General features: G+C 54.6%; 21 protein-coding genes, 11 long non-coding RNA genes and 1 other non-coding gene across 108 annotated transcripts; 15 read left to right on the top strand and 18 right to left on the bottom strand.

Moving 5' to 3' along the window:
• Nucleotides 1-1,769: 1,769 nt before the first annotated feature.
• PPP1R14A (protein phosphatase 1 regulatory inhibitor subunit 14A) lies at nt 1,770-27,139 on the bottom strand. 3 transcript variants are annotated; one of them, XR_011422350.1, is made up of 5 exons: nt 26,728-27,012; nt 24,484-24,564; nt 23,878-23,910; nt 22,703-22,889; nt 1,770-2,159 (listed from the first exon to the last, which is right to left on the bottom strand). XR_011422350.1 is itself a non-coding variant. In XM_023649631.2 (4 exons), the coding sequence occupies exons 1-4, from the start codon at nt 26,926-26,928 to the stop codon at nt 22,761-22,763; spliced, it is 444 nt and encodes a 147-aa protein (XP_023505399.1). In that variant the 5' UTR covers nt 26,929-27,139; the 3' UTR covers nt 20,818-22,760. The 3 variants fall into 3 exon arrangements, 1 of the variants encoding a protein (XP_023505399.1); XR_011422351.1 differs by lacking the exon at nt 1,770-2,159 and adding an exon at nt 11,522-14,593; XM_023649631.2 differs by lacking the exon at nt 1,770-2,159 and having other exon boundaries at nt 20,818-22,889; nt 26,728-27,139.
• A 139-nt stretch (nt 27,140-27,278) lies between these two features.
• LOC138915906 (uncharacterized) lies at nt 27,279-29,047 on the top strand. The gene is made up of 2 exons (XR_011422352.1): nt 27,279-27,822; nt 28,141-29,047. It is a non-coding gene; the product is annotated as an uncharacterized lncRNA (long non-coding RNA).
• A 4,696-nt stretch (nt 29,048-33,743) lies between these two features.
• On the top strand, nt 33,744-56,883 carry SPINT2 (serine peptidase inhibitor, Kunitz type 2). Of its 3 annotated transcripts, XM_001496775.7 has the most exons (7): nt 33,744-34,439; nt 49,931-50,101; nt 52,783-52,842; nt 54,105-54,158; nt 54,686-54,847; nt 55,161-55,199; nt 56,289-56,883. In XM_001496775.7, the coding sequence occupies exons 1-7, from the start codon at nt 33,902-33,904 to the stop codon at nt 56,450-56,452; spliced, it is 1,188 nt and encodes a 395-aa protein (XP_001496825.3). In that variant the 5' UTR covers nt 33,744-33,901; the 3' UTR covers nt 56,453-56,883. The 3 variants fall into 3 exon arrangements, with proteins under 3 accessions (XP_001496825.3, XP_023505402.1, XP_023505401.1); XM_023649633.2 differs by lacking the exon at nt 52,783-52,842 and having other exon boundaries at nt 33,887-34,439; XM_023649634.2 differs by lacking the exons at nt 52,783-52,842; nt 54,105-54,158 and having other exon boundaries at nt 33,846-34,439.
• LOC138915908 (uncharacterized) lies at nt 48,284-50,033 on the bottom strand. Its single transcript, XR_011422361.1, has 2 exons — nt 49,862-50,033; nt 48,284-49,746 (listed from the first exon to the last, which is right to left on the bottom strand). It is a non-coding gene; the product is annotated as an uncharacterized lncRNA (long non-coding RNA).
• Nucleotides 56,884-60,985: 4,102 nt separating the features above from the next.
• Nucleotides 60,986-64,886, bottom strand: LOC138915907 (uncharacterized). The gene is made up of 3 exons (XR_011422360.1): nt 64,520-64,886; nt 62,815-63,377; nt 60,986-61,258 (listed from the first exon to the last, which is right to left on the bottom strand). It is a non-coding gene; the product is annotated as an uncharacterized lncRNA (long non-coding RNA).
• Nucleotides 64,887-65,075: 189 nt separating this feature from the next.
• Nucleotides 65,076-65,885, top strand: C10H19orf33 (chromosome 10 C19orf33 homolog). Its single transcript, XM_005596225.3, has 4 exons — nt 65,076-65,211; nt 65,330-65,442; nt 65,589-65,660; nt 65,751-65,885. The coding sequence occupies exons 1-4, from the start codon at nt 65,190-65,192 to the stop codon at nt 65,835-65,837; spliced, it is 294 nt and encodes a 97-aa protein (XP_005596282.2). The 5' UTR covers nt 65,076-65,189; the 3' UTR covers nt 65,838-65,885.
• A 107-nt stretch (nt 65,886-65,992) lies between these two features.
• YIF1B (Yip1 interacting factor homolog B, membrane trafficking protein) lies at nt 65,993-73,279 on the bottom strand. 5 transcript variants are annotated; one of them, XM_001496841.5, is made up of 8 exons: nt 73,030-73,279; nt 69,076-69,314; nt 68,897-69,001; nt 68,698-68,776; nt 68,507-68,564; nt 67,442-67,597; nt 67,276-67,369; nt 65,993-66,345 (listed from the first exon to the last, which is right to left on the bottom strand). In XM_001496841.5, exons 1-8 carry the CDS (start codon nt 73,070-73,072, stop codon nt 66,190-66,192), a joined length of 930 nt encoding a protein of 309 aa, XP_001496891.2. In that variant the 5' UTR covers nt 73,073-73,279; the 3' UTR covers nt 65,993-66,189. The 5 variants fall into 5 exon arrangements, with proteins under 5 accessions (XP_001496891.2, XP_005596283.2, XP_005596284.2 ...); XM_005596226.4 differs by having other exon boundaries at nt 73,021-73,159; XM_005596227.4 differs by lacking the exon at nt 73,030-73,279 and adding an exon at nt 72,887-72,993.
• Nucleotides 73,280-73,667: 388 nt separating this feature from the next.
• Nucleotides 73,668-86,733, top strand: KCNK6 (potassium two pore domain channel subfamily K member 6). Its single transcript, XM_023649632.2, has 3 exons — nt 73,668-75,893; nt 82,220-82,615; nt 82,800-86,733. The coding sequence occupies exons 1-3, from the start codon at nt 75,281-75,283 to the stop codon at nt 83,021-83,023; spliced, it is 1,233 nt and encodes a 410-aa protein (XP_023505400.2). The 5' UTR covers nt 73,668-75,280; the 3' UTR covers nt 83,024-86,733.
• A 108-nt stretch (nt 86,734-86,841) lies between these two features.
• On the top strand, nt 86,842-115,829 carry CATSPERG (cation channel sperm associated auxiliary subunit gamma). Of its 39 annotated transcripts, none has more exons than XM_070224356.1 (30): nt 86,844-87,123; nt 88,024-88,215; nt 90,397-90,680; nt 90,768-90,821; nt 94,591-94,735; nt 95,082-95,208; nt 95,393-95,465; nt 96,321-96,476; nt 102,718-102,889; nt 104,359-104,496; nt 105,487-105,546; nt 105,751-105,870; nt 106,441-106,491; nt 106,593-106,722; nt 107,216-107,327; nt 108,251-108,409; nt 108,499-108,611; nt 109,352-109,565; nt 109,911-109,973; nt 110,072-110,270; nt 110,413-110,531; nt 110,653-110,733; nt 110,823-110,879; nt 113,569-113,725; nt 113,905-113,968; nt 114,106-114,201; nt 114,480-114,569; nt 115,027-115,119; nt 115,241-115,306; nt 115,392-115,829. In XM_070224356.1, the coding sequence occupies exons 1-30, from the start codon at nt 86,952-86,954 to the stop codon at nt 115,432-115,434; spliced, it is 3,600 nt and encodes a 1,199-aa protein (XP_070080457.1). In that variant the 5' UTR covers nt 86,844-86,951; the 3' UTR covers nt 115,435-115,829. The 39 variants fall into 39 exon arrangements, 32 of the variants coding, with proteins under 32 accessions (XP_070080457.1, XP_070080456.1, XP_070080455.1 ...); XM_070224355.1 differs by having other exon boundaries at nt 115,467-115,829; XM_070224354.1 differs by having other exon boundaries at nt 86,845-87,123; nt 102,826-102,889; nt 115,207-115,306; nt 115,467-115,829.
• Nucleotides 115,830-128,057: 12,228 nt separating this feature from the next.
• Nucleotides 128,058-134,805, top strand: PSMD8 (proteasome 26S subunit, non-ATPase 8). Its single transcript, XM_023649655.2, has 7 exons — nt 128,058-128,788; nt 129,748-129,820; nt 129,939-130,041; nt 131,459-131,624; nt 132,583-132,683; nt 133,737-133,848; nt 134,571-134,805. The coding sequence occupies exons 1-7, from the start codon at nt 128,426-128,428 to the stop codon at nt 134,706-134,708; spliced, it is 1,056 nt and encodes a 351-aa protein (XP_023505423.1). The 5' UTR covers nt 128,058-128,425; the 3' UTR covers nt 134,709-134,805.
• Nucleotides 134,806-135,613: 808 nt separating this feature from the next.
• GGN (gametogenetin) lies at nt 135,614-139,558 on the bottom strand. 4 transcript variants are annotated; one of them, XR_002810685.2, is made up of 4 exons: nt 139,410-139,558; nt 136,677-138,647; nt 135,997-136,405; nt 135,633-135,812 (listed from the first exon to the last, which is right to left on the bottom strand). XR_002810685.2 is itself a non-coding variant. In XM_023649651.2 (3 exons), the coding sequence occupies exons 2-3, from the start codon at nt 138,626-138,628 to the stop codon at nt 135,695-135,697; spliced, it is 2,070 nt and encodes a 689-aa protein (XP_023505419.1). In that variant the 5' UTR covers nt 138,629-138,647; nt 139,410-139,558; the 3' UTR covers nt 135,614-135,694. The 4 variants fall into 4 exon arrangements, 3 of the variants coding, with proteins under 3 accessions (XP_023505419.1, XP_023505420.1, XP_023505422.1); XM_023649651.2 differs by lacking the exon at nt 135,997-136,405 and having other exon boundaries at nt 135,614-135,812; XM_023649652.2 differs by lacking the exon at nt 135,997-136,405 and having other exon boundaries at nt 135,614-135,812; nt 139,180-139,414.
• A 518-nt stretch (nt 139,559-140,076) lies between these two features.
• On the top strand, nt 140,077-151,053 carry SPRED3 (sprouty related EVH1 domain containing 3). 6 transcript variants are annotated; one of them, XM_023649656.2, is made up of 6 exons: nt 140,077-140,471; nt 142,966-143,146; nt 144,272-144,440; nt 144,538-144,614; nt 146,621-146,764; nt 147,571-151,053. In XM_023649656.2, the coding sequence occupies exons 2-6, from the start codon at nt 142,970-142,972 to the stop codon at nt 148,234-148,236; spliced, it is 1,233 nt and encodes a 410-aa protein (XP_023505424.1). In that variant the 5' UTR covers nt 140,077-140,471; nt 142,966-142,969; the 3' UTR covers nt 148,237-151,053. The 6 variants fall into 6 exon arrangements, with proteins under 6 accessions (XP_023505424.1, XP_070079028.1, XP_023505425.1 ...); XM_070222927.1 differs by having other exon boundaries at nt 140,294-140,475; XM_023649657.2 differs by having other exon boundaries at nt 140,337-140,471; nt 142,966-143,053.
• Nucleotides 151,054-152,696: 1,643 nt separating this feature from the next.
• FAM98C (family with sequence similarity 98 member C) lies at nt 152,697-156,634 on the top strand. 2 transcript variants are annotated; one of them, XM_070222930.1, is made up of 9 exons: nt 152,697-152,799; nt 152,888-152,978; nt 153,308-153,456; nt 153,527-153,661; nt 154,037-154,242; nt 154,455-154,532; nt 154,624-154,740; nt 155,074-155,241; nt 156,289-156,634. In XM_070222930.1, exons 2-9 carry the CDS (start codon nt 152,908-152,910, stop codon nt 156,430-156,432), a joined length of 1,068 nt encoding a protein of 355 aa, XP_070079031.1. In that variant the 5' UTR covers nt 152,697-152,799; nt 152,888-152,907; the 3' UTR covers nt 156,433-156,634. The 2 variants fall into 2 exon arrangements, with proteins under 2 accessions (XP_070079031.1, XP_023505429.2); XM_023649661.2 differs by lacking the exons at nt 152,697-152,799; nt 152,888-152,978 and adding an exon at nt 153,096-153,221.
• Nucleotides 156,602-170,182, bottom strand: RASGRP4 (RAS guanyl releasing protein 4). Of its 4 annotated transcripts, none has more exons than XM_023649659.2 (17): nt 169,933-170,182; nt 167,353-167,537; nt 166,838-166,943; nt 166,649-166,711; nt 165,916-166,047; nt 165,654-165,807; nt 164,374-164,547; nt 163,159-163,275; nt 162,159-162,434; nt 160,357-160,437; nt 160,175-160,279; nt 159,931-160,049; nt 159,686-159,830; nt 158,857-158,893; nt 158,617-158,751; nt 158,399-158,514; nt 156,602-157,909 (listed from the first exon to the last, which is right to left on the bottom strand). In XM_023649659.2, the coding sequence occupies exons 1-17, from the start codon at nt 169,953-169,955 to the stop codon at nt 157,853-157,855; spliced, it is 2,025 nt and encodes a 674-aa protein (XP_023505427.2). In that variant the 5' UTR covers nt 169,956-170,182; the 3' UTR covers nt 156,602-157,852. The 4 variants fall into 4 exon arrangements, with proteins under 4 accessions (XP_023505427.2, XP_001497091.2, XP_070079030.1 ...); XM_001497041.5 differs by having other exon boundaries at nt 158,399-158,511; nt 169,933-170,143; XM_070222929.1 differs by lacking the exons at nt 166,649-166,711; nt 166,838-166,943 and having other exon boundaries at nt 158,399-158,511; nt 169,933-170,083.
• A 4,103-nt stretch (nt 170,183-174,285) lies between these two features.
• Nucleotides 174,286-280,671, top strand: RYR1 (ryanodine receptor 1). 4 transcript variants are annotated; one of them, XM_023649662.2, is made up of 106 exons: nt 174,286-174,534; nt 179,000-179,119; nt 180,099-180,203; nt 181,256-181,330; nt 181,431-181,509; nt 181,673-181,785; nt 182,099-182,192; nt 183,116-183,209; nt 183,356-183,430; nt 183,886-184,042; nt 184,177-184,341; nt 185,969-186,090; nt 186,576-186,771; nt 189,669-189,804; nt 189,887-189,982; nt 190,075-190,193; nt 190,813-190,946; nt 191,459-191,700; nt 192,238-192,430; nt 193,379-193,595; nt 194,849-194,953; nt 195,182-195,285; nt 195,694-195,777; nt 196,582-196,889; nt 198,012-198,214; nt 199,083-199,257; nt 199,447-199,655; nt 202,645-203,039; nt 203,195-203,327; nt 204,134-204,294; nt 204,719-204,884; nt 207,495-207,581; nt 207,744-207,970; nt 209,217-209,829; nt 211,410-211,682; nt 212,028-212,228; nt 212,576-212,687; nt 213,764-213,910; nt 215,405-215,678; nt 216,440-216,554; nt 216,636-216,768; nt 217,155-217,249; nt 218,489-218,624; nt 218,851-219,037; nt 219,124-219,232; nt 219,585-219,705; nt 219,805-219,974; nt 221,329-221,549; nt 221,635-221,725; nt 222,599-222,739; nt 222,933-223,096; nt 223,210-223,288; nt 223,556-223,645; nt 224,114-224,254; nt 224,616-224,690; nt 224,788-224,863; nt 225,187-225,310; nt 226,320-226,435; nt 227,422-227,489; nt 227,585-227,706; nt 228,160-228,209; nt 228,734-228,794; nt 228,905-229,143; nt 231,014-231,095; nt 231,655-231,785; nt 232,025-232,357; nt 233,522-233,762; nt 235,027-235,114; nt 235,220-235,312; nt 235,886-235,900; nt 237,112-237,282; nt 238,854-238,913; nt 239,168-239,305; nt 239,894-240,006; nt 240,190-240,286; nt 240,543-240,649; nt 242,069-242,120; nt 242,243-242,311; nt 243,796-243,895; nt 244,220-244,299; nt 244,389-244,465; nt 244,828-244,901; nt 245,529-245,546; nt 246,580-246,660; nt 250,150-250,238; nt 250,332-250,460; nt 250,546-250,650; nt 252,859-252,940; nt 254,528-254,715; nt 264,864-265,205; nt 267,735-268,541; nt 269,283-269,347; nt 269,933-270,089; nt 271,097-271,183; nt 272,222-272,473; nt 273,259-273,389; nt 275,100-275,142; nt 276,319-276,449; nt 276,550-276,610; nt 277,108-277,254; nt 277,476-277,610; nt 279,239-279,395; nt 279,803-279,867; nt 279,957-280,057; nt 280,237-280,288; nt 280,434-280,671. In XM_023649662.2, exons 1-106 carry the CDS (start codon nt 174,487-174,489, stop codon nt 280,527-280,529), a joined length of 15,123 nt encoding a protein of 5,040 aa, XP_023505430.2. In that variant the 5' UTR covers nt 174,286-174,486; the 3' UTR covers nt 280,530-280,671. The 4 variants fall into 4 exon arrangements, with proteins under 4 accessions (XP_023505430.2, XP_070080478.1, XP_023505431.2 ...); XM_070224377.1 differs by lacking the exon at nt 245,529-245,546; XM_023649663.2 differs by lacking the exon at nt 235,886-235,900.
• On the bottom strand, nt 243,249-245,982 carry LOC106782291 (uncharacterized). Of its 4 annotated transcripts, none has more exons than XR_011422365.1 (4): nt 245,774-245,982; nt 244,038-244,269; nt 243,541-243,693; nt 243,249-243,362 (listed from the first exon to the last, which is right to left on the bottom strand). It is a non-coding gene; the product is annotated as an uncharacterized lncRNA (long non-coding RNA). The 4 variants fall into 4 exon arrangements; XR_011422364.1 differs by having other exon boundaries at nt 243,541-243,726; XR_011422363.1 differs by having other exon boundaries at nt 244,058-244,269; nt 245,774-245,980.
• Nucleotides 244,751-244,877, bottom strand: MIR9087 (microRNA mir-9087). Its single transcript, NR_128110.1, is given in 1 exon segment — nt 244,751-244,877. It is a non-coding gene; the product is annotated as a microRNA mir-9087 (primary transcript).
• Nucleotides 247,089-250,107, bottom strand: LOC138915909 (uncharacterized). The gene is made up of 2 exons (XR_011422366.1): nt 249,709-250,107; nt 247,089-247,440 (listed from the first exon to the last, which is right to left on the bottom strand). It is a non-coding gene; the product is annotated as an uncharacterized lncRNA (long non-coding RNA).
• LOC138915910 (uncharacterized) lies at nt 259,760-260,854 on the bottom strand. Its single transcript, XR_011422367.1, has 2 exons — nt 260,643-260,854; nt 259,760-260,449 (listed from the first exon to the last, which is right to left on the bottom strand). It is a non-coding gene; the product is annotated as an uncharacterized lncRNA (long non-coding RNA).
• Nucleotides 280,672-280,755: 84 nt separating the features above from the next.
• MAP4K1 (mitogen-activated protein kinase kinase kinase kinase 1) lies at nt 280,756-299,126 on the bottom strand. 3 transcript variants are annotated; one of them, XM_023649664.2, is made up of 32 exons: nt 298,798-299,126; nt 297,943-298,062; nt 297,716-297,773; nt 297,503-297,593; nt 296,686-296,750; nt 295,103-295,158; nt 294,965-295,012; nt 294,770-294,812; nt 294,586-294,658; nt 293,966-294,097; nt 293,483-293,545; nt 293,304-293,385; nt 292,433-292,549; nt 292,113-292,191; nt 291,581-291,639; nt 291,461-291,504; nt 291,339-291,383; nt 290,241-290,283; nt 289,685-289,847; nt 289,526-289,608; nt 289,080-289,164; nt 288,143-288,219; nt 287,991-288,051; nt 286,980-287,088; nt 286,835-286,893; nt 286,555-286,658; nt 285,779-285,953; nt 285,454-285,516; nt 285,189-285,278; nt 285,034-285,104; nt 284,318-284,373; nt 280,756-280,936 (listed from the first exon to the last, which is right to left on the bottom strand). In XM_023649664.2, exons 2-32 carry the CDS (start codon nt 298,039-298,041, stop codon nt 280,867-280,869), a joined length of 2,463 nt encoding a protein of 820 aa, XP_023505432.2. In that variant the 5' UTR covers nt 298,042-298,062; nt 298,798-299,126; the 3' UTR covers nt 280,756-280,866. The 3 variants fall into 3 exon arrangements, with proteins under 3 accessions (XP_023505432.2, XP_070080481.1, XP_070080480.1); XM_070224380.1 differs by having other exon boundaries at nt 298,605-299,037; XM_070224379.1 differs by lacking the exon at nt 298,798-299,126 and adding an exon at nt 298,288-298,506.
• Nucleotides 299,080-309,613, top strand: EIF3K (eukaryotic translation initiation factor 3 subunit K). The gene is made up of 8 exons (XM_001497212.5): nt 299,080-299,412; nt 300,274-300,372; nt 301,827-301,947; nt 303,533-303,607; nt 305,938-306,004; nt 306,108-306,185; nt 308,047-308,172; nt 309,544-309,613. The coding sequence occupies exons 1-8, from the start codon at nt 299,354-299,356 to the stop codon at nt 309,573-309,575; spliced, it is 657 nt and encodes a 218-aa protein (XP_001497262.1). The 5' UTR covers nt 299,080-299,353; the 3' UTR covers nt 309,576-309,613.
• Nucleotides 309,614-314,557: 4,944 nt separating this feature from the next.
• ACTN4 (actinin alpha 4) lies at nt 314,558-385,103 on the top strand. 5 transcript variants are annotated; one of them, XM_023649671.2, is made up of 22 exons: nt 314,584-314,882; nt 356,848-356,962; nt 357,196-357,315; nt 360,459-360,545; nt 361,609-361,696; nt 363,399-363,477; nt 364,602-364,683; nt 365,396-365,481; nt 369,874-369,966; nt 371,615-371,845; nt 372,384-372,531; nt 375,913-376,063; nt 378,534-378,642; nt 378,861-379,001; nt 379,075-379,257; nt 379,357-379,491; nt 380,421-380,600; nt 381,335-381,481; nt 382,319-382,399; nt 382,693-382,758; nt 383,593-383,751; nt 383,881-385,103. In XM_023649671.2, the coding sequence occupies exons 1-22, from the start codon at nt 314,721-314,723 to the stop codon at nt 384,037-384,039; spliced, it is 2,802 nt and encodes a 933-aa protein (XP_023505439.1). In that variant the 5' UTR covers nt 314,584-314,720; the 3' UTR covers nt 384,040-385,103. The 5 variants fall into 5 exon arrangements, with proteins under 5 accessions (XP_023505434.1, XP_023505435.1, XP_023505437.1 ...); XM_023649666.2 differs by lacking the exon at nt 382,693-382,758 and having other exon boundaries at nt 314,558-314,882; XM_023649667.2 differs by lacking the exons at nt 365,396-365,481; nt 382,693-382,758 and adding an exon at nt 366,458-366,543 and having other exon boundaries at nt 314,576-314,882.
• LOC138915701 (uncharacterized) lies at nt 371,689-377,409 on the bottom strand. The gene is made up of 3 exons (XR_011421820.1): nt 376,937-377,409; nt 374,884-375,057; nt 371,689-374,800 (listed from the first exon to the last, which is right to left on the bottom strand). It is a non-coding gene; the product is annotated as an uncharacterized lncRNA (long non-coding RNA).
• Nucleotides 384,817-397,401, bottom strand: CAPN12 (calpain 12). The gene is made up of 21 exons (XM_023649672.2): nt 397,107-397,401; nt 395,502-395,571; nt 395,254-395,372; nt 394,960-395,093; nt 394,091-394,259; nt 393,194-393,268; nt 393,038-393,123; nt 392,886-392,960; nt 392,101-392,264; nt 391,772-392,001; nt 391,272-391,283; nt 390,859-391,067; nt 390,640-390,682; nt 390,507-390,566; nt 389,944-390,001; nt 389,524-389,594; nt 389,362-389,424; nt 388,922-389,000; nt 385,883-385,999; nt 385,755-385,813; nt 384,817-385,677 (listed from the first exon to the last, which is right to left on the bottom strand). The coding sequence occupies exons 1-21, from the start codon at nt 397,341-397,343 to the stop codon at nt 385,651-385,653; spliced, it is 2,157 nt and encodes a 718-aa protein (XP_023505440.1). The 5' UTR covers nt 397,344-397,401; the 3' UTR covers nt 384,817-385,650.
• On the top strand, nt 388,326-393,955 carry LOC138915700 (uncharacterized). The gene is made up of 3 exons (XR_011421819.1): nt 388,326-388,582; nt 391,686-391,798; nt 392,083-393,955. It is a non-coding gene; the product is annotated as an uncharacterized lncRNA (long non-coding RNA).
• A 17,672-nt stretch (nt 397,402-415,073) lies between the features above and the next one.
• On the bottom strand, nt 415,074-417,572 carry LOC100066370 (galectin-7). The gene is made up of 4 exons (XM_001496664.5): nt 417,317-417,572; nt 416,826-416,914; nt 415,839-416,040; nt 415,074-415,261 (listed from the first exon to the last, which is right to left on the bottom strand). Exons 1-4 carry the CDS (start codon nt 417,329-417,331, stop codon nt 415,148-415,150), a joined length of 420 nt encoding a protein of 139 aa, XP_001496714.2. The 5' UTR covers nt 417,332-417,572; the 3' UTR covers nt 415,074-415,147.
• A 447-nt stretch (nt 417,573-418,019) lies between these two features.
• Nucleotides 418,020-419,676, top strand: LOC138915702 (uncharacterized). The gene is made up of 2 exons (XR_011421821.1): nt 418,020-418,216; nt 419,357-419,676. It is a non-coding gene; the product is annotated as an uncharacterized lncRNA (long non-coding RNA).
• Nucleotides 419,677-445,369: 25,693 nt separating this feature from the next.
• Nucleotides 445,370-447,444, bottom strand: LOC138915703 (uncharacterized). The gene is made up of 2 exons (XR_011421822.1): nt 447,077-447,444; nt 445,370-445,900 (listed from the first exon to the last, which is right to left on the bottom strand). It is a non-coding gene; the product is annotated as an uncharacterized lncRNA (long non-coding RNA).
• A 123-nt stretch (nt 447,445-447,567) lies between these two features.
• LOC100066399 (galectin-7) lies at nt 447,568-450,128 on the top strand. The gene is made up of 4 exons (XM_014732817.3): nt 447,568-447,698; nt 448,326-448,414; nt 449,163-449,364; nt 449,941-450,128. The coding sequence occupies exons 1-4, from the start codon at nt 447,684-447,686 to the stop codon at nt 450,052-450,054; spliced, it is 420 nt and encodes a 139-aa protein (XP_014588303.1). The 5' UTR covers nt 447,568-447,683; the 3' UTR covers nt 450,055-450,128.
• Nucleotides 450,129-458,173: 8,045 nt separating this feature from the next.
• On the bottom strand, nt 458,174-465,238 carry LGALS4 (galectin 4). 2 transcript variants are annotated; one of them, XM_023649673.2, is made up of 10 exons: nt 465,079-465,238; nt 464,681-464,769; nt 463,150-463,354; nt 461,058-461,192; nt 459,610-459,636; nt 459,446-459,484; nt 459,230-459,259; nt 458,847-458,935; nt 458,500-458,665; nt 458,174-458,419 (listed from the first exon to the last, which is right to left on the bottom strand). In XM_023649673.2, the coding sequence occupies exons 1-10, from the start codon at nt 465,121-465,123 to the stop codon at nt 458,273-458,275; spliced, it is 972 nt and encodes a 323-aa protein (XP_023505441.1). In that variant the 5' UTR covers nt 465,124-465,238; the 3' UTR covers nt 458,174-458,272. The 2 variants fall into 2 exon arrangements, with proteins under 2 accessions (XP_023505441.1, XP_023505442.1); XM_023649674.2 differs by lacking the exon at nt 459,610-459,636.
• A 1,659-nt stretch (nt 465,239-466,897) lies between these two features.
• ECH1 (enoyl-CoA hydratase 1) lies at nt 466,898-475,839 on the bottom strand. The gene is made up of 10 exons (XM_001497430.7): nt 475,596-475,839; nt 474,992-475,199; nt 474,779-474,867; nt 469,159-469,283; nt 469,027-469,075; nt 468,634-468,698; nt 467,950-468,020; nt 467,786-467,857; nt 467,364-467,514; nt 466,898-467,199 (listed from the first exon to the last, which is right to left on the bottom strand). Exons 1-10 carry the CDS (start codon nt 475,645-475,647, stop codon nt 467,095-467,097), a joined length of 987 nt encoding a protein of 328 aa, XP_001497480.1. The 5' UTR covers nt 475,648-475,839; the 3' UTR covers nt 466,898-467,094.
• On the top strand, nt 472,818-474,241 carry LOC138915704 (uncharacterized). The gene is made up of 2 exons (XR_011421823.1): nt 472,818-473,038; nt 473,654-474,241. It is a non-coding gene; the product is annotated as an uncharacterized lncRNA (long non-coding RNA).
• A 2,082-nt stretch (nt 475,840-477,921) lies between the features above and the next one.
• On the bottom strand, nt 477,922-491,825 carry HNRNPL (heterogeneous nuclear ribonucleoprotein L). Of its 5 annotated transcripts, none has more exons than XM_023649676.2 (13): nt 491,699-491,825; nt 487,275-487,393; nt 486,430-486,667; nt 486,244-486,329; nt 485,309-485,405; nt 485,158-485,230; nt 481,770-481,841; nt 481,378-481,658; nt 480,258-480,379; nt 479,757-479,958; nt 479,069-479,126; nt 478,861-478,956; nt 477,922-478,274 (listed from the first exon to the last, which is right to left on the bottom strand). In XM_023649676.2, exons 3-13 carry the CDS (start codon nt 486,652-486,654, stop codon nt 478,216-478,218), a joined length of 1,371 nt encoding a protein of 456 aa, XP_023505444.1. In that variant the 5' UTR covers nt 486,655-486,667; nt 487,275-487,393; nt 491,699-491,825; the 3' UTR covers nt 477,922-478,215. The 5 variants fall into 5 exon arrangements, with proteins under 5 accessions (XP_023505444.1, XP_023505443.1, XP_070079036.1 ...); XM_023649675.2 differs by lacking the exon at nt 491,699-491,825 and adding an exon at nt 489,227-489,912; XM_070222935.1 differs by lacking the exon at nt 491,699-491,825 and adding an exon at nt 488,016-489,079.
• Nucleotides 491,826-500,468: the final 8,643 nt, after the last annotated feature.

Here is a 500,468-nt window from a genome sequence, read left to right on the forward strand (position 1 = left end):
CTGACAAGAATGTTTCTGTGGAGCGGGGCATGCCGGGAGAGTGACCCGTGAGTATGTGATTGCAAGGATTCGAGAGAGAACTGGAGACATCTCTGTGAGGAATGTCACTGCAAAGGGGACAAAGAAATGGGGCTGTCGCTGGGGGAGGTCAGGAGAGTTTCGCTTTGTGTTTTGTTTTAAGATGGAAGAAATTACAACATACTGGTGTGCCAGCAGGAATGATTTAGGAGAGCAGAAAATTTGACCATGCTGGGGAGAGGCGGCATTGCTGGAGCAGCGGCCAAGACGAGAGAAATGGGGAGAGTCCCTAAGTGGGCCCCCAGGGACAGTCGATCCATTGTAACAGGGGGAGAAGGCGCGTGCGGAGAAGATGCCAGGAGGTGGGGGATCCAGAACGTTCTCTTCTAGTGGCTTCCATGAAATAAGAAGCTGGGACCTGGGGCCGGCCCAGTGGCGCAGTGGTTAAGTTCACACATTCCGCTTCAGTGGCCCGGGGTTCGCCATTTCAGATGCCAGGTGCGGACATGGCACGCTTGGCATGCCATGCTGTGGGAGGCGTCCCACATAGAAAGTAGAGGAAGATGGGCATGGATGTTAGCTCAGGGCCAATCTTCCTCAGCAAAAACAGGAGGATTGGCAGCGGATGTTAGCTCAGGGCTAATCTTCAGCAAAAAAATAAAAAATAAAAAAGTAGTAATAATAAAAAATAAAAAACCCTGGAAAAAAAAGAAGCTGGGACCGAAGATGGGGGAAAGGAGAGAGGCCACTCACCAGAATAGTCACTGGGAGCACAGGAGTGTGACCAGACTGGAGGACGAGGCCGGAGCCGGTCAGGAGCTTAAAGTGAGAACTCGAGTTTCCTCCAGCCACTAGCAGACAGATGAGGGCGCAGGCATGGAGTAGAGGCCAAGTTCAACTTAACCAGTGATGAATAAATGACAAGCAATAGGATATATTGGAGAATACAGGGAAGCCATTGGGTTTAGAACTAATTCAGCCTGACCTTGTTTTTCCAGAAAGGCCTGCTGTGGCCTGTTGAGCATGCGTTGTCCATCTGCTTTAACATTTGCAATGTCCCAAAGCCAAGAATGATGCCCCTAAAGACAGAGATGTATCTTCCCCCCATATCGCCATTTCTTTAAGGATAAGCATCTCTTCCCAAAGACTCAGGATTAATTGCCCACTTGCTGTGTTTACCTTGTGACCACTGGCCAGCTGTGCCAGCAAAGCAATTTATGACTGTTGTAAAAGGGACATTCCTGCCACATGCGATGTACACTCTTTGTTTCAAGACGGGATATAACCACTCTATACGCCTGCTTCTTCGGGGTGCTTCCTTCCTCGTGAAGGTCCTCTCCCGGACTATATGGTCCTTAGATTTAGCTCATAATAAACTCACCCCAATTTTGAGTTACAGATTGATTATGGATTATTCGCATCAACATTTCTAGTCATAGCTGCAGCAGGATTTCAGAGAAATCAACTGAGACCACCTGGAATCTGCATTGAACCAGCACTTGGTACCACAACTGGAATATTGCCAGCATACCCTGTCCACTCCACCTCCGTCTCCCTGTCTCCTCCACCCCTAAGGAAACAATGAGTAGCTCTCCGGGAGCAGATACTGAAAGTCCTAAAGTTATCGTGGCCCCTTTAAGGAGAAACCGGTTACTGGGAGAGACGAGCCCATTCTTGCATCCACTCCCTGGACTAGGACTGAACTTCAGAATTTAAGGAAGGACATCCCAGACCCTTTGCAAGATCTTTTAGGGTTTGCACGAGAATTTGATGTAATTGTTAGAACATACGCACGAGGATATTCAGATTTATATCGGCTTGTGCATTTGCCGGTGTCTGAGAGCAAAGCAAAGAAATGGATAAAAGCAGCCAGTTGGAGAAATCCCCCAGAGGGTTTTCGTCAACATGAGCCTGAGGAAACTCCAGAACTGTAGAGATGTTGCTCGGGAACGATAGAGAGCCGTTCCTGTAGTTCCTCCCAGGAGAGTGGATTGGCCGAAGTCCAGCAATTCAATTGTAGACCTGAAGAATCTATCTTTGATTATGTTGAAAGGCTGGAGAAAATCTTCAAACCATGCTCCAGGATGGCTCCCCAAAGTTTTCAGGATCATCAAAATGATCCAATTTTAAATTCAATTTTCCTAGAAGAGTTAGATGAGGGATTAGCCAAGTTAATGAAAAGACGTGAATTGGACTGGATTTTACTGCACACTAGTGCTCTTGTCACTACTGGGAGTAAACTCTCTAAAACCTTACAAAAGAAAGAAAAAGCCACGAAGTTTATGACGATAGCTTAGGGGCCCAACGGAAACCATCCTTTGAATGGAAATAGAAACAGAATGGCCATGCTTGTTATTATTGCAAAAAACCTGGTCATTTCAAACAAGACTGTCGTAAACTCAAGTGGGATTTGGAGCTCGCAACAGTGAGCAGGAACAGGGAGGCTCCGAGGGCATTTCCCCTCCTCCTCACCAATACCTTGGGGGAAATGGAGATAACTATGGCAGGGGAAACTTTACAGGCCCTTGTAGATCCCGGGACCACATTATCTGACCTTAACTGGACCCTTGTTCACTGTCCTCGTCCTTGGAGTAAACAGCCCATTCAAACGGTAGGGGTTTCAAATTTTCCAGTGCAGGTTTTTCAATCAGAACCAATAATTTTTCAATTAGGAACCATCACGGGAAAACACGTGTTTCCCCTGGTAAAGCATGCTCCAATTCATTTGATTGGACGAGATCTTCTGGAAGCATACGATGCCCAGATTGCCTTTTCACAAAAGTGTGAAATGCTTCCAAATCTAGAAAATCGAGATGCTGACCGAAATGTAGTTACTGAAAAGCCAGAGATGGTAAAATCAGTGAGTGAGATGGAGGAAGAGGAGACTGATGACCTATTATTACAAGCGCCTAGAGAATTATACTCAACATCCTCTTCAGATATTGGGAAAATTAAATTGGCCACTCCTATTAAGGTGACTGTCAACAGCTCTGAACATTTACCTAATATTCGACAATATCCACTTAAACCAGAGGCATTAAATGGGATAAGGCCTATTGTTCAGGAATTTCTTGAAAGGGGACTTGTAATTCCTTGTACTAGTCTCTGTAACACACCTATCTTGCCAGTAAAAAAGCCGAATGGGAAAGGCTGGAGATTTGTTCAAGTTCTTTTGTGTGTGTGTGTGAGGAAGATTAGCCCTGAGCTAACATCTGTGCCCGTCTTCCTCTACTTTGTATGTGGGATGCCTCCACAGCATGGCTGATGAGTGCAGTAGGTCCACACTGGGACCCGAACCCAAGAACCCTGGGCCACCAAAGCGGACCATGCAGAACTTTAACCACTCGGCTGTGGGGCTGGCCCCCTGTTCAAGTTCTGAGAGTTATAAACGACATCGTGATTCCCCGATGTCCTGTGGTCCCAGATCCACACAGTCGGCTCTCGGCCATTGCAACTAACAGCTGCTGTTTCTCAGTAGTTGCTCCACGCAGAGCTTTCTTCAGCATCCCCAGAGAAAAGCACAGTTAATAGCTCTCTGCCTTCATGTGGGAAGCTGGCCAGCACCTGGACAGGGAGGCCACAGGGCTATCCTGAGAGCACGTACTGACTTTCCCCAGATACTCAAGGCTGATTTAGCTCATGTGGAGTTCCCTAAAGACCCCACCTTAATTCAGTATGTGGATGTTTTGCTTTTGTGTTCAAAGACTAAGCTGGACTCTGAGAAACGCACGATTTATCTGTTACAACAGTTAGCATCCAAGGCGCATAAAGTGTGGAAGGGTAAACTCCAATTTTCCCTGCCTGTTGGAAAATATCTACAGCACTTATCTAAGGATGATGCTGAGAGGATTAAAGGGATCTTGGCTTTTTCTCTCCCTAAGACAAAGAGGCAGTTAAGGGGATTCCTGGGACTAGCTGGATGTTGCAGGAACTGGGTACCTAACTTTCCACTTATTGCCCAGCCTTTACAGACATTAGTAAAGTCTCACCAGCTTGATTTAATTGAATGGACACCAGAAGGAGAGGAAGCAGTTACTACTTTAAAATCTATTTTGCCTTGAGCCCCAGCCCTAGGGCACCCTAATTACAGCTTGCCATTTTTCCTCTTTGTCCATGAAGATAAAAGAAATGCCTTGGGTATCTTAACTCAAAAGCATGGGGCTCCACATCGAGCTAGAGGGCGTTCCAGCCAGCAGTTAGTCGCAGTGGCAGAGGGTTTTCCGCCTTGTGTGAGAGACATTTCAGCAGCAGCCCTCTTACGCAAGACCACCAAAGAAATAGTGATTGGGTCTCCTTTAACTTATGTCCCTCACTCCATCGAGTGTCTCCTAGATTTCCATCATGAACAGCATTACTCTGTAAGCCAACTACCCTCCTATGAAGTTCCGTTGCTCTCTGCTCCTAATATTCCCTTAGCCCAATGGAATAATCTTAACCCTGCAACTTTACCCCCAGCGCCACAGGAGGAAGATGCCCACGCTGCATTTTATTAACTGATTACCTTCTGACTCCTAGGAATGACTTGCAAGAGACTCCCATGGATACTGCTGATCTAATTTGGTTTACAGATGGGTCTTACTTAAAGGATGAGCAAGGACATTATCGGGCCAGATATGCAGTAATGTCCTCAGTGGGCATAACTGAAAGTTCTTATGTACCAGAAATAAAGTCAACACAGCAAGCTGAATTAATTGCTTTAACTTGAGCTTGTCCATTGGTCAGAGAGCAGGTAGCAAATATCTACACTGACAGCTGTCATGTTTTTGGGGCGGCATACAACCTTGGATTACTGTGGGAACAATGAGGGTTTTTAAGCTCTGCAGGACAACCTATAAGGGACTGGAGACAGGTTGCAGAATTATTAAATGCTATACAGTTACTGAGACACTTAGTAATTATTAAAATACCAGGGCCTTCCAACTCTGATACTTTAGAAGCTAAAGGAAAATGACTTCCTGATGCATTTGCTAAGTGAGCAGGCTTGAAGGCTTGAAGGCTTGTCCTGTCCAACCTTGAGAATGCCCGCTGCTTCCTGTTAACTCTGCTAACCAAGGAAAAGACTGCCTTCTACCGGCTCAAGAAATCGCCACGGAAGAAGAGAAACAGATGTGGCAACGAAAAGGGGTAATTTTCGACACCACCTCGCAGATGTTGTTTGGGTCCGATAAAAAACCCACAGTGCCTTTTGGATCACAATTGCCACTGCTCCATCATATACATCAGTTGACCTACTGGGCTCCTGAAAAAATGATTTTATGGGGAAAACAATGCTTTTGGAAACTTTCTCTCGCGGTGGCTCATAAAGCCTCTACGTGTTGTGTTATATGCCCCAAGTATCCACAGAAACCACTTCGTGTGTCACAAGGCCACGTTCCTCCTCCTAAGGGACCCTTTGAGGTATGGCAGTTGGACTTTGTCCAAATGCCACCATCTCAAGGATCTAAGTATATCTTGGTAACGGTCTGTACGTTCTCACGTTGGGTCGAGGCCCTTCCTTGCAGAAGAGCAATGGCCTTCGCAGTAGGTAAACAACTATCGGAAAGGATAATTCTTATTTGGGGAATTCTTACCGAGTCACACAGTGACCGGGAACTCATTTCACTGGACAAATAATTCAATCTATTTGTGATATTTGGCCAATAATGCAACATTTTAACTAACAGCACCATCAAAACTCAATTGGCAAAGCTTTCGGAAGCATTTAACCTCTCGTGGCCGGAGCTTTCCCACTGGTGCTCCTCCGTCTTAGATCTACACCCTTTGGTCAATATCGGCTGTCCCCTTCAAGATGGTAACTGGACAGCCCATGCAATTAGATGAAGGAATGTACAAATGAACTTTGCTTAAAGGAGATCTTACATTATTGTTAAGGTCTCATTGAGATGCTTAAAAGCAATGAGAGGTTGGCAGCTGCTTCTTTTCACAGTGAGCTCCTGGGAGACAAAGACCTTAGGGATCATGGACTACAACCTGGAGATTGTGTTTATTGAAAAAGACACTGGATATAAGACTTTTTGCAGCCCTGTTGGAAAGGATCCTATCAGGTGCTTTTACCCAGTCATGCGCTGCAAAACTAAAAGGCACAGGCTCACAGATTCACATTTTTCATTTAAAAAAGGCTTCTGCACCTGAGTGGATTTCAACTCCTGTTTCTGACCCCCAGCTTTGATGACCGACCAAGACAAATATCTCCAAACTAGGATGAGAAGAAGACGGCATCTGTCGTACACAGCTGTCCAAGACTCTGGACCAGGCCTGTATTCCCAACCTTGTATCTCCCCATTTAAACCCTGGTCCTGCCTAACCCTACACAATTGCCACAATCATCAGTTTCTAAATTGCCTTACTTTTTAACCCACCCCAATAATTTACTCCCCTTCAACTCGAAAAGGCAGATTAGAACCTAATTGCAAAAACTTTTAATTAATCACAAATATGCCATTGAAGATTTTCCTGGTACTGTGTTTGTTTTTCCAGTCCACGTCTGCATGGGCCTCTGATGACAGTGTTTTTTTCGCAATGGGTACGTTCCCTTGCTACACATAAAACTCAGCCCAAATGTTGGATGTGTGGCCGACTTCTCCTTTCTAGTACATCTGGGCTGCTTTGGTGGGTTTCTCCTTTTCAAGGCATGGGTTGGAAAGCCTTAAAGCAATTTATTATGATGGAAGGATCTAGGGCCAGTGTTCGCGGTTTGTCTGACATTGCTAATTATGATCCTGAAACCTGGCAGCAGCCCATACTGTTAACAGTGTAGAGCACAGGTCCTCTTTTTCTTTACTCAGACCATCCAATGATCCCAATAATTTGCCAATAAACAAAAGAAGCCAGATGTTGCAGTAAGAACTGTGGAAGGTTTCACACATATTCGGGATGGCTATGTTTGGCTAACTCCTAGCCACGGATCTTTAAACATACCAGCACCTTTATGTTGGGAGCAAAGAAATCATTCCAAACAAAAACTACCAAATTGCACTCGAAATATAGGATGGACATCTCCCGAGTCGTGTCAGAATACCATCGTGCTTAAAGAAAGAGATTGGTTTGGAAGAAACTGGTCTCAAAGGCCAAGTGTTTATTGGGTGGCTCCTAATGGGCCTCAGTGGTTATGTGGAACAAACCCCTGGCCTTGCTACCTCCCGGATGGCTAGAACACGGCTCCCTGGGCTTCCCTGGGGTGCAAGGAAGGATTCGCCCTGAGTTAACATCTGTTGCCAATCTTCCTCTCCTTAAGGCCAGACGGGATTGTTCAGTGTTCCACTGGTCTAACCACCTAGTGACTGTCTTTGTTCCTTCCTCAGGGTTAGAAGAGGTCATATCACATAGAAGCCTTGACGAAACTTACTCAACAATAGTCAAGCAGGAATGGCCTTATTAAATACTGAAATGTTTTTAAAGAGAAAGGCTGTCCTTCAAAATAGAATGGCCTTAGATATTCTAACAGCACCCCAAGGTGGTAAGTGTGCAGTCATTCAGACTGAATGCTGTGTTTTCATACGTGATGAATCTTCCAATGTGTCATCTCTGCTAAAGCACATTAAAAAAAAAAAATAGGTAAATGCCTTAAATGGTTCTACACCCAGTCTTGATTTGTTTGGTTGGCTCCCTTCAGGTACTGGTTCACTTTTTCGATCTGGATTGCAATTCCTATTTCTAGTCCTCCTTGGAATTCTTGCATTAGTCATAATATTCTAACTAACTACTGTTTCCTTTACTCAGTGTTGTAAGACTGGCATGCAGGCTAGAGTAATGACTGCTCAGCAACTTGAGAAGGTCAATTGATCTCACAACCCTGGACAAATTTCCTCTTCTGACAAAGACTATGCCTAACAATTCATTTTAAAACTAATCTTTTCAAATATTGAATTATCATCATCGTTACTGTACCCATTCTATAATTGTAAACAGTGTAAACATAAGGATTCATGTAAAAGCTCATATACGAAGTTTGTGCAACAAGCTAAAATTAATTGAAAAACCTATGAAACGCTTCCTCAGTTAATATATTCCTCTATACTTGTCCAACTATTTCCCCCCAACATGGATAACTGGGCAAATCAATGAAATAAAGGCCTAGAGCCGAGGGACATGATGGACCCAGGCAGCCAGCAATCACCCTGGCACCGTGGGACAATATTCTGATCATCAGTGCTTTCCAGAGAAAGATTATTTATCAAAAGGGGGAAAATGATGCATAAATGACAAGCAATAGGATATATTGGAGAATGTGAGGAAGCCATTGGGTTTAGAACTAATTTGGCCTGACTTTGTTTTTCCAGAAAGGTGGCCTCTTGAGCATGCATTGTACATCTACTTTAACATTTAAAATGTCCCCAAACCAACAATGATGCCCCTAAAGACAGAGATGTAGCTTCCCCTATATCATTTCTTGAAGGATAAGCATCTCTTCCCAGAGACTCAGGATTAATTGCCCGCTTGCTGAGTTCACCTTGTGACCACTGGCCAGCTGTGCCAGCAAAGCACTCCTGTGACTGTTGTAAAAGGGATATTCCTGCCATATGTGATGTATGGTCTTTGTTCCACGATGGGATATAACCACTCTGTACACCCCACTTCTCTGGGGCGCCTCCTTCCCTTGTGAAGGTCCTCTCCTGGGCCAAATGCTCCTTAGGCTTGGCTCATAATAAACTCCCCCCAGTTTTGAATTATAGACTGATTATGGATTATTTGTGTTGACACCAGGTTGGAGGTTTCCCAAGTGAGAATAACAAATAAGAAGGTTTGACGGTGGATGCAAGGGAGCCATTTTGATGAGTGACACAGACTTGAAGGGCTGAAGGACAGCAAAAGGGAGTGAGGTCAATGAGACTGTAGGTCCTGATGGGGTCAGGGTGCTGGAAGGAGGGAGCTGGAGAGAGAGGCGGAGATGGATGGAGAGTGAGAAGCACGGAACTGAGGTTGGAGGGGCTGCATTATCGGGGATGACAAGTCCAGGAAGAGGCTGGGGTTTGGGAGAGGACAAGAGACATCAGGCACGGAAGCTGCAGTGGTCGAAGGAGCATCTACCCATATATTAGGATTATGTGACAATGAGCCACATGGAAAATGTAAGAGGCCGTGATCCCTGGATCAATAGCCTCTGAGGCCAGCCCCCACGCTTTCCCCTCTCCGGGCTGTGTCCCTCACTAGAAAAGGGGGGGCAAGTTCTGCTGGATGGACAGTTGGTTTGGGAACTGGGTCCCCGTGAGAATCGGCTGCACCAGCTGCATTGTAGACCTACATGTGAAAGGCAAATCTATAAAGTTCACAGAAGAAACTGTAGACCACTCTCGCCACTGAGCAGCAAGAGGAAACAACACTTTTTTTTTAGAATTTTTAATCTTTCAAAAGAAAAACAACAAAGTAAAAATAATTGGTTAATTTGATCACTTTGAAATTAAGAATTTCTTTGGCCAAATCTGGAATGTGGCAAAAGAAAGCGTTTTGTTTTGTTTTTTTTTTTGAGGAAGATTAGTCCTGAGCTAACATCTGCCGCCAATCCTCCTCTTTTTGCTGAGGAAGACTGGCCCTGAGCTAACATCCATGCTCATCTTCCTCTACTTTATATGTGGGACGCCTACCACAACATAGCTTGCAAGCGGTGCCATGTCCGCACCCAGGATCTGAAATGGTGAACCCTGGGCTGCCCAAGCAGAATGTGCAAACTTAACCACTGCACCACTGGGCCGGCCCAAGAAACTCTTTTTAACAAACGGGGCTGGATTGACTGGATATGGATACAGAAACAGAAAAAAAAAAAAAAAAAAAAAAAAAAAAAAAAAGGAACATAAAAGTTTATCTCAAATCAAACATAAAAATTAACTCCAAATGGATCATGGACCCAAATGTAAAACCTAAAACTATAAAACTTTTAGAAGAAAATATAGGAGAAAATCTTTGTTACCTTGGTTCAGGCAAACACAAGGCCACATGACCTGGATTTTCAACAAATAATTGGCTTTAAAGACAGGGAGGGAGCGGATGCTGTTAGCAAGTGTTGTCAGCCATTTGTGAGCTGGGGACACTTTGGCATCTAGCAAAGCCCGTGGGCCCCTTTTCAGAATCATCTTTGTAAAGACATAAAATCCATAGGAGTACAGAGGAGGCTTGATGTCTTGATATGTAGCTAGTAAAAAAATTGCGATATGGCAATGTATGTGCTTCCTTACTAATACATTCAATAATAAGATCTGGCTGCAGATCCAATAACGACTATAATTTCTAAGTAGTGATGAGTAAAACCAAGATTTCAGGATCTCTGCAACAACTGTAATGTGCCATGAAACACCTGTCATCTATCTTAAGCAGCAGTCACAGGTTCTGCCAACTGTACTGTGATTTGTTGCCAAAATTCATAATTGACAGAAATGTTAACTTTTAGCCAGAGGGTAGCGAAAATAAAGATGTAAGTTTTTTCCCACCAAAGGTCATAGACCCCAAGAACTCTGGACCCTTGGAGGTCCTCGGACCTGTAGATTAAAAACACAATGTGTGGATCTTGTGTAGATCCCGATTTGAACAAACCAACGTTTTGTTTTCCGTTCCTCCCCAAAGCCCCAGTACATAGTTGTACATCCTAGCTGAAAGTCATTCTAGTTCGTCTGTGTGGGACGCCGTCTCAGCATGGCTTGATGGGCGGTGCATAGGTCTGCACTCAGGATCCAAACCAGTGAACCCCCGGGGCCACCAAAACGGAGCACATGAACTTAACCACTCAACCACAGGGCTGGCCCCCGAACAAACCAACTTAAAAAGACATTTCTGAGAGTCGGCCCTGATGGCCTAGTGGTTAAAGTTCGGTGCTGTCTGCCTCGGCAGCCCAGGTTCCTTTCCCAGTTACGGAACCACACCACCCGTCTGTCAGTTTTCATGCTGTGGTGATGGGTCACATAGGAGAACCAGAAGGACACACAACAAGGAAATACAACCATGCACTGGGGCTTTGGGGAGAAGAGAAAAAAAAGGGGGGAAGATTGGCAATGGATGTTAGCTCAGGGTGAATCGTTCTCTGCAACAAACAAACAAACAAAAGATATCATTTAAAAACAAAAGACATTTCTGAGACAATCGGGACATTCGAACATAGAGTACTATAAGATATTAAGAATTTATCATTAATTTTGTTGGTGTGATAATGGCATTGTGGTTACGATTTTTGCAAAGCCATTACTTATTTGAGATAGATAATGAAATATTTGTGGTTCAAATTACTTGATAGCCAGGGCTGAGTTTTTTGTGTGGTTTAAAACTGGGGTTTGCTTTCAAGTACCACAGCCGATGGGGCGTGAGGGCTATTTCTGGGATGATGATGATGTTGTGTTTCTTGATAGGGGTTGGGATGACGCAGGTATAATCATTTGTCAAAACCCGTCGAATAGCATACTTAAGATTTTGCATCCTTTGTGTACAAATTTGACCTTAAAAAAGCAAACAAACCTTGAACTCCAGGATATGTGTACTTGTTCCCAGGGCTGCCTTAACAAAGTACCGCAAACAGGCTGCCTTAAAACAACAGAAATTTATTGTCTCTCAGTTCTGGAGGCTGGAAGTCGAAAATCAAGATGTCTGTCAGGTCATGGCCTCTCAAAGCTTCTAAAGGAAGATCTTTCCTCGCCTCTTCAAGCTTCTGGTAGCCCCCGGGTTCCTTGGCTTATGGCCACGTCCCTCCCTTCTCTGTCTCTGTCTTCACATGATGTCCTCCCTGTGTGTCTGTGTGTCTGTGTCTTCACACGGCCGTCTTCTTACAAGGACACCAGTCATCCTGGATAGGAGCCCAGCCTGCTCCAGGGTGACCTCATCTTAACGAATTACACCTGCAACGACCCTGTTTCTGAATAAGGTCACATTCTGAAGTCCTGGGAGTTAGAACCTCAAAATATCTTTTTTTTTTTTTTTTGAGGAAGATTAGCCCTGAGCTAACTGCTGCCAATCCTCCTCTTTTTGCTGAGGAAGCCTGGCCCTGAGCTAACATCGTGCCCATCTTCCTCTGCTTTATATGTGGGATGCCTACCACAGCATGGCTTGCCAAGCGGTGCCATGTCCGCACCTGGGATCTGAACCGGCGAACCCCGGGCCATCGAAGCGGAACGTGTGAACTTAACCGCTGCACCACGGGGCCGGCCCCAACATATCTTTTTTTGTGGGGGACACAATTCAACTCATAATAATCTGCTTGCTAAAGCGTTTAGAGGTAGGGAGTGGAACTTACTTAAAACGCATTCAAAAAATACGATGCATGGATGGGGGGACGGACAGAGGAATAGGCGTGTGATAAAGCGAGTCGAGTAAAAAGCTAATGGTAGAGACCAGCTGGTGGGTATATGGGTGTCCACTGAACAATTATTTCCACTTTTCTATATGTTTGACAGTTTTCATGGGAAAATGTTGGAAAAGAAAGTGTTAGCTAAAAAGTAAAAGAGCGAAGGAGGAAAATTGAAATCAGATGGCCATGCATTGATAACTGTTGAAGCTGGAGGATGGCTAAGTGGGGGATCATTGTACTATTCTCTCTACTTTATGTATGTTTGAAATTTTCCAAAATATGTAAAATTAAGGATTCTGCTCAAGGGAGGAGCCATGAACAAAGTTAATAGGTGAATGAAAGAGGATTGTTACTATGTCTGAAACTGACAAGGAATTAGTAACAAGATTAGGGCCAGCTTGATGGCGTAGGGGTTAACTTTGCATGCTCCACTTTGGCAGCCCAGGGTTCATGGGTTTGGATCCCGGGCGAGGACCTACACACTGCTCATCAACCCACGCTGTGGCAGTGACCCGCATACAAAACAGACAAAAACAGGATAGACCTTAGCTCAGGGACAATCTTCTTCACCAAAAACAAACAAACAAACAAATATATAAATAAATAAAATAAACCTTATTTAAAAAAATAACAAGAACTCTTACAAGGCCACAAGACGGCCACCTCCCCTACAACAAAGGGCGAGCAAAGGATATGAATACTTAAATGTCAGGAGACCACAAAAATAACAAGCATAAGAAAATGTGTTCAAAATCATTGGTACTCAGAAAAATGGAAGTTAAAAGCACAGTGATATGGGTATTCATCGTAAAATTCCTTTCAACTTTTCTGCATGTTTGAAATTTTTCACACTAAAATATGGGGAAAAAAACAATGAGAGATCACTTTGTACCTAGTAGACTGATAAAAATGAGAAAACTGGGTAATTCCAGGGGGTGGGGGGGATATGGGGACCCAGGACCCCCATGCACTGTGGGTAGGAGTGTGGCCTGGGGTGGCAGTTCCGGAGGGCAATATGCCCCTCCCTCCCTACAGTCAAATTAAGTATCCTCAAAGCCTGCAACACAGAAATTCCGCTCCTAGGGAGCATCCTCTGGAAATTCTCTCACGGGTCTGTAAGGGGAATGGCCGAGGACGGCCACTGAGCATCGCTTGTGGTGGTGGAGCCAGCTGCCCCCCAGGTGCCACCCTGGGGGAGTGGGCAGGTAACCGGTGGGGACACACAATGGGGAGCCCTGTGTGGCAATGAGAAGATGGGTTGAGCTATGCACAGAGCAACATGGATGGATCCTTAAAACACAGTGCTGAGACACAAGTGTAAGAAACAGAGCAGGATGCTTAATCCGATTCCACTTGCATGGATGGAAATATCCGCACACAGTACATCAGGACACATTTTGCAAGAACACATATACGCAAAAGACGCCATGGTGTGAGGCTGACGTGCAGGATTGTCCTGTGAACGCCCCCCGTGCCAGGAGCAAGAGCTCCCCTACCCTCAGTCCAGCCTCCCAAGAGAGTGGCGCATTTGCCAGTGAAATGCTGCCACGTGGGCCAGCCTTTAGGGTTTTGGACTCAGAGACTTGTCCCCACTGCTGGCTGGTATGCCCCTTTTGAGAGGCAATTTTTAGCCTGCTACTGGGCCCCGGCAGGGGGGCGGGAAGATGGCTTCATGGGAGGGACGTTGGAATCTGACATTCCCATCCTTCAATAGCGTTCTTGTGGGGCAAGACAAGTAAATTTCCATTATTAAAAACAGGGCATTTCATCTGGGCTCGCTGTTGGGTCAGGTCAGAGACCTACCAAGACCGAATGTTAGAGATACACCCTTGGAGGGGACGCTTCATGAAAAAAATATAACAGTTAGTTGTAGCGCAATTTGCACGCCAAATATGTACACATCCCAAGAACGGAGCACATTTTAAAGAAAGCATCTGGAAAGAGAAAGCAGATTGAGCTGAGCGGCCGTGATATCCACAGCAGCCAGCTGGAACCTTTCCCCAACCCTCCACAGGAACAAAACCGCCATAAAGCTCTGTTGCGTCCAATGAGGAATGCAGTGGTGACACGAAGGAGCCACTGATGCTTAAGAGCTGTAGTCCTGGCCCAGTAGGTGGACCTCGAGGTGCACTGCTGGCTTGAGGTGGAATTGGCTGTATCAATTATGGCCCCAGGAGGAAACACAGGGCCAGCCAGGTGAGGATAACCTGAGCCAGACAGCTTTAATAAAGAGGCTACGTACAGAGCCAAGAGCAGGATGCGGGGACTCTCTCAGGAGCTGGTGGCATGTTTCATATCTTCCGCGACCAAGGGCTGGGTTGTGGAAAGAGACAAAGAGGATTGTGGGCGAATGACCTGGAAGCTCCGGTTGCCTGGCCATCAACTGACCAGGGCAAGGACTTCCTTCCCCTTCCCCAATGGGCAAGGTTTCCCACGGGACCCTCAATCCTCATGGGACCCTCAGCAGCTCAAACAGAACCCTCCCCGCACCTTCAGTGAACTGCTGCTCCCCCTCCACTGCCCTCACCGTGTGGTCCAATTAGAAGCTGCCATTTTGGATGTGATCCCACCCCCTTGTCTGAGAGACAGGACAGGACCCAGACTGAGCCAATCAGAGTCCTTCCCTGGGATTGTTCAGTGGACCCACGTAGAGAGGTCCTTAGTTGCACCATGAGGTCTGTTGCTTGCAACCAAAGAATCCTAATGGACCCAATCTGAGTCCGTCTGAGTCTCCGCACCTCTCATTCATTCATGGTTCAGAGAATGTGTACCGACTGTGCGCGCATGCTGGGCCCCGAGCCCACGGCACTGACTGAATCTCCACCCTCATGTTGGGGGTACGAGAATTTCCAGCCATGGGAGACTCAGCCCTTGCTGTAAGGTACACAGCGCCAAGTTGCAGTTGAAGGAAGCTGAAAGTCAGAGAAGTGGCTCAGCCCACGTTTAGCAGAGGGGCAGCTGCCTTGTGGTTAAAAGTCTGGGCTCAGGAGTCCAATTGCCTGAGTCTGACTCTCTTCACGGATGACTGGCCCTCTCTGTGCCTCAGTTTCCTCATCTGTAAAATGGAATAATAACAGGACTCACCTCGTCCACCTGTTTATCGATCCTACAAATATTTACCAAGTGCTCACCCCGTGTCAGACAGTGTTTGAAGGACTGTGAATCTTGCATGGAAAAAAAAAAGGGCAGAAATTCCTGCCCTCCTGAAGGTGATTTTCGAGAGGGAGGAGATAAGCAATAAACGTATGTTTAAAATAGGTTGTACGGAGACTTTTCCTTCTGCTCAGCATGGAATAAGAGGGACTGGATTTGCCTTACTGCCTGTGACAAGAGAAACAATCAAAACAGACAAAATATATAAAATAACGGTTTTCAAGATCTGGGATATCAGGCCGTGAAGGACAGTGACCCCCGAGAGATGGAAAACAAATGAAGTGACACTTATAATTGTCCGAGCACGGCCTGGAAGGTGCGACCAGTGTGCAACGCATGGAGGGGACCCAGGCGGAGTCTGAGGGGCAGCAGAAAGATGCCACTTGGCCACAGCATCGTTTTGAGCCAAAGACAATGGAGAAGAAAAGCTCTCTGCCCTCCCCCATTTGCCTATAAGCAGGACACGAATTTGTAAAGGTGTCCCCTCCCCCTCTGCCAGGAAGGACAGCAGTTAATCACCAGACAACTCCAGCTCCTTATCACCCCCGAGAACCCCCAGAGGAACCTACACTACAAACCTTACTAACTAGCCCTCGCCTTCCACTAGCTCCCCCATAGCTCTACCTTCCCACAATTTGCCACCCTAGGAACTCAAAGTCCTTTTCCTTTGTCTCGTCATTTCTCTAAAAAGTTGGGTTTTTTGGTTAAGATGCTCTATAAGCCAAAGTTCTAACCACCTTTTTGAGTTACTCATCGCCGAGCGCTCCCATGTGTATGCACGATGTTAGTAAGTGTCTGTTTTTCTCTTGTTGAGCTGTCCTTTGTCGGGCTAATTTACAAGGCCCCAGCCAGGGAAACTTGCAGGGTAGAGGGAAGATTTTCTGCCTCTGCTACAAGTCCAATGGACTCCCCGAGCTCAGAAGAGATGGAGCTGAGGGTCTGGGGAGAGTGAGGTGGTGAGAGTTTGCAGGACGGAGAACCAGAGAGGAGACAGCTGCAGAGGGAGACCCCAGAGATCTGCAGAGGCCCCTCGAGTGTTCATGGGTGCTGATCAGCGCATGTCTGTGAGGAACTACTCGCGTTTGGGGAACGAGGCCATCTGAAAGGAACAGCGCCTGTCCCCACCAGCCGGACGGGATAGGCTCATCCTTCGTGGGGCGCTGGGTAAAATATTCCAGAAGCTGTTGCCTCAGCAGAGGAGAACAGTGGGCTGTGGATGGAGCACTGCTCAGGACCCACCTAAAACAACATAGATGCAAAACCCAAAAGCAGGGGCTGGCCCAGCGGCGCATGTTCCACTTCAGCAGCCCGGGGTCCACCGGTTCGGATCCCGGGTACAGATATGGCACCGCTCATGAAGCCATGCTGTAGCAGGCATCCCACATATAAAATAGAGGAAGATGGGCACGGATGTTAGCTCAGGGCTAATCTTCCTCAAAGAAAAAGTAAAAGAAAAATAGAAAGAAAAGAAAAGAGCATCACTGAGCTGTGGGTCAACTTTAAGCAGCCTCTTTTATGGTAACCATGCGTATTCAAAGAACAAGGGCCATTTTTCTGTCCACCACACCACCCTATTCAAAATTGCAATCTTCCCCCTCCAGCACTTCTAATCTCTTTACTCTGTTTAATTTTTTTTCCTTCCGTTTAACTTTTTCTGTAATTCTCACCACCTTCTAGCACACCATATGATTCATTCATTTATACTGTTTATTGTCTGTTTGCCCTGCTAGAATCTGAGCTCCTCTTATCACCTGGCACCTGGAACAGCGCAAGACACCTAAGAGGTGCTCATGAACATCTGTGGATGGGTGAATGGGCCACTCTCCAGAAGCCTGGACCGTGATCCACGCCCACCCGCAGGGCATGGGGGCCCTATTTCCCTGTGCTCGGGCCAGGGCCTCATCCACTTCACTCACGGAGCATGACCACACACCATGTGCGTGCCCACTGGTCTGTTCTGTGGGTCAACGCCACTGCTGCTCCTGTCAACACTTGGCATTCTCCAGCTTTCTCATTTTTCTCCCATCAACACATGTTAAATCGTATCTCATTTCTGTTTTAATTTGCATCCTTAGGATTACTATTGATTTTGAGCATTTCCTCACGTGCTGGTGAGCATTCCAGCTTCCTCTTCTCTTAATTGTTTGTTCATGTCCCTTTGGCATCTTTCAGTCAGGGTTGCTGTCTTTTGATGCTGATTTGCAGCAGTTCCTGAATTATTATTATTATTATTTTTGCTGAGGAAGATTGGCCCTGAGCTAACATCTGTGCCAATCTTCCTCTATTTTGTATGTGAGATGCCACCACAGCATGGCTTGATGAGTGGTGTGTAGGTCCGTGCCTGGGGTTCCAAACCTGCCCTGGGCCGCCAAAGCGGAGCATGCAAACTTAACCACTATGCCACCAGGCCGGCTCTAGTTTCTGAATTTTAATCATTTATCAGTCTCAGATGTTGCAAATGTCTTCTCTCACTCTGTCGATTAAATATTAACTTCATCCATGATGTCTTTCCTCGACCAGAAACTTTCGACGTATCAAATTCATCAAACTTTCTCCCCTTACGGCTGACACTTTTGAAGTTCTGTTTTAGAAGTCCTTCCCCACCCCAAGTTCCTGTTCCTGTCATCACTGGCTGCGTGACAAACTACGCTAAACTTGGGGGTGTCAAACAGTAGTCATTTGTGACATGTCTCTCTCCTGGTTCTGGGAGCGTCGGGGCTCGCTGAGCTCCTCTCCCTGGGGGTCTCTCCTGCTGTCACAGCCAGATGGTATCTAGGGCTGGAGTCCTCTCCCTCCGGGCTCTCTCACCCCTGCGTCTGGCAGTCGATGCTGGCTGTCGGCTGGGACACCAAGCCTCCCCATGCGCCTTGGGCTTCCTCACATCACGGTAGCTGGATTCCAAGAACAAGCATGCCGAGAGGACTGAGCTGGAGCCTTCTATGACCCAGCCTCAGAAGTCACTGTTACGGACTGAATGTTTGTGTCATTCCCCTGCCCCCCGAAATTCCTGTGTTGAAGCTCTAACCCCCAAAGTGATGGTATTTGGAGATGGGGCTATGGGAGGAGACTAAGTTTAGATGGGGTCCTGAGGGCAGGTCCCTGGTCTGATGGGACTAGTGTCCCCATAAGAGGAGACACCAGAGAGCTTGTTCTTTCTCTTTGTGACATATGAGGACACCCAAGAAGGCAGCTGTCCCCACGCTAGGAAGAGAGTCCTCACCGGAACCCCTCCATGCTGGCATCCTGATCTCAGACTTCCCAACCTCTAGAACTGTGAGAAAATTGCTTTCTGTTGTTTAAACCACCATCTATGGTATTTTTTTGGCAGACTAAGACAGCCACTCGGCACCACTTCCATCACATTTCATTTCATAGAAACAAGTCGCCGAGGCTGGTCTGCACTCAAGACAAGAGGAATGAGACGCCACTTTTTGATGGGAGGCATGTCAAAGAATGGGTGGACAGGTCACAGTGATATTCTCCTCCGTTTTCTTTCACGCCACAGTTTTATTCTCTATGTTTAGGTCTTTATTCCATTCAGACTCTACCTTTGTATACGGTGTGAGGTAAGGATCTATTTTTCTTCTCCATATAGTTAGCCAGTTTTCCCAAAGCCACAATGAGCAACCCATCTTTTCCCCACGGGAGGGCAGTCCCACCTCTAGCATTTTGTCATGTCCCTATCTGTGCCTGGGAGTCAGTTCTGTTCCTTCTGTGTGTTCACGTGTTCTTGCACCAAGCCCACACTGTCTTTGCTGCCTGTCTTCATATTTCATAGGGCCAGCCCTCCCCCGGTCCTTTTTCATGTTGATTTAGCTATTCGTACTCCTTTGCTCAATGGATTTATCAAGTATCTCAAAAAAATCCACCTGGAATTTCCACTGAGATTGCTTTGACTATGCTGGCTAACTTGGAGAGAACCTACATGTGGATCATATTAAGACATCTAGCCGAGGGCACGGTTGGTCTCATTTTTTTCAGATTATCTTCGATATCCTTTATTGGCATCTTAATGTTTTTTCCATCAAGGCCTATGCATCTTTGATTAAGTTGTTAGATAAACTATAGTTTTTGTTGCTATTGAGAACTGCGCAATTTTTTTAAAAATTATGTCTTCTTTGGCTACTACAGTGTTAGTGAAATGATATTGATTTTTGCAGGTCGATCTTATATCAACCAGGATAATCCCTTCTCTAGGAGCTTTACTGCCCTCTTTATCACGGGGGTGAGAAGTGTTATCAAAACATTTCAGCCGATTGTGAATACCGGTCACATGACCGACGCCAGCCCATTCCTAATATTTATCACCCTAATTGGCAAAGCGGCTGGTGTTGATCCGAGATAAAGACGGGTGAGCGCCCTGTAGACCTCCCGCGGGAGCCTGCTCCTCTAATTAAAGGCCAGCGGATCCGTCCTGGAGAAACCGATCGGGGTGTAATTTAAGACCAACGCGCACAGCCACGAGAGGGCGGTGAGTCCCCGCTCTCCACGGGGAGGGTCCCTGCGGAGGAGCACGTGGCCAGCAGGGGGCACTGTGACCGCGCCAGCACCTACTGTGTGCCGGGTGGAGCCACGCTGGAGGCAGGCGAGGAGCTCATGTTCCAGAGGTGGGGCAGTGGGGACAATCTAATCATTTCAGAGTAATAAGTCCCACAGAGAAAATAAATCCGGGTGACTGACGGTGGCGTCTAGGTAAGGGGCCCAGGGACGCCTGTCTGAGACTACACTGCGTCTGCATGCGGACCAGGGGCTCTGGGCAGAGGGATGGCGTCTGCGGGCCCTGAAAGGAGGGAGCCTGGGGGCGGGGGAGAGGGAGGGACAAGTGGTGATGAAGGACAGAGAGGGGAGGGATGAAGGCAGGGTGGCAACAGGTGGCGGGTCATGATATGAAGGCGCCCCGGATAGGGTGGGAAGGGAGACAGGCAAGGCCGGAGCGGCGCGCAGGGCGCACGCTGGGGGTAAGCCGGGGACCAGAATACAGGCTCGGCCTTGCTTGCATCTGCGTAAAGACACACTGGGATACCACCAAGAAACAGGTGCAAAACGGTGAGCTTGCGGGGAAAGAGGGAGAGGGAACGAGTGCATGGAGACGTAGGTGAGATGGGGAAAAGCGTCACCTGGTCACCGAGCGGGAAACAGACCCCAGACCCTGGGAGGCAGGGAGCCCCCCAAGAGGTGAGGGCGGCAGGTCAGGTCCACTGTGTCCTTGGGGGCTTTACCATGTCAGAGGGCTTGCAGGACGTCCTGCTGGCCAGGGATGGTGGCTGTAGGAGCTGGTGGTCCAGCCCCTCCTTATAATGATAAGGTTGATGACTGCTTATTATGTGCCTGGCGCTAGTCTGTGATCTGTGCATTTAAACATCACAATAACCCCGTGAGGCGGGTACCATTATAATCATCTTCATTTTACAGAGGTGGAAATGGAGGCACAGACAGGTTAAGCGACTTGCTCAGGATCACACAGCTGGGAAGTAGGAAAGACAGCATTTGAATCCACGCAGTAAGTGAGTCCAGGCTCATACCCACCACAGTATGCTGCTTCTCAATCCTTTCGTTGTAGCCTTGTTCTCCATCAAGTTGTATTGCCCTTTAGAGAGGATATCTCAGAGGGTTGTGAGCAGTCACTAACACTTTAGTCTGAATTAGCCAACCTCTTCCTGCCACTGAAGAATAGCAATCATCGCTATGGTGATATGGGCACTGGAGTGTAGGAGTTAAGTAGTTGCGCTCTGGGGTCAAAATGTCTGGGATTGAAGCCCAGCACCACTTCCAAGTTGTGTGACTCTCGGCAAGCGACATCACTAATCTGGGCCTCGGTTGCCTCATCTGTGAAGTCTCCATTTTCCAGACGAGGAAACTGAGAGGCCCAGCCTGTGTGTGGCACACCCAGGACTTTACAACTTGGGTTTCGAGCACAAACCACCTCCACAAAGATGAGGAACCAAAACCAGGTTCTGTGAGAGGGAAGTTCAGAGTCCCCGAGGCCCAAGCGGGGTGTCTGGAGACGGGCCGAGGGGCTCGGATGGCAGGAGGAGGGGTTCCTCCATCTCCACACAGCCACCCTTGATGTGTTTGTGTGGAGGGAGGGGCACTGAGGTCTGTCTGTCAAGGACAGCAAGGCCACCTGAAGGGCTGGCCAGGCCAGGGCCCCCCCAGGCTCTTCTCCAGGGGCATCTTTCTTCCCGCTGGACTGGAGCTCAGACCCCCGGGAGAGGTGCCTGATCCTGGCAGGGGTGCCGGACGGCAGGGGGCGGGGAGACATGCCCGGTCCCGGGGTCAGGGGGCGGGGAGGAGCTCTGGCCCCGCCCCAGTCGGTAGGGCAGCCACAGCCCCACCCATCTCCTGACCATCCACAGCTGGGACCACGGGGACCACCAGAGCCGCTGTTCGAATACTCCAACATTCCCATAGTTCTCGGTAAATAACCACATCACAGCCCCTCCCCTGGACGCTTCAGGCCCCCCACGCCCCAGCCCAGAGCTGTCCCTAATCCAGCTCTGAGGGACTTGCCCATCTTGCTTGGTGGTCGGCCCTGCCAATATCTGGTATCTTCTCTGGCTCAGCCTCATGTCAATCCCTCCACCCCCAAGTTCAGAGTCCTCAGACACCCGGTACCCATTCCACACAAACTCCTATGCGTCCTTCAAAGCCCTGCCTCATTGTCACTTTCTTCAGGAAGCCCTCCTAAATTTCTCCCCCACCCCAAGAGTGAACGGCTCCTCCTACTCCCTGGGCTCCCAAGTGCCTCAGACCACTCAGCACACTTTGCTCTAACCCTCTGCACACAGGCCCTTGTCCCCCACCAGTGTGAACACCTTGATGCCAGGGACCATCTTCTGCTCATATTTGTGGCCTCGATACCAATGGCCACGCCAGCACATAATAAGTGCCCAATAAAATTCACGGAGCGGACGGATGGTTGGTTCATGGGGTGTTGTGGTGATCTGTGCATCTCCCCTGGCCTAGCGACCATGAGCCAGCGTTCCCACAGGGGCCCTGAGTGCCACCCACATGCCCGGGTCCCGGGAGGTGGGGACAGGATATGAGTCCCGGGGGTGGGAGGCCAACAGGGCCTGTTCTCATGCTCTCTGGCCTGGGAGGAGTGATTCTCCATCTGTCAGGGCCAGCTGCAGGCGCTGGGACACGAGGAGACACGGAGGGGGCGGGGGGGGGGGTAGGGGGGGCCGGTGGGGGGATGCCCACAACGACCAGGGAGAGGACACACAGGCAAGCAGTGTTATTGTTACAGAACCATTAAATACAACTTACAAACAAGCCAGGATGGCCTGGGGGCGGGGGACACGAGGGCCATGGAGGCAAGAGAGGGTCAGGGTGGCGCGGTCCAGGCACGGTCCTGTGGGGGACTCAGGCTGCCGTCCCCCGAGAGGCTGGGCTGGGGGAGGCCTGACTGCTTGTGGAGGCCCCGCAGCTTCCCCAGCAGCTCCTGGATGAAGTCCTGAGGACAGGGTGGGGGTGTTGAGGACACAGAGAGGGGTGGGGCCCTACCTGGCCCAGCCCAGCCCCTCTGCCCTGGGCCCTCCTTCTCCAGCATCCTGGTCCGTGGGAGGACGCGGAGGTGGTTAGGGAGGGGAAGAGGCTACAGAGATGGAGGAGAATGTGATGGGGGTAGAAAGCGAGATGGAGACAGGGAAAGAGAGCAAAACGGAGAAAGAGACACAGAGAAGGAGAGATGGGGACAGATACAGAGAGAAAGATAGGGAGAGACAGAGACTGATGGGGACAGATATGGAGAGAAAGATAGGGAGAGACAGAGACTGCGAGAGACAGCGAGAGAGAGATGGAGAGAGACAGAGACCCAGACATGGAGACCAAAACAGAGACACAGAGACAAAGCGAGATGCAGAGCTAGAGAGAGAGACAAAGGGACTGAGAAAGATACTGCACCACAGAGACCTCAGCATGCTTCTCAGGCCAAGAGCTGACCAGGAGGGCCCCCAGGGACAGAGGCCTGGGCCAGCTCCAGGGCAGACAGACACACAGTGACGTTTGTCCCCCAGGCAGCCCAGAGCTGCTTAGAGAAACATGAATATTTTTCCCTTTTAAAGCAGGGAAGGAAGTGGGAGGGGCTGGACCAGGAGCCTCCGGGGCCTGGAAGGATGGGGGCCCCTGAGAGGTGGGGAGGGAGCCCCGGGGTGGCAGAGGCAGGAACAGGGGAGAGGGGCGGGGCAGAGGCAGAAAGGGGAGACAGACAGGGGAGGGTCCCGGGGGAGGAGATCCTGGAGCCCCCGTGGCAGATGGGAGAGAGAGGAGACAGGAGTGGGGAGGACAAAGAACACGCTGGACATGAGAAGAGGGCCCTGAGAGAGACGGGGGCTCCCCCAGCCCCTCTGCGTCCTGGGCACGGCCAGCTCCTCCCTCCTCCAGAGACCCCTCCCAGCAGGGTGCAGGGGCCCAGATCAGGGCCCGGAACAGGGACATCTCACCTCTGTGGGGTTCCTGCAGGACTTCAGGAGTCCCTAAACACCCCCGCCCCACAAAAAGAGAGAAAACAGTAAATGACTAACATCCACAGCCCTCCGGCCCCTTCCCTTTTCCAACAAAGCCCCAAGGCAACAAGACAAATGGAAGTCAGACTCCACGGTGGACTTCCCACATGGCTTCAGGGGAGGAACACAGCCTGAGGTTCTTATAGGGCAATTGGGGGCAGGGTTGATCCAGAGAGGGCAAGAAGGTCACACAGCATTTCCTGCCTCTAGGAGAGCACGGGCCGGAAGAGCAAGAACGCTGCAGCCAGACTGCATGGCTTTGACTCCCAGTTCTGCTCCTTCTGAGCTGTGTGACCCTGGGCCAGTAATTAAACCTCTCTGGGCCTCATTTTCCTCATCTGGAAAATGGAGATAATAATAGCGATAATAATGAAATGGAGATAGACCCTTCAGAGAGTTTCGTGAGGATTCAATGAGTTAAGAAGTGTAGAGCAATTGAAACAGGGCACAGCACATAGTTACTGCTCAGTAAACACCTTAACTCGTGCTGTGGTTTTTAGGGAGGTGCGAAGTCGAGGACGGCTTGGCTTCCCTTCCACCTACCTGGAGTTTCCGGCTTCGCTCCTCGTCGCTCTCTAATTCCAACAACTCATCAATGTTGACCTCGTCGGGCATGTCGGCCTCCTAGAGCAGGAGGGTGGGGTGGTCAGGTTCCCCCCCTACACCGCCTTTGTCCAAGGCTCTCGAGAAGCCCCGCTGGCTCCAGGGACCAGCTGGCGGCTTCCGGAGCAATAATGTGGCAGTCAGGGACAGCACCGCCTAGGCGGGACATCTGGGCCTTGGGGGGAGGAGTGACAGATGGGGTGACAGAGGCCCGGGGGCCTGTACCAGCTCGGATGCTGGGCCCCTGGGCCCTGGAGCCTCGAGGCTGGCACAGGTCTCCCTCCTTGGCCCCAGTTCCCACAGCAGGACACAGGCCCGGTCCAGTCTTGGAATGCGGGATTCTGAGCTTCAGGAGAGGGGCTGGCTCTGCCCTTTCAAGGAGAAGTCTAAGCACTATGTGCAGGGGAGGGCAGCGGGCAAGCCCGAGCCTGCTGGGGGCCGCCCTGGCCCAGGGGACAGGAATAGTGAGGAGGGCTCGGGGCCAACCCCGTGGACCAAAGCAAATCCCCGTGAGTCCAGGAAGATGACCACTGAGGCCCCCAAGGTGGGTGGATGGGTGGGTGGGATGAGCCAGGAGCCCAACTTTGAGCAGCCAAGAGGGGGACTCCTAGAATGGCCTCTTGGGGCAGAGGGCCAGCTGCAAGCTGGCTCAGCACCCCTGTGGGGGACAGGACCCAGCTGTCGGGGCAAAAAATCCGAGGCCACATATTTTTCCTTCCCCCATCCAAAGTCCTGCTGACTTCTCACAGGCACCAGGGCTGGGTGGTGGGGGCTGAGCGTATGGAGCACAGGGCTCAGCAAAGGATGGAAGGTGTATAAGGGTGTTACACGCCTGTGGCAGTCTCTGCGTACGAGCCAGAGCTGATGCCAAGGGCCAGGGCAGGCGTGAGGGTGCAGAGGGATGTGGCATCGTGTGGGGGGCTGGCACAAGGGCCTACAATTCTGCGGGTGTGAGGCGTGTGGCTCTCACTCAGCTGTGCTTGTCTCATCGTCATGCGTCTCGGGCAGCCGTAGTGCCCCCAGTCTGAGGACGACCTCATAGGAGGCACCTACCATCCGTACGAGCCCACCTGTGTGTCTGAGAACAGAGGGGCCTCGGGTCACTGGGAGGGGCCGTGACTTCTCCCACCTTCGTGCTGAGCGGAGGATTCATGCGTCCTGTGTCCGGGGACTTGTACGACCATCCGTGTCTGTGGTTGTGTTCCGCAGCATGTGTGTGTTGTACAAAGTGTGACTTCAAGCAGAGACTCAGGTGGAAGGTGCATGTCTGTCTGTTGCTTGTGTGTCAGCAGATGAGGCTGTAGCTTATGTCCCGTGTGCCCAGGGGCAGCTGTAGTTTCTGCCGTTGTGTGTCTGGACCCACAGCTTCCGCGGAGCTCTGTCTGGGGGTGGCTATCATGTCTGTTAGTTTATGTCTGAGTGGCCGCAGGATCTGTCATTGTGTTTGCATGTGGTTGTGTTTCGCCTGTAGGAGATAATGGATGGTTGTTCCTTGAGATATTTGGAGTCCGGGGTTAGCTGCTGTAGCTTGCACTGTCTGTGAGTCCTACAGCTTGTGCCAGTGTGTATCTATCAGAGCCGTAGGTGGAGTCCTTTTGTGTGGGTGTAGTTGTGTGTCTGCACGTGGCTGTGGTCTGTGCTATTGTGTCTGTGGGTGCCTGCAGCTGTAGCATATGTTGATCTGTAAGTGACCACAGCTTTCATCCTTGAGAGTCTGTGTATGGCTGTCGCTCCTGTCACTGTGTCTGTGAGAGGCCATGGCCTGTCATCCGGCACGTCTGTGAATGCTGCTGCTTCCTTTGCTGTGTGTTCCTGTGTGGCTGTATCTCTGCTGTCACCATGTCTATGTTTGGCTTTAAGACATCCTCCTCCCCCCACCCTTTCTCCAGATAGAGCCACTTTGCCTCCTCGCCCCTCCCATGCTAACCCTTGGCCCTGCCCAGGTGTCTGGACACATCTCTGGAGACTGAAGCGTGTGTGTCCACAAGCAGAGCGCCATCGAGGCTGGATGGCGGGGCCAGTGGGGCCAGCGAGCGCCTGGCCCCGGCTGTGCATCCTCTGGCGTGAGCGGGGCTGCGTGTGCCCCAAGAGCACAAGCACCCGGAAACCCCCGAGGGCCGGGGCGTCCGGCCGGGGTCTGCGGGTCCGGGCCGGCGCCACGCCCCACGCCCCTCGTCACCTCACCCTGCCGCGGTACAGCTCCTCCAAGCGCCCGTCGATCCACTTCTCCACGTCCAGGCGCCGCTGCAGCTCCCGCCGGTCGTACTTGACGGTGACACGCGCGTGCCGCTTCTGCAGCCCCCGGGGGCTGCCCCCCGGGCCGCGGGCCCGCGCCGGAGCCTGCAGCTTGCTCAGCACCCGCTTACCCAGCCGCTGCGCTGCCATCGCGGTGCTCCCGGGCCGGCCCCGCGCCGCGCTGTGCGCCCGCGCCTCGCGCCCGGGCCTCCACCGGCTGGACGGGGCGGGGCCGGCCGGGGGCGGGGGCTCGGGCTCGCGGGGGGAGGGGAGGACGGCCCCGCCCCGCCCCGGCCTCAGTTTCCCCGCCTGCAGCGCGAGCACTGGCCGCTGCGCCGGCGTGGAGCACGCCTCCGGGCACGGCTCAGGTGTGGGCGGGTCCCCGAGCCCCGGGCCCGGCAGGGCGGCGGGGTCTCCCGGGGCCGGGCTCCCGGGGGCGGGGTCCCGGGACGGGCTCTCGGGACCGGCTTGTCTGCGCCCTCTGGCGGCTGCAAGGGATGGTGCAGGAGCCCCGGTGCCACCTTCTTTCTCAGCAAGGAAAAGTCAAGCCGTGTCCCCACCGCGCATCATTTATTCGTTCTTTCATTTATTCGCTCATCCCTGCGTCCATTCGTTCACTTATTCACTCTATTCAACGAATGTTCATTCGACATCGTGACATCTGGGCTGTTAGCCCATCTCTCTTTCTCTCTCTCTCATATCACACTCTTTACACCAGATCGCATCCAGGGGGTCCTCTCTCCCCCAGGTCATTCCAGGTTCCCCCTCCCCAGTCTCTCTCCCCACGTGTTCCTTAGTGACCTGTGCAGAGGGAGACGGCCGCTGCGCCCTTCAGTCCTCTCAGCTTTCTGTAGCTATTTATATAGCAAAATCTCGATAAGATGTCTTCTCCCCAAATACACACACACACACACACACACACACACACACACACATGTTACCAGGCACTGTTCAAGGCCCTGGGGATAGAGCAGTGGACAAGACAGACAAGCCTGGTCCTCATGGAGCTGACGTTCTTGTGGTGGAGACAGGCAGTAAACATAAGTAAGTACAGTATATTATACAGTTTATTAGAATATGATAAATTCTGTGGAGAAATAGGAAGCTGAAGAGAAGTGGAGTGAGGGTGGGGCCGCACTTTTATTGAGGGGGACCAGAGCGGTCCTTTACTTTACAAGTCTGCTCACTTCTAATTATAAGCTGCAAGAATGATACTTTAAAACTTAAATTTGGCCGTGTCCCTCCCCCGCTTAAAACTATCCATAATTAGCCAATGGTTTCTTAGATATGGCACCAAAAGTACAAGCAACAAGAGAAAAAATAAAGTGGCCACCATCAAAATTACAAACTTCTGTGTTTCAGAAGACATCAGCAAAGTGAAGAGGAGAGACGACCCACAGAATGGGAGGAAAAAATTGCAAATAATCTATCAGCTAAAGTACTCATACCTACAATAAATAAAGTTGTGCAACTCAAAAATAGTAAGACAAATAACCCAATTAAAAAATGGACAAAGGATCTGAATAGACATTTCTCTTAAAAATTTACAAAAGCCGATGAGCACATGAAAAGATGCTCAACATCATTAGCCAGCAGGAAAATGCAAAGGAAAACCACAGGGAGCTACCACTTCACACCCAGCAGGATGGCTATACATTTTTTAAATGGAGAACACCAAGTGTTGGCAAGGAGGTGGAGAAGTCGGAACCCTCACACATTGGCGGTGGGAATGTGAAATGGTGCAGCCACTTTGGAAAACAGTCTGGCAGTTCCTGAAAAGGTCAGGGTTACCATAGGGCCCGGCAAGTCCACTCTTAGAGACGTACCAGAGAATGGAAGACAAACGTTCACACGGAAATGTGTCTGTGAATGTTCACAGCAGCATTGTTCATAACAACCCAGCCCACCAAGCAATGAGCCGATAAATAAGATGTGGTGTATCCATACAACGCAGTGTTATTTGGCAAGGAAAAGAAAGTAGGTTTTTATACACACTACAACATGGATGAAGCTTGAAAACATGCTAAGCGGGAGAAGTCAGACACAAAAGGCCACGTGTGGTCTGACTCTATTTGTATGAAATGTTCAGAACAGGCAAGTCCACAGACGGAAAACAGGTTAGTGGCTGCCTGGAACTGAGAGAATGGGGGAGAATGGGAAGTGACTGCCGAAGAGGCTGGGGTTTCTTTGGAGGATGATGAAATGTTCTGTAATTGATTGTGGTGTAGTTGCACAACCCTATGACCACATTAAAAACCATTGAACTGTACAGTTTAAAGGGTGAATTGTGTGGTAGGCGAGATATACCTCATTAAAGCTGTTATTTTAAAAACAAAAAAGAAAACAACTGTCCAGAGCTCCTCATCGCCCTGAGGCTGAAGGCCAAGCTCCTAAATTTACAATCACCGCTCTGCCAGGCACGTCCTCATCTCAGCCTCTTCATACTGGCAGTTCCCTCTGTCAGGAAAGGTCGTCCTAGGATGATATCGACAGGGCTCGCTCCTTCATCTCCCCCAAAGGCACCTGTGCAGGGAGGTCTGCCCTGACCGCCCTGCTTCATATTGCAATTCCTCTGCCCTTTACCTGGCTCTCTGTTTCATCCGTAACACTCATTATCTTTTTTTTTTTTTTTTTTTTTTGCTGTGGAAGAGTTGCCCTGGGCTAACACCTGTTGCTAATCTTCCTCTTTTTTCTTTGCTTGAGGAAGATTAGCCCTGAGCTAACATCCATGCCAGTCTTCCTCCACTTTATATGTGCGTTGCCCCCTCAGCATGGCTGAAAAGTGGTATACGTCTGTGCTGAGGATCCGAACCCGTGAACCAGGGCCGCCAAAGCAGAGCACGCCAAACTTAACCACTATGCAACCCCCTCACTATCTTTTAACATTGTGTGTAATTTACTCATTTTCTTTATTGTCCATTTTCCAACTAGTGGTGTACCAAAGGGAGGGCAATGGGAGTGGTCCACCTTGGGGACAGGCAAAAAGGGGTGCGCTGTCTGGATAAGAATTTAAACATAATAATAAAACTGACCAAAAGTTGGTCAAGTTTTTCCTATAGCACGAACTGACAATTCTACATGGTATCACTGATAACATGATCCTCCCACCCCCAGGAGAAAACCTCTTGTTAGTCTTATAATTGTCACTTACTAAACAATTCATGCAATTACTGTTCAGTTTTAATAATATACATGTAAGCTTCTAATTAGATATTTTTATTACTCTACCCTTTCATAAACATTGGATCTCTATTAGTTTTCTAGTGCCGTATAATAAGTTACCACAAACTTAGTGCCTTAAAACAGCACACACTTATTATCTCACAGTGTTGCTGGATCCAGGCCAGTCATGGCTTAGCTGGGCCCTCGGCTCCAGGGTCTCACCAGGCTGCCATCCAGATGTCAGCCGGGGCTGCTGTCTCATCAGGGGTTCAAACGGGGCAAAATCTGCTTCCACCTGCTTGAGGTTGTAGGGAGGAGGTCTTCATTTTCTTTTTTTTTTTTTTCTTAGAGGAAGATTAGCCCTGAGCTAACCACTGCCAATCCTCCTCTTTTTGCTGAGGAAGACTGGCCCTGAGCTAACATCCGTGCCCATCTTCATCCACTTTCTATGTTAGACGTCTCCCACAGCATGGCTTGCCAAGCTGTGGCATGTCCACACCCGGATCTGAACCGGTGAACCCCGGGCCGCTGAAGCAGCACGTGCGCACTTAACCGCTGCGCCACTGGGCCGGCCCCGGTCTTCATTTTCTTGCTGGCTATCAGTGGGGGCTGCTCGCTGCTCCTGGAGGCCACTGACAGTTCCTTCAATGTGGCCTTCTCCGTAGGTCCTCTCACAGTGTGGCAGCTTATTTCCTTCAAAGCCAGCAATGGAGAGTCTCTCTTGCCCGTCCTCTGAGACGGAGTCTTACACCATGTAAAGTCATCACAAACCTCCTTTGCCGTATTCTCTTAGTGAGAAGCACGTCCCAGGACCTGCCCACACTTGAGAGGGGGGGATTATACCGTCTATGAACATGGGGGCTGCTCAACCTCTGTTTGCCAGAGTATTCTATAGAGAAGTTACTGGAGAGAACTCCTAGGTATACTGTTGACCTCTGACATATGAAGACTCAGCTATATGTGTTCATTTTGAAAATAAGTTCATAACAATTTGGAATCATTTGGGCTTGTATCACGCACAGTTTCAATCTTCAATCTCTGTGATTCTACATGGTCTTGTGTTTAAGTAATAGATTAGAAATTAAAATGAGGGGCCCGCCTGGTGGCACAGCAGTGAAGTTCACACATTCTGCTTTGGCGGCCTGGGGTTCACCTGTTCGGATCCCAGGTGCGGACATGGCACCACTTGGCAAGCCATGCTGTGGCAGGCATCCCACATATAAAGTAGAGGAAGATGGGTACAGATGTTAGCTCAGGGCCAGTCTTCCTCAGCAAAAAAAGAGGAGGATTGGTGGCAGATGTTAGCTCAGGGCTAATCTTTCTCACACACACACAAAAAAGGAAGTTAAAATGATAGTGTTACCGAACCAGGTTCGTTTTGCCCGCTGCACAATTATGCCAATCACCAAGACGATGAGTTTGCAAAGAGAAAGGATTTAATCACAAGGCAGCCAAGCAAGGAGGCAGGAGAATCAGTCTCAGATCCACCTCCTTGAAAATGAGGACTCAGGGATATTTATGGGGTCGGGGGAGAGGTGGTCTGAATGTGGGGATAGACGTCGGGAGGTGAGGAGAGTTGAGGTAGCTGATGATCCACACAAGCGTAGTCCAGCTACATGGCTCTTCGCAGGACACGTGTTCACAAAATGGCCCTGTTCCCATGATCTGAGGGTGGCGTTTTTTGCTCCCTGACGTCAAAGAGTCGTTTATCAGTCATCCGTGCAGGCCCACAGGCCCCGTTGATGAGTTGGTGGTCTCAGCTGGCCTGAACTGCACAAGGAGTCAACTCTCAATTCCTGAAAAACCTGAGCACCCCACCCGTTACCAGGGTGACCCATGCGTCAGAGATGCTATCTGTAGGGTGAGTTTCAGTAACGCATTATCTAACGACTTTTGCAAACAGACAGCTAAGCCTAGTTAAAGCAAGTTGGCCCCCAGTTTCAGCAGCACAAGGATCGGAAGGATGAAGAAACTATTCTGTCATTCTATGTATTCTTTTGGAGTTTTCTGTTTAAAACTGAAAACAGTGAATCAGGGTACGAACTGCAAGGTGTAATATTTTTATTTGGTAAGTGTAAATTTTCATTCATACGTGTGATATTTTACTGAATTTGAGTAATATCTTTAAAATGGAAATCTATTCATTTTCAATAGTTAATTTTGAAATGAAAGAACAAATAATGATTCTTCCGTGCTTATTATTGAAAATAATTTTCTGGTAGAGAGGAGATATAAAAAATTATCTGCTCCAGGTGTCAAACAGGCTGGTTTCACCACTGTCCCCAAGACGATCAAGGGAGTTCCAAAAGGGCAGGAACTCTGCCGCGTCCACAGCTGTCTGTTCTCCAGGGTTTCAGACAGGACCTGGCTGGCAGTGGGTGCTCAGTGAACGGGTGGACGCGTGAATGGATGAACGAATAGGCCCTGCCTCCTCTCCAGCCTGCCCCCTCACCCCAGTCCTCTCCGTCTTCCAGCTCAAGCCCTGGGAGGGGGTGGGGCTGGGGTCAGGTGCTGGAGAGACCTTTGGCTTCACATTCAGACTCCTGACCTTGAGTCCCAGGACCTCACTCCAAGATAAAAGAGGAAGGCTGGCATGAAACAATTGTTATGGTAAACACCATTTGGATAAGAGTCGAGGCTCTTCACATATTATTATGTCAGGAGAGAGGCTGAATAGCCGGCTGAAGTGCTCCCGGAACACCCTGATGTCTTTCTTGCCTCCGGACTTTTGCATCTGCTGTTCATGATGCTTGGAATGTTGTCCATAAGCCCTTATCCTTCAGGGTTCATGATCAAAGCCACCTCCCCCTGGAGCCCCTCCTCCAACACCCAGTTCAAATGGTCTCCTGTTATTTTCCATCCCAGCCCCCAATGCATGTCTCTCCTAGCACTGTTAGTTGTTTTCAATAATAATGCATCTATTTTAATTATCCCGTTGGTTATTCTCTACTCCTATACCTGCTGCACTCCCTCCCCCTTTCGAAACTCAGCTCATATACACCTCTTCTAAGAAGCCCACCTATGGGGCAGTCCTGTGGCCTAGCAGTTAAGTTTGGCTGGCTCTGCTTTGGCAGCCCAGGTTCCTGGGTTTGGATCCGTGGCATGGACCTATACCACTTGTCAGCCATGTTGTGGCAGCGACCCACAGATAAAACAGATGAAGACTGGCAACAGATGTTAGCTCAGGGCCAATCTTCCTTAGCAAAAAAAATTAAAAAAAAAGGAGCCCACCTACTCTGGGTTAGGTGTCTCCTCTGGACTTCCCTCCTTTCAGGCTGATTATTCTGCCTGTGCTTCCCCATCACAGCCAACACCTATCCCTGCCTAGTGAAGTATTTTCTTCGTCTCAGGACTGGCAACCTCGGAGGCAGGGCCTGGGCTTGCTGTTCATTCAGGGGCCGATCACCTCCTCTGGAACACCTCCCTGACCCTCTCTCACGCTGAATGGGGCTCCCATCATGCCGTGCCCTTCCACCACCCCAGCCTGTGGTCACTCAGGCTGTGCTTCCCGCATCACATCCCTAACCACTCTGCCCTATGCTTCCGTCATCACCACCCTGGGCTGTTCCTGCCTCGTGACGCAGGGACCAGTCTGGCGTGGTCGCCGCTGGGTTTCCAGCAATGCCCCGAGTAGGAGCTCAGCAAACGCTGCATTTAGGAAGGAACCAACACCCTCCCCTCAAAGGAAGGCTGAAGCGGTGGGCAACACCCCACAGGTTTCCAGGGAGAGCGTGTCTGCGCCCTATCCTCCCAGCCCGAGGCCCAGCCCAGAGCGCAGGGACCCGGACGCCGACCACAGGGGCGAGGGCTGCAGGAGCCCCACGCGCATGGGGCGCGCGCCTCCCAGGGCAAGGTTCCCACAGGGGCGGGGCCACTGCAGGCCCCGTCCCTCCCCGCGCCGGGGGCGGGCCCAGGTGCGCCGAGGGAGGGGCGCGGCCGCCCAGGTGCCTGCTCTCTGCGCATGCGCCCTGCCGCCCCGCCCCGCCAGGTGCGTCCCGCCCCTCCGCGGCTGCCACCTGAGGGAGCTGCTTCGAGGCGGCCGCCATTGGCGCCAGCACCCACCGCGCGTGTGGAGGTGTGGCGGGGCCTGCACGGTGGGACAGTCGCCGAGTGTCGCAGGGGGCAAGCGAGGGGCGGACTGACGCATCGCGGGCGGAGAGGCCGCGTGTCCGCACCCCGCCGGTCCGCGACAGGGTCTTCCCGGCGACTTCGACCTGAGCGCCTGCGCGGCACCTCGCAGACCCTCCGGGAGCGCCCGCACAGGAGCACCCGCACGGGAGCACGAGGCGCTCCAGTGCGCGTGCGCGGCAGGGGTCTTCCCGCACCTGCTCGCGAGACCCCAACGGCCCGCGGCTCGAGGCCTCGCCTGCCTGGGCGGCGGGTGGAGCCGGTCATGGCGCCGCTGTGCGGACCCGGGTGGTGCCGGGCGCTGCTCGCGCTGCTGGCCTCGCTGCTAGTCCTCGGGGCTGACGCGGCCGACGGAGAACAGGGCGTCCACGGTGAGGGACGCCAGCTGTGTGGCCCGGGCGGGTCTCCCGGGAGGGTGTGGGGCCGGGGGCCCGGAGGCGGGGCGTTAGGGGCAGGGGCCGAGCGGGGAGGGTCGGCGGGGGTGCCTGAGCCTTGAGACGAGGTTTGGGAGTCCTTGGGAGTGAGAACGGGCGGAGGAGCCCGGGCTGGGAAAGTTTCCTGTGGGTGAGGGCGGGGACTAGGGCTGGTGACCGAGGCGGAACGACAGTGGCCCTTCCTGTGGCAGGAAGGGGTGAGAGGCGGCAGACCATCCTCTTCCTGGCAGCTGAACGTTCCAGGGTCCGGGAAAGCCCAGGGAGGCCAGGCCCGAGGGGGTGGGAGTTGGATTGGGGATCAGGTGACCTGGTGGCAGTTTTAGCCGCGGAGAAACAGCCCCCACCGCCCCCTCTTTGGGTACGGGACCAGAGCTCCCCGAGAAACCTTTTGGGTCAGTTGCAGTAGAGGGCCTCCAAGAAGGAAGGCGTTTCTCAGACCAAAGGAAGGAGAAGGAAAGCAGGTGCTGCAGGGGAGAAACTGCCCCGCTGCAGGGGTGTGGCGCCTTGTGTAAGGAGAGCGTTGGCACTGGGGGGGCTGCGCTGGGGTTGCGTGAACTGGTCCCCAGAGGTTGGTGGGGCGTTTGGCCTGCAAAGTCTTCTTGAACGAGTGGTACAACCTTAAGGGCTTCAGACAAGCACAAGCGGGCTTGGGAAAGAAGTCTCTTGAAAGAAGAATTTATTGATTCAGCAGAAGCGATTGAGGCCCTGCTCTGTGTCAGGGACGGTGCTGGCCCCGGTGATAACAGCTGTGACTCAGACAGGCCGGGTCCCTGCACTTAGAGAGCTTATGTTCTAGTGGGAGAGACAGACATGAGTAAACGTTTACATCAGGAGCGCTCACCGCAGTATTAAATTACTCAGAAGGAAAAGGACAGGGCGAAGTACACAACAGGTAGACGGATGTAAGGCGAGGGGGGGTGCTTCAGCTCAGGTGGTCAGGGGACTTCTCTCTGAGGAGGGTGACCTCGGAGCTCTAACCTGGAGAATGAGGAGGTGGCAGCCACGCACAGACCTCGGGGACGAGTGTCCAGTTAGAGGTAATGGAGTACAAAGGCCTTGAGGCTGGAACAAGCGTGGTGATATTCCAAGGAAAAGACGGAGAGCTGGCATGGCTGGAGCAGGGGTGGGGGTGGGGGTTGGAGGAGGGCGTGAGTTGGATGCCAGGTCGTTTTATAGGCCAGCATTTTGGGTGGAAAGAAAGCAGGATGTGTATGCACCAAGTCATTGTCTGTGGTGACTTTTGAAAACTTCATTTGCCTATGCCCAAGGCAGAGAGGGAAAAATGAGTTAATGGGGATGTCGAGGGCCAGTGGGCAGAGGCCCAGCTCTAGAGGACCAGGAATTAGGCTTGCAGCTGTTGGTCATCCTTGCAGTCGGAACTGGAATTTGTCAGCCCTTCTGGACTCTGTTAGATGAAGTAATTATGTTAGGATGTACCTTCCAGGTACCTAGCCTGGGTCTTCATCAGAACTGACTTTGGGGCTAACATCTGTTGCTTACTCTGAGCTCGGATGTGTTATTTAATCCTTGAGACAACCAGGGGTGGTAGTGAAGTCACAGATCTGGCCTAAGGTCACACAATAGTTGTGACGAAGCCAGGTTGGCCGCAGAGCCCTCTCCCTTCCCAGTGGCCTCCCCAGCTGCTGCAGCCAGCTCGACCTGCTGACCTTTCAGAAGTACTCCTGCCTGGCTGGGTGAACTAATGCCCTCACTTATCTGAAGTTGTTTGTTCAAAAGCTTTCCACAGCTCAATTGGAGGCAGGAGGTAGTTTTGATTTTTTCCCCTTCTCTCTTCTGGTCACTTTGATGCCTAGCCTTCTCAGGAAGGAAGGTCATCTGCAGAGTGAGATGTTTCTCTCGCCACTTGCAGTTGCACAGGTCCTGCCAGAGGAGTCGGGGCAGGGGGGAGTGTGTAGTGAATGTGTGTAAGAGGGTGGTTATAATGGCTGAGCAAGGAATTTAATCTGTGTGAAGACATGAGGGGGCTGAGGGGTCGTGGAAAGGTGGTAGGGCTAACGGATTGTTGGATTTTGGAGGAATGATCTAGAAGGAAAGGATATGATGGGCCGTGAGTGATGTGCATGAAACTGAGGTCCTGAAGAGGCTGCAGTTCTTGAGACGAAGTCTAGGCATGACCATGGGAGGGAGGACCTGGGGGAGGACAGGATCACTGGAGGAGAGAAGGTCTAGGAACCAAGAGGCCAGGATGGTCCGAGGATATGGAAAGGTTGATGGTAGGAGCAGTGGCAGTGCTCATGAGCCAGGAGCTACAGTCGTGGAGAAGTGAGGAATAGGCATCTGAGTCAGCAGGGGATGCACCAGGGCTTGGATCCACTCTGATGGAGAGATTTGGAGCTGGGGGCTTTTGAGGGGGTGGAGGGAGGATGGTCTGGAAGCACCGCTGAGGAGCAAGGAGACCTTCCCTCTTGGAAGGGCACAAAAGAAGGCATATCTCGGGGGAGAGCAGGTTCCATTAGAGTAAGAAAGTGACAGGAATGTTCAGAGGAGAGATTGAGGAAATGAGATTCCACTTAAGATGGGTCATCAGGACGAGAAGCCCCAGGAGTTGGGGGACGGGAGCTGGTGACGAAGCAGGATGTACGGGGATGAGGGGTAACTCAGGACTCTGGGGCTTCTTGTGGTGATAGGAGCATCAGGTGGTCTCAGGACTGACGGTGTTGGTGAGGCGCTGGCTGGGAGAGGGCAGGTGGGGGTGGGGGGGCGGCATGGGACACAGTGGACACCTGGAAACTCGGCGAAGAGTGTCCTGATCCAGCTCCTTTGGGGAGCGGGACCACTGGTTTTGCTCCGCGTGTGTCTGGCGTTCAGGGAGAGTTCCAGTCTTCGATGGAAGGCACGCCGATTATAAACCGGCCATTCCCAGGAGGCTTCAAACAGGCTTTAAGTGACTTGTGCAGTTGCCAGAACTGGGAATTTTTTATGGAAAAATCTAGCTTTTGGCTTCATCTGAAAACTGAAGATCTGGTGGCACCAGGCCAGTGTTCCCACCCAGCGGCCCTAAGCTGGTGCTGAGTGCTCCTTGGGAACAGGACATAGACTTCTGTCCCTCAGTCTGTGTTTCTTCACTGGGCCTGCCCACTGTATCTGTAAGCGTTTGGGTTGTGACCCCCCACCTTAAGAATCTGCTCCACTTAGGAGAAGGAGGTGCATCACACACAGCAGTGCTGTGTCCGTAGTCCAGGGCAGAGAGGGTGTGTTTGTGTGGCGCTGCTGTTAGGGAGGGAAAACCCCTTATCAGGTGGCCACAGATGGGCATGATTGTCTCTCTTCCCCAGGTGATAAGTCCTGGTATTTGGAGGGCCCTCAAATCCAGAGTTTTGATCAATACAAGGGCAGATAATGTATGCCTCCACAGAACAGAGCCTCGAAAGTGCCTTTGGGCAGTGGTCGGTTAAGTGTAGTTCCTGCTGCCTTTCTGCCGCCGTGGGCAGCAGAGCTTGTGTTAATGGTTACTTGGCTCACAGTCCTTTGTGGATTGTTCTTGGGAATTTCCACTGGAGACGAGTGTGGCAGCGTTCATTTGAGAGTCTCCACCGCACTTTCAAGTGACCTTCAGTTTCCATTGACCTCTCGGGTTAGTTACAGTTTCCCCAGAGCTTTGACCAGAAGGCTGAACTTTCCAGCCAGTCTCCAGTAAGCATGTTTTTAGTCACGTTCCCTTGTCTTCTCCTCACTCCCTGGATCGTGGGTGGTCAGAGGTCCCTGATAGATAAGCACCCAAGTGCACTGGTGTTGGTGGTCAGCGGGGCTGCTCCAGAGGAGCGGCTGCAGGAGTCCTGTCCCCCTAGAGGAGGCGCTTGTTGTGCTTGCAGCAAGGCCATGGGTCCCAGGACAGTCTGAAACGGCTGCTCATTGACTCAGTGCGTGTTTACTGAGCACCTGCCAAGTGCCAGGCACAGTGTGAGGCCCTGGAAATAGGGCACTGAACAGAACCGGAGAGCCCCACTCCGTGCTGTTGCATTGCACTGGGAGGAGGATGGAACGGCACATAAATGAACAGTGAGTCTGTCTGGTGGTGGGTGCGCTAAAAAGTAAGGTAAGGTGTGGTGTACTGACAGTGGGGCCTTTTGAGGCTCCAGTGGTGACAGCCCCTAAAGAACGGGGGGCGCTTTTTTAGGTGCACTGAGAGAGTGGCCGCTTTCCTCTGGAAACTGCCTTTGCCCTGGCCAGCACTCGAGAGCTCCTCGTGTGGTAGAGAGGGCAGGCTCTCCTCTTTCACGAGTCCCACCAGGCTCGCAGGTTCCCCATCGCAGTCATCTGCACGTGGGCTTGTCTGCAGGTGGTTGGCCAGGCAGCCAAGCCTGTGTGTGCATGGCCTGCGGCCAACAGGGGAGACCAGCTAAGGGTGAGGTAGCCTGTGACGTCACTAACCCCAGGAGGCCTTGGGGGCCCGCTGGTCACATGACTAATGCATCGCTCACCGGTGCCTGGAGGCATTGGAGTAGGGGTTGTGGATGCCTTTGTACGGGCCTGGCCACAGAGGCCTCTGCGCCTGTTGTTTGTGACAAGACCTTTTTGGAAGCTCCCTGTGAAGGAATGCGGGAGCATGGATGCTGAGGCCCAGAGCTTCGGACTTGAGTGACTTTGAGGTGTATCTCCCATCACTTTCACTATTGGAGAGGGTTCTGGAAGTGAGGGTGAGAGTTTCACTGTTTTATACACAAGCATCTGAGGTGGATCTCACTGAGGGGTCCTGGGTCCACGGCTTCAGAAGGCCCTTAACTGGAAGTCCCTGAGTTTATATGTGCTGTTGTGTCCGTGTGTGTCCCAGGGTCTGTCATGTAGAGTCTAGGGCATGTTTGGGGGGGGGGGTGACAAAATATTAGATATTACAATAGTTAGTGACCTTTCAAAGTGCTACTCTACCTAGATAGATATTCAGTATGTCTGTGGTATTGAAATGTGATGGGTGACTAGGAAAAACATGTCTAAAAAGGCTCCTTAGGGCAGTGATAATGAAACAAACGTTAAGAGATGGGCTCTAGGGAGAGGACCCTTGGCTTTCCTCAGAAGAATCTCTGAGAACAGTCCTTGCTTCAGGAAAGGTTAGCCCGGGAGTGCGCACTGGCAGCAGCGTGGGGAGAGGCTCCGCAACGGCTTGCTCCTTCCACGTTACTCGGATGGGCCGCTGTAATTCCAGCTATGGTTGAGGTGAGGGTGGAATTTACAATCCTGCTGGAGTGAGGAATATGAAGTGACAGTGTGTAGGAGCGCTGGTTTGCCTTGTGCTGATCGTTTATGAAATGTAAACTTTTATTTCTAAATATTTTATATCTAAAATGCCAAGATTTTACATCTAAAACACCAAGATTTTATGAGCTTTATAATTTAAGTTGGATTTGTCATTGTAAATGTTCTTTTCCCATAAATACCTCGGGGTGATTTTAAATTTTCTGAATTGCTTGTCCTAATAATGACAACTTCCAGGCAGCTGAACCTAGAGGAGATGGGTAGCTGGTAGCTGTCTGTGCTGGAAACAGAAGCGCTCAGGTATGTAGAACCGAGCCAGCGAGCCGAAGTAGGTAGATTTTTCCATCACCGTGAAATAAGGCTGATTATAAAATAAACGTCTCCTTTGGAATTTGGTGCGATAGAGTTAAAACAGCCTTGAGTACCTCCTGGTCTTCGTACCTCTTCACTCACACAGAATTTTGAAGATCCTCTGATTCCTTGGGGAAAAGGCACTTAAAGGTCCAGAAGTGCAAGTGGGTGACCAAGGCCTGGCTCTTCTCCCTCTCTCCAGCCCCGCCCTCGGGCTCTGTGTCTGAGCTCAGGCTCGTGATGGTGCAGCGTTGCCGGACTTTGATCTATTGTCCCATGCTGGGTGAAGATTAAAGGAATCCTGTCACTCAGGGCATGGCAAGTGGGGGCACAGCAGACAGACAGAGGTTGAGTTGGTTTGATCGGCTCTGACTCAGAGGTTGTACTTCCGGTTGTCCGTATCCCTGTATCCTGTCAGTCACCACTTTCAGTTGGACTTTCTGCTGAAATGTGTCATCCATCTCTTTCTCTTCATTCCCATTCTCTCTGTGTTTGTCTGGTCTTCGTAAAATGTAATGTCTACTATTTCTTCAAAGCTTTGTGCCAAACATTTGAAGTGCTCGTAGTTGAATTAAAAACTCCTTTAATCTTCACAACACTCTTCTGTGTCCAAGAAACCCTTCTCTCGGAGCCGACGTTAGGACCCGCCTCTGCACAAAGATGGGCCTTTGGGTCAGCTTGGACTCAGTGAGACTTAGAGTGGCCTCAGGATACCTCTCGCCAACGATCTTGGCCTTGCACCTCCCCTGACCTAAAGGGATTTGAGAGGGGAGGCTCTCGTTACTCCAGAGTACTTCGGACCCCACGGGGGTGGGTTTTCCTGCATCCCTCCTCAGTGATATGAACTGGGTGTCCTCCAGTGTAACTCAGTTCTGACACGAACTGCGGAAGTGAGCGCAGGCCCCACAGGTTAACGGCCCAGGCCCGCAAGACTGCCCCTCGCCCTTCAGGTGCCAGTTGAACATCCCAGGTTGTCACCTGTTCTTACCAACCTACCATCAATTGAGGGTTCCCATGACCTCCTCCTGGGGTTCAGTAATTTGCTAGAGTGACTTGCAAAACTCAGGGAAAACATGTTTACTGCTTTATTATAAAGAATACAGGTGAACAGCCAGGTAAAGATTTAGGGCGAGGTCTGGAAGGGTCCCCCAGCACAGGAGCTTCTGTCTTCGTGGAGTTTGGGGTGAGCCACCCTTCTGGCATATGGATGTGTTCACCAACCTAGAAGCTCTCCTAAGCCCTTAGTTAGGGATTTTTATGGAGGCATGATTGATTATTAACTCACCCTCCACCCTTCACCCCTCCCTGGGGGTTGGGGTGGGGCTGGAAGTTTCAGTTCTCTAAACTTGCCTTGGTCTTTCTGACAACCAGCCCCCATCCTGAAGCTGTCTAGGGGCCCCCCAGCCACCAGTCATCTCATTCGCACACAAAAGACAATCTTATCACTCCAGGGATTCCTAGGGTCTTAGAAACTTGTGTCAGGAACCTGGGTCAAAGACGAAATAGAACAAAAGATGCTCCTAGCACTCAGGAAATCACAAGGGTTTTAGGAGCTCTGTGTTAGGGTAGGAACAGCAGTGAGCGGGGGCGGCCAAGACGAGATATCTATTTCTGACTGTGTCACAGATATGGTGGGTCCATAATCAGAGCTTTGCCTTGTCTTCCTAAGTCTCCGAGGAGTCTTTGATTTAGATACTCTAAGACTCTAAAATCTGCATTTTTTAAAATTAACCAGGCCTAAATCCGTGAATATGGGGCTTGCTGAATTAAAAAATTTGGGGGTTTATACATTTTCCAGCTTTATTGAGAGTGTCGTACATGTTTGTTACATGTATTGTGGTTCCTGTGTTACGAATGAGGAAGTAGCTCAGGGAGGTCAGGGAACCGGGCAGTCTGGGATTCCTGCGCGTGGGTGCTTTACCAGACGGCTTCCTACAGGCTCTTCTCCAGTCTGTCCTACACACTTTTGCCGAACGACTTCCTTATGGTGTCACTCCCCTCCCTATACCAGAGCCTTTGGTCGTTCCCTTTGTACGTTGTGAGGCTTACAAACCCTTTGAGTTTAGGGTGTGATTGTAATATTTTACTTTGTGTTCTTCTATCTAAGCAAGACTTGCGGCTCTGACTTAATTGTGAACCCGTGGGGCAGGACCACATCCCCAGTCACTGTCTTCTCTGTAGGATGGCTACTCAGCCAGTTTACCTTGGAGGGTTCCAGTTTACACCCCTGTATGTTCCAGGGTAACTATTAAGAACACCTCCCTTCATTCTGAAAAGTGTCGTGATCCGGAGGATAAATTATATAGCCACCCTGTTTACATATAATAGCTATTCACCAACCCCTGGTTGCTTAGTGCTGCCCAAGATGCTAGGGAATTTAGTACATTCAGTTTTATTTACCATGTAGTTTTAAATTTTTAAGTGTAAAATTTAAGCCAAAAAAGGGATCATAATCCATTATCCAGATAAAACCACTCCTGAGCCTTAAAAAAAAACAAAGCAACACATTCACAAGACTAGAATACTCCAACTGAACTAAAAGATGCGGATGGAAAAGAAAACCTGTGGAAAAGCCTCTCCCTCCTTTAGTCCCTTTCCCTGAAGGTAGATTCATACATGCGTCTAAATTAAAAGTTTAAAAAAGCAATCGTAGAAGCCATTCTTTAGCTTTTTTCCCCTCTTAGTCTTAGACGTTTTTCTGGACCAGCACGCGCTTGCCTGTGTTTACCAGCTCTGAGTGTTCCGCTGTGTGGCCGTCTCACGGGTTACTGACCCAGCACAAACGAGCTGCCTGGTGCTAGACGGCCAGCTCCTGTAGGGCTGGGCACCAGGCCCGTTGTGGATGGACTGATAGTTGCCCCTGTTCTTTGAAACTCTTGAAGTAAATGACTCTTCATTACTTTCTTTGCTTTCGGATACTGAGGGATGAACTATATCTATTTTTTTGTGTAAAATATGGTTTTCAAATGTGAGGGTTATTATAGTAAATAATTTCCCTTTTTAGGCATTATCCTTAGAATTCCAAGTGGCTATAATGAAAAGCATAGAGCTGTTTTTAGTGATGGAAGGATGTGCCACAGCGTTTTTGGCAAAGGATAGACCTGAGGAATGCATGATCAGTGTTGTTGTAAGAAATGTGACCTCTCAGAGTGTATATGATAGCTTCTGACCACGCTTATCAGACTCGCCAAGTCCTGACAAGAGGGTGGAAAATCTGAGCAGGGTGTTTTTATAAACACTGAAGAAGCTTCTGGCAAACTGCAGCTCGGGGCACTGCTGCTTATGGCCTGAGAGCTAAGTATGGTTTCTACATTATTTATTTTTTTTGCTGAGGAGGATTGGCCCTGAGCTAACATCTGTGCCAGTCCTCCTCTATTTTATATGTGGGTCTCCACCACAGCATGGCCACCAGTCTACACTCAGGAACCGAACCCGCCAAAGCCCAGCATGCCGAACTTAACCATTAGGCCACCAGGGCAGCTGTCTGCATTTTTTAATGGTTGAAAAAAATCAAAAGAATATTTCAAGACATGTAAAAATTATGTGAAGTAAAATTTTAGTGTTTATAAATACAGTTTATTGGAATGACAGCCGTGGTCATTCACTTACATATTGTCTAAGGCTGCTGTCATGCTGCAATGACAGATGAACTGTGTGACCCACGAAGCTTGAAATAAAGGCAGTCCTAGCTTGTGTGGCTTTTGATATGCACGAGTTTCAGTTACCACAGTTTCATTAAGTAATTTCAGTGGCCCAACTGCAGGGCTCAAATTTCGATTACCACAGTATATTAACTGAGTACGCGGGAGGACAGGTTTCAGCTCCTGGTGCTCCAGTCACAGGTCCCCGTGTCAACTACGCGGGCTGATGGCTCCCTGCACGCCTGTGGTTCAGTTCATACACAGCAAAGCCTCTCCTTTCCCAGTGATAAACATGGGCGACAGTGTACAAAACTCGTTAATCGGTAGAAGTAACAAGAGGAACAGTGGTAACGCTGAAGGTCAGGCTCCATTCGTGCCTAAGTGGAGTGATAGAAGCAGCAGCTGCCCGCGGGGACAGTGACACACTTCTGTCTGAGAGCCTGGACGTGCAGCCGGGGAGCTCAGTGAGGGCGCCCTTACCCACAGGAATGAGGACAGTGGTTGTGACAAAAAGGATGATGTCCCGGAGGAAGCATCACTGGCAGACACCTCTGCGCGAGGTAAAGCAGCTCCCAGAGCAGTTTGACGACGTGGAGAGGGCAAAGGATAAATGTCGGAAGCGGCTGCAGCCCTGCAGAGAGGGAGCACGGTCCCCCGGGGGAGCTGACGGGGGCCGGCTCCGTGGGTAGGGGTGTGACCGAAGGCCGCAGCACTGTCCAAACGGCTCTTGGCGATTTATTTTACGAAGAAATTTAAACACTTTAATTCTCAAGTTTCTAATGTTTTAACTTAGAGTGTACTACACAAATATTTGTTTCACTGTTTTTTTCATTATTCTATACATTTACAACCCACAGTTTTTAATGTTTTGACAAAAAATTTTAGAGGTCATAGACCAGTGGTAATTTTTCCTGTTGTTTTGCATGATTCTACACTCACGTGCAAAGCAAGTCAGTTCTCCTCATGTTTACCATTTGGCCCATCATAAAAAACGTTTCCTGACGTTCGCTCTAGAGAAAACGATGGTGGGAGGAGGAGGAGCAGTTCACAGGAGGCTCCAGGCTGGTGGGGCCATCTGGGGCTTTCTTACTGTGCATGCGGTGGGCATGAAGTCAGCGTTCGTCAGTTCGTAGCACCGTGGGGTGACGTGTGTGCCAAGGAGTAGAACCCTAGGAGAGTTACTTTTGCTTGTTTTAAAAGTAACCTACTCTGAATGGGTATAAAACGTGAAGAAAAGCAAACACCAAGTTCATGGTGGTGGTTAATTCGGGGGGGAGAGAAGGTGGGCTTGAAGTGAGGGATGTACAAAGGGTTTCAGTTCTATCGGTAATGTTTAGTCCTTCAAAACGTTAGAATTTGATAAAGCTGAGAAGTGGATACACCAGTGTTATGGTATTTTCTGTTCTTTTCAGGATATTTGAAATCTTTTATTAAAGTAAACTTCTTTCTCAGTGTAGGCACCGATGGCAGTTGCACATTTTTTTATTTTGTTTTGTTTTTGCTGAGGAAGATTTGCCCCAAACTGACATCCATGCCAGTCTTTCTCTATTTTTTAGTGTGCGGGCCACCAGCACAGCATGGCCGCTAACAGAGCGGTGTAGGTCTGCACCGGCAAACCAAACCTGGCCGCCAAAGTGGAGCGTGCTGAACTTAACCACCAGGCTGCGGGGGCCACTGTGCCTTTGTGAAGAATGATTACACACCATCTTCTTCAGCCTGTGAAGTTAAGTTAAATTATAGTGCCTGGGGGGCTGAAGTTCCCCTGACGTCCTTGTTAGAAGGTGACAGCAGATGAGTCCAGTGAAGTTGTCTGAGCCATTGCTGCTTGTCTTGGTCGAAGCTCTGGTGACTTCAAGACCAGAGAAACCTGTTTTCCATGACAAAGACCAGTCTGTTTGGCAATTTTGTAATAGCTGATATTCAAAATGCCTGCCGGGGTTTGTAATTAGGCTGATATTTCAGAGAGTGTGGGATTTTAACCGTTTGTGGGTGCTTTTCCAAAGGAGCATTACTGTTTCTACAAGGCGGAAATGCCATTTTGGCATATTCTGAAGTGAGTGTATCCAGATTTGGTTCCTTTCAGCTTTTCCCTGTTTTTCTTACTCTGCGCTTTGAAAACATATAGAATAGTATTTAATTTTGCACTAGCGTTTATGAGCACACAAATAGGACTTGAGACGTGTTTTTCAGGATTGTTTCCCAGCACTGTTATAAGACTAATGTCATTTCATCATCTCTTAATAATAATAGAATTGTTCATTAAGGAGTAATTTCCTGAAGATGTGTCCAACCACATTCCCCCCAGCCTTGACTGGTTCCTTTGGTATGGGCTGTCCGTGACCCTGTCTTGGTATGGGCTGTTTGTGACCCTGTCAGTTGAGTGTGACTGAAAACAGCGGCCTGGCCTTGCTGATAGAGGCCCTCAGGAATGTTTTGGCTTTTAGGCAACTTGAGTTTCTTGTTTTTCCCACTGCCTGTTACTACAGCGACTTTCTCTTTCTGTCGGGCTGAGGGGTCGTTACATTAGTGCTCTCTGCTGAGGCCTGTGTGAGCGCAGATCCCAGCTCTTCTCTTGGTCAGCTTCCCAGCCCCAGGCTCAGGGTCCTCGGGCATGGGCGGGTGGGCCGTGTTCTCCATGGTTCACAGTTTTATTGGGACATTAGGCACAGGGCCCAGAATGTGCCTGCCGTAATGCCTGGGGCAGGCCGTAAATGGGGAGTCAGTTGAGGAATGAATAATGCATGAATAGTGCGCTGCATTTGGGTTCATTTGACTGTAATCTGGATCTACCAAAGTATAGTACTTTAAGTGTTTTTTAGATTTTTTTAAGGAAGATGGTAAGTCATGGAAGCCCCTGTACATGCTGAAGTATTTCTATTTCTGTCTGTCTTTCTGTACAAGCTTTTTGGAAAACAAGGAAAGGAAATGGCCTGCTGCTGTTTGAGGCAGAGGTGAAGAGCCTGTGGCCCGGATTCCCTGAGGGAACACTGTGCCTTTGAAATGACAAGCAGACAGACGCAAGATTCTTTTCCATGAGTTCGTGTCTCTCCCATCCAGAGAGTAAAACTTTGTATCATTGAGGCTTAAAGGCAATTGAGTTAGTAAACTTATGTGACACGTGACAGAATGAGACCCCTCCAGTCGCCGGGCTTCCGCGTTTATGAAGGACCTTGGCGCTGTGAGGGGTGCTTAGACTTCGCTTTGTTGAACCTAGCTTCGGCCGGTTACTCTGTGACTGAGGGCTGTCTGCATTTTACTCTAATCAAATTTGAGGGAAAAGGAAGTTGCCTTTTTTTCTCTTTTTATTATAGGAATTTTCAAATGGACACAAAGTCATGAAAACAGTTTTATGAACCATCACTCAGCTTCACCAATTGTCAACATTCTGTCTTTCCAGACATACTGTGGTTTTTGTCCAAGTTTTCTCTTAATAAAGAAACATTTCTAAATTCCCCTGGGACAAAAGTAAAGTTGTTCCCCGCTCCCCCCCCCCCCCCCTCAAGGAAGCTGGAAATGAGGCTGCTTTCTCAAGCTTCCACTGTGAAATCAGTTGTGACAATTGAGAGCAGATGTGAGCATCTGGCTGAGAGAACAGATTAGTAATGAAGGGACTAGCACATCCACCGGAAGGACGTTCCTGTCAGGAAAGGGAGCGTCCCGGAGGCAGACCTGGGCCGCGCTCTACTGACTGGTGAGCTGTCCCCACTTGTCTGCTGTGTGCCTCTGGTCTGCCTGCAAGGTCCCCCCGGAGGGGACGTCCCTGGGAATCCTGCAGTAGACGTCCCTTGTCTGACTCCACACGACCTGCTACACTTGAGCTTGCTCTCTGAAGTGCTGTGCTGGTTACTGTACACATCCAGCCTGCTTGACAGGTACTTTCTTAGTGTCCCCTTGTGCGCCTCATTAGTGAGGATCAGCAGGCCTGTGTCTCGTCGGTGTGAGGGCACCTGGAGTGCGGGTCCCAGCCTGCAGAGATGAGGGCCAGATCCCCGGCAGCACTGACTTCCCCAAGGCACTGCCTTCCATCCCTGGATAAACACACCCTCAGCTTCCACACCTGCTACAGAGTGTGTGTCTGGCACCCTTGCTCATGAAAAGCCCCCGAATTCCCACCCTTTATACTAGGTCACCCTGTCGAATTCTCTGCCGTGGTGTTTAGTCCTTCCTGCCTGGCTGCCGTGACCTTCGCTGGGTCCTCTCTCAGGTTTTTGTTTTAACTGAGATCCAGTTCACCCACTTAGAGTGTGAGTGCCCCCCTCGAGGTGTTGACTCTGGATTTTTTTTTTTTTTTTTTTGAGGAAGACTGGCCCTGAGCTAACATCCATGCCCATCTTCCTCTACTTTATACGTGGGACGCCTACCACAGCATGGCGTGCCAAATGGTGCCATGTCCGCACCCGGGATCCGAACTGGCAAACCCTGGGCCGCTGAAACGGAATGTGCGAACTTAACTGCTGTGCCACCAGGCTGGCCCCGACTGTGGACATTTTTGACCTTTGGCACATCGTCCAAAGTCCCTGCTCCAGGTGCACACCCAGCTGGTTCTGGTTGATGTGTTAGGGACAAAGGATGCCCCGGTTATTTTTTAACTGTTTTATTGAAAAGAATCATTTATATACCATAAAATCACTTGTTTTAAGCATGCAGTCCAGTGATTTTTGGTACATTTACAGAGTTGTACAACCATCCCCACAATCCAATTTTAGAACATTTCCATCATGTCCAAAAGATCCTTGTGCCCATTTTCAGTTGCACCCCACCCCGCGCCCAGCTCCCGGCAACCCCTGATCTACTTCCTGTCTCTGTCGACTTGCCTTTTCTGGACATACTGTATGATTCCATTCATATGAGGTGTCCAGATAAGGTGCTTTGTAACTGGCGGTTTAATCGACGGTTGCTCTCAAATTAACAGAGAATTTCTGATTTAGAATACGCTTTTTCTGCTGTACTGGTCACTTGTATTTATTGCTGTGCGGAAGTTCCCTGGGGTGCGTGTGTTTGTTTCGCACAGTACCGATCTTTTTTGTCCAGAGATTGATGTTTTGTGAAGCGTTTGGTTTCATGCCCATCCCTGTGACGTATTTTGGGAGACCCTAGAGAAGCACAAATCTTGACCCCTGTGCTTTCACAAGTCATCCCCTGGTTGGTGAAGTCAACCTGACAGATGTGAAAACAACTAGAGAGCAGTAAATGGCAGCGTGTGACCAAGTGTAGGGCCCTGGGGTGCTTTTATTTGAGGTGTGCGTGGAGCCCCCTGTGCTGGGCCCACGCAGGCTGGATGCCCTGATGCCAGAGGGCAGAGGTGGGTGATGGCTGGGTGTCAGGAGATGTGGACTCGTGCTGAGGGCCAGGAGGGGCGCTGGGGTGGTACAGGGCAGACGTCGAGGCGTGTGGCCTGGTTACGCCCTCGTTGAGCTGCTGTCAGTCCTTCTGTCCTCCCGGGGAGTCTCGCTTAGTGCGGGTGAGTCTTCCAGCGCTGGCTTCTTGCTCCCTTTTTTAGAAAGCGCGCAGATTTCTAGGCCTTTTGCAGGCAGACGTATCTGGCTAGAATTTTATCCCGTTGCTTTGCGCCCCGTGTTCTGGAGTGGGGCCAGATTTTAGGGCTCCTGGAAGTCCAGGCCGGTCTCGGTGTGCTCAGGTGGGAGCCGCTACGGCGCCGGGCAGAGGGGGACCAGGCTTAGGGAGCTTCTCTCTGCGGCTCCTGTGCTCAGTGAGTGGAAAGTGGCCTGCCCCAGCAGAGGGTGGACGGGGGGTGAAGGAGGGTCCTGGCGAGGGGTGCCGAGAGCTCCAGTCGAAGCACTGCTCCTGCCACACGCCACCAGCTCTGGCCTTTCCAGCTACGCTCCCCTTGGCCCGGGCTGACGGGGTGCACAGCCAGAAAGACCCTGACTGAAGTCTGCGTTTTTGGCTTTGAAGGTCTTACTTTCTATACTGGATGTGTGGATCTTTGATAATGGGGGCCGGACAAGATCAGCATGCAGCTGGAACACAGTTCAGTCGCGTGGGTTGGCATCGGTGGTGTTAGATGACGTGTTTCCCCCCTATACAAGGAAGGAGTCACTCAGTGGGCCTGATGGGGACACTGCAGAGCAGCCCACAGGAGGGCTGTGCTGGAACCTCAGGCTTTGGGGCTCTGAACGCCCGGCCTTCCCTTACCTGTCCACGCGTGTCCCTCGTTGCCGGGATTGCGCTGCCAGACTGACTGGTCTCTGCTTTGTGTTTTAGAGTTTTGCCACGTTTTGAAGGCTGTGGGAAGATGCCGGGCCGCCTTCCCTAGGTGGTGGTACAATGTCACTGACAGATCCTGCCAGCAGTTTGTGTATGGAGGCTGCAACGGGAATAAGAATAATTACCTGACCAAGGAGGAATGTCTGGAGAAGTGTGCCGGCGTCACGGGTGAGACGGTGCTGGGGGGAATTTTATTTCGAGACAGTGTGTTGACTGGGATGTGAATGCCTTTTTGCTCTTCCCTCGTTCTTCATGGCTGAACCTGGGGGATGTTTTAAAAAGCAGAAGAAACAGGCACACGTGCAGGTCGCCCACGGTGGTTTCACAGTGTTACCCTCCCTCGTCTTCCTAGAAAGGGGCGAGTCGGCCGCAGACGGGGGCCCTTCTCTCCGACTTCCTTTCTCCTGCTTCTGAGTGCGTGTCCCACAGCAGACCCGGCATAGGAGGAAGTGGCCTTCCCCTTCTGGAGCAGAGCCCTCCAGGTCCACGCGGACAGGCTGCCCCCCTTTGCTCCCTAGGCATTCGGGTTATTTTTACCTCCAGGACAAATGGCTTGAAGAGCTCACCCAGCCAAGTTATGAGTCAAGTGAAACTAGCACATACTTCCTGGGATCCGTCCTCCCAGCCCTCGCCTGCAAGGGCTTCTGTGGGATCAAGCGGATGTTGACCGAGAGCCTCACCATCTAAACAAAAACCTGAAGGCTCACAGCAGCATGCACTGGCTCTGAACTGAGCTGGGACGACTTCTTGAGGTCTGGTGGCACTGAGACTTGGGCCCTCTGGGGCCTGATCTCTCCCTCCCGAGTGTTCAGAGACCCAGGGATTTGGCCAGCCAGACCGTCTGTTAAAGATTTTTACTGGCGATCTCCCTAACATTGTCGTGTGGCTCGTTGCAGCCTTCCTTGCCAGCGTGGCATCTGCGTTAGGACTCTGGATTGTGGTGCTGTGTCGGGAGGTACTGGTGCCCCAGTGCTCGCTGCGCACCGCCAGCCTGTGAGCCCCGGCCTGGAGACAGCCCCGTGCCCGTGTTGGGTTTTCACATCTCCTCACTCACCGGCTGTGATCTCAGCAGTCAGAAATCAGATAGGCTTATTAAAGTGGCCTGTAAAGAGGGGGAAACAACAGTGGCTTTGGCTGCGATGTGAGGTTGAAAACATACGGCCCGAGCACACAAGCCCAACAGTGTGAGCACCTCGAGGAACGTTCTGTGGGTCTTAGTGTGGCCGGTGCCCAGGGGCGCTCAACAAGTGTTTGGATCATACAGGCGAGTCCTGCACCTTTGGGGGGACAACTGACAACCTTACCAGGTGGCAACTAAGGAAAATACCATTTATTATGCTTTTCCATTGACAGCTATGATCCAGTGTCGGGGGAGGAAGTAAGGAGAAATTTTTTTGCATTTTCTGTCCTTTCCCAATCAAGAGTTGCCTGTAGCAAATGTACCTGGTCGTCCTGTTACTCCTTATTTTCTCAGGAAGAAAGTCGAAGTTGTAAGAACACAAGCAGCGGACAGTGTGCATTAAGACAGGGTGTCGCTACAAGGGGCCGTGGGTGATGGTTTTGCTGGGAGAAGGCAGACCGCTGTCTCCCTAGAGGTGGTCCAGCGTCTGGCTGTGCTGTTAAGGGCTCAGAGACCCATTTGTTGGAACGCGAGTCTGGCTCCACTATGTCTCTCTCGAGGCGCCCTCGCCGGAGTCTGTGAGGAGATCTGGCACTGCCAGAGCAGCTAGTCACCGGGGTCTTGCCGGCATATTCTCTCCCAGGCAGGCCAGCTCTGTGGGAAGCCAAATGATAAGAGTGCCAGTTTATGAATTTATAATGAGAGCCAGATCCGCCCCGGGGATCAGACGCTTGGGCCCCGATGCTGCATCCTCGGGCCACGTAGGCAAGCCTCTCGGCCAGACTCCTGCGATGCTTTCTGAGGAGGAGGCAGGCAGGGAGCTGCTTTGGGATGTGGCTGGGCAGTGGCCTCAGGTCAGGCCAGCCCGCGCCCTCCACAGGGGCTGCTGAGACTGGCAGGGAGGCAGGCAGCCAGGCGGGTTCCCTCCCTGGACCCTGCCAACGCTCCCTTTGTTCTTGTTCTTCCTTAACTGGCCGGCCTCTCCACCCCATGCCTTAAGGCTGTGTGTGTGTGGGTGTGTGTGTGAGAGAGAGGGAGACAGGGAGAGAGAGAATATACATAACAAAGTTTACCATTTTAACCATTTTTAAAGGTACCTGTGGCTGAGTGGTCAAGTACGCACACTCTGCTTTGGCGGCTCAGGGTTCGCCAGTTTGGATCCTGGGCGTGGACCTAGCACTGCTCATCAAGCCATGCTGAGGTGGTGTCCCACACAGCAAAACTAGAAGGACCTACAACTAGAATACACAACTATGTACTGGGGCTTTGGGGAGAAAAAAAAAAGAGAGAGGAAGATTGGCAACAGATGTTAGCTCAGGGCCAATCTTCCTCAGCAAAAGAAAAAATGGTGCAGTTTAGTGGCATCAGGTGCATTCACACCACTGTGCACCCCCTTAGCTTTTTAACTCATCCAGTCGGTTAATGCAGTTAAACAGGTTATTTGGCCATGGAACCCATTCTGTCTTTTTAAAGTCACTTCACACGTCTTTGCTCTGATTCACAGCGAGTTGATCTTAAAGTTTAACCCCCAAGGGCAATCTTGGTTCCTTATTTCCCAGCTCCGGTAGGCTTGTGGTCCCACATGCGCATGGAAGGGCCCACATAAAGCAGAAATCGGAGTCACTGGGAGAGGCGAAGGCCCCTGACTGCACAGGCCCAAAGCTTGTGTTGTCCCCGGCAGTCTCGCAGGTGCCCTTCCTCACGGCGTTGTTTGTGTGTCCTCTTGTAGAGAACACCACTGATGACTCGGCTGCCAGCGGGACTAGAGTGGAGTCCTCTGTCCCAAGTGGTAGGTTCTTAAGCCCCAGATGGACTGAGGGCCGTCCGAGTGGGTAGCTGGGAGAGGACCTTTGTAATCTGGGATTGTACAGGGGCTCCCACCTCCTGCTTCGCTATGCCCGGGATTGGCACACGGGCTCTGCCTCTTTACGCTGGGAGCTCACCTTGTCCGGCGACACAGGGCCGGGGGACTCTGCAGGGCTTCCTGGCTGGCCTCAGCTGGGGACAGGAGGTTATGGTGGTCACTGCCACTTGTGGCTCAGGCCTCTGCTCCTCTCCTCCTCCTCTGGGCTGCCCCTTGTCTGCTGTGCTGTCTTCACAGCCCCGCCCCGCCCCTCCCTGCCTGTTCTGTCTCCTGTGCTCTCAGGTGTCCTTGCCACTTCCCTCCCTGTGCTGAGCCCTCTGTCCTCTGCCGCCCCCACCTCCATTCCCGCTTCAGTCCCTGATCTCGAGCTTTCTGTTAGCTTGCTTTGTAGTGCTGACAGCAGCTGCCCCATGCCTCCTTTATGCTTAAGGACTCTGCACTGGGAGCCTGGGGTGAGTGGTCCAGACACACTAGCCAGTCCAGCCCACCTTTCCTGAAGTAGGCAGTGGGCTCAGCTGGATGAGATCTGCCCTGGAGGGAGGGATCCCCCCTGCCGCCCCATTTGAGGACGGCCCCCCAGTTGGCCAGTGGACACGCGCTGGCTGCAGTCTTGGCTCTGGTCCTCTGGCCCCGACGTTGGTGCTCACATGAGAGAGAGCATTTGTTAGTTCAGTGGTTGGCTGACTCGCAGAGTGCCGAGAGTTAGGCTAGAGTGACTTTCCGGTTATGCTAGGCCGGGAGTCCTGTGACTGTCCTGGCCATTGCTTTGCCTGGGTTCACTGTTTATTCCTGAGCTGTCCTCTCCCAGGTCATCCCGACCCCTGGGGCACTGGCATGATAACTCTGGTTTCCACCTGTTTTGGGAGAAAATTTCTCACTGTGTCAGAGTAAACAGGACTGTCTTCCCCATCACCCCAGGAATTGTGGCTGGAATCCGTTTCCATAGTAACCCCAGTGGTGGCGGCAGGTGGGCCTCCCCATCCAGCATCCGCTCTGCGTGTGCTGTAGAGCCCATTTGGGCTGGGAGGTGACAGAGCGAAGCTGCCCATGGAGGTGGGCTCCACTCCCTCCCTTGCAGGTGCCACAGTGTCCACGCTCCCTCAGTGGTCCCCTTCACACTCAGCCCCAGCCAGGCCTCATGTCCTGTGTCCATCCCAGCCTTCCTGACACGGATGTTTGTGTTTTAGTTCCCAGAAGGCAGGATTCTGATGACCCCTTCAGTGATATTTTCGACTACGAAGGTATAACATTTAAAAAATATTTATATATGGGCAAAGCGTGTTTTCTTTCTTAGTTGGGAACTGAGACACAGTTGATGATTTCCACTAAGGGCGTCCTGACCTTTCCTGGGTGGGAGAACTCCGAGGATGCCCCAGGGCGGCAGGAAGCAGCATGTGCCACAGCATGCCGGGAAGCCCTGCTTTAGAGAGGTGGTGTGGTGGCAGGTGACCACAGCTCTGCCCCAGATTCCCCGAGGACAAAGTAAGGGGCCTGGGACAGATCTTAGAGACCGAGTTAGTGCGCATGAACAGTGGCTGGCATAGAGGAATCAGCATAGCAACCCAGTCTGGCTGTGAAGGTGAAGGTACCTAGGAACGTGGAGGTGGGCGTCAGATGGGCCCCCCGGCTGCGTCTGTGACGCACGGGTCTCTGTAGCAGAGAGGGCTTCTTCGTTGGCTGGCCTCCGCGTGACTGCTCAGGAGTGTTCCGGCTCCATTCCCTTCCCTGGGCCCTGCTGACTGTCCTCCTTGGGCCTTCTCGCTCCCAGAATACTGTACTGCCAAGGCGGTCACGGGGCCTTGCCGTGCGTCCTTCCCGCGCTGGTACTTCAATGCCGAGAAGAACGCCTGTGACAGCTTCGTCTACGGAGGCTGCCGGGGCAATAAGAACAGCTACCTCTCCAAGGAGGAGTGCATGAACCGCTGTTTCCGTGAGTGGGCCAGCCTCCTGTCCGAGCGGCGGTGGGGGCGGTCAGCCCTTCCCCTGTCCACCCCTCCCTAAAACCGAGGCCTGCCACATGCCAGCGTTTGCACTGCAGCCTGCTCTGACTCCTAGTGGGGCACGCTTGGGCTTTGGCCCGGTGTTGGCAGACGTGTCTTAGGACCCCCCCCCCAGGGTGGCAAGGCCTCAAAGCCCTCAGAAAGAGCCCCTCACGAAGGCCCAGGGCTGTGGGCATCCTCGGGTGGCAGCTCCCAGGGCAGGAGGACTGTGAGCTGACCTCTCAGGGTTGTCTTCTCTTCCAGGCAAGCAGCTGTACCCTGCTCTGCCCCACAGCACTAAAGGTAGGTGGCCTCTGCCCTCCCCCCGCCTCCTTGGCTGGGCTCAGCGGTATTGGCAGGCCTATGTTGTTGTGGATCCCTCACCCTTCACTAGAAACAACTCCCTGGTAGAAAGTCGTGTTTCTGCACGAGAACGGAACACGTGGGGGCCGTTTGTCCCACCGCACAGTGCAGTAGTGGGGGCTGGGCCCAGGCAGGCTCGAGTCTGACTCCAGCTTCGGAGGGAACTCTGCTGCCCTGGGGTGTACAGGGTTGGTCACGGGTGACAGGAAGGAGAGCCCTTGCCATGTGTGAGCGGAGCGTGGCCAGGTCAGTGCTCTTGTCCCCACCAGTCTGGTCTGACAAGGAGGCGGGGCCTGCTCTCCCCTTTGTTTCTGGTTCTGAGCCTGAGTCACTGAGGGCAGTGTTTGCACAAAGGACCTGCCGTGCTGGTTGGGCCTCTTTCCGCCTGCTGCCTTGTTAAGGAACGCAGAGCTGGTCTGCGTGCCTGCTCTGTGTCAGAGGAGCGAAGCTGGAACCTGTTGGCCAGGCCTGGGCAGGAGCAGGCCCGGTCTGCAGGGTTGGGGGTGGGGAGGGAATCGGCCCTGTCTGATTCTGCAGCCAAGCCGGGAAGGGAGCTGGGTGGCGGCCACAGGAGGCCACGTTCCTTAGGAGCCCCACCTAGAAAAAAGCGTCTTAACCGACCTGTGGGACTGCAGTTAACGCCCCCCTGTTATATTACCTGGGCACTGCTCCGGGTACACCCTCGCCTCCCCCAGCCACCTGTGGGGCTATGTCCTTCTCTGTGGCTCCCGAGGGTGGGGCACACGCAGGAGCTGGGGCAGGGAATGCAGAGTTGCAGTGGGACCTTTCCTTTGAGAAGGAGCCCAGATAGTCACTGCGCTTGTTGTGCACGTGCCATGGCGCCTTCTTTTTCAGGAACCTGCTGCTCAGGGCTGCAGGGACTCTCCTTGGTGACTTCCCTGGGGCATGGTGTCAGGTGTCCAGACCCACCCAGGTTGGGGGCACACCCCCCTGAGCCCACGTGTCCTTGGTGTGCCCCGGGCGGCCCTCCCTCCCAGTCCGCAGGTTCTGAGCCTCTCTCCTCCGCAGTGGTGCTGGCAGGGCTCTTCTTGATGGTCCTGATCCTCCTGCTGGGAGCCTCGGTGGTCTGCCTGATCAGGGTGGCAGGGAGGAGCCAGGAGCGCACCCTCCGCTCCGTGTGGAGCTCCGGGGACGACAAGGAGCACCTGGTGAAGAACGTCTACGTCCTGTGAGCGCCCCGCCCTCAGGACCCCGAGAGGGCGACAGCAGGATGCGCGTGCGCTTTTAGAATACGGGATTGGTGTCTGTGTGAGTGCCGGGCTTCTGTCCGCTCCTTCTCCGGAGGGTGAGAGGCCTGCTGCCCGCGCCCGGGCGGTCTGCGCTGGAGACCCTCTTCCGGAGGCGCCCTCCACCGCAGGGCGGCCCCCAGGGGCGTTGCCTCCTCAGTTTCTTTCTTCGCTCCAGGTGTAGTTCCTTCGCTTCTGTTGAATCCTGTTGCCTCCTTTCCCATCACAGAAGTGGTATTTTAATAGTTTCCTTTGTTTGTTTGATTTGGGGTTTTTTTTAAGTAAGCAGAAATAAAAGGTTTTTTTATTAGGATTACTGAAAGCGAGAGAGTGAAATATACAAATTCAATAAAAGGGGCCTTCCCTTTCAAAATAAATTTCAGCATGTGCCTCCTTTCTTTATGGAACTGCTCATTTAAACTGTACCGAAATTGTCACAGGGCCCTACATGAGATGTCCCATTCTAGAAACGGACTCCTTAAAAAAATGGCGGCTCTCAGATATTTTTGGCCAACATACCTCTTCCATTACAGCTGAGCGCCCATAAAGTTTCACCAGACAACACTTAGCCTCACCACCTGTGGTGAGCTCGGATATTTTCTGATTCGATGTCCCTTTTTAAAATTCTGGCCACATCCCACTGAATTGACTTTTCTTCTTTTTTTAATGCCCCACTGTGGAGTGTACTCACAGCTTGAAGCGCTGCCTTTGAGGGCACAGGAGGGTTGGGATCAGGATGAAGAAGGGCAACACCGAGACCTTGCTGAGATCGGCGTGGCTGTGCCTAAAAGTCACTTTGGCGTCCACGGTTTTCATCTTTCCCTGCACTTGCGCAGTCTTCCTCAGGTCTCCCACATGCCCTGCATTGAAATGGGGACCAGGCTCAGGCCCCCTTCTGCTGCCTTCCCGGCTCTGGACTCTGTCTTCCAGACACGTAGTGCTAAACACAGAGCAGCTTCTGGGCAAACCCCGGGGTCAGGCAGGTGGCCTGCGGCCTCCGCCTGCCTCAGTCACTCAGGAGGCTGGGCCCTGGCCTGGGAGTGGGCGGGGGTGCCGGGCCAGCCTGTGGGTCCCATGCAGCTGACAGTTCCAGACCTTGGAACAAAAAGACTAAGCTCTCCTAGAAATCCCTTGAGGCCAAAAAGGCCACATTCTACACGTGAGGGGAAGGACTTGAATCCATTAGGGCTTAAAAATCTCTTCCAGAAGCAAGTTGGGCAAATGCCGCGTCCCTTCCCCGGCCCCCCTCGTCCATGGTGGACATTGCTCATGGATTCTGGCATTCTTCCTCCCCAGACTTCCAGGCTGCCCGGCGCTGGTGAGCAGGTGAAACACTTGTCCTGCCCAGACGGCTCGGCTCCCCAGAGCAGGAGGGCCCGTGGCCGGGGAAGGAGGCCTGGGCGCTGCGAAGATTCCCCGCCACTGCTGTCCAGGTGTGCGTGGCGTACCCTCGCCTCCTTCACACCTCCGCTTTCCTCACCGTGAGTCGGGCGAGTGTGAGGGTTCCATGACACCATAGCTGTCAGGTGGCCCGTTGCTAAGTGCTCCGCGAGGGAGCCTCCTTCGAGGGGCTGGTGCCCGCCTCTGCCCACCCGCCTGTCTCCTGTGCTCCTCAGTAGTTGGTGGAGCTCATGGGGTGGAGCAGGGTTTACCCAGGAGACGGCCACGTGCGGAGACCGGACCGCCTTACTGAATGTGGGCCAGCAGGAGGGCGAGTGAGAGCTCTGTTGATTTTTCAAAAGTGCATTCCATCTCTTCATGATGCCAGCAGCCGGGGGATGGCAGGCGCCCTGAAACGCCCACTGTTGGGCAGCCTTTGCCACAAAGAGCCCCTGAAGGCACCCTGCCACCCCATGAGCAGCCCTCAGACCCGCCGAGGCCTCTGGCCCAGCAGAAGGCCTTGCTCCACGAGCTTTCTCCCTCACGCCTCGGTTACGTGAAGGGGAAAGCTGTGTGTTGGGATTTCAAAAGCACCTGCTGGGAATCACTTTAAAACAGCTGCAGTGGGAGGGTGGTCAAGTGACTTGGCACCATCCAGACCAGGGCTTTTGGAGGCTTTCATCCAGGCTGCCTTTGTGTGTTCCTGACGCAGCAGTTAGCGTTCTGCAACTCTTCTGCCGCAATCTGGCCCATTTGTCTCATGGTGAGGGAGGCCCCAGGGCCCCGCCTGTCCTGGCAGATGGACCGCCTTGGACCTGGGGACCCCTCTGGGTCTGCAGTGGTATGTCACCGCTGTGCTTGCTCAGGGGACGGTGCTGCTGGTCCAGTCTGATCAGCCCACCCCGGCCTCGCCGCGTGGCCCCTGGGACGAAACGGTGCCATGTGTTTGACTTTCGGGACCATTTACAGGCTGACACTGGGGCTTTTTGTTGGAAAGGCTGCCCAACAGTGGGCCAATGGCCAGGGTACTCTGGACGTTTCAGGGTGCCTGCCATCCCCCGGCTGCTGGCATCATGAAGAGATGGAATGGACTTGTAAAAAACCAACAGAGCTCTCCCTCTCCCCTCTGCTGGCCCACATTCAGTAAGGCGGTCCGGTCTCTGCACGTGGCTGTCTCCTGGGTAAAGTCAGGTCAAAGGCGTGCTGAGTTCTGTGGACTATTTTGAAGCTTGGAGCTCTGCCTTCATTGTCCCCGGGTGTGGTTTATCTTTCTTCCCCCTCACATAGAGCCTGGCCCCTGATTGGTGCATCCCCCCAGTGGCCAGCGACCAGAAGGGGGCCTCAGGGACCCAAGTTGACTCTGGTTCGGCCCCCAGGGTTCCTTCTTAGACTGAGTGGTTCTAGGTTGTGAAGACAATGACCACTTGGTCATTGAGGGCCCTGCTTGCCAACTCCTGTGGTGGCCCACCTAGTCCCTTGGTGTGCAAATGCCGTTCCACTCGCAGCTGACCCTTCTGAAAATCAGGTCTGCGTGTGAGTAGGTGATGGCAGAGGAGTGAAGCTCGGCCTGCTTGGATTCACACTGATTGGGTGTCCCCGGAGGGAGAGCAAGAACCTGGCACCTGGGAAGGGAACGCCTTAGACCCCAAGGGCGAGAGGAAGGGGGAGTGTGGTCAACGCGCCCTGTCCTCTAGACCCAACACTGCCACCTGCCAAACAGCCACCTAGTCCGCCCGAGCCTGTCACTCCTGCAGCTGGCACTGCACCCCGGAGACAGGGCCAGGCCTGAGCGGTTCTGCTGGGCCTGGTGTCGTCAGTGGCAGTTCCGGAATGTGGCCCTGCCCCCAGACGTTTCCAAATGCGTGCCCCTGCTCGACCTTGTTCTCCTCTGGCTGACAACAGAATCACACACTCGGATGCCAGGCCGCCCTGGGCTAGGCCAGGTACGGCCTTGGACGCTATGACTGCTCAGCACACTGCCCGTGCGGCTTCACCAAGCCCTGCGGTGGTGTTCCCAGTCAAGTTTAACTGAGCGGGGGTGCCCTGCGGCCTGTACCCCATGTCGTTGCCTGTGGGGAAGAATGAGCCCCAGTGGCTCTCCATTGGGCTTGAGGGTTGCTTTGCAGCCTATAATTATTGGCAGGGACACCAAAGACCAGCAACTCAGTCTGAACTCCCGTGTGTGAGTCCTGGTAGATGATGGACTGGTTAGTCTTCGCTTGCATCCTGGCCGTCTGAAATACACCCTGCTCCTTTGCAGCTGTGTGAGCCCGGGCCCTGGACAGCAGGTTGGCCTCACGTCAACAGGACTCTGCTGCTTGGAGCCCTGTTGACAGTGGCTTTGCTAAGAGACAAACTGACCGGATTTGGTTAATCAGAGTGGCTGACAGATGGCCTACTCACGAAGATTCACCAGAAGCCAAGAGGGCTGGGAGGCAGTCCTCCGTGGGGGTCTCGTGCTGCTGCAGGCCTTGCTGGATGCGCCGAGAACGCCCACCCAGACCGCTGGCCCGTTTCCCAGGGCCGGCTTGGCAGCGAGCACCTTGAGGGATGAGGGAATGGCTGCCTCTGGGACGACGGGCAGGCTTGCCTTCTGCTGGCTCTGGAGTGCCAGCTGCCCAAGCTCGGTGTCCCTCTCTTGTAACGCAAGCCACCACATGTGCAGGGTTCATCTGGAGCCTCCGCTTTACCCCCCGGGGGTGGCGGGGAGGGGAAACCAACACATGTGCTGATGCTTATGCCGCTTGCTGGGAGAAGAAAGCCTTGTGTCTCTGACCCAGGAGTCAGTCTCAAGGCTTCTGCCAGCATTTTGGGAACAGTTACAGGCTAATATATTAACTCGCAGATAGAATAAAATCAAGTCCCGAACCCAACAGTCAGCTGGGTGGGGGCCAAGCTCAGGATTCCCCGGCTGGGCTGTCGGCCCTTGGGCACCTCCCAACGGATGGCCCACCAAGCCTTTCTGATTATAATTCCAGAACGTCCAGGGCCAGCACAGTGGTTTTGTCTTGTGGGAAAGGAAACTGAGTCCCTGCATACTGTGTGCTTAAGGTCATGCATCTCGGGGTTGTGGTTAAGTTTAAAGAAAACATTCCAGAGCAGGGATTACGATGTTTATCGACCGGGACTCTGTTCACGTGAACTTCAGGAAAGACACTAGACCAGGCCTGGTCGCGGTTGCTCTTCCAGTCAGCCAAGGCAGTCCTCAGAGGTGTGGGAGCGCGGGACCCCACGGAAGCCTGGCTCCCTCACAGTCCGCTCCTCGGTCCATCTTGGCTTCCCTGGCCACTCAAGTTGACATCCAGAAATCTCTTCCTAAATTGGAGTGATTAGGTAAACACTGCAGAGGCGGAGTGGCCCTCTGAAGGTCTCCTGGGGCAATGGGAGAAAGGGTGAGCTGACACGGCAGGGAATTACGCCAGCCCTGCAGGCCAGTTGGGAGCACGGTCCCTTTCTCCTACAAAGGAGAAGGCGTTGCTTAAACCCTCAGGACCAAGTCATTGTGGGCAGAAATAAGGAAACAAGCAGGGGACGGCAGAGCCATTAGATGCCAGGGGCAGGCAGGGCCTGGGGAGCATGGACATAGGCTACTGTGCCTGCTGCCATGAGCCATGGCAGATGAGCACCGAACGGCAGGGAACTAACACTTCCCCAAGAGCCGAAGGATGGACGTGCGCTCGTCTTAGGACCCCACGCCTAGGTTTTCATGCAAGCATTTGTGTCCACCTTCCCAGCTGTCATCTGGCCTCCATTTGTAAACCTTCTAGGCCGGGCAGAGCAGGGGAGCAAGGGACACTCACTGCCACCAACAGGGAGTAGTGACGGACAGGCCCCCATGGCCATTTTCCTGCTTCTGTTCAGTAAGAGGTCCCCGGGTTTTCCCTGGGTGTGTGGCTGCCCAGCTGGGAACTACAGTTCCCAGCCTCCCCTGCAGCCGGATGAGGTCATGGGGCTGAATCCTGGCCGAAGGGATGTGCGCTGCCTCCAGGTGGGGTCCTGAAAAGGAAGTGGTGTGCCCTCCTCTTCCCCTTCCCCTCCCCAGCGCCTAATGTAGGGCCAGCCTCCCCGTACATCCAAGGGCAACATCCTGGATGCGGAGCAACTAGACAGAAGGAGCCCCTGTCCCTGGTTGGCCTCGCAGCACACCCACCCAGCCCCGGACTCGCGCCAGCTCAGGGCTTCGAGGGAGCAAAAAGGGAGCTGTCTTGTTAAGCTTCTGTCGTTCGTTCAGGTCTCTGTAAAAGCTGCCACCTCCTGACTGTAATCCAGGAGGGAACAGAGAGGAGTCTGGAGGACCAGGCGTGGTCTCCCTGGCCCCACCCCCACTCCCCCAATTTGAGCACAGTAGTAAGAGCGCTTTATCTGGGTTCTGGAAGGTGTCGCACTGCTGCTCCACGACCAGCATCCTTGGGTGTGAAAGTGCACCTTTTTGAGGCTTCACCGCCTCGTATATAACACAGGGATCCCACTGGCACTTCCAGGAGGAATTAGGAGATTGTGTTTCTGAATGATAATAAAAACTAACATTTCATGAGCATCTATGTACCTGGTGCCAGGCAGGCTCTGCACGAAACCGTTTACCTTATGTTCTCCATTGTACAGAGGACGCACCTGAGGCCCACAGTGGCTACCTTCTTTGTCCCCAGAACAGTAAGGGGAGGAGCGAGGAGTCACCTATGAGCAGGCTAACCACAGAACCCAGACCCGTAGCCACTCTCTGCCCGCTCCAGCCTGCCGTCAGCTGTGCCTGGCATCGGGACCTCATCCACCAAATGATGGCAAGCACCAACTCTGAGTCACACTGTTCTGGGTGCTGAGCAAAGCAGACGAGGGCCCACCCTCATGGAATTTGTGTTCTGCCAGGAGAGACCGACACTTTCTCTTATATCCTGCATCCAGCTGTGGGCAAAGCCACAATCATCACTTACCTCTCCTCACTCAGAGGGAAGACCACCAAAGATCTCTGATTTACACGACCCCTTCTCCCCACCCCTCCTCATCTCCTGCTTCTTTCCTTAGATTCTCTCTGCCACTCTGATCTCCTTCAGTTCCTCAGACACACAGGTAGGCCCTGCCCCAGGGCCTTTGCACTTGCCATTCCCTCCGCCCAGAGTACTGTTCCTCCACATGCCTGCGTGGCTTGTCTTCTCATCTTCAGATCTTCACTCAAAAGGCTCCAGTGAGGCTTTCCCTGGTTACTCATTTCAAACTCCAGCCCCTCCCCAACATACCACAGAGTTATTACCTAGTCCCCTTTCTTGCTGTGTTTTTCTTCGTAGCATATATCTCTTTTTTAAAAAATAGCTTTTGGGGCCGGCACTGTGGCCGAATGGTTAAGCTCACGCGCTCCGCTTCAGCAGCCCAGGGCTTCACTGGTTCGGATCCTGGGCATGGATGTGGCACTGCTCATCAGGCCATGCTGAGGCGGCGTCCCACATAGCACAGCCAGAGGCACTCACAGCTAGACGATATAGAACTATGTACTGGCGGGCTTTGGGGAGAAGAAGGAGGAAGAAAAAAAAGAAGATTGGCAACAGATGTTAGCTCAGGTGCCAGTCTTTGAAAGAATAAAAATTTAAAAAAAAAAGGTTTTTTTGAATATGTTACATGCAACTCACCCACAAGTGGACAATTCAGTGTTTTTTAATCACTTTACCAAGTGGCGTGGTTGTCACCATAAAGCAGTTTTAGAACGTTTCCATCCCCCAGTGAGCCCCCTCATGCCCATTTATAGTTAACCCGCACCCCCCACTCAGCGTCCAGCAAGCGCTCATCTCCTGTCTGTCTCCGTAGCTGCCTTCTCCCAGCGCTCCATGCGAATGAGGTCATACAGCAGTGTGTAAGCCGCCGTGTCTGGCTTCCTTCACCCAGCACAAGGGTTCTGAGGTTCATCCGTGATGTGGCCTATGTCAGGAGTCCCTTCCTGTCTATTGTTCAATAGTTTTCCACTGCATAGATGACCACGTTTGTTCACCAACTGCTGGGACATTTTAGTTTCCCGCTTTTTTCTAACATACTGTGCATTTCACCTCGATTCCCGCACTAGAAAGTCAGTTCCACGAGGCTGGAATGTTTGCTGGTTTTGTTCCCTCCGTAGGCCCTGCACTTGAACTGTGCTGGACGCAGAGGGTACTCGACAGACAGACGGGGGCGGGAACGGGTGAGGGTAAAGATGCCTGCAGACAGTGGTAAGGGAGGGCTGCGCCCGCCATCCCACAGGGGCAGGTGGTGGAGTGAGCGGCTCTGGGGAGCGGGTTGTCGGGACAGGCTCCTCTAAGGAGCGGAGCCCTGGGGGCACGAGGCTGACCACTGCACTGAGTCACCACGCCCAGGCCTCAGCCCCCTCCCACTCCTGCAGGATGGGCAGCCCAGGGCTGAGGGCGGGGCTGGGCTACGCTGGGGAGGACGCCCAGCCTCACGACGACGGGAGCCGCCCCCAGGCTGAGCAAGGCTGGGCTCGCTGGCAGCCCCTTCCGCAGAGCGCCCTCCGCCGGCCAGAGCCTTGGACTCCGGGCACTGACTGGGTTCGAATCCCAGTTCCAGCCTGTGTACTGCTCTACACGCCCCTCCTCATCTTAATTAACTTGCCCCTCGGTTTTCTCACCCGTAAAGTAGGACAGTAGCGATACTTACCTTTAAAAACACCCAGAGTATTATTTCATAAGCCCTTACTCTGTGCCAGGCAGTTCCAGGAAAAGAATCCATTTGATAGTCACGTCAACTCCATAGGGCAGCTGTCATTTACAGGCGAGGAAACTGAGGCACAGAGAGGCGAGCAACTTTCCCCAGAGGTTCTGGCTGCTAGGGGAGACAGCTGGGCTGCAGATTCGGCAGCTGGTTGCGAGTTCGCGCTGCTCACCCCTTCCGACACTGCTGCTCACCGCCACCGGGGGATCGTTAAAGTGAGTTAATAGGGGTGAAGCCCTTGGAAGCGCGCCGGGCACACAGTAAGTACACGGGCGCGTTAGAATTATTACCGTGGCACAGAGGGCGCGACGAGGCGCCCTCGCTCACTCCTTCAAACGCTGGCGTCTGCCCCCGTTGGGGAAGCTCATGAAGCTGCAGCCCCCGCCCCAGAAATCTGCAGCTGCCCCCAGGTCCCGCCTCCCCTCCAGCCAAGGCTCCGGGGACGGGGTTGGACGGATGCAGCTGCCCGCCCTCCCCATCTCCGGCAGAGGGAAAGCGGGGCGGGGCCGTGAGTCAGGCCCGAGGACAAAGAAAGGGCGGGCGCGGCTCTCGGAATTCCCGGGGCGGGCAGGCCCGCGCCGGTCCCGGGCCCCCGGCCACACCCACGCCCGCCACCATGGAGTTCGACCTGGCGGCAGGTGCGCTCCGGGGAGTGAGGGGCTTGAGGGGCACGGGGCCAGCCCCAAGGCCAGGGCCCCTCCGAGGGAGCGTCCCCTGCGCCTGCGCCGACCCACCCTGCTTGGCTTCTCTCCGCAGCCGTGGAGCCCTCCTCTGAGAAGCATCCGGAAGCAGGCCAGGTGGGCGACCCCAAGCAGAGCCCCCCGAAAATTCAGGGCCCGTCCGCGGCAGGGGCCGCTGGTAGCCCGAGGGTAAGTCACCGCACCACCAGGCACACCCCGCGGGGGTTGGGGGGTCCGAGTTGCTTCTGATCCCAGGGCCCTGCCTGGCCTCGGGCTTCCAACTTGGGGGGCGGGGGCTGGGTGGGGCCCAGCCTCACAGCCACGTCCCCAACCAGCACGGCCACCATGGCTCCTCGGACTCGACCAGCAGCAGCAGCAGCTCCAGCGACTCGGACCCGGAGGCCAAGGTAAGGGCCGCCCCTCCCCAGCGGGTGCGCGGCGCCAGGCAGGGCAGAGGCTCACCGGCCGGACCCTCTCTCCTCTCCCCTCGGCCGCAGCACGAAGGCACGGCGGGCAAGGTCAAGAAGCCCAAGGTGAAGAAGAAGAAGAAGGAGAAAGGGAAGAAGAAGGAGGCTCCCCACTGACGGGCGGGGCGGGGCGGGGCTCGGCTCAATAAACTTCTCTGGCCCTCCGCTCGTCTTCTGGCTGCGAGGCGCAGTGACCCGCCCGCCCGCGTCCCCTTCCCGGCCGGGCCCGCCCCCTGCCGGGCGGCCGCGCCACCAAAGAGAGGCTGCCCACGCAGAGCCCATCACGGTTTATTGTTTCTGGAACGGTGGCCGCACCGCTGGGCGGCCTGTGCAGCTGGCGATCTCAGCACCTTGGGGGGGGACAGGGGGCCTCGGGATGGGGGCGCCGGTGCCACGCGGGCGGGCGGGCTGGGGAGATGAGCGGCGCGCGGGGCCGCCTGGAGCAGCAGCTGCAGCCCCGGGCCGGGCCTCACCGCACCAGGTGGAAGGTGAGCCAGTACATGAGCAGGGGCTGCGCCGCCGCCACGGCCATGGTCAGGTACATGCGCAGCTGGTTCCGCGCCCCGCGCACCGGGACGCCCTGGGCCGCCGCCTCCGCCAGGATCTTCAGACGCAGCGTCCGGATCTGGGGCGGGGTGGGGGGCACCCGTGAGCCCTCCCGGCCCCGCACGCTCCTCCAGTCCCTGCATCTGTGCAGCCACCAGTTTCTCCCTCCCTCCAATCTCGCTCCTGGGGAGCCCTGGTTCCCCCAGGTCTCCTAAGAGAGGGTGAGGCCCCGCTCCTCCCCAGGCCTGGGAGAAATGGGAGGGTTCCAAATTCAGACGCCAGTGGAGGCCCCTGAGTGAGGCGGGAACTTCTCTGTGGCTCTCCCGCCTGAAGGGGGTGGCCAGGCTCAGCCCTGGCTGCCGCCACCCGCTTCTACGGGCCAGACAACAATTTTTCAACATAAGCCAGAAATGCCTTTTTTTTAAAAACTTTGAAATAATGCTATCTAAGTCGAAGTTTATCTGGGGGTCAGATTTGGCCCACCAGCCATGAGTCTTTGCCCACTGCTCCTCACACAGGCTCACCCTGAATCCTCCCAGGACCCTGAGGTGCAATTACCATCATCCCCACTTTACAAAAGGGGAGACTGAGGCTTAAAGAGAGGCAGTGAGGTGCCCAGGGCCTGGAGGGGCCCGGTGCTCTTAACCAGCGTCTCCAGGCCAGCTGGAAGGGCCCTCCCAGGAGCTCCTTCTCGGGTGCTGACGCTTTCTCACCCTAACAGACTCTGGCAGGAAAGCCGCCATAGGAGTGTGGACAGAGGGTGAGCGTCCACCCTGGCTGCCTGGCTGGCTCCCCTCTTCCTTCAGGCCCCAGCTTGGGCACCTCTTCCTCCAGGAAGGCCTCCTGCCCCCCAGGCCGGGGATCCACTCCAGGGCCCCTTGGTTCAGCAGTGCGGCTCTGGCCTAGACTCCCCACCCGACCCCCTCTGCTTGGAGGCCTCCAGGGCCCCCGACTCTGCCCGGAGGCCTGTGCCTCAGCCCCATCCGGCCCGCCCCAAGCCCCCGCTCACCATGAACACAAAGATGGATACGCAGCACCAGCCCAGCACCAGGTAGTAGCCAATCTTCCCGAAGAGCAGGCCCATGAGGACGCCGCCAATCATCCTGGGGGAGGGAGGGCCGGTCTGAGGAAAAGGCGCCAGGGCCCGGCTGGCAGGGGTGGGAGCGGGTACTCACCCGACGTATTTGTAGCCCAGGAAGGCCACCAGGTCGATAGTGGTGAGGTCGGTGTTGACAGTCAGGAGGTAGAGGCTGAGCAGGATGGCCAGCACCTCCAGGGTCAGCCAAGCCAACGCTGAGCTGGCCTGCAGCCCCAGGAGGTCCGGGGAGAACCTGCCGGCAGCCAAGCTGTGTCACTCGTTGGCTGGGTCGGACCCTCCCTGTGCATCCGCTGGGGACGGGGTGGGGCTGGAGACCCAGCAGTGACCAAGATGGATCTGGGCCCTGTCCTCGTGGAAATCCCATTACAGGGAAGGTGGACCTGCCCTCAGGGACAGCTCAGAGAGGTCAGGGCTGGGATGGAGGAAACAGCAGGCTCTGGGAGCCCAGTGGAGGTGCCTGACCCAGTCGGGAGGGGATGTTAGAGAGGGCTTCCTGGAGGAGGAGACACTGAGCTGAGGCCTGAAGGAATAAGGAGCTGGGACAGAAGGACCTCGGTTTCTGCCATATGCCCCATGCCTCAAGAATGAATTGATTCTAATGACACCTGTTTTCAGTGCCACAAAGGAAATGAACAGGAGCCTATGAGCGAGAGGTGGGAGCCTGACCCAGACTGGGGGGGCAGCAGGCATCCCTGAGGAAGTGACATCTGAGTGGAGACACTGTGAATGAGCAGATGCTCAGCAGATGATGTAGGGGAGGAACATACTCCTGAGCAAAGGGAACTGGATGTGCAAAGGCCCTGGGGTGGCAGCACCAGGTCCTCCGGAGGAGGCAAAGAGGACCAGAGTGGTGCAGCAGAGTGAGGAGGAAGGGCAGGCAGGGTGAGGAAGAGGATGGATCTGGTGGTGAAGCCCAAGGGGAAGGACAGATTTAAAGAGGCACACCAGCACAAGGTGTGGTGATAGGCAGAAGGGGAAAGAGAGGGAAGAGGCGAGGGTGACCATGAGCGCGACAGAGGGCTCTGTCTTGGGCCGAGGGGAAGCACAGTGGGCTCTTCTGAGAGAAGGGATCCAAGAGACCTTCGGGCTGGCCCTCAGCCCCCCAGCCCACCCCACTCTGCCTTCCCCCTGCCTCTCTTACCTATCTTGGGTCCCCAGGGCCAGGCCAGCCACCAAGATGTAGGTGATGAAAGCCATAGCTGTGGGAGGCAGACACACAGACACTGGTCAGAGGAAGAAGGACCGTCTGGGCCTCCGGGCACCTAGACCTCCGCCCGAGACCTGCCCACCCAGAGGAAGGAGGGTGCCGGGGTGGAGGCGGGTGGGGGAGACCTGGAATGTAGAGGTCAGGCGCGTTGATGTCAAAACGGGGGGCCACTGGGGTGTCCTGCTGGTACTGCACCTCCCAGTCCTGTGGGGAGAGGGGGGGACAGGCAGGACCCCCAGAGCTGGGCTCCTCCCACCCTGCCCCCCACACCTGCCCCAGAGGCTGTCCCCACCCAGCCCCGGTCCCTCGGTGGGCGGCGCTGACCTGGTGCAGGTAGGGGAAGAAGAGCAGGCCCAGCTTTTTGCCCACATACATGGTGTCCACAGCGAAGTAATACTTGAGCTTGGTGACGGGGATGAAGCGGTCAATCTGGGGAGGCAGAGCGCAAAGCTGACGCCCGGCCCCCAGGGTCCCCACCCTGTCCCCCAGCCCGGCCCACTCACATTCTTATCCACCAGCTCCTTGCCCTGCGCCGCCAGGCTGCTCCCGTAGGCCATGGCCATGTTGGACACGGGATCAGCCAGGAAGGCCTCCTGGGGCGAGGCAGCGGCTGCAGGGTAGCCCAGGCCGCCAGGTCCCCGCTGGGCCCCGAAGCCCCGGCTCTGGGCTGAGCTTGTGTCATCAAAAAGCTGGTGGGGGTCAGCCATGCCGGGTGGGGACACAGGGATCCTCCGCTTCGAGGCTGCAGGGGGAGAGGGGTGAGGCTCATTCATTCCGCCTGCGTTCTCCCGCCCACCTGGCTCTGATGTCAGGTGGGCTGGCGTCAAGTGCAGGCGGCTCTCCCTGCCGTCCACCCATCCGATGATGACGATGATGACGACAATGACATGCTCCCATCTCAGGGCCTCCGCGCTGGCTGTCCCTCTTCCTGAACGCTCTTCCTCCTGACATCCTCATGGCTCCCTCCCCATCTCGAAGTCTTGGCTCAGGGAGGCATCCCCCTCCCATCCCTGCTTCACTGATGGCCACAGAACTCACACCTCCTGATGTACTCCCTAGCTGTTTTATGTGTCTGGTTCACCGTCTCCCCACTCAAACGTGAGCCCCCCAAGCTGGGGATCTTCGTTTTGTTCACGGCGGAATCCCCAGCCCCCAGAACAGGGCTCGAAAAGGTACTTGATAAAAACCTGAAGAGTGAATGAACGGCTATCCCCATTTTACAGATGGAGCAACCGAGGCCCAGACAGGCTAAACGACATGTGTGAGGGCCAAAGCCAGCGAGTGACAGCACGAGCCCAGCCCAGGTCGGCCTGATAAGCATTAGAATAATTAACCCCTAAATGAGCACTGACCACACAGCACTTCGGATTAACTCTTCAATCCTCACCACAGCCCCGTTTGTGTCAAGTCTATTATCAGTATTATCAGAGGGAAAAGCGAGCCGCAAAGAGGTTCAGGCCCTTGCCCAAAGTCACACATGGTATGAGGCAGAGCCAGGTTTCAAGGTTTTAAAAAAGCCCCTCTGGCTTCACGTGGGGACAGGTTGGGGGGCGGGGGCAGGGAGAGGACGGGAGGGAGGAGGCGGCTGAGGCGGTCCAGGTGGGAGACCAGGATGGAGGGTGGGGCTGCTTCTGCAGAGATGTTGGAAGGAGGAGGGGGGACTTGCTGGAGGCGCTCAGCTGGGCGGGGAAGGAAGGGGGAGACGGGACGCGCAGAGGGCGGGTCTGACCCCAGCACTGGGGCTCCAGGGCCCCTGCTCCCAGCCAGTAAGGGAGGCTGCTGCAGCAAACATCTGCTGGGCTCCTCCTGGGTGCCAGGCGCCACTGTGGGCACAGGGCAGCAGGGCGGACAGGAACCGAATAATCCGCATCGTGACTTCCTCTGCTTCTCAGTTCTCTCTGTGGAGCGAACCCCAGGCAAAGTGACCTTAGAAACCACTCAGCCCCTGGCCGGGCTCAAATACAGCGGTCAGTCCCTGTCACCTGTTATCAACGACTGGCCCCTCCACTCTTCCTCTCAATTACCAGCAGCCTGAAAACAGACCCAGGTGTCCTCAGTCCCAAAGCAGGCAGCCCTGGCCCCGGCCCCCGGCCCCCGGCCCCAAGCCCGCTTCCCTCTCCCCTGTCCGACCCGGGGCCAGAAGGGCCGGTTTCCTGAAAGCTTTGATGCAAGGGCGTCCTCCCTCCCTGTCTCCCCCTCAACCCTTGGCCTTTGGGGGTCTGCAACCCCGCCCTCCTAACTGTCCCCCTGTGCTTCCAGGCCAAGGGCGTGACGCCACTCTCTCGACTGCAGCCCTCAGCAGCATTTGACGCCACTGCCCCAAATGCCCGCCTCCCACTCTCTTCTCTCCTGCCTTCCGAGACACGCCCTTTCTCTTTCCTGTCTGAGCCACCAGACACCGCTGGAGGACCTCTGTGAGTCAGGCCCTGCTGCAGGCCTGGCCGATTCAGCGAGGATCAAACAGACACACGCTCCTGCCTTCCCGGAGCTGATGGTCTCCCGACAGGCCCCTCTCCATCAATGACTTATTTCCAGCTCCCTGAAAAGTGTCACCCCAGTCTCCACTCTGGCCCTCACCTTCTGCCTCTCGCCTGGGGCAACCTCCCAACCCACAGCTTTCACACCCACGGTGTGCCCTGGGCCCTGGCCTCTGTCTCTAGCCACCACTTTCCTCCTGGCTCCAGACCCGGGTCTGGCCACTTCCCAGCAACGCCCTCGGGCTGCCCTGGGGCCCTTACCTCAGTGTCCAAACCCCGATTCCCCTTCTGGCTGACATCCAACCAGCCAATCGCTAGTTCTCGCCCACCATGTCTCAATGTTACCCTCCCCTCTCAGACTGTCATCTTGCACCTGACTTAAATGTCCTCCTACCGGGTCCCCTTGTCCATTCTTTGCCCCACCAACCTTCTCTGTCAGCAGCCTGAGTGATCTTTTTAAATGCTAAAGAGAACACTTTATGTCCTCTGCCTGAGATCGGTGCCCAGTGTGATGAAAATAAAATCCAACAGCCTATGAGGCCCTGCGTGAGCCAGCCCTGCCAATCACCCTCGGTCGATGACAGGCTCTCTGCACCAGTCTCAGTGGCCTCCTCCTGGCCCTGACCACGCCAAGCCCCTGGGCCCCACAGCCTTCTGAGCATGCAGTGCTAGCCCCTTGGAACGCCTGCCCCCGCTCAGCACTTGCTAATAGAGCACTGGGGCCTCAGCCCAAACGCTTCCTTCTCAGAGGGACCTTCCTCACTGCTCAGCAGAAGGCACTAGCCCCAGCTGTGCTTTCTCACAGTATCCAGTGGTGCCTTTTCCCCTTCTGAGCACTTATCACAATTGCTAAATATATATTCATTTGTCTACTTGTTTACTTGGCACGAACCTCCAATGCTTTTCCCTCTCACCACAAATCTCCTTCTCGGGCCTAATTCCTCATCATTAGACGTCCCTTGTCCAGGAAGCGTCACTGACACCCCCAGGCTGGGTCACGTGACTAATCGGGGCTACAACACCTCCGGCCCGGCCACCAGCACTCCGATTGGGCTTCCCCCATCCCGGCCCTGACTCCTCTGCCTGTGCTGCTCTTGTCACAGCTGCACCGCTCTAGACTGTCGCTGCCGTCTGCCCTGTACTGGTAGCTCCACGAGGACAGGAACCAGAGCTGCCTGGCACAGCTGTATCCCCAGCATCACCCAGGGCCAGCCAGGCACCTCACTAACGGGTGAGGAAAGGAATGAGCACCCCATGCCCTCTGCCTCGACAGAGAGGGCTCTGCAACCCCGGCTACGTCCCGGATTAGTTATGCCCTAATTACTCCCCCAATTATCTTGCTGACGTCTCTGCTTCCCAGTTCAGGGTCTGTCTTCCCACTCAACTCTGAGCCTCAGGGTAACAAGGACCAGGGCTACGCCGGTTACTACCGGGCACCCAAACTCCAGCACAGGCCCTGGCACCATGGGATCTGGGGCAGGGCGTACCGAATGAATAAACGAGATGCACACACACTCACGGAGACGCAGAGGAACCTACGTGGGGATACAAACTCAGAGACAGGGAAAGGCCGTGAACAGTACGATACAGACAGGTTGCAATTTAAACGCGGGATGAACCCGGCCCTCCGCGCTCACGCAGAGCTGTGAACACCGTCGTCAGGAGCGTGGGCGACCGCTCCAGGCCACAGGAGGGGGAGCGGGCCGATCGCTAACTGACAATGAATGAAAATCGCGTTTTTCTGCACATCACACAGCGTCCTGCCCAAAGTGGTTTTCTTCCAAAGGAATTTCCTAAGGAAAAGAAGAATCGACCCCAACGCGCCCCCTACCCAGACCTGGCATCCCTGCGCTGCGCACACGAAACTCCAGATCCCTGACCTCGTGACCTCCGACCCGCAGCGACCTCGCCAACTGCCACAGCGGCCCTGCCACGCCCCTGCCCCCCCCATCGCCTCGCCCAGCCACGTACGCCACTTACGCTGCCGGGGCGTCCCCGCCGCCGCCGCGCCTGCCGGGTGCATCGTACACCTCCTCCGCCGCCGCCGCCGCCGCCGCCGCCGCCCGGGCCGCGGTTCCAAATGTGCCCGCCCGGCTCCCGTAGCCACCCCCCGCCGGTGACGCGACAGCCAATGGGCGACACGATCGCGCAGAGGCCACGCCCCCTGGCGGAGTCGTGGACTAGCTGGCGGTGGGTAAGAGGCGGGGACTGGAGGCCGTGACGTAAGGCGAGGGCTAGGGGCAGGAGGGCGGAGCCGGGAGCAATCCTAGCAGTGGGCGGGGTCGCGCATGATCGGAAATGTGGGAGTCGAGCGAAGAGGCCGATGGGAAATGGAGTTCTTTATAGACGGAAGCTCACCTTGGGCGGCTGAGAGCGCTGGGGAGCCAGGGAAGGGTGTGGAGCAGAGGAGGAGAGATCCATTTGTGTTCCCGAAGGGCTAAGCGGAGTTAGGCGGGCTCTAACGCTTGTACAATTTTGGCAGACCTTAGGTATTTAAGATTTAAGTGAATATTTGGAGTGAGAAAAGGACACCTAACAAGTTAGGTGGGAAGAACCAGGTGTCTTTCTTGGAAGACATCTTAGACGTTTTCCCAGAAATTCATCAATGCTCTTGCGTTGCTACCTGGCTCCCTGGTCCGCCCAAAACACTACAACCCCCAGCAACTCCTAGCGCACACAGGCACACCTGCAAGTGAGGGACCCTGAAAATTGAGCTTCCTTCGTCTCTCCTCTCTCTGTCCCCGTCTCCCCCTTTATCTGGCCCGGTCTCCCCACTTCTCTTCCCCTCAGCCTCCCTGCTTCTGTCCCTGGGCCTCCTCCACTTATCTCAGGCAAAGATAATGGTAGAAGTGACTTCTGGGCAGTGATAGCACTCCGGAAGGATGTCAGCAAGTGACCCTGTCCCTGTGGCTTTCCCCTTCCTCCTCTGGGGACCTCGAGGACTGTTCTGGTCTCTCCGTTGTGAGTCCTGGCTCAGCCACGGTCCTTTTTGCTAGTGAGGTGCCCCCATTCTTCTTCTGCACCTTCAGTTTAGCATCTGTCCCTTGGCTCCGCTACCATTTTCTCATCCGTAGGTCCCCCCCTTCTAAATTCTGTGAATATTTTTTATTAATAAAGCAAGTATTTTGGCTTTCTGTTGGCCTCATCCTCACCCCTGACTAGTTGCGTCACTACTCCATTTTTAAGCCTAAATTTTCTCATCCGTTTAATGGGAATGATATGGGGGGGGTTTCAGGATTCAGTACAAGCCCATGTGTCCCCAGGGCCTGGCATAGTGTGAGCCTTTGATCCCTGGCAGCTACTGTTACTGTTTTTATTATCAGGTGTCTCTTCCTATGAGTTGTCAGCCCCGAGCTGGGCTCTGTTTTATAAATAGAGGCGGCTGGGGTGTGTCTGAGCTGGGCCCCAAGCCCACTCCTCTGCTAGTCAGCTGTGGCCGGGACTCCGGGCTGCTCTCCAGACCGTCGTCAGGGAGGGTGCTGAGTTACAGTGGGAGGGGGACGTGCAGAAACACACGGGGGGAGCAGGGAAGGGAGACTCCCCTTTAGTAGAGGTGTGGATCTGTGGCTCTGCCAGGAAGAGATTTCCTGTGCGTCTTCATGCATCAGCTCAGAAGACCCCTTCCTGGGGAAGCTCTCTTGACCCCCCTCAGCTGGGGTGGTCACCTCCTCTGGGCTCCACAGGCATCTAGTCTTCCCCTCACCTCAGCCCTGGTCACTCTGCCTGTGCTTCCCTCATCACCCGTGACCCGCTGTGCTGTCACTGCTGGAGTGCTGGGAGCCCCCGGAGGGTAGTGTCTTGGTCAGTGCTGTGTCCCCAGCATCACCCAGCAAAGGGCTGGGCACAAAGTGGGCGCAGAGCAAAGATTTGGTGAGTAGCAAAGGACCCTTACTCCGTCCATTGGCACAAGGGACCCCTGCCCCTGTGCTGTCCCTCGTTGTGAATTAGGTGTCCCCTCCAGGTGGCCGCAACCCCACTCCAGAGCGCACGATTTAGTGAATGGAGCGAGGACTGGATTCGGGTTGTCCCCTTGTCTCCTCAGCCACGTGCCCTGATGCAGTCCGTGCACAGTCTTCGCAGCGGGGCGCCTTGGCCCTGAGGAGGTAGGGGGCGACACCGCGGTCCGCGAGCGGAGAAGACGGTTCGGATTCTCTCGAATACAGGGAGCCGCCAACTCCTGGGAGGAAGAGAGGGAAGAAGAGAGGGAAGAAGGGACGGAAGGAAAGGAAGGATGGTCCCCAGCCCCCACCCTTTCCAGCCTGTTGGTCTGCTGGATCCCGGAGCTCTGGGCTCCACCCTCTTGGTACACACGAACACCTGGCGGCGGGGCGTGCCTCAGTTTCCCGGAGGCGGAGCGTCCTTTCCCCGCCGCCCCTCCCCGTTCCCTCTCCTTCCTCTTTGGGGCGCTTGTGGCCGCGGCCCGAGCGCTCCCGGAACTGAGGCTGGGCGCCCGGCCGTCGGGAGGCGGGGGCCACGTCAGCCGGGCGGCCGGGGGCTCCGCGGGGCGCGGGCGGCGCGGGCCATGCGGCAGGGCGCGCTGCTGGCGGGCGCGCTGGCGGTCTACACCGCGTACCTGGTGCTGGGCGCCCTGCTGGTGGCGCGGCTGGAGGGGCCGCACGAAGCGCGGCTCCGAGCCGAGCTGGGGGCGCAGCGCGAGCAGCTGCTGCGGCGCAGCCCGTGCGTGGCCGCCCCGGCCCTGGACGCCTTCGTGGAGCGGGTGCTGGCGGCCGGACGGCTGGGGCGCGCCGCGCTCGCCAACGCCTCCGGGCCCGCCAACGCCTCGGACCCCGCCTGGGACTTCGCCTCGGCTCTCTTCTTCGCCAGCACGTTGGTCACCACCGTGGGTAAGTGAGCCGCGCCCGGATCCCCGCAGCCGGCGAGGACCCGGCACCCCCACCACGTCCCCGCAGCCATCACGAAATACCCCTATCCCAGCGGATCACTCCCAGTCCGCTCTGGGCCCAGGATCCCCTCCAAACCCCTCATCGAGGACCCGGGACCCACACTCGTGGGATCTGGCCCGCTTCAGGGAACTCCCATCCAAGCCTTTCCCCCAGCAGGAAGTCCCCGGGTTCCTTCTGGGACTCGGGCCTCCCTCCCAGTACCTTCCAGTGAGCATCTGGGACCCCGTTCCCAGGCCTTAACCCCCTGGGAGACCCAGGTCCGTCCAGTCCCCTCTGGGCCTAGGGCTACCTTCAGAGACCTCCCGCGAGGACCTGGGACCCTCGGCCTGAGATCCTCACCCCCCTGGACGGGGACCTCAGCCATGCAAGGACCCCTGTCCCCTCTGGGCTCAGACCACCATCCCCTCCGACAGTGGCCCCTGACTCTCCAGATGTGTCCTTCTGGGACGCCAATTGGGAAGCCCTACCCCAACCTCCTGCTGACCCTGGTGCCCCAGTGAGGACCCTGAATCTCCAGACCCTCTCAGGGCGCCGTCACTAAAGACCCTACTGCCAGTAGAGATCCCTCAGCAAGGACCTGGTGCCCCCACCTGAGACTTCCACCCCTCTGGCCCTAGACCGCGCCCCAGCAAGGGCCCCTGCCCTCCTCCAGACCAAGGACCACCCCATCCTCGTACTCCCCAGCAGGTAGTCCTGACTCACACATGGGACCCCTCTCCCCATACCCCATTCCATCTTGACAGCACCCCTGTCTTGGGAAGCCCAGTGGGGCACCCCCTCTCCATTCTGGACCTGGGACTTCCAATTCAACAGCCCCTAACTGTGGACATGTGAGAGGGACCCACCGTGGAGGGGGCCAGAGCGCCCTCCAGGAAGGACCACTGACTGTTTCCCACCAGAAGCCCCCAGCCAGGACTCCGCCCCTTCAGTCCCTGACCTGCCTGCAGCAAGACGGCTGACTCCCCACCGGGGCCTTTTGAACCCGAGAAGCCCTGGGTGAGGCTCTCATCCCTCTCCGGGCCCTGACTCCCCTCGGCGAGGGCCCCAGAATGACCTGGACCCCCTTGCAGGGGCCCCAGAGCTCTGTACACTGAAAGCAGAATCCCAGCCCCCTCCACATGCACACACAGGATGCCAGCATCTGCCACGCTGGATTTCCCAAGGGAATCTCCTGGGGATCAGGGACCCTTCAGTCTCCTCCAGACTGACAGCTGGGACTTCCCTCTCCACCTTAACACTGCCCCAGCCTGCTGTGGACCGGAAATTCTCCCCCCCATCAAGGACGCCCTGGGCCCTCTGCACCCCAGTATCCACTCAAGACCCTTACTGCCGACCCTGGACTAGCGAGGACCTGAGACATGGTCCCCCATCGTCCCCTCAGCAGTGCCTGTCCCCTTCACGCCCCCTCAGGCATCCTTGCCTGAGGACTCCCCTCCCCATCCCATTTGTGATCCAGAAAATGCCCTGCTGGTGCCTGTCCCCTCCTTTCTGTGGACCCAGGGCACCCCCCCCCCCACCCCCGACGCTGCCGCCCCTGCAGGTGGGACCAACCCCCTCCCCAACCCTCCCAGGGAAATCCCTGCCCGGTGGGCCCTGCAGACCTGGGAAACCCCAGCATGCTGGGCCTCCCCCTGCACCTCCCCAGCCCCCACACTTCCTCTTTGTCTCTTTGCCTGGGATTTGGACAGGGGAGGGGGTGAGGCTGGGGCCGGGCTAGCCCGCACTCCTCCCCGAGGCTGTGGCCGTGGCCGTGGGCTTGGGTGCCCTGTTGTGTGGACCGGCAGACCAAGGCCACAGGCAGCGGGCCTAGCAGGGCCAGATGCTTCTCACAGCCTCTGGAATTCGCGACCTTCCCCGGGGCTTCTCTTCCCCTGCTGGCTGGGCCTGCCTGACTTGCTCCTGGGCTTGGCTGGGTCACATCAGTGTCTCCCTCTGCCTCCGCCCAGATCCAGAAGTCCTCCCAGGCGGGACAGGCCAAGAAGCCACTCGAGGCAGGCACAGCCTCGCTTCAGATCCCTGCTCAGCCACTGCTCGTCTCTGGGCCGGTGCCCCCCCTCGTCTGTAAAATGGGGCTACTAATGCTCCCCCTTCATATAATATTCGTATACCTGGCAGAGTCTTACAAATGGGCTTTTACTCACTTAATTGGCACAGCAGCCTGTGAGGCAGGTACCATTGGTGGCCCTGTTTTTTTAGCCATGGAAACGGAGGCCCAGAGAGGTTGGATAACTTGCCCAAGGTCACACAGCTCGGAAGGTATACAATCCCTAGTTCTTAACCAACACTCTGCACCACCTCTTGGGCTTGCACAAAAGAGGGGGATGTATGTGCATGGTAAAAGAAAAATTATTCGGAGAGAGATGGAACTCAACTCCAAATATGGCGAAGACAGCTGGGGGTTTAGAGCCGAGAGCAAAGGGAGGGATCGGTGGATGGAGAGTGACTCAGGAGACAGCGAGGGTGGGGGATTCTGGCTCAACTGGCTTGAGAGGATTCTTGCTAAAGACAGGCCAAGGACTGAGATCAAAGGACTCGGGTCTGAGGGCAGAGGAGGAGGAACTTGATGAGATGTCTAGAGTGGGGGCATCCTTCCGTAACCGACTTAGGGCTCCTGCTGCCCCCGGGCCTGGTTGAGCAGAGGGCCCAGCGGGGCCACATGAGTTTGGTCAGAGAGGGAGTCCTGTCAGCGTGAAGCACTGCTCCCGGTCACGGAGCTTTCCTGATGCTCGGTGGCCGCCATCATTGCTGGCGAGGCCGGGAAGCCAAAGGTCCTTCGGAGGCTCCTCTCCCACAGCATCCCTGGTCCTGTCGGCCCACCCGGAACGGGGAGTCGGGAGCGAGGAAGCCAGCAGCGCCCTCCTGGTGACTCTTCCCACGCCCTGTCCCCACCTGGGAGGATTATCATTGTCACATTTGAGGAAGCCCGTTTGGCAGTACACTGGGGAACCTGAGGCTCAGAGAGGAGAAGTCCTGTGGCCAAGGTCATGCAGAGAATAAAGGGCAAAGCACTGACCAGGATTTGACTCTTCGAGGCTCCCGGCCCCCGTCCTGACTCTATATAACTTTTCTGTTTATAAGGATTTTGGGTCCTTTGCAAGCTTGTCGTTTCACCCAGGCTGCTGGCGTTTCTCCATCAAAATCCTTGTCTTCATGAGGGCTGGAGCCATAAGGGATCCATCTCAAAGCACAGTTATTTACGTAAGATAGAAGGTTCTTTTTTCTTTGTTTTTTTGAGATTGGCGCCTGAGCTGACATTTGTTGCCAATCTTCATTTTTTTCCTTCTCCCCAGAGCCCCCCAGTACATAGTTGTATATTCTAGTTGTAGGTCCTTCTGGCTCTGCTATGTGGGATGCCACCTCAGCATGGCTTGATGAGCAGTGCCATGTCTGCGCCCAGGATCCGAACCAGTGAAACCCTAGGCCGCCAAAGTGGAGTGCACAAACCCAACCACTCGGCCCCAGGGCTGGCCCCCAAGATGGAAGTTTCTTTTTTTGGTGAGGAAGATTGTCCCTGAGCTAACATCTGTGCCAATCTTCCCCTATTTTGTATGTGGGATGCTGCCACAGCTTGGCTTGGTGAGCGGTGCATATGTCCATGCCCAGGATTTAAACCTGCGAATCCTGGGCCACCGAAGCAGAGCACACGAACCCAACCGCTATGCCACCGGGCCAGCCCTGGAAGTTTATTTCTTGCTCACATTTGTGGTAGTTGGTCCAAGACTGGAATGGTCATAGTTGGAGACCCTCATGCTCCTCCATAACTCCTCTTTGCACAGCTGCCATTCCCAAGGGTCACCTCATTGTCCAAAATGGCTGCTCAACTCCAGCCTTCACATCTGTGTCCAGGCAGCAGGATGAGGGAGGAAAGAAGGGGACAGGCATTCCCCTCTCTTTAAGGACCCTTCCTGGAAGTTGCATGCTTCTTTCACGTGTACCACATTGGCCAGAAGTTATTCCAGAGTCATACTGGGCTGCGAGGGAGGAGGGGATGTCTTTATTCCAGGCAGCTGTGTGTCTAGCAAAAACTGGAGGATCCTTTATTTTCCCAGTTCTTTTTTTTTTTTCTTTTTTTTTGCAGGGAAAGATTCGCCCTGAGCTATCATCTGTTGCCAATCTTCCTCTTTTTTTTTTTCCTCCCCAAAGCCCCAGTGCATGGTTGTATATCCTAGTTGCAAGTCCTTCTACTTCTATGTGAGTCATTGCCACAACATGGCAACTGACAGACGGGTGGTGTGGCTCTGTGACCAGGAACTTTAACTGGGCCCTCAGGGCTGGCTCCCCAGTTCTTTTTTAATTGTGGTAAAATACACATCACATAAAATTTACTATCCTTTTTTTCCTCCCAAAGCCCCAGCACATAGTTGTCTATCCTCATTGTAAGTCCTTCCAGCTCTTCTATGTGGGACGCCGCCACAGCACGGCCTGATGAGCGGTGTGCGGGTCCACACCCAGCACCTGAACCGGTGAACTCCCGGCGGCTGAAGGGGAGTGCGCGAACTTAACCACCACGCCACCGGGCCGGCCCCTAAAATTTACTATCTTAACCATTTTTATGTGTACACTTCAGTGGTATTAAGCACATTCACATTGTCGTGCAACCATCACCACTGTCCATCTCCAGAACTCTTGCAAAACTGAAATTCTACGCCCATTAAACCCTGACTCCCCAGGCCCCGGCCCCCACCGTTCCATGTGAACTTGCCCACTCTAGGAACCTCATATAAGAGGAATCTCACAGCAGTTGTCTTTTTGGGACTGGCTTATTTCATTTAGCCTGATGTCCTCAAGGCTCATCCACAGTGGAGCACGTGTCAGGGTTTCCTTCCTTTTTACGGCTGAATAATATTCCATCGTATGTATGTACTGCATTTTGTTCATCCATCCATCTATAGATGGACACTTGCGTCGCTTCCACCTTTTGGCCGTTGGGAATGATGCCGCTGTGAACGTGGTGGTACAGGTGTCTCTTCAAGCCCCCGCTTTCCGTTCTTTTCAGTCTATAACACCTGAGGACCCTCCGGCCTGGAAGACGGGCACAGGGGAATGGCCACCGTGTGTGCAGGGTTTCGGTGTGTATAGGGGGTCCTATAGCCCCATGGCCCACCCCGGGTACTACTGACCACAGGCTGGATCTGCAGCCTCTTGGGCGAGACGTCTTACTGTCAACACAAAGCAGGCCCCTCAGCACCCCGGTCCTGTCTCCGAGCCTTTGGTGTGCCTAGTTTGGGAAATAAAGAGACCTTAGACTCCACATCGCCAAAGCGAGTCCTCCCAACAGCTGGGTTTCCCCGTATCATATGTCTGTTTGCAGAACTCACACCCACACCGAACTTCCTCGTTCCCACCGTCCTCGGGAGCCCAAGGGGGCTGGTCACGCCCATGGTAGCGTGGAGGAAACTGAGGCTCCGAGCCAGGCCAGAGCCTGCGCCCATCATTCTTTCTTTGACTATTGATCGAGCGCCCACTCTGGGCCTAAGACCAGGGCTCCAGGGGTGACAAAACAGACAGAAGTGCTGCCCCCCGGGAGCTGGTGCCCAGAGACAGACAGGAACTAATAAGGAAACTGTATATTATGCTAGAAGGTGTTGAGGCCATGAAGACAAACACAAGTGGGTTTGGTAAGAGGGTGGAACGGTTTAAAGTAAGGTGGTCAGGGAAGGCCTGAAAAAGGGACATTTGATCAAAGACCTGAAAGGAGGAAAGAAAGGGAGCCACGTGGGCGCCGGGGGAACCTCGGAGAGAGGACAGTCCGTGCAAAGGCCCTGGGATGGGAGGGTATTGCCCTGTCGCACTGTGTGGGGCCTCGTGGGTCACAGTGAGCGCTTTGTCCTTTTACCCGAGTGGGAGGCAGCCACGGGAGGGCTCTGAGCAGCTGAACTCGGGTGTCCACAGCTTCCCTCTGGCTGCTTGTGGGGAACAGACAGGGGTCAAGGGCGGGGGGAGAAGGGAGGCGAGGGAGGAGGCTGCCGGGGTCGGCAGGACCAGGTGGGGGCCGTGGGGTGGGGTGAGGGGAGGCGGGTGGGCTCGATGTGTATTTGAAGGTTGAGACGACAGGATGCGCTGACAGATGGAAAGTGGGTGTGAGTGACGAGGGACTCAGGGTGACCCCAAGGCTCCTGGCCTGAACAGCCGCAAGGATGGCGGTGCTATCACCTGAGATGAGAGACTGGGAGGGCAGCTTCAAGGGTGAAATGAGTCTCCGTTTGGGGTGAGCCCCAGCCTGAAGGGAGGTGCTGAGCGGGCAGGACGTCCCCTTGCTCCCACAGGCTATGGGTACACGACGCCGCTGACCGACGCAGGCAAGGCCTTTTCCATCGCCTTTGCGCTCCTGGGCGTGCCCATCACCATGCTGCTGCTGACCGCCTCGGCCCAGCGCCTGTCGCTGCTGCTGACCCACGCGCCCCTGTCCTGGCTGAGCACGCGATGGGGCTGGGACCGCCGGCGCGCAGCCCGCTGGCACCTGGTGGGCCTGCTGGGGGTCGTAGTGGCCCTCTGCTTCCTGGTGCCAGCTGCGGTCTTTGCCCACCTCGAGGAGACCTGGAGCTTCCTGGATGCCTTCTACTTCTGCTTCATCTCTTTGTCCACCATCGGCCTGGGGGACTACGTGCCCGGAGAGGCCCCTGGCCAGCCCCACCGGGCCCTCTACAAGGTGCTGGTCACAGGTGAGGGCAGTGGCTGCCTGGGGATGGGAGGGCGGGGGCACAGCCTGGCTCTGGAGGCTCTGAGGGGGACTGGCCCTGTCCCAGGGGGGAGTTGAAGGGCACGGCCCCACCCTGGGGGTCCTATAGCCCCATGGCCCACCCCGGGGGTCTGAGTCCTCCCATCGGCCCTCCGCCATCTCCACAGCCTACCTCTTCCTGGGCCTGGTGGCCATGGTGCTCCTGCTGCAAACCTTCCGCCACGTGTCCGACCTTCACGGCCTCACAGAGCTCATCCTGCTGCCCAGCGTGGACCCTGCCAGCATCAGGGAGGAGGATGACGATCGAGCGGACATTCTGGGCCCCCCACCTGAGCCGCGCCAGCAACTCATGGCCGGCTCCCACACCAACTATGCCTCCATCCCCAGGTAGCAGGGCCAGCTCCCAGGCTGGAGGGAGCTGGTCTGGAACATTCTAGAACATCCGCGAGCACATGCCGGTGTTCCTGAGGCATCGCCACCAACCGTCCGTCCTTTGTCTTATGTGTCCCGGCTCCCCCCGGCGCCAACACTGCCTTGTCCTCCCTGCCCCTTCTCTCATTGCCCCCTCTGTGCCTCCCTGGCTTCCTCACCATCTTCACGTCTGGTTCTTTTACTCACTCCATCAGCCTCTCTCTCCCAGCCACTTGTCACCTGCGTGTTGCACCCGGCTCTGGGCTTGGACCTCATTTCTGGCACTGGCTCGCTCACTACACCTCGGGCAAGTGACCGCCCCTCTCTGCACCTTGATCTCCTCATCTGTCAAGTGGGGAGAATATCGTCACTCATCCACAGCTCCCTCCTCCATGCCGGGCAGTGCTCGGGACACAGTACTGGTCGAGATGGCCTGACCCTGCTCCCGGGGGGGCTCACAGTCCAGGGAGGTAGACAGACCCGTCCCCACACAGTGACAGCCCAGAATGGGCAGGACCTCAGTAGGGGAGGCAGTGTGGTCAGGGCTGTGATGGAGGCAGCACAGGGAATCACCTAATCCCCCCTGGAAGGTCAGGGAAGGCTTCCTGGAGGAAGTGACAACTTGACTCAGCCTTGAAATATGAGGAGTAGTCGGGGGAGGAAAGTGTACTTGACATTTTCCTTAAGTGACTCCAGGAAGCCACACCCATGCGGAGAGCCCTGGTAGCCCCCAGTGCTGGAATCTTCCTCAGCCACCCAGCAGGAGGATGCCACAGGATCCCAGCCTGGACACCACGGTGACTGCTGTCCCCGCTCCCCTAGCGCCCTGTCCCAGCCCAGCTGCATCCCGCCTCCGCCCTCGGGCGGTCCCTTCCCCTCTGTTTCTCAGTTCCCTCCCCTGTGAAATGGCCGCAATAACAGTGCTGACTTCCAAAGAGGATGTAGGGACCCTGCTCTGTTGTCTGTGCCGCTGTCTTTGGCCAGGCCCTTCACATAGAAGGAAGATTATATCATTGCCCTGTTTGCACAGATGAGGAAACTGAGGCACGGGGAGGGGAGGGCCCTTGTCGTGGACTCAGAGCTAGGAGGGGACAGATTTTCCATTTACTCCCTGAGATATGCTCCCTCCCGAGACGGTAGGTCAGTGACAGCACTTCTGCCCAAGGCCGGTCCTGAGCTGTCACCTCGACCACGCCCTTGGGGGTGGCAGAAGGGCTGGGGCCTTTGGGCTGAGCCTGCCGAGTAAGTAGACAAGTAGAAAGGGCAGGGAGGGCGTCCCGGCAGAAGGGCCTGTGTGCACGGCCTGGGGGAGGAAAGCATGTGGACATCGGCTTCCTGCACAGTTTATGTGACTGGCGTGCAAGGGAGTGGGGGAAGGAGGGTGTGGCGGTAAACACGGGCACAGCTTAGGTGTCCTCAAGTGACAAGCTTGGGAACTTGCCCTCTTTCTTGAGGGCACTAGAGAGCCATGGAAAGGCTTTGAGCAGGAGAGGGTCATGGCTGGGCTTGTGCCTTGGAAAAAGCCCCCTAGCTTCTCTGTGGACTTAGACCAGAGCGAGAGACCAAGGCTGGGTGTCCAGCGGAGGGTGGGGCGGGAACCAAGCAGGAGGCCATGGGGCTGGGCAGGGCCAAGGGGAGGCGGGGGGTGGGGGGTGGAGGGGTGCTCCACAGGCCTTACAGACTTGGGAGGGACAAGGCCAGGGAAGGGCCCAAGGGATGGTCAGCTGCCCCTGAGATGGGGACCTGGGAGAAAGAACAGGTTTGAAGGGGAGACGCTGAGGCTAGTTTGGAACATGGTGGGTGTGAGGGACTAAAGAGACCCCCAGGGATGGGGCTCAGGGGATGGGGTTGGGGGGCGGTCGGGGCTGGAGACAGATGAGGGAACCGAGGCCATGATGGGGGTGTGGCAGCCCGGGGTGGGAGTGAAGAGAGAAGACCAGGCTTGAGAAATCAGCCGTAAGGAAAGGATCAGTAAGGAAAGATTTGGCTGCAGGGAACAAAGTCCTGACTGGCCCTGGCTGAAACAATGAGATAACTGTAGATTGCACATCCCCAGAGTTGGGCAGACCTCTGGTCATGACACAGTCCACAGCTCCAGGAAGGTCTTGTGGCCCCAGGGTTCCTCTCTCTCTACTCTGCCACTCTCAGCTGAAGGCTTGGCTCCCACACGGGTTCTCCTCACAGCCCCAAAGTGGCTGCCACAGGTCCGGGCATCACAACCAGCCATAATTTCTAGTGCAAGAAGACAGGGGCATCTCTTCCTGTGTCTCTTTGGAAACAAGGAAACCTTTTCCCAAAGCCTCCCAGCAGACTTCTCTTCCATCTCGTTGGCCAAAATTGGCTCACATGCCCGAACCAATCATTGGCTAGAGTGATGGAGCCACCATGATTAGCTTGGATTCCTCAAAATTCTCCCTGCCCCCGGGACTGAGGTTTCGGTTTGGAGGCTGGTGAATACTTGAGCAAAACTGGGCTTCTATTAGAAAGGCAGAAGGTCAGGAGAATGCTAAAAAGTCACACAAGATTGTTTTAATGCCAATGGTGGGAAACACATGGGATTTACCAGGTGCCAGGCACTGTTCCAAGCCCTTGATACATAATAATTTATTTTTTTAAAATCTTTCTATTTTATTTTACTTTTTTTCCTTTTTCTCCCCAAAGCCCCCGGGTACATAGTTGTATATTTTAGTTGTGAGTCCTTCTAGTTGTGGCATGTGGGATGCTGCCTCAGCATGGTTTGATGAGCAGTGCCATGTCCGCGCCCAGGACTCGAACCAATGAAACACTGGGCCGCCTGCAGCGGAGCGCGTGAACTCAACCACTCGGCCACGGGGCCGGCCCCCATAATAATTAATTTAACCCTCTCAGCAACTCCGAGTTAGGTACATTCTCTACATTACAGGTGAGGAAAGGAGGTCCAGAGAGGTTAAGTAACTTATCCAAGGTCACACAGGAAGTGCAAAACTGGGATTTGAACAAGGTTTTGGTGGATCACCTTGTCCCACGGAGGCTCAGAAACATCCGCTGTCCAGCTCTTTCTCGGCCTCCCAGCCTTCCTGCCTCCTCCGTGCGCTCACTGTTGACCTTGCTGCTGAAGTCAGCGGCTGGGTGGGGAGGCAGTTGCTTCTCCCCTTCTCGAGGGTGGTCCTTGTGGGATCTGGCTTTTGCTCTTCACCACTTCTCCTTCCAAATTCCTCTAGAAAAAGAACCCAGGCCCTGTTCAGTTCAAGACCTTAAGAAAAAAATGTGCGTGCTACAAAATTGACAAAGTACGAAAGAGCGGAGAGTGGAGAGTCAGCATTTCTCTCGCACGCAGGCTGTGGTCACTGAGGTCTCCTTCCAGCCGTGGAGCAGCACTGTATGTGTGTGTGTGTGTGTGTGTGTGTGTGTGTGTGTGTGTGTGTTTCACTTTTTCCTTTCCCTCTACACAAGTGGTACCTAGTATGGTGAGGTGCTCAGTTACAGACTCTGGAGGCAAAGTTCCTGCTGTAAATCTCAACTCTGTGCCTCCCCAGCTCTGTGGCTCTGGGCAAGTGGGTTCACCTCCCTGGGCCTCAGTTTGCTCATCCGTGAAATGGGATGATAACAGCAGCTACCTCGTGGGCTTGTTAGAGAATTAAGCAACTTAATATCTGGAAAGCTCTTCGAACACTGTCTGGGCCCCAATAAACTGGTAGCTAATGACTATTATTCTCTTGTCTGCACCTTGCTTTATTGTATGTTATATGTAAATATATAATGTTTCTATCCTTTTCCCAATACTATTCTCAGTTTTGCACCTTGCGTTTCTCACCAAGCCCGTGTAGTCCAGAGATTGTTCCAGAGACACACAGGTCTCAGATCCTTTTTGACGTCTGCAGAGCTTCCTCTAGGACCCGCGTGCCATAAACTATTTCCATGTCTGGTTAATGGACATACGTGGTTGCCAGTCTTCCGCTGCCATAAATGATGCTGCAAAGCGTACCTTGGGCCGTCAAGATGGAACGAAGCCTCCTGTCCCTGGAGGGGCTGTATTGCTGAGCGCGGGGTGCCAGGAGGAGACCCCAGGCTCTCTGACTCTGTGCAACGGCAAGGGCTCAGGTACGCAGCCGCTGATTCCCTCAGATGAAGTCACCCCTCCCTGACCTGTGGGCGCGGGCTGGGCAGCAGAGACTTCCATCCTCCGTTCATTTACATAGAACACCTATTCTGCGCTGTGTCCGACTGAGTTGGGGTCAACAGTGCCCAGGAAGCCCGTGATGCTGTGGAAACAGACCCGTTCCTAGACAGTCACGGCCTAGGGTGGTCGGGGGAGAGGTGGGGGCTGGTCCTGTGGCCCAGACACGACCGAAGGAAGGAAAGCGGGCAGCCGGGGCGGCGTCACGCCAGAAGCTGGTAGAGCGCGTGCAGTCCGGGGCGGGGAGCGGGAGCTCGCCCCATCAGGGATGTCCACGCCGCCCCGTGTGGCTGGGCTGGGGCCTACAGAGAGAGCACGTGAGTCAGACAGGAAGGACGGCGGGGAGGAGGTTCGGCAGGGCTCTGCAAACCAGCTGAGCATGGTGTTTCCTCGAGGTCCTGGCGAGTCACGCAGGGGACGGGAGCGCTGGCTCCCAAGGGGTGGTCCCCAGACCGCCAACATCAGCATCAGCTGGAATCGCCAGCCAGCAATGCAAATCCTCGAGCCCCGCCTCAGACCCGCCGGAGCAAAAACTCGCGCGGAGCCGCAGCACCTGCTCCAACCAGTCCTCCTGGGAAAGCTCGGACGCCACGGGGTGGAGCCAGCCGCGCGGCTCATCCAGAGGTCACGCTGGGAGTCACACTGTTGGGCATCAGGACCCAAAAGAAACTTGTTAACTTATTGAATATTTGCTTGTGCCGCACACTCTGCACGTGTCATCTTACAGACTTCCCACGATAACTGTTTTTGTCCCTGTTCTGTCGAGGAGGGTGTTAAGCCGCAGTCAGAACAGCTCCTACAAGGAGACCCACCTTATTTTTTAGGAGTAAAACTTTCGATGGAAAAGCCTGATTGCGAAGAAGGACGGCCGCGCATAACCAATGGAAACTCCTCGAAGGCCCTCCGCGCGTACACGCCGCCTCCAGCGCCCCCTGCCGGCCGGGCCACGCGCCCGCCGCGGGCGCCCGGAGGGATACGCGTTGCCATGGAGACGCGCGCGGAGCGACCTCGTGGAGGTGGGTGGCGGCGGTGGAAGTGCGGGCGGCCATCTTGAAACCGGGCAAGAGGGGCGGGACTGGAGCGGCCGAGTGACGGTTGACCGGTTTTAACCAAGTGACTGGTACCGCGGGGCGGGGGAAAGAGGGAGGTGCCTGGGGCCATCCCAGGGAGGGAGGCGGGGGGCGGGGGAGGGATTAAGAAGGGGCGGGGAGGGGAGGGGGCGAAGAGGAGGGAAGAGGCTGGGGAGAGGGAGGAGAGGCGAGGACCGAGCCGAGGAGGGGAGGGGCGGAGAAAGGGCGGGGCGAGGAGGAGGGGGCTATGAGGAGGGGCGGGGTAGAAGGGGCGGAGCGCTGAGCCGGCAGCGGTCCAGGGCATGGAAACAGATGGTGAGAAGGGGCGGGGCGAAAAGGTGTTGCGGTTCCCGGGGAAGGTGAGGATCGGGAAGTTGCCGAGCGACAAAGGAGCGCCGGCGGGGCAAGAGGAGAAGGTGCAGGGAGAGGCGAGGGCGAAAGGCGAGCAGAGGGAGAAAGGCGAGCAGAGGGAGAAAGGAGAGGACAGGGCGAAAGGCGAGGACAGGGCGAAAAGAGAGAACAGGGCGAAAGGAGAGGACAGGGCGAAAGGCGAGCAGAGGGAGAAAGGAGAGGACAGGGCGAAAGGCGAGCAGAGGGCAAAAGGAGAGGACAGGGCGAAAGGAGAGGACAGGGCGAAAGGTGAGCAGAGGGCAAAAGGAGAGGACAGGGCGAAAGGAGAGGACAGGGCGAAAGGCGAGGCGAGGGCGAAAGGAGAGGACAGGGCGAAAGGAGAGGACAGGGCGAAAGGTGAGCAGAGGGCAAAAGGAGAGGACAGGGCGAAAGGAGAGGACAGGGCGAAAGGCGAGGCGAGGGCGAAAGGAGAGGACAGGGCGAAAGGAGAGGACAGGGCGAAAGGTGAGCAGAGGGCAAAAGGAGAGGACAGGGCGAAAGGAGAGGACAGGGCGAAAGGCGAGGCGAGGGCGAAAGGAGAGGACAGGGCGAAAGGAGAGGACAGGGCGAAAGGTGAGCAGAGGGCGAAAGGCGAGGAGGGATCCCGCAGCGTGGGGAAGGCCGGGGGCGAGGAGCGATCTGAAGGCAAACAGAAGGTCTCGAAAGAGAAGGGGCGGGGCCATAGGCGGGGGCGGGGCGAGGAGCATCCTCGGGCAGAACAGCGCGCCCAGGACGAGGGGAAAGGGCGGGTGGATAAGGGGCGGGTCGAAGAACAGGATCGGGTGGAGGAAAAACGGCGGAAGGAGTGGAAGCGGAGCGAGGAGCAAGCTCCGGGCGAGAAACAGAGGCAGGGACAGGGGAAGGGGCGGGGCGTGGGGAAGGGGCGGGGCGTTGGGAAGGGGCGGGACCAGGACCGAGAGAGGGGCGAGGCTAGGTGCAGGAGCCTGTACCTGGGCAGGACCACAGCGAGGAGAAGGGGGCGGTGCGAAGAGAAGTGGGGGGGCAGGTCAAGACGAGGGGGCGGAGCCAGGTGCAGGTGCGCGACCAGAGGCACTAGCCGGATTGGGGAAAATAGGAGGGGCACAGCCAAAGCGAGAAACAAAGACCGAGACCACGAGAAGAGTAGGGGCGGGATGCAGAGCAGGGGCGGAGCAAAGAACAAGTGTGGGCCAGGGTTAAGGGCGAGGAGGCGGGGCGAAACCAGGAGCAGGGCCGTGGCCAGGAGCCAAAGTAGAGGCGGGACCTGGAGTCACAGAGGTGGGATCCAGAATAGGAGCAGATGCAGGGCGTGGGGCAGGGGCGAAGTCTGGGGCAGAGGCGGAGCCAGGAGCAGAAGTTTGGATGGAGCCGGGAGGAAGAGCAGGGATGGAGCCAGGAGCAAGAGCAGAGGCGGAGCCAGGAGCAGAAGCTGGGATGGAGCCGGGAGGAAGAGCAGGGATGGAGCCAGGAGCAAGTGCAGAGGCGGAGCCAGGAGCAGAAGCTGGGATGGAGCCGGGAGGAAGAGCAAGGATGGAGCCTGGAGCAAGAGCAGAGGTGGAGCCAGGAGCAAGAGCCGGGATGGAGCTGGGAGCAAGAGCAGGGGCGGGGCCCGGAGCAAGAGCAGGAGCCGGGCCCCAAGTCCGAGCAGAGGCGGGGCCAGGAGCAGGGGCGGGGCGAGGCGCAGGAGCGAGGCGGGGTCTCAGAAGACGGCCCCCCAGCGCAGTCTGGCCGGTGGTTGTTGACCCCGGCGTTCCCCAGGGTCGAGCCGCGTTGCGCGCTGCCCCGCGATGTTCCTTGCTGGGCCTGCGTGGCCGCGACTCCGAGTCCTGCGGGCGCTGTGGGCACTGCTGGCGGTGCTGTGGGCGCCGTGGAGGCTGTTGGCGATGCACGAGATCCACACGTGCAACTGGCAGGTTGTCCTAAACCAGTTCACGACGGTCGGCAAGGAGGGCGAGAGCGACCGCTTCTCCGATCAAGAGCCCCTGGACACAGTGGACAGCATGTTCAGCCAGCTGGTGGACGCGCCCATCAACCGGGACGAGGTGAGGGGCCCGGGGTCAGGGGAACGGGAGAGGTCCTGGACCCGCACCCCTCTGGGCTCTGGACGTTTGCCCAACCTCTGCTTGCAGAAATACCTGGGCTTCCCTTACTACCTGAAGATAAACTACACCTGCAAGGGCAAGGTAAGTGGGTGCAGCAGGGGTCATCCTGTGTGGGCCTCAGTTTCCCCATCTGTAACCTTTTAATAGTGGTGGTGCCTCCAGACCCTGGGGACCTTAAGGATTCAAGAAGATCCCTGTATCCCACCAGATAGATGCTCAAGTAAGCTTTTTTTTTTTTTTTTTTTTTGCCATTAAAAAAAATTGAGACATAATTCACATACCACAAAATTCACCATTTCAAGTGTACGGTGCAATCGTTTTTAGTATATTCACAAAGTTGTGCAATCAGCATCATTATCTAATTCCAGAACATTTCATCACCTCAAAAAGAAACTGTACCCCCATCCCTCCAGGTCCTGGAGACCACTAATCTACTTTCTGTCCCTCTGAACTTGCTTATTCTGGACATTTCATAGAAATGGAATCCTATACAATATGGCTTCTTTCACTTAGCTGGTTTTCAAGATTCATGTATGTTGTAGGCTGTGTCCGTATTTCCTTTTTATGGCTGATAATGTTAAACTGTTTGGATGTGCATTTTGTTTATCCATTCATTCCTTGGTGGACATTTGGGTTATTGCCACTTTTTTTTTTTTGGCTGGTATGAACAATGCTGCTATGAACATGCGTGTGCAAGTTTTTGTGTAAACATTTTTCAGCTCTCTTCTGTACCCCTGTGGGAATGGAATTACTAGGTCATGTGCTAAGTCTGTTTCACTTCTGAGGAACTGCCACGTGGGTTTCCAGAGCAGCTGCGCTAGTCGACATTCCTATCAGCAATGTGTGAGGGTTCCAGCTTCTCTACAGCCTCACCCAGCCCTGTTACTGTCCGTCTTTCTGGTTATAGCCATCTTAGTGTGTGTGAAATGGTACCTCCTGTGGTTTTGATTTGCATTTCCCTCATAACTATGATGTTGAACATCTTTTCATATACTCATTAGCCGTTTATCTTTCTTCTTTGGAGAAATGTCTATTTGGATCCTTTGCCCATTTATAAAGTGGTTGTCTTTTTATTGTTGTGTTGTAAAATGTCTTTACATATTCTGGATACTAGTTCCTCATCAGATATAGGATTTGTAAATATTTTGTCACATTCTGTGGGTTGTCTTTTCACTTTTTTGATGGTGTCCTTTGAAGCACGAAATTTTTATGTTTATTGAGGTATAATTCACATACCACAAAATAGCACCAACGTCTTTAATTTTGATGAAATCCAATTTATCAATTTTTTTCTTTTGTTGCTCATGTTTTTGGTGTTGTCTCAGAAGGCCTTGACCCACCGAGGATCAGGAAGATTTACTCCCATGTTTTCTTCTAAGAGTTTTTTAGTTTTAGCTCTTATATTTAGGTCTTTGATCCACATGGAGTTAATTTTTGTATATGGTGTGAGGTAGGGGTCCAGCTTTTGTGTGTGATTATCCAGTACCATTTGTTGAAAACATTATTCTTTCTTTGTTGAATTCTCTTGGCACCCTTGTCAAAAATCAATAGGCCATACATGCAAGGATTTCTTTCTGGGAATAACTGTATTCCATTGCTCTATGTGTCCATCCACATGCCAGCACCACACAGTCTTGATTACTATAGCTTCGTAGTATGTTCAAATTGGGGAGTTTGAGTCCTCCAACTTTGTTTCTCTTTTTAAAGATTGTTTTGGCTCCAGTAAGCTTTTAGAGGACAGTAGAACATTGTAGTCTAGACCAGGCTGCAGACCTGGGTTTGAATATGCCACTGACTAACACTGATTTGGAGGGAGCATAGCGTGATAGTTAATACTTTGGGCTCTGGAGCCAGGCTGCCTGGGTTCACACAGCTGCTACAAAACAGCTGTGTGATCTCAGGCAAGTTACTTAACTTCTCTGTATCAAAGTTTCCTCATCCTTAGCAAGGGTTCCATCATGATCATACCCACTTCATGAAATGATTGAATACGTGCGAAGCACCTAGCACAGGGCTTCAGAGGGCTCAGTGCACGACAGCAACAAGTTTCCAGAATGTGACCCCAGGTAGAGAGTTTTACTCCATGAACCTTCTCTCCTTATCTGTAAAAGTTTGATAATAGTACCTTTACTGTTCATTCAACACCTACCATGGGTCAGATCCTCTTTGTTTACAATGGGAGGGATACAACGATCAACAACAGGCCATGTTTTTCTTATGGATTCAGCCCACCAGGGAAGCAGACAATCAGCAAGTAAATATATAAAATAATTTATGTGGGGCCGTGGTGTCGTGATTAAGTTTGTGTGCTCCACTTCAGCAGCCTGGGGTTCACTGGTTCAGATCCCGGGTGTGGACCTATGCAGCACTCATCAAGCCACGCTGCGGTGGCATCCCACATAAATTAGAGGAGCATGGGCAGGGATGTTAGCTCAGGGCTAATCTTCCTCAGCAAAAAGAGGAAGACTGGCAATGGATGTTAGCTTGGCCCATCTTCCTCACCAAAATAATAATAATAATAATAATTTATGACAGTAACCTCAGTGCGACGAAGAAGAAAATAAAATGAGGTGATATGTTAGAAAGGAGGGTGTTAGCCGGGTGGTTGAGCAGAGACCTGAATGGTGGAAAGGGATGACCATGCGGAGAACTGGGGGAAGCAGTCCAGGCGGAGGGAACAGCAGCGCCACGGCCGAAGTAGGGAAGAGGCCCATGTGGCTGTGGCAGAGTGAGCCAGGGGGCAGTGGGAGGAGACAGGCCAGGGAGGTGATGGGGGCAGAGTCTTAAGGCCTCGTGGACCACAGTGAGGACTTGGCTTCAGTCTGAGTGAGATGGATTCAGGAGAAGGTTCTGGGCGGAGGAGGGAGGAGGGACGCACTCTGACGCAGGTGTTCCCGCACTCCCACCTGCTGTGGGGGAGCAGAGCAAGCAAGAAGAGGCTGTGCATGGTCCAAGCAGGAGTCGAGGGTGGACAGGGGCACCGTTGCCCTGACAGGGAGGAGGTCACCCCCCGCCAGTACCTGCTGCCCTGCGATTGGAAGCCCAGAGGCAGGGCTGGGACAGGTGTGGCCAGCAGGACTGGAAGGGCCCTGGCCAGGGCACTCCTCAGGATGGAGGCCTGTGTGAAGGTGGTTGTGCAGCCCACCCCCAGCCCTGCCCACAGTGGCCTGAGCGCAGCCGTCTCTTGGGGATGCTTCTGAGCCTTTGCTTATGCTGTTCCATCCACTGGCACACCCCTCTCCTTCCCGCCTTCCGTCTCCACTCTAAGCCCTGCCTGCCCTTCTCAGTGCAGCCAGGACCCTGGCATCTCTGGGGGGCGTCCCTGCTGCTTCCTCCCCCTCGTCCCCAGTTCCTTTCTGTCTAACTGTGCTATCCCACTCTCACCCCGGGCCCCAGCCCCAAACCTGGCCATCCTCTGACCGCTGCGGGTGGCAGAGGGTCTAACTTCTGCAGGGAGGGTGGAGGCCTCAAGCGCGGCCCAGGAATCGCTGCCGTGAGGGGAGAGGCTCCTGGCAGTTCCGGGTCCTGGGTTTATCCCCACCTCACATTTTGCGCATCTCGTGCCCCACTTCCCTGTGCATTCCCTACATCCAAATTCTGTCTGAAGACCTTGGCTCTGGACTCACTTCCTCCAGGAAGGCCTCCTGACTCCCTCCACAGCCCCTCTGCCCCTCCCGTGGCCTAGCCCCCACCCCAGCCCCAAACCTGCACCAGGTTCTCTGACCTTCCGTTGGTGGAGAATCTGTTCTCCCCACCCAGCCCAGGAAGACAGGCCACTAAAGGTGGGGTTAAGGCAGGGGGACCCAGAGGCTATCTTAAGGATACGTCTGTGGGGCCATCTTGCCCTCAGTCCTCCGAGGCCCTGGTGCGCAAGGGCCACCTGACGGGGCTGAAGCCCGTGGTGCTGGTCACCTTCCAGTCCCCAGTCAACTTCCATCACTGGAAGATAGAGCAGCTGCAGATCCAGATGGAGGCGGCTCCTTTCCCCAACAAAGGTGGGCCTGGGGGCACCCTGAGGGGTCGCAGCCTGGCAGAGGTGTTGGGGGATTGCTGGGGGCCCCAGCAGGGTCCATGACCTCGAGGGGAGGCTGGGGTCATCAGAGGGGCCCACGGCCTGGCGGGGAGGTGGGTGGTGTTGGGGGCCGCAGAGGGGTCTACGAACTGGAGGGAGGGCACGGGGAGCCCCCAGCAGGTTCCACGGCCTAGGCGGGGCCACACAAAGGCTGCAGTGTGGTCCGGGGCGCAGAGGGGGCCTGGGGAGTTGCAGGGAGATCCCGGGGTCCTGTGGCCTGGGGGAGCCGCGGGGAGCCCGCAGCCTCAGGGCCCGGTGCCTGCGCGCAGGGGGCTGCGCCACGGAGGAGGTGTGCGCCATGAGCTGGTACACGCCCATGCCCGTCAAGAACGGCAGCGTGCTCATGCGCGTGGACGTCAGCAGCAACGGCCTGGGGCCCTTCGTTCCCAAGCAAAGGTGCCCTTTCCCAAGCCCGGGGCGGGGGTGGGGGGTGGTGGTAGACTCCGGGAGGGACGTCCCAACCTCAGGTCCCCAAGAAGCTGGGAGACCAGAGGGAGGGAACAGAGCGGGGATGGCTGTGGGCCGCGGCGGGAGCGCTGACCCCGGGACCGTCGCCGTGCCTGCCCCACGCCTGCGCCAGGTTCCAGGTGAACATCAACGGCTTCCTGCAGAGGCAGCAAGGCGACACCCCCCAGTTCACTGTGGGAAATGAGGTGAGCGCGGCCGCGGGCTGGGGCGGACCCCGCGCGGAGCACGTACTGCGCCAGGCCCCGGGGAGGGCGACTGCTCTCCTGACGGTCTTGCATGATGGTGACCGTGTGAGGGAAGGCGCGCCCAGGGGCCCATTGTAAAGAGGGGAAACCGAGGCCCCAAAGGGCTGGCGCCGTTTGCCCAGTCTCTGCACGTACATACGGCCCCAGACTTGAAGCTGGGTCAGCCCGACCCCTGCACCCATGTTCTTCATCACTGTGCATTCATTCACTCCCTCATTCGTTCAAGCAGCAGCCTCTTCCCGGGCAAACGGTGTGCCACCAAGGGAACACAACAGTGACACACAGACACACAGCCCTGCCCCCCTAGAGCTGACATTCTAGTGGGAGAGGCAAACACCAAAGCAGTAAATGGGAAATCGAGTAAATTCCACAGTAGGCTAAGAGGTGGTAAGTGCTCGGGAGAAAGTCGGGAGGGAGGGGAGCTGGGTCTGTGCAGGAGGGGGTTGCCCTGTTCAGTGGAGGGGTCAAGAAAGGCATAACGGAGAAGGCTGATACTTGAGTGAAGCCTTGAAGGAGGAGAGGAGGGAATCGTGCAAAAGCCAGGGAAGAGCATTCCATACAGAGGGAACAGCCAGTGCAAAGGCCCTGAGGTGGGAACACACTTGGTGAGTCTGCACAGCAGAGAGGAGGCCCATGTGGCTGGAGTGAGGGAGCCAGGGGGGAGTGGGGGGCTAAGGTCAGAGAGGTGACGGGGCAGATTGTGTCAGGTGAGGACTTTGGCTTTTACCCCAAATGAGATGCCGGAGCCCATGGAGGCCGGAGAGGGCTGAGCAGCCCCGCGCCCCTCCCCCGCAGCTCTTCCATCTGATCCCGCGGTACTTTGTGAACGTGCCGTCGAGGCCCTTGTGGTACACGGTGGACCAGTCGCCCGTGCTCATCCTGGGCGGCATTCCCGAGGAGAAGTCCATCCTCCTGACCGACACCAGCTTCAAGGACTTCTTTCTGGTGGAGGTGAGTGCGGCGGGACAGACCAGGGGCTGGGGCCTCTGGAAGGGCCTGGGCCTCAGCCCCTAAAACGGGGTGGGGCCTGGGGCTACAGAGGGGGTCCCCAAAGACCTTCCAGCCCCGTGAGGGGCAAAGGGCATGGAGGAAAGACAGACAGCAGCCGGACAGCCTGGGTTCAAATCCTGGTTCTGCCCCCTCCTGGCCCGTGACCTGGGGCAAGTCACTTCGCCCACCCAGGCCTCAGAGTCCCCATCCGTAAACGGGAGTGACGTTTCTGTTCGCCTCATCGGACCGCTGTGAGCACAGTGTCAGTCAATATCGGCAGACCCAGAATGCGACTGTACCGTGGGAGTCACAGCTGTGATTGTGTGTCGGTCTGCCGTTTGTAATTCTGGAATCCAAAAAGCTGTGAAAACTGTGTTTTCACAAGTTTGGGACTGAAACCTATTTGTCGAGAAAGCCTGACCCGAACTAACAAAGGCTCTTTGTAGTCTTTCTGCATCCCACTTAGATATTCTGCATTTCACATTCGGATGCCGCCCTGCAGAAAGATTAAGGGGTCTGATTATGGGGTGCTGCTTAGGGCTTACACATGGATGGTATATATGTGCCACATTACCTTGTAAACGCTGGAATATTTTGAACTGCAATATACCTCGGGCTCCAAATTCGGCCTTGTGAATCTATTCTATTAGAATTGGGGAAGGAGTGTCTGAAGAAGGTTCTTTTGGTGTGAATGACTGAAACACGTTTGAGCTGGTGCAGCTGTTGGCAGAATTCCGGCCCAGTTTGGTTTAAGAAGAGAAATGGATTTAGTAGGCGCACCTGTCAGCAAAGCCTGGGCACAGATCAGGCTTCAGGTCTGGCTTGATTGGGGCTCAAATGAAGACTCCAGCTTTCAGTTCCTCTTCTTCTGGTTAAGCCCCATCCTCAAAGTGGCTCATATCATCCCAACTTGCAGGCCAGAGGGTGGGAGCATCTATTTCCTAAATAGCTTAAAAAAAAAGCTGATATTTATTTCCTTGGTCCTGATTGGTGCAGCTTGGGTCATGTGTCACCAGATCATGGGATGCGCCAGCTGGCTTAGCACAGGTCGTAAACTCCCTCCTAATGAGGAGGGCGGGGACGACAAGAAGCAGAGAAAGAATCGCTCCCCAGAAGTCAGGGTAGCTTTGCCACAAGTTGGGGGGAAGGAGATGCTGGTCGTTAATTGTGTCCGAGATAACAATTTTGCATCACAGCAACCCCATAAGATTGCCTGGACCTCCTCCCTCCCAGGTGGAAAGCGCCCCTATGACTTCTGAGAACCAAGTGGATTAATGCTCTCCCGGTTCCCTCTAGCTCTGAATTCCTGGTTCCACTGAATTTGTTCAGTTCACGGACCCTCTCCCTGTCCTGTGCCAGCTCCCTCCGTCCTGGGCGAGTCTTTCAGACATCGCTCAGTTTTCACAAGCCCTGGACCCAAACCCTCCCACAGGGGGCGCGCGGCTGCTATGGAGATGCGGAGGGCAGAGAGGGGGTTCTTGTCACAGCAACAAGAAGTTCCGTTTGAACTTCAGGCATCCTGATCCTTGTGCCTTTTTTAAACAAAGATTCATCAAGGTGAAAATCATAAAATTAGCCATTTTAAAGTGACTAATTTAGTGCTATTTACTACTGTGCATTCGTATGTGCAACCACCACCTGGTTCCAGAGAATTTCCATCCCTCCCAAGTAAAAGCCCGTTTCCTCTCATTCTCGAATCACGGGGATTTCTCCCACATTGCTGTCTCCGCTCTTTTCCTCCTCCCGTTTCAGCTCCCTGCTCCCTCCCCGACTGCCCCTAGGAGTGCTCCCCCTGCACGGCCCTGCGTGGGTCAGGTTTAGATGCTGTAACAGAGACCCCTGAAAGGGAGCAGCTGAAATAGATGCTATTGCTCATTCTCGTCACAGTCCAGAAGTCAGGACCCCAGGTCCTGTCCGTTTTCCTGGTTCGCCATCCTCTAGGCCCCAGGTGTTGATCTCATCTGTGTGGTCGGAGCTGGGTCAGGCCCACATCCATCTTCCAGCCAATGGGAAGGGCAAAGAGCAGAAGTGGAGGGCAAGCTATTTTCTTTTCAGCAAATTTCACTTACATTCCATTAGTGAGGAGTCAGTCACTTGGCTACATCCAACTGCAAAGGAGTCTGGGAAATACAATTTCTACCTGGGTGGTGCATGCCTTGCTAAAGCTAACTTACCAAAGAATATGGGGGAAATGGATTTGGGAGCTCAACTAGCCATCTGCCAAAAGTGGGAGAGGAAATTTGTTGGTTCATATAACCAAAAAAAAATTCAGGACTTCAGGTCCAGCTTGACCCAGGAGTTCAAACAATGTCACCAAGACTGAATTTCTTTCTCTTCATCTCTTGGACCTGATTCTGCTGTATGGACTTTATGCTCAAAACAGCCCTGTACTCTGGAACGGCCGAGGCTGTGTCCTCTCTGTGGGCAGAGGCCCACCTTCAGTGGGAAAGATCTTTGCCATTACGCCCTAACTCCCAAATCACACGTTTCCTTCCACTTGGTGTGGCTTAGACCTTTTGCCCACTTGGACTAAGTCATGGCCAGGAAAACCCAACCTGCTGCTTATGGAGTTAAACGAGTCAGAAGTCTCAAACTTTGCTCAAATAAGGAGTCCAGCTGACTCACAGCTTTTTTCCCTCTCCTCTCATATGTGGGCAAAGAGGGGAAGGTGGTGATCTTCTTCTAGCTTCACAAAGAAAATTTCCAAGTATTTGTTCCAGAAAACAGAGGCATCACTTCCAACATTAACAGGGTAACACATTAAGTATGACAGCTAACCAAAGTGACAGACTTAGAGGGTACAGGGTAGTTTCACCAGGCACAGCAACAGCCTCTGTAGTCTGGATTGCAAGACTTTTTTAGAAATAACATTTGCACGGGCCCTCTTTTGGTGCTGAATAGTGTAGGAGAAGTGAGAATGTTCAGTTCTCCTTAACTTGATGAAATTTCCCTCAGCAGCAGATCCTAGTGTTTTGCTTTGATTTTTCTTTCTTTCTTTCTTTCTTTCTTTCTTTTTTTTTTTTTTGCTGAGGAAGATTGGCCCTGAGCAAACACCCCTGCCAGTCTTCCTCTATTTTGTTTGGGGGTCGCTGCCACAGCATGGCTGCTGATGAGTGGTATAGGTCTGTGCCCAGGAACTGAACCTGGGCTGCCGAAGTGGAGTGCACTGAACTTAACCACTAGGCTATGGAACCAGCCCCTGATTTATACTTTTTATTGGAAAAGTTAATGGAAAATTCCACTTTTTGGTGGAAAATTTCAATCTGACACAAAAGTAGAGAGAATAGTATGATGAACCCAGCTTCAATAATTATCAGCATTTTCCTTTTTTTTTTTTTTTTGGCCATCATTTTTTTTATTTCCTGGAGTATTTTAAGGAAAATTTCAGCCATCATACCATTTCATCTGTAAGTTCTTGAAATACTCGAAGAAGTATCTCTAACACATGAGGACTTTTAAAAAATAAAATCACAATGCCATTATGGTACCCAGCAAAATTAGCAATAACCCCTTAATATCATCTAACCCAGCCATGGTCAATTTTCCCCAATTATCTAAAAATGTCTTTTAAAGTTGGTTTGTTTGAATCAGGATCAATATGTTGCATTGGTTGTTAAGTCTTTTAATGGTCTTCTCACCTGTAAGTCTGTTCCTCCCAACCAACCACCCTTTTTTCAGGCAATTTAAGAAGCCAGGCCTTTTGTCCTATGGAATTTAGCTGCTTGCTTCTTCGTGGAATCATTAACTTGTGCCTCTGACCCCGTGTATTAGTCTGAGCAGCCTGCCCTAACAAAATACCACAGACTACGTGGCTTAAACAACAGAAATTTGTATTCTCATAGTTCTGGAGGCTGGATGTCCAAGGCCTAGGGGTCAGCAGGGTTGGTTTCTGATGAGGCCTCTCTCCTCACCTGTGATGTCTCTTCCTCTTCTGTTTTTTTTGCTGAGGAAGATTTTCCCTGAGCTAACATCTGTTGCCAATCTTCCTCTATTTTGTATGTGAGCCCCTGCCACAGCATGGCCGCTGACAAATGGTGTTGGTCCGCCCCCGGGAGCCAAACCAGGCCAGCGAAGCCAAGCATGCTGAACCGCCGGGGCTGGCCTGCCTGCTCCTCCTCTCCATATAAGAATCACAGTCCCTGGCCCGGTGGCCCAGTGGTTAAGTTTGTACACTCTGCTTTGGTGGCCCAGGGTTTCGCCAGTTCGAATCCTGGGCATGGACATGACACCACTCATCAGGCCATGCTGAGGCGGCATCCCACATACTGCAACTAGAAGGACCACAACTGAAAAAAAATACACAGCTATGTACCAGGGGCTTTGGGAGAAAAAGGAAAAAATAAAATCTTTTTTTAAAAAAAAGAACCCCAGTCCAATAGGATTAGGGCCCCACCCTTATGACATCATGGGACCTTAATTATCACCTTAAAGGCCCTATCTGCAAATACAGTCACATTGGGTGTGTCAACTTGAAAAGCAAATTTACCTGTTATTTTATCTCAAAATAAGTTTATTTGGGACTAACCAAAAGAATTGCAATTGAGGAGGTGCATGCTACGGTGAACCACAGGTGAATCCAGAAAACAAAGGAGGGGAGCTGCTTTTTGGGGTGTGGGGTTGGGGAAGATTAGCCCTGAGCTAACATCTGCTGCCAATCCTTCTCTTTTTGCTGAGGAAGACTGGCCCTGAGCTAACATCCATGCCCATGTTCCTCTACTTTATATGTGGGACGCCTGCCACAGCATGGTGTGCCAAGCTGTGCTATGTCTGCACCCGGGATCCAAACCAGCAAACCCCAGCCGCTGAAGCAGAACATGGGCACTTAACCGTTGAGCCCTTGGGCCTGCCCAGAGGTGCTTTTACACAGAAAAAGGGCAATATGGAGGGACTGTTCTAAGGGGAAGTCCATTGGGGGAAAGTAACAGTTCAGGGCGGCAATGGCTTCTCATTGGCTGAGCTGTGGCATTTCTCATTGGCTGAGCTGTAGTGTTTCTCATTGGCTGAGTTGTGGCATTTCTCATTGGCTGAGCTGTGGTGTTTCTCATTGGCTGGCCTGCAGCGTTTCTCATTGGCTGAGCTGTGGTGTTTCTCATTGACTGAGCTGTGGTGTTTCTCATTGGCTGGCCTGCAGTGTTTCTCATTGGCTGAGCTGTGGTGTTTCTCATTGACTGAGCTGTGGTGTTTCTCATTGGCTGAGCTGTGGTGTTTCTCATTGGCTGGCCTGCAGCATTTCTCATTGGCTGGGCTATGGCATTTCTCATTGGCTAAGCTGTGGTGTTTCTCATTGGCTGGGCTGTGGTGTTGCTCATTGGCTGAGCTGCTGTGTTTCTCATTGGCTGAGCTCCTGCATTTCTCATTGGCTGGGCTGTTGCTGGGTGGGAGAGAAATCTTCCTTCGGCAGTAAAGTAGTTTTATCTCCTGTCCAAGATGTGAGAACACTTCCCTTCCTGGTTGGAGTAATTGATGACGTGTGATAGGGCACAAGAGCTGCCCCTACAGGCCTCCCCACTCCAATTTCGTTAAGATTCCTTTTATTAATTTCGACAGGGGTTAGGGCTTCAACATGTAAATTACGGGGTCGGGGGAGAGCACAGTTCAGTCCCTAACACCCTATATTGCCTATAAACTGATAGCTTGTCAGTATAAACTGATAGTTTATAGGCAATAGGGAGGCTGGAATATGGAGCTCTAGAAACTTGATAAAACTTAGATTCAATCTTTTAGGCAAGAACCCTTCACTGATGGTGCTTTCCCACTGTTCGTGATATTGCCAGGGTTAGCGGTTGGTCCGTGAGTTCAGACGGTGTTGGCCTGACAGCCAACTGTGTTCTAAGTAGAATGGGATTATTAAGAGTGCGCCTTGGGCCAAGCGTGGACTCTTTTGGATCCACGTGGGTATTATCCTGAGTGCGGCCTGGGGAATTGGGACTGCCAAGCACTGTTGAGTACTGCTGTGCACTGCCCAACTCTAGGGAGCACCCAGAGCCCCAGCTGGCTCCAGCCTGGGTCGCCTGCTGCCCTGGCCCATGGTGGGGAAGTTTGACCATCAAGCTGCTGCTTCAGGGTGAACAGGGAGGGCACCCTGGGGACAGCTGCGTGTGTCCCTCCTGAGCAGTTGTCAGAGCAGGTGCCTCCCCCCAAGGCAGGACGTGGGGGCTGAGGCCAAGGCCACCTGCTCACCGCTGGCTCCGCCCGCCTGCAGTTGAGCATCGACAGTTGCTGGGTAGGCTCCTTCTACTGCCCCCACCCCAACTTCACCGCCACCATCTACGACGCCATCGCCACTGAGAGCATCCTCTTCATCCGGCAGAACCAGCTCGTCTATTATTTCACGGGCACCTATATCACACTCCACGAGAGCAACCGTGGCAGCGGTGAGGGGCCGTGGCATCTCAGGTGGGGAGGGCGCCTCAGCGAGTCCGTCCACTGGAGGCACCTGGGACTGGAATTGCCGTGGGGGCGGGGGCGGGGGCAGGGGGGAGGGTGTCGAGGGAACTTTCCAAGGTCCTGAATCATCCCTGCCCTCCCTGCAGGGCCTTCTCCCCTCTGCACGCTGGGGTGAGGCTTTCTCCCAGACCTTCCGAGGTACTGAGAACCAGCTGGGGGAGGAGGGAGGCTCGAGAGGGAAGGGAAGGAGCAGAGAGAGAGAGACTCAGCATGCACGCGTGCACCCACACACACATGTGAGTGTCAGAAGGACAGAGACAGGCATACCAAGAGAGAAATCTGGGGGGTGGAGGAGAGGCATAGAGAGTCAGAGAGAGAGAGACAGAGAGAGAGAGGGACGGGACACTGGAGAAGCAAAGCTGTGAAGGAGATTGATCAGAGAGGAAAAAGAGAGACTTCTTTTTCTTTTTTTTTTAAGATTTTATTTTTTTCCTTTTTCTCCCCGAAGCCCCCTGGTACATAGTTGTATATTCTTAGTTGTGGGTCCTTCTAGTTGTGGCATGTGGGACGCCTCCTCAGCATGGCTTGATCAGGGGTACCATGTCCACGCCCAGGATTCGAACCGAGAAAACACTGGGCCGCCTGCAGTGGAGCGTGCCAACTTAACCACTCAGCCACGGGGCCGGCCCCTAAAGAGAGACTTCTGATTCATCCCCATCTTTTAACAATAGCAAAGCCCTCCAAGTCCTAGTTTTCCCCCCACCTAAATGAGCGATGTCGTTTAGACAGCTTATGGGGTCACTCAGACTTACAGGGTCACAGAAATGGGTACTGTAATGTATGTTCCATTAGTTAGTGCCTGTTCTCGACAGCCCCATTTTTCTCCCTTTCTTTCTGAGGGCACTTCGACAGTGGGAGAAACCAAGTTAAAATGGGCTTAAGCCAAAGAAAGGGGGTGTTTATTGGCTTAGATAGCTGAAAACCCCAGGAGCAAGTTGGTTTCAGGCATAGTTGGATCTAGGGGCTCACTGTAGCTATTAGACAGCCCCCTCCTTGTGGTGGCCATGGTGACTCCCCCCTTCCCCAGCAACTGCAGACTTTTATGCCCTCAGGGGCCCCAGGAAAGATCATCTCTTTGTTAGTGGTTGCAAGCTGGGACTGTCTTGGACTTGCCCAGTTTGGACACATGCCCAGCTCAGAACCAATCACTCTGGCCAGGGGAATGCAAGGGTGGGGTCAGCCCAGTCTGAACCTTGGGGATGGAGTGTGAGCAAGCAGGCTTTTCTCAAAGGCAGCTGGGGCCCTATACCAAGGGCCCCTCAGACACCACCCTGAACAGCTGCTCCAGCAGGAGAGGACAGGTAATAGGCTCATTAAGGCCGGGGAAATGTGGTTGGGGGGCCAAGGTCCCAGGTCCAAATGCTTGGGCCTGAGGCTCTATGCTGGCCCCCCACAGGGAGCTGGGTTCGTGTCCTGGCCAAGGAGTGCATCAAGAAACTATGCCCTGTGCATTTCCATAGCAACGGCTCCGAGTACATAATGGCCCTCACCACTGGCAAGAACGAAGGTTATGTCCACTTTGGGACCATCACAGGTAAGGGTGAGGGCCCCTCCATACCCTCTCACCTCCAAGAATTCTGACCTCAGGCCCTCATCCCTCACCAGGTGCCTTCAGGAGGGATCCCAGGCTGGAGGTTGTCCCTGTGAGTGGGGATGGGTTTATGCATGTGTAGGGGTAGGGCTTGGGGTCTATTATGTATCTTTCATGATGTGTTTGGTTTCAAAGAGCAGAAGCCCAATTCAAAAATCATTTAGGCATAAAGAATTTGTGGACTTATATAAATGAAAAGACCAGATTTCAACTTCAGGCATGGCTGGATCCAGGGGCTCACAGGGTATATCATCAGAACTCTGTCTATCTCTTGGCAAGGTAGTATAGCATAGCGATTATAGCACAGGTCTGGAGAGAAACCTCTCCGACACACCCAACTTAAGTCACCTGTGGCTTTCGACGGACACTTAACCTCTCTTTTTGGCCTCACTTCCTCATCTGCAAAATAGGGCTCATAGCAGTAGTACCTGCTTCATTGGGTGGACAGGAAGATTAAATAAGTTGGCATATGGGAAGTTCTTAGGACGGTGCTGGGGACATGGCGGGTGCTATAAAGGGTTTATTATCATGAGCCCTATGATTTGGCTTCGTTTTCAGGTAGATACTCCTCTCACGGGGGTTAAAGATGGCTCCCAGGAACTCAGGGTCACATCTCCCACCAGTTTGAGCCCCCAGTCTCCAGAGAATGGGAGCAGCCTCTTCCCCATTAACTCTAGCAGGAATCCCAGGGTGCACTCTGATTGGCCCATTGTGGGTCACGTGCCCAGACCTGAGCGGAGACAGACAGACTCTGATAGGCTAGATGTGAGTGACTGACAAGCCAGGGGGTGGGACCTGCTCCCTGGCATCCCAGGGACTAAGCCGGCAGGGAGGCCCCAGTGTTCCACCCTGGACAGTGGGATAGCTGGCGGGGCGCAGGGGGTGCCAGACGGGCTGGGAAGGGCCTGAGTGTGGACCTGCCCTGCTCCCCAGATGGCCGCGTGTCCTTCGAGTTGCTGCCCAGGAAGCAGTCCGTGTGCCAAGGGATACAAGGTACCCGTCTCCCAGAGGGGTCTGTGGCCGGCGGGTGGGCGTTCGAGCAGGTGGGAGAGCAGGGCAAGCGGGGAGAGGTGACGGGAAAGGATGGCAGTGTCTTGGGAGGGGTGGAGCGTTACAGGGGCAGACTTGGCAGTCACAGAGACGGTGGAGAGGGGCGGGGTCCGAGGACATCTCCGGACCGCCCTCTTCCCCGTCCAGTTGTCAACTGCTCCATAACCTGGGCCATATACATGGAGGACCACCACCGCCTGCTGCTGCTGGTGGAGATCGAAGACCCTGCCGCCGGGAAGCGTTTCCAGGTGGTCAGCTACGACCTGGGTAATTGGGGCACCACGAGGGGCTGAGCGCCAAGGGGTGGGAGTCCAGGATGTGAACTGCGTGTCCATCCTGTGGGGTCTGCGCCCAGCAGACAGTGGGAGGAACTGTTGCTCATGTCACTCCTGGGTAAGGAGTAGTGGTGGAAAACAGGCTTGGTGGGCTGGAGAAACTGAGAGGAAGTCCATGTGACCAGAACAGAGGGGGAGGGAGGAAGGAGCGAGATTGGAGAGGTGAGCAGAAGCCAGATCTGGAAGGGCTTTGTGGCTCACAATAAGGAGATTTGATTTGATTTTACCTGAAGTGAGAACAGGGCTGCCACGTACAGTTGTAGAGGCTGTGCACTGCACTCCCCAGCCAAGGAATCAGAGGAAGCAAGTCCTGTGCCCTACCACCAAGCCTCTATCCTCTCAGAGGATATAATTCACACACAGAAACTCTAAGGGCTAACAGACCCCAGTGGGAAGCCATTGGAGGGTTTTTTAGAGAGTTGGGAACCTCGTGGCTTGCCCAGTTTCAGGTTTTGGAAGCTCAGGGCCTCAGGAGATTTTGCTATCTTCTCCCCACCCATAGTCAGTGATTACCTGGCCATCCTCTACACCATCCCGGAATTCATCCCTGACGGTAGGAGGGGAAGGCAAGGGGGTCTCAGAGGTGGGTGGGGTGAGAAAGGGCCCAGGTGGCCCCTCCTCACTGCTGTGTCCCCTCTGCCTCTGCCCGGCCAGCCCGAGGCCTGGAGTTCCTGATGATCCTAGGAACAGAGTCTTACACCAACTTCCCTATGGTGCCCAAGGGCATGTCCTACAACCCATACAACCACATGCTGTTCATCTGGGGCAACTTCCTCCTGCAGAGGTACGGGTCGGGGCGTGGTCTGCCTCCCCAGCCCCATTGCAGAGTGGGGGGGGGCGGGGGCTGAAGTCCCCGAGTTTTTAGAGGCTGCCTGAGTCCAGAAGTTGTCAGGACTGTGATGGGGGAAGTGCTGCTGGGGTGGCCAGGACTAGGATAGGGGAAGCTGATTTTGAAAACTGTGGCAGCCCCCTTGTGAGGACGCAGCCTAAGTGAGCAATGGCGGGGCACTGTCTGCAGAGAGGCTGGGATCCCTGTCACCCCTCAGGAACCTAGGGGCCCAGAGCCAGCTCCATAGGTGGTTGGCCGAATGCTCCTGCTTGCAGATGGGCAGGCCGCCCGGAGGGTTTGGAGTGGGGGGCGTCCCGTACATGTTCTCACAAGGCTAGTGAAGAACTGAGTGCACGGTTCCTGCCTCCGGCGAGGCCTGGAGTGGGGGGAGCAGATGCCCTCTGGGGGCCTGGCCTGGGCGCCCCCAGCTCCCCTCTCTGCCCTGCAGCTATGACAACGAAAACTTCATCTACCTGCTGGACTTCCCCAAGGAGCTGTCTATCAAGTACCTGGTCAACTCCTTCCGAGGGGAGATGGCGATTGTCACCGAGACCGAGGAGGTGGGCTGCCCTGTCCCTCTCCCCACTTCTTCTCTGCGTACCCCCAAACCCCGGGAGTCTCCCTTCTCCCCTGTCAGGGTAGAGGGGCCCAGGGGAGGGAAGACCCTCAGGGACCCCGGGTTAGGGCAGCCGAAGCTCCATTTATACCCTGGAACTCACAGGATCAGTGTCTTTTCCAAAGCCACTCAGCGGCGTGACAGACCTGTGCTCAGAGTTATCACCCGATTTCCCGAGGGGGCCCTCTTTCATTCATCCTGTGCTTGTTCATTTCATAAATATTGAGCACTTACTGTATGCCTGCCGCAGTGCTGGGGACACAGTGGTGACTGAGTCAGCCCTGGGCCCTGCCCTCACAGGGCCACAGTCCATCGGGAAGACAGACTCCTTCCCAGACAGTGACAGCTCAGAGTGGTCAGGGCCACAGTGGGGAGAACAGCGCCCATGGAAGTTCAGAGGAGGGCCTGATCCAGGCTGGGCGTGTGGGCATCAGGGAGGGCGTCATAGAGGAGGCCACATGGAGCGGGGACATCCTAAAGGCTGAGCCTGAGGAGGAGGCCAGGTCTAGAGTCAAATGCATTGGGGGCCTAAAGGGGTGGGCATCAGTGCAGTGGTGGGAAACTGAGGCCGAGGGGATGGCGAGACCCTGCAGTGGGCAGAGAGTGAGAAGGAAGAAGAGGGCTGAGCCCTAGGAACCCCGGGCGTTAGGGGCCAGGATTAGGAATGCTTAAGTGGCAAGTCCTCGGAACTCAAGCAGACCAAAACCCGGAAGACACGTATCCTGGCGAGTGAGGGCTGGGCTCGGGGGAGCTCGGGTTCTGGCAAGGAGGGAGAAGGTACGTGAGCTCACCTGGTTCCAGCTGAGAGGCAGAGGTGGGGTCCGCGGTCCCCGTGCCCTCACACACACAGCTGGCTGTCACCCCCAGATCTGGTACCTCCTGGAAGGCAGCCACCGGGTGTACAAGCTGTTCCCGTCCGAGGGCTGGGAGGTGTACGTCAGCCTGCAGCGGATGCATCAGTCCTCTCTCCACGCCCCCAATGAGACCATGGTCACTCTCTTCTACGAAGACAGCAAACTGTACCAGGTGCTCGGCGGGGGCCGTGGGGAGACACCGGGGGGGGGGGGCTGCAGGAAGCTGACTGCAGCTCACCTGGCCCTGCGTTCCCGCTGCAGCTGGTGTACCTTATAAACGACCAGCAGGGCCGGCTCGTCAAGAGGCTGGTGCCCGTGGAGCAGCTTCTGATGTACCAGCAGCTGGGCAACCGCTACATCTTGGAGCGGCAGGGGTGAGAAGATGCTGGACCACGGCAGTAGTCAGAGAGCCCTGGGCACTGCTCTGCTCCAGGGGTGGGGGTGGTGGGGAGCTGAGCCATCCCTAGTGACAACCTCCGGGCTGTGATGGGGGAGCTCAGGGCTTATGGAAGCTCAAAGCAGGGGCCTGGCCCAACCTGGGTGAAGGGCGCATCAGGGAGGGCTTCCAGGAGGAAGAGGTGCATGAGCACTTCTGTGACCGGAAGGGTAAGGAGGAAGTGGCCAGGGGGTAAGATGGAGAAGGGTGTTCCAGACGGGGGAACCACATGTGCAAAGGCCCAGAGGAGCAAAGGAGATTGGGTGTTCAAGAACTGAGAGAAAAGACAGTGCCGGTAGAGTGCAGTTGTGATGGCAGGGTGGACCAGGTGAGCCTGGGGTCAGAGGGAGGAACTTGAACTTCATCCTGAGGGGCCTGGGGAGCCATGATGGGACTAAGGAGAGGGACTCCATGGTCAGATTTTACTGTGTTCGGTGATGATCCTTCTGGTCACCTGCAGAGAGTCCGGGGAGGCATTTAGGGGGCGGGGGGAGTGAAAGGCCGCTTAGGAGCTTGAGTGCCCTGGGGCCAGGGGCATCTGGGATGAGGTCCAGGGCACCAGGACTGAGGCCGAGGAGGAAGGCAGGGCTGAATCAGATGTGGGGCCCCCGCAGCGCAGAGGGGAGAAAGGGGCCTGCGAGCGCGGAACAATCAGCTGCGTCCCCCTGCCGCCGCCAGGGGCCACCTGACGCTCTCCTTCAGCAACCTCTGCCCCTTCACGGTGATGCGCCTGCGGGACCTGCCCAACCCGCAGATCTACACGCGCCAGGAGCGCTACCGCGCGCGGCCGCCGCGCGTGCTGGAGGCCTCGGGCTTCCACACCAGGAACTCGCTCGCCGTCTATCAGGGCCTCGTCTACTACCTGCTCTGGCTGCACTCCAAGTACTACAAGGTGGGCGTCCGGCGGCCCGTGGGGCCGGGGCCGGTCGAGACGGGATGGAGGAGGATTGGAAAGCCCGCGTGGCTGGAAGAACGGGCGCGGAGGGTGGAACAGAGCGGCGCTGCCTTGGAGAGTCTGAGGCTGAGTGGGGGCCGGCTGAGGACTATGAGCCGGGCTTTGAAGCATGGCTTTCAGGATGTGGTGTTGGGCTGAAAGCGGGACTTGGGGACAGGCCGGGGTATGCACCTTTTGCTTTGGGTTAGGGGCTGGGACTGAGGCCAGGAAGGGGGCTGGGAATGCCACCTGCTTGGGGACTCACCCGCCCCGCCCCCCTCACGGTGCCGGCGGTCCCTGCAGCCATATGCGGACCCGGTGCACGACCCGACCTGGCGCTGGTGGAAGAACAAGAAACAGGACCACGTGCGTGGAGAGGGCGGGGAGGCGGGGAGGGGCGGCCCGGACACCCCTCTCCGTGCCCCTCTGCGGACGCTGACTTTGCTCCTCGTCCCATCCCCCAGCATTACTACTTCTACCTGGCGAGCAACTGGCAGAGCGCCGGTAACGTGCACATTGACATGGCCAGCTACGAAAAGATCTACGACCTCAAGGCCGAGCACGAGCTGCCCGAGCGCATCTTCCTGGACAAGGGCGCCAGCTACCGCTTCTCCATCTTCCTGAGCGTCCGCGGGCACTCGTTCAAGTCGGAGGCCCAGAGCGGTCTGTGGGCGGGGCCTGCGCGGAGCCCGACGGGCGGACGGGGCGACGGCGGGGGCGGGGGCGGGCGCCTGGGCCCCATCCGAGGGGCGGGGCTTCTGTGGGCCGGGCGCTAGGCCCTGACCCCTCCCTCTGGCCCCGGCAGGCTTCTCCTTCTACCTGAGGAGCCGGTTGGATCTGGGCCTGGTGCTGGCCCACCCGCACTGCATTGAGGCCGTGGTCTGGCAGGAGCTCCTCATCAATCGCAACTCGGTGCTTTTCTGGGTAAGACCAGGCGGGGCGGGGGTGCCAAGGGGGGGCAGCGGACCCTGAGAAGCCCGCGGTCAGCCGTCCCTGGGTGCTCCCGCAAGCCTGCTGACCCCTTCCTTTCGGCCCCCACCCCCAGGTTACCCTCAGTGATAAGAAGGCTTGCTTTGACCAGGGCATTAGTGGACACCATCTCATGAAGACCTCCATGCTCATTAAGGTGCGCCCCCGAGCCTGGAGGGAGGTAGGCGGGATGAGGGGAGAGAGCGGGCCCAGGGGGCCGCGGTCATCACCTGCTCCTACCCACAGGTGGTGGGCTCGGCCGGACACTGCTTCCAGAACACGTACCAGGGGCCGCGCATGCAAGTATTGGACCTTGGGGTACTGGGCCCTGTGCAGGAGGGTGGGGGTTGGGGCGAGTCTCAACAGGGCTGGTTCCGAGTGCTCCCCGGGGGCATCCTACCGCGTTCATAATTTCTTCCCTCTCCTTCGTTTTCCTCCTTCATTCACCCACCCATCCACTCCCGCCTTTCATCCATTCCTGTTTCCAGAAAGGGCCGCCTTACTGGTTGTGTAGATTGCACACAAGCTTGTATGTTCCTCCTGGTCCTTCCCTGCCGGGGCAATGACTATCTGGGACTAACCGTGTGACCATATTGCCCATCTAAAATTAAGTTTAAAAAAGGCAATGATGTTTGCTTCTAGACAGACAAAGAAACGGAGGGGCTGAAGGTAGGATGTAGTCTGAGCTGCGCTTCCTTTGTATGCTCAGGCTGGGGCCTTTCAGATTCTCCTCTCTCCCCTCACCCCCGCATTACAGATCAAGAGGCATGTGTATTTGGAAGGCTTGGCGCCTCTCTGGCTCCCCATCCTGGAAAAACTGGAAGCTGGAACTCACTGATAAGCAGTGGGTTCTCAATCTGTAAATAGGGTGCATGAAGGAGGGAAGAAATGAATTTACATCCAGTAGGTCCTCAATCAAACTTGCTTAGGTGAATAAAGGCTTGGAGTGTCTCTCAGCAGGCCAGCCCCAGAGGCGGGCCTACAGGGGGAAGGGGGCTGGGGCTGGGGTCTCACGCATCAAGCAGGAACAGATATCACGCCCTGCCCCCTGCCCCAAAGCTTAGTCATTCGTCCCACCAATGCTTACTGAGTGCCTCCCACACGCCAGCAATTGTTTTAGGTGCTGGAGTTAGGAGGGTGACCGAAACAGACAAAATCTCTGTCCCCATGAAGCTGATGTTCTGGCGGGGGGGGGGGGGGGGGGCATTGATTTCTTAAGGCTGCCATAAGGAAATACTGCAGACTGGAATTTCTTCTCATCCAGTTCTGGCGGCCAGAAGGCCGAGGTTCTGAGGGAGAATCTGTTCCATGCCTCTCCTCGCTTCTGCTGGTTGCCAGTCCTCTTCTTGGAGAAGTGTCACTCCAATCTCTGCCCTCATCTTCCCAAGGCGTTCTCTCTGTGTGTCTGTGTCCAAATGTCCCTCTTCCCATAATGACACGAGTCCTTGGATTAGGGCCCACTCTGATGCAGCATGACCTTCTCTTAACTTGATGACGTCTGTAAAGACCCTGTTCCAAATTAGGTCAACCCACAACAGAGAGTCAGGCAATGAGCAGGAGAAATACAAGGTGCTGTATGTTAAGAGATGATGAGAGCTAGGAGAAAAGTAAGCAGCAAGGGGCAGGGGGGAGGCGAGCATTCTCCATGGGATGGTTCAGGGAAGGCCTGGCCCAGGGAAAGTGAGCAAAGACTTGAAAGAGAGGAGGAAGCGAGCCCCGGCGTTCTGTGTGGAAAGGCACAGCCGAGAGGGACGGGTGGTGGGAAGGCCTGGAGGCAGGAGGATGTTTCCTGTGTCAGACTAAAGGAACAGCCAGGAGCAAGTGTGGCTGGATCAAGGCGAGAAAGGAGGAAAGGGGAGAGAGACGAGGTCACAGTTGCGACGGTGGGCAGATCACTGAGGCCCAGGGGGGCTGCGGTGAGTGAGATGGTACCCCGAGAGGGCTCTGAGCAGAGGAGCGGCTCGGGTGCTCACAGGGACCCTCTGGCTGCACCTGGGGGACAGACTGGGAGGGGCGGGGGCAGCAGGAAGACCAGGCAGGGAGCAAGGGTGGGGCGGAGGCGTTGAGGAGCTGAGTGAGAGAATGGCTCTGTGCTGAAGTTCAGAGATGACAGGATATCTGGAGGGATTGGATGTGAGGGGAGAGGGCGAGGTTTCCGGGATCAGGCCAAGGCTTGTATCCTGAACATGGAACGATGAGGTGCCAAGAATGAGATGGGTTGTGGTCAGATTGAATCCGAGACGTCCCTTAGACCTCTCAGTGAGCAAGTGGCCTCCGGGTAAAGTCTTTGGCCCAGGCCTAGCCTGGGAAGTGTTTAATCTATGGCCACCAACCCCTTTCCACAGTTGCTGTCAGGCCCAGGCCCGTCTCTGGATGCCCATGTCCCTCTGGCGATTGGGTGAAACCCTTGGGCCCTCCCGCCGAAATGAGCCAGGGGCCCTTCCCTCTGAAGGCAGTGTCATGGGGCTCCCTGACCCTGACCCCCATCCTGGCCTCTCCCTCCCTCATAGAGCCCACACTCCCTGGGTCTATTGTTTGAGAATTCGGGCCCAATTTCGGCCCCATGAAGCCCGCCTAGGAGTTGCCTTTTCCACAGGTGCAGGTGTCAGTGGTTTTGTTTCTGTCTTACTCTGGACGCAGCTCGAGCCAACCTGTCTCAGCTCCAATCCCAGCTCTGCCACCTACCAGCTGTGTGGCTTTCGATCATTAATTAGTGGCTTGACCTCTCTGTGCCTCACTTTTGCCATCTCTAAGACGGAGATATTAGTAGTCTTTACCACACAAGGCTGTTATGAGGATTAAATGAATTTGAATATGTAAAGCATCTGGACATCACCCAGTGCCTTGTGCACAGTGAGAGCAGCTATTGCTCTAATGATAATAGTGACCACACCCCTCCTGGTGAGGGTGAGCCTGGCAGTAGTGGTGGGGGATGTGGGAGGAGGGGTGTGGGAGGGGGTGTCCAGCGCGAGGCTCTTCTCCCCCAACTCAGGGTAACCTGATGGTGCCAATGTTCATCGGCTGCCCCCCGGGCAAGCGCCTGGCCTTCGACATCACCTACACGCTGCAGTACAACCGCCAGCAGAACAAACACTACTTCGACTGCGTGCACGTGGACCGCGAGATGCCCTGCTTCCTCTTCCGCGATAGTGCGTGTCCGGCTGTTCGCGCTCCTCTGCCCCCACCACTTGGCCCTCCCTGCCCGCTCACCTCGCCTCTGCTCTTCCTCTTGGTCCTCGCATCTCTCCTTCCTCCCCTCTCCGTCCTCCGCCTCTCGGGCCCAGCTAATTTCTTCTCCTCCTGGCTTCAACCCTCTCCGACTCCACAGTCTTCTACCCCTTCTTCTTGATCCAAGATTTGGTGACGGGAGATTCTGGCAGTTTTCAGGGCAGGTAAAGGCGTGGCCAAGCCAGCGGCTGACGGGAGTGGGGTGGCTGGAGTGGGCGGGGCAATAAGGGGGGTAGGTGGTAGAGGTAATGCGGGACTCAGGACACCGAGGCCAGTCCCTGCGCACCTCTGCTCCCCGCAGCTACGTGCTGAAGGTGGTGGGCGGCGGGCCCACCCTGGACACCATCAAGGAATACAGCGAGGAGGACATCTACCGTTACAACAGCCCCCTAGACAAGTAATCCCTGTGGGCCCTGGCCCCCACCCCCCATCGGCCTTCCTCTCCCGCAGACCCCTCCCGCTTCCCGCCACAGACCTCGCCCTTGCTGCAAGCCCCGCCCACAGCGCCAGCTCCTAGGGTCCCGCAGACTCTGGCCCCGCCCACGCCGCGAGGCCCCGCCCGCCAAGGGCTCCGCCCCTCCTTCCCCTGCTCACCGGCTGGCCTCGCTCTGGGCCCGCGGCCGAGGCCCGCCCCGCCCCGCCCCGCCCCCACTGAGGTCCCGCGGTCCCGCACAGGACCGACAGCCTCATCTGGACCACGAGGAACGCAACGACCACCGAGGACCCGGCCTTCAACATCTTGTCCCACCAGAGCTTGGGCATCGAGTGAGTGCATGGCCTGGCTGCAGGCCACCTTACCCCCACCTGCCCACAATCCCTTCTGCCTCCGTCCTCAAGCCACGCTGACCGCCTTGTGTTCCTCAAATGGGACTGACCTTTACCAAGCTGGACCCTGTGTGCACAGTGCTGGGCCCTCTGACTCTCTTCAGACCTTGGTTCGGATGCCCCTTCATCCAGGAGGACTTTTCTGACTGTTCTGGATGGGCCAGGGGACTCCCACGTCCTCCTGTGCTTTCCCTATTTTCACCCTGACCCCTCTGCCTGTATCTGCCATCCTGGTCCCGACCCCTCTGCCGGTGCCCCCTCATCCCGGCCCTGACCCCTACGGTGTGAGATTATGCCTCATGGGGGCTCGCCAGAGTTCTGGGTTGGAGGGAGAAATCGGCAGTTGGCACGTGCCAGGCAAGGTTTGTCCCACAAGTGCCTGAACTTGTGCCGCCAGGTGGCTGTGTCTGGAGAACTCCCCATGCCATGACACCATTCCCCATAGCATCTTCGCCCCCGAATTCTTCTTCAAGGTGTTGGTGAGCAATAGGTGAGCCAGGCATAGGGCCCAGGTGGGGTCGGGGGCCTCCTGTGGGGTGGCCGATCTTCCCCCAATCCTGCACCCCATCCCCGCCAGAGGTGTGGACAAGAGCACATACTGTGACTACCAGCTCACCTTCCTGTTGCACATCCACGGCCTCCCACTCAGTGCCACGCGGGCGCTCTTCATCCTCGTGGTGAGTGGCTGTCGCGAGCTGCCCTGTGGGGTGGATGGGGCCCCGGGCTGCCCACCCACCCACACCTGCTGTGCGGTGCCTCCAGGTGTCGGCCAGCATCTTTTTGGGCCTGGTGGTCCTCTACTTAATCTTCTGCCTCCTGCTGCCTGTTATGATGAAGGCCTGCAACATCCTCCGCTGGAAGATCAACAACCTCATCGCCTCAGAGTCCTACTACTCCTCCACCTCCTCTTCCATGATCTTCAGCAGCGCCTCTCGGACCAGATCCAGGATCGGCTCGAGGATCAGCTCCAGGATCATCTCCAAGATGGCCGAGGAGAAAACGGCCAAACCCGAGTAGACCTTGTAGAAGAAGTCGCCGGCCTGAGCCCCTTGGCTGCCCCGACCCTGCCCCCCCCCCTCAGCCCTCACATCCTGGGCCAGCTTGGAAATGCAGCCTGTCACCCGTCCCAGGCCTTTCTTTCTGTTTTGCTTGAATTTTCATTTCTCATTCAGACCCTAATAAAGCCTCATTTCAGGACCATCTGGGGGGCCTTGTAAGTGTTCCTGTTCGGTTTGTTTGACTGTCCACACAGCCACAGGGGCCACTAAAATCTCAAATCCTCTGTGCCGGCTGGTGAGTAGTGGCTTCTCTGTGTGCCTGCCAATCAGCCCCTCCCCAGTGCCCCCACCCTCCCTACAGTCCAGCAGGTCCTCCATGACCCAGGCCCATTGCCATGGCCAGCAGTCTGTTCTGGTTGTTTGGACGCAGGTTTAGAACGAGTCATTAAATATTTTGAATGTCAACACCTATCTAGTGTCTAGCTTAAGGAAGGGACTCTGGAGAGGTTAGGATTTTTGTTTTAGTTGCCAGTAGCAAAAGTTTCGTAGTCCACCTGGAAATGGTAATTTATGGGCTTGGTTAATATAGGCTTCAGCTACAGTTTGATCCAGAAGTCCTTGATGTCCAGAGGATTCTGGGACCATTTCCCTGTAGCTTTCCCTGCTCTGCCCTCCTCTGAGTGTGGTCTCTGACCTCAGGCCAGCCCCCGTCGCGGTTTGAAGCTGCACATCTACAAGTCTTATTGTCCAGAGGAAGAAGGGGCTGGAGGCCAACATTCCCAGGCCGAAGCCCTGACAGTGTCTCTGACTGGATGGGGCTGGGTCACCACTTCACCACTCGCTGTGCTTGAGGGATCGGCCTTTGATTGGTTTAAGCCACTCAGAGCCCACCCCTGGAGCTGCGGGTAGCCCGTCCCACCCTCGTCTCTTGCTTGTGTGTGTGGAAGGGCAGTTCTTATAAGGAAAATGTGCTCTCAGGAATGGGAAAAGGAGACTGAAAGGCAAAAAGCAAATGCGCCTTTGGACTCCACTCCCCATTCACTGAATAGGCTCAACTCCAGCCCCTCCCCAAAGGGCCTGGGCGGACTGACTATGGAGGTTGTCTCACCATCCCCCTCCACTCCTCTGCTCCAGGAGTACAGGCCCAGGGGACACATGCTGTGAGGGGACACCAGGGCAGACAGCTGGGTCAGCTTGTCCATGATGAGACAGCACAGCTCCAGAGCAGGCAAGGCCACTGAGGTCACATTATGGAGCTTAGCAGAGGCGAGAACCCGAAGGACCACGGTCTGATGTAGAAAGATGCTCCTGGCAGCCCTGTGGAGGACAGCTCAGGGCTGGAGGCAGAGATCCCAGGAAGGCAGTAGGCCAGGGATCTGCGCACAAGAGGGTGAGCTGGACCAAAGCCTGGTGGAGGGAGGAGAGGAGGGGGCAGGTGGGAGAGATGCTTGGGAGGCCTAGGGGACAGGCTGTGGGGCTGGTGGGCCACGGAGGGAGTGGGAGTGAGGGAGGCATTTAGGAAAAGGCCCAGGGATCTGTCCTGGAGACCAGGGGACAAAGAGGCTGTCCCTGAGATAAGGTGCAGGGAGAAGGAGCAGGTTTGGGGGAGATACTGAGGCCGATTGGTGTCCTGGTGCGTGTGGGAGACCTGAGAGATTTCTAGAGGAGGCCATGCAGGAGGCCGCGGGCACCTGGGACCTGGGGTTCAGGAGGGAGGCCGGGGATGGTCAAGCAGTATGGCACAGTGGTCGGAAGTAGAGACTTGTCTGCCAACAAAACCAATTGCATTGATGCAATTAAGGAGAACGCGATGAGGGAATATCCCGGTTTGACCTAGCTTCATCTGTTTAGGCTGCTGTAACAGAGTACCGTAGACTGGGGGCTTACAAATAACAGAAATTTATTTCTCACGGTATGGAGACGGGAAATCTGAGATCGAGGTGCTGGCAGATTCGGCATCTGGTGAGGACCTGCTTCCTGGTTCATAGACAGTCGTCTTTTGGCTGCCTCCTCACGTGGTGGAAGGGGTGAGGTAGGGCTCTGCGGTCTCTCTTATAAGAGCATCAATCTCAATTATGATGGCTCCACCCTCATGACCTAATCACCTCCCAAAGGCCCCGCCTCCTAAAGCCATCACATCGAGGGTTAGGTTTCAACACATACATTTGGTGGGGACGCGACATTCAGTCCACAGCAGAGCCCTTTCCTTGGATTGTCCGGTAATCCCTATGATGTTTTATCAGGAAAGGGCTCTCATTATCCCCACTTCACAGATGAAGAAACAGAGGCTCAGGTGACAGACACGTGTGATTACATAAACAGGTGCTTGGACGGGCTTTTTCTAAAATTCAACACCCGTTCCTTACCTAAATTCCAAGTCAAATAGAAATAGAAGGAAACTGAACATGATTATCAAATGGCCTGATTACCAAAGACAGATGGCGTGTGACCTGTGGTAGTTAAATGCCGGAGCCATTTTCATTAAGATCAGGAACAAAACAGGAATGACTCCTCTTGCCACTGTTTCAACACTGTGTGTGGAGGTTTTTAGCTAATGTAACAAGACAAGAAAAAGAATAACTCTACACGTTAGAAAAGAAAAGGCAAAAATTATCTCTACAGTAGCCCCCCATCAGGGATATGTTCCAAGACCCCCAGTGGATGCCTGAAAGCACAGATATTACCAAACCCTATATGTACTATGTTTTTTCCTAAAGATACATATTTGAGGTGCAACAACAAAACTAGCACAACGTTTTTTCCTTCACAATTTCATAAACAGAAAATTTGTTCTCACTGTAGGTCTTAGCAACCTCACCATTTGAATTTTTTTCTTTCCTTATTAAGTCAAGAACTTCCACCTTTTTATTTAAAGGAAGCCCTTTACAGCTTCTCTTTGGCATATCCGAATTGCCAGCAACACTACTCTTGAGCCTTGGGGCCGTTACTAAGTAAAATAAGGGTTACTTGAACACCAGCACTGTGATACTGCGACAGTCAATCAATCTGATAACTGACTTGGCCACTGACTGACTAACAGATGGGCAGCAGATACAGTGTGGACACGCTGGACAAAGGGGTGATTCACGTCTGCATGGGACAGAGTGGGCTGGGGCGGGATTTCATCATGCTACTCAGAACAGCACTCAATTGAAAACTGATGAATTGTTTATTTCTGGAATTTTCCACTTAATATTTTCAGACTGCAGTTGACCACAGGCAACTAAACCACAGAAAGCCAAACCATGGATAAGGGGGGCTACTGTATATTCAGAAGAAATGTTGTGTACCGAAGACATCTGAATGACTCCTGTAAGAAAAGAAACCTAAGTGAATTAAGACCATTTGAAAAGGTTTCTGTATATAGGACTGTACAAAATCAATAGCTTTTCTTGGTACTAGAACTAAAAGTTCAAGATGAAAAAATACAATTTGTCCAATTCCTGATAGCCACACAAACTACAAAACACCTAGGAATAAATCTGTCTGGAGAAGAACAGGACTTAAGAAAAGTGTACAATCTTGCTGAAAGGTGGTAAAGTTTGACATAAACGAGTGATTGAGAAGATGCGTGTCCCCGCGTTGGGAGGTACACTTCCATTCAATGAATGTTCCTGGGAATAACACAAGTCTGTATGAATCTTTTCCCACTACAGAGGGAACTTTTGGACCTGATTTTGGCTAGCAGCCTTTTCTGATATCGACCCTGATATCAGCTTCCCCACATTAAACCCAGCATATATGGGGTTAAAACCAAAACACTCATTCCCTGCTTACTCCCTGGCTTCCTGGCTCCAGAATCCGCTATCCTCCATGGAGACAGACACCGTCAAGGACAAGCACCTGGACTATCTCCTCCCGCAAAGAGATACAGGCTGGTGGGAAAGCTGCTGACCAGCAAGGTCATGAGCTCCCTCCTCTCTGCAAGTGTCTCAAGGCCAAACACAGGCTGGTGGGAAAGCTCTGACCAGCAAGGCCATATGCTCCCCCTCCCCTACCTAAAACCCCAAATAAAAACCCTTCCTTTTAGCTTTTCCGGGAGCTTGGGATTTCAGCGTTAGCTGCCCTCTCTCCTTGCTCAGCGCTGTGCAAAAATAAAATTCCTACTTTCTTCCACCACACCCGGTGTCAGAGATTGGCTTGCTGCGCAACGGGTGAGCGAACTCACTTCAGGTTCGGTAACATTTCCAGAAAATATCAAAGAGTAGTCAGCTCTTAATGATAGGAAAACCTGACAGTAGCAACCAGAGCTGGCAGCATCCATGTGTGCAAAGTCTGCTGGCCAAGGATGTTCCCACAAGAGTTGAGAAATTCTGCACACCAGCACCAGGATTCCTTCAAATCACCTCATGGTCCCCATCATAATCCTGCATCAGCCAAGTCAATGTCTGTTTTAAATATCGCCATCTCCATTTCTGGCCAAGATGGAGGAACAGGGACTGGATTTACCCTCATAGCTGAAACAAACAGACACAATACATGAAACAATGGTTTTCAAGACACTGAACACCATGTAATAAAGACCAGTGATCCCTGAGAGATTGGAAACAACCTGAGTCCTGCCTGCAGTTGCCCCATGTTACCGCCTTGAGTGAGGGTCCAGGACAAGGCGCAGGGAGGAGGAACTGAGGTATAAGTCTTTTCCCTACATTATTTCACAGGCAGTTGCATAAAACAATAATTATAAATTAATGTTAATGAGCACACAATATGTAACGATGAAATTGTGATGATAACAATATAAAAGAGGAGGGGTGGAGCAGAGTGTCTGTATACTATTGAAATTAATCTGACATTTTTCAAACTTAAGTTGTTGTAAGTTTCAGGGTTTTTTTTTTTTTTTTTTTGAGGAAGACTGGCCCTGAGCTAACATCCGTGCCCATCTTCCTCTGCTTTATCTGTGGGACGCCTACCACAGCATGGCTTGACAAGCGGTGCCATGTCCGCACCCAGGATCTGAATTGGTGAACCCCAGGCCACCGAAGTGGAACGTGCGAACTTAACCGCTGTGCCACCGGGCTGGCGCCAACTTTCAGATTTTAATCATAATCCCCAAGGTAACCACTAAGAAAATAACTAAAAAATATACAGAAAGGAAATAAAGGAAGGAAAGTGGTACACTATGAATAATCAACTAGATTTTTTTAAAAAGCAATCATGGAGAAATTGTGGAACAAAAAAACATATAAAACAGAGAAAACAAATAGCTAAATGGTAGAAGTAAATCCTTCTTATTAGTAATTACTTTAAATGTAAATAGGTTAGTGTCCTATTAAAAGGCAGAAATTGGCAGAGTGGATTAAAAAAACATGATCCTCCTCTTCTATGTGCTGTCCACAAGAGAATCAATTTATAGACCCAAAAGATTAAAAGTAAAAGGACGGGGAAAGATATTCTGTGCAAAAAGTAACCAAAAAAGAGCTGGGGTGGCTATATTATTCCAAGAAAAAATAGACTTGAAGTCAAAAAGCTTGTAAGAGACAAAGGACATACATTGATAAAAGGCTCAATCCAACAAGAAGATATACCATATGTATAATATATATAATATAATATAATATAATAATGCACCTAAAATAGAATGCCAAAATATATGAAGCAAAAATTGACATAATTGAAAGGAGGAATAGATAGTTCTGAATAATAGTTGGAGACTTCAGTACCTCCCTTTCTATAATGGATAGAACAACCAGAGAGAAGATCAATAAGGAAACAGAGGACTTGATTACACTATAAACCCGTTAGACCTACAGACATGTAAAAAACGCTTTACCCAACAACAGCAGAATACACACTCTCCAGGACAGATGATATATTAGGCCATGAAACATGTCTTCATAAAATAAAAAATATTGAAATCTTCCAAAGTATCCTTTCTGATTACAATGGAATGAAACTAGAAATTAGCAGAAGGAAAAGTGGAAAATTCATAAATCTGTGGAAATTAAATGATACACTCAAACAACCAATGGGTCAAAGAACAAATCACAAGGGAAAATTAGAAAATACTTTGAAAAAAATGAAAATGCAATCATAGCATACCAAAATTTATGGGATGCAGCCAAAGCAGTGCTTAGTGGGAAGTTCATAATTATAAATACCTACATTAAAAGAGAAGGAAGACCTCGAGTCAATAACCTAACTGCCTACCTCAAGGAGCTAGAAGAAAAAGAGCAAACAACACCAAAAACTAGCAAAAGGAAGGAAATACTAAATATTAGAGTGGAGATAAATGAAATAGAGAATAGGAAAACAAAAGAGAAAATCAATGAAAATGAAAGTTAGTTCTTTGAAAAGATCAACAAAATTGAGAAAACTTTAACTAGACTATGAACAAAGGAGAGAAGACTCAACTTAAATCAGAGACGAACGTGAGGAGTACTTACTACTTATTTTACAGAAATAAAAAGGACTATAAGAGAACACTATGAACAATTGTACACCGACAAATGGGATAACATCGATGAAAGGGAAAAATTCCTAGAAACATACAAACTACCAAAACTGACTCAAAAAAACTAAAAATTTAAATATATCTATAACAAGAAAGGAAATTGAATCTATAATTTAAAAATGTCCCAATAAAGAAAAGCCTGGGACTAGATGGCTTCACTGGGGAATTCGACCAAACTTTTAAAGACAAATTATCACCAATTCTTATCGAACTCTTCCAAGAAACTGAAGAGAAGAGAACATCTCCTAACTTATTCTTACCCTTGTATCGTCATACCAAAGCCAGACAAGACACCACAAGGAATGAAAACTAAAGGCCAATATTCTTCATGAATATAAATGCAAGAATCCTCAACAGAGCACTGCCAAACCAGATTCAGCACACAGTAAAAGGATTATTCACCATGGCCAAGTGGGATTTATGCCTGGAGTGTAAAAGTAGTTCAACATACAAACATCAATCAAAGTGATACACCACATTAATAGAATGAAGGAAAAAACTCATAACAATCTCAACTGATGCAGAAAAAGCATTTGACAAAACCCAACATCCTTTTATAATACAAACGCTCAGTAAACTAGGATTAGATAGGAACTTCCTTAACACGATAAGGGTAATAGGTAAAAATTTCATAGCTAACATCATACTCAGTAGTGAAAGACTGAACTCCTTCCCCCAGGATCGGGAGCAATCAAGGATGCCCTATTCTGCTTAACATAGTACTTGAAGTTCTAGACAGTGCAATTAGGCAAGAAAAGATAAATGAAGGCATCCAAATTGGAAAGAAAGAAGTAAACTTATGTCTGTTTGCAGATGACACATGTTGTATGTAGAACCCACATGCAAAAGAAACTGTGAGAGCTAATCAACGAATTCAGCAAAGCTGCAGTATACAAAATCGGCATGCAAAAATCAGCTGTATTTCTATACACTAGCAATGAGTAATCTCAAAAGGAAATTTAAAAAAACAATTCTGTTTACAACAACATCGAAAAGAATAAAATATTTAAGAATAAATTTACACAAGGAGGTGAAAGTCTTGTATACTGAAAATCTAGACTTGTATACAACAAAACTTTGCTGAAAGAAATTAGAGATTTAAATACCGTTTATGAATTGGAATACCTAACATTGTTAAGATGACAGTACTACCTGTATTGGTCTGCTAGGGCTTTCATAACAAAATACTAGAGACAGGTGGCGTAAACAGCAGGAATTTATTTTCTCACAATTCTGGAGGCTAGAAGTCCTGGATCGAGGTGTCGGCGGGTTTGGTTTCTGAGTCCTCCGTCCTTGGCTTGCCAATGGCTGCCCTCTCGCTGTGTCCTCACATGGTCTTTTCTCTGTGTGGTTGCATTCCCAGTGTCCCTTTGTGTGTCCAAATTTCCTCCCCTTATGGAGACTCCTGCCAGATTGCATTGGGGCCGTCCTAATGAGGGGAGGGCTCATTTTAACTTAATCACCTCTTTAAAGGCCTCATCTCCACCTACTGTCACGTTCTCAGGTACTGGGGGTTAGAGCTTCAACATACACATTTTGGGAGGACACCACTTAGCCCATAACACGACCCAAAGTGATGTACAGATTCAGGGCAATCTCTAACAAAATCCCAGTGGCAATTTTGCAGAAATAGGAAAATCCGTCCTTAAACTCATGGAATTGCAAGGGACCCCAAATAGCCAAAACTATCTTGAAATGTAAGAACAAAATTGGAGAACTCAGACTTCCTAACTTCAAACTGCAAAGCTACAATCAAAACAGTGTGGTGCTGGCATAAAGACAGACATACAGACCAATGTAGCAGAATAGAGAGCTCAGAAATAAACCCCCACATACGTAGTCAGTTGATTTTTTTTAAAGATTGGCACCTGAGCTAACATCTGTTGCCTATCTCCTGTTTTTCTTCTTCTTCTTTTCCCCAAATGCCCCCAGTACACAGTTGTATATTCTAGTTGTGGGTCCTTCTGGTTGTGCTGTGTGGGACGCCGCCTCAGCGTGGCCAGATGAGCGGTGCTAGGTCTGCGCCCAGGATCTGAACTGGAGAAACCCTGGGCCGCCAAATCGGAGTGCACAAACTTAACCACTCGGCCAGGGGACCGGCCCCTCAATTGATTTTTGACCAGGGTGCCAAATCCAATGGGGAAAAGACACTCTTTCCGACAAATGCACTGGGAAAACTGGATATCCGCATGCAAAAAAATAAAGTTGGGCCCTTACCTGACACCATATACAAAAGTTAACTCAAAATGGATCAGATTCCTAAATCTAAGAGCTAAAGCTATAACACAAAATCTTGACCTTTGACTTGGCAATGATTTCTTAAATATAATATCAAAAGTGCAGGCAAAAAAAAAAATAGATAAATTAGACTTCATCAAAATTAAGAACATTTGTGAGTCAAAGGATACTATCAAAAGAGTGAAAAGGCAACTCACAGAATCGGAGAAAATCTTTGTAAATCAATTATCTGATAAAGATTAATATCTAAGATACAAAGAACTCCTACAACCCAACAACAAAAATCACATACAACCCAATTAAAAAATGAGCAAGGGACTTGAATAGACATTTCTCCAAAGAAGATATATAAATGGCCAATAAGCACATGAAAAGATGCCACCATCATTAATTATCAGGGAAACGCAAATAAAACCCACAGTGAGATACCACTTTATACTCATTAGAATGGCTATAATTTTAATAAAAACAGCAGACACAGCAAGTGTGGGTGAGGATGTGGAGAAATTGGAACTCTTGTACATAGATGAGGGGAATATAAAATGGTTAAGGGGAAAACAGTTTATTGGTTCCTCAAAAAGTTAAACAGGGGCTGACCTGGTGGTGTAGTGGTTAAGTTCATGTGCTCCACTTTGGGCGGCCCGGGGTTCACTGGTTTGGATTCTGGGCGCAGACCTACACACCGCTCATCAAGCCATGCTGTGGCAGAGTCCCATGTACAAAAAATAGAGGAAGACTGGCAAAGCTGTTAGCTCAGGGATAATCTTCCTCAAACAAAACGAGGAAGATTGGTAACAGATGTTAGCTCAGGGCCAATTTTCCTCACCAAAAAAAAAACCATGTTAAACATAGAATTACCATATCATCTAGCAGTTCCACTCCTAGGTATATCATCTAAAACAACTGAAATCATGTTCTCAAACAAGTACATGTTCATATCAACACTACTCACAAAGCCAAAAGGTGAAAATAGCCCAAATGTTCATCAATGAATGAATCAATGAGTGAATGGCAAGCAAATCATGGTATAGCCATACAATGGAATATTATTCAGCCATAAAAAGGAATGAAGTACTGACAGATGCTGCAACATCTATGAAACTCAAAAACGTTGCCACAGAGGCAGAATGCAGACTGATGATTACCAGTGGCAAGGAAAAAAAGGGAATGGGATGCAGCTGCTTAAGGGGCATGGGGTTTCCTTTTGTGGTGACAAAAATGTTTTGGAGGTAGACAGAGGTGGTATTTGCACAACACTGTGAATATATTAAATGCGACTGAATTGTTCACTTTAAAAAGGTCAGTTTTATGTTATGTGAATTTCACCTCAACAACAAAATAATGATCTATACATATCATTACAAACAGTATGATATTTACCAAGAATAAATATAGACTAGAAGAATATAATAGATGCCTTAAAGTATATCTGATTGTTGAAGAGATTTAAAATAAGACACAAATGTCTTTCATTTTGGAGGGAAAGCGATGGTTTATTTAATAAATGGTTCTGGAAAAATTGACCATGAGGAATGAAATCAAATTTGGATCCCATATGAAAAAGTTAATCCAAGGTTAATAAAAATTACATGTGGAAAAACACAAATATTTTACCAAAAAATCTGGAGAGTATTTGTTTTACTTTGACATGGGAAGAACTTCCTAAAAAAGACAGAAAGCACAGCTGTCTGTGGAAATTAATGAAAGAAACCTCAACTAAATTGGAATCGGGAAGGCCTGTAGGGAGCGCTCGCCCGTTCTAGCACATATCGTCATTTACTCCAAAGAGAAGAGATGGACACTTGCGTCTTCTGGCATCTTCCGCAGGAAGTAAAACTACTTTACTACTAAAGGAAGATTCCTCTCCCCACCTGGCAGCAGCTCAGCCAGTGAGAAGCCGCTGCCTCAGTGAACTGTTACTTTCCCCTAATGGACTTTCCTGTGGAAGGACCCCTCCCCATTTCCCCTTTTTCTCTATAAAAGCAAGCTCTCCGCCTTTGATTTCCGGGTGTGCCTACGGTTTGGCCATAGCATGCATGCCCCAATTTGCAAATCTTTTGGCTATTCCTGAATAAACTCATTTTGAGGGTAAAATAACAGGCAAGTTTGCTTTCTAAATTGACACGTCACGAAGGGAAAGTTACATAAATTTGACTATATGAAAATTAAATTTTGCACTGGGACAGATAAATAAATAAATTCAGAAGATAAATAGACCAAAGAAGATAGTTGTAACAGATTTGACAAGAGTTTTATCTCTAATACGCAGAAGTGCCTAAACATTTATAGGAAAATGCAACAACCTCGCAGAAAATTTAAGAGAAGAGGAAATCCAAATGTTCAACAAATGCAGGAAAGGATGCTCAACCTCATTAGTGGAAATGCAAACTAAAGCAATAAAAAACTAGTGCTTGCTCCCTATCAGACTGGCAAAAGGAAGGAGAAACTATAAAGACCAGGGGCTGTGATGCCAGCACTCTTTCATTGCTGGTGGAACTGTAGGCTGCTACAACTTTGGAAAGCGATCTTATGATTTCCACCAAAATTAAAAATATGCATATCTTGGGGCCGGCCCTGTGGCAGAGTGGTTAAGTGCATGCACTCCACAGTTGTGGCCCAGGGCCTCACTGGTTCGGATCCTGGGTGCGGACATGGCACCGCTCGTCAGGTGATGCTGAGGTGGTGTCCCAAGTACCACAACTAGAGGGACCCACAACTAAAAATATACAACGATGTACTGGGGGGATTTGGGGAGAAAAAGCAGAAAGAAAAAAAGAAGAAGAAGATTGGCAACAGTTGTTAGCTCAGGTGAGAATCTTAAAAAAAAAAAAAAAATGCGTATCTTAACTCAGTAATCTTAGGACCTGTCCCTTAGAAACAAAACAACTGTATTCTAGGAAATGCATTTAAGGATCTTTATTGTAGCATTGTTAGCAGTGGCAAACAAATAAACAAAAACAACCCAAATATTAACATGAGAACTGTTAAATGAATTGTGGTATATTCACACTGTGGAATATTATGCAGCCAGTTTTTTTGTGTCAGAAATACATCCATTGATCTGCAGAGATATCTTTAGCATATTGCTAAAAAGCATGTTGTTTTTTCTTTTTAAAAAAATATGTATAGTACGATCCAGTTTTTGTTTAAAAACTTTTTAAAAAGATACAACTTATTTTACATATCTATTCATTCACTCATTCAACAAATATTTATTGACTGTCTATTACACGCTGGAAATACAGCAGTAAAGAAAACCGATATAGGCCAGCCCTGGTGGCCTAGTGGTTACGTTCCACACGGTCCACTTCAGAGGCCTGGGTTCGGCTCCTAGGCTCGGAGCTACACCACTCCTGCTAGCGGCCATGCTGGGGTGGGGGTCCACATAAGAAAGAAAAAAAGTGGAAGATTGGCAATGCATGTTAGCTCAGGGAGAATCTTCCTCAGCAAAAAAAAGAAGGGAAGAAAGAAAGGGAAGGAAGGGAGGAAGGAAGGAAGAAGGAAAGACAGAAAGAAAGAAAATCAATAAATATCCCTTCTGTCATGGAGCTGACAATCTAAATGATGGAGACAGAGTTGGGTGTGAGAAAAAGTGGAGTCTTTGAGAAAAAGTGGAGCTGTTGAATAGGCAGCTGTGGTATCTGTGGAGGAACCAGCAGTAGGGATAAAGAATTGGGAATGCTCCGCATACATGTGGCATTTGAAGCCATAAGCGCGGATGACTTCTGTAAAGTTCGTGCGCATTTGCACCAGCTTGGAGAAAGCTCGGGAGGATGTGCTGAGAGACGAGAGGGAAACACCTAGTCTCCCATCCTGGCTGCTAGTCCTGGGAAGACCACCTAGCTTCTCAAAGCCTGTCTATGAGGGGGAACAAGAACAGCTGTCCCCACGGCTCCACCGTCGCCAGCTGCCGGCTTAGAGAAGCGGCCGCGAAGGTGGAACCTCCAAGGCGAAACGCAGCATCCCGAACGCCCAAACTGAAGCCACGGCAGCCATATTGATCACGGGCGGCAGAGGGGCGTTGCGACCGCTCCCATTTTCAGTTAGGGCAGGAGGCGACTTCGGTCACCATCTTGAGCGACAGTAGAGGCGGAGCTCGGACGGTCATGTTGGTGAAGGGCCGGGCTCCGAGGGCACCTCGCCGAGAGCAACAGAAAGCCAACCGCGGCGGGCGGGGCCCGGCGGCTCTAGCCCCGCCCCCGGTCGCAGGCCCCGCCTCCCGGCCCCACTTCCGCCGGGCGAGCGTCTGCCGGCGGCGCTGCCGTAAGTCGGGCCGGCGGTTTGCCGCATCACGGAAGATGGCTGCCGCGGCGGTGAACGGGGCGGCGGGCGCCTCGAGCTCGGGGCCTGCGGCGGCCTCGGGCGCGGTCCTGCAGGCGGCGGCCGGCATGTACGAGCAACTCAAGGGCGAGTGGAACCGTAAAAGCCCCAATCTGAGCAAGTGCGGGGAAGAGCTGGGCCGGCTCAAGGTAGGGCTGCGCGGGGGCGCTCCCGGGGTCCGGCCGCGGGGAGGCCGCGCTGCCCACGGGGCCCGGGTGGGCTGGGGATCTGACGGCACGGAGGGTGCGGGACAGCCCACGTGCGGGCGTGGAGGGGGGACGAGGCGAGCGAGGCCTGGAGCGCAGCAGCGCGGGTCTGCCACAGCCGAGGGAGAGGTTAAAATTGGGGGGCCTGGCTGGCTGGGGTGGCAGGACGGGGTTGTCGGGGTTTTTCTGATGGCGGGTTCTGGACGAGACCAAGTGGGGACTGAGGGCTGGACCGGGTGATGAAACGAGAAGGCTGAGATGATGGGGTATGTGATCAAGACCAGGCCAAGTTAGAGTCTGAGAGATCTGGAGCTTAGGACGCGTCTGTGCGGGCTGGGGGCCGGCCACATGGTGAGCGCACGACTAAATCTAGACAGATAATCTTATTCTAGAGGACGGAATGGGGCTCAAGGTGCTTCAGACCAAGTGTTTGGGAAAGAGTAAGACGCAGTGGGCTGGAGCAAGTGGCTGAGAGGGTGTGTGGGATAAAAAATGCTGTGTGGGCTGGGCTGTGGGGGACGTGAGCGCCCCTCCCTCCCTGCTGTGGATTTTGGGGGGCAGGTTGGGCGCAAGTCAATACAGAGTCTGCTGAGCAATTGGAGATGCTCTGTCCCCCACACTCCCTTGCGTCCATTGGGTCAGGTGCAGTGTGTGTCCTGTTTGCCCAGTGAGGCTGTGAATTATTGTAATCTGAGGTCATCCTAAATGGGCGCCCACAGTGTGCCCAGGCCCTGTTCTGGTGCTTTCGGAGAACTGACGCCTTCAATACTGAGAATTACCTTATGAGTCAGGGATGATGATGAGCTCCATCTTCGAGGTGGAAAGCCTAGGCCTAGAAGAGGTTAAGTGACCTGTACTTGAAATCCTGTCCTCTTTCCTTCCTTCCCTGTTCTCATTGTCAGCTGGTTCTGCTGGAGCTCAACTTCCTGCCAACCACAGGGACCAAACTGACCAAACAGCAGCTCATTCTGGCCCGTGAGTGTCCCTCGAGTTGGTGGCGGGTGAGGCGCTGGGGGTGGTGGCAGGACTCGCAGCAGTGGCCGTCAGGCAAGGGACTCAATCACTTCCTGAGAACGCACCCTGTCACCCACAGGTGACATCCTGGAGATCGGGGCCCAGTGGAGCATCCTACGGAAGGACATCCCGTCCTTCGAGCGCTACATGGCACAGCTCAAATGCTACTACTTTGATTACAAGTGAGGATGGGCCCTGCCCCTGGTGGGGGTGGGGGTGTTACGTGGCGTCTCTTTCAGCCCTGGTGCTCCAGCTGCTTGGGTCATTTTCCTTCACTTGGGAACTCCCCCTTTGCCCTGCTCCGTCCCTAGAGACTGCAGGGTCAGCGGGTTGGCCTGGAGCCCCTGAGTCTAGGATTGCACCATCCGGCCTCTGTTGGCCTCCAATCTTTCTCCCCCTCTACCTTCTCACACTCCGTTTCCACTCCAGAGTATAGCCACCATTGCCTTTCGCCTGCCCTGGCCCCAGCCTTGCCCCTTGCCCTCTTGGATTCATCCCCCATGACAGTTAGTAGGATCTTTGTGACACTACAATTTGACCATGTTCATGCCCTGCTTAGAACCTGTCGTGGCTCTCCATGGCCCTCAGGCTCCGGACCAAGCTCTCTTGTGGCCTCCAGTGCTGTTTCAGCCCTGATCCCTGTGCCTGTACCCCCCACCCCCCAATCCAGGCCCTGGCCCCTCTGCCCACCAGGCTCTGTCTCCCCCACTGGACTGTGAGCCTCCTAAAGGCAGAGGGGTCTTGGTCCCTGCTGTGTCCCAGCACTGCCTGGCATGGGGCCAGACCCAGAGCAGGGAGTCACTGGATATGTATGGAATGTAAAACGGGATGTTTTATAACTCAGTGGTGCCTGCATGGACTAATGGTCCAGAATTTGACATCAGAAGTCAGACAAACCTGAGTTTGAAACTAATCTTGCCACTTCCTGACTATGTGGTCTTGGGCAAATGCCTTCACCTCCCTGGGCCCCAGCTTTCCCTTAGAGTAAGGGTGATGGTTTATAACATCGTAATCACAGCTGACATTTACACAGCCACACATCGCTTAACGATGGGGATACGTTCTGAGAAATGTGACATTAGGTGATTCTCTTGTTGTGTGAACATCACCGAATGCACTTACACAAACCCAGATGGTACAGCCTGCTACACACCTAGGCTCTATGGCACTGATCTTGTGGGACCACCATTGTACATGCAATTGTCGTTGACCGAAACGTCGTTATGCAGCATGTGACTGTACAGTACTCTTTTGGGCCTGTACTGTTCTGATCACTTTACCTGGGTTAAATCATTTCATTAACTTAACTCTTATTCATTTAACCTGCCTCTATGAGATGGATCCTGTGGTGATACCCATTTTACAGCTGAGTAAATCAAGGCTGAGTCACTTTACTGAAGTGAGGTCGCTTGCTTGGGCCCACGGGACTTGTGACTTCTTTGTGCTTCTCTGGGCCTCAGTTTCATCTGAAAACCCAGGACCCGATACCTCTCCAAGGAGACAGCACAGGGCAGTCATCAGGGGCCCTGGAGCCCGGAGTGGGGGGCTTGGTAGGCACCTGAGCCCTCCTTACCTTGGATTCCCCACCCTGGTCCACAGGGAGCAGCTCCCCGAGTCGGCCTACATGCACCAGCTCTTGGGTCTCAACCTTCTCTTCCTGCTGTCCCAGAACCGGGTGGCTGAGTTCCACACAGAGTTGGAGCGGCTGCCTGCCAAGGACATCCAGACCAATGTCTACATCAAGCATCCCGTGTCCCTTGAGCAAGTGAGGCAGGCGGGAGGGCGGGCCGGGCTAAAGGAGGTGGGATGGGGACACGTTAGGGGGGGTTTCCTGGAGGAGTGGGCAGGCTCCGCCCATCTTTGAGCCCGTGGACTCATTCATCCAGCAGATACTGAGGCTCAGCCGGGTGCCAGGCCCAGGGGTTGGTTTTCAGACTGTGTGGTGAACAGATAAAAGCCCTGCTCTTGTGGGGATGACGTCCGGGTGAGGAAGCAGACAGTGCACGAAAAGCTTCAGTAACCTGTATGGTCCATCAGATGGAAGTGCTCTGAGAAAAATAAAGCGGGCAGGGCGTGGAGCGTCGGGGCCAGGGGTGAAATTGTTTATGAGGGTGGCCAGGGAAGGCCTTGCTGGAAGGGGAGATTTGAGAAAGACATGAAAGGGGCGAAGAACCCAACCCCCTGGAGCTCTGGGGGGAGAGTGATCCAGGTGGGGGGAGCAGCCAGTCCAGGGGTCCCAAGGCAGAAGCATGCATGGTGTTGGAGGCTCAGCGAAGAGGACAGTGCTTGTGAAACTGGGCGCACAGGCTCAGGGCGGAGCCTCAGTTCTAAGGTTAGAAGCAGTTCCTGGAGCGGAGGTCTTGTGAGAGGATTTGGCTTTGGGGAGAGGATGTGGGGGCAGGTACAGCAGGAAGCAGAGCTTGGACAAAGGTGTGGAGGATTGGGCTCGGCGTGGACCCAGCTCTGTCTTCCTCCTGGGACTGAAGACTAGATGAGATAGTTAGATACCAGCCCAGGGCAGCTTTGGAGTGCATGCATGTGTACAAACCGAGGAGGGCTTCCTGGCGGAGGAGGTGCGCAGTGTGCATGGGGAATGGGTGACTGTATGGCAGAGGGTGTTCTAGCAGGATTGGGGTTCTGGAGGCACCGGGAGCAGGGTGAGGCCTCGGCGCCTGTGCTGCCTCTCCCTCATCCTCTCTTCTTCCCCACCCCGGCCTCTGCAGTACCTGATGGAAGGCAGCTACAACAAAGTGTTCCTGGCCAAAGGCAACATCCCTGCCGAGAGCTATACCTTCTTCATCGACATCCTGCTTGACACCATCAGGTGCGGGGGCCAGGGCCCTGTGGGGCTCGGGGAGAACTTGTGGAGTCTCGACTCAAACAGCCCTGAGTTTGACTCCCGTTCTGGCCCCTGTGCTCTGCGGAGGCTGACACATCAGTTCTCCTTTTCTGCAGACTGACCCGGTGGTGAGACTGTGGATGGCGGCCCTCCCTCCCTCCCTGGGCTGTATGCAGTGGGTGGTGGGCGGTGTCCCGAGCACTACCCGGGTGTGGTGCCCAGATAGCACTCGGCAGAGCAGGGCCACGCTGCCATCTTGGAAGTGCTCCAGCCCCCTAGTCATGGGACCTCCCCTCCAGTCACCTCAACTGTGCATCCCTCAGTTTCCCCTTTAGAATGGGGCCATCCAGTTCCCGCTTGGGTTGCTGTGTGCACAAGTGACATCACACGGGCAGGTGGGCTTGAGAAGTAAAAGGGTGTCCAGGTGGTGGCAGAGCTGGTTCACTCAGGCAGAGTGCTGGATGGAGATGAGTTTCCATTCCTCGGGTGGCAGAGCCCGGCCCAGAGACGAGGTGGGAAGCAGGAGGGGTAGTTGAGTGGGTTTAGGTTATTTTTAATTATGAAATATTTCTGCTCTCCAAAACGAACAGGGAGTGGTGTAATGAGTGCCCGCATACCTACCGCTTGGCCTAAGAGATAGCATCCCTCAGAAATGGGTGCATGCTCCCCAGCACTAACCCCTGCTCCTGTTTCAGTCCCTCAGTGCCTCTTGTCAGGGGTGCGAGGAACCCCCTCTGAATCAGATCTAGAAATGGTGTTAGGTGGGGAGGTCCACTCACGGGGATCCCGGGTTGTGTTTCAGACAGCATGAAGGCCTCGTGGCTGCGAGCAGGATTTGGAGTGTGGCCCCTCCTGTGGCCCTGGCCTTGCAACTCTGGTCAGGCTGTCCTCTCTCTGAGCAGGAGAGTTGTTAAAAAGGGCAGGTGACAGATTCCAGCCATCAGCGCTGAACCAAAGGGTCAGGGCGCACACGTGTCGGGGGGGACGCGGCCTGGAGAGTCATCCGTGCTCAGTAACGAGAACCCCGTCTTCCCCCAGGGATGAGATTGCTGGGTGCATCGAGAAGGCCTATGAGAAAATCCTCTTCACTGAGGCCACTCGGATCCTCTTCTTCAACACACCCAAAAAGATGACAGACTACGCCAAGAAGGTGGCTGGGGTCAGGGTGCCGGGTGTGGGGCTAAGGGGTGCGTTCCCTGACAGCAGGGTGGGGTGGTCTGGGGGACACTGGAGCAAGACTACCCATGTTTAAATCCAGCTATGTGACCTCAGGCAAGTTGCTGGACTTCTCTGAGCTTCAGTTTCCCCATCTGTAGAATGAGGCTAGAGTGTAAGATGTGGGATGAGCCTAGCTGAGCCCCTGGCACCAGTGAGGTGGGCACTCAGCACGCCTTGACTCTTGTCCTTGCCCTTATTCCTTGGAGGCTGCAGCTTTTCCCCATAAGACTTTGGTCCATTTGCTCCGGGGTATTTTTGCAAGAGCAGGGTCCCGGAGATGTGGGTGCGCAGGGTGCAGTGACCCTGGGGACTGGGGAGGCTCGAGACCAGACTGGAAGAGGTGAAATTGAACCGGAGTGGTCGTGACGGCTGGTATTTAGTGATCGTTTACTCGGCCAAACACGATTCTCCACGCTTCAGGGCCTTGATTCACTGACTCCCCACAGTGGACCCCGAGAGCTGTGTGATGAGGGTCCCTGTCTCAAACATGGAGAAACTGAGGCACAGAGAGGGGGAGTTACTTGCCTAGGGTTGTGTGGGTGAGTAGGGCTGGTGAGGGAAGTGAGCCAGGGCCCACTTGAGGTCAGTGCTGGCCCTGCGGGGTGGGGAGGGAGCCCGTGTGGTCACTCCCTGCCTCCTCCCTCTTTCCTGCAGCGAGGGTGGGTCCTGGGCCTCAATAACTACTACAGCTTTGCCAGCCAGCAGCAGAAGCCGGAAGATACCACCATCCCCTCCACGGAACTGGCGAAACAGGTCATCGAGTATGCCCGGCAGCTGGAGATGATCGTCTGAGCACCCGGGCCCTGGGGGGCAGCTGGTTATTTAAGACCCCTGAGGCCTCGCAGTCCCGGGTCACCCGGGTCTCCAATAAAGGTGGATCGACACTCTCTCCCAGGCCCTTGTCTCCCCGGGGAATGGTGGGCACACCGTTCTTATCTCTAAAGAGCTGGGAAGTTTGGGGGCCTTGGGGGGTCTGAGATAACCCTCTGTCTGGGTCAGCTCTGTCCAGTGGCCATTGCCCCAGGTCTCAAACACACATCCACTGCAGGGGCCCAGTGGCACTGTGGCTGTGGGAGAGTGCAGGCCCTGGGTGGAGGGACTGTTGCAGCCAGCTGTGGACACAGGAAGGCCAGGCCAAGGCACCAGAGTTTGTCAGTGAAGGGGGTGAAGTGTCCTATTTTAAAAAATATTTGCAATGAATTAAACCAGTTTTGTACATGATGTACGAAAAGGAACCCGTCTGTGGGCTACCAGTTCAAGACCTCGGGTGGATGAAAGGTGTGGGCCCTGGGTGGCCTCGTCCTGGTCCCCAGCCTTCTTGAGCCAGGGCTGGGACTTAGAAGCTCCCGCACCCCCAGCCTGTTTTCCTGAAGGTGTTTAAGGCAGAGTCCACATCTGGCCGAGCCATCTGTGGGATGTGGGATTTCCAAGAAAGTCTTCCGGAGTCAGTTTCCCGGCTGTAAGCTGAGAGTGACCACTCCTGCTTCTGCAGTGATTGTGCTGGATCCCTGAGTTTGGCCCCAGATCAGCTGAGCAACGGGGCTGGGGTGTTAAGGGGACTGAGACTGTCTCACCCCTGGGCCCGGCAGTCTGGGTGCTGGATGAACGGAACCTTCTTTACTGCTGCACTGCCTGCAGCCGCCTTGTGTCCCCAGGATGTGGTGTGTTCATGCTCTGCCACACCCCTCCACCCTTCACAGGTGACCGACAGGCAGCTAGGCATCTGGATGTTATTTTATTGTCGAGGAGGGGAAGGCAGAGGGCACTGAGCACGCTGCTCAGTTGGAGTGGGTGGCCTGCAAGTCGTAGTGCTCCAGCCCGGCTACCAGCGAGCCAGCCAGCTTGATGGTGGCGACCCAGGGCGGCTCACTTAGGTGGTTGGTGGGCGTGCTCAGCCTAGGGGAGGGTGGAATCAGCAGGGCCTGCTATGTGGCCAGGCCCTCAGCCCTTTAGGCTTCACTTTCCCTGTCTGTGTAGGGGCCACGTCTGAATATCCCAGAGGCAGTCTAGGGCAGGCCCATCCACTTAAACTTAGCAGGAAAGGGGGCTGATGGTTGGGGTTAGTGTCCCCCACACCTACCCCAGGTCTTAGCTGAGCACCAGGGGTTCAAGGCAGAGGGTCTGTCAGTGACTCAGACAGGTCCTGGTGACCAGATGCTGAGATCCAGTGTGGGGGAGGGGGACCTGGAGCATGCACTGTCTCCTGGGATCTGAGGACTCAGCACAGCAACTGGGGCGTCAGTGCCCTCTGGCGGTCAGCGCCTGGGTCCCAGAGTCAGGAGAAGTTGCCAAGGCTGGAGGGAGGGCTCAGCAGTGTGGGGCCAGGCCGGGGCTTCCTTCAGAGGCCTGCGTTTACATCCATTTGGTTCCAGAAGACATCTCCTCCCCTCCCGTTCCTGAGCAGCCTGGGACGTGGCCCCTCTTGGTGCCCTCAGGCACAGGGTCAAGGCCCTGAATAGGGTCCGGCCAGCTGGGACCAGCTTCCTTCCCTGGTGGTTCCAGAGAGTAACGAGAGGGCCAAGGGTCAGCTTGGAGGTCTGGGTACGGGCCCTGTCAGGGGTCAGTATAGTGTCAGGACTCCTTGGTCCTGAAGGATTGGAGCTCAGCTGCCTTTGAAATGCAGCCAAAGGGAGGGTCACGAGTCAGCTGGGGTCAGGACACCAAAGGGCTCAGCGGGTCTCTATCCGGGAAGGTCGAGTTCAGGTTTCCTGGGGGTATTCTAGGAAGTCCGCCCTTCCCTACTCCCTGACTTCTCCTCACCAGGCAGACACGTTGCGTGGCAGGCGACGATGGCGCGGTTGGTGGCGACAGTAACACTTGCAGGGACACGAGTTAAGCACCTGAAAGGGCGGCCAGTGGCGCGCGGCGCCCGTGGTGGCCGTCCCCGCCGGAGGAGCCCCGCCGCCACCACTCCCTCCGCCGCTGTCAGTCACAGCAGCTGCAGTCTGTTCGTGAGGGCCGTCTCCAGGCGCGCCGTTCTCACGGGTCGCGCCCCGGGCTGCGCGGGAGCCCTTGTTCCTGCGCGTGCGGGCCTTAGGCGCGGGCGGGGGCGGCGATGGCTCGGCCGTAGTTGGAGTTGGAGCTGGAGCCGGGGACGGGGCCTGGGCCGGAGATGGGGCCTGGGCCGGAGATGGGGCCGGGGCCGAGGCCCGGGCTGGGGCCTGGTCGGCAGCCAGGGCAAGGGGCAGAGCGGGAGCCGGGGCGGGAGCCGGGGCGGGAGCCAGGGCCAACTCCAAGTCGCCTGGGCCTGGGGTGGGCGGGGGCGCCACGGGCAGCGGCGTGGGCTGGAGCACCGGCGGCTGCGGGGTGGGCGGCGGCTGCGGGGTGGGCGGCGGAGCGGGAGGCGGCGTGGGTGGTGCCCTGGGCGGCGGCGGCGGCGGCAACTCCTGCGGGCCGGGAGGCCCGGGGCGCACAGGCTTGCCATTGGTGGGCGCCGGGAAGATAAACATAGGCGGCGCCAGCAGGGCGGGCGAGGGCCTGCGGGGCCCAGGAGCCGGGTGCATCTGCCCCGGCAGAGGCGGCGGGGAGCCCCAGGGACCTGAGAGCGCGGCCCCGCGCCGTCGGGGCGACCCGACGCCCCCGCCTGCTCCATTAAAGCGGAAATGGCGTTCAGGGCCATCGGGAGGGCTCACCCAGTCAAATTTGGGCTTCGAGCCTGGGAAGGTGGTGTAAGGTGGTGGCGGAAGGGTCCCGGCGTGGGTCGCTGGCGCCGAGGGGCGTCCAGAACACCCCTCGCCGTCTCCATCACCGCCCTTTGCTTCCTGAGTCCCCCGAGGGACGTCTCCCGAGGGCCGAGCGGCCCCCGGAGCCAGGCGCCCCTGCTTTAGGACCTCAGCGTAAGAGATGGCGCCCGAGGTGGAGGAGAAGAATCTTCCACCTCCGCCGCCCCCGAGCGAGGCTTTGGTCGCTAAGGAACTCGACGCCGCTGCAGGGGGCAACGGGGGCCCCAACTTGAAGGTGACTTTACACAGCAGGCTGAGGCCAGGCTCCGAGGCCGCAGGCCGGGCCATCTCGCCCTCGCCGGCCTGGGGAAGCGCCCCACCGCAGGCCCCGCCGCCCGCCTGGCCTTCGCCGCCGTGCCCGGCCTGGCTTTCTGCAGGGGCGGCGGCGGGTGTGGCCAGCGCGGGGGCGATTCTGCGCTCCGGGGGCTGGCAGTCGGAAGGTGGCGGCGGCAGCGGCTTCCGCGGCTCCATGGGCTGCGGAATCGGGGTTGGGGTCCTCGGGACAGGGTCGGGGTCCTCTTCCATCAGTTGCCGGGGCGGCGGCGGCGGCGGCAGCGGGCGGAGATTCGGAGGGTCGCCCTGGCCGCGGTGGCTCGCCTCCAGCAGACCGCGGATTCGGGGCACCGGTGGGCCCGTGGGTTTTCGCCACTTAGACGGCGCGGGCATCAGGGTCCCCACGGGGGGCGGGGGTGGTGTGGAGACCGCGGCCGCAGCCGCCTCCTGAGAAAGGGGCGTCACTGGCGAGGGCAGTTCTAAGGTCGGGGGCAGGGGTGAGGGTGAGGCCTGGGGCTCCGGGGGAACCAGGAGTCCCGGGGGTGCGGAGCTGCCGGGGAACCAGACGCCCAGCCCGCGAGCCAGGCGCATGGCCGGGGAGGAGGGGGTGACCTCGGGCTCCGCCAGGGACGTCCGGCGGGAGTCGGAGGAGCGGTCCGAGGCCTGCTCTTTTCGGGAGCCCCCGCCTGCGGACGGCTCCGACTGCACGTTCCCCATTTCTGACGGAGGTCGGGGACTGTGGTCAGAAAAACTTCCTCCAGTCAGTCTGCCAGGATTGTGGGGACCCCCACGAGGCTGGCTGTACGTGGTCCTACCCGTCCCCATCGGCCCCGCCCCTGTCCTCCAAGATCCACTCAGGCACTCGTCTCCAGCCTCATTCCTGTTCCCTGACTCTTGACACTCACGCCTTCTTCCCCATGGCCCCATACAGCTGCTGTTCAGCCACTTAGGCCCCATCCTCTTAGTGTACTAAGGTTCGGTCCCTGTCCCCCTGGCTGGTCCCTCAGATCACATCCCTACACTTGGGCCACGTCTCCAAATTCCAAGACACACGTCTTGCCTCCTTTCCTGGCAGTCACCCAGGCCACATCATGATGATGGTACTCAGTAGCCTCTACGGCCTACAAGGAGTTCAAGCTTCTCTCCCTCACTTTAACCGGGCTCTTGAGGCCCAGGCGCCGTCCCCGTCCCCTGGTCCCGCCCGGGTCGTCAGGAGTCCAGCCTCGTCAACCACCCCCCAGTTCTGGCCCCGTCTCCGTCTAACATACCGGGTATTCTTGTCCTGCTAACCCCTCAGTCCTCACCAATAGCCCTCCAATCCCACTCTCTGTCCATCACTTGGGTGAGGTCCAGCCCTCTGGAAAGAGGCAGATCCTCAGGCCTGGCTCCTAAACTTCTGTTCCCGCTTCGGATCTGCCCGCAGGCCTCACCGCTCAGGCCCCACCCCTCTCCCCAAGCTCCGCCCTGGCTCCGCCTTCGCCCAGACGTTGCCACTCACCGACTGCTGCAGCCCACCTAAGTTCAGACCGCGGCCCCCTGGGCCCAGGGCAGGGCGGGGAACGGCCGTAGCAGAAAATAACCGAAAAGAACGGGGGTGCGGGTGAAGGCAGGTAGGCGAGCCAGCGAGGGCAGACCCCGAGGCCTAGGCCCCGCCCCCTCGAGGCCACGCCCCCGTGAGCCAGCTTGAGCCCGGCCCCCTACGAACCTGGATCTCCCTTTGAAATACTACTCCGTTGTCTTCTTCCCCGCCCCCAGGCCTGTAGCCCTGGGTCCCACCCCTTTCGATCGTTCTCCTTGGCTCCGCCCCTCTGCAATGCTCCGCCCCTCTCCGTTAGTCCCTATCCCGAAGCTCCGCCCATTATGAACACGGCTACGTAGCTCCTCCCTTTTGGCTATTTCTTGCGCCCCGCCCCTACGACAATTTACTTCTAAACTTCGCCCTTTTAGGACCCCGCAACATCTTTTCCCAGGACCCTCTCCTGCCTCGGGCCCGCCCAGAAGGCCCATCCACCGCGGGCCCGGCCCCCCGTGACGCACGCGCCGGTCCGCGCCTTCGGCGTCCTCACCCTCTCCTCCCCAGGTCCTCCGACCCCGCCCCCTGGCGATGCTTCCTCCTCGCCCCACCCCTTTTCGAACCCTGCCAGGCACCCAGCCCCTCCCATTGAGAAACCTAAGCGTAGACCCTCGCCTCTTTCGAACCTTGAGACCAGGCCCTGTCCCGGACCCCTTCCCCACATCCTCAAGAGCCAATGGCGCGGATGGATGGGAAAGTAGGGGGTCCTCTCTGGATGCTGAGAAAATGGGGGCTGGGGGGCTGTTCGCTGGAGCCAGTGCCGGGCTCTAGGACCCAGCGGGCAAGTGCGCCCGCCTCGCGCTTACCCCTCCCCCAAGCCGCCCCCTCCCCCCCACCCGTCTTCCAGGTTCCCCCTCCCTCCCCCCTCGCCCCGGCTCCCGGTGCCCGTCTCTAGCGCCGCTGGAGCCAGCGAGGGAGCCGGAGCGAACAGGAGGAGGAGGAGGAGGCCACGTCGCCGCCGCTCGGAGCCCGGCCGGAGCCTCCCAGGCAGGTGCCGAGGGGGGCGAGGGGGCGGGGGCTGACCGACCGCCTGTCACGGTGAGGGGGCGGCCAGGACCGCGCTGCGCCTCCTGCCCACCAGGGCGCCCCCCACACCCTGGCTGGAAGGACAAGGGGGTGGGGGCCCCTAAACTGCGCGGCAGCCATTTGGGGTACCAGTCTCCATTTGGGGGGCCTGGACTTCTTCCGAGGACGCCCCATTCATAAAATTCCGTACTGGACCCCCATCATTGAGGAACTCTGGGGACCACTCCCCCTGGGAAACATGTGTAGGGAGCGTAGGGCACCCAGAAATCCCGGCGTCCCATCCCAGCTAGGCCCTGCGGGGGACCCCTGCCCTCTTTCTCGGCTTCACCTGTTGTCGGCGGAGGCGGGCGGACAAAGGAAGCAGCGTCACGTGACTGCTCATTCACAAAATCCCATCCCATTGAGAAAAGGGGGCTGGGGGCTCTGCGGCCGCCCCTTCCCCTCCCCACCGGCCGGGGAAACCCGGCAGCCTGCGGGTGGGGGAAGGGGCTAGAGCTTGTCCCCTGGGTCCCTAAGGCTGGGACGCCAGGGTCCTTGCGCTAGGTGGTCGCGAGGGCCTGGACGCTGATCCCGATTACTGGGCGGAGGGCTACGTCCCCTGAGCTGGGGGGCGGGGTAAGATGGTTCTGAAGGATGCTGGGGCGGGGAGGGAGAGGAGGAGGGATCAATCCCCCCCCACCCCCCGCCAATCTCTCCCCCTTGCCTTCCCTCTGCTGAGGCCTGAGGGAGCAGGTTTGATTTTTGTGAATGAAATGCTCTCTGGATGTGTCTTGGTCGCCCGTTTCTGGCTTCCTCTGCCTCCATCTCCCTTTCGGCCTCTCTCTGGCCATTTCTGATTCTCTCCCTGCTCCTTGCCCATCTCCCGTTGCTGGGTGACTCAGTGAGCTTTGCATCCGGTCTCATTCATAAATCCGGGAAGGGGTGGGGGTAAGGGAGCCTGGGTTTCTCACCCAGCCAGTGGCCTGGGCAGCCGGGTGCGGAGGCAGTGTAGGGAGGACTGGAGCTGAGTTGATGGGCTCTAAGAAAATACATATGCGCAGGCACCCAGCTGTGAGGGGGAACGATGGGTGGGGCTGTGGGTCTGTGCTGAGGGAGAAGAAGGAGACAGGGTTGATAGGGGATGAACAGGAGGGGGAAGGGAAGTGGAAAACCGAGGCTATGGCAGAGGGGACGGGAAGGATGGGGAAATGAAGGAAAGGAGGGTATGGGGAGAAAAGGTAGTTATGGAGAAGGTAGGCATGGGAGAAAGAGATGGCAGGAGGAAGAAAGAAGCCCTGCTAGAAGAAGGTGGGCATGGGGGAGAAGGTGTAGATGGGGAGGAGTGGATGGGGGAGAAGGTGTAGATGGGGGAGAAGGAGTGGATGGGGGACAAGGTGTGGATGGGGGAGAAGGAGTAGATGGGGAGAAGGAGTGGATGGGGGACAAGGTGTGGATGGGGGAGAAGGAGTAGATGGGGAGAAGGAGTGGATGGGGGACAAGGTGTGGATGGGGGAGAAGGAGTAGATGGGGAGAAGGTGTAGATGGAGGAGAAGGTGTGGATGGGGGAGAAGGAGTGGAGGAGGGAGAAGGTGTGGATGGGGGAGAAGGTGTGGATGGGGGAGAAGGAGTGGAGGGGGGAGAAGGTGTGGATGGGGGAGAAGGAGTGGATGGGGGAGAAGGTGTGGATGGGGGAGAAGGAGTGGAGGGGGGAGAAGGTGTGGATGGGGGAGAAGGTGTAGATGGGGAGAAGGTGTAGATGGGGAAGAAAGAGTGGATGGGGGAAAAGGTGTAGATGAGGGAGAACGAGTGGACGGGGGAGAAGGTGTGGATGTGGGAGAAGGTGTGGACGGGGGAGAAGGTGTGGAGGGGGGAGAAGGTGTGGAGGGGGAGAAAGTGTGGAGTGGGGAGAAGGTGTGGATGTGGGAGAAGGTGTGGAGGGGGAGAAGGTGTGGAGTGGGGAGAAGGTGTGGAGGGGGGAGAAGGTGTGGAGGGGGAGAAGGTGTGGACGGGGGAGAAGGTGTGGAGGGGGGAGAAGGTGTGGAGGGGGGAGAAGGTGTGGAGGGGGGAGAAGGTGTGGAGGGGGGAGAAGGTGTGGAGGGGGGCGAAGGTGTGGACGGGGGAGAAGGTGTGGAGGGGGGAGAAGGTGTGGAGTGGGGAGAAGGTGTGGAGGGGGGAGAAGGTGTGGAGGGGGGAGAAGGTGTGGACGGGGGAGAAGGTGTGGACGGGGGAGAAGGTGTGGAGGGGGGAGAAGGTGTGGAGGGGGGAGAAGGTGTGGAGGGGGGAGAAGGTGTGGAGGGAGGAGAAAGTGTGGATGGGGGAGCAGGTTGGGGTGGAAGGTAGAGGATCGGTGGCCAAGGGTGCCGTGGATCCAGATGTGAGGGATGAAGAGGGGAGGTGACGGTTGGGGGAACAAGGAATAGGCAAGCAGGATTGGAGCTCACTGACCATGTTGTCCCTGTCCCCCCATCTCCTCCAGGTACATGGTTCGGGTCCGAGCCGTGGTGATGGCCCGAGATGACTCCAGTGGGGGCTGGCTGCCTGTGGGGGGCGGGGGCCTCAGCCAGGTGAGCGTATGTCGGGTCCGAGGGGCCAGGCCCGAGGGGGGGACCCGCCAGGGGCACTACGTCATCCACGGGGAGCGCCTCCGGGACCAGAAAGTGAGCCACCCTGGGCGTGGGGATGTGGGGGGCATGGGGACATAGGGAATGGGGCCGGGAGAGCAGAGCTGAGGCCAGGGCATCTCCCAGCCTGGAATCACCCCGGCGTGTGGGAAGGAATTTGGCAGTGAATATCTGTCCTATGGATAAGGGTTGGGAGTTTGGGGTACCAAGCAGGTCCTGTCCACTGCCATCACCTGCTGGACTGTCACAGCAGCCTCCTCACTGGATTCTTGCCCTGCTTCTGCTCCCTCCCCCAACCTCAGTCTGTTCCAGGGTCCCTGCTAACACCTGACTCAGATCATATCCCTCCTCTGCTCAGAACCCTCCCGTGGCTCCATCTTGCTCAGAAATCCTCACCATGAGGCCCCTGTCTGCCCTGAGTATACAGAGGCATTTGGTGGGGGGCCATCTGGAAGTGTCAGATAGGGTTTACAATGCCACATATGGGTTCGGCAGGAATATTCGGGGCTCTCTGGCACGATTTGGAAGGACAAGGTTGAAGCTTTGGCGGGAATGTAGTAGAAAGATGTGAATTATCTGAAAAGCTTTGGGAGAAGGGTTGCATCTCAAAGTAGGGGTCAGCAGGAACAGTGTGGGGGAGTGGAAACGGTGTGAGGGAATTTTGTGGTGTCGGGCAAGGATATGAGGGAATGGCTAGGTGTGGACCAGCGTCTGAGGGGAAGTCTGTGGGAGTTTGGTAAGAATTTTGGGGGTAGTGTTTTGGGAGATTATTGAGGCATCAGAAGGGGATTAATGGTAATCTTTTGAGATGTTCCATAACGTTTGGGGGTGCACTTGACTTGGAAGGGGGGATGTTGGGTTATCAGAAGGGGGTAAGTAATTTTTTGAGAGATCCAATAAGAGTTGGGATTCCCATTGGGAATATCAGAGGGAGGTATTGGAAAATGTAGGGCTCAAGGGGCTTGGGAGAAATGTTGGAGTATCAGAGGTGTGTTCAATAAAATTGAGGAGTGGTATTGGGGTGTTGATCAGGGTTCAGGGGTACCCCTAGGAGAAATGAGGTTCGCGGGATGCTGGGCATATGCAGAGAGGCTGGGGGTTAAGGGGAGGTCACAGGCATGGCTGGATGGGTGTCTGACCTGGCCCCCTCCCGCCCCCCAGACCACCTTGGAGTGTACCCTGAGGCCAGGCCTGGTTTACAACAAGGTGAACCCCATCTTCCATCACTGGAGCCTGGGCGACTGCAAGTTCGGGCTGACGTTTCAGAGTCCTGCAGAGGCTGATGAGTTCCAGAACAGCCTGCTGGCCGCGCTGGCCGCCCTGGGTCGAGGTGAGTGGCACAGGTGGTGGCCAGTGGGGTGCTGGGTGGAGAGGTGAGAGAATCTGGGGCCCCGGGAACTCACTCTCTGCCTCTCTCCCTGCCACAGGCTCGCTCACCCCCTCCTCTTCCTCCTCCTCCTCCTCCCCTTCCCAGGACACCGCAGAGACCCCCTGCCCTCTGACGGTGAGTCTCCAGGACGCAGGTCTGCTGGGAGGGAGGGGTTCATTTCTGTTCTGCAAACATTCTTGAGCACCTGCTGTGGATCAGGCACCAGGCCACGTGCTGGGGACACAAATTTGGGCCCAAACTATTAGCATCGATCCAATCCCAGTTACTCTAGTTTTTCTGTTCTATCGTGATGGAGCACATTCATCCATTCAGTCAGGGCTGTTTACTGAGCACTGTCCATAGGTAGTGTTTTAGGCACTGGGGATGCATCGGTACAAAACCAAGTCACTTCCTCCTGGAGCCCCTATGCTAGTGTGGAGAGGCAGGGAAAAAAGATAAACGATAAAAATGAACAAATATGAAAAGTAAATGGAGGAGCAAACAGTGACAAGTCCATCCTTCTAGTGACTCAGGGTACAAACCCTGGAGTCAGCCTTGACTCGTCTCCTTTTTTATGCCCCTCATTTAGTCTGTCAGTAAATATTGGCTCCGTTTTCAAGACTACCAGGATCTGGCTCCACCCTGGTACTGACTACCCTCATCTCCCACTGGACCATCTCACCAGCTTCTCATTGTCCCCTGCCCCCTCCTATGCCCTATTGGCTGCTCCACACACACAGCCAGAGGGACCCTAGTGACATCGAAGTCAGATCGTGGTCATCTCCCACTCAGAACCCTCCCAGGGCTCCGTCTTACACGGGGTAGCGGACAAAATCCTTACAGTAAGATCCCACACCATCTGGCCCTCTGTTGCTCTCCGTCTTGCTCACTCTGCTCCAGCCACAGTGGCCTCCTCACTGTTACTCCAAAAGGGCAGACACATTCCTGTCACAGGGCCTTTGCACTGGCTGGTCCTTCTGTCTTGGCACACTGTTCCCCAAATTTCTACCTGGCTCATGCCCTTATTTCCTCAGGGTTTTCCACACATATCCCCTTCTCCCTGAGCCCCTCCTTGAGTAGCTGTTTAAAATTGCCATCCCAGTGCTCCTTATCCTCTTCTAATTTGTTCCCATCTTCTAGGCTATTTCCCTGATTTGCTTTCCCAGCAGACACTCTTCTTATGTATCAGTTTACTGTCCCTCTCCCTTGCTAGAATGTCAGCTCCAGGAGGGCAAGGCTCTTCTATGGCTTTCCCGCTGCATCTCCAGTGCCTAAGACAGTGTCCAGGATACACCAAGTGTTCAGTAAAGATGTGTTGAATAAATTTATTGACTGAATAAATGTACATAATGTCGGATGCGAGTTGGTACTTGCTGGGAACACTGGGAGTTGCTGAAAACACTTGGAGGAACTAAACTGGGTCCCTGGGCAGAAAGGTGGAATGCCAGGGTAATGGGAGATACAGGTGGGGCCACAAAAGGTGCGCTGACCATTCCCACTGCCTGAGCTCTTGCTCAGGAAAGATGCTGTGCTGGCCACACTCCATCTCCCATCCTGACAATGTCCCTTGTGCGCCTGGCACGTGGTGGGTGCTTAACGAATGTTTACTGAAAACAGTGAAACGATCCCCGAGTTATGGAAAGGCAACTGAGGGTTCTCGGAAGCTATGTTTCAGCTTATGAAGGGCAGAGCTCGGTTTGGATGGGAAGGAACCCATCTCAGGTGGGTGGAACTGCCCCCGTACAGGTGTGGCCGTGGGAATGAGGCAGCAAGGCGGCTGACTGGCCGCGGGAGAGGGGTTCTGAGAAGGGAGAAGGATGGTTTGATGTTCTGTAGGTTGGTGAGCTAAGCCTGGGGTCGAATACTAATAACAATAACGATAACCACTTCCTGCTCTTCCTGCCCTTTAGAACACTGTTATGCCCAATACAGTGGGTCCTAACCATACCCTATGAATAGACACTACTAGCATCCCCATTTTACAGAAGAGGAAACTGAGGCTCAAAGAGGAGGTCACGCAACCAGTCAGTGGCAGAGCTGCTGCGGAGCCCTTGCTGGACGTGGGAGGGGGTCTGTGTGAGGGGATCGGCAGCCGGGTCGGGGCGGGGAGGTCCGGCTCTGAGTTCGCCCGTCTCCCCCAGTCCCACGTGGACAGCGACTCCTCCTCCAGTCACAGCCGCCAGGAGACGCCTCCCCCCACCGCGGCAGCCTCCATCGTCACCGTGGAGTCAGCCTCCGGCTTCGGGCCGGCCACGCCGCCCCAGCGCCGCCGCTCCTCGGCTCAGGTGCGACCTCCGACCCCCAGCGGAAGTCTGGGGGTCCAGGTGAAATGGGGCCAGGCGCTGGGGTCCCGAAGTGGGTGGGAGCTGAGGCCACAGAGGGGCGAGAGACCACACCTGGATTCTGGGGCATGCCTGATCTGACTTCTGGCGGGGCGGGGCGGGGGGTGGGGGAGGAGGGGAGGGGGCGGGGCTTGGGGGCCTCCGAGGGTTGGGACTGTTGGGCGAGGTCTTCCCGCGTCTCCTGCGCTCTTGGAGATTTTAGAAAGTTCTGCAATTCCAGAGGAGTTCGGGGGACGACTTGGCCATTGAATTCGTCAAGTATGTTAGGGGGTTGCTAGGACTCATGGAAGGAGTTCTTTAGACTGCGTAATTCACGGAGTTGGGGGGGAGGGCGGCGTGGTATCCAAGGGGCTAAAAGAGTACCCGGGGACCGGACTCCTGCGTCCTGAAGGAGGAGGTGGCTGGGGTCCAGGACTCCTGGATCTGAGAGTAGAGGGGGCTGGGTGCCGGGACTTCTGGATCTCGAGAGAGGACAGGACTGGGAGCCTGGACCACTGGGTCCTTACGGTGTGGGCTTGGTGTGGCTTCTTCTGTCCGTCTATAGATTTCCTCTGTCCCGGGGAGAGGAGCGGGCTGAGGGCTTGGAGTCTGAGAGGCGGAGGTCGGCACTCAGGATCGGAGGATGAGTGAGGCCTGTGGCTGCGTCTTTGGATTCTCTGGTCTTCTGAGACTGATGGATTGTGGATTGTGGTAGGGTGTGGGGGATCCAACACCCCACTAACTCGTTCTCCTGTCCCTTCGTCCCGCAGAGCTACCCTCCGCTTCTACCGTTCACGGGGATTCCGGAGCCCTCAGAGCCCCTGGCCGGGGCAGGGGGCCCGGGCTGGGGCGGCCGCGGCTATGAAGATTACCGGCGCGCCGGGCCGCCCGCGCCCCTCGCCCTGTCCACCTGCGTCGTGCGCTTCGCCAAGACCGGCCCGTTGCGGGGCGCAGCCCTGGGGCCCCCCGCTGCACTACCCGCCCCTCTCACCGAGGCTGCGCCCCCAGCGCCCCCGGCTCGCCCGCCCCCTGGCCCCGGCCCGGCTCCTGCGCCGGCCAAGGCCTCCCCGGAGGCGGAGGAGGCGGCGCGCTGCGTGCACTGCCGCGCGCTCTTCCGCCGCCGCGCTGATGGCCGTGGCGGCCGCTGCGCCGAGGCCCCGGACCCCGGTCGCCTGCTGGTGCGCCGGCTCAGCTGCCTGTGGTGCGCCGAGAGCTTGCTCTATCACTGCCTGTCGGACGCCGAGGGCGACTTCTCGGACCCGTGCGCCTGCGAGCCAGGCCACCCGCGCCCCGCCGCGCGCTGGGCCGCGCTGGCCGCGCTCTCCCTCGCCGTGCCCTGCCTCTGCTGCTACGCGCCCCTGCGCGCGTGCCACTGGGTCGCGGCGCGATGCGGCTGCGCTGGCTGCGGGGGTCGCCACGAGGAGGCGGCGCGGTGAGGACGGCCTGGGGGGTCCCGCAGCCGGACCGAGGGCCTAAAATTGAGGGTCCAGGACCCCGGACTCCATTCGGACCCAAAAACCGGAACTTGGAGCTTGAGTTTGGTCTGAGAGACCCCACACCTGGAACTTGGACCGCAAATCTAGGACTGAGATACCCCAGACTCAGCTTCATTGGGATGTCTGCGCAAGAGGTCCCAGGCATCCTGATTTCTAGCGACCCTGTACGCCCCCCCTCCCGCTCCCATCCCGACCTGACTGAGGAGACTCCAGGCACCCTCAGACTCGGCAGCTCAGGCTGCCGGGCAGCACACGGATCCCTGAGAGACACAGGGCCCTGAACCCTGACTCCCTCTTCAAATAACCAACCCAGACCTGGTCATGCTTGGCGCCATGACCCCTCAGATTACAGCCCCCGAATTAGTCAGGAGTTGTCAATATCTGACCCTGCCTGTATACAGTTACTCCCAGGCCTTGAGACCACAGGATCCAGAATCACCCCAAATGGTCCCTGAGTGCTCACCTAAAACTTGGGGCACTCATATCTGAGATGTTCTTGTAGCCCCAGGAGCCCTGAGACATCAAACCCTCTTAAGATGCCCTCAGTCCTTGGATATGCTCAATCAGATGTTTTCTGACCACCATTACTTGGGAGACCCATTCCAGAATGCTCCCTCCCTGCCCTGCCAAGACCCAGATGTCAGACTCCCAAGATGCTCTGGGAGTCAGGGGTCAAAGACCTCTGTAGACCCACCCATCCCCAGCCAGTGTTCCCAAGAACTTCGGATCTCATATATAGGACTCTGAGCTGCCTAGTACCCCCAGATGTAGGACTGAAGCCCACCAACACCTCAGGGCCCAAGACACTGGTCCCAAGTCCACAGATAACCCTCTTCCAATCCCCCTTGGACCAGGAATTCAAGCCCCAGCATGTCCTGGAATCTTCGGCTTCTTTGTACCCACAGATTCCCAATCCCCGAAAGGCTGGGAACCCAGCTTGGGACATTCATGGCATCCCAGACCTCTGACCCCTTGGAGCCCAGCCCCTGAGTGACCCCAAGGTGCTTTAGGAGCACTGGATCCATGACCCCAAGGTGCCATTGACCCCCCAAATTCAGGGCTCAAGCCTACACAACATTGGAATTGTCTCTGACGCAAGACCTTGGTCCCTCCATGTCAGAGATGGTCAGATCTAAGGTGCCCCAGCACCCCAGCACCTTCAGGTCCCACATTTCTTTGCACTCAGACCTCTCTAGCCTGATGCTCCCTGAGACCTGCTGTCCCTTGAATGGCAGGCCATCCATGGGCCCCTGAGACCCCCAAGGTCCCAGACTCTGGAATTCTTGTCTCAGGGGCTCCAGCCTGAGCCCCCAGCATCCCACAGAATTAGCCCTTTACTCTAGGGGAGGAAAACTCCACCATTTTGAGCTCATATTCCTGGATTCCAGGACTACCAAGAGCTCCCCGACTCCCATCTCTAGGACCCAACCATGGATGATTGATTGTGCAGGCTGTGCACCAAGCAAAGGCATGTGGCCAAGGCGGGGAGTGGGGCTGGAGCTCCCACCGCCCTCTGCTGGCCATGCTGTGCCCTCAGAGGAAAGTGTGCCTTTTCTAAGTTGCACAAAGGCAACTTTTGGGCTAGCTGTGGCTCTGCTGGTGTACACACACATTCACACTCACTCACTCTCTCACCACAGCCTTGTAGACCCTGCCCCAAGCCCCAGCTTGAGTCCTAGTCCAAGCTTTTTATGTCCGCTGCCGCCCCCACCCCCATGAACCCCTTCTCTTCCGTCTCAGAGTTGAAGTTGCTTCAGAAAGTTTGAAAGCCTGTTTCAAGGCCCTCTCAGACCCCTCTTCTGGGGAAGGGAGATGCCACAGTGTCTTTACCCTGAATGGCATGGGACTTCCAGGGTACCTCAGATCTGATGGCCTGAATGGGGGGACCAAGGTCCTGAAGCAAGACAGTCTCACTGTTGTGTGGGCCTGGGACCTGCCCCTGGTCCCGAGCATCTGGAATGTGCACATATCTTTCTTAATTACCCAGACTTGGATGGCCTTGTGGGGGTTCAAGGGATAGGTCAAGGGGGCCAGAGGGATAGATCCTTCTGACGCTTCCTTTAAATTATTAACTATTTATTATATCCGGAACCTGTGACATTCAGCTCTCCCAACCAGACCCTGGGATGGGTGAGAGAAAAGGGGGGTGTCCCTCCCACCCCCACTCTGCCCAGCTCTCATCACTGTCAGACCCACCAGAGCTGAGGGCGGAGGGACTGGGGGCTGGGGCAGCCTGGGTCCCCATCCCTCTCTCTGTGCCTCGGTCTCCTCCCTTCCGTGGTGGGCGGGGGGAAGCTCCATTCTTAACCTACCTCGTTTTGGGGAGGGGTGGGCCGGGGACCAGAGTGCTGTAAGGTGCTGTGGGATCTGCGGATGAAGCTCCGCCTCTCCCAGGTCTCCCAGTCCTGCTCCCTGCTGATACCCACCTCTGATCCATGATTACCCTTCATCACCCCCAAAGCAGGGGTGCATGGAGGGCTGATCCTGGGAGCCAGGAAGACCTCAGACCCTGGAGCCCCCAGGCCCAATTTCCCAGCTGCTTGCCCCTCGGATTGGATGCTTGGCCCCCAGACTTGGGGGAGGCACCCCGATATTTATCTTCCTGATCTTGATTCCAAGCCAGTCTGTGACCTCAATATCTTATCGTCAGTGCAGGCTGAAGTGGCGGGGGAGGATGGGGGCCAAAGACCCAGCCTTGTCATCGGGGGAGGGGGGCATGAGATATCCGCTCCAAGAAATGTCTGTGACAAAGTCTCAGCCTGTCTTCTTTATTCGCATCGATGTGCCCCCATCCGCGCATCTTCCTGAACCGCCGAACCAGCCTCCTCCCCAATTCTCCTTTCTCCTCTGCAACCTTTAATCCCGAGCAGACCCTCCAGCTGAGTTGTATGCATTGAGTCACTCAAAAGCACATTTATTGAACACCATTATGTGCCAAGCCCTGTTCTAGGCACTAGGGATAAAGCAGTGAAGAACAGACAGAAATCCTTTCCCACAAGGAGCTTATGAACCTAACAGTGAAGGGGACAATAAACAAATGACATGTTAGAAATGACCTATACTATAAAGAAAAAATAAAGTGGAGATGGGGGTGCAGGCAATTGTAGCCAGAGTGGTCGGGGAGGCCCCCCTGAGGAGCTGAGGGAGCCCTGTGGACGTCTGCAGGAAGAGCATTCAGAGAAAGGGGACAGCCAGTGCAAGACTGTGAGGGAGGGGCATGCCTGGTAAGTCTGGGGGACGGCAAGGGAGCTGCAGGGGAGGAAGCAAGGAGGAGGGTACTTAGGAGATGAGGGCGGGGAGGTGACAGGGCAGATCTGAGGGGCCTTGCTAGCCGTTGCATGGACTTTGGTGTTTGTCCCGGGTGAGAGGGAGCTACAGGAAGTCTCCAAGCATGGGAGGGGTGTGACCTGACTCAGGGGTTCACAGGTTCCCTCTGGCTGCCAGTGGGGAACAGACACGGGGCTGGGGGGCAGGGAGACAGAGAGGAGGCTGCTGGGATGGTCGGGGGCGGAGGCGGGGGGGGGGGGTGGGCAATGGTGCGCAGGACCACGGTGAGAGCGGTGGAGGCAGACACTGGATCTATTTTGAAGGTAGAGTCCACAAATTTAGATATGGGGTTTGATATAAAGAGAGGAGCCAAGGTTATCACCCCCAGGTTTTGGCCTGAGAAATTTTTAATGTTTTATTAAGGTCAACAAATGGCCCCTGAGTCCCCCGCCTTGGGGGAGGCAGGACCATGGAGGAAGGTCAGGGCAGGCTCTGCCCAGGAGGAAGTTCTGGCCCCTGTTCTTCCCCGCGGCTCAACGCCCAGCCCACTTCCGCTCCCAGCAGAGTTATCTAGGAATGACTGGAGACCAGGGTAGCGTCGGGAAGAGATAAGATCTGGAACAATAATTTTAACAACAGCAACAAAAACCGTAGCAGTAAAAACAGTCATAATAGGTTAAGTGGATAAAAGCATGGACTTTGGAATCAGATCTGAATTTGAGTCCTGGCACTCCTACCCGTTCATTCTGGGACTTAACCTCTCTGAGCCTGTTTTCTCTTCCGTCAAACGGGGATAAGATACTTAGCCCAGTAGCACACAGAACGCTCAATATACGTTAGTTATTCTTGAGAACTCCCTACATGTCTGCTAAGCACTTACACACAGCACTCTAACCCTCATTATTATTCCCACTATGCAGATGAGACGCAATTTGGCAGCGACACGGAGGTGGGGTGGGGAGTGGCGGAGCCAAGCCCTAACCTTGTCCGCCTGACTCCTGGGGGGGGGGGGGGGTGGCAATCTCTTAGTCACGACAGCCTATTGCACCTGCTCCCTCTCTCCAAGGCCTGGGGAGGGAGAGGGATGAGGGACTAATGCGTGCCAGGTGATGGATGAGGAGGGCCGAGCTCTGGTGGGAGGGGGGTGTGAGGGACGAGGAGGGATGCTTGGGTCCCTGACAGAGTTCCAACGCTAAGTAGGAAAGGAGGAAACATGCTTCTGGGTTTGGAGCGGAGGTGAGAAAACAGCCCTTGGTCTGGGGTGCTTTAAGGGCAGGGGGCGGCTGAGGAAAAGGAAACCGAAGTGGCTTCTCTGTCGCAGCAGTAGCGACACGCGGGATCCAGATGCACGCTCCGGGATGCACAGAGCGGCGGTTTCCAGAGCCGGGACCCGCACCCGCCGGGCGGCGCTCTAGGTCCCTGTGCCGGCGGGCCTGGAGGCGGGCTCTGCCTCCCCCTGCACCAATGGGAACGCCGAAGGCCTTCGCGAGAAGAGGCTGATTGGCCGGTGGCGCCGCAGGGGGCCGGGCGCGCCTGGAGCAGGGCCTCCCGCTGGCCGGCAGGGGGCGCGCGCGGCGGAGAGGCGCAGCTTCCATGGAGGGGGCGGCGGCGGAGGCGCGGGAGGGGGCCGCCGTGGCCCGGGACCTGCGGGCCTTGGGGTAGGGGGGCGGCGTGGGGCCGGGGTGCAGGCAGGGGCGGGCTGCCCTCGGACGCCCTTCCTGATGCCCGCGCCCTCCCGCCGCAGGTACGAGGGCTTCCCGGGGGCGGAGGCGCTGAGCCCCGCGTGCCCAGACTTCCGGGCGCTGTGCGCGCGGCTGGCGGCGGAGCTGGCGGCTCTGGGCGCCCTGGAGCGGGAGCCGGAGTGGGGCGCCGGGGCGCTGAGCGACGGCGACGGTACGTGCGGAGCGGGAGGCCTGGGGGTGGGGCCGCGGGGCCGCCGCGCCCTGACGTCTCCGTCCCGCAGGCCCCGGCGCGGAGGCGGCGTTTGTGCGACAGCTGGCCGGCCTGCTGCGGGAGCTGCACTGCCCGGTCCGCGCGCTCGGCAGCGGGGACTGCGGCGCGGCGCTGCGGGAGCCCGGCGCGGGCCTGCGCCTGCTGCGTGAGCCCGGGCGGCCGGGGGCGGGGCCTCCAGAGGGCGGGCTCGCGCATCGAGGGGGAGCCTGGGGCCCCGGGAGGCGTGGTCAGGGCTTGGAGGCGGGCAAGAGGGCCTGGGGTGGGCGGGGCCGGAACAGTGCGGCGGGCTCAGGGCTTTGCGGTGGGTGGGCCTTGAGGCTCGGGCGGGTTGGGCTAGATGCAGCCAGGTGGACGGGGTTCAAAGTCCGGGGAGGAGCCTGGGTCTCGAAGTGGGCGGAGCTCACTCTGGAGGAGAACCCAGGGTCCCAGGTGGGCGGGAGTGGCAGGCGGGAGGTTTTGAAGCCTCCGGTAGGGAGTGGCAGCCCCCCTCCGTTGCATCGCTCCCTTTCCCGACGTTTAGGCTTTCTCTGCTCCGAGCTCCAGGCCGCCCGCCTCCTCCGCCTGCGGCCCAGGCTGGATCCCGGCCCTGCGCCGCCCGGTGGGGAAGGGGCAGAGGAGGGAGCCGGCATGGTCCAGGAACTGGTCCTTACTCTTCAAGCCCTGGGGCTGCCCAGACCCACGCCGGGGACCCCTGCCAGCCGGCTGCTGCGGGAGTTGCACGCCAAGGTAGACAGCCGGAGTCCCCTCGTTCCCGGGCCACCCCACCTTCTTGTCGGGGGACAGCCCTTTCTGCAAAAGCGGCGCTGGGAGGGGTCCCCCAGTCATCGCAGTTTTCTAGAGCTGTGACCTCCCTTCTTGATTTGGGACCTGAGGTCGGTGGAGGAGTCCATCCTCCCTCTGCGCGGTCAGCCTCAGACTCCTCCTCCTCCCCCCGGCAGATCTCGGGGCTGCTGCCCTCCCTGCCGCCAGAGTCCCTGCAGCCCCTCCTCGGCTCCCCGCTGGATGCGCCCAGATGGGTAAGAGAGCGTATGGCTGTGTGTGAACACTGTCCTCATCCAGAGATGGGAGCGAGGGGGACCCTGGTACGACCGAGGTCTTTCTCCCCAGGAGGCGTTGGCGTCCCTGTCCCAAAGCCTGCGAGCTCAGTACTGCTGCCGCCGCCGGCTCCTGCTCCGGCGTCTGGACCTCACTACCTCGGCTTTCCACTGGAGTGAGCGGGCAGAGGTGGGCGAACAACCTTGGGGGGGGGGGGGGCAGGGATGCTGGGCTGGGGGGCCGCAGTGCAGGGAGGAGGGACGAGGGCCAGGAAGAGCGCCCTCCGGCAGGTTCTGCGGCCCAGGACACTTTAGAATCTTGTGAGGTTTGAGGTCCTAGAATCTCAGGGTCCCCAGGGCATCCTAGAATCGCCAGCTCTGAGCTGGGACTGTCTTCAGAGCTATACTGCTTCTTTGCAGAGGTGGGAAGTGAGGCCCTGAGTGGGCAAGAGATGCTTCCAAGATGACACATCCCAGCTGGGGAGGGCTCTGGGGCACGCTCTCCATGCCCCGCCTCCCCCAGGTCCAAGGAGAGGCCATGAAGGCAGCTCTGATCCCAATTCGAGAGGCCCTGACCCCGGAAGTGGATGTCTCCATTGCACACGTCCTGGCTGCCCGAGCCGACCTGTCTCGTCTTGTCCCGGCCACCAGCAAGGCTGCCCGTCGGGGGACCTGCTGTGCCATCAACAAGGTGCACACCTGGGTGTGGGGAAGGGCCCCAGCATCCTTGGCCTTCAAACTGGCCTGTCAGCCTCTGCCCTGGTCCAGGCTTGTCCTCTCTGGCCTGGGTTCCTGGCCTCTGGACTCGCCACCTCTGATCTGCCCTCTCCACATCGCAACTAGAACATTTCTAACTCAGAAATCTGATCATGTTCCTCCCTACCTCAAAACCCTTTTATGGCTCCCCAGTGCCTTCAAGACTATTTACTAAGCCCCTGCTCACCTCTCCAGCTTTGGCTTAAAATCCTGCCCCCCAACTTCACCCTGTCTGTTGTATTGGTTTTTAACCATTTTTAAAACAGAAATACCCTCTAGGGGCTGTCCTGGTGGCATAGTGGTTAAGTTCGTATGCTCTGCTTTGGAGGTCCAGGGTTTGTGGGTTTGGATCCCGACCACAGACCTACACACCACTCATCAAGCCATGCTGTGGTGGCGTCCCACATACAAAATAGAGGAAGATTGGCACAGATGTTAGCTCAGAGCCAATCTTCCTAACCAAAAAAAAAAAGGAAATACTCTCTGTTCAGTGATTACATATTTAGCCTCATACCTCTCGGTTTACACAGTCTTATAGTTGTGTGAATGAGTCTTAGGATAAAGTCTAGCACAGCAAAGAGTGAGGCAAAATTTAAGAAAAAAGGTTATTTGCTTTAAGGAAATGCAGGGAGTAAATAATATTCCGGGTGATGCATGAGTGATGGATATTTAGGAAAAAACACTAATTTGCTGGAAATGGTATAGAAAGCCCCAGATATGAAACAGACGAAAGCTGAGGTGTCCTCGTTAATATTGGTGGGGACTTGGACCTCTGCCATCACCCTCCCCTTTCTTTTTATTTCCCTTTTGCTGAGGCCCCTGGAACCCAGTTTGAAAGCACCAGGCCTGTATGTTCCACCACTGCACCCAGACAGTCAACATCTGCCCTTCCATTTTCAACCTCATGCTGTTCCCTTTGCTCTCTGGCCCCCTTGTCCGAGATGCTTTTCCTCTCTGAAACTCAAGTCTAATCAACTGTCAGGTGCTTATGGGCGATGTGCCAGACCGAGGGGGCCGCCCTGACGAGCTGGAGGCCCCCATGCCCAGCTGGCAGAGCAGGAGAGAGGACGGGGGCGGGCGGCAGGCCGGCCGCCAGCGCTGGGGCTGCAAGAAGAAGAAGAAGTAAACCGCGACTGGCGGTGGGAGTGGTCCCCGAGGAGATGCTGACGCCCCTGCGCATGCTCTCTGGGGAGCTGGCCTGAGGGCTTCTCTTGGTACCCGGCACCCAGGCCCCACCTCCCCTGTTCCTGGCGCCCAGATGTCCTCCGCACACCCACCACTCAACACCAAAGACGTGTTCTCTGGAAAATAAATTTAATTTCTGACAACCGTGGGACCTGTCTCTGTGGGGCCAGGTCAGGGCGCTGGGGTCTGAGGAGGGATGGGGATCTCTGTCATAGCAGGCCCCTGATGCTCTGACCCAGAAAGTCCTTGGCTCTTTGGCCACGCATCTTTCCCTTCCTGCGGGCATGGGGAAGCGGACACGCAGCATCAGACACGCAGCATTGGACAAACATTTATCAGGGGCCCACCAGGTGCCAGCCCTGTTCTAGGCACTGGGGACGCAGTGGGGAAAGATACAGATGATAAACCCCTGCTCTCCCGGAGCTGCCATTTCTGGGGAGGAGGGGCAGACATGCAACAGGAGAAACAGGTAAAAAAGATAGTTTGTCACGTGGGGAAAAGACTTTGGAGAGAAATAAAACTGGAAGGCAGGATCAGCACTGTGGGAGGATGGCAACTTTGAGCATCATTGAGGAGGCCTCACTGAGAAGGTGACACTTGAGCTAAGTCCCAAAGAGGGAGCCCTTGTGGTCCTCTGGTGAAGAGCATTCCAGGCTGAGGGAACGGCCAGTGCAAAGGCCCTGAGGTAGGATTTTTGGCATGTTCAGGGACCACCAAGCCCAGTATAGCGGAAGAAGGATGAGTGAGGATGTGAGTGGTGGGAGGTGAGGTTGGAGAGGTAGGGGGTGGTCAGGTGGTGTTGGGTGGGCCAGTGGGAGGACTCTGGCTTTCCCCTTGAGAGAGATGGAGCCACTGGACGGCTCAGGTGTCCGCAGGGTCCCTGTTCACCCCTTCTCTAGCCGTCTCTCCTGTCTCTGAAGCCCCAGAGTTTGGAACTCTGCCCAGCATGTCCCCTCCCGCTCCTGACCCATGCTGTCAGTGTAGCACACCAGGCAGGAACTGATGTTTTAGAGGCAGACGAAGACCTGGGTTTGAGTCCTGCCTCTGTGGGCAGCTTAACCTCACTGGGCCTCAGCTTCCTCATCTGTAAAACGGAGATTTAAGGAGTCGGTGAGATGGTGCCTAAGTCTAAACGCACCCAACATGGAGCCGCACAGATCCTCGGTGCGGGAGAAAGGGGTACAATTAATAGCCGCTCTGATGCAAAAGAAGAAAGTGACTTTCAGAGGGAGAGATGGTGGATGCCTCCACGAAGGCAGTGTGGTGGGACGCCTGCGATGCCCGTGGGATTCTGCTGGAGGCCCAGTGACAGGAGTCAGCCCTGATCCAGGGGAGGGGAGAGAGAAGTGACCGAGGCAGGTCTAGGAGTCCGGCTTGGAGGACTGCGTGGGTGGCGAGGCCATCGCCGGGAGGGGGACCTGGAGGGAGAAAGACATGGGTGATGTGGGGAGTGTCTGGTGTCTCCAGGACGCTTCACAGCCGGGGGCAGAGCCTCCCCGAGACTTTTGTTAAGTGGATGAATGAGTGACCCCTGGGGACATTTTTTTTTCCACTCAATCTGAGAGTCTCTACCTTTGAATAGTGGAATTTATGCCACCGACATTTATTATAGCTCCTGATATATTTGGCTTTATTCTTGCCATCTTATTATTTTCTTTGTTTTTTTATCCCTAAAATCCTTTTTCTGTTCTACTAGAGGCTACTCCCTCCCCGCCCCCAACATATTGAAAGTTCCGATTTTCTGTCAACATTACAAATTAACCCGTATCTGTACCCTCCTACCCAAGCAGGTGAGGACTTCCGCACATCACGCTTTCCTGCGCTTCCCCAAAGCTGCCTGGGTTCCCCCAGGCCAATGGCCTGGTCTCTCCTGTACCAGCCGGGGGCAGGGGGCAGTTCCTCCTCACCAGCTTGGGTTCCCAGGAAGGGTGTGGGGGCTCCGTCTGGGTCCACGCGTGGCGGAGGCGGCGCCCCGTCTCGGCTTCCAGGGACAGTGTGTAGGAGAGGTGGTCCTCGGAGCCTGCTGGTGAGGTGTGGATGGGAGGGATGTGGGTATGATGGGAAGGGTCTCAGGACCTTGGGATGGGTCCCCCCCCCCCCAGGACCACTCCGCCTGGGGTCTTACCACAGCTGGCATGGGGAGCTGGTGTGGGTGGGATGGGGGCTTCTGGGGAGCTCATGTCACCCTTGGCCCCTGGCCTCTTCTTACATTCCACCTTCACTTGGTCTCGGCAGTGTTTGTGGCAACACAGCCCACAGTCTGGAGGGGAAGGTCAGTGGTTAGTGGCCAGAGGCCCAGTCCATGCCCCTCATTCTCCCAGCCTGCAGGTCCTGGATCCCGCCCCACCCCCAATGCCCCACTCACCCTGACAGCGGTAGCCTTGCTTGGTGACACCCCAGAGCTGGGAAGAGAAAGCAGAAGAAGTCACCTAGGTTAGGGGAGTGGGGCTGTGGATGGGAGCGGCTGTCTGGAAGGGTGGAAACTGGCCAGCTTTAGGAAACCCTCAAGGCTAGAGGGGTTCAAGGAATTCGGGGGTTATCTCAAGTTTGGGGAGTCAGCTAGGATATTAGGTAAAACTTGGAATCAATAAAATATAAATGCTATGGGCAAGGATCGTGTCTGTGTTTCCTGCTGTCCCCCACCCGGCCCGGAGCCTAGACCCGAGCCTGGCACACAGGAGGGGCTCAGGAAATACTGAGCGACTGACAATGCGAACTTGGGAAGTAAGGCAAGGCCCATGAATTAGTCTTGGTCTGCAGATGGCGAGATCCGTCCACTGTCCCGCGTTTGAGGACACCTTGAATTTGCAAATTATCCAGGGCTTGAATTCTCTGGAGTCTAGAGACTTGGAGAGGTATCCGTCTGGAGGTAATCTGCTCAGGGGTGTAGATTACCCAGGGTTGCAGACACCGTCCACGGTTTGACAGTTACCCAGGATGGAGATGCTCTGGGATCTGCGCACTATCTAGACTTCAGAATGATCCGGCATGTAGGGAATATCCGGCGTTTGGAGTTGCTGTGAAATGTGGGGATCGGGGTGGAGAATCTTCTAGAATTTGGGGATTATCTGGGGCTTGGGCACTGTGACAGCTCCGGGGCCGCGCTGGCTTTCTGAGCTGGGGCTATGAGGAGCTGGGGGCACTCGGGGGGAGACGGGCCTGAGGATAGTGGCGGGGGTGGGCAGAGCACTCACGAAGCCGCTGCAGCTGTCACAGAAGGTGGGCTTGCGGAAGGTGACCTCGTGGAAGGTGTGCAGGAAGGCCAGGCCCAGCTTGGAGCAGATGGCGCTGGCCCGCAGCAGGTACCCCGTCAGCTCCTCTCGGCTGAAGGTACCACTCCTGCGACAGAGATGACACCTCAGCATGACTGGCCCCTTCCCCCTGGCCCTGCCAACCCCAGTCTCCCCATGTGGGGGACCCAAGAGTCGGAAGCACTCACCCCTGGCACGGGGGCGGGTGAAGCCCGTGGCAGGCAAAGGGGAAGTTGCCTGAGAGACGCTCGAAGTCCTCCCGGGAGATGGTTCCGCGGCCTTCGGAGTCATAATGCTTGAACACAGACTTCAGAGGAGCACGGGATGGGGACAGTAAGGACCAGGACCAAGTCCTGCCCCCGTGGCCTGAGCTCCCCTGTGCAGATAGCTTCCTCCCGGCCCCCAGCCGCCAGGCCACGGTCCCCTCCTTACCTCCACCAGCTGCTCCACATGCCGACCCAGGGTGACTCTGTCAGGCTTGGCAGTCACGCCAGGGGCCCACTCCACCACCAGGGGCGCTTTGAAGGGGGAGGGTGGCTGGGCAGGGGCAGAGGGGCACGTCAGTCAGTGCCCGGGCTTGGGCTGGAGGACAGAGGCAGGGCGTCAGCGCTTACCAGGCTTCTGGGACAGCGGGGCTCCCGGGCATAGGAAAGCTCATAGATCTCATCCTCCGTGTAGAAGAGATCCAGGGAAAGCTGGGGGGTGGGGGGCAGGGCGTTACACACGCACCCCGGCCCCTGCCTCCTGCCTCCAGCCCGCGCCTGCCTGGACCCCCGCCCTCTTCCCGAAGCCCCTCTTCTCGGGGACCCCTAGGGTCCTCCCTCCCACTGAGCCCCATTCGCCCTCTATGCCGCTGTCCCCTCGCCCAGAAATGCCATCTTCTCACTGAGGCTTTTTTGGATCCTGTTTAAAATCGCAAACCTCTGTCACTTTCCACACCCATTAATGTCCTCCGTGGCTCTTATCCAGACGACCGTATGACTGATGTGCTGTCTCCCCCACTAGGATGTCAGCTCCACAAGCACAGCAATGTTTTTTTCTGACGTGCTTGCTACTGTGGACCCCAGGGCCTGAAGCAGCGCCCGGCACCCAGCAGCAGCTCAGCGAAGATCTGGGCTGATGGCCTTTCAGAATTAGCGGAGTGCAGGGCCTCGGGCACCTGCCATCTTAAGGCGGGGCCTGCTTCACGACAAGCCCCGCACTCAGAAGGGCCCCCACTTCGTTGAATCCTCTGCTGTCACCGTCCTGACATTCTTTCTTTCTTTCTTTTTTGCTGAGGAAGATTGGCCCTGAGCTACGTCTGCTGCCAATCCTCCTCTTTTTGCTGAGGAAGACTGGCCCTGAGCTAACATCTGTGCCAGTCTTCCTCTATTTTGTATGCGGGATGCCACCAGAGCATGGCTTGATGAGTGGTGTGTAGGTCCATGCCCAGGATCCAAACCCTGGGTTGCTGAAGTGGAACATGCAAACTTAACCACTCCGCCAATAGCCAGCCCCATCTTGACATTCTTAAGAATGTTGAAGAAAGAGCCCCACATTTTCACGTTGCACTTGGCCTTGCACATTTTGTAGCTGGTCCTGTCTTAGAAGCTGAAAATCAGTCTTAGACGACAGGGCCTTCCGAACGCCAGTCTCTCTCAATTTATGGCTCCTTAGAATACAAGTATATGTATCAATAATATCTATAAAATAAAATATACCCAGAACCCACACTCCCAGCCTAGGACAGCGTGATGGGTAACATATGTTAACACACACGTTGTGAAGCTGGCCTGGGTTCAAATCCCGGTTTTACTGCCGTGGGACAGTGGGCAAGCGACTTTGCTTCATGGGCCTCAGTTTCCCAATCTGTAGAATGGGCACGGTAAAGGTAGCGAGGGGGGAATGAAGTGCTCTGCAGAGCATGTGACACGGTGCCCAGCACATAGTAAGTGATCAATAACGGTTATTAGCTTTCCGCTTAGGTTCCTGGATATATCAAAGCTGGGCAGCTCAGACTAGTGACATCAGAAGCTCAGAGGCTCGGAGCCCAGTAGTGTGAAAGCCCAAAGCAGTCGTGGAGTCCGCATCAAGGGCTCCTTGAGTCACTGGGGAAAAAACGCATCACTTACAGCGAGCTCACTGTGTCCCAGACACTATTTTAAATACTTTATATGAATTATATTACTGATTCATCTTCTCAGCCACTCTCTGAAGTGGATTCTATTATTATTCCCACTTTGCAGGTAAGGAAACTGAGGCTGAGAGGTTAAGTGACTTGCCCAAGGCCACACAGCTGAAAAAAGAACAGACCCAGAAGCTCTGGCTTCAAAGCCCAAGCGCGTTGTCATGTGCTGGCCCTGCAGACCCTCCGCAGGCAGGCCCCTGGATCTCGGTGCCCTTGGCCCAGCCTCCAGGTGCCTGGCGGGCGGCTCACCGTGAGCAGGTGCAGCAGGTCCTCGTTGGCGCTGCAGGGCGGGCGCTGCCTCTGCAGGGCAGCCAGCTCCTGCAGCCGCAGGTAGAGGCTGTTGAGCTTGGGCAGGTGCAGGCGGCCGTCAGGCAGCCTGTCGGGCTGGGCCTCGTGCAGGGACACGAGGTCCTTGAGGTGCACCCCCAGGAGGGGCAGCCGGAAGCCGGTGCAGCCGGCCCAGGCGCGCCGGTACCGGGCGTAGTTGTTGTGGGCGGCAAGGAGCTCTGTCAGCTCCAGCAGGGCCTGTGTGCAAGGGATGTGTCACTGGGGGCAGTTCTGTTCCCTCAGACCCCCCGAGGGGAGTATCTGAGCGGCCTCCTGTGTGGGCTCTAGACCCCAGGGGCCCAGTGGCATTTTGGATACTTCCCAAGCCCCTCCATGCCCCATGCTGGCCTCAGCATCTCTCCAAATTGCCTTGCCTCTTGGTCCTCACCAAATCTAATCATGGTGCTGCCCTCACGCCCAGACCTTCTGTAGCTCCCCACTGCCCTCTGGGTAAAGCCCAGGTACCTTAGTTCAGCCTGCAAGGCTCAACAGGGTCTCCTCCTGGGCATCTCCAGCCTAACTTCCTGCCACTTCCCGACCTCGGCCACACACAAGACTCATGAATGACTCACTCTCCCCAGGACATCCTCAACCTTGATCCTCCCAAGGGTGGCCCAAATGTTGGTGTCCTTGGGGGCATCATTTCTCGCCCCACCTGGCCTGCAAGTGCCAGCATCTCTCTCATCCGCCTCGTCCAGTCCTGCTCAGGACCAAACACGCAGAGAGTAGCGAGTGTCAGCACCGTGGGCGGACGGATGAGGAGGGAGGGAGGACAGAGGAGGACAAAGCCTGGGGGTCTGTGGGATCTGAAGGAGCAAGGTCTGAGGACGATCCCTGGCAGGGATGGAGGGGCTGGGGAAAAGCGTGTTCAGGGTCCAGGGTGACTGACAGTGGGGACTTTGGGGAGGGGAGTGGGGCTCACCTTGGTGCTGTCAGGGCTCAGGTGGGCGTGGGAGTCCTTGAGTCTGGAGATGGCGCTGTGACACAGGCCCCCCGTGACCGCCATCAGCGTGTTGAAATTGTGCAGCTGGTGCAGCCTCTACGGAGGGCGAGGCAGAGACGGTGGGACTCACAGGGAGGACAGGCACCTCGGGGGTTCGGACGGCAGCGTCCCAGCTGAGTGGGGGTGTGAGGAGGCGACGAACAGGAATGTGGGCATTGCTCCGGGGGCAGGCAGGTGATAAACCGATGTGAGGTCAGAAAAAGTGGGCGGAGTCAGGCAACTATGGGGAGTTGGCGAGGCGTGGGGACTCAGACAGGGGTCGGGGTGTCGGGCACCTGAGGGTCAGACTGAGCTGAGGGGAGACAAGGCCCGGGCTCTGGGCGGGAGTTAGGAGGTGAATGGGCCAGAGTGACAAGAGGGGTCCCACAGACGGGAGACTGGGGTGGGGTCAGCCGGGCCTCAGGGGCCATTGCCTCCCCTTCCCCCTTTCCACGTTTGAAGGTCGGAGGTCGCTGTGGGGGGAGGGTGGGGCCAGGGAGGAGCGGAAGATGCTCAGACCGAGGCGACCCCAGACGGACGCGGGAACCCCCGGGTCTGAGGGGCCGCACAGGGCACAGGGGAAGCGAGAGGAGAGCAGCCGCCAGAGGAAGGGCGTGGTCTGCGAGGAAATACGCAAGGCCAAGCCCGGGGTGGGGAAGGAGGGCTTCCCTTTTCTCCAGAAGGGAGGGAAGGTATCTGGAAGGGAGGGGGAAGGGAGGGGCGGGGCGCAGGGGGGCGGGGCAGGGAGAGACCCGACGGGATGGAGAGAGAGGCAGTCACTGTCCCGAAGGGACGGCTGGGGGCTGGGGACTGGGGTGGAGGGGGACGCAAAGGCGGGGGCATGAAAGGGACGCTTTCACTGCCCTGGGGATAGAATATTGGGGCGTACGGCTTGGGAGACGGGGCCAGGAGGGACGTCAACAGCCACGTCTAGGACTGGGGGTGGGACGAAGGGGTTTGACGCGGTGACGTCAAAGCCAGGGACGGAGTGGCGTCACAGTCCCGAGTTAGGACGAGGGGACTGAGGCTCGGGGGCGGGGCCAGAGTGGGGCGTGGGGCGATGGGGCGGGGCCAGGAGGGTGACGTCACTGCCCGGGATGGACAGAGGGTCCGACGCCTGGGGCGGTGGCGCTCTCAGCCCGGGGCGGGCCTCACCTGTGCCACGTGGATGAACTTGTCCAGCACCTCCGCGCGCTGTGCCGGCCCGGGGCGGCTCAGCACCATGACCTGCACCCAGCGGGACACGCTGTTGCTGAGCCCTACGGAGCCCTCCAGGGTCGGGCAGCCCCGCACGGAGCCCTGCAAAACGTAGCCCCGCAGGTCCTGGGGCTGGGGGTGAGGTGGGCGTCAGCGTGGGCCGTGGCGCTCAGACCCTGCCCTTCACGCGCCCAGCCCCCTCGCCGTCACGACCTCCGATGTCCTAGCCTGGCTGTCACATGTCCCTGTCGTCACCACGGCCCTCTCCCATCTGAGGAGCAATGTTTCAGTAAAGCCGGCACTATTCTGAGCCCTTGGTCATATGAACTAATTCAATCGTCACATCAACTCTGCGAAGTGAAGACTCTATTATCCCCATTTTAGAGATGAGGCCACTGAGGCACAGAGAGGATAAGTAATTGGTCCAGGGCGTGAGTCAGGGGGGGACTCCAGTCTGTTGCTCTCAACTGGTGCCTGACTGGTGTCTGCTCAGCAAAGGGAAGGATGGCGAAGAGGGCAGGGAAACAACTTCTATTTCTTCCGCTCCAGGGGTCAGCATTGCATACCACATCCACTGCACCGTGTGTGTGTGTGTGTGTGTGTGTATACAATCAGGAAATTTTCACATTAAGGAACCAGATCGCCATCTTCCCTTGAAATGGTGATGGCAGTAGCTAACACCTCTGTATAGGCTGAAGCATCTGAAATTGCCACTTGGGTAGGTAAAATATGGTAAAATATGGCAATTTCAAATGGTTCCGCCAGACAGCATTGACACTGGACGAGGCACTGAGCCTGTGAGGCAGGCACTGTTAAATCCCCCTTTATACAGATAACGGAACTGAGGCGCAGTGGATTTCAATGCTCCTCAAGTAAATGAATAATTAATAAAATATTTAGAGTAAGCATTGCAACAAGCACTTTTAATTGGATGTATTAATTTAATTCTCCCAACCACCCAATGAAGGGTTATGAGCTCCATTTTACAAATGAGAAAAGAGAACCAGAGAGGTTGACAAACTAGTTCAAAGTTGCACAGGTAAGAAGGGGCTGATGGATTCGAATCCACGGGCCCTGCGCTCAGCCAGCTTAATTCATTTTCTGGACTTTCGAGCACCAAAGCTGGAGAGCTTGAGATCATGCCTGGTGCCCATGCGGGGGTCCTCCCAGTCCTGCGGGGCCCCAGCCAGGCTCCTTCCCACCCCAGCCCTCCCCAGCTGGGGGTGGGGCGTCCTCACCGTGATAGCCTGGAAGGACCGGAACTCCAGGTAAGTGAGGTGCTGGGCCAGCTCCCCGGTCTCCAGATGGTCAAACAGCAAGGACACTTTGCGCTTTTTGCCCAGGCCTGGGCTGCTCATGGGGGTTGGGGGGCCAGGGCCGCCGGGGCTCAGGCTGGGGGCAAAGAGAGGACAGGGTATTGACGAGGCTCAGGGTGGGGGTGGGGGAGTGTGGAGGGAGGTGGCCCCGCGAGGTGGGGAGGGACCGACGGGGCTGACTCACAGGTTGGAGGGGTCTCCCAGGCTCCTCTGGGCCGCGTTGCCCTCCTGCTCCACCGCAGCCCAGAAGCGGCCTATCACTTCTTCTAACTGGGGCTCCTGGTGCACCGTCTCAGGGTGCTGGGTGAGCCAGTACCTGCGTGTGGTTCAGAGAGAGCGGGATGAGGCTGGGGGTGGGGGTGGGGAGGCTCTCTGAAAGGCACCTCTCGAGCTGAGGAATGTCCAGGTGCTGGGCTCAGGGGTCTGGAAGACCACAGGTCGGCGAGAGAGGCCCCAGGCTGGGGCCATCTCTGGGGTAGGGTTGGGGCCTCTTAACACAGGCTGCGGGATCAATGGGAGATAGACTGGGGGGGTCTCTTGGAAGTGGGACTGCTGGGAAGCAGGAGAGTGGGGGGGGGTCTCAGGAACCAAGCTGGGGGCCTCTGGGGGTGAGATCTTGGGGGAACAGGCTGAGGGGGTCTTAGAAGCTAGGCTGGGCTATACGGAAGGTGGGAGTTTGGGGGGTCAGAGCTGGAGGTGTCTGGGCACCAGACAGGAGGGGGCCTACGGGATTTGGTGAGGGGTCTGTAAGAGGAGAGGCTCTAAGGGGCAGAACTGGGAGGGTCTTAGGAACCAAGCCAGGGTGCCTCAGAAGGGGACCTGGGGGAGCAGGCCTCAATGGGTCTGTGGGGACTGGGCTGGGGAGCTCCTGGGAGGTGATGGGGGGCAGCAGGGTGGGGGTCTTGGCCCATCCCTACCTGACCAGGTGACAGATCTGCAGCCGCCTCAGTTCCTGCTTGTTCCCTGTGGCCTCCTGGTACGTGAGCTCTGGTCAAGGCTCTGTTGTCCACATGCCAGACCCGCCTGCTCACCCTGTCCCCACGGCCCAGGTTCTCATGTCTCCGCCCTCTACCTTCCACCCACTGCTCCCGGCCCTGGGAGGATATAAGGTCAGCAGACGGGCAGCAAGGTGGGCAGAAGGCAGCACCCAGCTGTGCATGGCCAGCGCCATGTTGAGAATGTGGTCCCCGCGGCACAGGCTGCCAGCTGAGTCTGGGGGCGGGAGGAGAGGATGTCAGAATGGCCCCTGGGCAATGGACTGCCCAGCCTCCAGAGCCAGCTGACGGCCTGGCTCCAACCCCAGCTCTACCGGGGACTTCCTGCCTGAACTTGGGCAAGCAGCTTAACTTCCTTGTGCCTCAGTTTCCTCGTCTGTACTGTGCATGGACCAGCACAGCTCCTGGCAAGCTATGCTGAAGGTTGAAATAGCATCAGACTTCTCTCCCCTCCGCATCGCAGGAAAAAGAAATGCAGGCATCTCTCTTATCCCTAATACAGTGATTGAGACCCATTCCGCACACCCCTGGTCCCACTTTATACCCTGCAAAATCGAGGCCTAGAGAAGTGGGTGCTGGGCCCAACCTTAGGCCTGGGGAGGCTGGCAAGGGAGGGGGCCGCTCACCGAAGGACTGGATGCATTTCTCCAGCAGCTCGTCCTCGCTGCAGCCGCCCTCGTTGAGCATGCCCAGGGCCATGGAGGCCATGACCTTGCTGATTTCTCGCGGGCTGGGGCACGTCTTGTGGCGCCGGGCCTGTCGGGGCCGGCCCCGGCCTCCTGTCGTCCCGGAGCATTCCTGGTGGGACTTCCTGCAGCACAACCCCCCGCCCCCCCACAGGGAATCATGAGAGCCCCTTCCTTCGGGCAGACCCCCAGAATTCTCCTTGACCCCACAGCCCCAAGGCATCATGGGAGAAACTTTCTAAAGGCAAAGCCCCAGGGCTACTCCTGACCTACCATGGACTCATGGAAGAAAACCCTGGAATGCTCCAGATGATGAGAGCCTTCTCCTACAGGTAAACTCCAAGGGTTACTCCTGCCCCCTTCAGGGAATCAGAGGAAAAGACCCTCCAGACTACCCTGCACTGCCCCTCACGCAGGGAATCACAGGAGAAGACCCCCAGGACTACTAAGGACCCTCCAGGGAATCATAGGAACTCTCTCCTCCAGGCATTGTCCCCAAATCCTCCTTGACTATACCCTCCCAAAGCATCATGGGAAAGACTTCCTGTTGGCAGACCCCTGGGATTACTCCTGGCCTCCCAGGGAATCATGGGAGAAGACCCCCAGAATTTTTCTGTCCTCCCCCGGGGAATCATGGGAGGTTCTGCCTTCGGGGAGACTCACAATTCCCCTTTGCTGTCCACCGCCCATCTCTCCTCCCCTCAGCTGTTATGAGGGCAGCAGACCCCTGAAAGTCCATCTCTCCGTCCTTCCCCACCTTGACCCCCACTAAGGTGACAGACCCCCTCCCCCCAGCCAGCCCTCCCGCAGGACCTGGGTCCCTAGATTTCGAGCCTGGAAGGAAGATAGCGATGCAAAGAGGCCTCGCAGGGCTCTTCAGAGCTGGGCGGGGTCCCCGGGGCTGAGGCAGCTTCAAGGAAAGTTTAAAAATAACCCTCGCTCTGCCCCGTGCCTCCCCGAGGCTCATGTTCCACTTGGGGACAGAGGGTAATGGGAGAGACAGAGACGGTGGAGGAAGGAGGGAGCAAAACCCTGGCAGAACAGCCTTGGTTTCTGCAAGAGTCAGACAAAACTGGGCTGGAAAAATTTATGCTGGCCCTGTGACTTTGGGTTAGTCACTTAATTTCTCTGGGCCTCAGTTTCCTGATATGAAAAATAACAGTCATCCTTGGACCTTGCCCGGGAATTTATTATGAACATTCAATGCCTTGCTTTTGGAAAGTGCTAAATAAGGGACCGAGTTTGCTTGGGCTGTGAAGTGGCCAGAGGTGGGAGAGTTGAACTTGAGATGCAGAGGGAGAATGATGGAGCAAACTAGCATCCAGGCCTGGGGCATGGGGGGGAGCCAGACCCTCCTAACAGGGGCACTACCACATCCCTGGCACATCCCAGGGGCTTGGCAAAGCAGTAGTGAATGTTGTCGAGTCACAGCTGGCATCTACGGAGTCCAGAATATGTGCTGGGCAGCGGGCTGAGCACCTATCCAGATCAGTGGTTCTCAAAGCACGGTCCCCACCCACGATCAACAGCATCGCCCGGGAGCTTGGTACAAATACAAATTCTCGGGCTGCACCCTGGACCTATAGAATCAGAAACTTTGGAGGTGAGCCCAGCAACCGGGGTTTTGGAAGCCCTCCGGGTGGTTCTGATTCGTGCTTAAGCTTGAGGAGCAGTGGTCTAGACTGTCTCACCGAGGACTTACGTGCCCCTCCAAGGAGAGACTGTGATTGTTCTATTGACAGAAGAGGAAACTGAGGCACAGAGCAGTTAAGTGACTCATCTAAGATCACGCAGGTAGAAAATGAGGCAGCCAGGTGTCCACGACCAAGCTGATGGATGTTAGGGGAGGGGACCCCTTTGCCCATCAGAGATAGGCTGGAGGAGCCGCCCAGGCTTGGGGCTCAGCCACAATGGGCCCTGCGAGGACAGGAGGGCAAGCTTGCCCAGGTGATGGGAAGCCCATTCCAGAACCTGCTGGCAAAGCCAGGCGCTAGGCCCTCACCTGTGGACTGTCTGCCCCGAGCAGTGTCTGGAGCAGCCAGGAGAGCTTTCAGACCCAGGGAGCCGCCTTGCCCTGCGTCACACTCCCCTCCCCCGGGGCAGGGCCCTGCAGGAACCTGGAGCTTCCAGTCCAGCGGGCAGCAAGCGACTGTGTTGGGGAACCAGGAAGACCCCAGGAGGACAGAGACACCCAGCCTAGGGAGCTGGATCGGGGCGGGGTAGAGGGGGAGTCGGGGGGGGGGGGGGGTGCCGGGGGAGAAGGGATCCAGAGCAGCTCAAACTCCAGAGAGAGCGACGACAAGACACAGACACTCATACAAGCAGCCCCAGCCGGCTCTGGCCTGCCTGAGCATCTTTCCACCTTGCACCTCTGCTCCAGCTCCTGCTCCCAGAGAGGCCCAACACCCTCCCCTCCTGGTTGGTACCTCCCCAACCTTCCCATGCAGGCGGGTTGGGGGTGGGGGGGGGCGGGCCAGGGCCTTAGGGCGCTCCGCGTCTCTTTGGAGAGGGTCCTCTCACCTCTTGCTGTCCTTCCTGTTCATGCTTCCTGGGGGGTGGGGGTCTTGCAAGAATCTGGTTCGGCTCCTCCCCCCCTCACCAATGCTCCAGCTTCTCAGCCCCTTGGGAGCTGGGGCCTCTTCGGTGCTTGGGAAGGAAAGAGGAACTGCCCTCCCCACCCAGCCCCAGGCCAGGGGGAAGGAAGAGGCTGGGGAGAGACCAAGGGCCCCCTCCCCCCACTTGGGGATCCCATCAGGCTGAGGTTTCCGGTGCAGCCGGCCGCCACCCCCAGCGCTCCGCGGGCTCTCTCTATCTCCCCATCTATCTTTAGCCCCGTGATTCTCTGTCCTGTCACTGTCACACTTCAATAAAAGCAGCTTTTTTAAAAAAAAGTATGCCTAATATGACACATTTATGTAGAAATGCACACTCAGAAGGAGAATATGTTTCTACAAGGTTCATGCATGTCACGCACAAAGGTTTGAAAGGAAAGTCACAAGGCACGATACTTTGTATATTTCTTCCTACATTTCTTTTGTGCCTAGTTTAGTTTTAATAGTACCATTTGTACCCCAGAAAACATTTTCACTTTATTACTTTTATTGGAACAAATTCTTATGTCGTACCTACTGTATGCCACATACTGTTCTAAGGGCTTTTAAAATATTAACTTTTTTAATCCTGACACCATCTTAAAGACTATCTTATTATGGAAACATTACAGATGGAGGCCGAACCCTCTGGGGGCCCCTCCCCATCCCACTGGCCCTCTTGGGCTGGGGTGACCCATATCACACATTGTCGGCTTTCATGTGATCTGTTGGCTATGTGTTTGTTCAGGTACATAAATACCTGCTCATAGAAACCCAGACTTGTCTTTTGAGTATGTGTGCTTTTTTCTTTTACCTAAATGTGTCATGCTTGACATACTTTTTAATTCATGTACAAAAAAGAGCAGAAATCAGAAGTGCTCAGGTGGATGAAGGGTGACACACTTACCACATCCATGCAACATTCACGGAACATTCCCGTCTCCCACAGCCCCCTTGTGCCCCTTCCCCATGCTACCTCCCCAAACTTCCCAGTGGCCGGACTGCTAGCAAACGGTTTTGCCCCATTTTGAGCTGTATCTAAGCGGAATAGTTTATTGTGTCTGGTTTCTTTCACTCAACATCATGCCTTTTGTGACTCCTCCATGTTCTTATATTTGGTTGTCATTTATTCCTTTTTGCTACCACGTGGGCTTCCGTTGTGTGACTATTCCACGATTTATCCATCCATTCTCCTGTGATGGGCATTTGAGTTGTTTCCAGTTTGGGGGCTGTTGTGAACATTCTAGCACCTGTCTTTTGAGGAACATTCATGTGTGCAATTCCGTAGCAGATACCCAGGAATGGATCCTAGGAATTAGTATGATTCTGCCAAACCTAGTCTGTTAGTCAATTCAACCAAAGCTTTCTTAGACGTATATTTTTGATTCTTTCTTTTTTTCACTAAAAGAAGTCACCATGGATGTTTTTTTCACACCGGAACATTGAGACGAGCGCAGAGCCCATTCTCTTTAGCTTTTCCAGACCCTCTGTCTCCATTTCTTCCTCTTCTGTCTCTTTTTCCCTTCTCTCTCCCCTGGTCTCAAGTAGTGCTCTCCATGATGCGCTGTCTGTCTGTCTCTCAGCCCATCTCCTCAGCACCCGCCTCCCACAAGGTGATGACACACTTCTTGCTGAGCTGGGTTTGCAGTGTAGGTGTCCCCAGGCCCCCGGGACTCAGGTCAGCAAAGCCCGTGGCACTGGTATACACACATGCCACCCTCTAGGCCCCCGGGGATAGTTAATACCAACAATAACACTGACAACTACAAAGGAAAAGGCTGCTGAATCAAACCACAGAAACTCGTAAGGCAGAAAAAGGGTGCATTTGATAACATCCAAATAAGGATTTCTTTTGATGAGAATGCTACGGGACAAATATCAGATGACAAGGCGGGAAAAGGCATTTACAATGTCTAAAATCAATGTGAAATTAATATCTTGAATGTAAAAGGAACAGCTGCAAATCAGCAAGAAGAAAAGACAGGTACTCTGATAGAAAAATGGACTAAGAGTATGAGCAGGTGATGACGAAATCCCAAACTGGGACAGGCACCCGAGAAGACTCGAGAAATTACTGGTAACTGATCAGGGAAGGGCAAATTGAAACAACAGTGAGTCATCCTACTGGTCTAGCAAAAATTAGACACTGGAAAATGCCAAGTGGAGGTTGGGGATGTGGGGACCTGGGAACCCCCACACATTAAGAGTGGGCAGCCATTTCCGTGGACCACTCGGCACCATCTAGTCAAATCAAGTGTGTGCACGGACCTCTCACCCAGCAATAGAATAGCTCCCGGGTCTGCATCCTGGGCCACGCTCCCTCAGTTCCACACAAGGACGTTCACCTCGATGTTAGTTTCGGGGAGCTGGGGGCAGCCTGGGTGCCCACCCGCAGGGGAGTAGGTGAACCAACAGAAGGGGACAGTCACCAGGGAGTCCTGCAAAGCCCCCACAGCCACAGACCAGGTGTCCACCAAGCAACATGGCTAGTAGGTCTTCAAACACATAATGATGACGGACACAAAAAAGAAACACTATTAATATCTTATGATATAATGCACAATGACACAGAACAATTGTAGGTTACATATAAAATTCTAAGGAAAAACCTAATATTTCATATACAAGTGTGCATTATATAATGTATAATAAACATAAAATTGTATTGTACTGTATATTAGCCTAAATATATAATTATGAATTACATAGTTCAGTAATATAGTACAAACTTGTGTGCCATATATTACAATTGTATCAATACTTAATGGTGTAAGGCATAGCAAATTATTATACATTTAATAACATTTTCTTATAATTTTATTGAGCTGTGAGATATTGTTTTGTGGAATGTAGTAGATATCATTACATGTTAATAATAATAATTTTAATAGATCCCTGAATCGATCAGTCACCATGGGGTCATCTCTAGTCAGTTTCCTCATGGAATCTTCCCCTGTACCGCCCAGACCCAGGAGATGGCGACCATACCAGATTAACCCAGTTGACAGATGAGGAAACTGAGGCCCAGAGGCATGAAGGTGGCTGCCTGGCAGGAGGCCCAGGTGTGTGTGGGGTGTCGCGATTTGGGCCTCCAGGCCCCGCCGCCGTCTGTGTTAAGGAAGGAACTGCAGAGGCCCCTGGCCTGAGCCCCCGGGAGCCAGCACCTCCTCCAGCCCGGGGCAGCCAGGAGCCAAAAGGAGCTGACTACCTCCCAGGACTCTCCTATTTACAAAGCCCAGGGCACTCATCTGCATAAAAGGTGGCCCAGCCAGTGGCCCTTAGTGGCTCAAGCGGCCCTTGGAGAAAGGGAGGGTTAGAACTCTGGGAGGCGGGCTCTGGCCCCGTGGGGAAGTGAGCTTTGTTATAATTTGGAGATTTTATGCAAATAGCAAGACAGTAAAGCGGAATGGTTAAGAACCTTGGCTCTAGGTTCAAATCCTTGGCTCAGTTTCTGTGTGACTTTGGGCAAGTTACTCCACCTCTCTGTGCTCGGCTTTCCTCATCTGTAAAACGGGCACCCTAAGAGGACAGACTTGACAAGATTGTTGTGAGAAATATATTGTTTATTCCAGTCATGTCCTTAAAACTATACATGGCAAGGACCACACATTTTTATTGCCTCTCTAAACAACGTGAATCATTAGCAAGATTATCGTTATGTTAGCAAGAACTAAATGAGATGCAGTAAAAAGATCTTAACTCAGGGCCTGAAATACAGCAGGCGCGCAAAAGGCATCTGCTACCGCGAGGATTCCTGCCTCATCAGTTTTCATAATAATGAGGAGGAGGATGACGATAGCAGCACTAACATAACATTTACTAGGCGTTGGTGCTGTTTTAAGAGCTAAATTAAGATAAATAAATTATTTCATTTCATCCTTGCAACAACCTTGGGGGATAGGTGCTATTAAAATCCTCCTTACCAGTTGGGGAAACTGAGGCACGGAGAGGTGAAGTGACTTGCCCCCCAAGTGAGGGGCAAGGCTGGGATTCGGGTCCAGGCTGGCTCAGAGACTTTGCTTTTAATAACTTTTAAAGTCGGGAGACCTGGTGCGCATCTGGCTCTGCTGCATGACGTCAAGCAGGGGCTTTCCCAGGTCAGAGCCTCAGTTTGCCCTCTGAGAAATGGGAGAACGACGGCGCCTTGCACACCGCGGAGGTGGAGGGAGGGCAGCTACCCTCTAGACACGCCCCCTACGCCGCCCCACCCTCCACGCGTACCCCGGGCCTGTGGGCGGGGCTCCGGCGAGGGGCGTGGCCGGTGTCGTCCGGGCCCAATGGGGACCGGGGGGCGGGGCCCTCCGTCCAGCTCTGTCCAGCACGCGCATCCTCCTCGCAGTTCCATCTACTCCGCGGGGGGCCTCAGGCGTCCCCAGAGGTCTCCGACCCCAGCCCGCCCCCAGCCCGCCCGCCCGCCCGCCCAGCCCGCGGCCCCCTCCTCCTATTCCCCGACCTCAGCCCCGGCCTCTCGGGCCTCGACATCATGGGTGACGGAGCAGAGGGCGAGGATGAGGTCCAGTTTCTGCGAACGGTGCGTATCTCTGCGTTATGGGTCTCTGGGGCTGTCTCTGGGGACCCTCTGAGTGTCTCTCTGTCTCTGGATGTCTCTGTCCTGATTGCTGGTGGTCTGAGCTTCGGAGTCTCTTCCTCTGTCCCTTTGGGTGGCTGTCACTCTCTCTTTCTCCATGTCTATCTCTCTTAGTCTCCCCCACCTTTCTCACCACAGAGAATTAGCAGAATTGGGGGCCAAAGATGGAGAGGGGGCTCTTTGGCTACCCTTTCTTCTGACATTAGCGATCGGTCCCGGAGAAGGGGGACCGCTGAGGGAGCACCCCCTCCCACCATCCTGGACGCAGACACTTGGGGAAGGTGGTTCTAGTTCCTGAGCTTAATTTAGCCGTCCCCCCCTGCCCCCACCCAGCCCTAATTCTCTTCTTGCTCCAGACTCTGACCTATTTAAGTTCTTGGGAAGGGGGCTGGGGTGGGCTGGAGGACGCAACTCCTTTGAACTCCCAGCCCTGAGGGTCTCCTGGGGTCCCTCTGGTTCTGGATCTTCTTCTTTCCGTCCTGGGGTTCACGGAAGAGGGTCAAATATGGCTCCTAATGGTCTCTGGGTGGTGTCTCTGCTTATCGGTCTCTTTGGATTGTCTCTGTGTCTCTATCTCTCTCTGTCTCCCTGTCTCTGTCTCTGTCTTTGTTCTTTGGCTTCAGGCCCTCTGCGTTTCGCTCTGCCCATCTAGCTCCGCGTCTCTGATCCTCGGCTGGGGGGCAGGGATGGGAATTGGAACAACAGGTGGCCCTCCCAGAATAGCCCACATTTCTGGGGCCTGGGCAGGGGACAGGGAGATGATGAGGGGGAGGAGTCCTTCCCACTTTTCCTAGTGGCTTCCCCTTCCCAGGGGCTGAGCCGGGTGTGGGGCTGTGAGGGTGGCAGGGGATGTTCTCTCTTCTGGGCCAGGTCTGCTGACCCTGCATTAGCCCCTCCCCTCCCCCTCCCAGCCCTGGGAAATGCTGACACAGCATTCCGGCCCCAGAATAGGACCCTGGTGAGCCGGGTCTGGTTTCCGGGGAGGGAGGAACAAACAGCTGGGGCTGGTAGTGAAGGATAGCGACAGCTGGACATTCGGCCACGGGAGGAGGCCTAGCTTCAGCGTGGACTCCTGCCCCAGCTCCAGCCCCTTAGCAGACACCATGGGTTGGGCTCTCCCCCCTCCCTGGCCCTAATAAGACCATGACCATGGCCATCAGCCCCTGAGCAGCCACTCTACGTCAGGCCCCGTGCTCAGGACCTCAGCCTCCTGAGGCATCTAATTATATCCTCGCTGCCCTATCTTCTGAGGTAGGGCCCTATCTTTATCTCCCTGCGAGATCTGAGGGAAACCGAGGCCTGAGTGTCAGTCACTTGCCCAAGGTCAAGGCCAGGAAGTGTCATCTCTGGATGCCCCTGGGCCTAGCCCTCCGTGCTTTCACAAGAGGAAGAGTGGGCTCAGACTTGCCAATGTGGCCAGTGCCAGGTTCTAGAGGCCTCACCCTGGCAGCTCTTGGCTCCAGTCTGGGTCTGTTTTCCTGCATTTTATTGAGGTTTTGTGGTGGTTTCCTCAAACTTTTTGGACGTCCTGCCACCAGCAATAAATATATTTTATATTGCAACCCAGTATATGCACATACATACATATATTATAAGAAATAAGCTTTCTTGAGGTATAATTGACATGCAATGAGCTGGACCCATTTTAGCCGTTACAGCCCAGTGAGTTTTGACAAACTGTGCACGTCTGTGTAAACACCATCATAGTCAAGACGAAGAACGTTTCCTTGACTCCAGAAAGTTCCCTCTTGCTCTTAGCAGTAGTCACCTGCCCCCATGTGCTTTATGTTACCACAGATTCCATCAGCCACTTCTAGTGTTTCATATATACTGTGTGCTCATCTCTCTTGCTTCTTTTCTCACCGTGATATTTTTGATATTCAGCCATGTAGCGTGTATCAAGAGTTCACTCCTTTTTGTTGCCAAGTAGTATTCCATCGAGGGAATATGCCACAATTTGTTTATCGGTTCACCTGCTGATGGACATGGAGTTGCCTCCCATTCATGGTATAATGGGCAAATTAGGTGCATTCACACACACTTTTTTTTTTTTTTGGTGAGGAAGATTCGCTCTGAGCTAGCACCTGTTGCCAATCTTGCTCTTTTTTTGCTGAGGAAGAGGGTCCCTGAGCTAACATCTGTGCCCATCTTCCTCATGGCAGAACCCCTGGGGGCTGGTTAATGGCACAGACTCCCTGCTCAGCCAGATCCGCGGCATCCGGCTCTGGTGTCACGGCGGGGGGACTGGCCAGCAAGGAAGCTGCATTTTTAACCAGACCCCCGCCCCCTTCAATCTGATGCAGGAGAAAGTTTGAGAATCACTGGGTAGTGACCCGCCCCCTGTGTCTGGTTTACATCTGGCTTGGCCATTGCCTGCTTCCTCACTCTGGGAAAGTGATTTTTACTTTGCTCTCTGAGCCTCAGTTTCCTAATCTGGAAAGTGGGGACAGAAATAGGTACCGTCAGATTCAAGTGGTCCATGCAAATATTCCTCTGAGCTCCTCTCCTCCCACCTCCCCCCTTGCTCCTGCCGCCCTCCTGTCTCCCTCGCCACCCCAACACCCTCGGCCCTAGGCCTTTGCACAGGCCGCCCCCTCTTCCTGGAGCATGCTTCCCCCAGAGATGGCCAGACCTGATTCCTTCTCGTTATTTGGACAAGGTTCTTCTCAAATGTCACCTCCTTGGAGAGGCTGTCCCTTCACCCCCTCACTGATGTCATCCCTACCCCAAAAGTCACTCTCTTACGGCACCCTGGGTTATTTTTTCCATGACGCTTATCCCTGATATCAAAGTGATGAATCTATTCACTGTTGATTGCGTGTCGCGCACGAGGATGTCAGCTCCAGGAGGACGGGGATTCTGTCCCCTTGATCCACTGCTCTACGTCCAGTGCCTGGCCCATAGCAGATGCTCAATAAGTGCCTGTCTGATGAATGTAGAGTCCTGAGCAGAAGGCCTAGCAGACAGTACGTGCTGGATAAATGCAAGCTATACGATTCCTATAAATACACAAGCGCACGGCACGTGCCTGGACGTCGGCGTTGGGGGTTCAGGCCAGAACCACTGTGGGGCCTCCTGCCAGCGGGTCAGTCCTGCCTCCCTTCTCCCCGGCTGGATGGACAGACTGAGGGCTGCCTGTGTGGGTCAAAGCCCAGGAGTGGGACATGTTTGTGTGATATGCTGGGAGGGCTAGAGGCTGTGTGACCTCAGGCTGGACGCCTAACCCCTTCATTTTTGATGGAGACTGCTATAAGTAAAAATGTTGAGTACTCTCCCATGTACATTTATATTAGTTATAAATGTAGACATGGGCTACTATACTAATGTGTTAAGAGGCAGGCTAGTGTTCTAAGAGGGTGGCATATAGAGCCACAGTGTTGGGATCAAATTCCAGCTATGCTGTATGCCAGCTGTGTGACCTCAGGCAACTTACTTCACCTCTCTGGGCTTCAGTTTCCACAGGCTCACATAATAGGACTAACCTCAGAGGCTTGTTGTGAGGATTAAATGAGTTAATACATGTTAAGTGCTTGGAATGGGACCCAGCACATAGAAAATGCTTTTATTTTACTTAAAATTTTAATTTATAATCTCGAAATCATTTCAAACTTAGAGAAAAGTTGCAAGGTTAATTCAAAGAACTCCCATATGGCCTGCGGTCATTTCCCCCAAATGTTGGCACGTCTGCTTTACCTTCCTTTCCTCTCTCCTTCTCTCTGTCTATTTTTTTCCTGGACTGTCTGAGAGTAAGTCATGGACATGATACCCTCACCCCTAAAGACATCAGTGTCTGTTTCCTAAAAACCAGGGCCGTCTCTTAGTCAACCAAGGGACACTTATCAACATGGACATTCAGTAAGCTCTGACCCCACTATCTCGTCCAGGGTCCTGACTCAGCCTTCACCAGTGGTCGCGACGCTGCCCTTTATGGCATTTCCCCCGTCCAGGGTCCAGCCCAGGCCCCAGCACTGCATCCAGGTGTCATTGGAAAGCGCCCTCCAATGACAACTGTTGTGACAACAGTGCACAAAAGAGAAATCAGAGTAGGCTGGGCTTAAAAGCTGCTTAACTCGAGGTGCTTGTAGCCCTCTGATGGTTCACCTCGCTGCACACCCACTCCCCGGGAGGCTTCTAGAGCCAGCCAGACTCGGGTTCAAATCCCAGGTCCTCCTCTTACCAGCTGGGTGGCCTTGGACAAGCCATGTACACTCTGAGCCTCAGTTTCCCCGTTTTAAGATAGGGGTGACACTGGCTCCTATCTCAGGGGGATGTTAGAAGTGTGTAGAGTGCCCAGCATGGGCCCTGGCTGGATAAATCTCGAGGGTGGGGTTTATCAGCTGCTATCCTCTTCACGAGGAGGAGGGCGGGCCGTCAGCGGGATGCTCTGACCCCTGGGTCCCGCCCCCAGGATGACGAGGTGGTCCTGCAGTGCAATGCCACCGTGCTCAAGGAGCAGCTCAAGCTCTGCCTGGCCGCCGAGGGCTTCGGCAATCGCCTCTGCTTCCTGGAGCCCACCAGCAACGCCCAGGTGTGTGCTGGACGGAGGGCGGGGAGGGGGTCGGCCAAGGGGCGGAGAGTCTGGGGTCCAAAGAAGAGGGGTCCAGGAGTCTGGAGAGCGGATGCTGACAGGGGAGAAAGCAGGGAGGGGGCTAAGAGGGAAAGGGGGCCGGGGGTCCAAGGTGGGTAAGCGTGGGAGACTGAGGATGGAGGGCAGGGGTCCCAGGGGTCTCAGGAGGCAGGTGTCTCAGGGGCAGCGGGCCCTGAATGGAAGGCAAAAGGGCCTGGGGTGGGGGGCGCAGGGGGATGCTAGCAGGGGGCTGACTCAGGAGGAGGTTGGAGGCTCAAGTTGGAGGGAGCCTGGGGTCTCGGGCGAGGTGGACGCAGGGTCTGAGAGAGGAGGTGACCTGGGGGTGGGGAGCAGGAGAGGGAGGGGACGTGGAGTCCAAGGCGGGCAGAGGGTCTTGGATTCAAGAGGAGGGCGTCTGGGAGTCTGAGGTGAGGGGGTGTGAGACTGAGGGGGGAGGCGTCAGGTTGGACCCTGCCAAGATTTTGCAGCAGTGTCCCCAGGTGTCTGAGGGAGGAGGAGGCGCTGGGACTGTCCCCTGGTGACGTCTGGGGCTTCCTTTGGGACTGGAGAGATTGGGGTTTCTCAGGGAGGGCACAGAGGAGTCCCCTGGAGTTGGAGGCGGTGCCGTGTGTCTGAGGGGGGAGGCATGGCCCGGGGCTTCCTATGCCATTAGGTGGGGCGTGGGGTACCCGAGTGGGAAGGGGAGGGTGGAAGCTTCCGTGAGGCTCGGGTGGGCTTTAGGTGTTCGAGGGAGGAGCCGAGGCAGAGGTGTTTCCTGCAATGGGGTGGATGCAGGGTGTCTGAAGGGGGTGGCAGAGGGCAGGGCTTCTTGGGGGGTTGGGGTCAGATCTAGGTCTCTAAGGGGTGTGGGTGTTTAGACCAGGGGCAGGGGGTGCGCCAGCTCAGCCCCGCCTCACATCTCCCCACCCCCCACCCCCAGAATGTGCCCCCCGATCTGGCCATCTGTTGCTTCGTCCTGGAGCAGTCTCTGTCGGTCCGAGCCCTGCAGGAGATGCTGGCCAACACGGTGGAGGCCGGAGTGGAGGTGAGGCTCCCGCTCCTGCGGGCGGGGCCCTGGGGCCAGGATGGCCCGGGGGACCTGGGGCTCGTTTACCATCTGATCTTCTTCCTCTTTCTGCCCCGCCCCCAACAGGCCCTCAATTTGGATAAGTGGGTAGGTCTGGCCTCGGGTGTCACCTGTCCTTCCCACCTCTCCTGACCCCAGGTCCGCCTCTTGGGCCCACATCCTGCACACAGGGGCTGGAGTCCCCCCACCCCGGGTGTCAGGAGCTGTGGAGCCCAGAACAGGCCCGGCAGGAAGGCAGGAAGGAAGGAGGTGGGGGCTTCAGAGCCCCCGTCCCCCCCACCTGCTCCTTTCTCCTCTTTCCCATCCTTTCCCTCAGCCCCGATCCCAGCTCTTCTCCGCATGGGACCTCTCCCCTCCCCTCCCCCACCCCCACTGTGGGTCCCCTCCGGTCCAGGAGTGGGTCCGCCATGTGATCAAGTGGCCTCATCACATGGCCCCCTCAGAGCATGGGCATGTGAGAGCTGGGATGGGAGGCATGATGCCATCAGGCGACCGGGCATCGCCCCCACAAAGAGGGGCTGGGTGTCCTCGTGCTCGGTGTGTGTGGCAGCCCAGGACGGGTCCCCACGGGTGATGCTCAAATATTTAACAATGAGTTAGTCTGTACCAGGGCACACTGCCTGCAGCTCAGCCGTGTTATGACAGGTTAGAGGTGGGGGGGGGGGTTGAAATCCATGGGACACGAGATACTAGGGCGCCCCCAAGTGTCCCCAGATACCCAAAGGAGCGGTCCAAACTCCCTGAGTGACTCTGGGGCCTGGTGAACGAGGTGAAGGAGGCAGGGAGGACAGAGTGGGCTTTGGGAAATATAAAATACCCCATCCACAGGCTTCTCAGCCCCTGCTTCCACGAGTGGGGAAACTGAGGCAGAGAATCTGTTGCAGTCTGAGCTGAGGCTTCCTTGCGGCCAGGCCTGAGCATGGTATTTTGTGGGGAGCATATTCCCACCTGGGAGAGGCCAGATGTCTTGGGGGGTCTGTGCTGACTCTGTGCCCTCCCTCCCCCTACAGTCGTCCCAGGGCGGGGGACACAGGACACTGCTGTACGGCCATGCCATCCTGCTGCGGCATGCGCACAGCGGCATGGTGAGTGCACCAGCGGGGGGCGGCGCAGGGAGGGGGCAGGGAGCGCAGAGCCTGCTGGGAGGAGACTGACACCCCCCCTCCCCCCACTCCACAACCCTAGTATCTGAGCTGCCTCACCACCTCCCGCTCCATGACTGACAAGCTGGCCTTCGACGTGGGACTGCAGGAGGATGCAATAGGTGCAGGGGCACGGGGATGCCCTAGGGGCAGGGATGGGGGGCGGTGAGGCAGAGTTGGTGGCAGCAATAGGAGAACGGTGGGCAGAGGGCTCAGTGGCAGGGAAAGCCCTGGGGACGAGCTTTCTGGGCAGCCAGCATCCTGACACTCCTTTCGCCCCCATAGGAGAGGCCTGTTGGTGGACGACGCACCCAGCCTCCAAGCAGAGGTCAGAAGGAGAAAAGGTCCGCGTCGGGGATGACCTCATCCTCGTTAGTGTCTCCTCCGAGCGCTACCTGGTGAGCAATCCCCCGCCTCCCCCATCAGGGCTCCTGCTGCCCCCAGGGCTTGGGGCTCCCCGTCAGCCCATCTCCTCATCAGGTTTGCCTGTTCTCCGGCCCCAACTTCCTGACTCCCAATTTCCAGGTTCCTGACTCCGACATCAACTTCTGGTTTCTGACCCCCATTTCCCATTTCCTGATCTGTGACCTCTAATTTTTGGTCTCCCGTCTGCCTGTTTCCTGGCTTCCACCCCTGCTTTCTGGCCTCTGACTCTGGAACTATTGCCCCCCACCCCACTGTCTCTGATCGCCACATTCCGGGGGCCCCCAGCACCTGTCGACGGCCAGTGGGGAGCTCCAGGTTGACGCCTCCTTCATGCAGACACTGTGGAACATGAACCCCATCTGCTCTGGCTGCGAAGAAGGTGAGGCCCCAGGCCTCCGGCCCCTAAACTGGGACCCCCCAAAAGACCTCCTACATTGTCCCTCAGATGTGTCCAAGCTGAGCCTTGTACCTCAGACCCCAAATTGTGACCTTCGCACTTGGATCTCAGCTGACCCCCAATCCAGAACCCTGGAGCCCAGATCCCAAACCTGAGACTCAGCGTTAGACTCCCAAACTCAGACCCCAAACCAAGACCCCTCATTCAGGCCCCAAACCTCAGCCAACCAGCTTCAGACCCCCAACTTTAACCTCCAGTCTCCAAAATCATCTCCCAGATTCAGACCCTAGGCTGAGCCCCCAAAGCATGAGCCCCGAACTTCGGCTCCCCCCAAACCTCAGAGCCCTGAGCCAGATGCACTCTGAGACTCAAACCATGGACCCCAAAACTCAGAACCACCAGCTTCCAACTCCACAGCTCAGATCTCTCCAGACTCAGGCCCCAAAGCTCAGACTTCCAAACTGTAGACCACCTCAGACCCCCAAATCACCCTCAAACTTCAGACCCCAACTTCAGACCCAGCCAACACACCTCTAAACCCAGACCCCACATCCCTGGAACTCAGACCCCCACATCAGGGAACATTAGACACAACCGTCTGACTCAACCTTCCAAATTCGAACTCAGACCCCCCTACCCGCCAGCCCCAGCCCTGCATGCTCACACCCCCAAACTTAGATCCCCAGCCTCAGCCCCCAAATCTCAGTGCCCCACTTCAGGCCCAGACTCAGCCCAAACCTCAGACTACCCCTTCTTACCCTGACACTCACATTCTCAACTGCAGACCCGCCTATCCAACCCCCAGCCTCCCGCAGGGGAGAAGCAGGGCCCCCTGACTCCACTTTGGTCCTGGGCTTTCAGGGGCTCCAGCCCCAGGGTGACCACCTCCTCTTGCTTCTCTCCAGGCTATGTGACCGGGGGCCACGTCCTCCGCCTCTTTCACGGACACATGGATGAGTGTCTGACCATTTCGCCTGCTGACAGTGACGACCAGCGCAGGTCAGGCTGGGGACAGGAGGGCCTGGGGGCTGGGGATGGGGGCTGGGAGGGGGCAAAGGTCAGCTGGGGCGTTATGAGGGAGGTTGGGGATCTGGGGGGCTGCAGCCTGAACCCCTGACCTCACTCCCTCCCTCCTGTGTCCCCAGACTTGTCCACTATGAGGGGGGCGCTGTGTGCACCCATGCCCGCTCCCTCTGGAGACTGGAGCCACTGAGAATCAGGTATGGGGGGGGGGGCGTGGAGCTGGGCTGGGAGAGCGGGTTGGGGCCCCTAGGGGGCCTGGAAGGAGAGAGAGGGTTTGAAGGAAGATCTGAGGAAGATACTGGAGGGTTTTGTTGGAAAATCTAGGGAGCCTAAGAGAATGACAAAGGTCCTCAGGGTTCTAGAAGCCTGGAGGAAAAGGAGGTCTTAGGGGATGGTGGGGGCCCCTGAGGGGGTCCCTAGTGAAAATGTGGGGAGTGGAGGAGGAGAAAATGAAGGGTCTGGGAAAACTGGGGGCACTGAGCCATCTGGGGAGCCCCAAGGAAGCTGTGAGGGCCTGAGAGGATTGGGGTTCCTAAAAGAGGACTGGGGGTCCTAAGAAAGATCGGAGGGTCCCAAGGGAGATTTGGACCAAGACTGTGGTGTCCGTGGGAGGACTGGGGGTCCTCTGACCCCTCACCCTCACCCTCCGCAGCTGGAGCGGGAGCCATCTGCGCTGGGGCCAGCCACTGCGCATCCGGCACGTCACCACCGGGCGGTACCTGGCGCTCACCGAGGACCAGGGCCTGATGGTGGTTGATGCCAGCAAGGCTCACACCAAGGCCACCTCCTTCTGCTTCCGCGTCTCCAAGGTCAGCGGCGTCAGGGTGCCTTCCCCCATCCCGAGCCCCAAATCCCACTGCAGCCCCCCCTGCAGTCTCCCGGTGGTGCTCCCCCGTTAAACGCACAGGCAGGGGAGGCTGACCAGTGTCCCCTGTCCCTGCAGGAGAAGCTGGATATGGGCCCCAAACGAGACGTGGAGGGCATGGGCCCCCCGGAGATCAAGTACGGGGAGTCGCTGTGCTTTGTGCAGCATGTGGCCTCGGGCCTGTGGCTCACCTATGCTGCCCCGGACCATAAGGCCCTGCGGCTCGGCGTGCTCAAGAAGAAGGTGGGTGCCTAGCAGGGGCAGGGGTGGGGGAAGGCAGGGGAGGAAGCGGGCCGGGGGGAGGTCGTGCTTGAGCTTTCACGAATTTGAGGATGGGGCCGAGAGGAAGATGGAGACTGGGGAAGAAATTGAGATTGAGAGAGAGAGGCAAAAAGAGGGATATATATGGGGGGGGGGGTGCGGGGAGGAGGGAAAGAGAGGAAGGGGAGGGAGGAAGGCAGAGAGAGATAGAGACAGGGAAAGGCAGAGGCAAAATGATATGAACAGAAAATAGAGAAAGATAGACACAGAGAGGCAGAGATGGAAAAGACAGAGAAAGACAGACAGAGAGAGAAAAAGACAGATAGTGACAGACTGAGGGTCACATTCAACAAATTACTGAGTACCTAAGTGGTTCTGGATGTGTGTGTGGAAAAATAGGCGAGCTATACAGACCTGTTCCCTGCCCTCCCAGTGCTCAGACATGGCGAATAAACTGCCTTTAATGCAGTACATAGTCATACAGCTACTTTTGACAAAGGGAAGAGCATGTGCAAAGGCCCTGAGGTTGGAATGAGGTTGGATCCAGTTTGGCAGGAAAGAGTGAGTGAGGGGTGAGTTGTGGGAGATGAGGACAGAGAGGGGATGGCAGCAGATTGTGTGGGGCCTTGTGAACCATGAGGAGGGTCCTGGCTTTTACCCTGCTGAGATGGAGCCACAAGGGCATTTTGAGCAAGCCAGGGAGGTGACCTGAGTCAGGTTCTCAGGGTCCTTAACTGCTTATGGGAATAGCCCGTGGGGGGCAGAGCTGAAGTAGGGAGACCAGGAAGGAAATTGCTGCAATGGTACAGCGGGGAGGTGACAGTGGACTGGGTGGGACTGTGGAGTGGAAGGTGGCGGATTCTGGTTGTATTTTGACGCTGGAGTCAACAGGATTTTCTGACAGATTAGATACAGGGTAAGAGAGACAAGGGTTGAGGATGACTTTTTCCCTGAGCAACTGGAAGGATGGAAGTGCCATTAACCGAGTCGGGGAGAGTGAAGCATCAGCTCAAGGGGACAGAGCCCTGAAGTTTTACCCCCAATGCCTAGAACAGAGCCGCTCCATAGACGCGCTGAGTGAATGAGTGGGAAGACCAGGGAGGCACCCGTTTGTGAAAATAAGGCCTGCAGTTGGATACATGAGCAGAACATGTGGGTCTGGGCCAGACGGGGAGACGCGGGAGGCATCAGCAGGTGGATGGCATTCCAGCCCGGGGACTGGGTGGGGCTCTGGGAGGTCAGCTCAGGGGGAAGCCGGCAGCCAGGATGGTCTCACCTCCCAGAAAGGTGATCAGGCGGTCTATCTGGGACCTGTTTGGGGTGCCGTTAGAACTTTCGGTGGGGGGGGATGTTACAGGAGTAGATACAAGTGGAGAGGATGCAGCCTGAGACAGACAACAGGCAAAACAGGGAGAGACAGAGAGAGACAGAGAGAGAGGGAAAGAGAGAGAGAGAATGAAAACCACAGAGACAGATAAAGAGGGAGAGGAGGAAGGGGCACTGGAAGAGAGATTCGGTGGGGGAGGGGGCAGCTTTGGGGATAGAGTCTGGGGGGCATGGCCCTGGGTGGCAGGGCCCCCTCCTGACTTCTCTGACCCCCCACTGCCAGGCCATGCTGCACCAGGAAGGCCACATGGACGATGCCCTTTCGCTGACCCGCTGCCAGCACGAGGAGTCCCAGGCTGCCCGCATGATTTACAGCACCGCTGGCCTCTACAACCAGTTCATCAAGTGAGCCACCGCCCACTCTGTGCGGGTGCCAGGCCACCCCTGGACCCCAGGCTCCTGGCGTTCATGCACCTGATCCCTTTAATCTCTCCTCTGACAGCCACACCCCCGTCTAACATACACAAGACCCCTAACCTCTAACCTCTAACCTCTATACTCTTGACTCCTAATCTAACCTCGACAGCTATGGTCCTGACCCATCGCCACCCAACTTCCACACCCCTGGCACCCAGACCCTTGACCCTGGACCTCCCCAGCCCTGTCTCTTTCTTCCAAGAACCCCTGTGCCTACACAGGCGTGAGTCCCAGTCCCAGTCCTGCCCTTGGCCACTGGGTGACCTCGGGCCAGTGCCTTCTCTCTCCGTGTCTCAGTCTCCCGCTCTGTTGTGTCTGTGGGAGTCCTGCGGGGACCAGGGTGGGTACTCGCCAGCGCATCCCCGACATCCAGCGCTCCCGGCCCCCTGCTGACCAGGGTGCGGTCCCCGCAGGGGCCTGGACAGCTTCAGCGGAAAGCCGCGGGGCTCTGGGCCGCCGGCCGGCACGGCGCTGCCCATCGAGGGCGTCATCCTGAGCCTGCAGGACCTCATCGGCTACATGGAGCCGCCCTCCGAGGAGCTGCAGCACGAGGAGAAGCAGAGCAAGCTGCGCAGCCTGCGCAACCGCCAGAGCCTCTTCCAGGAGGAGGTGGGGCCGTGGCCAGGGAGGGGCGGGGCCTGTGGGCGCAGGGGCGGGGCCTGCGGGAGGGGCGGGGCCGCGATGTCGGGGGCGGAGCCTCCAGGAGTGGCGGGGCGGGGCCTGAGGGACCTGGGAAGTAGTGATCTGAGAGGAGTGGGGCTGGTGGAGGGCCTCGAGGAGGAACCCCGGCCTGTGCTACCAGGCGGTGGCGCCGCAGGAACGGGGACAAGTGGGGGGGGCGGGGCCCTTAGGGGGCGGGACTGTGGTTGTGGGCGGAGCCTTGATGAGGGGCGGGGCGCGTGGTGGAGCAGGGGCGGGGCCTGTGAGAGAGATGGAGCTGGAGCGATGAGACGGGGCCAGCCTTGTTCCCTCACATGGAAGAGGGGCGGGGCCTAGTGAAGTTCAAGGCCAAAGAGAAGGCAAGGACTGGGGAGAAGTCAGAACAGGAGCGAAGTGAGGCTGCGAGACTCAGGGGGCGGTGTCTCTGGGGGCGGGCCTGGGGGTGGGCAGACAGAAGGAGAACAGGGCATGGAGGAGAGAGGCAGGCCCAGAGGTGGGTCTTCAGGCGTCAGGGAGGGCAGCGCAGGGAGGGACCTCAGCGGGGGTCAGGGGCTGGGAGTCTGTGTGTTACCAGAGCAGGAAGGGAAGAGATGTTGGGGGCTCCGCTCAGCTCCAGGTCTGAGTGGGAGGGGCCGAGGGGCTGGGAGGAGGGGCTGCACAAAGGTCGGAGGGTCTGACGTCTCCACAGGGTGATAAGGGTACATGTTCATTTAAAGGCCTCCAACTTGGCCCTCCCTTCTCTCCAGGGACTCCCAGCCTGATGGGGGGAGGCCGACCCAGAAAGGATAATAGTAACAGTAACAAAACTTCCTTATGGAATGGAATTAGTGTATGCAAAGTGCTTAGAACAGGCCCAGCGCGTAGTGGATGCTATACGAGTGCTAGTAGTAGTTATTATCACCTTGAACTCAGCCCTTACTAGGTGTTAAGGGCGCTGTCTACGTGGCATCCTCCCCATCACCCCATGGGGGCTTGTAGTTCCCATTTTACAGATGGGTCACTGAAGCACAGAGAGATGAAATAACAGTCATCTACACAACAAATATGCTGGGGATACAGCTGTCAACAAAACAGACGGACATCCCTGCCCTTCTGGAGCTGACATGGGGGGAAGGGTCGATGATCAATAAAATAAATAAGTAAATTATATGGTATATTAGATGATGAAAAGTGCTAAGGAGAAAAATAAAGCAGGGCCCTGGCAGGGAGTGGTGGGGTTACTGCAATCGAAAACAGCGTGGTCAGGGAGGGTGACCTGAGGGAAGAGGGGGAGCCAGGTGGACACCTGGGGCAGGGAGATGGGGGGGCTAGAGGGACAACCGAGTGCAGAGGCCATGAGGTGGGGGTGTGCTGAGCAGGTTCCAGAATAGGAGGAGGCCAGGGCGACTGGTGCCGTGTGAGCCTAGAGGAGGAGAGGGGGGATATGAAGGCAGACAGGCGACAAGGGCCAGGCTCTGGTGAGGACTTACCCTTTGGGAGCCACGGGAGGGTTAGGTCTTCTAAAGTCACAACTAGTTGGTGGCAGAGGCAGTCTGTGTGACTCCAACCTTGCTGTGCCCGCTGCCGTGATGCTCTGCCTCTGGTGCTAGTCAAAACTCAGTTACACCGTTGCCATCAAAGTCAGGATGTCGGTTATCCCCAACAGAGAGGGCTGTGTGATGCGGAGGGGCACCCAGGGAGTCTGCATGGCTGGCCACGTTCTCCTTCTTGACCTGGGTCATGGTTACACAGATGTTCCTTATATTTGTTACGTCATATACATTTGCTCCTTATTATTCGCAGATTCTGTCCTTGCAAATCTGCCTACCTGCTAAACCTTGTTTGTAGCGCCCCAAATCAATACTTGCAACACGTCTGTGGTCATTTGCGGACGTGTGCAGAGTGGCCAAGGATTTGAGTCCTCTGATGTGTATGTTTCCAGCTGAGGCTGAACAAGGCAACACTCTGCCTTCTCGGTTCAGCTCTCCAGATGTAAACAAGTGTCCTATTCATGGTCTGTTCAGCGCCACACTTTTTGCATTTTTGTGCTTTTTGCTGATTCCACTGTTTAAAATGGCCCCTGAGCATAGCGGTGAAGTGCTGCTAGTGTCCCTAAGTGTAAGGAGGCTGTGATGTGCCTCCCAGAGAAAATGTGTGTGTCAGATCAGCATCGTTCAGGCTCAGTTACAGTGCTGTTGGCTGTGAATTTAACGTTAATGAATCAGCACTATATGTAGTAAGTAAGTGTCTTTAAACAGAAACGCACGTAAAACGAGGGTGTGTATTGATTGACTGGTGAAAATGTGAGCAGAGACCCACAGGAACTGTCAGTATGTCCCCTGGGAGCCGTGGTTCCTAGTCACTGATTCAGTGTTCCCAGGGACTTTATAAATCTAAGTACCACGAATAATGACAACTGGCAGAATGTGTTTTATGTGCTTTTCTGTATGTCTGTGATAGTTCACAACAAAGGGAGACAAAAGACTAAAATGTAAAAAAGCAAGGGGCAAGTGAGAAAATCTCTCTGATGGGTGGTGCGGAGAGTGAACTGGGCCAGTTGGAATGAGGAGGGGGCTGCTTGGAAGTGGAAAGGATGGAGAGAGAACTGCTGGAAAGAGAAGCGTGAATTCGGTCCTGATGTTAATAAGGATGTGTTGTGTGGGGGGCAGAGGCAGACAGGACAATGTGGGGAGCTGAGGAGGACAGGAGGGTGATGGGAGCGCAGGGGACACGGAGCTAATGGCGCTGGCTTAGGTCTAGGGACACACAGTTGCTCGTTGTTAAAGGCATGTGAACTAGCAAATCCAAGAAGACAAGGAAGGGAGGGCCTGGGACTCTGTGGTGAGCCCCCGGTTTTCCTCACCCAGGGGATGCTGGCCCTGGTCCTGAATTGCATCGACCGCCTAAATGTCTACACTACTGCTGCCCACTTTGCCGAATTTGCAGGGGAGGAGGCAGCCGAGTCCTGGAAAGAGATTGTGAACCTGCTGTATGAACTTCTGGGTAAGGGGCCCCAAGTCCTGACGCTGCCTAGAGCACCCTAGGTCCCCGGTCCCACTGGTCTGACCCCTCTTTCCACCCTCAGCCTCTCTGATCCGTGGCAATCGCACCAACTGTGCCCTCTTCTCCAACAACTTGGACTGGCTGGTCAGCAAGCTGGATCGGCTGGAGGCCTCATCCGGTAGGAGGACCCAGAGGGAGGGGACAGGGACTTGGGACTTGGGGGAGGGGAGGGCCGCAGCCACCTCCTCTCTCACTCTGCTCCCTGGCCAGGGATCCTGGAGGTGCTGTACTGTGTCCTGATCGAGAGCCCCGAGGTCCTGAACATCATCCAAGAGAACCACATCAAGTCCATCATCTCCCTCCTGGACAAGCATGGGCGGAACCACAAGGTCGGCTCTTCACCCGCCTCTCATCCCCCAAACTCTGAACCCTGACCCCTCCCCATTCCCTCACTCCCCTCCGCCATCTCATCTCTCACCTGGATTCTCTCCCACATGCTTCCGTCTCAACCCAAGGGTCTCAAACTCATGGTTCTTAAGCGGATTCGGGGCCACAGATGTGTTTCGTTAGATCTCTGAAATCTTTTTTGAATTTTCCAATCTCATAGCCTTTGGGTGGGCTGCGTATGTATACGCTCCCCAGTTTGCCACAGGTCCTACTGGTCCCCATTGCATTGTCTCACCACTTCACGTGTTTACATTATCCACCTGGCCCCTGGAGACCCCAGTTTGCAACCCCTGCTGATGTCCAGTCTCATCCTTGCCCCGTGCTCTCTCACTGACCCCACCCTTTCATGCTTCTGCCTCATATGGCCCCCAGCCTTTCACTTGACCTTTCTCTTTGACCCTTGACCTTTCTCTGTGATCCCTCACCTCCCACTCACTACCTTCTCTCAGTCAAAATCTCCATCTCCTACCCTGATGCATCGTCCTTTACCTCCCACCCTGAGCCTCCCTGTGCCCTCATACCCTGTGCCCTCATACCCTGACCTCTGACCTTGACCTCCAGGTCCTGGACGTGCTGTGTTCCCTGTGTGTGTGCAATGGCGTGGCCGTGCGCTCCAACCAAGATCTCATTACCGAGAACTTGCTCCCTGGCCGCGAGCTTCTGCTGCAGACAAACCTCATCAACTATGTCACCAGGTCTGGCTCCTACCTCCGGACCCCAGCCTGACCTCACCCTGACCCCAGAACTCAGACCTCTCAACCCTGTCCCTGACTCAGGGACTCCATGCCCAGGTGGATGTCCCTTCCTCCATCTCCCACCCCAGGACTTAGTGCCCAGTCCTCACAGATGTCCGCTGTCCCCCAGCTCCGGCCGGCTCCCCACTCTTGTTCCCTCCCTGCTCCATTTCTGCCGCTGTCTGCTCCTCTCCCTCTTTCTCTCTTCCTCCCCCTCTCTCCTCTTTGTCTCTCTCTCCATTTCTCTCTCTCTCACTTTCTCCTCCATCTCTTTTTCCCTGTCTCTCTCCTATCTCTCTTTGCCTTTTGATGTCTCTCTGTCCCTGTTTTCTCTCCGTCTCTTACTCTCTGTCTCCATGTCTCTGCCTTTCTTTTTTTCCGGTGTGTGTACCTCTTTCTCCCCTCCCCGCCACCAGCTTGGCCCTCCTCTCCATCTCTCCCTCATCCGCTCTCCTGTCCCATCTCTTCTGCAGCATCCGCCCCAACATCTTCGTGGGCCGAGCAGAGGGCACCACGCAGTATGGCAAATGGTACTTTGAAGTGATGGTGGACGAGGTGGCTCCATTCCTGACAGCTCAGGCCACCCACCTGCGGGTGGGCTGGGCCCTCACCGAGGGCTACAGCCCCTACCCCGGGGGCGGCGAGGGCTGGGGCGGCAATGGGGTCGGCGATGACCTCTATTCCTACGGCTTCGATGGGCTGCATCTCTGGACAGGTACCTGGACCCTTCTGGCGGACCCTCAACTTTAACTCTTGATCCCAGAATTTCCAGGATTCTTATCACACACTTTGGGGATCTTGGGATCCTGACCCCCAAACCAGGCCGACTTTTGACCTCTAATTCCTCATTTCCCAAGACCCTAGCCCTAGAGCTTCCAGAAATGTGCCCCCAACACATTTCTTCATAGCCTCCAGAACTCTGACCCCACAAGATGTAGGATCTCTGACCCTAGAAATGCCAGAAAACAGCCCAGATTATTATGACCTCTAATCTTTGACTTCTGACCCCAAAGGTTCCAGGATTCTAACTGTAGGGCGACTTTAATCTCTGATCCCATAGCTCTCAGGATCCTAACCTCAGGGGAACCTTGACCTCTGCCCCTAATCTCAGAGCTACAGGACCCTCCACGGGAACACTTGACCTTAGGGACTCACACCCCATAGATCCTCTAATATCTGCCCCTTGTCTATTGAGACCACTGATTCCATGGGACCTCTGACTTCTGACCCCTCCCTGGTGACCCTGGTGCAGGACACGTGGCACGCCTGGTGACTTACCCGGGGCAGCACCTCCTGGCCCCTGAGGACGTGGTCAGCTGCTGCCTGGACCTCAGCGTGCCGTCCATCTCCTTCCGCATCAATGGCTGTCCCGTGCAGGGCGTCTTTGAGGCCTTCAACCTTGACGGGCTCTTCTTCCCTGTGGTCAGCTTCTCGGCTGGTGTCAAGTAAGGATTTGTCCCTGTCCCCAGACCTGGGACTGTCCTGAGACAGCTTCCCCAGTCACTCCGGGGCCTCCTCTGAGGCTAAGACCCAGAAGCCCACCCTCACACCCTTATGTGAAGGTCCCAGTGACCTCTACATGATCCCAGACATTTTCAGTGTCCTTCCAATGACCCAGACCCTCCCAATGACCTCACTTTCTCCCCAACCCCATGTCCTTCCAATGACTTCCAAGTGTCCCCCAAATTTCACAATGACCTTCTAATAACCCCAGACTCTCCCAGTGACTCTGTGCCATTCCAATGACTTCCAAATGACTCCAGAATCTGACAATGACCTTCTAATGACTGCAGACCCCCCTAAGGACCCCCCGATGATCTGGGACCGTCCCAATGACTCCATGCTCTTAATAGCTTCTCAGTGATGCCCGCACCTCCCGATCATCTTCCTGTGGCTCCATAATCTCCCAGGGACCCCTCAATGACTGCAGTTATTTCAAAGACCTCTTAGTAACTCAGTCTGTCCCAGTGACCCCAAGCTCTGTGAATGACTTCCCGATCATTCAGGGACGATTACGGTTGTCTCACAATTACACGAGACTCTTGGTGCCTTCCAAAGGAACTTCTTGGTCTCCCCCAAACCTGCCAATGTCCCCAAATGCTCTGTTGACCCAGGGTCTCCTCCCGAGGGCCTTCCCAGGACCTCGCATTAATTCTGCAGTGGCCCCACACTTTCCTCTTTTCATCCTCCCATGATTCCCATTGGCCTCAGACATCCTCTTTGAACTTAGACTTTTCTTCCTGACTCCTAAATGACCTCCGTGACCCCATGACTGCCCAGTGACCTCAGGTCTCCCCAGAACCTTCCACTGATCCCAGGATTGCTCCCTTACCCCCCTGAGCACAGACTCTGCCCTGTGAACTGCCTCACCGTTGGCCCCCCCTCCCGTCCAGGGTGCGGTTCCTCCTTGGTGGGCGCCATGGCGAATTCAAGTTCCTCCCTCCCCCTGGCTATGCCCCGTGCCATGAGGCTGTGCTCCCGAGAGAGCGACTCCATCTGGAACCCATCAAGGAGTATCGGCGAGAGGGCCCCCGGGGGCCCCATCTGGTGGGCCCCAGCCGCTGCCTCTCACACACTGACTTTGTGCCCTGCCCCGTGGACACTGTGCAGGTACTGCCTGCCCTGCAAGGGTTTCCTGGGGAGGCAGACTCTCCTAGGAGTCAGGGAGGTGGGGAGCTGAGCTGGAAGTTGGGGACCTTGTGCTTTAACAGATGGGGAAACTGAGGCAGAGAGGAGGTAAGGGACTCGATCAAGGGAGAATCCCAGTTTAGCCTCCTCAAGAAAGTACTATTATTGCCTCCAATTTACAGTTGAGGAAAGCAAGGCCCAGAGAGGTTAAGCAACCTGTGCAGGTCACACAGCTGATCTGAACTCAGGCCATCTGATCCCAAAGCCTGTGATGTTACCCAGTGCTATGTGTCAGACATTTCTTCTATTCCAGCCGCTCCCACTTTCATTATCCCAGCCTGAACTCCCCACCTTCCCCCCAGGCATGTCCCCATAGGAGAGGCTATAGTGTTTAGGGGCCTGACTACAAGGTCCACTATGGGCACTCTGTGCCTCAGTTTCCTCATCTGTGAGGAAGGTTAGATGAATTAAATCATGCGAAGCACTGTCCTGAGTAAATAGTGAGTACTCGATACAGTTACTGTATTGTAACATTATCTCGGGGGTGAACTTGCCAGCCCCCTGTAGCCAGGCCAGAGCCCCAGGCCTCCTTCTGGATGCCTCCCCCCGCCCCCCCAGCCCGTCAGCCTCATGGGCTGTCACTCGGCTTCCTGCACATCCCTCCCACCTCTCCTCTCCTCCCCATGGCCGGCCTTGGCCCAACCATTATCTCTTGCCTGCAGACCACGAACAGTGTAAACATTTATTAGGCACCTACTGTGTGCCAGCCATTTCTATAAACTGTACGACATTTAGTGGTTTATGGAAATGATTGCACTGAATCCTCAGAGGTCAGTATTACGAGTTAATATTGCTCTGATCCTCATCGCACAGAGAGGAAAAGAGACTCATCCATTCATTCAGCAAACATTTCTGGAGCTTCTCCTCTGGGCCTGGCTCCGGGCTGGGCAGGGCTGAGCAAGTGGTGGAGACAGAGGTAGCCCCAGGCCCTGCCCCGTGGAGCTCCCGGTCCACAGGGGGAGACAGGCCCATTCCCAAAGAATTCCTTAGTTCTGGTAATGGGAGGTCCCTATTTAGCTGGGTGTCAACCCTGAGAGCAGGGCTGCGGGATGGCAGGAAAGGTCCAGAGAGCACGTGAGGGGCCCTGTCCTGGCCCATAGATGTTCTCAGGACGAGGGGTCATGGCACAGGCTAGAGGGGCCTCAGGGACCTCACGACTGTCCCCCCTCCCCCAGATTGTCCTGCCTCCCCATCTGGAGCGTATTCGGGAGAAGCTGGCAGAAAACATCCACGAACTCTGGGCGCTGACCCGCATCGAGCAGGGCTGGACCTATGGCCCGGTGAGGGGCTGCCCGCAGCACGAGCGGGTCAGGCTAGACCTGCTGTGGGAGGAGTGAGATGGGCTCACTGGCGGGGAGGGGCCGGTGGCGGGGGAAGGGACTTTAGGGCACCAGGGGGGACCTTGGTTTTCCAGAGGCAGAACTACGGGTTGGAGGTCAGAGGCCATAGCGTGGGAGTGTTGGGGGGAGGGAAGGGGACCCGAGGAGTTGACTCTGGGGTTTCCCCAGGTTCGGGATGACAACAAGAGGCTGCACCCGTGTCTGGTCAACTTCCACAGCCTCCCGGAGCCCGAGCGGAATTACAACCTGCAGATGTCGGGGGAGACGCTCAAGTGAGGGGGCACCGGGGAATGCGGGCTGGGGGCAGGCCAGGAGAGACAGGGACTGAGAGAGACAGTGAGAGAGACAAGAAGGGAAACAGAGAGAGGGAGACAGAGACTGTGAGGCAGAAGCTGACAGACAGTGAGAAAGAGAGACGGAGGCAGAAAGAGATGGGAGAGAAGCAGACAGGAAAAGATGGACGGAGTCAAAGAGATACAGAGACAAAGAGACAGGGAAAGACGGGAGTCCGAGAGACAGAGACCCAGAGAGAGATGGGGACAAAGACACGCAGAAAGTCAAAGAGACCCAGAGTCAGAGATGACAGGAGCAGAGGGGGAAGGGGAGCCCAGGCTGGGGGAGACAGGGCCAGGGGCAGGGAGGCTGTGGCGGGCATGACCCTGTCCCCTGTCCCCGTCCAGAACCCTGCTGGCACTGGGCTGCCACGTGGGCATGGCAGATGAGAAGGCGGAGGACAACCTGAAGAAGACGAAGCTCCCCAAGACGTGAGTGTGGGTGGCCCGGGGCCCATCTGGGAACAGAATCCAGGCTGGGGGTGCTGTGGTGAAGGCTGGGGCAGTCAAGGGGTCTTGTGGGGAGATTGAGGTCGGAGATGAAGGGGCCGCGGGTTAGGGTGAAGGTCATAGGGGCAGGGGGCAGGCTCTGGAGTCAGTAGGGAGGGCCCTGGGGCGGTGTCAGGATGGCTGAATTGGGAGTTCCAGAGAGAGTGGGAGCGAGTCAGGACCCGGGGCCAGGGCCTGCCGTGGAGCCAGGGAGAATGAAAGCAGTGGTAATATCTCTGACTTAGTGGCACGGGGCCCACGGAAAAGGGTGAGAGTTATTGGAGGTGTAAGTGAGAGACCCTAAAATTACAGGTGAGAGGTCAGAGGTGAGAGGTCCTGGGCACAGAAGCTGGGGTTCAGAGTGAAGGACTCCAAAGCCAGGAGTCTGCAGTGATAGGATTCTGGGGTCAGAGGTAAGAAACCTCAAGGTTAGCAGTGAGAGGCCAGAGAATTCCAGGGTCCGAGAGGAGGCTCCCAAAATCAGGATGAAGGGGTCACAGAGGCCAGAGGTCAGTGAAGTCAAAGCCCTTGCTAAGGTCACAGGATCCTGGGGTCAGAGGTCAGGTATCTCCAAGCTTCTTTGAGGGAGTTGTAGAACCCTGATGTCAGACATCAAAGGCCAGAAATTCCAAAGCTCAGAGTGAAGGATCCTGGGATCCTGGGGCAAGGGTCGGGAGTCGGGGATCCCACAGCACAGAGTCCAGAGCGGAGGGGGGTCTCATCCCACGGAGCCCCACCACCCCGCAGGTACATGATGAGCAACGGGTACAAGCCGGCACCGCTGGACCTGAGCCACGTGCGGCTCACACCAGCGCAGACGACACTGGTGGACCGGCTGGCAGAGAACGGGCACAATGTGTGGGCGCGAGACCGCGTGGCCCAGGGCTGGAGCTACAGCTCGGTGCAGGACATCCCCGCACGCCGAAACCCACGCCTTGTGCCCTATCGTCTGCTGGATGAGGCCACCAAGCGCAGCAACCGGGACAGCCTCTGCCAGGCCGTGCGCACCCTGCTGGGCTATGGCTACAACATCGAGCCGCCCGACCAGGAGCCCAGTGAGTGCCGACTTCTGGGCCTGACCCCGACTCCTAGCCCGACCTGGACTCAAACCCTGACCCCTGATCTCTGACCCAACTCAGCACCTCAATGGGCTACATCTGCACCACTGACCCCCTCCCCCCAACCCTGACCCTTACTCTGACCCCAACCTCGAACCCGATCTTGACCACTGACCTTGACCCAACTCAAGCCCTGCCAGGGCTATGGCTATAACACTGAGCAGCCAGGCCAGGGGCCCAGTGAGCATTCACCCTGACCCCTGACTCCAAATCCTGACCCCTAGTGATGACCCCTAACCCCTGACCTCTGGACTATGGAGCCACCCAACTAAGGACTCAGAGAGCCTCTAATCTTTACCCCTAACCTGACCCCTGACCTATCACTGACTTGATCCCAGCCTTGACCCCTAACCCTGGCTCTGGTCCTCAATCTTCAATTTCTCAACTCCTGGCCCCAACCCCGATTTCTATCCCCTCCCTGCCCCTGACTCTGACCCCTCTCCCTGATCCTGCTCTCAATCTGTGCTTCTAAACGTCGACCTTAATCTTGACTCTTTTTTTTTTTTTTTTTTAAAGATTGGCACCTGGGTTAACAACTGTTGCCAATCTTTTTTTTATTTTTTTTCTGCTTTATCTCCCCAAACCCCCCCTGTACGCAGTTGTATATCTTAGTTGCACGTCCTTCTAGTTGTGGGATGTGGGATGCCGCCTCAGCATGGCCTGACGAGCGGTGCCATGTCCGCGCCCAGGATCCAAACGCTGGGCCACCGCAGCGGAGCGTGCGAACTTAACCACTTAGCCACAGAGCCGGCCCCTTAATCTTGACTCTTAACCCCAGACCATGACCTTGACTGACCTAACTTTCTCCCTCTGTGTCTGTGTCAGCATCTCTTCTCAGAGAGCTCTGACTGCCAGAGACACGGGGGGAGGACTCTCCCCCAGTAGAAACCTCCTACCTCTCTGACTAGTCTGAGATTCCCCAATTCTTCTTCTCTAACGCCAAGAAATTGTCCCTCTTCCCCCAAGGCCCTTACCTTCTCTGGCCTCTCCCACCACCCCTTCAATGTCTTGGGATCCACATTCCCCGCAGCCTCTGACTCTGCCTGGCCCCATTTGTAGGTCTGGTGGAGAGCCAGTCTCGTTGGGACCGGGTGCGCATCTTCCGGGCAGAGAAATCCTATGCGGTGCAGAGTGGCCGCTGGTACTTCGAATTCGAGGCGGTCACCACAGGCGAGATGCGAGTGGGCTGGGCGAGGCCTGAGCTGAGGCCTGACGTGGAGCTGGGAGCTGATGAGCTGGCCTATGTCTTCAACGGGCACCGCGTGGGTACCCCACTGCGCTCTGCTCTGCCAGGCCTCGTGGTCCCTCCCCCAGCTCATACACTCCATCCCTGCCTCTATCTGTGCCTCACGGTGTCCACCCATCCCTGCATCTACCTTACCATCCATCCATCCATCCATCCATCCTTCCCTCTCTCTCTGTCCATGGATATCCATCCGTCATCCATCTCTCTACTCAACCATCCATCTGTCCATTCATCTATTCACAAATCCAACCATCCACCCACCTACCCATCCATCTATTCACCTGTCCAGATAATCACTTAGCCATCTACTCTTCCATCTAGTTACTAACTTATTTGTTAGTTCAGCCATTCGTTTATTTAACCAATTTGTGACTTCATTTATCTATCCAATAATTTAATGCATGCATCCATCAATTCATCTATTTATCCATCCATCCATCCATTTGTCTGTATATACTTTCTTCCTGCCCTGCATCAACCCATATAGACTCTCAGCTTTCATTTCATTCTTCCATCCAGCCATACACTCAGCTTCCCATCCATCCATCTCATCACCCGCTCATTTACTCCAGGGGCACCTGGGTCTATAGAGATCTGTACAGGGGACGTGATAGGCTCGTTTTTCCTTTCCATCTCTCTACTTGCTGGAGATACAGAGATTAGTAGAAGTGAAAGCATGAAAGCCTATCCTTTACATTCCAAGGATCATGGATGCAAATGCGGGGAAAGATGAAGGACACTGTGGGGGTGACCCCTCTCCTGTCCCACATGCCCCGGACCTGATGCCTTGCGTGTATGTCTTTTCGCGTCTCTCCTTGCTGCCGTCTCTCTCCATTTCTCCATGTGTCTCTCCCACACCGAGCCCTCCCTGTGCCTCCTCACAGGGCCAGCGCTGGCACTTGGGCAGTGAACCATTTGGGCGTCCCTGGCAGCCGGGTGATGTCGTGGGCTGCATGATCGACCTCACAGAGAACACCATCATCTTCACCCTCAACGGCGAGATCCTCATGTCCGATTCAGGCTCCGAAACAGCCTTCCGGGATATTGAGATTGGCGATGGTGAGGGCTGGCCTCGCGGCCCCCGAGACCCCTTCATATGCCCTTTCTGGTTGTCCTCCATCTCCTCTGACCCTACACCGCCCCCTGCAGCCTCCTCTCCCCTCCCTTCCTTCCACAGTGCGCCCTCCCCACGCTGCCCCTGCCCCGCCCACCTATCCTCACCCCCGCCCATCCCTCCCCTCCCCCCAGGATTCCTGCCTGTCTGCAGCCTGGGGCCTGGCCAGGTGGGCCACCTGAACCTGGGCCAGGACGTGAGCTCCCTGCGGTTCTTTACCATCTGCGGCCTCCAGGAAGGCTTTGAGCCATTCGCCATCAACATGCAGCGCCCGGTCACCACCTGGTTCAGCAAGAGCCTTCCGCAATTTGAGGCCGTGCCCCTTGAGCACCCCCACTATGAGGTGAGGACCGACCCCACTCGATACCCTCTGATGTGCCTCCAAACCTCGATCTCCCCACAGTTCTCTCCCCTGAGTTTCTCCTTTCCTCCTGGGTTAGCCCGCAAACCGCGCAGAAGGGATGTCAGGATAATGGGCTCCCGGGGCTGTCTTTTAGCATTTAACTTTGGCAAACCACAACCTTTCTGGGCTCCAGCTACCTCACCTATAAAATGGGGAAAGGGAGAAAAGAGAAGCTGGGTTAAGTGACTCCAATGGAAATTTCCAGTCCTTATAACTATCTGATCCTAAAACAAGGTTTGAAGAAATATAAATCCCTGGGGACATTTTGGCACCTTCCTTACTCATTGTTTTCTGTGTGTATATGTTTTTTGTTTATTTGTTTTTAGTAGCTCTTTATTAATCTGAGCATCCTAATTTTTAGACTCTAGTGTCTTTTCTTCCCCAACGTTGAAAAGTCTGGGTCAGACTCAGACATAAACGCCCCCACATACACAACGTGACTTCCCTCAACTTGGGAAGAATTTGAACTCTATGTGACTGAGCCTCAGTGGGCATTTTAGAATCAGACCTGTGGACTTTGGGCAAGTGACTCTGTCTTCCTGAGCCTCAGTTTCCCCATCCAGGGCATCGTTCGCATCCAGCACTCACATAATCTCTTTTTCTCTTTTCTGAATCATTTGAGTAAGCTGGAGCCAGCGTGCCTCTTTACCCCTCAGTATTTCAATGCGCATCCTTCAAAACCGGCTGTGCTCTCATGGAACTGCACGCAGTGCAGTCATGGACATCAGGAAATTTCACATTGACACACACTATTTCCTAATTCGCAATCCATAGTCAAGCTTTGTTAATTGTGGCAATAAGGTCCCTTTTTATTTTTCCAGCCCAGGATCCAATCCAGGATTACAAGTTGCATTTAGTGGTTGTGTCCCCTTAGTTTTCAAAGTAGAATGTTTCTGAGTCTTTGTCTTTCGTGATATCAATATTTTTTTAAGAGTACAGGTCATTTTTTTGGAGTACGGTCCTCAGTTTGGGTTTGTCCGATGTTCCCTCCTGATCGGGCTCGGGTCACACATATTCGGCAGGGATGCCCCAGAAGTGAGGCCGTGCCCTGCTTGACGCAAGGGCTCAGTTGGCACATGGTGTCGCCATGTCTGATGCTGATTACGTCAACTTTGACGATTTGGTTAAGGTGGAGTCTGCCAGGTTTCTCACTGTAACGTTTCTTTTTCTTTCTTTCATAAGTAATTTGTGGGGAGGGGTAAGAACAGGTAAAAATGGAAGGGTTTTAAGCAGGGAGATGTCCAGTTCAGCTTTGAGTTTTGGACGGTCCCTCTGGACACTGGATTGTAGGAGGTGAGAGTGGAGGCAGACAGACCAGGGAGGTGGCTGGGGAGGGAGAGGACGGCAGAGCAGACACGAACCTCCGAGTCCATCCCACAGTCAGATGGCGTCCTCAACCCAAAGAACGGAATGCCAGACAGCAGTGGGAAGGCAGAAACGGACCTACACACAACCACGCGGATGAATCTCACAGACCCAGTGTTGAGTAAAAGAAGCCAGACCCAAAAGAGCATGTCCTGTGGGAAGCCATTCATAGAAAGTTCAAGAACAGGCAAAGCAAATCGATGGTGTGATAAATCAGGAGGTGTTACCGTGAAAGAATAACTCAGGGACATTTGGTCACTTTGCACACAGTCACAGGAGGGAGTCGGTCAGTAGACCGTGGTCAAGGAGCAGGGGCACGCAGTGCCTCCTCGATAAGAGAGGAGGGAGAAGGGAGAGGACAAGGCCCTGAGGACAGTCTGGGAACAGCCAATCTTGGTGGCACAGTTTTGGGGTGAATTCATTGGCTCGAGAGGAGCGCAGAGGTCTGTCTTGACAATGGGTCACTGAGGAGGGGAGTCAAAGCAAGCGAACCACTCCAGTTGTTTCTGGAGTCTCCAGAAAACTTTTGAGAGTCCGTCTTTGCAGTGCACAGGCCAGGCATCTGTCCCTCTGTCAGCCCGTGTCCCGTATTTAGGCCAGGTCGGTGCATTTCTGTGTCAGAATCTTCACTGGCTTTGAGAGGGTATTGACTAAGTGGGCACCGAGGGGCCCCTGGGGGGCTTGGTTGTGCTCTGTATCTCCATCTGGGTGCTGAGCACACGGGCGTGTTCACTCTGAAAACTCAGCAAGCTGTGCCCTTAGGATGTGTGCGTTTTTCTGAGCATTGTATTTCCACAAGTTTAACAAAAATTCATCTGGGAGCCTTTACAAAACTCTGACCCTTATGGGCTGCTCTTTCCGAGAAATCTTCCCGAGAGGCCAGGAGGGCAGGGCCTTTGTGCTGTTCACTGATGCACCTGGAACAGGGCCTGGCACACAGTAGTGCTCAGTGCCTATCTGTGGAATGGGTGGACAGGTGGATGGACGGGTGGATGGAGGGGTGGATGGACAGGTGGATAGACAGTAGATGGACTGATGGATGGAGAGGTGGATGGACGGGTGGATGGAGTGGTGGATGAACGAGTGGATGGACGGGTGGGTGGACTGGTGAATGGGTGGGTGGATGGAGGGGTGGATGGACGGGTGCATGGACGGGTGCATGGAGGGGTGGATGGAGAGGTGGATGGAGGGGTGGATGGACGGGTGCATGGAGGGGTGGATGGACGGGTGCATGGACGGGTGGACGGAGAGGTGGATGGAGGGGTGGATTACTTAGTGTGGAGTGAGGACTGTGCACAGGTAGGTTTTGAAAGCTTCCCAAGCGATGCCAGTGCCTGACCAGGGCTGTCACTGCACAAGGTGCCCAGACAAAGGTTGACAGAGGGCTGAACGCACCCCACAGCCAAGCTGTGTGCCCCACGTGAGCTCCTCTGCTCAGAGGAGTGAGTCTCTGGCTAATTCTCACGCAGGTGCTCTAGGGACTAATGGTGGCTCTGTGTGTAACAAGTTTTAGGACCAATGGTCTAGGCTGCTTGCCTGGCTCAGTGCACCCTGTACCCCCCAGGTGGCTCGTGTGGACGGCACCGTGGACACGCCCCCCTGCCTGCGCCTGACCCACCGCACCTGGGGCTCCCAGAACAGTCTAGTGGAGATGCTCTTTCTCCGGCTGAGCCTTCCAGTCCAGTTCCACCAGCACTTCCGCTGCACCGCAGGGGCCACCCCCCTGGCACCCCCTGGCCTGCAGCCCCCCGCGGAGGACGAGGCCCGGGCAGCGGAACCTGACCCTGACTATGAAAACCTGCGCCGCTCAGCTGGGCGCTGGGGCGAGGCTGAGGTGGGCAAAGAGGGAAATGCCAAGGAGGGGGCACCGGGGGCCACGCCCCAGGCTGTCGTGGAGGCCCAGCCCGCCAGGGTGGAGAATGAGAAGGATGCCACCACAGAGAAGAACAAGAAGAGAGGGTGAGTCAAGGGTGGGGCGGGGGGGTTGGGATTTGGAAGTGATGGAAATTTTTTGGTTATGACAGTTTTGGGGGGAGGTGCTCGTGTGGGGGGCAGGGTTGGGGGGCTGGGCTTGAGAGCTGGTTCTCACGGCAGCCGCTCCTTCTCACCACCAGGTTCCTGTTCAAGGCCAAGAAGGCCGCCATGATGACCCAGCCACCAGCCACCCCTACTCTGCCCCGGCTCCCTCACGAGGTGGTGCCCACCAACGACCGTGACGACCCTGAGATCATCCTCAACACGACCACGGTGTGAACCGGGGGCCTTCAACTCTGGGGACTCCACAGATTTCCAAATTTCATGCTGCAATTCCCAGGAACCACCTAAACCTGGAGACACCCCACTATACACTGGAGACCACAAAATACAGACTCCTAATTCCATAGAGCCAGGGACCTAAAAATTGCAGGGAACACAGTGAAGCTATGAGGAACACTGTTATAACTCCCAAAATCCAAGGGTTAAACCGATATGGACTCAGCACCCCAATATTTGGGTTCACCCATACAAACTCGGTACCCCCAAATTCAATGGTTATTCTCGTATATTCCTAGGAACCAGAATTTACAATTATTCCAATATAGTCTTGGGATTCCCCAAAGCTGGAATATTTTCTGAGACAAACAGCCCAGTGGTTAGGACCCTGGGCTGCCTGGGTGCCCCTTGGGTAAGTCGCCTGGCCGCTCTGGGCCTTCTTTCTGTGGAAGCTCTATGGTTTCCCCATCAGTAAAATGGGGATGAAAATTGTACCCGCCTGCTGGTGATCGTAAGGTCTGAGTTAATTTGTGAGCTATTATTTATTTATAACTTTGCTGTAACCTGGGGAGGACCTAAATTTGGGGGTATCACAAAATAGTCCTGAAGGATTCCTGAATCTAGAAATACATCAGTAGACACAAAAACAGCAGAACATAGAGCCAGGGGGTCCCCAATCCGGCAACTTCTTGTTAAACTGCCAGAGGACACAGAATCCAGAGAGACCAACTTAGGGTGCCAGGGAAGCCCTGCGTCACCAGCCTTCCAGACTGACCACAGGTCCCCCTTTGCCTCTCCAGTACTATTACTCCGTGAGGGTCTTCGCTGGCCAGGAGCCCAGCTGCGTGTGGGTGGGCTGGGTCACCCCCGACTACCACCAGCACGACATGAACTTCGACCTCAGCAAAGTCCGGGCAGTGACGGTGACCATGGGGGACGAACAAGGCAACGTCCACAGCAGGTACCGGCGAGGGGTGGGGACTGCGGAGGTGGGAGGTCAGCGCTGGGCCCCTGCTCACAAGCTCCCCTCCTCCTCTCCTCTTCCTGTTTCTCTTCTGCTAACGGCTCCTGGTCTAATGGCTCCTCCTCTTTTCCCATTTCTTCTTTTCCCTTTTCTCCTCCTTTTCCATCTTGCCCTCCTCTTTCTACGCTACCTCCTTTGTCTGTTGTGTCTTCCTGCTCCCCCTCCTTCTCCTCCTTCCAGAAACCCCCACCAGCTTCTAAGAATTCTGGCTCCGAGGGGCTCAGGGTCTGGGGTGAGGGGTGTCAGTGCTCAGGTCTGCAGGTGGTGGGTGCTTGCGGATGGGGTCTGAGGTCATGGTATTCTGGGAGCTCGGGAGGGTCCAGGTCCCGAGCTCCTCAGCTGAGGATCGGTGCTCCTCCAGCCTCAAGTGCAGCAACTGCTACATGGTGTGGGGCGGAGACTTCGTGAGCCCCGGGCAGCAGGGCCGGATCAGCCACACGGACCTTATCATCGGCTGCCTGGTAGACTTGGCCACTGGCCTAATGACCTTTACGGCCAATGGCAAAGAGAGCAACACCTTTTTCCAGGTGAGCCCAGCCCTCAGCAACTTAGCAATAGCATCTTCACGTCCCAGCATCCCGGACAACCCTTCCAGACACCCCGCAGGCCAGACCCCAGAGAATCAGCTCCTAGTCTGTCCTCAGGACTGGCCAGAGCTGGGAGGCCCCCGGGGGACCACCTAGTTGAACCATCCATTGAACAGAAGCCCAGAAAGGAGGAGACAGAACACAGCCTTGACCTTCGAGAGAGGTCCGTGTTCCCTCTTAGGCCGGGGGACACCAGTTGCCACCTTTTCACCAATCAGGGGACACCCCAGGATGCACGAGAATCCTAAGGTGGTCTTCTCCTTTTCAACATTTTATTGTGGAAGATTTCAAGCACACAGCAAAAGTAAAGGACCTGTACAGTGAACGCCTACATACCCAGTACCGAAAATCCACCGTCTGTGTTTTACTGTCCTGGCTTTATCACATATTTATCCGCCTATCCATCATTAACCCGTCTAACGTGGATTCTGTAAGACTTTATTTTAAATGGAGAATTTCAAAAGTAGGCAACTGTAGAATAGCAAAATGAACCTCCACATCCCCAGTACACAGCGTCCACTCTCAGCCAGTCTGCTTTCATCTTCACCCCACACACCTTCACCCCACACGCCTTCACCCCACACACACCCTCACCCCACACCCACCCTCACCCCACACCCACCTCCACCCCCACACACACCCTCACCCCACACCCACCCTCACCCCACACCCACCTCCACCCCCCCCCACCCTCACCCCACACCCACCTCCACCCCCACACACACCCTCACCCCACAGCCACCTCCACCCCCACACACACCCTCACCCCACACCCACCCTCACCCCACACCCACCTCCACCCCCACACACACCCTCACCCCACACCCACCCTCACCCCACACCCACCTCCACCCCCATCCCCCACCCTCACCCCACAGCCACCTCCACCCCCACACACACCCTCACCCCCACCCTCACCCCACAGCCACCTCCACCCCCACAGCCACCCTCACCCCCACACACACCCTCACCCCCACACCCACCCTCACCCCACACCCACCTCCACCCCCACCCTCACCGCACACCCACCTCCACCCCCATCCCCCACCCTCACCCCCACACCCACCCTCACCCCCACCCTCACCCCACACCCACCTCCACCCCCATCCCCCACCCTCACCCCTCCACGCACCCTCACCCCCACAACCACCCTCACCTCACACCCACCCTCACCCCCACACCCACCCTCACCCCACACCCACCCTCACCCCCACAGCCACCCTCACCCCCCCACACACCCTCACCTCCACACCCACCTCCACCCCACAGTCACCCTCACCCCCACACCCACCCTCACCCCCACAGCCACCCTCACCCCCCCACACACCCTCACCTCCACCCCCACCCTCACCTCCACACCCACCTCCACCCCACAGTCACCCTCACCCCACAGCCACCTCCACCCCCACACCCACCCTCACCCCCACACCCACCCTCACCCCCCCACACACCCTCACCTCCACCCCCACCCTCACTGCACACCCACCCTCACCCCACAGTCACCTTCACCCCCACAGCCACTGGGAGATCTTGATGGAAATCCCAGACTTCATATGGTTTCATCTCTTTTGGTATGTAGCTCTAAAAGATAAGGATTCTTTTACAAACTATAACCACAATACCACTATCACCTAAAAAAGTTCCAGCGATTCCCCAGTATCATCCATATTCCCCAAAATATCCAGTCCATGCTCAGATTTCTCTGGTCGTCTCAAAAACCTCTTTTTGCTCTCTATTTGTTTGAATTGGAATCTAATAAGGTCATATAGTTTAGTTGGTTGCTGGGACCCTCGAGTCTCTTTTCAGGTGTAGATTTCCCTTCCAGCTCTTTCTTTTTCTTTGAAATATATTTGTTGAAGAAGCTGGGCTGTCTGTTCTGTAGAGCTTTGCTCTTCACAGGGTGGTCTCTGGACCAGCAGGATCTGAGTCCCCTGGGAGCTCCTTAGACAAGCAGACTCTCAGGTCCCTCCTCTGACCCGCCCGATTAGAATCTGAATTTTAACAAATCCCCGGGAATTTGTGGGCACACTACGTCGGAACAGTGCTGGCCTGGTTTCCCACCGTCAGGATCTGGCCAATGCAGCCCTGCAGTGTCCCTTTACCATTTTCCTCTGTTCCCTGTATTTCCTATAAACTGAGAGACGGGTCCAGAGGTGCGATTAGACTCAGGTTCGGCAAGACTGCCTCACAGATGCTGGTATTTGTGGTGGTGGAGCCTGGGTGGGTCCCCCTGTGAAGGTCGGAGGGGCTGGAGGGAAGGGGCAGGCAGAGGACGCTGTCTGGATTTTGAAGAAGGAGTACGTTTGGAGAGAAACGGGAATGGCATTTGTGGTGGGGGTATGAGGTGCGCAAAGATACGGATGTCAGGGTGCCCTGGGGGAGCTGGACGAGGTTGGCCTGGCTGGATCGGAGGGGCTCACTGTGGGCCCCCCAGTGCCTGAGTCTGGATCTGCAGACACTAGGAGGATCAGGAGGGGCAATGGGCCCCAGAGTTTGGGTTCTAGAGTCAACACCTCCTCCAGCTCACCCTCCCCACTTCTCCTTTGCCAGGTGGAACCCAACACAAAGCTGTTTCCTGCCGTCTTTGTCCTGCCCACCCACCAGAATGTCATCCAGTTTGAGCTGGGGAAGCAGAAAGTAAGAGTGCAGTGGTCGGGCAGGCCAGGGAGGGAGGGGTGGGCGGTCAGGCTGGCAGAGCGGCTGAAGGGGAGGGGGCGACCAGGGAGGCCTTCCTGGAAGCAGGGTGGCAGGATGCAGCGGGCTGGGAATCCTGACCCGTGCGCCCCTCCATGCCCCCAGAACATCATGCCACTGTCAGCCGCCATGTTTCTGAGCGAGCGCAAGAACCCGGCCCCGCAGTGCCCGCCACGGCTCGAGGTACAGATGCTGATGCCCGTCTCGTGGAGCCGCATGCCCAACCACTTCCTGCAGGTGGAGACGCGGCGGGCCGGCGAGCGGCTCGGCTGGGCCGTGCAGTGCCGGGAGCCGCTGACCATGATGGCCCTGCACATCCCCGAGGAGAACCGGTGAGGGCCAGCCCAGTGCGCAGGGGTGGGGCAGGTACTGCAAGCCCTCTGGGGTCTGGATCCAACTCAATGACCCCTCCCACTACCCTGGGATTCCAGACAACATCCCAAGAGGCCCTGGACCTACCTTACTATCCCCCAATAATACCCCTGGGGGCTCTAAATCCATCTTAGCGGCCCAGATCCACCTCAGTGGATCACAGACCCATCTCAGGGAAACCACACTCAGCCCAGGGGCCCCAGATAACACCCCAGGGAACTCCGGACAGCACCCCAGGGCTCCAGACCCACCCCACGGGGCTCCACTCATCTCAGGGAGCCCAGATCCACATCAAGGAGCCCACACAATACCCCATGGACCTCAAGTGCACCTCAGAGGGTCTTGGCCATTGTTGGAGAGGGCTCGATACATCCCAGGTCTCTCGGGCATATGCAGGGAGATTTTAGATGCATCCATGGAGATCTCGAACCCCCTCCAGGGGACCCAGACACACCCAGGGCTAGAGATGTGCTCACATGGATGGCAAGAATGCTCTCAAGCACTCTGATCATGGCCAGGGGTCCCAGATGCACCCACACGGCTTCCAACATGCCTCATCTTTCCTTCATTCATTCATTCCATAAATAGGTCTGAGCTCCTCCTGTGGGACCGGCGGCATTCTAGGCTGGGGACACCAAGCCCTTGTGAATGCACATTCTAGTAATGCTCACGTGTAACTTAGGGGCTCAGACCTGCCCGAGGGGGCTCAGACCCATCCCCAGACACACCCATTTGTTTATTTATTCATTCAACAAATACTTATTGAGCGCTCACTATCTGCTAGGTTCTGTTTAGGTGTTGGGAATATAACAAAACAAAACTCCAAACAGGCAAAAACGTCCTGCCCTGTGCAGTTTACATTCCAGCACTGCTCAGACATAAGCAGGGGACTCAGACCTGCCAGAGGGGGTTCAGACCCAACCTGGGGATCCCAGATACACCTCAGGGTCACCAGATCTTCTCTGTGGACTCTCAGGTACTCCAGAGTCCCAGACCATCCCACGATCCCAGATGTATCCGAGGGGGCCCCCAGACCCCTTAGGGACTTCCAGAACCACTCTAAGACTCCTAGACCCAGGGGAACACTGGGATTCCCTGCTGGAGCCACCACACTCACTAAGCACCTCTTTACCTCTCCGTGGTCTGTGTCTGTCTCCCATCTCCTCTGCCCGCTGTGTTCCTGTCTGTGGCCCGTCTCCGCCGCAGGTGCATGGACATCCTGGAGCTGTCGGAGCGCCTGGACCTGCAGCGGTTCCACTCCCACACCCTCTGCCTCTACCGCGCTGTGTGCGCCCTGGGCAACAACCGCGTGGCGCATGCTCTGTGCAGCCACGTGGACCAGGCGCAGCTGCTGCACGCCCTGGAGGACGCGCACCTGCCCGGCCCCCTGCGTGCGGGCTACTACGACCTCCTCATCAGCATCCACCTCGAAAGTGCCTGCCGCAGCCGCCGCTCCATGCTCTCTGAGTACATCGTGCCGCTCACGGAGGAGACACGCGCCATCACGCTCTTCCCGCCCGGAAGAAAGGCGGATAACGGCCCCCGCCACTATGGCCTGCCTGGCGTCGGCGTCACCACCTCGCTGCGGCCTCCGCACCATTTCTCAGCCCCCTGTTTCGTGGCTGCCCTGCCAGCTTCCGGGTTGGCAGACGCCCCGGCCCGCCTCAGCCCCAGCATCCCTCTGGAGGCCCTGCGGGACAAAGCACTGAGAATGCTGGGGGAGGCCGTGCGAGACGGTGGGCAGCACGCACGCGACCCTGTCGGGGGCTCTGTGGAGTTCCAGTTTGTGCCCGTGCTCAAGCTTGTGTCCACCCTGCTGGTAATGGCTTCCTCCTGCTTCCCTCTGTCCCATTCTTCTTCCACATGCCAAATAATCCATCCATACATACATCGACCCCCCTCCCATTTCTACATCCAACCACCCATTCATCTCTCCATCCACACATCCTTCACCTTTCAGTTTATCCTCCTATCATTTACTCATCCTTCATCCACTTTTCCTTCCATCCATTCATCTGTCATCTATTCATGTGTTTATTAAGCTCTTATTCCTTCTTTCCATTCATCCATCCAAGCAACCATCATTGATCCACCTATCCGTCCATCCATCCTCCACCTTTCCATCCATCCCTTTATTCAAACATAACCCTGTCTTTCCATCTGCAAGTCCATCCATCTATTTATGCTTCCATTCTCCACCCACATATCCATCCATTCATCCATATGTGTATCCGTCTATCCAACTTTCAATCTAATTGTCCATCCAGCCTTCCATTCACTCATACATCAGTCCATCCACCATTCCATCTATTCATCTACCCACCTATCCATTTACTTATTAATCTACCTTTTCTTTCATACATTCAATCATCCTCCTCCTCCCACCTGTGCACCCATCCATCCATCCATCCATACATCTACCCTCCACAGATCCACCGTTCTTTCATCTTCCACCTACCTGTCGATCTATCCAGGCACCTCTTTATCCATACGTGTGCACACGCATCCCCCTACCCACGGTCCATCCAGTCATCTACATGCATTCATCCACCCACCCATCCGCCCATTCTCCGTCCTTCTATCCATCCTTTACTTCATGTGCCCTTTCATTCATATGTCCATCTAATAATAACTCATCCGTATATCCATCCATCCGACTTTTCATTCACAAACCTAGCACCCATCCATCCATCCCATCCCACCCCATGGCTATTTATTTACCCATTTGTCTATTTACCCATCCACTCATTTACTTGCTCATGCATCTATCAAACCATCCATCCACCTACCCACCTATCCATACATCATTTATCCTCTGTCACCGTCCACTCACCATCCCTTCCTCCACCTTGACCTTCACTTCTCCGTTATCCACCCTTCCATCCATCTCCCCTTCAAACCTCTACTATTCTATCTATAAATTCATCAAGCCAGCCACCCAGTCCTCCTCCCATTCATCCATCTCTCTCTTTCCCCACTCCTCTTCCCTTTCATCAACCTGTTTCCCTCCCACCTGTTAGCATCTTCATTATGTTACTGAGAGCTGGCATGTGCTGGGGGCTACGAGGGCCTCCAGCGGGCATAGGGTGTGTCCTGTTCCAGAGTCACATGCGCTCAACCTTAGGAGAAAAGATACTTACTTATGTAGGGAGAGGCACTCATGTTTGGTTATGTGGTCGGGCCATGTGGGTGGGACACAGGGTGCGGATCTGGGGGGATCTCAAGGAGGATGGATGGCAGGGCGGGAGGATGCCCTTCCTGCACGTGGGAGGAATCATATACAGCCAATGCAGGAGTGAATCTGGCGTGTGCAGGAGAAGCAGGTCCGGGAAGTGAGGTTAGGACTTCATTAGGGAGGCTCTGCAGGCCACAGTGAAGGACACAGGCTTTGTCCTGTAGGTCATGGGCATCTTTGGCGATGAGGATGTGAAACAAATATTGAAGATGATTGAGCCTGAAGTATTCACTGAGGAGGAAGAGGAAGAGGAGGAGGAGGAGGAAGAAGATGAGGAGGAAGAAGATGAGGAGGAGAAGGAGGAGGATGAGGAGGAAGAGGCACAGGAGAAAGAAGATGAAGAAAAAGAGGAAGAGGAACCAGCAGAAGGGGAAAAAGGAGAAAGCTTGGAGGAGGGACTGCTCCAGATGAAGCTGCCGGAGTCTGTGAAGTTACAGGTGGGCTGGTTCTTCCCGCTTGTCAGCCTCCATCCATCTGGGCTGGGAGGCACAGGGTCTGGTGAGGCATGAGTCTGGACTCTGTCCTGAGGCCATGGAGAGCTGTGCGGAAGTGCGTAAAGCAGTGGGGTGCTGCTGGCTTGGAATGATCTCTCTGGTTTCCAAGTGGAAAGTGAATTGGAGGTATGAGGCCATGGGGAAGTCTGGCTTAAGGGTCCAGGCAGGAGACAATGGTGGCTGGACTGGGGCAGAGCCATGGAGAGGGGAGAGAAAGCAAGAAAAGTTTCATGGAGGTCCTGATGGTCTCACCACCATCCCTCCTACTACATGGCTGTCCTCCCACAGATGTGCCACCTGCTGGAGTATTTCTGTGACCAAGAGCTTCAGCACCGTGTGGAGTCCCTGGCAGCCTTTGCAGAGCGCTATGTGGACAGGCTCCAGGCCAACCAGCGGGACCGCTACGGCCTCCTCATGAAAGCCTTCACCATGTCTGCAGCTGAGACCGCCCGGCGTACTCGCGAGTTCCGCTCGCCACCCCAGGAGCAGGTCCTCTGACCCCTGATCCCGGCTGGCCTTAGTGTCTAAACCCCAACCTCAGCCCCTCCCCTACTCTCATCACTAATGGTACTCGACCTCTGAACCTGTGCTTGGTCTCTGACCCTATTGATAGACTTACCTCTCACTCTCCTAACACTCTGGACCAAACCGACCTCTGAGTCACCTCAGACTGTCCCTGGCCCCTTCAAACCTCTAGTCTCCCAGATATTCTTCACTAACTCACACTTTGACTCATAACCTTAGACAGGGAGTCACAACTGGATCTTTGATCCTTGACCTCAGAGTTCCTGCTCTGAGGTCTCTGACCCTCATCCTAACCTTGATCCTTCTCCTAGATCAACATGCTATTGCACTTCAAAGATGAGGAGGATGAGGAAGATTGTCCTCTCCCTGAAGACATTCGACAGGATTTGCTCGAATTTCATCAAGACCTGCTGGCACACTGTGGTAAGGAGAGGGGATCAGGGAACCATCCTCCCAAACCTTCTCTTTAGACGTCTCCTGAAGTTTCCCTCAGATTTCCTAATCTTAAACATCTACAGTAGTGGTGCTGTGTAACTGTTGGTTGGTTGAATGAATGGATGTATTAGTGAACAAATAGATGAGGAATAGAAGGATATGTTCATATGGGTATTTGGGTGGATGTATACATGGATGGATGGCTATAGGCAGATGGATGAGGGTGGAGGGATGCATGGCTGGAGGGATGGATGGATGACCTCCATTGTTTCTGATGTCAGCTAATAATCTTACTGAGATTCCCTTATGATGTGTTATTTTCCTCTGGCTGGCTTTCAAGATTTTCTCTTTGCCTTTGCCATTAAGTATGATGTGTCTAGAAGTGTAGCTCTTTGAATTTAACCTGCCGGGATTTTGCTGACTTTCTTGGATGTGCAGATCAATATTTTTCATAAAATTTGGGACTTTTTGGCCATATTTCTCCAAATATTTTTTTCTGCCCCTTTCTTGTGTCTCCTTCTGGGACTCCCATTATGCATATATTGGTATATTTGATTGTGTCCCACTGGTCTCTGAGGCTCTGTTAGTCTTTCTTTATTCTTTTATTTTTCTGTTCTTCAGATTGGATAGTCTTTATTCTCCTACCTTCAAGTTCACTGATTCTTTCTCCTACCAGCTCAAATAGGCTGTTGTACCCCTCTAGTGATTTTTAAATTTCTGTTGTTTTACTTTTCACCTCCAGATTTCCATATGGTTATTTTTATATTATCTACTTCTCTATTAATATTCTCCATTTGATAAGTCATTGTCATCATACTGCTCTTTAATATTTTAGACATGGTTTCATTTAGTTCTTTGAACCTGTTTATAGTAGCCGATTTAAAAGACAAATGCTTCAAAGAATGATTAAATGAACGAACATATGAACATGTAAAGAAATAAATGAAAACCCCCATGAATGAGAAATGAATACACAAACAGATGAATGAATAAGACGTGAATGCTTGAGCAGACGAATGAGCAAATGGATGAATGACACTCCCTCCCGTCTTGATCACCTCCAGGAATTCAGCTGGAGGGCGAGGAGGAGGAACCGGAGGAAGAGGCCACCCTGAGTAGCCGCCTGATGAGCCTGTTGGAGAAAGTGCGGCTGGTGAAGAAGAAGAAAGAGAAGCCTGAGGATGAGCCGCCCGCAGAGGAGAGCAAACCCCGTGAGGACTGGGACCACCAGGAGGGGGCTGGGGCGGGGTGGGCAGCCCTGTGCTTGGGGAGCCGCGTGCATGAGGAGTAGGGCAAGGAGGGGTATATGGGTATTAATGAGAGAGGAGGAGTGGAGGGCGGGGTGAGAGATGAGGCAGGTGGGAGGTGTGGCCCAAATGTGGGGGCTGCACTGTACGTGTGTTGCACCAGGATAGCATGGGTAGCCCTCCAGCCCAGAGACATACACCCAACCTTGGGATGGTGGCAACTCCTTTACCTTCGTGGTTTCCATGTCCTTGTGGCTCTTGTTTGTTTTTCTTTTCTTTCTTGGTGAGACAATTACTGTGCTGAGGCATTAGAAACCCAGTTATGATAAATGTTGGTCCAGTGGATCACTGTGCAAACTATATATCAGCTCCATCTAACAAGGACAGAGTCCCTGACGTTGGTACAGGGTTTATTCTGCAAGATTCAGGAAACTTTTATTGGGCCAACTCCAGGCCAGGCACTGTTGGCAGGGCTGGGGAGTACAGTAGGGGAAGAGTCAAAGTCCGTGCCCTCGAGGAGTTTAGACTATTACAACAGACATAAATATACACATATCATAATGTCAGGTGGCCACGGGTGCTGAGAAGAAAAATAAAACTGAGTGAGAGGGACAAAGACAGCGGGGTGGGAGCTGGGGAGTGAGGTGTGCAAAGATCTGGGGAAGGATGATTGGTTCAGAGGGAACAGCCAGTGCAAAGGCCCTGAGTCAGGGACATGCTTGACATGCTTAGAGGCCCATGTGGCTGGAGCAGAGAGGATAAGGGGGAGAGGAGCAGGAGATGAGGTCAGAGGGGACAGGGCCGGATTGTGTAGGGCTGCTGGAAGGAAGGTAGGATTAACATATTGCCAGTCATGAAGTGACACCATCATTCAATGCCAGTGCATGGAGTTTTCTTCTAACACTGAGATACAGGGGACATCTGTCTTCTCTCCCAGAAATCCCGAGAAGGAAAAGGGTTGGGAGAAAAAGAAACAGAGAGCAAAATGGATGTGGGACATGGGAGAGGTGAGTCCCACCGAGATCAGCAGGGAAAATAAATGAGTTGTTTTGACATCATTTTCAGACGACGCCAAAGTCCTCCCAGCTTATCTTTGTGTCTGTCGCCTCTCTTGATGAAATGTTGGTGGCATTTGTACAGAACCAATGGAGCTGGGACTTGTGCTTTCAAAGATGCACAGTGAACTGCTTACAATAGTGCGTTGCTGTTCTGAGTGACACAGTTCCTTCTTCCTCTTGAGACTGGTCGGGGGCCCTGAGGAGTGAGGATGAGGGTGAAGAGAGCAGAGAGTCTTAGGGCAACAGGAGAACATCTGCCCGGATTCGCGCACCCCTGGCAGGTGGAGGATGTGGGCCCTTAGTGACTGAGGAGCCTTCTGGAAAGAGGGGCCCCTTCCGCATGGCTCTGGCTCAAAGCCCTGGCCAGATGGAGGGTTCTGACTCTTGCGTCCCCGTCCAGAGTCCCTGCAGGAGCTCGTGTCCCACACGGTGGTGCGTTGGGCGCAAGAGGACTTCGTGCAGAGCCCAGAGCTGGTGCGTGCCATGTTCAGCCTCCTGCACCGGCAGTACGACGGCCTCGGGGAGCTGCTGCGCGCCCTGCCCCGGGCCTACACCATCTCACCGTCCTCCATGGCGGACACCATGAGCCTGCTTGAGTGCCTGGGCCAGATCCGCTCGCTGCTCATCGTGCAGATGGGCCCCCAGGAGGAGAACCTGATGATCCAGAGCATCGGGTGAGCCCCGCCCGCTCCCCTGACTTTGCATGTCCCGGGGAAGAGAGGGGCGCCTTCCCAGCTCCAGCTTGTCCCCCTGGGTCATGTCCCCTGGATACAATGATGTCTCCCTCTCCCACTTCTGCCCCATGCTCAGCGTCATCCCCTCCTCCCCCCTCAGCCAGCCCATCTCCCTGGGTCATGTCCCCTCCTCTTACCACTCCATCCACCCCACGTAACAGCTCCTACTCACCTGCAACTCTTGGCACAAAGTTTACCATCTTTGAGCTTCAGTTTCCTCGTCTCCAAAATGGAGAGAGCACGTCTCCCTCATAGAGTCGTGGTGCGGCCTTAGTGAGCTTGCGCACAGTCGCAGGAGTAATAATAATGGGAATAGTATTGAGCACTCACTCAGTGTCTAGTGTGCCTCATTCATTCACTCAGCAAACTCCAAGCACCTACTGTGTGCCAGGCCCTTTTGAAGCACTTGGGGATTCCATGGGCCACAGGACGAAGGTCTCCTCCCCAGGGGAGCCCACCGTGGGTCCAGGCCTTGGCTTGCTTGTCTGTGAAATAGGGGCAATTATAATCCCCCTCCCAGAGCGGACAGAGAGTGGACGAGTTCAGAGCTGTAAAGGGGCTGGGCCGGGCACAGAGTAAGCTCGATGAGTGTTAACTGTCATCACGTGGAGGCGACAGCTCCCCCAAGGGCTGGGGGCCCTCCCTGGAGTTGGCCCCCCCCTCCCCCCGCCCCTGGTGACGCATGCGCTCTCTGGCTCCAGGAACATCATGAACAACAAGGTCTTCTATCAACACCCGAACCTGATGCGGGCGCTGGGCATGCACGAGACGGTCATGGAGGTGATGGTCAACGTCCTCGGGGGTGGCGAATCCAAGGTAAGGGGCCCAGGGGGCCGGGGGTTCAGGGGCGGGGGCCGCGGAGGGCAGCACTGACCCCCGGCCCCCCTGCCTGCCCAGGAGATCCGCTTCCCCAAGATGGTGACGAGCTGCTGCCGCTTCCTCTGCTACTTCTGTCGCATCAGCCGGCAGAACCAGCGCTCCATGTTCGACCACCTGAGCTACCTGCTGGAGAACAGCGGCATCGGCCTGGGTGAGGACCCTCGTCTCCCTCCTGGCCGTCCATCCAGGCCCACCTCATTCTCTGGGCTCACTCACTCATTCAGTCATTCAACAAACACTCCCTCTCAACCCACTCTGGATCTGGGCCTGTAATGGGCAGTGCTGTGGACACCCAGAGAGCCCTGGATCTGGCCCTTAGGGGCCTCCCAGTGCCGTGGGGAAGACCGACTCATCCCAGACAGCGACAGCCCAGAACAGTCAGGCCAGGGATGGGGAAGCACAGGCCAGAGGAGGCCCCTGACCCAGGCTGGAAAAGGGGTGGTCAGGGAGGGCTTCCTAGAGGAGGTGAGGCAAGCAGGAATGAGACAGGCGGCCGCACACCTCCAAAGAGCATTCTCGTGGCCTCTCACCCCACAGGCATGCAGGGCTCCACGCCCCTGGATGTGGCGGCTGCCTCCGTCATTGACAACAATGAGCTGGCCCTGGCGCTGCAGGAGCAGGACCTGGAGAAGGTGCAGATGGAGGAGACCAGGCCCCCTGAGGCCCCCCGGGGCCCCTGCTGACTTGGGACCCATTCGGAGGGGCGATTCTGGGTGGTCCAGGACCCGATCAGAAGGGGAACAATTTGCTGGGCAAGAACAGGACTCAGTCACTCATTCATGGGGCTGAGTGCGAATCCACACTCCCCCTCCCCAGCCGCGCGGCCTTGAGGTGCCTCTTGGCCCCTGTGCCCCCGCTTCTGCATGTAGCAGTGAAGGGCCTGGGCTCTGGAGTCCAGTGACTTAGGTCAACAACCCCGGCTCCCTTGCTGTGTGGCCTTGGACAAGTGACTTAACTTCTCCAGGCCTCTGTCTCCTCATCTGTAGAATGAATATCATAATAGAAACCACTTCATAGACTTCTGGGGATTAAATGAGTTAATCCAGGCTGCGTTTATAAAACAATAAGCACTCAATAGCAGTTACCCGCGGTTATGTATTACTTATTTAACCAATATTGATTGAGCACCTGTGGGCATGGGGTGTGACAGTGACTGGGACAGTCAAAAAGCCTTGTCCTTGTGAAGGTGACTAGCTGGGAGGATGGATGATAAGATGATTAAGTAAAATACAGGTGTGTAGCTGGTGACGAGTGTTGAGGAAAAAAGTAAGCAGGAGAGAGAAATATCGTGTCACAGGGTGTCCGAGTTTAGACAAGAGCGGTCAGAGAAAGCCTCATCGGGTGACATCCAGGGAAAGCTCTGAAGGAGGTGAGGGGCCTTATGGACATCGAGGGAAGAGCATTCCAGGCCGGCAACAGCCAGTGCAAAGGCCCTGAGGCAGGAATGAACCTCATGAGTTTGAGAAACAGCAAAGTGTGGTTGGAGCCAAGGAAGGGAGGGGTGAGCAGAGGGAGGTGAGGGCAGGGAGGTGACAGGGCAGATTGTGTGGAGGGTCCTGTGGGCCACAGTGAGGGCCCTGGCTTTTACGCTAAGTAAGATGGAGCCACAGGAGGGTTCTGAGTAGGGGAGGGGCATGACCTGACTCAGGTGTTTGCAGGGGCCTTCTGACTGTGTGTGGGGGACAGACTGGGGTGAGCAGGGAGGCAGGGAGGAGGCCGCTGGGATGGTCCAGGTGGGAGATGAGGGTTATTGTTTGCGGAGGGATAGAGAGATGAATTGGCCTGTGGAGCCCCAAGGATGGCCAGGGACCTGCGCCTTGGTGAGGAAAGTGGTGAAGGTCTGGCCCTGGCTGAGCCTCCTCCGCCCGCAGGTGGTGTCCTACCTGGCAGGCTGTGGGCTCCAAAGCTGCCCCATGCTCCTGGCCAAAGGGTACCCGGACATCGGCTGGAACCCCTGCGGCGGAGAGCGCTACCTGGATTTCCTGCGCTTCGCGGTCTTCGTGAATGGTGAGGCAGGACGGGAGGCGGGGCCCCGGTGGAAGCTCCCCCGGGGTGTGGTCCACATCCTGAGCCCCCGGCCCGGCCTGCGCAGGGATCCCTCCCGGTGGGCACGGGCCAGGGTGTGAGCCAGCAGCGGCCTGGCGTCACCCCTTGAGGTGCTGGGTGCGGGGCTGCCCCGGGGGGCGGTCCCTGCTTGGTGGCTCACGAGGCCCCGCCCCCGCCCCGCGGCCAGGAGAGAGCGTGGAGGAGAACGCCAACGTGGTGGTGCGGCTGCTCATCCGCAAGCCCGAGTGCTTCGGGCCGGCCCTGCGAGGGGAGGGCGGCTCGGGGCTGCTGGCCACCATCGAAGAGGCCATCCGCATCTCCGAGGACCCCGCGCGGGACGGCCCCGGTGTCCGCAGGGACCGGAGGCGCGAGCAGTGAGTCCCCGCCCCGTCCATCGCCGAACGGCCCGCCCTCCCCCGGCCCCTCGCTGCCTCCCCCACACCACCGCCTTCCCCCGCAGCTTCGGCGAGGAGCCCCCTGAGGAAAACCGGGTGCACCTGGGACATGCCATCATGTCCTTCTACGCTGCCTTGATCGACCTGCTGGGACGCTGTGCGCCAGAGATGCATGTGAGCCCCAAAAGGCCAGGAACGGGGAGGGGCATCCATGGCCACCCTAGAACCTCCTCATTCAGACATGACAACACTGACTGAGCTCTTGCTATGGGGGTGGTCCCGAGCTAGGCAATCCTGGGGACACACCAGCGACCAGGACACCCCAGGCCCGCTGTCATGGAGCTCCCGGTCCAGTGGAGGAGACCAGGCAAGGGGAGCGGGGGTGGTCAGCGCTGCAGTGGGGAAGCACCGGCAGAGGGGGCAGCTGGGCGTCCTAGAGTTAGCCCCCCAGAAGGAGGCCTGCGCCACCTGCCAGCGTGTCAGGAAGCCATGGATGGAGTAACGACGTGCGCACCTCCCCCTCCAGCTAATCCAAGCCGGCAAAGGCGAAGCTCTGAGGATCCGCGCCATCCTGCGCTCCCTCGTGCCCCTGGACGACCTCGTGGGCATCATCAGCCTCCCTCTGCAGATCCCCACCCTGGGCAAAGGTGCGGAGGACGGGGCGGGACTCCGCAAGGGAGTGATGCTGGGGAGGGAGCCGCCGGGGCCCAGGGGCGGCCCTCACCCCCTGCCCTCCTTGCCCACAGATGGGGCTCTGGTGCAGCCCAAGATGTCGGCATCCTTCGTGCCCGACCACAAGGCTTCCATGGTGCTCTTCTTGGACCGCGTGTATGGCATCGAGAACCAGGACTTCTTGTTGCACGTCCTAGACGTGGGGTTCCTGCCTGACATGCGGGCGGCCGCCTCGCTGGACACGGTGAGCTGCCTGGCCAGCCTCCCTGTCCAGAGCGGGATGTGAGATGGGTCGTGGGAACAGCAGCAGCACGGTGGCTTGTTCTGAAATTGTGCACGTGTCATAATCCTCCCTCCCCCACCATCAAGACAGAAAACAAGAACCAGGAAAAACTCTGAGTTCTGGATAGGCCAGGTGGAAATCTCCAAGACCTCAGGTGTTAAGAATAATCATTCTCACTGATGGCTCAGCACATGGAGACACAAAGACCTGTGCACAACCACAATAATAGTAACAGAAAATGACAAGGCCACGTAAGATGAGGACTGAGAACTGAACTCCCCTTGGGTGTGGTCCACATCCTGAGCCACCGGCCTGGCCTGAGCAGGGGGATCCCTCCCAGTGGGCACAGGCCAGGGTCTGAGGCCAGCAGCGGCCTGAGGTGCTGGTTTGGCCAAATGAAGGTCCCTGGTGAGCTGGACAAGCAGTGTGAAGGTTGGAGGAAAGTCTGGCTGAGAGCCTGGGAAGGGAGAGACTGGAGACAGCGAGTGTCGACAGTTCTTTACACGAGTTGGTGACAGAGGAGGCAGAGGGACGGTGGTGTGCTGGAGGGTGAGCTTGGTCAAGGGGAGGCTCTTCTGAAGGTGGGAGAAATAACTGTTGGCGGTTAACAGGGAAAGGAACTTCAATCTGTAACCACCAGTTTATCAGAAGTCCAGGGGACAGAGGGACAAGTTAACAGACACCACCGGGAAGCGACCAGCCAAAGCCAAAATGTGGGAAATTCCACTGGGCAAATGACCCTATTTCTCCAGCAAATAAATAGCATGGAAAAGGGACAGTTACAGAGGAAAAGAGCCATCAGCCAAATACAGTATGTGGCCCTTCTTGGGACCCTGATCCAAACAATCCTGGCTAAATGCAAAGCAATTTTTGAGACCCTTGGAGAAGACTGGTCATGAAGAGTAAGGGATTGTTAATTCTGTGTGGTGTGATAATGGCAGCGTGGAATGTTAACTGGAAGCACTTGTCTGAAGGGAGACACACATTTTAAGTACCCGTGGGTAAAATGGGATGTGTGTGGAGGTCGCATGAAAATATTAGAGGAAAAAAAGGTGAGAGAGAGAGAGGAAACAAGCCTGCAGAAGGTGCGTATCTGCTCAACAGTCCAATCTGGGTCATGAGGGTTCATTGATTGGCACTTCGATTTTTGTGTGTGTGTGTAAAATTTTGCATAGTCCAGAGTCATAAGACTGGGAAGAGCTGGTTTGGGGGGAAGATCAGAAGCCTGGGTCGTTTGCTCAGAGTTGTCCAGGACGGGTGCCAGGGCAACCCCAGGAGCGTGCAGCGGGCCTGATGTCCCTGCCCTGCGCCCCAGGCCACTTTCAGCACCACGGAGATGGCGCTGGCGCTGAACCGCTACCTGTGCGTGGCCGTGCTGCCGCTCATCACCAAGTGCGCGCCGCTCTTCGCGGGAACCGAGCACCGCGCCATCATGGTGGACTCCATGCTTCACACGGTGTACCGCCTGTCCCGCGGCCGCTCGCTCACCAAGGCGCAGCGCGACATCATCGAGGACTGCCTCATGGCGCTCTGCAGGTGGGGCGGGACCCCGAGGCGGGACGGTATGGCGGGGAGCGGTGGGCCTCAGGGTGACATCCGCCATCACTACGTGTCCCCGCAGGTACATCCGCCCGTCTATGCTACAGCACCTGCTGCGGCGCCTGGTGTTCGACGTGCCCATCCTTAACGAGTTCGCCAAGATGCCGCTCAAGGTGAGGGCGAGCCCTCTTTAGCGTGCTCATTTGCATGCCCCACCCACCCGCTGGCTCTGCCCTGGGAAGCCCCCTAGAAACCTCTTTGGCGTTCTTAATTTGCCTAGCGGGATTCCCAGGACATTCGCTTTGCGTCATTGGTGCCTCTAACACTCCCTAATTAGCATTTAATTTGCCTAACAGTGAGCCAGCCCCCGCCTCAATTAGCATAGATTTGCATGGGGTGCACCGCTTTTCCTAATTAGCTTGCTTATTTGCATGGTCAGACCACCAGCCTTCCACTATTCAAATGAGTGCATTTATTTGAATAAACAGTACCACAGCTATTCTGAATATTTGCACACTGTCTCTCCTATATTTTTTCACTTGCGTGCTAGTTTGCATAAGGAGATACCCCCAACTCGGATAGCTTGACTATTTTGCATAACACAGCTAAATCAGTCCTACTTCAATTTGCATATTGGATGGTGGAGGCCCTCTTCCCAATTACCATATATTTGCAGGGGTTCTGTCTATGTTTCTATTTGCCATAGTAATTCGCATAAGTGTGGATCACTCTCTCCATATGCCCATTTGCACATGACTCTACCCACGGATTAATATTAGCATGCTTATTTGTGTAAAGGAACACTGACAAATCCAGCTCTGATTTAATGCCCACCCTGACTCTAAATTAGAATGCCAAATTTGCATAAGAAACTGTCCAGGACCGCTCGTGATACTATTTCCTCCTCGTTAGCATATCATTTGCATAATCCACACCTCCTTCATAATTTAAAAGCACTGGCACCCCTGGGCCTCCCAGGACCCTCACTTGCCTGCCAGCTGCTTATGCTCCCTTTATTTGTGTGTCCCCCTCTTGCTTCCACCCAGCTCCTCACCAACCACTATGAGCGTTGTTGGAAGTACTACTGCCTCCCGACGGGCTGGGCCAACTTCGGGATCACGTCAGAGGAAGAGCTGCACCTCACTCGGAAACTCTTCTGGGGCATCTTTGACTCACTGGCCCATAAGGTCTGGGCCCCCGGGGGCCCTGAAAGGAGCCTGTTTGGAGGGTTTGGGGCCCAAAGTCTTGGATCCAGAATGAAATCCTTCGGGTTCAGGGAAGGGGGTTGATGATTGGAGGGGTGAGTTTGAGGTCCTGGGGCTCCAGGATTGGAAGGCTCAGCCAGGCCTGTGGTGACCGCCCCACCCCCGGCATCTGCAGAAGTACGACCAAGAGCTGTACCGCATGGCCATGCCTTGTCTGTGCGCCATCGCAGGGGCCCTGCCCCCCGACTATGTGGACGCCTCGTACTCATCCAAGGCCGAGAAGAAGGCCACGGTGGACGCTGAAGGCAACTTTGATCCTCGGCCTGTGGAGACCCTCAAGTGAGGCCTGGGGCCAGGAGGGCGGTGGGGCTGGGGGCTGGGAGAAGGAGGTGATGTCAGAGGTGGAAGGAGGGGCCAGCCCCAGCATGTGCTGATCCTGTCCCCCTTGATAGTGTGATCATCCCAGAGAAGCTGGACTCCTTCATTAACAAGTTCGCTGAGTACACACATGAGAAGTGGGCCTTCGACAAGGTTGGCGTCAGGGTCCTCCCCTCACCAGGACCCCCCACCCCTGCCGGCCTCCCTCAAGACCCCAGCTTTCCCCAGACCCAGGTCTTCCCTGAGGCCTCCAAACTTCCCCGAGACCCCTAACTCTTCCTAGGACCCACAGGCTCCTCTGGAGCCCTCAGCCCTCCAGGGTTCCCGCCCTGTGTCCCCCAGGCTGCTGTCTACCCTTCATCCCGCCCCACCCCCAGCTCCATAGCGGCACAGCCTCCACCATCCCCTCTCTGCCTCCAGATCCAGAACAACTGGTCCTATGGGGAGAACATAGATGAGGAACTGAAGACACACCCCATGCTGAGGCCCTACAAGACCTTCTCAGAGAAGGTGACCAAGCCTTGGGGCCCCATGTTGGGGGTCCAGAGTGAAACCTCCCATTTTGGGGGTTCAGGGAGGAGTGTGTCTGCTTCACGGGCTTGGATCAGGCTCCGTCTGCAGGTTGGGGCTCCCCACCCAAGGACTTTGCTTTTCCTCAAACTTGGCTGCCTCCCCTAGAACCCAGACTCCTAGTGTTCCTTCTAGAGTCAGAGAGACTGGGTTTGCTGCCTTGACGGTGCCATTTAACTTCTCCGAGTCTCACGTGTAAAATGGGATAATGAGGGTTGGTTTGGGAGGCTCTGTTACAGAGCAGTAAGAGGCCTGGGTTCGTATCCCGGCTGGACCACTTCCTACCCTCGTGGTCGGGGCTGTCGGCTTCCTGGGACACTGGAGGCCAGGGAGGCTGAGCCAGGGGCTCCGACCTCCACCTCCCTCTCACCCCATTCCATCAACTTCGTTCCCTCCTGTCCACCGCAGGACAAAGAGATTTACCGCTGGCCCATCAAGGAGTCCTTGAAGGCCATGATTGCCTGGGAATGGACGATAGAGAAGGCCAGGGAGGGTGACGAGGAGAAGACGGAGAAGAAAAAAACGCGGAAGATATCCCAAAGTGCCCAGGTGGAGGCGGGGCCGGGGCAGAGGGCGGGGTCACCAGGGGGTGGGCAGGGGCTAGGGCGAGGGGCGGGGCCGGGAGAGGGTGGGGCCAGGCAGGGGGTGGGTCGAGAAGGGAGAAGAGCCAAGGGAAGGGGGCGGGGTCGGGGAAGGCGGGAGGGCAGGAAGGCTGAGAAATCTGGGAAAGGAGAGGGCATGGTCGGAAGAACCGCAAACAGCAGAGGAGAGAAGGCGAAAGTGACTTAGAGACGGGGCCTTAAGGAAAAGGCGCCGAGCAGGGGTCTAGGGCCAGGCGCAGGGTGGATTGGGTTGGGGCCCGGGCTCCCTGCTAGGCCGTCAAGCCCCCCTCTCCCCCTTGTCCTCTCAGACCTATGATCCGCGCGAAGGCTACAACCCGCAGCCCCCCGACCTCAGCGGAGTTACCTTGTCCCGGGAGCTGCAGGTGAGACCCCTGACTCTGTATTTGGGGACATGGAGATGTCTGTTGGGGTTGGAGGATCCTCTGAATCTGGGCCTTGAGTCTTTGCATCCACTCCCAGGCCATGGCAGAGCAACTGGCGGAGAATTACCACAACACGTGGGGGCGGAAGAAGAAGCAGGAGCTGGAGGCCAAGGGTGAGGCGGCCATCCGGCCCTGCACAGACCCCCTTCACCGCGGTCCCCTAGTCACGGGCTCCGCAGGGTGCAGTCGTGTGACTTTGCACAATTGCTTTCACCCGCTGAAGCTCGGTTTCTGCGTCTGTGCAATGGGGATAATGACAGCGTTTGCTACCTAGGGCTGTAGCGAGGGTGTGAGGAGCATCGGAAAGCCATGTTCTGGTTATTCTTACCTCAGTCCTTATTACACTAATCGTGCACGCCCTAAACTACAGAACCACTTCCATGAGAGTGGCCCGGGTCCTCCCCAGCCCCCTGATACCTGGTCTTTGCCGCTGCAGGTGGTGGCTCCCACCCCCTGCTGGTCCCCTACGACACGCTCACGGCCAAGGAGAAGGCACGAGATCGAGAGAAGGCCCAGGAGCTGCTCAAGTTCCTGCAGATGAACGGCTATGCCGTCACCAGGCACGAGGGCTGGGAGCTGGACCTGGGAGTAGCGCGGGACGTGGGCGGAACCGCAGGGCAAAAGCTGGGAGAATCCCACCGGGCAGAGGGCGGGGGGACGGAGGGGCTAAGGAGGGTGGGGCCTGGAGAGGAGGGGCGGGGCCAGAGAGGAGGGGGCTAAGAGGGTGGGGCCTGGAGAGGAGGGGCGGGGCCAGCGAGGAGGGGGCTAAGAGGGGTGGGGCCTGGAGAGGAGGGGCGGGGCCAGAGAGGAGGGGGCTAAGAGGGTGGGGCCTGGAGAGGAGGGGCGGGGCCAGAGAGGAGGGGGCTAAGAGGGGTGGGGCCTGGAGAGGAGGGGCGGGGCCAGAGAGGAGGGGGCTAAGAGGGGTGGGGCCTGGAGAGGAGGGGCGGGGCCAGAGAGGAGGGGGCTAAGAGGGTGGGGCCTGGAGAGGAGGGGCGGGGCCAGAGAGGGGAGGAGGCTAAGAGGGGTGGGGCCTGGAGAGGAGGGGCGGGGCCAGAGAGGAGGGGGCTAAGAGGGGTGGGGCCTGGAGAGGAGGGGCGGGGCCAGAGAGGAGGGGGCTAAGAGGGGTGGAGCCTGGAGAGGAGGGGCGGGGCCAGAGAGGGGAGGAGGCTAAGAGGGTGGGGCCTGGAGAGGAGGGGTGGGGCCAGGAGGGGAGGAGGCTAAGAAGGTGGGGCCTGGAGAACAGGGGTGGGGCCAGGAGGGGAGGAGGCTAAGAGGGTGGGGCCTGGAGAACAGGGGTGGGGCCAGAGAGGGAGGGAGGCTAAGGCGGGGGTGGTATGTGGAGAGTGGGGGCGGGGTGAATAGGGGTGGGGCCTGGAGGCGTGGGCAAGGCCAGAGGGGAGGAGGCTAAGAGGGATGGGGCCAGGGTGGAGCAGGGAACTCCCTAGGGTCCCCGAGGTGAGGCAGCAGCCTGCGGAGGCAGGGCTGGGGGGCAGAGGCAGCACTGGCGAGGCGTGGTAAATAGGGCAGGCGTGCTGCCGGGTCGACCCCTCTCTCTGCGTGTCCGCGCAGAGGCCTTAAGGACATGGAGCTGGACACGTCTTCCATTGAGAAGCGCTTCGCCTTCGGCTTCCTGCAGCAGTTGCTGCGCTGGATGGACATTTCCCAAGAGTTTATCGCCCACCTGGGTACGCAGAATTCCCTCCCGATGCCCACGCTCCCTGCAGGTGCACCCAGGGGCCCGGTTTCCTGCCTTTCTCCTTCCTCCCCTCATCTGCTTAGTGTGCCAGACACTGTCCTGGGTGTTGACAATACAGCAGTGAACGAGACAGAGATCTCTGCAACTTACAGTCCTGGGGTGGCTTCAGACAGTGAACGTCAGAAATCGCGGGATCCCTTCGCGTGTTAGAAGGTGGTTAGGTTATGGGAAGAATTCACCAGGGCCAGCTAAGGAGGCCTGGAAATGTGGGGCGATGGAGGCCGTGAAAACTCAAATAGAATATTCTAGGAAGACCTTGAAGGAGCTGGGGAGGGAGCCGTGTGGACATCTGGGGAGCGTTCCAGGCAGAGGAGCCCCCGTGCAAAGGCTCTGAGAGGTCGCTGTATGAGCATTAGGAGGCCACCGAGTGACTGAGGGGAGCGGGAGAGGACATGGGGTCAGAGAGGTGACAGGGGCAGATCCTGTGGGGCTTTGCAGGCCATGGTGAGGCCTGTTGGCTTTTGCTGAGCGACTCCATGTTCACAGGCTCCCTGTGGGAACGGACTAGGGGGCAGGAGCAGGAGAGGGTGAGAACTGGGCAGATTCTGGATCTAGTCTGAAGGCTGAGCCTCCTGGGATGCCCTGCGCATGTCCCGTCTGTTCATTAATTTATTCCAAATTTATTCAGTACAAGTTCAGGAAGAAAAGGGCCTGTAATAGGTGAGGAGGGGGATGTTCCAAGGCCTTAGCCCATCCTGGTTTGTCCTCCTCCCCATTTTCAGCCTCAGGAAGGGCTTGATCAAGGAGTCAGGGGATCAGATGGAAGGTAGGGGAGAGAGGTTTATCTCAAAGCCAACAGAGGGAGCCTCATATCAAGAATCTATCTCCCATCATTTTCTAACTCTGCCCCGTCAGAACACCCTGAGTTCCCCAGCCTTGAACCCACCATCACCCCTCTTTGCCCTCCCCCACCAGAGGCTGTGGTGAGCAGTGGACGAGTAGAAAAGTCCCCGCACGAACAGGAGATTAAATTCTTTGCCAAGGTGAGGGGTGGGCTCAGAAGCTGGAGGGGCTGGGGACAGGGTGGGCTCTCCCCACCTTTCACCTAGTCCCCCCCATCTCTTCCCCATCCCCCCAGATCTTGCTCCCTTTGATCAACCAGTACTTCACCAACCACTGCCTCTATTTCCTGTCCACACCGGCCAAAGTGCTGGGCAGTGGCGGCCACGCCTCCAACAAGGAGAAGGAAATGATCACCAGGTGGGCCGCCCTGTGACCTCTGACCCAGCCCCCTGACCTCACAGGATTGCAATCCTGGACCCCTTCCTCCAACCTTGCACCTCAGGGGCTCTGTCCAGGTGCTGGGCACTGGCCGCTGTACCTGCAGGAGTGATCGAAGGGCTGGGGTGCCCAGGACTAGGGGTTTCCTAGGCAACCGGGGATGAATTGGTCGACCTGTCAGAAAGGCAGGCCGGCCTCCGCCCGTCAGCATTCCGCTTCCTGCCCGTGACTTTCAACCTTGCTCATCTCTCTGCCCCTCCCCACCCCTCCTGTCTCCTTCGCTTTCTTCTCCATCATCCTCGCTCCTCCTGGCCCTGTCTTCTGGCCTTGTCTCCCTGTCTTCCTTGTCCCTGCCTCCTCTAATTGTGTCCTTGTCCCCTTGGTGTCCTCGCTCCGTCTCCCCTGGCCTTCTGTCCCGCTCTCTTTCTTCAGCCTCTTCTGCAAGCTTGCCGCCCTTGTCCGCCACCGGGTCTCTCTCTTCGGTAAGTGGCTCTGCTCCCCGAGCCTTTCTCCCTCATCTTCTCTCTCTCCCCTCGTCACCAGCCCCGCCCTGGAGAAACAAAGCCCAGGCTCACGGCTCAGTCTGAGCAGCCTTCGCTGTGTTCCTCCTCTGGTCTCGGACGTGGACTGGGTCGTCCTGGGGACAGGGCAGTGACGGGGACAGCCCTGGGCCCTGCCCTCATGGAGCTCCCAGGCCAGTGAGGGGACAGACTCATCACCAGACAGCGACAGCCTGAGGGGTCAGGGGTGGGATGGGGGGCCAGGTAGAGGGGTCGGGGATGGGATGGGGGCCCAGGCAGAGGGGTCAGGGATGGGATCGGGGGCCAGGTAGAGGGGTCAGGGCCGGGATGGGGGGCCAGGCAGAGGGGTCAGGGCTGGGATAGGGGAGCGATGGGGTCTAGGGGAGTCGAGGTAGGGGTGGGGTGGGATGGGGAGAGGTCGGGTGGGGTCGGTGTGGCGGAGTTCTCTAGCCCGTTCTTCACCCTAGCCCGTCTTCCTCTCCCAGGGACAGATGCTCCAGCTGTGGTCAACTGTCTTCACATCCTGGCACGCTCCCTGGATGCCAGGTAGGGCCGTGGGTCGTGGCGCCCCCTCCCCCCCAGCCCCCGTTCTCCTAGACTCTCCGACATCTAGAATCTGCGATTCTAGAGCTGGGGTGCCCCCGCTTCCCGCCTAGGACGGTGATGAAGTCCGGCCCCGAGATCGTGAAGGCCGGCCTCCGCTCCTTCTTCGAGAGTGCCTCGGAGGACATCGAGAAGATGGTGGAGAACCTGCGCCTGGGGAAGGTGTCGCAGGCGCGCACGCAGGTGAAGGGCGTGGGCCAGAACCTCACCTACACCACCGTGGCCCTGCTGCCTGTCCTCACCACGCTCTTCCAGCACATTGCCCAGCACCAGTTCGGAGACGACGTCATCCGTAAGGGCTCCTGACCCAGGGGGCAGGGGTCGGGGGTCAGGGCAGCCAACACCACCCACCCTGTGCGCCTGATAGCATCCCCAGGTGTTTGAATGTGTATTTCCTGAGTGGGTTATTGCTGTAAGGACGGTGTGCAGCCAGTATATCGGCAGGTAACAGAATGAGTTAATGAGGTACGAGTTCAGAGCTCTGACAAAAGACTCTGAATTACTGGAGCTTAAACCAGAGAGAAATGTATTTCTTTCTCATGTGATGATCCACTTGTAAGTGGATCATACCGTCAGGATCCCTGGTCCCATCACCTTGCTGCTCTGCCATCCCTGAACTGTTGCTTTATCCTTCTGGCCCAAGATGGCACACGCTATATCCTCATTCGAGCCTGTAGGAGACGGGAAAAGCAAAGAGGAGGGCACCTCGGTTCTTTTAAAGGAACAGTCTAGAAGTGGTCCGCATCCCTTCTGCCTACATCCATCCCATTGGCCAGAACTTAGCACATGGCCACGTGTTGCCGCAAAGGAGGCTGGGAAAATAGTCTTTATTCTGGGAGGTCATGTGTGGGGCTAAATATTGGAGGTCTGTCATAGGAAGGAGAGAAGGGCAGGAAGAAGGTAAGAGCAGATATGGGGAATCATTAGCAGCGTCTGCAGTGTTTATCTCACCAAACGGCATCTACAGCGTGTGACCCAGCCTGGGATGTGTGTAGCATACTGTCGTTAAGGGGACACGGACAAGATGGACCTTATTGGTAAAAGAAAAGTAGCACTTGGATGGGTTCTTCCCCGGTCTAACATTTTATTTCGAAAATTTAAAAACATACGGAAAAGTCAAAAGAAGAGGATTGTTAACGATTTGCCCCGTTGCTTTTCCTTCACTGTCTGGGGGATGGTATCTACAAACGTTTTGCTCAACTTTTGCATGTGAGTTGCACGCACAGTGACATTTCATCCGTGAACATTCAGCCTGCATCCCCTGGGACAGGAACCTCCTCTCGGGGACCCGCAACCTCAGCATGCCGCCTCACCTGACTATATTTAAATTTCCGTTACCCTCCAAATGTCTTTGAGTTTTTCAAAACAATTTTGAATTGAATCCAGTGGTGTTTCTCCACTACATTTGGTTGTTAGGTCTCTGTCGTCTCTTTTCAATCTAGAACAGCCCCCCTGCCCACTTTCTGCCCTCCTGACATTTGTGAAGTGGATGGGGTTCTTTTTTTTTTTTTTTGAGGAAGATTAGCCCGGAGCTAACTGCAGCCAATCCTCCTCTTTTTGCTGAGGAAGACTGGCCCTGAGCTAACATCCATGCTCATCTTCCTCCACGTTATATGTGGGATGCCTACCACAGCATGGCGTGCCAAGTGGTGCCATGTCCGTACCCGGGATCCAAACCAGTGAACCCTGGGCCGCCAAGGCAGAACGTGCACACTTAGCCACTGTGCCTCCGGGCCAGCCCTGATGGGGTTCTTAGCCTAGCTTCCGGCGCCGGGGGGGGGGGGGGGATAATCTAAAACTGTAGTCAGGATTGGAGTTTTGCTTGTGTTCTTCTGGAGCCAGCGTCCATTGCTATCATCAAAGAGCTCCATGACTCCTCTCATGGGGTGCTTGCTGTGTGCCCTGTTCCAGCTGCTTTCCAGGTAGTAACTCGTTAATCCCCACAACCACCCCATGAGGAAGATGCTATAATTATCTGCATTTTACAAATAGGGAAACTGAGGCCAAGAGAGAGCTGGTCCTTGCTCAAGTCACAAAACTAGTAAATGGCAGGCTGGCCTTACAGCCCCTGCTCTTACCCTCTGTTGGAGACGAGGGAGGGTGGGGAAGGACGAGTCGGGTGGGCACATCCCCGACCTCCCCTCCCCCCCTCCCTCCCTCAGTGGATGACGTCCAGGTCTCTTGCTACCGAACGCTGTGCAGTATCTACTCTCTGGGAACCACCAGGAACCCTTACGTGGAAAAGTAAGGAGGAAGAGCCATGGTTTGTGGCTGGGGTGGGTACTGTGGTGGCTCGGGGAGGAGAGGGCGCAGGAGAAGATGGGGGGAGAGAAAAGCAGGGGAGACGGTCAGTCCTCGGCCACAGACGTGCGCACTGTGGCAGCTGCAGTTCCCCAAGGCGGCCACGTGAGGGCGCACAGGGGGAGGGAAGGCCCGCGGAGGCCACCAGTGGGGGCCACGTGGTCAGGCACTTGCCGGTCAGGGTGCCCGGTTGCTCTCCACGGGGGAACAAGCTTGCCTGGCCAGGGGCACGCAGAAATGAGGGTAGCACACAGGAGCCACAGCAGCCTGGGAGCACCGGGGAGGGCCGCGGGCCGTGCCCGCATGGGCTCTCCTGAGCCCGGATCACCAGTGGAGTCGGGTGGCAGTCAGGAAGCCTGGGGAAAAGGCCACATCGATGCCCACCGGTGCCGGGCGTCTCTGCTCTGAAGGGCTCTAGGGACAGGCACTTCTGTGAATGAAGGGGCTGGGACCCAGGACCAGGCAGAGGGGGCCATGGGAACTAAGTAGCCCCCTCTTGCAGGCTGCGGCCAGCCCTGGGGGAGTGCCTGGCACGCCTAGCAGCGGCCATGCCAGTGGCGTTTCTGGAGCCTCAGCTGAACGAGTATAATGCCTGCTCCGTGTACACCACCAAGTCTCCCCGCGAGCGGGCCAGTAAGTCATGTAGGGTGGGGCAGCGGTCAGGGTCACATCCCGCCCAGCATGGGGCCCAGGGGAGAGCCCACTTTGGGAGCAGTATGGCCCCATCTGGGCTCTGAGGGGCTGAGGATTCCCCAGGTTGGGGGTGCTCCAGATAGGAGAATCCTGGAGTTTGGGGGGGCCTGGTTTGTGGCGTGGACACTGAGGTCTATGGGAGATGGGTTGGCATGCCCTGACCCCTCCCTGCACCCCAGTCCTGGGGCTCCCCAACAGCGTGGAGGAGATGTGTCCCGACATCCCGGTGCTGGAGCGGCTCATGGCAGACATCGGGGGGCTGGCCGAGTCGGGGGCCCGCTACACAGAGATGCCGCACGTCATTGAGATCACACTGCCCATGCTGTGCAGCTACTTGCCCCGCTGGTGGGAGCGCGGGCCCGAGGCGCCCCCGCCTGCCCTGCCCGCCGGGGCGCCCCCGCCCTGCACAGCCGTCACCTCCGACCACCTCAACTCCCTGTTGGGAAATATCCTGCGAATCATCGTCAACAACCTGGGCATCGATGAGGCCACGTGGATGAAGCGGCTCGCTGGTGGGTCTGGGGGCACCAGGCTCCTGAGGGCTGGGGCCAGTGTCCCGGGGCTCCGGTCCCGTGACTGAGGTCTGATAGGGACATCCTGGGGTCCGTGGTCTCCTGGGAGTTGGGAGGAGTCAGAATCTAGGTTTGTTCAGGGTCAAAAGGCCAGGGGTCAGAATCTCAGGTGCCTAGGGTCTGAGGTAGATGGATGGGTCCTGGGAGCCCGCCAGGCTGCATTCTGAATGTCTAGAGCCTGGAGAGAGTTAGGCCAGGGGTCAGGAGCTGGGCCAGAAGCCTGAGTTCCTTATGCAAAGGGTCAGAGGAAGAGGTCAAGTGTCAAGGTCCCTGATATGGACAGTTAAGCTTCTAGGTCAGGGGGTCAATAAATGAGTCTTTAAAGAGTTGGGGCCGGCCCGGTGGCCAAGTAGTTAAGTTTGCTTGCTCCGCTTTGGCGGCCCAGGGTTCACAGGCTCGGATCCTGGGTGCAGACATGGCACCACTTGTCAAGCCACACTGTGGTGGTGTCCCATATACAAAACAGAGGAAGACTGGCACAGATGTCAGCTCAGTGACAATCTTCCTCAAGCAAAAAGAGGAGGATTGGCAACAGATGTTAGCTCAGGGCCAATCTTCCTCACAAAAGAAAAAAAAAGAGTTGGGATTCCCAGTTCAGAAGTTCCATGTCAGGAATTGAGTTTTGAATCGTGGTCAAGCTAGACTGGGGCTGGGATCAGAGACCAGGGTCAGAGGTCAGAAACTGGGATAAGAAGCCTGGGGTCATAGTCAGAAGTCATGCAGTGAGGTAAGAGTCTGGGCATGGGCCAGGCAGGGGTGAGAGGTCATGGGCTAGGGTAAGAGATCAAGTTAGGATTCAGTCATTGGGGTCAGAGATCAGAGACTTGTGCAGGCTGGGGTCACAGGTTCAGGTCAAAGGTTATGGCTGGGATCAGGGTTCAGGTGCTATGTCAGAGGTCAGGGCCCAAGGTGAGGAGCAGGATCAGAGGTAGATGCTGGGGTTAGAAGCCAGGGTAAGGCTGGGGTCAACAATAGCTGCTGGGTCACAGGTACAGGCTGGGGGTCATGGATGGGAACAGAGGTCCGGGGTGGGGTCAGAGGTCAGAGGTCAGCTGCCGGAGTTGGAGGCCGGCCAGCAGCGAGTGCGCCCTGTCCGCCCTGCAGTGTTCGCCCAGCCCATCGTGAGCCGGGCCCGGCCGGAGCTTCTGCACTCGCACTTCATCCCCACGATCGGGCGGCTGCGCAAGCGCGCGGGCAAGGTGGTGGCCGAGGAGGAGCAGCTGCGCCTGGAGGCCAAGGCCGAGGCCCAGGAGGGCGAGCTCCTGGTGCGGGACGAGTTCTCTGTGCTCTGCCGCGACCTCTACGCCCTCTACCCGCTGCTCATCCGCTACGTGGACAACAACAGGTCAGCACGTCCCCGCCGTGCACACTCACCCGACCCCTGACCTCTGACCGGCTGTAAACTTCCCACAATTCTCACCTGACCCTGTCCAACCTTCTGACCCCCCCCCCCCAACACACACACACAACTGCTTCTGGCCCAACAAAACCCAGCCTGCTGGCCTCTGCTCCCCGACCCCTCCTGAATTGGAGCCCCTGTGAGGAGACCCCCCCTTTCCCCTCCAGGCGTGGGGACACGTGGCTGTCTAATTTATGCAGGGCTTCCTCCGTCATTGAGGGAAGAAAGGCAAACAGTGCAGTCTGGCCAGCCTAGCTTCCCCCAGCAACATGGGTCTTAAACAAAAGGGCAAGCGCAGGCATTGACTAAAATCTCCCTAAAGTCAGAAGCAGTGTTAACCAGTTATTAACTCCAAGGTGCGGCCTCACTCAGGAACAGCAAGTAAATTTCAACTCCAAGTTCCATTCCGGTTGAAACATTTTAAGGTTGCAGCAGACTTTGTGAGAAAGGGTGCTCGGATTGATTAGTTATGTCTGTGAGGAGAGCAGAAAGGGAAAGTGGTGGTATGCATGCTGACATCTTTGCACATCCATCTTGTGCTCATGAGTGGGCACTGCTATAGGGCAGACTCCTAGGGGAGGGGGTGCTGGGTCAGAGTGTGAACAGGTAAACTGTGGTATATTCAGACAGTGGAATACTACACGGCAATGAAAGCGAACAGCCTGTTGCAACACACAACAACGTGGATGAATCGCACAAACATCAGGTTGAATGAAAGCAGTCCGAAGAATGAAAAATAGAGTACATATCGCATCCTCTATTTATGTAACACTCAAGAACAGACAAAAATAACTTCTGGGCCAGAAGTCAGGGAGAAGGGTCATCTTTCAAGAGGAGGGAAGGCGGAGTGGCTGGAGGACACGAGGGTTCTCCTGGGGACTGGAAATGGTCTATTTCTTGACTTGGGTGGTGGTTATGCAAGTGTGTTCACTTTGTGGTAATTCATTGAGTTGACACTTTATAAGTATGTTACACTTCAAGAAAAAGGTTAGAGAAAGAAAAAACTTTTTTAACAAAAGAAATGGCCATTTAAAAATTTCAAATCATCTGAATGGCCAGAATCCCCTAGAAAACTCCATCCCTCCCCCCCATTGCCATCTCCTGGTCCCCCTGGTCGCCGCCCCTGAGCTCTCTCTGCGTGGCCCCCTCTCCTGGTGTCTCCGCCTCCCCCTCGCAGCCATCGCTCACGAGCCCCTTCCCTACCGCTCAGGGCGCACTGGCTGACGGAGCCCAATCCCAGCGCGGAGGAGCTGTTCCGGATGGTGGGCGAGATCTTCATCTACTGGTCCAAGTCGCACGTGAGTCCCCGCCCACTCCGCCCCTGCTCTCCCTAACCCCGCCCCCGCCGCCCCAAGATGCCCTCCGCCACCCCGTCTGACCCCCAGCACTGCCTCCCCCGCCAGAACTTCAAGCGCGAGGAGCAGAACTTTGTGGTCCAGAATGAGATCAACAACATGTCGTTTCTGACCGCCGACAACAAGAGCAAAATGGCCAAGGTGGGTGCTCTGCTCTGGGAGGAGGACTCAGCAGGGGTGGAGGGAACACCCTGCAGGGCTTCCAGCTGACGCTCCTCACCCAGCCAACCTGTCCGGTCCGGTCCTGTCCTGCTCACATTCCCTGCAGCCCCAGCCCCCTCCCCCATCTCCCTCCCCTCTCATCCCCATCTCCTCCCTCCTCCCCACATGCCTTCCCGCCCCAGTTCATCTTCCGCCTCTCTCTTCCCAATCTCCCTCCTCCCTATCTCCCTTTTCATCTCCCTCCTCCCCATCTTCCTTCTCCCCTTCTCTCTCCTCCCCATCTCCCGCCTCCATCCCAATTTCCTCCTCTCCCATCTCCCATTTCTTTCCTCCTACCCCCCCTTTTTCTTCCCTCATCCTTCTCAGAACTGCCCCCCTCAGAGTCCTAAAGAACAAACCCACCCTCCTGGAGTCAAGGTCTAGAAAGGCCCAGCTCGGGGATGCGAGTCGGGTGGGGCAGAGGAGCTGGGGTAGGGCCGTGTGGAGGGGGCCTGGGGTTGTCTGAGGGCCTGGGGTAACCCTCTTGTCTCTGTCCGCAACCCGATGAAGCAGGCAGGAGATGTACAGGTCAGCCCCACGTCTGGGACCTTCCGCATGGCTCTCGGCTAATACCCTCTTCACCCCCAAACTCCAGCCTCAGCGCCGCCTCCAGGAAACCCCTGTCCCCACTCCACACCCCTCATCCTTGGCTCCCAGCCTCCATCCTCATTCCCTTCCTCTCCCCACCTCCCTGAACCATCCATTCCCTCCCCAACCCTCAGCTTCTGGCAATCTAACTTTTTTTTTGTTAACTTTTGTTTAAAAAAAAAAACCCAGCACCTCTCAGCTTTCCCTGAAGCACCTCTCGAAGCATTGTGGGCTGAGGTCATGGGGGATGGGAAGGGGGTGGGAAAGGCACGCGCATGGCTGGGTTTAAGGCTTGGGCTCTGGAATCAGACAGACTTGGGTTAGAATCCTGACTCTTGGCAGTTAGCTGTGTGACCTTGGTCAAGTGTCATCCTTTTGAGCCTTGGATGGCATCGGGCCACTGGCCCATGGCCCCCCACCCCAGGGCTCTGCAAGGACTCAGTGAGAAGCTGCATGTGTGGCCCACGTGGGTCATGCTCGATATGACGAGCCAGCGTGGATGTGGCTCTGGCCGAAGCTTGTCATCAGTGCTTCCCATTGGCATGACTGGGCTGGCCCTGGCCATGGGTCTGCACCCAGGCTTCAGAACACGGCTGTGGGACTCTGTGCCCCGTGTTTCTGCTTCCAGATCTTTCTGGATGTCTCTTGCATCTTCTCTCTTCCTGTCTCCTTGTCTGTCTCGGTTTCTCAGTGTCTCTCTTTTTCTTCCAACTTCTCTCTTGAGACTCTTTATGGTTCTGCGTCTTTGTCTCATTCTTGGGAACTCAGTCTTGGGAGATGAAATGTGGGGTTGTGCATGTTGCATGCGGGGGGCGGAGGGGGTCGTGCTGGGAGTTCTCAGGGGATTCTGGGAGAAGAACGCCAGAGGTTGAGAAAGGCCTGAGAGTTGGGGGAAATCTGGAAGGGTTTGGGGTAGAAGTTGGGGATTTCGGATAGGGGTTAGGGTCTGGGAGGGTTGAGGGTCAGGGCTGAGGGTCTGAAATGAAAGATCAGCAAGGTCTGGGGTGGAAACTGAGGCAGGCTCTGAGATGGGAGAGGGGGTACCTGGTATCCAGGCTGGGGGCGGGAGTGTGGACAACGTCTGCAGGTTGGGGCTGGGGCAGGGGGCTGGGCTGGGACTCTGGCTGGCACTGAGCCCCGTGTCCCCACAGTCAGCTGGCTCGGACCAGGAACGCACCAAGAAGAAGCGCCGGGGGGACCGGTACTCCGTGCAGACGTCGCTGATTGTGGCCACGCTCAAGAAGATGCTGCCCATCGGCCTGAACATGTGTGCACCCACTGACCAGGACCTCATCATGCTGGCCAAGACCCGCTACGCCCTGGTGCCTGCCCAGCCCCATTCTGGGACCCTGCCAGATCCCTCTCAGCACCCCACCAAGCCCCCGGGACCCTAATGAACTCCAGGATCCCACAGGAAGCCCTCCCTTAGGGCCCTGCTGAGTCCTTCTCCAGGACCCTGAGGACTCACTGGCCCCTAGGATGCCCTGAGCCTGCCCCCAGGATGCTGAGGACCCTACTCAGGATACTGCCAGGGCCCTGGAACCGAAGGAGCCTAACTGGGACCCTTAACTAGAAAGGCCACTAAGACCCCTGGGACCCCAGGACCACACTGAGCCTTCAGGGACCCTACTGAATACCCACCCCCCCCCCCCCAGCACCACACCAAACCTGCTGGGATGCTGAGGGCCCCACCTGAGACACCATGAGCCCCCCTGAGACTCCTCCAAGCCCTCTACCAGGACCTTCCCAAACCCCTTGGGACCCACTAAAGCCCTCATGATCCCATTGGCCCTCCCCTTACTTCTGAGTCCCCACTGAGGTCCCCAGCTCACCACCTCTTTCCCTCAGGACTCTGGTGACCCCTCCCCTGGACTCTGCTGACACCCAGCTGAGCCCCCGAAGACTCAGGGGCCCAGTGAGCACCCTGTGACCCTAAGTAGCCCCCCAGAATCCTAATGGCCCCTTCTCCAGGGCCACACCCAAACCTCTGAGGTCTCAAGAATCCTCAACTGACCCCACCCTGAACCCTCTTAGGCCCTCTGGGACCCCAAAGAGGCCTCCCAGGACCCCACTTACCCCTGGCATGGGACAGCAGCCAATCCTTTTCAGCCTCAGGGACCCTAAGAAGCCCTCCCAGGATCCTGCTCTTAGACCCCTAGAACCTCCCCCAGGACGCTCCTAAGCACCCTCACAACCTACTCGCCCCCCTGGGGCCTGGAGACCACAGGCTTCTCCCCGGGATCACAAGCACCCCCTCTCCTGGAACCCTAATGGCTCCTTCCCTCTGGACCTCAAGCTCTTCCTGGGACCTCTTGAGTCCTGCCAAGACCCCAAAGAGCCCTCCACGGCCCCTCTGACCCTTCAGTTTGGTGCCCCTCTCCTTGAGGGCCCTCCTCTTCTGGGAGCCTAAGGAACCTCCACCTGCTGACCCCCCCCCCCTTTGGCCTCCATGTAGACCCCACCAGTCACATGGCTGAGCTGCCTGATCCCCATGACCTCTGTTGACCTTGCGTCTCCCTTATAACCCCCCTCACCCCCTCTGATCTTCGAAAACTCCCTGCCCCTCTCCCATGCACTCCTAGCCTCACGCTGACCCTCCCCGGACTCCGATCATCCCTCTGGCCTTATTTGACCTTTGAGACTATCCTATCTCCTCTCACGCCCTCCCCCCCACCACGAGGCCCCTCTAATGCTTACTGTCTCTTCGCGGTGCCTCTGTGGCCTCCGATGCCCTCTAGGACCCCCGCTCTGATCCTCCTGACCTTTGACCCAGTAGCTCTCAGACCCTCCCCACAGAAGCCTCTCACCAGCTGCTGGGGTGACGGGTCTAGAAGGGGTCAAGGGGGACGCTGGGAGCCCTCTGGAGTGACCCAGCCTGGCCATGTCTCCCCAGAAAGACACGGATGAGGAGGTCCGGGAATTTCTGCAGAACAACCTTCACCTTCAGGGAAAGGTACGCCCCCTTAATCTGAGACGCCGGGCGCCTGTCACGATATAGCAACAATCATAGCCGACGTTCCAGCGCTTACTGTGTACCAGGCAGCGAAGGACCTCCGGGTACCCGCTCACCCGCTGCATCGTCACGGCACGGGAGGGGCCGGGCGGCCGGGGAAGCCACGCTGCGCGGAGGGGCCCTGGGAGCACCCGGCCGAGGGGGCAGCGGGCAGGGGAGGGGCCCTCACGCCGGCGGCCGTCCTTCCTCCTCAGGTCGAAGGCTCCCCTTCCCTGCGCTGGCAGATGGCCCTGTACCGGGGCCTCCCCGGCCGCGAGGAGGACGCCGACGACCCCGAGAAGATCGTGCGCAGAGTCCAGGAAGTGTCTGCCGTGCTCTACCACCTGGAGCAGGTGCGCGGGCCCGAGGGGACCTGGAGCTCGCCTCTCTGGGCGGGGCAAGGGGCGGGCCTCGGCCCTGTGGGCGTGGCCTGTTGGTGAACTGTGGCTTCTGGGCGGGGCAAGGGGCGAGCCTCGGCCATGTGGGCGTGGCCTGTTGGTGAACTGCAGGTTCTGGGCGGGGCAAGGGGCGAGCCTCGGCCCGGTGGGCGGGCCCTGTTTATGAACCCTGGGTCTCGGGGCGGGGCAAGGGGCGGGCCTTGAATTTAAAGCAAGGCTTAGAATGGAAACTTGGCCTTGGGGGCAGGACCTGGTGCTTAATCTTGGGCCTGGGGCGGGGCCAGGGGCAGAACTTTGGGTCTGGGAGCGGCCGGGGAAGATGCCTGAGTCAGTGTGCAGGGCCTTGGGCGGGCAGTGCTCCTGGGTCTGCGAGCGGGGCCAGGTCTGGAAGCAGAGCCCAGGTCAGAACCTTGACTGTTGGTGGAGCCAAGGTGTTCCTTCGGCCCCGTGAGTCGGGCCTGAGTTTGGACCCAGGCACAGAGGGGCAGTTTTCCCCGGGGAGGGCCAGGGTCTTGGGGACATGACAGATTGTCCTCCCTCCAGATCGAGCACCCTTACAAGTCCAAGAAGGCCGTGTGGCACAAGCTCTTGTCCAAGCAGCGCCGGAGGGCAGTTGTCGCCTGTTTCCGCATGACCCCCCTGTACAACCTGCCCACGTAAGACCCCCAGGGAGGAGGGGAGCTTGAGGGGCAGTGGAGAAAGGGTGGCTGAGGAGGCGGGAGGACGGAGTGCCAACACGAGGGGGTCTCGAGGAATGGTTGGGGGAGGCAGATGCTAGGAGGTCAGAGGGGGCGTGGAGGGGAGAAGGTCCCAGTGTCATCCCACACCTTCCCTTGCAGGCACCGGGCATGTAACATGTTCTTGGAGAGCTACAAGGCGGTATGGATCCTGACTGAAGACCACAGTTTTGAGGACCGCATGATAGATGACCTTTCAGTGAGCTGGGGCCTGCCTGGGGGTGTGCGGGCAGAAGAGGATGGGGCTGGGGCCAGACTGTTCGTTGCACACCTCCAGAGGTCGCCCCTCGCGTTGAGGGGCAGGAACGGCAGCGTCTGGCTTGGGCGGAATTGGCGGGGGGAGGGCGCCCGCGCAGGATGTGTGGGAAGAGAAAAAAGTCCAGCCCAGCAGGGCTACAGGGAAGACAGGAGGGGGCTCTAGAAGCCCCTCCTCCAAGCCTCACCCCTCCCTCCAGAAAGCTGGGGAGCAGGAGGAGGAAGAGGAAGAAGTGGAGGAGAAGAAGCCAGACCCCCTGCACCAGCTGGTCCTGCACTTCAGCCGCACTGCCCTGACCGAAAAGAGGTGAGGACCCTTCCTGGGTCCTGGGGAAGGACCCCACTCCCCCCACCCCCACCCCGGCAGCCTCCCTGTTCCTCAAGAGAGACCCTCTGTGTCCTGGGGGAGCCCCACAGCTGCTCTTGTAATGTCATTTCACTAGGACAGACAGGGTCACATGTACTGTTGTGCAGGCTGAGCACTTCACAAGGGTTCACATCACAGTTGATAGCAATTTAGGCTTTTCTAGAAGACAGTGTCTTGCTCAAACAAAATCAGTATATTATAGGGGAGAAATCAGTATATTGTGACAAATTTCCAACAGGCAGAAGTAAGGAAGGGGAGCCTTCTTGTAATTCACACAAAGGCTTCGTACGGGCTAATGGCAGTCTGGGAATAAATAACAGTCATAAGGATGCTGCTGCTGTCTCTGATGCTAATAACAGGCAACATTTATCAAAGGCTTATTATGCGTGAGCCCCATGCTCAGTACTTGCTATATATATTCTCTCACTTAATCAAGTCAGGAGGGAGGAAGTCCAGGGCGGGGCAGTGACGCGATGACACTCACAGGGACCCAGGCTCTTCAGGCTTTCCACCCTGGCCACTCTGAGCTGTTGTCTTGCGGTCACAAGATGGATGCTGACCTTCCAGACATACCCACATGCCAGGCAGAAGAAGGGGCCACCGTTTCCTCTAAGCAAGACCAAAATCTTCCCCTCAGAGGAGAGGCCTCCCTGGCGGGCTTGTGCGCCATCTCATCGGCCAGAACTCGGACCTCGGGCCGCCACCGGCTGCAAGGGAGGCTGGGAGGCTGAGGGTCCTGTTTTCCATCCTCTGGGGAGGCAGGGACTGTGGAGTTGGGCTATCCAGGTTTGAATCCCAGCACACGCTGTGTGGCCTTGGCCAAGAAGGATCTCTGTGCCTCAGTTGTCTCATCTGTAAAATGGGGCTAGTAATCTATGTACCTCACAGGAACGCTGTGGGGAGTAATTTGTTAATATATACAAAGCACTTAGAACAGGGGCTAACAGAGTAAACACGCAGTAGGTGCTGGCCATACTTCTATTATCATTATTATTAATAATAATATTATAGAGGTGACCCGTGGAGAAGGAGGTTGGTCATGTTGTCAAGTGAGGCAGCAGGTGGCAAGGTGGCCCCTGAAGCTCCAGGCTTCCATTGCACCATTCTAGCGACCCCAGTGGAAGGGAACACTGCTACCAATAGCCCCAGCAAGACCCCCAGTGTGAATTGCGTGGGACCAGCCGGGATCACGTGACCATCTCTGACCTACTGTGTGGCCAAGCAGATCAGCTCCGCCTTTCTCACATGCCCGCGCCGGCAGTGGGCAGTCTACCCGACCTGAACCCCTCGGCCTGAGCGTGGGGAGGGGTGGCTGTTAGAAGATGGGGTTCCTGACTCTCTCCCCACTTACTTCCTCAGCAAACTGGAAGAGGATTACCTGTATATGGCGTACGCCGATATCATGGCCAAGGTGCGGCCCCGCCCCGGTCCAGGGCAGGGAGCCTCCGCTGCGAGGCCCGTCCCCTGAAAGGGCTGGGGGTGGGCGGGGCTGTCTCCTCTGTTCGCCATCCCTAACTGATGCCCCATCCCCAGAGCTGCCACCTGGAGGAAGGAGGGGAGAACACCGAAGCTGAAGAAGACGAGGTTGAGGTTTCCTTTGAGGTAGGTGGGATCGGGTCTTGGAGGAAGGGGACAGGGGACCTTGACTTCAGTCATCCCCATCCATTCAGCAGGTGTTCGCAGAGCAAGGCTCTGGCCTGGCCCTGTGCTGGGCGATGCTGGGGACACAGCAGTGACCAAGTCAGTCTACTGGGGAGACAGATACACAAGCCAGACAGTAACAGCGGGAGTATTCATGGTGATGAGGGATGCTCGGGCAGAGGGGTCCGGGCAGGATAGGGGGGCACAGGCAGAGGGGTCCAGGTAGGATCGGGGGCCAGGCAGAGGGGTCAGGGCCAGGATTGGGGGCCCAGGCAGAGGGGTCGGGGCCGGGATTGGGGGCCCAGGCAGAGGGGTCGGGGCTGGATGGATGGGGGGCCCAGGCAGAGGGGTCGGGGCTGGATGGATGGGGGGCCCAGGCAGAGGGGTCGGGGCCGGGATTGGGGGCCCAGGCAGAGGGGTTGGGGCTGGATGGATGGGGGGCCCAGGCAGAGGGGTCGGGGCTGGATGGATGGGGGGCCCAGGCAGAGGCGTCAGGGCTGGGGAAGTCAGAGAAGCTCAGGGGGCCTTGGGGGAAGTCCAGGGGGCTATGGGAGTCCAGTAAGGCGCCTGACCAGCCTAGGGGGAAGGGTATCGGAGGGCTTCTCAGAGGAGGCGATGTTTGAGCAGAAAGATAAAAGGAGTGAAGTTCCAGTTGAAGAAAAGGAGAACGGTGTTCCAGGTAGGGGACACAGGACATACAAAGGCCAGGCAGTGAGAAAGAGCTAGTAAACACACAGTGGGCCCATCCATCCATCATTAAATTAAGACAGTCAGCAAGCACGTCCCTGGGTTTCTTAACTTTCGTTTTGCCAGGGTCTCTTTTGGCACCTGATGAAATCTTTCTCAGAATCTTGTTTGTTTTTAAATGTATGGGATGCATTCAGAATAGAGGAAATGATACAGTTACCATCTGCATTCTTTATTAATCTCTCAAATAACAAGATCTAACAGGGAGTCCAGTAGCTACTGTAATTGATGGGTAGTGATGAACGTCAGCGGTATTTCGAGATGTCTGCAAAAATAGTGTGACATGGAGACATCTGTCATTCTTATTGGTGACACGACTGCAGCTTCTGCCAATACTGCTATGACTTATGGCCTCACCCGTAATGGGGGCAAAGGTGACATTTCAGTTAGAGGGTGGTAAACATAAAAATCTGAATTTTTTTTCCCCATCCAAGTTCACAGACCTCCTGGGTTCTATCCACTGACGCCTTGGAGGTCCGTGGGCCCAGGTTAAGATGGCTCCATGCCCAGCCTTGTGCTGGGTGCAAGAAACAAATCTGGGACTTCAATCCGAGGGCACAGAGGGAGCTGACAGTTGAAGGCGCCAGTGGCTGTGGCTGGAGCAGGGAGGGCAGGGGTGAGGGACTGGGCTGTGAGGGGAAAAGGCTGGCCTGGTGAGCCTGGACTCACTCGGCGCTGCGGGCCTGGCTCTGCCCCAGGAGAAAGAGATGGAGAAGCAGAGGCTGCTGTACCAGCAGGCGCGGCTGCACACCCGGGGCGCCGCGGAGATGGTGCTTCAGATGATCAGTGCCTGCAAAGGTGCCCTCGCCGTGCACTCGCTCCTCCTGAGCACGCCCTCCTGTCCCCGCTCTCCCTGCCCACCCACTCCCCGTGTGCCCAGTGGCCACACCCTCTCACCCCTGCGTGCCTGTGGTTTGCACACACACCCCAGCCCACTTGCCTTGCAGTTGTTCCACTTGCCTTGCAATTTCTCTCTCCTCTTCCAGTCACGATCACCCCTGCATGCACGCCCTTGCACCCTCCTCCACCCCCTTCCCTCGCATCCCCTGGGATGGCCGTTTTCTTGTGAGTGGAGAACGCTGCTCTGCAACCGATCGGGCCATCTTTCGCTGCCCCCTCCAGGAGAGACGGGCGCCATGGTGTCCTCCACCCTCAAGCTGGGCATCTCCATCCTAAATGGAGGCAATGCAGATGTGCAGCAGGTAACGGGTGAAGGGATTTGGGAGGACGGCTAAGGGGCGGGGCGTTCCTGCGTCACTCCCAGCTCCCCCCTCTGCCGCCCCCTCTGCAGAAAATGCTGGATTATCTGAAGGACAAGAAGGAAGTCGGCTTCTTCCAGAGCATCCAGGCGCTGATGCAGACATGCAGGTAGGCTCTGGCTACACCTTTTAGTTAAGCTGTCTGGTGTGGCTGAGCCCCCACTCCTGGTACCACTTCCGGTTCCAGGAACAGAGCCCCCACTCCGAGCAGCTCGAATAACAGGGAGTTTACTCTAAGAATTCACATGGAACAATAAGGGAGGCAAAATGCCGCAGGCTTTAAGAATGAGTTGTGTTATGATCTGGACAGCTGGACTAGAAGGTTGTTCAGGATCCAAGGGGCAGCCAGCAGCGGGGAATCGGGGCTCCGATGGCCCCCAGTAATGTGGCTCGAGTCCTGTCTGCCTTTATTCTCCTCTTGCTGGCGGCTGACTTTCCCGACCCCCTGAAGCTTTCCTGTCTTTCCCTCAGCGTCCTGGATCTCAATGCCTTTGAGAGACAGAACAAAGCAGAGGGGCTGGGCATGGTGAACGAGGACGGAACCGGTGAGGCCCTCTCTTGGGTGTCCCTCTCCCCAGGACATCCTCCTCCTTCGGGATCCGCCTCCACCCCCAACGCTGCCCAGAGCTTCCTTCCTCCAAGGCTCCCCCCTCCCCAAGAGCATCCCCGATCCCCATCACCCCCGCCCCCCCACCCCCCGCAGTGGTCGCCCTTGCTGCCCCACCATGGTCCCCACCCCTGGGTGTCCTTCTGTCTGGGTTCTCTTGTCCATCAGCAAGTGAAGCCCGCCTGGAACATGCCCCAAACCTCCCATCCTGGTTGGTGTTCTCTCATTAATGTCCCTAATCCGGGTTAATCGACTCTCCTCTTTGCCGTGTTGTGACGTATCTAACCTTTCTGCCCTGATCCTCGCCTCCTGCCTCTCACCTCTACCTGTCCATCTCTCTCTGTCTCTTCCCTCTTCTTTCTTTTCTCGGCTTTTACCCTCATTTCCCACTCTCCTCCTTGCTCCTTACCGCCCTTTCTCTCTCTGGGTTGTTTCTCTGTGTCTATGTCTTCATCCCTGACCGTCTCACCGTGTGTGTTTTTCTGTGTCTGTCTCTCTGTCTCCTTCGGTCTCTCTCGTTCCCTCTTTTCTCCTGCTTCCTCCTCCCATCCTGTGGCTGCCCCAGTCATCAACCGCCAGAACGGTAATTCCCCGCCCGTAACCCCTTGCTGTGCGACTGCCACCCCTTCCCTTCTAACCCCCAACCGCCCCTCCACCTGGGGGCTGAGGATCTGGGACATCCGGGGATGGAGGAACCCTTCCGTGGGTGCACCATGCCCGCGGAAAATCTGAGGTCCGGGGTCCAGAGACCAGGATTCGGGCCCCAGATTAGCCACCAACATCACCTGGGACTACGAATAAGTCTCTTACCTTCCCTAAGCCTCAGTTTCCCCATGTGTAAAATAGAAGCTAGCGAAGATGGCACAGATCCCTTTCCAGCTGGATGTTCTCGCACTTCCAGACCCAGATTCGCAGTCCCGAGGTGGGGTGATCCCCACTCCCACCTACCCAGCTCTCTGTGCCGCGACCCCAGACTGGTCGGGTCTGCGGTTCCCATCACCAACCGGATTGGTTGCCCCAGCTCCACTCTGATTGGTGTGCATGACCCCTCTGCGCCTGCTCTGATTGGCCCATTCACCTCTTCCCTCCCCTACAGCTCACCGTGATTGGCTTCTTTCAGATGCTCGTTCTGATTGGTTTACACGCCTTCCCCTCTGCTTCTCCTGGATTGGCTGCTTTCAAGGCATCTGAGCCACTTGGCTGGCTTTCAGTCCCATCCTCAGACGAATCCCTTCCTGCTCAGAGCCTTTGCGTGAAAGTGAGCCCAACCCCCCATAATCCATTAACCTCCACGCCCCGAACCTCTGCTGGGTCCGCAGACATTCCCGGATGTCACATAAGTGGTGACATCACGGGGATACTGATGTTGTAGAAAGACCCTTGAGGCCCCAGCTTCATGACTTGGGGCCCCTCAGGTCTCCATGAACTCTGAGGTGGGGACCCTCCCGTGTCATGGACGCTCGTGGCGCTCACAGTTCCTTTGAAGCGGTGACTGCTCCTCCCCGCGCCCCTGTGCTTTGTGCATGAGGGTGCAGTGTGCATGGGCCGTGTGCATGCATCTGCTGTGTCCTGGCACATCTGACCCCTCCTGGGCCCTGGCCCCCTCTTTCCCCCAGGAGAAAAGGTCATGGCAGATGATGAATTCACCCAAGACCTGTTCCGATTCCTGCAACTGCTCTGCGAGGGGCACAATAATGGTGAGGAGGAGGGGCGGGTGGGCAGGAGGCCGAGGTTTGGGGGCAGTCTGCAAGGGTTGCCTGACTTAATCCATAGTCCCCTCCTCTGATTTTCAGTGATGCCTCACCACCCATCCTGACCTTGTCCTTGACCCCATTGCCCTTCATCCTTTCCTTTCAGCCCCCATCAAGCCTTGTCCACTCCCCTTCCTAAGTCTCTTGAATTTCTGGAATCTAGCCACTTTGTTTCTCTTTCACCTTCTCTCACCAGTCCAGTTCCCCAAAAGCAATCTGCCAAAAACCAATTGGCCAAGAATCGATTTGCCCAAATGAGCAATTACCCTTATGCCATTTTTCCACTGGCATTTTGCAGTGGCTGCAGAAGTTCAGTAAATGTGGTGGATTTCCATACTTTGGGTGCATATAGGGAAAAAAAAAAAAATCACACGACATTTTTAAATAAGTCTATTCGAATCGCATTAATTTTGCTTATAAAATGCTTTGCCAGGAGGAAGGCCTACAGATTTTTTTCCTGACTTAAACAAGAGTTTTCACAGCTTTTGTTCTGGTTCAGGCAATTGAACCAGGTCAGGATGACATGCAAGTTAATGAAACACATCCGGTGGTGAGAAAATATAACCCCATGTGGCACACGTAGCTTACGTGAAAGGGGCAGCTAAAATTCTGTACAATGAACATTCTCCCCAACGCCATTTCCTCTAACAAACACGTACAGTGTCGAGGTTGTGGTTGTGACGCTTAGCAGGTGATGAGGAAACCACAGACTGCCCAGAAATCAACCTGCACGACAAGAATGGGAGTAGTTATACGTGTAACTTCCATAGAAGCTGCACCCCACGTGGCTAGTGTTCTTTAAGGTAATTGATTAGTAAAGACCTTTAACCTTCACTCTTTTCTTTTCCACAAAGGACAAAGCATGATCCATTGCTTTGCATTCTCAAAAGCTCTTATGCCCATAACTAGTTCTTCTTCAAAGTTTATTAAATATCTTCGTGCCACATGACTATGGTTTCCTCTCTTTAATTTTAACTAAGGTGGAGTCAGTCTTTGGGGTTGAAGATGAACTTTATTTTCTGGATCTATGACTTTTTAGAAATGAGAATGTTCTTGTGGGTAGGATTTCTCTGTCCCAACAAATTTGCAGTCCAGTCCTCTGCCTAAATTCATGGATTCATTAACCAACCGAATCAAAGAAATATTTGGAATATCTTTCTAAGCTCAGATGCCTGGCATATCTTGAGTATTCAGTGCCATTCAAAGCAGAGAAAAGGGTGTTCCTTGTTTATTTGCATGTCTATGACAGTGTCTTCAGCTAACAGAGTCCTTTACAGGCGGGAGAGCTGTATATGTAACCATTTAGGCATATGGTCCCATTTAAATTAACGCAAAGGAGTTAGAAAACAGAATTGATGACATTTGCTTATAGAATCTCGAATATGTGAGTATACGTTCGTCTCTAACGTGAAAGCAGGCAAAATGGACATTCAGCCCGATACAGTGATTGTGAAGTGGCTGTTAGGATGTCACTGGAAAGTAAAACTTTGGAGGGAAAAGGAAAAACTTTCAAGGGCTGTAAAAGCCATCCTGTACAACGTGACATTGCTGTCAGCATTCACAGGACTTAACTGAATCCGTCTTTGTTGCCTTGATAATTTGATGAGTTGGTCATTTGGCAAATGGGTCTACAGAGGTGGTTCTTAAACTTAACATACCTAAGAATCACCTGGAGGCCTTGTTAAAATGCAGACTTCTGGGCCCCACCCCAGAATTTCTGGTTTAATAGTTCTGGGCTGGAGCCCAGGAATGTGCATTTCTGACAGGTCCCCAGGAGATGCCGCTGCTGAGTGTTGAGGCCACACTTTGAGAACCACTGCTCCGAAGCGCAGCTTTTAACCTCGGCACTCTCTTTAAGGCCCTTTAAGCACAGTTTATTGACGTACCAGGTGCTGTCCCAAATTCTTCATGTATATTAAAGCATCAACACCTCACAACGGCTCCAGAAAGTAGAGTCTGTTTTGACTACCATGCTACATCTGGGGGAACTGAGGCACAGTCTGTGTCACACAGAGAGGTTCGATAACTTGCCTGAGGCCACACAGCTGGGAATTCCTGTAGCAAACTCTTACTTATCTTTCAGGTCTCAGCTCAGAAGTCTCCTCCAGGGAGACTTCTCTGACCACCCAGACTGGGTCAGGCATCTCCTCGGCTCCTCCAGCCCCCGGGGCTTCCCCCATCACAACTCTGATCATTCCTGCCCACCCGCACCACCCCTGCCACCCATGAAGTGTGTATTGTTATTATTATTCTAGAACGTCTCAATCACACACTCAAGTAGAGAGAATGGTCTAATAACCCCCCAGGGCCCCATGGCTGGGCCTAACAGTGACCAGCTTTCTGCCATAGAACAATGTTTTTCACATCCTGGTGGGAACCACTCGGCAGAGGCTCACGACTCAGTTTATCGCAGAGGTTCTCACCCTGACTGCACGCTGGACACCTGGGGAGCTTTCAAAGATGCTGAAGCCCAGCTTTCAATGCAATTGGTCCGGGTGGGGCCTGAGCGCTGGGATTTTTGAAAGTCTCCAGGGGATTCTAATGTGCAGCCAAGAGCGAGGTTGACAGCTACAAATTGAGTGGGTTGAGATCAGAATTCTTCTGTAGCTCACTAGACGTAGTACAGGGCGGAAAATACCAGCATGCACGGCACATAGTAAGGGCACGTGACACTTCCATTCTGGGTACCCGTGGATGTAATTCCTGATTAAACGTGTGCACCAGGTCCCAATGTAAAATGGATTTCCGACTGTAGGTTGCAGTTAGAAAAGGCTGAAAAGTTGGCACGAGAACATAAACTTCACAAAGGCAGGGACTTTGTTCACTTTGACTGCTGTATCCCCAGGGCCTGGAACAGTGCCTGGCAGACAGTAACTGCTCAATAAATTTGCAGTCCCAAAGAGTAAATGGCCAGTCTTCGTCTCCCGAAAGCATATAGTATATGCTTGATAAATATATATTGAATGAATGAACACATAAATGACAGATGCTTACCTCTTGCTTTTGGGAGATGCTCAATCAATATTTGTTGGATAAATGAATAGCCAATCTTCCATCTCCCCCGGCACATAGTAGGCATTCGATAAAAAGCTTTGGAAACAAATGGAGGACTGAATCTCCACTTTCCTCTGTTACATTGTAGGTCAAAGAAACATATCTTGGAAAACAATGAGTGAATAAATAATTGACCCTTCACCACAGCTGGCATGTGGTAGGCCCTCCATAAGTATTTATTACATAAATAAATAAATGATTCTCCATCTTCCTCTGACACACAGTAGGTACTTAATAAAGAGTTATTACATAAATTAATGATTATATGCCTTCTGGCATACAACAGGCACTCAATAAGCGTAAAGGAATAAATGGCCCACTCTCCCCCTCCCCTAGCACATAGTAGATTCTCGACGAATGAATGACTTTTTATCTCCCTAGATTTCCAGAACTACCTACGGACACAGACAGGCAACACGACCACTATTAACATCATCATCTGCACGGTGGACTACCTCCTGCGGCTGCAGGTCAGGATATGAGGCCGTCCAGGAGTGGCCTGGGTCGGGGGCCGTGGGGCCACGGTTGGCCCCGGCACCCCCTCACACCCTGTCGGCCCCCAGGAGTCCATCAGCGACTTCTACTGGTACTACTCCGGCAAGGATGTCATCGAGGAGCAGGGCAAGAGGAACTTTTCCAAGGCCATGTCGGTGGCGAAACAGGTGTTCAACAGCCTCACCGAGTACATCCAGGTAGGGCCCGCCCGCGGGCGCGGGGTGGGCGGGGCGGCCCCGCATCCGCGCCCCGCCCGGCGCTCACGCAGCCCTCCGCCGCCAGGGCCCCTGCACCGGGAACCAGCAGAGCCTGGCGCACAGCCGCCTCTGGGACGCCGTGGTGGGATTCCTGCACGTGTTTGCCCACATGATGATGAAGCTCGCTCAGGTTCGGGCCCCTCTGTCTTGCTCCAGCGGCTTCCGGGTATCCCCCCAAGGGGCGCGTCCCCAAGTCTTGCCCCATCGGCCAGTTTCTCACCCAAGCGCTCCTGCCAAGTTCCGCTCCGGTTCCCTCCCGGTGTCCAAATCCATCTTCCTTCCGGATGGGCTCTCCGCTTGACCCCGCCCCTCCTCTGCCACCGCCAATCGGCTCTTTCCCATCCGCGCTTCCATTGGTCTGGCATCTGGGCCACGCCCCCTCTGGCCCAGAGCTCCTCTCTGATTGGCTGATGTTCTTTCCTCGCTGACGGGGTCATCTCAGGTTCAGACAGCCCCGGGGATGGGATGGGGGCCGGCTTGCAGATCAGGGCCTGGGGCTGAAGGAGTATTTTGCTTCTTTCTTCTGCGTGCGGCAGATGACGCCCATCCCGGGCACCCATGATGTAAGGTCCCTGCCGAGCCCCGGTCTCCCATCTCTAGAATCTTCGTGCTCCCCTTTTCCCCAGCACCCGCGCCCCCCTGCAGCCTTGTCAGTGTCTCACGAACACCTTATCCATTTGCTCTGCTTCTGTCTGGTAAACGTATTCGAGGCTGCCATAGACACTGCACCAGGGCTCGACATCTGAAGGGGCGCCAGCCGCCTCGTAGAGAATCATACACATACCGGTGTATTTATTACAGTAGTTTTCCAGCAGATGGCAGTCAAGTTGCCTGTATATTATAATTTCCCAGCAGCAAGAGTGTTGAGGAGGGGTGCCTTTTCTGATTCACTCAGAGGTGCCACAGGGGCTGGCAGAAATCCTGTCTGGTGTCATCTGCCTTTTGAAAGGAGCTGAATTTAAGAATGCAATTCCTCAGTGTCAGGCTGCTGGCATAACCTGAAAATTCTAGAGAGTGTCTGTATCTTCGTGCTGCAAATCCTGCAGTGTTAATTCATCAGCGTGATCTAGGGGTAGGGGCAAAGGCTAGAAATCCGATGCAAAGTGGTGGCTTATGGGGGTGGAGTGGGGGGATTGATCAGTTCACATCACAGATCCGGGGCCTAGAGTGATGTCCGCAGAAATGCCTCTCTCCTCTTTGGCTTCATTCTCAGTCAGGCTCTCCCCACGGGCTGCAAAAGTGGCGCCCAGGCTCCCAGGCACCCCTGCTAACAGCTCCGGAGGAAGAGAACCCCTCTTTCTTGGGAACCTCTGGAAAAGCCCTTTCGATGGTCTCTGATTGGACTGTTGGGTCACATGCCCATCCCTGAGCCAATCACCGTGGCCGGGGAAAGAGAGCTCTGATTGGCCAGGCCTGGTCACGTAGCCACCCCTAGACCAGGAACGTGGGGTTCCCCCCCCGCCCCGAGCTCTGAGAGTGAAGTTGTTAAGAGAAGCAAGGGGCTGCATCGTGGGCGGGCGCACACAGCAGACACCGCTCGGCTTCGGATCTTGAGATCCTGGAATGTTGGAATCTTACAGTTCGATTGCAGAGCTTTGGGAGTGTGGCAATGTGTTAGGGTAGAAGGAGCCTTACATCCCATTTGTTTGGCATCTTTCCCCTCCTTCATTTTTTTTTAGTTAGAACCATATGAAATTACCACTTTGTGGGTCAAAAATTGGCAATTTTCTGGAGCTCAACCTGATATAATAAGGATCCTGTGGCAGAATTGTGACTATTTTGGAGACTTCTGTGGGTCCTACTTCTGTGGGCACTGTGACAGGGGAGGCAATGTGTCCCCACATTCTTCCCAAATGGCTTACCAGAAAACACATGGCTGTATCTTCCAGCCTTTTTCCTGAACTCAGAGTCCCACTTTTTTCCATCTCTCATTCATTCAACAAACAGGTGTCAAGCACCCAACATAGCCCAGGTGCAGTGCTGAGCTCTCTCCCTTCCCAGATCTGTATCTCTGTCCCAGTACTTGCTTCTTCTGTCTCCGTCTCTCTTGGCCCCAAGCATCTGCTCTCCGAGCCCCATCCTCCCTCCAGTTCTCCTCATCTGCCAGCCCCTGTCCCCGCACATCACCTGTTGGGCTGCTTTCCCAGAAGTGCCAACCCCGCCCCCACAATCTTGTCTCTCTGCCCCTTCCCCTGCTTCCGAGGAACATATCTGGACTCGGGTCCCCTCGGAGGTAAGAGGGGAGAACAAAGGGGTCTTAGGCCCTGCTGGGCGGGGGAGGAGGGGAAGGCGTCTCTGCAGAGACCAGCCCTGACATAGCTGACATGGGGGTCTCTAGGACTCGAGCCAGATTGAGCTGTTGAAGGAGCTGCTGGATCTACAGAAGGACATGGTGGTGATGTTGCTGTCACTACTCGAAGGTAAACGCCCAGCAGGTGGGGGCGAAGGAGGGTACGAAGGTGCAGACCACCCCAAGAATGGCCCCCTGAGCCCCAGGAGACCCTAACCTTCCACCCCGTCTGACATCATGTCAGGGTCAAAGCCACAATAACAAGCCCGGCAAACACTTATTGTGTTTGCTGCCTGGGCGTTTAGGAGTTCATTGAATGCCCAGAGAAATCTTAATAAGGTGGATGGCCTGGATGCTTTTTAAAATTTACATATTTATTTATTCACTAAATGTGTCAGTTAGCTTCTGCTGCCTAACAAATATCCCCACAATTTAGTGACTTCAAACAACTATAATTTGTTACTGATTAATAAAACAATTTAACTAGTAGACAAATACTTTTTTCTGTAGAGGTTCATAAAGAGTGTCCTTGTTCTTTTATATGGCTGCATAGTACTCCACGGTGTGGGCATACAGCAATTCATTTAACCACACGCCTATCAATGGACATTCAAGGATTTAAAAAAATATTTTGCTATTACAAACAATGTTGCAATGAAGAATGCTCTTACAGTGGCTTGCTTTTCTTGTAACTAATTGTTTGCTTTTAAAAATCAGAAGGTTCCCTTTAAACATCAGATTTCCAGCTTTTCTTGAAAAATTGAAAGATTTGGTGACCCTGGATCCACATTCTCACATGGCAAAAATCAGCTGCCCTGGATTAAATCGCTGAATTATATCAATGTTAAATCTCTTGATTTTGATGAGTGCGCTATGGTTATGTAAAAGAATGTCCTTGTCTCTTAGGACACATACACTGAAATGTTTAGGCTAAAAAGGCCACGTGTCTGCAACTTACTCTCAAATGGTTCAGGGAAAAAATATACATGGGAGGGAAATTATAAAGCAAATGTGGCAAAATGTAAACAATTGGTGAATCTGGAATATATAAGCGTTCCCTCCACTATTCTTGCAACTTTCATGTAAATTTGAAATTATATTAAAATTGAAAGTTGCAAAAAGAAGCCGGAGCCAGTTTGTTTTAGAGGGGGTGTGGGAGCCCAGTTTGCCACAGTCTCCACCTTGCCCTGCTGTCTCACCCTTTGTCCTGCCTCCCTCATCTGTGGACCTGCTTGGCCTCTGGGGGCTAGGGGAAGGCTTAGGTGTGTGAGCTCTGAGGTCATGCAGCTCGGGGTCAAGTCCTCCTCAACCCCTTCCTGGCTAAGGAAACCGGAGTGTGTGGCTTACTCTGAATCTCAGTGTCCTCTGTAAAAATGGATAGTAATGTCGCTTCTTGAGAGAGCATGGATGAGATCAAGGATGAGAGCACGCCAGAGAAGCCCTGGGCATGGCGTCTGGCTTATGCCATTGTCATCTTTATTGATGACTCCCCCAGCTCTCGGGGGACGTGGACAAAGATAGGATCAGCCAGGCTCACCTGCTGCTGGTACAGATCAGGAAGTGCCCTGTGCCCTCCGAAGGGAGACCTGGGAGCTGGTGCAGGAAGCTTCCGCCAGCACAGTGCATCCTGGGGGCTCCTGAGCTGGAGAGAGGCAAGCCCGCTGGGGCCCCAGAAAGGAGGCTTTGCCGGGCTGCACTGACCTGGGGCCGCCCGCAGGGAACGTGGTGAACGGCATGATTGCCCGGCAGATGGTGGACATGCTGGTGGAATCCTCATCCAACGTGGAGATGATCCTCAAGTTCTTCGACATGTTCCTCAAGCTCAAGGACATCGTGGGCTCTGAGGCCTTCCAGGACTACGTCACCGATCCCCGTGGCCTCATCTCCAAGAAGGACTTCCAGAAGGTGGGTGCTGGAAAGCGGATGGGTGTGGGTGCCACGGGCCGGTCGTGTCCTTCCTGGCTGCCTGCCTTGGGCAGGAGACATCTCTGCAAGCCTCAGTTTCTTTCTCTGTAAAATGGGGATAAAACAGTCCTTGGTCATTTTGAAGATGAAATGCGTTAACACAGATAAGAACCGTTATTTCTATTATCATTATTAATAGTCATAATATTATCATCATTATCAATCGAGATCAGTTATTCAGTTGATAAACATCTACTGAGTTTCTCTTCTCTGCTGGGCCCTGTGCTGGGACCATGGACACAGCCGTGACCGAGACAGACGCAGCCCTGTCTTCATGAGGCTTATAGTCTAATGAGGGAGGCAGTTACTACTGACCGTTGCAGGTCTAACTCATGAGGCTGTGAGGAGGGAAATGCAGAAACCAATCTGGCTCTGCCCTTTCTTCCTGTGTCACCCCAGGTAAGTCACTGTCTACTCTGAGCCTCAGTTTCCTCCTCTGTGCAGTGGGCTAGGATGATGACATTAACTCTCTCACGGGACTGCAGAGAGGGTGGACAGCGTGTGGCCAAGGCTGGAACACAGGAGCGCACCACGTGAGCCGCTGTTATTCCTGCCAGATGGTTTCCATCACTGTTTTATCAACTTTTTCTTTTGAAATAACTTCAGGCTCATAGAGAAGTTGCCAGAACAGTACATAGAGTTTCTGCCTTCCCTTTACCCCTATTGCCCAAATGTTAACTTTTTACCACATTTGCTCTGTCACGAGTCCCCTTTACCTCTAAATACCTCAGCGTGTGTCCCCTGAGAACGAGTTCATTGTCTTACAGAACCACAGAACAATTATGCAAATCAGGAAATTAGCATCCACACAATGCTGCTGTCTGCGAACCTTACTCAGTTGTCACTCCTGGAAGAAATTCTTTTCCCTGCCAGGGATCCAGTCCAGGGGCGGGGACTGCATTTAGGCACCGTGGCTCGTTAGCCCCCTCCAATCCCACACGCTTCCTTGATCTGTGTGTCTTTCATGACCTTGACAATTTTGAAGAATAGAGGTCAGTTGGTTTATAGGATGGCCCAGTGCGGGTTTGTCTGAATTTTCCTCATGATGCATACATCTTTGGCTGGAATGTCATGGAAAGGACCTGTCCTTCTCAGTGCCTCGTATCAGGAGGAACGCGAGGTTGGTTCTTCCCGATACTGTGGGTGTTAACGTGGCTCCCTTGGTTATGGTGGAGTCTCCCCGCATCCCCACTGTCCGGATGCTACCATGAGGACGTGCTCTGAGACCGTGTGAATGTCCTGCTCGCCCTCTAGGGTTAGCATCCGTTGATGATTCTTGCCGGAAACAACTGTGACTATGGTAATTGACAAATGGTGGTTTTCTAATTTCACCCTACCCGTTATGTTTATCAGTTACCATTTTACCATAAGGGAGAGTTCTTCCCTTCTCCTCCATTTATTTACTCATTTGTCCATTTACCTATCTATATCAGTGTAGCCTCGAGGCCTCTTATTTTAATCTAGGGGTTGCAGTCGCTACTGTCCATCAGCATTTGAATAAGCTCAGGATCTCCTGAGTTAAAAATAAGGTGCCCCGGGGTTGGCCCGGTGGCGCAGCAGTTAAGTTCGCACGTTGCGCTTCTGTGGCCCGGGGTTTTCAGGTTCGGATCCTGGGTGTGGACCTACACACCGCTCATCAAGCCATGCTGTGGCAGGTGTCCCACGTATAAAGTAGAGGAAGATGGGCACGGATGTTAGCTCACGGCCAATCTTCCTCAGCAAAAAGAGGAGGATTGGCGGCAGATGTTAGCTCAGGGCTGATCTTCCTCAAAAAGGAAATAAATAAATGGATAGATAAAGTGCCCCCTGCCTCCCAGCACCTCTGAGCATCTCTCCCCACTTCTCAGCCACGCCTCCCAAGAGCTGTCAACCCTCACTCACTCCCTTCTCACCTCCCACTCCTTCCCTGATTCAGGGCTGGCTGCTCTTGGCAGCATTTGCCACGGTCGGCCATTTCCTCCCCCAGCAAAGCCTGCTTCCCTGGGCATCCGTGCCACACACTCCCAGGGCCCCCACCTTCCTTGCCAATCGCTTGCCGGCCCGGGACCTCCTCCTCCAGGAAGAAGAGGATCTAACGCTTATCATGGCCTCCCTCTGTGCCAGGCCCTGTGTGTAAATGGATTAGTTCACTGAATCCTTACAGCAGCCCTCTGTGGTAAGGACTGTTTCTTAGCCCCATTTTACAGAAGTGGAAACTGAGGCACAGGGAGGTGAAGTGACATGCTCAAGGTCACCCAGCTAATAAGTGACAAAGCTGGGATTAGAAGTCAGGCAGTCTGGCTCCAGGGTATCCTGCCTCCGGATTCATCCATCAGTCTAGTCCAGTAAATAGTCAGTGAAGAACTCCGGGTGCCAGGCCCTGGCTGGGAGGCCCGCCCCGCTCTCAGGACTGGCGGGTGCAGGGACAGAGTCTCAGTGGGCCTACAAGAGAGTCAAAAAGGACTCTGCAGGAGCTGGCGTGGCGTGCACAGCATTCCTAATTTAAAAATGATTCTGCTCGGTAGAAAAAGCCATCCACAAAAGGAAAAGGCAGCCTGCTGAATGGGAGAAAATGTTTGCAAACCACGTATCTGATAAGGGGTCAATATCCAAAGTATACAGGGAATTCACAACTCAAAAGCGATAAAACCAACAACCCAGTTTAAAAATAGGCAGAGGAACTGGATAGACATATTCCCAAAGAAGACACACAGACACCAGCAGGTACATGAAAAGACACTGGACGTCACTCACCCTCAGGGAAATGCAAATCAAAGCCCCCAGGAGATCGCACCTCCCACCTGTGAGGATGGCTGTTATCCAAAAGGCAAGCGATAAGTGTGGGCAAGGATGTGGTGAAAAGGGAGGCTTTGTCTACTGTTGGTGGGAATGTAAACTGGCGCAGCCACTATGGAAAGCAGTATGGGATTTCCTCAAGAAATTAAATAGAACTGCCATACGATCCAGCAATTCCACTTCTGGGTAAATGTCCAAAGGAAATGCAACTATTAGCTCGAAGAGGTGGCAGCCTCCCCATGTTCACTGCAGCGTTATTCACAGTAGCCAAGACATGGAAGCAACCTAAGTGTCTGTCAGTGGAGGGATGGATCAAGAAGACGTGGTGTATATATAGAGACACAATGGAATATTATTCAGCCTTTAAAAAAAAAGGAAGTGCTGTCATTTGCGACAACATGGATGAACCTGAGGGCAGTATGAAATAAACCAGCCAGAAAAAGACAGATGCTACCAGATCTCACTTCTATGTGGAATCGAAAAAAGGTGAACTCGTAGAAACATAGACTAGAAAAGTGAGAGGTGTCCAGGGGCTGGGAGGTGGCGGCATAGAGAGAGGTTGGGGAAAGGGTACAAACTTTCAGTTATAAGATGAATTTTTTTAGAACAGGTAAAGATCGCTCCCACCTGTTCAGGGCTTTACAGATCACAAGATTTGATGTCACGTACACAACATTTTATAGCCCAATATCTCTGTTTCACAAAGTTGAAAGTAACAAGCAACCTGTAACTTTGAAAGTGCATCAGTTTTCTTTTTTGAATAAATAATACATTCACAAGATTAAAAAGTAATATGTAACAAGGTACAAAGTGAGAAATCTCACTGCCGCCTCTTTCTCAACCTGCCCTTCCCCGACTCCCACCACTGTGAGTAAGCATTAGTTTCTTTTGTACCTTTCCAGATACTGTTATTTTCCTCCTTTTGTACATAATAGGTAAGGAACTACATACACTAGTCTATATCACTTGACAATATATTCTGGAGATACAGGGAGTGTCCTCCTTATTTTTTTTTACAGGTACCCAATATTCTACTTTGTATATGTATTATAGTTTATTTGATTATTCCCTGTTGATGGACACTTTTCCTGTTACAATGCATGCTGTAGTCAGGGCTGCCATGGATAGTTGTGCAAGTTGTGCACTGTGCAGAAGTGCAGTTTATAGCACAGATATTATAAATTGGTACTGCAGATTTCCAGCAGATGGAAGTAAGCGTGCTGAGGAAGGCTCCACATGGCCCGCAAACAATGCCGGCTGCAATGATTACCCTTGTACATACATCATTCTATATGTGCAGTTATATCTAAGGATAAGCTTCCAAAAGTGGGATTGCTGGGTTACAGGGTAAATGCATTTGTCATTTGGACAGATTTTGCCCTCCATTTTTCCCCCTCGTTAGCAACATGTGAGAGTACTTGTTTCCCCACAGTCTCGCTGCTAGACCACATTGTCAAATATTTGGATTTTTGCCAATCTGATAGGTGAAAAATGGTATTACAGTGCAGGTTTAATTCACATTTCTCCTGTCATGAGTGCAGGTAAGCATCTTTTCATGGTATTGTTTTTGTATTACTTGTTCAGTGAACCGACCATGCCCTTGGCTTATTTTTCTATTGGGATGTTGGTATTTTTCTTCTTGACTTCTAGGAGCTCTTTATATATTAGGCTGATTATAGCTTTGTTAGCAATAGGAGTTACATCCATTTTTCCTGGTTTATCATTTGTCTTTTGACTTTGCTTATGGTGGGTTTCTTTTGCCATGCAGAATACTTGATTTTTATGTAGAAAAATCACTTAATTTTATTAATTTTTAACAAAATAGGAAATACAGGAATACATTCCTCTTGTAAGGAAATTCAGATCGATCCAGTGTTGGTTGAAGTCAGCTTTGACCCCACCCCCAATCCTATTCTCATCCCACCTCTGCAAATGCTGCCAGTGTCATCCACGTGGTCTGTGTCCCTCCAGACATTCCTTTCTGCATTTCCGTTTATATGTAAATCTGCATTAAAAATATATAGCATTGTTTCATGGCTTCCCAAGTTCTTCGTGGTTGACAGAATTCTTGACAGTCTACAAAGCACATCTCCATCCATAAGCACTTTGCAGATTCCAGAACCTCTGCTACACTTTGGAAAAGCCCTTCCCGAGAGTTGAAAACACATCGCAGGCTCCTACTTTAGTCTTGGTCTGGACCATTTTGAGATTTTCCTTATTTTTTTTTTTATCGGCAAATATTTTATCTGCAAATATCTTTGTATGTCTCTTTAAATTAAAAGGCTTCTTTTTAAAAACATCTTTATTGTGATAGAACTCACACACCATAAAATTCGCCCATCGAAAATGTGCCGTTCAATAGTTTTTTTAGCATATTCACAGAATTGTGTAACCATCGCTACAATCTAATTTTAGAACATTTTAACCACCCCAGAAAGGAAACCCTGGACCCTGTAACACTTACTTCCCATTTCCCCCACCCAGGCCCCGAGCAGCCACTCATCTACTTTCTGTCTCTATAAATTTGTCTCTTCTGGACACTTGATATAAATGGAATTGTACAGTATATGGTCTTAAAAGGCTACCCTTTTATGTAACAAGCCACAGTGTCATTCTCATGCCCAACCAAAAGCAAAACCATAAAAACAAAAAGAAAAATATCCACTGTTCCTTAAATCAGCAAATGTCTGATCAGTGTTCAAATTTCCACATCTCATAAATATCACGTATTGTTTTTCGCAGTTTCTTGGAACCGGGATCCAAACAAGGCCCACCCATGGCAATCAGTTGATCTCTCTTCAAACCTCCTTTTATCTACTGCTTCCCCTCTGTCACTTTTCCTTTTCCTCGCAGTTTATCTGCCACAGACGCAGGTCGTCAGTCCGTAAAGCAGCTCTGCCTGGTAAAAATACAATGTATGACTTAAAAATTTCTAGTACCCACTCTTTAAAAAAAGAAAAAGGAACATGAAATTATTCTCAACGATATGTTGTCTTTAACCTTTGTTAGTACCATCAAGTCGATCTGACTCTTAGCGACCCTGCGGACAGCAGAGCGGAACCCTGCCCGGTCTTTCTGCGCCATCCTCTCACCTTCTGGCGCTCCATCAGACAATGCTCCACTGCTGCTCGTAGGGGTTTCATGGCCAGTTTTTCAGAAGTGCGTGGCCAGGTCCTTCTTTCTAGTCTGTCTTAGTCTGGAAGCTCTGCTGGGACCTGTCCAGCATGGGTGACCTTGCTGGTATTTGAAATACCAGTGGCATAGCTTTCAGCATCACAGCAACATGCAGCCGCCACGGTGTGACAACCGACAGACAGACAGACGGGCAGTGTGGTTCCCTGACCAGGAAATAAACCGAGGCCTCAGCGGTGAGAGCGCCGAATCTTAACCACCAGATCACCAGGGCTGGCTTTTAATTAACCTAGTATATCCAAAATATGATTTCAACATGTAATCAATATAAAAAAGTATTCAATATTTTACATTCTTTTTTTCAAAAGACAGGATGGATTTACACTATCAGCACATCACCATTTGCGGCAGCCACGATTCCAGAGCTCGGCAGCCACGTGGGGCTCGTGGCTCTCACTGGTGGTGCCGTCCTCATGGTAGAGTTTCCAGAGTCTGGGTCTGGTGGGTGCATCCTTGTGGTGTCACTTAATGTGTCCCACTGTCCCCTGTGTTTCCCGTAAACTGGGACTGAGCTCAAGAAGCTCAATGTGATTCAGATTTGGGGTATTTGTTTTTGGTTTTGCCAGCGCCTTCCTTTGTGGTACTGTGTACATAATCCATGAGGAGGCACAGCCTGTCCTGACATCTCTCCTTTTGTGACATCAGCAGCCACTGCTGTTCAATTCCCACATTCGCTCATTAGAGACTGCGAAATGGCAATATCCTCATTTCTATATGTTTGACCACTTACCAGACCTCATTTGATTTCCCAAACATGAAACATCATATGATTTCCCAAACTCTTTACAAATCTTGTATTTTACACCACACTTTTGAGTTTCTTGATGGTTTAAAAGACAAGTTCAGGATTTTTTTTTTAAAGGACTTTTTAATTTTCAAAAATTGGAACCGTTAAAAACTCTTCTCAGTTTTCAAGGTGCTGAGTACATTTGACAAATATGTATTAAGCAGCTACTGTATGCAGCGGCAGGCAACGCAGAGCCCACCCTCAGAGCTGATAGCCAGCCCAGTGGGGATGGGCGGGGGAAAATAAGTAAATAACCAAAGTAATGTCATGTTATAATCTGTGGTCTGAAAGAAATGAGCAGGGTGGCATGCAAAAGAGCAGGGGTGGAGTGAGCCCCGTACACTGGGTGGTCGGGAAAGACCTTTCTAGAAGAGGACGCTGAAGCTGAGAGCTGAGAGGTACCATGTGAAGTTGGGGAGGTTGTGGCATCCCGGGCCCTGGGGACGGCAAGTGTAAATGCTGAAAGCTGGGAATGAGAGGGATGCAAAGAAGGCCAATGTGGCTGGAGAGGGCTGCTGTGGAGGAGAGAGGAAGAAATAAAGTCTGAGAGATGAGAGAGGGCGGGCCTGGCTGGCTGCAAGGAGGACTTTGACATTTAACCTGAATGAGATGGAGCCAAGGCAGGACTCTGAGCAGGGGAAGGATGTGGTCTGGCTCACATGTTTACAGGGTCCCTCCAGCTGCATGTGGGGACAGACAGGGAGCAAGAGGACCAGGGAGGAGGTTGCTGTGATGGCCCAATGGGAGACGATGGGGGACAAAACCAGGATGGGGGCCAGATTGTGGGTCTAGATCTGTTGAAAGCAGAGCTGACAGATTTGCTGATGGATCAGGGGTGGGTGGAGATAAAAGAGAAGAGCCAAGGATGACTCAAAGATTTTAGCTTAAGCACCTGGAGTGGGTGGGTGGTGATGCTATTCCTGAGATGGCTAAGACTGTGGGAGGAGAGGTTCTGAAATCAAGAGTTCAGTTTTGGCCATTTCCAGTTTGGGGGAGAGATCCACAAAGAAATGTCAGGTAGAGCTGCAGCTGTAAGTGGGTTCTGGAGAGCAGTCAGGGCTGGGATGTAATCTTGGTGGTCGTTGGTGTGGGATGGCATTCAGAGCCTCGGGCCTCAATGGTATCTCCATGGAGAGTGCTTATCTCAAGAGAGGGGTGCAAATTCCAAGCCTGAAACCACTCAACCCCTGCAGCCCTTAGAGATCTGGAAGATAAACTGACAGCAGGCAGAGAAGAAAGTGTTTCAAAAGAAGGGGGTGGGCTAATGGATGATGACAAAGAGAGAGCAGCAAATCCCAAGAGTCGAGTCCAGGACTGAATGGAGAGGATGGAGTCCCGGGACATTAGTGGGGGGATGGTGGCTTTCAGGAGGGGCAGTGTCACACTGCATCATAAGGGGAGAAGGCAAGTTGGCGGAGTGAGGGTAGAAGGTGAGGAGTTCCTGTGTGATTATGTCTCCACGCTCTGTGGTTTCAAGACTTGCCCTTCATGACTTGCAAAGCACGTTACTCATTTAGAAAGCATTTTGCAAAGTTCTTGGCTACAAAGCACTTTTTAGAGCCAGAAAATTTCGCTTCTGTTCATACCCCAGAGCAGCATTTCTCAAACTGCAGGTTGCAACACATCTGTAGGTCACGAAATTAATCTAGTGAAGTCATGACCAGCATCTTTGAAAACAAAATAGACTAGAACATTGCAGAGCGTGTTGCACAGCAAAAGTCAGAATTGTGTCGTGAAAACTTTTTTTTTGGGTCACATTGTAAAATGCATTCTTACTATGGTCAAAACATTTCAAAACTGCCCTAGGGGACCTCTTGCAAAAAGTGCCTAGGATATCAGCACAAGAATGTTCTATGAAAGTGTTGTCTGTAAGGTAAAATACTGGAAACAACCTAAATGTCCATCATCAGAGGAATTGATAGAGTCTTCTATTTATAAAACAGGAATACTACACAGCAGTGAAAATGAATTCATTTGATCTCTATAGCAACATGGCTGGATCTTGAAAACATACAGTTGAATGAAAAAAAAGCAGGTTTCGAATGACATGATTTTAATAGCAATTCTTTAAATCAAAAATTGCACAGGACACTATCTGTTTTTTTGTGAGAAATGGTGAGATAGAGGTAAGAGAAATATTGACACATTTGGAAGGCTATGCCAACTGCAGGATAGTGGTTACCGTGGGGTGGGTGGGGGGAATGAAGCAAGAGAAGGATGCACAGAGGGCTCCACTCGCACCTGTAATGTTTTAGTTGTTAAAAAAAAAGTATTTGAAAAAAATATGTCAAGCCAGCCCTGATGGGCTAGCGGTTAAAGTTCGGCTGTCTCATTGCTTTGGCAGCCCAAGGTTCAGTTCTGAGTCACAGAACCACACCACCTGTCTGTCAGTTGCCAAGCTGTGGTGGTGGCTCACATGGAAGAACTAGAAGGATTTACAACTAGGATATACAACTGTGCACTGGGCTTTGGGAGGAAAAAAAAAAAAAAGATTGGCAACAGATATTAGCTTAGGGTGAACCCTTGCATACAAAATATATATACCTATATATCACTATGAGCATTTAATTCTGGGGTGATGGGCACATGCCAGTTTGTTTCAGTTTGAAATTTAGAGGCCTCCACTGTGTCAGGTGTCAATCATTTAGTTGCTGGAAATAGGAAGGGGGCAAAGGGGCTTGGGGGAGGGGCAGAGGTGGTGGCATGTAGCCGTTGGGGCCCAGCCTTGAGGGGCCTGACTAATTGTCTCAGTTAGTTACCTAACTGGGAGACGGAAGGAGCTGCACTGGGGCAGGGCTGCAGGACAGACCTCTGAGTGAGGGACACCGCCGGCAGAAGGAGGAGGCCTGGGAGAGAAGTGCCATCGCCCCATTCTCCTCCCGCTGCCTGACCCCCAACTGAACGGACCCCACCTGAAGCCAGAGGGCCAAGAGAGCCTCTGATGCAGACAACAGGTGCCACGGACGGGGGGAGGAAGGGTGGAGAGCAGGGCTGCAGGGGCACACCTGGATGACACATAGAGAGCTGGGGCAACATCTCTTTACCAGTTGCTACACAGGTGCTGACTCTCATCAATTCACATCTTACCATCTCTGAAAATGGAAAGTCTCTTACAGTGGGTGGCGGCTCAGCTTTATTGAAATGCAGCATTTCAGTATTTTCATGGCTGGTACAGCCTTGCTGGTGCCAACCTGCTGGGTATCCCCTTAGGTGCTGGTTATACGATTCTGGACGTTTCTCCCTCTATGAAAAGTCCATAGTTATGTTAAGAACAGCATCCAGGCTCCCCGGGCGGCCCTCTGACCTCCCCCGCCCATCCCTTCCCACTCCCCAGGCCATGGACAGCCAGAAGCAGTTCACTGCTCCGGAAATCCAGTTCCTGCTTTCGTGCTCCGAGGCGGATGAGAACGAGATGATCGATTTCGAGGAGTTCGCCAACCGCTTCCAGGAGCCGGCCCGCGACATCGGCTTCAATGTGGCGGTGCTGCTGACCAACCTGTCGGAGCACGTGCCGCACGACCCGCGCCTGCGCAACTTCCTCGAGCTGGCCGAGAGCATCCTGGAGTACTTCCGGCCCTACCTGGGCCGCATCGAGATCATGGGCGCCTCGCGCCGCATCGAACGCATCTACTTCGAGATCTCGGAGACCAACCGCGCCCAGTGGGAGATGCCCCAGGTCGGCGGACCTGCGCTCGTGCATGCTCGCCTCCCAAGGCTTTGGGGCATGCTCCTCGCATGCTTGGACCCCTCAAGGGGCTGTGCATGCTTTGCACATCTGCTCTGCAGACCCTGGTGGGCCCTTGCTCTGCTTCTGCAATGCACACCCTTTTACACACTTTTTATGGGCCCTGCTGTGCCCCTGCACATCCCTGGTTCTCCCACGCCTACCTCCTGCAGACTTGGTCAACGCATGAATGTACATGCAGCAGCGTTGGTATGCCCGCACTGTGGCTGCTGGTACACCATGCCTACCTCTTGCACACTCACCCTGGGAGCTCTGGCATGCCCTAGTCCTGATGTAACCACACCCACACCCTGGAGTACATGGTTGTACACCTCTTGCTCACCTTCCCAGCAGCTTGTGGTGTGCCCTCTCTTGACCCTGGCCTACCCACGCCTACTCTTTTGCACACTCACTTTGGGGGGCTCTGGGATGCCCTGGTATGCTGGCCCATACCTCACCAGTCACTGCATATGCCCCCAGATGCCCTCTGAGGTTCTAGCACACAGCGTCCATCCCACTTACTCTGGGCCCACATGTGGGTGCACAGCTCTTGCACACTCACTCTGAGGATGCGGCCTCGGCACATTATATTCTTGTCTACTTCTCACTCATTCACCTCCTCACGGAAGCCCTGGCACACCCACGCACACTTGGACCACCCTCTCCAGCTCACCCACAAGAGCCCCCGTGTGCCCCTGGTGGCCAGGTCTTCTCCCTAGCCTAAAGTGCCCTGTCTCGGCTCCCCAGATACCCAGCCCACAAATGTTGAATGCCCCTTATGTATTCACTTGCCCCAAGAGTACACTCGTGTGGCCCTGGCACGTCCCCAGCCCACCTCACATACTTAGCTTGCATGTGGTTCCCATGCCCCGCTCTCCCGCTCCCACATGGCCCCCCACACACACGCTCACCCCCAGCCCTGCCCCTGCTGCCTAGCGGCCCTCCTGCTCACACTCACGCTGCACGCCCAGCCGGCCTCCCCTTCATATGCCCCTTGTACTCACACTTCCCTTTCGTTCCTCAGATGCCCCAGGCACCTGCACACTCCTCCCACGTGCTCTTGCACGCTCCTTCCCATCTCACACTTGTACCCCATGAGGCTTGCACTCCCATCATCTCTTCAACAACTGGGCCCCTCCTGTTGCCTCCTCAGTGATGCCTGGCTCAGGCACACCCGGGCTCACATTCCACACTGAGCCCTGTCCTCATGTGCCAGGCCCTCCTGCACTGACTCCTGGGTTCACTTGCACACTCATGCCTGCCTCACATGCACTGACTCTATGAATAATAGACCCCTACACACTAACACTCCCCCAAGAATTTTGGCCCCAGGCCCTTGCCTGCCTGCCCTGTGGGCCCACGTCTGCTGTGCACACTGAGCCCCATGTGGTTGCACACTGCCCACATCCTCCCATGCGCCACGTCCTCCTCGTGCCTGGTTCCTCCTGTAGCCCCTGGTGCCCTCTCACAAGGCTCCTGCACATCAGCCCCCTCACATACTCCACAGAACCCTCAAGACTTTGCACACTCCCCTGTGTCCCTTGGGGCACCGCTGTGTACTCAGCCACCCAATCTGGCATGAAAGCGGTCACACCATCCTTGCCCCCAGGATGTCTGCTGCATCCTGCAGGAAGCCCCGGTTCACCACTGGCCCTTCACACTCTTGTAGGCGCTGTAGGAGCTCCACCCCCCTCCCCACCTGTCACGTGCTCCCCAGGTGCACACTCTTCCCCTTAGTTTATTCCTCCAGACACCCACTTCTGCCTTCTCACCCCTTCCCATTCCCACTCTCCTGGTCAGGATTCCGTTTAAGCCACGTGGGCCTCGAGCACTCATGCAGCTGTATAATAATAGCGAACACTGGACAGTATTTATTAGGCCCCAGGTGCTGTTCAAATCCCTCAGCATCTATTAACTCATTTAATCCTCACACCAACCCTATAATGTCGGTCCTAGCATTACCCCCTAATTTACAGAAGGGGAAACTCAGGCCCAGAGGGTTAGGTGTAAATCACGCAGCTGCTCAGTAGCAGAATCAGGATCCGAGCCCAGGCAGGCTGGCTGGCAGGAGGACCTTTGCCCTCAGCCACGACGCTCCATCTCTCAAAGGAGCTAGAAACATCGATTCTGCAGCCAGCTTGTTGGGAGTTCGAATCCCACATCTACCACCTCTCAGCTGCGCCACCCTGGGCACGGGACCTTCCGGGCGTCCGTTTACTCATCCGTGAAATGGGCCTAAGAGCCCCTCCCTCTAGGATTGTTGGTGAGGAGTAAATGAGCCCATCTGTGTAAAATGCTCGCAACAGGGCCTGGCCCGAGGGACGCCCTCGCAAGAGCGCCTGCAGCCTGCGCTGTCTAGGTTTGCTATTAATAGGAAAATCCACCACCGTGTGTCCAGAACAGCGGCAGCCGCAGCGAGCACGTGCAGCCGCCCTGGCTGTTGTCGCCGGGCCCCATCGCGCCCCTCCGTCCCCACCGCAGGTCAAGGAGTCCAAGCGCCAGTTCATCTTCGACGTGGTGAACGAGGGCGGCGAGTCGGAGAAGATGGAGCTGTTCGTGAGCTTCTGCGAGGACACCATCTTCGAGATGCAGATCGCCGCGCGCATCTCGGAGCCCGAGGGCGAGCCGGAGGAGGACGAGGACGAGGGCGCGGCCGAGGCGGCCGTCGAGGGCGCGGAGGAGGGCGCGGCGGGGCCCGAGGGCGCGGCGGCCACGGCGGCGGCGGGGGTCTCGGCCAGCCTGGCGGCGGCGGCGACCCGGGCCCTGCGGGGCCTCAGCTACCGGAGCCTGCGGCGGCGCGTGCGGCGGCTGCGGCGGCTCACGGCGCGCGAGGCGGCCACCGCGGTGGCGGCGCTGCTCTGGGCGGCGATGGCGCGCGCGGGCGCGGCGGGCGCGGGAGCGGCTAAGGGTGCGCTGCGCCTGCTCTGGGGCTCGCTCTTCGGCGGCGGGCTGGTGGAGGGAGCCAAGAAGGTGACGGTGACCGAGCTCCTGGCCGGCATGCCCGACCCCACGAGCGACGAGGTGCACGGCGAGCAGCCGGCCGGGCCCGGGGGCGACGCGGACGGCGAGGGCGCCGGCGAGGGCGCAGGAGACGCGGCGGAGGGCGCGGGCGACGAGGAGGTGGCGGTGCACGAGGCCGTCCCGGGAGGCGCCGACGGAGCCGTGGCCGTGGCCGAGGGGGGCCCCTTCCGGCCCGAAGGGGGGGGCGGCCTCGGGGACATGGGTGACACGACGCCGGCGGAGCCGCCCACGCCCGAGGGCTCCCCCATCCTCAAGAGGAAGCTGGGGGTGAGAACGCAGGGCTTCGGGGTTTTGGAGAGATTGGGGGTAGGAGGAGAGAAGACAAACTCTGAGAGACAGGTGGGTGGAGATGCGCAGAGAGGGGAGAGAGAAACGGCGGAGAGCGAGCCTGAGAGATGGGCGCACAGAGACACGCACCCAGAGAGACGCACAGAGAGGCAGAGAAAGACAGAGAGACACCCAGAGAGAGAGAGAAATGGACTCAGTGATGAAGACCTAGAGAGAGGCTTGCGGTGACAAAGGTCGTGTTTCTGGGAGTGATAGAGAAAGAGAGATCTGGAGCCAGAGACCAAATTAGAGGGGAAAGGGGACCAGGAGCTAAAAAGAACCGAGATAGGGCCGGGGACGCTGGAAAAGGCCTGCAGAGAGACAGATGGTTACCGGGAATGAAGTAGCCCACAGGACCCAGGCCCCTAAAGCATCCTCAGCCCCTCGCGGGATGCGGGCCACGGGAGTGCGGTTGTCAAGGTGATGGGAAACTGAGGGAGAAGCACCCCACTTGGAGTCAGCCTGAGCCTGCACAGTGGTTTGGGCTCAGTGCTCCACCTCTCTGAGCCTCAGTTTCCCCTCTGTAGAATGAGAATCGTAAGCCCTCCTCCTTCTGGTGGGGAGAGCGCAGAGCTTAGATTGCCCAGGGGAAATGACCAGAAAGGGACATGGAGAGGAGCAGGCGGGCAGCACTGAGGGGCGCTGGGCTGGGGCTCGTCCTGATGCTTGCTCTGCCGCCAGGTGGATGGAGAGGAAGAGCAGCTGCCTCCGGAACCAGAGCCAGAGCCCGAGCCCGAGAAAGCCGAGTGAGTGGCCCGGCCCCTATCACTGCCTCCCTCCTGGCCTGGGAGCCTCCTGAGGTCAGGGCCTGAGGCTGTCCTGGGGACTCTGTGTCCTCAGCATCGCCCAGCCCAGGGCCAGGCCCAGAGGAGGGCCTCTGTGACAGGGAGTAGAGAGATGAACGCTCCTGTCTTCCCCCAGGCCCTGGTATGGGCTGTTCCCTCCGCCGGGAACACCGTCCCCCAAGCTTCATCTCAGTCTTCCTCCTCCAGCCCATTTTGGCTCATGTGTCCCCTTCTCCAGGAATCCTACCTTGACACCACCACCCCCCCCAAGTTGAAGAGGTGTCTCCTCTTGTCTCCCACAACCCCCTGAGCTTCCCCCGTCCTAGCCCTGACCACTCTGGGCTGCCACTGCCTGCTCACAGGTGTGTACCCCATTGGCCTGGAGCCCCATGAGACAGGGCCTGAGGCTGTCTCATCACTATGTCCCCAGCACCATCTAGCCCTGGGCCAGTCGTGGGGTGGCCCCCAGTGCTCGGCTTTGAATGAACGAACGAATGAACGCGTTGCCCAGGCACCTCCTCACTCTCTCTGTGTCCTGTCCTGCAGCGCTGAGAATGGGGAGAAAGAAGAAGTCCCTGAACCCCCACCAGAGCCCCCCAAGAAGGCAGAAGCCCCTCCCCCACCCCCTCCAAAGAAGGAGGAAGCCAGAGGTGGGGGCCTGGAATTCTGGGCAGAACTGGAGGTGCAGAGGGTGAAGTTCTTGGTGAGGACCGAGCAAGGGCGCGCTGCAGTTCCCCTCCCCCAAGGCCCCAATGTTCATCCCACCTCTCCTCCCCACCCTGCTCTTGAGCTCGCCTGCGCCAGCCTCATCCCTGAGAGGAAGCCAGGCCAGGGAGAGGGCAGAGAAGTCTCCAGACAGAGCCAGGGCCTGGACACAGGGCAGCGTTTTCAAGTGGTCCCCTCTTGGCTCCTCTGCATCTCCCGCCCATGGTCCTTATTCCCACCTCCACACCTTTGCTCATCCGGGGCCATCTGCATCTCCCACCCCCATCCTCTATCCAGGGCTGAATCCAGCTGAGGCCGTGGCTCTGTTGCTCCCACCATGGCTGTTTCTTGGCTCCCAGCCTTTGGGTGGGAGCCCCCGCTGCGGCCCCAGCTCCTCCTGTGGGACGGAGGACTTATACCCTCATCCAGGCCGGGAAGAGGGGCAGGCGTTGGGGAGAGCAGGGCCCAGGGCTCCACCCATCCTGTCTCCTCTCCGGGCCCAGCCCGACATAGAGGGTTCACGAGAAGAATGAGGGACGGAGAGAAGGGCAGAGAGAAAAAGAGGAAGGGAGAAATGGAAGTGGGTGTCCTCTGCCTGGGGGAGGCAGATGGCGTCACTTCACACGGGAAGCAGCATGGCAGAGCGGTCAGGAGCATGGCCCCTGGAGCGTGACTGCCTGGCTTCGGACCCCAGGTCTGCCACTTCTTGGCTCTGTGACCTGGAGCGAGACATCCCACCTCCTGGAGCCTCTGTTTCCTCCTCTGTAAAGTGGGCGTATCAGCAGCACCCACTTCGCAGGGTTGTGGGGAGAATCGAACAGGTTCCTGCGAATAAAAAGCTCTTAGCCGGGGTCTCGGTAAACAGTAAGCCCTCAATAAACGGGAGGTGGTGGGACCAGGTATTGAGCGCCCAGGGGCTTGGACTGTGGGTGAAGGGTGGGATGAATTCTCCAGGGAGGTGGGCGGGCTGTGAGCTCCCTCTCTCTCTTTCTCTCCTCATCTCAGAACTACCTCTCCCGGAACTTTTACACCCTGCGGTTCCTTGCTCTCTTCCTCGCTTTTGCCATCAACTTCATCCTGCTGTTTTATAAGGTGCTGGTTGTGAGGGGCCAGGAGGATTGAGTGCTTATCCCGGCCGTGGGGTGGGAGCTCCTGACAGGTTCTCAGGGTCCCTGTGGGTCACCAGGGACATGGTGTTGGGCTCGGGGTTCCCAAGAGGATTCAGGCTGTACACCCGGGTCTTGGGACCCCCATGGGGTGAGTGTGGGTGTCTGGTCCATCCGGGAGATGCCTGAGTGCCCGCGGGAGTTAGAGTGGAGAACCTGTTCTGGGCTCCATGCTCAGCTCTGCCACTTGCCAGACCTGTGCCCCTGGGTGCAGGCATTCACCTCTCCGTAACCCTCTGGTTCAGTTAAGCTTCTTTGCTTTCACATAAGCTACAGAGGAATTTGTGGGGAGGAGGAAATGGGCAGCTCATGGAATAGAAGGAAATGGTTAAGAACCAGGCCTCCTGAAGGACAAGGGGACTCTAGGGGTCTTGCCAGGGATCTAGGTAACAGGACAGAGAGGCAGGGGAGCAGAGTGGGCAGAGTGTGGCTGCTGTGGGATCGAATCCCGGCCCCACCTCTCTGACTGGGTGATGGTAGGCAAGGAGCCTAACCTCTCGGTGCCTCAATTTCCTCATCTGTAAAATGGGATAAGAATAGCATCTGCCTCTTAGAGCTGTGGGGATTAAAAGGGGATTAATATGCGTAAAGCACTTAGAACAGTACCTGGCATATAGAAAGTGCTACGTGAATGTTGGCTACTACTAATTTTAGTGTTAGTGTTACTATCAGGGTCAGTCTCTGTAGGGCTCCACTATCAAGATGAATCAACTCTGTTTTCAGTCCTCCTGTCATTCAGGACAGTAGTCAAATTCCCCGGGCAGAGTCTGAGTCTGATTTGCTGGCTAGGGTCCTGGGCCCGCCCCTTGATTTTGATTGACAGCCCCACCTACAGCGTATCTGACAGGGGCCGGGTCCAACCTCAGGAACGGAGGCTGATAATTCTGTTAGTGGGTCCTGGGTGTGGCAGACCAGGTGCCAGGACCCCAGGGTCCCCGCCCTGACTGACCTCTGCCCCTTCCAGGTCTCAGACTCTCCACCAGGGGAGGATGACATGGAGGGCTCAGCAGCTGGGGACTTGTCAGGCGCAGGGTCTGGTGGCGGCTCTGGCTGGGGCTCAGGGGCCGGTGAGGAGGCGGAGGGCGATGAGGACGAGAACATGGTGTACTACTTCCTGGAGGAGAGCACGGGCTACATGGAGCCTGCCTTGCGTTGCCTGAGCCTGCTGCACACGTTGGTGGCGTTTCTCTGCATCATTGGCTATAACTGTCTCAAGGTGGGCCATGGCCACGGCTCTGGGGCAGGGGCTTCTTGGGGGGGAGGCGGGCGGCACTGGCTGAGAGGATCCAGTGGCTCACAAAGTGGTTGGGACAGGATCAGGGTAAGGGCTGGGGTACGGGGTACAGGATCTGGGTCTTCAGCAAGGATGACATTCGAACTGGGAACAGATGTGGGTCACAGCTCAGGAGCCGGCTCTTGTGACTGTGTTAATTCTTGGATCAAGAGGCAAAATTCGTCACTGGGGATATTAACTTCTGCATTCATCAGTTGGAGAATTAAGATCTGTTGGGTCTGTGGGCTCTCAGACATAACATGCTGCTAATGGGGGGATGTGGATGCTGACATCAGCTATGCCTGAGGTTTCTGATGCCCCATAAGGCGTGTTACGAGAGCCTCAATTTGGGTCCCATGAGGTCTGACTGTTGCAGCAAATCTGGATGCTCGACTACTGGATGCACAGAGATCTTCTGGCTTAGAACTTTTTCATATGCCGTTCCCTCTGCCTGGAATGCTTTGCCCCACTTCCACTTCCTTCTGCCTGCCTGTTTTATTCGTCCCTCCTCCCTTGGGAAGCCCCGGGCTGCATCAGACACCACTTCTGGGTGATCCCGTTGTTCACCCGCTTCAGCCCTGACAGTTCTGCCTGCACTGCCCCATCACTACCCTGATCCCTGTGGGGCGGGGTCTCCCACAGGCTCCAACAAGGTCTCCTGGCTCCTGCTGGGGCTGTGGCTTCCTGAGGCACCTGACACGCACCCCTCTGCTACCCGCACAATCTAGGTGCCCCTGGTGATCTTTAAGCGGGAGAAGGAGCTGGCCCGAAAGCTGGAGTTCGACGGCCTCTACATCACGGAGCAGCCGGAGGACGACGACGTGAAGGGGCAGTGGGACCGACTGGTGCTCAACACGCCGTAAGGGCCCAGCCCCCACCTCGGCGTGGGTGGGGGGAAACAGAGCTGACTGTCCGCTCCAGTCCGGGCCTGGGCCTCAAAGGCTGGAGTTCCAGTCACTGCCGGTCCCAACCCATTCTCCCCGTGCTCCAGTCCGGGCCTGGGCCTCAAAGGCTGGAGTTCCAGTCACTGCCGGTCCCAACCCATTCTCCCCGTGCCTCAGTCCTCCTCTCCATAGTACACACCAATTTCCCGAGCACGCAAGCCCCTGTGGGGGTGCGGGGGGTGCGTGGACATTCCTGGGCCCCAGCCTGGGAGATTCTGCTTCAGCCAGTCTGGGCGGCGCCCTGGAACCTGCATTTTAAACCCCGCCCTCAAGTGTGACTCTTGCCTGGGTGCCAGGAGTGGGAAGTATGAAATCACGTGGTTTTTAAACTGAGCCCGGAGAGGGAGTGAAGGTGTGTGAGGACAATATGGGGGACCCTGCACCCCCAAAGTGTGCTCCCAGCCCACTCCGTTTTCCCCCAGAGTCCCATTTCCTGTGTTCCTCCAGTGGGGCTGCATCATTAGAGGGGACATTTCTAGAATAAGAACAACAGCTTCAAATACTAGGTTGGCCACACCCTAGCTGGGAATTCTTGGTCAAGCGACTTTGCCCCGCTCGTAGTGCCTCAGTTTCTTCATCTGTGAAGTGGCGAAAGACTTAAATAATAGCGTTGCCCTCACGAGGATCTTGTGACGATTAAATGATTCATGTAGCTTCTGGGGCACAGTAAGTCCCAGATAAGTACTGGAAGTTATCGGACTGCGGGGTCCTGCCTGGTCGAGGTGGTGTGAGGAGGAAGGGAGAGAAGCCACACCAAGCGCATCTTACGTCTCATTGTCACTATCAAAGTCACGTGTAACTTACACACATTCAGGGACGCGTGCGCAAGACCTTGACTTCCAAATGCCATTTTCCACGAAGAGGAGCCAGGCTCCGTGGAGAAGCGGCAGATGGTCAGGGACGGGGCGGGAAGTGCCAGATGAGCCTGGATTCCCTTGTCGTGTCATCAAGCGGGGATGTGCTGGATGAAAAGTGGTGACGTGCTGAATGCACCCAGCCACCAGCTGGAAGGGGCTCCCGCTGGACAATGCAGGGACCACTCGAGCATCAATAAAGACGGATGGTGCAACGTACCTCCACCCGTCGGATAGGTCCCAATCCCCAGATTCCTAATAAACCTCCGCTCCAGCCTCCTTGCCCTCCCCTAAAGCAAAATTCATTGGCCCCCTTTTCGGGGGGTTAGCACACCAACTCGTCATTCAGAAAACTGGTAAATAAAGAGCCAGAATCATCAAGGAAAATTAAGCGAAATGGTGTGAGAAGGCACATGGTTCGCCCGCAGCTGGAGCAGAGTCAGGCTGCTGGCTGGGACTCCTCCCACCCTTCACACGCAAGAACCACCCCCCACCCCGGTGGACCTCTGTGGTTTTTTGCACACCCGGCTCTGAATGCAAGCCCCTGCCTTAGCTGGCTCCAACAAAGATGGCTGTGGGGATGGTGGTTGACCTTGGGCCAACTCTGCCTGGCTTGGGGGCTTTAGAGCCTGACCCCGAGTGAGATGCGACCCCACTGTGGGGTGGGGGTGGGGGGCCCTGTAAGAAACGCCTTGGAAGTTCAACCCCCCTGGCCTGGCTGGTGGCTCCTGTTCCCTCTGCCCTAACATCTCGCCGTCTCTCCCTCGGCAGGTCCTTCCCCAGCAACTACTGGGACAAGTTTGTCAAGCGGAAGGTGAGAGGATGTGGATGGGGAGGTGGGAGGGCCTCCCGGGCTGCGTCCACTGCTGCCACCGGCCATCCTGGCCCTGTCAAGCACTTGCTTTGTGTGCTACCTCGGGCACAGGGCTTGTGTGGCTGAGCAGCACCTCAGTTTACCCATCTGGAAACGGGCATGAAAACCCCACTTCCCTCTCTCGAAAGACATGACAGGTGTCAGGAGCACAGCAGATGCCTGGCACAGAGGGAGCACTCAGGAAACATGAGTTATGAGGGAGGGAGGGAGGTGTGTTATTTTAAGCACCCAGGCTCTGGGGTCAGATTGTCCACTTTTTTACTCGTAGCTGTGTCATCCTTTCAGAAATGCCTCAGTTTCCTTCATATGCAAAGTGAGGTAATCCTAGGGTGTTGTCAGGATTACATGACCTACTATGTGAGCAGTATCTGGCACATAGAAAAACACTAGACAAGTGTTAGCTGTTACGATGGTTCATTCACTCAACAGATGTTTATTGAGCACCCACTGTGTGCCAGGAACCGTCTTAGGGGCCTGGAATCCAGCAGGAAACAACAGTGATTCTGACATTTGAGTTGGAAAGACAGATGCTGAACACGTTTATAACGTCAAGGAGTGATAAGTGCTACAGAAGAAATAGAGCAGTGGAGAGGGATGGGCAGTGTGTGTGTGTGTGTGTGTGTGTGTGTGCATGCGCGCCCACCGGGAGAGGTTGCTCTTTCAGATAGGGTGGTCAGAAAATGTCACACTAATTGATAAGGAGGTGAAGGAGTGAGCCAGGTGGAAATCTAGGGGAAGAATGTCCTAGGCAGGGGGAACAGCTGGTGCAAAGGCCCCGGGGCAGGAATGTGCCTGGTGTATTGGAGGAACTGAGAGGAAGCCAGTTGGCTGAAGCAGAGTGAGAGAGGGAAGGAGATAAATTCATAGATGACAGGGGGCCCAATTATATAGAATTCCTTGTTTATTTGCCTAATGATCATAAATTATCTCAATTAATTTCGCTAATGATCAGCTAGAACTTTATCACTTTTGGCCTCTTGCCCTGAGGAGCTGAAGAAAGCTCTGGCCCTTTTCCTCAGAAAAATGCACCCCCAATTTCTCACACAAAGTTCAGCGTGTCCCCAGGCCCTCCCCCACTCCAGCGGTGTCTGCATGGCCCTGCGCTCTCCTGTGCAGGTCCTGGACAAGCATGGGGACATCTATGGGCGGGAGCGGATCGCCGAGCTGCTGGGCATGGATCTGGCCACACTGGTGATCACGGCCCACAATGAGCGCAAGCCTGAGCCACCGCCGGGGCTGCTCACCTGGTGAGCCGCGACGGCCCTGTGCAGGCCTGGGGCAGGCAGGGCGGGTGGCCGGGTCTGAGCCCCAGGCATCTGGCCATCCCTCTTCCCCTGCCCCACACAGGCTCATGTCCATCGACGTCAAGTACCAGATCTGGAAATTCGGGGTCATCTTCACAGACAATGTGAGGAAGGGCCCGCAGGTTGGGGAGGGACCACAGGAGAAGGGCCCTAGGAGGCTTGGGGACTCCACCCCCGTATCCTGACCGGCAACTGACTCTTGAGCCCCTGCACCCCTCTGATCCTAGGGAACCCTCTGCCCCCCGCCCCACGGTGCCTTATCCCCAGAGTGCTGTTGAATTCCCAGATGATGTCCTTCTGCAGAGAGTTCCTCAGCTCCTCCCAGGGGGCTTCTCACCCAGAGTACTCCTTACTCCAGAGTGCTCCCCATCCTCCAAATACTCCCTAGCCAGAGCTGGCACCTGACTCCCAGAGCACTCCCAGGGCTCTTGAATGTTCCCAGACCCCCTGAGTGCCCTGTTTCCCAGGGGGCTCCCTGACCTCCCTGAGTGCTCCCTGACCCCTGGAGTGCTCCCTGACCCCTGGAGTGCTCCCTGACCTCCTGGAGTGCTCCCCATGAGTCCTGCCGGCTTCCCTGACACCGGACCCTGTGTGTCCACAGTCTTTCCTCTACCTGGGCTGGTACATGGTGATGTCCCTCCTGGGACACTACAACAACTTCTTCTTTGCTGCCCACCTCCTGGACATCGCCATGGGGGTCAAGACGCTGCGCACCATCCTCTCCTCCGTCACCCACAATGGGAAACAGGTGTGGAGAGGGCCTGACCGAGGGGTGTGAGCCTGGCAGGGACGAGCTAGGCATCTGGGTAGAGCTGGAGGGGTGAGGCTCGGTGGGCTGAGCCAGGGTGGGTGTGGGGAGCGAGATCCCAGAGGGAGGGCCACAGGGGCTGAACCGCCATCAGGACCAGGAAGGCTGGGCACAGAGGAGGGGCTGGTGGTGGAGCTGACCGGCCCTCTGTCCACCCCCAGCTGGTGATGACGGTGGGCCTCCTGGCGGTGGTGGTCTATCTGTACACCGTGGTGGCCTTCAACTTCTTCCGCAAGTTCTACAACAAGAGCGAGGACGAGGACGAGCCTGACATGAAGTGTGACGACATGATGACGGTGAGCCCCTCCCCCCAACCCCAGTGCTCTGGGGCCAGTTACTGACCACCCTGACCCTTAGTTTTCCCATCTGTACAGGGGGTTAATGATAGTGCCTACGTCATAGGCCCACCGTGAAGGGTCAGAGAGCTGATACCGGGGGGGGGGGGGGGTGCAAGACACCTAATCAATGTTCAATAAATCCTGGTCACCGTTGTCATATTCTTTGAGCCTTCAAAGCTATTATTATTGGAAAGGGGTTCAAGCAAAGTGCCCTGCCACTTCTGAGCCACGTGATTTTGGGTAAACTACTGAACCCCCCCATCTTCTAGTGTCCCCCCTACCCCCATAAAATAGGTGTATAATAATGGTACCTACATCTTAGAGTTGCTTTTAGGACTCAGTGGTGCTCCTTGACCATTAAGACTTAGAAGTCTTAGACTAGTGCCTGGCACATATTAAGGATTACATTGATATTAGCGACTATCATAGTTGTAATTAAAAGTTTCACCCAGAGAGCCAGCATGCCCTGCGTGTTTATATTTTCTCTTCTATTCTAATGATGGTGGTCATAACTCAAATTGAGTTTAACCTACTACAGGCATGGGCCACAGTTGAAAGAATCATCTCGGGGCCTTCTCCCAGAAGATGTCCTGTAATCTGGCACCAGCCTCTCAGGACCCAGGCCAGCACCTCAGCCTGACCTTTGAGGCCCCGCCAGGTCTTGCCACTCATAGCCTTCTTCCTGCCACCGTTACTGGCCTTTGCTCTTACCCAAGACAACTGGGTTCTCTCACTTCCTAGGGGCACAGAGAATAAATGTGGAGTCTTTCCCAAGCGCCAGGCAGACTGTGTCTCCCCCCTGCTCAGAATCTTCTTGTGGCTCCCCAGTGCCGGGTGGATAAAATTGAATCCCCTCACCATGGCTTACAAAGCCAGGGAAAAGCTAATCTTGTCTGAGTCTAACCACAGTCCTTCTTGCTTTCTGCTCTCTCGCTGCCTTGTCCTCTTTCAGTTCCCCTAAGACCATGTGTTTCCTTCTGACCCAAGCCCTTTGCATCTGACATTCTCTCTGTCCCCCGCCCCCAGGCCCTATGTACACACATACCCCTTCACTTGACACCTCACCTTTCAACTTAAATGCTGCCTCCTACAGGAAGCCCTCCCTGACCATTGGCCGGGCCTCCTTTCTCTCCCTGCTGTTGCTCACAGGAGCTCTATTTTCCAGCCCCGCTAAAGCTCTTTCGGTTCCTCACAGGAGAAATTGTATTCTTTCCTCCCCAGTGGTGATGTAACACGTGGTTTTCTCTGCGTGGGATGCTCTCTCCCACCTGACACCCCCTTCAAGTTCCAGGTCACACATGTCTCCTCTTCTAGGCAGCCTTGCCTGATCACTCAGGCTGGGGCAGGCTTTCAAAGCTTCAAAGCTTCCTGCGCTTCCCCCGTCCTGGCCCTGACCCTCTGCCTGTGCGCTCTTTCACGGCCCTGAGCATTTCTAGGTTGTGACCGTCTGATGCCGTGTTCGTGACCCCATGAGGGCTGTCTCCGTCATTGCTAGGTCTCCTGCCCCCCTCGCCAGGGCCCTGTAGGTACTCAGTGAATGTCGAATGATCGAACGCTAACCAATGCTTCTCACCCTGCCCCCGCAGTGTTACCTGTTCCACATGTACGTGGGCGTCCGAGCGGGCGGAGGCATCGGGGATGAGATTGAGGACCCAGCCGGCGATGAGTATGAGCTGTACCGAGTGGTCTTCGACATTACCTTCTTCTTCTTTGTCATCGTCATCCTGCTGGCCATCATCCAGGGTCAGTGCTGGTTGGGGTTGTGAGTGCGGGGGCTCAGTGCTTAGCACCAGTCTCGGGGCTGTAAGACAGCAGCCCAGGATCCAGTCTGCCTGGTGCATGTCCTGGCTCTGCCTCTCTCTGCTCTGAGACTTCGGGCAAGTCACCTCTCTGGGCCTCAGTTTCTCCATCCATAAAACGCGGACATTAATCATACTAATCTCATGGCGTTGTTGTGAGAATTAATTCATACTTGTTAAGTGTCTGGCTCCTAATAGGTGCTCCATAAACCTTAGGTATCATTTTTAGGAAGCAGGATGAGATGAGGGAGATGGGGGATGGGAGGCAAGGCTCAAAGGTAGGTCGTCAGAAGAGGGAGGCGTCTGAACGGGGTCAGAGGTTGGGCACTGACCTGCGCCCTGCCGCCCCAGGTTTGATCATTGACGCTTTTGGCGAGCTCCGAGACCAACAAGAGCAAGTGAAGGAAGATATGGAGGTAGGTCATGTTTGGGAGCCACCCAGAGGGATTACAGGACCCTGGGGGGTCAAACAGGCCTCCACTCTGATGTCTCCCGCCACCCGCAGACCAAGTGCTTCATCTGCGGCATCGGCAGCGATTACTTCGACACGACGCCGCACGGGTTCGAGACTCACACGCTAGAGGAGCACAACCTGGCCAATTACATGTGAGCTGGGCCCGCTGGCCAATCAGGAGGAGGGGGGCGTGGCCACCACCAGCCAGGGGCGGGATGCTGGGCCAGTTAGGGAAGGGGGTGTGGCCTCCAAGTGGGTGGATCCCCAGCCGACCAATCAGGAGAAGGTAAGGGTGGTCCTGACCTGTCTCCGGCTGCCCTCCCACCCCCAGGTTTTTCCTGATGTATCTGATAAACAAGGACGAGACAGAACACACGGGTCAGGTAAGGGGGTGTTAATGGGATGAGAATGGGCAGGGACATGGAGATTTTCATATAAGGTCAATCAGCAGGCGGCAATACAAAGCTCATAGCGATATCAAGCGTTTGAAGATGCGACCAACCGACTCTTCCCATCCCCCAACTCTAGGAGTCTTATGTCTGGAAGATGTACCAAGAGAGATGTTGGGATTTCTTCCCGGCTGGCGATTGTTTCCGCAAGCAGTACGAGGACCAGCTTAGCTGAGACACCCCAGCTGGCCCTTCACCCCCACCTCAAGTGCCTTATTCTTACAGCAAGCCCCTTAGCCCCCAAAACCCTCCCCCCAAGGCGGCCGGGGGAGAGGTGGTCATGTACTGGAGAAATAAATTCTGTGCCACACCCCTGACATCGTAGTGTTGGACTGTTGACATTTCGGGGGGGTCAGCCTCCAGGAATTCTGCCCTCCCCGCTCCAGAAAAACAAGATGACAGCAGAGGCTGAAGTCATGTTTATTGGGAGACAGGGGCATGTCAGGACCAGTAAATTGTGTCCCTTGGGGAGGGAGGTGCAGGCACTGGTTCCTGACACCCCCCCTAGGAACTCATTCCTGGATGTAGAGATTGCTGGGGGCAGTAGGATCATCTGCTGGGCGTGTCTCCACCACCACAGGCCTAGGGAAGGAAGAGAGAAGTCAGTCCATTCATTCATTTGTTCATTCATTCATTCATTCATTCACAAAGGAGTTGTTAGAGGCTGTGCCAACACAATGCTGGGCTATGGCATTGAACGAGCAGACATGGTCCCTGCCCTTGGGGAGCTCAGTCTAGAGCGGGAGACCAATATGAGTCAGTGAATTACATGAGTGCAAAGAAGTGTGGGGCACACAGCAGGAAAACCTAGCCCAGGAGGTCAGCCAAGGTGCCCCCAAGGAATGGATGGTGGAAGCTGAAAGAGACTCAGCAGGGAACTTGGCAAAAGGCAGGGAAGTGTGTTCTAGGCAGAGAGAACAGCCTGCGCAAAGGCCCTGAGGTAGGAGGGAGCCTGGGGCTTGGCTGCAGACCTCATGGTCTTGTGGCCAGGATTGGGTATTTATCTTGAGGCCACAGGAGGGTTTTAAACACGGGGAGAGTGACACAATCAGATTTGGATTTTAAAAGACCCCTCTGACATGTCAAAAGGTCATAAAGGATCCTTGAAGGGGCTCTCACTGGATAAATATGGGAGTATTTGTGCTTCAAAATAAAGAACGCTAATAGTAGATTAGAACCCATAGAATAAAAGGGAAATCCAGGGGCCAGCCCGGTGGTGGAGACGTTAAGTTCGTGTGCTCTGCTTTGGTGGCCCAGGGTTTCACCAGTTCAAATCCTGGGATTCACCAGTTCCAATCCTGGGAGCAGACATGGCACCACTCATCAAGCCATGCTGAGGCGGCATCCCACATGCCACAACTAGAAGGACCCACAACTAAAAATATACAACTATGTACTGGGGGGCTTTGGGGAGAAAAAGGAAAAATTTCAAAAAATCTTAAAAAAAAAAAAAAAAAGGAAATCCATGAGCCTGTGCTGACATACATACATAGATACAGACATACATGTATAAATGGTGGAGAAGGCACAGTTTGCCTACAGCAGAATGCCAACTAAGAAAGAAGGAATGACAAAAATAGAAAATCACCATTTAGTAACCATCCTAATAATAGATTTAGGCAAAAGTCATCAATAGATGCTAAAACTAGTGGGTGAAAGTCTGAGAAACATTATATTTACATAGTCTCAACAAACTGCCCCAAAAGATACTTATAATACAAAGAAAAAAGAACATAGTGGAGAAACCTAGCTGACTCTATCTTAACAAAGGATCAAAGATAAGGTCACCAGTAATAGGACAAACTGACACGCGCCTCCTGATATGACTCACTGAGAAGGACACACCATCACTTCTGCGGTATTCCTGCCCCAAATGCTGGAAACCTCAAACCCGACTGAGGGACATTCTGTACAACTTTCCTGTACGCTTCGTAAATGACAAGGTCACGAAAAAGAAAGAGAGTCTGAAGAATTGTTCCAGGCTAAAGACTAAAGAAACGTGACTCCGAAATGCATCCTATCCTCCTGGACTATATCCTGGATCAGAAAATAAAACATTTTTTTTTATTATAAAGAGTATCATTGATACAAAAACAGGCACACAGATCAATGGAACAGAACTGAAAGCTCAGAAATAAACCCACACATCTACGGACAGCTAATCTTTGACAAAGGAGCCAAGAACATACAACGGAGAAAGGAAAGCCTCTTCAATAAATGGTGTTGGGAAAACTGGACAACCACATGCAAAAGAATGACAGTAGACCATTCACTTACACCATGCACAAAAATTAACTCAAAACAGACCAAAGACTCGAAGACCTGAAACCATAAAAGTTCTGGAAGAAAATATAGGCAGTACACTCTTTGACATCAGCCTTAAAAGGATCTTTTCAAATACCATGTCTACTCAGATAAGGGAAACAAAAGAAAAAATAAACAAGTGGGACTTCATCAGACTAAAGAGCTTCTGGAAGGTAAAGGAAACCAGGATCAAAACGAAAAAATAACCCACCAAATGGGAGAAAATATTTGCAAATCAAATATCCGACAAGGGGTTAATCTCCATAATATATAAAGAACTCGCACAACTGAACCACAAAAAAAAAAAAAAAAAAAAAGCCCCATCAAAAAACGGGCAGAGGATATGAACAGACATTTTTCCAAAGAAGATATACAGATGGCCAACAGTCACATGAAAAGATGCTCAACATCACAAATCATCAGGGAAATGCAAATCAAAACTACACTAAGATACCACCTTATGCCTGTTAAAATGGCTATAATCACTAAGACTAAAAATAACAAATGTTGGAAAGGTTGTGGAGAGAATGGAACTCTCACACACTGCTGGTGGGAATGCAAACTGGTGCAGCCACTATGGAAAACAGTACAGAGATGTCTCAAAAAACTAAAAATAGAACTACCATATGACCCAGCTATCCCACTACTGGGTATTTATCCAAAGAACTTGAAATCGACAATACAAAGAGACCCCTATGTTCATTGCAGCATTATTCACAATAGCCAAGACATGGAAGCAACCCAAGTGCTGGTTGACTGATGATTGGATAAAGAAGATGCGGTGTATATATATGTAATGGATTACTACTCAGCCATGAAAAAAGATAAAATCATCCCATTCGCAATAACATGGATGGACCTGGAGGGAATTATCTTAAATGAAATAAGCCAGACAGAGAAAGACAAACACATATGATTTCACTTATTTGTGGAACATAAACTTACGGACAAAGGGAACAGTTTAGTGGTTACCAGGGGGAAGGGGGTGGGGAGTGGGCACAAGGGGTGAAAGGGCACATTTATATGGTGACTGACAAATAATAACGTACAACTGAAATTTCACAATGTTATAAACTATTATGACCACAGTGAAAAAAAAATACCATTGGGACAACTGGTGAGACGTGAACGGGCAGGTGGATTAGAAGGCAGTGACGCCTCGTTGTCATTTTCTTGATTTTGAGAGCTGCATTGTGGTTTCTAAGAGTATGGCCTTGCTTTGATTTAGGAAACATACACTGAAGTATTTAGGGATAAACGGGCATCATGTGTGCAATTCACACCCAAACAGACAGAAATTATATATAAAAAATTATATATACATATGGAAAAGAAGGAGAAAGCAAGTGTGGTAAAAAAAAAAAAGTTAACATCTGGAGAATCTGGGTGAAGAGGATACAAGAAACTTTTAACTGAATTTTGCAACCTCTCTGTGACTCTAAAGTTGTCAAAATAAAAAGTTAAAATAAAAATAAAAAATGAAACTAGCCCCTTGGCTGCTGTGTGGGGAGTGGACTATAGGGGGCAGAGATGGAAGCAGGAAAATCAGGTGAGAGAACGTCTAGGCCAAAGATACAGGCGGCTGGGACACGGCAGGATGCCCTCTCCACACCAGAAACCCCCCTCCCCGGTCCTCTGTCCCCTTGCCCAAGTCCGTACCTGGGGGAGCCAAGCAGACGGAAGGTGAGGCTGGGGTCTCTCAGCTCCTGCAGTAGCTGGGGGAAAAGGCGTGTGGTTAGTAACTAGAACACACCACCCCTCTCCTTCAAAGAGATCAAGGCGGAGGTCTCTGAACTTCCGGCCTCTAGTCCAGAAATAATCATTCTTGCTAACACCACTCACCAGCTGTGTGACCTCAAGCAAGTTACTTAACCTCTCTGTACCTCAGATTACTAACCTGTGGAATCATAGTACCTACCTGATAGGTGACCATGAAGATTAAATAAAATATAAACATGTAAGGGCAGAGTCTGACACATAATATTCTGTGAGCTAAGCACCACTTTTTGCTCCATTTTCCAGATGAGGAAAGTAAGGCACAGGAAAGTTAAGTCATTCGTCTGAGGTCACTCAGCTGGATTCCAACCCAGGCATGCTCTTAACCACTCACATATCTTTATAGTGACCGCCATTTTATAGCTGGGAGACTGAGGCTCAGAAAGAAGCAACGTGCCTTGCACAAGGTCACACAGTGGCCTGGGACGAGCTCTGGACCCAAGAGACCCTGGGGTCGAGAAGGGGACCTGTGTGACCGAGACTGCAGGGGGCGCCTCCTCCAGGACCTCACACCCTGACCCAGTTCTCCCAGTGCGTCTGAGGAATGGGAAGACGGCGGTGGGCGGGGCGGCTGTGGGCGCGTGGATGGAGGAGCTTACCTGGTCGGAGCCGAGAGCCCACACCTGCACGCCGTGCTTCCAGAAGGCCTGGAGCCGCCCCCCGACCATGGCTGGGAGGAAAGCAGTGCCTGTCACCCTCGGGTATCACTTGAGCCTCCCCTCTGGACCCCGGGCCCGCCCATCCCCGCACCTACCCACGGCCTCCACTGCTTCGGTCATGGGGATCTCCGGAGTTCGAAGCCCCCGGACCGGGGCTCCCTCCGGGGTCACCAGCTTCAGAGTCCCTAGCAGCGGGTGGAGAGAGGGCTTTAAGGGCGGGGCTTGGAAGGTTACTGAGGGGCCAGCGAATACACTCAGTGTGAGAAGCAAAGCGGGACAGGGCAGGACCCGGAGGAGGCACAGGGTCTGGGGGTGGAGATCCAGGAACAGGGCGGGACAGAGAGGGAGGCGGGTCCTTACCGTCCATCAACACCATCACCTTGTCTTCCTCTACCTGGGTCACCTGTACAGGTCCCTTGTGCTCTGTTTGGGAGGAGGGGGTTCAAGGACCAATTCCGCCTCGCTCCGCCTTCCTCCGCTAGGCGCCGCCTCCATTCCCAAGCGAGCAGGCTGACCCCGCCCATCACAGCGGCCTGCGACCGCATCGATTACACATACCCGCCCTTTTCCCGCCCCCTCTAGGGTCAACCCCCTCCCGAGGGACGCCTCAGGAGAAGCCCCGCCCAGCCACCCAGACCCACCCCTCCAGGCAGCCCCGCCCCCAGCGGGACCCCGCCCCACTCACCCGTGCTCATCTCGCCGAGCCAGCAGGAGAGCGCGCCGAAGCGCACGGTGTGGAAGAGCACCGACTTCGCCGGCCGCCCGGGGCTCACGCCGATGCACACGGCGGGCAGCTCGGAGCCTGGCCCGGTCAGCAGCGCGAACACCGGCAGAGGCGTGGGGAGCGGGAAGAGCACCTGCTGCGGGCCGCACAGGGAGGGGCGGGCTCAGGCGAGGCCAGGGGGCGTGGCCAGGGGCGTGGTCTTGGAGGGCGTGTCTATGGGGGCGTGGCCTGGGGGACGGCGCGTTTGGGGCTTCCCAAGTATTTCCTGGGCCATCAGTCTTGGAAGGCACCATCTAGGAATTTCAGGTGGTGAGGACGCAGAGCGCTTCGGTGATGCCTCCTTAAAAACTGACGGCTGTGGCCTCAGAGTAGGCGTGGCTGCCTTTTGGGGGCGTGCCTTCCGCTTGGGGGAGTGCCTCCTTGGGGACAGGGCCCCTGGGGGGCGTGGCCTCAAAAGTAGCAGTCTCCTTAGAGACTCCAAGGACCTGAATGGGGTCTCCTTAGAGACCCGAGAGGGTGGGGCATAGGGCTGAAGAATAATTAGGCCAGGGTGAAGGGCGGAGCTTAAGGATCAGGAATACCTAAGAAAGGGGAGCCTCCGGGTGGGCGGGGCCTTAGGGAGACGGGGCGGGGCCTCGGGTGGAAGCGGGGATTCGCGGAGCTCTCCACTGAAGCGCAAAGGGTGGAAGGCCCCAGCCACCGAACCTCAGCGTCCCCAGCCTCTACAGGCCCCCTACCCGGACCAGCAGGAACTTGTTCATGGGCTGGTACCACTGAAGCAGGACCACGGACGTCTCCAATGCCCCGCACAGGAACGGGCCCCCGGAGCTCGCGCCCTCCGCTGTGGGGGTGGGTGAGGACGGGTTAGGGTCAATCCTCTCTCCCCTTCCCCGCCCCCTGAAAGGCCACACATCCTTCCCCGGGCTCTGGACGTCCTGCCTTAACTCTGCAATCCTCTCGGGTGGATGCGATCTGAGACCTGCCCCCTCTCTGCCTGCCCGTGGGGTTCTCTCTTACCCACGCAGCACGCCCGGCAGCCTTTGGTGTCCTGGATCTTGGTGGAGACCATGTTCTTCCTGCAGAAGACGACCGGCGTGAGTGCGGGGAGGGACAGCAGGAAGGAGCGATTCCAGGGGTCTGTGGTGCCACTGGGGGCTGGTACCTTGCTAGTAGCCGGTGGGGGCTAATGTGCGCGATGGGGCTTCCTGCTCTGGTCTCTTTCCGTTCCAGCAGGCCCAGGATGCTATGAGAATACAGGTGGGGGGTCTTTCCTACAGTGTGTGTGTATGTAGGGGGAAGCAGGCAGTTATAGGATGCTGGACACCCCCACCTTTCCCCATCCCTTTGCTGGGCCCCATCCCTCTGAAACTCCCAAGCTTTCAAGTCTCAAACACTTTTCATTTATTCATTTTCTCACTCAACATGTTTTACTGTCGGCCAGGCCCTGTGCTTGGCTCTGGTGAACAGTGGTGAGTGAAATAAATACGTCCCAGACCCTCAGGGTCCTCGCAGCCACCCAAGAAACTGTGGACACTTCACCAGCCAGATGATGTCACACACATTTCAAAGTTTAAGAAGAAACCAATCGAACAGACGGTGAACTATAACCATAGACACCTGATATTTACACGATGTGATAAACCAATGTGATCTCAATAAAATAATTCAAAAAAAAGAAGAAGAAACCAATCTAGAACTTCTTCTAAAGTCTGTCATTACAGATGTGATATTGACCAGTTCATGAATCCTATGTGGCTTGGCATTTCCGCATAAATTACAAATTCTCTTACATGAAATGTTTATAAAACAATGACACAAGATTTTATTCTATAACTTGCTCACTCTATTTTAGTAAACGTGGAATAAGCTCTGTCGTCTGAACTCCAAAGAAATGTAAAGACTGACTTGTTGTAGAAATTACCTCGAAACTGACTTGAGAAGTGAGAACTATAATGATAGTGAGCCCCATTTTACAGATGGGGAAACTGAGGCTCGGGGAGCAGAAGTCTCTTGCCCCGAGACCCAGAGTGAAACGTGGCTGGGATTTGAACCATAGGCTCTGTGAAATGGGAACTTAGTTCTTTTTCAGTTGTGTCCATCTACCTCCCAACCCCCTGACCCTAGACCCTTTAACTTCTGACCCCCACCCCTCCCATCCAACCCACAGCCAGACCTGAGAGGGACATGAGGACGTTGTTGATGGAGTACACCCACGTGGTCCGGCTAGAAAAGAGCTGCAGAGAATGGGGGAGATGGCTTCTCTGAGACCCCAGCAGCCCCCGACTCCAGCCCCTGCCCTGGGCCTCCCTGGGTGCTGTCCCTCACCATCTCCAGCGTGGCCTCCTGATCGTTCCGGTTCAGGATGAAAATGCCTTCCTCGGCCCCCAGGAGCAGGTGCTGGTCTGGGAGACAGACACGAGGGCGCTGGGACCAGCTCATCCTGGGGGATCTCCCAGACCCCCAGCATCTGACCCCAAACACTGGCACAGTCCCCCAGCTCTGACCCTCAGTTCTCTAACGCTCACCCCACACTGACACCCCCAGCCTCGGTTTCCCCAAATCTGAATGGAAGCCCTGACCAGTCCCTTGAGCTGGTCTCGTTCTCGCCTACCTCTCTGACTTCCCACCTTCCAGTGGTTCTTCCATCTCTGACCCGGATTCCTGACCCTCAATTCTGCCCCCAACATTAGACGTGCCTCCCCAAAGAGCCCTCTAAATTCTGTCCCTCTTTGTCCCCAGTCCTGGTCCCCAAATGTTAATCCCGTCTCAGCATTGATCCTCAAACTCAGACCCCCCTAAATATGCCTTTTCTGCCCCGTGTGACTCCCCAAACTCTCATGCTGCTTCCTTAACATCCACCCCGCACTGACCTTTTCTCCACATCTTTCATCCTGAACTCTGTCCCTTCCTGCTACATTCGGATCCCTAGAACTCCTAAGCCCCAAACACTGACTCCAGTCTCGCCACCATGAACCTCCAACTGAGGTGGCAGGCCCACCATCCCCATCTGTACCCCAAACTCTGGGCTTTCCATTACACTCTGACACTCCTGGCCCCCAAACTCTCATCGTCCTAGTTTTCACTCTCAAACTCATCGTCACTCCTCCCATCTTCCATCCTCAAACCCCAACTGTAACTCTGGGGCCAGCTCTGCCTCAGCTCTGTCACTCCCCACCCTACTGAGACCCTGCCCCCGTCTTTGTGCCTTCCGTATGGCCCCTCTCTGCGCCCCCACACCCCCACAACCCTCCTGAAAGCTTACCCTTGGTGGAGGGGTGCGTCCAGGCGGCCGTGCTGTGGATCCGGAGGGGACAGCCATTGAACAACTTTACGAGAAGGGCACATCCCTGGGCAGGCCATGGGAGGCAGCACAGATCCAGCAAAAAAGGAGGAGGGGGACAGGAAGGTACAGTGGTTAGACTCTGGAGCAAGGATGCCAGGGTTCCAATCCTGCCTCTGCCTCGTCGGTTGACCCCTCCGTGCCTCAGTTTCCCCATCTGTGAAATGGGGGATAATTTCTATCTCTGTGATATCTATCTCTATCTCTGGAGGTTTATACCACGTAAAGACACGAGATTGGTGTCTGGCACAGAGGAACTGCTCAACTAACATCACCTATTCTCATTAATAGTCTTCCCCTCCCCCGACTCGCACCGGGCATCCCCAGGCCCATCCAGAGGTGCCAGCCCTCAGCAGAGCCGGCCTCACCTTCCTCTTCATCTTCTCCTTCTTAGGGGGCAACAGTGGGGGCTGGTCAGGCTCCCGGGGGGCTGGGTTCCAGAGTGAGGGTTCTGAGATGGGTGGGGGAAAATCAGCCCCTGAAGTCCCCCACTCCTGCCCACCCCCCACCCCAGCCTGTCCCATTACCTGAATGGGCTGTTAGGTGGGGACTGCGGGTGGCTGGGGGAGGCCCCAGATGGGGGGTGCGTGGGGGAGGCCCACTGGCACACCGCACAAGCACCCCAGGGCTCAGCTGCCCCTCGTCCGCAGTGCCCCCGGGACCGTCGTCCGATGGAGAACGGAACTTGGGCTTTGGAGATAGGAGAGGAGTGTGGGGAACACATTAGATGAACTTGGGGGGAGGGCACCCTGCAATCCACCCTCAGCCACTGACATTGCTCATGGCTCTGAGCATCCCCACGATGTCCCACCACCACTCCAGCCTTCCCCCTCTGACCCACCCCCATGTCAATACACGCCAGCAACTAAGGGGTTACTACTAGATGCCCAGTGCCGGGGGTTCCTAGGACAGTGTCCATCAGGCTGAATACTTTGAATGGTACCCTTAGGTTCAGGGAGGCTACTTCCGGGTCCCAGTGTGCTCTCATCTCAGACTCTAAGGGACCTGGTGGCCCAGGCCTCAGCCCTAGAATGCCCAGGATCCCAGCATGAAGGACACCACCCCCTGGCTCCCCGTCCTCACCTTGGGGGGCAGGGGAGGAGGGATGTCCTCTGCAGGGGTGGGGCTGAAAGGCAATGATGTGGTAAGCAGGAGGGGTGTGGGGAACGAGGCCTGGGGGCAGACGGGGGGGGGTTCAGGGCTGCAAGTCTGAGGTCAGGAGAGTCGGGGTGACTTGGTGGGCAGGAGCTGAGGACTAAAGGATGGATAACCATGGCAATAACAGTGACAGCAACTCTTGGACATCAAGTGCTAACGATGCATCAAGTCTCCGAACCTTCTCACCCCCCAGTCACACGACACAGGAGCTCTGGGCTCAGGTGCTAGCTCAGAGCCTGGAGCCGCACTGGAGCCCATTACAGACGAGCTGTGTGATGGATGGGTGGCCCTAAGGCTGGGCCTGGGCCTGGGGCTGGGGGAGGGGCACCTGGGCAGACTGTTGGGGTTGAGGATGGGGTGTGGGACGGGCGTGGGGGAAATTCCCAGGGGCCAAGGTTCAGTCTGAGGTTGGGTGAGAAGATGAAGAAAGATAAAAGCCAGGGGTGGAGGGCTAGGGCTGCAGTCGAGGTCTGGGGGTTGGAGCAACCCCTGGGAGGAGCTGGGGGATGCAGTGGAAGGTCCAGGGCTGACAGGATAGGTGGGGAAAGATCACGGGCTGGGGCAGAAAGCTATTCTGGAAGGAAGTGGGATTGAGGGCAGGTAAGGGCTGACGTTGGGGGTCAGGTCAAAGGTCGTATAAGAAAGTAGAAGGAAGATGGGGGCTGAGGTTGGGGTCCTGATCAGAGTTGGGTACGGAGGAAGGTGGAGCTGGAGTTGGGATCCGTTGGGGGTCGGGGTCTAAGGTGAAGGAGGGTGAAGGGTTGGTTGGGTGGGCTCAGGGAATAGGGGTTGGGGAGGAAGGAGAGTGGGGCTGGGCTGGGGGTCAGGCTTGGGTCAGGGGTTGGGGGTGAAGGACAGTGGGGGCTGCCCTGAGGGTCCAGTCAGGGGTCAGGGATGCACAGTGAAAGGAAAGTAGGGGCTGAGGTTGGGGCTGCGGTGGAAAGGAGGCCGGGGGTCACAGGTGGGTTGTAGGAAGGTAGGGGCTGATGAGGGCCTGTGGAGCTGGGGCCCCGCCTCTCTTACATGTCCACGTCGTCGTAGTCATCATCGGACTCCGACAGGTTCCTCCTGAGGAGTGACACACATGAGCCTCAGGCTCCCCCACATCCCAGCCCCCTCCCCCCGCCACCCTGAGGGTCGCTGACCTAGGACTGCTGCTCCTGAAGTCTCCAGGGGGCTGTAAGAGGGCCTGTGGGACAGTAAAGGGTCAGCAGTGGCCTAGGGAAGGGGAGGGAGTCTGGGGGGAGCAGGGGGAGGCAGCTCACAGTGTCGGCCGCGGGTCTGGACTCCATTGCTCTGAGCCTCCTGAACTCCATATGCCGCCCTGGAAGCGGGGGGACACACACGGATTTGAGAACAGGAAGAGTGGAACTGGGGAGCTTTGGGGTCAGGATCTTAGGATTGGAGCTGTCCCTTAGAGGAGGGATTTGGTTTACAGGCGTCTCGCGTGGGGGTCAGGGTTTGGGATCAGGGAGGTGGGGGCCCAAAATGGTTACAAAGCGTTCATTTCCAGGGTCAGCTTGGGTGCCAGGGATCTGGCAGATTTCTGAGGTCTCTTTGGGGGTCAGGGCGGTGGCGGGGAGTCCCATGGGGTCTGTCTGCCAGTCAGGCAGGTGGAGGTCCCTGTCGTCAACTTGTAGGTCAGGTGGCGATGACGTTTTCTGGGCTCTCTTGTGGGGTCAGATGGTGATGGGGGCTCTGGGGGTCTGTTTGGAAGTGATGAGGGATGGCAGAGTGGGGGGGTCTCTTGGATCTATTCCAGGGTAGGGTCTCCAGGCATAAGGATTCTCTACTCACGACTGCAGTCTGCATCTGGGATCCCCAGAGAGCTGGATCGATGGGTAGATCTGATCCGCCGGGGGATGGCAGGGGGTAGCTGGAGAGAGCGGTGGCTGCATCAGGCCCACAGCCCTCCAGTGCCCCCGCCACCCTGCGGGCCAACCTGGAGCCCTCAGCTCTCCCGTAACCTCTGCGCCCCCAGCCCTGTGCCAGGGCCCGCCTCCTCCCCACCCTGTTTTCCTTCTAAGAGAGGTAGCAGGAAGGCACTCCAGGCAGGGGGCACAGCCTGGGCAAAGGCTGGGAGGTTCCAGTCCTTTTGTCAGCCAGGGCGCCCTCACCTCAGGCTCCTCGTCTTCAATCTCACCAGCAGGAGCCCCCTTCCCTGGGTTCCTCAGTTTGTCCAGAAGATCTAGGATCAGGCCTCTGTTTAGCCCGGGCTGGGACACCAGTTGATGCTGGGGGAGGGGAGGAGGGTGTCAGCAGACAGAGGGCAGGTGTGGAGGGGGAAGCTGGCCAGGGCCTTGCAAACCTGCCTAAGGGAATCTGGTGGGGAAGGTGCCAACCGAGGGAGAAGGCAGGAGCTCTGGGGAGCTGCCGCCTGGGGAATTCTGAGGCATCTGAAGGGCTTAGAGGAATGTAGAGTTCTTGCGGGGGCGCTTGGAGAATTCCAGAGGTGTCTTAGAGGGCACTGGGCTTCACCTGGAATTCCAGAGTACACCCAGGAATGGGTCTCAAGGCTATTGGGAATATATGAGTTTTAACAACTCAGGGTATCTTGGAAAAAGGTCTGGGGTACAATTTGGAGGGTCTTGGGCGTCCTGGGGAATTCTGAGGGACTGGGTCTTTAAAAGGGCCACGGTGGGGGCTGGCCCCGTGGCCGAGTGGTTAAGTTCACACACTCCACTGCAGGCGGCCCAGTGTTTCGTTGGTTCGAATCCTGGGCGCGGACATGGCACTGCTCATCAAACCATGCTGAGGCAGCGTCCCACATGCCACAACTAGAAGGACCCACAACAAAGAATATACAACTATGTACTGGGGGGCTTTGGGGAGAAAAAGGAAAAAATAAAATCTTTAAAAAAAAAATGAAGAAACAAAAAAGGGCCACGGGGGTTCTGTGGAACTAAATTGTCAATGTTCCAGGGAGCTGTGGAAGGCCCCGGAATGCTGGGGTCAGAGTCTGGGGAGGGTGTAGGGAGGGGGGCTTACACTGAGCATCTTGGTGGCGCCGGGTCGTTTCTTGGGGCTCTTGGTGAGGGTGACTTTGACAAAGTTGTGGAAGGCGGCCGACCTTGGGATGAAGAAGTCAAGCTCTGGGGTGAGGGGCCCAAGCCCTTCCCACCAGACCATCAACCCCGGCTCTGCCCACCCCCATCACCCTCTCCTACCATTTGCCTTTTTCCTTTAGCCGAGGGGGCTGGTAGCCACTCTTGGTCATGAGGAAGAGAACTCTAGAAGAGGAAGGAGAGAACACTGGCTCAGACTCCCAGGGAGGGTCACACCTCATGGCTCGAGGAGTCCTCACTAGCACTGAGGTCAGCAGAGGGCCAAGGCCAGGGGTCAAATGAGAATGAGGCTGAGGTTTGACAATGCACTGGGATACCACCACCAGGGGACACCGTTTACCACGTTAGAGAGCCACAGTGTTGCAGAGGGAGGCTCAGAGTGGGATCCCGTGCCGGGGATGCCAGCTGGGGGTGCAGGGCTGAAGAAAAGGCCTCTGGGTTGAGGGAATCCTTGGGGGTTTCAGATTGGGCTTGGAGGATGGGGGGGGGTCTCCAGAATGGGGGTCGTCTTGACGTGGGGACCTAGGCTGGGGATAGTGTTCAGGATCAGGGGATCTCCCAGGTGGACCTGCCAAGCCCACCTACCTGAGAGGATGCACATCAAAGAGTGGTGGCTGTAGCTCGGCCAGCTCGATGGCTGTGATGCCCAGGGACCAGATGTCACACAGCTCGTTGTATCCCCCCTTCAGGGCCACAGCTGCCACTTCTGGAGCCATCCTGGGGGCAGAGACCCTCAGAAAGCCAGGGGTGACACAAGGAGGGGGAGAGGAGACTCCCTGGTATAGGGAGTGGAGACAGGAGAGAGACAAAGAGAGAAAAGGAGAATGGGGCAGAGAGAGAAAGCCAGATGCAAAGAGAAACATAAAGATGGAGAGACACAGAAATACAGACAGACACACAGTAAAGACAGAAAGACAGAGACAGACTGGAAGACAGAGAGAGAGAGAGCCACGAGGCAGAGGGAAAAGGCAGAGATGATATAGAGAGACAGAAAGATCAGGAACAAAATCAACACTACACTGAGAGAAACAGGCGGAGGGGGCACAGAGAGACCTCCGTACAGGGGAACTCAAGACAAGACAGAATGTTCAACAGAGAAGGACAGAGGCAGGGGACAGGAGCCAGGAAGGAGATTCCCAGGGATCCGGGGTGGGCAAAGCTGCGGCCCCCCACTCCATCCCTAGCCACCCACCAGGCACCCTCACCAGTAGGGCGTCCCAATGAAAGAGAGGCGTCGAGCCAGCGTTGCCCCGATCTGGGCCGAGATCCCAAAGTCAGCTGGAGGCAGAGGGAGAGACATGGTGACCTGGGGTCCCTGATCCTCTGGGGTCCCCTATCCCCTGTGGCCCCCAACCAGTCCCCCTGCGCACCCCCACCAGCCACACTCACCCAGTCTGACCTCCCCAGCGTCATTGATGAGGATGTTGGCTCCCTGAGGACAAGAGGGGGGATTAGAGGCTATCAGAGACACCCCCCGCAGCCCAAGACCACCTCCAGCCCCGGTCTCCCCATAGCTCAACACCACTCCCGTCTCCTGAGCCCACCACCCTTTCTGAGGGTGCCCCCTTTCTGCCCCCAGACCACCTTGATGTCCCGGTGTATCTTCTTCTGTGAGTGCAGATAGGCCAGTCCCTGGGGAGGAGGGGAGACATGGGGGCCGTGAGCGTCTGGGGGCTGGAGCAGGCTCCTGCCCCCATCCAGCCCCACCAGGCCCCTCCTCACCTGGAGCACCTCCCGGCAGACATAGCTGATCTGGAGCTCTGACAGGGAGCCTGTCACTGCAAAGGTCACCCCAGCGTGGCATTGAGTGGGACCCAGGGAACCTGGGCCCGAGAGCCCCAGTCCCCACCCATACCGGCTGAGAGGGTGCCACATGGGGAGTGGGAAACAGGACAGGACAAGTGAGAGGGGAAGAGGGAGGGGTGGTCAGTCACAGAGGGAGACAGTGATGCTGTGAACCAGAGGCCAGAGGGAGACAGAATCATTCAGCAGATATTTACTGCGCGTCGACTGCGTGCCAGGCCCTGGGTCGGCACTGGGGACACAGCTGCGGACAAAAGAGATGGAGATCCCTGCCCTCAGGGAGAGAACATTCCAGTGGGGGAGACCGACAGCAAACAAGATGAATAAATGAAAGACGTGCTACATGAGAGGCTAATAAATAGTAAGAAGACAAATAAAGCAAGAAAAGACAACAGGAAATATGTGTGGGAAGGGGTATGACATTTTACACAGGGTGGTCAGTGAAGATGGCTCTAAGACGGTGACGGGGTAAAGACGTGAGCGGTCCCGCTCCGAGGGGGAAACAAGAGGAGCCAGAGCAGAGGTGGGCCAGTGCCTGGAGGGTCTGGAAGGCAGCCAAGTGGGTGGAGCGGAGTTCGGGGAGGAAAGAGGTAAGAGGTGAGGCCTGTTGGCTGTGGGCGGGAGTTGGGGTCAGCCTCAGGGGCAGGACAAGGAGTCTGGGCTTCTCTTTGGAGGGAAATGGAAGCCATGGGAGGGGTCTGAGGGGGCGGCATGTGATGCTGCAAAATGAAGAAAGACAGAGAGAGAGAGAGAAAAACAGAAAGACAGAGAAGCAGGAACAGATCCAAATTGAGGCAGAGAAAGAAACAGATGGTCAGAGACCAAAACGTGTGAAGACAGAGATACCAAGAAAGAGAGAGACACAGAGGGCTGGAGAGAGAGACAACAGACAGAGAGAGGGGGTCAGAGACCAGGTCTGACAGACTGGCTGTGTGAGTCACTTCCTCTCAGCGGGCCTCAGTTTCCCCCCTGAGGACTTCTTAATGAAGTCCTTCTTTTTCTGCCACTTGAGGTCTTGGACCGGAGGGAGACAGGGACATGGTCAAAGACAGAGGCGGGCATCAGAAATTGAGAGGTGATCAGAGGCTCACCCCGCCCCCCACCCTCAAATTCTCAAAAAGCAGGCTGAAAGGGCAAATCAGAAATTCATTCACTCATTCTACGAAAATGTGGGTACCGACTATGAGCCAGAAATGCAGAAATACTCAAACACAAGAACGGACCTTGGCGAGAAAATGCAGACCCAGAGGAAGATGGGGAGGGGAGGTAGAGGGAATCATCGCAGGCAGAAAGATTAAGGCTGGACTTCATCTGTCAGGTCCCAGGGGGCAGGGCCCAGGGCTCACTCGGTCCCCACAGTATCCCCAGCATCATCTCAGCCAGGCCCAGGCCCAGAGGGCTCACTGTGTGGAATATGGACCAGAAAAAAGGGACACAAATAGAGACAGGAGAGGTGATTGGAGGGGTGAGGGCTGCCTGGACCCCCTTGTCCCTCCTCTCACCTTGGTAGATGTCCTGGAGAGAACCAGCCCCACAGAATTCCATGCAGATCCAGAGCTTCTGTAGCCTACAACAGTTCAAGAGTAATAATACTGATAGCAGTAATAAATTACTATTTATAGAATAGCCCCTGGCTCGCCATCTGTCTTATTCTAGTTGCACGGGAACTTTACTGTAACAGCTGTCATCTCTCTATTCCCCTTGCCCACCAGAGTGAGATCATCCCACTTCCATTTTATCAATGGGGAAGTTGAGGCTCAGAGAGGAAATGCACACTCAGGGTTAACTGGATTCAAACCCAGGTCTTTGGGCTCCTAACCCAGGGCCCCCTCTGCTGTCACACGCTAACCTAGGAGAGAGGGCAGAAATCTCAAAGGTTGTGGAGGTTGGGAGGGGACACAGGTGCTCAGGGTGACAGGTCTGGGGGACACAGGTCATGACTGGGGCATATGGGATATTAAGTTGGGGTCAGGGAATTTCAGGGTTCATAATAAAGGAGCAGAGAGTGAAACTGGGGGACCTGAGGGCAGGATGATGAGAGATTAGTTTTAGGGGACTTGGTTTCAGGTTTGGTTAGCAGGAGTGGATCGATTTTGAGGACCCCTGGTTAGAAACGGTTGTTCTAGATTGAGGATTAGATTAGGGGGTGTTCTGGTCAGAAAAGTGGGACTTCTGACTGGGAAGTTAAGTTAGGGGTGCCCCAGTTAAAAAAATGGGGGTCCCGGATTGGAGGTCAGGTTAGGGGGACGCCTGGGTCAGGAATGGGGGCTCTGGGGTAAGGGCTGGGCTGGGTCCCAGGTTGGGTCCGCGGCTCATCACCAGAGATAACTCCCATGGTAGGCCACGATGTTGGCATGCCGGCAAGTTTTCAAGATGAGGATTTCCTTCTGAAGTGTGGAAACATCGTCATCTGTGAGGAGGGGCAGGAGAGAAAAGGCCGCTGCAGGGAGGGAGCATGGGGGAGATCCCTGTGTCCCAGAAGGTAGGGGTGGGGGTGGGGGTGGGGACGGAGCTCCTGGGTCCTCTCCTCACCAGGCTCCATCTTCACCATCTTCAATGCAACCAGGTCCCCCATCACCTTGTCTCGAGCCTTGTAAAGGGGAAGTTGGCACTGAGGCAGGCTCCATTCGCCGGAGTTCCTCCTCAGCATCCTTGAGTCAAAGCCGAGGACTGGGACCCTCTCGCATCCCCTTCCCTTCTTGGGCCTCACCCCAAAGGTCACTTGCTTGAGGGTGATGGAGAAGGAGGGGGTTCCTTACCTTGAAGACTTCCCCATAGGTGCCGCCACCCAGCCGCTGCAGCAGGTCATAGTGGTCCCGCGGGTCCTTATTAAAGATGTCGGGGTCCACGAGGTCCATCCCTGGGGGCCGGAGCTGGGCCTGCGCCCAGCGGCCAGCAGGGCCTCAGGGCTCGAGTGCTGGCACCTCCCTCCCTCCCCACAAGCCCTGCACCCGCCTTGCCTCCACCGGCTGTGGCCTCCCCCCTCCCCACTCTCGCTTCCTGCCCCAGCGCAGGGCTGTGCAGCTGGCTCCACCCCCTGTCCCTTGGGCCCTGAGAGACTGTGAGGGGCAGCTTGCGTGGGGACCCAGGGGACCCCCCTGCACCTCCAAGGCTCTGGGCTGAATGTAAACCAGATGCAAAATATCTTGATTGTGATCTGGGGGGTGCCCTAGCACCTCCTCCTCCATTCTGGGAGGTGACTAAAAACCACCGTTGAACCTCTGCAGAGTGCTTGAGGGTTTGGCCACAACCCGGAGATGGCAAGTTTGCACAGGGATGGCCATGCAGTGTACGTTATTATTCGCCTGGGGCACACACATGATCTTAGTGGTACTCCCCTGTGCGGTGCGCAGACCAGGCGACGTACACATGCCTGGGTACCTGTATGTTGCACACATGCGCATGTACCCAGAGCTCATACCTCCACATATATGACATATGCGTGTGCGTTCACGCCCGCAGTGTGCTCAATCTGTACACACATAAGTCATGAAGGCACACATGGGGGCCGGCCTTCACTCACAAGACTGACGCCTATGGGGACTGGCCGCGATGCGGCAGCCCCTCACCCCAGCCCCCACCGGACACAGCACAGCATCTTTGCGGGCCCCTACCCCTGCAAGTTAGGGTGGAGCCTGGGGAGCAAGTTCAAGGCTTGAAACTGCAGAGCTCAGGGTCCTGCCTAGGGCAAAGGGGATCTTAGAGAGCTCCACCCTCGGCGCCTGGCCAAGCCACTACATGCATTCCAGCAGTTTTGTGAGTTCACGGCCACGCGCGACGCGATTAGAGTTCCGCGTCCTTCCCAGACAGTCGGCGCGAACTTCCCGGGAGCTAGACCCGGGTTCGCGAGGCCCGGGAAAAGCTTAGCCCCGCCTCCTCGCCCCGATAACGCGCCTGCGCACTGAACTAGACGAAGCTTTTTCTCACGCCGTCGGTTGAGCTCGGGGGGAGCGTGTGCGCATGTGCCAACTGCGCCCGCGGGGCAGAAGTCACGTGGCAGCCGGAAAGCGTGGCAGCCGCCGCAAGAGCCTTCCCCGTCCCCGCCCCCGGGGCTGCGGGGAAAACAAAGACGTAGTTTCCCTTTCCGGCGCCTCTTCCTTTTCCGGTCCTCGAGGACGCTGTGGCGCCCGGTGGTAGTCTCCAGCCCCGGTGTGGGAGGCGACAGCAGGCATGGCGATGTTTGAGCAGATGAGAGCGAACGTTGGCAAGTTACTCAAGGGCATCGACAGGTCTGAGCCCGGCCGGAGGGAGCGCTTCTGCTCAGGCGGGATGGAGGAGAGGGTTTTCTGGGAGAGCAGGGGATGGTCAGGGGCCTGCGCTTGCCGTGGGGTGGGATTTCCTGTCATCTGGGGGATGTTTCGGGAGACAGCCCTGTAAAGGCCTAGAGGCAGGAGATAGCCTTGCTATCTTGCTGTCGTTCTCTTCGTCTTTGATTGTCTCAAGGCGCCCCCTGTGCCCCTCAGTTTCCTCTCTCTCTGCTCCTCAGGCTCTCACTGGGTCTCAGTGTCTCTTGCTTCCTCCTTTCTTTTCCCCTTGTGTTGTTCATTCAATACATGTTCACTAAAATCTACTCCATCAGTGCCGGGGACCAGAGGTGACCAGGACAGTCCCAGGCCATGCTTTCGTGGAGTTCCCAGTTCACAGTCCAGGCAAACCCGACAGCAGACAGTGCTAGCCTGGAGTGCTCAGGGCTGTGATGGAGGAAGCCAGGCCGGAGAGGATGGGGCTAGACCAGAGTGGGGGCCTGGGGAGGGGAGGAAGGAGTGGGTGCCAGAGATGTCCAGGAGGCCAGGTACACAGCCAGCCGTGACTGATCAGCTGAGAGGTTGAGGAGGCATCCTAGGAAAGACCCAGGGCTCCGAGGGGGTTTAGAGCTTAGCCTTAGGTCTGGGATGTGGGTAAGTTTTTTTAGAGGGTATAGAGCTGATTCAGGACTTGGCTAGAGCAGCTGGCTAGTGCCAGATTGAGAGGAAAGGGAGGGAGGGAGGGAGAAGTTACCGTGCCTCCTTCCTTCCCCCGCTCTCGTCCCATACAGTGACTGGCCTCAGCTCCTGTCTCCTCTCTACTCACCCATCTTGATTCTCCTCCAGGTACAATCCTGAGAATCTGGCCACCCTGGAGCGCTACGTGGAGACGCAGGCCAAGGAGAATGCCTATGATCTAGAAGCCAACCTGGCTGTCCTGAAGCTGTGAGTGTCTGCCTCCGTCCCCAACCCCATGCCAGCAGCCAGCAGGGTGCCACTCCCAACCCTGGGTTGGGCGGGAGTTGGGGGTAGCCTGCAGGATGTGGCTTCTCTTGGTGTGCAAAACGAGGAAGCCAGGGAAGTGGGGCAGGAGGAGGATGGTTTGGTTTGGTCTGCTTTGGTGAGGACGATTGTCCCTGAGCAGATATCTGTGCCAAGCTTCCTCTATTTTGTATGTGGGATGCCACCACAGCATAGCTTGATGAGAGGTGTGTAGGTCTGCATCTAGGATCTGAACCTGCAAACCCCAGGCCACTAAAGTGGAGCATGCGAACTTAACTGCTACACAACTGGGCGTGGCCCCTTGTTTTTAAAAAGAGTCATTCCAAGGTACACATATGAGCTAGTATATAAAACAGATAGTCTTACAAGTAATTATAAATGAACACCCACGTGATCACCATCCATGTTGCAAAATTGAGTGTTGCTGGTGTCCCAGGCCTTTGTCCCATACGCTTTGTGCCGGCCACCCCATTCCCCACCCTGGTAACCACTCTCATGCTCTCCTGGCCTGCCTCTGGGTGAGTTTACCACACATGTATGCATCCTGGCTAGCTTAGCTCAGGTTTGCGTGCTCTGAATGGCACACAGATGTCATTCAGCATGTGCTGTTCTGCATCTGGCATCTTCCATCTAGGTCTGTGAGATCTTTCCATTCTCTGTGTGGCTGTGGTTTGTATGTTGTCATTGCTGTATCGTGTTCCACGGTGTCACCGTGTCCTGATTATCCATTCTCCTGTGGATGGATGTTGGGGTTCTCCCCCGCCCCCCCCCCGGTCCTTTATTGACACACTACCAGTTGGGTAATTTTTGCAGATCACGTAGCTTCAGTTTTAACACCTGTAGGTTGGTGATAACAACGCTTGCATTTGGGCTTGTTTAGATTGTTATTGGTGGGGACCACTGCCTTGTGAGCGCTCGCCTGTGTAGTTACGGTGCTGTAGGCTTTGTGTGAACTCACCTAGGTGCTCCAGGGCCCTTGAGAGGTGGGTATGGTTGTTATCGTTCTCTTTTGCAAGGGGAGAAACTGACGCACAGGGAATTTAAAATGAGTAGTCCATGGTCACTTGGCAAGGAAGTTTACACCCAGGCAGTCTGCCTCCAGGGCCCTCACCACTCCTCCAGATGGCTACTTCTGTGCTCGCTTGCTTGTGAATCCCTGAACAGCGTCTGCCTTGCTGGGTGGCTGTGAGGCTTAACCGTCCCCGTCTACAGAGCAGGAGAGGCGGCTGAGGGAGGTTAAGGTCACACGGCCAGAGGGGACTGTTGTTGGGATTGGAGTCCAGGCATGTCCAGCTCCCAAGCTCTGGGCCAAAGCAGTGGGCAGCCCGCCTGGCAGCTGGTGAGGCCCAGGGACCTGGAGATGCCACTGTTGCTGTGTCTCTTGTTCCCCGTCTCAGGTACCAGTTCAACCCGGCCTTCTTTCAGACCACGGTCACCGCCCAGATCCTGCTGAAGGCCCTTACCAACCTGCCCCACACCGACTTCACGCTGTGCAAGTGCATGATCGACCAGGCACACGTATCCTTCCAGCTCCTGGGCGGGTGTGTGCGGAGGGGCGGGGCAGGGTGGGGAAGTCACGGGGAAGGGGTCTGTGAGTTCAGCCACAGATGCTGACAGCCTGCTTTGGGCTTGGCCCAGTGCTGGGTGGGGCTGGGGCGCTGCCCTCATGCAGCTCATTGTCCGGGGGGGAGACAGGCCCCTGGCGGTGACAGATTGGAGTGGTCTGGGCTTGGGGTTGGAGGGGCCAGAGGAGGTGCCTGACCCCAGCCTGGGGGTTAGGGAGAGCTTCCTGGAGGAGGCAGCATCTGAAAGGTGAAGAATTGGGTGAAGCAGTAGGAAACGGTGATCCAGGCAGAGGGAACAGTGCATAGGGAGGCCTAGAGGAAAAGAAGAGCTCAGTGCTGTCTATAAGGCAGTAGAGGAAGTTTAGCATGGCCGTGCCACAGACTTCAAGGTGGAGTTTGGTCAGACTCAGAAAGGGCACTGGGGAGCCATAGAAGGCTTTAAAGCTGCAGAGTGATGTGGGGAGATTTAGAAAGATGCTCATGAGGGTGCCTAGCTGAGTAAAGACTACCACGCAAGTAGCAGGTGGGGATAGGGGCTGTGCACAGGCAGGAGGAATGAAGGTGAGCTGGATTGTCACCTGAGCTTTATGATGTGCATCTCATCACTTGACGAACTTGGCCGAGTCCCCTGTCCTTGCCGGCCCTGTGCTTGTAGCGCTCAGCCCCGAGACTGTCACACGTACTGCCTGAGCCGAGGCAGGCGGGGCTGAGCTGAGGAATGCTGGCCCACTCTGCACCTGATCTGCCACGTGTGTCTGGAGTGCCTGCCTCCTGGGAGATGGTCCACCTTCCCCAAGGTTCTGTTCTGGTGGCTTAAAAAGAAGGCATACAGTACACTGTTAAAAGTACAAAAAAGCAGGGGCCGGCCCGGGGGCGCACCGGTTAAGTGCGCACATTCTGCTTCAGCGGCCCGGGGTTCACCGGCTCGGATCCCAGGTGCAGACATGGCACTGCTTGGCAAGCCATGCTGTGGCAGGCGTCCCACATATAAAGTAGAGGAAGATGGGCACGGATGTTAGCTCAGGGCCAGTCTTCCTCAGCAAAAAGAGGAGGATTGGCAACAGTTAGCTCAGGGCTAATCTTCCTTAAAAAAAAACGGGGAAAAAAGACAAAGCTTCCTCCCTCCCCTGTTCTGTAGCCACCCCGTTCCCCTCCCAGGAGGCAGTAATTCTTTGTGATTCTTGGGTCCCTTTCTGCCAATATCCTATAGATACACAAGGACAGGCGAGTGTGTTTATATACACATCTGCCCCCACCCAAATGGTAGGCTACTCTGCTCGTCGTCGTGCATCTAGCTTTCAGTGTGTCTTGTCGCGTTCTCCACTTCAGTTCTCTGAGAGTTGAGTTGATCTCAGCGTGTGGACGGGCCAGCGTTGATTTAATCGTCCACATCATTGGATCATTAGGTTGTTTCTCACTTGTGCCATTATAAACCCTGCTGCGGGGAACAGACGGTGGGCGGGGAGGGACCGTCTAGGACTAAGTACCTGCACCCTCAGGCTCCGAGGCCGTTTTTCCTTAACGCTTCCTCCTCCCAGCAAGAAGAACGGCCGATCCGGCAGATTTTGTACCTCGGAGACCTGCTGGAGACCTGCCACTTCCAGGCCTTCTGGGTGACTTCCTTTGGGTGCGGGGGCAGGGTGGCACTGGGCCCTGTGCTCAGGGCTTTGCGTGCGGGATCTCATGGAATGGTCATCCTCACAAGGAGCCGGGATTCCCAGGCCGTCCCCTGTGCCCCCAGGGCTCAGGCTCACACACACAGCCATCCTTCCCACGAAGGCCTCACCCCTGAACGCCCTCTCCCTTTCTTGCTCTAAAGAGCCCGGCTCTCCATTTTTGCAGCCTCCCGAAAGGGAGGCCGGCTGGCCACCTTGCTTCTCACCACCACTCCCACACCCGACTCCCACACCCGTCTCCCACCCCGTCTGGAAGCTGCAGTGTTACCCCTTCCTGCCCGACTTGGTTGGTGTCAGCGCCCCCAGGTGGCTGCTCCTTGCTGCGGCCCCTTACGACTCCTGTCCTCATTCTCAGAGGCTTGAAAAGCCAGTCCAGTGACCCTTCTACCACTGCGACCTCTCGGTTCCTCCATCTCTTGTCCTCCTCATGACCTCCGCCCATCACTCCCAGCCGTACCCTAGCCCAGTTCTCAGCACACAGGACTCCAGAGGAGTTAAAAAAACCCAGTGAGACTTGAGTCCTGCCCTCTCACAGTCTGATGTAATTGGTGTGGGTGTGATCTAGGCTTTGGGGCCTGACAGTTTTCCCAGGTGGTTCTCACTTCCCCAGGCTCGTCTTCACCAGGAACTGCCCGCTCTGCCCATGAGTGTCAGACATTTCCACCCTGACCGCTTCCTCCCGGCTTCCCAGCTCCCTCCTTGAGGTCTCCCACCCAACATTCTTGGGCCTGTCCAGCAGCCCGAAGTCCTCTGCGCTGCTTCCTCCTTTAGCATCAATCGTGCGTTCCTCCTAGGAACCTCCTAGGGTCCTGTCTCCTCCCCAGTTAGTGCCTCCCCCCCCCCCCCAGCTCTCCTGGACAGCCCCTCACACCTGTCGTCTGCCCCACCTTTCTTCTTGCCTCAACTTACCATCTGGCTTCTTACTTAGCGGGAAAGCAGAAGCAGCCAAGGGAGAACTCGCACGCGTCCCTGCCCTGCCGCTGACCGAGCCCTTGTCTGTTTTAGTGGGTGACCTGTCTCTCCTCCCGTGCCAGGCCAGCCCTCCCCTGCTGCACTGGCCCCTTCCCTCTCGCCCACATGGTGGCATCGCACCAGCGGCTCTCCCTGCTCTCCCCTAACGGCCGCCTTGGCCTTCGTGGATAACTTCTGTCCCCACGGAACACGTCTACCCTGCGCTTAGTTCTGGCCTAAAACTGAGAGCTCTCCCTTGACCTCCATGTTCCCCACTGGCCCTGCCTCCTGTCCCCTTCCTCCGCTCCCCTCCACGGCCATGCTCCTGGCCGTCCCAGTTTGCCTGCGTCTTTGCTGGTTTTAAAACTGAAGTCTCACACCCCAGGGAGCCCCTCAGTCACAGGCGAGCACTGTTGGTCACCCTGCTCCCGGGACAGGCTGCCTGTGCTCAGTCTCCCCTTCTCTCCCACTCACTTGAAGCCACTCCATTCAGTCCATTCAGGCTTTTATGACCAATGCTTTGCCCCCCGGTTCTCAACACACTCCACGAGACTGCGCTCGTGGAGGTAAACAGTGACGTCCCTATTGCTGGACCCAGCAGGCGGTCCTCAGCTCCTGTCTTCCCTGCCCTGTGGGCCGCCTCCTGTGGGGCAGTCACGCACTGCTCCCTCAGACCCTTCTATCACTAGGCTTCCAGGCCAGCTCCCCTCCTACCTCTCTCCCACCTCACCGGCTGCTCCTTCCGGTGTCCTTGCGGGTTCCTCATGTCTGTCACCAGTGTTGGAGGCAGCCCTTTCTGGGAAGGTGACCTTTGAGCAGAAGTCTAAAGGAGTAGGGGTGTTAGCCATGGGGGTGGAGAGTGCCAGACCCAAGAACAGCCCATGCAAAGGTCCCGGGGTGGGCGGGTGCCTGGCTTGTCTGAGGAGCAGTGAGGGGTGAGTGGGAGGAGGCGACGGGTAGATCTCCTGGGCTCATGGGCGGTGGAAGGACACTTGGCTGTTGCCCTGAGTGAGCCCGGAGCAAGGAGGTGGTCGGGAGCCCTTAGCTCACCTGGATCTGTCCCCTCTCGGGACTGGTTTCTGCCAGGCTCAGACCCCAGCTCTGATTTTGGGCAAATCACTGAGCTGCTCTGAGCCTTGGTTTCTTCATCTCTGAAGTGGGCATAAAAACAGTATCTGTTTCATCATAAGGTGTCACAGGGGAGGAAGGCTGGCATGTGGGGTGAATGCTCAAGTGTTAGTTTCTATTCTTAATATCATTAATAATTCTCATATTGTTAATATTAACGTTACTGTGAACATTACTGTTCTCCTCAGCAAGCCCTGGATGAAAACATGGATCTCTTGGAAGGTATAACTGGCTTTGAAGACTCTGTCCGAAAATGTAAGTCCCTCTCTGAGCCTGGGCTCCACGGGGGACGGGCTGGGCTGTGGCAGCAGGGTCCTGGGGTGTGGCCCGTCACCGTCTCTGTCCCTCTCTTCCACAGTCATCTGCCACGTCGTGGGCATCACTTATCAGCACATTGATCGCTGGCTGCTGGCCGAGATGCTCGGGGACCTGACGGGTGAGGCGCTCTCTGGGTCCCTCATGTCGGTCTAGGAGGTTGGGGCTCAGGCGCAGTGGGCCTCAGCCAGCTTCTCAGATGCGCTCATCCCTGCCTCACCAGGTCCTTGTTGAAGGCCCAGCCCAGGGAGGACATAAGGAGTTAGTCACAAACGTTCCTTCCTTGCGGGGGAGCCTATGGCATTTATTCATTTCTTCTGCACAAGTTAATTGAACACCCCTCTGTGCCAGCCACTGTTCTAGGCCCTGGGGACATGGCAGGGGACAAACACAATGGCCCAGATTCGGTCTCACGGAGGCAGCAAAACAGACACCAAGTTAAGATGCACATGTCCAGTGGCAGTTCCTGCGACAGCCCAGAGAGAGGGCGGGGGGTGGAGGGGACTCCTGGGGGACAGAGGGCAGCGTGCGACAGTTACCTCAGTGGAGCGCGATGGGCAGCCTGGCGCAGGGCGCATGTGCAGATCCCTGGGCAGGGGTATGCCTGTCATGTTCACAGAGCATCCGGGGCCTGTGGCTGGAGCCCAGGGCGCGAGGGTCGGGGCCGGGGCAGAGGTGTGGTGGGAGGAGTGAGGCCTTCAGGTGCTGCGGGGCCTCCTCACGACTTGGTCCCTCACCCTGCCTGAGACGGAGCCACAGGAGGGGTCTGAGCGGGGGGGCGACAGGATCAGATCTAAATTTCAAAAGATCCTTCCGAAAATAAAAACATGCGTTGGTATATTTGGTTATTTTTGCAAAAAGAAATAGAGGGAGGAAAATTTAAAAACTAAGGAGAATGTTTACTCCTTGGGGATGAGGGATGAGAAGAGAGGGGAGAGTGGCTGGGATGGGATTTCTCTGAGTACCTTTTGGGGTAGTTTTCCCTTTGGTCGGGATAATTTTTTTGTGGGGTTGTGTTGTTTTTAATTTCCTTTCATTATTTTAGTGTAAGCTAACTTTTATTGGGCACTTTGTGTCAGGCACTGTATTACTTGATAGTGCTTTACACCAGGTAAATGTGTTACGTGTTTAAAAGTGAAATTAGGGGCTGGCCCGGTGGCGCAGCGGGTTAAGTGCGCACGTTCCGCTTTCGCAGCTTGGGGTTTGCTGGTTTGGATCCCGGGTGCGGACATGGCACTGCTTGGCACGTTATGCTGTGGGAGGCGTCCCGCATATGAAGTAGAGGAAGATGGGCACGGATGTTCGCTCAGGGCCAGCCTTCCTCAGCAAAAAGAGGAGGATTGGCAGCAGATGTTAGCTCAGGGCTAATCTTCCTCAAAAAAAAAAAAAAAAAGAAAGAAATTAAACCAAAAGGGGTTGAAACAACCATTAGAATTAAATATAAAGAGAAGCAGTTGAATACGTATCAAATTGATAATAGTCACACAGAGTAGAATTATTTCAGGTAGCAGAACACTCTGGCTGGCCGTCCTTACTGGTATGTTTTCTGAGAGCAAAACAGAACTGCAAAGAAATTCTCACACTGGATGCCATGGACTTCTCGTTCGTGATGTGATGGTGTCCTAATTTAAGACCGTTGCATGTGGGTTGTGGGGAAAAGCAGGTAAGTAAGTACATGGCCGTTACTAGGAACCAAGATTTGCACTGGGAGAGAAATAGAAAATAAAAGAAGCTAAGAGAAAGCCCTGTGATGCTAAGGATGCGAAAGCTGGGGCTCCCTCTGGCTGCCGGCAAGAGAATGCACTGTAGCAGCGCAGGGCTGGCAGCTGGAGAGCAGTTCAGCTGCTGCCGCCATCCAAATGGGAGCTGCTGGTGGCTTTGGAAGCAGTCGGGCACGGAAGGCGCCCCGCCCTTGGCTCCTAGACCCCCTGAAACTGTGGGATCGGGGTAACCAGGGCCTCTGCTGCTTGTGTTCCCTGCAGACAGCCAGCTGAAGGTGTGGATGAGCAAGTACGGCTGGAGTGCCGACGAGTCAGGCCAGATCTTCATCTGCAGCCAGGAAGAAAGCATTAAGCCCAAGAACATCGTGGAGAAGATCGACTTCGACAGTGAGTGGGGGCCCGAGGCCTCAGGCTGTGGGGCTGAGGGTGCCGTTGGACAGATGGGGCTGGGCCCGAAGGATCCGGGTAGATAACTTCTGGTTCAGGGCCAGGAGGTCGCCCAGAGTGGAATGGCAGGGAGTGCTGGGTGTCCTTCCCTGGCACTTCCCAGGGCCTGGAGGGCCTTGCAGGGGTCTCCACACCTATACTGCTCCCAGGGGCTCTGTCCTGGTGGCCTTCTGTCCTTGAGGCTCTCGGGGCTCAGCCTGGCATCTGTTGAAACGCAGCGAAATGCCAGAAAGTGCAGGCTCTGGAGTCGGATTAGCTGGGTGGGGATCTTGGTTCCCTGCTTCGTAGCTGTGTGGCTTTGGGCAAGTGATTTTACCTCTCTGTTCCTCAGTTTTCTCATCCAGAAAGTGCAGATGGCAGCACCAATAATTAGGACAAACGCTGGTAGTTCTTTACACTTATTAAGTCATGGGTCTTCACATGAACCTCTAGGCCAGGTGCCCTTGTTAGAAGTTACTGAATAATATCGTAAGACCCACCTCATGGAGGTATGGGTGTGAAGCGAGACACTTCCATGTATAACACTTGGCGCAGAGCCAGTCCCAGTTCACTCAGTGTAGCCATTGTCCTCACCATCACACGTCACACACATTGACTCACAGACTCCGCTGATGACTCAGCCGAAGCGAAAGTGAGGATGTCTTGGAGTGAGTGAGCCCTGGCTGGGCACGGGTGTGCTGTCCCCTGGGACCCTGCGTCTCCTCCCCACTCTCTTGAGTGGGATTCTGCCTTTTTAAAGATACATCTCGGTCCAGCGTGGCTTCTCGGTCCAGACTGGCTGACTGGTCCCTAACCGAGGCACGAGATCAAGTGGGCAGACATCTGCCCTTGAGGACTGTGGACGCTCCCTCTCCGTGAGATGTGCCCGCTGTGTTGGGTTCTGTGTGGGAACCCACTGGAGCAGAGGGCCCTGCGGCGGGACAGACCAGTCCAGCACTTGGAGTGTCCTGCAAATAGTCCACAGTAGACGTTGTGAGGATGGTGACGACGATGATAATAATAGCGACTGTTGAGTGCCAGCAGTGTTCTAAGCACGGCATTGAGTCCTGCCATCCTGTAGGGTGGATGCTTCATAGAGATGGGGAAACCGATGCTCGGTAACTTGCCTGAGGTCGCCCACCTGGTACAAGGCAGAGCTGCGATTTGAACCTAGGCCTCTTTGTTCCAGATCCAGGCCTTTACTGTCCCAAACTGCCTTTGTGTTGGTGACCAGGGCCCAGAAGGAGTTCGTGGTCTAAAGTGCGGGTGCTGTGGTTGGTGGCTGGAGGTTCTGCCCATGTTGACCCTGGTCCCTCCTTCTCTTCTCCACAGGTGTGTCCAGCATCATGGCGTCCTCCCAGTAGCTCTGCAGGCCTTTAATAAAGATTGGTTGACTTCTTAACCCTGCTGGCTCCTCCTCGTTGGCTTCCTGCTTCTGCCCCTCGCCCGCCAGAGGGAGCCCAGGAGTGGGCGTCTGCCGCCCTGTGCTGGAGCCGCCTGGGTTCTGGCTGGGCTCCCCGTGGCGCCTCCTTGGACTTCTCTGCTGCCCTGCCCCAGCAGCCCAACTTCCAGTCACACCTTCCTGACCTATCAGGTCACAAGTGGGAGGGCAGGCAGCCATGAGTCAGCAAGGAGGAAGGTGTGAATGGGGTGGAGGAGCCCAGCCCCAAAGCTGGGGCTGGCCTGGGCCCTTCTGCCCTCCAAGGTGAACAGGGCGGGGTCCCTTGGGATCCTGGGGAGGGAGAGGCCCCTCCTTTGTCCTTGGGTGTCACACAGACAGGCACGAGGGGCCCTGGGGCAGTGGCTGGAGAGGTGACGGGGGAGGATTCCGTCTACCTCCAATCCTGGCTGCTGCCCAACCCACTGCGAGTCCTTGGTCTGGTGACTGCCTCTCTGTTCCTCAGTTTCCTCATCTGTGAAAGGAGGGGGAAGGGAGCACCCTTGTCAGAATCCTGTGGATCCCATGAGCTCTTGCCAGGAAAGGTCTCAGACTGGGGCCTGGCCTTTTCTTGACCATTAGCAAACGAGAGTTGTTCATTTCAGACTCAGAAGAGTTTGTCCCCAAGGTGGCAAACTAGTCCCCAGAGCTCCTCTGTTTGCAGAGACTTGATGAGAAATTGGGATTTTCAACCCCGCCATGCTCCCGCATCCCCAAGTGCTAGCCTCCACCGGCCAGGAGGCCTGGCTCTGTCACCTGATCTTAGCTGAGCTGGTTACTCCCTTCTTACCCGAGGTATTTGGCAGGGTGACCTTGGGCAGGTGTCTTCCCCTCTGAGCCTGGTATCTGCAGGAAGAGGGGGTGGGGACAATGGTGACTGCCTTTTGGGGAAAATGGAGGAAGTCATATGCCACGACAGGTGTGTAGCTTTTGGCTTAGACCAGCGGAAGCTCCTGAGGGAGTGCCTCTCTCTACGATACAGCCTGTGTGGACTTTGCCAGTGGAGAGGGCGGTGGCAGTGCCCGAGCTGCCAGCCTTCCCCCCCCCCACGCCCGCTCGCCTGCACGCACAGCCATTGTTCGTCCATGGACACTGGCTTGGGGAGCCGGGCAGGGCACCCTTTGCCCTGGCCTCCAGACGTGAGCAGGAGCCAGGAACTAGGGTGTGCCCAAACCCAGGAGACAAAGGCTGCTTCTGCAGCTCAGGACTCCAGAGCCAGCTCGAAGTGGGGTAGAAGGGTGGGGGAAGAGCCTGCTACCCACCCATTTGGTTGTATGAATTAGCAAAAGGTACCCCTCTGGGTGTGCACAACTCCCACTCACCCCTTGGCAGGTGCCCTTGTATGGGCTACAACCTGCTCAAAGGCTATGGGCACTCTGCAGGGGAAGAGGAAATGACCTTTGTCTTGCAAACCCCATCGTGTCCTGCTTTCCTGATCTGCTTTTGCTCCAGGAGGATCATCCTCTGAGCCGCTGAGAGGCCTGGCTGTGGAGAAAGACTGCTCAGTTCGAACCCAGTCCAGTGGCTTTGGGTATCTTGTCACCCTCCCGGTGCCTCTGTTTGACAGCTCGGGAGGGTACCCACTTCAGTAGCTGCTGTGAGTTAATGCAGGCGCAGAGCTGAGAGCAGCTTGGCACATTGTAAGAGATCGTAAACTTGTCGCTTGTCTGCTGGCTGCTATTTCAGCCACTTCCACAGCCACTTCTAGACATCCCAGTGTCTGTTCGCGTCCCACCCCGAGAGGACACAGCCCTCCCTCCTTTGTGTGCCTGAGTAGTATTAACAATGGGGTACAACTCAAGTCCTGAAGTCTCGAGGATTCCAAGAAGTGGTGGACCTAAAGCCAGGGCCCGTTGGCTGTACCCCTTCACCCAGAGCCCCTTCCTGTCTCTTCCTACCCCCCTGAGCCCCTGCCTGCTGCCCTTTGACCCTCACTAGATAGCAGCTGTTATTACTGCGCTGTCCATGGATGGCTGCCGGGAAGTGGCCTCAAGGCTGGCAGTTAAAGGGGGCCTTTAATTTAAACCTCATTGCCTGGGGCCGTCTGCTTCATCTCTGAGCCCTTGGTCTGGGAGGTCTCTCAGTGTCCACCGGGAGAAGGCAGGCAGGGGCAGATGGCCCGTCGCCCAAGTGGCCTCTCCCTGCTGACCAGGCCCACACAAGAACCCTGGGCTTGTTCTCCAAGTCCAGCAGGAAGAAGCTGCCTGCCCAGCCCAGCCCAGCCTTGGAAACAACCGACACTCCTGGGGCTTTGGCCAGGGCCCAGTGTCCTCTGGGAAAGTGGGCTGCTGCCCAGGCCTTGTTGCCTTCCTTTGCTTGCTGTTGGGTTCCTTCCAATGCCTTTGAGAGGGGTGGGGGGAGATCCTTGCAGCTCCTTACCTGGGGGAGCCATGTCTTCCAATTCCCATCCCCTCCTTACCTACTGTCAGCCGGTTTCTGCCTAGTCTAACTCAAACCCTTACCTTCTTACCCTCCCTGACAACCACACCCCTCAAGTCCTCTGAATTCAATAAAGTTCTTCACATGCCCCTGTTGCTCAGGTCCCAAACCTAGGGGCCGTCTTGAGTCTTGATCCTTCCCTCATCCCCACCCCCCATCAAATTCATGACAGTAAGTCTGGTCAGCTTCATTTTCCCAAGTCCTCCCACTGCCCTCCTCTATCGTTCTCTCCTCTTCCAGACCCTGGTTCTGTCCACCCTTATCTAGATCATTGTAGCAGCCTCCTTGAGCTCTCGCCACCTTCTACAGTCTGTTCCCTCCCCTGCTGTAGCCAGAGGGACCCTGTGAATCAGATGCCAGCCCTGCTTAAAATTCTCTGTTAACTTCCCATTGCATTTAGAATAAAATTCGTTGAGCCAGCCCTGGTCGCCTAGTAGTTAAACTTCGGGGCACACTGCTGCAGTGGCCCAGGTTGGGTTCCCCAGGCGTGGACCTACACCACTTGTCTGTCAGTAGCCATGCTGTGGCAGCAGCTCACCTACACGCACTAAAGAGAGGAAGATTGGCAATAGATGTTAGTTCATGGCAAATCTTTCCCAGCAAAAAAAAATAAATAAAATTCATTACATGTCAATTATCTCTCAATATAAGAAAAATTCCAATTCCTCACCATGGTTGTAAGTCTGTTCATTCGTTCCCCTAGGATTTGTTAAGCTTCTCTCTGGTGTCAGACCCCGTTTCAGAGACGAGGGATACAGCAGTGACCAAAGATCCCCACTCCCATGGGCTGACCTTCCTGGGAAGGAGACAGATAAACAGTGAATAAACCAATCATGTACGTTAACTGGTGATCAGTACTTGGAAAAAATAAAGCAGGGAAGGTGTGGGGTGCTACTTTAAATAAGGTGGTTGCGGAGGGTCTCACTGAGGAGGTGATATTTTCTTTCGCAGACCTACAGGGGAGGAAGCTGTGAGCCCAGTCTCGGGGGAATCCAGTATCTGGGGAAAGTGTTCCAGGCACTGGTAACAAGGCCACGCACAAAGGCCCTGAGGCTGGAGCACGCCTGGTGTGTCAGAGGAACAGCAAGGAGGTCAGCAGTGAGGCACGAGCTCAGAGGGGCGAAGTGGGTGGTGAGCTGGGAGAGGACATGGGGACCAGGGCGCCCAGGACTTGGAAGACCTTGTGGGTCTGGCTGAAGCCCCAGGGCAGGGAAGAGGCCTGCAGCCTTTCCGCCTTTCCTTGACTTTGACTTGGACCCTGATTGTGGCGCCAGGGAGGGTTCTGAGCAGAGAAGGGAGAGACTTGATCTGACACAGGTGGTCACAGGCTGCCTCTGGCTTCTTGTGGGAAACAGAGTGGGGAGCGGTGGGAGGAGCAAGGAGATGGAGAGGAGGCTGGTGCAGTGGTCCAACTGAAGACAAGGCTGGGTGGGCAGGACCAGGGTGGGGCCACGGGGGCAGGAGGAAGTGGGTGGATTCTGTATGTACTTGGAAGATAGAACTGACAGAATTTCCGGAAGAACTGGATGTGGGGTGTGAAGAGGAGTCACGGATGACCGCAAGGTTCATTGCCTGTGCAGCTGGAATGCTGGAAGCACCATTAACTGAGATGCCAATGACCGTGGGCTGAGCAGATCTGGGAGGAATGTCAGGAGCTCAGCTTTGGATATTTAAATTTGAGACATCTATTAATGTGGCAATGTCATTTATCTGTGTTTATTATTTATTGTTGCCAACCCCCACCGCCCTTGCAGTGCTAGCCACTTGAGAACTACGCATGCTTATCATGCTCAGCACTATATCGCCAGCGCCCAAGAACAGTGCCCGGTACACAGTAGGTGCTCAATTAATATTTGAATGAATGAATGAAAATAGGTAAGTCCAAAAATAGACAAGTCCAAAAAATCCTCCATCCACTTTCCCAGTCAGCCAGGATCTATTCCAATCTACCCATCTCCCATGTCCATTTCGTGTCCTCCTTCTCTGAGAAGCCTACCGTGACAACTTCATTTACACCCCAGCTCAGACTTGATGTTTGTCCATAACGCTTATCACCTCGGCGGAATATACTATAGGCTTCTTGAAATTTTGTCTGTCTACCTTCCCTAGAAGGTAGTTCCACGAGGGCAGGGATTTTTGTCGATTTTGTTTGGTGCCAATGCGTAAAACACGGTCTGCCGTACAGCGTTTAACAAATATTTGTTGAATTTGTGTGGCTGAATGGAGATACAGGTTAAGGCCTGAGGATGGCGAGACCCGTCTCATGAATCATTCATGACTCTGGCCCCGCCCACACGCGGAGGACACGCGCGCGCTCCCGCGGCGAGGGGGCGCGGCTCGTCCACGAGCCGAAGGGGAGGCGGGGGAAGCGGGCTGTGCGCAGGCGCAGAGCGCCCCGAGGGCTTCCCAGGGCCTGTCTCGCGGGGAGGCACGCGCGCGCGGGAGGGCGGCGGCGGTGGCAGCGCGGTGCGCAGGCGCGGCGGGCAGTGCGCAGGCGCGGGCGGAGGGCGGGCTGAAGCAGCCGAGGCGGCGGCGGCGACGGCGGCGGCGGCAGCGGCAGCGGCAGCTCAGACAGAGGGGCGGGAGCCGAGGCGGGAGAGGACGGGCTGGTGGGCGAGCGAGAGGCGGCGGAATGGTGGACTACCACGCGGCGAACCAGTCGTACCAGTACGGCCCCAGCAGCGGGAGCAATGGCGCCGGCGGCGGGGGTAGCATGGGCGACTACATGGCCCAGGAGGACGACTGGGACCGGGACCTGCTGCTGGACCCGGCCTGGGAGAAGCAGCAGCGCAAGGTGCGCGGCCCGCGGGCCGGACGGGCCGGAGGGGGGCTCCGAGGGAGGCGGGCGCCTGGAAGGGGCTCGGTGGTCCTGGGAGGGCGCTGGAGGGGCTGCGGTGGGAGTCGGGGGTCCCGAGGAGCGATCGGCGGGGCTGGGGAGGGGTTTGGAGCCCTGAAAAGGAAGCGTCGACCTCGAGCAAGGAATGGGGAGTCTGAGAAAAGCGTTGGCGGCCGAGGGGGGCGTATGGAGGTCTCCAAAAAGGAATCCGGGAGCCGGATGAAGGCATCGGGGGGTCTGGGTGCGGAATTCGGGGAAGCGAGGAGACGGCTGGGGAATCTAAAATGGAATTGGGGGCTGCAGCGGGCTTGAAGGGTCAGAGGGTGAGAGGGAAACGGAGGACCCTGGAATTTGCGGGTCAGCATAGAGTTCGGGTTCGGGGGAAGCTGAAGAGGAGCTCGAGAGTGGAGGGGGCTCTCTGGGGTGCAGGAAGGTCTGAAGAGGATTGGAATTGTGGGAGTCGCGGGTTGGGGAGCTCTAGAGGGGATGGAGATTCTGGAAGTCTGGAGGTGGAGGAGGGGTACTAAGGAACGGATTGTGGAGGCCGAGGGTCGGGGGAGGACTGGGGAGAGGAAAGGAGAGAGGCTAAGGAAAGAAGTGGGTGTGAAAAGACCTGGGGCGTGGGGATGGGTCGGGGTTTGGAGGAGGTCTGGGACCAGGGGTCTGGTGGGAGAAGTGAGGGACCTGTGAATAAGAAGTTTTTGAAGAGGTGAGATTTATTTGGGGTCCCTGTTCTAGAGGGAAGAGGGGAAGATTGGGAGATTGGAGTAAGAGGAATTGATGAGGGATGGAGAGGCACAAGGGGTTTTCAAAGGGGGCTTCTGAAGAATCGAGGGAATGTGGAACTGCTCAGCAAAGGGTTGATGGCGCCTGAGAAAAGGTGTTCTGGAAAAGGTGAGCATGGTGGGAGAGAACGTGAGCCGAATGGCGGATAATGGGAGGGAGGTGAGTTAGGAAAAGGAAAGTCCCATTAGAAAGAGACTGAGAAGGGAATCTAGGAGAGGGCTTCTCCCAGGACTGGAGAGTGTGTGCGTGCTGTGAAAGGGCGAATGGGAGTTTGGGGAGGAAGAGGTGACAGTGTCCAGGAAGAACTGTGTCTTTTTGGGGGGAGGGAGTGAAGGGATCCTAAAGCGGGGTCTGTTTTCAGGTGGAGATTTGGGGTGTGAGAGCCACTAGGGGGGACCCACAGAGTGAAAGGGAGATCAGAAGGAGTGGGAGGCCCGGGGGTGCTGTGCGTGTCGGGGGAGGGGGTGATCCAAGGCGGTTGTGGGGGAACTCATATAAGAGGGTTTGAGTGTGTGCAGGCAGAGCTCGAGAGAGGAGTGTGTTGAGTGGGTGTGTGTGCTGGGAGGGGGTTGTTTAAAAGTGTTGAGTGTGAAGAGGGTGGGAGGTACTTGAAGTTAGAGGCATTTAACGTGTTCTGGAGATCTGAATTTTCTTCCCAGATCGGTTACTAATCAGCTCCATGGCCTCTGGCAAGACCCTTGATCTCTCAGTGCAGTCCTGTCATCTGGAAAACGAGGAGGGTGCAGGGGTCCCCTGGGTGATTCTACCTAGATGCCTGTCTATGGTGTGGGGACTTTGTGGGGCCGCTTTGGTGGAGCTGTCGGGAACACGGACCTGGAGCGCTGAGCTGAGAAAGGAGTGGAGTGTGACTGGAAGCCCCCGGAGGGTGTGCTTGGTGCCCTGGGGCGCCGGCCCGGAGGGGAAAGGGTGAAAGGAGCAGCTGTGCCAGGCCCGCCTGGGGTGGAGCCTGGCGTAACCTTGGGTAAATTACCAACCTGGCTTGAATTTCCTCATGAGTGGTGGGGGGTGGCAGGCTGCTGGTGGTGTCCTTATCTGTTTCCCCACCCCCCTCAGGGTGGGCAGGTTGAGATAATCTGACGTACAACTGCTTGTTGAGGGGAGGGGAGACCTCGTCTGCAGCTCAACAATAATTTATTGCCTGAGGCAGTGCCGGGCTGGAAAAGGTTAAGAGTTGCCAAGAGACTTGGAAAGTTGGGAGGAGGGCAGGGGGCTATGGTTGTTTTGGAGAACATCTGGGATCCAAGATCTGCCTTCTCCAGCTCCAGGTGCTTGGGGACACGAGCCCCTGACCCTTTTTGCTCAGGTGCTGGCGGTGGGACGTCTTCCTTCTCCCTCCTTTCCTGTCGTCTACACTCTCCCAGTGACTCCTTTTGCTGGCTCAGTTCCACTCCCTTGTGGGAGTTAGGGTGTGTGCTCCTTCGTCTCTATGGCCTCCCTTGCACAGAGGGTGAGGCCGGGGCACCACTCAGGTTCTGGGCGGGAACCAGGCCTCAGCGGAACCCCACGGCCTCGCTGCCGTGTGTCTTCTCCCTCCTCCTTCCTCAAGGACCAGGCAAGGTGGAGGGAAGGCTGGTTCACAGCATCCTCTAACACCAGCTGCTTTAGATGGTCAGTGAGGGCCAGATCAGCTGTGTCCTGCTTTATACCTGCTGCAGCAGTGTTTACTCATGGCTGCTCTTTGGGGAAAAATATTACTTCACTGCTGTGCACTTTGCTATTCTGGGGTAGAGATCCTTTATGAAATGGGGGGAGGAGTCATGGAAAGGAATATATACACAAATTTGTGCTATTCTCTCCCTTCCAAGAGGACCCCCCCTCCCCCTAAAGTTTTTCTGACTTGCAGTGTCTCTTGAGTGAACGATGGACTGCCCTTTTTGCCTCTGCAAGGCTGAGCCACCGGGCACAGGGAGAGTGTCAGTCCTGTGGTGTCCTGTGCATACTCACATACTCTAAACATCTGTGTCCAGGACAGCTGTAGGCTCTTAAAGCATGTGGAATTGAATTCTAGGAATTAGCAAGGGTTGGCCCGAGACGGGGTGTGTGTGGCTTCTGGTGGTTTTTACTTCTACCTGAAGCCCTTTTGCTCTGACTTCTAGGGACCCCTGTAGCCGGGGCGTTAACTGTTGAGTAGGTTATGTGACAGTTCTGACCTGGGAAGGCCCTAAGTGTTCTCCTGAGGGATGGGGGCAGGGGCAGGACCAGTCTGGTTTTTTGAGCAAGTTCTCGAGCAGTTATAGTTTGCAGCCACAGTTCCCTCTCCCAATTTCTGAGAGGGCCTCGCCCCCGGATGCTCTCCTTGGGGTGGGGGGGGGGGGGTGAGGTCTCTTGACAGCTGCTCCCGAATTTCTCATCACAGCAAGAGGAAGTGCTTCTTTGCTAAGCGTGCGTGTTTATTGAAACATCCCTGCTTGCGGGGCCTCAGTGTTTGGACCCCGACCTTTGGCTCGGGCTCTGTTGGCTGGGAGTTAATTATTTGAAAGTTCTGATGATGTTGTGTTTTTCTCTAAGTAGATTTTTTTTTAGGCTGATAATAGAGGCCCCAAAGAAGCCACCTGTTATTTTGTTCCATTACTCTAATTGCTTGCCTCTTAGGATCTGGCTAAGACTAACAGGTCCTTAGCAGTTTTCAAAACTGAATAATGTACTTACCAACCCCCTCCCCCCAAAAACAAACAAAAAAACACCCAAACTCAATTGTCATCTAGAAATAAGACTATGGATATGTGAGGGGGCAGGTACCCTGCGTCTGCCCTCTTGGGAGAGGGGTAGGGGAAGCTACTCAGCTGCTAGAACTCTATCCCTCGCCCCCCAAATGTGTGTGAGCACATGGCTTTTCTGATGACCGCAGAAGAGGTGGGTATGGGAGGGTGACTTGGCAGTGCAGCGACCCTTGGCGCCATGCACACTCATTCAGTTGAGAGCTGAAATCCGATTGGTGCCTTGGAATGGCACCTGCTGCTTCATCTAATCCTGGGCGGTCTAGGACGTGGGCTCAGGGTTGCCCTCTGCCTTTTGAATCACCCTCCCTGGTTCCGGCTTCCAAGACCAACAAGGAGGCCACTTTGGCAGCAGGGAGCTGATTCACTCTCCAGTTGGAACTGGCACTAAATGGTTTCACTTATGGCAGCCGATTGCCTGGCCTCGAGTGGGCTGCCTTGTGGGGAAAGTTTGGGGAAAGTGTCGGAGGAAAACAGCCCAGGAAATGAGGGCAGTGTTTTAACACCCAGGTGCGGCTGGTGCTGTTAAACCCCCTTGTTGCAGGCAGGGAGGTCAGTTACAATGTAGGCTCGCGCTCTCAAAATGTCCTGTTAATCAGACGTCAGGGGAGGAGGGGCAAGTCTGGATGCCAATCTTAAGCCTCTGGGGTGGGGAGTTCTGCCATTTAAACATACGGTTCAGTCCTGGCACACTTTGGCCGGACAGTGCCCTTTTCAGAGTTAACTGAGCGAGTAGTACAAGTGATCCAGCAGGGCGCTCTAGCAGAGGACAGCAAAAAGATGGAGCCGAAAAGAAATGAGGCTATTGAGGGGAACGCTTTAGGCTTTTGCTGTTTTCACTTACAGTGTGCTGGGAATTATACAAGCCTTTCACCAGATCTTAGGGCTGGTCTTTAAAAAAGTGATTCCCTTGCTGCTTTTGTTTGCGGGGGAAGGGAGGAAGGGAAGGGCAAGAATAATTAGCAAATACTTGTTTGCTCTAGCATCACTTGCTCGGTCAAGTTTTCTGAATAGCTAAAACATCAACATGTTTATCTCTTCCCTGGCATTTAGTCTGTTCCAGATCAGGGCTTCCCCCAGCTTTGTTCTTGTTTCCTTCACTTAGTGCTGTCTGTGTTCTCAGCAGTCACATTCGGCTCCCTTCCCTCAGTTTCCTTCCGCGGCCTTTATTATGTATTTATTTTACAGAATAACAGAAGCACTCAGGTGACCCGGTTTAAGTCCCCCTTCCCCGCCTTTTCTTTTTTCATGGAAATCAGAGGCAAGTGATCGCAAATTGGTGCTTCAATGGCAGTGGTAACTGAAACACTGACCTACTAAAAGGTAGGCGGAAGTTTCTGCTTGAGCAGATACAATCCTGTCCTCCACGGAAGTTTGAAAGAAGTCTTTATATCGTGGGTAGTTTGAGAGCTCAAGGTTGGTCTCCTTTAGGATGAGTTTAAACTTTGAAACATCAAAGCACGTTATAAGGAAACTTAGTTTTTGAAACATCAAAACACCAATATAAGGAAACTTACTTTTACAACATCAAAGCGCCAATATAAGGAAACTTAGTTTTACAGTGTTGGCAGTCTAGGCGCCAGAATTTGTTATAAAGTATCTGAAAGTGGTATATGTAACACTTACTTTTCTACAAGAAGGGTTATGAGTTACATTTTAGTCGAGTATCCCAGGTATCAAGGAGTGTAAGCTTCAGTGAATCTAGAGAAACAGAATTATTTTAAATTCCAGCCTTTGTTTAAAGAGCGATCTTATTGGGGGAACACAATTGACTGACTGGCTGGGAGGAGAAAGATCCCGCCTCTTCCAGAAAGTGAAATCTTTGCATACGTTTAACTGGCGAGAGTGTCCTTAGAGCAGAGCTTGGGAAGTGTGGCCAAGTAGCCGGCTCCCTGGGATTATAAAAATCCCTGAGGCGTTGGTCTCTGTGTGTTGTGCCTTTTTTGGTTGTGTTGTTCTTTCACGTCCTCCGCCTCCCCTTCCCCTCATAAACAACAGATGCATTAACTTGGAATGTCCACGGGAAGCCTTTCAAAGCTACTTGGTGGAACTTGGTCGCCTCCTTTTTAGTCTGAGCGACACTTCCTCTGCAAGAGGCCGGTGGCCCTTTCCTTACATGTAGTTTATTGAAGTGTTAGCCAAAGGTGAGTGGATTGAGCCTACGTGGGATTTGCTATCTGCCACCTTTTTCTGTGCTGGCTCCTGCCGTCCTGGGGTGAGCCCCGAACCCCCAAAAGTGAGAGGCCATCCTGTGTTTCCAGAAGGGGCGATGGTTCTCAGCCAGAGCAGCCCCCTGCACCCATCTCCATCCTTCCTAAACTCCAGTCTTCTGTGATTTTTCCATACCCACACTTACTTCTGTATACTTAATAATTTTCTTTAGGTCAATTTGCCTTTTTTTAACTGAAGTTTTAAAAAGGAAAATTTATACAAGTGTGGTAAATGGAAAACCCCGCTTCCTTAGCCATAAATAGAAGGAAACTGCAAAAGTAAACACACTGGAAACAAAACAATGAGCTGCTCGCCAGGTACTATTCCTGCTGAAGGCGCAGCCTGAGGCCTGCTCCCTTTGTTGAAAAGAGAGATTGGGGAGGTGCTGAAGACCCACGTGCCAAGCAGACTTTCTCTTTGAAGTAATCGGAAGGTCTAGAAGAGAATCAAAGGGAACAGCCTTCTCGCTGTGATTCAAGGTTTAATGGAGGATGGGGATAACCTTACGGTCTCCCACGTGAGCATGCCACACACGGAAGAACTTTATCTCCTTTGACGCGGGAAGCATTCCGTGCGTGGCAGGGCCGAGTGGCTTACCCGGGAACACACGGCCCGTCCTGCGTGCTCAGCGTCCCACCAGACTAGACTCGAACGTGTCGCTCATGATTGCCTGAGCCAGGATTTCTCTTTGCTTTCAAGTCTTAGGATTTTTAAGAAACCAGGGCCACGTGGTAAATATGAGAATTGTGGGTTTATTGCTTGCTCCTCACACAGCTCTTTCTTTTTAAGACCCCAACTTTCTTACACACGTACACTTAGAGTTTGGCTGCTCCCATTAGTAAACCACACTGCTACCCCATCTGGATATCTGAATCCTAAATTCTGAAAGGAAAGCAGTGCCCTCCTGCCGAGTTAAGAGAGGCTTGTTTAAATGTTTTTCTTCCAAATGTCAGAGCAGAGCAGATTCTTTGTCTTCCAGTGGAACCATCCATAGGGGGCAGAAGTCGTTGGAAGTGGTGGTTACTACTCCGCACAACACAGTGAAGTCATCTTGGGAAATATCGTTGACAGTGTTGAAATGATTGAATGGGACGTTAGAACGCCAGCAAGTACAATAGCATTTGTGTCTTCAGCTTCGGGCCGGAATAAAGAAGACATTGTGGTTTGTTTTATGCTTTTTAAAGTTTCCCCCCCGAAAGGTGTGGGGCTGAGTGATGTCTGTCACTGGCTTTCTAGTGGGTTTTGCTTTTCATCTTCCCCGCTCCCTGACGGCTGCGCGCAGTGGGTGGAAGCCACAGTCGAGGTGATGGGAGGCCGTGCGGAAGGCAGGCGGTGTTCCTCCCTTCTCAGTCTCCACGGGTGACGGCAACACGTTGGGTTTGCTAATCTCCGCCAAGCCTGAGAGAAAGAGTTTCCATATCCTACCTCCTGAGCAGTCATGACTCTGATTCTAGCTTCAAGAATGTCTTAATTAGCAGCCATCCAGGATGGGGGCACGGCAGGAAGTAAAATGGATGCATCTCTTTTCTTTTAATGCACGCTTCATTTTGCTGGCGGAGAAGGCCGGTTTGAGGTTAGGAGAAACATCACGGGAGGAAGCTTGAAAGTGATTCAACAGCCAGCCACGCAGGGAGGGTCACCCGGAGGAGGGTTTGTGGCTCTTCAGTGTGCGTCGTTGAAACGATGGACCTTCCTTTAGCAGACGTCAAGCTGATCTCAGTCAGTGTGAAAGGCCTCGGTGTGCACGTATGTAATTGTCATCACATTAGTGCTCCGTGGTCAACCTAAATCTGGGCGTGAGTCAAAGGTATTTGGTTGATACCACCATGGAGACCCAGTCGCTTACTCACTGTCTTGGGGAGTGCCTCCATACCAACGGCAGTGCTATGGTGGAAAATTGGCCTTCTGGGCAGAAATACGATGCTGCCAACAGGAAAGTGTCCACGTGCATGGTGGCCATGCTGGGTAGGGGGACGAGGGGCCTCTGTTCCCAGGCGCAGGCGTCGGGCCAGTCCATTTTACCGACGAGGCGTGTGTATTTGCGCATGAGAGAGGAAGAAGAAAAAGGAGAGTGCACCGTGAAAGCCACTGTTGGCTTTGTGGCTGGGACGTGTGCTTTTTCTCTGGTCATTTAGAGTTGGAATCTCAGCTATGTGACTTCTTAATAGCAGGGCAAAATGTGCCTGCAACTTTTGCCTGCTTTCACAAACACTGACAAATTAAAAAGAACTCTGAAGTTTCCAGCAAATCCCAAGTGCACGGTTCATTCCATGGTAACCTTTTTTCTTTTTTAGTCTACATCCTTCCCACCCCAACTCTGGCAGTAAGTGAACCTTTTTCTCCCTATCACTCCCCGGTCTTTCCCTGAAGGAAATGAGTACCTTTACATTCAAGTCCGAGTCTGATGAAAATATGAAATGCTTTCACAAAGTGCTTCTTTGGTTGTTGCTGGCATGGATTGCGTTTGGAAGAGTCAGGGTGTTTTTTTGTTTTTTTTTTTTTTTTTAAATTTTATAGGCTTGTATGATCTTCCAGTTCTGGCCTATGAAATAAACTCAGTTTCAAGATTCAAAATGTCTGGAAGCAGCCGGCTCGCCAGGCTAGTTCAAGGGCAGTCTGATGAATCAACCCTTCTTACAGGCTGTCTGCTAACCAGTCCTGGAAGGTATCCAGATGGTAAACATCACCAGGATTGTGAGGCAGTTGTGGTTTTTTTTGATCATTTGAGCTACGCTGCCAAGTCTGGTAGGATTTGACTTTCTGTAAAACAGAAAGGTCTGTATCAAGATGTCTTTTTCGGAGATGTCAGGTCCTTGTCACCCAGCACTGCGTCTGCTGATGGGGTGAGAGGAAATGCCTAGACCAGTTGGGGGAGGCCCTTGACCATTTGGGGAAGCTAATTTTCCCTGTCCTTTTGTAACTTTCATTAACTCGCTGACTCAGACACAACCCGCAGAAGAGAGAATCAATCCACTGAGAGCTGTGAACCATTTTAGGGGTGATTGGCTAATGGATCATGGCCCAAAGCTGCAGAAGGTCAGGGAGTGGCCCTCGGCTCCTAACCACTGCACAGAGACACCCGGAGAGTCATGGGGAACGAGCTTTGACCATAAAAATAGAAGATTCACAGTGCCTTGAGTTCTCTTCGCAGCTACTTTGGACTTGAGAAAGTTCTGGGCCTCTTTAATAAACAGCCACAAAGCCATCCTTGCCAAATACGGCCTGCTCCAGGGCACAGGGTTAGCCTAGGAGGCAACTTTCTTGCCTAAAAATAAATGCGTGTTCCTATCGAACATTCCAAGCATAGTTTCAACATGAGCCTTCTGAGCAGCAGTTCAGGCTTTGTGGGTTCGGTTATGTCAGAGTGTGGGCAGCTGAGGGTCTTTGGGGCGCTTGCTCCCCGCTTTGGGATTGCCTGGCGGCCACCAAGGAACTACAGATGACCAAATGCAGACCATCTTCCATCTCGTTTCTGTATGTTCTTGGTCTACTCACAGGCTGGTGGGGGAGACAGAAAACAAGCATGTAAATAAAACAAGGCAATTGCAGCTAGGGTTATGCGCTGTGAATTAAATAATAATAATAATAGCATATTCCTCTGTGCTATACAGCTTTCTAAGTGCTTTGCGTGGACTGGCGCGGGTAATCCTGGGAGGTAGGTGGTGTTCCCTTTGCAGGATAGGTGCAGAAATGGAACCGTGGAAGGTTAAGCCATTTGCCCAAGTGACAGGGCCAGGATCTGGACTTCGAAGGTCTGGCTGTCAAGCCTGTGCTCCTGTTTCTACAGCACACTACAGTCTAGTGTGCGGGCATGGTCTGGGGAGAGGTCGGTGAGCGGGGGAGGCTGGTACAGGTACTTTAGATCATGAGGGAGATCTCAGAAGACCAGAGGTTTTAGCTGTTCCCTGAGGGAGCAGAGAGGGAGCCGAGAGAACGCTAGGAGAAGGCTGTTCCAGGCAGAGGGAGCGAAGGCGGGGAGGCCCTGGGGGTCAGGAAGAAGGCCAGCCTGGTCAGAGCAGGGGCTGTGGGAAAGATGGGCACAGCCAGGTCTCTGAGAGCTCTGCTGTGGCGATGGCAATGAGGCCTGGAGTCTGCCAATTCAGTCCTTAGACTCCAGTAGGCCAGGAGCCTCGTGCTTCCAGAACTCTCTCAGTGCAGCCCTTCCTCTCAGGCCTCCTGGACAGGCCAAACCAGAACTGACTTCTAAGGTGGGAACCTGGGGACTGCAGAACGTGAAACCAAACAAAAGTGCCAATTATCTCTGTGATGGCTGCTGCGGCAGGCAGCTGTGTTTGATTAAAGCGTTGGTAACTCTGGGTCTGGAGTTTTATGGCACCATGTGCTTGTATGGCTCTGTAGTCTCTCTCTCAGGGAGCTTAACTTTGACCCCGTGCATGAAGTCCAGCCCCCTCTTGTCCCATCCCGAGGCCGCTTGGCTGACAAAGCATCTTTGGTAAAATTCTGTGCGTCCCTCTTTGAAGGAGGAAGCCAGGAAGCCTGATTTGTAAGCTGCCTCTTCTCCTAGGTCCTCCCTTCTCTGTACACCCCTCTTCCGTGGGCTTGCCACTGTTTCCTTTGCTCAGGTGGAGCTGTAGCAAGGGTGGTTCTAGACCAGAGAGAGAGACGTGCCAGCTGACTCACTCTGAGGTGGCCCGCTCTCCGTAGCCCCCTGGAAGCCAGTCCAGGAACAGGGCAGGCTCCCTTTGGCCCGCGGCTCCCCACTTTGAAGGCGCACCTTGTCAGACTAGTTGTGTGGCTTCTACGCAGGGAGGGAGGAGCAGTGACAGAGCTCGGGGCTGTCAGTAGACACTCCTTCCTCTGTACACACAGTGCCCAGCGAGAAGCTAAGTTCACAGGTCGTGAGGTGTCCATTGTGACCTGGGCTGGGGTTCTGTGCCCTACCCTGGGTGCAGCGAGAATCCTCCCCGTCGATGGAATGGAAAGGGGCGAATGAGTGTGAAGGTGGCCTGTGATGGCAGCGAATGAGTGTGAAGGTGGCCTGTGATGGCGTGGCCGGCCAAGCGGCCTCTGCTGAGAGAAGATGGCGAGGTTTCCATTCTTCTGGCAGCACACCCATGTGAACTTGTAAATCTTTTAAGTAGCTGCCTAGGAGGGGAGAGAAGCGTGTGTTTTTATCCTTATCCCCTCAGATACAAAAATAAAACTTCTCCTTTATAAAATTGATTCAGAGTGGGAAGAAAGCGTATGGCAGATGGAATATGTGTCCGATTATGTTGAGTCCTACCCCACGTTTGGGATCCAGCTGTAAGTTTCCATGGTAGGTGGCTAATTATGCATTTGTGCTGCGCTGAACTTGCTCTAAGTCGTTCCTGCAGATAGAAAAGGCTTTCGGGGGGCGGGTGGTGTCTGTTTCCAACACACTGTAAAGACTTGGAGGGTCTTTTGAAAGTCTTCAGCCATCACCTGGGCAGCAGAGTGAGGGGCCACTGACCAAAGCAGGTCTGCGTTTTCTGGCCAACCAGCATCTTGTGTAATATGAGTTGGGGCTTTGTGGGCCCTGGAGTCCAGTGCTCAGGTAGAAACATGACCGCCGGGCCAGACAGCCCGCGCCAGGCCCTGCTGCAGAGCTCCGCACCGCACTGTTGGGGGACGAGAGAAACCGGAGACCCGGCCCGTGTTCTCGAGGAGCTCGCCGTGTGGCTGGGGAGAGAGCAAAGCCACATGAGCCTCAGCAGGACACTGCGCGCACACCGCCACGCCACGCCGCGCCCACAGCACTCTGGCCGCGTCCTGGAGAGGAAAGGGGTGAATCAGGGCAGGTGGGGTCTGTCATGGAAACTTTCATAAAGGAGGTGAGTGCAGGAGTGGCGGGCCTGGGCCGCAGCTGCGGCAGGTTCTGGGGGCAAGTTTAGGGGGCCCCACGTGTGCAAATTGAACAGCTTTCCCTGGCGGGCGTTGTCTGTGGGGAGTTTCACGCTTGCGGCCTGTGTCCCGTATACCTTAGCCTTGCCTGGAGCCTCTGGATGGCAAGACCCCAGGTTCTGACTCTGTCTCCGTTCACAGGTCCTGTTGCTCCCTGGCTGTCCTGGGCAGGCCAGACCTTCCCCAGGTGGGAGTCGACCCTGACTGTGCTGAGTTTTGAGGCGTTTGCTTTGAGGTTGCTGATGGTTCCTTCAGCATAAGCACAGGTTTCAGAAAAAGAGGAACAGAGAGACCCCCTTCTTATGTCCGAGGGTCTCTCCCAGCCCTGTGCCTCCTGGCTCCTCCAGTGTGTGATGCTCCACAGCGTCCTAGACCAGAGGACCACTCGAAACTGGGGGCAGGTCCCGTCCTGAGATCCTGGGAGGGAGTGGGGTCGACTCCCAACAGACGGGCTGGTTTGGGGTGCCCCAGTTAACATGCTGCCCCTCGGGGGAGGGCAGTTGGGGTGTGCTGCCGTTAGAGTTCCTTCTTGCCTGCCGAGCTCAGCGTCCAGGTGCTGTTCTTTTCTTTAAGTGCTTTAGAGCTGGCTCATGGGACTTAGAGTTCCCATCCCAGGAAATACTCCAGTGTGTAAAAAAAAAAAAAAAACCACACAAAACTCATTCAGGTGCTCATGGCCAAATGTGTGGCTCAAGTGCTGCACTGCCCTTGATACGCTTTCCCAAAACTGACTGACTTGAGCTGCACTTGGCCCCGCTGCGCGATAAGGTTGGCGTAGCTGGCCCACGCCCCTCGCCTTGCGTGCTTTCAGGTTGGATTTTTCCTCCCTTCGGATGATGCTTGGGGGCCGTGACATAGCTCAGCTCATGCAAGTAAAGTGGCTGAAATCATCCCGCAGAACGTGGCCACCATCTTTGGGCTGCCTGGGATCCTTAGGTTCCCGTGGGAGGATTTGGTGGGGATGGTGAGGGTGGAGCCAGGCTCTGCAGCGTGGGCACCGAAGCGCTGCCCGTGCCGTGGAGGAGAGCCGCTGCATGGTAGCACAGCCAGTCTCTGCTTCCTTTTCCAGCTCGATACGGCTTCCAGGCAGGGTCTGCGTGACAGTCCTTAAGGCCTGCCTCTTCCCCACTTTGGAGAGGCAGAGGTGTTAGGGAGGTGGACAGCCTTCGAGGGAGAAGCTGGGCTCAGTGGTAGTTGGGGAAGGAATTGCTGTATCTCCATTTTGAGAGAGGTTCCTGGGGGAGAAGTTGCAAAACCTTCCGGGTCAGGAGGTGTCTCGCATGAACCAGGCTCTGGAGGGAGACGCCTGCTCAGCCCAGGCGGTGGGTTAGCTGATAGCGCCCAGCCTCACCCCAGACGATAGGAGGCAGCTCAGATGTCACCGCAATTCAGGCTGTCTCCTGGCCCAAGCAGCTGCCACCTGGGAGTGGGTGTCGAGAGCGCTGAAGCTCCTGTGGGAGGGCGCTTCTGGCACCCCCATCTCCATGCTTGGTTCTGGAGATAGAACAGGAGGTGGTGAACGGTGTGGGTGAGAAGAGGGCTGGGGTCAGAGCAGAGCCTTTAGAGGGAGACAGACCTGTGTTCCGCACCCGTCTCCTCCACCTGCTGGCTGTGTGACCCTGGGCAAGTGACGGGGGTTAAGCTTCAGTGTCCCCCTTTGAAAAGGGCCATCGTCCTACCTCACAGGATGATTCTAGGATTAAATGAGAAGGTGTGCGTGAAGCACTTGGCACAGTGCCTGGCACATTGTCAGCGTTGAATAAGTGTCGCTTCTCAAGATGATGTCAGCGGCTCACCATCCTGCATCCAGGAGGGCCCGCTGCTTGTGTCTCCTCTTTAAAGGAGTTGAAAGGGTCTGTTGAAATGTGCTGATCATGGAGAGCCAAAACATATACCCCCTTTCCTGAAGGCCTCGCCCGGGGAGCTCAGAACCCTGAACCCAGCCAGGAATTTCAGAGAAGCAGCCTCTGTCAGGTGGCAGTTCAGAACACTGCAGGTGACATAGCAGAGCCCTCTCTGTGGCCTCGGTCCACCTGGGCCTCATCACCCGAGAGGTGGCCTCTGGTTTCACAGTTGCAGGCCTGAGAAGTTTTGTGTCTGCATGAGCCACTGGCAGTGCCAGCAAGGCTCTTTCATGAGTAACTCAGCTTGTTATTAAGTCTGGGATCAGCCAAGGGACTTGTTCCCTGGGTCGCCTTCTCTCCCTGTCTCCTGACACCTAAAGAAAAAAAAAATGCTTATCCACTCAAGTTAGAAACAACCCCCAGCCTTGAGTCAGGCTGCCTTCCTTCAACTGGTAGTGATGTAGAAACAGGAAGGGCTTCCCACTGATAACCCCCCCAAAACACACCCAGAAATGCTGTCAGACAGGGCCTAGAGGTGGGCAGGAGCCTGGGCCCAGCCGCGGACCCAGAAGGCGGGACCTTCTAGGGGCTTAGTGGAGCCACACCGCTTCCAGGCCGCCGTCCCCAGGCCTTCGCATGCCCGCCGCTCCGTCCTCTTTTCCGCCTTCCTCCTGGCCCCCCCTTTCCCGAGGTCACTTCCTGATGTCATTCCTCAACTTAGCCCCTATCCCCCCCAAAAGCAATCAAATCCACAACCTAATAAGGCAAAAGAATGAGGAGAATGTCCGCCTCCCAGCCTCTCCCCTTACAGGGTGCAGGCCCGCAGCAAATTTGGAAAAATGTTACAACGGAGTGACAACCGACTGGAGTTGGGGTTGGGGGGAGTGGGGGCAGCCATTTTTAGGAGCTGCCCGTTGTTGGCAGCAGGCGGAACCCTGCGGGAGGGCCACCCGGCTTGCGATTTCCAAATGAGGCAGTTGACACCCCTCTCACACAGAAAAGTGTGTGGAAAGGAACAGCCCCAGTCGGCTGCATCTCCAGTTGGGATTTGCATGCCAGGAGAGCAGGAAGCACACACACGGAGAGTCCGAGGTGGGAGCCCACTCACAGAGCTCTCCCCTCGTCACAGCCGGGACCACAGAGCCAAAGGCTCTCTGCCTCTGAGATGAGCAGTTTTCTTCCTCTCCACTGTGCCAGGGTTAAATTAGCCTGGGCGGTAATTAAAACTTGTCAACACTGAGAGTGGGGCCCCCCAGAAACCTGTCACCCCTCCTACATCGTTCTCCCAGGCAGAGCAGCCCTCTCCAGTACGGTTTCCATTCTCCGCTGGGAGGAGGAGCAGCAGGCCCCTGGGCCAGGGAGCCTGGGGGCGGGGCTGGCTGCGCCAGACCTACTTTGTTCTGGAAGGTCAAGCTTAGTAATTAACCTGAACGCTTCGGGGAGTGGGTGAAGGAGAAGGAACCAGGGCTAAGGATGTGCCAGGTCTTTCAAATTGCTAATTATCAGCAGGCATGAGGTCATCCGTAAATATATCTAATTCTTTAGCTGTAATTAAGGTGCTCATTAAAAGTTCAGGGAAGTTTTGTTTTCTTAAAAGGAAAAAACACAAAAAGCCTTTGTTTCGACTTGACAGGATAGCTCAGAACAGGCGGAGGACTCAAGGCACAAGACTAGTTTCCTGCCTCAAGAACCTTTGCAGGAAATTCACTGCAAACAATGTTGGTGACCCTGCCAAGGAGGCAGACCTGGGGTGATGTCATTGTCCGAAGCTGTCACCACCAAGCTGGCCTTGGGGGGAGGGCTGGGATTGAAAAAGGCGTTTGTGAGCGTGTGTGTGTGTGTGTGTGTGTGTGTGTCTGTCGTTGTCTCTGGAAGAGGCAAGTCAGTTGAAAAGCTGGGCGTGAGAGAAATCACAGGTGGGGGGGGTCTTTGAAATATTTGTAGCTAGGTTCAACTTTCCTTGTTTTTCCAAGTTTAAAAAATTCTCTCTTACTATTTTTGGTCCTGAAAATGCTGCTCCTTTTTCAGAGATAGCCTTTTTTGAGCCATTCCCTATTTAGTGCTTCCTTTCTTGGGTAACTGGCTGTTGTAGCCTGAGATTTGTGGCCCACAGGGCGGGGTGCTGAGTTAGGCTCAAGGTGAATGCCTACTGCTGCTTCTCTGAGGCCCAGAGGGCTCCATCGTCAAGAAGTGGGGAAACTGAGTCACAGGACTAGTTTAATGTATCTGTTTCTGCCACAAAGACCATTTTGGAAAACCACCCCATGCCAGTGAGTTGGCATCCATGGGTTGTTAACCTTCGCATGTGCCTCCAGGAACCGTCTGGAGCATCTCTGGAAAAAAGACGAGCTTTGCATCTTGTCATTTTTCTTCTGGCTGGAAGTCTAACAGAGAGGCATAAACACAGTCTTAAAATGAACGCAACAAAAATAAACTCGAACCAGCCCTGCGTGAAGACATTAATGCAAAATCTGCAGGCTGGCTGACTATTTATGTGGCGGAAGGCAGTCATGAGAAGATCCAGGCCTGGTTCACGAGAGTTATGTCTTCTGAGGTGCCCGTTCCTTAGAATTCCAAATAAACCACGGGTGATTTACTCAGATGAGGTTATAATGTGGTGTCGCGTTTCATGTTTTGCGCCGTCCAGTTCCTTGATGAAGCCTCTGAAATGCTAATACGGGATCAGGATACGGTTTAGAGTACCCGCCCCGCGTACCCTCCCCTCCTTAAAAAACATCCTAACAGCTTTAGAAGGAAGTTTGAGGATTAAATAGGAGAGCCGCGTAAGTTTCCTGTGGTTCACATCCTGTGATCTGTCCTTTTTTTTTTTTTTTTAAATTCAACTGACATTTACCCAGAGATTGTGTTAGCCTTAGAGATACAGTCAGAAGGGGAACCAGCCTAGTAGCTCCTGTCCATGGGGCTTGGGGTGGTCACATTCTGGAGGGGAAGATGGATAATGCATTAAATGATGGAAGTGAACCAAATATTAGGGTGACATGGAGACGTGAATGTGGCCTTTGTTGGACTGCTCACAGGCCCACTGCCATGGCCTTCCTGGGCTGGGAAAGGATTCTTCCCGGCATGTGCTGTGAGCTCAGGTGTTCAGGGCTGCCTCTCTCATAGATCACCCTCCAGGTGAGCCCCGAGTGTTTGGTTCTTGGCGTGTGGTTCCAGAAGTTCTTTAGGGCTGAGCCGTCACCTTGGGCTCCAGCTTTTCCTGGAACTCTTCTAGCTTGTTCTTGGGAATGGGACGACAGATCTAGGCAAGAAGGATGCATCTCCCGGCCAAGGAAATGAGAGTTTGCAGCTGTCCCCCGTCAGTGGCATCTAGAATGTCAGTGTGAGAAAAGCTTAAGTGGCCAGTCTGGTCTTGAGGGGCTGGTCTCCACCATGCCAGCATGCCTTGTTGACTCAGCTTGCGTGTGTGTATGAGGCCGCTGGGGGGGAGCTGGCGGGCATCATGTTGGTGTCGTGGCAGAAGCCACAGCCATTGCTGGGAAGATGGTCGCTCTGGGATTGCTCGAGCTGCTGCTTGATTCTGGAGCTGCCTTGTGCACTTGGAGCCACATTTTTGTGGTAACCACCAGGAAGCTGAGCCCCGTGTGGCGCAGGAAGTTGGTGAGGTTAGCACCACTTATTGACAGGCTGGTAATAGTACCAGGGCTGGTCCCTCATGGTCGTAGCCCTGGGATTTTGTTCTTTGGCGACACCGTGGACCTCATCTCTTGGAATGCTGGCTCAGTTGCTCATTAGGTAGTTTGAAACAAAAGTTAGGGAAGGAAGGAGAGGAAATTACAGCCCAGCCAAAAATCTCAAGGCTCAGTCTTCAACGTATGGAAACTTTAGTGCGTTTCTGATCTTTACTGGAAATAGCTATTGGCTCTTAGCACCTACTGGAAAGCGGTGGCAGCTGAAGGGGGTTGTTCCCTCAGGGCCCCGCAGGGCCCGTATACCTGGTGTTTTTAAGATTTTTCCTAACCATACCTCTCTCTTCCATTTGCCCCATCGCTACCTCCCAGGCCCACCATTTGGATAGGGTGCCTGAAAAGAATGTCCCCTAGGTCCCACAGGAAATTTGCTGTTTCTACTCTGGGGAGTTGGGGACCACATGACACCCTCCACTCCCACCTGGGATTTCAGGCCGTCCATGGGAGTGCAGGAGCATGGTGGAATGGGGTCAGAGGAGGCTGGGAGCTGAGCCGGGGCAGCTCCGCCCTCAGTTCCCCTTCAGAAATAGTGAGGATGTTCAGGTCCACCTGGCATGGATCTTGTCCCCCGGGTGGGTGGTCCTGTCATTTGGGCCGTTGTGAGGGGAATGGATGTAAGTGCTCCTGGTGTTCTTCTGGAGCTGAGGGACTGTGGTCCTGGATTATCACAGGGCCGGGGACAACCAGTGAAGTAGCCTAGGTGGGGGCAGGGCAGCCACTACTCTGCTTCAGCTGATTGTGGCCTGGTGGGAACAAGGGAGGGCCTGGGCCTTCATTTTCCAAGAATTTGGAAATCCAGAGTTTTATGGGGTAATTAATTTAACTTAAAAAAAAAAAAACAACCCACAAACCAAAAAACTGCAGACCATACAAAATGGGGCCTGTTTGGCCCCAAGAGCTACCCATTTGTGGCCTCTGACCTTGGATATTTGCATGGTCTTGATCCTGGCTCTGCCTGTCCTTTAAAAGTTCCTTGTTTCCTCTTGACTGGAGTCTGCTGCTTAATCCTCTTACTGGGAAGGAGAAAATCCATTTTCTTTTGCTCCTTGGTGACGGCTCTGATAAAAGGTGGTTGAAATGAGTGGCAGTAAAAAGGGGCTGCCTTATCTGGTTTTCCATCTCTGGACTCTTCCGTTTTTCCCATTACCATAGAAAATTCAGAGTTGGCTCCTCAAAATTCCTCTCACTGTCGACATATTTTTAGGATAGGGCTCCATGTTTCTGTTTTTTTGTTCGTTTTGTTTTAGAAGGCCCCGAACGACACTTTCATACAAAGGCAGCTATTCTGTCCGCACAATACCCTGGCGAACAATGCCAGCCATCAAAATTCACTGCCGCTTCAGAGTTTGCCCCCAAGTGGCTATGTACAGAAATATTCATTTGGGATCGATCACTTAAATTTGACTTCTGGAAGGTGTTGGCAATCCAGGTTTTGTGAAAGGGATCAATTCTAAGATCTGTGTAGACAGAAAAGCCAGAACACAGCACTAATTACTGATGAGAGAGTTGATGGATTTCAGAAAAATGGGATATACTAGGTATGCAATAAATTCGTTGACTTTGAAAAAAACTTTGACGCTTATCATTGAAAAATTCATGTAATTTTTTTTTTCTCATCTCTGAGTCAGTTGTTAATTGGATTAACGACCCTGCAGAACGGGATCCTTACCACGTTATGGTTTGGAGCTGTCTGTCTGGGAAAAGCCAGGAAACTCTCCATAAAGCCATCGCTCTCAGCTTTGACTTTGCTGGGCTCTGTTGCCTCCACGCTGGGTTGAGTATTTCCTGGCTCGATTGTTTTCTCAAGCTGGCCTTGAGTCCTTAGATGTTATTTGTGTGCCTCGAAATAGCTGGAGGAAAAATGGTTGTAATGCTTTGCATTGCTCACTGCCCTCTGTGGATGGAAACTCTGGAAGGAAAGCACTTTCCACCCAGAGAAGCAGCTGGGTGGAGAGACTCCGTCGCCTCCGGCCGCCGAGCTCATTTTTCCAGCAGGGCCCTCACTGGACCACAGTGATTGGGACGACAACGTTCCCAGCTCTCCCCAAATGGGCGGCCCGGGGTTCATCAAGGGAGAGACCACAGTGGCACGAGCTCTCATCAGCAGGCTTCGCCGCCAGCCATATGGGCACACAAGGGTGTTTGTTACTTGACCTTCTATTTTTTGGTCTGTGTCCCTTTTGGTGGGTTTGGAATGAATGGAGGAGGAAGGAAATGAATCGTGGAGGGGAAGGGAGCGGTAGAGCCACAGACTGATAAGGGAGGAGAAGCCTTCTCACCATTGTTTAGTAATTGCTCCCAGCACGATCAATGGAGAAGACGGGTCATCCATCCATTCAGCATTTATCCAGTGTGTGCCACAAACAAGGTACTGGGGACAGAGCTGTGAACAAAACAGCTCCTGTCCTCATGGGGCTTACAGCCCTGTGGGCAAGATAGCCACTAAATCACAGAAACCACAAAAATACCAAATATGTAGTATTCCAAATTGTCATCATTTTTATGAAGGAAAAGAGCAGAGCCCTTTAGAGGGTACAGCGGGGTCTTGCTGTGGATTGGGCATGAGCCAGGAGGGGAGCCCTTTCTGTGATGTGAGACCTGGAGCGGGGAGCGGGAGCCAGCCTGGGGGAAGAGTGTCCCAGGCAGGAGGACCCGAGGGGCGTGGGAGGAGAGAAGCAGAATGGGACCCGTGGGAGGGAGGTGTGAGCTGAGCTCAAAAAGGTGACAGAGCCCAGAACACGCCTGCAGCGAGGATCTTGGATTTTGTTCTAAATGCAATGAGAAGGCATTGATTCCACACATATTTATTCCATGCCAGTTACTGTTTTAGGCACTGGGTATACAGCTGTGAAAAAAACAATCAGAACCACCCCTGCCCTCTTGGAACTCCAGATGAGTGCAGCGCCATGGACGCACATCCTCTCCTGATGCTGGGACAGACACCGTGATGGCTCATAGAGCCTGTAGCACTTTCCCACCGATCCCTTCACCCGTCCTCACAGCAGCCTCGTCGGGTTTTTGCAGGGAAAGATTCGCCCTGAGCTAACATCTGTTGCCAATCTTCCCTTATTTTTTTTTCCTCTTCCCAAGGCCCCAGTGCATGGTTGTATATCTTAGTTGTAAGTCCTTCTAGTTCTTCTGTGTGGGATGCCACCACAGCATGGCTACTGACAGACGGGTGATGTGGTTCCACAGCCCGGAAATGAACCCAGGCCGCCAAGCAGTGAGAGAGCCGAACTTTAACCACTAGGCCATCAGGGCTGGCTCTCAGCCTTGTGTTTTTATCCCCACCTTCCAGATGAGGAAACTGAGATTCAGAGAGGTTACATGGCTTGCCCAAGGTCACTCAGCCAATAAACGGCGGAACCAAGAGTCAAACCGTACCCTTCTCCTTTTAGGTAATTTCTCCTCTTTGAGGGCTGAGCGATCGGTTCTCGTCTCTCTTACTTCATACCTCTAGCGGGAAGACTCAAGGGCTCTCCATGATCCGTGGACCTCAGGCATGGGATAACATCCAAGCATCTGCAGTTTGGGTCCTGGAGGATGGGGTATGGTGGGAGGATGGAGATGGTGGCATCCTTGCTTCCATAGGAGCAATGCCAGTCCACGGGCATTCCACCGCCCGCTCAGCGCCATAAGTTGGAGATGAGCATTTGACTGAGCCCCAACTCTGCAGAAGCCATCTGATCAGTTGGAGAGTGGACCCGGCTCTCTGGCCAAACCCTCTGGGTTCGGTCTGCCTATATATGGCTTCATTGCCAAGAACAGGTGACGGCAGTAGGAGTTGTTTTCTGTGTTGCTGGTGGGAGGTGCTTACCTACATTCCTTTACAGACAAGCACAAACTAGCTATTTTTGAAACTGAAGTTCTGAGACCAGCCAAAGAATTAATCTCGGTCTGAAAGGCATATAGTGAGAGTACAGCCAACTTTGCTGGGATGTTGCCTTCTCGACTTTGTTGATTTTTAATAAGCCTAGAAATATCTCTTAAGAGGGAGGATCTCTGTGGACATCTCAAGCCACGTTCTTTCTGGCTGACAGAGGCCCCCTGCTATCAGAAGGGCTCAAGTCTGTCTCGCTATCGTGCACACTTTGGCTGATGAGGTGCTGGGCAGAGGTTCCAGCTGCTTCCAGAGGGTTTCCTGATGAAAGGTCAGCTGGACGGGCCCAGCTCTTCATCGCCCAGCTGAGAGGCCTCGTAGCAGAGCGGGGGCTGCGAGCTACATGGCTGGGCCCAGCGGGGTGTTCTCGGGCTCCATCCTGCCCTGCAGGCTGTAGACTTACCTTCTTACAAACCTGGGCGGTGAAGCCAGAGAGGCTCAGATGCTGATGCTGGCCCAGTACTTACTCCCCGAGGGATTTTGAGCCAGGAAGCCTTGGTTTCCTCTTCTACGAAGCGGCCAATGATGTATGTACCTCTGGGCTGTCAGGATTCAGTGAGGCGGTGGCATGGGCCGCATCTGGCACATTTTAGAGATCAGTGCATGGTGGCCGTGTTAATGATTACTCTGTGTGTGGGGTAGGGGTTTGGGATGGTGTCTTCTGAGGTCTCGTCCTGTGGGATCTGGAGTCCCTCTAGGAGTGATTGGCTGGGGGAATGAGGAACCTTTCTTCAACAAGGAAACTGCAGCTGAAGAACCAAGGCAGGAGAACTGACTTATGATGACTAAGTTTGAAGCCAGCTGCTCTTGGAAGATGGACCCCGAGTTCTAGCAAGTTCAACTGCCAGCTCTGTGAGCATTAGGCATCTCAGGGGTCCTGGAAGGGAGATTCTTAGAAGGAGGCAGCAGTCTCTTACTCACCCTGGTTATCTCAGACACAGGGTGGTGGAGGCCCTGTGGTTTAGGGGCAGCTGCTGGGTGGGAACACTAAGCCGGGAGAGCGAGTGGGCTGCAGGCTTTACTGAGGGTGGCCTGTGGGCCCTGCCGTGCCTCCAAGGAGGCTCGATGAGATGTTGTGTGTCCTGCAGAACGCCACGTGTGGCCTTCCCTCTGGGCAGCCTTCCACCGGGGCAGGGTCTCTGGGACCGGATGTGGAAGGTAAACAATCAGCCTTTCTGCTCTTTACCACAGACAGGCCCGGAAAGGCCCGAGTCGTAGCTTTTCATCTCAGGAAGCCCTGAGGTCTCCCCGGCTCTCCTGAAGCTGCCTCACAGCCCCCTTGCAGGAGCATCACTGGGGGCTCCAGTGGAGGACCAGTGCAGCCCAGCACCAGTGCTGAAGTCTGAGCAATGCTGACCCCTGGCCCCTCCAGTCCATTCTCCACCTAGAAGCAGAGCATATTCTACTTCAACTCCGGATCGATATCCCCTGCCCTTGGGATCAAATCTGGAGGTCCACTGTGCCCTACAGGATCTCCTCTCCCCTCTGCAGCCTCCCCTCTCCCCCGCCATCAAAGCACTGTACTCCGGGCACGCCAGCTGCTCCTCTGCTCCCTGCTCTTTCCTACCTCTGGAACCCTCTTCCCCCTGCAGATCCCCACCCAGCTCCTCCTCATTCCTTAGGGAATGAGGGAAGCCATGCCTGACCCTCCAGCCTGAGGTTCGGCCCCTCTCTAAGGGCCATGCCCATCGCCTCCTCTTCTCCTTTTAGCTCTTACCGTCCTTTGCCCTCTCCACCCGCCATGAGACTGTGAGGGCCTTGAGAGCAGAGACTGAATCTGTTCTGTTCACTGCTGTGTCCCTAACATGTGGGATAATGTCTGGCAGATACAGGTGCTCAGTAAATGAATATTCGTCGAATGAATGGGTAAACAGCCAGCCAGTCAGGCAGGGAGAATGGACCTGCCACCCATCCACCCATCCATCCACTTGTTCAAGTGTCTCCCATGGGACAGCACCTCTGCTTGGTGTTAGGGGTAGGGATTGATCACCCACAGTCCCTCCTCTGGGAAAGAGGGTGCTGTCACTTTCCTAGCAGGCCAGTTGAGTCCCATCTAAAAGCTGGCCCTCTGCTAAGCTGTGTGTCTTGAAGGTCGTAAGAAGTCCTCTCCTGGGACACTTCCAGACCCAGCAGGCAGCCAGCTGCCCTTGCAGAGTTCTGCATCAGTGCCTGCTAGTTAGGATACCCAAATAGGATGCTTTTTGAGTGGGGAACGGAAGGGAGACATCACTGTCACCTGGAGAGGTAGGAAAATCAGCATTTGAACAGAATTCATCCTATGTTGTGCAAATGTTTACTGAGCTAGGTGCCTGTGTGTTGTGTGCCAGGCGTGGGTCTAGGCAGCAGCGACAGTGGTAATCGTGACAAGAGAAGGCACCTGCCTTCAACGTGACGCAGTGGCTAAAGGCAGGGAGCCCTTTCTCTCTGTCTTTTTTTTAACTTTTGCCTTTTATACAGAAATTACTATATCTAGATCAAATTAACTTATATAGTAAGAGACAAGAGAGTGTTTTGTTTCGAGGGATAGCTAAAAACTTAAAATTGGGCCTGTGGTTTATCCGGCTGGCCACCTTCCTGAACCCCAGCTGACTTGTACCGTGTTCTGGGGCAGCCCGCTCATCTCCCTGTCCTGAGCCGAGCCTGGAGACGTGCCACCAGGAGAGGAAGTGCAGTCCTGCCTGCTTTGGTGGCCATTGTTATTTATGGGGCGTTGGCAGAGAAGTCAGCACTGTGGAAAATCAAGAGAAAGATCGAGGCTGCACAGCGTGGTTGGCAGAATCCGATAGCTCCTTGGTGCTCTCCAGGCCACGGGACCCAGGATGGCCTAGCCACCCTGTCCCTGCTGTTGGGCTTGGCCTGGGGCTTTGTCCGCCCTGTCCCTCCACACCTCCTCTCCTGCCAGTGTGAGCCACGCTGGGACTCAGGCCCTCTGTGTTCCCAGCCCTTGGGACCTTCTCTCTGTTCAGGAGACAAAACCTGAGACTTTCTCCTTTTAAATGCAACTTTGTTCTGCAGGGGAGGAGAAAAGTGAGAAAGACATGGCTTGTTTGTTTGAAGATAGTAAGGTGTGCTCTGATATGCCTTTGGAAAGGCCCAGTCGCCCCAGCAGCCTTTCCTGGATAACAGAGGAGGGGACCACAGGGACCTTGTGGGAATCTGAAGCTGGAGTTGGGGGAAGCAGTTGGGCTTTACCTTGGAGCAGTCGAGTGTGTCTGTCTCTTGTAGGAAAACAGAATGGTGCCGGATGGCCCACAGCTGGGTTCTGTCCTGGGAAAAGGAAATGTGCTTGGATATTGGCCTTGGTGCATTTAAAAAATGTGTACGCCCTTGCTCGCTGATTCCGTCTCCTCACTTCCCGCATACTTCTCAGGCTCAGCTCCCTGGACCCTGCTCTCAAAGATCCCTAGAGACTGGCGGATTTCCATCCCAGAGAGTGTGCGCAGCCCCGCCTAATCTGGATGGATCTGGCACCTCCTAAGTGCCAGGCACTGGATTAGGTGCTGGGGAGACAGGTCCTGGTCCCTGGCCTCTCAACCTCTCTGCAATGCGCGAGCCTTTTGGAAAAACCACACTTGTACTCACATGCGCACACACGCACGCACCTTTATAAACATAGGCAAAAGTAGAGAGAATCCTTATGTACCCGTCACCCAGCATCAATGAGCATCTTCTCTCCACACACTCTCCCTCAGTGTTTTAGACAACCTCACACATCCCCCACAGATGCTTCAGTGTGCTTCTCTCATAGATGCAGATGTCTGTGTGTTTTATGTAACCACACACTATTATACTTAATGCTTCTGACTGTGTCTTAAGACAACAAAACCTCCTGCCCTTTGCCTTCCTTGACATCACCTCTTTACTTCTCCGACTCTTCCTTCTCATGCCCCGTCTCTGAATCCTTTCCCTCCACCCCACTCTGGAATGTGGGCCTTTCACGATGGCCTCTTTCCTGGAGGACTTGATTTCCCGCCTTCCCTGGCCTCAGGTCTCAGGTCTCATGTCTGCATGACTCCCAGGTCTCCAGTCCTGACCCACTCATCGCCCTCTGGTCCAGTCGTCTACTGACACGGCTCTGTTCCCTGTTAGACTTCGATGTCTTTCATGGAGGAGCCTTGTCTCGTTTCTCCCTGTGTCCCCCGCGCCACCGCCAGGCCCGACTGTCATAGAAGCTCAGGAAATGTTTGTGACTGAAGGAATGCGCGTGTGAACAGATGACCTTGTTGCCGAGTTCTAGACTGTACTTTCTGAGTGCCAGCTGGGTGTGCAGCACGTACGTCACTGTCAGCGTGTCCCAAACAAACCCATTCTTGAGCCCCTCTCTCTGGGTTCTCATTCCCGGGTGCAACCTGGCCCCATCCGAAGTCATCCGAGTCAGAAACAGTGGATCCCTCCCTTGACTCCTCAGTGGGATGGGTACCAGGTTTTACTTCTTTCTTCCTCACCGCTATCTCTTGGAATCCTCCTTCCACAGCAACCTCCACTCTTAGAAAGAAAACAAAGAAAAAAGGAAGAACTAAAGGCAGAGAGTGAGAGATCCTTACTTCATGTAACTGAACATCTCCTAGGGTGAAACCGGCCTTCAGAAAGCTTCCCGTCTCCTGGGGGAACTGAGGTTCAGTACGAGTGAAGAGAACCCCCACCTGCAGGTTGTTTCCTGTGCTGCGCTCTTGTGCTGATGCAGGAGCACGTGTTGAGTGCTTGAAGTGCACCTCTCAGGTCAGACGGCCTGGGGGCAAACTGCTGTGCTGCCACCTGCCACCTGGAGCTGTGTGGCTTCAGGGAAATGCCTTAACCCCTCCGTGAGTGTAATGTCTGCCTCCGAAGGCTATGGTGGGACTCCAGGGCGTTGGCACTTGTGTTCCCTTTGCATGTGCCTGGCTTGCAGGAAGTGCTCCGATGTTGGCTCCCATCACGACCATCACCATCCTTGTTGTGCCATCTGGTGCCAGGTCTCCTACAGCGGCCTCCTAACTGGCCACGCTCCAGCCTCCTAGTTCCCCTCGGTGGCTCCGCGAACATTATCTTTCTGAAACTCGTATCTAACCAGGTCACTCTAAGAAACCTTTCTAGGCCTGCTGCCCGAGCGCAGCCTCCTAGTCCTTCAGCCTCTCCACCTTCGGACCCAGCTGACTCCATCTCCTGCCACTCGCCCTTCGGGGTCCCCAAACATCTCCTGTGCGTTTGTGGTTTGGCTCTTGATGTTCCCGCGGCGTGGAACGACCTTCTTCCCCGGTCAGCACCTATCAGCACGGCGCTCCTCTTTCAGGGCCCAGATCAGGTGTCCCCTGACCTCTGCTGTCCTCGGGTCACACTGCCCCGCAGTGACTGGCTCACTGGTGTCCCTCTCCAGCCGGACCACGTGCTCTTCCAGGATAGAACTGTTGGATTTTGCAGGTCTCCCCGACCCTTGGTGGGGGTTCTCTTCACTCGTCCTGAACCTCAGTTCCCTCAGGAGACGGGAAGCTTCCTGAAAGCCAGTTGCACCTTAGGAGATGTTCAGTTATGTAAAGTAAGGAGGTCTCATTCTCTCTGCCTTTAGTTCTTCCTTTTTTCTTTGTTTTCTCCAAGAGCGGAGGATGCCATGGAAGTTAGAAACTCACGGCAAGGATTTGCTCCTGTTGAGAGTGGCTGCCACCTTTGGCAACTCCACTGTGAATTCAGGCTGCCTTTCTCTGTTCTCCCCATCAGGTTCCATCTGTGGGCACCAGGCCATACACTGGGGGGCTCTGGGATTCAGGCCCTCTTATCTTCCCTTTGTTTGTTGCCCCACCTTACCGAAGGGAGCGGGCCTCCGCCCTGCCTCCGCCCTGCCAGACTGGAACAGCAGCGCATGTGGCGTCTGCTGCCTCCAGCTGCCTGCCACCCACGGAGCAGAGAGGATCAAAGGCGTCAGCAGGGGAGGCGAGGGCCGGGGTTTCCCATCAGTAGGACCAGGAACTCCGTTTCCCCTTCCGTAGCCCGGCCTGACAGAGCCCTGTCCCCATCTCAGTCCCGTGGGATGTAGGGCCACTGTGGGGGGGCCACAAGCACTTGGAATAGATTTTGCATGGAGGATTTAAGATTTAAAGCGATGATGTCTTTCAACAGCACCACTGTTTTTGAAGTGGCGTCTCATGTGGATCTGCCACATTATAAAATTGATGGAAGAGCTGCTGAGGTTTGATTTGAGTGGGAGCTGCCCCCCCCCCGCACCCCCCAAGGCTCAGCTCTTTGGGGAACACTGTTGTGCATCGCTCCTCCGTGTAACTCCCACTTCTCCGCTAAAGGGAGCGTCCCTCTCCTGCTGCCCTCGGGACGGGACGGCCCTGGGTGAGGGCCCCGTGGTTCACCCTCAGGCCTGTGTGTTTCTAAAGAAGGTGCGGGCGGGGGCTGTGTGTCCTGGTCTGCACTTGGGTGCAGCTTCATGCTGTGTGGGATGAAGGTCCCCTTGTAGCCCCGGCCTCCCGGTTCTGTGGAGGGAAGGAGAGGCTGTGACTCTGCCTGCAGAGTTCTCTCCATCTTCACGGCGATGACCCTGCCGTCCACACGCCACCAGGAGCCCTCCCACACCATCACTCTGGGCGTGCTGCTCCCCCATGAGACCCTCCAGGGGCTGCCTGCTGCTCTCAGAGCAAGGACCGAGAAGAACCCTGCCCCTGTGGCCTGGAAGGCTGTGAACCAGCCCCCTCCCCCCACCCCTCTAGGCTCCTGCTCCAGCCACGCCCTCCAGGCCTCCTCCGGGCCTCTTTCTCCCAGGGCCTGTTTTCCTGGAATGATCTCCCTCCTACTTGTGAACCGTTCGACCCTTTCTATCCTTTCAGGTTCTACCATCACCTCCACAGAGAGGTCCTCCTTGACCAGCCACACTTGATGCCCTCCCTGTCAGTGCCCCGCTCCGGTCGCTCTTTGTCACATTGCCCTGTTTCACTGCACCGTCACTGTCCAGTGTCTTCTTTCCTTATGTGTTGCCTCCTCTGCTAGACGGTAAGCCTCCCGAGGGCAGGGATGTCTGTCTAATCCTAGTGCTCAGAACAGCAGGTGTGTGTGGTCGACGCCCAGTGCGCTTTAGAATTGGAATGAATGGACGAAGTTTGGGAGGCTGCGAGAGGGTGTGTCTGAGGCCCGCATTTGGGCCCAGACAGGATGACTCGGGAGTCCCATGGGGCCCACTCGGCCTCTTTGGTTCTTGTGCTGTTTCAGGGCACTCAGACCTAACCACTGGTCCCCTGCTGGCCCGCAAGGCGGTGCATCCAGCGCGGCCGCTGCCTCTCCTCTGCTGAGCGCCCCTGGGAGAAAGCAGGTGCTCGGGGCTCTCTGAGCCCAGACAGGACTTGCTGTCCTGCTCCAACCTGAAATCGGTTTCCTCCACACCTTGCCTGGAGCCAGGCCTGTGAACAGCGGGAGGGTCTGAGCCAGGCTCCCCTCCCTCGTGTGGGGAGGAGAGTGGCCTGGGAGCCACCAGCCTCTCCCCTTCTCTAAAAGGCGCACAGTGGCAGTTGGGCTGCACCTTTGTTTTATGAGTCACTGGCGATAACCCGTCATAAATTGTTATTTCCTATACTTTCAGAGCAGCTTTATCGGCGTCTCCTGTGCAATCCGGGAACGGATTTGACACAGGGTCAGTTAACGCAGCGTGTCGAAATCTGTCATTGTGCCCATATAAGGCAAACTCCTCGGGTTACTTTTTACCTTGGCAGAATCACAGGAATGTCAAGGTAACCAGGCCACCTCAGCATAGCTCTGATTCTCGCCGGGTCACCTGACTCCCCTCCCTCTCCTGTGACTCAGCCCGCAGCCCAGTGCTGCGCCTGCTCGCTCGTGGTGGATGGAATGGCCAAGGGCCTCCAGGCTCACTCTTGGTTGTGTGTCTTCCTTAGGGTGGGCCCGATGAGAAACTATGCGAGGTGCCTCACGTGGGGCCAGATGGCGTGAGAGCAGAACCAGAAAGCAGCCTTGGGCAGACTTGAGGTTAGCTAGGAGGCAGGAGGGTGCAGCTCTGGCACCTGCCAGCTGCGTGAGCACGGGCGGATCACTTCGGCTTTCGGAGCAGTATCTGTCAAACATAGAGCGCTGAGAACAAATGGTGGCACACAGTGAAGGCTCAGTAAGTGGGAGTCTATTAGGGGAAGCCCTGGCCCCACTCGTGGAACTCCGCTTGCTGTTTTTGTCTGAGGTGCAGCTCCTAGTAGCTTTAAAGGGGCGGATTGAGCTGATTCGATGAGTCCTTCCCTGGAAAACTGGACCCACACCTTCACGAGGGCACTCCATTCCCCCTCGCCTGCCTCCCTCTCACCCGGGCACACACACACACACACACACACACACGTGCACACACACACACGCCGCCAGTCCCCTCTTGTTACACACGCACACACACGTGCACACACACACACGCCGCCAGTCTTTTGTTGTCACAGGGCCCCTTTCTCCTCTGACGTCACACCGCTCCTGGACACAGCCGCCCCTTAGGACTGCCGTGTGGTTGGGCTGGGCCACGGTATCAGCCCCAAGAAGGCCTGTAGGTGGGGCGAGCCAGGGTGCGAGTCTAGCCCTGTCACTCTGCCAGGGCAAATGGTTTCACCATTTTTAATGGAGCAGTTATGAGTCAGAGGTTTCAGCCTCTCTTTACTGGTTCCTCCCAAACGTGTAATTACCCTTTGGTTATAGGACCTTATTTTGGTTTTTCTTTTTTTAAATCCTCCCAAGACGCTGTTAATATCGTCCATCTCGTGTGTCCAAGGGGGTCTAAGATGGAGAGAATATGGTAAAGAGAAAAAAGACCCCAAATCCGGAGTGATTTCGTAACCCACAGACGTTGTGCCTCCACCCCATCCTAATGCCACAGCAGGAAGTGGAGCCAGCGCTGCTCACACCAGGCTAAGGGCACGAGTGGGTAACTCTGAACACCACCAGTTGCCTCATAGCCAACTCCAGACTCCAAACCTGGAAATTCTGGTCTGAGGCCCCTCCCAGATTGACTGGTGGATTCTTTCACTCCTTCAACCAGCACTCACTGTGCCCCTGCTCGATGCCAGCCCTGAAGAGGAGCCGTGCTGAGCCTCAGCAACGGGCACCAGCCCCTCCGCGGGCCCCTAACAGTGCTAGTCCGTGCAAGAGACAAGAAGACTCCATCATGCCGATAAATGCCCTGTGTTCTCTCAGCCTCCAAGCTCCCCCGGCTTCTTAGAGGGCTCGCCTTACACCCGGGCTCCGATGGTGGAAGCCGGTGGGACAGTCTGTGTGAAACAATGCTTGTCTGTGAGCGTCGCCCCAGACTCTGATTCCCCCGGTGTGTCAGGAGCAAGACTTCCAGACCACCGGCTCCACCTAGCCGTGCTGCCCACTCCCAGCCACCCCTCCCTGCTCTCCCTGGGGTGGGAGAAAGCTTCTGACCTAACCGGCAGACCGATGAATCAGAATGTCCCAGAACAGGAAAAAGGAAAGGGTCACCAAGGAGGAGTTTCAGTTGTCAGAGGCGAAACCCGCCCCACTGTTAGAGATCACTCCTGGGCTGGCATAGTTACCCTTCCGCCAACGCCCAGTGTGTGGATCCTGTAAATTCCAGAAAACAAGCCATCTGCCAGAGGAGAACAGAGGGAGAAGTGAATGGGACTGTTGGCCCTGCCTCCAGATGCCTCTGGCCTCTGCGCCTCCGTTCTGCTGGGGAGTCCCCAGGGTGGGCCTTGGTGGCTCAGGGCAGAGGTAGCACTTGCCTGAACGACACTCAGGTCCCATCAGCCCCCTCTGACTTTTTCTCCCCAAACGCCTGTTATCTGGATGAGCAAGTCCATGGGTGGATTTCCCCAGGCTAGAATGGTTATTCTAAAGAGTGGTCCTTTCAGGCGCTTGTTAGGATTCCAAGCCGCGCGGTCTCAAGGCCAGGCCAGAATCGGCTCGCTCGGCTATCTTTTTAAAGGATCAAAGTTTAAACCAGACAGTCTTTAATCTCCCCTCCTGCCCCGAAATCTGAGCTCAGCTGTAAGCCATTGAGAGTAAATGGGGTTTTTGTAGCTCAGACACCCTGTTCTCTAGGTGAAGGGCCCCCTGTGCCCGATCGTTTCACAGCAAAATGCCAGCTGGGGCTAGAGGAGGCGGAGGCAGGGCCCCAGCCTCTGCTGCTGCCCTAATTTAAAAACTGCCTTGTGGGAGTGGAAGTTTTCTCTTTTAAAGGTGGCTATTTCAAGGGAGGGCTCACCCATCCCCTCCCCGCTTCCTGCTCGAGAGCTCTCCTGGGGAGCTGGGCTCTGCCTCCTGCCTCTGCCCTGTGGTCTGCGTTAGTTCAGACCCCTCTCTCCCTGTGGACTCTGTAGAGAGGGCAGCTCTTGCCCCTGGAGAGGACCCAGTTCTTTGCAGTGTAATCTGAGTGGCTGTGGGTGGGTGGGTGGGTGGGCTGGTTGGTTTTGTGTGTGTGGGATGGCTCTGGAAAAGTTGGTCTGAGGACAGAGACGAGCTCAGAGACTGGGGCACCTCCCTACCCTGGGCTGCTTTCCCCTGCTTCTCTAAGGTTTCTTTTAGCTCCAAGGGTCCAGTCCAACGTCCAGTGGCAAGGGCTCCCTGGTTCTACCCGGGCCTCAGACCCCTCGTTTCTAGATGAGGGGTCACGTTAGAGCAGTGGTTCTCAACCCTGGCTTCATTTAGACTCACTCGGTGCCTTTTGTAAAATATCGTCATTCAAGACCTGCCTCCAGGGGATCTGATTCCTTTGGCCTGGAGTGAAGTTCAGGCATTTTTAAGAAGCTCCTAGGTCCCATGCATTCGTTGTCAATTGATATTCAACAAGGGTGCAAGACATTCAATGGGGAAAGAATAGTCTTTGCAGTAAATAATCCTATTGGAAGCACTGGATATCCACATGCAAAGAATGAAGTTGGACCCCTATCTCACACCATATACAAAAAAGTACCTCCAGCTGGATCAAAGGCCTAAATGTCAGAACTAAAACTATAGTCCTTAGAAGAAAACAAGTTCGTAAATCTTCATGATCTTGCATTAGGCAATAGTTTATTAGCTGTGACACCAAAAACATAAGCAACCAAAGAAAAATAGGTAAATTAGACTTCATCAAAACTAAAAACGGTTTTGCTTCAAAGGGCACTATTAAAGTGAAGAGAATTTCCTCAGATTGGGAGAGAATGTTTGCAAATCATACATCTGCTAAGAGTCTAGTTTCCGGAATATATAAGAACTCTTAAAATGCAACAACAAAAAGACAACCCAGTTAAAAATGGACAAAGGACTAGAATAGACATTTCTCCAAAGAAGATATACAAATAGTCAATGGCACATGGAAAGATGCACACCATCAGTAGTCATTAGGGACATGCAAATCAAGACCACAATGAGAAATGACATCACACCCACTAGGATGACTATAATCAAAAAGTCGGATAATAACGAGTGTTGGCGAGCATGTGGAGAAATTGGAACCCTCATGCATTGCTGGTGGGAATGTAAAACAGTGCAGCTTGTTTGAAAAACAGTCTGACACTTCCTCAAATGATTAAACAGTTATCCTGTGACCCAGCACTTACACTCTTGGGTGTATATACCCGAGAACTGGAAACGCATATCCACACGAAAACTTGTACATGAATGTTCGTAGCAGCATGATTCGTAATAGCGGAGGCATATGATGGCAAAGGGAGAAATAACCCAAATGTCCATCAGCGTATGAGTGGGTAAACCAAATGTGGTACATCCATACAGTGGAATATTATTCAGACAAAAAGGAGTGAGGTACTGACAACATGAATGAACCTTGAAAACATGCCGAAAGAAGCCAGACACTAGGGGCCACATAGTGTATGATTCTGTCTATATGAAGTGTTCAGAAGAGGCAGAGCTGCAGAGACAGGAAGTGGGTGAGTGGTTGTCGGGGGCTGGGGGCGGGGAGGGAGACGGGGAGCGACTGCCCACAGTTTTGCGGTGATGAAAATGTTCTGACATTAGATAGTAGTGCTAGTTGTACAACCTCGTGAATATACTAAAACTCACTGATTTTTATACTTTGAAGGTGTGAATTTTATATGTGAATTGTAACAATAAAAAAAATATCGATTTTCCAAGGTATGGACATGATTAAAAACAGTAGACACACACCTATGGTCCGGCAACTCTGCTTCTATGCTGTATAAATTATCTATTCTTGTGTAACAAATTGCCTCAAAGCTTAGTGGCTTAAAACAATAAATATTCATTATCTCAAAAAAAAAAAGAAAATCGGGAATGCTCCTGGGTAATTCTAACGGATAGCCAGGATTGAGAACCACTGGATTTGAAGGATCTCTGGAAGCGAGAAAAGCCAGATCCGAGAGTTACATTGCCCGATGCGGTTGGTGGTTGAGTGGCAGGCCAAGGGAGGGGAGGTCTGGGGACGGTCTCCTTGTGTCAGCCACCAGCATGCAGCCAGCCACTTGGCGAGTCCTGGGGGGGGTCTGGCTTCACCTGCAGTGCTAAGACTGACCGTGGCGCCTTCCAGAATAGAAATAACATAGCCATGAACGCAGCGTCCATTGGTCAGTCACTCACTGCCAGGCGGTATGTGTAGCGCGCTCTCTGTGTTATCCTGTTGAATGCTCACGTCGTGTCTGTCACCCCCATTTTACAAAGGGGGAAACCTAAAGTTCAGAGAACTGAAGTTTGTCTTCTGCGGCCACACACAATAAGTGGCAAAGCGAGGATTTGAACCCACATTTGTTTAGGCCCAAGAGCACTGTGCCGCGTTGTCCTCTCCTCACCCTTGTAGACCGTGGCGGATCGATGTCCTGGCAGCATCTGTCAGCTCCTCAGCTTGCCTCCCACCAGCTCACCCACTGCTGCCTGCGGTCCTGCTTGAACCAGGGTCTCTGTGAGTCCAGTGGCCTCAGATGCCTGAGCAGTGAGGGCTGCTGAGGGCTCCTCTCTCCCGTTGGAGTGGCAAGCCGAGAGCAGCATCTGCCCTGGCTTGTTTTTGGAATATCTACAGCTCCAGGGTTATTTTTGTGAACTGAAAGCATGCAGTTTTATCCCTAAGTAGGGACCCTCACCAGGATAAAATCGGATTAGAAACCATGAAGTCCTAAATGGCTGGACATGAGAAGCCCCAACCCTGTTCCATTCATCCTGGGATTTCCTGAGCACCCATCACGTGCCAGGCACCATTCCAGGCCACGGCTCCTGCCGCAGATGGGATCCCCCTCTCGCGCAGCGGATATTGTCCTGGGGAGGGAGCCTAGGTTTGGGCAGAACCTAATTTCTGATGGTACCGAGTCCAGTGAAGAAAACAGAGCAGAAGAACACGAGAGTGTGGTGGAGAGAGCAGGCCAGGGGAGGCCTCCTGGGGTGGTGACCTCGGGGGGAAGGCCTGAGCGGTGAGAGACAGCAGCCCTGTGAAGAGCAGGGAGAAAGGCTTGGACCCGTGCTTCTCATGAGGCAGGGACCGCATTCCAGATTCGGCTGTTGCGGCCACAGCGCACACGCACATGTTTGGCCAAGGGGAGTGCTGGCTACTGGGAGGGGGCAGAGGGGAGGGAGCTGGTTTCTGGATGGACACGCAGGCCCCTTGGAATGCTCGCTGCTCCACTCTGCAGTATTTATACCTCTCCTCTGACCGGGAAGTCAGAGCTTTTTCATGTAGGCCGAGAAAACTCCGAATAAGGCAACGTCAGGCCAGAACATAAGAAGCATTCCATATTTCTCTGTAATTGCTTTCAAATTAGGTTCTGTCGTCATGGGGCAGGCGCACACAGCGTGCCCGCTCTGCCCCCGGCTGGATATGGAGTTGAGTCCCCTTGCTGCAGTACCACCAGCCCTGATCACCAGTGCTGGCGGGGCCGTCCCAGTCCCATGCTGGCCCCGTCTAAACGGCGGCCGTGTCATCAAGACCCGTTCATTTTCTGTCCTCTCAACCCAGTCCCCGGTTTTTATCTCCTTCGGAATCTGGTAAAGGCAATGGATCTTTGAAAAAGTGCTCACATGTGCAGTCTCAGCTGTCCAGAGGCTTCACAGAGCCCCTGGACAGGTCCATGCAGAGGTTGCCAGGGCAATCGCCTTGCCGTCTGGGCCGCTGGTAACCCAGATTCCAGAAGGCTTAGCCGTGAGACCCTGAAAGCACCTTTAGAACCAGTGATGAAGCCCAGGGGCCAGGGGAGCAGTCTCTGCTTTCATGAACTGGAAAGGTGCGCCCCCTCCCCCACCCTGAGGCCTGGCCCCGGCCTGGCAGATGGGCGATAAGAAGTGGGGATGCCTACCCCAGGAATAAATAGCTGTCCCTCCCCTGTGTCCAGCCCCGGACACCCTTCCTGAGCACCCATGGGCAGCAGGAACCATGGGCAGCATCAGAGGCCACAACAGGCAAGGTGGGAGTTCAAGAGGTAGGACGGCGCCCTCCCCCTCAGAGCAGCCAATGTCCCAGCGGAGCGGCAGACCCAGCACGGTATTGCAGAGACGGGTTTGAGAACTCCCGGCACCCGAGGGAGCCCTGTCTTGCCTCCCTGTGCCCTGGGCAGTTTGCTGTGGCCAGTTCCAGTCAGCCCTGGGCCTGGGGAAGAGACACGCAGCTGGTCCTTTTGGGTCAGGCACTTGGCCTGTGACATCCCTCCAAAGGGGTGGGTGGTGTACCCAGTGGAGGCGGGGGGTGCAGCATGAGGTGGTGACCAGTTTTTCCTAAAATCTTGTCAAGCTGGGAGTCAGTGGAATCCACATGTGAGCATCTGCCGGGTGGGTGGAAACAGTGCAGCCTCCCTCCCTGGTCCAGGAGCCTCCTTGGCCAGTGCCAGTCATCACAGCCAGCGCCTTCGCCCTGCCCAGGGACTCGGGGAGTCTGTTCTCGTGTAACCGGACTTTGCAAGAGGCTCCTTTCTTCTGGGCTTAGTGGAATTCCAGCTTCCAGCAGACGTTTCCCTCCACACCTCCCCCTCAGCACTCAGAACTTGCTTTGTAGCAGAGGTCCTTGGGCAGAAAAGGGAAGGAAAGTTTTCTCAGCTGGGTCGGCCGCATCCCCCCAGGCTGCTTTCTCCTTGCACTCCCCGTCACTCTGCCCACTGCAACACCCCTCGGTTGCCCGGTCTTCTGAGTGTTTGTTTCTTACTCAGTGACTGCCCCTGAGTAGAGGCCTTACCTCTCTGGGTCAGGGGAGGGAGTCATCGATGAATGGCTCGTTAAAGCCCACTGCTGCCACATTCCTGGCTGCTGAGGTCACCTCCTGAACAATATCCATCATTCATTCACCCAGCCACCCCACATCCTGGCAACTGGGAGGGGTCCCTGTGACACAGGAAGGACTTTATGACCAGCCACGCTCAGCCTCCTCCCTCTCCCCCAGCACTCAGAGTGACAAAGCAGAAACAGCCCTGGGGCCCCTCTGAAGCTTGTCTCCCCAGGGGCCTCTCAGGCCTCGGCACAGGGAGCCGGGGCAGTGGGTCCCAAACGAGCCAACAAGCTCGTCTTTCTCTCTGCCACCCTCCCTCTCCCCCACTCACACCCTGTGCTATTTGAGCACCCGGAGAAACAGCTTGAACAGGCTGCCCGTGCGCAGAGGCGAGTTCTGAAGGCTCTTGTCTGTGGTTTATTTCACGTGTGTTCTCAAAGGCAGACAGTCCACATCCTTCCTCGCGAGAGAGGCGAGGGCTGCGTGCAGGCTCCCTTCACAGGATGGCAGGGCCACCACTGGCACTGTCTTGCCTGCCTTGCACACTGGGCCCAGGCTCCCCTTGAAGAAGCAGCTCTTCCCCCCGACTCACACTGTCAGTTGTCCTCCAGCTCGGGCACTGAGGGGCCGCCGGGGCCCTTCTTGACTCACTTCTGCCAGATGCACTCTGCCAGGCCCGTGCCAAGCACTCTACTCAGACGTTGCAGAATCAGTGGCCACCCCGTGTTTGCATTTATTAGCTGTGTGACCCTGGGCTAGTCACTCAGTCTCTGCCTGCCTCAGTTTCTTCATCTGTAAAATGGAGATGATAACATCTCATGTCATCATGGGGTTGGAGGTCCTATAGAGTTACTCTGTGTAAATAGTAAGAACTGGCAATTAGCAGTTCTTGCATAATTATCTTTAGCATCCCCCCCCCCCAATCAGAATGTAAATTTTGTGTCTGTTGCTTCCTCCCATGCCCAGTACCTAACAGGGACTCCGAGTCAGCGTTTGTCTGCCAGGTGAGTGTTGAGTGCCTCTCAGGTGAGGCGCTGGGGGCAGGGCCACCCCTCAGAGTCAGTGCTGCCCCTGGAAAATGCCCTTGACAGTAAAACCCAGAAGAGCTCAAAGTTCTTTGCCTTTCCCTCCTCCCACAGAGGGCCAGTAGCTCTCGGTGCCCCCAAATGAAACTGAAACCTTGAGCTTGCATTTCTCAGTCGTGACAGTCAGCATCTCCGACACGGCTGTTCTGCTTCCTTCTCCTGCCAAGTTCCTCTCGCTACCCTCTTTTCTTCCCACTCATTACACGTTGACCCTTGCCCCCTTCAGCTGGGTCCCCACACAGCAGCAGCCAGCGTGACCTTGTGAAGGCCCAAAGAATGAGGGCAGTCCTGCCAGCCTCGCAGCACAGCTTTCTATCCCTCATTCCCTTCTTTCTTCTCTGTCCCCACTGCTGGAGGGCCTTTGCACATGCTGTCCCTATTCTCTCTCATTAACTCATTCCCAGTCCGATCAGGGTTTGAGAATCTCCTCCCAGGGAAATTTCCCCGTGTCTGCCCTGCCGCTAGATCAGGAGCTGTCCCTTCGCGTGCTGAACACTCTCCTCCACTCCCGTTCTGGGGAGGGGGTGGGGGAGGGCAAACGCAGCATGGTACCTCAGAGCTTGGCCTCTGGACCACAGCAGCTGGCTTTAAATCCAGCTCTGACTCTCCAGGTGCCTGCCTGACTGTGGCCAAGTCACTTCGCCTCTCAGACCCTTGGTCTCCTCATCTGTCAAATGAGGCAACCACCTCACAAGAGAGTGAGGATGTGAGCACTTAGCATGTGGCAGGGTGCCTGGTGTAGCGTCCGGCACAGAGTCGGCTCTGTCGTGGTGGTAGCTGTGCTTGTTACTATCAGCACTTTCCCTAAGGGCGTCACTTCTGCAGTGGAGTCAGTGCTTGGTCACTGAGATCCTCTCCCTCAGCAGACTGGGGGCTCCAGGGAGTGCTGCCTGGGTCTGCTTTTGCTCCCACGACATACTCGGCACAGGACCTGGCCCTAGATCAACACTCAGCCATCGCCTGTCGAGGGAATGGGTGTGGCCTGACCCCACGGTGTAGGTCTAGGCCATCGAGGAGTCGGCGGTGGGCTCTCGCTCATGCTCTGAGAATTCTGCGTGGTCAAGGGGGGACAGTGGGCACATGAGGCCTCCATCTGTGGACCCCCCCATCTCCGCCTGAACCAGGTTGGGAGAGGGAGTGTGTAAGGATATTATTTTTGTAACCCACTAGGAAGAAGCTATGACTTGTTAACATTCCACCTCCAGCTTCTCCTCACCAGTCACACAGTGTGGAGAAGTGGCCGTCCAGGGTTGGCCTGTCCCCGAGGGTGGACTCGAGGTCGTGCTCTCTTGCCCAGAGCTCAGGGGTTCCTGTTCTGTGCATGCCAGGTTCTGGTGGGAGTTCCTCCTGCCCACGCAAGCCGGGTGAGTGCGTCTTCTCCCCGAGCACCTGCTCTGTGTTCCGCTTGGGGCTCTGCCTGCTTGCAGCCAGGCTGACAGAGTGCATGGCAGAGTCACCGTTGATTCCAAAACAGGCCTTTCCTCGACACTTGAACGACACCGAGCACTTGATCTGGGCCAGGCACCGTCGTCGGTGATTTACTGGCATGGTCTTGTTTAGTCTTCGTTTAAGAGGAGAGATTATTGCCTCCACTTCATCAGCGAGGACTCTGAGGCTCACTGTGTGCCCGGGGTTACCCCGCTGGCTGGTTGCCTCAGTGGCAGAGGTGAGATCTGAATCCAGGTCTGTGTGAGCCCCAGGCCAGAGCTCTTGTTTGGTGCCCAGAGAAGATGAGCAAAGGCACAGAGGTGGCATGGGTTTGGAGGGCGGGTAGTGCAATGACCACGTGAGGACAGACAGCCTGGACCGGACAAGGCGAGGTTTGTCCAGAGCCCAGCACGTTGAGTGAGGGCTGTCTTGAGAGGGTGTCCTGCAATCTTCTTTCTGCTGCAAACCATGGGGATGGGGTAAGGGTCTTTGCAGAGACCCCAGATCCCACCCTTCCCAGGGATTGAGTGGGGAGCGGCGGGTGTGGACGTGTGTGTGCTCACGGTTCTCTGGCATGCACTTTATGCCAGGCACTGGGTCGGATGCTTTAAAGGATGTTCCCCCCATTTAATCCTCCAGCAACAACAGGAGGTAGATTGTAATGAGTCCATTCTACAGAGAAGGGAACTGAGATATGAGTAGGTCAGCTCACTTGCTTGCACATAGAACAAGTAAGCCGAGGAGCTGCCATTCCGACACAGCCCTGTGCCCTTCAGAGCATGCAGGCCTCGCCTGGCAGGCCAGTTGGCTGAGTGGTATGGAACCTGCAGACCAGGGGCCCAGATCTTGGCCCCAGCGGCACCAGAGCCTCAGGGGGCTCGCCCTCTGGGAACTGCCCTCCTGCAGCCTCAGTCGTGGGATCTGATTGGCTACTTTGCAGCCCAACAGCATCTTCCAGGCAGGTGTGAGAGCAGAGGCCCAGCATCCACTGCCACTTCCTGTCCCGGCCCGGTCTGCTGCCTTGCTGCCCAGGGCAGCTGAGTTCCAGGTGCGCTGCTGTCCACCACCAAGGTTAGAAAGGCACGTGAGATGGGAGACGGAATTCCTACCTGCTGGGAGCGTGCACCCGTGCACAGAACACCCAGGAAGACCCCACACGACTGGAGAATGCTGTCAGAGAGATGCTGAGGGCCGTGTGTGGTGGCGAGGGCTGCCAGGGAGCAGAGAAAGTGCTCTGTGGAAGAGGCGGGATTTTCGGAGAAGAGAGGTCTGGGGGCAGGGACGTCCAGAGGACTGCCATCGATTCACCTGCCATGTGCGTTGATGCCTCAAATCCTCCCCTGACCTTGCCCGGGTGGTGTCTTTATCGCCACATGACAGATGAGGAAACGGACGTTAGGAAGGTTGGGTAACTTGCCCCCGTGAGTGTACAACCAACAGGCTGGCCCTGGTTACCCTGGGTTCCGAGTCGTGGGAAGAAGCGTGGGAAAGGCGGTGGGGCCAGCAGTACCCGCATCCCCTGATGAGAACCTGCTCGGCGGCTGGAGCTCAGAGCAGCTCACAGTGGTGGGGAGCAGAGGACAGTACTGACGCCTGAGAGAGCAGGGAGAGGGGTGCTGTGCTGAGAGCTGGGGGCGGCTGGAGGAGCGGCTCTTCGTGGGACTTTGAGGGATGGGTGGGAGCCGGCTCAGGCGACGCGGGAGCAGGGCACAGGCGGCCTTGGCTGAAGTAACAACCTCCCGGGGGGAGTCCTCTGTTTCATTAGCAGGCCTCTTTTATGTTGCGAGAGGCAGGATGGCGTGCCCTGGCCTGAACACAGAGCCGCCCCCCCCACCCCCCGCCCCAGGTTTGGAAAGAAGCCTCGTGCCAGGCCTGGCTGTGGAGCAGCGTGTTAATTAGGCGGCCCCTTTGTCCGGGAGGGGCCTTGTGTTCATGTCTCAATGAGCAGGCTGGTGACAGTTGTCAAAACACATGGTGCTCGGCCAGAGCTCCGCGGAAGCCCTCACTCCGCGGCCCCCGCCTGCACCAGGCTCGGAGTGTGCCCCTGCGCCATCCGGCTGTCTGCCCGCATCCACCCGGGCCCTGCAGGTTGAGGGGGCGGGGGACAGGGGATGGGGCTCCCCTGAGAAACAGGCGTGGGCTTTTTCCCAGACCCTGCTGCCCAGGCCGAGCAGGCCGGTTCCCCAGGAGGCGTCTGGACCTGTCCGCGTGGACTCACATGACAGGTTGCCCGGGTGCTGACATCTGATAACGTGCCCCAGCCGGCGGGGGGCAGGGTGGCCCGGGCCCTGTGCTTGGTGTTCTGTGTTCCAGTTTGGAGTTTGGCCTTCTCGTTTATGGCCGTTTCTACCCCAAAGTACCCTTTCGCCTTCCAAAGTCTGCTTGCCTTGTGTTCCACAGAAACTTCCTCCTCCCATGAGGCTGCCTAAGCCTGCTGGGGTGGGTGCCCGCCTCCCCGTGCCTTCCAGCACCTCTAAAACACTCTGAAACTTAAGATTTGCAAGTGGAGTATTCTCTGGGGAACAGAGGGCGTCTGGCATGTAGGGAAACAGACTGTGTGGGGTGTGCATAGGGCTCAGGGTCTGTGCCCCTGGCCTTTCAGGAGCTGCCCACTGTTGGGCCACCAGAGCTCTAATCTAAGAGGCTGACTTGAGGAAACCTTGAATTTACAGGAGGCTTCTGTTTTCCAACTGCTTTCCTGTCCCAGGTCATCTCTATGCCAGCGATGGGGAAATTGCTGCCCAAGCTCCTGCCTGGTGGCGGGCGGAAGCCAGCGCTGGCTGGGCCTTGTGGTCGGGTCTGCCCCTTGGGTGGCATGATAGCTGGTGCGTCTGTCCGAGAGCACAGCCCTGGCTCTTGTTTCCACTCTCGGGGCCTGGTGCCATCAGGCTTGCAGGACTGGGCGAGCACACAGGCCGTGGCGCCTTTGACGTGTGTACTGGGTTCACTCAAGGCATTGTGGAGAGAGCACTTGTGCCAAGGGTGACAGGCTCGGGTCCAGTCCGTGCCCTGCTGCGTGTCCCCCGGTGATCATGGGGTGGGTCTGTTAACTCTCCTGAGCCTCTGTTTCCTCAGATTGACCTGCCTGGATCTCAGTAAAGACCAGAAACAGTGTGCGTGAAGGGTGGAGCCGAGGGAGGGCCCCATGGTGGCCGCTGTTGTCCTGGGGTCAGGGCTGTAGCCCAGCCCTTTGGCTGGAGAACCCCAACAGCCATCTGACCCTCTGGACCTCTCTGTTCTATTCCCTAGACCTTCACAGCCTGGTGCAACTCCCACCTGCGGAAGGCCGGCACGCAGATCGAGAACATCGACGAGGACTTCCGAGATGGCCTGAAGCTCATGCTCCTCCTGGAAGTCATTTCAGGTGAGGCTCCCCTCCTGCCAAGCGCATCGCACCCCGAGCGGGGCCTGTGCAGCTGTGCCGCTGCTGCTGGGAGGAGAGCGAGGCCTTTGACGGCTGCGGGAGCAGGGGGTCTGGGCGTCACTGCTGGGGCAGGCCAGAGTGCCGGGGCAGCAGGCTCCAGAGAGCTCTGGGGACCCTAAAGCTTCTGTGCTTCTCTCTCTCTCTCTCCCCGTTTCTCGGTGCTCGGCTCTCAGGGGAACGGTTACCCAAGCCGGAGCGGGGCAAGATGCGAGTGCACAAGATCAACAATGTGAACAAGGCGCTGGACTTCATCGCCAGCAAGGGGGTCAAGCTGGTCTCCATTGGGGCCGAAGGTGAGCTGGGCTGCGGGCCTCCGTTCCTGACCTGCAGGCTCTGAGGCCCGGCCTCTGCGTTCTGAACAGAAGTCGTGTTGGGGGCAGAACACTTGGGGTGCTTAGAGCCCCAATGAGTATTCAGCAGTGACCGTCCTCCATGTGACGTAGGCCCCACCAGCTCCCCCTCCCTGCACCCACAGCTCCATCCCGTCCGAGTGTGGGGTTGGGTGCTCCGGTCGTGCGGGGCAGGCTGCTGCTGCGGCGAGAGGAATGGCTTTGACTCAGACCCTGGACGCCATCCCCATGCTGGGCCTGAGAGATATTGACAGACGGTGACAGAGCCTCTCTCGGTGCCGGGAGCACCTTTGCCCCTAGGCCCTGCCTGGTGTCTGTGGGCAGACGGGAACACAGAGGAGAGAGGGCACGGGAGGCCTGGTGTCAGTGTCAGGGCTCCGGGGCAGGGAGTGCGGGCCCAAAGGTCAATGCCCAGACCCTGCTGGGCACACTGGCTGGGAGAGTTTGACCTCTGGCTGGATACCCAGGGTCCCTGTCTGCCCCGTGGGGACACCCAGAACTGTGACCCTCCCTTCAGGCCCTCCCTCAGAGTGACAACGGCTGTCCCTCAGCAGTGGGCTGCCGTGTCGAGCTCACAGGCACTTTGGGAGACGAGGTGAGGCCTGATGGAGCCCAGCAGCTCCCCGTCAGCCCCGCTCGCAGTCCTGCTCAGTAGACGGAGCAGAGTTTCCTCCGCCCCGACGTCCATGTTGTCCCAGCTTTTAGAAAAACAAAGGAAACTAATTGCTGTTAATGACAGGGCTCAGAGAGTTTGGCCCAGACTCTAGACCAGAACGCATGTACGGCGTTCCAAGGCTCTGCTCCCGCTGGGGACCTCTCGGGGAGGGGCGCCAAGCCCCACATGCCACGGTCGAGGGGGCTGGTGTTTGTTTAGAAAAATCAAAACCCCAAAATCCAGTCAGGGCCTGAGAATTTCTGTCCTTCATGGATGTTTCCTCCTGGCTGCCCTCCAGCCTGCTTCTCGCAGCTGCGTCTGTGTTGCTCACATGCTAGCCTGTGAATGCGGAGCTCAGAGGAGAGACCGGCGGTCATCTGTCTTCATCTGGAGAAAAACTCAGTCTGAAAATGTCCTCTGTCCGTGCCCAAATGGGTTCACTCCCAGCCCCTGGGACCATCGGCCTTGGGACAGAGCTGGGGGCAGCCTACAGGAGGCACTGGAGGGCTTGGGGACCCGAGAGCCCCGCCCGCAGCCGCCCCCTCTCCCGGCCCTCTCTCAGGTGTCAGCAGTTGCAGGAACAGGCTTCCCGGTGGGGGTTATGAGAAGGGACGGGGGTCGGAAGCACAGCTGCATGTCCGAGGAGCAGCTGGTGGCTGTGCCATGAGAGAAGCCAGCTTCCTCGCCTCACAGGAGCTCTCTGAGCCCTCTGAGACCGGCTGCCTCGTGTAACCGGGGGTGCAGGAGCTGCGACCTCCTCTCCAGACTGTGCCCATCCCCGGCCTACATCTCCTGAGGGACTCTCTCCTCTGCCCCGGGCTGGGGCGGGCCCGGGGCTCTGCCTTGTTTCCAGCCCTGGGAAAGGATGGGGACAGACACTGTGTCCCCCCTTCTCTGGGCAGCGGGCTGTGCCTATCTCCTTATCCTGCAGCTCTAAAGCCAAAGCTGCCCTCAGCCCTCAGCCTGCGGCTTGGCCGTGGGGAGCTTCTCCACTGTGGCTGATGGAGCCCCTACCCTCTCCTCTCCAGGGTGTCCTTGGGGAAGGGTGGCCCCATCCTCTGGGTGACACTATGGCTCCTTTCCAGTCAAGCCCGCCCCAGAGTTCTCTGTTCTCGAGGGTCAGTGAGCAGGTCTCCTGATGTGCCCTCTGTTGTCCCTGCCTTCTTCCTGCGTCTGGTGTGCTGCATGTGGGCAGAGGCAAAGGACCACCAGGGGCACTTCTGGCAGCAGATGCTGAGCCACGCCCGCTCACCCTCTTCCCTCACCTGTCAGTGGACACAGGGGGCCCTGAGTGTGGGAGGGATGAGTTCTCTCTAGGTTGCTGAAGCTGGAGCCTGTGTGGTCCAGAACCTCCCCTCTTACCTGCACAAGTGAGAGAGGGGTTGGGTTTCCGTTAGTCAGGAAGGCCTGTGCCTGGAGCTGGGCCTGGTGTCCCCACTCTTCCCTTCCTGCAGCGTCGCATCTTTCCTGGGGGCTGGGCCCAGGTCCTGGGGGTACCGTCGTGATCATGAAGAGACAGTGAACACATAATCAGACTGACAGATCCACGCCAGAAAATGGCGATCCGTGTGTGAGGGCAGGGCAGGTGCGGGGGAGGACCAGGACGGGCATGGGGAGGTCGGGGGCCGTTCTGAAGCATGACGAGTAAGCAGAGGCTGGCAGGATGGGAAGGACCAGTCGTCTGAGGAAGGAGGGTCCAGGTGTGCTCTGGGTGGACAGAGGTGGGAGGTCCTTAAGGCAAGAAAGAGGCTGGCTTGCCAAAAGGACGCAGCTAGAGAGCACGGGGAGGTGGGCCGGGTCCCTCAGGGCGGCCTTGTAAGCCGGACTCTGGAACATGGGCTCTGTTTTTGGCGTCTCAGTGGAGCTTTAAGTAGGCGAGTGACTCAATCTGTCACAGCTTTTAAAACGACCACCTGGCTGCTGTGTAGAGGGGGGTGCAGGGGGGTGCAGCAGGCACTGCGTTGAGCTCTGGGGGACACGACAGTGGCTTAGACAAAGGTGGCAGCAGTGAGGTTGGAGGGAAGTGGACAGATTCTCAGCAGAGAGTAGTGCAGTGCACCCGCTGGGGGAGACATGCCCACAAAGGCCCATAAATGCACGATGGAGGTATGCGCAGAGGCCAGGGCTGCAGGCTGGCTTCGGGACAGGCCTTGGTCAGGAGCAGCATCCTGAGCTGGATCAAGACAGTGAGCAGGGTGGGGGGAGACGAGGCCTGCACAGCTGAGGACACGTGCACAGAAGCCCGAAGGTGCTAAGCAGTGGAAGGGTTTGGGGCCAGTGCTTCCCAGAGCATTCAGGGGACACTGTCTCCTGGGTGCTTGGCGGGGACAGACAGTTGGAGCCAGTCTATAGACAGGACCAGAGGGCTGCCTGAGGGGTCTCTCTCTGGTGTAACAGCTGTCTCACCCTCTGCCCCCTTTCCCGCATGCAGAGATCGTGGACGGCAACGCAAAGATGACCCTGGGAATGATCTGGACCATCATCCTCAGGTTCGCCATCCAGGATATCTCTGTGGAAGGTGAGAGCCAGGAGCCTGCTGACCGGCAGGCTTTCTCCCCACCCCACACTCACCCGATCTCGGCAAGTTAGATTAGCGTTTGGGCGTCTGGTCCTCATGTTTCCAGCCTCTTCCCTGTCTCCTGGCATCACTCACAGGGCTGGCCCTGCCCAGGAGTGGTTAGTGGAGCGGCTGGCCTAGGCTGCAGGCGAATGGGGTCCCCTCAGGCCTCCATGTTGGTGGACTCCTCACCACCCTCGTCAGGCAGGCCTGCTTGGCCCCCTTTTACAGTCAAGGAACTGAGTCACCGAGCAGCCTAGTGGTGGAGTCAGGCCTGGCTTGGTTCTCCTGGGCATCAGTGCCGACATATTTCTGCTTGACACCCCCACCCTCAGCCCTTTGCCTCCATGGACCTGGGGTCAGTCCAGGCCACCCAGGAATGAGCCGCTTTACTTTACTTTCCTGTACGCACCACAGGAGGAGGAAAGCCCCCCAAGCCAGCATGTAGAGGGGGCTTCTGGGGACAGGCCACAGCGGTGAACAGGACAGATGTGTTCCCTGCCCTCGTAGCAGACCAGTCTGTCATGGAGAGTTAGAGCTGTCCACAAGGGATGAAGGACCACCTGGACCCCCAACTCTGCTCCCCTGAAGCCGTGGCGAGGGCTGCGAGCCCCTGAGTGGGCAGGGCCTGGGGCTCTGGCCCTCGGCTGATTCTCCCCCCAGCGCAGGGGAGGCCGAGGTGGCGTCAAGGCCTGTTTGTGGTGCGTTCTGGCCGTTAAAGGCACAGGCTTTGCGGTCAGACACATAGCATAGGTTCAGGCCCTGATGTCCTGTCGTTGCCACTTCCTGGGGTGACCCTGGGCGAGTGGCTTCTCAGGGCCATGCACGCGGATCGGCTTTAGGATCAGCAGAGGCCTGCCCGTATCTGGAACAGAGGGGCTGTTGCTCTGGGCTCTGCTGCTCTGTCGACACCCTGCCCCCGGCCTCTGTCTGACCTGGGCCCGAGCTGAAAGCGCGATCTGCCCGGGCTGGTCCCAAGGCTTTCGTTTCAAGCCGATGCTCACCGTCCTTGTGTGTTTTGCAGAGACGTCTGCCAAGGAAGGGCTCCTTCTCTGGTGCCAGAGGAAGACCGCCCCGTATAAGAACGTCAACGTGCAGAACTTCCACATCAGGTGAGCACCTGCCGAGGGTCCCAGCCCACCTCCTTCCCTCGCTTCTTCCTGGGCTGCCACGCCGTCCTCCCACCTGCCTCTTTTCTGTCTTTCTGTTGTCGTCTGTGAGATGCCAGCCCTCGGGGCCCTCCCCTGCCACTGGCCCCCGTGAGCTCCTTAGAAGGTCCCTGCATCCTCTCCGAGGAGGGGGAGGAGGCAGTCGCCACGCTGTCCTGGGCTGAAGGCTTTAAGGCCCGGCTCTCTGGTGGGCTTTATAGAATCTTCTTCCTCCCCAAGCAAGGAAATGTAGAGACAACAACAAAACTCTGCCTTTATTTTGACCTCGCAAGAGGGACGCGTCCTGAGAGTTGCCAGTGAATTTCGTGTTAGGAAAATGGGCTCTGTGTCCACTATGATGAACAAGACTCAGCCCCGCCATGAAGCTGCCCTCCCTCGGGAGACAGGGAAATGAGACATGTCTACCACCACCGTAACAGGAGCTAGCATGGTCAGCGCCATGTGAGATCCAGAGTGCGGGAGGCTGTGTGGCCTGCTGGTCAGGAGCGCGGCCTTGGGGTGCCCTGATCAGGTCCGGCTTGGCTTGACTTCACCCCTCTGAGCCTCTGGTGTCCTTGTGGGGGATGGACCAGGGACGAGGCACACATCGGAGTGAAGAATGAGGCCTCCTGGGCCCCAGAGAGGGCCTGCTATATCCCAGGCTCTCTGGGGCCCTGGCATTGGGGGTTGGGGACCGTTCCATCGTCCTCCCCCACGAATAGCGTGTGGTACCTCCCTGATGTCCTCTGTGTGTCTCCTTCCTTTTCCTGTCACCAACTGCCTGGTCCTCTCTGCAGTTCTCACTCATTTATTTCTTCAATTGATACAAATCTATGGAGTGCCTACCCTGTGCCAAGAGTGGGACCAAAATGAATCCTGCCCCTGGAAGGTTGCATAGGGGCCCCGTAGCTGACAAAGGCACACAGCTGCAGGTGGCGAGGACTGCTCTGCAGATACAAGGCAGGACGAGGTGATGGACAGTGAAAAGGGGCAGCACCTCTGTCGGGGGCCCTCCCGAGGAGGTCCATTAAACCTGACCCCACATGAACAGCCCTTAGAGGGCCTCAGGGAGGGACATGTGGCCAGTCTAGCTTGTGACCAGCGTCGTCTTCCTCTAAACAGAGACCCTCATGCCAAGCCACACTCACTCTGGCATTCAGCCAGCCCGAAGTTCAGGTCAGCCAAGGGGCAGAGGTCACAGTGTAGGCCCTGGCCTCCCGCAGTGGGCCGTCTTGCCCAGGGGCCTGTCCAGGGCCGGGGAGCCTTGCATGTGCCGAGGGCAGCAGGCACGGCCCTCCCAGTAGCTGCAGTCCTGGAGTGTCGTACGGCTGGGGTGCTGGGCTGGGCGTTCACACGTTCACTCGTGTCATCCTCACCACGGCCCTCGGAAGGAGGGACTGTGCCTCTTTTCTAGACAGGGAACCCGAGGGAGTAGATTATGGGACTTGCCCTAGGTCATGCTGACAAGTGGGAGAGCCAGGATTTGTCCGGCTCCAGCGGTCATACTCTTGGCTGCTGTGCCGTGCCGTCCCCCTGCAGGGCCTGGCACGCACACTCAGCTGCCCCGATAAGCAGGAATCCATCATTCCTCAAGGTGTGCGGGGCCTCTCAGCGCTCCCAGGACAGTGTGTGCGCCCTCTTCATGAGCTTTCCTTTCCGTCCACAGCTGGAAGGACGGTCTTGCCTTCAATGCCCTGATCCACCGGCACAGACCAGAGCTGATCGAGTACGACAAGCTGAGAAAGGTGTGTGTCCTTTGCGTCCTCAAGGGCCTCAGCCCGAGTCCCACCCCAACTCTCGGTCACCTCCCCCAGGCCCAGCCATCGCTGGCGTCCAGAGCTGGATCCTGGGCTCAGACGGGCAGGCTGGGAGAGCCTCGTGCCAGCTGCTGTCAGACCCCAGGCTAGATGGCTGATTCTCACCTCCCTTGTTCCCTCGGGCCCGGTCCTCTTCTCCCTCCGTGGGCACTGCAACTGCCTGGGATTATGTCGGGGCCTGGCCAGCCAGGCCTTCCAGTTCCCCTTGCTTAACTCCTAGATTCTGGAAGCCTTCTCTCTCTGCCCCTGGGGGAGGGGGTAGATGTTTCGTGGGCAGGGTCCTGTTCTGATTTGCCTACACAAAGCTTATGACCCTGTAAGACCTAGGCCCTGCCCTCGAGGAGTGCCCAGCCTCGTGGGGAAGGCAGGACAAGGTGTCCAGAGCAGACAAGCCGCATGAGGCTGTGCACATGTGCTCAGGCCGAGGGGAGGCCGGGTGGGGGTTGACTGGGCGGGGCTGTGGAGGAGGGATAGGACCCTGCCCAGCCAGTGGGAGGGGTCTCTGGAGGGGGAGGCAGCCTAGAGCCAGAGAGAGGGCATTCCAGGTGGGGGGCACGTGAGGGATGGTCAGGGTGGAGTGGGCTTCAATCCCATAGGCAGTGGGAGGCAGCGTGCAGGATGCTCTGGGCGCGTAGAAACGTGGAAGCCTTGGTTTGCTCCCTTCCCCCCCCCCCCCCTCCACCCTCCAACCCCCCCGGGGCTCTCCCAGGTCTGGACCACACTTTCTGGGGCTCAGGACAGGGGTCTGTATCTGGGGTCTCGGGGGTGGCTGGAAGTTGGAAGAAAAGAGTGCACCTGCATTTTTTTCTGGAGAAAAGGTCCATAGTTACCCCTCAAAGATTTCCAGGGGATTCCTCTTGGTAGGAATTGACTGTCTCTGGGTGTCCCCCGTCCCTGCAGCTGCACAGGTGGCTGAGAGCTGCCTAAAGGAACTTTTCCAGTCCTGTCCCTTCCCGGGTCCCACCTTCCGGGCCAGCCCTTCCTTACTCTCTTCTGCTTCTGCCTCCTGCCCCTGACGGATTTCTTCCTCCTTCCCTCGCCGACCCCCCCAGGACGACCCAGTCACCAACCTGAACAATGCCTTTGAAGTGGCCGAGAAATACCTAGACATTCCCAAGATGTTGGATGCAGAGGGTAAGTGCATCGGTTTTGTTCAGTCGACACCCTGCTTTGTGGGCGTGGCTAGCAGTAACTTCAGGAGCTGGCAGAGCCTGCCAGGATGGCTGGATGAACTTGGGTGAACTGGGGACAGTGGTGTTGCGGGGGGAGCCTGAGCAGGACAGGCACGCTTGGGGGTGGAGAAGCTGGAAGAGGATCGGCTCTGGGGGCTGCATCTTGGTCCAGGGCCCGGGCACCTGCCTGACGGTCCTACTCTCCCTCGGGAGGGGTGCGGGTGGCCCGGAGGGCTGACTCCTGCCAACAGTGGAGGCCTCTCTCTGCCTCCCCGCCTGCCGCAGGCTCAGTGCGGAGCCCTCCGAAGGGGAGTGTTTTGTTTTTTCCTTTTCCGGCTGTGCTCCGTTTCCCAGCCATGCACCACCCCCAGCTGGGACTGGTGCCTCTGGCCTCCGGGGGCCCCTGGGGTTGTCTGTCCAGCAGACCCTTGAGGCCGTTCTCAGAGAGAGGAAGTGGCCTCATTCCAATCCGGTTCCCACAGCCTTGGCCTTTCCAGAGACCCAGGGGGCTGGGGGGCTGAGGGTGTGGCCAAGCCCACCGGAGTCACAGGGGTCACTGGATCAGCTCTGAGGGTCCCTCTCCCGGGGTGGCTCTGGCCTTGGAGCCTCTGGATCCCGGGAGCCGCCCTCCCCCGCCCCTGCTGGGCGGATTAACCCTTGTTGTTCACTTGCAGACATTGTGAACACGGCCCGGCCCGACGAGAAGGCCATAATGACCTATGTGTCCAGCTTCTACCATGCCTTTTCGGGAGCGCAGAAGGTACCGGGCAGGGCCAGGCAGGCCCCCCCGCCGCCACTGCCCAATGCCGCTGCTGCCTCTCGCTCCACGCTCACTTCGTTTCTCTTGCAGATGGCAGTGGCCTCTCTCTCCGACTGGAAGCCACCCCCCAGCTCCCTGGCATTGCTGCCCATTTAGTCTTTGCTCACACTACCTCTCGAGGGCCTCTTCTGTGCCAGGCTCTGCTCTGGGCACTGAGGGTACAGTAGGGACTGAGGCAGGCAGAGTCCCTCCTCTCGTGTGGCTGACATTCTAGTGGGTGAAATAGACGGTAGGCAAGTCCTCAGAGGAGGCATTTCATGTGGTGACCAGTGCAGTAGAGAGCGTGGGACGTCATAGAGGTGCCCAGGGGCCGCATTAGGTCTGAAGGGCGAGTGAGCAGCCACTGGGAGTGATGAGCAGAATTGGTAGGAAAATCGCTCCAGGCAGAGGGCAGAGCAAGGTCAAAGGCCCCGAGGCAGAAATAAGCTTGGCTTGTCCAAGGAGTGGCTGGAGAATGGTTAGCGAGGAGAGGAGAGTTGGAAAGTGAGGCTGGAGCAGGTGACAGGGCCAGGCTGTGTAGGACCGTTGTCATCTGGGGTCAGGAGTTTGGGTTTATTCTGAGGCCCCCAGGAGACCGTTAGGTGGCTCATGCTAAGGTGGTAGGTGGTCGCACACAGTATGATTGACTTAGGTTTTCAGAAAGGTCAGTTAGCATTTGACTGCTCCAGACCCAAACAAGCCTTCCTTTCTGGAGCCGATGGCTAGTATCACAAGCCCAGGCCTGGTCAGAAGAGGAACCCACCTATTTGGACCCCCTCCCCACCGCCCTCTACAAACCCTCGGCAGCCGTGCCTGCAGCCCAAGCTGGGGTTTGGCTTCCAGTCCAGAGCAAGCTGTTCCTCCTGCATGAGCCTCGGCCGCCCCTGCGTCTTTCACTCTCTCCTGCCTCTCTCTCTCTCTCTCTCTCTCTGCGCAGATATTGTAGGCACTCTGAGGCCAGATGAGAAGGCCATCATGACTTACGTGTCCTGCTTCTACCACGCTTTCTCGGGGGCTCAGAAGGTGAGCTGAGGCGGAGCGCCCCTCGCTGCTGTGCCTGGAGACTTGCCCTCTCTGTCCCCTCCCGTCCCCACCACCCATCTGTGGTTGGAGCCGTGGCCAGGCCGCCGTGGCATGAGGGCTGACCCGCTCAGGTGGGTTTCTTGTGACCCTGGGCCTCCAGTGCCACCTGTGAGCCGGTGCAGGTCCGGTGCTGACATGCTGCAGATGACCCCTGTGAACACCTGTGAGGTAGGGGCGCCCCAGTTTCTCAGACGAGGCCGTTGAGGCCCAGCTCCGCATTCACGGCAGAGCTGCCGTGTGGCCCAGGCTCCACGCTGGGCCCTTTCCCCCGGAGCACTGGCTTCTGCCCCCAACTCTGAAGCTCCTTTCCCTCCCCAGCACCCCGCGAGGGCTCTCGTGAGCAGGTTAGACTCCTTGCTGAGCCGGCCCCTGCTGGCCCAGCTGTCCGGCCGGGCCCCGGCAGCCCGCTGATGCAGGCAGAGCAGGCAGGAGTGTCTGTTCCCAGAGGCAGCACCCCGTGAGCTGGGCTGACCTCACACTGCACCCGTGGGGGTCCTCCACTTCCGCAGAAAGGTGCCCAGCTGCCCCTGGGGAGAGAGGCTGCCTGGAGGCCTGGGCACCTCTGTCCCCGCTGCTTGCCTCCTGGTCTCTGGTCTTGGGCAGCGATGGACCCCTAGTGACTTGGTTTTGTGTCACCAGTTGGGAGGAGGAGAAGAAATGAGCTCTTGCTTATGGAGCTCTCACCACCTGCGAGGCACCCCTCCCAGGACCCCACGAGCATAGGCTCTAAGAGAGTCCCAGGGAGGGTGGGTGGTATCCCTGGTCAGAAGAGGAGGAAGCATGGTTCAGGGAGGTGGGAGCTGCCCCTGACGCCACAGGACAGGACTGCACCTGCGGCCTCCTGCAGAGCGCCCCCTTCAGAGCCGGGTCCAGCGGGGCCTTCCCGTGGGCGGTCTGCCCGGCCCTGCTCTGCCACCCTTAGCGCTGTGACCTCGGATAAATCACTTCCCCTCAGCTCCCCCGTCTGAAATGGGGACCATGTCAGTTCCCATCTCAGGGTTGTTCTGAAGATGAAGGCAGCTCGTACGGGTGAAGGCTTAGACGGTGCCTGGCTCCCTGAGCGCGCCGCAGATGATGGCGTCGCAGCGGCAGGGGTCTCCCCAGCCCTGTCCCGGGAGCCACATTTCAGAGCCTCTCACCAGCTGCCCTGCATGTGGTTGGAGCTTGTGTTTGGCATGTTCTGCTGGAGGGGACCCCACCCTAGTGGGGGTGGGTGGGCAGCGGTGGAAAATTCTCACCACCAATGCTGGCTAACAGCACGTTCACCACTGGACTCAGCCCTCGCGGCCCCGAGCCAGGTGCCCCACGGTGCCTTCGAGGGAGGGTGTTCTCTCCTGCCCAAAGTGCTCCTGTGCTGAGCTGGCCTCCTGTGCAGAGGGACTGAGGGAGCTGACACTGGCAGGGCAGCCCAGGTCAGAGCGTCCCGGGTTTCCGAGGCAGCGGGGCCCCTCTCGTGAGGGAGGAAACAAAGTTCAGGCTTCTCCAGCGATGAGTCCAGCTTCCCTCTGCTGCGTCTGCTGCTCAGGACAGCCTGGCCATGCTTTTTATTTTTGCCACTGTCTTGTCCCCAGAGACTCCGTCCAGGCTCTTTTTGTTTGTTTGTTTGTTTTTTTTTTGTTTTTTTTTTTTGAGGAAGATTAGCCCTGAGCTAACTACTGCCAGTCCTCCTCTTTTTGCTGAGAAAGCCTGGCCCTGAGCTAATGTCGTGCCCATCTTCCTCTACTTTATACGTGGGATGCCTACCACAGCATGGCGTGCCAAGTGGTGCCATGTCCGCACCCGGGATCTGAACCAGTGAACCCCGGGCCGGCGAGAAGTAGAATGTGTGAATTTAATAGCTGCGCCATCGGGCCGGCCCCCGTCCAGGCTCTTGAAGAGCCCTCCGGGGGTGTAGCTGTAGTCTGTCAGTGTGAGGCGAGCCCCAGCTCTGGCTCTGAGTACGCCGTTCGCTCCTGATGGTTCACTTCTAGCCGCTGAAGCGCTTGCCCCTTGCTCTTTGCTCTCGGGTTCATTCATCAGCCCTGCGTACATCACACACGCCCAGCCCCGGCTGGGTGCCAGGCGCCCAGCCGTGCAACAGACACCGATGACTGCAGCGCCTGCCCGTGTGGGTCTGCACAGCCAAGTGGGTTTCAGCTTGCGGTGCCGGTCATCTCTTCCAAGTTAGGGGTCAGGGCCTGACCTCTGTCACCCCCCATAAGCTGCGACCTGGGCTCTGCTTCCTGTGTCGCATGGGCCAGTGGTCATTGGCTGAGCCCTCCTGAGCCTCATCTGAGGGGCAGTGCCTGGGGCCGTCGACGTGTCCTGCAGCACGATGCGGGGTGTGCGTGTGCACAAACCTCGGCGGTCCCTGCTCGGCTCCCCGCCTGTCCCCTGGTGCGGCGTGTGACCGGGAGAGGCGGGCCTGGAGCCCTCCCCCAGCTCTCTGTTTTCCTTCCCCACCACTCTGTAGACCCTCCTATTTCTGTTCCTGTTCTGTTGCTGTTTCAACTCTTCCTCTTGGACCCTTTCTGTGCTTCCTGAAAGGTACCTGGTCTCTCCTCCCCCGTGTGGCACTCCTCACCTTCCTCCTCCTCCTCTCCTCGCACTGTCCCCCAGCAGCACAAGGCGGGACCTTGTCCTGTGGTTCTGGGCAGAGACTAGTCACTGTCTCCACCACTCTGCTTTCCAAGGCCCTGGCTCCCTTCTGCCCCGTGGATTGTGACTTCTGCCCAGTGAGCTGTCGACACCCACCTCCAAGGGGAGGATTAGGAAGGGGCCAGGCACGCTCTGGCTGTGTGCTGACCACCAGGCTTCTTTTGGGGGGACACCAGTACCCCTGCCCCCTGCTCTGTCCCATCGCTGTCTAGCTTGGCCTTCTACAGCCTACTCTCCCACCTAAGGGAGACCCCTTCCAGGGCTTGGCCCACCAAAGGACCCCACTCAACCTCGCCCAACCCTCCTGTTGGAGGCCACCAGAGGGCCTGTGAATCCATTTCCCCTACAGTGGGAGGGCTCCCCAGCTCCCCTCAGCACCTCCAGGGTCCAGGCCCTTAGCCGAGGGGCCCAGCTATCTGGACGGGGCCTTTAGCGGTCAGCTGCGGGGACACCAGCAAGGTCTCTCGGGACACGGCACTCAGGGCGCCATCTTGCTGGAGCTGCGCTTCCTCTCCTTCCCTCCTCGGGGAGTTCTCTGTGGGCCCTGGAGGAGCCAGCTTTCAGGGGACCTGTGTGTCAGGAGGGAGGGTTGCCAGCCCCAGGCAGCCCTGACTGTGTGCTTCCGTGACCCAGGCTGAGACGGCCGCCAACCGGATCTGCAAGGTGCTGGCTGTCAATCAGGAGAACGAGCACCTGATGGAAGATTACGAGAGGCTGGCCAGCGATGTGAGTGTGCCACTCATCCCCACCCCGGGGCCCCGCTGCAGCTGAAAGGTCGGGTCACCCCTTGTTACCCTTGGCCGGAGGTCGTGTGACACTTGCAGAGGGGAGGACCAGCATGGCAGTGAGACTTTCTAGAAAAGGTTGTAAGGTTACAGGCAGTGTTGGACCAAGCCAATTTGTGACCTCTCGGGTTGGTTTCACAAGGCTAAGGGTGACACTGGAATGTCACTCTGCTAGCTGGCTCCTGGGTCTCGAGCATGGTTTCCTACAGAGACACTCAAGGGCAGCTTCCTGAACGTTGCTCTAGAACCTCCCAGGGAGCTTTTTACAAACTCCTGTTCCCGTGCCCTTCCCCCGAGGGACTGATCAGTAGGATGGAGAGAGCAGGAGCTGGTGTGATGGTGACAGGATTGCTGTTATCATGGCAGGCCCCTGCGAGCCCCTCGTGAGCGGGCTCAGCCGTCTTCACAGCAGCCCTACGAGGAGGGCCTCCTGTCACCCTGTTTTCCAAGTGAGGAAACTGAGGCCCAGAGAGGGTCCAGCGCACGGCTACCATCACACAGCTGGTGGGACAGAACCGGGGTTCAAACCGAGGCAGCCCCACTCCAGAGCCTGGGCCCGACTGTCAGTCGGGAACATGGGCGTTTAGGACATGCCTTCTAGATTCGCTCCTTTAGTTTTTAAATTCCCAGATTAAAAAAATAAAAACACTTCAGCTCCCCGAGGGCAGTCATTTGACTGCCCTTCTAGACCAGTGGTTCCCAGACTTTGAGATTTCACGGACCGGGAAGAGGTGTGACAGCCAACCCATGGCAGCCAACTTTTTATTTTGCCAAGTTAAGGATATTTTAAAAAGAAAAAGCTGCCATCTGTTACCACCATCATTTCTAATACCAAGAAGAAGTTAAAAGGTTGCATATTTTAGAATCAGCCTTTCCCGAGAGAGGGCAGTTGGCGCCATGCATCAAGACATAAACACACGCGGCACCTTTGTCCTCGGTTCTCTTCGTTTGCCAGAGGTTGGCGTTTGCGAACCACTTCTCCGAGCGTGTCTATGTTGCACAGTAACCGATTTTACTCTCCTAGGATTGTTCTAGAATGTCCAGTTTGTTTGCTTTTTATACCCCTTCCCCACTCCATCAAAGACATGAGCGGCTCATAAAAATAGAGGTCACTGTCTTTTTCAGCCTCACTTTCTGGTTTTTTATGTCCCAGCCCCTTTGCATGGCACTGGCCGCCCCAGAGCGAGCTGGGCCTGCGGTCAGTGAACAGGGAGCCGGGAGATTCAGACAGTGCTGAGCCCAGTGAAGACGGTGACAGCGGGCTCACATGGTGGGCTGTGATGGGGAGGCCCTCCGAGGAGGGGCGTTTGACTTCAAGCTGCCCAGCTTAGATCTGAGGAAAAGGAAAACCAAGAGAGGAAGTAGCCAGAGAACAGCACGGCGGTTCAGAGAGGGGCACGTGTTCCCAAATTCCTTGCCATGGGATCCCAAGAGGAATCTTGGGCAAGTTGGGCTGGGGAACAGGGGTGATCCCCAAGATCGGGCCCTCGAAGATCCAGGTCTCGTGTCCCCACGAGCCGGGGGTGGCCCTGTCAGCGCCCTGAGGGCCCCCCACAAAGGCCTCCTCCGTGCTCCTTGTGGGCCCACAGCTCCTGGAGTGGATCCGGCGCACGATCCCCTGGCTGGAGGACCGCGTGCCCCAGAAGACTATCCAGGAAATGCAGCAGAAGCTGGAGGACTTCCGTGACTACCGGCGTGTGCACAAGCCGCCCAAGGTGCAGGAGAAGTGCCAGCTGGAGATCAACTTCAACACGCTGCAGACCAAGCTGCGCCTCAGCAACCGGCCCGCCTTCATGCCCTCCGAGGGCAAGATGGTCTCGGTGAGTGCCCAGGGCGCCGGGGCTTGCGGAACTGCGAGGAGCAGAGGGGCAGCTCCAGACCCTCCCAGGCGTGTTGTTTGGCGCACACAGTCTCTCTTAACTAGAATGCACAGCCCGTGCGATGGGGGAGGGGCACTTGGTACTTGACCATGCGCCCCTCCCTGCCTCTGCCCAGAATCTTACCCCCATCCCCAAACCACACCGTAGTTTGTGTGGAATTGTTTGAATTTGGACCGGCTGTCAGCTGTGACTCCAGGACCACCAGGTGCTTGAGGCCCCTTCTCAGGGGACGGACGATATCCCCTGGACAGTCACCTTCGGCTCCCATAGCCCCATCCGTGTCATTCATTCATTTTCATTCATCCATTTAATCTCAAAGAACTGACTGCACCTGCCATGCACCGGGCCCTGTCTGGGCACACGGACACAGCGAAGCAGGGGGCAGACGTGACCCCAGCCCATCAGCATCCCTCAGGGAGGCATCGCCCTGCTGGGTGCCCAAGCTGCCCTGTGACAGCCCTGCCCCCCTGCCCTGCAGGACATCAACAACGGCTGGCAGCACCTGGAGCAGGCCGAGAAGGGCTATGAGGAGTGGCTGCTGAACGAGATCCGCAGGCTAGAGCGGCTCGACCACCTGGCGGAGAAGTTCCGGCAGAAAGCCTCCATCCACGAGGCCTGGACCGATGGTATGGCCCTCCGCTGCCTCACCGCTTTCCCGTCTCTGAGGCGCACGCTCACGCACAGCACCCCTCCTGCGGTGGGTCTGTGTCAGGCCCCCTTTCCTGCTGCTTGGGCATGTGCATGTCAGAAATGCTGCTCTGGGTCCGGGTCCTCCAGTCCCAGGCAGCAGCGAACAGTTTGGGGCCAGGCCCTCCTTATCGTCCTGGCTGCTCTGGCCCAGAGGTTACAAGCAGGTGGGCCCCTCCCTGGGTCATCAAAGGCCAGTCGTCCAGGAATGCAGCCATGCCTCACCCCAGCTCCATGGGGAGGTGAGCCGTGCCCTGTCCACTCTGCCGTGTCTTCCCTGAGGACGGTGCCCGTCCTGGGCCTGGTGGACGTGGGGACAGGCTCACCCATCCCCAGCAGCCTGTGTGCAGACAGCACGCCTTCCGTCTTCCCCACCCTTTGTGACCATGGACTTCGTGCTGAAGAACCCGTGCTGGATGGACCTGTGTCCTGAGCACGGTCCTTAAAGGCCAGGCCAGGGAGCTGCCCCCTGGCTTGCTGCCCGACCCGAAGACCGTGCTCGCTGGCCGCTGGCTGCCACCCCTCACTGTGGCCCACCTGGGAGCTCTCTGCCCTCGTGACCCTTCCCAGGGCCTGGCCCCCCACAGGATGGCTTGTCCCCAAAGAGTAGCTATGCCTCCTGTTCCTCAGCGGCTCTGGGCTGCCTGTCCCCTTGGCTCAGGATGTGGAATTCCATCACGTCCCTGGCCTCGGTCAGGAGCCCCCATGGCTGAGATTCCAGATCCCAGGGGCCTGTAAGTCTTCAGAAAGTGGCTGGTGCCTGGGAAAGCCGAGAGCATCCATAGCCCGCACTCCCGCTTCTGGCCGCCTCCTCACCAACTCTGTCTCTGCCCTCCTGCCACCGCCCTGCCCGGCTGATTTCACACTTCTCTGCATTGCTCAGTGTTGGCTCTCATCCCTTCCACCCCCACAGCTCCCTGTGAGATCCTCACTGAGCCTCTGGTGGCTCCTCCAGCCCCCACCCACCCAGCTTTTCTGCAGGCAGCCCCCACACTAGCCACATACTAAGACCTACCCAGAGGCACCCATACGGAGTCTGCCCCGCCCCGTCAGCCTGTGAACACATACCTGCGTGATCGCAGACCTGGGCCCACGTCACCCGTGTCCCTGGCTGCAGCCCATCTAGTGCCCTCTTCACATGAGCTCAGGCCGGCTGTTCTCCAGCAGCAGCTGCCAGATCCAGAGCCAGACCCTGGTCCCTCCTCCGCCAGGGAAAGAAGGTAGAGGAGGAGAACCCGGAAGGGGGGCGCGGAAGAGCTGGCCCGGGCCAGGGATGTGGGCACCACCGTCACACCTCGCAGAAATGGTGCCCAGGGTTTCTACACCGCCCCCCCCGGAGGAGGGGCCTTGGCATTTAGTTCATTTGTTCATTCATTCACCAGACCCCTCTTGAGCGTCGTCTTTGTGCACAGGCGTTTCCCAGGTAGGCGAGGTCCCAACCTGGGGGGCTTACAGGCCAGCAGGTTGGGGTATTTCTCCTGTCAGGGCCCCTCGGGCACAGCAGCTGTGTCCCATGCCTGGACTGGGCTGTCTCCTTGTTACCACGCCATGTGTCTCCCTCATCCTTCACGGGCTCTGGGTGTCATCCCTGTGGATTTCCCTTCTGGAGCCTCTTGGCCCATGTTATCAGCTCTGCAGTCCCTCGCCTGGGGCTCCAGCGGACCCTGGGAAGATGGCTTCCTGTGGCTGAGGAGTGTGGGTGTGCGGCCACCAGACCTTCCCTGGGAATGACCCCGGGGCCTGCCTTCATCTGAAGGTGTTTAGGGGTAGCCGGCCCTGTCTCCAGCCAGGGCCCAACTGGTTCAGCGGTCTCCACATGCCCCTGTCCCACCCCTTTGGCATCTGGCCCTGCTCCTCGCGTCAGCCCAGGGACCCCAGGCAGTCCTGCCTTCTCTCGTTCCCAAGATCCAAAGCCTCTGTCCTCTGAACCCCCAATTATGCAGAACAGGAGGACAGACCGGCCTCCCGCCCCCTCAGCCCAGCTGGGACCCAGTTGTAGCAGCCTCCTCACCCTGGGGGTCAGGCCCAGAGGTTGGGATGAGCCGCCATCACTCTGTGTCCCCCTCAGCATCCCCCCCAGCCTGCAGGGGTGCAGGTCTGTGCAGGTCTTGGATTGTCTGGGGAAGAACGAGCCCCGAGTCCCTCCGTGGCTGTCGCGGCCTCTCCCGAGTTTGCAGTGCGCCCCCGGCCGGCTCCCTTGCTGAAGCTCTGCGGAGGCGGAGAAGTGGGAACCTACTATTTCGGGTTCCCACCCTTGGGAGAAAATTTGGAGAAGGGAATTGCAAGCTTGCCTTTGTGGTTAGGCCTCCCGCCCCAGGGCTGCAGGGCTCGTGGAGTCAGGCTCCCAGGCTGCCGCCCCCGCCTGCCAGTGCCGGCCTGGTCCTCGGGGTGGATGCGATGGTCCCGGCTCCATGCCTGCCCTTCTCGAACGTCACCTCACTGAGACGCCAGGCCTGACGTTGACCCTGTTTTACAGATGAGGGACAGGCGGGGAGAGGCTGCGTGCCACCCCACCGCTCCGAGGTCCGCACCAGGCGGGCAGCTGTTGCTCAGATGCTCTGGTGCTGTGCTGAGGAGGGGATCTCTGAGCAGCACTCCAGGGGGAGCCCAAGGTGGCCTGCCTGAGCAGGGCACCTTCAGGAGCCGGGCTCCCAGCTGCCTGCCCAGGCGGGCACTTCCCCTTGGTCCTCTGCAGCCCTTCCTGTGCGTGAGCCCTTCCTTGAGCTCCTGTCCTTGGCTGTATAACCAGCCGGTCTCCAGGACCAGTAACAGTGTTCCTCCTGCCTTCAGAGGACCTGACGGTGCACTGCACAGAGAAAGCCCTTGGGACGGGGTGGAGCACATGGATGTGTGTTAGGACCAGCACCCTGAGGGGGGCGGGCCCAGGGGTCGGGTCCTGGGAGAAGCCTGGCTTGAACACTTCCCCTGCCCCACCCTGCTGAGGCAGGGCTGTAGCCCCGCTGCTTCTGTGGGTCACAGCCCTCCACAGGTGGGTGACCCCTCTCCAGCCAGGGTGGCACATCCTCTTATGGTCTCCCACCACTAACGGACACTAAGTGTAGGACGTGCAGGTTCACCTGGGATATCCGTCTCAGGCCCACCAACCCCACAGTGTCTCCTGGTTCCGTCCAGGATATAGTTGGGCTTAGAGATCCCTGGAAAGGGCAAGGAAAAAGGTTCCAGAAGTTTCTAGCCTTCGTGGCACCGTCCTCAATGAGGCAGGATGTGAGGACCGCACCCCGTTTCCCTCTCTGGTTGGACGGCCCTCTGGACTCCCGCTGTGCTGGTGTCTAAGCACCCCCTGCCCTCTGCGCCCCCAGGGAAGGAGGCCATGCTGAAGCAGCGGGACTATGAGACGGCCACCCTGTCGGACATCAAAGCCCTCATCCGCAAGCACGAGGCCTTCGAGAGCGACCTGGCCGCACACCAGGACCGCGTGGAGCAGATTGCGGCCATCGCCCAGGAGCTCAAGTACGTGTGGGCTCACGGAGCCCCGGCACCTGCCTTCCCTTCAGCACCCAGCCCAGAGCAGTGGTGGGGCTGCCTCCTGAGGCCCGGCCTGCCACAGGGCCTGGACGGGGCCTCCCAGCCCGCCCCCCAACTCCTGTCAGAGGCCAGGGAAGGGCCTGTTCGAGGACGCCCTTATCCATCTCGTCTTAACCCCGGATGAGAAACAGTGGGGTCTGGATTCTCTGATAGAAGGGAGGTCTCTGACCCCCTGTCTTGATTCCTAGGCTGTAGGGGTCCCTGGGGCTCCACCTCCTCTGCCTGCCATACCAAGGGGACCTCCTGGCCCCGTGATGTGGGGGCAGCCTAGCCCCTACTGCTCCCACCCGCTCCTCCTTGAGGGAGTAGGGCTGTACAGAGAGCCCATTGTTCTGCTGCCCTTCCCTCTCCTGCTCAGAATACGCTTATTGTAAAAGCTTCCAGGCAGCCGGTTCTTTGCCCTCCCTTCCCCGCCCCAGTCAGATAAACTTGCGGACACAATTAGTACACTGAACCTCCAGAGCCAGTGAATGGGGGCCTTATTCCGCCAGTGCAGCGGCCAGCAGCGGGGAGGGCCCAGCGAGTGGGAGGCCCAGGCCATTACTTCATGGAAAATCCGCAGGCCCTGGAGGGGCGGCAGGGCTCCCAAAATAGCTGTCTGCTCAGAAATAGGAGCCTTGGCTGGAACTGCCCTTTCCACAGACACCCCCACCCCGCCACCATCCTCCCCACACTCCTGTTCCTACAAGGCCAGGGCCAGCCCGACGCCTGGTACAGCCACGCTGGGCTGGGCCAGTTTCCTCCCTGACTCCTCCCGCCGCACTGCCCAGTTGCTCTGGGGGTCCCCCGTTTGCTCACCCTGCGGCAGAAGTACCGTGGGGCCTTCGCAGTCCCTGCTGGGCACTACTGGAGGGTCCCCTTGGGGTCCTGCAGCCTCTCCTAGGATTGAGCCCCTGCACCTGGCGTGCCCGGGCCGAGGAGATGAGGTCACAGACGCAGACATCCGCAGGGATGTGGGGGTGGGATGTGGGCAGGTCCCCCCGTTGGTGGGCGAGCCCCTGGAAGCTGGTGGGACACACACTTGGAGTAAGTCCTAGGCCGGCCTACTTCGCAGGCTCAGGGGAGAGCCGTGCAAACCCACTCCCCGAGCCAGGGAACGGACGGTCCTGAAGCAGTTCTCCGGACCGTAGCCCTGGAAGAGAAGGGCAGGGCTGTTTGGGGTGCCGTCCGTTCCCTCCCCGATGATCAGGGGCCGAGGGCCGGCCAGGACCATCTGGATGGACAGCCCGGCGAGCGTGGACTAATGGCAGTGACGAAAACTCAGAGTGCTCGGTGCTCTGCCTGCACCAGCTCCTTTACTCCCCCAGCCACTGCGTTGCAGAGGGGGAGCTGAGGCACAGAGAGGCTAAGGGGCTTGCCCAAGGTCACACAGCTAGGGAGTGGTTGGGACAGCAATGGAACCCAGGCTGCCTGGTGCCTCTGTGGAGCACAGCCTCACTCCCTCTCCCAGCCCTTGCATGCGCCCTGGCCCCTGTATCCTGCCTGCCTGGCTTGCTCACCAGGCAGGCGAGACAGCCCCCAGGTCCTGTTCCTCCCCAGAGCTGTTCCCTGCTCCCCACCCCTCGCCAGGCCCCCAAGGTCCTGCTACAGGCATGACTCCCTAGGATCCCGCTGCTAAGAATGTCCGTGTGTCTGGACTGCAGGAGCCAGGGACCTGGGCTGGTTTGAGGGATGGAGGGGCCGGGAGGCTGTGGTGGGTGTGGGGGCAGGAGCTATTGTACCAGCCTGGCGCTCCCTGAACCCTGGGCGAAGCAGTGATCAAACCTACTCCCTAGTCAGCTCTCTTTTTTCTTAAATATGTTAGTAATTGCATAGAATGAGAGCAATTAACTGCTTTAATACCCATTAAAACAAATGTGCAACCTGGATAAATACTGCCGCTGGTTTTACCTACGGAGCCCGCGGGCTGCTCTCAGCGTTCACGTGTACTGGGTGACATGCTCTCCACGCCCTCCCATCTCATGGATGAGAAAATGAGGTGGCCAGAGTAGGGAGTGCCCTGCCAGGGGTCACATGAGGACAGCATCAGAGGCAGAATTCAGCCCGGGGGGCTTGGCTCTAGCCCATCCCGTAACCAGTGCACACTGCTGGACTTCTTTAGATGGAAACGCAGTCCCGATGCGGGCGTGGTTGAGGGCCGCACTCGGGGGCCTCCGAGGTAGCTTATGGCGACAGAGCACATCACGGAGTGTGTGAGCAGGAGGAAGCCCCTGCCCGTCAGCCCCTCCCCCACGTTCCTCCTACCTGGGGGCCCGTGGGCTGGAGGGGTGATTGATGACGGATGTCCTTAAGTGTTGGTGTCCCTGGCACCTGGCCTGAGACGCCTGGGGTGGGTGGGCCCTAGCACACCCTTGACTGCCCCTGCTGGCCTCATCACCATCTTCCCGGCCCACAGCGAGCTGGATTACTACGACTCCCACAACGTCAACACCCGGTGCCAGAAGATCTGCGACCAGTGGGATGCCCTCGGCTCTCTGACCCACAGCCGCAGGGAAGCCCTGGAGGTGAGGAGGGGCGATGCCACCCACCGAGCCTGTGTCCCCGCTGCCTTGAGGCTGGGGGGGCGGTAACCATGTCCAGACCCTTTAGCTTCCCCTGACCCACCCAGATGGGACATTCTCTGGCTCCTTCCTGCCCCCACGCCCCTCCCCCCCATTCCCCACCGCTCTTGCTCGCTGGCTGACCTCTGTACTCTGTCCCTGTCCCTCCCCATGCACACCAGAAAACAGAGAAGCAGCTGGAGACCATTGACCAGCTGCACCTGGAGTACGCCAAGCGGGCAGCCCCCTTCAACAACTGGATGGAGAGTGCCATGGAGGATCTCCAGGACATGTTCATCGTGCACACCATCGAGGAGATCGAGGTCTGCAGCCGCCGCCCTTCTCCTGGGGCCTCAGCGGGGCTGGACGGCCCCCTCACTCCCTCTCCTTCCCCAGGGCCTCATCTCAGCCCATGACCAGTTCAAGTCGACACTGCCAGACGCCGACAGGGAGCGCGATGCCATCCTGGCCATCCACAAGGAGGCCCAGAGGATCGCCGAGAGCAACCACATCAAGCTGTCGGGCAGCAACCCCTACACCACCGTCACGCCCCAGATCATCAACTCCAAGTGGGAGAAGGTGAGTGGGGCCCATCGGCAGGACCCGAGCTGGGGCTGGGGCTGGGCCAGCCCGGTGAGGGAGCCGCCACCTGACCGCGCTGCTCGCGGCCGTCCCCAGGTGCAGCAGCTGGTGCCTAAGCGGGACCAGGCCCTCCTGGAGGAACAGAGCAAGCAGCAGTCCAACGAGCGCCTCCGCCGCCAGTTCGCCAGCCAGGCCAACATCGTGGGGCCCTGGATCCAGACTAAGATGGAGGTGAGGGGCCCGGCCCCTGCTGTGGGCCCAGGAAAGCCTGGCAGGGCCGAGTTGGGAAAGAGCCCCCAGTGAGCGGGAGGCCCCAGTGCTCCCTGGGGCCAGCAAGCTGGGAGCCCCGACGGCCTCGCGGGAGGAGGCGGGTCAGTGGGATTGCGTCGGTGGAAAGGGCAGTGCTGCCCAGAGGGAGACTCCGCTGAGCAGTCAGAGGTGGCTCAGGCCTCGACTCTGCCCTGGACTGGCAATCGTGAGCTCAGGAGTTTAACCTCTGCTCCTCAGTTTTCTCCTCTCTAAAATGGGTGTGAAAACAGTTACCGCGCTCAGACCCTCAGTGTGCTCACGGATGAACCTTGTGACCCGGCCACAGGAAGGCTGGTAAAGATCCGATTGCAGCTCTGGCTGCCACTTGCCAGTTGCTCACCGTGTACCAGGCACCCTGTTGGCCAGGGCGGCCTCGCTTAAACTTGCAGCAAGCCTGGGAGGGGCGCAGGCAGGCCAGCCTCGCAGCCCAGAGCTGGCTGCCCAGCGTGGCCACTGTGGGAGCCGAGGCGTGGGGAGCCGCTCTGAAGATGGCCAGGCCTGGGACAGATCCCAGCTCTGTGACAAGTTGCTCTCTTTGGGCCTCAGTTGGCACATCTGCACTCTGGGCTGTCACCGTCCTGGGCCTCACAGGGAGTCGAGGGTGCAGTGAGGTTGGGCGCATTATACTTGGCACAGAAACGCTCCATCCTGGCTGCTTTACTCTAGATGACAGGACTGGGGGGACAGCCAGCGAGCTGCAGGCCTTCCAGGAGAGGGGACCCCTGGGCAAAGGCCCCAGGCTGGAGGCCCCCCTGGCTGTGGGGCAGCCAGCGACAGAGAGACCTTCCCCGGGTGGCTGGGGGTGGCCGGGGGCCCGCCAGCCTGCCCCCAGCGCAGCGCCTTCTCTGCAGGAGATCGGGCGCATTTCCATCGAGATGAACGGGACCCTGGAGGACCAGCTGAGCCACCTGAAGCAGTACGAGCGCAGCATCGTGGACTACAAGCCCAACCTGGACCTGCTCGAGCAGCAGCACCAGCTCATCCAGGAGGCCCTCATCTTCGACAACAAGCACACCAACTACACCATGGAGGTACGCCCACCGCCCGCCGCCCAGGCCGGGCCTCCGTGGGCCAAATCGTGGGGGCCAGGAGAAGAGCTAGCTGCCGCTTCCTCTGTCTCCTCTTTTACTCTGACGGCAAAGAGACTAGATTGAACGTCCACACATTTCAGAAAAGCACAGTTTTCCCACCACCGCTCTCCCATCACCATGACAACGTGTGGCTCAGGACAGGCTCCCGGGAGAGCTGGGAGGGCAGCATCTGCCCCCGCTGTGGCCTCAGCAGTTTCGTCCTCGCTTGAGGACACAGATCCGCCAGCGTGTGCAGGAGTCCGTGGGCACAGCTCGCTGCGGGGTCAAAGTGTCGGGCTGGTTGCCATCCTTGGGGTAGCTTGAAATTGTCCACCAGGACCATATTTACACCATGCACATCCACAGATACCACAAAACAAATAGGTTTTCCCCCGTAGAAAGCCAGTTAGACGTTGCCCAGCATACCTCTGCTAAGGTTCCCAGTGGATCCTGGCATAGGTATTGGGCCCTGGCCCTGCTCTGCTGGGACATAAACCAACGTGACGTGGACCCTGCTGGTTGGCAGAGGCCACAGGGAGGCGCCACGCCTGTTGCTGTGTGCAGATGAGGCCCAGAGAGCAGGAGCTGGACTGGGGCTGGGGAGAGAGTCGGGGTGGGTCCGACTCCAGGCCACATCCTGCTGCGAGGGGGCGCCATGGTCCCAGCTCCCCAGTCACAGCCTTGCCCCTCCCCAGCACATCCGTGTGGGCTGGGAACAGCTGCTCACCACCATCGCGCGCACCATCAACGAGGTCGAGAACCAGATCCTCACCCGCGACGCCAAGGGCATCAGCCAGGAGCAGATGCAGGAGTTCCGCGCCTCCTTCAACCACTTCGACAAGGTGGGCCGCTCCTGCCGCCCCCGGGTCTCCCTTCTCCCTGCTCTCACCATCCCATCCCGCCCCCTCCGTCGTCTTTGCATCTGTCCGTCTGTTCACATCACAGTTGCTGAGTATCAGCCGCCACTCACAGGGCCTGGCAGGGCCTCAGCCACTGACGGGGCGCAGAGGCACGTGACCTGGACCCCCAGCCTCGGCTTCCCTCGAGGCAGGAGAGGAGGTCCCAAGCCCCGGCTCTGGGGCAAAACCTTGCCAACCTACCAGTGAACTAAGTTCCAGCACGGCTGAGATCCAGGACCCAGCTGGGCTTCTGGGATGTGCATGCACGCACACACACACACACACACACACACGCACACACACACACACACACACACGGGGGTGTTAACGTGCAGATTCCGCCTGGCATTCCCTTTCGAAGGGCCCTGAGCACCTGTGTTTGCCCCTCCCCCTCCTACCCTGCTGGGCCGGGTGCCCTCAGCTCTGCACTGTCAGGCGGGGACCCCGACATCCCACGCGGGATGGGGTGCGGTCCCTTTTCTTCCACCCCAAATCCTGGGGCAAGGAGAGCTCCCACTCTCTCACGAGTCCTGGGACTCAGTCCATAGTCCTGCACCTCAGCTCCTGCCCCTGCTCTGGCCCAGGGGCCTCTGACTGCCCGCCAGGCCACCCACGGCCCTCCACTGTCCCTCCCTGCCCTGGCCGTCACCTCATCCTCGTCCCCTCTAACTGTGTGTTTCCTCCCCCATGTGTTCCCCTCCCCCTGCCCTCTGCACGGGACCCTGGCCCCTCTCCCCACCTCTCTGCGGGGCCTGGTCTCCACGGACGCCCACCCGGCAGGACCACGGCGGGGCGCTGGGGCCGGAGGAGTTCAAGGCCTGCCTCATCAGCCTGGGCTACGATGTGGAGAATGACCGGCAGGTACGCACCCACGCCCGCCGACCGTGGCATTAACTGCTCTTTCTCTCTCTCTCTCCTCTCTGTCTCCCCTCCTCTCGCCGTGCCGCCCCTTGTCATTGCGTGTGCCATTTCACCCGCTCTCCTGCCTCCTCCCTGCCCTGTGTCTCTGGACACCGTCCCCCTTACCTGGTCTCTCGGGGCCGCCTGTTTCCCCCGCTCTCCGCCACTGTCCTGTTTCCCGCTGTGCACATGGGGCGGCCCCTCTTGCCTACTCTGGGTCTGGCCTCCTCTGCTGTCCCTGCGTCCTCGAGCAGAAACAGACAGGCAGCATGGACTCCGATGACTTCAGGGCTCTGCTTATCTCCACAGGATACAGCCTGGTATGCGGCCTCTGCTCCCCTGCTGCCGTGCTCTCCTCCTCCACTCCTCTGCCTCCCCCTGCTCCTCCCCCCCCCTTCCCCATCCCTCTTCTCCCCCCCTCCTACTCCCCTTCTCCTCCTCTCCTTCCTCCCCTGCCTTCTCCCCCTCCTCCCCTTTCTCTTCTCCCTTCTCCTCCCGCCTCCCTCTCCTTCCTCCTCTCCCTTCTCCCCCTCTTCCTCCTCCTCCCTCCCCTTCCTCCCCTGCCTTCTCCCCCTCCTCCCTTTCCTCGTCCCCCCGCTCCTCCTCCCCCCCTGCTCCTCCTCCCCCTCCCCCTCCTACTCCTCCTCTCCTCTTCCTCCTCCTCTCCGCCACCTCCGCCCCCGCCTAGAGTCTCCCTGTCCTCCGGGACACTCCACCAGAGCAGCACAGCCTCGCTGCCTCTTCCGCTGCATCTGCTGGGCTGGGGTCCCTCCAGTGACTCCCTGGCCTCCCCTTCCTTTCCTAGAAGTCTCTGCGGAGAGGGGTCAGGTTCCTGGCTCTCCCCCTTCTCTCTCTTTCTCTCTCTCCCCCATCCTTCAGAGCTAGCTTGTGAGCCTGGGGCTGATGAGCAGGAGCCCTGTGTGGTCCACGTCCCAGCTCCTCACTTCCCACAGACATGGGCGGGATGGAGCAGCGGGCCCAGCCCGGCCTGGGGGACCAAGGCCCTTGGAGGCCGGCTCACAACGGCAGCTTGCTGGGCCAGGCTCGGGCTCTGCTCTCCTGGCCTGGTTCTCCTGGGGGGCATCTGCCAGGCCAGGCTGGGCCGCCCTGCTTGGCTCACATGCTCTGTCCCCTGCCCGACTCCCACCCCGCAGGGCGACGCCGAGTTCAACCGCATCATGAGCATGGTTGACCCCAACCACAGCGGCCTCGTGACCTTCCAAGCGTTCATCGACTTCATGTCGAGGGAGACCACTGACACAGACACGGCCGACCAGGTCATCGCTTCCTTCAAGGTCCTGGCAGGGGACAAGGTAAGCGAGACGCCTCGGGGGCACCTGGGGGCCGGCGGCGTGGGGCCCTTGCTGCCAGGACAGGGCATGGGGGAGGGTGGGCCAGCATGTGGGTAGGGGTGGCCCAGAGTCCCACTCTGCCGCCCCCAGAACTTCATCACGGCCGAGGAGCTGCGGAGAGAGCTGCCCCCCGACCAGGCCGAATACTGCATCGCCCGCATGGCGCCCTACCAGGGCCCCGACGCCGTGCCCGGTGCCCTCGACTACAAGTCCTTCTCCACAGCCCTGTACGGCGAGAGCGACCTGTGAGGCTGGCCCTGTGCTGCCTGCGCCCTCCTCGCAGCCTCCCGGAGGGGCTGGGCCTGGCCACTCCTCTGACTCTGTATCTATGCAAAGCGCCTGGCAGTCCTTCCTGGGGTGGGCGGGGCGGGGAGGCGCTGGGCCGGCTCTCTTCTCTCTCTGCGTCCTGGCCCTGGCCGGAGGCTGCTCTTCCTCCCCCTGGACGGGGCATGCGTGCGGGCCTCTGGGCAGCGCTTCTGGTCTGGTAAATATATATGATGTGCTTTGTCATTTTTTTTAACTACATGGAGGGGCCAGTGGATCCCCACAGCAAAACAGGCTCCCTCCTAGCCCTCGGAACGCCCTCCACACCCCGGCCCTCCCTTTGTCCCCGAGGTTCCTTCAAGGCTCCCAAATCCATCCAGGCCAAAGCCCGACGTGCCTTGTCCAGGAGCCGCCCGGGCCTGCGACGGGCCCAGCAGAGGGCGCCTCGGCTCCCGACAGGACAGGGGACCCCACTCCTGTCTCCCCGCCCCCCCCAGGTGACTGCCCCACTGAGGGGTGCTGCCCGGCACCCCTGCTCTGCAGCAGAGGAGTGGGGCTGGCAGATGGCCTTGCCCCCCGCCGGCCCCACCATGCTTTGTCCGGACCTACGCCTCTCAGATTTTCTAAGGACCAAAAAAAAAAAAAACCCACAAAAAAACAAAAAATCCACCCACACACAAAAAACTATAAAAAAAAAAATTTAAAAACTTTCAGAGAATTGCTATTTACTTTATTAACTTACGGATTTATTATATAAATATATATCCACCTAGCACCGTATCTCTGCCGCCTCTGCTCGTAATGACGTAGCGATCGCCCCCCCGCTCCCCCCACGCCCGCTGGTCTCTGTCGTTGTGTGGAGCGAGGGTCTCTGGGACCCTCCCCAGGGGAGGGTGGGCTGCTGGCCTGGCTGCCTGTTAGTTGATGGTTTTGCTCCCTCCCTGCCCTTTTTTGAGTTTATTCTGATTGATTATTTTTTTTTCTTGGTTTCTGGATAAACCACCCTTCTGGGGACAGGATAATAAAACATGTAATATTTTTAAGAAGGATTTCTACAGTGTTCTCTCTTCTTCTCTCCTGTCTCCGCTCTCCGCCTTCTAGGAGAGCGATGATAGGACACCTCTTCCCAGAGCAAGGCGGGGCTGGGGGCTGGGGGGGGGCACAGCCCCTGTTCCCCTGAGTGTGGAGGAGTGCGTGCTCCCGGGGACCGCTCTGGGCCAGGCACTGTTCTAAGCGAGTAATGCGCCCCAACTAGTATAGCCTGCACGAGGAAGGTGCCATGACTGCCCCGTACACAGGTGAGGAGTGCAGAGCCCAGAGAGGTGCAGACACAGCCCGGGGTCACCCAGCTGGCGAATGGTGGGCCAGGAATCGACCCCAGGCAGGCCGGCTCCTGAGGCCTAGAGGCTGCGCTCTGAACCGCTGCTTACGCCAGAGCATCAGCCCAGGCCAGACAGGCAGGGGAAGGGCCGCAGGCGGTGCCTCTGCTCAGACCCCCTCTCTGCGGAATAAATGCTGGTCCCGGCTGGTGGAGGGGAAAGGCGGGGCCCCAGCCGCTCTCCCGCCTCTGGCAGCAGGTGCTCCTGCACCGAGATCCTAGGAGAAGGTGGCCACCTCCATCCACTGGGGAGAGAGGACAGGGGGCTTGAGGCTGCGTCCCCCGGGGCCCTGCGCCGCCCTCCCCCTCGGCCCAGGCTCACCTGTCTGTGGGTCAGGCAGACGACGCCCTCGCCCCCATCCAGGTGCTGGCTGCAGTGGCCTGTACAGAGTGGGCAGGTGAGCGCCCCCCTCCCTGCCCCCTGCCCCCCACGCCAGGGGTGGCACTCACGGAAGATGCAGGTGAGCTGCGCCACACAGGCCACGAAGCGCTCGAAGTCCACACGTAGGCGGCTGTCCCGGTAGCGGCTGGTGAGGGCCTGGGTCAGCTGGTTGTTGAGGTGGAAGCCTGGGGGGAGGCCGCCTCTGAGCCCCTGACCCCCTCAGTGCCGCCCCCCCCACCCTCACTCCCCTGGGAAGACAGATGCTGGGGGCCTGTTTCCCCCTCTCAAATCCCAGCTGTGTGGCCACGGACAGCTCCCTTCACTCCTGGGCCTCAGTTTCCTCATCTGTCACGTGGGGCCTCTGAGAGCCCTGACCCCATAAGGCTGTGTGACGATGTTACGTGTGGAGCTTAGAACAGTGTCCAGCATGTCACAGCTACGTGTCCCTGTCGTCACTCCTTTAAACTGTGGAATCTCTGCTCATGGACACTGGAGGGTGTTCCCGTCAGCAGAATGTTGTGGGTGCCCCCGAGTCGATTTCTTTATACTCCCCCTCAGGCGATTTCTGAGGTTTAGAAATCCTCCATGATGAGGACTCGCCGGAGTCATTTTAAAGCTGCAGACACTGGTCCCCCTCCAGGCTCGGGAGTGCGGTGACGCTCCATCCCGCTCGAGTCCAGAGACAAGTGAGCCAAGGGCGCCTGCAGCGGCCTCTGCTGCCCCCATTCTGTGCATCCGTTCACTCAACAAATACCCACCTGGCAGGAGCCGTCACACGCCATGCCTTGTTCTGGGGGCTGCAGCCTCCCCCTGGCCGTGTGACCTCCCCCAGGTCACTCTCCCTCTGGCCTTCATCTGCCTTCAGGATTGGGGGGGGATGCCATGCCCAGGACCGTGGGCGACCCCCACCCATGGAGGGCAAAGGGCCCTCAGCTGCCGGCTCCCTCCGACCACCGTTGTGGCTCGTGTGTCCTGTGTTGCCTGCTGTGGGGTCCTGCCCAGGGTCCCCTGGAACTCGTGAAACCCCTCACCTAGTGTATTGGGCCCTGGTGACATGACCCGCACTGTCCTCAGCCACCTGGTGGCCCCGCAGGCCACACCATCTCCCACTGCCCTCCCCCACTTCTCCACCTGGCCTGTGGCCCTTATCTGGCCTCCTTTGTATTTGCTGTACCCTCTGCCCAGAGCACCTTGTCCTCTCGGCCGGGAGCATCCCACTCTTCAGACACTCTCCTCCAGGAAGTCCTCTCGATACCCCCCAGCATGCAGCTCCCTGTGCCGCCCCGTCCCGCCCTGACCCCTCTGCACTGTCACTGTCACTGCGGGCTTTGGCTGCCCCTGGACTGGAAGCCGCGGGAGGTCAGGGAAGGGTTTCTGGTCACCACTGAGTCCCCAGCCTCGGCGGGCACGGGAGCAAGTGTTGAGGCGATGCTTATGGAGCACAGGATGGGACCAATGGGAGCGGGTCATTTCTCTCGCCGTCCCCCGACCCCGAGCCTGCCCGTCTGTCCCTGGGCTCCTGGGAGGCGGCTTCCTGCTGGCCCTGGGCATTCCCTCCTCCATACGTGGCACTAATGTTCCCTTGCCAGTCGGCTCCAGCCCCATGCGCCCTGCCCCTGACTTGCCTCTCCCTCCTCCCTCTCATAGATGTGAAGAGCTGAGCTCCTCCGAGGCCTCATGGGGCTCCACTGTCTCCCCACCAGTGTCTCCTCTCTGACCACCTGCCCTCCCCAGCCTCTTCCTCCTCCAGCCACACTGCCCACCCCCCCCCCCCCATCACTGGGCCCCTTGTTCACTCTACAGCAGCCTCCTCGAAGCTATTCCAACACAGTGGCAAGATCCCATCTCAGGGCCTTTGCACTGGCTGTTCCCTCTGTCTGGACTGCTCTTGTCCCAGTCTCCCTAAGGCTCACTCCCCTTCCATCACATCTCTGCTCAAACATCACCTTCTCCCGGAGGCCTTCCCCAACAGCTTGTCCCAGACCGCACCCCACTCCTGCACGCCCTGATGCCCTGGCCTGCCTTCTTTCACCGTCACAGCACTTATGCCATCTGCCCCAGATGCTTCCCTTGTCTGCTGTCTGTCTGCGCCCCGAGACCGTGGGCCCCACCAGTGCACTGCAGCAGTTTCTCCTACCTAGAGCCACTCCGGGCACGGCCCAGGCTCAGTGACACTGAAGCGGCCGTACTGACCTCCCCTCTGTCCCCTTCCTCCGGCCTCTGTGCCTGTCCATCGGGACTCCGTTCCACTGCCTCATGTCTGCCCGTCTTCTGCTCTCTGGCTCCACCTCTCCCCTCCTCTGTTTTTTTCTTGCGCATCCCTGGACCTTTGACCTGCCCCCTTGGGGTCTCCCTCTGGGTCACAGTCCCCCCCTCCCATCTCCCTTGTCTCCCCCTTCCTTTGTGTGGCAGTCGAGCCCTGGGGTCAGGCGGGGGACCTGGCAGGCCCGCGTCTGATCCTGGCTGCCCCTCCAGCGCCCCCACGAGGCCAAGAGCGGGGGCTGATCCCGCACTTTTCTAACTTGCTTTGGAGCCCAGGAGAAGCCCAGCTCCGGCTCCCACACGGGTGGAGGGGCTGTTCCACCTCCCCCGAAGAACGCAGCCGCCAGCGGGAGCCCTCGGCACACTGTCATGGCAGCGCGCCCCCAGCACCAGGCCCTGCGGGCCCCATTCCACAGGCTCCTCCGAGCCGCCCCGGGCAGTGGCCACTTTACAGAGAGGGGACAGAGGCTCAGGGAGCCGGACGTGCGGCCAGGGCCAGCCGAGGGGTGAGTCAGCAGAGCTGGGATTCCAACCCAAGCTCCCAGGAATCCAGGACATTCCACCGCGAGGCCCTGGGGGCTGGGGCCTCAGACACCAGCTCCCAAGCCTCCCCCATCTTCCCTCTGCGTCCCCCAGGCCCAGCCCCTCATACCCTCTTCCACCCCCACACAGAGGGTTCTCCCCATTTGGCCTCTCAGGGTTACCCCGTCCCTGCCGAGAGCTGGCAATGAACCCAGGCGCGGGCTTTGTGGATGGCTGCAGCGGGGCGGGCAGTCAGGACCCCAAGAAGATGCAGCAGGCAGGGAGCAGATCCCGTCCTAGGCCCCCCAGGACCCTGTCCCTACCTGCCGCATTCAGTGCCAGCCTCAGCTCGTAGGAGTTCATGGTCCCGGAGGCGTCCTCATCGAACTTGTCGAATGTGGCCTGGGCACAGAGGGACAGGTCAGCCCCCTGCCTCAGGCCCCGGGCACCCCCAGGGCCAAAGGGGGACCTCGGAGGCCGACAGGCAGGTCCCACCCCAGCTCCCTCCTTCCCGGCTGGTGCCCTGGGCGAGCAGCCATCCCTTGGACCACAAGGGGCTTGGAGGAGAGGTGACGTGCCTGAGGTCACACAGACAGAAAGGGGTGGATGGGCAGGGGCGTCCTAGCCGGTTCCCTCCCAGCTGACATGGGATGGTCATTCCCCCGTCTCCCTAAGGCCAACCAGCCCTATAGCACCCGAGTCCCTGTTAGTAAAGAGGCTTCTCCCTCCAGGAGGAGGCGGCCCTGCCCAGCCCCCATCTTACCTGCCACTCCAGGAGGTGGCGCCAGAGCTGCTGGAAACGGTGCAGGCCTAGACTCCGGCCGTGCTGGGGAGGAGGCATGTGGCTAAGGCAGGGTCCCCAGAAGGGGAGCAGAGGCCCCCCAGGCCCCATCCTCCACACCCAGGCACCACCTCCACCACGTACCCCAAAACACTGCAGCAGCTGCTCACAGGTCCTGAGCCCCAGCTCTCTCGGGGTCCGCGCGTGGGCCCTGGCTACAGGAAAGAAAAGAAAAAGACGGAACGTCCTGCATGCCTGCCATCCGTGTAAATGCTAGAGATTATTGCCACCCCCATGTTAATAGAAACTGAGGCACAGAGAGCCAGGTGGCTGCCGGGGACGAACAGAGTCTGGATCTGACCCCAGGCAAGGGGGTTCTGAGTCTGTGCTCAAGGCGGCTTCAACCCCTGCCTGTCCCTGAGATCGTGGCCTTGGCCACGGGTCCTGCCACAGGACCCACACGTGGGGAGGCGCTGCCAGGCTGAGCCCATGGCTCCCATGGCCTGAGTCCCAGCAGCATAGTGGATTAACACGCACAGGGGTCCACTCTGGCCCCCAGCTCACCAGGCTCCAGGGCGATGCTTAGTAAGGTCTGGAGCTGAGGGGCGCTGAGTTCTTCCTCCTGGTCAGGGAGAGAACGGGTCATGAGGCCATTCACTCAGATAGCCACTCAACAAACAGCTTGGGGCTGGGTCCAAATGGCATGGTGGGTGAGCAGCGCTGGGGACACAGCAGAGAGTGAGGGAACCCCTTTCCCTCTGCTTGCCATTTCAGAGCTGACAGTCCAGACAGGGAGACCTGTCCCCAGAGCGGTCAGGGCTGCACTGGGGAGGCACTGGGCTGTGGGAGCTGACCAGCCTGGAGGAGGGGCAGGAGAGCTCCCAGAGAAGGCATTTTAGAAAGAGGAGGCTTAGCCAGGCAGAGGGTTTGAAGGGAGAGAAGGCGCCCAGGCAGAGGGACAGATTGAGCAAAGGCCCTGGGGCAGGGAAGAGCTGTGAGCATGAGAGAAGAAGGTCATGAGATTTAAGCTCAGAGAGAGAGGGAGACACTAGAGCAAAATGAGACACCCAGGATGAGGGAGAGGCTCGGGGGGGGGGGTCCCCCTTATCCCCCTCCCCGTTCCTCACCTCTCCTGCCAGCTCCTGAAACAGCTGCTCCAAGCCCACCTCCAGGGGAACGTAGGGGACCTGTGGGTGGGGGGAGTTTAGTTCTGGCCAAGAGCAGCCTCCACGTCGTGCCCCCTCCAGGGCAGCCCCTCACCGACAGGGCGCGCAGGTCGGCGCTGATGGCGTCATCGATCTCCCTGCAAATTACAGATGGCAGTGGGGGCGGCTCACCCCGGGGTCTCGGCGGAGGAATGGGGGAGGGGTGTCTAGGCGGGATCCCGGGGGCCCTGGGCGGATGCACTCGGGGCACGGGGGCCGGGGCGCCCGGGACGCGGGTCTGGGGGTCCCCGGGGCGGACGGGGTGCCCGCTCACCGCGCGGTGTGGCGGCGCTCGGAGAAGACGCGCAGCGTGAAGTCGGCCTCGTCGCCGGCGCGGGCGGCGCTGGGCACCACCAGGTAGTGGCCGGGGCGCAGGCGGCAGCGGCGGCTCACGTCGCGGCGGGTGCAGAAGGGCGAGCGGTCGGCGCGCAGCAGGCTCGGCAGGAGCGCGCGGCTGCGCGGGGAGTCCCAGAGGCCCAGCAGCTGGGGGCGGGGGCGGCGTGACCGCGACGCCCCAGCTCACGCCCCAGCTCACCCCCCACCCACCCACCCACCCACCGCGCCCGGTCCACACCCGCGGGTTCCCCCGTCACCCGCCCTGCCCCCCCCCACGCAGGTTGTCCGAGCCCCTGGGGCTGATTCAGGCACGGATGGACTCTGGGATCTGGGGTCCCATCAGAGACCCACCTCCTCCGGGATCTGTGAGAAGGAAGAAAAAGGGGAGACAGGGCCAGAGGCGGCGGCCGCTCCCCAGAGTCCCCTCCTGCCCCCTCCACAGCCTCCACCTCCCAGTGCCCTCTCTTTCTCTGTTTCCCATTGCACCCCTCCTTGAGCCGCTGCCCCCGCATCCAGATTCCAGCTCCTCCTGGACCCCTCCCTCCCGGCTGTGCCCTCAAGGACCTTCTCTGCTCCTTGGTCCCCTCCCTGACCCTCAGCCCTCAGCCCTTGCTCTGACCCCTTTCTGACCCCTCATCCCCTTGCCTTCCTGGCCCCCGCCTCCCTCCGCGCCCTCCCTAGCCGCTCAGTCTCTCCCAACACTCCTTCTGATTCCCTCAGCTCTCTCTCGGTCCCTGACCCTCGGCCGCATCCTCTACCCCGCAGCCTCCCCGCCGCCTCCGGTCCCCCACGGTCTCCGGCCGCTCGCTGCCTCCCTGCTCCCCGCGCCTCTGCCCAGCGCGGGGTCCCACCTGGAACACGTGGAACCCCACGGTGAGGTAGGTGAGGCCCTGGGCCCTCAGGCGCCGTCGGTTCCTCTGGATGAGTGACAGGAGGACAGTGCACTTGGGGGTGCGGCCCCCCTGCGCAGGGCCCCGCGCCCCTGCTGCCCCCCAGCCCCCCCAGGGCCCCTCCTCGTCCTCGTCCTCGTCATCGGGCTCCAGCAGCGTCAGCCGGAACTGGGGGTTGGTCCAGAAGGTTTCTAACAGAGGAGAAAGCAATGGGGTTACGGCCTGCCACAGCCCGCCCCCGCCCCCACCCCACCTCGCGGCTTGCCCCTCAGGGACCCTCGGGGCCTCACCGGCACCAGGCTGGCTCCCGCCGGAGTTGAAGCCGCGCACCCAGCGGCCTTGGAAGGTGTGGATGTGCCAGCCGCCTCCCGCCGGGCTGGGGCCCAGCACCTCGGGGCTCAGCGAGCAGATCTGGACGGTGTCGAAGTGGTGAAGGAAGTCCTGCAGCTCCATCCTGCGCGGCGAGAGGCCAGTGGTCAGAGCCCCGCCCGCCCCCGGGGCCGGCCTCCCAAACGTGTTAAGACCCCAGCGTGACCCCCGAGTCACGGAACCCCCCAAATGCCTTAAATAGTGCCACGTACTCTGCAGTCCCCGCGGTAATACCCTGTCTCCAGAAAGGACCCCCAATCACTGAGCCCCAGCTCCGCCAGATTTCTTCAAGTCCCCAGAAACCACCGCGAACTGTGAGATGCACAAACTGCCCCCGAATGTCGTCAAATTGCGTTCAACCCCCAAAATCAAGACCCTCAGACTCTCGACTACCAACAAGTATCCTACCGCCCCTTAATATTGCCAAATCGCAAGAAACGCCCCGGATGTCACCAAGTCCCCCTCAATTGCCCTAAATGTCACCCCTCCCCCTTCAACCCCCAAGGTTATGAATTCCCCTAACATTACTGCCAGTTCTTCCTGACTCCCCAGTAGAACCCGACCCCCAAATTACCACTGACAGGGTCAGTGCCCATCCCCAGGGACTTCCGCCGTGTCCCTGCACGCAGGCCGCCCCCTCCCTGAGCCCCACGGCCTGGCGCCCCTTCCCTTCCCCCGGAGGCCGGGCTGGGCGCCCCCAACTCACCAGAACTCGCCGTCCTCTTTCTTCACCAGCAGGGCCTCTCGCCACTCGGCGGGGAGCGCGTCCCAGCGGGGGCAACTGGGGAGACTGGGGAGTGAGCGGTGGGTGGGTGGCGCTAAGCCCGCCCCCGCCCCCGCCCCCCAGATGCGTCCCACCTGTCGCTCCAGGCCCCGGTCCACTCCACGCGGCCCCATGGGTTCCGCAGCCGCAACAGCCGCACCTTGGTGAAGCCCAGGGACACCTGAGGGCGGCATCGGCAGTGGGGGTGACGCTGGGATACCCCCTGCCAGCCCCCCCAAGGGGATACCCACCTTGTGCGTGCCCGTGACGGAATACGCATGTCCCTTCACCAGCCCGTCTTCTGTGCGGTACTCGCCCCGATCACTCTGGGCGGAGGACAGGGGACGGTGAGGCCACGGTGGGGGACGGGAGGATGGCCGCTCCTCTCTGCCCCACCCCCCGACCTCCTGCCACCAAAGCAGGAGTCAACCAGAGCCCCCAGTTGAATGGCGCGGGGCTTGGAGAGGGTGAGGGCGTTGGTGAGGGAAGATGGGAGATGACGGAGAGAGAGGCAGAGGAGAGGAGTCAGCAATAGATGGAAGGAGGAGGAGAGACAAAGAGACAGAGAGATACAGAGCAGACAGAGAGAGATGGAGAGGGCAGAGAGACACAAAAGACAAGGAGAATCAGTTACACAGTGGAGGATTAAGTAAACGAATGAGTGAATGAGTTAGACTGACTCAGTGAATGAATGAGTATGTGACTGGGTAACAGACGAACATATGACCCAAGCTGAGCCCATGAAAATCAACCCTGGGACTTTTGCTGAAATTCTCAGAAAGAGGCCCTCGTTTTTTGTTTTGTTTTTTTTTTTTTTTAACCGCTGGGGTGGTGGGAGGTACCTACAGCTGTGAGGGCCCCTTTTGTGCCCATGAGGGGAAAACCTGCCTGAAAGTGAAGCTAAGTCAGAACGAAGAATAGAAAAATGCATTTGCAACATCCACTAAGCGCCTGGATCCAGCTATGCCTGAAGATTGGTTAGTTCTGAGAGTAAATAAATGTCCTTTTGACTTGCTCGTGTTTGATTTGTGAGAGAGAATAAGGCAACAGTGAAAGCAGAGAGGAGGACACGTGACCCCTGCCCCCTTCCAGCTGTGACTGTGCTCTGGTCTGGGTGGGGGGTCCCCATGGGAGGCTGACTCTCTCACCAGGGCAGTGGCGCCCACGAGGGACTCCTTGGCCAGGGCATGGCGCAGGGCCGAGAAGAGGCCCGGGGTGCCTTGCCTCAGGTAGAGCACCTCGCCCACGCCGCCCGTGAAGTCCACGAAAGCCTCGTTCATGTGGCCGCCTCGCATCACCTCGTAGGAGCCGTGGAGCCTGTGGGAGCGGGTTGGGGTGGGGGTGTCTGAGGCCCGTGCGAGCATCTCGGGCAAGCCCAGGGATCTGGGGGGCCTCTGTCGCAGGGTGTGGGGTCCCAGGGCTATCCCTGAAGTTTGCAAACTCTCGAGGTAGAAACTGTGGCATATTCTAGAAGCCCTTGGAAATCGGGCCTCTGGTCCCTGGTGGCCTGTGTGATTCAGAGGTCACAGGAGAGCTCTGTCAGAATGCTGGGCGTCCTGGAGACTGTGTCTGAAACCTCGACTCTCCGGAGGGGTGATGTCTGCTTCAGGGGTACCCTGAGGGCTCGTCTGAGATTTCAGAGGCACAAGATGGGGAAAAGCAAAGATTCGAGGGTCTGGGGACCACAGCCAATATTTTGGAGATCCTTTGGGTTTCTCGATGGATCAGGAGAGACTGTCTGAGATGACAGGCCCCCGAGGGGATAAATGTTAGATTTGGTGCCTCAGGGCCTGAAAAATGAGATTTCAGGCTCCTTAAGAATTGGGGGTGTCTGGTGGGTCCCCAGGAATATTTCCGTGAGATGGCGATGGAGGGAGGTGTTTATTATTCAGAGGTGCTCAGGGGAGGGTGTGACATCAGAGTCCTGGGACTTGGTTTGGGGTCTTTGGTGGGGTGTCCAGAGGATCCGGGGGTCCTTGGGGGCTCGGGGCTGCCGCGGGGGTGCTGGAAGCCTTACTTGGCGTACGCCTTCTCCAGGAGCGGGGCCCAGAACTCATTCCGCTGAGCCGAGCGCACGAACATCAGCTTGCCCTCACGCACAGGCAGCCTGTCGTCCACCACGACGTCCACCCAGCGGCCAAACTGCCAGAGCTGGCGGGACAAGGGGCGGGGCCCAGGCGCGACCTCAGCCTCTGACCCCTGCCCCAGCTGTTCCAGCCCAAGAATTACAACTCCAAGGGGACAGCGTCAACTATTAAATCCATGTCACCATGGGGGAAACTGAGGCATGGACAGAAGAATCAAGCTTTACCTGGAAGTGGAAGACACCTGCGTAGCCATCTTGGAAACCCTGTCCAGGGGGGACCACCCTGCATAGGAGCCGGGGGTACAGAGTGAGGGAGGCCGCGGCCGCAAGAAACCAGCAGTTACCTGGGAAGAAAGGCCAGGATTGGGTGATGGGGAAAGAGGGACACGGAGGGGAGGCCCGGGGGCGGAGCTGTCAGGGTCTCAGGGGCAGCTTGTGGGATCTGGGGGCTCAGGATGGTGCGGGGGTCCTACCCAGGCTCCCCTGACACACGTCTGTCCGGCTCATGTCCTCACAGATGAACTGCGGCTCAGCGCAAAACTCCTGTGGGTGACGGGATGCCAGGCCTCAGCCGGGAGAGGGAGGGAGGGAGGGAGCTCCGGGGAGGTCCTCTCCTGCCCTCGCTGCTCAGTAATGAGCACAGAGAGGCTTGTAAAGCCTGTGGGCGGGCGGCTGCCTTCCCTGACCCAACAGAGGGGAGGGGGGGCTGGTCTGCTCTGAGCCTGCCCGGCCACCCCTCCTCCCTCAGACCCAGGAGTCCAGCCCCCAGCCCTCCTCCCTCAGACCCAGGAGTCCAGCCCCAGCCCCTCCTCCCTCAGACCCAGGAGCCCAGCCCCCAGCCCCTCCTCCCTCAGACCCAGGAGCCCAGCCCCCAGCCCCTCCTCCCTCAGACCCAGGAGCCCAGCCCCTCCTCCCTCAGACCCAGGAGTCCAGCCCCCAGCCCTCCTCCCTCAGACCCAGGAGTCCAGCCCCAGCCCCTCCTCCCTCAGACCCAGGAGCCCAGCCCCCAGCCCTCCTCCCTCAGACCCAGGAGTCCAGCCCCAGCCCCTCCTCCCTCAGACCCAGGAGCCCAGCCCGCAACCCCTCCTCCCTCAGACTCAGGAGTCCAGGCCCCAGCCCCTCCTCCCTCAGACCCAGGAGCCCAGCTCCCAGCCCCTCCTCCCTCAGACCCAGGAGCCCAGCCCGCAGCCCTCCTCCCTCAGACTCAGGAGTCCAGGCCCCAGCCCCTCCTCCCTCAGACCCAGGAGCCCAGCTCCCAGCCCCTCCTCCCTCAGACCCAGGAGCCCAGCCCCCCAGCCCCTCCTCCCTCAGACCCAGGAGCCCAGCCCCCCAGCCCCTCCTCCCTCAGACCCAGGGGTCCGGGCCCCCAGCCCTCCTCCCTCAGACCCAGGAGCCCAGCCCCTAGCCCCTCCTCCCTCAGACTCAGGAGTCCAGGCCCCAGCCCCTCCTCCCTCAGACCCAGGAGTCCAGGCCCCCAGCCCCTCCTCCCTCAGACCCAGGAGCCCAGCCCCCCAGCCCCTCCTCCCTCAGACCCAGGAGCCCAGCCCCCCAGCCCCTCCTCCCTCAGACCCAGGAGCCCAGCCCCCCAGCCCCTCCTCCCTCAGACCCAGGGGTCCGGGCCCCCAGCCCCTCCTCCCTCAGACCCAGGAGCCCAGCCCCCCAGCCCCTCCTCCCTCAGACCCAGGAGCCCAGCCCCCCAGCCCCTCCTCCCTCAGACCCAGGGGTCCGGGCCCCCAGCCCCTCCTCCCTCAGACCCAGGAGTCCAGGCCCCCAGCCCCTCCTCCCTCAGACCCAGGGGTCCGGGCCCCCAGCCCCTCCTCCCTCAGACCCAGGGGTCCAGGCCCCCAGCCCCTCCTCCCTCAGACCCAGGGGTCCGGGCCCCCAGCCCCTCCTCCCTCAGACCCAGGAGTCCAGGCCCCCAGCCCCTCCTCCCTCAAACCCAGGAGTCCAGGCCCCAGCCCCTCCTCCCTCAGACCCAGGAGTCCAGGCCCCCAGCCCCTCCGCCCTCAGACCCAGGAGTCCAGGCCCCCAGCCCCTCCGCCCTCAGACCCAGGCCCCAAGCCCCAGCCCCACTTTACATGGGGCCGCATCCATTCCACCCCTTTGGTCTTCTCAGAGTCCGGCCCCAGCTGGTCATAGCCAAGGGTATCTGGGCCAGCAGGGAAGTAGGGATCTCGGAACAGAACCCCCTCCTCCAGGCAGGCTGCTCGGATTTTCTCATAGCTCTGGCCCCGAAAAGGCTTTGGGCCCCTGGTTCCAGGCCCTGCCTCCTCGTCCACCAGCTGGATGGTGACCCTCCTGCTGTCACACGCCATCCCAACACTCTGGGCTCACAGGCTGGTCCCAAGCCCTTTAACCTCTTGAGTCACGGGGGGCGGGGCTTCTCCTCCATCTGACCCCCATGGGGGGTCTTTCCGCGTGAGAAGCCTCCCTCGTTAATACTAATTGATGGTTTGGTGTGGGGAGCAGGGACGCCTCTTCAGCGGTTCCCTCCCCAGGGCGTGGGGCCTTCAGTTGTGGCCACCGTAGCAGCTTAATGGGCTTGGCTGGCAGCAGGAGGGAAGGCGGGCAGAGCCGAGGGAGGACTGGTTGCCGCTGTGGGAGTGCCTAGAAGGAGGTCAGCGTGGGGGTGCCTTTCTACCAGCTTGTCCCTGCGTGTCTCCCTCTGTGGGGCCAAGGAGAGCAGGGATGGGGGGCGTGTTTCCCGCTGCGTCTGTATCTCTCATTGTCTCTCCATCTGCCGGCGTCTCTCATTGCTGCCATCGATCTCTCTTCTCCATCTTGGCCTCGCTGTCTCTCCGTGTCTCTCTCTTGTCTCTGTTTGTCTTTCTCTGTTTTTCTTTCTTTGTCTCTCTCTCTCTCAGTGACTCCCTCTGTCTCCATCCCTCTCTCTTTGTCTCTCTTTCTGTGTCTCTGTTTCTCTCTCTAGCTGCCTGTCTTGTGCATGTCTCACTGTCTGTCCCTCTCCATTCTTCTCTCTGTCCTTGTAAGTCCTCAGTCGCCCACAGGGAGCCGTCAGGACCCCCGTCTCCCTCCTCCCGACCGGGCAGACCTCAGCCTGGTCGCCCCAGGCAGGGCTGGTAGTGGAGAGGCCACTCTGCACCTACCTGCCCTAAGCTGGGAGCTGGGCCCCCCGGGGACGATGACTCCCCGCCCTGCCCACACGTGGCTCAGGGTTCGGGGAGCAATGTTTCCCAAAAAGGATGCTGGAGCCGTTTGAAGAAATGGGAGAAATAGGTTCCAAGAGGCCAGAAACTCACCAATTTTTGTCCCAGTGGAGCTTCCACCCTCAGCAGGGCATTGGGGGGTGGGGGGGAAGGGTGTCTCCTGTGCTGGCAGAGCCTTGTCACTCTGTGGCACCCAGATGTCCCTCAGCCCTCTAACATCCTTCCCTCCAAATAGACCAACAGATACTGTCTGAGCCTCTGGCTGTGTGGCCACCAAAAGGGGGTTATAAGACAGGTTTTCTTCCTGTAGAATTGCTGAGACTCTGCCACCCCACCCCCCACGTGAGGCCGGTGACAGTGATTATGAACACGTGCCAGGGTTAGGAGCCAGAGGGTTCGAATCCCAGCTCTGCCACTTAGAACTGTGTGTCTTGGGCAAGTCACTTAACCTCTCTGTGCCTGTTTCTTCATCTCTATACTGGGGGTGATAACAGGACCTCCCTCGGAGGCTTGTTGTGAGAAGTTGATGAGCTAACAAGTGGGCAGGTTCAAGCAGTGCCTGACATAGCAGGTGCTCAGTGGACGATAGATATTATGATCACGTTTTGAGGTCCCATCCGTGGTCACCTGTCACCTCTGGCTCTGGCCGCTGTTTCTGCCACTTCCATGGTCACCTCTGCCATCCACAAGGTCACACCTCTCCCCTATATTTGCCCCAGAGTACCAGCAACAGTAGGAGGAAGATTTTAACAAAACCTGACTGACATCTTGCAGTGGCCAGGAACCAAGGACCCGTGAACACTGCCTGGCAGATCATAAGCCGTTAGTCGCCTCCTCCCTCTGCGGGCCCCTCCTGGCTGCTGCTCCTCCAGCTCCCTGCAGGGCCCTGGTCAGATCCCACACACAAGTGTCCCCTTGATTATCACTCTCCACATCACCCCTTGCATCCAGGGTCCCAAATATGCTTTCTCCGGCCAAGGTAAAAAAAACGCATTGATACCATTGTAGTGGATGTCTGCTACTTTGCAAGCCTAGCTCTTTTGCTGGAATCAGCACCTCCATGATGTTTTGGGGACCCACTGGTCCTTTAATCTCAAGCCACGTGGCTCTGGTAGGGCTGGCCCCGCCCCCAAGCCCCAGGGGAGGGCATTGGGCCCAGACCAGCCCATCGGAGCAGCGCAGCCCTGGCCACGCCCCTCGCCCAGGCCCGGGGACTCAGGGTGAGCGTCTCTTTTCCTGGGGCCACTAAGCTGGCGGGATGTAAGCGCCGGGTGGCCGGGCTCCACCTTTGCCACGTCCTTGTATCGGGGGACCCTGCCTGAGCGAAGCAGGGCCAGGCGATGGGAGAGACAAGATTCCCACGAGCCCAGAGGCCCTCGAGCCGGGTGTGCTTGAAACCGGATGTTTACGGCAAAGGAGTCAAGCATCTCTGCTTCTCTCTTTTCCCCAGTTTTTATTTTTGTTTTACTTTTTGTCACTAGCAGCCAAAAGAAACCTTCCTAGTGCAGTTGGCATGATTTCTGCCGCGATGCACCAGCTCGAGTGTCCAGGACATCAGTCCCCTTTGGAGGAAGGGATCGACACAGCCGTGGAGTAATGGAGCTGGTGCCAGTCTACTCCGATCCCACCCTGGCCTCCTTACCTGCCGGCGAGGAGCGCAGTTCCTGCTTCCCCGCGTTGAGGCTGCGTTTGAGCCATTAAAAAAAAAAGATTCCGGGGGCCAGCCCAGTGGCCTAGTGGTAAAGTTCCATGAACTGTGCTTTGGCGGCCCTGCTGGGTTGTGGTGCAGACCAGCACCACCCGTTGGCGGCCATGCTGTGGCCGCGACCCAGATACAAAATAGAGAAAGATTGGCAGATGCTAACAGATGTTAGCTCAGGGCCAATCTTCCTCATAAAAAAAAAAAAAGATTCTGCATAAAGCACTGTCATGAAAATGAAAAGACCCGCCAAGAAGAGAGAGCAGATATTCTTACACATATAATGGCAAATGCTTACTGTTTACCCAGCGCTTCCTGTGACTGTGCACCAGACACGGTTCTACACGCTTCACAGATATGATCTCCTTTAATCCTCACGCGCACCTTGAAAGGTGTCTCAGTCAGCTCTGGCTGCGATGGCGGACACAGTAGACTGGGGGCTCAAAGAGCAGACATTGATTTCCCACTTCTGGAGGCTGGGAGTCCCAGATCAGGGTGCCAGCATGGCCAGGTTCTGGGGAGAGCTCTCTTCCAGGCTGGCAGACAGCTGCCTTCTTGCTGTATCTACCCATGGTGGAGAGGGAGGGCTCGGTGTCTCTTCCTCTCCTTGTAAGGGCACTAATCCCATCATGGCCGCCCCCCATGACTTCACCTAAACCTAATTACTTCCCAAAGGCCCTGCTTCTTAATACCACCACATGGAGGGTTATGGCTTCAACACATGAATTTTGGGGAGACACAAACATTCCATCTCTAGCAAGAGGTAAGGTTTGTAGTGACTCCATTTTACAGATGAGGAAACTGAGGTACAGAGAAGTGTGGTGTTTGTTCATGCTCTCGCAGTTGCAGAATCAGGATATGAATCCAGTGGTCTGGCTTACCAGTTATACTATCTTGCCTCTCAAAAGATTAGTAGTCAGAATATATAAAGAGCTCCTGTAAATAAACAAGAGTTGACTCAATAGCAAATGGGCAAAAGATGTAGAGAAGCAATTGAAGAATCAGTGGCCAATAAGGATAAGAAAACGCTTAACTTCAAGGAAATGCTAATTAAGGCTGCATGAAATACCATTATCCTGCTAGATTAGGAAGAAAGCTAAGAAGTCTGAAGATACCAAGTGTTGGCAGGGATGTGGAACAACAGAAGTGATGATGGAGAGGTGGAACTCGGTACAAACACTTTGGAAGACAATTTGGCATTACTCAGTGAATGCCTACCCTAGGACCCAGCAGTTCCTGTCCCAGGTACATACCTCCTAAAGAAATGCACGTACGTGTGTCCCAGCAGACACGTGCAAAACCGTTCACAGCAGCACGGCTTGTAATAGCGAAAAACGAAAAACAACTCAAAAATCTAGTGTCAGCACAAGGAGAAAACTGTGCTATATTCACACATGGGAAGTGAAAAGAGGATGAATGGCAGCTACGATGTGCGTGAATCTTTGAAACATAATGTTGAATGAAGACACAAGCCCCAGCATTCCCACAGTCTGATACTGTTCTCTAAAAAGCACTTTTTGTTAGGAAAGTTTGAAGCCTAAACAAAAGTAGACAGAATGGTATCATGAACCCCCATGTCCCCGTCACTCAGCTCCCACAATTGCTAACTCTCACTGGCTCAGCTTTACTTGTACGCCGACCCCACCCACCCCTCCTGTATAATTTTGAAGCAAATCCCATGCATGATTTCATTTCCTCAGTAAATATTTCAATATATTTCTCCAAAAGATAAAAACCCTTAAAGAAAACCATAACCTGAATACCATGGTCACATCAAGAAAGTCAACAATAATTCCTTAATATCATCAAATATCCAGGCAGTATCCACATTTCCAATTGCCTCATAACTCTCTTAAAATTGCTACTACTTTATTTGAATCAGGACTCCAATAAGGTGAATTCACTGCAATTGATGGACATGTCTCTTAAATCTCTTTTAATCTATAGGTTTCTTCTTTCAGCTCTTTTTTTTTTTCTTACAATTTTTTGCTGAAGACCTGGATCATTTGTCCTGGAGAGTTTCCCGGTCTGGACCGGATGCGTCCCCTAGTGGCATTTAACATGTGCTTCTGTGTCCTGTAATCCCTGTAAAGTGGGCATGGAATCTAGAAGCTTCATTGGCTGCAGTCTCGGTTTTTGGCAGGATGATCCCCTAGGAGGTACTTGGTTTCTCCGTCTAGTTCTCTCTGCATTTGTGATGTTAGCCGCAGGTGCTCACTGCCCGCAACTGTTGATGCGAGATGGGGATTGCAATGTGTGATGTTCTAATTCTATCGTTTCCTCTTCAGATAGTAGCTGGAATGTTACACAAAGGGACACTTCCCCGTCTCTACTATTTGGCTGCCCTGGAGTACTGTTCATAAAAGAAAGACAGGATAATTCCTTGATTTTTGTCCCTTTGTTTACCACTTTTCAGAGCCACCTTTGTTCATTAAATATCCACGTGTGTCAGAATTCCTTCTGAGAGCTTTTGTTGTAACAAACTGCCTAGTAGTGAGTTGGGGTGGGGATTTACCTCCAATTCTTGGCAGCTATGGACACCCTCCCCAAAGCACTGATGCCCGAACATAATTAAATTGGCTTAAGTCGATTTGCATCAAGAGGCGAGCATGCTTGAGAATGAAGTCCACACAGCGGGAGGCAGAGCAGAGACTCAACCAGCCCAGACCAGCTAGAGACAAAGCGGTTGTCGGGGATGGTTAATAGCAGGCAGGGGCTAAACCAGCCTCACAGCCTGTTCTGTAAGGTGGATGAAGTCCCAGCAGGCTGTGCTTCTAGGTGCTCTGAACTCATCTTTCACAGAAGGAGCCTTAGAGGTGAACCTGGCTGCATCCCTGAGGACCATATTCAGCTGGCCTTTAGCTGGTATCAAGTGACCAGAATCCTTCTAGAACGATTGACCAAACACAGGATCACTTAGAACTCATTCCCTGGGCACCATTCCTGCAGGTGAATGATGAAGGTTTACTCAATTCTTATACACTGTTCAGACAAGAATGGGAGCATCCAAAATGTTTTAGCCAGCATTGCATGCTACCAACTTCACCAATAACAGCCCATTTTAAACACCCACTATGCCAGTTATTACTTAGACTCCCAATACACAAATGAAAATCCGTTTCTAACTTTCATCAGGCTAATGAATGAAGTCCCTGGTGTTTCTCAAACATAAATAGTTGAAATCCTTGTGGTAATTGCCTACTTGGCTTTCGATCAGATGCAGGCTGACTGTTCCGGAAGTGTGTATTCCAGCTAGGGCCAACTGATGGCCCCGAGAGTGTAACTTAAATGACACATATATGTATATCACCCTGGGTCTTAGGGTGAGCTCCTCAGAAATGGACTCTGAGACAGAGAGTTGCATGCAGAAGGGTTACTGGGGAGTGGCCTCAGGTGACACCCCTAAAAGGAAGCGAGGTGGGCATGAGTGGGCAGATGGTTGTAAGGAAGACTCAGCAATGCCATGGGGAGCTCTGGAGCTGGGGTGGGGGTCAGGGTTGTCCCACATTGAGGCAAGGGGGCCAGGGCTTTGTACCCAGAACCTTCCAGTCATTGGCGTGGGCCACCACCTGGGAGGGGCGTAATGGTGGGTGAGGCTGTTATCTGCGACAGAGGGCACTTTGCAGTGAGGGGCCAGCTGTGAGACGTCAGAAGTCCAAGGCCCCAGCCTTTCCTGGCTCTGTCCACTGAGAAGGCCGGTAGGGGGGATTTTTTTCTGTAAGTTTGTGATGATTTCAAAATCAAAACAAATATTATCTTAAAAGATTGAAATGATTATTAAAAATGATTCTGCAGGCTGAGCTCATCTTTGTCTTCTCCGTGGCTGCTTTGGTGGCCTCATAGAGGCCCCACATACTGGCGAAGTAGGGGCAAAGAAGAAGAATAAAACCCTAAATCGTATCCACAAAAACTGGAATGAGTTAGTGGGAAGAAAGAATAATGACATTATCTCCCTCATAGTCCCCGGGGAGAGTTAACAGATAACATTTAATTTTTTTTTTCTTTTTTTGCTGAGGAAATTTGCCGTGAGCTAACATCTGTCGCCAATCTTCATCTGTTTTTTGTATGTGAGCAACCACCACAGCATGGCCACTGAGATGAGTAGTGGAAGTCCGCACCCAGGAACAGAACCCCGGCTGCCAAAATGGAGTGCCCCGAACTTAACCACTAGGCCACCAGGGCTCACCCACTTTTAATTCTTTCCATTGATAATTAAGAAACCATAGGGCTTAAAAAAATCTATAGTAGAATAAGAACAGAACGTATAACTTTCAAATCAGTGGAATAGCTTGAAAAGAGAAGAAAATATAATCCATATGGAAAAGGTCAAAAAACAACGGAAAATGCAGAGAATCCTAAAAAGTAAAAACACAGCCAGTCCTGATGGCCTAGTGGTTAAAGTTTGGCTCTCTCGCTGCTTTGGCGGCCTGGGTTCGTTTCCCAGTCGTGGAACCACATCATCCATCTGTCAGTTGCCATGCTGTGGTGGTGGCTCATGTAGAAGAACTAGAAGGACTCAGAACTAGGACATACAACCATGCACTGGGGCTTTAGGGAGGAAAACAAAAAAAGAGGAAGATTGGCAACAGATGTTAGCTCAGGGCAAATCTTTCCCTGCAAAAAAAAAAAAAAAGTAAAAACAGAAAGCATGAAACAATGGCCAAAGTAAAGCCAAGCACATCAGTTATAATAATATTATGCAAATATGTAAAACTTATATGTTAAATCAATAAACGAAATTATATTTTAGTGATGTTTGCACAACTCAGTGAATACACTAAAAAACATGGAATTCTACAGTTTAAATGAGTGAATTGTATGGTATGTGAACTATATCTAGAGACGTTATTTTGAAAGCTCAATGGGGGCTGGCCCGGTTGCGCAGCAGTTAAGTTTGCATGTTCTACTTCAGCGGCCTGGGGTTCGCCCCTTTGGATCCCGGGTGCAGACCTGTGCACCTCTTGTCAAGCTATGCTGTGGCAGGCATCCCACATATAAAGTAGAGGAAGATGGGCACGGATGTTAGCTCAGAGCCAGTCTTCCTCAGCAAAAAAGAGGAGGATTGGCAGCAGATGTTAGCTCAGGGCTAATCTTCCAAAACAACAAAAAACAACTCAATGGAATTGGAGGTCAGGGCAAGAAGGAGAGTTGAAACATTCATTCTAAAGTCTCTGAAGGAAAACTTAATAATTAGAACTTACTCTACTAGATATTAACTTGTATTGTAAAACTAAAATAAACAGTGTTATAGTAATACAAAAATAGAACAATGGAAGAGAAGAGAGAGCCTAGAAATTACACCCCATCATAGTTAAGAATTTGGTGTATAATTAAGGTATCGACAGAGACCAACAAATTGTTCAGTGAACACTTTGAAAAATATATCACTTCTAGGTGGATTAAAGAATAAAATTTAAAGCTTATACAGAAACTAAAATATCTCACAGTTGAGAAGAATCTTATAAGCATAAAAACAATGTATGAAATTGCAAGGGAAAATCACTAAATTTGACTGTAAAAAATCAAAAGCTTTTATACATCAGAAAAACATTGAAATAATATTTAATAGCAAGTGGCAATAGGAAGTGGGGAAATATGTGCAACATACTTGCACCATATGTGACAGAAAAGAATTTAGAGTCCTTCACTAATAAAGAGTTCTGACAAATAAATACCCAAAACTTCACAATAATAAAATGAACATATACAAAGGCGATAAAATTGACTGATTAAAATGTGAAAAAAGCACATTAATAAAAAATTCAAAATAAAACAATCGTGAGATATTTTTGGCTATAATATTCAAAATTGGCAAGCGTATTCTTTGGGGTTCTCCATGGAACCAGAACCAATAGGAGATATATATGTGTATATATATATACACACACACACACACACACATATGGAGAGACAGAGAGATTGATTTATTATAGGAATTGACTCATGTGGCATGGAGGCCAAGAAGCCCCATGGTCTGCTACCTGCAAGCTGGAGCCCCAGGAAAGCCTGTGATAGAATTCAGTCTGAGTCTGAAGGCCTGAGAAGTTGAGGGCGCACAGGTGTAAGTCCCAGAGACCCAAGTGCTGAGAACCAGGAGCTCGGATGTCCAAGGGCAGGAGAAGATGGATGTCCCAGCTCAAGAAGAGAGAGAGAGAATTCCCCCTTCCTCTGCGTTTTTGTTCTATTCAGGCCCTCAAAGGCTTGGGTGATGTCTGCACACGTTTCTAAGGGTGGATCTTTTTTACTCAGTCTACTGGCTCAAATGCTAATCTCTTTTAGAACTGACGCACCCAGAAATAATGTTTTACCAGCTACCTGAGCATCCCTTAGTGCAGTCAAGCTGACACATAAAATTCACCATCACAGCATGGTTTACTAATCCCTCTACTGATGGTTTGACTGTAAGTTTATGAGAAATCTTGAGCCCCAACCGCCCAGGTAAGCCAGTCCCAGATTCCTAACTTCAGAAACTGTGTCTGATAATAAATATGCGTTGTTTCATGGTGCTAAATTTGAGGGTAATTAGTTATGTAGCAATACATAAATAATACATTGTCAGACTGGATAAGAAAGCAAGATCGAACTGTATGCTGTCTACGAAAGACACTATTTAGATATAAACAGACAAATACATTGAAAGTAAAAGGATGGAAAAATATATATGATGCAAACAGTGAACATAAGAGAGTTAGGAGGTCAATATTAATCTCGGACATAATAGGCACTAAAAGAAATTTGACTAGAGACAAAGAGGGATGTTTCATGATGAAAAATGGTCAGTTCATCAGATATGTATGCATATACCAAGTAAATATATCAAATATATATATCAAGTAAAGATGTATACTAACAGATCCCAAAATATGTGACAGAATTGAAAGGATAGACAACTAACAATTATAAGTGTAGATATCAATACCCCTCTTCAGTAACTGATAGAGCAACCGGACAGAAATGAGCAAAGATATAGAAGACGTAGACATTATCAACCAGTTTGACCTAACTCTTAACACTGCTTCTAACAAAAGCAGAATATACATTATTTTTAAGCACACTTGGAAAATTCTCCAGGGTAGACTATTTTCAAGGCTATAATATGTCACAATAATTTTATACAAATTGAAATCATACAAAGTATGTTTTCTAACCATAGTGGAATTAAACTAGGAGCCAACCCGTAAAAAAAATTTAGAAGTCTCTAATTATGTGGGAACTAAACAACGCACTCCTAGATGACCCATGTGTCAAAGAAAAAATCAAAAGAAAATTTAGGAAATATCTTGAGCTGAGTAAAAACAAAAATGCAACATAACAAAATGTATATGATGCAGCTACAGCAGTATATAGAGGGAAATTTTTAAGCTTTAAAAACATAGTAGAATGGAAAAAGGACCTAAAATCAAGCTAAGCTTCCATCTCAAGAACTAGAAAAAGAAGAGTAAATCAGAGTAAATAGAAAAAAGGAAATACTAAAGATCAGAGCGTAAATCAGTGAAATGGAAAATACAAAAACAACAGGGAAAATCAATGAAACCAAAAGGTGGCTCTTGAAAAAGATCAACAAAATCAATAAACTTTAGCTAGCCTGATCACAAAATAAAAGAGAGGACAAAAATGACCAAAATTAGGAATGAAGGAAGGAATTCCACTGACAACCCCACAGAATTTTTTTGAAAAAAAGATTATATAGGAATATTATGAACAGCTTTAGGCCAACAAATTAGGCAACTTGGATGAAATGGATAAATTCCTAGAAAGGCAAAAATTACCAAAACTGACTCAAGAAGAAATAGAAAATATGAATAGGCCTATAACAAATATGGAAATTGAAAAAGTAATTTAAAAATATTTCCCACAAATAAAAGCCCAGACCTCGATGATTTCACTGGCAAATTCTATCAAATATTAAAGGAAAAATAGTGCAAGTCCTACATAAACTCTTTCAGAAATACTGAGGCAGAGGGAACCCTTCCCAAATCATTGTGTGAGACAACTATTAGCCTGATACCAAAGTCAGACAAAGATATCAAAAGAAAAGAAAACTATAGATCAATATCTCTCATGAAGATATGCAAAACTCCTTAACAACATGTTAGGAAATTGAATCCATCCTATCTATAAAAATTATTATACCCCAATACCAAGTGGGATTTATACCAGGAATGCAAGGTTGGTTTAACATCAGAAAATCAAATCATGTCATTGGGACAAAATGACATAAAAATCTCAGTAGATACAGAAAAAGAATGTAACAAATCTAACACCTATTTATGCTAAAAAAGAAAAGAAGAGAAAAACTTGCAACAAACTACAGATGGAAGGGAAATTCCCCAACCTGATAAACGGCATCTACAAAAAACCTTGCAGCCAACATCATACTTCATGGTGAAAGGCTAAATGTTTTTCCACTAAGATCGGTCACATGGTAAATATGTCTGTTCCTACCAGATACGTTCAACATGGCACTGGAGGTCCTAACCAGTGCAATCAGGCAAGTAAAAGAAGCTAAGAGCATAAAGATCAGAAAGTAAGAGGTAAATCTGTTTTTATTCACAGATGGCATGATTGTGTACCTGTGAAAATATTTAAGGAATTTACAGAAAAAGCTATGAGAACTAAAATGTGAATTTAGCAAGGTTGCAGGATATAAGGTTGATATTCAAAATGAAACAAAAACCGTGTATTTTTATATGGTAGCAATGAACTGGAAATTGAAATTTTTTAAAAAAATGCCATTTACAAAATCATCCAAAAACATTTAAACTTAGATATAATTTAACAAAACATTTGCAAAACCTCTACAGTGAAAACTATGAAACATTGATGAGAGAAATTTCAAAGACCTAAGTAAATGGATTGACATACCATATTCATAGATGGGAAATCTCAATATTATTAAGGTGTCAATTCTTTCTAAATTAATTTATACATTCAATACAATCCCAATCAAAATCTGAAAAGACGTTTTTGGTGAAAATGTTGATAAAATTTTTTTTGAATGTATATGAAAACAAAAAAGACCTAGAATAATCAAAATAATTTTGAAAAGAAGAACAAAGTTGAAAGACTTGTACTATGTGATTTTAAGACTTACTATCAAGCTACAGGGATCAAGAGTATCATATTGGCTAAGAAGGGATAAAGAAACCAGTGAGTCAGAAGGGTGAGGCCAGAAATAAACCCATTACACAGTCAATAAATTTTTGACAAAATTTCCAAGGTAATTCACTGGGACAAAAGACAGTCTTTTCAACAAACAGTGCTGAAACAATTGAAAGTCCATATGGTGAAAAATGAACCTTGACTCTCACCTCACACCATATGTGGAAATTAACCAAAAATAGATCATCGACTTAAATATAAATGCTGAAACTATAAAAACAGCTAAAATAATTTTAAACAATTTTGACCTTAGGTAGGTAAAGATTTTTTAAATAGAACACAAAGGCACAAACCATAACAGAAAAAAATTTGATAATATGCATTTCATCAATTAAACACTTCTTCTCTGAGAAAGACAGATAAAAAAATGGAAAAGGCTAAACATGGGGGAGAAAATACTCATAATACATATATTTAACAGAGGACTATATCCAGAAAATGTAAAGAACTCTTGTAACCCAATAATAAGAAAACAAATAATCCAATTGAAAACGGGCAAAAGATTTGAACAGACAATTCACAAAAGACATACAAATGGCTGCTGAGCACATGAAAGGATGCTCAACATCAGTAGTTACGGGAAAAGGCAAATTGCAACCACAATGAGATACCAATACACGTCTACTGGAGTGTCTAAAATTAAAACAAATAAAAACCTGACAATACTACCTATCGATGAAAATAGGATGTCCTGTAACTTTCATACATTGCTGGTGGAAATGCAGAATGGTCCCACCACACTGGAAACGTTTGGCAGTTTCTTATAAAGTGAAGCACACAGTCATCAAATAACCCAGCAACTCATCTCCTGGGTATTTACCCAAAACAAATCAAAACATATCTCCACACAAAGACTTGCTCATACCATCCTAATCCAGGATCACCAACACTGGAAACAACTCAAGTGTCCATCAACACATGAATGCATAGACAACCTTGCTCATGCAAAGGAATACCACTCAGACAAAAGGGAAGGAATTACCACGACGTGCAAATACACGAACGAACCTCAAACACATCATGCTGAACGTAAGTAGCTACTCAGAAAAGAGCATTACTGTATTGTTACACCAAGTTTTAGAGCAGCACAAACTACATTATGATGACAGAGAGCAGACGTGGCTGCCAGGTGCCGGGAGCGTGCATGGGGAGGGGTCATGGAGTTATCCTGGACCGTGACGGTGCTGTTGGTTACACAACTGTGTGGATTTGTCACGGTCTATGGAACTGTGCACCTAGAAAGGGTGAATTTTATTGTAGGTACATTATACCTCAATGAAGTTGTATTATAAAACACATTTTCCCAGCGGTTTAGACCCCATGCTGTGGAATCGCATTCATCTGACTCTGGTCCCTGCTCCACCATCTACGTGCTGTGTGACCTTGAACAGGTCACTGAACCTTCTTGAGCATCAGATGCCTCATTTGCACAAGAGGAATAAGAGGTTCTACCCCAGAGGTCACTTTAAGGATTGAAGGAATGGTTAGCACAGGGATCAACACATAGTGGGGACTCAGAAAATGCTAGCTGTCGATAGATAGACAACACAGACATCTACTTATATATATGAATCCCACTTGTCCCCAAAATGTACAGTGTGGATAAATTATTATAGAAAAAGGACTAGAAGGAAACACCAACATATTAAAAGTGATTATTTCGGGGTGGTGCAATTGTAGGTGATTTTAAATTTCTTATTCAAAACCCTACAATAAGCATGCACATAATTTATAATCAGAAGGGAGATTATAAAACAGGGAAAAGATCGTGTCTGGCGCAGGTCCTAGGACACTCAGAGCAGCATTGCTTGTAGTGGGTGATGTGACACCAACAGACATCCAGGAGGGCTCGAGTGACATTCGTTGTGTTGCTCCTTACTGTGGGCACTGGGCAGCCAGTGAAGTGAATGAAGCCGGACATATATATACTGGTAAGTAATATAAACAAGGTCAGTGGATGAAGGATGCTACCGTTTATGCAAGGAGAGAAAAAACCCTACATTTGCATGTGTTCACAGGAGCAGAGATTTTTTGAAAGACGCACAAGATATGACACGAGTCACAGCAGTTTCCTTCCAGAAAGGACTTTTATACATACATATTTTTTTTCCAGTTTTTTAATTGTGGTAAAATACACATAACATAAAATTTACCATCTCAACCATCTTTAAGTGTACATTTCAATGGTACTAAATATATTCGTAATGTGCTACCCCCCACCAGCATCCGTCTCCAGAACTCTTTTATCTTGTAAAACTGAAATTCTATACCCATTAAACAATAACTCCCCATTCTTCTCCCCACTCCCAGCCCCTGGTAACCACCATTCTACTTTCTGTCTCTATGAGTTTGATTTCTCTAAGTACCTCAAATCATGCAGTATTTATATTGTTGTGACTGGCTTATTTCACTCAGTCTAATGTCCTCAAGTTTCATCCATGTAGCACATGTCAGAACTTCCTTCCTTTTCATGGCTGAATAATATTCCATTATATGTATATTCCACAATTTGCTTATCCATTGATCTGTCGATGGGCACTTGGGTTACTTCCATGTTTTAGTTACTATGACTGATGCCGCTATGAACATGGGTGTGTAAGTAGTTCCTTGAGACTCTCTCTCAATTCTTCTGGGTATATACCCAGAAATGAAATTGCTGGATCACACAGTAACTCTATGTTTAATTTTTTGAGGCGCTATCATACTGTTTCCCCACAGCAGCTGCTCCATTTTACGTCCCATCAACAACGCCCAAGGGTCCCAATTTCTCCACATCCTTGTCAACACTTGTTATTTTCTGTTGTTGTTTTATTAAAAAAAGAGTATTCGTCCTATTGGTGTGAGGGGGTATGTTGTGGCTTTAATTTGCAATTCCTTAATGATTAGCAGTACTGAGCACCGTTTTATTTACTCGTTGGCCATTTGTAGCTCTTCTTTGGCCAAATGTTTATTCAAGTTCTTTGCCCATTTTTTAACCAGTTTCATGTTGTTGTTGTTGTCGAGTTATGCGAGTTCTCTATATATTCTGATATTAATCCCTTATGAAATATATGCTTTGCAAATATTTTCTGCCATTCACTGGGTTGCCTTTTTACTCTGTGGATAGTGCCTTTGATGCACAGAATTTTTAAATTTTCATGAAGTCCAATTCACCTACTTTTTCTTGTGCTGCCTGTGTCTTGGTTTCATATCCAAGAAATCATTGCCAAATTCAAAGTCTTGAAGGCTTTGTCCTACATTTTATCCTCATAGTTTTTTCCCCCCTTGTTACTGTTTTAATTTATTTGTTTTCTTTCTTTGGTGAGGAAGATGGGCCCTGAGGTAATATCTGTTGCCGATCTTCCTCTTTTTTGTTTCCTCCCCAAAGCCCCAGTACATAGCTGCATATCCTAGTTATAGGTCATTCTAATTCTTCTATGTGGGATGCTAACACAGCTTGGCTTGATGAGCAGTGTGTAGGTCCACGTCCAGGATCTGAACCGGCGAACCCCAGGCTGAAGTGGACATGTGAACTTAACCACTCAGCCGTGGGGCCAGCCCCTATCCTCATAGTTTTACAGCCCTCTTATATTTAGCTCTTCGACCCACTTTGGATTAACTTTTGTGTGTGGTGTTGGGTAAGGCCCCACTTCATCTTCTGCATGCGGATATCCAGTCATCCCATTTGTTGGAAGGACTGTCCTTTCTCTGGTGACTGCTCTTGGGATCCGTGTCAAAAATCATTTGATCAAACATGGGAGGGCTTGTTTCCAGGCTCTCTGTTCTACTCCCTTGGTCTACATGTCTGTCTTTGTGCTGATACCACACTGTTTTGATTACTTTAGCTTTGTAGTAAGCTTTGAAATCAGAAAGTCTGAGTCCTCCAGCCTCATTCTTCTTTTTCAAGATTTTCTCTATTCAGGTTTCTTTCAGATTCCATATGAATTTTAGGATGGGTTTTTCTATTTCTGGAAAAAAAAAAGCCACTGAGATTTTGATTGGGATGGGATCAAACCTGTAGATTGCTTTGGGTACCATTGATGTCGTAACAATATTAAATCTTCCGATCCATGAACATGGGATACGTTCCATTTATTCGTTTTCTTTCATTTCTTTCAGTGTCGTTTTGTAGTTTTCATGGTCCATGTCTTACAGCTCCTTGGTTAATTCCTAAATAGCTTATTCTTTTTGATGCTATTGTAGATGGACAAGTTTCCTTAATTTCCTTTTCAGGTTGTTCATTGTTAGTCTAGGGAAATGCAACTGAGTTTTGTGTGTTGACTATGTATCCTGCTGCTTGGCTGGATTCATTTAACATGCTTTTTTGTTTTAGCAGTTTTGGGGGGGATCTTTAGAGAATTCCACATATAAGATCATATCACGTATATGTACGACACAAGTCATACATATATGTTGTTGAAATGACAAACCAAAAATTAAGTACAGTACAAGCTTTAGTTTTTTCCTGAGCCATTTATGAATAAGTTGCCTATATGCTCCCTATTCACTTCCAAGTACTCTACTGTGCATTTTGTACAAACGAGAACGTTCTCCAATATATACACGGGAAGACAGGTGAAAACCAGCACATTAACACGAATGCATCACTACCATCTAATCTGAAGAACCCGACCAGCCAGTAAGGTCTTCTTTTCACTGTATATTTTGAAATTTGCACCATATGGATATGTTATCTTTATAAAAATTTGTTAAAACATTCAAAAACAAGACGACACAGACAAATAAAATAAAATTAATTCATGTAACAGCGAGCCCTGGAGTACAATACATTGCAGACTTTCTCAGGTCTGCTCCCCCGAGAGGGGGACCCCCTCATTCCACCGCCTCCCAGAAATATACTCAGGGGGGCCAGGCACGGATAGGGGCCGCTATAAATGGAGGTTCGCAAAGTGCAGAAAAAGTTCTGGTCCTGGAAGGGCTCCGACCTGCAGCCAGGCCTGGTGGGCTCCGCAGGGTTTTGCACGCCGGTAACAGCCCAGCTCCTGCACCAGTTCCCAAAATTGCAACGTCGGCAGCGGCCACCAGGGGGAGACGCGTCACAAGCGTCCCAAAGCTCCAGCCGAGGGCGTGGCGCCGAACTTTCCTGAGACCCGACACCCGAGACCCGAACCGAACGTGCGAGGTTGAATCGACGCCACCCGGCACCCAGCGTGCAGAGCCCTCGCGAGGGGGCAGGGCTCGGGGGTGCGCGGGGTCCCAGCTCCCCCTCCCACGGCCATTAACTGGAGACCCAGCAACAACCCCCCTACACCCAACCCGACCAGAATGTCACCCCCTGGCGGTCAAGGGTGAAGTGGGCGTCTGGGTGTGAGCCCCTTCCCCCGTTCCAGCTCCAGAGTCTCCCGGGCAGGGCGAGGTCTTGCCGTCCGGGGTGCGGAGGAGGGAGAGGTGTGGGACTGCGGCTCGTGACCGCAGTGGGGGCCCAGGAGGCCGGCCCTTCGAGTCCCTCGTCCGTCTCGCGCGCCAGCTGCTGCTCCGGTGCGCGTCTGCCCCGAGGCGCGAACCAGTGGGGACCTGTCCCGACTGGGGACTGGAGGGGAGGCCGGCGACGCCCCATCCGCTTCCCAGCCCCTCCTCGCGCGAGCCGCCTCCCGCCCCGAGAGGCCGGGGATGGGGAGAGGGGAGAAGGAGGGGCGGCGGCGCTGGGCGCCTGATTCCTGCACCGTCGCCGCGAGGGGGGTCTCCAAGGGACCCGGCGGGGCGGACTCGTCCCCCTGTTTGCGGATGGACGGATGTGGGGTCCGTTAGATCCGCGCAGGGGTCACCGGGGCAGCGCGTGAGCCCCCTGCCAACTCCATCAGATCACCCCAACGGCATGGCCGCCCGGCTGCTTTGCAAAGCTCCGCGAGTCAAAGCCCCGCCCCCACCGTTTCGCGACCCTCCTGAGGCCTCCCAGCCAGAAGCGGCCGAGGAGATCCCACCTGGGCCACCGAGTCCCTGGGTGACCCTTAGTGAGTGTCTTCCCCTCTCTGAACCTGTATTCCTGGTCTGGGTGAAGGAGACACAGACGCAGAGGAGCGAGCTCACATTTTATTTGCCATCCAAGGGCCCTGGACCCCATTTCCGCCCTTCACCCGCAACCCAGGAGGGCTCAGAAGACCTTCACCGAATCCAGCTGCAGGTCTCCACCCACTTCCAGCAGGCGCACGTTCGCCGGCGGGATCCGGTGGCGGAAGTGGTAGTATTCCGAGTCTCCGACCACCGCCTGCAGGGGAGGGTCGGGGGTTCAGGACCCGGAGGCCGACTGCGGGGTCGGGCCCGTCCGGCCCCACGCCGTGTGACCTGGGCCCACTGAGAAAACGGGGCTGCAGTGCGTTCTAACGGCGCGGGGGTTCAGTGAGTTGCCTGGTGCACGCGAGCGCTTTGAAGGGCTGGCGGGGCCGTGATGCCCACGATTCCGGCGTCCACGGCCCACTCCTGACGGCCTGGTGGAGGAGGGTCTGCGGCGACCACTCCCGTGGGGACTTGTGTCTGGGCAAGTGTCTGAGCACGGCCTAGCCCCAGCCGCCGAGAGGCTAGCTCAGCATGAATGACAGGCAGTGGGGTCGGGACGGAAATGGGGGCCACGCCTCCCCGCTGGGACACCCCCACCCTGGGCGCTTGGCTCTTGCTCGCTGGTCCGGCCCCTGCCACACACCTGCCCTCCGACATCAATGGGGTTGCACCAGGGGAGGGCGACGGACTGGGGACAGGCGCCCAGCCTTGGCTAGCTCCACCAGGGGCCTTCCCCCAACTGCTGAGGGACCTGGGTCTCGGCACCCATCCCTGCGGGGAAGACACACCTTGAAGCCATCTTCGGTAGTGATGATGAGCACGTCGAAGGGCTGCCCACGCTGGAAGGGAATGCCCTGGCCGCGCTCCTCTCGGCCCCAGCGGCCCTGCTCCATAGTGTTGAAGACCACTTCGGACCTGTCCAGCCGCGGGTTGAAATGCAGGGCATACTCGGCCTCGGGCCCCTCGCTGCACAGCAGGTTTACAAAGAACCTGGTAGTTGGGGGGGGGGGGGGGGGCGGCGCGCATTGGATGGTGGTCAGAGGCTGAGACCCACCCAGACCAAGGTCAGGGTCAGGGGACAGGACTCGCCATGGCAGGAGCACACCCAGATTTATAGGGACATGAGATTGTCACACACCACAGAAGGAGGGGTTGTGGACGGGTGGCCAGGGAGCCCAGATACCAGGGCATCCAAAATCTGATTGGGGGCCTGGTCATATATCCACCGAGAAAAGGGTCACTGTGTAGTGGCCTGGGACCCCTCATTTCCACACAGTCTGGGAGTTGCCAAGGAGTCGTGGTGCTGATGGCCAGGCTGCTCCCCATTCCCGGGGCATCCCTAATTCCCAGAGGGCTAGAGGGTCCCAATCCCAGGGACCCAGTATTTTCAGGCACCCTAGAGGCCCAGGAAGCCTGACGTTCCCGGACCCAGGAAGTCATAGGACCAACTGTCAAGGCCTCCCAGATGCCAGGGCACCTCCACGTCTCAGGACATGTTCCCACAGTTCCTGGACTCAGACTGGAAGTCATAGGACTAGGAACCCCGAGTTTGCCATGGAGCCCCAGATTCTTAGGGAGACATGGGGACCCCAGCTCCACAGTCAGGGGGCAAAAAGTGAAGACATCAGATTCCAGAAGGTCAGAAATGGCCTAGGGGTCCCAAAACCCCGGGGGTCAAAGGTGGCTCTGGCGCCCTGACCTCTGGGCTGGAAGAAGTTGGGGTCAGCTGAGCCTGGAGCCCACCCACCCCTTCCCGCTGGGGCCTGGGGTCTCACCGGCCAGCATTGTCGGGGACAACACCACGAATTCTCATCACGTTGCCCACTCGGACGCCCTCAGGCAGCGGGCTCTTGTGCAGCACGACCTGCAGGAGAAGGGGTTAGGGGGCCATGTGAGCAGGGAGACAGAGGAGGGAAAATGATGCCTCAGCCCCAGGGAGGAAACGGACAGGACCCAGACCAGCAGAATCAGAGAAAAGAAAGGGCACAGAGAGAAGGAAAGAGAGCCCGAGACAGGGAGACAGCTGGAGAGAGAAACACAAAGAATCAACAAAAGTCTCCAGAGAGAGAAACCCAGAGGAAGGACCCAAGAGATGGGAGCATGCGGATGGGTGGAGTCAGCCACCACTCAGACTCTTCATAGCACACCCCAGCACCCACTTTCTCCCTTGAGACAGGGGACCCCAGCCAGGCCCCAGGCCCTCCCCAAGTCTGGTGCAGCCTGGCGTCCAAGACCCCCCAAGGCCTCAGACCCCTGAGGCACTCACAGAGCTCCCTGCCATGGCTGGGACAGTGGGACAGGCAGCGGGACAGGCAGCGGTGATGGCAGGGATGGCTGCTGGGGCCTTAAGTAAAAGCAGGGTGTGGCTGGCCCTGCTGACTCACCTCACCCCTTTCCACACCCACCGCCCACACCTGGCTCAGACCCTGGCCCCGAGGCCAGGCTGGCCCCGCACCCTCTTTCTGGGGCCTCTCACTCCCTCCTCTCACTGAGGGTTCCCAGGTGGCTGCCCCGCTTCTCTGACCTAAAAATGACAGGGACAGTTAATAATAATAATAACAACAGAGCCAGCCCCGATGGCCTAGTGGTTACAGTTTGGCACCCTCTGCTTTGGCAGCCCCGGTTCTGTTCCCATTGTGGAATCACACCATTCGTCTGTCAGTAGCCATGCTGTTGCAGCCACCCACATGGAAGAACTAGAAGGACTTACAATGAGGGTACACAAGTATGCACTGGGGCTCTGGGGAGGGGAAAAAAAAGAGAGAGAGGAAAATTGGCAACAGATAGCTCAGAGGGAACCTTTCCCAGCAAAAATTAATAATTATAATAATAATAATGACAGCAGAGAAGGCTCCCTGAGCCACCCTGCAGCCAGCCCTACCTTCCCCCTGCCCAGCAGAGAGCAAAGACCCTCATGCCCATTTGATCATGGAAAACGTGGGTCCTGAGAGGCCAACCCGGGGCTGCAGCTCCGGACCCCTCTCTCCCAGGTTTGGCCCTGCAGCCCACGGCTGAGGAAGTGTCTCCCCGGAAATTCCAGTTGACGCTCTGTCCTAGTGTAATAACTGTGGCAACAACATCGTCATGGAACATGGGGCTGCGAGGGGCAGGACTCGTGCCTGAAGTGGCAGCCGTGCCCTGGTGCCCAGAGCAGCGCCCACACACGGTAAGCATTCGGGAAATATGGGTGGGGAAGGAAACAGAGTAACAACAGCTGCCAATCGTGGAGCCTCTGGGTCTGCCAGGGATAGACAAGCATCACTGATGCTCAGCACAGGCCGGGCCGGAGGGGCGTCAAACACCCACAATGCCAGACGGGGAAACTGAGGCTCAGACAGGCGGGGCAATTGGCCCAAAGCACACAGCTGTGCACTAGCATGCTGACTGTGTCTCTGGCTTTCTTCATCTCTGGAAGTTTCTCTGTGTTTCTTCTGTCTCTGTGAATGCCCCAGTCTCCCTCTGGGTCTCTGTCTCCCCGTGTCTCTCACTCAGTCCACCACGAGTTCGTGTTTCTCTCCTCTAAGTTTCCGTCTTGACCCACCTCCCAGAACTGCTCCTCTCCCACCTGGTTTTCAGGACAAGGGGGTGGAGTGCAGGGTGTTCTAGAACCCACCCCCCCACCAGCCCAAGGAAGAGAATATGTGGGACCCTCCACCCAGGCCCATTTCCAGCCCCCATAACCCAACACTCCAGAAGAGGAACCCAGGCCAGGAAGGGCGGGGTCAGAGGGAGAAGGCTGAAAGATGGTTCTAGAAGGCAGGGAGAGGGGAGGGGGAGGAGGCTGAGCAGAATCCCCTCCTAACAGCCTGCAGGCCTGCTCCCCAGTGCCCCACCCTCCTCCCATAACCCTATTTCTGCCCCACCCCATAGGGGGCAGAGGCCTGGGCCAGAGATGGGTTGGGAATGGAAACTTTGGGTGGAGACACCAGACTCCGAACCGGACCTACCACCCCACCGTCCCCAGGCCTCCCAGACTCTCTCCCTGCCCCTCCCCACACACGAGGCTCCCCAGGGGATGGTGCAGTTCAGGGAGCAAGGGCCTCGGAGAATGAGGCTGGGCGGCTGCATTTACGGAGGATGCAAACACCCCGATTTTGCAGAGGAGAAAACTGAGGCTCAGAGAGGGGCAGCCTCTCAGCCAAGGCCACACAGCGAGGAAGGCATCAGGCCTGGGCTGGAGGTCAGGTCTGAGTGCCAAGGGCTCATTATTGGGACTTTAAATAGAGAAGACAGTGGGTCTGAGGTTTTAACAGCAAGAACTAGGGTGGAGAGTTTCCCAGCATGATGGCCTCCACTACTCTTATAGAGAAGGCCGTCTGTGTTTCCTGCCTCATCCTGTGGATTGCTGCTGATCCCAATGACTCACCTTCCCAGATTTCTTCATCGTGGCTGGATATTTCTTCACATGCTGCCAACCTGCAGGTCCACACTTGACTTTGGCGTTTGGCCAAATGTTCCCATTCAGTCTATTATCTGTTTAATCACCAGTTCATTTCTCGGAACCCACATACGCTCATCCTTGATGGATCTGTTTTTATTTGTGTTGATTATCTTTATATCAGTTTTGGAATAATTTTGGGAGACGCATATATTTTTTCATTTCCAAATAAATAGTGATTGTATTTATTTCCTATTATTCCTTTTTTTCTCACACCACATTTCACAATCATAAATTGTGCAGATTTTAACGGAATACTTTGATGAGTTTTGACAAATGCACACACCTGTGCAACTGTTACTGCACAAAATTGGGGTTTTCTGCCTGATGCATGTGAACGAGCCAATTAATTATGGCCTCGGCCTTTAGGGGGAGAAATCCACTTTTATTCTGTGAGATCGATGTGCAGGCAGACAAGGGTGTGTGCCCTCAGATCTGTCTCCCCAATTCAGGATTTGGGGCAATATTTAAGAGTTTAGGGAGAACAGGCTGGCATGTGGCAATGTTCATGGGACAGGTTTTGATTGGTGGGCTTCAAGCATATATGGTAAGCTTTTAAACATTTACAACAAGGTGGGGAAGGAATTTTAACACCAGATCTTCCTGAATGAGGGACCCCTCGCTTCTGACAAGAGTCCAGTTGTCAAGTTCTGGTTGTGTCCCGGTCGTTGGGTTCTGTGGGGAGGAGGATCTTTAGTCCTGAGGTCGTTTCAGGTCACCATTTCCTCTTTTATGCATGCTCTGGCTAGATGACTTTGGAGTTTTTCTGAAAGACAATTCTTAATCACTCTGTTGGTAACAGATGGTGTCAGTTGAACTGGTCCTGGAGGGCCTGTGGTTACAAATCCTTCTTTTTTGTTGTTCATTCCTCAATCTTGAGGGACATAGGGTGATGACTGCTCTAACTTCTTCCTGCTGATAAAGGGCATAGGTCGTTCCATCTCATTAAACCAATCTCTTAGTAAGATGGTGATGCAGGTGGGCTCCCAAAGTTAGGCCTATATTGAGTAAGCAAATAACCAGTTATATAATAAGAAGCATTTCTAGAGAAACAAAAAGGAAAACAAGGTTAATGATGGGAGCAAATTATAAACCAGTTTCTGAGCCCAGGGAACAGCCAGTCAAAGGATCTCTAGGTGTCAGAGACAAATCATCTTTTGCAGTTTGAAATGTCTCTGATGATGTGATCAGGTGTTCAGGTATGTTTCTGAGTGGCTTACACAGCAACAGACAGAAAGCTCTCTTAAGTTTATATCAAGTTGTCCAGCTTCAGTTTGCAGGGCTTCAGGGAAAAGGGCAGTTTCAGCTCTCAATGATTTCAAATGAAAGTGATGGAAGAAATTGAAAACATTAGTTTGGAGATTTGTAGCCAGATATTTCAGGAGACTAGAAGAATTCAGGATCCAGTCCAGTTAATAGATATAAAACAAAAATCTCAAAGACAATGATCAGAACTAGAACCTAATATCCATGAATGTGTACTATAGTTTCTATTGAAACATAATCTTTCTCTCTAAAATCACCCTCATTTTTACCAAAGACAGCCAATTAAGACTCTTGGTTGCCAAAATAAGTGTAGTTTCAATGAACTTGGCCCAATTATTTACATAAGTACAGCAAGAATAGCAATTGATCATATATGCTCTTTCAGATCTGCTTTGCTGGAACATTTCATAAGGAATCTAGAATCTAAGATTGAACTTTAAAGGCATCTTGAGGCCAGGAAAGCTCAGCCAAGGACTTGTCATCAGACTCTGCCTGCAATACCTAAAGATTTGGGTGGATGTCTCTGTTTTCTTGAGGTCCCCAAATATCCTGAGATCCCTTGCATCTGTCAGGGAAGTGACCTTCTTTACTCACCTGATAAGGTTGCTGGGAACCCTGTTAACAAAGTATCAGGCCAATATTTCCAGGAGACTTTATTCCATAAAATCAACCTTTATTCCTCAAAAGCAGTCTTGTCATATCTAAGACTGTGTCTTTCTCTCCAATATGACATTCCAGTCAAAGCTTTGGTAATATAACCAATGTTTCCAATTGTGTCCTGTTAAAAGGAGAACAAATTCTTATTGAACTTACGCAAATAACTATATTACCATGAAAACAAGAATATTTACTCACTAAGAGTTTACAAATTCTGGAGGGATCAAGTATGGAGAAAAAGATAAATGTTTCAATTTTACTTACAAAGGCATAGTTTTACCAAATTGCTATAAGTCATAGTTAGCTTAAGAGAAAGAGAAAAAGGTTTCCTTAAATCTAGGCAGAACAAAACATTAAAAAAATTAGCAATATTTCAAAGGAAAAGCCATAGAAATTATAATCATTCTCATCAGTTCATTCAGTCCTGTGTAATCAAGTCTTGATCTTAATCTTCTGTTAGCAGTTTCATGCTCATCAATTTCTCCATTAGAGCTCAGTACTTTTTTACCCAGTTCTGTTTTATGATATGTAGGTTTATCAGAAACCTGTATTCTAGAGTAAGTGTTAGAGCCCTTTCCAAAAATCTCTCTGCAGATGAAACATATTTGCAAAAGAATCAGAGTAAATCAGCAACTATCTGCAAATGACAAAAGACTCAAAAGAGCAATTGACAAACTTGGCTATTTCTGTGACATACAACACTTCAAGATAGTAATTAGAATTATGGCTGACAACCAGGACAGATCAGAATTTTAGGAATGTTATATAATTTTTAAAACATTTATTTCAATAACTCTTACCCACATAATACCATCTAAGAAGTTTATCATCACTTATTTGGCAAAGCATCCCACATAATTTAACATACAAAATAAGCCTAATTAGTTTAGTGTCTTCTTCTTTATAGGAAGAGAGAGAAAAAATTTCTTTCAGGAGTCCCAAGTGTCCTCTGAAAATTCTCAAAGAAAAATTTTTTCTTTTAGGTCAAAAGAAAGCCTTCATTTAGGATTTGAATTTTTGGGGAAGCTTGTCAAATGTATCAGAAGGGTTTAAGACATTTGGTCAAATAGGAAACAATGCTCAGTTATCCATTCAATCAAAGTGACAACAGAAACAGACAAGGGCAAACAGAGAGTTAAATAGTGTAAAAAAAAAAAAAAAAAAGCCTTAGTAGAGAGACCTCAGTCTTTTCGAACATAGGAAATTATTTTAACAAAACATAGATCTTCTATCTTTTAGGTATACTTACTCAAATGTAAAGAAAAACCTTTTATAACCTCTTTATCAAGAGCAGACAAAAAGTCCAAGAAAATTATCCTTTTAAGAGAGAGAATCAAATTTTAATTTTTGCACCAGTTTATTTTTGACATTAAAACTCATTTACTTAATTCGATTTACTTCACTCTTAGCCCACTTGACCATGCATAATACTCTTTTTAGTGTCCTCTTCCACAAACCTTCTATACTTTTTTTTTTTACATTCAGAATTTTTCCTATGCCTTTCTTTTTTCCTTCTAGTACTTTAGGACAAGGCTATCTTTCTTAACAGAACAAACAAAATATTTCCATTCTTTATACATTCTTTGCTGAAAACATAAATCTTACTTTCCTTGAATACACAGATGTTTTCCTTATTAATTTTTAGTAGCTTTAAGCACACATATTAGTTAAAATTCTTAACCCTTACAGACCTTAGTGAAAACTACAAAGCAGTTATGAACTTTTTTACTAGCATTCTAGACATTTTTCATAATTTCTAGAAACATGCTACTTCATTGTATAATCTTTAATGAAATACAAAGCATATTTACTAATTGACGCAAATATATTTATTTCTTTGTAATAAGAAGCCAAAAGTAGATAAAATTAGACAAATTTAGCGATAATGTTTTGGTATGTTATCTTATTTGAAAATGACCCAGATATCCAATGAATTTTTTTTTATCATTTAATTTCACCTAGAAAAACTTCATAGTTTCAAGTTACCAGAGAGATTCTGGAAGTTATCTTAAATATACATGTCACAACACTAAAAAGTTCACCCAACACTTTTAACTTTTTCACATACATTTAGTTGACCCATTCCCAATAATTATTTAGATTGCCTACAAACTTCATGAGGCATTAGACAAAATTAGCCATCATTTTAGGTTATTATTTTTGTTAACTAGTTTTGTAATAGAGAGAACATTAGCTTATTTGACCCATAAATGTAGAATAAAGGCTGCCTGCCTGCAGTGTATCCAATGTTGATAATTCTGACGACATGTCCATTTTCATCAAACCAACAATCTTAAATCAGCTTTCAGTTACCAAATATTAATTTATACCATGTTAATTTGACAGAAATTTGGGTTAGTTGCGTTTAGAAATAATTTATGGAAGCACTTACTTTAGAGATCTTAATTTTGGCCATGCCACCTGGAGGTAAAGTATCACACATATAAAACATACATGAAGACACACATACACAGAGTCTCCACAGCTATTGATTTAAAATTACTGCCATGAATCAGGTACAAAGTTCCCTAATTATGAATCCAAATTTTGTTTTAAGCCTTTTTTTTTTTTTTTTTTTTTTTACTAATATTTGTGGAGAAGACACTCAAGATGCTAGATTTTGGTGAGGGCACACTTATGGACATTTTTCTTTCCTTTTTCCTTTTTTTTTCCTTCAGTCCTAGGAATCAGTGACGGTCTAGATAGACCCCAGAGGGTTGGCAAGCTCTTTGAGATAAGGCAAACGGGTGGAACCTGAACTGCCTCTAGAGCTGCATTTCCAGTCTTGCAAGGATTTTTTTAAGGACAATTGCTCTTGATTTCTCAGAAATTAGGTTGTAACTCAAATGACATTATAGGTTGACCTGTCTGTCCAGCTACATCACAAAGGCACAGAGAAACCACTCAAGCTTTCTCCAAGATGGAGTTTCTGGGGCATATTTGCCTTATTGGTTTCTAACGTCTCGGTATCTATGAGCATTTGGAGAGGAATGGGGGAGGCTTGGCATTGGGATTGGAAAAGGACAAGTGAACTTTGAACCGCCTTCTAGAGCCACACCCCAGGCCCTGCAGAGATTTGCAAGACAAAGATGATTGCTTCCATCTTCCCAAAGAACTGGAAAGAGGTTGACCCACCCTTTCAGCTGCATTTTTCAATTCAGCAGTTTTTCCAATTTAAGAATCCATCCTCTGACCATTGGCGAGTAGGATCTTAATAGCAACTCAAACCAATAAGCATCTATGGCTTAACTATGGACGCAAGAGGAGTCCCCAAAAGAAATTGCAAAAGAAGCAGTCCTCACAAGGTCCAGAAAGTTCTCTCCCAAAAATAGTCCAGGAAAACAAAGGCTTCTGCTGCACAGATGGTAGTGCACTGACAAGCAATGATGGTTGATATGACAAAGGCCCCTGATGGACTGGGACCCCTCATGACCAAAGAGGTCACAGAACCAAGACACAGAACAAGACAAAAGAAAAAAAGCCCTCATCTTACATGCACATTAACAGCTTTAGCTATGCTTTGGGTCTCTCGGAGCCAGACTAACACCCAGTGGGGAGGTGCTGTGGGGTTGGGCACTATATGCACTTTACAGAGTAACTCGTCATTGCACAAACATTTTCTTCAGGTTGGCAGGGGACCTGTCATCATGTACCCTGATCCATGACCAATTTGTCCTGTCACGGGAGTCTTCTTGACGTGGCAAGCACCCTAATGGCTCTTAACTGCTCAACCTGTACCCACCAGTACCGCGACCTTTTTTGGCTTCCAAGAAGTCCCATAGCAACAGCTTCCACCTTACGTGCATACTCCATAGGCGGGCCCTATGGCAAAGCCCATTCAGACAACAGGCTTATGGAGATGCCTGTGTCTTGCCCTGAGGTTTTTTTCTTTTTATGACAAACTATGCAACAAAACAGAGACAATGTAAAATAGAGGCTGTTTCTGGGAGGAGGGGGTCAATAAACCAAGGCGTACCCAGTAGCTCACACTATGTCCTCATAGCTAAAAGTCATCCAATGCAGGAAAATGCAGCCTAAGGGGCTACAGGTGGGGATCGAATGAGCATTTCCCATTGTTTCAGAATTTAGACACGGCCGGTCAAAAGTATATTTATGCAGCAGCTGGAACCAGATCCTGAAAAGTGTAGGCATCTCCGAACTCAAGAGCCTCACAATGGAAGCCCAGCCCAGGCTTTCTCCTAATGGCCAGTGTAATTCTCCTGAGGCTGATGGCAGTTTGGTAGAACCCTGAGCCACAGACAGGAGGGCAACCTGAATTTCTGCCCGACTCTCTGACTATAAATGGAGTCCCACTGTAGCTTTGGGAACCCCCAACCTGACGATCATCCAGCCAGGCCCTCAGGACACACAGCAAGCTTGGTAAGACTCCGCAGTTCTCTGCAAACACCTGCAGCGCCTGGAACCTCTAGGTCGAAAGGTGGAGCCCTTGACTCTTTAAAGATTTCTTTGTTTCTCGGTATGAAAGCTCACAAAGAGCCCAGAATGGCCACTGTAACTCTGAATTATCCCAGGTTGTCTTGCCAGCTCTGTACAGTTGTCCCCATTTTATGGGGGGCTTTTCCCAAGATGGCCACAACCAACTGGGTAATTTCTAAAGAGAGTTTGTTACCGTTACTGAGAAACTCAGTCGCCGAAACAGCCAATTCAACTCAGACAAACATTGACACACAATACAGTTCTACATATAACAGACCGGAATACTAGCTAGCATGCCAGCAGCAGCTCAGAACCAGTGCCAGGAGCTACTGAAAACCAGACTGCCAGGGGCAAGTCAGAGCCAGCGCCAGGACCGGCCCAGACCTAGAAGCAGCTTCATGAGTGAAACTTTTTTCCTGCCTGCACTTACCTTGGGTGGTTCAGGCCCAATGTTTGGGTCTCAACCCTCCAGGATTCTCCAGAATACAAGGCAAACTTATATTTCCAGGAAATCAAATCAGAGAGAGAGGTAAACGATAGTCAGTCTGGTGGCACAGCAGTTAAGTTGACACGTTCCGCTTTGGCAACCCGGGGTTCACTGGTTCGGATCCTGCGTGCGGACATGGCGCCGTTCCACAAGCCATGCTGTGGTAGACATCCCACGTATAAAGTGGAGGAAGATGGGCACAGATGTTAGCTCAGAGCCAGTCTTCCTCAGCAAAAGAGGAGGATTGGCGGCAGATGTTAGTCCAAGGCTAATCTTCCTCAAAAAAAAAAAAAATTGTTTTTGAAAAAAGGATAGTCACTTTCTTAGAGTTACTTATCCAGAGACTAGAGATGTCTGGATCCAGAAGCTGTTTCTCCTCCCAAAGGAAAAAAAAAAAAATGCTGCGGGGCCTGGAGCACGGCAGCAGGGAAATGAGAATCCAACCAGTGGAGCCTCTAGACGAACGACGCCACACCCCGCTGGGGCTTCCAGAGCCTCGGGGGGGGCGGTCACAGGACCTTCGACCCTTCGTGGTCGTCAACTGTTACTGCACAAAATTGGGGTTCTCTGCCCGGTGTGCATAAACAAGCCAATTAATTATGGCATCAACCTTTTGTGGGGAGAAATCAACTTTTATTCCACAATATCGATGTGCAGGGAGATAGGGCGCACGTGCCCTCAGATCTGTCTCCCCGATTCAGGATTTGGGGCAAAATGTAAGAGGTTAGGGAGGACAGGCTGGCACGTGGACATGCTCGTGGGACAGGCTTTGATTGGCGGGCTCCGAGCATTTATGGTGGGGGTGTGGTGGGGAAGTTAGTTTTAACAGCGGGTCTTCCTGAATGAGGGGCCCCTGGCTTCTGATAAGAGTCTGACTTTCAAGTTTGGTCCTTGGGATCCATGGGGAGGAGGATCTTTAGATCCGAGGTCATTTCAGGTCACAATTTCTTCTTTTATGCATGCTCTGGCTATGTGACTTCACAGTTTTTCTGAAAGACAATTTTTTTTTGGAAGTTTATTCTTTTTTTCCCCGTTTTTAAAAAATTGTGATAACGTGGTTTATAACATTATATAAATTTCAGGTGTACATCGTTATATTTCAATTCCCTGTAGATTACGTCATGTTTAGCACCCAAAGAACAATTTCCATCCATCACCACACACATGCGCCTAATCACCCCTTTCACCCTCTTCCCTCCCCACTTCCCCTCTGGTAACCACCAATCCAATCTCTGTCTCTGTGTGATTGTTTCTTGTTGTTTTTATCTTCTGAGTGAGATCATACGGTCTTTGACTTTCTCCCTCTGATTTATTTCACTTAGCATAACACCCTCAAGGTCCATCCATCTTGTCACAAATGGCCAGATTGCATCATTTTTCATGGCTGAGTAGTATTCCATTGTGTATATATACCACATCTTCTTTATCCATTTGTCTCCTGATGGGCACCTAGGTTGCTTCCAAGTCTTGGCTATTGTGAAAAATACTGGTGCACATAGCTTTACACATTCACGTTGTCAAGTTTTTTGGATAAATACCCAGTAGTGGAATAGCTAGATCATATGGTAGTTCTATTCTTAATTTTTTTAGGAATCTCCATACTGCTTTCCGTAGTGGCTGCACCAGTTTGCCCTCCCACCAGCAGTGTACAAAAGTTCTCTTTTCTCCACATCCTCTCCAACACTTGTTGTTTCCTGTCTTCTTAATTATAGCCATTCTGACTGGAGTGAGGTGATACCTCATTGTAGTTTTGATTTGCATTTCCCTGATAGCTAATGATGTTGAGTATCTTTTCATATGCCTGTTGGCCATCCATATATCTTCTTTAGAGAAATGTCTGTTCAGATCTTTGGCCCATTTTTAATTGGGTTGTTAGTTTTATTGTCATTGAGATGTATGAGTTCTTTGTGTATTTTGGGTATTAACCCCTTATCAGATACATGGTTTGCAAATATCTTCCCCCAATTGTTAGGTTGTCTTTTCATTTTGTTGATGGTTTCCTTTGCTGTGCGGAAGCTTTTTAGTTTCATGTAGTCCCATTTATGTTTTCCATTTTTCCCTTGCCCAGTCAGACATGGGACTTGAAAATATGCTGCTAAGACCAACGTCAAAGAGCATATTGCTTATGTTTTCTTCTGGAAGTTTCGTGGTTTCAAGTTTTACCTTCAAGTCTTTAGTCCATTTTGAGTTGATTTTTGTGCATGGTGTAAGGTAATGGTCTAATTACATTCTTTTGCATGTGGCTGTCCAGTTTTCCCAACACCATTTATTGAAGAGACTCTCCTTTCTCCATTGTATGCTCTTGGCTCCCTTGTCGAATGTAAGCTGTCCCTAAATCTGTGGGTTTACTTCTGGGCTCTCGATTCTGTTCCATTGATCTGTGTGTCTGTTTTTGTGCCAGTACCACACTGTCTTTGTTACTATGGCTTTGTAGTATATTTTGAAATCAGGGAGTGTGACGCCTCTAGTGACAAATAAAAATGGCAAGCAATAGGATAAATTGGAGAATATGAGGAAGCCATTTGGTATAAACCTAATTCAGCCTGACCTTGTCTTTCCAAAAGGGCCTGACCGAGGCCGTTGAGCATGCATTGTATATCTGCTTTAGAGATTCCCTAAGGCAAGAGCAAAAGGCCCTTGAGATAAAGGTGCAACTTCTCTCCCCCTCCCAATGTTGGCGTCTCCTTACAGATTAAGCATCTTTCTTTAGGCTGGGAACCGATTGCAGCGCTCATCTGAGACCTCCCAGCCCGAGGCAACACACCTGCCACCCCATGGCGTTCACTGAGACAGCAGACCTATCTGCCATTTCCATCAATCGCTGTGCTGACAGAGCAGCCTCGTGACTATTGTAAAAGGGACATTTCAATCATATGTGAAACATACTCTTTGAGGGTATATAACTACCCTGTATAGCCCCACTTCTTTGGAGTGCTCTGTTCCTTTGTGGAAAGACTCTCCCGGGTTATAATCCTAAAATTTAAGCTCAGAATAAACTCACCCAAATTTTCATTTATAGATTGATTATGGATTATTTTCGTCGACACTAGCTTTGTTCTTTTTTCTCGGGATTCCTTTGGCTATTTGGGGTCTTTTGTTGTTCCATGGAAATTTTAGGATTCTTTGTTCTATTTCTGTAAAAAATGTTGGAAATTTGATAGGGATTGCCCTGAATCTATACATTGCTTTAGGAAGTACAGGCATTTTAACTATATTTATTCTTCTGACCCATGAACATGGAATATCTTTCCATTTCTTTGTGTCTTCTTCAATTTCTTTCAACACTGTTTTATAGTTTTCGGTGTACAGATCTTTCACCTCTTTGGTTAAGTTTATTCCTAGGTATTTAATTCTTTTTGTTGCAATTGTAAATGGGATTATATTCTTAATTTCTCTTTTTGCTACTTTGTCGTTGGTGTACAGAAACACAACTGATTTTTGTATATGTTGATCTTGTGTCCTGCGACTTTACCGTATTCCTTTATTATTTCTAAAAGTTTTTTGGTGGATTCTTTAGGCTTTTCTGTATATAAAATCACGTCATCTGCAAATAGTGACAGTTTCACTTCTTCCTGAAAGACAATTCTTAGTCACTCTGTTGATAAGAGATGAGGTCAGTTGAACTGGTCCTGGAGGGTCCTGGAGGGTTACACAACCAGCACCCCCATCAAGTTTCCTGGCGCCCCGGAAGCAGCCAGCCCTCCTTGCCCCTGCCCCAGGAAAACTCTCATCCTGCAGTATTTAAGACCATGAAGTTCATTTGTCATAAAAATCAAGAAATGGAGTGGCCAGCAGGCTGCCTGTTTCCTGATTTTCATCTTCCTTCAGGAAATAATGCAAGTGAAAAGCAGCTCATTGCATTCATGGTGGTTGCAGGAATTAAGTCCAGGCTCGGTCAATGTCAGCTTCTTGGTGACTTCTGGCTGTTTTTTGTGCACAGTGAAGATATTAGGAGGCCCCTTGGTTTTGGAAATGAACATTCAAAAGGGGATAATACCCCTTTTAAAAATCTATTTTTTTAAGCTGTGAAGTCCATGGGAACCCTACAGTTGTATTCGTAAACATAGGCAAGTGTGCCCATCCGGTCACTGCCGAGGGGAAGCATTTTCTGTAGCATTTGGTTCCATTGATAAACGGAGCTCATTAAACCCTCTTCAAGATTTTAAGCTGCGTGTGGGATTCTATTTTTGCATGTTATGTATCATGTATTTGCATGTATTAAGTTGTAAGCGTTCCATTGTCCAGTGAGCTCTAAGTCATCAGTAATCCTGTGCATTCCACGCTTGAACCGTAAATGCAGGGCTGGCTCTTTCCCCTCCTCCCCCCTCCTCTCCCTCCTTTGCTGGGCCAGGGGGTCCTCCAGCCAGTAGGTGGGTGAGCAAGCGCGGCTCTTGGAGTGGGGAGGCCTGGGGGTCTGAGTGGGTTGAGGAGGTGCCACTCCACCGGGGGTGGGTCCAGCCTGGGGGTCAGAGGGAGCAGGAGAGGAGGGCGCTGGGCAGAGGCTGGTCCTCGGGCCCGGGTATGGAGGGCAGAGGACAGGGGAGTGCCCGGCCCCAGCAGGGGAGGAGGTGTCTGTGTGGGGATGGGGCCCCTGGGAGGTGCTGAGGTGGTGAGGTGCGGAGGGCGTCCCTGGAGGAAATGGGGCGTGGGTGTCAGCGATGGGAGACAGAGCCCCCCTCACTCTCAGAGGAGGGAGGAGCAGATACCGAAAAGGAGAGGAGGCCCTCGGACCCTGTGAGGTTGGCTTGGAGTTGGAGGCATCCACGTGAACTGGTGACGTCCTGAGTTGTTTGTGGTTTTAGATGGGAGTGTCCCTTACAAAAACTTTTTTTCTGTGAAAAAATGAAAACATACAATTGACCATTTTAACCACTTTTTAAGTGGACAGTTCGGTGGCATTAGTACATTCACATGTTGTGCAACCCTGGCCGCCATCCCTCTCCAGAACTTTCCACCTTCCCCAAATGAAACTCTGTCCCTATTAACCCCAGCTCCTCGTTCCCTGGCCCAGTCCCTGGCCCCCACGGTTCCCCTGCTGTCCCCATGCATTCGCCACTCAGGTCCTGTAAGAATGGAATCACAGAATTGCCCTCCGTGACGGATGAGCAGTATATGCACATGAAAGAGAAATAAATGTGGGTGCAAATCCGCATGCGCATGTCAGAGGGTGGCACACACGCCACCCCAGCATATGCCCCTTTGGCACAAGGATTAATTTGAGCCAAAGGCAATTGCAAGACAGAGATGCAAGATGACCTTCTCGTTTCCCTTTTCTTCCTGAAAAAGGAGATAAACTCTGCCTGGGAAAGACGCCCGCCTGTCCCAGAAGGACAGTGACGCTCTTATCATGAGGTTGAGACCTGGAGAATTCCATGCCAACAGGCCTTGTTGAAATAGTTCTTATCTTCCTTTAGCCTCCCTGCTATTGGTTTAGCTACTTTCCCACAATTGCCTCTATTGTTCCACAAATAAAAACCACTCAGGGTCAGCCATCTTTGAATCTTCACCTCCTTATGAGGGCTGCAGTGCCACATAAAACTGATATAAATGTGTCTGCATTTCTCCCATTAACCTGGCACTTTGATAAGTCAGTTTAACTCTTGGGCCCAGCTGAGCAATCCTGGGAGGCTGGAGGAGGCGTTCTGCGTGCCCTACTAGGTGTAGACACATCTGCATTCACGTGTCCCCCACCTCCATCCCCTGAGAGAGACGCCTGGATCGCGATGGGTGCACCTGTGCCCAGATCTTGGTTCCGAGACCGTAGCTTTCTGGACTCAAGGACTCTTGCAGAAACGGCTGTTTCCGAGGCCTAGACTGGGAGAGTGGAGGACGGGGCAGAAGAGCTCTGCATCGGGGAAGAAGGAGCGTTCACGAGGGGCTGGGCCACGTGGACTGTGGCTGCGTGAGCTCACCTGGAGGACCCCACAGGGGGATCTGGGAAGTGGGAGCCACACGAGATGGTACCGGGAACGGAATAGGAAGCTGTGAGCCCAACTGCTGTTGTCTTACTCTGTTAGGGCTGCTGTAACCAAGAAATCAGCAACTGGCTGGCTTCTAAACCACAGAAACTTATTTCTCAAGCCTCTGGAGGCTGGGGAGTCCAAGGTCAAGGGGCCGACATACTGGGTGACTGGTGAGAGCCTGACTCTTGGCTCTTAGACGGCCTTCTTCTCGCCCTGTCCCCACATGTCTGAAGGGGCAAAGGAGCTCTCTGGGGTCCCTTTATGAGAACTCTCACCCCACTGGTGAGGGCTCCACCCTCATGACCTCACCTCCTCCCCATGGCTCCCCCTCCACAATGCACTGAGGATTCGGTTTCAACATAGACATTTGCAGGCACACAGACTTTCAGTCTATAGCAGATGTGAATAATGAAATGATAAAAGTTTGATGAAGAATGTGATAATTTTTGTCTAATTTCCAAGCACTGCCCCACAAAATGCTTATTAATGACAAGGGACAAAAGGGTAACTTCACGGTGGAGAAGCCTGGATGGGACACTGATCCCATGATCCATCCAAGTCAGCCTCACCAGCATGGGGACACGTGGAGGGCGTGGCAGCTGGGTAGGATGCACACGGGGTCGCTTCCGTGGGTCTCCTGCCCAAAGTGAACCACCTGAGCTTAATGCGAGGAAACATCCACCACGACCTTCTAAAGTGCCAAGGTCATGAAAGACAAAGGAAGAGGGAGGGGCCACTCCAGACTGAAGGGACGGACGCTAAGAGGACATGACAGCCGAACCATCGCCGGGCTCTGAACTGGATCCTTTGCTGGAGGGGACATTACAGGCCGACAGGCAGGACTTGCATGGGGTCTGCAGGTCAGATGGCAGTGGGGGCTCAGTGTCGAATTCCCGATGTGGACGGTGTAGACGAATGTCCTCGTTTCCAGTAGATACTCATCAGAGCACTCAGGGCGGTGGGGCTTCCTATTGACCACTCACGACGTGTTGTATTTGCAACTAATCTGTAACTTTGCAATTGTTTCAAAATGTTTAAGTGACGTAAAGATATAGTGAGTCTTAATTACTTTTAAATGTTCCTGTACTGTTTTTAATGTAATAGGAATCATATTTTTAAATTAAATTCACAAATCTAAATCATTACTCAATTACTATATACTTTAAATTGGAATCACAAGGCTATTCGTTTTGCTATTTTAATATGCTAAAGTTCTTTAAAACATTACACATTCTTAATGCACCAAAGTTAACATCATTTAATAATAGCTCATTGAGATAGAATTCATACCCTTAATACACCCTTTAGTATACGCTTTTAACGTATATAATTTAGTGGGTTTTAGTATATTCACAAAATTTGCCACCATCAAGGCTCTGTAATTTTGGAAGAAATTTGCCACCCTGAAAAGAAACCCTGCACCCATAAACCACCCCTCCCCATTCTCTTCCCTGTTCCTGGAGAAACACATTGATCTGCTTCTATCTCTGGATTTGCCTGTTCTGGCCGTTACACACAAATGGAATCCTACACTGTGTGACGCTTTCTTTCACTCAGCATAATGTTTTCAAAGCTCATCCACGTCATAGCATGGAGCAGTGCTTCATTCCTTTCTATGGCTGATTAACATCCTATTGTTCAAATATGCCACATTTTGTTCATCCGTTCACCAGATGCTGGATGTTTGGGTTGTTTCCATCCCTTGGCGATTATGAATAATGCTTCTCTGAACATTCTGTGGACAATTTTTTGTATGAACACATGTTTTCATGTTTCCTGGTTGTATACCTAGGGATAGAATTGATGGGTCCCCCAAATATTTTATATAGTTGTGTCTTTTGACCTCCTCCTTCAGGAGCCAATGAAGGTTAATAAGTTTCGGTTGGTTGTCTTGTCATTGTCTTTGCGTGTGGAACAGTCCTTTACCCTTTTTGGTTGACAGGAAACTGATTTTTTACAAAACTCCAGAGCAGTAGTTCCGTAGAATGTCCCAGTTTCTGATCGTTTCCTTGTGGTGATATTCACATCAGGACGTGCATGACATCAGGTTATGTCACTCTTGCTGATAAGTTTCATCATTGGGTTAGGTCTTGACCGCCCGATTTCTCCATTTAAAGGTACATTTTCCCGTTTGCACTTCGTAAGTAATCTGTGGACGCCGCTTAGAAACTAGGTCTTTTTTCATCTTTGACCCAGTGGTTCAAGCTGTCTGAATCTATTCCTGCGCTGGGATGGTGAAAGGATAATAGGATTTGCTTTTAGGGCTTGACATCCAAAGGCTTGAGGTATTTTGGTCGTTCAGATCTTTCAAAGGCATCGTAGGATGTGGACGAGTGTCTCTAACCCTGGGAAGACTTAGAATCCACTACAGAGATTATGAATGAAATCAGAACGCATGGTGTCAAGTTTGGTGCTATACAACTTGACAATAAAACGATAGACAATTCAAAATGGGCAAAGGATTTGAAGAGACACTTCTCCAAAAAAGACACACAAATGGCCAATAAGCACATGAAAAGATGCTCAACATCATCAGTCATCGGGAAAATCAAAATCAAAACCACAATGAGATACCACTTCAACACACTAAGGGGGTTGTAATCAAAATTGGAAAATAGCAAGTGTTGGCAAGGACGTGGCGAAATTAGCACCCTCATACACTGCCCATAGGAATGTAAAATGGTGCAGCCACTTTGGAAAACAGTCTGGCAGCTCCTCAAAAGGTTAAACATAGAAGAGGTGATGTGATGGTTTCACAGCCTTGTGAAGATAGTAGAAACCACTGAATTGGGGTAGTGGGGTGGAGGAAAAATTGAAAAAAAAACCCTGTACTTTAAAAATAAAATATCAAGGTCAATTATGGTTCATTAGGATGTTATTTTTAGAACAACTGAGAAAAGTTGAACATGATTACATGTGTCCGTCTTTTGAGGTGTGATTCATATTGGGTTCTACAAGAAAATGATGCTTCGGAAATGCATACCGCAGTATTTAGTGCACACTGCACACTGAGGTAACTTGCCGTCCAATGGCTCACAGCAAGCAAAATGGCAGATAGGGTAAAATCATAACAACTGGGAACAAGATGACTTCTATACAGGTGCTCGTTGTACCATTCTTTCAACTTTTCTATAGGTGTGAACATTTTCAAAAAGTTGGGGGAAATAAATGAAACCTGGGCTCCAAAATTTCACAATCAGGACTTATGCAATCCCCAAGAAGAACATCCTCTCCAACGTCCCCACCCCCAGATGTGGCCATGGGGAGCCACGGAGACAAGGAAGAAGCTCCCTGGAGGCAGGACCAGAACCAGTCTTCGCTGTTCACGTCCAGCGGGCTTGGTCTTTGCTAAGGGCCCGTGTCTGCTATGTGCTTCCATTTTTCCCCTTTTCCACACAGGAATTCTTTCTACACCTTTGTTTATTGGGCGTCCTGGGCCAGCCACATCTGGGCCTGATAAAGAAGACTGTCTTCCTCCAAAATCCTGGACTCTGAGCTTGACACAGTACCCAGATGGGAACCTAATATTGTCTCCATTGGAAGATGCGTGAGTGTGCCGTGGGTAGGGGAAGAAGTGTATGTATGAGCATTATTGTAGCCAAAGGGGTGGACTGTAGCAGGGAGCACCAGTTGACTGTCCAATATCCATTACCACTGTCTCTCTTGATCAAAGACTCCTGACTCAGTGCAGGGTGGCAATATGTCTATTTCATTTCCCAGCTGCAATTACGTTTGTTGTGGAACAAATTACCCCAAAGCTTAGCATCTTAAAACAGCCATGTTATGGGTGTGTGCTCATGGCTTCTGTAGGTCAAGAGTTTGGGCAGGGCACAGTGGGAATGGCTTGTCTTTGCTCCATGGAGTCTGGGAAACCATGTCTGGGACCCACACCTGGCCTCCTTGGGAGGCCTAGGCATCCTTGGGGCAACTGGACTTCTTCCATGGCCGTTCAGGGCTCCAAAAGCAAGTGCCCCTTCGGCTCACCAGGAGAAGCTGCCTCACCTTCTCTGACCTAGTCTGGAAAGTCATGCTGCATCCCTTTTTCCACATTCTATTTGCTATGAGTGAACTACTGAGGTTGGCGTGCATTCAAGACCCCACCTCATGGCAAAAGGAGTGCCAAAGACTTGGTGGGTGTACTTTAAAATCACAGCACCCACCCTCCTTTGCACCTACAGATGGCTAAGGGCATGTGAGTCAATGCTCTCTGTAGGGCTTCTGGAATGATCTTTGCAGGAAACTGACCCACTCAAGGAAGAGCCATTTTGACCCTCCACCTTACTCATTCTTTCTGTCTGGAACATACCATGATGAGAGATTTGGGTCACAAGGGAAAACCTGTATCTGAAGACATCCAAATAATTTTTGTCAAGACCCAGAAGTTCTGCTGAGTCTCTTTTCTCTCCAATTTTAGTACAGTCAGAAATGTACATGCGTAGCATTTAAAGACACAATTCTACAAAGCTCACGGTGATAAAGAGCAGTTCCCTCCCCATCTCCCCTCCTCATTGCCCCGTTTGGAGAAGCACAACACTTTTAGCTGGATCTTTACCTCCATAAGCTCTAAATAATCTACTTATTGCTGCTTCTGCAATTTTCTATTTGCAGCATTGTCTATTGACTTCCCACTAAAGAGGAAGAGGCTGTAGCTTTCTTTCGTCTCCTCACCTCCTCCCTTCTGCTGTGTATGTGCTCCCCTCACTGTTGGCCAATAGAGTTACAAAGTTGTTTTGATTAGATCATTATGTTGGCACCATTAGCATCACTCTCCACCTAGCCGTGTGGTGTATTTGTGATTCCTCCTTTCTTGCATAACTTTCTATGTCCCCTGGAGTTAATGATCATCTCGTTTAGCGTTTGCTAAGCTCTCTGGACGTCTCATGAGTCGGAATCCTGAGCTCTCTGTCCCGTGACTAAACCTCTCAGTCCATTTGGAGGCATCTAGACTTCTATCAGTTTCAGTTTTTGCCCCTGACTGTCCCCTATGTCTTCTCTCCCTTTCCTGTCCTCCATATGCTCTGTGTGGGAAACCCCAGGCAGCTGTCATCCTGAACTTCCTTCACCACCGTCCTGGGGATTTCCTCCACATCTCAGCCTCCGGCTTGCAGTCTCACCTCCAGAAGTACCTGGTGCCACAGATTCCCGAGCAATTTGGGGGTTCTGGGTTCAATGAGTCTCTTCTCTACTTTCCCACCTGCAGCCTGAGATTCAGTTTTCAGAGTCTACCAAGAGGTTACCACATATCCAGTCCCTAAACTTGTCTTCTCTCTCCTTTTCTCTGTCCGTGAGGGTTTACCCCTTTAAAAAAATCCTTTAAAACATAGTGGAAACAGGGGAAGAAGTCTGGGATCATTTTCTGGCTCTGCATTTCCTGGCTGCATGATCTGAAGACAGTGACTTTTCTCTCTGTATCAGTAAAATGGGATAACAGGAGTCCCTACCTCATTAGATGGGAGTGAGGAACTAAAGGGTTAATGTTGGTAAAGTGCCCAGAGCCGTGGGACACACAGCAGGACATGCCACCTGCATGTGAGCGGTTCCTGTTACTGGGGTTTAGGAAGGGAGCCATATTACATGCTGTTGCTGCTTAACACGTTACTCCCAACCTGGAAGCTTAGAATAACCGTTTTGTTTGCTCAAGGGTCCTTGAATTAGGAATTCAGATAGGGTAGAGTAGGGGTGGCTTGTTTCTGCTTCTCAATGTCTGGGGCGTTAGCTGGGAAGACTCAATAGCTGGGGATGATGTGAAAGCTGGGGCTGGATCATCTGGAGGCTTCTGCACTCACATGTCCGTCTGCATGTTGATGCTGGCGATCGGCTGGACCTCAGCGGTGTGGACCTGTGGACACGTGACCTTTCCAGGTGTCTTGGGCTTCCTCCCAATATGGTCGCCTCAGGATAACCAGACTGCTAATGTGGCAGCTCAGGGGGTCTTAGAAGCCACGCACACACACTCGATGAGAAAAATGGCAAAGTCACACCACAGGAGAGCCTGTGGGACAGGAGACATTATTGTCGCCATCTTTGGAATCTGCAATCTGCCACGTTTCTCAGACCTTTCTTGATGCGGTCTAGACTGTTTAAGTCTGTCCTCAGCCCACATCCCTTGGATTCAAGCGCCACCTGCTCAAGTGTGATGTGTCGGCCACATTCGCTCAGAGGACTTCTTTGCCTGACCAATAGATCAGCATGATCTAGTGTTCTGCCCAGCTGAGCTCCTTTCCTATTTCTCTCACCTGGCAGGGACACAATGCTTATAGATAGTCCAATGACATTGGATTAGGGTCTACACGTTTCTTGTCTTATCTGGCTTTGTGGTCAGACTTTTGTCATGCACTTTGCTGTTATTATGGGGAACATTTTTCTCAGTTAATTATTTATATCTGTAAAACTTCTTATTTGGAGACTATCAAACATGCACAAAAGTAGACATAGAAGAGTATAAGGACCCCCTGTACCTCTCACCCAGCACAACACCTGCCAAACCACAGCCAAGTTGGCCCCATCTGCAAGCCCACCCACCTTCTACCTCCCATGTTATCTTTATTTATCGTTCCTGTACCAGAAAACTCAATCTTTAAAAGTGCACAACTCAGTGGTTTTTAGTGCATTCACAAGGTTGTGCAGCCATCACCACTATCTCATTGCAAACATTTCATCACCTCCAAAGTAGCCCATCCCCATTGGCAGCCACTCTCCGTTCTCCCCTTCTCCCAGCCCCTGGCAGCCACAGACTACTTTCCGTCTCCGTAGATTTGTCTTTCCTGGACAGTTCGTATGGAATCATACAATATGTGGCCTCTGCTGTCGCCTTCTTTCACTTAACATAGTGTTTTCAAGGCTCATCCATAGTTTAGCATGTAACGGTACTTCATTCCTATTTACGGCTGAATAATATTCCATTGTACGAATATACCACGTTTTGTTTATCCATTATCAGGTGACAGATAATTAGAATGTTTCCAGATTTTATAATCAATGATGTTTCGACTATTGTGAATAATGCTTCTGTGAGCATTAATGCACATATTTTTGTGTGGATGTATGTTACCATTTTTCTTGGGTATGTCCCCAGGGGTGGGTTGTTGGGTCTCTAGTGGGTCTATCTTTAATCTTTGAGGAATTGCCGGAGTGTTTTCTACAGTGGCTGCACCATTCCCATGGGCAGACCGTGAGGGTTCCACTATCTCCGCATCCTTCCCTACGCTTGTGATTCTCTTTTTTTTTTTAAGATTGGCACCTGAGCTAACAACTGTTGCCAATTTTTTTTATTGCTTTTTCTCCCCAAATCCCCCCAGGACATAGTTGTATATTTTAGTTGTGGGTCCTTCTAGCTGTGGCATGTGGGACGCTGCCTCAGCATGGCCTGATGAGCGGTGCCATGTCCACACCCAGGACCCGAACCTGCAAAACCCTGGGCCGCCAAAGCAGAGCGTGTGAACTTAACCACTTGGCCACGGGGCCGGCCCCTTGCATCTCTCTTATAGTAATTCAAGTGGGATCATTATAAAATGACTCATACAAAGGATGTTAATTTTTTTATTGTATGACCCCATTTTCATTTAATATGCATTTTTATATACATGAAAGTTTGAAAGATTATTTACCAAATTGTTAATAGTAGTTACCTCCAGGTGGTGGGATTGTGGTCCTTTTACTTCTATTAGCTTTTGATAATGAAAATGTGTTGCTTTTATAGCCAGAAGGAGAAAAAGGTTTTTAAAAAATCTATTTATCCATCTACCTATTAAAAATGCTGCAATTAATATCCTCGTGCACTAAACTTTGTCTGTTTTCTGATTATTTCTTTAGGAGAGTTTCCTAAAGCAGAATTGCTGCCTTAAAGGATACGAGCATTTATGTTTCTTTTTTCTTATTTCTATATTTGAAATAGGTAATGCATTTTTTTTTTTTAAGATTGGCACCTGAGCTAAAATCTGTTGCCAATATTCTTTTTTTTTCTTCTTCTTTTCTCCAAAATCCCCTGGTGCACAGTTGTGTATTTTTAGTTGTGGGTCCTTCTAGTTGTGGCATGTGGGACGCCACCTCAGCATCGCCTGATGAGCGGTGCCATGTCCATGCCCGGGATCTGAACCGGTGAAACCCTGGGCCGCCGAAGCAGAGCAGGCAAATTCAACCACTGGGCCACAGGGCAGCCCCAGGTAATGCATTTTTATTTCAGAACTATTGTCTATTATTGGAATAAATATTAGAACACAAGAGTTCATGAGCAATTTTTTCTTTCTTTTTAAAAATTTTATTGAGGTCTTATCAGTTTATAACACTGTGTAATTTCAGGCATACATTGCTATTTATCAGTTTCTGTATACACGCCGTCATGCTCCTCACCAATAGGGTAGTTTTTATCCATCACCATACGTATGTGCCCCTTTACCCCTTTTGCCCCTCCCACCGCCTTCCCTTCTTGTAACCACTACGTTTTCTTTGTCCACGTGCTTGTTTATCTTCCACATATGAGTGAAATCATGTGGTGTTTGTTTTTCTCTGTCTGGCTTATTTCACTTAACATCATACCCTCAAGGTCCATCCATGTTGTTGAAAATGGGATGATTTTGTCCTTTTTCGGGCCCAAGTAGTAGTCCATTGCATATGTATATATACCACAAGAATATGTTAATTTTGATATATTAAGTATGTGTAATGTATTAAAGAACTTTGGCATATTAAAATGACTAAATGAATAGTCGTGATTCCAACTTAAAGTATATAATTCAGTAATGATTTAGATTTGTGAATTTAATTTAAAAATATGACTCCTGGGGCTGGCCTGGTGGCGCAGTGGTTAAGTTCTCAAGTTCCGCTTTGGCGGCCCGGGGTTTGCCAGTTTGGATCCCAGGTGTGGACATGGCACCGCTTGCAAGCCATGCTGTGCCAGGCATCCCACATATAAAGTAGAGGAAGATGGGTAAGGATGTTAGCTTAGGACCAGTCTTCCTCAGTAAAAAGAAGACAATGGGCAGCAGATGTTAGCTCAGGGCTAATCTTCCTCAAGAAAAAAAATAAAAATAAAAATGTGATTCCTATTACATTAAAACAATATTGGAACATTTAAAAGTATGTAAAACACTATATCTTTATGTCACTTAAACATTTTGAAACAATTACAAAGTTACAGATTAGTTGCAAATACAACACGTCGTGAGTGGTCAATAGGAAGCCCGACCGCCCTGAGTGCTCTGATGAGTATCTACTGGAAACGAGGACATTCGTCTACACCGTCCACATCGGGAATTCGACACTGAGCCCCCACTGCCATCTGACCTGCAGACCCCTTGCAAGTCCTGCCTGTCGGCCCGTAATGTCCCCTGCAGCAAAGGATCCAGTTCAGAGCCCGGCGATGATTCGGCTGTCGTGTCCTCTTAGCGTCCGTCCCTTCAGTCTGGAATGGCCCCTCCCTCTTCCTTTGTCTTTCATGACCTTGGCACTTTAGAAGGTCGCGGTGGATGTTTCCTCGCATTAGGCTCAGGTGGTTCACTTTGGGCAGGAGACCCACGGAAGCGACCCCGTGTGCATCCTAGCCAGCTGCCCGCCCTCCACGTGTCCCCATGCTGGTGAGGCTGACTTGGATCAAGGGATCAGTGTCCCATCCAGGCTTCTCCACCGTGAAGTTACCCTTTTGTCCCTTGTCATTAATAAGCATTTTGTGGGGCAGTGCTTGGAAATTAGACAAAAATTATCACATTCTTCATCAAACTTTTATCATTTCATTATTCACATCTGCTATAGACTGAATGTCTGTGTGCCCGCAAATGTCTATGTTGAAACCGAATCCTCAGTGCATTGTGGGGGGAGCCTTGGGGAGGAGGTGAGGTCATGAGGGTGGAGCCCTCACCAGTGGGGTGAGAGTTCTCATAAAGGGACCCCAGAGAGCTCCTTTGCCCCTTCAGACATGTGGGGACAGGGCGAGAAGAAGGCCGTCTAAGAGCCAAGAGTCAGGCTCTCACCAGTCACCCAGTATGTCGGCCCCTTGACCTTGGACTCCCCAGCCTCCAGAGGCTTGAGAAATAAGTTTCTGTGGTTTAGAAGCCAGCCAGTTGCTGATTTCTTGGTTACAGCAGCCCTAACAGAGTAAGACAACAGCAGTTGGGCTCACAGCTTCCTATTCCGTTCCCAGTACCATCTCGTGTGACTCCCACTTCCCAGATCCCCCTGTGGGGTCCTCCAGGCGAGCTCACGCAGCCACAGTCCACGTGGCCCAGCCCCTCGTGAACGCTCCTTCTTCCCCGATGCAGAGCTCTTCTGCCCCGTCCTCCACTCTCCCAGTCCAGGCCTCGGAAACAGCCGTTTCTGCAAGAGTCCTTGAGTCCAGAAAGCTACAGCCCCAGAACCAAGAGCCGGGCACAGGTGTACCCATCGCGATCCAGGGGTCTCTGTTCCCGGGGTCGCTCAGGGGATGGAGGTGGGGGACACGTGAATGCAGATGTGTCTACACCTTGTAGGGCACGCAGAACGCCTCCTCCAGCCGCCCAGGATTTCTCAGCTGGGCCCGAGAGTTAAACTGACTTATCAAAGAGACAGGTTAATGGGAGAAATACAGACACATTTATATCAATTTTATGTGGCATTGGAGCCCTCATAAGGAAGTGAAGACTCAAAGATGGCTGACTCTCATGCTTTTGATCCAGTTGAACAATAGAGGCAACTGTGGGAAAGTAGCTAAACCAATCGCGGGAAGGCTAAAGGAGATGGGAACCATTTCAACAAGGCCTGTTGGCATGGAATTCTCCAGGTCTCAACCTCATGATAAGAGTGTCACTGTCCTGGGACAGGCAGGCATCTTTCCCAGGCAGAGTTTATCTCCTTTTTCAGGAAGAAAAGGAAGATGAGAAGGTCCTCTTGCATCTCTGTCTTGCAATTGCCTTTGGCTCAAATTAACCCTTGTGCCAAAGGGGCATATGCTGGGGTGGCGTGTGTGCCACCCTCTGACATGCGCATGCGGATTTGCACCCACATTTATTTCTCTTTCATGTGCATATACTGCTCATCCGTCACGGAGGGCAATTCTGTGATTCCATTCTTACAGGACCTGAGTGGCGAATGCATGGGGACAGCAGGGGAACCGTGGGGGCCAGGGACTGGGCCGGGGAACGAGGAGCTGGGGTTAATAGGGACAGAGTTTCATTTGGGGAAGGTGGAAAGTTCTGGAGAGGGATGGTGGCCAGGGTTGCACAACACGTGAATGTACTTAATGCCACCGAACTGTCCACTTAAAAAGTGGTTAAAATGGTCAATTGTATGTTTTCATTTTTTCACAGAAAAAAAGTTTTTGTAAGGGACACTCCCATCCAAAACCACAAACAACTCAGGACGTCACCAGTTCACGTGGATGCCTCCAACTCCAAGCCAACCTCACAGGGTCCAAGGGCCTCCTCTCCTTTTCAGCATCTGCTCCTCCCTCCTCTGAGAGTGAGGGGGGTTCTGTCTCCCATCGCTGACACCCACGCCCCATTTCCTCCAGGGACGCCCTCCGCACCTCACCACTTCAGCACCTCCCAGGGGCCCCATCCCCACACAGACACCTCCTCCCCTGCTGGGGCCGGGCACTCCCCTGTCCTCTGCCCTCCATACCCGGGCCCGAGGACCAGCCTCTGCCCAGCGCCCTCCTCTCCTGCTCCCTCTGACCCCCAGGCTGGACCCACCCCCGGTGGAGGGGCACCTCCTCAACCCACTCAGACCCCCCAGGCCTCCCCACTCCAAGAGCCACGCTTGCTCACCCACCTACTGGCTGGAGGACCCCCTGGCCCAGCAAAGGAGGGAGAGGAGGGGGTAGGAGGGGAAAGAGCCAGGCCTGCATTTACAGTTCAAGCGTGGAACGCACAGGATTACTGATGACTTAGCGCTCACTGGACAATGGAACGCTTACAACTTAATACATGCAAATACATGATACATAACATGCAAAAATAGAATCCCACACGCAGCTTAAAATCTTGAAGAGGGTTTAATGAGCTCTGTTTATCAATGGAACCAAATGCGACAGAAAATGCTTCCCCTCGGCAGTGATCAGATGGGCACACTTTACTGTATTTATGAATACAACTGTAAGGTTCCGATGGACTTCACAGCTTAAAAGAAAGTCAGATTTTCAAACTGGTCATTTTCCTCCTTTGAGTATTCATTTACAAAACCAAGGGGCCTCCAAATTGTCATCACTGTGCACAAAAAAACAGCCGCAAACCACCAAGAAGCTGACACTGACCGAGCCTGGGATTTCAATTCCTGCACCCACTGCGGGTGCCATTGATATCAGCCCAACACAAGGCTGACGTAAGGGACGCCATATTGTAGAAAAGAGACCATGCCATAACCTTGAATGGCCTCTGACTAACTGACCCAGCTGGGTTGCACCCTCCAGGAGATCCACGCGCTCTGTAGATTTTATGACCCCTCCTTGTGCATGTGCCTCCCAGCTGCAATGAGACGATGACTTCGTTCTTTTGAGTTCCTTAGGAATGTGATGGCCCCAGAACAGAGCGTCTATGCTCACAGCCATCGTCAATGACAACGGAAAGATCTGGTGTGGCGAATCGTGGGACAACAATTCCAACCCCCTCCCCTATAACCCACAGGCCTACATAACTGCTTCCAGATTCTGTGCCCCCTTAAGATGGCTCTTTTGGACATTAGTCAGCCATCTTCCCTCTTGCTAGCAAGCTGGAATAAAATGCCCTTTCTTCGTGCCATCTTGCCTTTGGACGACTGGCTTTTGTCTTGTGATGACCAGATTGTGCCCTTTGTGCAGTTACACAATGAGCTGCCTATCCCTTGAGTTATTTCCTGAAGGAAGACAAAATCAGCAAACACAGCCAGCTGGCCGGTCTTTTCTTGATTTTCACGGCAAATGAACTTTGTGGCTCTTAAATACTGTGGGATGACTGGTTTCCTGGGGCAGGTGGACAAGGGCTGGCTGTTTCGGGGGCTCAAGGAATCCTGATGGGGGTGGTGGTGGCACAGGTGTGTGTATGTCAAAACTCATCCAAGTAGTCCATTAAAATCTGCACAATTTATGAATGTGGAATGTGGCTTGAAAACAAAAAGAATAATAGGAAATAAATACATTCACTATTTATTTGGAAATGAAAAAAATTGCTCCCCCCAAAATTATTCCAGGACTGATAAAAAGATAATCAACACAAATGAATAAGGATGCGTCAAGGGTGAGCATATCTGGGTTCCAAGAAATTAACCAGCATTAAATTGATAACAGACTGAATGTGAACATTGGGCCAAACACCAAAGTCAGGTGTGGACCTGCAGGTCAGCAGCTTGTGAAGAAATATCCAGCCACGATGAAGAAGTCGGGGAAGGTGAGTCATTGGGATCCACAGCAATCCACAGGACGAGGCAGGAAACACAGACGGCCTTCTCTATAAGGGGCGCAGCGGTTAAGTTCGCACGTTCTGCTTCGGTGGCCAGTTCGGATCCAGGGGGCAGATATGGCATCGCTTGGTATGCCATGCTGTAGTAGGCGTCCCACATATAAAGTAGAGGAAGATGGGCGCGGATGTTAGCTCAGGGCCAGGCTTCCTCAGCAGAAAAAGAGGAGGATGGGCAGCAGATGTTAGCTCAGGGCTAATCTTCCTGAAAAAAAAAGAGGAACGGAGGCCATCATGCTGGGAAACTGTGCACCCTGGTTGTTGATGTTAAAACATCAGATCCACTGTCTTCTCTATTTAAAGTCCCAGTGATGAGCCCTCGGCACTCAGACCTGACCTCCAGCCCAGGCCCTGGCCCCAACCTTGCTGTGTGGCCTTGGCTGAGAGGCTGCCCCTCTCTGAGCCTCACTTTTCTCCTCTGCAAAATCGGGGTGTTTGCATCCTCCCTAAATGCAGCCGCCCAGCCTCCCTCTCCGAGGCCCTTGCTCCCTGAACTGCACCACCCCCTGGGGAGCCTCGAGTGTGGGGAGGGGCAGGGAGAGAGTCTGGGAGGCCTGGGGACGGTGGGGTGGTAGGTCCGGTTCGGAGTCTGGTGTCTCCACCCAAAGTTTCCATCGCCGACCCATCTCTGGCCCAGGCCTCTGCCCCCTATGGGGTGGGGCAGAAATAGGGTTATGGGAGGAGGGTGGGGCAGAAATAGGGTTATGGGAGGAGGGTGGGGCACTGGGGAGCAGGCCTGCAGGCTGTTAGGAGGGGATTCTGCTCAGCCTCCTCCCCCTTCCCTCTCCCTGCCTTCTAGAACCATCTTTCAGCCTTCTCCCTCTGACCCCGCCCTTCCTGGCCTGGGTTCCTCTTCTGGAGTGTTGGGTTATGGGGGCTGGAAATGGGCCTGGGTGGAGGGTCCCACATATTCTCTTCCTTGGGCTGGTGGGGGGTGGGTTCTAGGACACCCTGCACTCCACCCCCTTGTCCTGAAAACCAGGTGGGAGAGGAGCAGTTCTGGGAGGTGGGACAAGACGGAAACTTAGAGGAGAGAAACAGGAACTCGTGGTGGACTGAGTGAGAGACACGGGGAGACAGAGACGCAGAGGGAGACTGGGGCATTCAAAGAGACAGAAGAAACACAGAGAAACTTCCAGAGATGAAGAGAGCCAGAGACACAGTCAGCATGCTAGTGCACAGCTGTGTGCTTTGGGCCAATTGCCCCGCCTGTCTGAGCCTCAGTTTCCCCGTCTGGCATTGTGGGTGTTTGACGCCCCTCCGGCCCGGCCTGTGCTGAGCATCAGTGATGCTTGTCTATCCCTGGCAGACCCAGAGGCTCCACGATTGGCAGCTGTTGTTACTCTGTTTCCTTCCCCACCCATATTTCCCGAATGCTTACCGTGTGTGGGCGCTGCTCTGGGCACCAGGGCACGGCTGCCACTTCAGGCACGAGTCCTGCCCCTCGCAGCCCCATGTTCCATGACGATGTTGTTGCCACAGTTATTACACTAGGACAGAGCGTCAACTGGAATTTCCGGGGAGACACTTCCTCAGCCGTGGGCTGCAGGGCCAAACCTGGGAGAGAGGGGTCTGGAGCTGCAGCCCCGGGTTGGCCTCTCAGGACCCACGTTTTCCATGATCAAATGGGCATGAGGGTCTTTGCTCTCTGCTGGGCAGGGGGAAGGTAGGGCTGGCTGCAGGGTGGCTCAGGGAGCCTTCTCTGCTGTCATTATTATTAGTATTAACTGTCCCCTTCATTATTAGGTCAAAGGATCAGGGCAGTTTGCCTGGGAGCACTCAGGGAGGGGAAGGGTGAGAGGCTCCAGGAAAAGGGCGCTAGGCCAGCCTGCCTGGGGGCCAGGGTCTGAGCCAGGTGTGGGCGGTGGGTGTACAAAGGGGCGGAGGGAGTCAGCAGGGCCAGCCACACCCTGCTTTTACTTAAGGCCCCAGCGGCCATCCCTGCCACCACCACTGCCTGTCCCACTGCCTGTCCCACTGTCCCAGCCATGGAAGGGAGCACTGTGAGTGCCTCAGGGGCCTGAGGCTTTGGGGGGTCTTGGATGCCAGACTGCACCAGACTTAGGGAGGGCCTGGGGCCTGGCTGGGATCCCCTGTCCCGAGGGAGAAAGTGGGTGCTGGGGTGTGCTATGAAGAGTCTGAGTGGTGGCTGACCCCACCCATCCGCATGCTCCCATCTCTTGGGGCCTTCCTCTGGGTTTCTCTCTCTGGAGATTTTTTTTTTCCTTTTTTTTTTTTCTCCCCAAAGCCCCCCAGTACATAGTTGTATATTCTTCGTTGTGGGTCCTTCTAGTTGTGGCATGTGGGACGCTGCCTCAGCGTGGTTTGATGAGCAGTGCCATGTCCGCGCCCAGGATTCGAACCAACGAAACACTGGGCCGCCTGCAGCAGGGCGTGGGAACTCAACCACTCGGCCACGGGGCCAGCCCCTCTCTCTGGAGACTTTTGTTGATTCTTTGTGTTTCTCTCTGCAGCTGTCTCCCTGTCTCGGGCTCTCTTTCCTTCTCTCTGTGCCCTTTCTTTTCTCTGATTCTGCTGGTCTGGGTCCTGTCCGTTTCCTCCCTGGGGCTGAGCCATTTTTCCTCCTCTGTCTCCCTGTTCACATGGCCCCCTAACCCCTTCTCCTGCAGGAGGTGCAGCCGAGGGTCCCGCTGCCTGAGGGCATCCGAGTGGGCAACGTGATGAGAATTCGTGGTGTTGTTCCCGGCAACGCTCACCAGTGAGACCCAGGCCCCAGCGGGTAGGGGTGGGTGGGCTCCAGGCTCAGCTGACCCCAATCTCTTCCAGCCCAGAGGTCAGGGCGCCAGAGCCACCTTTGACCCCCGGGGTTTTGGGACCCCTAGGCCATTTCTGACCTTCTGGAATCTGATGTCTTCACTTTTTGCCCCCTGACTGTGGAGCTGGGGTTCCCATGTCTCCCTAAGAATCTGGGGCTCCATGGCAAACTCGGGGTTCCTAGTCCTATGACTTCCAGTCTGAGTCCAGGAACTGTGGGAACATGTCCTGAGACGTGGAGGTGCCCTGGCATCTGGGAGACCTTGGCAGTCGGCCCTATGACTTCCTGGGTCCGGGAACGTCAGGCTTCCTGGGCCTCTAGGGTGCCTGAAAATACTGGGTCCCTGGGATTGGGACCCTCCAGCCCTCTGGGAATTAGGGATGCCCCGGGAATGGGGAGCAGCCTGGCCATCAGCACCACGACTCCTTGGCAACTCCCAGACTGTGTGGAAATGAGGGGGGCCCAGGCCACTGCACAGTGGCCCTTTTCTCGATGGATGTGTGACCAGGCCCCCAATCAGATTTTGGATGCCCTGGTATCTGGGCTCCCTGGCCACCCATCCACAGCCCCTCCTTCTGTGGCGTGTGACAGTCTCAGCTCCCTGTAAGTCTGGGTGAGCTCTGGCCATGGTGATGCCCAGTCCACTGGCACCTGCTATCTATACAATGCCCTCCCTTCCCCAAACTACCAGCTTCTCTATAAACCTGGTGTGCAAGGAAGGGCAGGATGGCGAGGTTGCCCTGCATTTCAACCCCCGGCTGGAGGAGTCCATAGTGGTCTTCAACACTATGCAGGAGGGCCGCTGGGGCCGAGAGGAGCGCGGCCAGGGCATTCCCTTCCAGCGTGGGCAGCCCTTCGACGTGCTCATCATCACCACCGAAGATGGCTTCAAGGTGTGTCTCCCCCGCAGGGATGGGTGCCGAGACCCAGGTCCCTCAGCAGTTGGGGGAAGGCCCCTGGTGGAGCTGGCCAAGGCTGGGCGCCTGTCCCCAGTCCGTCGCCCTCCCCTGGTGCAACCCCATTGATGTCGGAGGGCAGGTGTGCGGCAGGGGCCCGACCAGTGAGCAAGAGCCAAGCGCCCAGGGTGGGGTGTCCCAGCGGGGAGGCGTGGCCCCCATTTCCGTCCCGACCCCACTGCCTGTCATTCATGCTGAGCTAGCCTCTCGGGGGCTGGGGCTAGGCCGTGCTCAGACACTTGCCCAGACACAAGTCCCCACGGGAGTGGTCGCCGCAGACCCTCCTCCACCAGGCCGTCAGGAGTGGGCCGTGGACGCCGGAATCGTGGGCATCACGGCCCCGCCAGCCCTTCAAAGCGCTCGCGTGCACCAGGCAACTCACTGAACCCCCGCGCCGTTAGAACGCACTGCAGCCCCGTTTTCCCAGTGGGCCCAGGTCACACGGCGTGGGGCCGGACGGGCCCGACCCCGCAGTCGGCCTCCGGGTCCTGAAGCCCCGACCCTCCCCTGCAGGCGGTGGTCGGAGACTCGGAATACTACCACTTCCGCCACCGGATCCCGCCGGCGAACGTGCGCCTGCTGGAAGTGGGTGGAGACCCGCAGGTGGATTCGGTGAAGGTCTTCTGAGCCCTCCTGGGTTGCGGGTGAAGGGCGGAAATGGGGTCCAGGGCCCTTGGATGGCAAATAAAATGTGAGCTCGCTCCTCTGCGTATGTGTCTCCTTCACCCAGACCAGGAATACAGGTTCAGAGAGGGGAAGACACTCACTAAGGGTCACCCAGGGACTCGGTGGCCCAGGCGGGATCTCCTCGGCCGCTTCTGGCTGGGAGGCCTCAGGAGGGTCGCGAAAGGGTGGGGGCGGGGCTTTTCTTTGCTGCTTTGCAAAGCAGCCGGGCGGCCATGCCGTTGGGGTGATCTGATGGAGTTGGCAGGGGGCTCACGCGCTGCCCCGGTGGCCCCTGCGCGGATCTAACGGACCCCACATCCGTCCACCCGCAAATAGGGGGTCGAGTCCGCCCCGCCGGGTCCCTTGGAGACCCCCCTCGCGGCGACGGTGCAGGAATCGGCTCAGGCTCCCGGCGCCACGGCCCCTCCTTCTCCCCTCTCCCCCATCCCCGGCCTCTCGGGGCGGGAGGCGGCTCGCGCGAGGAGGGGCTGGGAAGCGCATGGGGCGTCGCCGCTAGTTGGCGCACCCGAGCAGCAGCTGGCCCGCGGAGGGGACGGGAACGCGAGGGGCCGGGCTCCTGGGTCCCCACTGCGGTCATGAGCCTCAGTCCCACACCTCTCCCTCCTCCGCACCCCGGACGGCGAGACTCCGCCCTGCCTGGGAGATTCTGGAGCTGGAATGGGGCAGGAGGCTCACACCTGACCGCCAGGCGGTGCTTTTCTGGTCGGGTTGGGGGTGCGGAGGTGCTGCGTCCCCAGTGAATAGCCGTGGGAGGGGGATCCGGGACCCCCCGCGCGCCCCCGAGTCCCGCCCCCTGAGCGAGGCGCGTGCAGGGGCGGCATTTCTCTGTTGCGGGATGGAGCCCCTGCCACGTGGCCGCCATCCAGCCAGGTGCAGGTTTCCAGAAAGTTCGAAGCCACGCCCCCGGCAGGACTCTCTTTGGGCTTCTGGCCCGCAACCCGCGCCGGGCTGGACAGACTTGCCCCCTCCCCTGGGGCCCTGCAGAGGTTGCGTCTGCCCGGACCGAGGCTCAGTGAGCTCGGACTGCGCTTAACCCTAACAGACCCCAGGGCAGTGGGCAGACCAGGCCCTGCGGCGAGGCTTGCGTCTTCTCAAGACCCGTTTTTCTGCCCCTTGAGACCCTTGGACTGAAGCCACCCCACTTGATGCCCGACCCTTGAGAGTAGGGTCTCTGTGTGGGCCGTGGAATGAAGGGTCCCCTCTCTCAGTGGAGGACCCAAGGAAGTCTGAATTTCCCTGGTCCCCAGCGCTCATTGTGGAATGACTTAGATTTTACTTGCCCGTGTCAAGTATGTTTTTAAACTTTTGTCAAGATAACGTATAGAGACGGTACAAATTTCAAAAGTATACAGGGGAAAGTACAGTTATTGGCACAGCTGGTGACGGTGGTTGGGGGCCTGGCGTGAGATGGTCACGATCCATGCATGTTAATTTCCTGGTAGTTGCCGTGGCCTTCCAGTGGACATGCAGCAGAATGTTCTCGTTTGTAGAAAATACACAATAAAGTATCTGAAGGTGATCAGGAAGCATGTTGACAACTTATTCTCATCATTTCCAAATAAAAAAATATATATGCAAAGGAAAGTCGTCCTTTATGAGAGTAAACTGCTGTTACTCATGTCTTCATTTCTTGCGTATCTTTCCAAAACTCTCTATGCACTTCTAAACACAGGCATATTCGGGTTTTTTCCCTCTTTGCATAAACGGTAGCATCCTTCATCCACTGACCTTGTTTTTGTCGCTGACCAGTATATATGTGTCCAGTGTCACTCACTTTGCTGGCTGCCCAGTGCTCCCTTGCAAGGAATCAATAACGTGACGAATGTCACTTGAGCCCTCCTGAATGTGTGTTTGTGTCATATCATTCACTACACTCAAACAATGGTACACTGAGTGTCCTCGGACCTACGTCAGCAGGACCGTTTCCCTTTTTATAATCTCTGCTCTGATTATAAAATGTAAGCATGCTTATTCCAGAATGGGGAATAACAAATTTAAAATCACCCATGATTTCACGATCCAGATAATAATCACTGTTAGTATTTTAGTGTTTTTCTTTCCAGCCTTTTTTCTATAATAATTTGTATACACTATGCATTTGGGGGAAATTGAAATATATATGTGTATTTAGATATATATTTTTTGAAAGATAAATATTCCAAAATATTGGAAAATTGAAATATATATCTACATATTTCCTGAGTCCCCACTAGGTGTTGGTCCCTGTGCTAACCACTCTTGCAGTCCTCAAGAAGAGCTTCTGGGGTAGATACCCTTATTATTCCTATTTTGCAAATGAGGCATCTGATGCTCAAGAAGGTTCAGTGACCTGTTCCAGGTGGAGCAGGGACCAGAGCCAGGTGAATGTGATCTAAACCACTGGGAAATCGTGTTTTGTCTTGTTTTTTAGTATCAAGTTTATTGAGGTTTTTAATATCAACTTTATTTATATACATACAATAAAATTCTCCCTTTCTAGGTGTACACTTCCATGAATTGTGACAAACTCATATGGTTGTATGACCAGCACCGCAGTCAAGGTCCAGGACATCTCCGTCACCCCTTCCCAAGCACCCTCCTGGCACCTGGCAGCCTTGCCTGCTCTCTATCGTCATAATGTAGCTTTTCCTGTTCTAAAATTTTGGATAGAACTAGGCTTTTTTTTCTGTCTGGCTACTTTTGTTCAGCCTAATGTTGTTGAGGTTCTTTCACGTGTTTTCATGTGGTGGTAATTCCTCCCTATTTGTCTGAGTCGTATTCCAATGTATGGCTATACCACACCTTGTTTATCCATTCACCTGTTGATGGACTTGAGTTGTTTCCAGTGCTGGATTATGAATTAGGATGGTGTGAACAAGTCTTTATGAAATGAGCCTCTAAGAAATGAGTGTGGACTCGTTTCTTACTACATGATTTTATCTTCTGATGTTAAACCAACCTTGCATTCCTGGGTTAAATCCCACTTGGTTAAGATGTATAATCATTTTTGTACATAGTATGGATTCAGTTTCCAAATATTTTGGATCAAATAATTTGGATTTCAAATATTTTGTTCAGGATTTTTGCATTTATGTTCATGAAAGATATTGGTCTGTAGTTTTCTTTTCGTGTGATATCTTTGTCTGACTTTGGTATCAAGGTAATAATCATCTCATAAAATAATTATGGAATTGTTCCCTCTGCCTCAATTTTTCTGGAAGAGTTTTTGTAGGATTGATATTACTTTAATATTTAATAGAATTGACTGGTTAAACCACCTGCGCATGGGTTTTTCTGTAGAAATATTTTTAAATTACTCAATTTCTTTTCTTTCTTTCTTTTTTTTTTTTGAGGAAGATTAGCCCTGAGCTAACATCTGCTGCCAATCCTCCTCTTTTTGCTGAGGAAGACTGGCCCTGAGCTAACATCCATGCCCATCTTCCTCTACTTTATGTGGGACGCCTGCCACAGCATAGCTTGCCAAGCAGTGCATAGATCCACACCCAGGATCCGAACTGGCGAACCCAGGGCCGCCCAAGCAGAATGTGCACACTTAACCACTGTGCCACCGGGCCAGCCCCTAAATTACTCAATTTCTGTACTTGCTAAGGGTCTATTAACATTTTCTAATTCTTTTCTAGTTAATTTAGATAATTTCTGACTGCCCAGGAATTTGTTCTTTTCATCTAAGTTGCCTAACATGTTTGCCCAAACTTGTTTATAATATTCCCTTGTAATCCTTTTTATTTTCTTTAGAGTCATTAGTGGTGTCCCCTTCCTTTGTTCTTGATTTTATGTCTTTTCTCCCTTATTTCTTGGTCAGTGTAGCTAAGGTTTGTTAATTTTGTTGATCTTTTAAAAAAACCATCTTTTGGTTTCATTGATTTTCCCGATTTTCTATTTTATTGATTTCCACTTTGCTCGTTAGTATTTCCTTCTTTCTATTACTTTAAGTTTGATTTATTCTTCTTTTTCTAGTTCTTGAGGTGATGATGTCTATGTCTTCTGTATCCTTACTCATCTCTGTCTGGTTGTTCCATCAATTACTGAAAGAGGGGTATTGAAATTTATAATTACAATTGTTAAATTATCTGTTGGTCCTTTCAAATCTGGCATGGATTTTGGGATCCATTGTTAGTGTACATGTTTACTTGATCTATATATTTGATATGTTTACTTGATATATACATATGTGCCTGATGTATTGAGCCTGTAGAAGTGTCGCTCTTTGTCTCTGGTACAATTTCTTTTAACATCTATTGTGTCTGATATTAATTTTGTCCTTCTTATGTTCTTATGGTTACCGTTTGCATGTATATCTTTTCTCATCCTTTCACTTTCAACTTATTTATGTCTTAGATCTAAAGTGCACCCTTTGTAGACAGCATATACTTGGAACTTGCTTTCTTATCCAGTCTGACAATGTATTGGTTACCTATTGCTTCATAACAAATTACCCCATAACTTAGCAGCATAAAATGACAAATATTTATTATATTACACAGTTTCTGAAGTTAGGAATCCAAGAGTGGCTTACCTAGATGGTCTTGGCGCTGAGTTTTCATGAAGTTGCCGCCACACTATCAGTGGAGCTGTAGTCATCTAAAAGAAAGTTTGGCAAACTACGGCCGTGGGCCAAAGCCACCCATTGTCTATGTTAGGATGGCTCACAAGCTAAGAATGGTTTTTACACTTTTAAATAGCAGAAAAAATAAAAAGAGTAGTATTTCATAACACTGAAGTGTTATGAATTCAAATTTCAGTGTCCATAAATAAAGTTGTATTGGCACACGGCCACGCTCTTTCATTTATGTATTGCCTAAGGGCTGCTTTTGTGTTTTGTCAGTGGAGTTGAGTAGTTGCAACAGAGACTGGATCACCCACAAGGCTTAACCTATTTACTACATGGCCACTATAGAAAAAGTTTGCAACCTCTGCTCTAAAGGCTTGCCTGAGACTGGAGGAGCCTCTCCCAGGAAGGCTCACACACACGGCTGTTGGGAGGAGTTTCCAGTTTCTCGTCACGTGGACCCTTCCAGAGGACTGAAGAAGTTACTGACTCCTCCCAGAGGAGCAATCCAGGAGTGAGAGCTAGAGAGCAAGGCCAAGACAGAAGTTGCAATTATTGATATAGTTGGCTTTACGGCTGCCATTTTGCTATTTGTTTTTACCCTCTGTTACTCCTTCACGACCTTCTTTTGTGTTAAACAAACAATTTTTAGTGGACCACTTAAATTCCAGCTTTGATTTTTTTTTAAAGATTGGCAACTGAGCTAACGTCAGTTACCAATCTTTTTTTTCCCCCTTGTTCTTTTTCTCCCCAAAGCTCCCAGTACATAGTTGTATGTCGTAGTTGTGGTCCTGCTGGTTGTGCCATGTGGGACGCCGCCTCAGCATGGCCTGATGAGTGGGTGTGTAGGTCCGTGCCCAAGATCCAAACCAGCGAAACCCCTGGCCACCAAAACAGAGTGTGCAAACTTAACCACTCGTCCACGGGGTCGGCCCCAAACCTTTGATTTTTTTAACTGTACATTTTGAAAGCTGGTTTTTAAATGGTCACTCTAAGGATCACAATATACACCTTAACTCATCATAGCCAACTTTAGGTTGATACAGATTTAATTCCAGTAAAATATAGCAGTTTTGCTCCAATATATTTCCATCCCCCACCCTATTTTGTGCTATTGTTGTCATATATATCACATCTGTGTATGTTAGACACCCTGAAATATAGGTTTTTATTTTTATTTTTAAATAAAAAGAAGAAAAAAGAAAAATATACAATTTTTTAAAATATGTATTCACATATTTATAATTTCTGGGCTCTTCATTTCTTCTTGTGGATTTGAGTTTCTGTTTGATGCCATTTTATTTCAGGGTGAGGGAATTCCTTTAGTATTCCCTAAAGGGCAGGTTGGATAGCGATGAATTCAGCTTTTGTTTATCTGAGAATGTCTTTCTTTTGCCTTCAGTTTTGAAATATAGTTTTGTTGAATATAGAAATATTGGTTGACGGTTTTATTTTTCTTCTAGCACTTTGAATAAATTGTTCAGCTGCCTTCTGGCCTCCTTTGTTTCTATGAAAAGTTAGCCAATAATTGTGCCTCTGTTCGTCTGTAGCTGATGACTTGTTTTTCACTTGCTGCTTTCAAGGTTTTCTCTTTGTCTTTTTTCTTCTCAGAAGTTTGACTAAAATGAATCTAGATATACATCTCTTTGTATTTATCCTACTTGCAGTTCATTGAGCTTCTTGGATCTATAAATTAATGTCTTTCATGAAATTTGGTAAGTTTTCAGCCATTATTTCTTAAAACATTTTACAGCAGCAATAGAAAACTAACTGTGACCCCTCAAGCTCATTCAGGGCATCAACCTCTGGGAGGAGCTCCAGTCTCCACCTCTCTCTCTGAACGTTTTTGGGGTCTGTAGCTGACATGTCTCCCCACTACCATTCCTGGGAGGCACCACCCTGGGCATCAACTGTCCAGTGAGGGAGGGGGGTGGAAGGGAGAAGGAGTCTCCCCTCCCATGTACCCCAGGAGGAAAAGAGCACCTCAGACTGGAGGCTGCCCAGGTCAGCCCTCCACCCTTCCTCACCTCCTTGGCATCCATCCCAGGGTCTGAGTTTAATAAAAATATTGATGCCCATGACCCATTACTGATTTACTAGACTAGAACATATGAAATTGTTGATATTTAACCACTTTCAACCTACAAAAATGGTATTTTTATATGGCTTAACCTAATAATAATGGTCTGTGTTGGGGTCAGGTATCAATATTTTTTTAAAAGCTCCCAGGTAATTGCAATGTACAGCCAAGTTTGAGAACTAAACCTGATGAATGAAGGCAACAATAAAGAGAATGAATGAATGAAAAAATGAACAGACATTGACAAATGACTGAATAACGCATATGTGAACAAGTGAGTGAGTAAATAAAGCAGGGAATGAATGGATGAATGAAAGTGTAAATAAGTGAACAGATGGTTAAATCAACACAAGAGTAACTTGATAAAAAGATGGTTGGATGGACGGCAGATGATTAGTGGAGAGATGGAAAGATGGAGAGCTAAATGAATGGATAAACAGTTGGAAATGGATGGAGGAATGGATCATTAAGGGATGAACGGATGACTGGATAGAGAATGGAGAAATGGATGGAGGGATGAATGGAGGGATAAATTGTCATATGGAGGACAAATGGATGGATGGATGGATGTGATGGAAGGCAGAGAATTGCATGGACAAATGGAGTGATGAAAAGATGAATGGATGAATGGAAGTTGGCTGTAAGGATGGCTGAATGTATAGACAGATGGACTAGTAAATTAATAAATGGTTAAATGTTTGAATGGATGGATGGGGAGATGGATGGGTGAAGGGTTGGATGATGAATGGATGGACAAACAGATGGATAAATGGAGAGCTAGATAGATTGATAAGTGGATGAATGGTTGGATGTTTAGACAGATAGAAGAACATATACTTGCATGGATGTTTGGAGAAATTGTTGCATGGTGAGATGGATTGGTGGAGAGATAAATGGATGGGTGGATGGATAAAGGGTTGGATGAAAGGATGGCTGGATAAACAGATGGATAGATAAATTGAAGAGTGGCTAGATGGCTGGATGTTTGATGAATAGATGGATGGACTTTTGGTTAGATGGATGCATGGAGAGATTGATGGATGTTGACATGGATGAATGGAGAGGGGAATGCATGAACGAATGGAACAACAGCCTGTATGGTGGTTAAGTATGTGGCCTTGGGAGCCAGACCACCTCGATTTGAATTCTGGTTCTTTTGTTTATGGGCTTTGTGGCAATTTGCTTTATTTTTCTTTGCCTGTTTCCTCATCTTTCACAGAGGGATGGATGATAATAATAGTTTCTACCTCCTGGTGTTTTTGTGAGGAATGAATGAATGGATACACATAAAGCCCTAAGATCAGAGTCTGGAGCACACCTAGATTTATCATGATGAGAAGATGGATGGACTGACAACCGGATGGCTGAATGGGCAGTGCATGATTGAACCAAAGAAGGAAGGAGCAGTGAGGGAGGTGAGGGGTCACATATACTCATGAGATATCTCAGACATTTTATTAGGGGCTTAGAAGGGAGTCTTATAGGATCTTTCTCTCTGTGTTCCCAAGGGTTATAGCCCCAGGAATAGATCAGATCTGGACGTAGGACAAGGTGACATCACCCTGGATCTCCAGCACGTCCACCCTCTGGAATGCCGGCAAGCGATGGGAGAAGTCAAAGAGATGCTGGCCGTTGGCAAAAACCTTGAAGCGATCTGTGCCACAGCGAATGGACAGCTGCAAGGAGAGGGCAGGCATGAGGCCAGGGCCAGGACCGAGGCTTTAGAGCGAAGCAGGTAAGGAGACTCCAGACTCACGTCAAAATACTGGCCAGCTCTAAATGGGTTGTGGGGGATCCTCCTCTCCTCGGATCCCCAGGAGCCATTCAGAAAGCTGTTCCGAACCACAATGCCCTCAGACAGGCGGGGGTTCATGTGCAGAGCCACATCCCCTGAGGAGCCCACCTTGAAATTGATGACAAAGCTGGGGGCAGAGATAGAGAGACATCGAAGTGAGCTGGGAGCCAGAACCTGGTTCTCCAATGAAGGAAGGGGCTGGGGCCTAGATTCCTGGGTCCCTTGTGGAGGCGGCAGCTGAGGGCCCAGACTCCAGGGTCTGAGGGGAGAGGGGGCTGCGGATTCCCACCTCCATCTAGATTCTGTACCTCTTGCTTGAGGGGGGTACAAAGCCCTTGATTATGATGGTTCTTCGAGGTGTAAGCCCCCCTTGCAGTCTCTTCACAAACGGCACAGGCTGTGGGAAGAGAGCATGGGTCCCATCATCTCACAGATCTCCAGAAGCCAAATACAGGGACGAATTTTCAGTGAGGGGAACCCACTCCTCCTAGGCAATGCCCCAACCCCCATCCCCTCCCCACCCTGACCACCACTCCACCCTCTCCCCACCTCCCGCCCCAAACCCCCTCTGCCCACTCTATCTCCTTCCCTCGCAGGGCTGCCCATGGACCAGGGCCCCCCACCACCATTGGGTCCTGCTTCCCCACACACTGCCCACTGCAGGGCCCTGGACTCCTGCAGGACGCCTTACCGGGTTGAAGGCTGGGGGTCCCTCCATGGTCTGTGAAGTGAGGAAGAACAGATGTTATTCTGTAATATTCGACAAACATCTCCGGCACATCTGCCACATGCGGGTGTGTCTCTGGGCGCTGGATTAGGGCAAGTGGGGAGCCAACCTCTCTCAACTCCCCAATTCTCGCCACCCCGCCCCCCACCCACCAGATGGCCATGTAACCCTCCCACTTACAGGCAGGGAACCCTGCTGCGGGTAGCTGTGTCCGTGACCCTGTGTGGATAGACGGCAGGATGGAATGGTGAGGGGGCTGGAGGCCCTTCTGCTGCCCAGAGACCTCCTCAGCCACCGAACTCCCCACCCAAGGCCAAAGCCACCGCCCACCAGCAGGTACTTACTGGGTGAGGCGGAAAACCCCTAGGTGGCTGTGGGCACAGAGGGAGAAAGAGGTGATGAGGGGGACATCAAACGAGAGCCTCCAGGGTGTCAAGGATGCCTGCCCTGGGCAACCCACCACCGCCATCCCGGGGAACGCTGGGCTCCAAGATGGCTCAGTGATGGAGAGGGAACTGCTGTGTTTAGAAGTGAATTTCGCTCCATCCCTTTAGGACAAGCCTGGTACATTCTCTTCTCGTCCCCTCCCCTGTCCTGGCTTCCTGCTGTTCCAGGACCCTCATGTGCCCCTCTCCTTCCCGCTCAATAAAGTGTGCTCTCCCCCAGAACATCCTCCCAGGCGCACACAGTTCATGCCCCTGCCCGCCTCCTCGGGAAGCGCGAGTAGCCCCTGACGCCCACCACGGGGTGCCTGGGAGTCCTTGGACCCAGCCCAGTTCCCGTCCCTCCCTTGTCTGTCTCAGGCCCTCACAGTCTCTCTGTGTGTGTCTCTCTGCTTCTGTTTCTCGGTCTCTGTCTCTCTCCATCGCTGTTTCCCTCTCTCTTCCACACGCTTTTGCACAGGTGGTTCCTTGCGCCGCGAACACCTTTCCCTTCCCCAGAGAACTTAGATTCACGCTTCTCTCTGTCTCCTTCTCTTCCTAATGAACCCCTTTCCACCTTGACTTCCATCTCAAGTCAGTTCTTCTGAAGGCCTTTTAAAAATAGCCTTGTGGTTTTTTAAAATGTATGGACGACGCCCGATAGGAAAATGAACCCCCGCAAGCCCACGGCCGCCTCGCGGATGAAGACGTTCCTGATGTTTTCCGTGCGTGCGTTAGATCAGCTCTGTGACCTCGGGCAGGTTACCTAAGGTCCCTGTGCCTCGTTTCCCACATCTGTAAAAGGAGGCTGCTGATGAGCAGAGACGGTCCCTGTGGAGCTGCCGGGGGCTTACAGGTTGGGAGCGTAGAGCCCTCCTTGGCTGAAGGACACGTGGGGAGCCTGGAGTCGGGGCCCCTCCAGGAAGTGCTCCCATGAGTTCCTGGTGTGTGTAGGTGGGTGTCCTGTCATTCACTGTGGACCTGGAGAGGGGCTTCTAGGTGGTTGGGCGCGTGTCTGTTCAGCTTTCACAGACCGGGTGGGGGTGTCGGCCAGGCCAAGGTCCCACCAGCGATCGCCATCGTGCGCCTTGTCGTTAGAGCTCCTCCTGACTCAGCTTCCACACCTCCTCCTCCACCAGGAAGCCCGCCTCCCCAAACCTCCTGTATGTCCCCCATCCCGGCCCTGACTGCTTGTGGCCGGCACCGTCTGGTGACATGTCTGTCTCCCCAGTGGACTGCCTTGGTGGTGTCTGGGTTCACGGCATTACCCAGCAAAGGCCCTGGCACAGAGCAGGAGCTCAGGAAATAAGTGACTACGGGAGTGCACTAAGGAAGGAAGCAAGTAAAGAAGAGAGGGAGGCCCCACGCACCTGGGGGTGGGAGGGCTGGCCTCCGATGAAGTTGATTGACTGAAGTTGAACGTCCCCATCCACTTGCAGGTGGGTGACCATCTGGAGGGGGAGCCGGTGCCCGAACTCGTAGAAGGAATTTCCATTGACCACCACCTGCAGGGCCAGGGGAGGTCAGGGTCGGCACTCACAACCTTGGGAAAGCAGAAGCAGGAAGCAGGAGACAGGGACCTTTTTAAACTTGAGGTGACAAATCTTGGGGGTGAGCTGGGATAGCCTCCAAGTCAGGAAGCTTGGCATCCACAAGTCAGAAGTCAAGCCGGGGTCCAAAGTCACCTCCCAGACGGGGGAGATGGGAGAGAATAGAGAATTTCATCTGGGGGTGGAGATAGGGAGAGAACAGAGTCTGAGTCCTGGTTTTGGCACCAAATGAGTTGAGTCTGAGGTCTAGCTCTGACATGTCTTGGCTGTGTGACCTCAGGCAAGTTGCTTCACCTCTCTGAGCCTTTGTTTCCACATCTGTAAAATGGGGGCTCATTCTGGGATTGTCGGGAAGATGGAAAGCTAGCAAGGCTTGTCAGAGGCGTTGTGGAAATGTTGGCTAGAGCCTTGCGATCATCGCTGAGAGGACGGAAGTCTAGTTTGAGTGCTAAGCCGTGGACACAGGGCTGAGAGCCACCTCCGCAGGACCGAGAGTTCACCAGGTGCTAGTACTTTCCATAGTGATATCAATGTGGTCACTGTCTCAAGAGCTCCGTGAGGCAGGACAAGAGATTGGTCCTGTCCCTCAAGAAAGCGGAGGCTCCAGGCAGTAGAGCGACCAGCTCAAGGTCACACCTGGGGGCGTGGCAAAGCCCAGGTTCCAGTCTTGCAAACCTCGGATCCTTGTCTGTCTAACTTCAAACCATGACATTAACCTCGGTGATGAGCTTAGAAAGCTGTGCCCACAGGAGGGCAAGTCAAGTCCAGGGAGATCCTCCAACCGGCCATTCCCCCCAGGACACTCCTCAGGTGGGGCATGTGGCTGTGAATGGGCACCGGGACATCCCCTGCAGGGCTGTTTGTGGGGAGCCAGATGCGGGGACAGCGGGAGCTCAGAGCATGGCCCGGGAGGCCTGCACAGCCAGCAGAAGGCGCAGAGCAGGGGTGACAGCACGCGGGGCTCTAACACATAAATGATGACGGAGAAAAGCAGCGGGGGGTGGGGGGAGTGTAACATAGCGGTGAATACGTAAGGAGAGAACCTGAAAAAACACGCAGAGACACTATCCAGGCCGAGAGAAGTGAGGATAAAGGCTGCCCTGGGGACGAGGGGACTGAGGGACATGAGGGGGCTTCTGGGGCTGGAGCGTTCTGTTTGTGGACCCAGGTGCTGCGTACACGGGGGGCATTCTCTTTGCAAAAAACCTGGGTGCTTCGTGCAGATGGTTCTCTGTACCTGGGTCACACCGTAAGAACACATCAAAAAATACTTGAAGAATAGTAACCGTCACAATGTGTGGGCCTCCTTTGGACCCTGATTTAAGCAAACTAACTGTAGAAATCAACAAAGCTGATGGCATTTATGGGATAACCGGCCGCTGGCTGGATATGCGGCGACACCAGGGAAGAACTGTCGATGTGTAAGGTGTGACCATGGCATCGTGACCGTGTTTTTAAAAACGGAACTATTTCTGAATGAAATGATGTGCTCTCTGGGATTTGCTTTTAAAGACTATGGGAGGGGAGGTGTGAGGTAGAGGTGAAAGCAGAGGGACTCAAGTGGACAGCTGTTGGAGCCGGCCCAGGAGATGGGGTCACCGTCCCGGTGCTCCCTTTGTGTGAGTTCAGAGTTCTCGACAAGAAACAGCAAAAATACACACTCGGAGAGCACAGAGGAACGAGGTGATGGAAGGTCAACGTGTGACAAGGTTCTCCGTGGTGGAGGAAAGGGAAATGAGAAAAAGAGGTGAGGGAGTTTTGTAAGAGGCAGGAAAGAGGGATAAGAAAAGACAAAAATGAGGTAGGAGGGGAGGGGAGACAGGAGAGGCTGAGAGAAGGAGGGGAGGGAGGAAGGAAGGGAGGGGACAAGGGAGGAAGGGAGGAGTGGGGAGCAAGGAGGGGAGGCTCCCACCTTGTAGTGCTCCGGCAGGATCATGAAGACCAGCTCGAAGGGGCAACCCTTGCGGAAGGGCATCTCCCTTTTCCTCTCCTCTTTGCCCCAGTGGCCGCCCTGCTGCGAGTTGAAGACCACCTTGTCCAGGCCATCAAAGCGGGGATTGAAGTGGAAGGCGATGTCCGACCCGGGGGACTGCCCCACCGCAAAGTTCACGAAGAACCTGGTGGGACACAGAAGAGCTGGTCCACGTGCCCCACCCGCCAGCACATGGGGCCGTCCTCCCGGAAGCCCTTTCCGCCCCACCATGTTCCAGGTTCCAGAGGGAGGGCAGCCTGGCCCAAGAGGGGAGGAGGAGGTCGTGGCCCTGAGCTCCAGGAGGCGGGTTCCCACCGCCACCCTTTCCCTCAGTCCATTTCCTCACCAGGCCAGCTCCCCCAGCCTCTCCCCAACTTCCAATGGGACTGCAATTGGTACTCCTGCGTTTCTGCGTCCACCGTGGGCCAGACACTGTCCTAGGTACCTGACATCTCTCAGTTCAGATCTCTCTGCTCCCTGCAGGCCATTCCCCACATACAGCCAGAGAGACCTTGTGACACCCAAGTCAGAGCATGCACATTCCACATCTCTCCTCACACCAGCATCCCCAAAGTTATTGGAATGGGGCAGGCACACACCTTTCTCAGAGCCTTTGCACTGGCTGTTCTTTCTGCCTGGAACGCTCTTCCCTCAGATACATCCCAGGCTCCCTCTCTCACTTCCTTCTCATCTTTGCTGAAATGTTCCCTTCGCAGGGAGGCCTTCCCCGGACGATGCCACGCCCTCTGCCCCACGTCTACTCCCTATCTCCCCTCCTTATTCATCTCCATAGAGCTTCTCATCATCTGACGTATTATAGATTTGACTTATTTATTGTCGATCTGTCTCCTCTACCAGAATGTCAGCTACACAAGGACAGGGATCTTTGTCTGTCCTGGTGACTGCTCTGTCCCCGGCGCCTAGGCCCAGAGCAGACACTCAGTGAGCAAAGAAACAAGGAATAAAGGAACAAAAGCCCTATGAGGTAAATTCAATATTGATCACCATTTTAAGGTGATAACAAAGGCTAAGATTCGTGACAGTGTTTATTTTACAGTCCTACATGTTTGTATATTGAATCCTCAAACAGGATTCGCAAACAGAGGTCCAGCCACTTTTGCAGGCACCCAGCTGGTAAGTGACGAGCCGGGACGTGAAGGCTGGGGGCCCGGCTCCGAGCCTGTCACCTTAATTCATGCTATCACACTCGTCAATTCCAGCCCAAAGTCCCGACCTGGGGCCACCTCTCATGGGGACCTTCCCTGACCCCTTCCAGCCCCCAGTGTCCCCCCTCCTGATCTGATCGCCAAGCCCAGGATTCCCCAGACCATCGGGTGGGGTGACAGAGAGTCCCTCCCCACCCAGGGTGGAGGAAGGGAAGACGGCCTCCTGCGCCCAGGCCAGGAGCCCCCGGCTGGAGCCCCCGGCTGGAGCCCCCTCCTAGCCTGGCCTGGCGTGGGGCGGGTCTTACCTCTTCATGTGCTCACTAGGCACTCCTTGGATGTAAACGGACATTCCGACGCTGAGGCCGCCCGGGATGGGCTGGTTGTAGGGCAGAGTCTGTAGAAGGGGCCGGGTGAGGGGCCTCGAAGGCATCTGCCTGCTGCGGCCTTTACCCCTCATTGGGAAGCCCCCCCTACTCCCTTAAGCAAGGGAGCGGGACCCAAGGAGTGAGGGATCAGCGTGGAGGTGAAGGCCAAGAGTCAGGTCTGAAATGAGCGGCCTGCGTCTCGGGGTGGGAGTCGGTCAAGCCGCAGGGCCGGGACGGGGTCCATCAGCCCCTCGGAGGATCAGGCCGAGGGCAAACAGCGTGGGGCTCAGGGTGGACCCTAGACAGGGCCTGGGGTAGGGCCTGGGCCGGCATCTCACCGGGTTGTAGGTGGGCTGGTAGCCGGGTGCCGGGACAAAGGCCATCTTGCCGGGCTGGGCTCAGGGCTTGTGCCTTGAGGAGAGCTGCAGGAGTGAGCAATGGTGGCAGAAGGCAGCTGATGAGCGCCTCTTATACCTGAGGGGAAGGGCGTGGCTGGCAGGGCAGGGTCCACAGGGTCCCTTTTCTGGGCATCCCACGCTCACGTCTTCGCCTAGAGCATCCCTGGAGCCGCTTCTCTTACCAGCCTCATGGGTGACCAGCCAGACCCTGGGTCACCTGGGCCAGGCCTGGGGGACTCGGCTCAGGGCCCCCTCCTCCAGGCCCTTCTGCAAAGAGGAGGTGCCAGTGAACTTCGCCCCCGCCAGGGCCTTATCAGAGCCCATAAAACCCTGCCCAGATCTCTGTTAGCAGAGGGAGGGTGAGGCCAGGCGTGTTGGGCAGGGCAGGGTTGCAGGAGTGGCCGGGGACAGATGGGCAATGGAAGTGAGAGAAAGCCGGGCGGAACTGACACACCCAGGGACTGTGAAAGGACCTACATTTATTGCGTGCCCACTACGTGCTTTTCCCATGCACTTTAAATGATATGTATGGTGGTTGAGGGGCCGGCGCGGTGGTGTAGTGGTTAAGTTCTCATGCTCTGCTTTGGCAGCTCGGGGTTCGCTGGCTTGGGTCCTGGGCACCGACCTACACACGGCTCATCAAGCCATGCTGTGGCAGCATCCCACATACAAAATAGAGGAAGATGGGCACACATGTTAGCTCAGGGCCAATCTTCCTCAGCAAAAAGAGGAGGTTTGGTGGTGGATGCTAGTTCAGGGTTAATCTTCCTCAGGAAAAAAAAAATAGATAGCTAGATAAATAAATAAATGATAGGTATGGTGGCTGAGATCCCTGACTTCTGCAGCCAGATGCTCTGGGTTCGAATCCTGCCTCTGCCACCTCCTGGCTGTGTGATCTTGGGTCAGTGCCTTAACCTCAATTTGCCCATTTGCCCTTCTATAAAATGGGGATATTAATAGTCTCAACCTCATAGGGTCCTTGAAACGAATCACTGTGTTAATAAAGGCTCAGAACAGGACTTGGCACCTAGAAGGCACTAGATTAATGTTTGGTCTCTTGCACTCGTATCAAACAGAAATCCAGGAGGTTGGGATTGTATATGGATAAGAACACCCAAAGCTTAAAGAAATGAGGCAAGGGGCTCGCCCGCTGGTGCAGTGGTTAAGTGCCTACGTTCTGCTTTGGCGGCCCGGGGTTTGCTAGTTCGGATCCTGGGTGTGGACATGGCACTGCTCGGCAAGCCATGCTGTGGCAGGCGCCCCACATATAAAATAGAGGAAGATGGGCACGGATGTTAGTTAGCTCAGGGCCAGTCTTCCTCAGCAAAAAGAGGAAGATTGGCAGCAGATGTTAGCTCAGGGCTAATCTTCCTCAAAAAAAAAAAAAAAAAAAACAGAGAAAGAAATGAGGCAGTTGGCCTAAGATTGGCTAACCCTGGAACCCTAGCCAGCCCCCAGTAGCAGATCCGCTCTGCTGTGCAGTGAGTGGGTGCCACGCAGGGTGAACGCAGCCCAGGAGCCGGAGCAGGCAGAGACCACTTGTAGCCTTTCAGCCTAGGAGCCGTGTGGCTTTTGCTCCATCTCTGCCCGACTTTCTATTGGTCCTCGCCCCCGCACCGCCAGCCCTGAGTGGTCCGCACCGGCACAGCTCCCATTCCCATTGGTCAAACCTCTGTTCTCGACCTTCACTACCACTGAGGTCATGGGGCGCATCTTGGCCCCTTTCCGCCTCTCCTCTCTCTCCAGGAAAGGCACCAGGTTCTTTACTTCGCTTTATTGTTAGTAAGGCAAAGATAAGATGAGGAAGTCAGTGTCATAAAGTTATAAACGGGGAGGCTGGGTGAGAAGGCGGCCAGGTGACCATCTTCACCCATCCTCCCGTTCTGCAGGTGAGGAAACAGGGGCACGAGGCGGAACAAGGCCAGACCCCGGGCCAGGGTGGGGACGCGGGGGCTCTCAGAGATTGGAGAAAGTGATATTCTTCAGTTCCTTCTTCTCCATCGCGGCCTGGGCGGACTTAACGATGTCCTCGGTTTGCAGCATGCTCATGTTCCAGGACGCCTGGGTAAAGAGGGTGAGGGGAAGGTTGGAGTGGGACCAACGAGAAACGGGAGGGAGACAGCAGCGCACCAATCCGAGGGCAAGGCCTGCAGAGGGACGCTGAGCCCTGATTGGTCGCTCTGGGATCAGAGAAGGGCTGTGATTGGCCGGGCGGAGAGCCTCACCGCGTAGTTGAGGCTGTCGGCCACCGAATGGTCGCGGGAGTAGAGCAGGTTGATTTTGGTACCCTGCACCGCCACGGGGCTCTTGCTGGAAATCTCGGCGGCGAGGGCGAAGGCGGCATCAAGCATGACCTCTTTTTCTGGGAACACCCGGCTGTGGATGAAGTGGGTTGAGTGGTCCGGGAAGGGCTCTCTCGCCTCCCTCCCAGGGATGACGAAGTGGCCAATCATAGGAGACAGCGGGAAGCTTTCCCCTCCCCCCCCCCCCGAAATGGACCAATCCGTGCAGGGCACTGGACTCTAGAATAAAGAGCTGACCACCGAGGGAGAGGAAGCTGCTTGGAATCCGTGAGTGAGGATGCAGAGAGCCCCACCCAGGCCTGGCTGCCCCAGAGCTCTTGACCAGCATGGGCCTCGGCCCCTACCTGACCAGCCCACTGCCCAGGGCCTCGTCAGCCATCATCTTGCGGGCGGTGAAGGCCAGCTCGTTGACCAGGCTGCAAGAGGGTGGGGCGTGTCAGGGGCCGGCAGACAGCCCGGGTCCCGGAGATGCCCTGCAGTCCCCTCCCCCAGGCTCTCGCCCACCCACCTCTGGTTCCCGATGACTCTGGGCAGTCGCTGCAGGGTTCCCACATCGGCCGCCAAACCTATGTCCACCTCCTGGGGGGAGCAATGGTGTCAGTGCTTGGTTTCTGCCCAATATTGTCCTCCACACAACCTCAATGCCAATCAAATTCTGCATTTCCTGCAGAGCCCCCACTCCACCACCTCAGATTTCCCCTCCAACACCCCACTGCATTCCCACCCATATCCCTTCATCCTTGTAGCTTCTCTCAGTCTAGAATAGAGCCCACCCCTCGATTCCTGTGCCTTCCCAGTTCTTCGGGGTCAGCCATGTCTGTCTCCATTGGGCAGCCCTCCAGTCCTGCCCATGCGACCCCCTTCCTGCATCCCTGGGCTCCATCCTGTCTCCTGCCCTCTCCAGCACGGACCCCAGCGGGACCCCAGCCTCATCCCTGCTCCCACGCCTTTACTCACTCCCGCCCTCACCTGCACTGAATGGTCTACCCTTGACTTCCTCCATGGCCAAACCTGACTTTTTAAGGTTCAATTTGGACTAACTCTTCCGTGAAACCCTGCGGCCTTCCTCCGGGACCTCCCTCCCCACTCCCGCCCCGTAGCCTGTGCCGCCCCTGCTCCACCCGGGCTCTGCTGCTCACGGCCCAGCTCTGAGCAGAACCCGGAGAAGCAGAAGCTCAGGAGGATGGCTCACCTTCACCTGGAAGAAAGCATCCTGGGCACAGTAGCGGATGTCACAGGCAGTGATGAGGTCCACGCCTGGGAGTCAGAGGCCAGGGACATTAAATCACCCCGAGGACCAAGCCCTCCGCCCAGGTGGTGGGGACGCACCTCGCGACAAGGTCTAACTAGCTACAGATCTGAGGCTGGAGGCCATTGGCTAAGAACGCAGGGCAGCAGCCAATGGGTGCCCAGAAAGAGGGAGCGTCCGGAAGGCAGCAGCCAATGGGTGCCCAGAAAGAGGGAGCGTCCGGAAGGGCAGCAGCCAATGGGTGCCCAGAAAGAGGGAGCGTCCGGAAGGGCAGCAGCCAATGGGTGCCCAGACAGAGGGAGCGTCCGCATGGGTGGTGGGCGGCTGCAGACTCACCTGCGCCGATGCAGCCCCCGTGGATGGCTGCGATCACCGGTTTAGGGCACTGGAGGGGAACAGGAGGGGTGGGTCAGGGCTGGCCCAGGAGAGGTGGGCAGGGAGAAGGCCATGCCAGCTCCCCCGAGTCACCTTCTCGATGACGCTGAAGGTCTCTTGGTAGCTGGCGATGAGCCTGCGGAGGTGCCAGCTGATGCGTGCTGCGTCTTCTCCCTGGGGCTGGAGGAGGTCCGAAGCCATGTCCACGAGGTCGATACCTGGTGGGGAGGGTGAGGACGCTCACCTAGCCTCCCAGGCCACACTCGCTGCCCCAACTAGAGGTCAGAACCAGGCTCAGCAGATTCGAACCCCCAAACGACCGCAGGGGAGAAGGCAACTCACCCGAGACATAGCGAGGGACTGCATGGAGGGTGTGAAAATAAATACAAGCTAACGCGTATTGAGTCAGTATTCCCGTAATCCTCACAACGACCCTATGAGGTGGGTCCTATTACTATCTCCATTTTTACTGGGGGGTAAACTGAGGCACCGGGAGCCTAAGTCACTTGCCCAAGGTCACTGGCTTGTGAATAGTGAACTGGGATTTCGAACCCAGAACCATGCAGCTGGCTCCAGGGGCCACGACCCTCACCCTTATGCCCATCGGCCTGGGAGGTTTTGGGCATGAGCAATCGAGTCAACGGTGGTCATGTCTCCTGCCGTGGGAAGAAGGGAGGGAGCAATTTTTGTGGCTCCAACTGCAAGACAGCCCCAAATCTACCTTTCTTTCACCAGTCCTTCTCCATGACTCTGGCGACCATGGTCTCGCCTGGTCTCCCAGCTCCCACACGCAGCAGAGGGACGCTGTCAACCCCTCAGGGCCCTCTTTGCTTCCCTCCCATCCCACTGACTTAGAATAAAATGCAAGGTCTTTGCCAAGACCTTTCCAGTCCTGCACCAACATCATTGCCCACCTACTCCTGTGGGCACACAGGCCTCCAATGGTTGTCGCGACAACACGACACATTCCCCACCCCCGGGGCCTTGGTGCGCACTGCTCCCTCTGCCAAGAGCAGTCCTTCCCCCGTGATGGGCAAGACTGACTCCGTCACTTCAGCAGCAGCTCAAAGGTCACCTCCTCGGAGAGGCCCGCTCTGGGTGCCCTGGCTACATAGTGGCCCCACCCCCCACTGTCTCCTTTCTCTGCTTTATCTCGGCTGCTGTCTCATAATCACATAATTATGTGCTTATCTCGTTTAGTGCCTGTCTCCCTTTCTAGGATGTGAACTCTGGGAGTGGAGGAGTTTTTGTCTTTTTGTCCACCACTGTATCCCCAGTGCCTAAATGGCCTAGTATACAGTAGGTGCTTAATAAGTGAGCAATACAGACAACAGTCCCCGCCCTCATGGAGCTGCCCTTCTGTGGGGGGAGACAAACGAATAAGAAAATACATTTTGCCAGGTGGTGATAAGTGCTGAAAGAAAGTTAAAAGAGGGAAGTGGAAGTGGAATGGAGTGTGTGCGCGCGCGTGTGTGAGTGTGTCTGTGTGTGCGCGTGCGGTGAGGGCTGTTGCAGTATTAAACGGGATGGTCAGGGACTCTCTCACTGAAAAAGTGACATTTGAATGAAGATCCACAGGAGGAAAAGGAGGGAGCTATGGGGATAGCTGGGATGAGGGTGGCAAATGTCAGGAAGAGCCAGTGCAAAGGTCCTGCGGTTGAAACGCACTCGGTCTGTGTGAGGACCAGTGAAGAGGCTGGCGTAGCCGGAGTGGAGTGAGCAAGGCAGCAGGTGTGAAGAGCCAAGGCCGGAGAGGTGATGGGGGCAGATCGTGCGGGGCCTCACAGGCCAGGGGGCGGACTTTGGCTTTTGCTCTAAGAGGGTTCTGAGCAGAATCATCCTTCACATTCTTCCTCCTGGGGTTAATCATTGCCATCCTTTTGCCTGTCCTCCCAACAATGCCATTTAACAAGCCTGCAAAATCGTTCCCGCATTCGGCCACACCCCTGACTCTTGGAGGGGCCACCATGGCTCTGAGAGCAGGGGAGGGCTGGCTCAGGGTAGAGCAGAATTTGTGCAGGTTAAACACGTGGAAGACGGGACTCCCCTGGGTGACCTCGGCCAGGCCATCTCATCCCTGGGCCTTGGGCTTCTCCTCTGTAAAATGAGAGCTGAGGGGGCTGCAAGGATTCCAGGAGACGGGGCTCCAGAGGCACCTGGCACAGTGCCTGGCATGGGCTGGCGTCACGACAATTACTGTTATGATACGCTCCGTGTCCGCAGAGGCCAGACCCAGCAGGGGCAGTCTGGAATCTGCTGGCTCCCCTGCTGGGAGCCGTGGCTACATCATTTGATCGGCTGTTTGACAGCGTCCAGCCGATTAACGCCGAGGGGTGCAGGGTCGCCCCTTGGTGAAGAATAACTGGCCAGCCCCTCACATAGTTCTGAAACCTGTGCTGCTTCTAATTGCCCTTCATTCCTTTTCCTTTCTTAACCTCCAGTTTTCACTCCTTTGGGTGGCTGCTTGGGAGGCACTACCTCCTGGGAAAATTAGATATCGTAAGAGAATGTGACCACCTGCAGGTAACTTTCAAGATATTTTTCAGTTAATTATTGGAGGAGCACACAGTCCCATTTGAGAAAAGCAGAAAGGAATCCTGCCCAGATAAGATGTCGAATTAGGTTTATGGCCTCTGTCTGGTTAATGTTTCCTTCTCCCTCCAGTTCTTTGTCTAAATATATATGCATCGTCCTTCTAAGTTTGTTGGTTAATTGGATGATCAAGAAGTATCTATATATTATTCTTGACCTTCTGCTTTCTGTTAAAATGTTATAGAGGTTTTCTCCTAAAAGCAATAAATAATAAATAATTGATGAGTAGAAGGGCCGAGGGGTGCAAGAATGCCCCTCAGTGAAGAATGGCCAGCCGAAACCCCTGATATTTTCTGAATTATATGCATGCTTTCTAGCAAGGTTGTCTATACTTGTTTCTGTTTTTCATTCTTGAAGATACATACTTTAGCTTAGCTTTTCAGCCCTTTACTTTACTAACAAAATGATACTTTCTCCGGCAGTGTGCTTAAGGGACTGTTAGCTCTACAATCTAAAAGACAAAGGAATGCTTCCACCCCCTAAAGGGCGCGAAAAAGTAAAGATGTTTAACTGCCCACTGAGAATGCAGATAGCCCTGGGGCTAAGACACCCTGGAGTCGCCTTTTGTTCCCATTAACCATCTACACTAATGGTGTAAATGATTGAGGGAGGCAGGGATGGCTCCACCAGGATGTAACCAGACGGACTGCTGTCCTGCCCGGAGGCCTGGACCTTCTCTCTTTGATTTAACTTTACCATGAATTACAACAGACGCCTAGGTACCTATCTCCTTTAGCTTAGAGACAACAAACACTAGTTAATTGCGGAGAAGACTACCATTAACCTTATGCTCTATAGAATAGAATGCTAATAAATATTCTTGTGCTCGTTTTTTACTTCCTTATCTCTCTGAGAATATTTGTAGAACTATTTCTGTACTAATCCTGAAAAATATATAAACGACACTTGTGCACAGTAAAGGCGGACTTGCTAACACCAACCAAAGTCTCACGTCCCCCTTTATTTCCCCCTCAGTCATTGCGCCGACGCCGTCCATCCCTCAGGAACCTGGACTCCGCCGGGGCGGGACCTCGGCACTCCCCCACGTCTGAGAAGCCATGTGACACAGCTTGAGCCACACTCACTCCAGGACAGGCCAAGCCAGGTGCCCTGCCTCCTCCCACTGGCTTTTCTGGTCTACCCGCCCCACCCAGAGCTGCAGACACTGGCGTTGGAACCTCTTGAAATAAAGGGCCCCAGACCATGGGACAAGGTGTCTCCCACCTTGTCCCCCGGTGCCCCTCGAAATGTCTCAGATGTCATTGTGAATCATCAGTAGGTTATTCATTCATAAATAATAACAGCTACATCAACCGAGGTTTTGCATGTGTTAACGTTTTGACCGTCTTCACTCATTGAATCCTCACGGCCGCCTGATGAGGTAGGGCCTGTTGACATGCTCTCCATTTTCTGCAGATGGAAGCACGCGGCACAGAGAGGTGAAGGGGTGCGTGCAGGCGGCAGAGGGGGGAGGTGGTGGCTGCTGGGGTCAGAGTCCTTGCTTTGAACCAGCATGCCAGCCCTCTGGGTCACAGCTCAGGGCACAGACCCTGCAGCCAGGCAGCCCAACTTCGAAAAGCCCAGCTCTACCACTTACAGGCTGGGACAACTGGGCAAGCTTCGTCCTCTCTCTGGGCCTCAGTTCCCTCCCCAGAAAAATGCGGATGAGAAAGGACCTTGTCACAAAGGGCTGTGGTGAGAACATAGAATTCCTGGCAACCAGGAAGGGGGCTGGCAGTGGAGTGACCTTGCTGAATGTTTGTTGAAAGAATGAAAGGAGAACAGAGAAAGGGTGGGAAGAAAATATGTGAAGATGTTAACAGAGGAAACAGAAAGAAATAGATTGTTTACTGCCTGTTGTCCCCACTGAAGTCGGGAGCTCCATGAGGGCAGCCGGGGGCTATCTCAGGCTGCACTGAGTCTCCAGCCCTGGGCTGGGCCCTGCGCAGAAATCAGTGTATGTGATGCCTCCCTTCTGGTATGTTCTCTCCCACAGACATCCACTACGTGCTCTGGTTGGACGACACACAGCTACCTGACAGCGCGGGGCAGATTCTGGAAGGGGTTATCATTTAGAAAAAGGGACTGGCACCCAGTAAGTCACCTGTTTTTAACGCTGCTGGCCTGAGGCCAGCTGAAGTCATGCTTGAAGAACCAGAAGCTAGAGTCCAGGCTGACCCTTGCTGCCGGAAAGTGAGGGGGGAAATTCCAGAAAGCAGAGAGCCAGAGGGGGGCCCCAAATTCTATGTATAAAAACTCTGCCCAAATCTCTCGCTGATCTGTGACCCATGAAAGCAGGCCAGCGAGAGATTAAAAAACTGGGTCTAATTTGGTAAAACAGGAAACTCAACTCTCTTTGGAGTTATGTAAGAGTGTCCAGAATTTCCACAACCTCTCCTTCCCGTATCCTAACCTCCAGGACACAGTCCAAACTTACTCCAAATACAAAGAAACGGGAAAACGAGACCCAGTTTTTCAAGAGGTAGTAAACAGGGACGGACCCCAAGGTGACCCAGATGTTGGAACGAGGGGACAAGGTTTTTAAAGCAGCCTGTACGACTATGCTCAACGACACAAAGAAAAATATGCTCGTGATAAATAGAAGGATAGGAAACTTCAGCCGAGCAAGGGAAAACGTCTACGAACCAAGTGTAGATTTGAGAAGGGAAAACTACAATATCTGAAATTTTAAAAGTCACTGGCTGGGTTTAACAGCAGAACAGAGATGGACAAGGAGTCAGGGGGTCTGGTCCATGGAAATTATCCATGGGACGAACAGACCCATGGGACAATCAAAAGATCAAACAGACATGTAACTGGAAACCAGTTCACATGTGCTGAATAACTGCATAAAGTACGATATTATTATAACACACTTGACCAACACACAAAAACACAGACCGGGACAGGTTAAGGGCCTTGGTCAAGGCCACAGGTCCAGGATGGAAACCTAGACTTCAGAGGTGATCCTGTCATCTAACTTCTGTATTTGAATGTTTTAAATGAAAAAATAATAATAAAAGTGGAAGTTGGAAGCTGCTTACAACCCTGATTAAGCAGCATTCCTCTGCTCCCAGGAGTAGAGGGGTCGGCGGGGGTGGGTGTGGAGAGCCCCTGGTACCTGCACTGAACATTTTTCCTGAACCAGAGATCACCACAGCCCGACAGTCAGCGTCTTGCGCTATCTTCTTAAAGCATTCCACCATCTCCCTGTGGAGGGCAAGGAGGGGAGGGCTGTGTCAGGGTGGAGATGCCCACCCTCCTGTCCATCTGTCTCCCGCCCCCCAGTCCTGCCTCCTCCTGCAGGCAGGCCTCCAGGATGTGCAGGCCAGACCTCCAGAAGGCCCTGTTCATGGCATTCCTCTTCTCCAGCCGGTTTAGCTCCACGTGCAGAATGTGTCTCTCGGCAGCTGTCACCCGAAGGGACTCATAGCTGTGGTCTGGGGCTTCGCTGGGGGCAGCTCCGCGGGTCTCACTGGGTGCAGAGGAGCCCATGGGGCGAAGGCTAAGGTTCAGACCCCGGTGGGTGGGGGCTGTCAGTCCTGGGGAGACAAAGGAAGGAAGAGCCTTCGGTGACCCCAGATTGGGGACACAGTAGAGGCGCAGTGACGTTAGACTGGAGACTGCAGGCCCCTTTGAGACCTTGGTTTAGGGGCATATAGACTTCAAGATTAGAGGTGCTTTTAGTGGCCTCAGTCTGAGGACAAGTTCAGATCCTCAACCGTGGGACTGACCCCAGGTTGGGGATCCTGAGCCGCCAGCACCCCAATTTTAAGACCCAGTCCTATAGAATTGGGAAGCCCTTTGAACGAGAGCACGCAGCCCCCTTAAAGGGGCTCGCTCGGACCCTGCCTGACCCGGGACAGGTGTCCCTGTCCTACCGTCGCTATGACAGAACGACAGTGCAACAGACCCCCAGAGGTGAAGAGGTGACTCACGCCATTTCAGCAGGTCTCCAAGTCTGCGAGAAGCCGCCGTGACCGCCGCCATTGGGACAGTCCCTGGCGTCACTCGACTGGAGAAAACCAGGGGGGCGGGCACAAATGGCTGCCATATTGAGTGAGGGCATCAATGCTGCAGCCCGCCCGCGGTGACTAACCCCCTCCCGCCATCTTTACTAAGGGCAAGCGGAAGCGGCCTTCTGGGCTCGCCTGCGCGTCAGAGGGCGGCTTAAAAGGGCCCTTGGGCCCAGTGGGAAGCTGGCCTGAGATGGTCCACACGGCTGCGGGCGTGCCTGGACCGAGTCCATCACAGCGCTGTTTCACAGGGTGTGCAAAAGGGGCCGCTGAAACGTCCAAGGACCTAGTGGCAGAATAAACCCAGCCCTGCCAGTTTGCAACCTGGCGCTTGTACCGTCCTAACCAGAAAGTGAGCAGTGCTGTTTACCCACGGAAGGGAATGAACATAGAAACGGGCCAGCGCGAGGCGCCCACTGTGCGGCCCGAACCCCGCACCGCCGGGAGGGCAGAGAGGCAGGGGCTGGGGAGGGGGCTGGCTCGCCGTCTCCGGGCGTCAGGAGTGCTGAAGGGGGGCATTTACGTGCCTCCGAAGTCCATGTGCTCACAATTTCTTTAAAAAAATAAAGTCACTTGGGAGAAAGCCAGCTAACTCGAGAACAGACCGTGGGGGCGCTGCTCGTGCTGCTCTGGAGGGAGACGTCCGCCGGGACGGCCCTGGGCAGCGCCTGGCCTCCTGGCAGACGGGCCACAGCCGGGCAGGCTCCGTCGGGAGCCACCGGTGACCAGCCGTCGGCAAACTGCCTGGCTGCCCCTGCAACGGGAAACTGAAACCGCTACGCCGGTCCCAAGATACAGGAGGAACACGGGAAAGACGGAGAAGTTTGTTTGATCCATTTGTGTAGAAAGATGCTTCGAGGGGGCTGTGTGTGTATAGAACACGGCGCACGCACGGAGTATCTAGGAGGCAAAACTGCGTGTAACAAGGGATGAAAACTGGGTGCTGGGAGACAAAATGGGCGTGTTTACTTTTTACCCCCTTGATTGGCTGAAAAAGAAATCCTACATTGAGACATTTCCGGCTGCAAGGCGACTATTTCTCCTAGACCGCCAGAGGTTGTTTGAAACGTCCCCTGGCGAAGCGGAGTTTGTTCCTCTGACAGATACCGCGTGACCTCAGTAGATGCCAGTGATCTGAGTTTGACCTTCACAGTGAATTCCCCAAGTGGGTGCTTTCTCAAGCGCACACGCACCAGCAAGGCCCTGTACTGACTTGCTCCTCTCCGCAGGGCCTGCTTCCTCCGGTAGGAGCCAAAGTCCTTAACGCTGGCTCCTGCCAGGCTGCCACCCACCTCGCCCCACCCCAACCACACACACAAGTCCCCAGCCACCACACTGGGGAGTGTGTCATGCTGCAATCGCACACATCCTTTAACCCAGCAACCCACCTCCAGAGCACGGTCAGGGAGGCCGGCTGTTTGTGTAATGACAGACGTGACAGGACTGTTCTCAATTGCAAAAACGTGGACATGACCCTTCGGCCCAGATAAAGTAAATCATGACACACACACAAGATACTGTGCAGGTGGTGGAGGTCGCTCTGCATGTGATACGGTGCACAACACTGTACAGTACACACACAGCACTTGTTACAGTAACACACATCCAGAGAACTTTCCATATGGAAGAAAGGATCACCAGGCTGTTCAAGGGCACACTTTCACTTTTATCTGAGGTTTTATTTTCTAACCTTATAAAAATGCAGGCTGTTTACTTTGCAGGATTAAGGCTCTTTTTTTCTCTCGAGTCTGAATTTCTTCAACACCATTTACTTTTTTCGTTGTTTTTAAGACAGGCACCTGAGCTAACAACTGTTGCCAATCTTTTTTTTTCTGCTTTCTCCCCAAATCCCCCCAGTACATAGTTGTATATTTTAGTTGTCATGTGGGAGACCGCCTCAGCGTGGGCTGACAAGTGCCATGTCTGTGCCCAGGATCTGAGCAGGTGAAACCCTGGGCCACGGGAGTGGAGTGCGCAACTTAACCACTCGGCCACGGGCCAGCCCACCATTTTCTTTTTAAAGTGACTCTCAAGTGGACTGAGCTTGCTCAGGCAGGGCCCGTGAAGAATGCAGCCAGGCGGCCCCGATGTTCCTCCAAGGCCTCCTGAGTTCCTAGATGGTTCCGTGTCTGCCCAGGGTGGGGCCTGCAGCTCCCCCAGGGCTGCGGCTGGGGCCCAGCCTGCCACCTCTGCAGAAGACTCAGTGGGAGGGAAGCAGACACACCTTGGAATCCCAGAAAGTGCTATGTTTATTTTCCAAACAATTTTATTGAAATGTGCAGAGTACATGGGCAGCACAAACATATGAACAGGGAAAAAAAATCACATGTACAATAATTTTTAAAAAGTGAACGTTAATCTTGGGAGATGTTTCCCTTCCCCTCCCCCTCCAGACCTCGAGCATTTTCATTATGGTTAAGCCTCTACTAACCTAGCATTAAAAAAAAGGAATACAGGAACTTGTGCCAAAACAAACAAACCAACAGCATAAAGGAAAGAGAAACGTTTTCCTGCTCAGAAGGGCCTCTTCTTCGGCACCTCATTAGGAGGCATGCTGAGCAGTGGAGAAACACAACTTCAGGGTGTAAGGGTATGGACCATCTGCGGAGGGGAAAACAAACGTTGGCCTGGGCCCCTTTCTAGAGGCTCCCCCCACCCAGTTCCCCTCGTTTTGTGCACATCTCTTTTTCTGCAGTTCAACTGCAGAGATCTAACCCGTCACTGCCCAGTGTGAGTCCTAAAAACAAGCCACTTCTCTTTCTTCAACCCCACGCCTAGCTCCCTCACTGCCCCAGGGCAAGAGTCCTGCCCCAGGAACTGGGGGCAGCGCGCAGACCTGCCCAGCTGGCTACGCTAGCCCCTCTCCTGGCACTGTCTGAGCCGGCCCCTGTGACTGACGCTGCTGGGCGTGTACCAGCGTCTTCTGACAGAGAGCATGCCGACTCCCTGGAGGACAAGCCTGAGCAACTCCCAGGCTGGCAGAGGGGGTGGCACTCAGCAGCCGGGCTGGCCCTCCCATGGGGAACATGAGGCTGCTCTCCTGACAACCAGGCCCCACCTGCCTGTGTCAGCGACTGTGAGAAAAATCTCTGGAGCCCTGTCTTGAGGGCAGGAAGGATGGCTCTGGCCTGAAGCCAGCCAACACAGCGGGCCACAAGGGGATGCCGCACGACACACAGACACTCACTCGGGTTCTTCATCTGGTAATGGTTCAGGAAGCCCAAAGTCTCCAGGGCGTCGCTCTTGGATTCCCACTCCAGCAGCCCAGAGGAGCTGCGCTCACCTGCCCGGAAAGCAGAGGTTGCGGCCTGCGCCCAGCAGGACCTAGGGTGTGCCCCCTACACCCAAGGAGTGGGAAGGGCGGGTGGGGGGTGCGGGGGGCGCAAGGCACTCACTTTTGCCTGAGAACACTTTCACAGAAGATGGCCGCTTCACTCCCAGCTCATCGCAGATCTGCAACAGAGCAAGCAGAGACTGAGAAACACACGGCGCCTCTGCCACAGGGCAGAATCAAGCAGACCGTGCCTGAGTGCGGGAGTGCTCCCGGAGAACGGGTTTCTAGGCTTCTACCACATCCCCTGAGGTGTCCCCATGAGCCTAAGGTTTGGAAACACCGCTCTTACCTTTCTGCTGCCAAGAGCTGGCACAGTGCTTGTGAAACGCCCCATCCTCACCTGCTGCCTGGGTGTGCTGGCACCAGGCAAATGTTTGCTGAGCTCAACCTCTCAGGCTGGAGCAAGGGGCAGAGTCCACCCCGCCAGCCTGGCCTCCTCCTTCCCATGAGCACACCTAATGAGAGCCCCCTGCACCCAAGGGCCAACGATGGACGCCCTGAGACTAGACTGGGATGAGCACTCTGCCACCGGGACGGGAGGACTCTAACCAGCAAACGACAGCGGCAAGAGCACGGCTAACTCCAGTGCTGCTGGAGTTCGCTGCCACTCCAGCCTGTGTGTCCTGGAAACTGCTGTGTCCCCAGCACCCAAACCCAGCATCTGGCAGAGCGGCTCAACAGGTATCCGTCAGAACACAAGGCACGACCCACTGAGGGCAGCGGTGAGGGCCCAGCCCCGCGGCACCCACCTCGAAGAAGTTCTCCTCGGTCACCTCCAGAGGGGCGTTGAAGAAGTGCAGCACGTTGCTAGGGTGCTGGATGCGGTTCTTGGCGGCCTGCTCCGGAGTGGAGAACCGATTGTTCCGGGACTCGCTGAAGTCTTTGTAACTGCAGGACCCGTCCTCCAGGCCGTAGGACTGACCAGGCATGATGGCCGGCTGCTTGGAGACACTGCGGGGGAGGCAGAGCCCTTCGTCAGACCTCCAGTGGTCCCTCAAGCCCTCCGCTGCGGCCTGGTGCCCATCTGAGCGCGGTGTGCCTAGGGGGCACTGCTTCACAGCCGGGTGAGGCCCACTCGCCTTCTCCCCCTGGTGCGGAGGAGCATCTGGGAACGCATCTGCCACGCCCACTCCAGCCTGATGAGCTCCTCGGCCTCACTGTGCTCCGCTGCAGCGCCCTGTCCAGAGCGGGCCCCTTCCCTTCTCAGTCCCTCGCCAGCCCTCCCCAGGCCAGGGAGACCGGGCACCTACCAGACTTTCAGCTTCTGCCCGAACATGAAGTTGTTGTTGAGGTGGGTGATGGCCCGGTCCACGGCATAGCCGTCAGCCATCTCCACCATGGCGGCCCCCGGCTTGCTTTTCATGAATTTCACCTTGAGGAGAGCAGCCGCGGTCGGCACCACTGCCCAGATGCCAGGGACCCTTCTCCCGCCCCTCCGTTAGTCAGAAGCAAGTCACTCCTGCTCTGGGCCTAAGCTTCCACTTCCTCACTTGTGAACTGGGAATCAGGAGAAGCAGGCCCAGCCCACGGCAAGCGCTCGGCCCAGGAGACAGTGTTTTTCTAACTGCAGGACCTAACCCCCAAGCTTGTCCCTCCAGGATGCGCAACAGCAAACAGAGGGCAGAGTGAGAAACTACAGCAGCCCTGCTCGTCAGTGTCTGTCACACACAGACAGCTGCGTCGACAGATACTGGGTCACAGCGCGAAGCAGTTCTCCGTGTGGGTTACAGCATCAACATGCTGCTGCCAACAGTAGCGCAGGTGTGGAAGCCAGGCCCTCTCTCTCTGAGTCCTGCTTCCTCGTAAAGGGACGGGAACCTGGGCAAGCTATGCGCCCTTGGTGCATCTCCCCTACTTGTTTCATTAAAGCTCCGTATCAAAAGTCAACTTCTTACATGTCAAGCACTTTTAACAGTGCCTGGTACATACGAAAAACACTGAACGTGCACTGGCTGCTCCCACCATCAACGAGCCGAGCCAGGGCTGCAAACTCAAAGGCTTCCAGGACCCAGCTGGGTGCGACAGAGGAGCCCACCCGGTCTAAGGCGGACAGTGACCAGCCAGCCCCAGTCAAGCATCCCGACAAGCCAGGCAGGAAGGCCTAGTGCTGCCAGATCATCTGATGTTTTCCAGATGAAATCCTTGCATGATCACCTTTAACTATCATGGCTAAGTTTTCTAAATCACGATATCCACATAACGTTAGACAGTAGTACTTTCACGTGACAAGGTCCTGGCTTGTGAATACTGGAACACCCACACACGGGGAGGCCCAGACTAACGGCGTGAGCCCTCCGGCCCGCGCTCCAGCCAGGCCTGCCCCCGGGCCCGCCAGGTCTAAGGACAGCAGGGCATCCAGCAGCAGCTCACCTTCTCCACATTGCCATACAAGCAGAAGACATTGAAGACTCGATCACAGTTCATCTTAGATTGATCCAAGCCATAGACCATGAGCACGGGGCTGTCGGCGTGGGGGCCATACTCGGGTGGTGGGGGAGGGGGTGGGGGATGCCCATACTGGGGGCCATAACGACTTGGGCCCCGGCGGTGACCCCCCACTGGTGGGCCCATCCTTCTCCCTTCGTAGTGAGGTGGGGGGGGGCCGTAGCCCTCATCATGGTAATGGCTGTGGTACCCACCGTGGGGCCCTCCTGGGGGGTGGGAAGGAAAGAGAGGGAGGACGGGTGAGAATTTGCGCGGCGGGCAGCGGGCAGGGGCACATGAGCCACGGGAGTCCACGGAGGGGAACCCCCTGCCCTCACCATATTCTGCGGGGTGATCTCCCAGGAGAGGGGGCTGCCTCTGGCGTTTGTTAGGGTTGCTGCCAGGGTCACCTGTGGACAGAGAAAGAGAGTCAGAGCCTAACTTGGAAAACGGGGGCGTCTCTCCCTCCTGACTGCAGAGGCTAATCTCGAAGGCCCTCAGCTCTGCAACCTGGCTGCAGACCCTCCCTTCCTCACCGGGGCTGCCGGGGCCTCCTTCCTGTCGTCTGACCCAGGGTGGGCATCAAGCCCAAGCCTCAAGGCTCAAGGCTGGAGTGACTGCCCCTCCCCTGCCCCGCCCTAGCGGCTGGTCTCCTCTCTCCCTACAGGAAGCAGCCAGGGTTTGGGCCTGCTCTCCCCTGCCCTGGCCCTGGTGGGAGGCCCAAGGCATGGGCCCTCTGGGGAACCTGCAGCTGCTGTGGAAGCTGATATGTTTGTTACGGGGGCCAAGAACAGCTTTCTAAAATAGCTCCCAATGAAGGGAGAGGAGCGAAGAGCAGAAAATACCCAGGGGAGGGCAGAAAAGAAGATAAAATTTGGCCCCCAAAGCCCCAAGGTTCCAGGGGCTCTAAGGCCCTCTTTCTAGACCCTTTCCCTCTCAATCCTGGTCCCAGCCATCCCCCTACTAGTCACGTCCGACCCAAGGAGAGGGGCCGGAGGCAAGGAACACAGGGCAACATCAGGATCAGTTCAGATGAACAGTTATGTACAGGCATCAACATTCTCAGACCCAGACAATGGCGCAGATCCCCCCGACCCCAGCTGCCGGTCACCATCGCTCCCGTTAACTCAGCACCTGAGTGGCAGGCACTGTGCTCAGCATTTTACAGACATCACCGCTTCTTCAGTTCCTCACAACAACCCTATGAGGTAGGTACTATTTCAGCCCCATTTTACAGATAAGGAAAGTGAGCAGTTAACTTTTAACTGAGCAGTTAAAAGACACTTTGGCCCAAGGTCACAAAGCAAGTTAGTGGCTGAGCCGGGATTTGAACCCAGGTCTGGCTGACTCCAAAACCCAGGGCTCGAGACCACTGCCGTTTCCTGCCACCCAGCCTGGGTTGTGTTTTCAACAATCGGTCATTACAAAGATGGAAAAGGGCTACTTACAGCAGAAGTACAGAGTACAATGTCCATTTGTCACAAAAAACAAATCTGTCTTTTCTCTTACCATTGGACGCTTCAACAGTGAGTTAGCACAGTTCTGAAAGATGGCGTCCCATCAAACATACACTGCGACCCTGCATCACATGGTTTTACAGTCATAAATACAAGTTACGGCACACATCCGCTACAATTTTTTTTAAAGAATTGTTTTTTAAAAGTCAATGTTCTGATTAAATCAAAAATGGCTCACAGATGTTCTGTCCTCAGAAGATACCAGAAAGTGGAAAATAAAGGTGTATGCAGTGGGTAGTGTCCCTCCGTGTTGTCACTCCTCACATTGTGTGCTGCAGTGCGGTGCTTCTGGCTGTGTAGCGCTCCGTGTGCGTGTCTCCTGGTTGTGAAGTGTGCCAGTGGCCCCACTATGCCCGCGCTTTTGGCCTTGGGAGCACGCCCGGTTACCCGCCAGCAGGTAACTGTGTACCTCTGAGCTGTTTGGCTGTCTGGTTTTAGGTCTGTTTTGGTTTTTTGGTTTTTTTTTTTTTGTTGTGGTTTAAGTTTTTTTTTTGGTTTCTGATCTCCAGTTGGTGCAGATTATGTTGGCAGCCGATGACTGCAGAAAAAATAAAAACATCAAAACAGAAAAGAAAAAAAGAAGGCCCTCCCCAAACCAAAGGACTTAAAAAAACCAAAACCCATATGGCGAGGAATGGAGAGGATCCTATTGTCTCGGAGGCCCATGGAATCTACTTCAGTCTATGAACGTTCTCCGCAAAGAGTGCCGCTGGCTGGCTGGGAGAGCTCTGTTCTCTGTGTTTCCTACTTCTGTGTACATTCTCGGGCTCGAGTTTGCTTGGACTTTGACCTTTAATGTCTAGTAAAGAGCAGCGTCTGCTGCCGTGTTGCGCCTCTTTCTTTGCCTCTGTCTGCCTCTGTCTCTGTGCTTGGAGCTGTTCCTTGGAGCGCGGTGTGGTGTCCTTGATGTAGTGAGCTCAAGTCTGCGGCTGCTCTGGGGACGTGGTGCAGGCTGCGTGTTCTGTCCTCTCCAGGAAGAGCTAGTGGTTTCTACCCTGTGTGTTGGTGAGCAATGTGCAGAGGCAGAGCCGCTGAAGTACGGTTCCCGAGGGGGTGGCGAAGCACCGCCCTCGCTCCAGGTCACCTCCTCAGCTCTCGTTTTTGACCCCCGGCTCTGGGGCGGCCAAAGCTGAGAGGCATCAAACAATGCCCGGCCAGCCCCTGCCACTAGCCCCTGCTGGTCTGCACATCTTCTAGTTATGTTCCTTGGAGCAGCAGTGGCTGGTTGCCGTGTTTCTGTTAGCGGTCATGTAATGCCATTGCCCGCTCTGGTACATTCACTTGGCACCAATGTGCCTCTGACCTCTGCAGGGGGCAGCCGGGCCCACAGCGCCCATTGTGAGGGTCCTGGGGAGAGTCTAGCCCACCCTGCCCACTGCTTCCCAGCTGCAAGGGCGAGCAAGACAGGCCTGCCTGGGACTCGGGGCCTCTGGCCTCCCGGGGCCCGAGAGATGTCAGCCACCAGCCTCCTCCCTCAGCCCGCGGCCTAGTCCGACGTAGCAGACCAAGACAGACACAGAGGTGGACGGTCTCGCTGGGGGGGTGCCGCTGTTTTTCAAAGGCAATCCTCCACCTCTCCCTCCTATCCAAGGCAAACCATTCTTGACAGATTCTAGGAAGGGGGCCGTCCACGCGGGCCCCCGGCAGAGATGTTGAATCCCCTCTACAAGTGAGGTGAGGCGTGTCGGCCCTGCTCCAATCCAGGGTGTCTCACCTCCACCAGGTCAGCCTGCTCAAAGGCTGTGCGGCAGGGCCCAGGAGCCCTCGTCACCTTCCCAATCTGCCCCCGGCCCCAAGCAGACCCTGTGGGCCGGGGAGAGCAAGGGAACGGCTCCCGGCCCAGTTAATGGAGAATCAGGGACTCTAAGCAGCCCCCAGAAGGGAAGCAGCAGAGTCCACCTGGGAGCTGCAACGGTTTACCAGCCCCCACCAGGCCCTGTGCTCAGTGAGGCCCTGCTCCCAGCCCGTCCAAGCTTCTGCCCCGACTGCACCCTCAGCCTCAGCAGAGGACAGGAAGCAGCAGCTGGGACCCAGAGGCCCCTCGGTCCCCCTCTCCCACTGCAGCGTCTTTTCCAAGAGCTGAGCCCAAGGCCCTCTCATGTCCACAGGGAACCCAATGGCATTACATAACCCTGAGCCCAGGTCTATGAGGTGCACTACTCGAGTGAAGGCAGGTGGTGTGTGGAGAACAAAGTGGCCGCAGGATTACCTTGTCCACTGAGATTGGGGTTGGTGTAGTCCCAAGTATCCTGGTCGTTCCTGAACACGTTCAAGCGTGTGGGCTGCAGGGACGAGACAGAGTGAGCTCAGCCCGGGGCCGGGCCCCGGAAGCGGACGGGGCCGGCTCTCCCCAGACCTACCTTGGCGTACTCGATCTTCAGAGTGCAGCAGCCTGAGTAGATGTCAGCCCCATTGAGCGAGGCCTTGGCCCGCTGAGCACTCTGCACTGAGTCAAATGTGAGGACAGCTAAGGAAAGTCTCGGCACAGCCGCTCCTTGGTAAGGGTTTCAAGTTGTCCCGGAGAGGAAGGAGAAGGTAGCACCAAGGACTATGCTACATGTGGCTTTGGGTTAGGGCCCTGCACACGGCCACCAGTCACTCGTACAGAGCGCTGCCCTGGGTGAGCGGTTGCCAGGCAGAGTTCTCCTGTGATGTGCACCCCCACCCCACCACCTAGAGGTTGCAGCCACCTCCTCTGCCACCACACAGAACAAGGCAGCTTCTTTAGCCTAATCCTCTCCCTTCCCTGCCGTGTGCTCTAAGCCCAACCAGCCTGAAACGTCAACCAGACCATTCCTGTCCTGGGAGTCCCTCAGTGGCTTCCCGCTGCACCCTGAGCAAGCCTCACGCCATCGTCTTGGCCGCCTTAGTAACGCCACCATGTCCACGGCGAGCCCTCTCCCCTCGTGAGCACCTCTTCAGCTGTCACATCCCTCACCTCCTCCAACACTACGTTCCTGCCCACCTGACGACCTGGGCAGAGGCTGCTTTCTCCGCCTTCAATACCAGCTCCCTGCTCCTCTCGGAAACAGGCTATCACCTCCCCAGACACGTTCCCGGAGCCCCTGGTGTCTCAGAGCATCCTGCTCTTCCCCCTCACAGCACCTTAACTACTGCACTGCCACACTACATCCAATCACTGGTTTTTCGGTGGTCCCTGCTGTCCGACTGTGGGCTCTGTGAAGGCAGCTGGCACAGGACAGCAGGTAGCAGCACAAGTCGGCTGAGAGGCTGGACCCCTGTGTGGCTGCGACAGCCCGTGCTCCAAGAACACCAGTTTCCCGGCAAAGGATATTCCACCATGGCCTGCACTCCATTCTTCCGGAAAATGACAATTCTCTGAACAGGGCCACAAGGGTTACAGATAGTGTACAGAACATCCTGGAAAAGTAAAGACAGGCAAGATGAAGGGGCACTGGCACGTCAGTGGCTCGGGGCAGATCTCAGAGAGGAGCCTTGACGAACGCCCCCTGGCACTCACCGTGGTGATGGAATAGATGGGGTTCAGGATGGTAAAGAGCAGCACGCTGTTGACGCTCCGGGAGTCATCCGAGTCCCCGGGGCGGGAGATCTTCTGGCTGGTAGAGTAATTGACAAAAGCTGGGTGACCAGCAATGTAGATCTGGTTGTCTGCTGCGTAGTTCACGGCGTTGCAAGCCCCCAACACGTCTTCAAACTCCACCAATGCTTGTCTCTTTTTAGGCATTACCACCACATAGCTGGCAGAGAGAACAGGGGGAGGGCGACGAGAGTAGGAGAATGGCCTTCAGTCCTGTGAACTGACTCCTGCCTGGCCTCTGGACTCCTCTGTACCCTGTCACAGTTTCCCGACCTGAACACCAATGGCAGTAAGTGGCACAACATGCAAAAGAGGTGTCGCTTTGGCATCTCCTCCTCTAGGAAGCCTTCCTTCCTGACTCCTCCCCCCCCCGACTGAGTCAGATGCCTCCCACAGAGGCCTGGGCTTCCCCCATCACCATGTTGGTCACTCTGGTGGGTGACTGACTTGAAGGAGGCCAGGACAGTTTTGTTCACTACGCTTTCCCAGTCCCCAGCACGCGCCAAATACTCAGTGAACGCCTGCTAAATGTGAGAGTGCCAACTACAAATGACAAGGCAGAGGAAGGAAAGAAAAAAGGACAAAGAGCTTGCTGTAACCTGACCCAAAGTACAACGGCCATGCCAAAGAAGAGATGAGCCCCAGGACCTAGCCAAAGGAGACTGGACCAAACTGGCCACATTGCTTCCAACCAGAAACAGGTAATGCATGGGACACCAAGGCGTCAACTTCTCTGTATACCCAACTCCTGGCCTCGAGCCGAGTACCTGATGGGTCCAAACTCCTGCAAGGCCTCCACAAGGTCAGCTTCCACCACACCGTCAATCAGGCCCCTGATGTGGACAACTGGGGAGGCAGGGGTTTTGTGCGGGTCATCGTAGTTCTCCTAAGAAACAAAAACAAGACTTCATTTCCTGCTGTAAACATGGTGGCCCACTGGCCCGAGCTGCAGGGGACTCAGTCTAATAAGACAAGTGAGTGTCACTCAGGAAAAACAAAGGCAGACAACAACGGGCAGCCAATCACCCTAAAAGGATTCTAGGCCAGCAAAGCGGAGGCCCTGAGTGGGTGGCCACTTGCCCAGGGGCTCCTGTTGTAGCTGCTGAGGGAAGCAGAACACAGGATCAGGTTAGTCCCCTATCTTACATTCCTCCCAGGACCTGTCTCTTCCCACTGGTCAAGGAAACATGAAAAGAGAGTGACCTGGAACGGGGACACCACCGGCAGGAAGGGGTCGAACAATTCTCTGCAGCAGTGCGAATCAGGACATCCCGTGGCATCCGCCCCAGCTTCTCTGCCCTCTCCCGGGTGAAGCAAGCTACCATCATTACCCAGCCGGGCCTTCTGTTCCCACCACACCCTCCCACCCAAATCTGCATTGGAAAATACGGCCTAAGCCAGACTAAGGAAAAACGGGGTGAGGACGGTCTTTCAGAAACACAAACTCCCACCCATACCACTAAAAACCAGTTCCCTTCCCAGGAGAAGTTATCTTTCCACCCACTCACACAGAAGCCTCTGGAAGGAGGAGGAAAGCCACTTTCTCCACGTCTCCTGGGCTCGGGGCCCAACCTCCTGCCTGAGAACGGCCAGGCAGAAAACCATGGAACAGGGGCAGAACTGGATTCTATTTCAGGAATGAACCACACAAACCACAGGAGGCACACCCAACTGACGGTTCCCAGCTCGCGGTTCAGAGTTCCACAGCCCCGAGCTCCAACTCCAGCCCCTCCCCTCCCCGGCTACCTGACCTAAAGGAATTTACCTCATCTCGGTACAGGGAGAATAAGAATACCACCCCCTACCTCCGTGTCCAACTGCAATCCAGCTACCTACAGACCGCGTGGAGCAAGGCCTGGCAGACACTAAAATGCTGGCAAATCACAGCTGCGGCTGCCACTAAACCCTGGAAGACCCTGCGTTGGCTGGACGGCAGTTCATGAACTCGGAGGAGGGGGGGGCTCCCAGCCAGCAGGAACTACTAGGGGTGTTTTCGCAGAAGGAGACTAAAAATCCTTCCAAAATCCGAAATGCCCACGCTCAGGGAACATTCCGGGGCATCGAACCCACTGCGCAGGAAACTAAGCAAACGAGGGCTCCAAAGCCGGGCTCCACTCCCAAAACGGCTAAAAAGTTCTTTCCCGAGCCTGGCTTCCGGTTTCCAAGACCCACCAAAATGGGGGACATACTGTGCTAGGGGAACAGCCTCAAATAAACCAACGTCTGTATCGACAGAAACTACGACGCTATAAAAATTAAACAGCGATAGCACAAAAATTCCCACTTCGGCGCGAAGAAGAGGGGAATTCACCGCCCACTCGTTACCGCTCACGCGGCGCCCCCCCCAACCGCCCACGAGGCCCGGGCGGCAGCAGTGCGCCTGCGCGGGGGGCCAGAGGAGGAGAAGATAAAGAGGAAAAACCGGCCCGGCCGCGTGCCCGGCCCCCACACGCCAGCCCGCGGCGCCTGCGCACTGCGCCGCCCGCAGCGCGAGCCGCTTCCTCCGCCCCCCCACCACGCAGGGGCGAGCGCGCACGCGCAAGCGCCTGTCCTCGCTCAAACCCCGCCGTTTGCCTAACGCCTGCCCCTCCCCCACCCCGTCAACGGCGCGAGGGCCTAGGCGCGTGCGCAGAGGCCCCCCCCTAAAATAAATACCCTAAAAGTAGAAAATTCTCCCTCCCTTCCCGGCCGTCCCTGGCAATGAGGGCCCTGGCCTCACCCCGCCACCGCCGCCCGCCGCCCCGGCTCCTCCACCGCCGCCGCCGCCGCCTCCGTGCTGGTCACCGGCGTTGTCAGTCTTGAGCCGCTTAGGGGCCCGGCCGCCCTCACTGCCGCCACCGTAGTAGCGGCCACCGCCGCCTCCGCCGCCCGCCGCCGCCATCTTCACCATCGCTCCCGACCGCCTCCGCTGCTCGTCCGGCTGCTGCCTCTGCTCCAGCCGCCGACGCCGCTTCTCCGCCCGGGGCAGCAGCCTCCGCGACATGGCGGCGCAGAACCCGCCTCCCCCCGCCTCTCATTGGGGGAGGGACACGCCCGTCACCCGCCGCCCCCACCCGATAGGGGGAGCCACTGGTCCCGCCGCGGGGGGAGGGGAAGCCTCCACATGCCTTGCGCACCTATTGGATACAGGCCACGCCGTTCTGTAGGAGGGCCCGCCCTCGTTTGTCTAGGACACTCCTTATAGGCGAGCGCTTTCTGCCAGTCATTTCGCCGACCCCGCCGCCTTAAAATAAACTTCAATTTGATAGGTCGGATTTCTGGCACTGCCTGGCCTCCCTACGAGCACCTGATAGGAACGGCGCTCCCCACTCTCCTGAAAAGCCCCGCCTTCTTCCCAATTTCATTGGTTTTCTCGCTAATCCATCAAACCGAAAGCCTTTGGTGTTCCAGTCACAACGGCTACCTATCCGCGCCACTCCGCAAGGGGACAAGGAAGCCCCGCCCCTCTGCCTCTTTCCAGTGGCTACTGGAGGTGCCCATCTTCTGCGTCTCCACCCGATTGGTTAATGGGGAGTAGAAAGCGTCCCCTCGCCGGATCGTAGGACTGGCGGTCTCTGATTGGGTGAAAAAGGGGAGCGCTCAGGCCGGTAGGCGCTCTTTGGCGCAGTCTAGGAAAGAACGCATGCGCGAACACGCTTTCAGGCGCCTCCCGGGGCGGAGCGACCCTCTAAGGGAGCTAGGGCCTGCAGTACCCTGAGTATTTGTTGCGTGACTGCTGTGTGCAGCGGCGAAGGCTGGACCAAGACACAGGGGCGCTGCCAGCTCAGCTCTGTTCCCATCACTATAGCCTGTTCCTCGCCACCTCTAGCCTTCACAGGGCCGGAGGAATTTTTTTTAACGCTAATTTGACCCTTTCTCTCATTATAAAACCATTTGCTGCCGCCGCCTGTGTTGCGACCGTAGCCAGTCCGGCGGCGTCATTTCACCACTCCATCCTTAAACTCGGCCACAGTGACTGCAGTTTGCAAGTGGGGAAGCCTCTTTCGCGCACCTCTCGACCTTTGCCCGTGCAGCCCTTCCACCTAGAGCATTTGCTCCACTACCCCTCCTGCCAGAGCAAAGAATAGCTCCTCTTGTCGTGCAGTTCCGGTTCACTCCGAAAAGCCTTCCTTGTCCCTGCCAGCCCAGACCCCCGGCTTCCCCCATGGTAACCCCTGATCGCTCAGGCCAACGGCTTTCACGCGACAGCCCTGACCACTCTGGGCCGCCAGTCTAGGGACTGTCCAAGTCCTGCACGGGCAAGGGAGCGGCGGTCCCTGCCTCGGCCCGCCCACCAAGCACCGGGGACAGCACCCGGCACGGCGCTAGCGCTCAGCCAAGGGGAGTCAGGGTGTTCTAACCGTCTGGCAGGGCTTCCTTCCCCAGGGGCGGGGTAGGGCCACCCTGCAGAGAATGCCCCCGCTCAGAGTCTCTAGGGTCCAACGACGCCCAAACCTGGGGATCTGGGGCCGGGGCCGGGGGTTGACCCAGGATCCCGCCCTAAGGGCTCTGAGTCGTGAGGCTGCCCGCTGGGGAGACACTGCGCTTAGAAAGCGAGGACAGAGTCGTGGGAAACGCTGGGCACGTCCCCAAAGATGCTCCGGAGCCTTCCCCCCCCCGGGTGCCCGGGGCTTCTCGAAATAGTGGTCCTTGTGGAAACTAAGTTTGAAATGGGGTCAGTGGCACTAAGAGAGTGGGACAGGCCCGGTGGGTCTGCGGACAGAAGAAACTTGGGGGTGGGCTGATGGAGATCGAAACGAGCTCCCCGTCTCACTGGGAAGAGCCGAAGAGGCGGGCAGAACCGAGATGGGGGCGGCGCAGCGCCCGCCACACGTGATCCGTGCGACGGGAGCCAGGCGGCGCCGGTCCCCTCGAGGGGCGGGGTCGCGAGGTCTCGACGTCAGAGGAATGCGGTGGGGGGAGGGGAGAGGGGCCCCTCCCCTCCCCGCCCCCGCGCCCGGCCCGGACGCCCCTCGCGCCGGCGCGCGCGGACGGCCCTCCGCGGAACCGGCCCGGGCGTGGCGCTTTCCGGGCCACTCGCCCGCTGCGCGCGCCCACGGCGGGCGACCAGGCGGCCGTGTTATCTGCAAACCCGCGCTCCCGGCCGCCGCCCCGCCCCCACCCCGGCGCGCGGCCCTGGGCGGCGGGCGGCTGGGGGCGCCTCCCGCCGATCCCCCCGCCCCGCTCCCCGCCCCTCTCCCCCAGCCCCTACCAGCTCGGCGGCGAGCCTGGCCGGCCGTCCGGGATCGAAAAGAGAGCAGACACTGGGAAGTTTTGGGGGAGGGAGGGGCGGGCCTTAAAGGGACCGCGACCTCTTTTCAGCCTGGAAAAAAAAATGTGGGGGGGGTAGAAGGGGGGGCACCGAGAGTTGCTCCACGGTAGAACGGAGGAAACAACGCAAGAGAGGAATGGGAAGACTCTAGAGCCGCAGCGTTCGGGCTCCGCGTCCCTTTTCCCCAAACGCCCCCAACCCCTCGATGCGCCCCCCCATTTCCTTCGCAGCAAGTCTCGCAGTTTGGGAATCACGCCTCGTTTCTCCTGGTCGGCCAAATGTTCTGGTGGTTGAAGGCAGTGTTGGGGTGCACATTGTACAGATGGGGAAATGGGCTCGGGGGATGCAAACGACTAACCCAGGATCCCACAGCTTGTAAGTGGCACAGCGGGACTTGTCTGCCGCCAAAGAGGCGTGACCACCGCACCGTAGTGCCTGGTCAGGTTATGGGGGCTGCAGTATGCCACGGAGGTTGAAGGCACAGGCTCTAGGGCCAGACTGCCGGGGGTCAAGTATGAGGCTACACTTAACTGGCTCTGTGGCCTGAGGAAAGCGATCTAGCTTCTTGGGGCGTCTGTTTCCTCATCCAGGAAGACGATGGTAATAACGCCTGACTCCTGGGGTGGTCTTGAGGAGTGCAGAGAATGTCTGGAAGCAGAGGGGACCTCAGGCCTACCCCCATTTCTCAGATTAGGTAAAATTGAGGCACAGAGAGGGGAAAGACCAGTTGAAATTCACCACAGCTGGGCACCCTCTGAAAAAGCAAGTGGTTCCCCCCTTTAACACCCCCAAGGCAGAATGCACCCATGTGGGCCCATCTAAATCCATGCCCAGCCCCTTCCTGCTTGTTCTTGACATGGTGCAAACATTGGCTTTCCTTCTCTTCATGAAATACCTAATGCTCGTTTCTGGCTTCACCCTGACTGTTCCCTCTGCCCAGAATACCCTTCTCCCGGATCTTTGCTCCTCATTTGACAGACTTTGGCTCCAGTGTCATCTTCTGACCGGCCCGGCCTAGTCAGCCCCATACACAGTTATACTCATGGCTCCCCATTTCTCTCTCTTTTTGCTTTATTGCCCTGTGAAAATATCTAGTTATTTGTTTAATTTCTGTCGCCTCACTAGAGTCTGGGCTCTTCGGGGGCCAGAAGTGGGCATGTTTTAATTCCTCTAAGGACCTACTCTGGTAATGATAGTAAGTGATGCAGTCAGAGAGATGCGGGAAGGAGCAGTCTGGGAGGGTCCTCATGTGCCACCCACAGCAGGACTCTCACTTTTACTCTGAGGTGGAGCCACGAAGTGTCTGCATCAGGGAAGGGCCCTGATCTGGCTCAGATATTCACACGAGGGGCCTTGCAGCTGCATGATGTGGGTGTGGGAAACACACTGTGGGAGGTGGGGCGCGAGCAGGAAGACAGTAGGGAGGCTGACTCAGTGGAACAGGCTGGACAAGAAGGTGGAGGGGACCAGGGCGGGGGCCGTGGAGGAGTTGAAGTGGGTGGGTTGTGGATGTGTTGTGGAAGTAGAGACCCCAGGAAGGGCTGAGGGCTCAAAGCTCCTGGTGATTAAGAACCCCAACTTTGGGGCTCAGAGTGGCGGCCCAGGACCCCGGCTCCTTTCGGTGCTCCATCCTCTGTGCAATGCTGCATTTTTAAGGAGAATCCCTTCTCCCTCTCCCAGGACCAGCCGCCCACTGCAGTGACTGTCGGGGTCATGCATGTCTGCGGCAGCCCCATCCAGATGGGGATGGCGGTTCCCCTGGCCCATATCCTCTTTTCAAACAGTCAGATTTCTTTCAATTAAAAACATATTGGGGCCGGCCCGGTGGCGCATCGGTTAAGTGCGCAGGTTCTGCTTCAGTGGCCAAGGGTTCGCCAGTTCGGATCCCAGGTGCGGACATGGCACCACTTGGCAAGCCATGCTGTGGCAGGCGTCCCACATATAAAGTAAAGGAAGATGGGCACGGATGTTAGCTCAGGGCCAGTCTTCTTCAGCAAAAAAGAGGGGATCGGCAGCAGACGTTAGCTCAGGTCTAATCTTCCTCGAAAAAAAAATATTAAGTGGGTAACATGACCTTGGTGAATGAAGTAATTTGTGGCGAACACTCTCCCTCCCTGCTCATCCCCGTCTCCCGCCCCTGAGCATCCTTCCAGAGGAATCCTAAATACACACCAGCAAATACTTCAATACAGACACTGTTTTCACATTCCACACAGATGTTTCTGCTCTCCACTGGAAGATTCGCCTTGAGCTTTGTCTGTGGGTTGCTGCCATAGCGTGACTGCTAACAGCGGTGTAGGTACGCACCTGGGAACCGAACCCGGGCCTCTGACGTGGAGTGTACCGAACTTAACCACTAGGCCATGGGGCTGGCCCCCTCTTTACTTTTTTTGTGTATGTGAGGAAGATTGGCCCTGAACTAACATCTGTTGCCCATCTTCCTCTTTTTACTTGAGGAAGATTGTCACCGAGCTAACATCTGTGCTAATCTTCCTCTATTTTCTGTGGGATGCCACCAGAGTGTGGCTTGACGAGAGGTGCTAGGTCTTCGCCTGGGATCCAGGCCTGCAAACCCCAGGCCACCGAAGCGGAGTGCACAAACTTAACCGCTGCGCCACTGGGCCAGCCACCCCTCTTTACTTTTTTTGGAAGATCATTTCATATTCTTATATAAAGAACTGCTCCATTGTTCTCCTATTTTGCTCTTTATTGCTGATAGGCAACTTATATAAACCAAGGTGTTGCTTAAAAGTTGTAATAAAATATACCCAGATGTTCACCCCTCAGCTTAACATCTAAAATATTAGCAACGCCTTCGAGGCCTCTCCATGTCCTTCTTGAATTGCATCACCATCTCTGTACTCAGACATAACCACTGCCCTCAATTTTGTCTTTCTAAGTCCTTCCTTTTCTTTACGGTTTTATGGATTTGAAAGCAATCTATCGTTTTGTTTTCCCAGTTTGGGGCCCTAATAAAAATGGAATCATACTGTTTGTATTGTACTTTTGAGACTCCTCTGTGATGATTGGAATATCTGTTAGTTAACTCACTGTATGGACGTATCCCAATTTATCCATTGTGCCGATAGTGGTCATTTGAGTGGTTCCTAAATATTTGGTATCGAGAGAAAAATGCTTGGTCTCTTCTCCATACTCCACGGTAGAGGCAGAGTGGGGTTTGGCACAGAGGTCAGCCACCACCTAAGCTGAGAAGGGCCCCTTGCATCCGCTCACAGAGCTCCTCCCCCAGAAGCTGCCTACCCCCATGGCAATGTAGAGGGTCAGGGATGGCCGGGGAAAGGCCTGTTAGGCTCTGACTGTTACTGAGTTGATCCCTCGCAGACTTTTCCCACTTTGAAACGTTAATATAGCTGCTAGGAGAGAACCCAGTAAGGTTCCCTCTTTCCCTTTTTTTCCCCCTACTTCTGCATTTTACGCAATTTTATACGTCCATCTTGAAAGAAAATTGGAACTGCCTATAGGTGCTTTGTTGGGCACATGGTCTTGACTGTGAAACTTCCTGCAATCACAGCCTCCGTGAAGGCATCCACAATGCGACAATGGAAGATATGATCATCTAAGCTAATTTGATTATAGCTTATCAATAGAGAGGGAAAAGGTTTTAAAACTGGAGGGTTGGTGCTCCAGGGTTCAGGTAGTGGAGTGACAAGTTGAAGGTGGGCGTTGTTTACAAAGACTCTGTTGATCCTTTCTAGGATCACTCTTTCTTGCGCTGGTTGTCTGTTTCTTCCACCATAAAACAAATAGCAAAAGAACAGAATATAAATTATTGAATGTGACACATTTCTCTCGAAATCGGCTCCCACTGGCTGGCTGAGCTCCCTGATAAAAGATCGTGATGTGAGGGCTGTGTGTTTTTAAAAATACAGAGAAATGAAAGTGTGGAGAGACAGTCTCGAAGTTGAGACTTTTCTGTTGTGCTGATGTTGGTGCCTCAGCCACGGCCGAGGTGCCCAGAAGCAGCATTTTCACATAATTGGTGATTTTCAAATATTTTAAAGCTAGGCTTTTCCCCCTCTATATTCGCCACTGTAAGTGTAAGGCTTTTGTGTTCCTTCCTCCTGGAGCCATTTGTTTTGTAAACAATAAAGTAACAGAGGGGACTGTGGAAAAAAGAAAAGAAAAGAAAAGAAATGCTCCTTGGACCTTCCTAGTATAGTCTTTTCGTGCACATGTGTGGGAGTTTTCAGGGCACATACCTAGGAGTGGGATGGCTGGGTCATAGGATCATCTTCCTCCAACATTACTGGATAATGTCAAATTGTTTTCCAAAATGTCTGTACTGTATGTTCTCACCAGCAGTAACTGAGAATTTCTCATTCTTTTTAATGTCTGGATAGTTTTCCTTGGATGGAAGTCCCATAATCTATCTTATGGGTGGCCACTGAGGTTGTCCTCAGGCTTCTGCTACCACAAATAATGCTGCAATGGCCAGACTGGTACATACATTGATTTCCATATATGCAAATATATCTCTAGAAGAAATGCTGAGAAGTGCTGACTCAAAGAGTATGTACCTTTTATTGTATGAATTACTCTTCAGTATTACATTTGTTCTCTCTTTCTTTCTTTGGGTTTCTTCTGCTGTTCTCTTTCAAGACTTCTTAAATTGGAAAAGCTGATGAATTCAAAGCTTTTCTTCTTTTCAGATACAACCATTTGAGGCTATGAATTTCCCTCTCCATACTGATTTAGCTGCATCCTACAGCTTTAAATGTTTTATAATTTCCATTTTAATTTCTCCCGAACATAGAGGGTTTTTTCTTCTTCTTCTTCTCCCCAAAGACCCCCAGTACATAGTTGTATATTCTAGTTGTAGGTCCTTCTAGTTGTGCTATGCGGGGATGCTGCCTTAGCATGGCTTGGTGAGCAGTGCTAGGTTTGCACCCAGGATCTGAACCAGTGAAACCCTGGGCCGTTGAAGCAGAGCACGCGAACTTAACCACTCAGCCACGGGGCCAGACCCCCACACATAGAGTTTTTAGTTATCTCTTTGTTGTTGATTGCTAAAATAATTTCCAATTGGTACATTTTGCATTTTGTGAGATTTCACCAAATTACCTTCCATTAATACTGTAACAGTTTGAGTTCCCAACATTACTATATAAAAATACCTGTTTCTCCACTATCTCAAAAACACTGCAAATTTTTTTTACATTTACATTTTTACAATCTAAAGGGTAAAATCTGGCTTTAATTTACGTTTACTTTATATTTCTCTCATTGAAAGTGAGTCTGTCATATATATACACGTGTGTGTGTGTGTGTGTGTGTATTTACATGCCATGGAAATAGCTGGGGAAAGAGCATTCCAGGCAGAGGGAACAGCAAATGCAAATGCCCTGAAGTAAGAACTGAAGGAAAGCCAGTGTGACCGGGTGGAGCAAGTTTCGGGGTGTGTAAGAGGAGACAGGTTGGGAGAGGTGATGGGAACAGGTGCGTGGGGCCTAGTGGGAGGTGGCGAGGATGAGGACTTTGGTCTGAAAAAGGAACCACAAGAGGGTTTAAAACCCAGAGTGACCAGGGGCTGGCACGTCAGCTCTGACGCGATTGGCACCTTTGGCTCACATCAGATGTCATCTATTCAGAGGCCACAGCGTGCAGGCAGCTGAAGGTGGTGGAGTCTGTCCTGCTGGCAGCGGTGTACGTATTGAACCCCAGAACAGTTTCCCCAGCTGACCTGATCCCAGGCATGCAGGCCGAGTTCTTCAGTTCACTATGTGGCTCTGGATTCTCCAGTGCTTTTGGCACGACTCAGATGCCGGGCTGTGTCACTTTCCACACCCAGACCCTTCCCAGTCAAAGGATGAAGAATTAGGCATCCTTTCTGATGATGAAGACTGAAAGTGTAGATTCAACTCTTTACAAGAGCCAGGTGAGAATTTCAAGAAATCACGGAATTCATATTGTACCTTACAGTTGTAAATGGAAGTGTTTTGGTCAAGAATAAGGGGAAAAAACATGGGAATGACAGATCAGATTTTTTAAAAATAACGTCTTTATTGAGATATAATTCACATACCATAAAATTCTCTTCTTTTTTTTTTTAAAGATTTTATTTTTTTCCTTTTTCTCCCCAAAGCCCCCCAGTACATAGTTGTATATTCTTCGTTGTGGGTCCTTCTAGTTGTGGCATGTGGGACGCTGGCTCAGCATGGTTTGATGAGCAGTGCCATGTCCGCACCCAGGATTCGAACCAACGAAACACTGGGCTGCCTGCAGCGGAGCGCACGAACTTAACCACTCGGCCATGGGGCCAGCCCCAAAATTCACTCTTCTAAAGTGTGCAATTTAGTGGTTTTTAGTATATTGACGAAGTTGTGCAGCCATCACCACTGTCTAATTCCAGAATGTTTTTGTCACCCCCAAAAGAAGTTCCATACCTCCCTTCAACCCCTAGCGACCACCAACCTACTTTCTACCTCTATGGGTTTTCCTATTCTGGACATTTCATATAAATGAAATCATACAATATGTGACCTGCTGTGTCTGGCCTCTTAGCACATTTTCAAGGTTCACCCATGTTATAGGATGTACTTCGTTCCTTTCTGTGGCCAAGGAATATTCTACTATCTGGACGTGCCACATTTTGTTTATTTATCAGTTGGTGATCCCTATTCCTCACTTCTCCATGGTTTTAGCTGCCAGCTCACCAGCACTCCTGCTGCTCCTATCATCGTTCCTGGTGATTTCCACATCCAGGTAGGTGATCCTCGGACCATCCTTGCCTCTCCGTTCCTAGACCTTCTCTCCTCCAGTGATCCTGTCCTCCCCCAGGCCCTCCCTCCCATGGGCACCCCTAGACTTTGTTTCAATAACTGCACCAATTTCATATGTATCACTCACGGCCCATCATATCCTTTCCTTCTAGATCATTCCCCCAAAACCTCAACTCCAGCAATCCGTTAGCCCTACCACCTTTCCACAACCCCTCGGCCCCCTCATGTCTTCACACGGATTAAATTCGTTGACCAACTGTTATAATAATCACCCTCTTACACACATTCACCATACACTTCCCCCCCTCCACCCTGCTCTTCTGGCAGAACCACAACCCTTGTTAAATCTAAGGCTCCATGTATCGCATGGCTGCATCTGTGCAACTGAATGTGGATGGAGAAGAACACACACCCATGCTAACTGGTCTTGCCTAAAATTCACGCCCACTGACTTGGAGTGGCCCCAAAATGCTGCTCAGCAAATCTGCCTGTGTCCCTGGTCCCTTGGCTCTCCCAGATGACATATCAGACCTTCCACTCGAACCTGCAACACTCCTTCCTCCTCCTTGCCCTCAGCAATGGGCTTGTTCTTGCTTCCTGAGAAAACCACAGACACTTTCCCGCCACATCCACCCTCCTCCTGCGTCTTCACCACACACTCCGCCTTCCCACCTGGGACTGGGGTAGCCAGCCATGTTCCCATCTGCTAAGTGTCTTTTTTTTCATATGCATGTTCTCATTTTTCACTTCCCCCATTCAAGAAACTGGTTCCCTGTGGGCTCAGGAGAGAAACGTGACAATCTCGAAAGCAGAAATAAGCCAACTTTCTCTTTTTTTTTTTTTTTTAAGCCCCTTTAGGGCTCCATGTGGAAATAACTTCATGGTCTATTAACCTCAGATTGAAAACTCAGATGCCCCCAGGGGCCAATGGGTAAAACCGGCCCCAGAGAGGGAAACCTCTTAGTCTCATTACACAGTTGTGGCACTTTTTTTTCCAGCTTTACTGATGTGTAACTGACATACAAGAAACCACACATTTAAAATATACAAGGTGATGAGTTTTGACTTATGTATAAACCTGTGAAACCGCCGCCACGATCAAAATAATGACCATAAGGTAATGAACACACCCATCATCCTCAAGTTTCCTCACGCCTCTGGCAAACTCTCCACCCCTCATCCTCCACACACATCACACATCCCTGGATGACCTCTGATCTGCTTTCTGTCACTCTCGGTTCATTTGTATTTTCTAGAATGAAATTGTATAGTATATTCTCATGTCTGGCTTTTTCCATTCAACACAATTATTTTGAGGTTCATACATGTTCGACAATAATTCATTCTTTTTATTTCTGAGTACCAGTGCATTGCATGGAATGGTTTGTTTACCAAGTCACCATAATTTATCAAATTCTCAAAATTATCAAAAGTCACCTGTTGATGGACATGTGGGTTGTTTCCGGTTTTTGGTGATTTCAGATAAAGGTACTGTGAACATCTGTGTACAAATCTTTGTGTGGACATATGCTTTCATTTCTCCAGCGTATATACCTAGGAGTGGGTGCCTGGATCATATGGTGGGTATATATTTAACTTTTTAAGAAACTGCCAAGCTATTTTCCAAAGTAGTTGTACCATGGCGTCACTTATTTAATAATAATAGTAATAAACTGGATGAAAATTGTCTTTATTTTAATTCCTTCGTTCAACAAATATTTATTGGGTACCACTCTGTGCCAGGCCCCGTTGTAGGCACCGTGGATTCAGCAGTGAACAGGGCACCCAAAATTCCTGCCCACGGGAAGCTGATGTTTGATGTGGATCCTCTCTCATCACAGCTGATATGGTTCAGAGGTTGGCAGCATAAATGTGCTCAGGAGACAGATGGCCTGGGTCCCAATCCTGGCTCTGCCATTTCTTAGCTGTGTGGCCTTGGGCAAATCCCCCTATCTCTGAGTCTTATTCTG

Source organism: Equus caballus, chromosome 10 (assembly GCF_041296265.1).
Source record: "Equus caballus isolate H_3958 breed thoroughbred chromosome 10, TB-T2T, whole genome shotgun sequence".
Classification (NCBI taxonomy): Eukaryota; Metazoa; Chordata; class Mammalia; order Perissodactyla; family Equidae; genus Equus; species Equus caballus.

What these genes read in the sequence shown, in the direction of transcription:
- PPP1R14A (XM_023649631.2), bottom strand. Translation starts at nt 26,928, where the DNA reads ATGGCAGCGCAGCGGCTGGGTAAGCGGGTGCTGAGCAAGCTGCAGGCT. An exon ending in AGCGAAGCCGGAAACTCCAG is followed by an intron (nt 23,911 to 24,483) that starts GTAGGTGGAAGG and finishes GGGGGTGTTTAG; the next exon opens with GGACTCCTGAAGTCCTGCAG. An exon ending in CCTGCAGGAACCCCACAGAG is followed by an intron (nt 22,890 to 23,877) that starts GTGAGATGTCCC and finishes CCCTGTCCTCAG; the next exon opens with GACTTCATCCAGGAGCTGCT.
- SPINT2 (XM_001496775.7), top strand. Translation starts at nt 33,902, where the DNA reads ATGCGCCCTGCCGCCCCGCCCCGCCAGGTGCGTCCCGCCCCTCCGCGG. An exon ending in GGAGTCCTCTGTCCCAAGTG is followed by an intron (nt 52,843 to 54,104) that starts GTAGGTTCTTAA and finishes TTTGTGTTTTAG; the next exon opens with TTCCCAGAAGGCAGGATTCT. An exon ending in GTGCATGAACCGCTGTTTCC is followed by an intron (nt 54,848 to 55,160) that starts GTGAGTGGGCCA and finishes CTTCTCTTCCAG; the next exon opens with GCAAGCAGCTGTACCCTGCT.
- C10H19orf33 (XM_005596225.3), top strand. Translation starts at nt 65,190, where the DNA reads ATGGAGTTCGACCTGGCGGCAG. An exon ending in GGAGTTCGACCTGGCGGCAG is followed by an intron (nt 65,212 to 65,329) that starts GTGCGCTCCGGG and finishes TTCTCTCCGCAG; the next exon opens with CCGTGGAGCCCTCCTCTGAG. An exon ending in ACTCGGACCCGGAGGCCAAG is followed by an intron (nt 65,661 to 65,750) that starts GTAAGGGCCGCC and finishes CCTCGGCCGCAG; the next exon opens with CACGAAGGCACGGCGGGCAA.
- YIF1B (XM_005596226.4), bottom strand. Translation starts at nt 73,072, where the DNA reads ATGCACCCGGCAGGCGCGGCGGCGGCGGGGACGCCCCGGCAGCGTAAG. An exon ending in TCTTCCCCTACCTGCACCAG is followed by an intron (nt 68,777 to 68,896) that starts GTCAGCGCCGCC and finishes CTCTCCCCACAG; the next exon opens with GACTGGGAGGTGCAGTACCA. An exon ending in CTGGGCTACAAATACGTCGG is followed by an intron (nt 67,370 to 67,441) that starts GTGAGTACCCGC and finishes TCCCTCCCCCAG; the next exon opens with GATGATTGGCGGCGTCCTCA.
- KCNK6 (XM_023649632.2), top strand. Translation starts at nt 75,281, where the DNA reads ATGGTCCCCAGCCCCCACCCTTTCCAGCCTGTTGGTCTGCTGGATCCC. An exon ending in CACGTTGGTCACCACCGTGG is followed by an intron (nt 75,894 to 82,219) that starts GTAAGTGAGCCG and finishes TTGCTCCCACAG; the next exon opens with GCTATGGGTACACGACGCCG. An exon ending in CTACAAGGTGCTGGTCACAG is followed by an intron (nt 82,616 to 82,799) that starts GTGAGGGCAGTG and finishes CCATCTCCACAG; the next exon opens with CCTACCTCTTCCTGGGCCTG.
- CATSPERG (XM_023649635.2), top strand. Translation starts at nt 86,952, where the DNA reads ATGGACATACGTGGTTGCCAGTCTTCCGCTGCCATAAATGATGCTGCA. An exon ending in TCTGGCAGTTTTCAGGGCAG is followed by an intron (nt 113,969 to 114,105) that starts GTAAAGGCGTGG and finishes TGCTCCCCGCAG; the next exon opens with CTACGTGCTGAAGGTGGTGG. An exon ending in TACAACAGCCCCCTAGACAA is followed by an intron (nt 114,202 to 114,479) that starts GTAATCCCTGTG and finishes GGTCCCGCACAG; the next exon opens with GACCGACAGCCTCATCTGGA.
- PSMD8 (XM_023649655.2), top strand. Translation starts at nt 128,426, where the DNA reads ATGTTGGTGAAGGGCCGGGCTCCGAGGGCACCTCGCCGAGAGCAACAG. An exon ending in AAGAGCTGGGCCGGCTCAAG is followed by an intron (nt 128,789 to 129,747) that starts GTAGGGCTGCGC and finishes TCTCATTGTCAG; the next exon opens with CTGGTTCTGCTGGAGCTCAA. An exon ending in ACAGCAGCTCATTCTGGCCC is followed by an intron (nt 129,821 to 129,938) that starts GTGAGTGTCCCT and finishes TGTCACCCACAG; the next exon opens with GTGACATCCTGGAGATCGGG.
- GGN (XM_023649651.2), bottom strand. Translation starts at nt 138,628, where the DNA reads ATGGGGAACGTGCAGTCGGAGCCGTCCGCAGGCGGGGGCTCCCGAAAA. An exon ending in CCACGCAACGTGTCTGCCTG is followed by an intron (nt 135,813 to 136,676) that starts GTGAGGAGAAGT and finishes ACCCTCCCCTAG; the next exon opens with GCTGAGCACGCCCACCAACC.
- SPRED3 (XM_070222923.1), top strand. Translation starts at nt 141,631, where the DNA reads ATGAACAGGAGGGGGAAGGGAAGTGGAAAACCGAGGCTATGGCAGAGG. An exon ending in AGCGCCTCCGGGACCAGAAA is followed by an intron (nt 143,147 to 144,271) that starts GTGAGCCACCCT and finishes CCCGCCCCCCAG; the next exon opens with ACCACCTTGGAGTGTACCCT. An exon ending in GCTGGCCGCCCTGGGTCGAG is followed by an intron (nt 144,441 to 144,537) that starts GTGAGTGGCACA and finishes TCCCTGCCACAG; the next exon opens with GCTCGCTCACCCCCTCCTCT.
- FAM98C (XM_070222930.1), top strand. Translation starts at nt 152,908, where the DNA reads ATGCACGCTCCGGGATGCACAGAGCGGCGGTTTCCAGAGCCGGGACCC. An exon ending in CGCGGGCCTGCGCCTGCTGC is followed by an intron (nt 153,662 to 154,036) that starts GTGAGCCCGGGC and finishes CCCGACGTTTAG; the next exon opens with GCTTTCTCTGCTCCGAGCTC. An exon ending in ACTGGAGTGAGCGGGCAGAG is followed by an intron (nt 154,741 to 155,073) that starts GTGGGCGAACAA and finishes CGCCTCCCCCAG; the next exon opens with GTCCAAGGAGAGGCCATGAA.
- RASGRP4 (XM_023649659.2), bottom strand. Translation starts at nt 169,955, where the DNA reads ATGAACAGGAAGGACAGCAAGAG. An exon ending in ATGTGGAGCAGCTGGTGGAG is followed by an intron (nt 160,050 to 160,174) that starts GTAAGGAGGGGA and finishes GCTCCTCTGAAG; the next exon opens with TCTGTGTTCAAGCATTATGA. An exon ending in GTGACAGCTGCAGCGGCTTC is followed by an intron (nt 158,894 to 159,685) that starts GTGAGTGCTCTG and finishes TTCTCTTCCCAG; the next exon opens with CTCTGGGGTGTCACCAAGCA.
- RYR1 (XM_023649662.2), top strand. Translation starts at nt 174,487, where the DNA reads ATGGGTGACGGAGCAGAGGGCGAGGATGAGGTCCAGTTTCTGCGAACG. An exon ending in GTTGCTGTCACTACTCGAAG is followed by an intron (nt 252,941 to 254,527) that starts GTAAACGCCCAG and finishes GGCCGCCCGCAG; the next exon opens with GGAACGTGGTGAACGGCATG. An exon ending in ACAAGTTTGTCAAGCGGAAG is followed by an intron (nt 275,143 to 276,318) that starts GTGAGAGGATGT and finishes TCTCCTGTGCAG; the next exon opens with GTCCTGGACAAGCATGGGGA.
- MAP4K1 (XM_070224379.1), bottom strand. Translation starts at nt 298,371, where the DNA reads ATGGAGGAGGAGGTGCTAGGGCACCCCCCAGATCACAATCAAGATATT. An exon ending in TTCAGCCCAGAGCCTTGGAG is followed by an intron (nt 298,063 to 298,287) that starts GTGCAGGGGGGT and finishes CGCTGGGCGCAG; the next exon opens with GCCCAGCTCCGGCCCCCAGG. An exon ending in CCCAGATGCAGACTGCAGTC is followed by an intron (nt 291,640 to 292,112) that starts GTGAGTAGAGAA and finishes CCCCGCTTCCAG; the next exon opens with GGCGGCATATGGAGTTCAGG.
- EIF3K (XM_001497212.5), top strand. Translation starts at nt 299,354, where the DNA reads ATGGCGATGTTTGAGCAGATGAGAGCGAACGTTGGCAAGTTACTCAAG. An exon ending in GCATGATCGACCAGGCACAC is followed by an intron (nt 301,948 to 303,532) that starts GTATCCTTCCAG and finishes TCCTCCTCCCAG; the next exon opens with CAAGAAGAACGGCCGATCCG. An exon ending in GCCACTTCCAGGCCTTCTGG is followed by an intron (nt 303,608 to 305,937) that starts GTGACTTCCTTT and finishes TGTTCTCCTCAG; the next exon opens with CAAGCCCTGGATGAAAACAT.
- ACTN4 (XM_023649671.2), top strand. Translation starts at nt 314,721, where the DNA reads ATGGTGGACTACCACGCGGCGAACCAGTCGTACCAGTACGGCCCCAGC. An exon ending in CAAGATGTTGGATGCAGAGG is followed by an intron (nt 364,684 to 365,395) that starts GTAAGTGCATCG and finishes GTTCACTTGCAG; the next exon opens with ACATTGTGAACACGGCCCGG. An exon ending in ACGAGAGGCTGGCCAGCGAT is followed by an intron (nt 369,967 to 371,614) that starts GTGAGTGTGCCA and finishes GTGGGCCCACAG; the next exon opens with CTCCTGGAGTGGATCCGGCG.
- CAPN12 (XM_023649672.2), bottom strand. Translation starts at nt 397,343, where the DNA reads ATGGCGTGTGACAGCAGGAGGGTCACCATCCAGCTGGTGGACGAGGAG. An exon ending in TGGAATGGATGCGGCCCCAT is followed by an intron (nt 395,572 to 397,106) that starts GTAAAGTGGGGC and finishes CGTCACCCACAG; the next exon opens with GAGTTTTGCGCTGAGCCGCA. An exon ending in ACCGGGGCCTGGAGCGACAG is followed by an intron (nt 392,961 to 393,037) that starts GTGGGACGCATC and finishes CAGTCTCCCCAG; the next exon opens with TTGCCCCCGCTGGGACGCGC.
- LOC100066370 (XM_001496664.5), bottom strand. An exon ending in GTCCCCGACAATGCTGGCCG is followed by an intron (nt 416,041 to 416,825) that starts GTGAGACCCCAG and finishes CCCAACTACCAG; the next exon opens with GTTCTTTGTAAACCTGCTGT. An exon ending in CTACCGAAGATGGCTTCAAG is followed by an intron (nt 415,262 to 415,838) that starts GTGTGTCTTCCC and finishes CCTCCCCTGCAG; the next exon opens with GCGGTGGTCGGAGACTCGGA.
- LOC100066399 (XM_014732817.3), top strand. An exon ending in GTTCCCGGCAACGCTCACCA is followed by an intron (nt 448,415 to 449,162) that starts GTGAGACCCAGG and finishes CCAAACTACCAG; the next exon opens with CTTCTCTATAAACCTGGTGT. An exon ending in CCACCGAAGATGGCTTCAAG is followed by an intron (nt 449,365 to 449,940) that starts GTGTGTCTCCCC and finishes CCTCCCCTGCAG; the next exon opens with GCGGTGGTCGGAGACTCGGA.
- LGALS4 (XM_023649673.2), bottom strand. Translation starts at nt 465,123, where the DNA reads ATGGCCTTTGTCCCGGCACCCGGCTACCAGCCCACCTACAACCCG. An exon ending in ACCAGCCCACCTACAACCCG is followed by an intron (nt 464,770 to 465,078) that starts GTGAGATGCCGG and finishes CCCCTTCTACAG; the next exon opens with ACTCTGCCCTACAACCAGCC. An exon ending in GAGCTGGCCAGTATTTTGAC is followed by an intron (nt 458,420 to 458,499) that starts GTGAGTCTGGAG and finishes CTCTCCTTGCAG; the next exon opens with CTGTCCATTCGCTGTGGCAC.
- ECH1 (XM_001497430.7), bottom strand. Translation starts at nt 475,647, where the DNA reads ATGGCGGCGGTCACGGCGGCTTCTCGCAGACTTGGAGACCTGCTGAAA. An exon ending in TGGAGACCTGCTGAAATGGC is followed by an intron (nt 475,200 to 475,595) that starts GTGAGTCACCTC and finishes TTGTCTCCCCAG; the next exon opens with GACTGACAGCCCCCACCCAC. An exon ending in CTGGGCAGTGGGCTGGTCAG is followed by an intron (nt 467,515 to 467,785) that starts GTAGGGGCCGAG and finishes CTTCATCCACAG; the next exon opens with CCGGGTGTTCCCAGAAAAAG.
- HNRNPL (XM_070222933.1), bottom strand. Translation starts at nt 489,490, where the DNA reads ATGTCGCGGAGGCTGCTGCCCCGGGCGGAGAAGCGGCGTCGGCGGCTG. An exon ending in CCATCTATTCCATCACCACG is followed by an intron (nt 486,330 to 486,429) that starts GTGAGTGCCAGG and finishes TTACTTTTCCAG; the next exon opens with GATGTTCTGTACACTATCTG. An exon ending in TGAAGATCGAGTACGCCAAG is followed by an intron (nt 485,231 to 485,308) that starts GTAGGTCTGGGG and finishes TCGTCCCTGCAG; the next exon opens with CCCACACGCTTGAACGTGTT.